At 42.3% G+C, this 576,716-nt stretch overlaps 4 protein-coding genes across 5 annotated transcripts; 2 read left to right on the forward strand and 2 right to left on the reverse strand.

Moving 5' to 3' along the window:
- Positions 1 to 39,009: 39,009 nt before the first annotated feature.
- Positions 39,010 to 379,714, forward strand: ITPR2 (inositol 1,4,5-trisphosphate receptor type 2). Of its 2 annotated transcripts, XM_077826251.1 has the most exons (57): positions 39,010 to 39,436; positions 98,180 to 98,250; positions 108,777 to 108,892; positions 110,425 to 110,511; positions 114,199 to 114,357; positions 118,307 to 118,405; positions 118,951 to 119,034; positions 121,357 to 121,503; positions 122,929 to 123,024; positions 148,895 to 148,939; positions 157,329 to 157,480; positions 158,840 to 158,939; positions 159,100 to 159,260; positions 161,981 to 162,122; positions 162,897 to 163,058; positions 164,048 to 164,220; positions 166,333 to 166,452; positions 166,556 to 166,741; positions 167,442 to 167,693; positions 168,838 to 168,982; positions 170,506 to 170,656; positions 183,805 to 183,995; positions 186,576 to 186,708; positions 187,595 to 187,652; positions 189,837 to 190,002; positions 191,882 to 192,055; positions 194,828 to 194,917; positions 195,030 to 195,155; positions 196,449 to 196,571; positions 198,369 to 198,569; positions 202,531 to 202,782; positions 209,978 to 210,103; positions 220,672 to 220,800; positions 221,431 to 221,551; positions 233,444 to 233,634; positions 234,826 to 234,968; positions 236,733 to 236,841; positions 289,473 to 289,581; positions 292,062 to 292,249; positions 293,292 to 293,475; positions 294,073 to 294,329; positions 295,475 to 295,675; positions 298,067 to 298,177; positions 301,420 to 301,515; positions 303,868 to 303,984; positions 328,614 to 328,721; positions 330,853 to 331,045; positions 334,074 to 334,199; positions 337,381 to 337,556; positions 339,782 to 339,946; positions 342,862 to 343,057; positions 344,966 to 345,058; positions 348,076 to 348,206; positions 349,371 to 349,536; positions 350,695 to 350,855; positions 373,365 to 373,526; positions 375,509 to 379,714. In XM_077826251.1, the coding sequence occupies exons 1-57, from the start codon at positions 39,345 to 39,347 to the stop codon at positions 375,593 to 375,595; spliced, it is 8,100 nt and encodes a 2,699-aa protein (XP_077682377.1). In that variant the 5' UTR covers positions 39,010 to 39,344; the 3' UTR covers positions 375,596 to 379,714. The 2 variants fall into 2 exon arrangements, with proteins under 2 accessions (XP_077682377.1, XP_077682385.1); XM_077826259.1 differs by lacking the exon at positions 301,420 to 301,515.
- A 40,144-nt stretch (positions 379,715 to 419,858) lies between these two features.
- SSPN (sarcospan) lies at positions 419,859 to 448,839 on the reverse strand. Its single transcript, XM_077807455.1, has 3 exons — positions 448,525 to 448,839; positions 424,012 to 424,098; positions 419,859 to 420,224 (listed from the first exon to the last, which is right to left on the reverse strand). Exons 1-3 carry the CDS (start codon positions 448,837 to 448,839, stop codon positions 419,859 to 419,861), a joined length of 768 nt encoding a protein of 255 aa, XP_077663581.1.
- A 31,886-nt stretch (positions 448,840 to 480,725) lies between these two features.
- On the forward strand, positions 480,726 to 485,197 carry BHLHE41 (basic helix-loop-helix family member e41). Its single transcript, XM_077807456.1, has 5 exons — positions 480,726 to 480,787; positions 481,067 to 481,130; positions 481,390 to 481,497; positions 481,813 to 481,924; positions 482,334 to 485,197. Exons 1-5 carry the CDS (start codon positions 480,726 to 480,728, stop codon positions 483,347 to 483,349), a joined length of 1,362 nt encoding a protein of 453 aa, XP_077663582.1. The 3' UTR covers positions 483,350 to 485,197.
- A 33,681-nt stretch (positions 485,198 to 518,878) lies between these two features.
- Positions 518,879 to 540,247, reverse strand: RASSF8 (Ras association domain family member 8). The gene is made up of 4 exons (XM_077807457.1): positions 540,130 to 540,247; positions 524,268 to 525,154; positions 520,502 to 520,646; positions 518,879 to 519,061 (listed from the first exon to the last, which is right to left on the reverse strand). The coding sequence occupies exons 1-4, from the start codon at positions 540,245 to 540,247 to the stop codon at positions 518,940 to 518,942; spliced, it is 1,272 nt and encodes a 423-aa protein (XP_077663583.1). The 3' UTR covers positions 518,879 to 518,939.
- Between the last annotated feature and the right edge of the window lie 36,469 nt (positions 540,248 to 576,716).

The following is a 576,716-nucleotide window of genomic DNA, read 5'->3' on the forward strand; positions in this document are numbered from 1 at the left end:
AATGGAGATGATATTCCCTTTTCTCCAGCCGTGCAAGTAGGGTGCTATGGTTTCGTACGCCGTACCAGCAAGATATTTATAGTTGGTACGGCGTACTGGAAAGAGGAGCAGGAGAACATGGAGCCGCTAAGCGGCCGCACACCTGCGGCTTCTCCAGCACAGTTGTACCGCCCCCAACCCTTCCACGCAGGGTCTCCTCCGTCTGTACAGCAGCCACACCGGAGGACAGGGCTGGGGGTAGTACAGCCACGCCGGAGGAGCTGCGGGCATGGGGCCGCCCGGTGGCCCCACGTTCTGCTCCTTTCCACGCTGTGGTTCCTGGGACAGCCCTATGGGGCTGGGGGTGGTACAGCCACCAGAGGAGCTACTGGCATTCTGCTTCTTTCCTCACTGCGGTTCCCAGGAGACCCCTGAACCACAGGGCTCTCCCGGGAACCACAGCAGGGAAAGGAGCAGAACATGGGGCCACAAGGTGGCCACACACAGGCAGCTCCTCTGGCTTGGCTGCTGTCCTGCCCCCAGCCCTGTCCTCTGGTGCGGCTGCTGTACAGGTGGAGGAGAACCTGCGTGGGAAGAGTCAGAGATTAGATCAGAGGGGCAAGAGATTTTAAATTCCATGATGGAGCATGAAGAAGTAGGAAGGAGACTTCTGAATTCTGGAAAGTGCAGGGAGGCAGAGGGATCTTGCAAGACTAGAAAAATACTTTCCAACTTCTGACTATGGCTGATATTAGAAGGGAGGAGCCACTCTGCATTTGGGAGAGACTGAAGTTTGTTATGCTTGTGCTTTTCAAAGTAATTGTGTATATTACCTGGAGTTATGTCCTGAGACACCTGTGACACGGAAAACAGAGGATGAACCCATGCAACTTTTGTAGATTGCAGTGATTCATATGTGGGGAATGGCAAGCTGCTTGTATCTTGGTAGACCAATGAAGATGACATCTGTACCAGCTCTGTGAAAATGAAATGATTAATATTTGTTACAGTATTAGAGGAGATATTCTGGCTTTAAAAAAAAACCACATTTGTTTTGATAAGTTCCAGTGTTAGTAACACAGAGAGAAGACTTTTTTAACCATGTGATTACAAAACAATAAAATCTAGTGGAAAAGGTGTGTGTTGAGGCAGAAGCCACAGGAGAATGGAATGTGAATTTCCTCATTTATGAGTTGGCAGCTACCTAATTCTGCCATTGATTCATTGTGTGGTCTTGGTCAAGTTACTTAACCTCTCCATCTTGATTTCCCATCCTTAAAATGGGAATGATGCCAGGTGGCAACAGTGGTACTAAGAATCAATTAATTCATTAATTAACATTGAACGTGTAAAGCCTATACATGTGAGGCATTAATTTATTTTATTAATTTATTTATTATGCAGCGAGTTGATATTAAAGGTCACTTTGGTCTCAAGTTGAAAATATGTATAGCCAAGTGTTCAGTGGGAAGAGGGTAATGGGAGAGTTGCTTGACTCTGGAGCACGTGCACTCCCTGCCCCCTCCTGTAGACACGGCTGACTGAACCGGCACCAGGATGGCTGCTATCACTGGATTAGAAAGATACTTTAGAAAAGCACCGAATGGCATGTCCTTTCAAACATATTGGTGGGAAAATCTCCCAAGGGTTGTGTTGCTCCCCTGTGGCCTTTGATAAGTGACTGAACACTGGCAGCCTCAATAGTTAGAGCTACAAATTTTCACTACTTGTGCATCAAAATAGAGACTGAACGTTATAAAAACCCTTTTGTGAAGGGCAGTTACTGGGTCATACGCTGAAAATGGCCAGACTGACATAGGCACTCAATTCATTCCAAAATCTAGAAATATGAACCAAAGATGGACCAAAAGACTTCACATCATTTTGCTAGTATTTAAGATCTGCCGCAATTACCACTTATCGTTTTTTTTTACAGGCAAATTATTATCCACAAAGGAAGCTGCATGAGCAGTGGCACTGCAAGCTTCTTCCAATGGCCTGAGAAATGTACTACCTCAAGATCTAGGGTATAGCAGAGTCTCTGAGTCCATTCAGTTGCTATCCCCTCTCCTCAGGTTGCTACGATTAGGTGTTTTGAGAGTGGATGTGGGCTCATGTGTGCTAGAATCAGGAGAGAATCCACCAACTCCCTTCACATTAGTCGGCATTTCCATAAATACCATGAATAACAAAAGACACAAACCTGAACCGTACCTTGTGCATTGTTGTAGAGATGAGAAGTGGCATTAAATATAGTTCTCGCAGATATTTCTGCAGTGTAGGATGGGATGTTTGACATTTCAGTCAACTCCAGGGTAAACATTGTGACGGTTGGCAAAGGCATTCTGGTTGCAAGAGATTTGTCTGAATTTAAATCCTTTGTGCCACTAGGTAAAACACTTGGAAAATGATTTTGTGTTCTGAGCTTGCTGCTGTCATAAGAAGTAAATATCTTTGTTGGTCTGGACAGCTCAGAGCTGTCAAAGCCAGCAAAATCTGTAGGCAGAGTAAGCAGTGGAGCATTACCAGGATAGGACTGAGCTGTCAGACCTGTTTCCTGAGAAGTTCCAGCATCACTGGGGAAAGTGCTACTTAAAATAGAAGAACCCAATATGGGGGTAACATGGCTTGAGTTGGCTTCTCTATCCCAAATCGATGTGTCCATGTGGATTATAGAAGGAACTGAGGTTTTTCCTTCAGAAAACGGAAATCTGTCCGTCTGTGGGATAGTCATAAAAGAATTAGACATGTATTCATAGCCATTAAATAGCTCCTGACTCAGATGGCTACTACCACCTGACAAAAGTAGAAACATGTCATCAGTAGGAGGTGTAAAGCCAAATAACGTAGTCAGTTGTACTGAAGTTGATATGAACGTTGAAGGCAGCTTTTCTGGAGAGATGGTTGCACTAGACGGTATTCCAAATTCAGGAAAATGGGCATAACCCGAGATGCTGTCCTCCTGACGGCTATAAACCGATGTCATTAATATTTCTTCTGGAAAATGTGTTTGAGGTGCTGTCTTAACAAGAGATACTTCTGGAGAGATTAGAGGCCATTCGTAATGTGTCTCTGTCACTAAAGTGTAAATGGGTCTTGAAAACTGGCCTTTACCAGTCGGCTCAGCGATGTCAAAAGAAAGGACTGATAGAAAATGGTGCCTTGATGGCTCTGATTTGCCAGACTGCAAAAATGCATCCAACTCTTGCATGTGAGATTGTGGTTGCTCTAATAAGAGTGGCATACTGGAAACTGTATTCTGCGGCCCCTTAAATTCTGTTGATAGAGAGGTTGCTGTAATGATCAAAGAAGGTGAAAGTTCAGGAAAAGCAAAAGCAGAGAGATCTTGAAAAATAGTACTAGACATTGGTCTTTTACTCTGAAAGTTCTGTGATGGGTCCATTTCTAAGGCCCCTAAACTCCCTTGGCTTGTTACCAAAAGTGGAATGAGATCCGTGTAACTGGTGACAGCTGTGCTTGCTTTGTGGAAAGAAAACCAAGTCTGAACAGGTGATACCGCAGTCTTTCTGTGTAAGTAAACAAGTGAATTTGGTGGCAAAGTAGTGAAGACATCTTCCCCAGTTGGCTTCGCCATGGTTTCAGTCATTTTCAGTGTAGGTGTTGGTGTAACCATTAACTGTCTGCGTTGTCTTCCTGAACGTTTTCTTTCAAATCCTTCTCTTTTAATTATTCTCCAGCCTGCAATTTCATATCCTAAGAGCTGTGAGAGATGGTGTGAATCAACATTGTGTCTTAGAACTTGAATTAATTCATGGAGCATTGCAAAAACTCCACATCCAATGGGCCAATAGAGTCCTATGTAATGGCTTTCCATGAAGCTGATGTGTCTAATATCTTCAGCCAGTATTGTTAGGTTCCTCCTGCTTGTGTGTATCGAACCCTGATATGGATTTAGGGCCAATGAGGTGGGATCCAGATGGAGATACTCTGCCATGGTGCATACCAGAAAGAGGCGTTGTTGAACGTCCAGCGATTCAGCTGCAGCATGGATGATGATCTCGGCAGAGGTGAGAGAGCTGTCCCTCCTACATCTTTCAGAACTGAAACTGAAAGTCCAAAAATGTAGACAGTAAAACTCCTTTCATCTGACCCCCTTTTATGTGAAAATTCCTGTTGTTTGAATTTAGGCATGTCCCCTGACATACATCAATTACATGGGAAAACTCTACCTCTTAGCCAAGCTCCCTCTTACCTGGATAAATTTCAGGTCCCCATTCCATTCAGGCAGTATTTGTATATAATTACAGTTGTTTATATTTAGCTTCATGATCTCCTATTCTGATCTCACAATAAACAGTTTATCAACCATACTTTTTCTGGGTCAGAACAGGTCCTGGCTCCTTTCTGGTCATAGAACATTGTAGTACTCATTCAATTACTGTTTCTTCCCTTGCCCCGCCCCACCCCATGCATTTGATAGTTATCTATCATCTGTAGGTTAGGAAATTAAAATTTCTTCCCACCTCTTAGCTCTCCATCCCAGTGTTGATTTTTGAGATGCTCCTCACCCCATACAGACCCCAGCTTCCTTGATGATTATAGTCCCCAATCTAGTGCCCACTAAAGTCAATGGAAAGACTCCTTTAACTTCAGTGGGTACTAAATCTGACCCTGTGTCTGCCTCCTTCCATTCAACCCACACTTCCTCACCCTTTTCTTCAGCTTCACTTTCCTTAATAAACAAATCCTGCATCGGGTAGATGCATCCACATTTTTTGGTGCTTTTGGCCAAATGCATTTGTAAATTGCTGACATTAAGGATACTCACATATTGCCCTTGGGCATGTGACTTAAGCCAGTCTCCTTTTCTGGGATCAGAATGCTATCCTGAACATGAAGGGTGAAATTTACATTGGCTCTTGGTGTTTTCTGAACACACCCATCTTCCTGGGCGGCTATATTCAGGTGGTATTCTCCATTCTCCTTGTTCATTGGCAGTCCTTGCAGTGTACTTGTGTTAGGATTGAACTCCAACCATTTTGGCAAATCTGCACCATTAGCCAACGTAATCTATTCCATAATAGGACAAAAGATGTACTGAGTTCTAGGAGCAGAACATGGACATCACTATGATAGCTGAAAAGTATACAACAAAAGCTCTGTGCAGAAAAGACTAAGCTAGTCAACAGAATCAGCTACAGATGTTCTTAAACACAGCTGTAAGCTATCAATAGGGTTTTATTTAATTACAATTGTTTTTTTGTCTTGTTTTGTTTTGCAACTTTTTATTAAGGCAAAGTTACAATAAAATGTTAATGTACTACATCATTTATTACTTATTCAGGATCAGCTTAATATTCAAAGAAACTGGCTAAAGATTCTGTTTTGCTGGCTGGGGACTCATCCTCCTGTAAGTACAGTAAAAAGGAAACCAGATTTCTAAAAACCTGTCCTCCTCTTGGCCTATTTCTTGCATAAGTTCTTGGTGTGAAAGCTTTTCCATTACAAGGACAGTCCATATTTTACTATGTATGCCACAGTTCCATTGGAGGAGAAGTCATGTTTTTGCAATAATGTGCAATACAAAGTCTTGTTGCTAACAATAAAAAATAAATGTGTCTTTCTGTCTAAAATGTAGATAATATATTGGAGTATTAAATGAGCAGGTCAGGGGATCTCTGGAAAAGCTGACATTATTAAAAAAAAATGTTTTTGAGACTGCAGTCAGCAGCCATGTTTGACATTAAAGACTATTTAGTGCCTAAAATATGTTTTGGGTGTTTCTTTAATATATAATTAATTGTTATGCTGAAATCGAAGTTAGGTTTTAAAATAGTCTTATTAAAAATCCCTCTCCGTGCAGGTATTCCTGAGCTGTATTGTAATTAACTAGAAATTATTGAAAAGATCTAGAGTAAATAATGTATTATACAGAAGAGTGTATTTAACTCAGTATTACCTTGTACTGGGTTATCTTTCCCTGAAAGGCAAATGGTGGTACTGGGTAGTAAAATACTTTCCCCATAAAGGCTATTGTGTCCGGGATGCCTCGAAGGATCTGGATCTCCTCACATGTGTTGTTTGATTCCCTGGCAACCACAGCAGGCATGATTCCTGAGAGAGATACCAGGGCAAGAAGCAGTAGTGTTGGTAAAACTCGCTTCTCCAGGGACAGATGGGACCCGGAGACAAGAAGCCTGTCATCAGCATCAGTGTATATCCTCAAGGCATCCATTCTCACATTGTATGTATGTGCCTCTGAGGTAACCAGAGGCTGCTGCTTCATTGCATTTCAGAGCTGAAGGAGGGGGGAAAAATACACATTTACAGTTAGTCGGCTGCTGCTTGTGGGGAAGCAGAGAGATTTAAAGCTTCCTAAGATTTAAACTGTGTTAATTAGAACCCACTTGTTTAATTCTAGGTGAGCAATATCCAAAATGATCAATTGGTTTACAGACTTTGAGCCACCTTTAAAAAGCTACAATACTCACTGTTACTGCTCAGCTCAAAAGTCTTTCCTGAAAAACAGTGTAGAGCCACAAACAGCCCCTTATGCTTTTTAGCATGGTTTCCTTTAGACACAGTGATGCTCCCATTTCTGCTTCTGTCATGAGCAAAGACCACCTGGTCTCCAGGAGATGAAATATTAGACTAGGGCCTCCTGAGGGGGGCCTTCAACATATGGCTTAGAGAAGTGCCTGGGAAACTGCAGTGCCGTAACCTGACCTGGCATGCTTTTTTTTTTTTTTTTTTTTAATGGTAGCAAGGGGAAAGGCGTATCAGTTCAAGGGTTAATATGTCTGTCCGGTTTCATCCTTGATGTCACCCCATTGAGGTCACTGGAGTAGCAGTGGAGATGAATTAGATCCATTATGTTTTGAGGTACCTTTTTTCACTGGGGATAAAACTATTACAAGTAACACAGCATAAAGTAGTTCCTGTGGATGGAGAGATTAACTGGCTAATGTGGACCTGTCAATGGGGGTAAAAGATGTGTTCTACTTGTCCAGAGAGAGTTACAGTATATTTGATCTGTACTGGTGGCCAGGCAAAGCATATTCAAAACATGGTTACAGGCACCATTCTTAAATGGTGTTTACAATGGCTTATTAATGCCATTTTCTCCCCACTGTAGATGAGATCTTTAGAACACCGCTGTGGATGGAAACATTGGTTAAGATCCTATCAGGGCTGACTCAGTCTTTCATCCTCCTGAGTTAAGTAGTTTATTGTGTGGAGTGGATGAAGCCTTACAAATCAAGATGCTGTCCTCTCTGCACAGGCATTCAAGCATCTCTGAAATGCGGCCACCGTGGCTGTGGCCACCATGGCGGTTTTCCTGCAGCTACTACAGAATCCTGGGCAGAGATGAGGGAGGGGGCAAAGCACCCAGGGGCTCCAGGGGAGGGCATCAGTCCTTCCCTCCCATCTTCAGTCGCGGGACTCAGAGCGGGCTCCAGTCCCCCTTGCCTGGTTCAGCCAGAGGCTCCAGTGGTGGGCTTCAGCCTCTCCCTTCTTTCCCCAGCTAAGTCACAGGGCTAAAGGGGTGGGCTTAATCCCCCTTCAGCCTTAGGCTCTGGTGGCAGGGTTTGTGCTTCAGCCTGCCCCCATGTTCTGGGCAGGGCTCCAGGCTTCTGCACCCCCAGCTCCAGCTACAGGACTCCAAGCTCAGGGCTCTGGGCTTCAGCCTCTTCCCCGGCTCCAGCTGTGGGGCTCCAGCTCTGGATTTCACCCCAGGGCAGCAGGGCTTCAGCAGGGCCGGCCTTACTTGGCAGCATGGTCAACAGACAAGGAGCAGGGTGAGCTTGGGGTGCGAGGCCATGGAAGGGAGCTTGGGGCAATGCGGGGTGGAGGAAGCAGCAGGGCCCAGGGGCGCAATGGGTAGCTCAGGGTGGGGTGGGGCATGAGGTTGGGGGAGGCAGTGGGGGCCAAGGGGGGGATCCATGGGGGGTCGGGGGAGGCAGCAGGAACCAGAGGCGATGGGTGGGGGGTCAGGGGAGGCAGTGGGGGCCAGGAGCACCTAAATACAATGGTACATTATTTTTATTATTGAGTTTCCAAGAAAACCCACCCTATATAAATAAATTACAATGATTTGGGGCATGGATATGCACATATCCATTTGTTTTTCCTAAAGTTAATTATATTTTAGGGAAATGTGTCTGAGCGGCCACCAGCAAGAGTTGTGAGAACCCCACCCAGTGGCACTTTTCATGAGAGCACTGATGTGCCCTGCTGGCTTTGGCCAATGGTTTTGGTTTTGCATTGGGCTTTGTATCAATTGCAGGCCTTCCTGCCACCCTCCCCTCTACAGGTGCCTGTGTTTTAGCAATGGTATTCTCTGAAATGCTTTGGGATCCTTTAAAAGATCCTATATAACTATCAATTAATATTAATTCGCAGATAAGACCACAGAATCCTGTGGCGTGGAAATGCACGTCCAGCTGCTGGAGCTCACAATGTGTTATGTTTGTTATAGGTGGCACTCCGCGCAGCAAAGCAATATTTAATTCCCCATTACTTAACTGTATACAGCTCAGTGAATATGCTTGAGGCTATGTAGAATTACAGGACTCTTTTGGAATTAAAAGGATCTATGATCAAACTAAATGTTGATTGCAAGGGTTTTTTTAGTTAAAGCCATGATTGGCTGTGACTAAATCTAAAGTTCTGTTCTTTATGATTATGATTAATTGTTTTGAAAAAGAAGTTGTGACACTGAACTCACTGTTTTTGCCAGTCTCAGCAGCATCCTTCAATAATCCCTTTAAACAATTTACTTTATTAGATGTGATTGGGGGAGGGTGGAAGTACTAGTTAGATGTGAGAATTTTTATTTAAACTATTTAGTGCTTGTGAAAGGTGCTGGCTTGACGAGTCTGGAAACTGAAACCCCGTTTATTTATAATTAGATATAGCATAAGCATGTGTCCCCTAGGGACCCTGGCCCAGCAAATCACTTAAGCACATGCTTACCTTTTAAGCATGTGAATAGTCCCATAGACTTCAATGGGGCTACTTGCAGTTTAAGCACGCACATAAATCTTGCAATTTTATAACGAGTCTCACGATATTGGGTTTGTTTTTTTCTTAAAGTCCCACCTCCTACAGATAAGAGATTGCATGAGAATCTCAGATTTCATTAAATAAATAAGCATCCTAGCCCTCCTGATTGGGCAGAACAGCCTGAAAATGTGGAGCAAACATTTCCTAAAGGCTCAGAAAACAGAAGGCAGCTAAAAAGAACGGAAAATGTATTTGGCTTAAAAATTAGATTGCTTTAAAGCAATCGCATGATTTGGGGCAGGGGGCTAACATGATTTTTGAATGCTTGGGATTGGCAGTACTGGTGATTCTTTGAAGGCTTTGCTATGAAAAAATATGTTGTTTCTTTGGTCTGTTGGAATGGCAATCAAAACTGATCTACAGCATTGCTAGATTTGTAATATTTTAAAACTTTTTATTTTGTTAAATGCCCAATTTTGTTTAGCATTGTAAGGATACAATAGCTATGACATTGTGTTAGTATGGGTGTGGCTAGGCAAATTAGATGATGTCATCATGTCCGTATAAAAGTGACTGTGCAGACATCTGTATTAATCCTGATCATGCCCAGTTATGAACTAGCTATTTCCAGATGGCTCAGCAGACTCCAAATGAGCTGTGTCTTGGCAGTTGTGTAAAAGTGCTGTGCCTCCTTTCTTAACCGATCTGGCTCCTGAGTGTTTAGTAACCGTTCTGTAATGACATACTGGTCATCTGTCCCCTCTCAAATGGTGGGAATCCTGTTGTCACAAGATTTCTGCCATTTTGGGCTGAATCCAAACCAAATCCAGAAAAGAGGCCCCTTAGAGCTTTGGACATAAAATCACAGAGTCGAATTCAGATCCAGGGATTCAAATCCAAACCCTGAAATTCAGGGATCAGGGAATTGAAACTGGTGTTTCCCCTATTTTGGTCCCTCTTTAATTTCCATCCAATTAGTGACCTGCTAGAGCTGACTGTAGCAAACAATGCTTATTCTCAATTTGCTTTGTCTGTGGTTTCAAATGCTACTGATCCATTTGTCAAGAAATGTGTAGATATATATTTACCCTCACAACATGCTGCCTTAATACTCCAAAGGCAAATGTGCCAGCACCTTTGTATGAAGGTGGTAAGGAAGCTGAAAAGACCATCAAATCTCCAGGAGGCTGACCAGCAGTTCCTGCTGCAGTACAATCACTGAGCTCAGTTAGCTCATGCTTCATTTTCCATTTAAAGTGTAACAGTGGCACGTAGGCCTGAATTAGGTCAATGCCATTTGGTAAAGCAGAAGACAACTTGTTCACAGTGCTCGCAAACACAAAAGAAAAAAACCCTGCGTTTGTTCCCACTGTCTCCTTCCAAGGCCAGAAGTGACAAAATGTCTCAGGTAAAACTGGCGTAACCAGAAGCAAGTTATTTCTGGCCAAACTGAATAATATCAGAAACCTCATGGAGAATTCCTATTCTCACAAGGCGTCCTGCCCAATTTTGCAGACTCAGCTGTTTCAGGTATTTTAGATAAGAATGGATAAATGTAATCCAAAGCTCTGGGTATTTATCTAAACGAAACTGAATCTTTAGAGTGTTCACCCATAAGTACTTGCAATGAAATAAAAAATAAAATTATTTAAAAAACCGGGCAAACTCATTGCTCCATTTCTAGATATGAGCATGCGCTGTTTTCCTAAGTGTCAGCTTTCCATTTTCATGTGTGTGATTCTGAGATAGAGAAGATTCATCCCTAGTGAAAAAACTATCAAATATACTCGAGCTACACCACAATTTTCTCAAGAGATTACAGAGGATCAGAAAAGAGAGACGGAAACAGATCCATAAACTAGAAATCATTATTAAATGGCTTGTTTCCTGGGCTCCCCCCAGCTGTCTGGCTGTATTCACCTGTTGTTCTCTTGTCTTACACTTTTAGATTATGAACTCTTTGGAGGTGCGGACTGTCTTTTTGTGATGCTTGTGCATTGCTTAGCACTATGGGGGCTGGAGCCTTTAGGTGCTATCACAATACAAATAATTCCAAATTGACCAAGTCTCACAATATTTGCTGTCTTTTTGAAAGCCCCAGTGGATGGAGCCGAAAGACTGCTTGAAAATCTTGCATTTCATTTCAAAGGAAGAGTCTTGACCTGGAGGCATATAGAGAAAAGCTTGAAACTATGAAACTAGGGTACCCCAAATACTCCAGAAACCAGAAGGTGAATAAAAAAAGAATTCAAAACATATTATTTTTAAAAAAATCTTCTTGTTTTGGGGGTAGGGAGTGCTGACTCACGATTTTGAAATGCTTCGGCTTGGCAAAATGGATAACCACAGATCCCACAGCTGGATAATTAGGCTGGCCATTTCAAATTGTTTTGCAGTGATGGGACATTTAGGAAGACCTGTGACAATACTTTATCGGATGAATTGCAGAGCATAGAAAAGCTGGAAAGGTTTGTTCACTCGGTTCCTTTGACTTTTTCAGCATGTTCCAGGAGAGGCCTCTGTGCTTGAGTTGGTTGGTAACATATACAAAGGTACCTGCAGGTTGGTTCTCTTGTTGCAAGAATTTTCTAAGCATGCTAATTCCTGGGAGAAATATCAGAGAGGGTTTTGTTTGAACTGTTGCAATAAACCTAATCCTGCAAAACAGAAACAAAGTAACGTTGACATAGATACACGAAGCACAGGAGCAGAATTTTATTTGCGTCTTATGTACTGAAGATTTTCTTTTGTTTCTGAATTGGATAGAGTTCTCTGTGCTATAGGCTAGCCAGAACTAGCCCTAGTCAACACACCCTATAATGCAAGTACAGGAACCTTCAGGGCACTAGATACATTAATCTTCCAGTTATTTTTGCTCTACCTCAGTCTCCTTGCAAGAGTTTATTTTAAGCAATTCCTGCTGTGCATATATGATTTAGGTCAGTGACTTTCAACCTTTCCAGACTACTGTACCCCTTTCAGGAGTCTGATTTCTGTTGGATACCCCAGGTTTCACCTTGCTTAACTACTTGCTTACAAAATCAGACATAAAAATACAAAAGTGTCCCAGCACACTATTACTGAAAAATTGCTGACTTTCTCATTTTTACCATATAATTTATAAAATAAATCAATTGAAATATAAATATAGTACTTACATTTCAGTGTATTGTATATAGAGCAGTATAAACAAATCATTGTCTTTATGAAATTTTAGCTTGTACTGACTTTACTTGTGCTTTTTATGTAGCCTGTTGTAAGACTAGGCAAATATCTAGATGAGGTGATGTGCCCCCTGGAAGACCCCTGTGTACCCCCAAGGGTTCATGTACCCCTAGTTGAGAACCACTGCTCTAAGGACTTGTCTACATGGGAAAGCTAAGCTAAAGTATGAATAATAATATAAGCTACGTATGAATTTAAACTAATACACTGGAATTAACCCCCCCGCATCATGTGGACACTTATTCTGATATAAGAATGCCTTTCTATGGTTTGCTTCTGTTGCTTCGGAAGCAGTTTAACGTAAGATGAAAAAACCCACTCTTATTCTGAATGAAGAGCATGCACAGGGGGATTAGGCCATTTATAACTATATCATTTTACCTACTCTGATATAATTATACTGATATAACTGGTAAAACTTTCTCATTTTTCCCTTTCTCCTCAAACTGTCCCTCTGCCCCTCCACTCTTTCCAGCATGGGGAATAGGGGGGAGGGCTTAAAAATGGAGAGAATTGTTCCAATATTTTGAAATGAGTTTTTTCAAAAATGTCAAACTTTGACAAATTTTTCCATTTCAATTTTTTTGAAAAACAAACAAAAATGGGCAAAAAATAAATTTTGCATGAAAAAAATGGTTTATTTTAGTTTAAACCCCATTTTTTGGTGGGGAAAAAAACTTTGATGATAAAAGTTCAACCGGCCTAGACATTTGAGAGCTAAGCCATCTGACATTTTCTTGGTTATGATCTTCATTGATTAAATGGTTACTAAAGTGTATCTGAGATGGGAGAAGTACACGGTATTGGGAAGTGTTTCATTATATTGCTGCAGCCTGCAAGCTCTTAATTTGGTCCTACGTGTAAGAGAGGGTGTATAAACTAGTGGTTAGAGGAGACTGTGACCCAGGTGTCTGGGTTCTATTCCTCACTCTCACTAATTCACTGGCTGACTTTGTAACTCACTTAGTCTCTCCCTGTCTCGATATATTATATAAATAACCTTAACAAAAGAATTCTCAGAAACACCTTTTTTTACAATTGTTCTGAGCAGTCCTTCATGGCCCACATGGCTGCGAACTGCCAGCTTTTAGCAACATACCACCCTCCTGGTTTTGCCACTTTGTAAAGTGCAGAGGGCTGAACTATACAGAGGTTTGTATAAACACGGCTACAGGATGGGAACCTATATGCCAAGTTTCAGCCTTATATGATTTTAAATGGGTGGGGTGTGTACAAAACAACTGAAACAGGGCTTATAATGGCCATGCTGACAGAACCTTATATATATATATATATATATATATATATATATTGCCTGGTGCGACTGGGCTCCGCTTTATATTAATTGGTATTTCTGGCTTCCCACTGCAGACTTTCAAATAGATTGTTATAATATCCTAGTAATGTTTCTGTGTCAGCTGGTGCGCCAATTTTAGCCCTAGTGTTAGAGGATGTGACTCCATTGGACGGCACTCCACCCACTGGCACCAGGTCTGAATTTAGCTGAAAACATTTGGTGTAATTTTAGGAGGCTTCCCCCCCCCCTTCCCAAAGCCAAAGCTGTAACTTTTTCTCCTGAAATATAGAGGCTACCGTTATTGGCTGTGCCATGGTTCCATTTTCATTTTGACAGTTCATATCTCCGCTGCTGGGAAGAAGTGAAATCACATTTCCCATGTTGTTTTCAGACCTTTCTGATGAATAGTGTTTCTTCTGGCTGCTGGCCAATTTCTGAAAACCATGGGAGAAATAAATATCAAACAACAATATTTCCCAAAAGGTGACAGGTTCATGTAGCAGAACAGAGTGCAATGCAGCTCAGAAGCTGATAAACTGCTATGGAGATGACCTGCAAATAGGGGTGAGGAAATTGGACTTGTGCCCCCTCCTCCTCTTTTGCAGTTGCTTCTTTAAGATGTATAATAAAGTCCTGAACATTTTTAAAAATATCCCCTGGTTGTCTTACCTTAGAACTTCAGGTCTTTCTGCATTGGAAGAGTTTAAACTGTAACATCCCAGAAGCCATGAGAGGTGCGGGGAAGGGATTTTCAGCTGGACTCTTTAAGTAACTTTTTTTTTGTATGGTTTGATTAATGCATTTATTCAATCACTAATTTAACATTTGGGATGAGGGAAGCCTTTGTTAAAGGTCCATTCCATTACGTTACAGACATTCCCAATAAAAATCCTTGATTCCCTCATGGATCCTTTAGCAAAGGGGCTGTCAACTTTTCCAGACTGCTGTATCCCTTTCAGGAGTCTGATTTGTCTTGCGTACCCCAAGTTTCACCTCATTTAACTACTTGCTTACAAAATCCATTATAAAAATACATAAGTGTCACAGCACATTATTCCTGAGAAATTGCTGACTTCCTCATTTTTGCCATATAATTATCAAATAAATCAACTGGAATTAAATATTGTACTTACATTTCAGTGTGTAGTAGATAGAGCAGTATAAACAAGTCATTGTCTGTATGAAATTGTAGTTTATACTGACTTTGCTCGTGTTTTTTAATGTAGCCTGTTGTACAACTAGGCACATACCTAGATGAGCTGATGGTACCTCCTGGAAGACCTCTGCGTACCCCCATGCGTACACATACTCCTGGTTGAGAACCACTTCTCTAGCAAAACCAGGAATGGATGAATTTGACATGCCTGACTGTGATGGGTTTCCCCCCTCCTTTGGGGTGCCTCCTGGGACTGGGGTACCACTGAGCCCGCCTAACCCACCAGCCTGAGTTCCGTTTACACTGTACTGCTGTGCAGCCTGTCAAACCCTTCCCCAGGCTTCAGACTGTACTTTTCCAGCACACATACAGGTAGGGAAACAACCAGCTGCAGCTATACACACAGATGCTGAGATCAGCTCTGTGTTGGAAGGCTCAGCTAAGGAATTGCCCAGTACTCAAGTGTGCACGCCCCTATAGAGGGTAAACCCAAAATTGTACTGTCTTGCGCTGCACAGAGAACTGAACAGTGTAATCTCATGCAATTCGCCCCTCCCTTAGTGTGGAGAGGGATATACATAGCTTTCTGCCCCAAGTTATGATTTCCACACACTGGCTTTAGACAAAACAAAACAAGTTTATTAACTACAAAAGATAAGTTTTAAGTGATTATAAGGGATAGCAAACAGATCAAAGCAGATTACCTCGCAAATAAGGCAAACACACAATCTAAGCTTAATATACTAAAGAAACTGGTTATAAGTAGCAAATTCTCATCCTAAATGTTGTTTTAGGCAGAGAGTTTTGAAGGCAAGCAGCACTTGCTTGTAGCTTAAAATGCCATATATTCCTTTCACAGGCTAGACAACCTTCTAGCCTGGGCTCAGTCCTTCTCCCCTAGTCCATCTTTTTGTTCTCAGGTGTTTCCAGCTGTCCTCTTTCTTGGGCAGGGAATCAATGAAGAACGAACCATGATGTCACTCCCCTGCCTTAAATAGTTTTTGCATATGGTGGCAATCCTTTGTCTACTAGTGTGATCCCCACCCCTGGCCAGTGGAAAAATACTAGTATTATCGTGGAGTCCAGTATCCGGTGACTTGGTCACATGTCCCTGCAGCCATAGCTCAGAGGCTTCTTGTAGCGTCCCCAGGAAGGCTTCCTGGAAATTAGCATCTTCAAAGACCTGTTGTTCTCCCTAATGGCCCTTCCCAGCAAGCCATCCAGACTGATTGCATTCTGTCTCGTGAGCATTCCCCAGGTGTAAACACATTTGTAATAGATGCATAGACAATATTCCTAATTTCAGATACAAAAATGATACATGCATACAGATAGGATAGTTATGTTCAGTAAATCATCACCTTTTCAATGATACCTCACGTGACCTATCTGGTATAAAATACATCATAGTTATAACATAATCATATCATAACAATATCTCTATGAAGAATATGGGGTATAATGCCACAGTAATATTAAAAACTTTATAACAAAACAAACATTTCAGACTGTCTTTATCATTAAAAAAAGTGCAAGCTGAGTTTTTTAAAAAAGTAATTTATAGGTTGTCTTGAAATCAAAAATATTGTAAGCTGTTTGTGGTAGGGGCAGACTTTTTGTAGACCATTTATATGAAGATGACTGACATTTATTTTCAACATGGCTTACCTAAGTGCGATGATGCTCTAATCAATGGTGGGATTTGGTTCCTGCCAGTAATCACTCTGCTCCCTTCCTCCTACCTAACTCAGCAACCTACTTGCTCCTTGATGATCTGCACTGTTTCCTCTTCCAAAAGGGTATCCCAGTCTCTTCTCAGCCACACAGATTGCCCAGGTAAGTCATAGTCAAAGAAGTGTTCCTCTTGGTGCACTCAGAATTATTGGGGTTTACCAGGAGATAGAACCATAGCAGGCTGCTTCCATATTTTCAAGAAAGTTGTGACTTACCTCCTGGCCTAATTTCATAGTTGGTTTCTGATGAAATAAGAGTATTGCATGAATAAAGAAGAAAATAATTGTCATATTTCAGAGTGGGCTTGGACTTCTGTTGTAAACAGCAGTGAACAGGTAGATGACTGACATGGGTTACTCAAGGATCTTTTATCAGGGCTTATCCGAACATGAGGGGAACCCTCAACAGTAGACACACCAGAAAAAGGGTACTGTCTGTGGCCTTTGTTTAACATTGTTTTGGGTGAATCTAGTGCTAATGAAAGTAAGTGACTAACAATGGCCAGAGCCATGTATAACACAAGCAAGTGCTGTGAAAGCTTTCCTGACAGAGTTCTATCAGTGCCTCTCAGTCTTGGCCACTTTCAGTAATAGATACTAGCTGTTCTACGATTGATTTATTCTTGAGCCAAGACTGTGAATTGTGCCTATTTGCGCGGTGTGGTTTTTGTCACGTTCACCAATAGAGACTAATACGTGGCCCACCAAACATATTGTGACCTAAGCTACCATTTGCACCCTTTTTTCCACAGGTGAAAGGCTAGTGCTATAGCCTTATAAAGCCTTATAAAGGCTAGTTATAACCTGTTGCACCTAGCCCTCAAATGGGAATGGTTGGGGGACAATCAGATGAGTTTTAACTTGCATAACTGCTTTTTGTTGCAGACCCATATGGGGTCTAGATTTTCAAAAGTTAAAGCCTTAACAGTAGGCTCTTAAATCCACAATGAGGCACCAAATAAGAGGTCTGACTTTTCAGGGAAGCTGAGCATGCAACAATGAGGTTGGATGGAGCTCTGGCTGCACAGAACTTCTGGAAAGCAAACCATTTATTTAAGGATTTTTATGGATCTAGGAGCCTAATGTTAAGCTCCTACTTTGGGAAATCTTGCTCTTGAGTCTGTGGGAATCCTTTTGCATGGTTGTGGGTGTGTGGTCACTTGAGAAATTTAGGTATGGTGCTCTTTGATACAGTGGCCACTATTAAAAAGCCATTTGCCCACAGTTATCACACCACAATAATACTGTTATTTCCTTCTTAGAATATAGACAAATATTATAGAGGAAGAAGCAATGTGGTCTAGTGGATGGGGCACTGGACTGGAAGTCAAGGGAGCTGGGTTCTATTCCTGGCTCTGCCGCTGAGATGCTGGGTGACTTTGGTCAAGTCACTTCACCCCTTTTTGCTTCAGTTTCCCTTCCCTGCCCTTTGTCTATGTTGTCTGTATAGACAGTCAGTGCCCTGAAGAGTTTATAGTGTGATTAGTACAATAATTGTCTCCAATACCACTGTGGGCAGCTATTGTTGACATTCTATTGGCAAGCACTCCCAATGGCTTTTGAGGAAAAGAGTTTAACTCTAATCTTCCTATCGTTCATCCTGGTGCCTACTTTGTGTTCACTTTTTCTATCCGCAAACCTTTACCCATGTATGAAGCAGTAAGCATGCTCTGAGCTGTCAAAATGATAACTATCCTCATACGTTTAATAAAATGAACGACATGTTTTTTGATAATAACACCACCATCCCTTTTATACAGTGAGTTCTCTTCACCTGTCGATCTCCAAGCACTGTCCAAAGGAACTCAGTATTATTCTCACTTTAAAAATGCGTAAACTGAGGCACAGGGAAGTGAAATGACTTGCCCCAGCAGGCCGGTGGCAGAGCCAAAAATAGAATCCAGGTCTCCTGAGCCCCTGTTCAGTGCCCTACCCAGTGAGTCACTCTGCCTCATGTATTGGTATGGTATTAATCCTTACAGGATCAGGCCATTGGAAGTGTCTGGAATAGAGCCTGTATATCTCCAAATTGTGCTTCTATTTGTCTGTTTGACAATCAGACCCAACCTCCTTAGCTCATGGTACCCTCTTGGGGCATGACTGACAGATTTATGATAGAACACAGTTTCCTCTGTTTGTCTGGCAGGGACTGATCAGGCTTTGCGATTATGCAGCTGACTTCTTGCTTGGCTAACACTTCCAGCTGGATTCAGAAGACAGGAAATGATTTAGCTAAAGGCTTTCAGTGACAATTAACAGAATTCCTGCTGATAATTTTTCCCTCCAGTGTATTTTTTTTTATATAATAGGCTTTCAGTAGCTACAAAGTGCCATTGTGTAGGTGGTTACAATATAAATATTTGAGTACTTTTATAAACACCCTTTCATTTATGTTTCTGTTTAAAGTACTTTTTCATCCTCCAGCTCCCCGCTATTCCAGTCAGTGGCCACAGCAACACTAACACTTACATTTGTTACCAGACAGTCTTCCTGAAGCGCAACCCAGCTAGTGCTGACTTCCATGTGTCAGCTTGATATACAGGCTTGCTCTTAATTTCTGCTGTGCAGGTCGGCCTCATGCAAAAGGGTAGCTATTGTGAGATTAACCTAAATAAGTGTGTTATCTGGGAATCACAACCTCTGGCTCATGATCCTGGATGAGGGCCGTTTCATGCCTACATCAGAAGTGTGCAGCCTTGTAGTGGGGTGGTTACCCCCCTCCAGCCCTGAAGGGGTTAAAGCAGCCCTGGAGAGGGCTGCAGCTGGGGAAAAGCTAGGCTGGTTGGGGGAAGCAGACACAGCTGGGGCCATGCCCCAATCAGGCCATAGCTGGCCCTATAAGAGGGCTGAGAGCCAGAAGCTTGAGGAGTCTCACTCTAGCCTTGGAGTGGGAAGGGCTAGCTGTCTGAGAGTGAGGTACCTTAAATGGAGCAGTGCTGGGGAGCTCCAGCCTGGTAAACCCCCAGGCTGCAGGCCTTGGAAAAGACCCCGGAAGGTACTGGGGCTTCAGAGGGGCAGCTTGGGAATAGGCAGAGGCAGCTGGTCCTAACCCCTTGCCTGTGATGAGTGGTCATTACACTGCAGTCTGTCCCAGTGAGTGGGGCTTAGCTGATGACTGGCAGTAGCCACCGAGGCAAGGTGGGTTTAGAGGGTTGGGGGTTCCCTTGGGAGGGAAGACCCAGAGCGAGGGGGTACTGCTAGGGCAGAACCCCGAGGTAAAGGGCACCAGGGTCCAGGAGGGACACGGGACCAGTGGCAGGTGAGACACTGGCCTGCAGAGGGTGCTCCATACACTGGAGAGTTAATTCCCTGGACAACCAACAGGAGGCACTGCATTGGTGAGTCGTCACCTCGCTACAAGCCTGAACTGTAAACTGCTGACTTTGGCAGCAGTGGATTTGGGATCCTGATATAGGACTTGTGGTGTATAAGGAAAGGGGCTTGAGCTAATGGTGTGGGGGTAGCAATAGCATTGTGAACAACTGAAATTGTGTTTTTAAAAAATGGATTTCCATGGAACTGTCTGGGGCGAGGTGCTTGCTCTTGTGAAGAGGGAAAATGAGACTTTCTATTATGGGCGAACAATTTATGGCTGTGGCGGAGAAAGCAGCATGTAGATCCTGGATATGCAGGTTAGAAAGTTACTGGAGTTGGGCCCAGGACACTATGACATTCTGGGGTGCAGGCCAGGCCAGGGAGGGACTGTGTCACCACTTGCCCTGCAACTTGGGGTTCCTCACAATGCTTTGCTGGAGCGCCCAACCTGGGCTGTTCAGAAACAGCATGCAGGTCACACCCTGAGTATGTGTGTTGGACCAGAGCTGTGGCTATACACACCTCATCCCTCATTTCCCCCCTAAAATGTTTGTTCTGCACTGACTAGCCCTCTCCTGGACAGTCCAGATTTATTCGGCCCGTTGCCCTTCTAAGGGGATCAATATACAACAGTTTGCTTCCATAAATGGAGTTACCCACACAGTTCAGTCTAAAGATAACACAGTATTAGTTTTAATTAAAAAATAAAACCAGTATACTTAAGTACAAGGAGAGAGGTTTTAAGTGAGTATAAGTTATTCAAGTCAGAAGTGGTTACAAGAGAAATAAAGATAAAACACATCCTAGTGCTAAACTGAACATGTTAGACTCAGTTCAAAGTAACATTCTTACCACATGCTTCTAGCAACAGGGCTGCCCAAACTTCAGGTCAGGATCTCTCCCCAGGTCAAACAGGCTGGTTTCTTTCCTCTTCTTAGATGAAAGAGCAAAAGATGGGAAGGGAGAGATAACTTGGGGTGTGTTTGCCCCTCATTTTTATAGTTGTTACCCTTTGAAATACTTTTTCCTGTGGATTACCCCTACATAAAGTGCATTCCCACTGCCAGGACAGAGACAAGGCATCTTGTGGTGAAAGAGGTTTCATGCTGTTTGCTAAGATGTGGATGTTTGTTCTTGCCCACCTTCCTTGCCAAAGCAAGGCCACGCAATAGGTGATTGCCCATCAGCTTTGATGCCTGGCTAGAGGTGTCAGCTTTGTCTTTGAGAAACGGGTTTACCCACTCCTCAGACTTGTCTAGTAAACACACTTCAGTCATGATTTCAGCTTCTGTTCATGACTTTACATTGGTCACAGAAGCACAGTTGGGATCCAGACCTTTTTAAAGCTTGGGACTCTTTATATCCAAAGTCTTATTTGGCTCTTTTAAAAAGAGACTGACCAGCCACAAAGCTTGGATCCCTTATTTAGGCTTCCTCTCCACCAAGAGGAACCCAAGAAATTATGCAACTGGGGAATAGAGTGCAACAGTCCAATTTTTAACAGAACCATTACAATTCTGGAAGTAAGGCATAAGTGAAATGGATATTCATGGTAGGGTAAATTCAGCCCTGTTTGGAGATCCCTATCTTGAGAGCTTAAGAGGTGAATAGGCTATGTGCTGAGGGTATATTTCACCCAATAATGTTTATTACAATATGGTTCTCTGAATAGGAAATCATTTAAAAAATTGAAAGCAATATAAAATATTTATTTTAGCCTTGTAATATGATTCAATTATTCATCATTTCTTTATTTTGTCATTGACACATTGAGGAAGTGCTGTATGTAAAAATGACAGGGGCTTTCCTTGTATGTATATGGTGCACAGGGAAACTGTTTTTGCTTAACTTCACACCAATTTGAATATTGAGGGTTCAGATGTTCAGCTTCTCTTAACCTGACCATCATGGGATTTGCATTTTGTGTAGAAGAAACTGAGAAATGAAGCAGAGATGGGAGGGGTAGAAGATGTATTGAGTTACTGCTGTAAAAAATTGCTTTTAGATAGTTGGAGTAGGTAGGCAGGGAGGGGAGAGAGAGACAGTGGTGTTTCAAATTAAACCATTTAAAAAAAAAAAAACCCCACAATAGCCTGTGAGATTTGCAAATGCTTGACTTCTACAAGGTTCCCCCATCCCTAATTATAAGTGATATCTGGTTCATATTTGTGTTGCTATGTATTACATTTGTGGTTTTGCGTGACGCTCTCTCTTTTGTGGTTAAATTCTAGCTACTTTTAAGTTTCTATTTATCTAGGGCTTTTATGGCATCCCTCCCCATGGTATCTGAACAGAAATAGGTAAGCACAACAGTTGTAGCCAGCACTTATGTGGCGGGTGAGTGGAAGGGCTAGGAATAAGAAGACCCTGTGGCCCCATCCCCTCTAACATGGCCTACATAAGGACTGCCCAGAATCATAGTCCCTTCACTCAGAGGAGAGGGTAGAAGGCAGAGCTGGCCAGCCACACAGAATGAGTTTGCTGATCCCCTTAAAGGGAGTGGAAAAATACTCCCCACCCTGTCCCTCACAGCACAACAGAGATGCAATAGGACAGCATAACCCTTTGTTATTAAAACAATAAAGCAGCCTGAAAATACTAGAATGTCCCTGCTTGATGATAACCTGTTTCTCTTTAGTCACTTGGGTGTAAATCCTGTGCTCTTTACTTAGGCCAACTCCTGTTGGCCCTGAATCAGGGATGTGTGCCACGTATGCACTACTGAAAAAACTAAATAAAGGTCCAATGATCACAGGATGTTAGAATAACCAGATTTATAACTGAGCTATGAGTCCAAATAACTACATGGAGTACAGTAACTCCTCACTTAACGTTGTAGTTATGTTCCTGAAAAATGTGACTTTAAGTGAAACGATATGAAGCGAATCCAATTTCCCCATAAGAATGAATGTAAATGGAGGTGGGGGAGGCGGTTAGGTTCCAGGGACATTTTGCCGTACAGTACTATAGTTGGGAGGTGCCCCTGCCTTACCCCACACAGGCCCAGCCCACTGGCACTGGGGACAATGAGGAACGCAAGGAGGCTGAAGGTGCTGTAGGCTAGGAGAAGCACATTGTGTCGCAGCAGCTTCCCCTACTCTTCAAGCACCAGGGTGGGGGGCTCAACCCTCAGCCCCCCCCCACCCGCCTCTTCTTCCCCCTTTCCTTCGCACGCTGCGTGCGCACTCCTCCCCTGTCTCCTGTCCATGGCAATCAGCTGGTTTGCGGCGTTTGGGAGGGAGGGGGAGCCTGCATGCCGTGTCCTCACTCCTTCCCCCATCCCTCCTGAACGCCACAAGCCAGCTGATTGCTGCAGGCAGGAGGCGGGGGGAAGGCACTGATCCACGGGGTCTGCTGGCTGGCGGGAGGTGCCGTGTGTGGGGGGGGTGTGTGGAGGGGCTGCCAGCTGTGGACAAAGCAGGCAGCCCAACGACATTATAGCAAAGCACTGCACAACTTTAAATGGAGCATGCTCTGTAATTGAGCAGGGACATGAGATTGAAACAATGGCAAGTGAGAGGACGTTAAGTGGGGAGTTACTGTATAGTGAACCCACAGGCTGCCGATATGAGAAGACAATGAGGACTAAATCTTTGAAGGTGACTATGGCAAAGGTCAAGTTTGAAGGAAAAACTGTAATGGCTGAGCTAATTACTCCCAATATTTTAGTCCTAAATCTCCACCTAATTCCAGAGGAACCATGACAATTTTTGTCTCCTCCAAGCAACCTTTGCATGCAGTCTGTGCTTGTTGGGGAGCTACCCAACTGCAGTGCTACATTTAATAATCCTTTTTAAAAGAAGGCTAATGGTGTATCCTACTCCCATTTGGCTGGATGCAGCTGGAAGGAGGAGACTAATTGGCAATGCATTCAGCTGTCTGTAGCTCTCCAGGCCTGCCTATACCCACCCTTGCTCTTAAATGCCAGGTGCCTTTGGAGTAGTGTCTGTCTAAAACCCGGTGGGTGGGGGAGGGGGTTACTTTTTAATCTCCTAATTGTACACCAGTGCTGCTTCTCTGTGTCTGTATAAATATAGCTGTAATAGAGATACACAATGGAGTGTGTGTGTGCGCACGTATAAGTGTTTACATGCTGAAGGGAGGATGTCATTGGAATTTGCACCAATATAAATAAGAGAGGAATCTGACACCCTCATTAGGTTAATCCTCATCTTCTGAAACTACCATCTCGTTCCTCTATAGCTGGTTCCTAAGGCACAGCAGCAGGCAGTGTGGGCTAGCTTGCTCTGCCAGGACATCTGCAATATTTCTTTTATGCAAATAACAAGAAACCAGATCCTGCAGTCCTCACTCAAGCAAAACTCCAATTGAAACAAAAGTGTGAGGTTTTTGCCTGATTCAGGTCTGCAGGGATTGAACCAAATCACAATATTTTCAATGCTCTTCCATTTCTGTGTGTTGGTCTCTCTTCTCTTGTTCTGATCTTTCAAGCCATGATTGGGGTTTCCAACTCAGTTTAGCTGCTGTCAATTTACAGACCTCTTTTCTGTCACTTGTGGCATTATGGATGACCTAGTAGCATTCTCCAACATCTCCAGAACACCTCTTCCTTGATTAGAATGGCTACTGTTTTAGACCCCAGAGGTGGCTGAGTGATCCCTGTGTATACCTAGTGAAAATCTATTTTCAGTTAGCCTAGGGCAACATGACTGACACCAACAGGATTGCACTGGTGTAATGGGGAGTAGAATTTGGCAGACGTTTTGTAAACCAGCTTGGAAACTTTCTGGATGAAAGGTGTTCAATAGAGGCTGGAGAATTCTATCACTTTTCCTAGTAAGGATGAAGTAATGGTAACTGACTACTGGGAAAAAAACCTGTAGCTTTTTGTAGCAACAAGTCTCTATTCAAGCAACAGTTACTAATTCCCCCCTCCCCGCCCCGATAGGTTGAAATAGAAGATGACGGCAACAGATAATTCTTACTTTTGCTTTGTAGCTGTATGTTAAGCTTTCTCCAGTTGACCGTGTTACACTTCACAAACTCAACCTTCCCTCACAAGTTGAGACACTTGAGACCTGATCCTGCCCTCATTTAAGTAAATAGGAGTTTTGCTATTAACTTTAATCAGAACAGGATTGGAACCAGGGTGTTGTAGATGGCTTTGTGCCAAATGAAATAAAAAGGGGAGGGGAAAAAGACATCCAGCTCCTAGAAGCATCAGCCTGCGATTTTTGTGTAGACAAGAGGCAAGCCAGTATGTTTGTATGCTTGAGTTAATGAACCAGTTGTTGGAGTTGTTTATACAAGAGGGTTCTCTAAGCACAAGCACTTACTTTTGCTTATATATGGACCCCATCTGCTAATCTGGTGGCAAGGAAACAAAGGCTGGAATGAGAACAAAATGTCTGTTAGAAATATTCACTGTGCATTCCTCAGTGCCTCCATGCAAAGATCTACCTGTGTGGACTCTAATAGAGGACTGAGGTTTACTTGTGGTGTGTATGGAGCTTTAAGAACCATGGTGACTCTGTGCAATGGTGGTACTCTCAGCCCCTTGCTCCCAGCCCCTTCAAACTCTCAGCCCCTTGCTCCCAGGCCATCAGGAGGTTGGAGGACTGCACTCTTTGCAGAAAAAGGAGGACCCTTTGCTGTATTCTATCCTCCTGACTCAGGAGTGGCAATGACCAGCGCCAGAGAGAACTGTGTCCAGGCATCTTTAGCCGGAAGGCTGGCTGTCCGGATGCAATGCTGAATTGAGAAGGTTGAGTCAAAAGGGCAGAAGAAATTATTTTATTTTGATTTTTCTGAAGGACGCTTTTAAAGGATGTGTGTCAGATATACAAGACCCCTTTGCTTTTGAATGATCTTGAATAAATAATGGCACAAAACAAAATATCTTCCTTTCCCGGTCAGACTTGCAGAAAAAGGGTGTGCATCTGTCCTTTGACACCCACTCAGCAGAACAGTGGAAGGGTTACTGTTATGCCCAATCGAGCTGTAATTTAAAAGCTATTGTAACCTTTAGCAGAGGGAGGTTCCCATGGTTCCTACACTGCTTGCCACCTAATTAAAACAGGATTTTGGAGTGCTGTCTGCTTCTGTCTGCCCCATCACCTTCCACCAGTCCCCTACCGCTGTTGGGTGGAAACCCAAAGTTGGCCACTTCTTAGACATCCTAGCAGGAAGTTGCACTGAACTGGTGGATAGTCTATTTTGCAAAGCTGAAGACCTCAAAGTTCAGACTCCAATAATTCATAACAGGAGGGGCTGTTACAATTGCCCATAAGAGAACTTGTTTTGAAGCAGTGTGGCTCAGTGTAAAGGGGATCAGACAAAGCCTCAGCAGTCCTGGTTCTAATCCTGATGCTGCCATTATCCTGCTGTGTAACCTTGGGCAGATTACTTTATCTCCATATGCCTCCATTTTCTCATCTGTAAACTAGGGATAATGATGCTTAAAGCACTTTGAGATCAATGGATGATGAATACTGTGTAAGAGCTAAATGTTGTGCAGAGCCAGAAAGTAGGACTTATTCCTGGTTTGAAAAATCTGGCTCCAAGGTTTCCAGCCTACCCAAAGGATGTCATTTTTTTCAAAAACAGAAAACACCCCAGTATTGTCATGTTGGATAGTTACTAACCCTGACTGGGTTAGGCTATGTAATTCCGGTTCTGGCCCCTCCATTTCAGAGGTGTAACAATGCATAATTATATAGCTTGAGCTGCAGCTACACCGATGTAAATCACCCAAGCATGTTATCTCTCTGTTTAATCAATTATTTGTTTGCCATTTGGGTACAAGAAGTGCTTGAGTCTGTTTTGTTAGAAATAACTTGGATACACCTCTGTTTAGGAGCATCAGCATGAAGTATCGAATAATTCAGCAGATATATTTGAGTATTTCTTTTTTAAGCAAATGTTCTTCATTTCCCCTTAATACTTCATGCACTGAACAACCAGTTAGCTTTGCACAACTGTAATGCAAAATGGTGCATGCTTCTGCACCTCTCCTGTTTATGGCTTCTCTGATTAATCTTTAACTTTTAGAAACAGATGTACTGTTTTCTTGCTCTTGCTGGAAGTTCACCATGATTTGAATCCTGCTTTTCATTTTCTGGGAAGTCTGTTTTCAATATTAACCCCCCATTGTATGTTCATCACAGCTCCTTTTCTGTGGATCAGAAACTGAATATTGAATAACTGGGGTAAGAACCTCCCACCAAGCTGTTACCTGGCCAAGGGAGTTTAAATAGGTCTTGTTATGACTTGTAACCTAGGTACTTTGTGTTCTGAAGGCATGGCTAGAGAAATCCATGTGTGGGGGCGAGGATATAACTGCGCTATGGAGCTGATTCAAAGCCTACTGAAGTTAATGGAGAAACTTCCGCTGACTCTGGATTTTGGATCAGGCCTTCAGTGAATACTTCAAATTTCCCACAATTATTTCATAGTATTGGCAAGAGATGCATGAGAGACTTAGATTGCAAGCTCTTTGGGGGCAGGGACCATCTTTTTGTTCTCGTTGTACAGTGCCTGAGGGCCTGCCCCAAGACTAACTCCTAGGCACCCTAGTTATACAAATAAAGAACAATGGTAACTCTTAGGCCTTTCAGTAGGTGATGGTTTTATTCTTCTTGCATGGTAGTTAAACGTTGGTTGTCTATTTTTTTATTCGTAAATGCAATGCAAACCCTGTATTTCTGAAATCCTTGACCTCTTGTATTCATTCCACAACTTGCTGTATGATGAATAGGTGACAGGAGTAGCTGAGAAGTTTTCCACAATGTAATGAGTGACATAGCAGCTATTTTGCTGTTTATCAAGGCAGACATGGTGGCAGACATTTGATTCTGGGTGTAGAGAACTGAACCCTTCTACATTCCCTCTCCCTGGCAGCAGGAATTTTAAAATGAACACTTAGAGCACTGGGATGTTCCAATATTACAACCAATTGGTTTCCTAACTGAGAGGAAGGATAGCCCAATGGGTAGGGGTAGGGCACCATGCCCTGCCATGGATTTCTTGTGAATTTGGGCAAGTCATTAAGGCCCAGATTTTTAAGTAATTAAGTGTTGCTCCAGTCAGCATTGTAGCCCCTAAGTAACTTAGATTACTAGATACCAAGCCCAGAAGGAACCACTGTGATCATCTAGCCCGACCTCTGGTATAAAACTGGCCGGAGTACCTCCCCAGCATTATTCCTAGAGCAGATCTTCTTGGAAAAACAATACATACCCTTAGTCTCATTTTCAAAAGTGAATTTGGCATTAATTGAGACAGGTTCCTAACTGCCTATGGGACTTAGGCACCAAACCTTCTTAGGCACTTTGAAAAGTGGGATTCTCTGAATCTTTAGATGCCTAAATACCTTTGAAAATCTGGCTCTAAGGTGTTGCTATGCCTAACTGACTTAGGAGCTTAAGTCCCATTGAAGTTAGGTACCTAACTTGCTTAGGCGTTGTGGGACTTTCAATTAGGCAACTATATGGATTTATTGGTACTTAAATACCTTTGGAAAATCTGGTCCTTGGATCTCTCTGCACCTCAGTTCCCCTATCTTTTTGTGTGTTAGCTAGCTACACACCTATGTGCGCACACACAGGTAACAGTACTTCCCTACCTCAGAGGGGTACTGAGGATAAATACATTGATTGTGAGGTGCTCAGATACTGGTATGGCCCACTTTACTGCAGTATCTTCTAGATAGTGCTCCCTTTTAGCTACCTAGGGATCACTAAGGGACAGGTATGTCTACACAGAAGCTGGAAAGTGTGATTCCCAGCTCGGGTAGATGTCTGTGCATTAGTTCTGCTTGAGCTAGTGTCTCAAAAAGCTGTCACTACAGTGGTTTGGGCTAGCTGCCTCAGTACAATCCCATCTGACCCCCAGGTACATACTTTGATGACTAGTCTGAGTCACTGCGGCCACACTGCTATTTTTAGGCGCTAGCTCAAGCAGAGGCGGGTGTGTGTAGTCTACCTGGGCTGGGACTCCTACCTCTCAGGCTGTGTAGATGTGACCTAAGGGTCTATGGCTCCTGGAGAGAAGGTTCCTTCTCTCCACCCAGTCTGGAAACCCTCTCTCTTTCTCTGTCCTAGGTGGAAGGTGCCTCTCCCTGATGCCATGAGCCACCTTCTGCTTCAAGCAGTGTTGTGGGAGGGGGAAATAGAAGCTTCCTGCCACAGAATTATGGAGTAGCCCTGTGGCTCCAAAGGGAGTTAGTTCTAGGAGGTGGAATGGGCATGGGTGTGGAGCACAACTCTGCAGCAAATTCCACAGCCAAGTAATTGCAGAATCTACAGGGCTCTGACCACTGCAATAGCTTATCCTTCCTTTGGATGCAATAAAAATAGGTTTGTTTTGCTTTTGTATTCCAATGCATATAAAGTTCCTCTAGTGCAATCAGACATTTATGAACCAGAGTGTCTGCCACTTCTACAACAACAGAGGTGCTTTAGCAATTGCTTTACTCCCTTCTGCGATGTTGTGTTCAGATAATTGCGTATCCCTTGCTTCATTATTAGAGAGTCACCAAATAGCCCCATGTGGGAAGGAGAATGTTTGGAGAGTTTACAGAAGTATACTGTTGCTATGGGAATCTGCCTCATGTATCTTCTTTGATATGTAGATACTCATGTATCTACTGTAAGTGTGTTTGTTTCTTTCTCTTGGATCTCAGAGAGGAAATTGTCATGTGGTGAGGATACAGATAGTTTTAAACAGGAAAATTCAACTTGTCTTTACATCCTTGTCTTTACATTCATATTTTCCCTTAGAAATTAGCATTCTCCCATCTAGCCTGTCTTCTGGCATAGACTAGCCCCTGCTCAACATATGAAATTTATTGAGATTGTATCTTGATGCAATATAGCTGCAGGCATTAGGAGTATGCAACACAGGTTAAATCACCCATAATTTTACACCTCTTAAGCGAAATTCTGATCCAGTCACTGAAAAATCCTACACTGGCCACAGTCAGACATGATACTGAAATAGATGCACAGACTATCTGGGCTGCTGTGGTGAGCCACTGAGACTCATTTCCCAAGCACTGTCATATGTAACCTTAAGATTAAATCACAGTGTCAGTGCTGTAATGTAGCACTGATCAGTGAAGTTCAAGTTCCAACACTAAAGCTATGCCTAAATAAATATATATAGGTCTCGTTTTCTTCCTAAAAGCTGATAGTCTCCCATACACAGATGATAGTAAAGACTTACAAGCATCATTGACTATTTAATGTGTTTCACTTTCTACCCGGGGTGAATGTCTCCTTCTGTATTGAGGAAAAAGGAGAAGGAATCATTGATCCTAACTCCTACCTGGATGCAGATATAGCACAAAAAGGATTATTTCTCCACCAGTGGAGTAATTTATCCCCTCTGCTGCTGATTCTTGCTTTTTCTGGATTAATAGATGGGTGCTGCTCCTTTTAAATGATGCTATTTTACTGTTACTACATGTGTTATATAATTATATAACACTTCCATGTCTCTAAGTGCAACAATGAATAAAACCCAAAGCATTTTTCAAGAAAAGTTAAGTTCTCTGGATGATTTATCTTGTACAAATATTGAAAGAGTGGATTGCTGCTTCAATTCATTGAGTGCGCACCTCATTTAACCATTTAAATATTATGTAGCTAAAGGAGGTGAGATTACACCTTTCAACCTGCTAGGGCTCAAATGTGTTTACACTAGTGAAGACACCAAAATGAGTTTTCAGTTTCTGGGTTTTCAGCTTTCTGACAAAAAAAAAAAAAAGTTGAGGAAAGCAGACACTTTCTGTAACAACTTTCGTTTAGTCAAAACCTCAGTTTTCAGTCCACCCCCCAATTTTTTTGACTGAAGATTTTCATCCAGGCTTAGAGCAAGAGGCTTTCACCAACAAGGTTGAAGAGGCCTGTATAGTGCTCAGTGTGGTGAAGGATAGAGCATAATTAGGGAGAATTCTCCACTTAATCTTATTCCAGGGTCTCTCAACCTTTCCAGACAACTGTACCCCTTTCAGGAGTCTGATTTGTCTTGCATTCCCCCATGTTTCACCTTACTTAAAAACTACTCGCTTACAAAATCAGACATAAAAATTACAAAAGTGTCACAGCACACTATTACTGAAAAATTTCTTACATTCTCATGTTTACCGTATAATTACAAAAATAAATCAACTGGAATATAAATATTGTCCTTACATTTCAGTGTATAGTATATAGAGCAGGATAAACAAGTCGTATGAAAATTTAGTTTGTACTGACTCTGCTAATGCTTTTTTTATGTAGCATTTTTTTTTAAAAAGTGGGCAAATATCTAGATGAGTTGATACCCCCCCAGAAGACTTCTGCACACCTCCAGGGGTCCATGTATCCCTAGTTGAGAACCACTATCTTATAAGACACTGACTTTAATTACATAGCAGTTGCGTTTAAATTACAGTGATTTTACACCATATTGATTGTTTTGTTCTTTTTTGAAAACTAATTACCACTGAGTCATATAACTGGAATGTTAATTGCATTGTGGAACTCATTATTGCTACAGCTGGTCCAAAAATGGGGATTTTTGTATGGAAAATTTGCCCCTTTTTTCCATTGAAATATTTAATTTCGGTGAAAGTCTCAGTCAAAAGTTTGAAAATTTCAACAGAATTATTACCTCTTTTGTTTTATATGCAATACACTATTTTATTTTTGGGGTACGTTAGTGTCAATGTAGTTAATCACTGTCATAGTTAGATTTTCTTCTACGAATTTAGTAATTACAGGCATCCCAAAGTAATTCCAGTGCTGCTTCATAATACCATGACTGTAAGTGATGGTTGGGGATGGATCAGGACTAAGGAGCAGACTGGTACCCCTATAATGAGAAGCTGAAAAATGAGGATATTCCTTTTCATTCCCTTCACTGAGGAGGATTCTATTTGTTGCCCTTGTTCTAAGGGTGAAACCTTGCACGTGGTAGCTCCCACTTCTTGAGGGTTTCTAAAATGCTTATAAAAAATTAAAACAATGTCTGTATATCTATATCTTATAAAGAAATAGTTCATTCTATACTGTCGAGAAAAAAGAACCTGAGAAAATCCCAAACCCCATTGATTGATAAGCCTCTTGTGACTGACCATGGATTCTGGGTGATTGAATATAAACTTAATGTTACTATTGGCCCTCATTCTACAAGGGAATAATAACTTCATTTTGGTTTGCTTCCTGATGCTAGCCCTGCGGTTGTGAGCTGCTAGAAGGCAATGCTGCTACTTCCTGAATCCTCTAAATAGTGTGCTTTCTGCACAGATGCTTTTAAAGAAAGGGAACATTGTATTTTCTGCTTTGATAGATATTTGTGATTCTCTGAATGAACAAGGTTAGTTTAAAAAGTAGAAAAATACTTGAACAGGTTTAAATATATTGCACTGAAGCATATCCTCACTTGAATTGTTTAGAACAGCTGGCAGAAGTTTATATCACACTTGCTTTTTTCTACTGTTTGAGAGGCTTCCATTTTATTTTGTCTAAACCCTTTGTATTTAGACACTAAGTTGGCAGTATTTTTCATTATTTCTGGGTTTGCTACTTTCAAGAAAATATTATAGTAAAACAACAAACTTCCAAATCCTAAAATAAAAATGCAAAAATCAGCATGTATCAATTCAATGTTGAGAGGAGCAAGTGTATCTGTCCTATATATTGCATAGATGTTATAATGTAGGCAACTACTGTGCAGAGGTAGTGGCAGACACACTCATCCGCACCTTCCTGAGCAGGAAAGATCACCTCTGAGTTGAGAGGGTTATTAATTTTCCATGGCCATTCATTACTTAGGCCTATTTCACTAGAATGACCGTGATATCGGACCACCCAGTTATGGTGGGGAACTAGAATGAGCCCTCCCAAGTCAATTCATACAGATAACTGAATTAGAGTACTGGACCAGGACTGAGGAGATCTGGGTTCCATTCCTGGCTCTGCCTGCTGGGTGACCATGGGCAAGCCGCTTCACCTCTGTGCCTTGGTTTCCCATCTGGAAAAGGAGGATAATGATACCAACTTCCTTGTAAAGAGCTTTGAGATCTACAGATCATAATTAGAGATTATTCATATTATATTATCAGGTAGCCGTAATTTTGTCACTCCAAAATGGCTTGGATATAAACTGACTGACTAGAGGTGAAAGATTCTATATTCCATTTGTATCTTTCTTGATCTGAATTATTTCCAAATAATAATCCTTCTAAAACTTATTAGAGCATTATTTTATGTTGCATTGGTTTCTTAATTGAATAGGTTTATAAAAATCACATTTACCATGTTAGATTAATTCACTGAAAAAATCAATATTTTTCTCTTTATTCATAATTTTCAGTACTAATCAATACCTAGGTGTTGATTTTAAAAAAGACAAGTTAATCCCAAAAGGAGAAAAAGGGACAAATTAACCCACATAGCTATTTTTAAAATTTATAAACCAAGAAGTCATATAGAGTTGTATTCCGGCATTAATTGCAAACAAAATTAAATAAAGCACTGCCAATGATAGATTATTCAGCACTACCTCCATATGAATAAATTTATCACATCTTTCTCTGACCCATTCTTAAAACAGGTCCTCTTGGTCATCCCTTTTATTTGTGCATCCAAAAATTCGGTAGCATCATAATCAAGGAGGACATAGCTCACTGTGGATTTTACCATAAAAATAATCTAGGCACCATGTGCCCATATAGGAAGACATAGTTGCTTACCCCTAAAAACTAAGACCACCTTGTCTTAAATCATCCTTAATTATACAGAGCTTGAGATAAATCTATTGAAATATTACAGCAACAGCTCAGCCCAAGCCACAAAATTCAGATCTGTTTTCAAATATCAAAAACTTCTGGACTGTTCAGAGTCTGGTTTTTATTCTGACTCATTATGAAGACAGGAAATAGCAGCAAGATTTAGGGTCCAGAATCTAAACTATGCTCCACCTCCCTTCCAAAGTTCAGAGGTGTTTGGATTCAGGATTTTGGTCCTGTCTCATCTCTAGCTGTTATACTATGCTTCAGCAACATTCCTTTCAAAATTTTCTCCTGCAGCTGGAAAGCAATATACTCTGCTTCCATTAAAACAAACATCAATGCTGCTTATTATATAAGCCTCTAATTTCCCTGGTCTGCTGTCACTTGAATGCTGTGTATCTATAGTTTTAAACAAGAGGTGTATTGTGTAGGTGCAGGATGAAAGCCTCTTGAATTAAGTATTTTGCACAGCAATTAGATACCATCCTTCTCTAAGGAACCTTTTCAGTTTATACAGGATGGAAAGGAAATACAAGCATCTTCCTAAGAGTGAGGAGAGTTAGAATGTGATATCAGCATATTTAAATTCTGTTTTATAACTTCAAAATATTTTAGACCTCATATTGCACATTTTTGCACCTAAGTTGAATGTCCAAATCTTGCATTTGGATGCTATTATTGACAGTTAGGTAATTACATGCCTATATTTTATGCCTTAAGGTTATTTGAGCATCGGGATCTGGGATTTGGAGATCATGGTCAAGCTTCTCTATGTCAAAATTGGATCCATGGTTTTGCCATTTCTTCCCCAGATTTCGTATTAGACGTCCCTCTAAATTTAACCTAAACTGTTCTTTGTATGAAAATAAATAGACTTGGAAAGAAATTTGAGCAGGAAAAGACTCTGACTTGTACTCTGTACAGGGTAGTTTGTTCACTGAAGCACAATTTATCAGCACTAACTGGTGACTTTTTTGCATCTAGGCACTATTTAACAGAGACGCATGTATCTTTGCAACAAAGGATTATCAAAGATGGAAAAAAACCAGAAAACTTGTTATGTCTATTGACTCAGCAGCCTCACCCTCACCCTGAGGCTGACTCCAAGGTTAAGAAACATAATAAAAACACACCCCCCCCCTTCATATTTTAGCAACAAGTTTTGTTCAACTTTCACTCTGGAGAACACTCTAGGCATAAGAACATACATAAGAATGGCCATATTGGGTCAGACCTATGGTCCATCTAGCCTGGTATCCTGTCTTCCAACAGTGGCCTATGGGAATGAACAGAACAGATAATCACCAAGTGATCCGATGGCACAATTCCATCATCATCTTGGACCATATCCTCCTTTTTCTTGATAGGCTTGTTATGAAGAAAATCTCAAATTCAGTGACACTTTTTTTAGCCACCATCTTCAAAAAAATTTACATTCAGAGATGAGCAATCATTTTTAGAAGAGGATTAATGTTTATTAATGGTGCCATATTAGCAACCCTTAAATCTCAAGTTTTCTTGCCGTAAGTGAGCATTGGCAATGCCAACTTCCATCAGATTATTTTCCCCAGTCAGCCCTTAGGGTCAAAACTGTTGGTCAATTTTGGAGAGAATCCACCTAGGAATATGAGTAATTTAGTCGTCATACTGATTTAGATCCCAATCCAGTAAAGCATTTCAGAGTGTAGTTAACTTTAAGTGTGAGTAGTCCAGTGACTTCAGTGGGGCTATTCATGTGTTACAAGTTAAGCATGTGCTTAAATATTTGCTGGATTGGGGCATTTGCCTTAACTTTTCTCTTTTTTTTTGTAAGCACCTTTTTAAGCAGAGTTAATTAATGCTAATTATCATTAACTGCGGGCACCCGTTTTTGAGGGAGTGGGGGAAGACTGCCAATTCTTTTCACATATGTCACTGAGCTGCCCTGAGAGGGTAACAAGTTTCAGTCACTACCACCTACTAGGCCCAGATTTGAACAGTTTGGCCTAGAAATGAAAGAAGATGGGATCCATGCATTGGCTTTCTTGTTGAAAAAGAGACAATCCAACGTGCCCACATACTCTGCAAATCAAAACACAGCAGGTGGCACCACTTCTGTCCGAAGGGGACGGGGGGGGGGGTAAAAAAAAACACCTTAGTTAGCCCTCTCACTTGGAATTCTTGAAACTCAAAATAACAGGATATTATGGATATAAATACTGTGAAAGGGCAATTTACTCCCAGGGCCATTGTATGACCAGTTTTGGCCCAGAATGAACAGTAGTTGAGGTCAGGCCAAATTCTAAAGTTTTATTCAGGAAAAACTCCCATTGACTCAAACTTCAGAGTTTCCTATGCTATTAATAAACACTGATGCAGGGCCATTTATATGCATGGCACTTCACAGAATATAGAAAAGACAATCCATGTCCTGGGGAGTTTACAATCAAATCAGCAATAATACTTAATTTGTACCTGAATTATAAATTGCTGACAAACCAGTTTCAGTAGTGTCTAACTCAACATTGTCCACACCAGGCTTCATATTTTCATTTTGCTCACTTAAAAGATCCTCCATATCTTCACACTTCCAGCTTACTAGTCAGTTCCACAGTGAAGTCTATCTACTTCAGAAGGAATTTCTGCATCTTGTTCCACCTATGTATCTCTCATTTGCCCCTCCTCCTCCTGTTCCCTATGCTCTTTTTAACCCCCAAATTTTGCTATTGTCTTTTTCCCATCTTCTATCACTCTTCTCACTACTCATAAAACACTATTCCCAATCATCATCTCACCTGCAATTGGATCTATGTGGGATGGACCCCTCTGCCTGCACAAAGTCCTATAGTCTTCAATGGGGCTCTCTGGATACAAACTATGCAGATCCCATTGCAGGCATGGGCTCCGGGTTTGCAAAGAGCTGTACAAATTTGACTGCACAAAATATTTTATAACAACTCTTTGAGCACCTGGCATGTATATAATTTAACCAGTCCCCCATTATGACAGTGTGCCTACTGACTACACTTCCAACATTTCTTGTCTTTTCCCTAAGGAATGTATGCATCAGGGCAGATCCTCAGGTGGTATACGTTCTGATGTCTTCAGATGAAATGAAGACAATTTATACTAGCTAAAGATTTGTCCCATTATCTTTGTGTGTTTTAAATCTTTGCTGTAAGGTAGGCCCCATGTAACAATCTAACATTTTAAAGTTTTCATTACATTAGACTTTGAGACTGTCATATCTTTCCCATACCTGTTCCTATTTGTTTTATATTCCAGACTAGTTCCAGGCCCTTAAATTGTAGATTTGATCCTTTACATTGCTTCTATCTATTCTTTCAAACTGCACATGCAGACAAAATATAAATGCCAACTTGTGATGATGGTTTTTAAGTATGTAAATACTAAAAAAGCACAAAATGAAAAAAAGTAATGAAAAGTTGCAGAGGGAGAAATTTGGAATGTTAGATTATCCATTTCTTAAAATGCTAAATGCATAAAGCTTTCTCTTGCCCCCATATTGAAGATTCAGCATTTTCCGATGTCAACATTTTCATAAAGAATGGGAACACTTAGTTTTGTGAGCGTGGGAAATTAAATGAGTGGAAAATAAAGTTGGTGCACTTAGTTTGTTACTCATTCCCAAAAGGTTGGAGCCTCTCTCACGCACATGTAAGTTCTTACCACTTTGAAGTAAGCAGCTGATCATGTTTTTCATTTGACCACTAGGGTGCATGTCACAGCTTGCATTGAACATGGTTCTGCTTTATATAGGCAATAGCAATGGGAAAATAACACAATTTTGGGGCCTTGTGCTCTACTACTCAAATTCCCATTGGGAATTTTTGTTTGAGTGGAGACTACTGTAATTTAAGATTTAATCTTGTAATCTTTTATTATGTTACAGGTCTTTCTGGAGCTCCTATTTCTTAATCTGAATTTTGGCTATCCTTATTAAATCAATGGCAACTTTCTAGAGTCAGGAATTGAATTATCTGTTCCAGTAATTCCTCCTAAAGTGATCAGAATGAAGGGTAGAGGTTATTTTCTTCTTAAAGAAAACTTTATTTTTATATAAAATATAAACACAATGAAACAGAACAAATAAATACATGCAGAACATAGAAATAACAAAATTCTTGTTCATTATTTGCAAAACCTGGAATCAAATAAACAACCCTCAGCCTGTACAGGTCATGCAGGGCATCAATTATTGAAGTGAGTACATAGATAAATAAAAGGAGTACTTGTGGCACCTTAGAGACTAACAAATTTATCTGAGCATAAGCTTTTGTGAACTACAGGTCACTTCATCGGATGCATTCAGTGGAAAATACAGGGGGGAGATTTATATACACAGATTTCAGAGTAGCAGCCGTGTTAGTCTCTATCTGCAAAAACGAAAAGGAGGACTTGTGGCACCTTAGAGATTAACCAATTTATTTGAGCATAATCTCTAAGGTGCCACAAGTCCTCCTTTTCTTTTTTGCAGATACAGACTAACATGGCTGATACACAGATTTCAGAGTATATAAATCTCCCCCGTGTATTTTCCCCTAAATGCATCTGATGAAGTGAGCTGTAGTTCATGAAAGCTTATGCTCGGATAAATTTGTTAGTACTCCTTTTCTTTTTGCAGATACAGACTAACACAGCTGCTACCCTGAAACCAGATCAATAAAGGAGACCCTAGCCTGTGAGAACTGCCCTAAGCTACCACTGTATGTAATCATTTCATATGTGACCAAGAATTTATTTTCAATAAAAATGATTTGGTGCCTGAGTTTTGCATCATCCTAAAGGGTGGGTCAAATGAAGAGCATTGGAAACACTGATGCCCCAAAGACAATGAGACACCCTGAAAAAGAACAGAGTAGGAGAAAATTATACATACTCTAGCACTCTAAATGTCCTGTTTTTCCTTTACTCCACTCTTCCCCCAGCCTCCCATGCTCCCCAAGTTAGAGTGTGGGGTCGAACAGTCGGAAGGGACCCGACCAAGGGATTCACTGGTAAAATTCTGCCCGCAGAAAGTGTTGGGGGTAGGGGAACACAAGGATAACTGGTGAAGCTAAGGTTTAAGATAGATAATGTGCCAATGATGTAAACCAGAGCCAGATCTATCTATATGTGGGGAAATCCGATGTCTGAGAGTGGGGGGGCAAATGCAAGCAAGAAACTACAGCCCTGCAGACAACTATGCACCGACCTGGTCCCCCCTCCCCAATCCCGAAGGGCTCCTGGCCCTGATGCCTGGCAGCCCTGGGTGAACCTCCTCACAGCGACTGGGGAACACACACACCTTGTTGCATTTCGGCTGTCTGTGTCTCCTTGCCCGCCCCCCGACGCTGCCGCGCTCGGATTGGCGGGGACGCCCGCGCGAGCCCCTCCTCCCGGGCGCTCAATGCGAAGCCGCCTTTGCAAAAAGTTCAGTGGGGGAGAGAAACTGTGAGCGCTTGAGGGCAGCGGCGGCTGCCGAGCCTAGGAGGGGGGAGGTGGAGGCAGGAAAGAGAACCGAAGAGGGGCTGAGGGAGGAAGCAGAGAAGGCGGGGGGAGCAGGGAGGACGAGGGGAGAAAGTGAAGGGAGGAGGGATCCAGGAGGACACTCCCCCCCATCCCGCAGAGAGGGAGAAGGAAATGAGCAGAGGACGGAGCAGTGCCGCAGCCCGGCGCAGATTTCCCGCAGCAGCGCGAGCTCCGCGGGCGGCGTGGTGAGAGGAGAAGGAAGCTGCTAGGGGAAGGCAGCGGCGGCTCAGGATCCAGGCTCGCCCAGCAGCTGCGGGCGGCTCATGCCAGGCTGCGGCCACCGCTTCTCCCTTGGCGGCGGCTGCTGCTGCTGCTGCTCCGGCTTGGCAGACAAGCGTCGGGCTTCGATCGCTGCCGGGCGGCCCCCCGGCCCCCGCGCCAGGCGGTTCGGCGAGCAGGGGAATGAACTGAAAATGAGCAAAAATGTCTGACAAAATGTCCAGTTTTCTGTACATCGGGGACATCGTGTCCCTCTACGCGGAAGGCTCAGTCAACGGCTTCATCAGCACCCTGGGGTAAGGAAAGGGCTGGGGTGTGCGTGTGCGTGGCTGCGGCTGCCCTCTCTGCGCAGCGCATGTAGTTGTTTTCTGGCAACACCCCCCCCCCCCACCACCCCCACGTACATGTCAGGCTGTGACATCTCGCTGCAGGACAGGGACCCGTGGAGAGAGCATTACACATTGCAGCACAGGAAACAGAGGGGAGAGGAATGTGCTGTCTAGCAGCAGCAACAACTTCACAGCCTTCTGTAACGAGAGAGATAAAAGTAGGAAGTGATGTAAAAAACAAACAAAAACAAAACCAAACTTCTCGAAAAGGCCTGGGGAAGTAGAGCACTTTAACAGCTTTGCTGGCAAGAGGCTGTTACACAGCGACACTTTCTTTTATTTATTCTCACACCAGCCCTTCCCTCCTCAGCTTGATTTACTAGCTAGAGCAGAAGCTGATTGTGTTAGGGAATAAGGTTAGCCCTCTCTGAAGTTCAAAATCAGTACATGGAAAGAAAAGAAAAAGTTTCCATGGATTTTAAAAAAAACAAAAACAAGTTAGGCTTTTTTTTTTTTTTTTAAAGGAGCATATCCTTCTTGGGGCTGTTGTTACTGAGCCAAACCTGCTAATCTCATGCATTTGGCCAGTCTTGGGAGCATTCAGACTTCTGGAAGAAGTATGCCCTAGCAGCTGTTTGTCATCCTTTTAATAATTAAACCACCAGCACCTGAAATCCAACAATCTGTTATATTTAAATACCTCAGGGCAGTGGAACTCTCCATCATAGAGCCTTCAGGATTCTAGAACCAAGAAGCATTTAGAACCTTCTAGGTTTTAGTCTGTATGAGTGAAATCCTGGACCCATTGAAATGGCAAAACTCCTGTGAACTTCAGTGGGGCCAGGATTTTATCGTCTGCCAGTGCAAAACTTCATAGACCCAGGATTCCTCTTGACCCACCTCTGAGAGCGCCCTGAAGAAGTTGGTTAGATAACATGGTAGTAGAAAAGAATTGAAATAAAGTTTAAAACCTATGACTTTTTCTAACAACTTGAGTGTTCAGGTTCTGTTGTGAAATGGAAAAGAGTAATTTCTTATTAAAACCTTATGCTTAAAATATTAATGTAGGCATCACAAAATATGGAACTTGTCTAGGTTTTCTGATTATCTCTTAATAAGTAATGCCATTAACATTTGTATCAAGTTGGTGTACAAGGGCCTGATCCTGAAAACACTTATTCACTGCTTAATATTAGGCACTTGACTAGACCCATTAACTTCAGTGGAGCTATTCAGTTGCCTAGAGTTAAGCATGTGTTAGGGTTTGCAGGATGAAGACCGGAGGGCCTCACTTGTAAGTGCTCAGCACCATCCAACTTCTGTTGAATCCAGTTGAAATATTGTCGAATGACTACAGACTCGCGTCCCAAAATTTCTCCCTCCTGTAAGGAGTGCAGCATGGGGGCTCTTTAAGACTGTATTTAAAAAAACAAACAAAAAACCCAAACAATACATTTTGCAAGAACTTAGTTCACAGAGAAATCTAATTCTTTAAAACAAACACATTAGGAAAAGGGAATATGTTCATTATTTTTAACTGCAGCTACTAAACTTGTTCTACGCTACTTCGTACGTCATACTTCACAATTGTTAATAAAGGCATGCAAGGGTGAAAACTTTGAATTTCTTGCTCCCCTTTGTAACCAACTTGTTAAATTTTTCAGCTGCACTTGTCTAATTACATGTTTGTGTATCCATTTGGTGGTGGATTTGATTTGCCTAAAGTCGTTTCTGTTTTCAACATTGATCAGACATTTAATTCCCTAGGAATGATTTTTCCTGAATCTCTCTCTTTAAAAAATGACTTACTGAAGAAAAGCTACTTCAGTGAGTTGTCATTAACCTGAGTGTTTTGGATCATCCTTTCAGTTTTATTTTGAAAAATATCCAATATAGAAAAAATCTACTGATGATGCATATAAAATGACATTGATAATACATTATTATGAAACCAGCATTGTTACAGTGACATGTCAAAAGGCTTTGGTAGTTCCCACTGATGTCAGTGGGAGAGTCAAAGCAGTGCCAGTGATTTTTTTTTTTTTTTTTTTGTAGCGAGTCCAAAGCAAATGTGTTCTTAATGATCTGTCATTAGAAATGTCTTATGGATTGTATGAACCACAATGATTCCAATGGCACATATTGGAAACAAAGCAGCTCCAAACCTAGGAGTTCCAGTGTGGGTTGTTTTTTAAACAGTGGCTATTAAACATCAAGCACTATATTCGGAACTAATAGTTAAGGCCTAATCTATACCAAGGGAAGATAACAAAATTCACTGTTAAGGCTGTGACTTCATCCTCTGCTAATTAACCCTGTTGTGCCTAAGTGTTGCAGAACATACGTAAGGTTGCTCATCTTCTGAGACTCCTACACCAGGAAACTTTGTGGTGAAGAAAGGATGGAGTGGAAGCTTTAATAATGAATTTTTGTGGTTTTTGTCTGTCACTTATTTGTTTAATGCTACTGGAAGGCAGTTGGTTTTCATTGTCTTTCATACCTTTCATCTTACTTCCTGTTAGCTCACTTCGTCTGCTTGCAAACATCTTTCCATGATGTATTCCTCCCTGTGTGCATTTCATGTCTTTCCTCTTCCACTTACAACTCTGGTATTCATTTCACATCTCTGTTTTGCTGACTCTTGGAATTTTAAATCCCATCTCAAAACTTCTCCTGTTTTCTGCACCTTCAAATAATTGGATAGCTCTTCCTGTTTTTGCAAGCTCTGTATTTCTTCTCAGAACCTCTTGTTGAATTGTTTGGGTCATAGTGCTAGGGCTGCAGGTTTGTCACAGTGGTAAAAATGTCACAGATAGGATGATTTTTCTGTTTGTGACTTTAATAAAGCAGTGTTTCCCAAATGGTGCCTTGCTAGGGGAGGTTTGCTGGAGGAGGGGGCCAGGTCAAATTTGACTGAGTGGCATTGGGATGTTGGGCAGACCTGGGAGTGTTGAAGTTATGATACCCTGTAATATGTTCTGTGGCAGTGGTTGCAATTATTCCCTTTAGGTTGGTAGCAGCTGTGTGGGGGTAGTTTCACCAGTAGCAGTTTCTGGGAAGAATTCTGCTAGGAAATCTGTCCCGCTGAAAGGGGAACAAGCTGTGGAGTGTGATTGTTCCTGAGTTCCTTTCCCTATTTATCCCCAGGTCTGTCTTCCATCATTCAGAGCAGCAGAGCCTCTTTCATATACAGGTGCTTCTTATGTGTCTGGAGACAGTGGGGAGCAGGCAGTGGAATTGCTGCTCTCTTCACCTGACTGATTTGGGCCCTCATTTCCACATTTTGCTACCGTCCAGACTGCATAGCAAATGGTAGCCATGTAGCCCAGTATTTTCAGAGCCAGCAGGAGAGGGAGATAAATTACCTTGTCACCCAGTGTCTGGGTTATTATATAGTCCACCAGGTAGCCTAACACGGTTGCAGCAACTTTAAATCCAGCTCAAGTATACTGATCGTGAAGAAAAGACTTAGTTCTGTTTTATTTTAAGCTGCCAGAGGCTAACTGTTCCTTAAACAAAGCATGAGTGAGGCAGATCCATAAATAAGACGTAAACGTGCACAGTATCTCTTTAAGCAGGGAGGTCTGTCACGTAAACGGACATCGCTCCTTACAGAGTTGAATGAGCCAAGTAAGTTAGTGTGAGGAATGGAAGTTTTTAAGTGGATGCTTAATTCCACAGGTTTTTCTAAGGGGGGTGGTTTTTTTTTTTTTGGCTGACCCCCCCTCTTTTTTTTTTTTTTTCACTTTCCACACTCAAAGTTTCCCAGAGGAAATAGAATTTAAAATATATATATATATAAACTCCAAGGATGAGCAATTAAGATCAAGTTTGCGATCAGTTTAGTGCCTGGTACATTCTAGAGCCAAGAAAAGTGTATCCTGCACTTGCGGTGCGGATGGAGCTGATAAGCTAATGATCATGTAGGAACTCGGGCACTTAGATGCAAATGATGGGTACAGTCTAAGAACCTAATTAGACAGCTAGCTGTTTCTCCCCTCATGATTTTATTGTTACTTTAAAAATAAAAAAGAAGCCCTCATGTTCATAAACAAGAAGATCACATTGCAATGTAGTGGAGCTGGCCATGATCCAGAATTTCCATTCCATGAGAACACCTAGCATTTTGATTGTATTTTTTCGTTCCAAACCAGAACAAAAGGCTGAAATTTCCCACAAAATGAAAATTCTGAGCCATTTCAATTTGGGACCATCAAAATGCTTTGTTTCAATAATATTTCAATTCATTTTGTTTCCATTTTTATTTTGTGTTATACATATAGGTATAAGTGTACTATTGCAATTAATATTTCAATATAATATAAAAGTGGAAATGAAATGAATTGAACCAAAAGTTTTGAGTTTGTCAAAGTGAAATGTTTTGACTTTTCCCTCTGAAATTTTTTGTTTAAATTGATACAGTCCTGTGACACACTTTGATTCTGATGAAACTGTGTTTTTCGACAGGAAACTGTTCCATCGACATTTTTGTCAACAGCTCTACAATTTAGATGAAAAAATCAGGGAATGTTTTCCTTTTTGTTGTTGTTTGTATTTCAGTGCTGCTTTGTAGCTTCTACAAAGATTGTGGCCCCCTTGTGCTAGGCACTGTATGGACACGTAATAAGAGACGGTCCCTGTCCTGAAGAGCTTATAATGCAAGTAGCTAAGACCCACAAAGGGTGGGAGAAAAGAAATATTGTTACTACTGTCTATAGTTTTGGAAAGAGAGAATGGAGGCACAGAGAGACTGAGGTCCGGATCCTCAAAGGGATTGATTTAAATGGGTATTAGATGCTGGTCACACAGGAAGTCTTTGATAGAGCTGGGAAATGAGCCCATGTCTCCTAGGTCCTAGTCCGGTGCCTTAACCATGAGACAAGTCTTCCATGTTTTAAGAATAAAATTTGAATAGTATATTATGAAAATTTTTATGAACGGAGAATTAAATTTCTGTAGTCTTCTGGTGCCAGGAGAAGAAAAAGTGTGTGTGTGCGTGCGTGCGAGGGTGGGGGCAGGCTGATGCTAATGTGGCTCGGGATTGGGGGGAGGGGGGAATTAGTGCCAGCTCCCAGCCTGCTGGTTGGGAGGTTTGGCTGATCGATCCATTAGTCAGAAATCCAATGGGTACATGCCTGTCTGGTCTCAGTAATGCTGCTCTGTGCAACTGTAGATGGAAACCTCATGGAACATCGCTATGGAGTGCACTGCCTAAAATGCAGCTCTTGGTGGGGAGGGACAGGTAGAAGAGCCCTAAAGAAGAGCAAAAATGGTGTAGCATTTCAGCATATGCATATTTTTTCCTTTAGTTTGCTGTTCTGTGTTGTCTTTACCTGCTTCTGTTAGCTCCTTGGGACAGGTACCATACCTTTCTACATCTTTCATGAAGTCCCTAGCACAATTTCAGCCTAGGCTTTGTAAGACCCACATTGAGCATGATGTGGCTTTATTGAACCCAAGCTTTGTGCATAGACTGTATTTGTTGGACTCTGGAGCAAAAAGGTCACGTAGAAAACTGAGTGTTAGTGGAACAGTGCTAGCTTGAGTACTACAAAGACCATGCAAATTAAAATTAGTAGTGCTGGTGGCCTGAGAGGAGTTACGGTATGAAAGTCACAGTGACCAAGGGTGCTTAACAGTCATTGATGTAGCATACATACTATTCCCATTCCCTCCCAATCCTACTGCCTGAAAATGTGAGTGAGTGGTGAGGCACGTGGTGCACTGGCTCCTGTATTAATGAAGTTTTATTCTGCTTTTATGAAGAAGAGAAATGTTAATACTTAGAATGAGTGACAAATTAGTATCAGGTGCAAGTCTGGTAGTTAGTGATTTCAAGCTGTCTAGAGTGGCTCACAAGCATGAGTGCCAACCTGACGGAAAAGTGGGTCAGGTAATATTTTTTGTTGGACCAGCTTCTGTTGGTGTGAGACAAACTTTCGCACTTACACAGAGCTCTTCTTCAGGTCTGGGAACCTAACTCAGACTGTCAAGAAACAGGATCCAGATTGGTTGTGTGTTCTGTACTTAGATTTCACCAACTAAGCGGCAAGTGAACTCCCTCAGGCACTATAATAGCCTTAACATGGAGTCAGTCAGTCCTCTTGGGCACGATTCTGTCTTGCCACCCAGGCAAGCCTGCCTTTGTGATAGATGGTCCCTTACACCAGAAAATCACAGCAATATTTAGATTACTCCCAGTTCCAAAGGACCAGTCACTTATCCCAAGTCAGTTGCACTTCAGATCTCAAACCAAAAACAATGTTTGTAGCCAATCATATAATACTAAACTAAGGATTTATTAACTAAGGTCAGGTCTACACTATAAACTTACATCGGTATTACTCTGTTGCTCAGGGGTGTGAAAAACCTACACTCCTGAGCGATGCATTTATGCCGACCAAACTCCCGGGGTAGACCGCACTATCTCCAGAGGAGAGCGTCTTCCATCGATATAGCTATCACCTCTTTTGGAGATTAACTACACCAACGGCAGAAGCTCTCCTGTTGGCATAGCAGCATCTTCACTGAACCGCTACACAGTAGACCTGCCCTAAGAAAAAGAAATAAGACTTATTTACAAGGTGAAAGCAGGTAAACATACGCACAAAAATGAGATAGTCTTAGGTTCCAAAAGATGACAATAGCTGCTGTAATATGCAAGGTCTGCGTGTCTTTTAGGGCTAAGCCAAGCAGCTTGTGGTTCCGTTGCTCATACTTAGAAATGTTGCCTTCTCCGAATTCCAAGCAGCAAAGTGATAACAATTTCTCCTTAACAGATATTTTAATTCTCTTTCCCCCAGCGTTCAAGCTGTGATGGGACGCGGGCCTTTGCAAATATCCTCTTCATGGATGTGGGGGAAGCAGTCAGCAAAGTCTTGTTCACTGATGTTCCACAGTGGTTTGACTGGTAGGCCTTTTGCTGGGAAGGAGACACCACTTGTGATAAACTAATATTTCACACTTGGTCAGGCTTCTTGGTTTACAGTCTTAGCAAACATTTTTGATAGTTACAGAGCAAACACTTACATGTTACGTTATAACATCGGATACAGATATTACAAGTAAGAGTAATACATGTAGCATCCTACAAGTATTTCTTAAAGTCTAAACACATTCTTATAACTCTAATACCTATTTTAACAATACCAAGACACAGGTGAGCCAGATTGGTCTCCAGCTATGATTTTTTCAGTGTTCAGTGGGGGCTTGGCATAAGCTGGCACCTTGTCTGCCAGTGTCACAAGTGGTACAAATACTCAGAATTGCACCCATAATTTATTTTGCAGGCACAGTTCTATCAAGGCAAACAGCAGCCCCCAAAAAGGAGAATGAGTCTCAACCCTGCTGAAAACATATGAGTCTGGGGTCAGAGGGTGTTTTATTCTCCAGGCCCTCTGAGTCACTGCCCTCCATGCTGATAATGCCAGTGGAGGTGCTGATTTCGAGGGTGCATTTTGTGATAAAGACACTTGTTTGCTAACAACTTTCTTCTCGCCAGGGCCAGCCTTACTGAAAACGGTGTCCTGGGTGAACTTCTATTTTTGGCACTCCCCCTCCCACCATCACCCTGGCTTCTAACACCAACACCCCCCCTCCCCCCGGGTCACCTCTGGGCCATTATCTATACTTCATATGAAATGTCCACAGGAAAGTCATTTCAGTGTAGATGGGCATCTCCCATGGTCCATTGTGAGTTAAGTGTCCCTTGATGAGCCACTTACTTTGACTAATTTCAGAGTAACAGCCGTGTTAGTCTGTATTCGCAAAAAGAAAAGGAGGACTTGTGGCACCTTAGAGACTAACCAATTTATTTGAGCGTGAGCTTTCATGAGCTACAGCTCACTTCATCGGATGCATACTGTGGAAAGTGTAGAAGATCTCCTTATACGCACAAAGCATGAAAAAATACCTCCCCCCCCACCCCACTCTCCTGCTGGTAATAGCTTATCTAAAGTGATCACTCTCCTTACAATGTGTATGATAATCAAGTTGGGCCATTTCCAGCACAAATCCAGGTTTTCTTCCCCCCCCCCCCCCCCCAAACCCACTCTCCTGCTGGTAATAGCTTATCTAAAGTGACCAGGCTCCTCACAATGTGCATGACAATCAAGGTGGGCCATTTCCAGCACAAATCCAGGGTTTAACAAGAACGTCTGGGGGGGGGGGTAGGAAAAAACAAGGGGAAATAGGTTACCTTGCATAATGACTTAGCCACTCCCAGTCTCTATTCAAGGTGTGTCTGTGCGGATTTGATCTTGTGCTTTTTCAGGGAGTTTCTTGAGCAAATGCTGTAGTTTCTTTTGGTAGCTCTCAGTGGGATCAGAGGGTAATGGCTTGTAGAAAGTGGTGTTGGAGAGCTGCAGCACAGCCTCTTGTTCATATTCCGACCTATTCATGATGACAACAACACAAGATCAAATCCGCACAGACACACTCCTGGAGCCCCGACCTGGGATATTCTATCTACTACCCAAGATCCATAAACCTGGAAATCCTGGGTGCCCCATCATCTCAGGCATTGGCACCCTGACAGCAGGATTGTCTGGCTATGTAGACTCCCTCCTCAGGCCCCACGCTACCAGCACTCCCAGCTACCTTCGAGACACCACTGACTTCCTGAGGAAACTACAATCCATCGGTGATCTTCCTGATAACACCATCCTGGCCACTATGGATGCAGAAGCCCTCTACACCAACATTCCACACAAAGATGGACTACAAGCCGTCAGGAACACTATCCCCGATAATGTCACGGCTAACCTGGTGGCTGAACTTTGTGACTTTGTCCTTACCCATAACTATTTTACATTTGGGGACAGTGTATACCTTCAGATCAGTGGCACTGCTATGGGTACCCGCATGGCCCCACAGTAAGCCAACATTTTTATGGCTGACTTAGAACAACGCTCCTCAGCTCTCGTCCCCTAACGCCCCTACTCTACTTGCGCTATATTGATGACATCTTCATCATCTGGACCCATGGAAAAGAAGCCCTTGAGGAATTCCACCATGATTTCAACAATTTCCATCCCACCATCAACCTCAGCCTGGTCCAGTCCACACAAGAGATCCACTTCCTGGACACTACAGTGCTAATAAATGATGGTCACATAAACACCACCCTATACCGGAAACCTACTGACCGCTATTCCTACGTACATGCCTCCAGCTTTCACCCTGACCACACCACACGATCCATCGTCTACAGCCAAGCTCTGCAATACAACCGCATTTGCTCCAACCCCTCAGACAGAGACAAACACCTATAAGATCTCTATCAAGCATTCTTACAACTAGAATACCCACTTGCGGAAGTGAAGAAACAGACTGACAGAGCCAGAAGAGTTCCCAGAAGTCACCTACTACAGGACAGGCCTAACAAAGAAAATAACAAAACGTCACTAGCCGTCACCTTCAGCCCCCAACTAAAACCCCTCCAATGCATTATTAAGGATCTACAACCTATCCTGAAAGATGATCCAACACTCTCACAAATCTTGGGAGACAGGCCAGTCCTTGCCTACAGACAGCCCCCCAACCTGAAGCAAATATTCACCAGCAACCACATACCACACAACAGAACCACCAACCCAGGAACCTATCCTTGCAACAAAGCCCATTGCCAACTGTGCCCACATATCTATTCAGGGGACACCGTCACAGGGCCTAATAACATCAGCCACACTGTCAGAGGCTCGTTCACCTGCGCATCCACCAATGTGATATATGCCATCATGTGCCAGCAATGCCCCTCTGCCGTGTACATTGGTCAAACTGGACAGTCTCTACGTAAAAGAATAAATGGACACAAATTAGATGTCAAGAATTATAGCATTCATAAACCAGTCGGAGAACGCTTCGATCTCTCTGGTCACGCGATTGCAGACATGAAAGTTGCGATATTACAACAAAAAGACTTTGAATCCAGACTCCAGCGAGAAACTGTTGAATTGGAATTCATTTGCAAATTGGATACAATTAACTTAGGTTACCTTGCATAATGACTTAGGCTTGAATAGAGACTGGGAGTGGCTATTTCCCCTTGTTTTTTCCTACCCCCGCCCCCACCTCAGATGTACTTGTTAAACCCTGGATTTGTGCTGGAAATGGCCCACCTTGATTGTCATGCACATTGTGAGGAGCCTGGTCACTTTAGATAAGCTATTACCACCTGGATTTGTGCTGGAAATGGCCCACCTTGATTGTCATGCACATTGTGAGGAGCCTGGTCACTTTAGATAAGCTATTACCAGCAGGAGAGTGGGGTGGGGGGAGGTATTTTTTCATGCTTTGTGTGTATAAGAAGATCTTCTGCACTTTCCACAGTATGCATCCGATGAACTGAGCTGTAGCTCACGAAAGCTTATGCTCAAATAAATTGGTTAGTCTCTAAGGTGCCACAGGTACTCCTTTTCTTTTTACTTTGACTAGTCCCTTTAAGATGTGCTGGTTAACTACCTTGCGGGCGTTACCCTAGGAGCAAACATTTGAAATACCCGTATAGAGCCAACACTCATAACTTCAAATACAAAAATGATACATGCAAATAGCATAAACATATTCAGCAAATCATAACCTTTTCATAGACACCTTACAGGCTGCATTTTGTACAACATTTGTTGCAAATATGTAACAGTGTTTGCAACAATGATGTACATGGTCAGGTTTTAATCAGATAACAACACAACGAGTAACTGCTACAATAGCAAATTCCTAGGCCACTGTCAGCAGAAGTAAGGGTGGCATGTTATATGGTGTATTGCCACACTGACTTCTGTGTTGCTGCTGTGGCTTGTGGTGCCTGGTGCTTGGCCTGCGGTTCAAGCCAGGCTTTGCGCTGTCACATGGGGGCTGAATATTGCCAGAGCCCATGGCCCTCCCACAGCCCTCTGGCCATTCCTGGCTCACCATGAGCATTTTGACAGAAAGTACTAAGCAGTAATAACAATAATATTACAAGTGTGTGTGTCAGAGCGAGCCTGTGTGTGTGTGTGAGAGAGAGACTGTGCATTGGGGGATTGTGTGACATTGTGTGTGTTGGGGAGTGTGAGACTCTCTCTCTCTCACACATGCACACAATCTGTGTTGGGGGACTGAGACCGAGTGTATGTGGGTGCGAGAGCCTGTGTGTGTTGGGGAAGTTTTTGAGACACAGGGAGTGCACTGTCGCTTAAAGTCCTCCATTCCCCCCCTGGCTTGGCCCGGCTCCCACACCCACCCCTTACTCATGTGGAAGTTTTGCTCCTCCTGGCCTGGATGGTCCCCGCTGGAGACCGAGCAGTGCAGGGCTGCAGGCAGGGAGGGACTTGGCTCTGCTCCGGGCAGCGAGCGGTGGGCCACACCGCCAGTGACCGGCTCCGGCTGCGCTGCTCTGGGATCCCTGGGGCTGGGGTGGAGCCGGAGCGAGTGAGGGAGGGGCCAGGGGGCAGGGGCAGGGACAAGTCTGACAGCCCAGTGTGGGGGAGGGGCTGGAGAAAAGAGGAGTCTGCATGCAGCCAGCCAGGGGAAGCCCGAGCCCCTTGTGGCGCCCTCTGGCTATGGCACCCTGGGCATGCACCCCATTTGCCCGGCCCTGCTTCTCGCTGATATATTAAAGGTTCTAGAAATGTGCTGCTCTTTGTCTTCCTACTGTAAAATGACTGGTCTGAATTCTTCTCTGATTGATGGAGTTACTCTAAATTTACAACATGTAGCAGAACAGAATTTGGCCCATTAAGTATTATTTTTCAGCTACCTGGTACATTGCATTTCTGATAAGTAACTATTCCCACTTAAACACAGCCCATAATATATATTGTACTAGATATTTGTATTGATTTTACAATAATCACAACACACACACAGATGTAAATGTATAAATAAAACTCAGTGGCTTCCATTCCCTGCAATACAATACATTAATCAAACCTTGGATCTATTTTAATGCTCCCACTTGAAGTAACAGCTATAGAACACCCTATTTTAATTTAGCCCTCCATAATGAATTTCTTTAAATGCCTATCTGAAATGTGAAATATTAGTGGTGCCATCTTTAGTTAAACTGTAACAAAAAGCTTCACATAAAACTCTCTCTTATGAGAGCTGCACAGGTGGTAAACTCCAGAGCTGGATTGTCTGTATCAGAGGTTTTTGCTTGTTGGAGGCAGAGCGTACACTTTTTTAATGTATGGGAGCAAAGTATAACACTGAATAATTTTTATCTGTGAGAGCACCCACTATGTGTGGATGCTTTCTAAATATTTAGGTAGTACTGTCCCTGCTCCGAGATGCTCACCACCTAAGGAAAGACAGACAAGTCTACAGACAGTAGGGGAAGGGGAGAAAAGGGCAATTGATTTATATACAAGTTGATTTTAATAATTATAAGCAGAATGGAAACAGTGTGACTTAAATGAGAATAAGAAAAGGGTCTTGCCAGCGCTGATAATTCTCAATAAGGTTATAGGAGATAGGTGGCCATAATCAACCTCTCCTTAGTCTTAGGACTAAGGCCCAGATATTTAAAGGTATTTAGGTGTTGCTGTGTTCCACGTTGCAATGCCTAACTGATTTAAGAGCGGTTTCAGAGTAGCAGCTGTGTTAGTCTGTATTCGCAAAAAGAAAAGGAGTACTTGTGGCACCTTAGAGACTAACCAATTTATTTGAGCATAAGCTTTCATGAGCTACAGCTCACTTCATCGGATGCATTCAGTGGAAAATACAGTGGGGAGATTTATGTACATAGAGAATATGAAACAATGGGTGTTAAAATACATACTGTAACAAGAGTGATCACTTAAGGTGAGTTATTACCAGCAGGAGAGGGGGGTGGGAAAAAACCTTTTGTAGTGATGATCAAGGTGGGCCATTTCCAGCAGTTGACAAGAATGTCTGAGGAACAGTGGGGAGGTTTGGGGGGGGGGGGGGGGATAAACCTGGGGAAATAGTTTTACTTTGTGTAATGACCCATCCACTCCCAGTCTCTATTCAAGCCCAAGTTAATTGTATCCAGTTTGCAAATTAATTCCAATTCAGCAGTCTCTCGTTGGAGTCTGTTTTTGAAGTTTTTTTTGTTGAAGTATTGCCACTTTTAGGTTTGTAATCGAGTGACCAGAGAGATTGAAGTGTTCTCCAACTGGTTTTTGAATGTTATAATTCTTGACGTCTGATTTGTGTCCATTTAGTCTTTTACCAAGAGACTGTCCAGTGTGACCAATGTACATGGCAGAGGAGCATTGCTGGCACATGATGGCATATATCACATTGGTGGATGTGCAGGTGAACGAGCCTCTGATGGTGTGGCTGATGTGATTAGGCCCTATGATGGTGTCCCCTGAATAGATATGTGGGCACAGTTGGCAATGGGCTTTGTTGCAAGGATAGGTTCCTGGGTTAGTGGTTCTGTTGTGTGGTGTGTGGTTGCTGGTGAGTGTTTGCTTCAGGTTGGGGGGCTGACTCCCAAGATCTGTGAGAGTGATGGGTCTTCCTTCAGGATAGGTTGTAGATCCTTGATGATGCGTTGGAGAGGTTTTAGTTGGGGGCTGAAGGTGATGGCTAGTGGCGTTCTGTTATTTTCTTTGTTCGGCCTGTCCTGTAGTAGGTGACTTCTGGGTACTCTTCTGGCTCTGTCAGTCTGTTTCTTCACTTCAGCAGGTGGGTGTTTTCTAAAGGGATTTAGGCACTTAAGCACCTATATCCCATTGACAGTTAATGGCTAACTACTTTTAAAAATCAGTACACGCAGGGGGAAGAGATTTGTATAAAACACTTCTTACTCTCATAGATACTGTCTCTCCAGCAGGGCTGTTTACAGGTGCCAGCCTCATTAGGAGTCAAAGGTGATATGTAGAAGATTGGATCCCAGGGAAGGATGGATTAATTACAAACCAAGTTCTGTTTCTCCGTGTGGGACTCATTACTAACTTTATCTAAGGATCCTTAAATGCATATAAAACCTTTTTTCAGTTTTCTTGTTGTCATATGGAAGTTTGTGTTTGTGTTATGAGAGAGCGGAGATTGACCCGCTGACCTGTAGTGTTAAAAGGATGAGTCTCGACATGTTGAGTTAGTCATTCTTATCACCAGAATCTGTTAGGCTTCTGTCCTCTGTTGATTTGTCGCAGATGGGGAGATATGTAAGACATTGAGCAGAAAGTTACATTTGCTTTGAAAAGGTAATTATTTCTTGCAGGAAAAAAAAACCAGATGCACTGGTCTATATAAACATTATTTTTATTATTTGAATTGCCATAGAACCTCGGACCTTAGTCAAGGACCAGGAACACAGTATGTTAGGTGACAGGTTTCAGAGTAACAGCCGTGTTAGTCTGTATTCGCAAAAAGAAAAGGAGTACTTGTGGCACCTTAGAGACTAACCAATTTATTTGAGCATGAGCTTTCGTGAGCTACAGCTCACTTCATCGGATGCATACCGTGGAAACTGCAGCAGACATTATATACACACAGAGATCATGAAACAATACCTCCTCCCACCCCACTGTCCTGCTGGTAATAGCTTATCTAAAGTGATCATCAAGTTGGGCCATTTCCAGCACAAATCCAGGTTTTCTCACCCTCCACCCCCCCCCCCCCACACAAACTCACTCTCCTGCTGGTAATAGCTCATCCAAAGTGACCACTCTCTTCACAATGTGCATGGTAATCAAGGTGGGCCATGTCCAGCACAAATCCAGGCTCTCTCACCCCCCCCCTTTTTTTCCCGGGGACACACACACACAAACTCACTCTCCTGCTGGCAATAGCTCATCCAAACTGACCACTCTCCAAGTTTAAATCCAAGTTTAACCAGAACGTTTGGGGGGGGGGGTAGGAAAAAACAAGGGGAAATAGGCTACCTTGCATAATGACTTAGCCACTCCCAGTCTCTATTTAAGCCTAAATTAATAGTATCCAATTTGCAAATGAATTCCAATTCAGCAGTTTCTCGCTGGAGTCTGGATTTGAAGTTTTTTTGTTTTAAGATAGCGACCTTCATGTCTGTGATTGCGTGACCAGAGAGATTGAAGTGTTCTCCGACTGGTTTATGAATGTTATAATTCTTGACATCTGATTTGTGTCCATTTATGTTAGGTGCTGTACAAAGACAAATAAAAAGACCATCCCTGCTCCCAAAGAGTGTACTGCCTGAGGGTATGTCTACACTACAAAATTAGGTCGAATTTATAGAAGTCGGTTTTTTAGAAATCGGTTTCATATATTCGAGTGTGTGTCCCCACAGAAAATGCTCTAAGTGCATTAAGTGAATTAACTCAGCTGAGCGCTTCCACAGTACCGAGGCTAGAGTCGACTTCCGGAGTGTTGCACTGTGGGTAGCTATCCCACAGTTCCCGCAGTCTCCGCTGCCCATTGGAATTCTGGGTTGAGATCCCAATGCCTGATGGGGCTAAAAGACTGCCGTGGGTGGTTCTGGGTACATATCGTCAGGCCCCCGTTCCCTCCCTCCCTCCGTGAAAGCAAGGGCAGACAATCGTTTCGTGTCTTTTTTTCCTGAGTTACTTTGTGCAGACGCCATACCACGGCAAGCATGGAGCCCGCTCAGCTAACCGTCACCGTATGTCTCCTGGGTGCTGGCAGACGTGGTACTGCATTGCTAGTAGCAACCCATTGCCTTGTGGCAGCAGACGGTGCAATAGGACTGGTAGCCGTCATCGTCGTGTCCGAGATGCTCCTGGCCACTTCGGCCAGGAGTGCCTGGGCAGACATGGGCGCAGGGGATAAATTTGGAGTGACTTGATCAAGTCATTCTCTTTAGTCCTGCAGTCAGTCCTATTGAACCATCTTATGGTGAGCAGGCAGGCAATATGGATTGCTAGCAGTCGTATTGTACCATCTTCTGCCAGGCAGGCAAGAGATAAGGATGGCTAGCAGTCGTATTGTACCATCTTCTGCCGAGCAGCCCTGAGATGTGGATGGCATGCAGTCCTTCTGCACCTTCTGCTGCCAGCCAAAGATGTAAAAGATAGATGGAGTGTATCAAAACAAGAAATAGACCAGATTTGTTTTGTACTCATTTGCTCCCCCCCCCCCCCATCTAGGAGACTAATTCCTCTAGGTCACACTGCAGTCACTCACAGGGAAGGTACAGCGAGGTAAATCTAGCCATGTATCAATCAGAGGCCAGACTAACCTGCTTGTTCCAATAAGAACAATAACTTAGGTGCACCATTTCTTATTGGAACCCTCCGTGAAGTCCTGCTTGAAATACTCCTTGATGTAAAGCCACCCCCTTTGTTGACTTTAGCTCCCTGAAGCCAACCCTGTAAGCCGTGTCGTCAGTTGCCCCTCCCTCCGTCAGAGCAACGGCAGACAATTTTTCCGCGCTTTTTTTCTAGCGGACACCATACCAAGGCAAGCATGGAGGCTGCTCAGCTCACTTTGGCAATTAGGAGCACATTAAACACTACACGCATTATCCAGCAGTATATGCAGCACAAGAACCTGGCAGAGCGATACCGGGCGAGGAGGCGACGTCAGCGCGGTCACATGAGTGATCAGGACATGGACACAGATTTCTCTGAAAGCATGGGCCCTGCCAATGCATTCATCATGGTGCTAATGGGGCAGGTTCATGCTGTGGAACGCCGATTCTGGGCTCGGGAAACAAGCACAGACTGGTGGGACCGCATAGTGTTGCAGGTCTGGAACGACTCCCAGTGGCTGCGAAACTTTCGCATGCGTAAGGGCACTTTCATGGAACTTTGTGACTTGCTTTCCCCTGCCCTGGAGCACATGAATACCAAGATGAGAGCAGCCCTCACAGTTGAGAAGCTACTGGCGATAGCACTGTGGAAGCTTGCAATGCCAGACAGCTACCGGTCAGTTGGGAATCAATTTGGAGTGGGCAAATCTACTGTTGGGGCTGCTGTGATGCGAGTAGCCCAAGCAATCAAAGATCTGCTGATATCAAGGGTAGTGACCCTGGGAAATGTGCAGGTCATAGTGGATGGCTTAGGGAATCCCATTGCAGCAAACTGTGGTGGGGCCATAGACGAAACCCATGTCCCTATCTTGGCACCGGAGCACGAAGCCGGCGAGTACATAAACCGCAAGGGGTACTTTTCAATAGTGCTGCAAGCACTGGTGGATCACAAGGGACGTTTCACCAACATCAACGTGGGATGGCCAGGAAAGGTACGTGAACTCTGGTCTGTTTCAAAAGCTGCAGGAAGGGACTTTATTCCCAGACCAGAAAATAACCGTTGGGGATGTTGAAATGCCTATAGTTATCCTTGGGGACCTAGCCTACCCCTTAATGCCATGGCTCATGAAGCCATACACAGGCAGCCTGGACAGTAGTTAGGAGCTGTTCAACTACAGGCTGAGCAAGTGCAGAATGGTGGTAGAATGTGCATTTGGACATTTAAAAGCGCACTGGCGCAGTTTACTGACTCGGTTAGACCTCAGCGAAACCAATATTCCCACTGTTATTACTGCTTGCTGTGTGCTCCACAATATCTGTGAGAGTAAGGGGGAGACGTTTATGGCGGGGTGGGAGGTTGAGGCAAATCACCTGGCTGCTGGTTACGCGCAGCCAGACACCAGGGCGGTTAGAAGAGCACAGGAGGGCGCGGTACACATCAGAGAAGCTTTGAAAACCAGTTTCATGACTGGCCAGGCTACGGTGTGAAAGTTCTGTTTTTCTCCAGGATGAAACCCTCCGCCCCTTGTTTCACTGTACTTCCCTGTAAGCTAACCACCCTCCCCTCCTCCCTTCGATCACCGCTTGCAGGGGCAATAAAGTCATTGTTGCTTCACATTCATGCATTCTTTATTCATTCATCACACAAATAGGGGGATGACTACCAAGGTAGCCCAGGAGGGGTGGTGGAGGAGGGAAGCACCGGGAGGGGTGGTGGAGGAGGGAAGGACAAGGCCACACAGCACTTTAAGCACAGCACTTTAAAAGTTTACAACTTTAAAATTTATTGAATGCTAGCCTTCTTTTTTTTTGGGCAATCCTCTGTGGTGGAGTGGCTGGTTGGCCGGTGGCTCCCCCACCGCGTTCTTGGGCGTCTGGGTGTGGAGGCTATGGAACTTGGGGAGGAGGGCGGTTGGTTACACAGGGGCTGTAGTGGCAGTCTGTGCTCCAGCTGCCTTTGCTGCAGCTCAGCCATACACTGGAGCAGACTGGTTTGGTCCTCCAGCAGCCTCAGGATTGAATCCTGCCTCCTCTCATCACGCTGCCGCCACATTTGAGCTTCAGCCCTGTCTTCAGCCTGCCACTTACTCTCTTCAGCCCGCCACCTCTCCTCCTGGTCATTTTGTGCTTTCCTGCACTCTGACATTATTTGCCTCCACGCATTCGTCTGTGCTCTGTCAGTGTGGGAGGACAGCATGAGCTCAGAGAACATTTCATCACGAGTGCATTTTTTTTCTTTCTAATCTTCACTAGCCTCTGGGAAGGAGAAGATCCTGTGATCATTGAAACACATGCAGCTGGTGGAGGGAGAAAAAAGGGACAGCGGTATTTAAAAAGACTCATTTATAAAACAGTGGCTACAGTCTTTCAGGGTAAACCTTGCTGTTAACATTACATACATAGCACGTGCTTTTGTTACAAGGTTGCATTTTGCCTCCCCCCACCGCGTGGCTATCCCCTCAACTCCCCCACCCCCCTGTGGCTAACAGCGGGGAACGTTTCTGTTTAGCCACAGGCAAACAGCCCAGCAGGAATGGGCTCCTCTGAGTGTCCCCTGAAGAAAAGCACTCTATTTCAACCAGGTGACCATGAATTATATCTCACTCTCCTGAGGATAACACAGAGAGATAAAGAACGGAAGTTGTTTGAACGCCAGCAAACATACACTGCAATGCTTTGTTGTACAATGATTCCCGAGTACGTGTTACTGGCCTGGAGTGGTAAAGTGTCCTACCATGAAGGACGCAATAAGGCTGCCCTCCCCAGAAACCTTTTGCAAAGGCTTTGGGAGTACATCCAGGAGAGCCGCGAATGCCAGGGCAAATTAATCCTTTCACATGCTTGCTTTTAAGCCATGTATAGTATTTTAAAAGGTACACTCACCGGAGGTCCCTTCTCCGCCTGGCGGGTCCAGGAGGCAGCCTTGGGTGGGTTCTGGTTCTAGGTCCAGGGTGAGAAACAGTTCCTGGCTGTCGGGAAAACTGGTTTCTCCTCTTGCTTGCTGTGAGCTATCTACAACCTCCTCCTCCTCCTCATCTTCTTCGTCCCCAAAACCTGCTTCCGTGTTGCCTCCATCTCCATTGAAGGAGTCGAACAACACGGCTGGGGTAGTGGTGGCTGAACCCCCTAAAATGGCATGCAGCTCATCATAGAAGCGGCATGTTTGGGGCTCTGACCCGGAGCGGCCGTTTGCCCCTCTGGTTTTCTGGTAGGCTTGCCTCAACTCCTTAAGTTTCACGTGGCACTGCTTCGGATCCCTGTTATGGCCTCTGTCCTTCATGCCCTGGGAGATTTTGACAAATGTTTTGGCATTTTGAAAACTGGAACGGAGTTCTGATGGCACGGATTCCTCTCCCCATACAGCGATCAGATCCCGTACCTCCCGTTCGGTCCATGCTGGAGCTCTTTTGCGATTCTGGGACTCTATCATGGTCACCTCTGCTGATGAGCTCTGCATGGTCACCTGCAGCTTGCCACGCTGGCCAAACAGGAAATGAGATTCAAAAGTTCGCGGGCTTTTTCCTGTCTACCTGTCCAGTACATCTGAGTTGAGAGTGCTGTCCAGAGCAGTCACAATGGAGCACTCTGGGATAGCTCCCGGAGGCCAATACCATTGAATTGTGTCCACAGTACCCCAAATTTGACCCGGCAAGGCCGATTTAAGCGCTAATCCACTTGTCAGGGGTGGAGTACGGAAATCGATTTTTAAGAGCCCTTTAAGTCGAAATAAAGAGCTTCATCGTGTGGACGAGTGCAGGTTTACATCGATTTAACGCTGCTAAATTCGACCTAAAGTCCTAGTGTAGACCAGGGCTCAGAGGGATATGTTGGGGCACAGGGGGAAGGAAAGTGGAATGGCAGTTCATGATTTTTGCAGGGAGGGTAGTACATTTTAGTTATACATTTGTTCAGTTTTTGTTGTTTTATGTATAGATGTCCATTAAAAATAGATTGAGAAAAGAAAGAGGAAAAAAATTATGTTCTTTTATAATCAGTGTGTATGAAGGTTTAATCAGATTCCATCTAATTATTGGAGCTGGTAGCATTACCTATACTTAAGATTGCCTAGCACTTCCCATTAGGAATCCTGTTTTCAGTTTCCTGTAACTTTGCAAAAGTTTGACCATTTGGGCTGAAATATTTCATACCAGGTATTTTTCCTCAGGCTGATTTATTATTATTATTATTTTTTGGGGTAAGTTTCAACTAAAATGCTTCAGCCGTTTCAGAGAATGACATTAGGGAAGAATACATTGTTTGTACAGTTTTTTGTTCCCTTTAACATAGGCAACCATTTTGTTGGGAAGCTCTTTTGCTACCAGGCTTTGGATCAGAGTCTTGAAATTTTGGCTGAGGTGTTGTCCTAGTGTCAGGGATGGGCCTTTTGGAATCCCCATGAAAATCTGGCCAAGTTATAAGCCTCTGTTAGAATTTGGCCACTAAATTCACCAAAGATTCCATCTGTGGTGAGTATGCGCCAGACACTCAAACTCCTATATGCTGACCAGACTGGACATTTTATCCCTGCAGAACAAATGAGCATACTCCATCCCAGGGCTACAGGGGTAGAGCCGGACTTTCCCTGCCATTGCTCCTCTCTGCAGCTGGGAGGGCCTGTGGCATCAGACATGGAACTGAGAAGAGAGATGGTCTTTCTTGTGCTCTGTGCTCCCCCAGATGGGGCCTAAGTAGGAAGAGAAGGTAGTCACACTGGAATGCTGTGTGGTGAGTGTGTGGGGGGGAAGGAGAAGGGGTTGCAAGAGTCAGAGGATGGGGGGGTGAGCAGAAAGGGAGGGTGACAGCTGGTATGTGAAGGTAGATAGTAGTGGGGTGGGGGGAGAGGAGGCAGAAGCCTCTGGTTGTGTGTGTGTGTGTGGGGGGGCAGGGGTGTAATGAATAGGAACAGAGCAGCAGGGAGCCAATGGTTGAATAGGAACAGAGGAGAGAAGGGAAGGAACTGGGAGCTCTCTATTGCTGCTGTCATAAATATAAAGGGAAGGGTAAACACCTTAAAATCTTTCCTGGCCAGAGGAAAAACCCTTTAACCTGTAAAGGGTTAAGAAGCTAGGATAACCTTGCTGGCACCTGACCAAAATGACCAATGAGGAGACAAGATACTTTCAAAAGCTGGGGCGAGGGAGAAACAAAGCCTTTCTCTCTGTCTGTGTGTTGTTTTTTGCCAGGAACAGAAAAAGAATGGAGTCTTAGAACTTAGTAAGTAATCTAGCTAGATATGCATTAGATTCTGTTTTGTTTAAATGGCTGATAAAATAAGCTGTGCTGAATGGAATGGATATTCCTGTTTTTGTGTCTTTTGTAACTTAAGGTTTTGCCTAGAGGGATTCTCTATGTTTTGAATGTAATTACCCTGTAAGGTATTTACCAGCCTGATTTTACAAAGGTGATTCTTTTACTTTTTCTTCTATTAAAATTCGTCTTTTAAGAACCTGATTGCTTTTTCATTGTTCTTAAGATCCAAGGGTTTGGGTCTGTGTTCACCTATGCAAATTGGTGAGGATTTTTATCAAGACTTTCCCAGGAAAGGGGGTGTAGGGTTTGGGAGGATTTTGTGGGGGAAAGACGTTTCCAAGCAGGCTCTTTCCCTGTCATATATTTGTTAGACGCTTGGTGGTGGCAGCAATAAAGTCCAAGGGCAAAAGGTAAAATAGTTTGTACCTTGGGGAAGTTTTAACCTAAGCTGGTAAAAATAAGCTTAGGGGGTTTTTCATGCAGGTCTCCACATCTGTACCCTAGAGTTCAGAGTGGGGAAGGAACCTTGACAGCTCTGCTGTCAACACATAGCTATGAACCCACTGGCACACTGTATATCTCATTGCCTCTTGTGATTAGTCCACGTAGAGGCTCTAAAGGTCCAGACCCTGGTGATGACCCAAACTGAGGGTTCAAGATGGTTCCATGTATTAGAATTTGTTTTTTTCAGGCTTTTTTGTATTCGGAAATTACACTAAAAACCCCCTACATTAAAAGAATGTTAAGGTTACAAAGTGAAGCTCTCAAAGGGTAGGAAATGCCACAGTTAAGGTAGCCCATGCAATCTTAATTTGCCCCCTTGTGCATATGCATTATGACACAATCTTTAATTCATGATCACATTATTTTTCCACAAAACCCCTACCGCATTGAATATGCAGGGTGGACAATGCGCTCGGAATGAATCAGGGTTGTGTAGTAAAGGAGGCTGTTGTAATCTCTATATAAGAGAGTTTTGGACAGACAGGTTTGCATAAACTTCCTTTAGTTTGGTGACCACCACATGCCAAATAGCACGCTGTTGAAACTGAGGTGAAAATATTTTGAAACACAGGGAGACTATAAAAACACATCCAAATGTGATTTCCAGAGTTTATCACATTGAACTGGATTTACTATAGCTCCACTCAGTACGAAGAAGAGGTTTCAAGATCAGAATTGACTTTTGGTCTTTGGCCTCCTGACAGATAAAATAATTATCACAAAAATAAAACTGAAACTAGACAACTAGATTGAATCACGGAATACAGAAACTTGCTAAGGATGTATGTTTGGAGTTCTTATCTTGATTTTCTTTTAATGGCTTGTTTGACTTTGAAACTGTAGATTTTTTTTTTTTTTTTTCTCCACTTGGTACACACATCTAACAAATGTACTAAGGGGAGCTAAGAGCGTACATGCATAGGAGAGTAAATATCTCTTAAATGTACTGTTAACCCCAAATTTTCAACCTCGGGCGCCTACAATTAAAACCTAGTACCTGATTTTCTTTGTGCCAAGCTCTGCTTATGCAGTTGTGTGGAGGTCAGGTAGGCAAAGGTGGTTATAAGTCACTCGGGGTATATCTCTACCACTGCTGGGAGTGAGTCTTGCAGCCCAGAGAGACAGACTTGTGTTAGTGGGACTGTTGCGAGCATGCTAATAAGAGCAATGTGGATGTTCTGGTTTGGGCTCTGAAGCCTGAGGGGGAGTTTGAGAGGCTGACTTCCAGCTTGAGCCCGAACATCAAAGTAACTTTTACACAGCTATCTTTAGCATGCTAGCCCAAGCTCCACTAAGGCGAGTCTGACCCAGGCTGAGAGACATACCCGTATCAGCGTTTCTGCCTCCCTTTATCCTAGGACTGAAGCAACCCCTGGTATAAGAGTACCTACAGAGCCTGTTCTGCAGGCCTAGGATCACTGGAGCACAGTACACTATGGCCCCACATCCTTTATCCCGAGTTGTATCACAGGAATCCCCAGCTACCCCTGCAGGGCAGCTTTGAGTCCACTTGGGTTTTGGGTTTGGGCTGAACATCTGGTCCCTAAATCCACCTGCAGCTCAGCATCTCTGAAAAATCAGATAAATTGTTTAGGTGTTTAAACTTGAGGCACTTAGGTTTGACATATTTGGCCAGTTGGTTTTAGAGGACTACCATTTACAGTGTTGCCAACAGGATTGTCTCACAAGTCCAGTCGATAGTTGGTGTTTTTCTTAAAGCCTCAGCTTCTGGGGTCCTGGGATTCTTGGGGTAGCCTCAACTTTCATGTAAGAAAAAGTAAGCTTCTAGCTGTTCTGGCTGTGGTGGAAAGCTTGAAAATGTGACTCCTAAAGGCTCAAAACCCAAGTAATTCTTATTATTTTAAAGAATCTCATGATTTTTAGCTACGCTCCTGGTTTTTTTGGGTTTTGATTTATAATATTGGAACCCTTGGGGTTGGAAATGCTGCTTTTTGCATGACCTTGCTGATAATATTTTTGAAGTTTGCTGTATTGAGATTGCCAGAGTGTTATCAAACTGCTTCAGACTAATTGACCAACAGTGCACTTTGGCCAAGTAATAGGTAATTCCATATGGCTTTTTTAGTACAACAGGATTTAGAAAATAATTAAACAGGAAAATAAAACTGATGTACTTGGAGGGACTGGAATGGAAATCTTTAAGGTAGTAAAAGCAATGTGATTTAAAAAAAAATCAGATAGCAAATTCATTATTCTAACAATAAAATAAAAATAACAAGACTATCCACAAAGTTTTTAAAAGGATTAAAAAATTCACGTATAGTGAAAAGGTTAACTACTTATTAAGGGTATTCACTTTGATGTCTTAGATAAATTCCAACTTGGGTAATTGTGTTTTGCCAGTTCAGAGTCTATCCTCCAGTTTCAACTGAATGCGTTCTTTTCACTTCCTATCCTGAACTGTGTAACTCCATAGACTTCAGTTGAATTACAGCTGTAATTTATAAGTGAGAGAAGAATCAGGCCCATTAATGCATGATATTCCTCACCTATACCTGTGTGTTTTAAATCAGGAGTAAATGAACAGAAGTTTGAATTACATTGTTCTAAGACCAGTATAAGTAAGAGCAGAAAAAATAAAGGAGGGAAGGTGTCTAGTGCTCTTAAGGTCAAATACAGCTCTCAACAGGCCAATATTAAAACTAAAGCAGGTTTCTCAAGTAATAAACTGAAGACGTAATAAGTGTTGCTAATTCGAATTTCACTGTATCACCCGTCAAGGTTACGGATGTAATGAAGAAAAGAAATTCACATCTCAAATTTGACTTAATCAGTCTTTCAGATAGTTTAATGGGTCAAGTTGTTTATAAAATCCCTTTGAATATAATTAAAGTTCTTAGCATGTCATTTAAAATTTATAAAACATGCATCCAACTTAATTTATTTTGGTTTTGTTGGCAGTGTTGAGGCAGGAATTTTATTATTATACCAGACTACAGACAGCAGTTTGTTATGTAGTGTGTATTCTGATTCACAGCCATAAAATAGTGCCAGAGTCACATAAATTAATTTTTTACAGGTGTGCTGCTTAAAAATAATAAATAAAATCTGTTTAAGGCCCTGTATCATTAGAATACATTGACTTACAAATGATAAGTAAATTTTAAAACAAAGTTTTGGAGAGTCATTTCCTCTTTTACTTACCTGTCAAAGACCTGAGTTAAAAGTTCTGTTTTTCCTGCTAGAGTTACAGGCATTACTAATGACAGGTTTCAGAGTAGCAGCTGTGTTAGTCTGTGTTCGCAAAAAGAAAAGGAGTACGAGTGGCACCTTAGAGCCTAACCAATTTATTTGAGCATAAGCTTTTGTGAGCTACAGCTCACTTCATCGGATGCATTCAGTGGAAAATACAGTGAGGAGATTTATATACACACAGAACATGAAAAAATGGGTGTTATCATACACATTGTAAGGAGAGTGCTCACTTAAGATGAGCTATTACCAGCGTGGGGGTGGGGGAGGAGAAAACCTTTTGTAGTGATGATCAAGGTGGGCCATTGCCAGCAGTTTACAGGAATGTCTGAGGAGCAGTGGGGGTGGGGTGGGAAATAAACATGGGGAAGTAGTTTTACTTTGTGTAATGACCCATCCACTCCCAGTCTCTATTCAAGCCTAAGGTAATTGTATCCAGTTTGCAAATTAATTCCAATTCAGCAGTCTCTCGTTGGAGTCTGTTTCTGAAGTCTTTTTGTTGTAATATTGCGACCTTTAGGTCTGTAATCGAGTGATCAGAGAGATGGAAGTGTTCTACAACTGGTTTATGAATGTTATAATTCTTGACATCTGATTTGTGTCCATTTATTCCTTTACATAGAGACTGTCCAATTTACTAATATATAACTTAGGCCTCGATCCTGCACATTGCATAGAACTTTTGTTGACTTCAAATGGGAGGTATCTGCATGGAGCTGCTACAGGATTGAGTTAGCTGCTTGCTCAGTTTATATATTAGTGGCCTCTCTTGCAACAAACAAACAAAAACGCTTCTGGGGTTTCGGTATTCAGGTCCTGGCAGGTAGAACATTTTTGTTCGCCTGTTACCTTCATAATTCTTAAATCTAAGCATGTTTCTCTGCTGATGCATTTTGATCTTAGTTACTTCGTATTTTGTGTGTAATAGCCATGAAATATTTAATCCATTATATGCAAAGTTCTGTGTTATACCTTTGTATTTGGATGAGGATTGTACATTTAATCTATAGGAAGTGTTTGTCCCAGGTTGGGGCTGCTTTTATAATTATCACTCATGAATATAACTCGATGTTGGACAGTCCTGATTCTAGCACTCTAAAACGCTGATTTAAAGAGGTGAGGAACTATCTCCTGTCATTTGGTTCCTACTGTGTTCAGGAAGACAGGACTTTGTACTGTCTTTGTATATAAATAGGATTGCATCTACAAAGTATCTGCTTCATCATCAAATTCTCTCTCTAATGGAAGCAATCTCTAGACCCCTCCAAATTGGCTAACTGGTGAAGTCAAAAAGAGGCAATATGACTATCTATGACGATACCCGAGAGAGAGAGTCACAGTGAAAATTGTTGAGCAATCTGTCATTTCTAGACATGAATGTTAAACACAGCCCCAACTCCCAGTCCAAAAGGTTACTTCACTGTTTTGGGGTATCCATCGATCCATCCATCCATCCATGGGTTTATACTGCTGCTCATCACTATACTGTTTGAGTGCCTTCCATTATAAAGCCAATAGCAAAGTCCCTAGTACACTTCATGGAGTCTTTGGAACTTTTCCCTTTATAGGGTAAGAACTTTGCTTGGAGTAGCGTTTTTTTGTGAGGGGCAGGGGCATAGGGGTTGGTAGGAGTTTTGAGATGAGAAAGGAGTGTTCATAATGAGAGCGTCATTTATAGTGGAAAGGCTTTCTCAAAGAGGAAGGTTTTGGAACATTTCCTAAAAATGATCGAACTCTGGATTTGCCTGATCCCTTCTGACAGGTTGTTCCATAGCCAGATACCCTTGACAGAGAACATTTTGTCCCTAGCTCTCGTGCTTGGTGTTGGGATCTGCATTGTCCCATAGGAGTGCAGCTGTTGCAGAGATTCATACTGTGCTTAATTTGTGATGAAAGAGGTGCCGGGCTCAAGCAATGGTTTACTTTCAAACCTGATGTGTTAAGCTCAGTGGTGCCGGGACTATGAATTGCCAAACCTAGAGATGCCAGCCAGGGCTCAGCTCTGGCAAGCCCTGGGACAAATTAAGCACTGGGTTCATAGCTCAAAGTTAGTGTTCTGACGTAGCTGGGGCATGGTATATTAATTGCTTTGGAAATTGGAGCCAGGGTCTTATACTGGCATTGGAAGCTGACTGGAAGCCAGTGGAGGGACCTGATGTGCTCATGGCACCCTGAGCCACAGAGCAGATAGGCAGGTGCATTCTATACCAGCTGGAGCATGGGCATCCCCTTCACATTCAGTTTGATACGGTGACTGTTTCCATGTTGTAGAGCATGTAGTTGTAGCCTCTCCTGTCTGGTAAAAGCTAGTGAACATGGCTCCATTTCATACTCAAATATTTTTCAGGGTTTTTTGAGCTTTGGCGTATGTGATGGGGCCAAACTCAGTCAGGGATGGCAGAGCAGATAATACAATCTGGTTAAGGTGGAATTTTGTTTCTGAGTTAGTTCCATATGCATTCAGTTGATCTAATCAGTGAAGTACGTAGACAGCTCTCCATAGTGGTTGATGGTTGGACTGGTGTTTGGATTGTGCAGCCTGGGTTGATTAGCTGGTTCACTATGTGAAATAACTCCTCTGGCTGTGATTCTGCCATGTTCCATGTGAAGGAGCAGAAGGCTTGTTTTTGTTTCCTTTACTGCAGTGGTGTAGTCCTGTAAGAGTTGTTTTGTGCTGCTGGAAGAGGGGTTCAAAGTGTCTTTTGTGCCATTGGTATTTTAGCTTTCTGGCTGTGCGCTTCATCTGCCATAGTTCATCTGTGAACTGTGGTAATCCTTCTTGCACAGTGTGGGGGGAGTGCATGGCTTGGGCCAAAATGTTGGTGGTACTGGACATGAGGTGAGTCTTGTATTTGGGTGACTTATTCTCCTAGGGCAAGTTGAAGACCTATGGGAGTTCAGGAGTCTTCAGGGGTGGACCATCTTTTGTTGATCACTACCCTAATGGGAAGGAGGGAAGGCTCTGACTTTTGCTTGCATGAGGTGGTGGTAAGGCCAAGGGAGTGGTATGTTGGTCCTAGGCTGAAGATAGGGTCCAACATATGTCCTGGCTGCATGTGTAGGTTCAGACTGCTTGGGAGAATCCCATGGAGGCCATGAGATCAAGTTCTACTGTATCATTAAGATTATCTATGTAAACGCTGAGGTCTGAGGGATTCCAGTACCATGATGGGTGGCAGCTCTGCAAGTTCATCCAGGAAGTTGACAGCATTGCTGTCTGCAGGCCTATACACCACTAGGAATTCTAGGTTCCTCTTGTCCTTTACCTCACAGATCATATGGATGTACTCCTGTGTTTTTGTTTCTGGGATGGAAAGTCTTCTGCATCTGAAGGGGAGCAGGACTACTACTCTATTCTCCCTCCTTTTGTCTGGTGCATTCTGAGGTCTGTTTTGTCTTCTGACATATGCTGGTGTTTCTCCCTGTCTCTGTGACATGATAGTACTGAGTTGGCTCTAGGCCTGGTTATAAAGGTTTATGTTCTCTTCTGTTTACATCTGATCAGGGAGGGTGGAGTGGCCTCTGGGAGTCATTTGTGGCTCTGTGATTTTTCTGGGCTGATCTGTGCCAGCCCCATGATGGGTTACATCAGCTTTGAGGTTGCTCTAAGATACGTCAGCTGTTAATAGTCCCCCAGTGATTCTGTCTGCTGGGGCTTGCTGGAGTGCACTATGGTCTAGTTCCACCTCTGCCCCCTCTTGTGCAGCCAGATGGGGGGTAATTTGTACCAACTGAGAGCTCCTTCACAACGGGAGAATTCTCAGCTGGATAGATCAAGCTGCTTTCTGGTCCCTTTGCATTTCTCTGGCACTGCAGAAGAGGATCTGTCCTGAAACCTTGGCAGAATCTTCTTAATGTGATTTCCAGTAATTTTTGCATAGAATTAGTGATCATAAATATTATGGTATCTCTTTCTTGTATTGGGATTGTAAGTACATAAAAATCTGTCTTCATGGCACTTTTATATAAAAATTATAATTATTTTGGTCCTTTTTTTTTTTTTGGTGCTTTAAAAGTCACCCACTACCTTTAAAAATTTAAATAAATCAGAATGCAAAATAAAATAAAATAAAACCTATTCAGACTCTGTGTGCGCACATGCATGTGTAAAAAAATGAAAATAAAAAAAGAACACAAAAAGTCCAACCTTATCCCCAACACCTACACTTGCTAACACAACAACAGATGCAAACCACATAAACTTAATGTTGCAGGGAAAACTAAAAAGTATTCGGTATTGGCTTGCAAGACCCCAAAATCAACCTCCATGGAGACAGAATACCAAACATGCTGCCCTCTTATGGAGTGATTCCTGCTTCCTGGCCTTTCAGAATTATTGGTAATTTTGAGTTTCACCAATTTCAGTTATATTAGGCCAGGAATCATCTCCCAGGGTCCTGTTTAGAGCATTGCACTCATGTGAAATTCATAGGTGAGTGGAATTGTGGCATTAGAGGTTATTCATCAGGAGATGGGGCCTGATAGTTTTCCAAACCACTAGATGACCTGAAAGGAGTGAATTGTTCTAAAGTACACTTTAATTATTTCATTTAATCAGGCCAACAATATCTCACAGGTAGTGTTATCAAATGTAGCTTGCAGATCAGATATCCATATGTAACTGTGTCTCAAACTCATCGCTGACAGCGAGTCATACAGCCCACAAAATGGTGTGTCAATGTCGTACTGAGGCCTGTTGCCAAATCAGAGATCCCACGTTGTCTGAAATATGTTGGCAGTCACCTTCTCAGAGAAGAACATTTGAATCTGGCTGATGATAGAATAATAAACATTTGAGGGGGGCTTTCTTAGCAGGGGGGCCAAACCTTGATTGACACAGCATGACTGACACAGTGCCCTCTGACAAGGGTTGTGGAGAGGTAGTAATAATTTAGCAATTGAACTGTTCCATGGCAATGTATGAGAGTATTCAAGACAATATATTGGAAGGTTGCTGGAACAATTTGTATAATGAGGGGGCTGAGAGCCTTTGAACCAAACTGTAAATCCTGTATATGACAGAAACCGCTTCAAGCCAGGGGGTGCAGCAGCACACCTAGTTCCAGCACACCTGATACGCTGCTTCCTTGGAGAGAAGAAAAGCTTGTGTAATCAGTACGCAAAGCTCACTGCAGAGAGGGCTGAATGGCTTTTGATTATGCAATGAAATCTAGAAGAGTGATTAAAACAATCAGAGCTAATATTGGGTGGGGTGACTTCAGCTGCACTGAAGAGATAGTACAGCATAGTTTACTTTTTGGGTATACATGAATGACTTGGGGAATTGTGACCAGGGTGATTAGAAGGCTTTTAATCTCCATGCCATAGGCAGTGGCATAACTACTGATAGTGGTGTAAAGCCGCCCAGAAAGGGGTGTGGAACCCTAAGGAAAGGACTTGAATAGTCTTACACTTCTGGACATCATCGCACAATATTAGATTGACTTCCACAAGGCTGTTTTTAAAGGGGTCTGTGTATATTAATTAGCTTAACTAGAAACTAGGTTTACGCTTTGGTATACTCTTTTGGCCTCTGGTTGTAGAGAAAGGATCCAGTAACACTGCAGCCTTTTTAGCACCATTAGGTGTGACTATGGAAACCAAAAGGACGTGGATTTCACCCTTTGAATCCTAAGGTTGAACACAATTGTCTTTAGGAGTACACATTGGAGTAGAGGAGCTGAGTTAACTAGAATAAGTTGAAAAGTGAAATGTTCCCCAAAAATGTGTCCCTTAATTTTTTCATTGAAAAATTCTGAATTTTGACATCTTTAGACCAGCTCTAAGAGATGCTGATGTTGTTTTTATTGTGTGTTTGTACAGTGCCTAGCACAGAGGGGTCCTGGTCTATGATTTGGGTCCCTAAGTGCTACCATAATATAAATAATAATGACCATTATTAACTCATTTCTTGCCTTCTGCTCCTCTTTCCTTCTTTGCTGTGGTCCTGTGGCTCTCTGCAACCCAGATCTGTCTTTCTCCCTCTGGTATGTTCTTTCCCACTGCCTATCTGTCCCATATTCTGATCACTGCTCTCCTTCCTTCTCCCAGCAGGTAATGAACCTTCCACACTCTTCCTGCCTCCTCTGCCACTGAGTGCTTTAGGGCTCTCTGCCAGTGTGTCCCCTTCCTTGGTCTACCCTTCCCAAGCAGAAAACGTCCCCCTGCTGGTTTCCAACTTGAGAGAGCATGTGGGCACCAGCTATTGCTCACAGGTTGTTCACAGTGGCAGGCCAAGCTAGGAAAGCAGGTGGCTCCTTGTAGGGACAGCTAGGACTCTGTATAAGGGATATAAATAAATTAACCCTTCCTCTCAGTGGCCAGAAAACTTCCTTTCTGCTGGCCCAAACTAAGCTGGCCAGTATTTTAATAGGTAGCAGAGTGACTGGAGAGTGGGAAATGTGCTTTTCTATGTATGCAATAAAAGGAAACCTAATATACTGAGTGAAATAAAAAGCTTTCCCACAACATTACCTTGTAACAACTTTTTTTTTTCATCCTGTTTCTCTGTTCCAAGTCCTTTTTGGAAGACCTGTGCTGATTACTAATTCCTTAGGAAACACTGAGAACGTTCACGTTAGAGTTTGGCCTGGTGACAGCTTGCTTGTTTTGCTGCCAGCTCTTTGAGGCTCAAGTTTCTCAGCTAGTGTGGTGGGGATCTGGTGCTCGGTATCAGATGAGGGGCCTCTGAGCATCCCGCTCGTCCAAGTGCTACAGGCTACCAGAGTGCTTAAAGTAGATCGATGGGAAGCTCTCCGTTCACCAGCTAACAAGGAGGGGGAGCTCTGTGTAAGCCCTGCTCAGCCAAGCTGGGGAGAGGAAGGGAAGCTTTTGCTTTGTTTTAAGTAGATGAAGAGGAGCTGTGCTCCTCTTGCTCCTGTTTGCCTTAGCCTCTAGCTGACAAGAGCCAATTGGAGCAGCACCCTGCTTGCTGTCGAGGGTGTGGGAACAAGAAAATGGCTGGGAGTAATGTTTTGCAGAGTAAGACATTCACCATGTTTCCAGTGCTGGTTGTGCAAAAGGCCTGAGTCAGAACCCCCAAAGTTATGAGATTAGTTTAAAAATCATGAGATTTAAAAATTCTGATTTTTTTTCCATTTGCTTTTTGAGCCTCTATAATGCACTTGCCTCACATTTTCATGCTTTTCTGAACAACCAGGAGGGCTTGAAACTTAAAAAAAATCTAAAGCTGAGATTCCTACATATTCACTTGACTCCAGGAACTAAAGCATTAAGAAAGACACCATATATCACAAGACTTGCAATAAAATCACAAGAGTTGGTAACACTGATACCATTTGTGATCTTTTCTAAATTCTCCTTGGGCTCATTCGCATTGACTTTGGGTCAGCCCCCATCAGATACTGTTGATTTTTCATTTGATTTATAAAATATTTTAACTGGCACAGATAAAGACAAACTGGACTGTAGGCAAATACTCATTAGAACGTGTTTGAAATAATAATGCGTTCAACTATATAAATCATGATTTACACAGGGAGAGGTCAGAGTCCTCTTGAAGGACCTCCCAGGTTTGGGGCAAGACTTGGCTTTTGAAACCTGTGCATTTTATGTGGACTGTGCCATCGGTGTTGAGAGAAAATGAATGCATAGCACTAATATACTGATCAGCAAGAATAAAGTGGACTCCATTCATTCATTTACCGTACCCCTAAAGTACAGGCTTTGCAAAAGATTCCATTTTACTTCCTTTTTGGTTAACCCTCCAATTAGCAGTGAGCTGTTTAAAGAACTCCAGGAGTTTCTCCAGGTAGGAAGTGATTATTTGCAATCATCCATGGTCTCTTAGGAGGCCAGTGTAAACAGTTGTGAAGAGGGCTGAAAGTTGTTTGGGGCTGAGTCAAAAGAATGCTGGAAAGTCACAGGAAACAGCTATTACCAGCAGGACAGTGGGGTGGGAGGAGGTATTGTTTCATATTCTCTGTGTGTATATAAAGTCTGCTACAGTTTCCACGGTATGCATCCGATGAAGTGAGCTGTAGCTCACGAAAGCTCATGCTCAAATAAATTGGTTAGTCTCTAAGGTGCCACAAGTACTCCTTTTCTTTTTGTGAATACAGACTAACACGGCTGTTACTCTGAAACAGGAAACATAAGAGCCTTAAAAACAAGGGGCCAAATTATCCCTGTATAACAAAGCTTATAGTGAAGCTACTCCTTAGTAGTTGTTTTTGCTTTTGGAGAATTGACAGCAAAGCCATAGCATCATTGTTCTTCACAGTTAACATTGAGCCACAGCATTGGAAGGCTACCTGGTGGTAATAAAACCTGCACCAAGTCAACACTAATGTTCTCATTATTGCTAGCACGAGTGGAACTGCTAAACCATTGGCGGGAGAATTGCCTCCAATTCTTAAAGGGACACCATTAACTTGGAATCTGGTCAGTTTTAAGAAATGAATTGCAATCAGTATTTATTATGAAACCTGCCAATATGTCATGAAAATGTATGGTATTATATTTTTACAAATGTTCTGTCTCACCAGTTGCTGTGTGAAAGACCTACACAAACAGCAGAGACTGATTAACTAAGGCCGTGTTGCCACTAAACTTTTTCTTTCCCCTTATATTTACCACTGTTGGTAACCAGTGGTGCCCTAGTGCAGTGGTTCTCAAACTTTCCAGACTACTGTACCCCTTTCAGGAATCTGATTTGTCTTGCACACCCCCAAGTTTCACCTCACTTAAAAACTATTTGCTTACAAAATCAGACATAAAAATATCGAAGTGTCCCAGAACACTGTTACTGAAAAATTGCTTATTTTCTCATTTTTACCACATAATTATAAAATAAATCAATTGGAATATAAATATTGTACTTACATTTCAATGTATAGTATATAGAGCAGTATAAACAAGTCATTGGCTGTGTGAAATTTGTTCTGACTTTGTGAGTGCTTTTTGTGTAGCCTTCTGTACATCATGGGAACATCCTACACCCCCTTGTTCATCCTTATAGTATGATTTTGTGGTATCTAATGCAAAGTTTGTCATGTTGGGTGTCTTCAGAAGGCTCATGATGTACTGAGCATTGTTGTTATGGTAATGTTATAGTAATCTTTTTTTATAGTAATGTTATAGGTTGTAATTTCATGTATATTAGTTATGAGGCTGAAAATGTGTCCTCATGGCTTAAAGCAAGTCCAGGCAAAAACTTCCCAAGAGCAGAGGGGCAGTTCACACCTCATCAGGTCATGTATGGGACAAACCCAGCCCAGCCTCATAGGAACAAAGGACACTGGCCTAGGCAACAACAAAGGATCTGTTGGACTCTTGAGTGAGTCACCCCCCTTCCTTTGATCAGTTTGGGACTGCGATGAGGTAATGGTCTCCTGACCCTGAAAGTGGGCGGGGGGGGGGGGGGCATGGCGGCAAAGCCAAGAGGGAAGAAAGAACGTGATAAAAGGGAGAGACGTTTGCCATGCTCTTCCTTGCTCTTCCACCTCTATCTACAGACACCACACCAAGTGACTGAAGCACTGATCAAAGGGGAGAGCCTGGCTGAAGAGCAGCCAGCCAGCCTTTGGTGAGAAGCATCTACATTTGTAAGGGCATTGGAAGTGTTAAGATCAGCTTAGAATGCATTTTGAGTTTATTTCATTTGATCAGATTTGATTTGTTGTGCTTTGACTTGTAATCACGTAAAATTTATCTTTGTAGTTAATAAATCTGTTCGTTTGTTCTACCTGAAGCAGTGTGTTCGGTTTGAAGTGTGTCAGAGACTCCCCTTGGGATAACAAGCCTGGTACATATCAATTTCTTTGTTAAATTGACAAACTCATATAACCTTTCAGCGTCCAGCGGGCATAACTGGACGCTGCAAGGCGGAGGTTCCTAGGTTGTGTCTGGAACTGGAGATACTGGCTAGTGTCATTCGTTTGCGAGTAGCTGGGAGCAGCTTACATGCCAGAGGCTGTGCATGAACAACCCAGGAGTGAGGGTTCTCACAGTAGAGCTGGGTAAGACTGGCTCCCAGAGTTGAGGATTGGAGTGATCTAGCAGACCACCAGCCCAGATAACACCAGGGGAATGTCACAGTATAGCCTGTTGTAAAACTAGGCAAATATCTTGAGGAGTAGATGTATCCCCAGGGGTATGCATATCCATGGTTGATAACCGCTGTCCTAGTGTAGGCAGCTGTCTGCTGAGAGCAGATCTGGAGGATGTAGTATTTAAAACATCAGCAGTTGCCAGAAGCCTTTCCACAAGAGCACCTCTGTTATTGTGGCCACCAACAGTTCTTCCTATTGTGGTGGGAAAATTTTAAGAAAGGATCTAATATATAATCGGTTAGGTCTTGTTTACAGGAGAAACAGTGGAACTGAGTATATACAAATTTACAAAACAAAGAAAGGGGGGCGGTCCCTCTAATTTTGTTGTTACAGCCATTTTAGGGGTTACTTGTAATAACAGGGAGATACATTGTTTTACCTGACAAAAATGTGATTTTTAAGATTATGGTGTCCCTCTAGTAGGGAGCTGCTCTAGAGGGGTCAGTATTACTGATCTCGTCACACTTTTTGAATGACTATGTGTTGCTGAAGACGAAGAAGGGCTTTTTCTTTAGTTCACTGGATCATTTTGTGGTGTGAATTCCTGCACATGCACATTTTACTCTTCCGCTCGGAGTAGGAGGAGAACAGAAAGCTCCATATGAAGGTTATTTCTGTGTTTCCAAAGGGGACTGTTTGTGTAGAGCAGGAGGAGTAGGAGTTCTGGCTTTTGGGAACTACTCCTGCAACTGCCTCTGACATACTGTGTGCGTGGCTGTCAGTATGTTAGCCTTACAGGGGTGTTCTGAGGCTAAACTAATGTTTGTTTCCTGTGATTATTTATTATGTATTTCAGCAGTGACTAGAGGCTCCATTGTGCGAAACCCGATAGATGTATTAAGAGACAGTCCCTGACCCAAAGAGCTTATGGTTTAAAAACAAAAGGCAGATCAAAGTTATGAAAAAGGAAGGATTTTTATCTCCATTTTTACAGATGGAGAACTAAGCCACGGAGATGTGAAGTGACTTGTCCTGGGTCACACAAGAAATCTGTTGCAGAAGCTGGATTTGAACCCAGATTTTCTAAGTCCCCAGTGCTTGAATAACAAGACCATCCTTCCTCTTTCATGCCTTAAGATCATTGTTCAGTGACCAGGCAGAGAGAGGCTGGTTGTGGGTGGAGCAGAAACCTCTGAGGACTAGTCCAAGTTAATGCGAGAACAACTCTGAAATGATCTGGAACAGCTCCCAAAATGATCTGCCAGTAGGAAGCAGGCTCACCTTACTTCAAGAATAAGTAAACAAAGTCTATGTAATTTCTCCACTGTTTTTCGCCTGGAAGGCAATTTTTTTTTTCGTGACGCAAAAGAAACAGGAAAGCAAAGAGAATCTGCAAGTTACTTGGCACGGCCATTAAATGTTTTAAACATTTGTCATTGCAAGGCAAAATTTTAAGTCTTGTTTAGGAAATTGAAACGTGTTCATGTGTGGGGGGCTTCTCCCTTTGAAAAGTGTGCATTAACTCCCATTCACATCCGTGACCGCTGGGCACATATATCAAAGGATAAATAGACCTCTTTCAGTGGATTCTTGCAAAGCAAGTCATTGCCCCTGGAGGCAGAAACAAATGCTGAAACCAGAAGTTGAATTACATGTCTGGTACTGCTTTTGTGATTGCTGTTCGGTTAAGTTGCAGGTTGTCTAATGCATCAGAATGCCAGGCTGGCTGAAACAGACTGCCAAACTCAAGAGCCTGTGTCTGCAGGGGACCCAGGGTTGGAAAGGTTCTTGTTCCAAGTGGTAAGGCCCAGATTTGCTCTCCCCATTCCTGTCAGAATGCACTGTTCTTGCCAAACAAAAGAGAAATGAATCTGTAATAGAACTAAAAAATCAAATCTTTACAAATTATTTAAAGGCATCCGACCGGCCCTATTTCTAACACTGAGAAGTAGCAGGTATTTTGTTCAGAGATACTGTTATCAGAAAGAAAAGTAGCACATTAGTCCCTTAACAGCAAGATTTTCAAAGGAACTCAAATGTGTTAGGCATCCAGCTGGGAGTTGGGTGAACACAAGAATGGCCAGACTGGGTCAGACCAATGGTCCATCTAGCCCAGTATCCTGTTTTCTGACCTTGGCCAATGCCAGGTGCTTCAAAGGGAATGAACAGAACAGGGCAATTATCAAGTGATCCATCCCCAGTTGCCCATTCCCAGCTTCTGGCAGTCAGAGGCTTAGGACCACCCAGAGCATGGGGCTGTACCGTGACCATCTTGGCTAATAACCATTGATGGAACTATCTTACATGAATTTTATCTAATTCTTTTTTGAATCCAGTTATAGTTTGGCCTTCACAACATCCCTTGGCAACAAGTTCCACAGGTTGACTGTGCATTGGGTGGAGAAGTACTTCCTTTTGTTTGTTTTAAACCTGCTACCTATTAATTTCATTGGGTGACCCTGATTCTTGTGTTATGTGAAGGGGTAAATAACACTGCCTTATTCATTTTCTCCACACCATTCATGATTTTATAGACCTCTATCATTTCCCCCCCTGAGCCTGTTTTCCAAGATGAACAGTCCCAATCTTTTTAATCACTTCTTGTAAGTAAGCTGTTCCACGCCCTTAATAATTTTTGTTGCCCTTCTCTATACCTTTCCCATTTCTAATATACATTCTTTGAGATGGTACTGCATGCAGTATTCAAAGTGTAGGTGTAGCATGGATTTATATAGTTATATTTTCTGTTTTATTATCTATTCCTTTTCTAACGGCTCCTAACATTCTGTTAACTTTTTTGACTGCTGCTGCACATTGAGCAGTGAGGTGGTCGTTTGCAGATAGTACAAAATTACTCAAGATATTTAAGTCCAAAGCAGACTGCAAAGAGTTACAGAGGAATCTCACAAAATTGGGTGACTGGATAACAAAATGGCAGATGAAATTCAATGTTGATAAATGCATATTGGAAAACATAATCCCAAGTATACATACAAAATAATGAGGTCTAAATTAGCTGTTACCACCCAAAAAACAGATCTTGGAGTCATTGTGGATAGTTCTCTGAAAACATCTGCTTAGTGCAAGGCAGTGAAGAGTCATGTTCCCTACATGTATTCAGAGCTATTTACTCTAGGGACAAAATTACATTTTTTTCTTTTTTTTAGACTTAAAATTTTTTTTTTTTTTTTTTTACACAGATGCCATACTCTGGTCTGCAGCACTTTTATTACTGGTGCTGATGCAAAATAAAGAAGGAACCCAGCTTGACTCTCAAGTCTGTCCTAGGTTCCAGATTGAGTTTTCAGAGATGACACTTCGGGGGGGGAAAAAAGTTTAAAATGTATTTTGCTTTGTCTGTGTTTGATTTCTGTTGTAGAAATCACTGAGCACAATAAACAGAGGACTCCAAAAGATGCTTATAACAGAGTTACTTGGTGAGATTAGGATTGCACTTTAAGCAACAGTGTACTTACACCCTGGCATCTCCGGCTTTGTGACGCATCTTTGTGTCAGTGAAAAGCTTTTCTATTGTTTCTGTCCTTTGGCATGTGCCTCCTTTTCATATTATGGGTTGACTTTTTGATGTTTAAGTGTGAATGCCTTAATTAACGTATGAGGTCATTTTTTGATCAGTAAACAGATTATGGTATTTCTCAACTGGACCTTTTGAGTACATTTATTTTCCAGACCTGTTCTATGCAGTTTATCATTGTGATACATTAAATAGGGTTTACAGCCTTTCAATTTCTTCCAGGTAACATGTAATACTTCAAAGAAATTGTTTGAACCTGGAGTAGATGTTTAGCAGTTACAGACATACTGCTTTAGGAAACACCTAACAAATAATTAATTCTCCTAGTGTGACTGTCTGGGCTGGTCTTGGAATATTTTTCAGTTATACTTCTGTTCTCTCTCTATACCCAAGTTCTCCTTGCAATCTCTTTTTGAATGGTTAGCCATGAAACAAGATTTAGGGTGTGATTTTTTTAAACGCTCCTATGTCATTTAAGAACATAAGTCCTGTTGATGGCCTGTGTTCCTAAGTCACTTAGGCATTCTTGAAAATTCAGCCTGTAATTCACAGTGGTCACAATCTGAAAGTAACTGTGTGTCTTCAGTAACTTCTTCATATTGAATGAACAGGGTTCTGTTTGTCACAACTTGCATGTTAGAGGTTCTGAGTTACAAAGTTATCATCGGTAACTATAAAGAGGTAGAGTAAAGGGTACGTAGTCAATCTTGATTTTCTCATTTCCAGATACTTGCAGATTAACTAAGCACCCTTAACATTGTGTCAACATACCGCCAAACCCTGCGGTTCTTAAACAGGTTTTGTAGTCCGTAGGAATCTTGCTTGTATAACAACTGAGTAAAGGGAGTGCAGCAGTGAGGTCAGAGATTTTTGCACGTGTGCCTTAGAAATGACTAAAATAGATAAATGATTTGTAGAGTACCACAGTACTCATGGTACTTTGCCAAACACACACAAAATACAAGGTACCTGCCTTGAAGAGCTTAAACCCTCCATCAAATACTGTAGGTGGGACAACAGTTCACATTGAAGAAATCATGTAGACACAGTCCATGAGCAGATAACATTTATTGAGTTATATATGGACGATTATATATTCATTGAGCTACAATATATTTCAATAGTGCAATACAGAAAGGCTTTAAGATCCTATTTTTAAAATAAAAAGAAAAGGAGTACTAGTGGCACCTTAGAGACTAACCAATTTATTTGAGCATAAGCTTTCGTGAGCTATAGCTCACTTCATGGAATGCATCCGATGAAGTGAGCTGTAGCTCACGAAAGCTTATGCTCAAATAAATTGGTTAGTTTCTAAGGTGCCACTAGTACTCCTTTTCTTTTTGCGAATACAGACTAACACGACTGCTACTCTGAAACCTATTTTTAAAATGTTGGCTTTGAATTACTCAGTTTCTGAGTTCAAATGTAAGTTAATGAGAATTAATATTTTTTGGCAATCTTTCCTGCAGATTTCCAAAGTTTTGCTTAGCTTTAACTATAATATTACTTCACAGCTCTGTCAGTGAGGAGTAGTTTAGCAGGCTTAACTTAAAGTTAACAGATGGTTTTTTTGCTCGGTATTAGTATCTTTTGAAACAAACCATTTCAACAAAGAAATATACCCATACATTATGGGACATATTTGTTATGTTTTCCAGGAAGACTTAGCAGCTTTGTTTAGAGGGACGTGTTCTCAGGGTGTAAGCACGGTAATGTGCGTGTTCTTTGATCACTGCAGATCTGGTGATGACACTGTGCTCTGAAACTGCACGGTCATCAATCTAATCCTACTCGGTGTTAAACAGATGTTCTGTTGGTGGAAGAAGGCCTGAGGAACTTCTCACCCATGCCCAGCATATGCAGATTACACAGCACAGGATAAGCTGTCAGCACTCTTATTAAAGCTGGGAGAGGGGCCTACTAACTGCTTCCTGGTGCTCCACAGACCCAAGAGGACAAGGTCAGACAACTTGAGGATGTGTGCAGGTGCCCAGCCCCATCTGCATGTAAACTGAATTTGGCAGCAGGTGTGTTTGTAGGAGTGTAGCGGCGTGGTTACCTGCTCTTGCCCTGTGGGGTTTAAAAGCCAGCCCTGGGAGAGAGCCAGGGCTGAGGGCAAGAAAGGCTAGGCTGATGGGGGAAATGGCTGCAGCTGGGCCACGCCCCAATCACGCTGCAGCTGAGCTTATAAAGGGGCTGCTAGGCTGAAACTTAGCTAGTCTCTCTCTGCGTTCAGAGAGGGAAGGGCCTGGCTGCAGGGACCTGAGGGAATACCTAGATTGGAGCAGGGCTGAGGGGAAAGGCCTTGGGAGCAGGGGAGCTCCGGCCTGGAAACCATCAGGTTGTGAGGCCAAGATTAGGGCCCGTTAGGTACTGGTGTTGCAAGGGGGCAGCCCATGGGTAGACAGAGGCAGCAGGTCCAAACCCCTTTGCCTGTGAGTGGCTGATACGCTGCAGTCGGCCCAGGGAGCAGGGCTAAATGAGGACTGGCAGTAGCCAAGACTGAGGTGAAGTGGGGATAGTGGGTGGGGGCTCCCTGAGGAGGGGAGACCCTCAGGGATTGTTGGGTTTTACTGCCAGGGGGTAGCACCCCAGTGGGAGGAGGCACCGGGTCCTGGGAGGGACTGGGGCAAGGGGTAAGGCGGATCACCGGACGGCAGAGGGCGCTCCAGAGGTTGATGAGCTAATTCCCAAGGACAACCAGCAGGAGGTGCCACCGGATGAGTCCGGCTCTATTACAAGGAGCTATGCCAACCATAACCATACTGCTGTGTGCCAACAGGGTGGCTCCCAGACTTGCTTCTCACTATTTCATTTCCGCTTTCCTCCACAGTGCACCTTTTAATCATGGGGGAGTTTTGTCATTGATTTCAGTGGGGGTAGGGTTGTACCTGTGCATTTGAGATTGTAATCTTCCGGCCAATGCAGAATTGTTCTCTGATCTACACTTAATAGAGTCTTGCCCCATCTAATTTAAATGTCCCAAGTGATGGGGCTTCTACAACTTCCTTTGGGAGACCAGTCCATGAGCTAATAGATCTCGCGGTTAGGAAGTTTTCCTGGTATTCATCTTAAACTTTTCATTTTGTAATTTCTAAATAACTTCTCATAATTTCATCCTAAATAATGTATTTTCCTTTGTGGTGTTTATACCCTTCAGATATTTATAAGCTATTATTATCCCCTGCTAGCAGGGCAAGATTTTGCCCTTTGTATTTTTTAAAATAAGAATTCTCCTTCTTTATGTTACAGGAACATTATTTGGCTTCAGAACAGAGTAAAATAGATCTGAAATATGGAAATTGATGTAATATAAATTTACTGTATATGGTCCTTTTGGTGCAAGGGTTTTTAAACCTTGTAGACAGGTATCATTATTCCCCTGTACACATGAGGAAGCAGTCACGAGAATTTGTTACTTACCCAAGGTGTCATAGCAAGTCAATGGCAGAATTAGGGCTAGAATCTAGAATTCTGGTTCCTGCCTCCTACTGTAAACATGGCATAATGCTACCTAATTATTAATTAATTTATATTATTCATTTACATAATGTTATAAACATGGTACTAAAAATAGATCAAGTCTAATAAACAAATCCCTGAACATTTTACAGTCTAAAGGCATGAGTGGGTACAGCACAACACAAGACAACAGAATGGCTTTAGGACATTATAGCTGGAATTGTTCATGGAACAACTGAAACATCCTACTTTTTCTCTGGTACACAAGTTTACAGGTGACTGGTAACAAGAAAGTTGAAATTTCTCTTGCATGGTCAAATAAGAGAACGTTCAACACTGGCTGCTCTTGCTCTATTCCATCTTCCTGTTTCTGACGCCTTGTTTCCTTGGTATTTGATACGCTTTTGCAAGTCACTTTGAATTGTAATATCTCAATATGGTAAATGCAGTTCTTAATCTGAGTGGCTCAGGTACACTACGCTTGCATTGCTCTTTTATATAGCAGAAGGTATCTGCTTAATGATCACCTATTTAAGACACTTTGACAGGTGCAGGATATTTTTAGATGTGTAGAACTTTCTGTGAAGAGCTGGCATTTATTGAATAGCATATTGCAATCTGGGCTTTAATAAATTTGTATTTGTAGCAGTTTAGAAAAAAAATCTTCTAAAATAAGTGGCATACAATTACTGAAGTTAGAGGCAGCAGAGACCTACAAAATCAGGTTCTCTAGCCTATTTCCTGTGAAGATTTACTCAGACATGTAGGCTATTTGTCACACTGTCTGGAGTGCTCACGACTGTGAGTGCCTACATCAGGGCAGACACCCCAAATTGGTGGTATGTTTTATAATTAGATTTCACCAACCCAGTACCGAATGTGAACTTCCAAAGTTCTACAATAGTCTTATGGAGTCACAGACAGTCCCTTTAGACACTCCAGTCTATCTTGCCACCTGGGCAAGCTGGACTATGTTATAAATGGTCACTTACACCAAACATCACAAAATATTTCAGATTACACCCAGTTCCAAGAGACCAGTCACTGACCCAGGTCAGTTTGCATCCTAGATCTCACCAAAGACAACACTGTTAGCCAATTCTGTAGTAAACTAACTAAAGATTTATTAGCTAAGAAAAAGGAATGAAAGTTGAGGGGTTAAAGCAGGTAAAAATATATGTACAGGTGAATCACCGTCTATATATCCAAATGGTAACACCGACATAGTACAGTAATCTGCCAGTTTCTCTAAAGTCTCTCAGGGCTACCCAGGATAACTATGGGGATCTGTGTCTTCTCGTTCAGTTATTCTGCCCTGTTAGAATTGAAACTAGTCCAGAGATGAAGAATTTTTCCTTGTGTCCACACTTACAGCTTCTTCTCACAGAAAAACAAGTTGGCAGTTCAGTTGCCCACGTGGGCTCTTTCTTTGATGACTAAGAGAGAAGAATGCATTTAGAATCTTTGATCTGCAGTCTTCATACACAAAGACCACTTGCTTTGAAATGCCCAAGAATTAGCACTTTGCTGTTAAAGTTCTTCATTTGCCTTGTACAAGAATGCTTTCTCATTTGAGGGGTTATTTAGTTACATGGGTATATATAATGTAATAGCAAACATTTACATTATAACAGGTTACAGGTAAGTGAAAACAAAGCATACGGCATCCCATTACTTGTCATGAAGTTTAAACACAAAATATATTCCTATATGTTTAACAGTCTCTGATTTATACTAATACACAAGTGAATTGGCTTGGCTTCCAGCCGTGAGTTTGTCAGTTCTCTGCTGACATCTAGGCTTTGCCTAGAGCAGGCACTTGGCTTAACAGCGTCACGCACACGTTTCTCAGATGAGTTTGTATGGAAGTCTTTGAATGGATTTTTGATAGTTAAATCTGTGACCAGGAATGCTAATCTGGAATATGTATGTTTGTGTGTGGTTAACTATGGACCTTGGTGGATGACTTATTGTAATGTGTTAAGGTATGGAAATATACAGTTAAGTCACCAATATAATCTAATTCTGTCCTAGAGTGACACTAGGGGAGAGGGAAGAAAATATTTTTAAAAATCAGTTTAATTGGGAATGGTTATTGCTTGGTGTGATGACAGGGCAAAATTAAGGTGGTTTGGCAGCCTTAAAACCTACAAAGATTTTTAGGCTTTACAAACTTTTACTGAAGGCTTGTTTTGAATTTTTCAAAACAACCAGAGGCTCTCACTGCCCTACTCTGATAAAAAGCCCAGTTTCATTGATTGCCCAAGGCCCAGCATGCATTTGAGGAGTTGAAGCTTGCCTTCACCACCACTCCAGTATGGCCCACCCAGACATGATGCAAGTTTTCATTGTGGAAGCTGACGCCTCTAATATGGCGATTGTGGCAGTCCTATCCCAAAGGCATGGACCCAAGCAAACACTTCACTCCAATGCCTACTACTCGAGGAAGCTTACCCCTGCTGAGCAAAAGTATGAGATCTTGGATGAGGCGCTTCTGATAGGAAAGACTACCTTCAAAGAATGGTGACACTACTTGAAAGGGGCCTGTCATCCAGTTCAAGTGTTTACCGGTCATGAAAACCTGGAGTACCTGCACAAGGCCAAGGCCCTAAACCAGTGACCACTCCAGTGGGGCCCTATTTTTCTCTTCGATCAGCCTTATCTTGACTGTCTGCCCTGGAACAAGAAATCGCAATGCAGACATTTCTAAAGATATGGCTCCAACCCAGGAGGCCCTGGTCTGGAGCCAGCCCACATTCTCAAGTCGCATAATTTCCTCAGTGTGACTTGCTGCCAGGACCTGCTCACGCTCATCCGTTCTGCTTCTGTCTCCAGAATTCCACCCAACGAATTGGCCGTTATCAACAGAGAACCACATGAAAACCGGGAAGGAGCACGTTCTTAAGGAACACTGCAACTGTGTTTTCTCCCCCAGACCTGCCAGAGTGGCAGTTCTTCAACTGTGTCATGCCTCCACCCTGGCAAGACACTTAGGGTGATACAAAACCTGATGCTTAATGTCCTGTTTCTTCTGGTGGCCCCGAATGTGCCCCACAATAGAGACCTTTATAGCTTCCTGCCAGGTACATGCCTCCCACTCCAGAAACCTTCAGTCTCCTCCAACTTTTGGACACTCTCTATTTCGGCCCTGGGGGGCAATTTCCTTGGACTTTTTCGGGGGAATTACCAGGATCCAGTGGTTTCATGACTATCCAGACAGTGATAAATTGCTTTTTCTAGGCTCACTTCATTCTGTGCATGGATTTACCCTGGTGGGGGAAACCGCCTGGCTCTGAATAAACAATATAGTCCGTCTTCCTGGCCTCCCAGATTACATCACCTGTGACTTGGGGCCCCCAGTTTACTGCCTACTTCTGGCACAAGGCCCTATGTTTATTAGTAGTCCTATCTCCTGCCTACCATCCTCAGTTGATTGGCCAAATGGAAAGAATCAACCAGATCCTCTAATAATACTTATGATGCTATATCAACCATCACCAGGATGACTGGTCTTCACTGTGACCCTATGCTGAATTTTAGTACCATAACACAGACCATGCATCCATCGGCCCAGCCCCTTCTTTATCAACTATGGGTACCACCCCCAATTTTACCCACAGTTAACCGCATCCTCCCCCAACCCATCTATCCTTTACCTAGTACAACACATCCATCACATCCAAGAGGAGGTGAAGGGACACCTTGAAAAGGTGAGGGAACACTACAGAAAGCACGCAGACAAGGGTAGACAAAAGGGTCTCACCTATTCCATAGGACAAAAGGTATGGCTTCGTACAGAACACATCTGCATGGACAGACCCTCTTAGCCCATACTGGTTTCAGTGACAAATCAACCTGGTCACCTTCAAGCTCCAGCTCCCTCAATTGCCTAGAGTCTATCCTGTATTCCACATCTCACTTCTAAAACCATACACCGAGAACACATTTCTCCGTAGAGCCCAGTCACCACTCCTACCGGTGTGAATACAGGGTCAAGAGGAATATATTGTTCATGAAGTCTGACTCTAAGATCAAGCAGGGCAAATTATGGTGCCTGATTTGATTGGGAAGGCTATGGCCTAGAGGAACTTGGGACCCAACTGAAAACATTCAGGGTGGCTCCTATTGAAGGCCCGAACCAGGGTGAAATCATGAATTTGGCTCCTGTCTCAGACCATCTGGTATCCTGACACAGCCTGACTCTGGTTCTTGATACCTGGTTTCTAATCTCCAGTTTCACTTGCTTCTGACCTCCCGGTATCCTGACCCAGTTGACTCTCTCATCTCATGACTGTGGACTCTGGCTCTGACTACTCGGCCTAGCTACTCATGACTTAACCATGACAGCCCTTTAAAAAAAAAATTAAAAAATAAAACTCAAGGCAACTTCAAAACAAAAAGTGGTTTCACATCAAAAAGTCAATGTTTTGAATTGAACATTTCAAAATGAAACGTTTTGATGACTTGGTTGTTTTTTTAAGTAAAACGGTTTTCCAGAATCAACATGACTTCACAAAATGTTTTGGTTGACCTGAATACCCATTTTTTGCCTCTAAAAGTTTTGATCAAAAACTTTCACCCAGCTCTAGGAACAGGTTCCCTGTGTGATGGCGTGGTGGTTGAGTTAGGTGTTGTGTGTTCGGGTGGACGGTGATGGGGGTAAGGGTGGAGCAAAAGAAGCTCTCTATGGCAGGGAAAGTTTGAGGGCAGGCTCTTCATGTGTGAGAAGGGGTTGAGGGCAGGTTGTCTTGGAGACGTGTCTTGAACTTGGCTTGTCCTTGGCTATGCTTGTAGTTAAACTGTCCAGCTGCACCTGTTGCTGACAGGTATAGTCAACAATGTCCCCTCTTCCTGTGCTGACCAGGCTTATGCTCATTGGAAAATGAGTGAAACCATAACCTTAAGGGCTAAGAGAGTGAAAGCTGAGCAACTGAGTGAGGAGGAGACTGTCTGTCTCAAGCTCTCTGTGTACCCAACTGTTTGAGGAGCAAGACTTACTACTCAGAGTAAGTAAAGGTATTAAGCCTGCCCTGTTGTATGGAGCTCTAAGTCCCTTCTGGGCTTCCAGAATACGTACGTACGTGTGTGTGTGTGTGTGTGTGTTTCAGTTTCAGTAGTAGTTTCAATTAACTACCCGGCTACAATAAAATTCTTTGGCCCTTTCATATCATCCATAAGTCCCTCAAAGTAAGTTAAGGATGTGCCTTCAGGTCGTAACTGGCCCTGTGCATTTTGGCAGTTCATGAAAGAACTGCCACTTCCCCAGCACATGTTCCTTACCCCCCAACCAACCTGCCCCTCTCATCATTAACCATTCCTGCTCTTATTCCCATTCCAGCTCCCCCCCACCACTCATTCTTGCCCCACTCACGTACACCATCTCACTCTTGCTGCCCCATATGCATATTCCCTCACCTTATTATTCCCATTCCCATACTCCTGCTTCAGACCCCACCTCTTGAAACAGAATTCCTCCCTTCACATTATCCCTGCTGAAACCCTCCCGCTGCCCCCTTGTGATGTATTCCCCAATAGAGAGATGGGATTTATGGGATTTCACTCCGGACTTGTGTCATAATTCCAGGGGAGAAGGAGGTCCTTGGGGGTGGAGGAGAAGATGGGGTCTGTTTGTTAGGAGAATAAGAAGGTTTGTAATAAAGGTGTTTGAAATAATGAATGATATTACAGTAGAGGGAGCACTTCTGTTCTTGTAGTACAAAAATGGCAGGACATTGAATGAACTTGAAAAGCAGCAAATGTAAAACTGATAAAAGGAAATACTTTTTCACACTGTGTGCAATTAACCTGTGGGATTAATTGCCACGAAACATCATTGAGGTTGAGAATTTAGTAGAATTCAAGATAGGATTTGACATGTGAGCCATATCTATACTGCACTTTTCTGCTGGCACAGCAGTATCAGTCCAGGCTGTGAAGGGGTGTGAGCTCTGACCAGTGTAGCTGTGCAGGCATAAGGTCCGAGTGGAGTTTTTCCAGTATAAGCTGTGTTCACACTAGAAGTGCTTTGCCAGTATGGTGTACCAATATTCCTGTACTAACAAAGTGCTCCTAGTGTAGACATGGCCAGAGATGGATAATGAGAACATCCAGAGTTACATTCGGTAGGATTTAAACAAATGTCTGGAAGGGATATTCTTCAGGGCATAAGCCAAAAACTCACTAATGAGGATTACAAAGGAACTTTTCCTGCTATTCCATAACTACCTACTGCAGGCTTCTTGAATCTTTATCTGAGGCATTGGGTCCTGGCCACTGTCAAGACAGAATGTTAGGTTAGATACATAAGGGCTCTGAGTCAATATGACAATTCCTATGTTCCTAAAAATTAACACCCCCCTCTAAAGCCAACGAATGGGGAACCATTGGAAACGGAAGAGGAAATCTCCTGCAGACTTTTGCTTTATGGACAATGAGGAGTACGTTGTATCTTCTAGGCATATAGATCATTATTTTCAAAGGTTTCCATCTTTGCGTAGCCTGGTATTGTACACGGTAGCATGGAGACAGCAATGCAATAGTGGCCAATTGTACTGAATTGACCAGATTCTCAAAACAGTTTCCCACTGAAGTAAATAGGAAAACTTCCACTGACTTCAGGGGGAGCAGGATTGGGACCCAGGATAAGAGATCCCCATTATATTGTTGCTTTCAGAATCTTTTTCCATAATGGCTGAATGTAGGGGGTGTAAGTAAAGGTCCAGTTGCAGAACTGTTGTCTTGTCTTCCGGAGCTCTGATGGTATATTTTAGGCTGCGCTGTATTACTACACAACTTAATGACTACAGTTAGAAAAAAATGGGTGTACAGCATCCACTCATAGGCATTGTACATAAAACAGGTATTTATTATGTTTAAAAAGAACATGCACAACTAAAAATCATGCCATAAACAAGCAGAAAATTCCGTTGTCTCCTATAAGTAGTCAACATGTGCAGAGCTGAAATGGAATCATGTTGTACCTGCTATGTTCTGTATTACAATATACAGTACAATGCAGTATTGTCTGTTTCCAGTGAGCAAAAGAATAAAGCTATTAAACTTTTTTAAGCTTGCCAAAACTTCCTTGATGATAGAATAGCTAAAATAGTTGCTTTACAACTTTATTTTAAAGAGTTAGCTCGGTATATTGTATAATGTAGCCAGCTCGTTCTCCCCATTCCAGGTTTTTAAATTCTTTATTTGCACTATAAAACAAAACTGCAAACAAATGAAATTAAAAAAAAAGTCAGCTCATGTCTTTGGAAGTAGTTAAAAAGCTCTGAACCTGAAAGATGCTTGTATTGCATTGGTTCAGTCAGGACTATTATTAACATCATGCATTTTAAAGTAATTATTTTGCAAGCACACAGAAAATGAATCATTTTGTTTGTTTGAAAACCAAATGCAGCGACCTAGTATGTTTCAGAGTCTTTTAGGCGTAACAAAGCAACAGATGCTTTTTATCTTTTTATTTATGAAATGTAGGCTAGGAATATTGATTCTGTACTTGCAGTAAGTGCTGTAAGTTTGGGAAGTATATATTTTGATTATGGAGGCATGACCAGTGCCTTCATAATCTGTGTGTGTGTATATGTGTGTGTGTGTATATATATATATATATATATATATATATATATATATATATATATATATATATAAAAAAATAATAAGCAAGTGATTACTGAACTTTTTTTAAAAGATACATGAACATTCTTTAGGACCGAGATGTAGAAAAATGTCCATATATTATATGGACAAATTGGAACTTAGTCCAGGTTTTGTGTGGTGTTGTAAGATGTTTTGCAAGAGAGAAAGTGGTCAATGGTTAAAGCTCTGGACTGCGATTCAGCGGATGTGGGTTCATTTCCCAGCTGTGCTATAGACTTTTGTGTCACCTTGAGCAGGTCACTTAATCTTTCCATGCCTCAATGTCCCATCTGTAAAATGGGAGTGATAACTTTTTCCTACCCTGTATCTCTCTGGTCTGTTTAGACCCTAAGCCCATCGTGACAAAGGGCTTTTTTTTTCTATGTGTCTGTATAGTGCTTGTGAGGCCCTGATCGGGGTGGGGCTTCTAGGCATTCCAAATAATCAATAATCAAAGTCACTGAGGTTTGGGATAGAAATCAGTTATGCAAATTTATTTCTTGCATTCTTAGAACACCAATTCAGGCTCATGGTGAAAGCCCACCACGCCACATGTAGGAAGCTCCGTTGTTGTGAGGGTGGAAATGTAGGGGTGGTTCCTGTGGAGTCCCTGTTCCTATTCACCCCCTTTACTCCACTCTTAACAAGAGTCCAATCACACTCCCATCTATTTTAAAGGAGTTAGGGTCTGAGTCCCCATTGCCTGCGCCCTGTGCACATTGACCAGTATAAAGTGGGTATAAACCACAACTATTCTCATTTGCTAACGTTTTACACGTACTTTGCATGGGTTTGAATGTCTGCATAAAGTGTGGGACAGTGGTGAGTCGGGCCCTTTGTTTTTCTCTGATAGAATGCCAGGGAAGGGCTCTTTTGTTAAGAATCAGAAGGTGTGGACCAGAATTAGAAAGGTGAACATGGCTCCTCCTCCACACCAGGTATTTTCCCCTTATTCTTCCAAGCATCCAGAGATTTACTCTGTAATCCCTCCATCTCCTTTCCTGGACGATGTACCATCCATTTTTAGGTACCCTTATGTGGCCCCCCGTTACCATACCATCTTTGTACCTCAGAATCTTCAATGTATTTATCCTCACAACACCTCTGCAAGGTAGGGAAATACTACTGTCTCCCATTGTACAAATGGGGCCCTGAGGCCCTGAAGAGTTTACAATGTAAGTATCCAAGACAGGCACAGAGTAGGAGAAAAGTATTAGTATAACTATATTCCCTTTATAGATGGGGAGAGATTAAATGGCTTGCTCAAGATCACACAGGAAGTCTGTAGTAGAGCAGAGCTAGAACCTAGGTCTCAGGCTAGCACCTTCATCAGTCCTTTCCCGATTTGGAGACGTTGGGGAACTTACAGCAATGTCTAGCATAGCTAGTGCCCAAGAATCTTCATTCCCAAGGAGTGGGCTTCGTAGACTGGAAGATCTAAAAAAGATTTCCATTTGAGAAATCATGATCTTAAAAATAGTTTGAATTATATTGGAATGGAAAGAGCAGCCAGTCAGCCTGTTGTATGCAGTACAGTGTCAAACTAAAACTGTATTAAACTGGGTATTGGGCTGCAGAACCAAGAGTATTGCATGCATAATTGAAAAATCTTGTATGTAGCTTGAGGGCTAATTAATCCTTGGTGCAACTCCATTTACATTAGGGGTGATTGTGGTCACTAATTACTGTAATACAACTTTATGGCATTTTATCTTTGTCTTCCCAGAACATACAAAAGAGAGTGACTAATGTTAATTAAAGTTTACTTTCTATTATGCTTCAGTGCCTTGATCATGAGAACTGCTAAGTGCCCTCCACTCCTATCAAAAATGGCTGTTGAGGGTGCTTGGCATCTGGTAGGAAGTAATCAGCACCCTGCAGGATCTAGCCCGTAGCTGCATGTGTTACTTTGCTGTAACGATGTGGCTCTATAATGGAGAAGGTAACAGTCTCTCTGTCTAGTTAAGGCTGCAGTTGAGGTCTTATTAGACGAGCATCCTTGAAAATCATACCCCAAATCCCCTACTTATGGTGCGAGTTCTGAAAACCATGGAGAAAATGTTGGGTTAGTTTTGAGACTAAAATATTTAGAAATAGCTTCTTTAAACATTTTTACAAAAACAGCAGAACCTCAGAGTTACGAACACCGTGGAAATGGAGGTTATTCATAACTCTGAACAAAACATGATGGTGGTTCTTTCAAAAGTTTGCAGCTGAACATTGACTTAATACAGCTTTGGCACTTTACTATGCACAAGAAAAATGTTGCTTTTAACCATCTTAATTTAAGTGAGAGAAGAACAGAAACAGTTTCCTTACGGTGTCAAATCTTTTCTTAAACACCCCCACCCCCCCTTTTTATTTTTAGTAGTTTACATTTAACACAGTACTGTACTGTATTTTTTTTTTTTTTTTGTGGTCTTGCTGCTACCTGATTGCATACTTCCAGTTCCAAATGAAGTGTGTGGTTGACCAGTCAGTTCGTAACTCTGATGTTTGTAACTCTGAGGTTCTGCTCTAATGTTTCAAATTTTGTGGGATTAAGTGAATTCAGAATAGAAGATCAGAATCATAGGTGGATTTGGACATTGGCTCCTACCAGTCCGTTCAAAGGGCAGAGATAGTAGAATGTTTATAGAATAAAACATTATAAAGATCCTGTCCCCTTTTATCTGTCAGTGAGCAGAGGAATCTAGTGTTGGTCCTGTGCTAGAGTAGAAGATATCCTGCAGCAGAGGAGGCCTTAAATTCTGCCCCTCAACTCCTGGGGGCTTCCTGCACTGTAGCTGGGAACGAGCCTCCCAGCCCGGGTTGACAGACTCGTGCTAGCAGGGCTTGAGCTAGCATGCTAAAAATAGCAGTGTGGGATGTTGCAGCACCGGTGGAGACTTGGGCTAGTCAGCCAAGCTCAGATCCAGGGGGAAGGGGAAAGGTGGGCTTGAGCTCTGCTGGCTAGCCTGAGCCGCCGCTAATGCTGAAACATCCATGCTAGCTCAAGCCCTGCTAACGTGAGTCTGACATACCCGTAGCTCTGTATTGGATGCTTCCGGGAACTGGGAGCCAGACTTCACTCCCTCCGGCATCTGCCCTTACTGGTTTGCAGTATGGTTTGTGTCCTTTTCCTCCCTCCCTCCCCACCCCCCATACTGCTAACCAACATAGCTCTTCTAGGAGAACTTTTAAGTGTAGTTCGGGCTCTACTGTCAAATTGCTTATTGAACATTAACTGCTGATTTCCATAGTTATTATTTGTAGTTGTTTTTTACTTTTGCTTTTGGGAGTGAAGGTAAATCTGAGCAGCCTGCTCTTGTTCCATATGCCAGTGAGCTGCTTGTTGTTGTATTGTTTGTATTACTATAGTACTTAGGACCCATCGTCCGTGACCAAGACCCCATTGTGCTAGAGGCTGTACAAACACAGAACAAGACAGTCCCTGCCCCAAAGAGCTTATAATTTAAGTATAAGAGAAGAGACAACAGGTGGAGATGGACAGGAGAGTACAAGGAAGCAATGAGACAATATCGGTCCATGTGAGAGGCTGTGATCTCAGCACACCAGCAACCTGGTGGTGGGAAATGCATGTGCATATTGAGAGATTGCTCCTGTTCCCATTGTGGCCAGTGGCACAGCTCCCATCGACTTGAGTGGGAACAGAGTCAGGCTCTTCATCTGAATGAACCAGATATTTAGGCTTGGCAGGATCAGGTTTTAATCGATAGGTGTTGGCAAATGTAATGTTCAGTTGGTACACTGAAATTGACGGGGGGAATATTCTCCCCCATCAGTTGGTGTGAGTGCAGCCTCTCCCCCTGCTACCGGCCTGTGCCAGCAAGAATCAGGTGTCACCAGCCCTGCAGCAGCACAGAGAGCCTGTCACAGCCATGCTTGCTTGCTAACTCCTGTGACAGCCCGGCTGCCTAGAGCTCCCTGCTGCAGGGCTGGGGACACCTGATCTCTGCAGGCCCAAGGAGTGGGGAAGGCTCACTCACTCACCAGCCAGGCATATGGGAGCCATCCGTGGGGCTGGAACCTCCAGGGCTGGGGGGTCCATTGTTGTCCGTGCTGGGGCTCTTTGATCTGTTGGGCTAGGATTGCAGCATCTCCCCACCTTGTGCCTTGGTGTCTTGGGCCCTTTGGCCTTGCAGGGAGCTCCCTGTGTCCCCACTGTCAATGCCGCTCTAACACTAAGCTCTACCCCTTTCCCACCTTAATTTCTGATAACTGTAAAAATAGTGCAAAATCTTAAAAATAAAACCCAATAAAAATAAAAAAACCCTTAAAGATAAAATAACGAGGAGTCCTTGTGGCACCTAAGAGACTAACACATTTATTTGGGCGTAAGCTTTCATGGGTTAGAACCCACTTCATCAGATGCATGGAGTGAAAATACAGGAGCAAGTATAAATACAAGAAAGGATGGGGGTTGCTTTACCAAGTGTGAGGTCAGTCTAACGAGATAAATCAATTAACAGCAGGATACCAAGGGAGGAAAAATAACTTCTGAAATGGTAAGAGACTGGCCCATTACAGACGGTTGATAAGAAGGTGAGAGTAATAGTAGGGAAAAATTAGTATTGGGGAAATTAAGTTTAGGTTTTGTAATGACCTAACCACTCCCAGTCTCTGTTCAGGCCTAATCTGATGGTATCCACTTTGCAAATTAATTCCAGTTATGCAGCTTCACGTTGGAGTCTGTTTTTGAAGTTTTTTTGTTGAAGAATTGCTACTTTTAGGTCTGCTATTGAGTGATGAGAGAGATTGAAGTGTTCTCCTACTGGTTTTTGAATGTTCTGATTCCTGATGTCAGATTTGTGTCCATTTATTCTTTTGCGTACAGACTGTCTGGTTTGGCCAGTGTACGTGGCAGAGGGGCATTGCTGGCACATGATGGCATATACCCCATTGCTAGATGTGCAGGTGAACGAGCCCTTGATGGTGTGGCTGATGTGGTTAGGTCCTATGATGGTGTCCCTTGAATAGATATGTGGACAGAGTTGGCAACAGGGTTTATTGCACGGGTTGGTTCCTGGGTTGGTGTTTTTGTTGTGTGGTGTGTAGTTGATGGTGAGTATTTGCTTCAGATTGGGAGGCTGTCTGTAAGCAAGGACTGGCCTGTCTCCCAAGGTCTGTGAGTGTGAGGGATCGTCCTTCAGGATAGGTTGTAGATCCTTGATGATGCGCTGGAGGAGTTTTAGTTGGGGGCTGTAGGTGATGGCTGGTGGCGTTCTGTTACTTTCTTTGGGCCTGTCTTGTAGTAGGTGACTTCTGGGTACTCTTCTGGCTCTGTCAATCTGTTTCTCAGATAAAAGTAAATATTGTTCATTGAAATTAGAAAGAAATAAAAAATGAATTCTGCTAAGCCTACGGATATTGCTTTGTCTGATGCCTTCTCCCAGAAAAGCTCCTAGAACTGCCATCAACTACTGATAGGGTAGCAGAGTTTACTTAAGTATGATTTTCCTGTGAAATTGTTTTAAATGGGGCAGATTGTTTACACTAGACTTCCTGAAGGCAAATTGAATTTGTTTATAAAGAACAGTACTAAGGTTAATGGTTTTTCTATTAAATGGGCGTAGTCATTTTTAAACTCTTATTTCACTTGCAAAATGTCATGACAACCACTTTGTTTTCCGAGTAAACATATGAACCCACATTAGCATATGAAAATGTGTTCTTGTTGTCTATGTGACCAAAGATTCAGACCTATATTTCACACCTCTCTATTTAGAGGGGAAAAATGGAAATTATAAAAAACTAAGGTATTAAGACGACAAAATCAGGAAATCTTAACAGTGTAATCAGCCTGATCCTGCAGTCCTTTAATTCAAATTGCCAAAGCACTATTAGATCAATAATAGGTTATATGCATTTAAGACTATGTTGTCTTGATGGCACCAATTTACGTATCACTATCAATCCGTCTAGGAGATGAGTCAAAATAATGTCTGTGCTTGCTATATGCAGAACAGGTGGCATATATAATGTATGTAATAGTTATAGTTAGTTTGTGCTTGTAGAAATTGGTTATTACGAGTACTACCTTCAGAGGGAATAGTGTCTAATGGTTAGAGAAGTCAACTGAGAGCAGGATCTCTGTGTTCTAATTCTGGTACTGCCACTAGCATGTTTGTGTAGCGCTGGGCAACTCACCTAAGATCTGGTTAATTGATAGAGGGAAGATAATAATTGGCTACCTCATGGGGTGCTGTGACTTACAGTTCACTAATTTTTATAAAGTGCTTTGAGATGCTCAGTTTATTATTAATTATTTGTATTACTGTAGAGCCTAGGAGCCCCAGTCCTGGACCAAAGCCCAGTTGTGGTAGGTGCTGTACAAACAGAACAAAAAACAGTCTTTGCCCAAAGGATCTTGCAATCTAAGTACAAGGCAAGAGACAACAGATGAATACAAAGGGGGGGATGCAAGAAAAGAATATACCAGAGAGAATATTGGTCAGCATGATAGGCCGTGATCTCAACACACCAGTGGCCTAACCAGTGTGAAGAGAGACTACAGAACAGCGCAGAATTATTATAGCATTTTAAAAGACAAAGTTTATTTTGAAAATTTGAAGTTTTAACTTTATATTTTAGAAGTCTTTCATATTTTTTTTAAAAAAGCCTCCTGGCTAATAAAGACAAATGCCATTTTGTGGCTTCTGTGACAGAATCATTCAATTTATCTTCACAGATCTGGGTTCTGTCCCCACCATAATGTACAAGGCAATATGTTTGGGTAGTTAATAGATACCATTCACATCTGCTTAATTTTGGACAAATCGTTACTCCTGAGAACATTCTGCGCCAAAAAATTAAAAATTCTATGCACAATATTTTAAAATTCTGCAAAATTCTTCAAGTTGTATTTGTCAAATAAACGTGGAGGCACCAGCATGGCATTGGGGAGCACAGGCCACTGGCTGCACAGAGGTGGGAGATCATTTTGAAGCTCCCACCCAGGACACAGATTCAGCAGTGAGGCTGCACTCAACCCTGACACAGCACAAGGACTAGGCCTGCCCCAGAAACACCTTAGGGCCCTGTCCTTCTGTGTCAGGTGTACCAGGTGTGGGCAGACAGGCTCAGCCCGGCACAGTCCAAGTGTGGAGGGGCTTAGTGTGGGGGGATCCAGGTGTGTGTTGAGAGGGTTCTGTGTGGGGCAATCTGGGTGTGGGTAGTTTAGAGCGGGGTCTGGGTGCAGGGGGGATCTGGATGCACAGAGGCTTTTGGGGCGTTCTCAGTGCAGCGGTAATAGGACTCTGCAGGGGGTCCTGGTGAAGGTGATTGGGGCTCAGTAGGGTGGTCTGGGTGTGGAGGATTTACTGGGGGGGGGTTCCAGATACTGGGGGAGTGGGGCTCAGTGAGATCAGGATCCAGGTGCAGCTGGTTGGGGCTCAGTAGGGTGAGGATCCAGGTGTGGGTGGCTCATTGCGGTGGTCCAGATTCAGGGAGGAGTGGGGCTCGATGGGGGGTTGTTCTGGGTTTGGGGGGCGTAAGGCTCGGTGGGAGGATCTGGTGGGTGGGGGGGAGCAGCTCCCTGTACAGTGATCTCTCCCCCTGCAGCTGAGGAGTGATGGGTGCAGGAAGCAGGGTGGGGGAGTTTGCGGAGCTTCCTGCAGCCTGAGGAGAAATCTGGGGGGGTCCGACCTGGCCCCGGATGCTGGGAAGGGGAAGTCCCATCCTCCGTAGCCCAGCCGAGACTAACAGCTGAGCCCAGCGAAGGGTAAGAGCCACCAGCCAGGTCTTCCCCAGTCCCGCCCCCTGTCCCACAGTGATTTACCTCTCTGCCAGCTGCCTTGGGCACCCAAAACATACTGCTGGGGAGGGTCGCATGACCTCTCTTGTGGCTTTCCTTTGCTTCCCCCTCAAAGTCATTTTTCTGTGGGGAGGCAAAGAAATCTGCAGAGGACATTAATTCTGCGCATGTGCAGTGGCACAGAATTCCCCCAGGAGTAAAATAGTGTAATATCTTTTGTATGGCACCTCCATTCAGATAGTCTATGATCACAGTGAGATTATATGTGTGCCCTCCTGTTGCCGCTAGTGGTTGGACTATCAGACCTGCTCAAGTGTATGTTGTCATTTGGCGTTCAAGTAGGTGCGGCCTGCAGATCATACAAAATTCTATATTTGTAAAGGGCTGTCCACAATCTGTCCAACATTTCACTATCCTGTGAGTTTATTGGAAGAAAGTTTCATCATCGCTTCCCCTGGGAGCGTTTGGAAGAAGTATTGGGCAGCAACAAGTCACCAAAGAACATATGTCCCAATCATGTAAACAGCCTCCTGGATGAACTGCATCAGCAAGGAGCCCTGTTGCAGTTGATGAATTTAAAGAGGCGCTGTGTGGATGTAGAGATTGGCTTGCATGGAGCTGCTTGCAGAACTGAGGCCAAAGTTAGCAAGTTGTACTTTAAATGTAGCGCTTTAAATCTTTTTCTTCATGCTGCAAACATAGGTGCCTCAGCCTTCCTCTTCAAGGCCTAATCTAGAGCCCATTAAAGTCAGTGGGAATCACTCTATTGACTTCACTGGACTTTGGATCAGGGCTCTGGAGCTTGGCTATGAGAATCTGAGAGCTGCCCAGAGGCAGACTGTTTATTATTCAGGGTTAATGTACCACTGAAAATGAAAGCTAAGAGTTTTGCACATAATATCAACATGCACATTGCAATGAAAGGGACTTTGGCCAGTTTTAAATGAAGCGGGATCTGAAATAGCTGCTTTGAATTAGTGCTATAAAAGAAATCCTCTTATGTAAGAGGAGAGCACAGATATTTGTTCTTTCCTTGTGCTGACATAATACAGGTTGTGATTTTTGTTTTCATGTTATTTACTCGAAATGGAAATGTGAGAACCCTGCTACCTTAAGTGTCATGGATATGTCTACACAAACATACATATGACAACAGTGAAAATAATGTTTAACATGTTTGTTTTTCTAGGTTAGTGGATGACAGATGTGTGGTTCAGCCAGAGGCAGGTGACCTTGCCAACCCTCCTAAGAAGTTCAGAGGTAAGTGAATGAGAGTTGCTTTTATTTCACACACGGGCTACAGCTGGATCTGTAGTTTACGAAACTGATCCACATTCTACTTTTGGGCAAAGATTTGCATTATAACACAATGGAAATCTCCAAATTTGCCAGTGCTGTAGGACTGGGCCACTGACTCTTGAAGTTGCAATATAAATGAAAAATTAATGTACAATATAAGAAGGTGAAGAACATGAAGAACAGTTGGAAAATATGGGGAGGGGGTTAATTTTCATTTAAACTGAGGCCCATTTACGCTACTCTGGCAATCTAACATTTACAGTCATTTTAAGACCCCTTTATGCTTCTGAAGTGCCATTAAGACTCCTATTGTAAATAGGAAGCAAGCACAAGATGTTCATAACTACCAGAAATGGCTGATTCTTCTTCTTCTTTTCTTTTTTTTTAAACAGACAATTTTTAGGTGAAGTTTTTTGAAAACATTTCTCTCTGGTTTTTTTGTCCAGCTCTACCTATAACCTTTCTTGCTTTTCTCCACTTCTCTGAACATATGCGTATGGATTAACCTAATATTTTGGGAGGTTTTTTTTCTTATGCTTAATTTTCATGCTAATATAATGTGTTGGGCGGGGGGGGGGAATGCAGTTTCTGTTCCTTTAAGAAAATTTTATTTAAAAATGAATACTTTAAATGTAGCTCTACGTACTGTTTGCATGTGGAGGGAGGGAAATAAAACCTTTTAATGCCTTGTCCACACTTGAAATTACCCTTGATTTCAGCCATCGATATAACTGCACCAAAGTAAACCCAATGTTTCCTGATACAGAATCCTTTGAAGTCAGTAGTAGGTGCTGTTAAAAGAGGGGAGTGCTACCTCGAGTTTATACACCTTTATGCTCCTGCACCCTCCATGCACAGCCTGTCTCTGGTCACCCTAGGACAGATAGCAAGTGTGAAAAATCGGGATGGGTATTAGCTTGCCTATATAAGACAAAACCCCTAATATCAGGATGGTTCCAATAATTGGGATGGTTCTGATAATATCAGGATATCTGGTCACCCAACTCTGCCCTGCTCTCCTCCTATCCCTGCAACCCAGGCTCCTGCCACCTTTCCCTGCCCCCTCCTCCTCTTCTCCTCTCCAATCTCTCCCACCAGCTTCTATCCCCATCCCCTTTTCCTGCCCCTCACTGCTACTTCCTCATACCCCTTCTGGCTATGTTCCTCTCTCCCTGTCTGTTTCCCTCCCCCCTCTGGCTCCTGCAAACCTCCCCCCCCATTAGTCACCCCCCTGCATTGTAAGTCAGGCTGCTGCTTCCTTTTCTCGGCTGCCTGGGCCCAGCAGGGGGAAGCATTGAAAGCACAGGAGAGAGTCTCCCGTTCTCAATTCCAGTACCTGTTCCAGTAACAGATGCAGAGTCAGCCCCTGCATCCCTAGGATGGAGCATGCTCAGTCGCTCTGGAGGGATGGTGCATGTGGAGCCTGGTCAGCACAAGGAGCTGAGAGAGGCTTGAGTATGCTCAGGGAAGACGGAATCTTTGCTCAGGGAAGACGGAATTTAGCCACCAAGCTCTTAAATATCTGCTGAGCATGTGCAACAATGTGTTTTTTCTCTAATCTCGTTCTCAGAAATGACTGAACTGTTTTAACTGAAACTTAAAATAAATAAATCAAGCTTAGGCAGACACGTGGCATGAAAAACTTAAGCCTGAATGTTTAAAATTTGGCAAAGTTATAAGCAACTGACAATAGGGTCTAATAACATGACGTGTTGGGCAACTTTAACTATCAGTATTGCTACCTGCACCGGCTACACTGTTATCACTGGTGGCTGAAATAGGGATGGATTCTTAGGAGCCAAGGAAGTGTGAGAGAGTTTCTAATATTGCTCTTACTCTCCGAGAACTGGCTCTGAAAAAGGTATCATGGGGGACTATGATTGTTGTTTTTTCAGTGATGCTTTCTCAATTTTGCTCAGTTTTCAAATAACCGTGGGGTTTTTTGTTTTTCTATCTGCCATACAGTACCTCTCCTATAGCGTTTGCACAGTTCAAAATTGAGTACTGAGCTGCAGGGCTGAGTTGAAAGTATGTCCCAAAATAGTATACAGTTTCATTTTTGTATGTGTGTTTACTTTCTCTTTTAGGGTGAGTGGTGCTGCATTATGTTTCTGTTTCAGATCACCTGGGATTGAGTATTGTTCAGTTAAACAAAGCTGTGGTTGCCTTTCCTTTTGGGGCTATTTAAAGATACCATGTGCCAAATTCTGCTCTCAGTCACAGTAGTGTAAATCTGGAGTAACTGCACTGATGTCAGTGGAGTTACTCTAGGCTTACACCAGCATGAATGAGAGCAGAATTTGGTCCCATGGGTGTTTCCTGTAGTCTGTTGTCTATTCACAAGAGCTCTTAGTATCTTGTGGTTGAATTATGCCCTACTGTGTAAGGTGCTGTGGGCTCTCGTTTCCTGTTGAAGTGAAAGGGTATTGAGGGGTCTCAAAACCTTAATGGAGGTGCTCAGCACCTTAAAGAATTAGCCTCCTAGTGGTTATGAAAGGTGCTGGACTGCCAGCCAAAAGTCCTCTGTCCACAGAACAGGTACAATGTGGGCAGCAGAAGTGCAAGCTTTCTTAAACTGCAACCTCAAACATACTTCAATTAGTTTAACATGTAGTTATCTCCATTGGGAAATACTTTTAGCCTCCAATAGACTACTATATACAATAGACCACAATTAAAAACATGTACAGCACAAATATGGCAGCACTGGGGAGCACAAGGCCCTTCACTGGTATCATGAAGCATAGAAATGTAGGGCCGGAAAGGGCCTCGAAGTCTTCAAGGCCAGCCCCTGTGCTGAGGCAGGACCAAACAAACCTAGATCATCCCTGACAGGTGTTTGTCCATCCTGTTCTTAAACCTCCAGTGATGGGGATTCCAAAACCTCCCTTGGAAGCCTATTGCAGACCTTAACTAACCTTGTAGTTAAAAAGCTTTTCCTAATATCTAGCTTAAATCTCCCTTGCTGCAGATTAAGCCTTCTTGTCCTACCTTCTGTGGACATGGAGAACAGTTGGTCACTGTCCTCTTTATAAACAGCCCTTAATGTACATAAAGGTCCTCCCTGAGTCTTTGTGTCTCAAGACTAAGCATGCCCAGTTTTTTTTACCCTTTCCTCATAGATCAGGTTTTCTAAACCTTGTCATTTTTGTTTGGCTGGATGAGCAGGGATCCTGTTACACTTGCTCGCTCAGGTAACATTGCCTGCCGTATTGAGCTTCTGGGCTGTTGGATTTGTGCCCCCTCTCAGGGTCACTTGGACTATCAAGTGATATCAGTTGCATCCTCTGAGGACTCTCTCCTGCACTTGCTGAGGAATGGACTCAGTATTATAAGTGGGTGTTTTCCAACTCTTGATGTCTATGGCTAATAAATGACTGTTTCTTTATTAAATAAAATAAATTGATGCTAGTATTTAAACATAAAAATACTGTGGCTACCTATCAATCCTAAAACTTTTGTACCCCTCCTCGCTTTCTGAGGCATTTACAGGTGATTAATTTCTCCCAGTCTCCGACCTCGCATCTGTTTTATAAAAGGCCTTCTAAAGTATCTTTTGACAATCCGAAGTTTAAACCAGTTTCAGGAGAATTGTAGAAGAGGTGGTTAGATTTATAGTAATCCTAGATTTAAAGATGACCTGCAAAGGAAAAGAAAAATTGGCTTGTGCCCTTTTTGGCTTTTATATGATTTCGGAAGTGAGTGTGTATGTGTGCATGAGAGTGTTTTTCTTTAGACATTCCGATTATGTCTAGGCTGGAGGATTTAATAATGGCTCGATATCTAGTAAAATGGTGACATCACAAGGGTGAAACAAGTGAAAGTTGAGTAGTTGAAGTGGCATGGGCTTTTTAATTGTACTGTTTAAACAATGTTTGTTTTTTTGTTAAGACCTATTTAACTTCAGTGACTCAATAGTCTGTTAAATAAAGGAAGCTTTCATTAGAGTCATCTCTCCCACTTCTTCAAATAACATGGTGAGAGTTTACAATAAACAATGCTGAAAGTGCCCAGAGGTCCTCCAACAAAACTGGGAGAGACAATGTTGTCTAGTGGGTAGGGCAGTGGACAGGCAGTCATCAGGAGAGCTAGGTTCTATTTCTGGTTCTGCCACTGGCCTGCTGTGTAATCTTGGGCAAATCAGTACATTTTTCTGTGCCTGTTTCCCCTCCCACCCTATGTCTGTCTTTACTGTTTAGATGGTAAGCTCTGTGTGGCAAGGACTGTCTTTTATCATGTGTGTTTGTGCAGTTTTTAGCACAGTGGGGGCCCAATCTTAGCTGGGATTTCTAGGCGCTGCCATAACACTAATATTATATATTATTGTTTATTACTCAGGGAAGACCTGACTTGACACATTCACTGTTTTTTATAATGTAAGAAATAAGCAGGGAGAAACCTAAACAACCAAAAACATTCAGGGTTTTTTGCCACATTATCAAAAAGCAAAGCAAGTGCACAAGCCTAGTTTTAATGAGGAGAAAAAAAATCCTTTTATAGGTCAGCTTTAAGGCACGGGCTTGGGACTAAGGAGGATTGCATTCATTTCACAGCTTCACCGCAGTCTTTCCTGTGTGGCCTTAAGCAACTCACCTAGTGCCTCCTTTCCTATACCAGGGAGAAAATAGAATTTCCCTATCACAGAGGGAAGAGAACAGTGTATTGGGCAGATAAATGCATTAATATTCAGGAAGTGTGCAGATGTTATGGAAAGGGGGGGGCGGGGCATATAAGTCTAGATGGGCTCCCCATCTTCTCTTCCCCGTTTAGTGTATCTGCACAGTGCATGGCAAGTTTTTTTGTCAAGTATTTCCTTCTGCAAGGGTTGACTTTTTTTTCTTCATCTTGATAGGTGAGTAATTAACACAGAGCATGTTTGTTCTGATTAAAATACACTTAACATCAAGTGTAGATATATAAGCTATATTTTTTAGTAAATTAAATTGAGACATTTAGTCTGACTGGGAGTGGTATTTAGGAGTATAACTATGAAACAGATTACAAATGTCTGTATTTAATAAGGAAATGGTGTGATACTGCAGCATTTTTGCGTTTGCTGGTACTGACAGCTCAGAACATTGTAAAGCTATTTCCCTCTTTTCACCTATTGGTTTGTGTCAAATATGGAGGAAGTATTTCAATTGCATTACTGTTGTAAGGTCACGATGTTTGCAAGATTTGTTCATGTGATTTTTTTTGTGGTGGGGGGGAGATCTGCAGAGTACGTCTTTGCATTATAAAGCAATGCTTACTGGACTTCAGAGTTCAAAATACCAGTGCTGCCAAATGCTGTTGGTGTCCCACCTTTTAGAGGAGTCGCAGGGTTGGGAGCAAAATTTCCCTGGGAGTCTTTGTGTTCCATGAGTTTAAAGAGCCAGGCTTTCTGATCACTTTCTGCTGCTACAGAGCTTTCCCCTGGTGAGTGGAATCTGCTGTGATTTTTGATTCCTGGCTTTTTTTTTTTTAAAACCACTCTGAAGTTTCCTCTTGGGAGGATAAATGCTGCCATAATGGTCAGTAAAAATTGATTTCACATTAGTGTGTCATGTTTCTGTGCTATATAATAGGAAAGACTGTACATTGTAGTGGAGACATTGCATGGAGTTGTGTGTTTACACAGCTAAGAGGATATGGATGGGGAGTAACTGGGGCCTGGAAGCAGATCATACAAGATGGTGGTAGTTCAGAAAATATCAGGCATCAGGGATATAAGTGTTGTATAAAGTGCTCTGAGAATGAGAATTTATAATTTATAGAATATAGGTTGTTATGCAAAATAATAGCTGACTTTGATCTAGAGGGCAAGCCCTGGATACTCAAACTTAGTTTTTCAACCTACAATATGGTTTATTGGTATGTAATGTTTTGTATTTGTTTTTCTTCTCCTCAGAGTTCAAAGTATTGTAAAAGTTCTACAAACAGCTATCATGCACCCTAGTTTATATATTGTGGTTTTCATTGTAAATATTCCCACTTCAAACTAAAGCAAACATTGCTGCAAGGTGGCATGGTTTGCTTTGCTAATGCCTGGTAACTCTTTCTTTTAAGGAGCAGCCGCACAGAATTGAGATTAGATAGCAAAACAGTGAGGATTTTGGGTAAGTGCCAAGGAAAGCACCACCACGTTGGTTTGAATATAAATCCAGTTTTGAGCCCTTGAATGCCCAAGCAGGGCCTATTGCTATGAGAAAAAGGGAAAGGAGAAGTTTCAATGAAAGACTGAATTTAATATAGTGTGATGGCTGCCATCTTGGTCAACATATCAGGGCTTGAACCAGGGATCTCCAGAGCTAACAGCATGTGCTGCTACAACTCAAACTAAAGAGCCAAGGCTCCTTAATCAGCAATGTAACGGACTCTTATCCGCTAGGGATCAGGCATAGAGGGGTGTGCATAATATACACTTACCAGTGGGCTACAGTAGTATCAGAAAATTAGTGTCAATGGAGATGGGCTATAGTTGATTGAGGTGGTGACAATCAGGGCCCCAAAACATCACAGAAGTAGCTGCATTTTAAAAAAATGAGAACTTATTTTGCTTCCCTCGGAAACATAGGGACTACCTGAGCCGTACTCGACTCCTTCCCCCTTGTGTTCATGCTGTCTTTGGACTTCTTGCTGTGTTTCGGTTTTGCTAACTATTCACTTGTTGAGCGTGAGAGGATGTGTACAGTGAGCCAGATTCTGTTCTTGTTTCCACTGTCGGAGAACTCCACTGAGTTCACAGCAGTGAAACTGAGAACAGGATTTGCATCTGTTATCTAGTATAGCCTAGAGATAAGTTCTGAATTTGACACTTGGATGTCACCTATAAGTCTCCAGTGATGAAACAGGATGTACTTCCTACTACAAATAATGCATATGGGACTTTCCATATCTGTTTTAACAGATTAATAGGCTGTGCTTGAGAACTAGATACAGGGTAACTGCAGATGTGAACCTCTTTATGGTGAAGTGTCGTCCACAGCTGATCTAAATAGGTGGTTAAAAGCAGCACATTGCCTATCTTTAGTTTCCTAACATCTCAGAGGCAGACTTTTTTTTTTTTTTTTCCCCTGATGATAACAAATGAACAGGTAATAATTACCTACATTTTAAAATATGCAAATTATTGAAAATATACAAAAATATGTAAGCTATATTTTTCCATAAATTAAATTGAGACATTTAGGCACTGATCCAGCGTAGTATGAAAGCATGTGCTTAGCTTGGGCATTGCATATGCTTGTTAATATTGAGGTGCTTAGAGCTTCAGTCCTAACTGGTGTTGTGTGGGAAGAAAGCATTTTTGGCAGGGTGGATAAAAATCAATGATTGAAAAAAAAAAAAAAAGATTTTTTTTTATTTGAATCGGATTTTGAGGAAAAAGCCCATCTAAAGATATCTTTGAGCTATAATGTATCTTAATTAAAACTATCTCATCGTGGAATAGGGATTATAAATTTTAATTCTATAGTATGAGACAATCTATTCATGTAATGTTGAAGAAAAATTTTGTAAATCAGTTCCAATAGTTTATGGATTAGGAACTCAATTTTATGGGGTTCCAGGGGCTTCTGTATAGAATATTTAGGTTAATCTTCCTATCTACCCAATGGGGCTCAGTCTAGAAGATACCATTTTGAGAAATCTTTTGGGACCTGGAAAAGCAGGAGAGCTTGTTTTTCTTTTCCAGATTATGAACAAACAGGAAAATGAAGGTGAAGATGACTGAGATGAAGCTGCAGAAGCCAATATTTTAAGTTTCTCATGTTGACCTGGCTAACAGTCGATATATATATTTTAAATATTTCATTTAACAAAAACAAACCTGATTTTAAAACACTTGAATGTTTAACTAAATTCAGAAATTCATATGCTTGTTTTGTTATATTATTATGTTTGCTGTTGAAGAATAAATCCAGAAAATCCTCCAAATATTAATGATAGTTCACCTCCCAATGACTTAATAAATATCTGCTTCAATTACCTTTTGGTAAATGAAATAACCAAACAATGATTCATTTTCTGATACAGCTATAAAACTAATCTGACAAGTTTTCAAAATAAATCACTGTTTAAAAATGTATAGTATGTACCTTCTAAAAATGAAACCTACATCCATCTCTGAGTTGTGAAGAACATGTATTAAGGTTATAACCAACAAGGATGCACTTTTGTGTAGAAATCCATGGTGAAATAGTTTTCTTGACTTAAAAAAAAGAAAAGGAGTACTTTTTGGCACCTTAGAGACTAACAAATTTATTTGAGCGTAAGCTTTCCTGAGCTAGTCTCTAAGGTGCCCCAAGTACTCCTTTTCTTTTTGCGGATACAGACTAACATGGCTGCTACTCTGAAACCTATCTTCTTGACTAGTGATTTAAATCAACTTAATTTAAATCAACTTCACCCTGATTTTTGGGGGTAGGGAGAGTCTTTGAGACAGTTTATTTTGAAGTGGTTTTTGATGAATATGCATTATGCCTGTGTGAGCACTTAGATATAAGTGCAGTAATGAATAAATAGGCAAACATACCCATGGACCAGGATTCTCCAGCCTGCTAGGAAATAAATTTGTACCACATAAGCTGTGCAAAGTGGCCTTGAAACTGCCAGTGGAGAATTCCCACTCTGCAGAAGAACTCTCTGCTGGTGTAAAGGAGAGGAAGTGGCTCTGATTACTCCAGCACCAGTTGCACCCTTATCCCTAACGTAACACCCCCTCCTTTCTCTTATGTGGGTGACTTGGGAGGCATGTGGGAGCAGAGCTCCCTTATTCTCAATCCTCCACTGAAATAAGATCCAACATCAATGCCATAAGTCAAAGCTGCTCTTGTACACCTCCTCTGAAAATCCCAGCGATAGGTTATTAACATTATGATTAGAAATAGTTATAAAATGTGATCATCATGTCTCACAATATTATTTTTTTAACCTTTTAGTTTAAATTACCCAGCTTTATGGAGTGTGGAGATCTGCGTTAGGCCCACTACCACACACAACATCACATTGGGTTTTATTAGCTCTCAAGCAGCGTGGTTTTTGTTTTTTAATTCCCTGGCTATAAAATTTTAATTGACAATTGATGCTTTTTTCTCATTGATTTCTAGATGCTGAGGGTGAAACAACAATTACCAGCATTTGCTGTTTAAAACAGAATTCTTCCGAGCCTAGCTTTGATAAGTTTCTGATAAAAGAGTACATAGGAATAAAAATAGTTTAAATATTTGTAGTTCTGAAGGAAGTCAAACTTGGGCAAGTCACTTAATCTTTCCATGCTTCTCCCCCATATATAAAATGGGGGAAAGTCCCTTTCTCCTGCCCCTTTTCTGCTTTGTCTATTTTGATTGTAAACCCTCTGGGGCAAGGGATCTCTTATTATGGATTTTTACAGCACCTAGCATAAAGGGGATCTTAACTGAGGCCTCTAAGCTCTACTGTAATTTACTAGTACTAGAGAACACACTGTGCTGTGTGATGCTGGCTGTGCTAGCCTGCTGAAAGGGTGGTCCTGTGGTTAGATGCTAACTTTGGATTGTAGAGTCGGAGTTTAATTTTCTGCCACACCACAGACTTCCTGCGTCACCTCAGACTATTCACTTAGTCTCTCTCTCTCCCTCAGTTTCCCATCTGTGAAATGGGGCTAATGCCAGATAGAAGTTCTGTCTCTCAGGGATCGTGTGGGGATAAATACAGCAAAGGTTCTGAGATGCTCATATCCTAATGTTAGAAGGGCAGTGTAAGATAGGTCATTACTGAGGTCACTAAAAAATGTTTGTTGTGTATGTGACTGCAGTATTGTTGTGTACAGTCTGTGTATATTTTCCATTTTGCCTCGAGCAGCAGAATGCCCTGTAACCAACCCTGCTACCTTGGAGTAATGAGCAGATACCATTTGCAACTTCTACATGTGACATTCTATCTCCACTAGGTGTTAAGAAACCTTAGGTTGGAGAGCAACTTTTGTCCCTTTGATACCGTTTTGTTTACGAACCTTGGGGAAAGCACACATGGAACTGAACAGTGTTAAAATTCCTAATGTTCTTTGCATCTGAATGGCGATAGTTTTTTATTTTAGCACTGCCAACAGTATAGGAGGAGCAGATCGCTGAAGTCAAAAAGTAGTGCACTTATCCTCAGGGTTTCAGAAGTCACACACCTTCAGTCGTCAATACATATATAAAGCCATACCAGAGCAAAGAAGAATAAAGGGGGGAAAAAGCATGGAATTTTGCATATTTCTTGCAGGCTTATGGCCTACAGCCCTTCAGAGAACCTGCACTGAGTGGGAGGGTGTAGGAGTTGTTGAAAGATTTATAGTTGACTCTTCCATTTCCCCCACGTTTATGGTTTCATTACTGTCAGACTGTTTTCTATCTAATCTAATCCCAGACATTGTGGTAGCTAGGCACTGCTGGAAAAACAAAACAAAGGAACCCCACCCAGACAAATAAGGGAAGCATCTTTCAACATCACTTTTTATAGGTATTTTTTTCAATTTTCTGCAGATTGCCTTTTCAAGGTGTGTCCTATGAACCGATATTCTGCACAGAAGCAATACTGGAAAGCTAAACAAGCCAAACAAGGAAACCATACAGAAGCAGCGTTGCTTAAGAAACTACAAGTAAGAGACGTTATCTGAATCTGTAGGCAGTAGAATCACAATAGAATGAAACAACAATAAAAAATATCTGGAGAATTGCCATGTTGAGTATTATGCCACCATAGCAACCCCACTTATGTACCCCTCGCTCCACCCTCCTACTGCCTTGACTGGAAGTGTTGCCCTCTACATCCTGTCTATCTTGCCTTAGACTGTCAGTCATTTGGAACAGGACTGTGTCTTTTACTCATTGTGTGAAGTACCGGGGACTCCTGTGACATAATATTCATTTATCAAATAACTGACTTAATAGGAGCAGCCCTTTCTTTTAATTTAGTGTGTCACTTTAGGTCTGAATTCTAGAAGTCAAGCGAAGGGACGTTTAGAGAACCTTTCCACACCTTCAGCCTGAAATATCTCCAGTAAGACTGTTTTTATTACCTTCAGTCTAGGTGGTGGCACTTTCTCACCTATTCATCATTGGACACCATACACCTCCTCCTTTGCATCAAACATTGGATATGAGGAAAGGGTTGCTCTGTCACTGAAAAAGGGTCTGCACAGACAGAAAAATCAGAGGGATGATGCTGGTTGGGTGAAACATGATGACCTATTGACATAATTTCACACAATGAAGGGACATCATTCAACACTACTTTCTAAAAGCAATGAAGAAAACATCCAGTGGAAGGAGGTGTAGATAGAACAGGGGACTAGGAGTCAGCATTCCTTGGTTCTATACCCATCTCTGTCACTGACTCTGTTTGACCTTGAGTAAATCACTTTAAACTCTGCGCCTGGAACGTGCAGTTTGTGAGCTGAATGCTGCACTTGAGCAGAGTCCCATTAAAGTCAGTGGGGGTCTGTGTGGGTACAGTAGCCTGCCCGCATGCCACACGTTGCAGGATGAGGGCCTCAAGAAGCTATAAAATTACTCAGTAAAACTTCCACAGTATTGCAAAGATTAATTCTATAAAGATTCGTAAAATATTTTTGAGAATCTTGGGTGAAACATACTATATAAGTGGCATTATTACTGTACGATTCTTTTTCCTGTAAGTTACTTCTGATATAACTAGTAGTGTTTTGGTTTATACTGTCCATATATTTCATGCCTTTAAAAAAAAAAAACCCAAAAAAACATTTCAAGTCTTAAAGGAAAAGATGTGAGGGTGGAACTGCTCCCCCCCCTTCTTCCTCCCCCCCCCCCCCCAAAAAAAAATTCAGGAGGAAATAAAACACCAGGAAATATATTTCTTCTTATTGAACTTCTAAAATAGCATGTAGCTAGGACATGATCTGTAAACGGTGAATCGTTCTATTTTGGGGAATATAAACCCTGCATGATTGTATGGCATCTGTGTGTTTATAGTGCACAAAATTATGATGCCGCAAGAGACTGGTTGTAAATGGTTTATATCAATAGTGCAATAACAGCTGTAAATCGAAGAAGGCATTTTTAATGTGATGCCATTTCCTTTACTTCCTCACTATCCCAAGAGCTGAATCCTAATATTGATTTGCTATTGAAATAAATAATGATTCTTTTGCAGCATGCGGCAGAAATGGAACAGAAGCAGAATGAATGCGAGAACAGAAAGTTGTTGGGCGAAATCGTGAAATATAGCAATGTCATACAGGTAAGCCACTGAGATGCATCTGCACTCTGAGCTGAAGGGGAAATGGATGTTTCATGTCAGGGGTGATTGGGAACATGAAACTAACGTTGCAATTCTTGTTGTGTCAGAGCAGGTAAATAAAACTTGGTAAAAGTTGTTATACTGTATTTTTTTTTTTTTAAAGATTACCAGAAGTACTGTATATTCATTTTCTAATGGTGTGCCACAATAGTATTTATCAATATGTAGTTATTGTTACTTCAGTCTAGGAAATGGATGTAAATATACATTTCCATGATGTATGTTGCTATCCTCATTGAAAAAATGCTATGCAACTTCATCTCAATCACAGGAATCATTCCTCCTTCTTGACATAAATGTGAAAGATGTTATATTCTCAAGCTCAGTAAAACCTTTCCTTAACAAACAGGGGCCTAGAGTTGAATAATCTCATTAAAGGGCTAGTGACATTAAGAGCAGTCCGAGGGAAGAGGGCAAGGGGCACGCAGATATCTAGTAGTGAGTTTCAACTGGCCTGACCATTGTATCCCAGCTCACTATTGTTATAATCTGTATCTAAGAGATGTGATGTAATATGTCATTGGAAAGCTCATAACTCACCTGTTAATATTCTTGTGTAATGTTAGGTGCAAACAACTGATGCAAAGTTAAGGACATAAACTGAAATCATAATTAATAAAATGTGTTTGCCAGTCAAACAGGAGTCACTCCACCCTAAGCAAAGGAATGTAGTTTCACCTCTGGGCAGTTACTTCTAAAGTACTTTGAAAGACCATGAAAATGTATTTACATATCAGATCAACACAGCTAACAAGTGGGGGGAAAAGAAACGTTATCCGCAAAAGCAGCGAGGAGTCCAGTCCGGTGGCATGTTAGAGACTAACAGATTTATTTGGGCATGCTCGGGGGTCGCATAACTAGTTAGCATGCCAGAGTCTCATTTGTTATCGGAATTAACCAGACAAATCACTCCACCAACTAAGAACGGCCATGTAAATCTCCTAGTCTTCAAGGTGCCCTCAGACTCATTGTTGGTTTTGTGGATACAGACTAACACAGCTACCCCTCTGAAACTTTATCTGAGCTATAAAGATCAGGGAGGGGGATCTAAACCTCAAATAGTAAGCAATTGAATCCATGGATTGAATACAATATTAGTGTATCATATAAGGAGGGCCCTACCAAACTCTTGGCCATGAAAAACCTGTCACGGATCGTGAAATCTGTATCATCTAGGGTAAAAGCACACTGGGGAGAAAGTTTCTCAAATTGGGGGTCCTGACCCAAAAGGGAGTTGCAGTGGGATCACAAGGTTATTTTAGGGGAGTAGCAGAATTGCCACCTTACTTCTGTGCTGCCTTCAGAGCTAGGTGGCTGCAGAGTGGCGGCTGTTGGCCAGGCACTCAGCTCTGAAGTCAGCACCCTGCCAGCAGCAGTGCAGAAGTAAGGGTGGCAATATCATACCAGGCCATCCTTACTTCTGCATTGCTGCCGTCAGAGCTGGGCGGCTGGAGAGTGGCAGCTGCTGACTGAGGGCCCAGATCTGCAGGCAGCAGCGCAGAAGTAAGGGTGGCAATACCATACCATGTCATCCTTACTTCTGTGCTGCTGCTGGAGACATCTCTGCTTTCAGAGCTGGGCTCCCAGCCATAGGCGCCAACTTCTCCTGGTGCTGGTGGGTGCTCATACCCCTATTCCAACCCCTTCTCCAAAGTCCCCGCCCCAACTCCCCGTCCCTGCCCCTATTGCACTCCTTCCCCAAATCCCCGGCCACGCCTCTTCCCTCCCTCCTCCCTATAGTGCATTGTGTTCCCCTCCTCGCCCCCTCCCTCCCACAACTTGTTACACCGCGAAACAGCTGTTTTGCAGCTACAAGCACTGGGAGGAGAAGTGGGGAAGGCATGCTCAGAGGAAGAGGCGGAGGCAGAGGTGAGATGAGGTGAGCTGGGGGGGGACGGGGCGGGCTGGGGAGCTGCTGGTGGGTGCAGAGCACCCACCAATTTTTCCCCGTGGGTGCTCCAGCCCTGGAGCACCCATGGAGTCGGGGCCTATGCTCCCAGCCAGTTGCCCAGCTCTGATGGCAGTAGCGCAGAAATAAAGGGTAGCAATACCATAACCCCTCCTACAATAACCTTGCAACCCCCTCACAACTCCTTCTTGGGTCAGGACTCTTAGAATTACAACTTTGTGAAATTGCAGATTTAAATATCTGAAATCATGAAATTTACGATTTAAAAAATCCTGACCATGAAATTGACCAAAATGGACCCTGACTTTGGTAGGTCCCTACGTATAAAGCCTTTTATGAATGTTTGTAACACAATGGTGATTAATATAATTGTAAAATGTAGGTATTAATACCATAGGAGGAAGTATGGGTATTTATTGATATTATGTTGTAAAGTATGTGGCTGAACAAAGGGAAGAATAGTTCCCGTCCGGACAGAAGTGGGGTTGGGGGAGGAGGTCTGGGAAAAGCTATTTACCTGTCTTCTTTGTAAATTAAATGGAAGCCCCATTTATATACTGGGGGCAGCCCACAGGAATGGAAGAACAGCATGAGGTCAGCTTTCTGATGGGCACAGCAGGCTGGGCACACAGGAGGGCTTCCTGCCTCCTGAAGCAAGGTCGTTGAATTTTGGGAGATACAAGCAAGGACAGGAAGCTGTTTTAGGCATCCGTCACTAGGCAGACACATGAAGGCAGAGCTCTTGAAAGCTGAGAAAGATGGGTCTTCAACCAAGTGTGGGTGGGGTGAAGTCTCTGGAACTGAATATAGGTGAGAAACCTGCTTAGGCAACGAACTTTCACCTAGGAGGACAAGGGAAACCAGCCCCTTGTGCTTCTGAGAAAGACCCTGACTGAGGGAAAGTCTGCCACAGCTGGGAAGAGAACTGACAGATGAAAGAAACAACTTGAGCAAAGCTTGTATCTTGCTAGATTAAGTTCTAGACTTTTTTATTTTCATTTTATTGGCTTGTAAGTCTTTCTGAATTTATTCCTTTTACTTGATCTCACTTCACTTATGTCCTATTGTAAAATAAAACAAGTTTATTAACTGCAAACCAACTCAGTGGTGTGTTTTGAAGGGAAGGGTGTATTCACACCAGTTAAGTTAAACTGTGATGTGTTTTTGTGTCTTTGGAGGAACAAATGAACCATATTTCTCTGACCTGTCCAGGGGAGAGCTGGACATTGCCGAGCACATTGGTTTTGTGAAAATATGGGACTGGCTGTAACCAAAACTGGTGGAAGCTGCTGGGGTATTGCCGAGATCACAGCTGCTGAAGCAGGGTTGTCTAGCGCACAGCCATTCAGGGTGTGACCTGCATGCTGGTAGGCTGCTGGTGAGCTGCTGAGGTTGGGAGCTACAGCAGCAAAGCATTGTGAGGCACCCAGGGTTACAGGAGGAGGGTGATGAACGCATCCCACACTGGTCCGGATTGGCACCCTGCACTGGCCAGACTGTGAGCCGGGTGTATATAGTACATGTATAACTGATCACTACACTGTTTTCTTTAGGATCTTATACAGTAACTGTTTCCTTGGTTTATTCCAATGTACTTTGATCTCTTTTCAAGTTTGATTTTTGTCTTCATTTATTTGTTATGAAAAATTGCCAGAAGCTTTTAAATAAACTCCTGACAGAAAGGTAAGAGGAACCCTAATTATTTCTGTTATTGACAGTTACTGCACATAAAAAGCAACAAATATCTCACCGTCAATAAGAGGTTACCAGCTCTCTTGGAGAAGAATGCTATGCGGGTGTCTCTGGATGCTGCGGGGAACGAAGGGTCCTGGTTTTACATCCAGCCATTTTGGAAGCTGAGGAGCGAAGGTGACAATGTAGGTGGAAAATCTCAACTAAGTTGTTTAGGGAGAAAGCAAAGGGATGTAAGAAGAAGAAGAATTTCTTAGTTAATGGCATAAATCAGGACTCAAAAAGCACACAGAGTTATTTCTAAACAATGTCTTTGCTGAATATATAGTACATAAATAAATACATAATGCTGCCTCAAATGCAAGAGGGAAGATAACGTCCAAGGTTTGGTTCTACACTGGTGATGCACAGTGGGTAAGAGTGTCAGCTGGTGTAAATTGGTGTAACAATGACATCAGTGGTGCTACACTGAATTACACCGGCTGAGAGTCCATCCCATTGTATATTGGGGGGCTTGGAGGGGGGAATATAGGAGAAGAGCCCGTAGATTCTGAAATAAACTCTCAAAAAGCAAGAACATTCAGCATAAAGGGCAAAATTCTGTTCTCAAGTCCATAGAGCAGCTTTCTAGCAAATATGCTGCACTTTTTCCATGCACTGAATTCCCTGTGCCCTCTCAGGAAAACTGTGCCCAACTCTGAGAGGGAATTGGATTTGATAATCGGGTGGGTCTTTTCCATCTCTAGTTAGTATGGTCCTACTATTGAGTCCAGGCGAGTTTTACATGCTAGCTAAAGATAGAATTTAAGTAGAGATCATGACTCCAGATCTAAGAGAATTGTGTGCTAAGCTTGAAACTCAGTCCTCAAATCGTGGTTTCACATCCACTATGCCAGTTCAGATCCACTTCTGACAGGGCCAACTTCTAGGTTTGGCAGCTTCATATTGCAGACCTGACTGGGGATTCCCAGGCAGGCTCTTCATTTGTGGAGTGCTAAGCAAATCTCTCATAAGCAGTAGCCACAAACAGTAGTGCTTTCTTAGACGACAATGGTTTCTTATGAAAATATACTGGAGGAAAATGTTTATCAAGTATGCTAGAGGGAGTTGTTAGAATGTATTTGATTTGTCTGATAGGTCACACTGTAACCTTTGATTCAGATTTCCCATTAATATGTTTAGATGCAAAATGTAAAAATAATATAAGCCCAAGGCTGGATCCTTGATTTGGTTATAGGTAATAAATTTAAGTTCAGTTTAAGAACTGTGAGTGATACAATGAGGATGAAATTCATATTTTATTATATGATAAAACTAAAGCAAGCATGCATCAAAGCATTGCAGTCTAACAACTGAACTCTACATTTATGCTCACATTCCTAAGATGAAAAGACACCAAGGGGTGATCTGACCCTTCATTTAAGCTCTGTATGATGGTGTCTGCAACTCTCCATAAACTGGAAGCTACCCTATTTATAGTAAATAATAATATATTAATTAATATTAAATCCACCTTTCTACCATATATGTTCTTCAGCTGCTGTATTTAATTATCTGTACCCCAGAACCCAAATATCTTCCACTTCTTTTTTGGCTATTATCAAACAACATTATAATGATCATTTGCATCAATGCAAATTTCTGCAGTTATCAATATTCCAAAAGATCCAAAAATTCCCCTACAACACTTGCTAAAACCAGTTAGAACAAAAACGTATTTACTACATGACCCAAGGTTATGCCTTGTGTCACTACTATTAATACTTTTTATTCACTCATACTAACAAACTTAACTTTAGCTAATATGAAGCCTAAACTTTAGGCCTAAAGGCCTATGCCCTACTTGCATTTCAACACATTTTCAGTTAGCATAAGTAAATATTACCCTCATGGCTTACAGTGCTTAGCATTGTGAGATTTTCTTTTAAAAAATAATAATAATAAAAAGATTTTAATTTGATGTTACACTGACTTCTTTGGAGCACTTCCATAGATATTTGTCACAGTGATTGAACCATATTACATAATACATTCTAGCAGTCTAGTTAGATGTTCTAGCAACTGCATCAGGGGGCTGGGCAGAAGAGGGTTGCATAGATCTGGTGGTTGGTCTTTGCAAGAGGAGTCTTCAGATGCCCTGTTAAATCACCTTTCCATAGCCTCTGCACCCTGAGATCTGGCCCAGAGATTTTGGGGCATATTTAGGCTCTCATTAAAGTCGAAGGATAGATTCTCATTGATTTAATGGTGAATTGCATCAGACCATAGAAGATACCTATTTGGGTTAGAAAGTGAAAGAGTTTAGACCAGGGGCTCATTAATTAATTACTGAGACAAAGTGAGAGTGAGAAATAAAACTAAACTGGTTCAGGTGTTTGTAGGAGTCAGTTCCTTTCCAAATCTGTGCCTAGGGTAGCACAGCTGTGTGCCACTCCTTACTTCTGGCCCTCCCACACCCATGTGAAGTCAGATATTGGTGCTCAGTGAATAATTCTTTTTTTTTAAAATGGGATACTTGGTTATGTGTTGTCTCAGTAATTTTGTTGTTGTTATAATCCAGCTGTACTTTCAATGGATTTTGAAGTCCTGATTCAATTCTGCAGGATACAAGCCTGATGGTTTATTTTGGTTTATGAATTGTCTGATCTTAACTTCTTACATGGCTGTAAGTAAAGTCTGTATGAAGCATGGCATGCAGGAATGTATTGCATAAGTAATGCACTTTAAAGGCACTTTTTTTAATCGTTGTTTTGGATTCCTTTAGTAAACTTCCTTGTTTTGGATCTGCTAGGATTTTGACATGTATTCTGAGCATGACAACATCTTGTTTTGTTACCAGTATTTATTTAACTATTGTTAAACAACTCGAAATCTGTTTTCACCCCCCCGCCACCAATGGGCCAGATTCATTGGCTTTGATTTCAGTGGAGTTCCACGAAGGATGAATTTGGCCCAATGTGGTGTTAATTGCATTAAGTTAGCAAATGCAGACATCAACTTTGTGTGTTTGTGTTCCAAAAAAGCATGGCTCTCTCAGCATTTCTCATGACACGGATCACAATTTTTAGTAGTCACTTCCTAGTTTTTGTCTATATGCGTGCTTAGACTTGCTGTGAACACCAAAACCAAATCCAAGCATCAACACCAAAGTTTGAGCTGGGCTAATAGTGTTATTCTACTTGGATTTAAAGTATTTCCTTTGTTAGGTGTGAGTAGAATTCTTGTCACACTAATCTGTTGTTTTTTAGGTTGGAGACTGTTTTCCATGTTGTTTTCCCCAGATCTGGCTGTTTTGCGTAGTTCTGGCAGTGCACAAGAGCTGGAATCTGGCTGTATCTGACTGGCTGGCAATTCCTCCAAGGGGGGGGGGGGGATCTATCAGTTGGCATAGCTGGCATCTGTGATCACCCCCCCCCCCCCTTGTGTAGATGCCTTTCAGGACAGGGGACAGACCATGATTTGATTTTCAGTTCATATATGATCCTTTAGGGCCCACAGCCAGCTGAGGTAAGTTAGAGCACTCCTTAGGCTGTTCTAACTCAGATCAGGCTGGGGGCTTCACTGATTGGACAACAACCATTCACTTAGGCTGATCTGATGTTGGCCAAAAAACCAAAACGACAACAAAAAAACCTGGCCCCAAGCCTCTAAAGCTGTTGTGAAATCAAAGACCTAATGATGGAGAATTTTGGCTGATAGCAAGGGTTGGAGAGGGATCTTTCTTTCGAACTCTGGACTATTTTCCCAAGTTTAACCTACCATCTGACTGGCAGTACATGGGAATGAAGAGCAGTTAAGGCAGTTTTTATCTGGATTGGTTTGTTTTTATAGACATGGAATTGATAGGTTCATAGGGCCATTTTTCCACCTACAAATCCCTACTGAATCAAGCAGCAAGCTTCCTGAAGGTGCTGAAACTTGTTGGGATGACATTTTGAACTTGAGCTGCTCACTGGGGATGAATTTGCTTACCTAGGTGAAAAAAATTCCATGGTCTCTGAATTGTCCTCAGAATAAGTTGGCCCGGCATAGGTTCAAGAGCATCATCCGCGATGAGCCCTAAAAAGTGTAGCATTGCTCCATTTTATTGGATAATTACATGTGACTAAATGGCTGTTTATTTCTGGCCTCCAGATAGTTGTGGGAGACAAAGTTGTACTGATGCCAGTCAACGCGGGGCAGCCTCTGCATGCCAGCAATATAGAGCTGCTAGATAATCCAGGCTGCAAAGAGGTGAGTTCAGCCTAAGAGGGGTAGTTGGCAATTCAGAATGTGTACACTTCCTCCTTTTTTTTTTTTTTTTGGTATGCTCAGCTCCAGCATGAGCTAAAAGCCAGTAGCATGCACCAACTCTAACACTGCTGATACTACCCCTGAGAGAATGGCCCAGCTACTTGATAACCTAAAGGTAAAACAGGCCTGATTCTGCAAGGCACTGACAGCTTCCTGGGAGTTACTGAGTACCTGACACTCTTACTGATGTGAATGGGTGAGGCGGGTGTTTAGCACCTCTCAGGATCAGGTCTTTAGGGTCTCCTGTTAGTAAGCACTATAACCAGTCGTAAACATTTGGCCCACTCTATATTCATCATCATCGTTGCCACCCATTGTTATTTATTAGTGTTACTGTATTATATGGGAACCCAATTCATGGACCAGGACCCCATTGCCCAGATCAAAAAGATCTTACTGTACCGTTTTATGTATTAAAAAGACTAAATCAGTGTTAAAAGAACAAACACCCTCAACCTATAGGTGTGTATATATATTTTTAACAGGTAAATGCTGTTAATTGCAACACAAGCTGGAAAATAACTTTATTCATGAAATACAGTTGCTACAGAGAAGACGTTCTTAAAGGAGTAAGTATGAGTCACACATTTTTGTAATCTTGTTTGTATTGAATTTCAAAATTTGTAACAGATATGCCATATTCAGGTTAATGGCACCTAGGAGAAATATTACAAAGAACTGGACCCGGAAAACTACCTTACAGAAACAACCATAGCTATCTTGCATTATCTAGGATCCTCCACCACTCTCCCACACCACTCCTATATAATAATGCAAAGGAAGAATACTGGCTTACTACTGATTAATCTAAAGTTTTTGTCTGTATTGTAGTATATCCCAAAGGCCCACATCAAACTTGAGGACTCCCAGGGCAAGATATGGTACAAACACACGACTAAGTCTCTACCTTGAACAGTTTCCCCCTCTTAGTTTCATCCAAGATACAGAAAGCAATTGTAACCGGTAGTAGGAGGGAGTGGGGCGTGGATGGTGAGAGCACCTGATATAGGATGATGATGCTATAAAAGTGAATGTTGTGCACAACTTGAGAGTTCTGAATCGCTTACAGTTTTATTTTAAATAAATTAATAGCAGTAGTCCCCACATGCTCCCTAACTAGCCATTATCAACAGGCAATTTCATGGTGGCAGTGGGTTTTGAGGAGGAATGTGAGGAAGAAGGATAGGTGCTTTACAGAACTGTTTTTGGGGAGGGTGTTTCATGCTTACAGGAGAGGTGGAGGACAGCAGGAAGATGCCTTTGGAAGAAGCGGGTCCTGGAGACCGACATTGTTAGCACAGCAGAGGGGGCAGGACGCAGGAGCAGTATAACAAACAACAATAAACATGGAGGGGTAGACTTGTGAAGTGCGAGCAAGAAGCTGGAGTCTGACGCAGTAGAAAAGGGGAAACCACTGGAGGGATTCAGAATGAAAGAGGGGTTACAACAGGCAAGGACATTGATCTGGAAAGGTGGAGGGCAATGCAGGTGCCAGGGAGTGCTGAGAGGAGGATGTTGTAGTAGTTAGGATGGGAGGTGATGAGGCTGGAATAAGAATTTTGAGCTGGGTGGGCGGAGAGAGAAGGTGGAAGCTTTAAAATGTTGTGGAGGAGGAAGAAATAGCATGACTTCAATGCAGCTTGGATGTGTGGGGCAAAGGAGAAGGAGGAGCCAAAGTTAACACTGAGTAGCAGGGAGGACAGAAAAAGTGCAGGGAGTGTGTAAAGTTTTGGGGGAGAGAGACCAAGGTCCTGATCCTCCCCCACCCTGGAACCTTATGCAGTAATTTACACTTGTTCCTAGGCCAGTTGACACGATGCCAGATCAGAATTTCTAGCAGTTTACATGCAGTTGGCAGAGGTGTAAATGACCACACAAAGTATAAGACAGTGGAGGATTGGATCCAGAGTTCAGCTTTAGTCAGATTTAGTTCCAGTTGACGCTAAGACATCCACGAGGAAATGTCGGGGAGAGAGATGCTGAGATGAGGGGAGGACAGGTCAGGAATGGAGCATAAAGACGGTAATTGAAGCCAGGTGAGCCCGTGAGATCCCCTAAAAATAGAATGGGGAGAGGAGAAGAGGATCAAGCCCCCTCTCCAGTACCAGAAAGTGATAGGGGAGACGAAGAAGGCCCCATTGAAACAGACATTGCTGGAACAATCAGATAGGCAAAAGGAAAACTGGGAGAGGACAGAGTTGCAAAAGCAAATGATAAGTTGTTAAGAAGAAGAATATGATCAATAGGGTCAAAAGCATCTAAGATTCCAAGGCCTTGCAATTTGGCAAGCTCTGCAGTGAACATGACTCTCCATCACAGCACCAACGCTCAATTCAACATAATTAGCAATCTGTGTTAGAAAAGGCCTAGAAGAGGAATAACTGGGTATTGCTGTCTGTGTTGAGGTGCATTGGCAGAACTGTGTGAAGGGGAAGCGTGTACAACCCCTGGCTACAATATGCCTTATTCACACTTCTAGAGTGTGCTGCCAGCTATTCATTTTCACCAAGTACTAACTATGTTTAACCAAAAATAGAAAACCAGTTAAAAAAATTCCTTAAACTTAAAAATCACCCCAAAGTTGACTTGTCATCTTTTCACTGTCATGCTTTGAAATAGATTTTATTTTCATTAACGTTTCACAGGGTTTCTGTAAGGATAGACTTTTGAGTCATAACCTGTCTACGTCCTGCAAAACCAGGATGTGTTCTCCCCTTTCCATGAGTCCCCAGCAACAGGAAAAAAAAAGTCAAAGGTCCCACTTACAGCAGTGAAAAGTCACGTGGATTCATGTGACTCAGATTCTGGATTCATATGGATCAAACTCTGGCCCGGCATTTCCAATCGCCTTGTCTTCCATTTGGTAATACTTCCCTTCCCTGTTCCTTTAGGGGGATGTTGTTAGACTGTTCCATGCAGAGCAAGAGAAGTTTCTGACCTGTGATGAATATGAGAAGAAACAACATATTTTCCTTCGTACAACATTGCGTCAGTCAGCCACTTCTGCAACAAGTTCTAAAGCACTGTGGGAAATAGAGGTATTTTTGCCCATTATAAATATTTTAGGATGCAAAGGGCAGTGCTCAGTAAAAATGCATCATTCCTGGCCATAGTATCGCCATATACCTCCCAGTAACTATTCTTGTTTTTATGAAGCAGTTTGTGTAGGATGAACATTTAAGAGATGCTTTATTGCTACAGTTGTGTGGGGGAGAAGATGTTTTCTTGGTATAGATAGCTGCACAGAAGCAAAGTAATGGAGGGTCAAATTCAGACCTGGCAAGGTAGGTATATATGGAATCTCATGGATGCACATATTTGCCATTAATGACACATGGCAATAGAGTAGGGCCCTAATTCAGCAAATTGATTCAGACCATTCCTCTTCAGCAGATCATGTGCTTACAGTTAAGCTTTGCTGAATAGGAATGATTTGCTGAATTAGGGCCTAGAAGATTAGCAGGAGTTTTTGTTCTTGATAGAAGAATATGGGGCAATTGATAAGTCTTAAAACCTTTACTTCCACCATGTGCAAGGATCCTAAACTGCTAGACAAACCTTACACTGTGAAAACAAAAGGCTTTTTGAGCAAACCCACATTTTTGCCTGGGTAGGGACTGCAGGAGTGGGCCCTGCATATCTAGAGATCACTTAACTCGTTAATGAGAAAAAAGGCAACACCAAACTGGAAAGTAGTTAGTAACACTATAAAACCGTGGAAGACATAAAGGAAAGAATACCCTGGCTAGCTCAACTGACAGTGAGGAAATTTGGCCAGACAGAATGTAATTATCCGGGGGTCCTATATCCAGAGCATCCTGATTTTTTGCAAAAAGTGCTATGCAATTTTTATTGTTTGTATTGGTGGTATAGCCATGTTGGCCCCAGGATATGAGAGAGGCAAGGTGGCTGAGGTAATATCTTTTATTGGACCAACTTCTCTTTCAGCAACAGAAATTTTTAATAAGAGAAGGAGACAATGTAATCTGATTTTAGCAATACCCATGTAAATGTGGAGTAGTTCCATTTACTCTGTTGGATTAAATGAAGTAACTCTAGATTCACACGTTATAGGAGGCACATTTCCTTGCAAGCAGTGAAATATAAATGTAAGTAGTTATGATCTGTGGCAGATTCAGTGTAAGCATATAATTTCACCCTGTAGTAAAATATTTTATCATCATGGAATATGCGTTGTAAAGAATATTGACAGCATTAGCTGTTAAGGTTGCCAGTTTTGGTTGGACGTATTCTTGGAGGTTTCATCACACGACATAATCTTTCATTAAAGATTATTCTTTAATTTCTGGAGACTCCAGGGCAATCCTGGAGGGTGGCACCCCAATTGCTATAGTAGAATTAGTATTTCAGCATAATGAAGACAGCAGTTTCTCTGAATGGGCTGTATTTGTGTGGTCCTCACGATGGCTGGTATGACTAATAATCTGTATTTCTGTCTGTAGGTTGTACATCATGATCCATGCCGTGGAGGGGCAGGACAGTGGAATAGCTTGTTCAGATTTAAACATCTAGCCACTGGGAACTACTTAGCTGCAGAGGTAAGAACAGCATCTAAATAATAAGTGGAAGCATGTAACAAAACTGGATGTGATCCCCACATTCCAGGCAACCTTGTGCTGTGTATTCTTCTAATTCAGAACTGCCAGAGTTTTCTCTATTACAGGACAAATGTAAGCTGGTTTAGGACAACTTCTGTCTTTAGTTTCAACTGTGCCATTCACTGTTGGGTCAGATTTTGTCACCAGTTACACCAGTGGAAACCCTACTGATGTTCATCGCTGTATTTTGATTTAAGATTGTTGAATTTTTTTTTTATTTCTGTGTCCTTGCTTCCCCTTGGTCTTGGGAATGTTGTTAGGATAAGTCCAATATTAATTTTTGCTGGCCCAGACAGCTGCATACAGATTAAAGCTTCCTGAGTTCAACTGAACACAGGATAATTACTGAGGCTGATCAAAGAAATGGGAGAAGGGACAGTAATGCAGTTTCTGTATGCGATGCTGACAAAAGAGAAACCTTAGGTTTTTTTTTCTTTTCTTTTCTTTTTTGGGTTGAAAAAGATTCCCATCATGCTAATGAAAACTAGGGGCCAGATGTTCAGGTGATGTAAAGTTAATGGAACTACATTTATTTACCCCAGCTGAGAATCTGGCCCTAGGTGTCTTAGAATTGTGCTCTGTAAGAGCTTGTCTTGAAGGACAAACTTGTTAGGTCATGATAGCCTGATATTTGTGTCACAACAATATGTTGTCATTAGACCTGGTTTGAAGTTTTTTAAAATTCAGTTGATTTTGAATTTTGACCAATAACTCCTGCCCTCACAAAACATCCCTCCCAAACACCTACCAGACTGTTCCACAAATATTTTTGGGGGGGAGGGTGGGAGCATTTTTTAAAATTAACTTTAGTTCTGATGTGGTGTTTTATCTGCCCCCCAAAAGCAACAAAATATCTTGCAACACACACACACCTGCCCCCCTCCCCCCCAAAACAAAAACTATCTGGAAAAATCTGGAGGAGAGCAGTCACTGAAGAGCTTCCTCAGTTGTGATCTGGAGTTTGTCTTATTGAAGTAGTTATGAGCTTTATTGATCCTGTTTATCTGCTGTTTTAGGCCTGGTTGTACATGTGACATTGTACTGATATAATAATTAAAGATATGATTTTCGTATTGATCTGGTTAAACCAGTGCAGTGCTATATGTGGACATTCACATCAATTTAAACCTGGCTTATATCAATTTGGCTTGTGCTTGCAAAATAGCTTGTGCTTGTAAAGTTCACATGCAAGCTGTACTCCATTTAATCAGTTTTAAACCTGTATGAGAGAGTCCACACACACAAGTTACACTGGTTTAGTTCAAGCAGTACAAGTTAAGCCACTTCTCTGTGTGTAGACAAGTCCTTATATCCACGCAGTACTGCCATAACTCCCGGAATCCTGTCCTGACATGCACTGAGTTCAGATTGAGACCAGTTTTGAATTATCAGGAGCATTCTCCTATCTAGTTATTGCCAAACCCAGGTCAAGAATACGAAGGGTGTTATCCCCAGGACATTACAGATACCAGTCCTATTTTTACTTTAACAGCAGTTGAAGTTAGTAGCCTTTTAAACAGCTCTGGTATAAACTGTGCATAGTATAACTGGGACCCTGGTAAACCTAAACTCCCTGTCTGGGTGAATGTGGAGCAAGGTACCTGAGACAGATATTGCAAGTGCCTGCAGTGTCTTTGGGAACCATACTGTTTTAAGTTTATGAATGGTTTATGTATCATTGTGGACCCGGGATTGTATGGAACTCTGGGGCGGGTTACTGCAGCTCCTCCAGGAACTAAAAACCGCAGGGGGTGATTAAGGCTAATCATTAACACTGTGAACACCTCCAGAGAGGTACCACCCCTTGGTTGGCTTGCAGATACTGGGTCTTCCAGCCACCAACAGACAAAGAAGGGGCTTTTGGTATAAAAAGGCTGAGTTTAAATTGGCACAGGGCTTTTTTTTTTTTTTTTGATTCAGTAAACAGGAGTCTCTGTTTGGGTGGGGGTCGGGAAACTTTGCAGAAGGGTTGGAAGGACTTTGGCTTAAAAGGGCCCATAAGATTGATGGGTGGCCTCTGGTAAGCTCTTAGCACAAGTATAGGAACATTTTTTCCCCTCTGTACTGCTTTTTACCCTCAGAATAAATGTATTTTGTTTTGTGAAGGCTGTTTGGTTACCGGTACACACTATTGTATCCTCTGGAGAGAGGTTAACCACAGGTGCTGGACCTTGGTCAGACCCTGCTGGGGAAATCACAGTGAAGTGCAGAGGAACTGAAAGTCTAAATCCCTGGTCTGGAGGAGAGAGACTTAGGTCTCTGCCCGAGATAAGTGGTGGCTGGGAGACTGAAACCTTAGCCCTCAAGGAAGACCGGGAGGGAGGTCAAAGGTTCAAGTTGATCCGGAAACTGTGGTCTGTATGGAGGTAGCGTGTGCTGTCTATGACCATGGGGAATTGCCAGTAAAGTGCCAACAGCAGCACTGAGTGCAAGCAGTGTAGAAAGGAAAAGCCCAGAGAAAATCCTCCTCTTTTCAGGAAAGGGATAGCAAAAAGAGAGATGGGAGGGTGGGGGGAAATAAGTTATGAACAGCTTAAAAAAAAAGTCAGCTGGTTGAGAAATGCAAAGAAAGGCAGCTCAATGCTGAGGAGTGGACAAAGGCACAGCTAGTCAATTGGATCTACTGATATACTTTGAGGACTGGAAAAGGAGTGATGCTGCAGGAACACAGGGAATGCCCAGTCCACTTGCAGAGAATCCAATGGGCGGGGAGAACTCTTGAAGACACCTACCTAAAAGGAAGCAGTGAGGAGGCTGTCAGAGGCTGCAACCATGCTGCCTCCAGACTGAACACACTGCTACAATAGGAATTGTGGACAGACTGACGGTCAGAGCAAAAGAAGCTACAGCTGGAGAGGGAAAGACTGCATCTGGAAGCCCAGCGCTTGCAGATTGGGAATCGGAGAGAGAGCGGATGAGGAGAAGCAGCATCAGCGTGAGAGAGAGAGAGAGAGGAGGACAACCAGGAAGGGAGGAGAGAGAGCAAGAAGGAGCATCAATATCTGCTCAGTGTGGAGAGACTGCACCTGCAAAACTCCGCTCCAGTAGGTGGAGGCAGACTCCATGTGCCTATCCCGGCTGGGTCACCTCCAGATTATTTCCCTGCTTTAGGGAGGGGGTAAGAAGGATGGATTTCAAAATGGAGTGTGAGTTGAGCAAGGTAGGGCAGGAGGACATGGTACGGTATCTGACTCCATTGCTGTTGTAGAAGGCTCTAGATATTTTCACCCATACGGACATAGGGCACTGTGACGGAATATACCAGGCCCTGCCACGCTTCGCCCCAAAAAAGGGCAGTGAAGATGGTCCTCCAAGCTACCCTAGAGTGACAATCAGGGCCCAGCAGCCTAGTATAAGAAGAGCTGCAGAGCCACTATACTGTGCTGGATAGACCAGGGGCTGGTAGTGACCTGCAGCGCTGGCAGGTCGCATTGGCCCCATCTACAACAGAACCAGATCCGGCCTTGATGGTTCAGCCAGTAAATCTGACTTGTTCAGCCTCCAAAGGGGACTCAACAAAACATTCTTTCCTGGTTGAGGTGGATGGGAAAAGGCCGAGGGATGGAGGGATACTGGACTGAAGCAACTCTGGTGCTCCCTAGGATGGTGGACCACTCGAGAACTATCCCTTATAGACTCTTAACCATTCAGGGAAAAATGGGAACCTTCTTTCCAAATTCTGGCAACTCAGATCTATCTGAAATTGGGTGACAGTCAGGGACCTAAGGATGTTGGCATGCACTCCCAGCTGCTGGTAGAGGTCTTGTTGGGGAAGCTTGGCCCCAAGCCACTTATGTAATTTCTCAGAGCCAAAAGCACAAAACAGCCAGGAGCACCAGAAGCTCCAGAGAAGTGGGAGCACAACCGATACCCAAATGGTGGCCCCACCCCCAGTCCCGCTTCTCTTCCCCCCACCTCCTCCCCAGCCCTGCCTGCCGGTCACTCCTCTCCGCCCCCTTCCACCGTCTTTCCTTTAAGGCAGGCAAAAAGTGCTGGGGTTGTGGCCCCCTGGACCCTCCGTTCCAGCACCCCTGACAACAGCTTTTGGCTCGGACTCTGATCTGAAAGCCGACAGGCGGAGAGGCAGCTCTGTGCTGGTGCCTGACACTGAGTGCATGCCCTGGGGCTGAGCTGGGTCCTGCTGATAAACTGACCTCAGAGGTGGGGAAGCAGGTCCCAGGAAGCAGGCTGAGCCTAGCCTCCCAGCTCCTGATATGCAAATCAAGCAGGAACAATTGACTGACCCTACCCTAGAAAAACCTAGGGTGGTTGCAGCTGACTCTCTTGTGGCCCCGGGACAGGAAGGCACTTAGAAAGGTTTCTGGGGGATATAGGGCTGTTCTGTAGAGTGTGGAAGTCCCCCGAGGAATGTTGAGCCTTGGAGAATATGGAGACTGTTGGTAGCACCACAAAAGTACTGACTTCGACTACTCGGCCTAGCCCATGATATATCCTTCTCAGGGCATAGGGGAATACACGCACTTCAGGATTTCCACTGGCCTGGGTTTTTGAGTACAGAAATACTGTGAATCTTGTGACCCATCCCAGAGAATGGGGAAGGGCCAGGACAAGGGTAAGGGTGCCCTAATTCCTCATTCCCGTCCTAGAGGAACCCTTTCAGAGGATCGCTGTGGACATTGTGGGCCCCTTAGCAAAGTTGCTTGGTTGCGGGAAAAAGTGTATTTTGGTGGTAGTAAATTACACCATCCGCTGACCAGAAGCACTAGCCCTGTCCTCTGTAGAGGCAGACAATGTGACTGATGCTTTGCTAGAAATATTCAGCCGGGTCAGGTTTCCCCCTGAGGTTTTGACCAGAGGGTGAAAGTTGTCTTCCCTACGTGGAGGTTTTTGGGAGAAATGTGGGGTTCAGCACTTTTGTTAATCTCCCTACCCCCCAGACATAGGGGTTGGTAGAGAGATTTAACAGAACCTTTAAAATGATGTTGACCATTTCTGTGGACAACACCCTGGTGGCTGGGATAAATGTTTATTGTACCTGCTATTTGCCTATCATGAGGTTCTTTAGCAATCCAAAGATTCTCCTCTTTTAATCCACTCCATGGGAGGAGGCTATTGTCGTTGTAGACTTAATGCGGGCTGAGTGGGAAGGTACATCCTCTCTGGTAAAATCATCTGATTCTGGTAAGCCCAGGCTTTGACAGCCTTTTATGATGTGCACAGTCACCTCTGTCACCGGGCTGTGTTGGTGCAAAATTATGAAAAGTGGGGAGATGCCCCTTTGAGTATTGGAGCAAGAAGTTGCTTCCCCAACAGAGAATACCATGCAACAATTGAAAAAGAATGTGTGCCTACAGTGTGGACCTCCGGGCAATTCCAGCTGTCTCTGTTTGATTGACATTTAACTGTGTACACTGACCACTCATCCCGTTGCATGCGATGAAAGGGACAGATGGCAAATGGCTATGGTAGAGCCTGATGCCCCAGGCTTATGATGTGGAAGTGATTCATGGGGAAGGAAATGCAAATTTGGTCACTGATGCTCAGTCCAGAAAATAAGCCAGTGGGAACCTCTAGGGCACCAAACAGACACCTTTATTAATAACTACTACTTTATGGGGGAGCTGTGACAGATACTGCAACTTTCTGCAGTGATTTAGAGCAACCACATTATGTGAAGTTTATGAAAGTTTTTGTGTGTCACTGTGGACCAGGGATGGTGTGCTACTCTGGGGGTAGGGGAGAGGAGGGTTTGCACAGCTCCTCCATGAGGAACTAAAAACTGTGGAGGAGTGAGGGTGATTAAGGCTAGTCGCTGAAACATAAAACACTTATAGTGAGGTACCCCTTGGTTGGCTAGCAGATACTTGTTCAAACTGGGTCTTCCTGCGACCACCAGACAAAGAAGAGGCTTTTGGTATAAAAAGGCTGAGTTTAAATCGACACAGGGCTTTCTTTTGATTCAGTAAACAGACAGGACCGTCTCTCCAAGGGGGGCCCCAACCTTTGCAGTAGGGTTGGAAGGACTTTGGTTTACAAGGCCGCATAAAACTGATGGGTGACCTCTGGTAAGCTTTTAGCACAAGGAACATTTATAGCATAGGGAATGTTTATTGTTTTTTCATATTTTTCTCTGTACTGCTTTTACCCAAAAGAATAAACGTATTTTGCTTGGTGAAGGCTGTTTGGTAACTGCTATGAACTGTTGTGGCCCCCAGGGAAAGGTTAACCAGAAGTGCCCAACCCGAGTCAGACCTGCTGGGGAAATCACAATGAAATGCAGGGGGACTGCAAGTCTAAACCTCCAGTCTGGAGGGAGGGAGATAGGTGATGGCTGGAAGCCTGAACCTTGAGCAGGTGCCCTTGAAGAAAGCCAAGGCGGATATCAAAGGTGCAGTTAACCCCGAAACTGTGACAATCCCTTTGTAGCTTGCTGGCCAGTCTCACTCCACTGCACAGAGTGCAGCTGTCTAGCTTGTCTGAAGCCAGCTGGCTCTATTCTATATTTATTATTTCTATTACAGTAGCGGCTAGTGCCCCTAGCCGAGGTCAGAGCCCTGTTGTACCAGATGCTATGCATACATGAAGAGCGTGCACACTAAATAGACAAGACTAGAGTAGAAGAGAGGCATTTTCTTCACTGCCCTTTTGAAGATGAGGACCTGAATGGAAATTTTCAAGTGCGCTTTCAAGAGTGCTGGCTGGCTCTGCTTTCATCTAAGATCTCATGTGTCCAAAGGTTTTAACAAGGGCATCCTAAATGTTCAGGTAAATGGGGTGTACCTCAGTGTGTGCTGATTTGGAGTTTAGAATCTTTAAACCTCTGTATTAGCTTTCCTGAGGAAATCACTGGCAATAAGGTTCTCAATATGGAGAGTAGCATAGACTCAGTGCAGTAACAGCTGGAAAGGAGTTCAGGTTGAACAAAGGTTATGCACTGTGCCTTGAAAGCAGCATTAACTACTACATCTGTGAAGTGTGAAAAATCTGCTAGAGAAGATATTAAAGGTAAAGCTATAATAACCTGTGAACCGCTTTTTGTACAGTTCACATGTCAGGCACGACATGCCAGCCAGGCATCCACATCAAAGATTTATAAACAAGCAGGCAGACACGTAATATGCGTGAGTTAACTTTTAAATCAGTTGGGAAAAGCTTACTGAGTGCTTATCTGTACTCTTGCAGCAGAGCGATTACTCATGCCATGAATTATCAACCCCGTCACACATTGGCATCACTTGTTTTTGTTTGAGCCTCTACAATAAAGATATCTAGCATGGAATAATAAACACAAACAAAACAAAAATTAATGACTAACTTTAAACTTTTTTTCCTTCCCAGTCTAATGGTACAAGTTCTGTCACAGTTGAGCTATTGTAAATCATGTTTCACAACTGGTGTTTACTTGTTGCATCCTTCTGTACGTCAGCTTGGTACGTCCCTCAGATGGCTCTGCAGTAAAATGTGGGTGGGTGGGAGTGGCTCCCAAGTGATCAGTGTTCAGAACTCTAATCCCTGAGGCCCAAACACTCCCCAGACTGTGAAATAAAGCAGCACTGAGCCAAATCCCCTGCTGGAAAAATCCACCGGTGAAATCCTGGCTCCACTGAAGTCAAGGGGAATTTTGCCATTGACTTCAGTGGGGCCAGGATTTCACCCCCAATGAACTGAGCCAAATCCTCATCTGAAGTCAGAGGATCTAGACCAATTTGAACCAGCTGAGATCCAGCTCACAGAATTTTATTCTGATCTTCATGGAGTCAGTAGTGTCTAAGGTTCTTTTCTAGTACTGGATACAGCAGGAATTCTGCAAGTCAGTTTTAAATTACTCCCCCACTCTCCTCTGGTGACCAGATAGTAAAAATCAGAATAGGAGAGAGGGTGGGGGGAATATTTTGCCTATATGACAAAGCCCCTAATATTGGAACAGTCCTGATAACATCGGGACGTCTGGTCACCCTACCTCCTCCCCAGATGGTTTGTAAGTTTAGGTGAAAAATTATGATGCTGCAATTTCCCAATTTTTGTAGTTTTCAGTACATGTATCCAGTATAGAATGTTCCCAAATCTGTGTCTGTCGGCTTGGAGCTGGCTGCATTCAACATGAACAGCATTTCAGATGCTCCAGATTAGGACCCATACAGCTGTGTCTTTCTCATGACCAAACCTAACCTTTTCGGTATTCTAATCACTAGGATAAAAGTCTCTTTCAACTGGTGGTGGCTTATTGATTGTGTTAAGCTAAAACACACACCTCTGATACTCTTGCATGTGGGCCACTGGTTTTGTGATTACAAAACTGAGAAATCTGTATTGGAAACTGTACCGACACTTGCTAATCGAGGACTTTAAAGGCTCCAAGCTCGAAAGCTCATGCTCAAATAAATTGGTTAGTCTCTAAGGTGCCACAAGTACTCCTTTTCTTTTTGCGAATACAGACTAACACGGCTGTTACTCTGAAACATTCCATATTTAATGTCTCCAGTGGGCCTCATGCATTACCACACTAAAATGAACATAAGTGCTTGTATGAATATCAGGTCAGACCATGTTCAGAGACCTCTGGGTAGACAACCATAATACAATGAGACATTGTAAATGCAGACAAAAATCACAAGACATCCTGGAATTTGTTAGGAAAGTTTCTGATAATTCTCTTTTACTTTGTTGAACAGAATGGGGCTTTTTGGGTACCATTGCCAGATCTGGCAGTTTACTCTGCCAGAGCTATATTCTGGTTGAGTTAAGATGAAGGGGTTAAATTAGTAACTTTGAATTTTATAGGAGCTTAGAAATTCGAGATAGAAACGACCTGCTAGATCATTAATGCATCTCCCTGCAAATGCACAATACAGTCTTCAAATCAAATCATTATTATTTTAGTTATATTCCAGTAGCACCTTGAGGCCTCAACTATGATCAGGTCTTCACTGTGCTAGGTGTACAAACTCGGAGTAAGAGACAGCCTGTGCCCTGAAAAGCTTATAGTGTAAAAACAGACAAAGGGCTAGCAGAGGAAACAGATGTGAAATGACCTGCACAAAGGCCCGTGGTAGCTAAGAACTGAACCCAGGGGTCTCCTGTCTCCAAGACCAGTGCCATGTCCACTGCTTCAGCAAAGCCCTTAAGCATGTGTTTATCTTTGAAGTCAGTGGGACTTAAACACATGCTTATGGGGCAGAGGACTCAACAGGTATTAAATGCATGTGGCTGGGGTCTTCATTCATGAAAAAATCCCATTACTTCAGTGGGAGTTTTGCATGAAGACTAGGATTGAAGCCTTGATGTTAGCCAAAAGATCATTTAAAATTTGCACCTATAAATAGTATATATGATATCTATATTCCTCTATGAGAGCTATGTGTATCCTGGTTGGTTTGATGGGTTATTGAGGCATATATTAATGTTCTATAGATCTCTTTGATTATTGGGCTGTGTTGCCTTTTTGATCTTCTTGGGCAGTTTTTTATTTGAGATACTTTATGGCATCCAAGTACATAAAGTATGAGTGTCCCATAAATACAATTTATTATCCCTTTATTGCTGTTGCTGTTTTACATTTAAGTCAGACTCTGTTATAACTTCCCATATTTTACTTTTGATTCCAGCATCCTTGTGGTAAGGTAATATAAGTACAAAGGGCCAAATCCTGCTCTCTGGCACACCAGAGTAATTCCTTCCAAGTCAGTGGAGTTTGAACCTCCGAGATGAACCTGGCCTGTTATTTCTCACTCAATACAGGCTTAGGCTTGAATCTTGCAGTCTGATCCGCCTGTACAGACACGTGCCCATGTGAAATTCCAGTGACTTTGCACAGGCATCTCGGTGTGCCTGCATCGATCAACTTTCAGAATGTGGGCCTTGAACTGGAACAGTCCAAGAGTTAGAGTTGTGTTCTGAACTATAGTCTAGCTCAGGGGTGGGCAAACTACAGCCTGGGGGCCGCATCCAGCTCTCCAGACATTTTAATCCGGCCCTCGAGCTCCTGCTGGGCAGTGGGATCAAGGGCTTGCCCCCCTCTGGTACTCCAGCCGGGAAGCAGGATCGGGGGCTTGCCCCACTCCATGTGGCTCCTGGAAGCAGCGGCATGTCCCCCCTCTGGGCCCTACATGTAGGGGCAGCCAGGGGGCTCCGCACACTGCCCCTGCCCCAAGCACTGCCCCTGCAGCTCCCATTGGCTGGCAACTGCGGCCAATGGGAGCTGCAAGGGTGGCGCCTGCAGACTGGGCAGTGTGCAGAGTTGCCTGCTGTGCCTCCACGTAGGAGCCGGAGGGGGGGACATGCCGCTGCTTCTGGGAGCTGCTTGAAGTAAGCGCCGCCTGGAGCCTGTACCCCTGACCCCCTCCTGCAACCCAACCCCCTTCCTACCCTCCAAATCCCTCTGATCCAGCCCAGAGTAACCTCCTGTACCCACAACCCCCCAGCCCCACCCCAGAGCCCGCACCCCATCCGGAGGCTTCTTGAGCCCCCTCCCACATCCTGAACTCCTCATTTCTGGCCCCACCCCAGAGTCCGCACCCACAGCCAGAGCCCTTACCCCCTCCCACGCCCCAACCCCCAATTTCATGAGCTTTCATGGCCCGCCATACAATTTCCGTACCCAGATGTGGCCCTTTGGCCAAAACGTTTGCCCACCCCTGGTCTAGCTGGAGGAATCGTTCATTACAAATACCAAACCCCACAGCGCATGCTCAGTTTTGGGGTTCATTGTACACATGCAAATTGAGCCAGTTTCTTCAAAAGGTTAGCTGTGTTTCAGGTTCAGCTATTGTCTGAAGTATGGGTTTGTGTGCAAACTAGGTGAAGTTTGGCAGCTCCTGGGGTTTGACTTTTTGGGCTCGTTTGGAGTTTCTCTTTGAGTTTCAGATTTAATCAAAACTATTGACTTTCACAAAACTCTGTTCTAAACTACTTGCCAGCAACCCTTGCATCAGAAGTCATTAAAAGTTATTCACGTTCCTCTTTTTTTCCCCCAGGTAATTTCCCTCTCTCCGTCCCATGCATTCATGCTAAGTGTCTGTAGAGAAGCTTGTGTCCAAGAAGTTGGAGAGAAGTTGATAGAAGTTCATTTTCTCTTGAAAATGAATTTGAGAACTGCTGTTTTACATCTATTAAAACTTATTCTTGTTCATATTATGTCTGTTAGTTTTAAAAAAAAGCTTTCGTAAACCATCCTGTATAATAAATTACAAAGTGTAGGACCTTTATGTGGATGGTCAGGGTCAAATGAATCCTGATGTATCAGTATTAAAGTAACTAAAGTTGTACCGAGGTGAGTTTAGGCCAATACAGTTTAAAATTAAAATGGATAGAACACATCACATAATTCAACAACACATAATTAACCCATGAAACTCACTGCTACAAGGTATAGAGGATTAGAAAAAGTTAGTTATTTGTATGAGTAAGATCCACCATGCTATACTAGGATAAAAAAATAAAAGGGAGATCAGTCCTCATGCTTTAGGACATAAGCAAAGATGAACTTCTTGGAGTAATGAAGAAATTTCCCCTGTATTCAGGGTATTCTGTAATGGGTTTTCTTTCTCCTTTTTCTGAAGCAGCTAGTGCTGGTCACTTTTGAGACAGGATACCAGACTGTCTAGTCAGTAAAGCTGGACATGCAAAGTCCATTAGCTTTGACTTCTTCTCTTCCAATTTTTGGAAAGGGGAGTTTGAATTTGTATCGGGGATCTTCATGCTGAAGATGCCAAAAAAGAGGCCAGTCTTTGCCGGCAATCTTCTTGCCCCTTTTTCAAGGCACCGTGCATCAGCCTTTAGGTACTGTGGTAATAGTAGAAATGCTTATACATCTGTTACAACGGATAAGGTAAATAATAGAGATTTAGTCATGTGGGGACATTGTGACATTGAAGCTTGCCATAAAGCTTGGATATATAGAACCAACTATATTTTATGGACGTGAAACATGGATGCTGAGGAAGGCTGAAGAACGCTGGGTTGACGTTTTTGATTCTTATTGTCTTTGTCGGCTGCTCCATATTAAATGACAGGACAAGATCAAAAACAAGGATATTTGAAGCTGAACCCAGCAACCGCCTCCATCAGCACTAATTTGGTTTCGGCCGCTTTCTTAGTATTGACATATTATTAGAATGGAAGACCAACAAATTCCAAAGGAACCAAGGAATGCCACTACAAGCCCGGTGATCATGTGGGTGACAAAAGTTTCAGGGACACAATAAGATTGCCCATGATAGACGTCAGGTAAATATCCAGCCAGGTCACCTTAAAGACCTAACTGGAGATTGATCCGGGTGGTGCTCAGTTGACAAGGAGGCCATGTCAATCTTGGGATTTCCCATGATTATGATGATTAGTAGTGAATTCTTCAAAGTCCCTTATCTCAGTGAAGCAAATAACTTGAAATGAATAGCTTTATTTGAGCATGACTGTAGATTATCTTTTCCTTAGGGTGTCTGTCAGTTATTTGCAAATAGAAGAAACCACCACCAGATGGCAGTCCACACTCAATCCTTAACTCATCAGATAGCCACCACATTGGAATAATTTTTTTTTTTAAATTTAGTTTCATGATACAACACAGTAGAATTCAATTATTTGAAGGGTGCTTCAAAATCCGCTCTTTATTAAGACAGTGGCTTTTTTATGTCCTTGTTAAAAGTCAATATAATGTTCTGATAAATTGTATCAGTTGGGCCTTATGATCAAAGGGAGTGCCAGAATTACAGTGTGAATCCAGCATTCTGCAGGGTGTATCTTTTTAACTGTCTCATGGGTACAGGTTTTTTTTATAAAAAAAAAAACCACAATATACAAGGAATGAAGAATAATTTAGTTATGCACGAAAACCTGGAGCGGAAGGATCCCCACCGCCTGAATTGCTTCCAGGCCCCTGAATCCTCCGGGTGGCCTTGCATGTTACTTAGGGTATGTCTACACTACGAAATTAGGTCGAATTTATAGAAGTCAGTTTTGTAGGAAGCGTTTTTATACAGTCGATTGTGTGTCCCCACACAAATGCTCTAAGTGCATATAGTCGGCGGAGTGTGTCCACAGTACCGAGGCAACAGTCAACTTCCGGAGCGTTGCACTATGGGTAGCTATCCCACAGTTCCTGCAGTCTCCACCGCCCATTTGAATTCTGGGTAGAAATCCAGTGCCTGATGGGGCTAAAACATTGTCGCGGGCGGTTCTGGGTACATATTGTCAGGCCCCACTTCCCTCCCTCCCTCTGTGAAAGCAAGGGCAGATAATCGTTTGGCGCCTTTTTTCTTGAGTTACCTGTGCAGACGCCATACCATGGCAAGCATGGAGCCCACTCAGCTAACCGTCACCGTATGTCTCCTGGGTGCTGGCAGACGCGTTACTGCATTACTACACAGCAACAGTTTATTGCCTTTTGGCAGCAGTGCAGTATGACTGGTAGCCGTTGTCGACGTAGTCCAGGGTGTTCTTTTAACCGACCTCGATGAGGTCAGGGGCGCCTGGGCAAATATTGGAGTGATTCAGCCAAGTCATTTCCCTTTTAAGCTTCATTTCATGGCAGTTCAGTCCTACTGGCAGTGCACTGTCTTTTAATCTGCAGCCAGCAGAAGACGATGGCCAGCAGTCATACTGCACCGTCTTCTGCCGAGCACCCAGGAGATAACGATGGCTAGCGGTCGTACTGCACAGTTTGCTGACAGCAAGATGTATAAAGATAGATGAAGTGGCTCAAAACAAGAAATAGACCAGATTTGTTTTGTATTCATTTTCTCCTTCCTCCCTCCGTAAAATCAACGGCCTGCCCAGTTTTGAGTTCTATCCTTAAGGGGGCCATTCTGTTTCTCGCAAAGCCACCCCCTTTGTTGATTTTTAATTCCCTGTAAGCCAACCCTGTAAGCCATGTCGTTAGCCGCCCTCCCTCTGTCAGAGCAATGGCAGACAATCCTTCCGCGCCTTTTTTCTGTGCAGATGCCATACCATGGCAAGCGTGGAGCCTGCTCAGATCACTTTGGCAATTAGGAGCACATTAAAAACCACGCGGGTTATCCAGCAGTATATGCAGCACCAGAACCTGGCAAAACGAAACCGGGCGAGTAGGCGATGTCAGCATGGTGACGAGAGTGATGAGGACATGGACACAGACTTCTCTCAAAGCACGGGCCCTGGCAATGTGGGCATCACGGTGCTAATGGGGCAGGTTCATGTGGTGGAACGCAGATTCTGGGCTCGGGAAACAAGCACAGACTGGTGGGACCACGTAGTGTTGCAGGTCTGGGACGATTCCCAATGGCTGCGAAACTTTCGCATGTGTAGGGCACTTTCATGGAACTTTGTGACTTGCTTTCCCCTGCCCTGAAGCACAAGAATACCAAGATGAGAGCAGCCCTCACAGTTGAGAAGCGAGTGGCGATAGCCCTGTGGAAGCTTGCAACGCCAGATGGCTACCAGTCAGTCGGGAATCAATTTAGAGTGGGCAAATCTACTTTGGGGGCTGTGTGATGCAAGTAGCCAATGCAGTCAAAGATCTGCTGATATCAGGGATAGTGACCCTGGGAAACATGCAGGTCATAGTGGATGGCTTTGCTGCAATGGGATTCCCTAACTGTGGTGGGGCCATAGATGGAACCCATATCCCTATCTTGGCACCGGAGCAGCAAGCCAGCGAGTACATAAACCGCAAGGGGTACTTTTCAATAGTGCTGCAAGCACTGGTGGATCACAAGGGATGTTTCACCAACATCAATGTGGGATGGCCGGGAAAGGCACATGGCACTCGCATCTTCAGGAACTCTAGTCTGTTTCAAAAGCTGCAAGAAGGGACTTCGTTCACAGACCAGAAAATAACCATTGGGGATGTTGAAATGCCTATAGTTATCCTTGGGGACCCAGCCTACCCCTTAATACCATGGCTCATGAAGCCATACACAGGCAGCCTGGACAATAGTCAGGAGCTGTTCATCTACAGGCTGAGCAAGGGCAGAATGGTGGTAGAATGTGCATTTGGACATTTAAAAGCGCGCTGGCGCAGTTTACTGACTCAGTTAGACCTCAGCGAAACCAATATTTTCACTGTTACTACTGCTTGCTGTGCGCTCCACAATATCTGTGAGAGTAAGGGGAAGATGTTTATGGTGGGGTGGGAGGTTGAGGCAAATTGCCTGGCCGCTGGTTACACATAGCCAGACACCAGGATGGTTAGAAGAGCACAGGAGGGCGTGGTGCGCATCAGAGAAGCTTTGAAAACCAGTTTCATGACTGGCCAGGCTACGGTGTGAAAGTTCTTTTTGTTTCTCCTTGATGAAGCCCCCCACCCCCTTGGTTCACTCTACTTTCCTGTAAGCTAACCACCCTCCCCTCCTGCCTTCGATCACAGCTTGCAGAGGCAATAAAGTCATTGTTGCTTCACATTCATGCATTCTTTATTAATTCATCACACAAATAGGGGGATAACTACCAAAGTAGGCCAGGAGGGGTGGTGGAGGAGAGAAGCACTGGGAGGGGTGGTGGAGGAGGGAAGGACAAGGTCACACAGCACTTTAAAACTTCTTGAATGCCAGCCTTCTGTTACTTGGGCAATCCTCTGGGGTGGGGTGGAGTGGCTGGGTGGCTGGAGGCCCCCCCACCGTGTTCTTGGGCGTCTGGGTGAGGAGGCTATGGAACGTGGGGAGGAGGGCGTTTGGATACACAGGGGCTGTAGTGGCGGTCTGTGCTCCAGCTGCCTTTCCTGCAGCTCAACCATATGCTGGAGCATATTAATTTGATCCTCCTGTAGCCTCAGCATTGAATCCTCCCTCCTCTCATCACGCTGCCACCACTTTTCAGCTTCAGCCCTCTCTTCAGCCCGCCACCTTTCCTCCCGGTCATTTTGTGCTTTCCTGCAGTCTGACATTGTCTGCCTCCACGCATTTGTGTGTGCTCTGTTAGTGTGGGAGGACAGCGTGAGCTCAGAGAACATTTAATCACGAGGTTTTTTTTCACCTTCTAATCTTCACTAGTGTCTGGGAAGGAGAAGATCCTGTGATCCTTGAAACACATGCAGCTGGTGGAGAGAAAAAAAGACAGTGGTATTTAAAAAGACACATTTTATAGAACAATGGGTACACTCTTTCTTTCACGGTAAACCTTGCTGTTTACATACATAGCACATGTGCTTTCGTTCCAAGGTCCCCCCACCGCGTGGCTAGCCCCAATCCCTCCCTCCTCCCCATGGCTAACAGCGGGGAACATTTCTGTTCAGCTACAGGCAAACAGCCCAGCAGGAATGGGCACCTCTGAATGTCCCCTTAAGAAAAGCACCCTATTTCAACCAGGTGACCATGAATGAGATCACTCTCCTTGGGATAACACAGAGAGATAAAGAACGGATGATGTTTGAACGCCAGCAAACATACACTGCAATGCTTTGTTCTACAGTGATTCCTGAGTAAATGCTACTGGCCTGGAGTGGTAAAGTGTCCTACCATGGTGGACGGAATAAGGCTGCCCTCCCCAGAAACCTTTTGCAAAGGCTTTGGGAGTACATCCAGGAGAGCCACTAATGCCAGGGCAAATTAATCATTAAACATGCTTGATTTTAAAAAACATGTATAGTATTTTAAAAGGTACACTCGCCAGAGGTCCCTTCTCCGCCTGGCGGGTCCGGGAGGCAGCCTTGGGTGGGTTCGAGGGGTATTGGCTCTGGGTCCAGGGTGAGAAACAGTTCCTGGCTGTTGGGAAAACCGGTTTCTCCATTTGCTTGCTGTAAGCTATCTACAATCTCATCATCATCATCATCTTCCTCATCCCCAAAACCTGCTTCCGTGTTGCCTCCATCTCCATTGAAGGAGTCAAACAACACGGCTGGGGTAGTGGTGGCTGAACCCCCTAAAATGGCATGCAGCTCATCATCGAAGCGGCATGTTTGGGGCTCTGACCCGGAGTGGCCGTTCGCCTCTCTGGTTTTCTGGTAGGCTTGCCTCAGTTTCTTAAGTTTCACGTGACATTGCTTCGGGTCCCTGTTATGGCCTCTGTCCTTCATGCCCTGGGAGATTTTGACAAATGTTTTGGCATTTCGAAAACTGGAACGGAGTTCTGATAGCACGGATTCCTCTCCCCATACAGCGATCAGATCCCGTACCTCCAGTTCAGTCCGTGCTGGAGCTCTTTTGCGATTCTGGGACTCCATCATGGTCACCTCTGCTGATGAGCTCTGCATGGTCACCTGCAGCTTGCCATGCTGGCGAAACAGGAAATTGAAATTCAAAAGTTAGCGGGCCTTTTCCTGTCTACCTGTCCAGTGCATCTGAGTTGAGAGTGCTGTCCAGAGCAGTCACAATGGAGCACTCTGGTATAGCTCCCAGAGGCCAATACCGTTGAGTTGTGTCCACAGTACCCCAAATTTGACCTGGCAAGGCTGATTTCAGCGCTAATCGGGGGTGGATTAAGGAAATCAATTTTAAGAGCCCTTTAAGTCAAAAATAAAGGGCTTTGTCATGTGGACGGGTGCAGGGTTAAATCGATTTAATGCTGCTAAATTTGACCTCAACTCCTAGTGTAGACCAAGGCTAAAGATCAGATTTTCAAAGGGATTTAAGCACCTAAAAATGCCAACAGGTGCCGAGTGGGATTTTCAAGAGCACCTAAACAGTTTAGGCATCTAACACCCATTTAAATCAATGTGAATTAGGCACCTAGCCTATTTTTGGTCACTTCTGAAAATCCCACTAGGCACCTCTCTGCATCTTTGGATGTCCAAGTATCTTTGAAAATCTGGCCCTAAGAGCAAGGGCTTTGTCCAAGTGTTCTTAGCCATGTTGTATTGTGTAGTGAGCTGTGTACCAGTTTCCTACCAGGTTATTTCCATCCAGCCCAGTGTTGGATGTATGTCAGCGGTGCTTGTATATATGTGTGTGCTTTAGCATGCAAGGCATTGTGGAAGAATTAAATATTATGTTGATTGTTATTTAATGGTTATAACAACTTATTTTCATGAAAATAAGTTATTTGTTGGTTTTCTTCTTTCCTGTCTGGCACTCATTTCATTTTGCTTCATTTTCTGGGTAGCAAAAACTTAGAGGGTTTATCCACAAATCTATTTCTTTTTAAAAGATGACATGAGGATTTTTTTTTTTAAATTGGACTTTTCCTTTCCTTCCGAAGAAGGTCCGGAAGGATTTGAGGCTTTTTTTTTTTTAGGGGTTTTATTTGTTTGTTTTTCACTGTAGAAATATCAATAATGTCAAACCTGGTCTTCCCTAGTTGTGTTGAACAATAACTGGAAGGTATAAAGCATACTTAGGGTGAGATCTTAATCCCACGAAGAGGTGAATGTGTTTTTTCCATATGATCGATATTGAGGCTAAGGACGATGATGCTGTTCTAGCTTATGCTGGGGGACTACCCTCACATGCAGGAAAGTGAAAGGGGAGCTTAAAGCCACCTTTTTCTCCCCCTCACAGCTCAGCAGAGTTTGGGTGGAGCTGAGAATCAGAATCCGTGGGGCAGGTTCTCCACCATGCCTGAGTTCCAGGAGGACAATAGGGTGAGGGGCGGCAGGGACCTTATGGTGCCAGTTGTAGATCCCTGATCCTCAGCCATGCTGCCCCTGAACAAATTGGAGCTTCATAGGAACAGCTGTAATTGGTGCCACTGGAGCAAGGCCCTCATCTTAAATCAATGTAAATTTGGGCATAACAGAGTTGTGCTCTGCTGCTGCTTCTTCCCCTTTCTTCCTGAAATACCCCTGATATGCTGCCGCCTTTCTTCTTACACCAGGGATTGGGGAAGAGCTGGCACAGGATGGGTTAAAGCTAATTCTGTTCCAGCTTTCCACTGGCCTATTGTTTATCTGCAGGGGGGAATTTCTCCACTGATCTGTCCAATTCATACCACTTACGCGTCACAAAGTAGCTTTAACAGGGTGTTTTCTCCCTGAATGCTGCTCTGGTCTGTTTAATACGTTTTCTAAGCGGTGCCTCCAATCCAGCTCTTCTTCAGCCAAGAAGAGTAAACAAGGCTTATTTGAAAAAAAAAAAAAAATCCCGCAGTAAAAGGCTTTGAGAATTTAAACCTACTTCCAAGGAAGATTGTCTAGAGTATCGTATCTAATGATCAATCAGGAACTCTGTGCCAAATGCTTCAAGGATGTTGTACAGAATCTATCTAAGCATAGACATAACCAAGATTTCTCCAGCAAGTTAATATAATAACAAAAGTCCTGTTGAATCTGTGCAAAAGTCCTTTGGATGTATTGAAAGCTAATCAGTGTACTGTTAGTAGAGAACAAAGCAAGCTTAATGAAGATGATAGATATGGGAAGTGTTTTTTCTTTTAGTATGTTCCTCCTGTTGATTGGGTACAGTGTTAATGAGTTGGATATCAAATGAAATGGAAATTGCTTTGTGTTTTGAATTATCTCGTTTCATTTTTTGTCTGTCAGTGTTTCCATTAGAAATCCCGTTTTTAACCCAGCCATTAAAATGCTCCTGGAGTTGAAATTTAGCAACTTTGTTTTTTTTCCTGGATAGACATTTTAAATGTTATTTTCCTTTTAAACAAAATTTGGTTAAAATCAGTATGGCTTTTTATCTTCCCCTTAATTAGGGAGCATCTAAAAATAGCCTTTTCAGGCATTTTAACTGAATTTCCCTGTTTTTAAAAGCAACTTATTTTCTAAATGTGACAGTTTCAAGCCATTCATCCCCAATATACGCTGAAATATGTAACTTAAATTGCTAAATGTAAAATATATCTTATGACAGAGAGATGCAGGAAAATGGCAACAAAATATTGAGACATTAATATAGCCAATAATATGACCTTAGTAGAGGATTCAAGATGATTCACACGCTTAAGAAACTTTAAAACTTTATTTTCACTGCAGTAAGTGTGATGATCCTCCAGTGGTCAATGGGGATAGAGCTTGGGACCTTCAGGACTAGGTCTTTTGCCATTTGATCTAACAGAGTAGCTCCCTTAACTGGTGGTAATAGCAGGCTCTTATCCTTTCTATGGACAAGCTCCTATAGGTAACATACAACATGTCTGGGCACAGTATTACATGCTCCTCTAAGCAAACAAAGTGTGCAGGAAGATGCTCATGTGGGTAAGGCACTGGGCTGGAATTCAGGAGTTCAGTTCCTGGCTCTGCAACTGACTTCCTGTGTGGTCTTGGGCAAGTCACTTAAAAAGCACTATTTCTGACTCAGTTCCCCATTTGTAAAATGGGGCTGCTGCTAATGTCTTCTGTCTTTCACTCTTTGTCTCTTACCTATTTAGATTGTAAGCTTTTTGGGGTAGGGCGGCCTTTTACTAAGTGTTTGTAACAGTACCTAGTACAGCAGCCCTGCTCTTATCTGGGGCCCCAGGGTGCTCCCAGAATATGCATGATAGGTCATCTCATGCGCCACCATTTTGTGAAAGTCTCTACCAGTGCACACTATCAATAGGGGTTGAGCATGGGAACTTCAACACCAACATCTGATCTTTTCAACTGGAGTGAAGCTCTTATCCTTTAGATGGACTAGCCACTAGAGTGAGACTTCTCACACTTAGCCAGCATGTTACATAAGACAGACATGGCTCACAGTCTGAGTACATAACACTCTGCAGATGACAGGATTTATTAGTACTGTCTAGATTTAAAAGAAGGTATTACATTCTGTACACTGTGAATCCCTTTTATTGTAGATGCTGATCTAGTAAATTCTGTTTCAGTGAAACTCCTTTTTAATTGTTCGATCCTGTGAGGTGCTGAGAGCCTTCATGTGGTGCTGAGCACCCTCTCTCCTTCGATTTCCATTCAGTAACCACCCTCAAAGCCCTCATCTCTCTGCAGTTTCAGCTCCCTAGTGAACTAGAATCAGTCACAAACTGTTCCAATGAATTACACTGTGCAAATTGCAGTTACAATTACCAGTGTGCACATGCTCGTAGGACCATAGACTGGAGGAAAACTCTCACAATGCCTATTGACGTCAGTGTGAGCCCCATGTGTGCACACGTGCATCAAGTCAGAATATAGCTCATTGTGCTGTTTTGTGAAATAAATGATACAGCTGTACTTTATCCACTCCATGAGAATCTGGAGGTTAGAGGTGGCTGGATGTTGTGCAGATCTGGGTCTGATGAATCTGTGACTGCTTGACTACGTGCAAAATCTCCCCCATCTGTGTGCATCGCATCCACACCGATTCCGCTAGCTCTGGGTCTGCAGGAGTAGCAGCAGAGTGCGGCTTTCCTTATGACTGCTTAGTTGACCCTCTTTATTTGGGTATGGCACAGGAACCAGGATATGCCCTTGTAAGATGATTGCTCTATAGTTACTTGTGCGTTTCCTGGATCAGTGTTTAGGTGTGGAACTGAAGTCGCACAAAGCTTGCCACGTAATGAAACACATTTTCTACTCTTTCTCTTAATCAATTTTCAGTAATTAGAGGTCTGAAGCCCAGACTATTATTTTGTGGTACTTTTTTTTTTTCCTTCCCCCCTAGCATAAGCTAAAAATGCCCAAGTCTGAAATTGTTGAAATACAAGCTGTGGAGGCCTAGTATGGTTGAGTTATTGGTTCTTCATTACAGGAGCTGTTGGAAACATACTGTACTACTTTTAAAAAGTAGCACACAATGAAGCTGTTTAAATGATGATTTATGCAGTCCCTCTGATCCGAGCTATGTAATTCATAATGCATGGCAGTCATACTATATATTAGCTGCATACTTCTCCTTATGCTGGCTGTTTGTTGAAATACAGTTCTGTATGTTAAAGTAACACTGGAACGGATCCATTGACCTGAAAATGCCTGAAGGATCATTTAGCTCAAGTAGGGCCTATTTTAGTTCTGTTTTCATATTTATAGTCTAAATATCTGCAGAGAAATTGTGGATTTCTACAATAATGGAGGGAACTTTTTACTAGCATTCTATTTGCGACTCTCCTATTCTTTGCTAGGCTGTTTGAGGGACCCTGAAAGTGTATTCTATAAATCAGGAAAAGGAATGGATTTGAAGCATTAAGACTTTATCCGAACTTAACTTTGTGGAGTTTATTATAGCTTTTGTGGTAGTGGGAGGAATACTGTAATTAAAGATGCACCTCAGATCTGCCCAGGCAGACTACTAGCCCCACGGGGAGCCCCATAGACATCAACAAGGCTATGCAGATTAATGGTAGCTGAAGATTTTGCTCTGTATTTAGAGTTTTTTCTCTCTGATTCCTCCAGTACCAAAACTAAAAGTTGAGCCAGTTTGCTTTTCTTTTGTGTGTTATCAACAGAACTGTTAACTAAGTTCTGATTGTAGGATCAGATTCTGCCCCCAGTTACACCTGTGCACTTCTGTTGAAGAGAGTGGAGTTTGCATACTGTAACAGAGCAGAGTTTGGCCTGAGAACATTTATTGCTCCTGATGGTGGACCAAGCAGGAAGAACCCGTCTTGACCTGGAGAATCAGGTTGTTTTCAGAACTGGCATTTAAAATAATCTTATTTAAGTAGTTTATTTCAAGCTCCTTGAGGCAGGGGCTGTCTTTTTGTTTTGTGCTTGTACAGCCCCCAGCACAGTGGTGTCCTGGTTCATGACCCGGGTTCCTAGGTGCTACCACACCACAAATAGTAATAACATTTGATTTTGGAGTAAATGCGAGAAAACTTAAAAAAAAAAAAAATCGATTGTCATGCTGTCTGGTGCAGCTCACCACTGAGAGTACCATCCTCAGGACAGACTATCAAAAAACAATGCAAGAACTCCAAATTGGTTGTGTGTTCTATGCTTAGATTTCACCAACCACGTAGCAAATGTGAACTCGCAAAGCGCTGTCACAGCCTTAACATGGAGTCACAGACAATCCCCTTGGGCATCCTCGTCTATCTTGCTGCCTCGGCAAGCTTGCCTTTTGTGACAGATGGTCCCTTACACCAAATATCACATCAATATTCAGGTTACTCCCAGTCCCAAAGGACCAGTCACTTACCTCAGGTCAGTGGTACTTCAGATCTCAAACCAAAGGCAATGCTTGTGGCCAATCCTGTAAACTCAAGGTTTATTTACTAGGAAAAAGAAATCAATTATTTACAAGATTAAAGCAGGTAAACATACACACACACGAGTTACAGTCAGGTTTCAAAAGGTAATAGAAACTGTTATAATATGCCAGCTCTCTATGTCATTTAGGCTATCTCGAGCTAAACAGCTGAGGACCCCTTGCTTATGCCTAGAAATCTTTGCTCCTCAGAGTTCAAGCAGCAGAGGAATAGTTTCTTCTGGTCAGGCATTTTTATTACCTTTCGTCTACCATTCGAGCTGTGATGGGATGAGGGCTTGTGCATATACCCTCTTCAGAGGTGTGGGAAAGCAATCAACAAAGTTTTTTGTCCCCTGACGTTCCACAATGCCTTGTCTGTTGTCTATAGGCATTCTTTTGTTGGGGAGGAGATAACACCTCTTGTGGCAAACTAATATTTCACACTTGGTCATGCATCTCCCCTGACTGTAGCAGGCATTTTTATAGTTACAGAGCAAACACTTCCCTGAGTGCTCCTTTAATGCCTTGGTTGACTAGTGGCCTAATGTATGTTGGGCAGGCTTCCTATTTCTGATGTAAATAAAAAAAAATCCTATTGTTAGTTTTTGCAACTTTAGCAAGTTGCTTCTCAAACTCTTTCTTGGCCTACCTTGCTGTACTTTTACACTTAACCTGCCACAGTTTGTGCTCCTTCCAATTATCCTCATTATGTTTGACTTCCAAATTTTAGAGGATGCCCTTTTTGCCCATAACTGCCTCCATTACTCTGCTGCTTAGCCAGGGCAACATTCTTTTGGTCCTCTGATTGTCTGTCTTTTCTAATTTGGGTTATACATTTAGTCTGAGCCTCTATTATGGTTCATTTGAGTAGTCCCCATGCTGCTTGCAACCTTTTAATCCTTGTGGTAGCTCCTCTTAATTTCTGTTTAACAAGCATCCTCATTGAGTTCCTCTTTTTAAAGTTAAATGTTACCATGGTGGGTTTTTTATCACCTCTACGAGGATGTAATGGTTGCTACTATCGAGCAGTTCAGCTATAGTCACCTCTTGGACCAGTTCCTGTGCTCCACTTAGGACTAGAAAAAGAATTGCCTCTCTGGTTGTGGGTTCCAAGGCTATCTGCTCCAACAAGCAGACACTCATGGTGTCTAGAAATTTTACCTCTGCATCCTTTCTTGAAGTGACACATAACCAGGCAATACGGAGATCATTTAAATCCTCCATTATTATTGAGCTTTCTGCTTTTGTAACCTCGCTAACGTCCTGTAGCATTTCAGTCTCCATCCCCATCCTGATCAAGTGGTCAGTAGTTTGTTCCTTCTGCTATACTCTTATTGTTCAAGCATAGAATTTCTGTCCATAGAGGTTCTATGTTACAATTTGTTTCATTTAAGATTTTACTTTATTTGACTCTTTTACATATAGTGCTACTCCCCCACCAGTGTGACCAACTGTGTCATTCCTATATATTTTGAACCTGGTATTTTCATGTCCCATTCATTATCCTCATTCTCCCATTCCTGTTTCTGTGTAATAGAGCTATTTTGGAGTTCTAGTTGAGAAGTTATGGGGACCAAGAGCTTGAGACAGGATTTAGAGTGGGCATCATAGAGGGAAGAAAACAAGCTGTTAAAGCAGACTTTCAAGCCTGTCATGCTGGCTAAAGGAAATACCGAAATCAGTCAGAGCAGCAGAGCAGTCTCAGTAGCGGACCTACAGACTTGTGCTATGGCACTAAAAATAGCAGTGTAGATGTTCTCACTTGGAGTGGAGTTCAGACTCTGAGACCCACCTCCCTTGCTGAGTTTGAGCCCAAACTCCAGCCTGAGCGGGAATGTCTGTGCTGCTATTTTTAGTGCTGTTGCCTGAGCTGAAGTCTGTACACCCGGATTCTGAGATTTGCTGCCTCAGGTGTGGTTGTTTTTTGAAGTGTAGATGTACCCTTGCCTACCTCAAACTTATGCCAGTAAAACCACTATACATACTTATAACCTTTATACATGCACACCACACTGCTCGTGCTTAAAACTGACTTGTTTAGATACCTATGCAATATTGCAAATACTGTGATGACATTATATAGTTATTTCTAATACTGGGGAATGCTGCAAATACTGAGGCAGAACTGTTTCATTATCTTTTTGAAAGTTTTTTTTATGTACAACCATCGTGTGTCGGTGTTTGTCTGGATTTATGTCTACATACATAAATGATCATCTCCTTGCCTATGTCTTCCAATGTCAAAAGTTAAATTGTAGTAATGCCGTTAAACAATAATACTTTGTGTTTATTATTGTGTAGCATCTTTCACGCAAGCTTCTTTCACTACTTCACAATAGTTTAATTCATTAAGCTTCACAATCCCACTACAACGTAAGTAAGCATTATCATCTCCAATAATAATGGCTAAACTGAGTCACCCAGCAGTTAAACACTGTCCACTTGACTACGTCTTCAGTGCAAAAGAGGTGTGTGTTTATATATGTCTGTGTGTGTGTGTAAGTAAAATCCTAATGGAGACAATGCATTCTAGTTTTACCTCAGTGTAGTTAGTCAAGGGCAAACCCAGGTGGGAGCTGAAGCGTTGACTTTGACTGGCTACCTTGAGATAAAAATTACCTGTGCCTTGTCTCCACTAGGGTTTTACATAGAGCTAACTATCTCAATGGAAAAATACCCCCTTCCCCCCCCCCCCCCTTTTTTTTTTTTGTACTAAAGATGTAGCCAGTGGAATTGAACCCTGGAATTTTGATTTTCAGATGCTGGCTTTAACTGCTGAGCCAATGTGCATAATAGGTGACTGAGCAAAAATAGGATACTTGCTGAGTATAAAATCAGTGTAAAAACGATGAGACAAAGTTATAACGAATGCTTTTCTTTTTCAGCTTAATCCACACTATCCAGATGGGAATACTGAAGGAAAGGTCGTGGTAAGTGGAATGCTTTCTTTAAATGTACTGCAGGATATTTTGTTGTATTCTCAATCTAATATAAAGTATCAGCCCCGGGTGGAAGGGTTATTTTTGTTTTACGTACATATGAAACACAAATTATTCAGCCTCTTGGTGTATCATTGTAGCCCATCAGGGTACTGGGAGGTGTAATTCATTAAGGTTCGTAAAGTACTTTGAAATCTTTGGATGGAAAGTCCTATAGAACTGCAAAGTGGTGGTGGTTGTATTTGTCTATTCACCTTTTCCTATAAGGCCAAAACACTGTTTCAGTTCTCCAGAAACCAGGAGAAGGAAAGGGAAAAAGAAGAGGGTCACAGAGTATTGAAAAGATCACAGCAGCACTTTTGATTACTATAGCTTCTATTAGAGTAGATTTCCTTCTGCTTTGAATTCTGCTACCGCCGACCTTGGGCTCTCTGTATAAACAAAAGCACAACTAAGAACTATTGTTAGGAAAAGTTTTTCTCTTGCTTAATAAAAATGTGTTTGGTTTCCAATTGCAAATGGAACACTATGATACCTCTATACTATATTGGGGACTGAGTTGTTCAGAGGTTGATAATGGGCTAGGGAGTCTTTCATGTCTAAGTTACTTGGTTGAATCCAGTGTCATATCGGCATGTACCAGCTGGTAATTGGTATTAACCAGTCAATACTGTCTGGTGGTTGCATATGTGTCATTAATTGGTCGTCTTAATTCTTCTCAAAGTTGACAGATTTCCACATTGCTCTTTAGCACTGGGCTCTTTAGCAAAGAGACCAAGGACAAAATAAACTTGGTTATTTGTTGAGTTCTGAATCAGTGCTCAGAGCTGTACAGATCACAGAGAAGACAAAGTCTCTGTCCAAAAGGAGCCGATAGCCTAAGGTCTGACTCTCCAAACGTTTAACCAGTGCATGACACATACTGTCAAAGTCAGTGGGGCTGTTCATAGCAGTTAAGTGTTACTCCCAAATGTATTTGCAGGGTTGGATCCTTAGAAAGGAGTCTTTAAGCTCATACATGGAGCAGTGAGACTGAGCTACCCTAGCATCCCTAGAGATTTTCTTCAGATCATCGTAAATGCACATGAGAGAGTATAAACGCTTTGGCTTACAGATCCTACCCCATCTAAAGCAGAGCATACGGAAACTGCGAGTAGGTCTACGCTGCAATCAAAACCCTGTGGCTGGCCATGCCAGCCCATTCGGTCTCACAGGGCTCAAGCTAAGGGGCTTTTTAATGCAGTGTGGACGCTTGGGCTGGTTTCTGGGCTCAAGGACCTGGCAAGGCAGGAGGGTCCCAGGGCTTGGGCAGCAGCCCAAGCCTGAACATCTAAACCACAATTAAACAGCCCCTTAGCCCAAGCTCTTTGAGCCCAAGTCAGTTGACACTGGCCAGCTGTGGGTTTTTAACTGCAGTGTAGACGTACCCCTCTGTGGCCTAGTCTTGCCTAGGATTTAAAGATGTGATTGATGATGATGGCTAGCTCGATCTAAACCACAACTTCTAAAATGCTAGTCACGGCAAGGCAAGTTGAATGTTAGCACATGCTAAGGTGGTGGAGTTAAAGCCTGCTGGGAATCTGTTACCAACCAATCCAAGTGTTCAAAATAGCGAGTCAATCCTGTCCCGCTCACCAGCCAAAAATCATGAGATTGACTTAAAAACTACAAGGTTTTTAAAAATAAATGTGGGGACGTTTTTATTTGTCTCCTGTTTTTTAAGCCTTTAGGGAACTCATTTTCAAGCTTTTCTCTGTGCTAGAATCTTTTTAAAATGATTGCTGAGGTTCTGACAATCACATGACTCCAGGAGCTGGAGCTTTAATAAAATGCCAAATGCTTTGAGGATTGACAGCACACTTCCTGATGTATGGCTTTATTGGTAACTCAGCAATACTAACCAAACATAAACCTCAACCTACAGTCACTCCTAGTTTTTCCTTCCAGGACCTCCTCTGTCCTAGTTCCCTCTGCACCCTCCTTCCCTTTATATCCAGGTTGGAGCTAGTTGGCCCCATCTGCTAGCATGATTCAGCAGTAACTACTTTGAATCTTCGTGCAAACAACTGAACCTAGTGTTTCTGAACAGAAGAACCATGCATTCTTACCCAAGGTTTTCCATTCTGCTATCCTGTTAGTGTGGCAATATTGGCAACTCTCATGATTTTTATCCTGAGGCTTGCGATAATTAATGTTTTTTTCAAAGCCACAACTCCTGTAGCTGAGAATCTTGCTTTTGTTTATAAAATATATTTATATTTCTAGCCCTCATGGTTGTGGAGAAAAGTCTGAACATGTGAACCAAGTGCACCGTATAAGGCACAGAAACCTAGAAGTCTAAAAAAAAGAACTCCAGTCTTTTAAAAAAGCTTATGATTTTTAAGCCAAACTTTTTGGGTTTGGCTCATGATTTCTGAGTGCTTGCCACTGACAAAGCTGGCGTGGGGAAGCCTGTTCTGTTGCTTCCCATACTGTAGCTCCTAAGGTAGAATAAAGTTAGAGGTCTGTGGTCTGTAGGGTTGTCAGTTTGGATGCTTTTTCCAAAGTGTATAAAAAACAAACAAGAAGTAACTCACTAACCCCTCCATGCAATATTGGGGTTCATTTTCCAGTGCTCCAGTAACTAGAGCTCTGTGCTTGTGACAAACAAGCACCCCATTTGCAAGTTAGGCACCCCAATCCCATTGGATTTCAATGGAAACAGGGCTCTTAATTCTCTTAGGATAAAATTTTCAAAGTGCCTAAGGGCTTGTCTACATTACCTGCTGGATCGATGATCGCATCTAGTCCTGACACGATAAATCGACCGCTGAGCGCTCTCCCGTCTGCTCCAGTACTCCACCGGAGTGAGAAGCACAAGCGGAGTCGACGGGAGAGCGTCAGCCGTTGATTTACCACAGTGAAGACACCGTGGTAAGTAGATCTAAGTTATTCATGTAGCTGAAGTTGCATAACTTAGATCGATTGCCCCCCGCAGCGTAGACCAGGCCTCAGTGACTTATGAGTCTTAAGTCCCATTTTTCAAAAGTGAATCTGACACTTAGGAATCTCAATATTACAAATATATTACAAATCAATAGGGTTTAGGCTCTAATTCACTTTTAAAATGGGAGTTGTCACTTTGTCCCTTTTAAAAATGTTACCTTTAGGCTCTTTTGAAAATACTGCCAAATTGCCTAGTGAGGAAGAGCTTTAAAAATCCTGTTTCGGTTTCTGGTAATATTTGGCCTTACAATGAAGGTCAATACACTTGTTACATATTTTTCCCCTCCAAAGCCTAAGAGACTATGTAACATGAAGGTCTTCCTGTAATTTAGAACCTTTATTAAATGCTGCCTTCTCCAGCTTTTGAAGATTGGAAGGTTATAATCTATAGTGCATCAAAAAGTCAGCGCTGTATGTTACAGCTCCCATTTAAATTCAGAATTGGTGTATTACGCTGCAAAGAAGTCTGTTATTTCCAGTCACACAAATGTATAGCATCCACAGGGACACCATAAACATTGGGAAAATGTCAAGAACAGCTGGGAGCCTGGGTTTCATTAATTCCTTTCCCTAAGAAGGCTGTCGCCTTTGGAAGGGTAAACTAACTCCCTCACAAATGAATCTTTGTGAGATAGCACTAATCCTAAGTATTTCCAAACTGGCATTTACTGTTGTGATTTCTTGGCGGTGATTTTTATATATATATAATATATATATTTTTTGCTTGAATAAATAGGGCATTTCTGCCATGGAACCAAAAGGCCAGATCCTCAGCTTGTGTAGTTTTGACGTAGCTCCATTGAGTTCAATGGAGTTTTGCTTTACATCAGCTGAGGATCTGACCCAGAGAGTGTTTTCTTTCATATATAATTCCCAGGTGGAATTTTTTAAAAAATACTGTGTCTCTAAAGGCTTTTTCCTTTTGTCTTCGAGCAACTGAGCTTGTTTGTTTAAAAAAACAAAACAAAACTTTAATTAAAATTTTATTATGTGTAATGCAAGTCATCTGGTTTAAACAAGTGGAGCAGTATTTTAAAAGGCTCGGCTAGGAATTAATTTGGTAATAAATAATCCAAAAAGCACAGTTTAAAAATAAGTGTCTTTAGCTTTAAAATGGTAGTGTGTCTGTGCTTATCTAAAGCCAGCAGTCAGACCACTTGAGAGGCTCTGCACTTGCAGTGAGAGAGAGAGAGAGAAACACACATGGATGCTGACACTTTATTATTCTGCTGTTGCACACAGGTCTGAATCAGCTCTGAAAACGCATACATTGTTTCTTACAGAATGTCTCTGGCTCCTAACAACAGAATTGCAACGTGATGTCTCTGCTAAAAATGGGATGACTCACAAATGAGTCAATAGGGAAGGTGTTATAGGCGGCTAACTGCTGTGCTGTCTGCCAGGGTTCAGTAAAATGCAGGAGCAAGGGTAGCCATTAATTTACTCGTTTTTCATATAGAATTTTTTAACTCGTCTAACCTAAACAGTTCTGTTCACATTGCTGCTATATGAAAATGCTGGTTTTCCAAGAGCATACTAAACTGGGTTAACATATTGAGATATTACATTGTACTGGATTTAACAGGCATTTTAAGAAGTCTGGCTGTTGTTAAATTTCATTTCTACTGAAGTCTGTAGAGTATTCATACAGGAACAGGGCATTATCCCTGTCTGTCTCTATGCCACAGGAGGTGGTTTTACCAATTGGAATTGTAGATTGGGTTTGCATTCTAAAAGAAATGATCTTCCAGGTCTGTCGCATTTTTGCACTGTTCTGTGCAGTTAAAATGAATGCTCCTCCATAAGTGAAGCCACATGCAGGTCTCCTGAATTTTAGGTATAAAAGACTGGGGATAGGATGTAGTTGAACAGTGGTGTCTCTTGAGATCTGTGGTGGCGAATATCTACTAGCAAACCATGCTAGTCGCTGTGAAGTAGAGTAGTCTAGTGGGCACTTGGAAATATCCAGGTATTGGGAAGGAGAAGTCTGATTTTGCCTGATTTATGTTACCTCTGGTTGGACTATAGTATTTGGCTCCAATTACATTAAACTTCTGTTTCACAACATAAAGAAACATTATATGTTTTAGAAATTCCTTCCTATATAATATGATGTGTCAAACCAATGGCGGTAATCCAGTATCTGTGAAATTTTCTGTATTTTATATATAATCTACTGTAATTGGTTTAAAAAATATGCATAATGGGCTGAAATTTACAAGTCTTCTCAATTTTGTGCCGATGCTTTTTTCCAGATTGCATACATGACAGTGTTATCCGTTGTTTAGGAGTACCAACTCCATAAAGCTCATTGCCATCCATGACCACCTCATCTGTCACTCCTCCAATCTCGCTGTACTCAATGAAACCTGGATCCCACTCAAATGCTGCCTCTGCAGCCACTCTCTCTTCTCACACATCTCACACCATGACTTTAAAAACAAACAAATAAACAAAGATACCCTAGCAAGGGTGTTGGGCTTTTCTTCTTCCACATTTGCTGATTCCATTCCCTCCCTTGCCCCAGTCACTGTCTTCCACTGGATGGTACACCAACTGGATCTCCTTTCCCCTACCCATCTATGTAGCTAACTCTGACCACGCCCGCTAGTGCCTCTTGGAGTATTCTCTATAGTCCCACACATCCAGGCTGCCATTTTTTCTTTTCTAAGGGCAGGTCTACACTACAGCCGGGATCGATGCTCTGAGATCGATCCACCAGTGGTTGATTTAGCGGGTCTAGTAAAGACCTGCCAAATCGACTGCAGATCACTCTCCGGTCGACCCTTGTACTCTACCCCTGTACTCTGCGAGAAGAGTAAGGTAAGTCAACAGGAGATTTATGCGTTATTCATGTCGCTGGAGTTACGTAGTGTAGCGTAGGTCGACTTACCGCGGTAGTGTAGACATAGCCTAAGATCCATCCTTTTCCTTCAGAGACCTAAAACTCTGGTCCAGGTTCTTGTCATTTTATGTCTTCATTACTGTAATCTCTTCCTCCCTACCCTCCTTACCACCCACATCACCTCTCTCCAATCCATTCAAAACAGAGATGCTGACATCATCTTCGTTACCTCTGACCGTATCACTACCCTCTCTGCATCCCATCTTTGTCTCCCTCTTCTCACTGCATCTAGATCAAGCTTCATGTCCTCACCTTGAAGGCCCTTCACAATTCTGCTCCTCCTACCTGTCCACTCGTCTTTCATTCCAATGATGGACACTTCATTCACTTATTTGCCAGTTTCTCACACATACAAACAAATAAAATACCTTCTTCCATGCTGTCCCTTCTGAATGAAATACCTTTCTGCACTGATCAATAAAACTGACAACACAATAGGCACTGGATGCCCCTGAGGAAAGTGCAGTTACAGGAGGATTTCTGCTTCTCTCCCTTGTTTAGAGCAATGGGATGGAGTGTTAATATTTTCAGGGTTGATAGAAGAAGTGAATATTTAGCAAGGATTTGAAAAGTTTCTTCTCCACTGGGCTATGAAGGGGAACTAGTTTCATCTGAACTGGTGAAATTCATTGCAATTGTGATGGCTAATCAACAGGCAGTATCCGTAATCAAAGCACCCCCCTGATTATCTCTCACTATATAGGTCTTATCAAACGACTAATGCAAAGCAAGTGTATCCTTTTTATATTGCTTAGCACGTTCCTTGGTTCATGACACACTATAAATCATGTTAATCACATTTCAGATCTCTATTGTCTGATTTTCTTTTTTGGCATCCTTGGCTCCCCTCTTTCTCTCTCTCTTCCACACCATATATTTTGTGTGCCTGATGTGCCAGGAATTGTTAATCTGAAACTGATTGCAAATCTTTGATAATATATATAATTTAAAGGCCTGATCCTGCAGTCCTAACAGAAGGAGTAACTGTTACACAGACCAGAAGTCCTGTTGACTTCAGTGGGGCTATAGATGTGAATATGGATTACTCCTTTCAGAAAGGGTTTGCAGCGTCAAGCCCTGGGAATTTAGTATTTTGGGCCACATTTACAAAGATGCAGATAGGCATGCAGTGGGTTTTAGGTGTCTAGCTCTCATAGGTTAAAAAAAACTGGGCATGTGTAGTCTTGAGAAACCACTGAGGGGGAGCCTGATAACAGTCTTCAAATACATTAAGAGCTATTATAAAGAGGACTGGGACCCCCATGTCCACTGACGGTAGGACAGGGAGAAGAAGTAATGGGCCTCATCTGCTGCAAGGGCGATTCAGGTTAGATATTAGGAAAAACTTTCTAACTATAAGGGTAGTTAAGCTCTGGAATAGGTTACTAGGGGAGGTTGTCCAAATCCCAGTATTGGAGGTTTTAAGACAGTGGTCCCCAAAGTTTTACCTCGTGTCCCTTCCCCCCAGGGCCAAGAATGGGGCTGTGGCTCTGGGATGAGGGGACGCATACAGGGGTTAGGGGGCTGAGGCTGGGGCTGGCAGCCAGGGCCCCGGGGCAGGCATGGGGCTGGCAGCTGGGGCCCTGCTCATTGATTCTAGGACCTGTTTCTGTTAGTTGATGAGCTCCCTCAATTCCACGGACATCAGTGGGATTTGGGACCACTCAGCACCAGGCAGGATCCAGCCCCTAATGTGCTGTCTGTTTACACTGAGAATTTTAGTCGAGTCCAGCTGGCTGGCTATGCCACTGCCAATCCATACAGTGTCAGGTTGATTGTGAATGGAGCAGCTGCCTTGGCCGCTCTCATTTGTCAGGTGCTATGATTATGACCACAAATGGGAAAAGAAAACAGACTCTTAGAACAGCAATTGAACTAATCTTTCTTTCTCTTTACATTTCGATTTTCATCCATTCTTTGCTTTGATCTTTGGCCCCTCCAAACTAGTGCAGTGTAATTACATCTGATGGGTGGCCAGGGTCTGCAACTACAGCAGGTTTTTGAAGTGCTGGTGTCAAGTAATAATCAGAGCCGGCTCTAGGCACCAGTTTTCCAAGCAGGTGCTTGGGGCGGTATTTAGAATGGGGCAGCAGTCTGTGTCCTGCGGCGGCAATTGGGCGGCAGCTCCGGTGCTCTTCCCACCGCAGCAGCTTTCGGCGGCAGCTTTCGGCAGCAGCTCTGCCACTGTTGTGGCAACGGCAATTCAGCGGCGACTGCTTGGGGCGGCAAAATTGGTAGAGCCACCCCTGGTGGTAATGTATGTGGTACTATAGTCTCTCTGCCGTGTGTGACCTGCTCCTGTTGTTATGACTTTCTGAGACCCTGTGTCCACGGGGCAGATTGTATCCTCTGTGTTACGCGCTCCAAAGCTGGCCCTAACGCTCACTGGAATGTAAAAGTAAAATTCAGATGTATTACTTGTCCACAAGGTAATTGGAGAATTTATAATAGGGCCCAGTGCAAGCAAAAACCCTTGTGCCTAATCAACAGAGAGACGGCGACCTTGCTGCTTCAAAGAAGAAACGGCAAGCAGGGGAGAAGATTATGTATACTTTGGTCTCTGTACCACATGGAAATGACATCGCATCTCTCTTTGAACTGGATGCCACCACTCTTCAGAGAGCTGATTGCCTGGTTCCAAGGTAAAAATAAAAATGCTGCATTGACAAGGTTTCTCTCTAGCATTATACTGGTGAGTAAAGCTGAAAAATCAAACATATGCATCTGATGAAGTGAGCTGTAGCTCACAAAAGCTTATGCTCAAATAAATTTGTTAGTCTCTAAAGTGCCACAAGTCCTCCTGTTCTTTTGCGAATACAGACTAACACAGCTGCTAGTCTGAGACATATGCTAGTGTTATTCTTCAGGTGAAATTGAGGAGCATTCCCAGATAAACAAGAGATGTATAAAACATGATCCTGCTGCTGTGACTAGATAAAATAATTATTAGGATAAAACAAGTAAGACTTAAAGGGACACTGCCAAGATATAAAAATGTGGGGCAAACGTTGCACAGGTGTGATTGAGAGCAGAACTGGGCCTAGTATGCTGTTTGAAAAAAAATGTACTATTAATAAATCTGAGAGAATCATTCCCAGTAAATAATTTATGCAATGAATTTTGCCTGTTTTCTGTGCATGCACTGCCCGTGACAGAGCATGGTTTCTTGGAATATATTTGTTGTTCAAATTCATTGAACAAGTAGTTTTTGAGGTTTTTTAGTCCAGAAATTAATTGTGAATATTTGAAATTTTGAACAGTATTGCTTAATTGTGATTGGTCAGATAAGTCATAAGGGTTTTTTTTCTGTTCCATGATTGAACATTCAGTCACTTGGGGGCAAATTCTCCTGAGTCAATTTAAAATTTGGTTTCTGATCGTATTTGTGTATGTAACTTTGAAATTTGTTTTCTGTGCTCCTTTTTCCTAGCACAATTCACTTGCATGAATATTCAGAGTGTGAACATGAAAAGGGAGACTGAAAACTTGGCCAAAGTGAATTAATCTAAAAAAGCAGAATGAATAGTCACTGAAAAATGTTTGCATTAATTGCCCATCTCTAACACCACCACAAACTGAAAGAATTTAAAAAATCTAATTCATGCTGTTTGTGCACTTGATTCTCAGCTTATGACTGATACTATAAGTGCTTGTTCACATGAGCGTTTTTAATGAAGTCAAGCTTACTCATGTGAGCAAGGGTTTTCAGGATCGAGCTATTAGACTGTGCCTACTAATGTGTTGCTGTTCTTTGAGGGTCACAACTCTGCAGAAGACTGTTCAAATAAAAGAAACAACATGTTTTCATACTTGGCTGAAATTCACAGAAGTATTTCTGTTCACGTTAGATTTTAGAACCTTCCCCTCATCATCTTTTACTTAAATAACTTTACTCGTGGTCTCTCTGTCATATTGTCTCAAAACATTCTGCAGAACAATGAAGTGTGTAGCTTTCATCATTTTTTCTCCAGACCTGTTGTTTTACTGTGTTTTGTCTTTAGGAACTCTTATGTTCGGTTGAGACACCTATGTACTAATACTTGGGTGACCAGTACTAGTATTCCTATAGATACAGAAGAAGAGAGGCCAGTGATGTTGAAGGTAAATATTGATACAAGTGTACTAACTTTCCAAACTCATTCCTATAATTATCTGTGAATGATTTAACTTCCCTACATATAAAGTTATATAATAATTCAGAGGAAGATAGAGGATTGCTCACCAAAATTAAACTCTGTTTAAAAAAAACACACTATTTCAGATTGGGACTTGCCAAACAAAAGAAGACAAGGAAGCTTTTGCCATTGTATCGGTTCCTCTGTCTGAGGTCAGAGACTTGGATTTTGCCAATGATGCCAACAAAGTTTTAGCATCCACTGTTAAAAAGCTGGAGAATGGAACAATAACACAAAATGAAAGGAGGTCAGTAATGTGTTGTTTTTTTTTTTTCTTCAGGTCATTTTCATATAAAATGAATATGTATGTTGTCCAAACACCACAGTAATGGGGACACCAGTAAAATCTAGATAGATCGGTAGGAAGGCAGGTGAGGAAGGTGGTTAGGGTGCTAGCCTGGGACTTGAGACTGGCTGTGCCACAGGCTCCCTCGATGACCTTGAACAAGTCACTTAATCTCTCCTGGCACCTTAAAGACTAACAGATTTATTTGGGCATAAATTTTCGGGTAAAAAACCCATTTCTTCAGATGCATCTAGGTAAATCTTAGATGCATCTGAAGAAGTTGTTTTTTTTACCCATGAAAGCTTATGCCCAAATAAATCGGTTAGTCTTTAAGGTGCCACCGGACTCCTCATTGTTTTTGTGGATACGGACTAACATGGGTTACCCCCGATACTTAATCTCTCCTGTGGCTCAGTTCTCCGTGGGTGTAATGGGGACAGCGGCACTGCCCTATCTCACAGGAGTGTTGTGAAGATGAAGTCATTAAAGATTGTGAAGTGCTCAGATACTATGGTAATGGGGGGGGCGGGGGGGCTTAAAATTATCTAAAATAAGGAGAAATGTGAGTTTCAAGATTTACCTAGATTATAGAGCAAACTTTAAACTGTTTGCATTCTGTAACATTTGGGTCCAATGAGCCTGATTCTCATTTATATTAAGGACCTTTACCCCACTCTGGCAGTGTAATTTATACCCCCTTTACACTGCCAGAAAGGTGAATGAGTGTAAATGAGAATCTGGCTCAACATCAACTCTTCTCCCTTCTATCTATAACCCCCTGTCCTGTTCGTCCCTCCTACTTTCCATAGTCTCTTCTAAAGGCTGTTCGGAGTGGGTCTGCCCTTTGCATTCATCCGTGCTTCAACTTCAGTGCTATTGGAGTGTCTGCTCTTTACACCCTCCCAGGAATTAAGGGACTTTGTTGCACATTGTAGCCAAATATATCATACTGCGCTGGGTGTAGTATGCTAGTTATTTTCAACGCTCTCTGGAAAAATTAAATGTTAGATAGCATCTTTGGGTGCTGTTTAATTTGTAACTCTCATTCTGCCATGGAATATACACACCTTTTTATTGAAAATGTTAATTTTTTGGTGATAAAATTAAGCTTCTGTCGACAATTGAATCAAGAGGTTTTTGTTAATAAGAAATAGATTTATCCTAACGTGGCATGCTATAATGGCCTAGGCATTGGTACTTAACCCTAAAGAGCTGACAGGCCACTTCATCACTGAATAGAGGCAGAGAAGCACAAACTAATTAATTGGAGTGTGACGTAACAACAGTGCATCTCGCTATTAGGCTTGTGACCGTGAAACATTGAGATTCAGCATCATCGGGTAGTGGGGCTATTGCTGTAATATAGTGCTGAAAATATTTCATAGTGCTTTCTGGATGCTGGCATTATTTTTGTCTCTGTGATTTCCTGTGAAGGTGTAGCAGTCCTCATTCTTCCCTTCCCTGTCCCTTTCTGGCTTATAAAGGTAGGGTTCCTGCCAGCACCAGACTAGTTGGTCAGCCCTACAGCCGCATCCTTTACCTTTTGCTGCTTGGGCAGCACTCGTGTACTATAAGCCTTGTTCTACTCGGATCAGGTTCCAAACAGATTGATGTACTCCATGAGATCCACAAATGGGCTGAGATTTTTCAAAGCGGGCTAGGAGATTTAGCACATGGTTCCTCTTGAGAGTAATAGAAGTTGTGTGTTTAAATCCCCTAGTCTGTTCTGTTTTGTTTTTTTTTAAATCTCAGCTGAAGATCCACATGCCTCTAGACCCTATAGTTTAGAAACCTGGGTCTAGAATATATGTACTAGGCCAAATTCATCTGACACTTGGGGGTCTGTGGGTTTAGCTGCAGGCAGAATTTGGCCCACTCCTTGTTGAAAGCTTTTATTTTTCTTTCCTCCACTTTCCCTATGAGCTGGTCACGAACACCCAAGGTTTAGTTACTGAGCCCACATGGGATCATCTTGGCTTTTTACAGAGCTGCTGCTGGAAAGCCTGTAGCCCTTCTCAGGGATGTTTGTTAAAGTGGGTCTGTTGTCCATTTGAAATTCAAAGTTGCATCTATATATGTTCTGCCATATGCATGTACAACTTTCCGTTTTTCATCTGCCTCCTCCAGGATGGAGTAACCATTTTCTAGTATTAGAAGTACCCCGTCCCCTTTTGGTGCTCTTTACCATCACCCTTTCCCTTTAGCAAGAAGTACAAGACGTGGTCTTTTGCAAATCCACCTTCAATACCTCCTTGGCGAGTAGGGGTACAGAATAGGAGGGGGATGCTTGCATGCTCTTCCACTGCATACAGTGCAACCTATCTAAAGTGGCCAGCATTAATGGTTACCTGAAAAGCTCTAGCTAAGCTGCATATGAAAACATCTTGCTGCTGTTGCTGGCATATTTGTGTAGATTACTTGTTTTGGGATACTGTCCATCAGTTCAACTTGCTTCCTGTTTCGTTGTGGTTCTTTAATGCTTTGGTAAACATCCTTGTGATGGATTTAAGCCTCTGCTGATTTAAGGTCTTGAATCCTTAAGCACGTGTCAGGCTTGGCTTTGCAGTGGTTGAAGTTCTGCTGTGCCACAGAAAGCCTGTTCTAAAATGTATGGATTTTTTTTTTAAATGAATCCTAGCAAGTGTTGAACTTGCTAGTAAGGATTTCTCTACTTGTTCTAGGTTTGTAACCAAGCTGTTAGAAGATCTCATTTTCTTTGTTGCTGATGTTCCTAATAATGGGCAGGAAGTTTTGGATGTGTTGATTAGCAAGCCAAACCGGGAAAGACAAAAATTAATGCGGGAACAAAATATATTGGCCCAGGTATGTTTTGGATATTAGCAGTTTGTTTATATATGTACCTATTGGGGAGCTCCAGAAGGAAGATGGTCGTTTAATTAACGAGGCTACATAGTCCTTTGTTAACATCCACTTGGGATTTCTAGGTGTGAAATTAGCCACATGGGGCTCACTTACTGTTGCCTAAATGAAAATAGGAAACATTTGATGAGGGGAGAATTGAATATAAATGGCTATATTCTTTTCTGAGCTACACCTGTGCAACCCCACTGCATCATGTGGCTATAAGAGAGAGTAAAGTCTTGCCGAAGGATGATAAAGTGGAAACACGTTTTCTACTCTAGTCCCCAGTACTGTAAATGACTCCACAGCTGGTGAACCTCTGCATTCTCATAGAGCTGGAAGGACCCAGTTTATGCTAAGATCTGTGCACTTGTGAATCAGACTTAATATTCTTTTTAAGTAGCTTCTTTAATAAACAATGGTGAATAGGCTGGAAAAGAGGAATAACAGAATTGTCCTTCCCTTTGACTGTAAATGTATCCAAATTTTTTCTACACGATGTCAGTGAGTAGATCAATGGGACAATGTCACTGTTTTAACGTCTGAGATTGTCAGGATCCCCCCACTCCCACATCACATTCAGTCTTATGTAGATGGCAAGAGTGGTGCCCTATTTCTTACCTGGCTTAAGGTACTCCTGCGACAGTTAATGCAAATATGAATAGAAATGGCCAATGACAGTCATACAGAAATGTTAGTTTTGTTCTCATACTCAGTGATTTTGATTCTGAACAGATATTTGGGATCCTCAAAGCTCCTTTTAAGGATAAAGGAGGAGAGGGATCAATGCTGAGACTTGAAGATCTAGGAGATCAGAGATACGCTCCATACAAATACATGTTAAGGCTATGTTACAGAGTCATCAGACATTCCCAGCAGGACTATAGGAAAAACCAGGTCAGTTGTAGCCAAGATTTTTTTTGCCAAAATTGTTACATAATCGTATACTCTGGGTCTGACCCTGTGCTCTGTACTTGTATTCCAATGAAACAACTCTTGTAAGAAGGGGCTGGTGGACTGGGCTCTGTGTGCATTAGTATGTAGCAAATCAATCATTAAAGTATTGACTTCTCTTGCTGAACAATGGTATTTTTGTTTAGGAATTTTTACAAGAGACCAGTGAGATGTTAGGGTTTCATTTCCCCGGCATATGCTCCATACCATTTCTTCCTCTTTATAAGCTCCAGAGGTTCAAGCATGAGAATGGGACTCCCAGTTTGTGGGTCTCTGCTGTATCACTAAAATTATGCTCTTGGATGTCAGACTAGAAAGTGGGAGAGTTGCAGGGATTTCTGAATTCTTCTCACTGACAAATTTGTGAAGCAAAGAGTAATAGGGGTCTCAAAAGCAGGACTGATTCAGTCAAGCTGCCCAACCTACCGCCACAGAGTACCCTTTATGAATGGGAGAAAGTTCAAACCCATTCGGTCCAATATTTTTATGAACTAGAGTTGAGAATGAGTCATCAACCCAAGGACTTGGCAGGCATGGAGGGACTAAAGATAAGGTGTTGAAATGATGTGTATGACTTCTATGATTTCCTTTCTAGAGCCTTTCAAAATATTTCTTGCCTCTAAAAACAAGAAGAATACTTCTTCAAAATAATGTAAATCCCAAATTTTCCGTTTATTTTCTGTGTGTTTGGAGCTGGGGGAGGGGACTGTAGAAGACTCAGAAGTGTTGGCCACCCCTAAGACAGCTAATTTTTTCTTGGAGTACATTATTCAGTGATCCCAGATTTACTTCACTTCATGCCACTAGTGAGATATGTGTTTTGAGTATTAGTTTGAGGGATCAATTGAGCTGAATGTTGCTGATCCTAAAAGAAAGATGCTGCTTCTTACAGGCTGTTGAAGAGATCATCCTGAGGCTTTTTTATTTTTCAGGAATATATTGCTAAGAACTTCTGCATCATGCAGTCCCAGATTGGTTATGATATTCTGGCAGAAGACACCATCACAGCTTTGTTGCACAACAACAGAAAACTACTTGAGAAACACATCACGTCTAAAGAAATAGAGACATTTGTTAACTTACTGAGGAGGAATCGAGAGCCAAGGTTTGAAGTAGCCCACATACCTTTCTTCTGTATTGATACTCTTTTATTCTTGTAACAGCTGTGAATCTGCCTTCTATTTCCTAGTTTGTTATCTCTCTTTCATGGCTTAAATATTTTAATCCTGGCAGAGGAAAAAAAACCACACTACCCATATTGTGTATAAATTGTTGGACTAGAGAGAGCAGAAATTCCTGAAACTCTCTTGGTTTCACCACTGCTTCCTGTCTGAATGTAAAATAAATGGAGTGTCTAATGAAAAAAGGATCTTATTTTTTTCATTAGACTTCCAAATGTAAACATACAGTAATAATGTAAATGTATTAAATCAATGTACTGAGGGCCAAATTACTTTTATGGGAGCAATTTATAGTACTGCTGGGGGATGTTGCATTGCATCACTATAGTTACTCTGCATATATCTGCAGCCATATCACCTGGAGCTGTGATCTCATCACGTGTCCCAAGCTAAGCAATGTTGGGCTTGGTCAGTATTAGAAGAGGAGGCCATATTGGTACTGAGCCAGTTCCCTGGTTCATTATTAGAAGGGGACAGGACCCTTAACAAGGCACAATTGACCTTGTTTATTTAAGATCTCACATCACTTTTTGCAAGTGGAAGGATCTTAATTTGATTGATTGAATTTATTATTTGAATGCAAAAACTTCACTTGTGCTTAAACCCTAGGTGCAAAAACAATTCATGCTTTAAAAGCACACCTTACAAAACAGTTCAGAATGACCCACTGTTAGCAGTTAGGACCTGCCCCACAGCACTGACTCATGTGAAAAATCCCACAGACTTCCATGGACTGGTTTGCATGAGATGAGGTATGCAGAACTGAGCTCCAGAACACATACACACACTGTAAAAATTAAAACCTTCCTCAGCGTACAATCAGGGTACGTGATTCCCACCTGCCAAGCCTGAGTAATTACATTCTGCCTACTCAAATTTCCACCACATTTTCAATCAGATTTAGTGGGGTTTTTTTTAGTTTTTTGCTCTAAACTGTTATGTAATGTTGCTAGGTTACTTCCATTTTAGCAAGTAGCAGGTAATTAACTTCATTTTAATGGTGGAGGAACTGGTTCCTGAATATGATATACTGTTGCATTTAGACCTTTCATTCAAAAATACTTTATGAACACAAACATTCTAGAGTTCAGCTGTTGGTATTGTAAGTGTAACCTGGGGTAGTCAATTATTTTTTGTCAAGATCCACTTCTTTTGGTCAAGGTATAGTCAAAGTCCAGACTCCAGAGAAAATAATAAAATAATAATGATGATGATAAAAAGATTTCGGGGTCCGTTCAAAAGCATCTAGCAGTCTGGATTTGGTCCATAGTCCACTTATTGACTACCCTGGTGTAACCTATGCTAATACAATGTGGCGATCTGTCCCCCTTGAGTGGCTAGGCTACATAGAAAGGTTTGTGAACCTGCTACTGGCTTCAGGCTAATGGTCCTTGTGGCAGAGGCTCATGTTTTCAGATAGAGGTCTTGGGTTTGATCGCTGGTCCTCACTAAGTGCCTGTGAGGCAGAAGGCATTTAAAGTTGCCTTAAATGGATAGTTGTGGATTACTGTAGCATAGGGGATTCCTTGGATGGCATAAACTCAGCTACACCTGGTTTATGTCAGTCACTCCCCCATCCTTGGTATTTAGATTAGGGGACAGTAAGTGGCAGGTGCACTAGAGTGGGATAGGTGGTCCATAGCACAGAGTACTCCTCTGGATCCTGGGCCAGTGATGAAGTCCTTAGTGGAGTAATCCCACAGGCACATCTTAGAGCATCCTTCAGTCTGGTATAAATTATAAGAGGGACTGTTTGGGTCACCCTTGCCACACTCAGCCTGAGCTGCAGGGATTGAGAGCTCAGCATTGATCTCAAGATCTTACTCCTCTTTAGTGGTTAGAGGTTGCAATAATATGAATAAACAATGATCAAAGTTTGAATACAGCATGTATTTAGAGAACTCTAGCACTAGGGGCTCCCTTGAGGTGAATGTTTCAGAGATGAGCACTCTAGAAAAAATGAAGATCGACAGGTAAACAGATTTCCTTTGTGATGCTTCTGTGTATAATATTTTGTTTGCTTTTTTCCTGTCCAGATTCTTGGATTATCTATCAGACCTGTGTGTTTCTAACACAACTGCCATACCGGTAACTCAGGAACTCATCTGTAAATTTATGCTGAGTCCAGGGAATGCTGACATCCTCATCCAAACCAAGTAAGCAGCTGTAACTGAAACATACATGTCATTGTTACCTTGCCTTTCTTGCCACATCGGTAACAGGGTTTGTGTAGCTACAGTATGCGTTATTTATTTGAAGGCTGGTTTCAATGCAAATAGACAATCCCTTGGAATGCGCCATCATCCCAGAGGATATTGATGAGGAGGAGGTCTGGCTCTACTGGATTGACAGCAATAAGGAACCACATGGCAAAGCTATCAGGCATCTGGCCCAGGAGGCTAAGGAAGGCACAAAGGCTGATTTAGAAGTCCTTACCTATTACAGGTAAAACGATATTTTTACTATTCAGGGAACCAGATGCTACTCCTGTTGAAATCCATTGTCATTGTGTTAAACTGGAGCAAGGTCAGATCTATGCTCCGTTTAGAAACTGGATCTAAGTTTGTGATCCTTCCTACATTTAAAAAAAACCCAACAACAATCTCTCCAATATTTTCCAAAGAGTGTTGAGGCTTCGATGCTTTTGATGCATCCCTGTGCTCTCAAAATGCTGTGGTTTCAGCTCCTCCCTTCTCTAGCAAGTGGGATTACACAACAGCTACTTTAGTATACTCTTGCAGACCAGGTGTGCTCTGAGCTGTTGTCCAGAAGCACTGAGAAATTAGCACCATCAGCACTTCCAGGTCCCAGGCACTGGAAGGCAGGTGCATGAAACAGTCTTAAATGTATTGAAAGTGAATAGTTCAAGGGTTTTATCCCACAACTGCTGTTCTGTGTGGGGGACTTTCTTTGAACTCCAGTGTGAGCTGGGTATAAAAATCAATGGGGATAGGAGCCTAATACTAGTGTTTGCAATGGCAAGTCAGCTACTTTGCTAACAAAGGGGCTGTATTATTTTCATTATGTTACATTGGAATGGCATAGATCAGGCTCCTGAGAGTATATTCTCAGGTATGTTGTTCTGTGCCATTCAAAGAAATCCAAGATACTACTGAAAGTGTAACATTATTTTTATTACCTTAAGGTACCAATTAAACCTCTTCGCAAGGATGTGCCTGGATCGTCAGTATCTAGCCATTAACCAGGTTTCAACACAGCTCTCAGTAGACTTGATCCTACGATGTATGTCTGATGAAAGCCTCCCTTATGACCTCCGGGCTTCTTTTTGCCGTCTTATGCTGCACATGCACGTTGACAGAGATCCTCAGGAGTCTGTAGTACCCGTTAGATATGCCAGACTGTGGACTGAAATTCCTACCAAGATCACAATCCATGAGTAAGTTTAAAAAAACAAACACCCCAAAGCATTTTAAATGGATCAGACCTACTCAGAATAAAATTGTAAGTGGCTGTAATTTTAATGCAACACACATGTGAACAGATATTTTGCTGGAGAACACAAACCATTAGGCACTATTAATCCTGGAAATTTAAAAGGGTCACTTTATTCGTGAGTGTGTTCTTTAAAATGCATTGTGATAGGGGAGATGAAATGGCCTTTTCCTGGGAACGACAAAGGGTGAAGCCATTACATTCAATTAAATATTACACCCTCACTAGGCTGAACCTTAGTTTTACAATTAGAGCTTTATTGTGGCTTTAAAGCCACAACCTATAGTCAGTTGAAGCAGTTCAGAGACAATGGCCTCAATCCAGGAAAGCACTTAAGCACGTGCTTCGTTTTAAGTATCTGAGGAGCTCCACTGACTTCAGTGGGAACTCTCACTTGCTTGATTGCTTTGATGCACTGGGGCCTTTATGTATGAGGCAGGCACAGTAGTTCTGGGCAGTGGCGTAGCCAGGTGGAGGAAACAGGGGCAGTGGAGATGATTAAAAAAAAAAAAAAAAAAAAAAAAGACGCCACCCTCTAGTACTCACCCGGCGGCGCTCCGGGTCTTTGGCGGCGGGTCAGGTGGCACTCTGGCCTCGTGTCCTTCACTCACTCCGGTCTTCGGCGGCACTGAAGGACCGCCCCTCCCCCCACAACGCTGCCAAAGACTGGAGCGAGTGAAGGACCCGAGGCCGGAGTGCTGCTGAAGACCTCCGCCGCCAAAGACCTGGAGCGCCGCCAGGTGAGTAAAAATTTAAAAGGCACCAAAGAATTAAAAAGGTACCACTTCTGCTCAGTGGGGAAGTTGATCATGGACTTAACTTCTTACCATCTTTTCTACTATCACCACTGGTGTTGAGTCCCCCCCAGACCTGTGCCACAAGTGGAGGGAAGGTTTGTTTGCATCCTTTGCCTGCCACCCTGGTGCACACAAGCAGGACTAACTGCGATCTAGCCCTTTTCTGCACCAGAGAACTTAAAATAAGGTTAAAGCATCATGAGTGGTTGGAGGATTTGGTAATTTTTTACATTACAGCTCATCATATCAATGGAAGAGGTTAATTTTGCTTCTCTCTGTTTTGCTTGGTAGGTATGATTCTTTCACAGACTCCTCGAGAAATGACATGAAGAGGAAATTTGCTTTGACCATGGAATTTGTAGAAGAGTACTTGAAAGAAGTTGTAAATCAGCCATTTCCTTTTGGGGACAAAGAGAAAAACAAACTTACATTTGAGGTACTTTTCAGTTATCTTTGTCACAACTTATTGTACCCCTTGAATCAAACAATGAAGTGGTAGGGCATAACTGTTAGCTGTATTAACCAGGTTTTCTTTTGAAAAGAAAAGTTTAAGAACATATTTGATTATACAGTAGAACAAGGGTTCGGACCCCTCGGGGGGTTGCGAGATTATTATATGGGGGGTCGTGAGCTGTCAGCCTCCACCCCAAACGCTGCTTTGCCTCCAGCGTTTATAATGGTGTTAAATTAAACACACATTTTTATATATTTATAAGGGGTGGAAGTCACACTCAGAGGCTTGCTAGGTGAAAAGGGGTCAGTACAAAAGTTTGAGAACCATTGCAGTAGAACCGCCTGAGTTATGAACACCTTAGGGATGGAGGTTGTTTGTGGTTCTTTCAAAGGTTTACAACTGAAAATTGATTTAATGCAGCTTTGAAACTACTATGCAGAAGAAAAAATGCTGTTTTTAACCATCTTAATTTAAATGAAACAAGCACAGAAACAGTTTCCTTACCTTGTCAAATCTTTTTTTAAAACTTTCCATTTATTTCTTTTAGTAGTTTGTTTAACACAGTACTGGACAGTATTTGCTTTTTTTGGTCTTTCCTGCTGCCTGATTGCATGCTTCCAGTTCCAAATGAGGTGTGTGGTTGATTCGTAACTCTGAGGTTCTACCGTAGAATGTTCTTTAAGAAATATCTTAATACCCACTTCCTTAATTCCACTCTTTTTGCTTCCCGCTTTTGTTTTGTATACTGTACTGTGTGCTGTTAAACAGTTGCAGTTCCTCACTACACCAGAAGTGGCTGCATTTCAGTGGCAAATGAAGTGATTTGTATGTGGGAGGGGTGTATACACACATGCTCTGTGTACTTAAGAGGTTTGAGATCTTTAGGGTGAAAAGTGTTGTATTCTGTGTCGGATGTGGTAATAAGGGAATTGTATTGCACCACATAATCCTGTCCTTTATTACAGTCCAGAACACCTAACAGAAGAAAGGGTTACGTAGGATTGAGTCTTCTAGAATCAAATTAAAGAACACTTACAGCTGCCCTAGCTTAAACTACCTATGGCCATGCAGCATTGCCTCCACTATCTATTTACCTTTCCACAGTCTGGCGGCTGCTGTTTCAAGATGCTTCTCCACTGCAGCTGTTGCCATCTGGAACAGCCTTCTGGCTTCTCTCTGCCTCATAGACTTTCCTTCTCATTTCTTTTCTCCAATGGAACTAGATCTCCCCCCAGCTCTGCCTAAACCTCATGCTGTTTTCTCTCCTGCTTTCATTTAACCCAGTAATTGCATTATCTAACTCTGAGAAGCATTTGACAATTAGGGGCCTGGGCTCACATCGATGGAAAGGCTCCCATTGAATTCATTGGGTCTTGGATCAGCCCCATAGTCTGTATGAAAAACAAAAGGACAGGACAAGATATAACTGTATTGTACAGTTCAACACCACTAATGTTGCAGAGGTTGTCTTCATTGTGATTGTTTGTTTTTTTTCCCTCCCGCAGGTAGTGCATCTGGCTCGAAATCTCATATACTTTGGCTTTTATAGTTTTAGTGAGCTGCTCAGACTGACCAGGACACTGCTGGCTATTCTAGATATTGTTCAGGGTCCTATGTCATCATACTTCGAAAGACTAAGCAAATTTCAGGATGGAGGTGAGAAAAAGCAGTGAAAAGTTTTTATTAAAATGCATAATTCACTATTTGGGAAGGAAGCAGTTTATGCTATATGTCTTTGATCTGACTGTACACACATCCATCCAAATATGTGGACAGCGGATGATTTCAGAATGCATAAAAATGATCAATTTAAAAGAACTTTTAGACTGATTGACTGATACAGTATCACATGGTGCCACATGGGATACCGAGGCCTGGAACCTGGTTTGGAACGGTCAGCTCCGAACAAGTGGAGGGAGTAGCAGCTTTCTGGGTGTGGTGCAAGCAGTTGTGCATGTATAGTACAGGCATTTACCAGGCATTGAGGAAGATGCTTGTCCACTTTGAAGTGAGGTGCTGTGCTGGCAGCTGTTAGTCATAGAATCCTAGAAGGAGCAGATGGAAAAGACCTATTAGCCATCCTGTCCGTCTTCCTGCAGATGCAGGATTGTTCCCTAGTGAACACTTTCTTGTATTTTGGCTAGGTCAGAATTTAAATGCCCTAAACAATGGGGCTTTCACACCTCCCTGGGGAAGAGTATTTCACAGCCTCACTGTCAGAGAGTTAAATTTTCCTGTTCTTAATTTTATTAGATGATATGCTCCATCTGTGTCGCACCCTAAACAATTCCTCTTCCTCCTTGATGTTTATACTCTTCAAATATTTATAGACGGTTACCATGTTTTTCCCTTTTGTCATCTCTGAGCCAAGCAACACATATTTAGTTCTTTTAATCTTTCCTCAGTCTCTGGTGTTACTCTTCTCTGATTTGCCTCCTGTTTGTCAAAGTCTTTCACAGAATGCCGTGCTCTGTACAGAACGCTGTATTCCAGGTGGTGTCTAATCAGAACTTTACAGAAAGGGACGATTATCTGTTACTTGTGGCCGCAATTTGAATTGGCTGTTTTTGCTGACATGTCGCATTGCAAACTCATGTCTAGAAATGGCCCCAAGGAACAAAGTTTGTTTCTAGAGCCAAACTTTCACAGAGTCTGCGGGAGCTGGGCACTCAGATCTGTGATTTTGGGTCAGTCTGATCTCTGTGCACATCTGTAAACCTGGGATCTCCCTCCACTCATTGTCTTTACTCACCGCTATCACCCATAGCTCTGTTTCACCAATTCTGTGTTCTCCCTCCCTTTGACTGTATGTGTTTCAGGCTATTCTGGAGGAAGGAAAGTTACTTATTGAGCACAGAGGGTCAGGTTCTGCTCAGTTATGCTGGTATAAATCCAGAGCAAATCCATGAAAATCCAGAGCTACCCCAATATAACTAAGATCAGAAAGTCAGGAGTTAGAGCACCGAAAAATACAAATAAGATCTGTGAGAATAACAGGTCCCGATGATACATATAGTACACTTAAGTATAGTGCTATTTAGAGAACAGTGAAAGTCTGTGGAGAAGATCAAACGTAGGTGTGGGGGGAAAAACCACCTATTTCACTGAATTAAATCTATGCACAACACCTAGACAGGTTCACTGGATACAGCACTGTTCTTTAGTAATGTGTCACGTGCCATTTCCTCCATCTTTATCTCCACTTTCTTCAGCAAGAGGGTGCTGTCAAAGTGTTTTGGTCCCTGTGGCTAGCCTCCGCCTTTGTCTGTGCTGACCCTTTTTAGTTTCCTTCTTGGATGTAGTTGTCTCCACGGATGTAAGTCTGATGAGCGCTGCAGATGGACTGTAGATGTGTGTAGCTCTGGGTACAACAGAGAACCTGTGTGTGTGGGACTAGCACCGCCTTGAGAAGGACTGACTTCTTAATGGTGTTTGTTTGGACATGGCCCTTACTCTGCCTTCCCCTGCTAGTCAAGTGGCAAGGAATCCTGACTCTTCTGAGAGAGTTCCTTGCCATTTTGAACTGGTGTCAGTCTGTTCTGCATCCTTAGGTGTGCATCCTGCAGAGTCATTAGGGTGTGCTGGCATGGCCTGGATATTTGCAATAAAATCTTGCTGTATATAGTCTTTCTTAGGTTGAAATAGCTTGTGAGACTTGCTGGACATCCCACACAGCCATTTCTAGAAGATGAGGATGTGCGTTTTCTCTAGTTGACCATGCCTTATCTCTAGTGTGTCTTCCCCTTTTCTAACTTATGCATCCAAAAGAATATGCGCTGCCCATTAGTGTCGCTACTGATGTGCAGAGTGGTACTGAATGTGGAAAGACCTTTACCCTTGTGTAACCTGGCCTGCTCCCAGGCAGCTCTGCATTTCTCCCTTGCTCCTGTGGATGTACATGCTTTTGGCATGGACAAAATTAGGTTCTCAGGGTGCATCTATTACAAGGATGCATTCTGAGAGTGATTTATCACGGGCCATTGAGCATTCTCAAGGGCTATGTTGCAATAGCTGCATCTCTGAAGATCTTAGTGCAGCGAAAAAGGAAAGTGCTTTTTAAAAAACAAAAACAAAAAACCCAATCATTGTTAACTTTAGAAAAGATTAAAATAAAGGGAAAACTAGAAAGCAGTTCCAGGTATTGTAGTTGTTGACGTTCAAAAGACAGCTGGTGTGGCTGAAATGTCAACTATTTATAACTTCTCCATAAGTTGGTTTCTTGCTAGCTTTCTGATGAATGAATGAATTGGACCTACATGCTAGGTCCTCAGCTGGTGTAAATTGTTGAGTTCATATCCTAAAACTCAGGATCAAAGAGTCACTAACTAGGTTGTGACATGATAGACTCTCTTCCCTATGAATTATATCAGTAATATATCTTGAACATTAAGGAGTCCTTAAGTATGCATTGCAAAAACAGGAAGTAATGGCCCAGAAGCAGTGGAATAGCTGCCCTTTCTTTTTATTTTTTCCACATGATTCTGTGTCTTAGTCAGAGACATGAACATCCCCACTTTTTCCATCCCAACCCTCTTTCCCCACCCTTAGAGATCCATATAAGGAACAACCTCCGTCCTTGCAACCATGGAGGAACTGACAAAATTTCATCAAGTCCTTCGGTACATCTTCCTGGTTTGCTAGAAGGTTTGCTGTTGAGCACTAGTCCTCCTTTCTACGCCTAGTCTTAAGGCTTGTCTTCACTACTGGGGTAAGTCAACCTAAGTTACGCCACTCCAGCTATGTAGCTTTGGTTGACTTACCCTGGTGTCTTCACTCCGCTGTGTTGACGGGAGACACTCTCCAGTTGACTTACCTTACTCTTCTTGGAGAGGTGGAGTACCGGGGTTGACTGGAGAGTGCTCTGCCATTGATTTTAGCGGGTCTTCACTAGACCCACTAAATTGATACCTGCTGCGTCGATTGCAGCAGCCAAGAAGACAAGCCCTTATAGCTGTAGGATTGGTTTAATGCCATTGGGAGTCCTGCTTATGGAAGGGCTACTGGAAAAGGCCTATATGGGCTGAGCATGCTATCACCATGAAACTCTCTCATTCCTTATCACCCCAAATGCATCAGCATGAAACAATGTAGAGAGCCCCTCTGACTAATATGGTGCTGGCTGCTCAGAAACCAAAACAAATGAGAGCAGTATTAGAATAGAATAGAGGGGATTTGGACCCCACATATGGACTCCAGCAATCCTGTCTTCTGCCCCTTCTGCTGCACTTGGGGGTCCTCTGCCACTAAAGAAAAAGGGGCTGGATTTCATCCAGGGCCTATTGAATTGATGAGATGGTTTCTAAGTCTTGCATATATATCCATTTGCTGCTCCTTTTTATTGTTAACAAGTCTAAACATCATTTTGAGACGGGCTTTGATTAGCAGCACTAAGGCAGTTCCTACCTGTCAGACTGGAGAGATGATTTATCCCAACAGTTTAAAAAAAAATTATTCAGCAGACTATTTGAGGATTAACTCTTGGGAAATTTAGGCAGGCTGATCACAGATTTCTATAATGCAGTAATTGCTACATCTTGTTGACTATTATTTGGACAAAAGAAAGCCAGTACAAGTGGGAGTTACCTCCCCTCCAGATATGTTTGATTTTCTGGAGTGGAATATTTCTCTTTCATAATTATTTTTTCTGCCACTAGACCTGTGCCCCTATGTGATTCTGAAGCACCCTCCTTTTCCAGGGACCCCATACAACATACATTTACCCATCTCGCCAACTAGAATTCCCATTGAGATTCCCATGATCTTTTATGGCTTCGGGGCAGCATGCTATTGCAGAGATTAAATTCCCTGCCTTCCCTCCTCCCCTGTTGAAAAGTTGAACTTTGACAACACTTTCTGGTTTTCTGGTCCACGTAGTGGAAAAGGAAGTAGTACCACAAATGGCAGACCCTCACAAAAAGGGGAGAGTTGGTGGAGTTTCTTGGTAGCTGGAGTAGGTTGCTGGCAAACTGGAGGTGTCTGAGTTGTGAATACATGGAGGAGATCCAGTTTTATTGGGGAGTTGGGAGCTGGATGTGGCCTCACATGTATTTTCAGATAGGGCCCCGTGGAATGTAGAGCTGGCCCCACTCTCTCTCCTTTAATGTTATGTATTATATTTCTAATAGGCTAACCTGAGGTCAGCTAGTTATTGAGGGGTGAATCATGGTTTAATGAAGAAATAAAGTGTGATGTTCGTTTGTTTATGGTATGTTCTACAGCCTTTATGAGCAAATTCTGTGGAAAACCTGTAAAAATTAATACCTCTTTTACAAATGGAGCTATAAGGCTTTATGTTCCTGGCAAATAATATATAGCTCAAAGGATTTGAAATAAAATGTGCTCCTTTAAGTATTGAAGTGATGTTGTTATATGTTTCATAAATGGCTATAACTTTTCATGCACAAAAATTAAATTACATGAAGAAATGCGGCCAGATCAACAAAGGCAAAGACATTTAGAGTTAAATTAAAAGCCCCATAGCAGCTTTATCGTATGGTAACTGGTCATTAGAGCACATGTGGCGCTCTGCCAGAGGACCCCATAGTTCTGGCCAGTGTTACATGCCCTTGGCTGGTTCTACATGAATAAAACTTAAAAAGCTTACACTGAATCAGTATTAAGAGTCTCTCAGGAATCCACAAAAGCAAGGGCATTTGGAGTTGATTCCTGTTCCAGCTGTAATTCACCTAATTGCAGAGGCCCTTACTGGCTAAGGGCCCATTCTTGATGCTGGTTTGGGCCTCCTGTGAAGCACAGTCAGCCTTGAACTGCAGCTGACTTCTGTGGAAGTTGTGGGCTCTTAGCAGTTCTTGGGATCAGGACCAATGTAGGGAGGAGCGGCCTCTGCTGTGATCTTGGTTAGAGCGGGGAAACAGGCAATCCTTTGGAGTCAGGGGTTCTAATATTCAAGTGATATCAGATATCCAGACCTCAGAATCTAATCTGATTATCCACCACAGCTCAATTGCCTCCAGAGCCCCCTTTTTCCTAGGCCCCAGGGGCTCCCTCTCTCTACCAGGCTTCATCTGTTGCAGGAGTGAGAGGGGAATTAGCTGAGACATTTAGAGATGCTGAGTGGCTGCTCCCCCACATCTTCAAGGGGCAGTGTTTTAGATCCTTCGGTCCTGAAAGAGGCTCTGGCAAGTGTGTGTGTGTGGGGGGGGCTCAAGCCTTGATAGAAGAGGGACAGTAAAACCTCTAAGTGTTTATTATCCCTCCCATGGTTCTGACAGATGCAGCTGAGCAGCAGCCAGAGACTTTCTTCCGTTCTGCCCCATCTCTGAAGGAAAAAGGATCTTTGGGGGTGGGGTGTTCTGAGTCTTTTGGGGTCTTTTGTGACTGGAGTTCGGATGTCCGACAGCTGTAGTTTTCAACCTTTTTTCATTTGTGGACCCCTACAAAATTTCGACTGGAGCTGCAGATCTCTTCAGAAATCTTAGATGTAATCTGAAGACCCCCAGGGGTCCATGGACCACAGGTTCAAAACCACTATCCTACAGAGAGAGAGAGTTCGGGTAGGAGTGCAGAATATAAGTAATTTCATGATGATGATCAGAAATATTTGGCTCCACAAACAGGGACGATATTTGGGCTCATTGGGAAGTTTATTATTACCCATCCTTTCCTCCCAGTCTCTGTCAGTATGGGTGAGAGATGAGGTGCCGAAGCATGAAATTTCTACGTAGCACACGCTGCCAGATTCTTATTAGACTGCAATGGGAGTGCAGCTATCCAGAGGACATAAGCACCGTGGCAATACAGAATATATTTGCAAGACCTCAATAAGTTTGGCTGTACAGTACTCAGTAACAAAAATGCTGAGGTAAAAACGTTTCATAGAGAGTTTGGCGTTGTGTGACACTGCTCACATAAAAATAAATAAATTTTTTGTCTGCAAAACCACTCATTTGTCCCCCCTTCCCTCACTCTTTTTTTTATAAATAAGATTGACCGACGTGTTGCCCTTTTACTGGACAAGTTAATGAGCAGTTGTCAAAGTGCATTTGTTCTCTATCTGATCATTAAGCACCAGATTTTAAAAAAGACTCCATCACCCAGTGACGCCCATTTAGGCACCTAAATAAAGATTTCCAAAATTGTTCAGCACCCAGCAGCTCTGGTGTTCTTAATGGGAATTCCTGGCTGCTGAAATCTGCCTGAAAACTTGGCTGCTTTTTAAAATGCCTTACTGAGAGCTGAGCACTCTTGAATATCTCGCTCCAGCAGTGAGTGCTGGAGCACTTTTGAACCCTAGGAATCCAATCTTACTTGTTAATGGCCAAACTTCCATTGATTTTAATAGCGGTGGGAACAGGCTCAGTCCCTTTGTGACTGATACGAACAGGAATAGAAATATATAACTGGTAGTACTAGGTATTACATTTAACCAAGTTTGATACTTTTGGATTGAGTCTTGTGTTCGGTCAATGATATTTCCGCAGAAAATATTTTCAGGCTATTTTTTTGATAAAGTAGTCTCAACTCTCTTTCTATGTACTACCTTCTAAGGCTTCAAATAAACTAAGGGCCAAATAATGATACCTTCCTCATGTGGAATAGTACCTTTTGCCATGAGTGGTTCCACTGATGTCCAGAAGGCTACTTGTGCAGAAAGAGTACTACTCGCTCTGAGTAAGGGCATCATAATCTGGCCCTAAGAAACATTAGGGTAAGTAAAATGTGTCAGCTAGCGAACTGTGGAGACTGAAGTCCATTGTTTATCTACAGCCCGGGTATGGCATGGGGCCCCGCTCTCTCTGAGCTTCCTCACACTAACTCATGTATCTCATCTCCACGTATACTTCATCTTCCATATCAGTCCTAGCCTCACCACTGAGACTGTCAACAAGGGTTCCTAATTGTGTCAGTTGTGATGCTGCTTGTAGTGTGCTTGATTCTTGTCCACTGGGAGCAGGACAGAAACCACCACATAGCCACTGGCTGGGAGCAATATTAAGACAAGGCATAGTTTGCCAATTCCTTTCCTAGTGGCTTTTCTCCCTGAATATAGCTTTGTCATTTAACATCCATGCTATATTGCATAGCACTTTTTTCTGTTTGTGTTTATTTTGCTCTTAAATAATTTACTGGTCTGAACAATTCTATCAGGACATATGTTTTATGCAGGAAGTGAGGTGTCCCATTATCCAACATGTCGATTGCATGTTCTTTATAACTTAACTCCTCTGAAATCTCTCTCGTCTCAGAGAGGCCATTGTGTTGTCAATCATGCCAAATTGTATGAGCTTATGTGCCACAGGTTTGTGACAGAAAGTGATATTCATTAGGAAGTTGTGATCACTATAATACAATGCAATGAAAAGGAGGTGCACAGTTGTCTTTCCAAAAGATGACAAACATTCTTTTTTTCCAGCCCCTCGTTTTAGTACCTGTCAGTCTGTAACTCCTTTAAATGAGCGTCAGAACCTACCTTGATTTCACTCTTTCATTGTACTATATATTGGTGAATAAATCACTTATCTCTAACTCCCTGGACACATTCTACACTAGAATTGTGAAACCATAATAGGATGCACTTGTGGTTCTTGACAGTGCAACTCTGGGTAAGAGTCTCACAAAATACATTTTGTGCTCTCTTCTGAGAGGCATCTGCTCAGAAACACTCAGGATTTAGCCCAATTAGTAACAATGGAGGTGGTAGGTTAATTTATTATTTATTTATTAATGTATTGTGGTAGCACCTAGCGCCCCAATGTGTTAGGCACTGTACAAACACTTAATAAGACACGGGCCCTGCCCCCAAGAGCTTACAATCTAAATAGATGAATGAGACAAAAGGTGGGAGGGCAAACAAATGCAGAGAAATGCAGTGACTTGCTAGGAATAGTACAAAGGGCTCTATCCATTGGACCATGCTGATTGGATGTAACAGATCTGAAGTACATACCTACTCTTGGTTAAACTTTTCTATAGATCTGATTTACCCCTTCCTCCTTCTAAGGCAGATATTTACATTGAGTGGCATGTAGATTACTTTGTTTAGGTCTCTTGGAGGAGACCTCTTAAAATCAAGTTTCTGTCTAATCTTCATGGATATTCCTAAAGCACAGGTTCCTTTGAGTGTCTTGTGCACTCTCTGGCGCCCCATGCTTGTGGCACTGTGTACTGGTTGACGGTCACCCACCACCTGCGAGACAGTTGTGTTTCAGTGGTGGTCTGCATATACAGGCATATAGCTTGTGAAATATTTTGGGTTCTTTCACTTTGAAAAGTATACTGGTAACTAATTGTCCTAAGTGCTATTTCATTTTAATTCCAGAAATTTTCTTCCCCAAACCTGCTGGGTGTTAATTTAAAATATAATTGCTGATATCTTGCTATTTGCTAAGATGCTGTATGAGATTGATTTGCCTGTTACTCCCAGCCTTGCCGGTATTGTTGACAAAAAGAAAAGTATATTGGTTTAAAGAGGGTCTTAATCATTGCAGCTATAACTACTAAAATTGATTTAAACTGGCTTTTTCCCTACTAAAACCACTTTCAGCTGTATTAATGAAATACAACCGAAAATGACAACCTTCTTTAGTGGATCTTCCTCTAGCTTTTAGTCACACACACAGGTTGATGTTCAAGGAATGTTTGGGAGGAAGGAGTGTAGTGAATCCAGTGTAACTTTTCCTTTGTTATAGGTTCAATTGTGAAGCTGCCTTGCATCGCCCTTGCACTTCCGACCTCTGTTGCTAGTCTGTGCATAGGCTCTGACTCTGTGGGTGCTCTGGGGCTGGAGCACCCACAGGGGAAAAAATAGTGGGTGCTCAGCAGCCACCTGCCAATCAGCTCCTCCCTGCCTCCTATCAGCTGTTAGTCAGCGGGTCGGAGTGGGAAAAGGCAGAGTGAGGGCAGGACATGCTCCGGGGAGGGGGTAGGGTTGGGTCTTGGGGGAAGGAGGGGCCTCAGGGCCAAGTGAGGGTGGAGCACCCCTGGGGAAAGCTGAAAGTCAGCACCTGTGAGTAGGGGCAAGGGAAGGAGGCTGCCTCTTTTGTTTTCTTTGGTACTCGTATAATTCCCCTCTCTGTAGTATCTGAGTTCCTCCACAATCTTTAGTATATTTATTCTCACAAGAGCACTCTGAGGTAGGGAAGTGCTATTAGTCTCCTCACTTTTCAGATCGGAGAATGGAGAGAAAGAGATGCTAAGTGAGTTGCCCCAGGCCACACAGGAAATCTGGCAGAGTAGGAATTGGACCTGGGTCTCTCATGTCCTAGACTATCCTCCTAACCACTGCACCAACCTTCCTCGGACGTTTGTGGGGTATCTTCTCCCCTTGCACATGTGTGGGTGACAAGTGAGGGAGCAGAAGTGGGGATTGGGCATAACCTTGACCTTATTCCCCCCCTCCCCCACCGAACGTACAGAGCAGCACCGCTGATTTGTTGCAGATGGGGAAGTGATTACTCTTCACTCTGGAGCAAGAGAGGGACCAGCCCATACTGTGACTGAGTCACAGTTTGATTTCTGATTTGCTCCTGACACAGTGCAACTATGTATTGCCCTTGATCGGAGCTCATGGTGGGGGGAAGTCTAATCCTATATTGCATAGTACCTGGGCCTTTGCTATTTCAGCAGGATTTATCTTAGAGGTTGGAATGATTGAAATATACAGGGAATTTCCAATCCGAAATTGCACACTTGTATACTGAATACCTACTTTCAGTGGACCAATTCCTGAGAGGACTGCTAGGCACTTGCAGATCCCATTGACATCAATTAAAAGTACCTCTCAAGATCTTTTTTTTTTAGAAAGAAATTGGGATTGACATAAAAATCTAGAAGACTATCTTCTTGTCACTTTTTTTCAATTTATTCTGACTGATTCTTCACTCTGCAATACCAGTTGTATTGTGCTGTAACTCCATTGACTCTTTTTATGCAGAATTCATTAACTTCTGAAATCTCCATTACTAATTGGGAAAATTTTTACCTCCATATACATTTTTCAAGTAATGGGATGACAAGTCACCAAGGAGTGATGCAGTCCCATTATCTTGTACTGTGGTCTTTCCTTTTGTTGTTGTTGCTCTGTTTCTTAAACCAAGGGGATACCTAAAAGTCCTACAGCCGCACTTCACTGTTAGCAGATTGTGCAGCTGAAAGGACAGGGTGTTATGAATGAGATCATCTGTTTCACAAATTGGTGGTAAATAGTATTTAAAAAAAACAACTTAAATGGAGCCACTTTAAAGGTCAAGGGGCCTGATTCTTCTCTTCGTAAGCCTGTTTTACACTGATGTAACTCCATTGTAATCAATGCAGATAAACATTGTTTAGCATTTTGGGGGGAGGTGATCCTAGTCTCACGTTTCATGCAGTTTAAAGATCAGTTCTGCCAGATATGTGATTTCCAGCACCATGCAGTAGCCAGGAGGATATTTGGAAACATTTTTATTACCTTACTTATGTGCAGGCAGTTAGGAGGATCTGCCTGTGTATGACCCTGATGTTTGGATTTAGTCTTCAGTCTGATACCCAGTGCTTTTCTTTCTTGCATGATGCAAAAACGGCCAGAAATTATTCTCCCCCTTCCCCCCCTTAACTTGTATGGACGTGAAGGAGTATTTTCAAAAGCCCAATTCAAACAGATTGCACACCAGACTGAATGCTGAACAGGACCTGAAACGTGACACTAATGTGTCTCATTCACTTTGAAAAAGCACATTCTTTCTTCTTTTTAAGTTAGGGTTAAAGGCCCCCTCTTTCCTCACATACAATACGTGAACTCCATGAATGGGGGCAAAAAGGCATAAGGGGAAGATATTGCTAGCAAAATATAATAGGATGTTGACCTTTTGCTGCAGATTATATAGAAAGAGGGTTATTGTGATGTTGCTGTTGCCTGCTGATTAAAGTATACAGAAGACATTCAAGGAACTACTTAATCCTTCTACCAAATTATATCTTCTCTTCCAGCCCTTGGTTTGCTTTTGCATACTCTAGGTATTCCCGCTTAGAGGGAGGATCTCTTTCCACCGTTGTCTCATTGTCTTATCCATTAGCTCATATCTGTGAGTTACGAGTTATGAAAAGACTAATTCACACTGGTAGGAATCGTTATGTCCTGTCCAGAGCAAGACCCAAATTCCTCCTCCTCCTCCTCCTCTTCTTCCCCCATCCTAGAATGAAGATGGTCATTCATTCATAGAACTTCTGTTCACGTCAAAAGTCAGAGTAGAAGAAGAACAGCACAGTTTGTCTGAACAAACAGCATCCTCATGTGTTGTTTGATCCAACTCTTAGCAGAGTCAATAGAATGGATGGTTGAACTGGGCTCTTAGGGCTAGATTAAACTGGAAAGCTTAGCTCTGAGGTGAGTAAGTTACTTCCTAGGAGGAGCCCAGGCAAGGAACTGTAACTGTAGAGCAGCGGTTCTCAACCAGGGGCCTGGGGCCCCCTCCATGGCCATGAGCAGATTTCAGGGTGGGACGCCAAACAGGGCCAATGTTAGATTTGCTGGGACCCAGAGCAGAAAGCTGAAGCCCCACTGTGTGGCGCTGAAGCCCAGGGCTCCTAGCCTGGCAACCTGGAGCTGAATTCAAAGCCTGAGCAACTTAGCTTTGTGAGGACCCCTGTGGTGTGAGGCCCTGGGCAGTTACCCTGCTTGATACATCCTATAAAAGCCAGGACCAGCATTAGGCAGAAAAACAGTTGTGGCACTGGCCAGTCATGGAGTTTTTATAGCATGTTCGGGGGGCCTCGGAAAGAAAAAGATTGAGAAACCCTGCTCTAGAGAATATTTTGACATTCAGGTCAGGCTATAAGGTCTGTCCCTTTCCCAGGATTTTTCTGAAGTGGGAAGGTTGAGCAAATGGGGCTGAGAGGTGGGAGAATCTTAGCTTGTGAGAATGTGGAGGCTTTTGCAATTTGAACATTGGTTCAGCTTGTAGGCTGTATACGTTTTATGAAGTGTGTGTGTGTATGTGCTCAGAGCTGTGGATGGGAGTATGTTGAGTACGTCCAAATAAACGTTTCAAGATTGGTAACATAATCAAATGGCCAAGGGGTTTGGTAATAGGGGGCAGCATACAAAGCTTTTTCTACCTCTAGGTCACTGGTTAAAATCAGATTAGGTCTGTAGAGACCAAAAGTCTGTAGAGACCAAAAGTCCTTACCAACTGATGGCATCTTTGTGTCCCATTTTAAAATCATTTGTTGGTCTCAGTCTAGTTCCTAAGGTGCAGGTGTCTATATCCCCATCGTTGGAAATTTGAAAGAACAGGCTGGACAAATACCTGTCAGGGATGGCCTAGGTATACTTAATCCTGCCTCAGAACAGGAGGCTGGACTAGATGATAACTTCTCAAGGTCTCGTCTAGCACTACATCTCTGAGATTCTACAATTCTATCGCCAAATCCACCACCCCAATTGGCAAATCTTCATGGAGAAGCCAACAAAGAGAGTGGGCATGGAAACTGAACTAGGCACTCTTCTCCTGAGGTGTTCCCTGCAGAACAAGGTTATGAGCACATTGATGGGGTGAACGAGTGTTTGGGGACCCTTGTCTCTTGGCCTTTCCGTTGGCCTGCAAGTGTGTCCTTTGCGGAACGGTGATGTGGCAGATTTATTTGGCTCCAAAACCATAGATATTTTGACTTAACTCTTTCCCTCCTGTGCAGCTGTAGCTGGAAAGAGATGATTTAGTCCTTAGTAGATTTATTAAGATTGTTGGGGTATTTTTGCCACATGAAGAACGTGTGTGTGTGTGTGTGTGTGTGTGTGTGTGGGGAGGCAGGGAGGGAGGGTTTGAAAGAAAGGTTCACCAATTGTATGATTTCTTTTTAATACCTAGGAAACAATGTTATGAGGACCATCCATGGTGTGGGAGAGATGATGACACAAATGGTACTGAGCAGAGGATCTATCTTTCCCATCAGCATACCTGATGTACAGCCAAGCCTCCACTCGAGCAAGCAGGCCAGCCCAGACAGTGAAGATGTGACTGTGATGGACACCAAATTAAAAATCATTGAGATCTTGCAGGTAAAAACCATGATGGAAAATTACAAAGCAGCTAGTTAATTTTAACCTACTTCTTTATTTACTTAGGGACCAATTCTGCAACCCAGTCTTTCTCATTGAGGAGTACCTTTCTCTAATGGTCGTGCCTTGGCATGGAGAAGAATACCGCTCAGTGTCTGTAAGGGTGACAGAATCTGGCCCTTAAAACTATCCCAGAAATATTCTCTAGACCAGTGGTCCTCAAACTTTTGAATTGGTGACCCCTTTCACACAGAAAGCCTGTGAGAGTGACCCCCCCCTTGTAAAGTAAAAACAATTTTTTTTTATTTAGCACTAGTATAAATGCTGGAAGCAAAGCGGGGTTTGAGGGTGGAGGCTGACAGGTCACGACCCCCCCATCATAACCTTGTGACCCCCTGAGGGGTCACGACCCCCGTTCGATGAGAACCCCTGCTCTAGAGACAAAGGATATATTTCCAGATTAATTATACTTGTCTTACATCAGTATAATTTCATTGACTTCAATAGTTACTCCTCATTTCCACCGGTGTAACTTAGAACAGAACTGAGTCCAGACACACTGGAGACATGCAGGGCCAGACATTCTGGAAGCTCTCTCCAGATGTTCACTGGTGGAACTGAACAGAATTTGGGTCAGTGTCGTTTTATCCTAGCCATTCCATGAGGTACATCCACTAGCATATATCTTTAGGGTTCTCACCTTGGGCTGCTGTAAGTTATGTGCCACACAGTGTCTATTATTCTGCATACCAACTCCCACTTCCAGGTACACACATTCTGTAGAAGTTTTTTAGTATTTTTTGTAAATTCTGCTATCTGTTGATACAATTTGTCACTTTTGAAGCTTTCCATTTATACTGAATGTTTATGAAGTACGTCTTTTATATTTCCTTAATTACAAGTTGCTGAAAGACTAGCAATTGTTGGGTTATGCTTACTATAGCATACAATTGTTCAAAATGTGATAAACTGCATATTTCAGAGCTCAGAAATGAGCATAGGGTGGTGCTAAACTGCACTACTTTAGGGAGAGCCCTGGGAAAATATTAGTATCTGGAGTGTCACTCCCACTTCCTTGCTCTCTCCTTGTTCTGAGAGGAGCAGTAAGCTATGACACCGCTTTTGGGATGCAGCTTACTTTCCCTTCATACCTGGCTGGCTCTGCTGGTTGGCACTTGGGAGGGCAGAGCCACGGTTCCAATTTCTTCCTGCCCACTCCCTACCTGTATGCTCACAGGAGAAAGATTCAGGTGAGGCAGCTCCTCCTGTCCCTTCTTCTCTCTAGCCTCCATCCGAGCAGGTCTAACGCAGTTCCACAGGGAGTTGGAGAGGCCTTACCCTCCACTGTTACTCTCTGACATGGCTACATAACACTAGGGCACAATCCCGTCATATACAGGACAACCTCAGCATTACAGACCCCTCGGAAACGGAGGCTGTCCGTAACTCTGAAATGTTTGTAACTCTGAACAAAGCACAGTTCGGGTTCCAGATCCAGTAGCTGATGCTCCAGGCCAGGATTCAGCAGCAGCTGAGCTCCCTACTCAGCCCTAGCATGAGTTTTCAAACTTGGCCCCCTCCAGGCAGAGGGGGGTGTGTGTGTGTGTGTGTGTGTGTGTGTGAGAGAGAAAACAGAATGTTCCTCTCCCGGGGAGGGGGGTTAAAAACTGCATGTCCCCCTCATGGGGAGTGGGTGAAAGATCCCCAGTGCTGCACCTGCTCTGCTGGCTTCAGCTGCCTTGGGCTGGCAGCCCCAGCGTCTTGCTGCAAGTGGTTGCCCCGTGAGTGGGGGTGGGGTGGGGGGGACAGGCAGCCCAGATGTGGCTACCTTTAAGATGCAATACAGGCACAATATAGTACTGGCTTCTTTTTTTTTTTTTTTTGGTCTCTGCTGCTGCCTGATTTGTTTCTCTGGTTTCACATGGTGTCCGGTTCACTGGTCAGTCCTTAACTCTGATATTCGTACCTTTTGAGGAGCTACTGTATACTTATGTGTTAACCCCCCTTCACACCAGGTTTATGCCACAATACAGGCACAATGAGAGTTAAGCACACCTAAAACAGGGAAAAAATGTATACCCTTCCAAACCCTGCTGCCCTTATGTGAATATTTTCACAGAGCCAGATTCTGATTGCAGTTACCCTGTTGTAAATCCAATGAGCAAGTTACGTTTGTTTAAAAAAGTAAACCTCAGAAATAATCCTTTGTCCTTAGGTTTATATTCACCACAAAGTATCCTCAAAAAGCAAACACTGGCCAGGATATCACCACTAGTATTTTGCACTGAAAAATAAATGATTTGGCTTTAGTGTTTTCATGCAGCTTTGGGCAGATGGGCAGATCTCAGAGCCGCTGGACGAGTCTGAACTGACTAAAATATTCATGGTGAAGGAGGTGCAGCCTAAATGCCGCAGCATAGTGTGGGAGGTCAATCCCAGGAAAGAAATCACAAAAATTATCATTTGAAAAACATAGCTGTTTTATTTCCAGTAATAGACTTAAAATTAGCTCCCTCCCCCCTCACAAAACAGGTTAGAGAGAGAGAAAACTGTATCTTATTTTAAACTCTTGTCTTGTAGTTTATCCTTAGTGTTAGACTGGACTATAGAATATCCTACATGCTGTCTATCTATAAGAAAGAATTTGGAGAAGACAGCGAGAATGTTGATAGCTCCACCACCTCTCCACCAGACACACCAGGGTTTGTCTCAGGTAACTGTTGCTATTGTATTGCAGTTTATTGTTGCGGTAATTTTAGTAAGCAATGAACTTAACTACTTCAGAAAGCTACACATCGCTCCAGATTGAAAGCTAGAGGGGTGCCCACAATAATGGATATTTGCTGAGTTGCTGCTCTCTAATTAAAATATGATTCAGTTTTCCTATGACGGTTATTTATTATTCATTTGTATGCTTCCCAAAGGTTTGCTACATGACAAAACAAATGAGTGAGAACGGACCATGGAGGATGGAGTGGGGATGGATAGAGTTACGCGTTGCTCTGTTTTTCTTTCTTGTGTTTTGCGTGCCTTGTGGCAGAACTGAGGTTTTCAGAGGGCTTTAAATGGGGGTGGGGCTGATGAACTGGTTTACAGAGAATGTTTATGGATAGAGCAGTGGTACGGAAAAAAGCCTGGAACTGTCTGAAGAGATGAGAAGAGGGTATTCTGGTTTTGCTGACAGAGCAGAGCGGGTGGGTGCAAAAGGAATGGCAATTAACACTAATTCTTCAACAAGTTTGTGTCATTGTCTGCTGTTTTGGGGGGTTGGTTACATCAAAGAAAATATGAAAGATGCAGCTTGCAAAGCCTTTGGGGGCATGGGTCGTCTTTGTTCTATTTGTACAGTGCCTAGCACAATGGGGTCCTGGTACAAGACTGTGGCTCCTAAATGCTACTGCAATACAAATAAGAATAATTAAGGCCCGATCCTTCCCTCCTTATTATGGGAAAATTTCCATTAACTGCTTCAAATGGTGTTTTGCCTGGCCAAGGAGTCCATAGTTGGGCCTTCAGTTTGTTGCACATACTTAAACACAGACCATAGTTTCTTTAGCTGTGAAAACTAAATTGTGGTCCTGTGTTTTGTTTTTTGGCAGCAATTGTTCCTGACATAGATGAAATTGCAGCTCAGGCCGAGACGATGTTTGCTGGCAGGTATGCTCTCTGAAGGTTATACTTGTGTCTGTATGTGCTCAATAACACACAACATCTTTCCATCCGATTTTTGTTTCTAATTGACAATTTCTGTTTATTTTTTGTGTATCTTCCTCTCTCTTCCTCTCCTTTTACTGGTTCCTGTTGCCACGTAGCATAACCTCCTACAGAGGAGGTGGTGGGAGTAGTAGCTCCACTGTAGCATAGATGTTCGACCAGGGCCATGAAGTTCAGCTCTGGGTTCCAAACACCCTGAAATTCAAGTGTGTATGGATCTGGTTTGGCCAGTTGTGGGGTCTGGATTGGACACTCTACCCCCGAAGTTCAGGAGGGTTTGGATTCAGGTTTTTGGCTGGTTCCCATCTCTGCTGGGGCTTATCTGCATGGGAAAATTAAACTGGTATAAAAGAAGGTGTGAATTTGAAGTACTATAGTTATACTGGTATAACTCTCTGTGTGGATACTCTTATTCCAGTATAAAAGTTCCTTTTTCTGGTTTAGTTTTGTCACTTTGGAAATGGCTTAAGATAAACCAAAAAACCCCACTCTTATTCTGGAATAAGAACGTCCACATAGGGGAGTTGTGCTGGTATAACTGTATCAGTTTAACTCTGTTGGTACACTTGTATGAGTATAACTGGAAACATTTCCTGTGTCGACAAACCTTTAGATGCTAGTGATTTTCCCAGAACTGAGGAGAAGGGGGAAAGATGTCTGAGATGGGTGTTCTGAACTTTCCTCACCAAGTATGTCCCCTATGTATTCTTAGGCTTTGCCAAAAAGGGGAGTGTCCTCAGTCCTGTCCCTGAACTCCTATAATGAAAAACAACACACCGCTCTGGTGTGGCTGTTGGCACCTGCATCTTTCAATTGAACACTGACTGTGAATGGCTTCTTGGAAACATTATTTCTGCTTTGATATGCTAAATGTAATTCTGCTTTCTGTCTTCCAGATAATAAATATGATCCAGAAATATGGTGCCTTTGGCAATTTTTACTGGTTTTGTAGTTCATTTTTCCTACATTTAATTTTAGCAGCAGCGGATAGGGGACGAATAAAAAGGACAGGGCCAAATTCATCTTGGGTGCAACTCCATTGACTTTGGTGGGCTTGTACCAGCGATGAATTGGTCACCCAGACGTAAAGTGATGTGTTTGCAAAATGGAGCTTAATCACAGTGTTTGATGCATTTCATACGTATTTATAAATTCATAGATATTTAGGTCAGAAGGGACCATTATGATCATCTAGTCTGACCTCCTGCACAATGCAGGCCACAGAATTTCACCCACCACTCCTACAAAAAAAAACCCTCACACCTATATCTGTGCTATTGAGGTCCTCAAATCGTAGTTTAAAGACTTCAAGGAGCAGAGAATCCTCCAGCAAGTGACCCGTGCCCCATGCTACAGAGGAAGGCGAAAAAACTCCAGGGCCTCTTCCAATCTGCCCTGGAGGAAAATTCCTTCCCGACTCCAAATATGGCAATCAGCTAAACCCTGAGCACATGGGCAAGATTCATCAGCCAGATACTACAGAAAATTCTTTCCTGGGTAACTCGGATCTCACCCCATCTAACAGCCCATCACAGGCCATTGTGCCTATTTATGAATATTTAATTACCAAAACCATGTTATCCCATCATACCATCTCCTCCATAAACTTATTGAATTTAATCTTAAAGCCAGTTAGATCTTTTGCCCCCACTGCTTCCCTTGGAAGGCTATTCCAAAACTTCACTCCTCTGATGGTTAAAAATCTTCGTCTAATTTCTAGTCTAAATTTCCTAGTGGCCAGTTTATATCCATTTGTTCTTGTGTCCACATTGGTACTGAGCTTAAATAATTCCTCTCCCTCTCTGGTGTTTATCCCTCTGATATATTTATAGAGAGCAATCATATCTCCCCTCAACCTTCTTTTAGTTAGGCTAAAGAAGCCAAGCTCCCATTTACTTTCAGACAGTACTGGCAATTCTGCGACAAGCATCAGATTGCCACAAAGAAAATAACCCTGGCATTGAAGCTTCTGTAAAATGAACTAAAGTGGGGAGTGGTTTTTAATTTACATCTCTCAGTTTGTCCTGTTCGGTTTTAAGAGCGCTATCAAAGTGTGTGTGTGTGATTTGATTTGATTTGATTTATTGATTTACACCACAGGTTTTTAACTTGTTTGGGCTTTTGCAGAAAAGAGAAAAATCCAGTGCAACTTGATGATGAGGGGGGCAGAACATTTCTACGAGTCCTCATTCACCTTATCATGCATGACTACCCTCCTTTGCTGTCAGGGGCCCTACAGCTGCTATTTAAGCATTTCAGCCAAAGAGCAGAAGTTTTGCAAGCATTTAAACAGGTACAGGTGCAATGGTGTTTCATGAAATCTACTGTGTGAGGAAAAAGGAAGTCGTCTCAAAGTCTAGTAGTCTCACTTAAACTGCCAGTTACAGTATTAGAATGTCGCTTCCTTATAAATTGAAGGTCCAAATTCAGCCCTCTTGCTCCATGGGAGCTGCACATACACAGTTGCACATAAGTGAGCCAAGCTCGAGGTGTCTCAAGGCAGAGACCCAGAAACGGAGACACCTGGAATTGGAGCTGCTGTTGACTATGTAGGCCTGAGTGACTTGCCAACGGTCACATAGAACAGCAAGTGAATAACAGAGCCAGGCATAGTACTCAGCTGTTGTTCTGTCGACTAGATAACACCCCCATTTCTGTATAAATTTTTAACATGTTAACCCTAATCTATTAAGAAACCTGATGTAATGGGTTTAGATAATAGAGGACTTTCTTGGTTATGGTGACTGATAATTTACCTTTTTTGAGATAATTTGATGCTTATTTCAGGAGTTCACTAGCATGTTGCCACCTCATTATGTAAAAGGTGGTGGTTTTTCTTGTTGTAAAACCAGGCAAATGATAAATAGCTGGAAAGCCTTTGTTGTAATACTTTTGCGGAGTTGCATACTGGCCTCCCACCAGGATATTAAAGCGGGACCATGCTGATTAGGTGCATAAATAGCTGCTATTCCTAGTTAAGTGAGAGTTGCATACCTAATATGTTTGTTTGTAAAAGAAAGGAAAAGTCTAACTGGCAAATAAACTAAAAAGGCTGTGGAGGAAGTGGAATGTGAATATGTATGTGGACGAGCAGCACTCATCAATTCAGTAGGATAACAAGTCTGTATACTGTTAAGCAAGCAGCCTATGAGAACTTCAAGATTATATTCTAAAATAGTGAATATTTGTCTGTGAACAGCAATTTTAAAAAATATATATTATCAATGTTCTTATCTGCCATGTGACAATATTCACTTGATGTGGCATTTTCTTTTACAACAGTTTGATTTCTTAGTGGTGGTTATTGGGTTATACAGGGATCATTGTTAGGTCAAATTTTGTTGAATCTCTTCATTAATAGTTTAGGAGAAGGAGCAAATAGCCTAATAGGGAACTTTTAAAGATGATACTAAATTTGGAGGAGTTATGAACACCAGTGAGCAGAAAGAAAGATTAAATATATGGGCAGGAAATGAAAAAATAGATTCATCTGGAAAAATGCAAGCGGTCATAACTGGGGGTAAATGATATGAGATCTGACAAGCATCAATGCTGAAAGAGATTTAGGTGTGTTTCCCTATAGCTGGTAATGAAAATTAGGTCACATATGTTTGTTTTGTTTTGTTCCATTTTTAGTCAAAATGTTAATGATCTTTATAACTGAAATTTCAATATTTGGAAAATGTTGACTATCTCTACAGTTCACGTTTGGATCTCTTGATTTCTTGTAATGTCAATCTTGTCTTTCCATGAAATATTATTTACATGGGATAAACTGCTGCTTACTATATTCTTTTAATACCAGAAGGAGCATAATCCTGGTGTCCCCATTAGCTCTGCCATATATCTCAGGGGTTTATAGACAGTTGTTTACATTGCAAACATTTTGCAGTGTGATGATAAAGGGAGCAGAATGTTTTAAACATTGTAACAGTTTTGCTTTGGGCAAAACAGTCTTCAGTGGCAATAACTTCAGTATGACTTAAGTATGTGATTAAAGGCTTTGCTCAACTGGGGCCAAAGAGACTAAGAATGGAAAATTTCAGTTCAAAAGATGATAATTTCATAAGGTCATGAGGGAGTGAAACCAGGGCATTAAAATGAAAACCATTAAACAAACTTCACTGCAGCTGGCTCTGCTGTAATATAACTGTGGATTACTGTATTTTCAGGTCCAGTTACTGGTGTCTAATCAGGATGTGGACAACTACAAGCAAATCAAAGCTGATCTTGACCAGCTCCGACTGACTGTAGAAAAATCTGAACTGTGGGTTGAAAAGAGCAGCAGCTACGAGAGTGGGGAGCTAGGTGACAGTCAGGCGAAAGGGGGTGAAGAACCGATAGAGGTGTGTCTCTAAAGTCCTAGGCCACCTGTGTTCTTATATAGTTAACATATAGTTTAATAAACCCTCTCTCTCTCTCACACACACACACACATATATATTATTAAACTCGAAATTCAAAATGGTGCTGCTGGCAAGCAGGTGATACCCAGAATGCTGGGTAAACGTTAGTATTAAAGAAGGAAGAAGACAAAACCAAAGGTGCTTTTCTAGGAGTTCTCAGTATTCTCCTCTGCTAAGTTTAATAAGAGCTATATTATCTCAGAGAGAGTCTCCTTCAGTTTGGTCCAGCAGGAGTGCTACAGATCTGTTTGTGACATCACTCTGTTGCCGTGCAGGTGATCCAGAGGTCATACTTCCACTATTACAATGACTATTGCAAAATTGAATAGGAGGGGAAGGATAGACTTTCCCCAAAACTTTGGCCAACCACAAAGTGAGCATTCATGTGAGAAAAGGGAAGGAGATAAAGGACCCTTATTCAGTTATGCTGGGTGGTGCTACACCTCTATCCAGATCTCAATTCTCATGTAGTTTCCTTAGATACAGGGGATTATAGAAAGTGTTTATAGAACAAGATGATGGAACCAACACCCAGGCAATGCAGGGTGGGGCCCAACAATGATGCCATAATCACAAATCACACGGAGAATTATAAGAGCTGTGAGGGGGAAATAATCATCTCTATGAAATAGAGTCTGTGCTGGCATAACTCCCTACTGCAGATTCTGTGTATGCCGACAGGAGTTCTTCTGCTGACTTAGTAAGATCAGCTCCCCAAACTACTTTAGCTAACTCTACAGAAACACTTTTTTCTTTCAGATCAGATGTGGCTACACTAGGCATTCTGCTGTCACGGCCGTGTCTCCTTGGGGTGTGAGTTTTTTGTCACACTGCTCTCAAACATGCTTATGTCAGTGGAACTTTATAGAATATGCAAGGCCTGAAATTCAGTGCAGGACACTTGGCCACCCTTGTCACTTGAATGGAAGAGACAACATTTAAGTCTTGTCTACACTTGTAAGTTAATTTGGATTAAGGTAGCATGTGAATTTAAAAGTTCAATAGCTATTTCTTAACTCCATATGTGGATGCTCTTATTCTGGAATCAGTGTCCCCATACATGGAGTTATTCAGGAGCAGTTATGCAGAAATAACTATAACTTCATGTATAGAGAAATCTTTAGTTCCCCCACTCTGCCCCTGCTCTGGCTTCTGATAGGTTTGATTGTTGCCCTGAGTGTGTTTTGGGGAACATTAATTTCAAGCATTATGTATATTTTAGGGTTATGGGCCCAATCCTACAATCTTTACTCATGTAGTGAGTAAGCACTGAGCACCTAACTCTGCCATCCTTACTTGCGTGGAGCAGTACCGTGCCGTCCGTAGTCCCATGGAAATTAATGATCCTATTTCAGTAGACAAGTATAACTCAGTGTGAGAGTGGCAGAATCTGGCCCTGGCTTAGGGCTGTAGGATAGGATCCTATAACTGATGAAACAGTAGTAATTGCCTGTGAATTTTACAAATAGAGCAAGGAGCCATTTTTAGAAATTCCCACTCTCTAACAACACAGATATTCAGAATAGAACATAGATTAGTACAGGCTCTGTGACTTCTTTGCCCCCTGTGGAAAAGCATGACAGAGAACGTCTATCACAGGGCATAACAAGGCAAGATATGCAACCAAGTGCCTCTGATGTCCCAGAGGTGTGATTATCTCTTGATAACTACATCCCTGGAATACTCTTACAGGTTCAATAAACAGTTTTTTATTTTGTTAAGAGAGAGGATGGATTTAGTTTAATGCTGATCAGCACTTCCAGATAAGATGTATAGTTCTCACGGATTATAAAACTACTTTGACTGAGGAAAAATGCTGATAAACGTAACAGGTAAATTAATCTTGGTTAACCAACAGTCCCAGGGCAAAGGAGAGTGGTTAAATTATAGCAAAGAACCTGAAATATCTTCCACAACATCAATCCAAACATCTACTAAGAGGCAACATGCATATTAACAAACCCTAAACAAATAATAGTCGTCTTGTTGTTGCATAGATGAACACAAACATGCCAAATAACAGTGCTGACATTGTTATGAACTGTCATGAATGGCCAAGCAGCCTAGCTTTTAAATTTTCTGCTTTTAAATTCATTTCCACATCACCCAGAGATGAGCATTGAAGCATCATCTCTACTGGAGGAACATCTTCAGTCCTCATAGTGGCCGGCTGGTGCCAGATTATCAACATCCATACACCTTATGTTCTTCATGCTTTTGAAAAAAAAATCTATTTATCTTAACTGCAAAGATTGTCTTCGTCTTATTCTCCAGATCTGCTGTGTTACTCACTTAATTTCAGTCTGTAATCTTTCCAGGTCCATTAGAGAGAGGCTTGGACCAAATACTATCTATCTAAGGTACTCATGACTTCCATTGCTATCTCATTTAAACATTTTACAACCTTTATTACGTTTAACCTCATAACACCCCTATGAAGTAGGGAAGTGCTATTATTATGAGGAAATGAGACAAAGTAAATTGTCCAAACATAACACACGAAGTTTGTGGCAGAGGAAGGAATTAAATGCAGATCTCCCGAGTCCCAGGCTTGCACCATAGCCTTTGGACCATCATTTCTCTTCTCTATACTTCCATTTTGCTCTTACCTGTTGTTGTTGCTCCTCTTCTTTATTTGTTGTTGTTAAAAACAGTTCGCTGATATTCAGTCAGTTGCACTAAAAACCATTTGTGGTTGTGTTTAAATTATAGGAACCGAATATTTTAAGCCCAGTGCAAGATGGGACCAAAAACCCTCAGATTGACAGCAATAAGAGTAACAATTACAACATTGTTAAGGAGGTTTGTATACCTACAAATGAGGTATAGTAGATTCATATTTGTTATTATGACACATTATATCCTTTACATTTGAATTTTGTGGGGGGCTTCGGGTTTTTTTTTCCTCTTCCAGATTTTGATTAGACTCAGCAAACTCTGTGTCCAGAATAAAAAATGTCGGAATCAGCAGCAGCGATTGCTGAAAAATATGGGAGCTCACTCGGTGGTGCTGGACCTTCTGCAGATACCCTATGAAAAGGTTAGACTAGTTATTACTTATAGTAAAGTATATGAAGTTACTGACTGGACAGTCCTAAAAAGACCTGATAGAAAGCCTTTTGAAATCACTGGAAAGATTTCCATTGACTTCAGTGGGCTTTGGAGCAGACCCAAAATCATGATATCCTAATTCTCTACTTTGACAATAAGGAAGCTGAGCTGAATTTTTAAGCATGGGTGCTGAAATACTGAGGACATAATTGAAAACATGAATATTCATTACCTCAGGTACTCAAAATAAAGGTGGTGTCTTCTCATACTTTGAATAAGAGACCCTGTACTACTGCAATCACTCTGGGGGAGAAGGGACAGGCATTGACTAAATGGAACCCTACAGCGGGATGCACAGATTTGGGTGCTGAGATTGGTACTCTACGTACATAACATGGGCATTTATATGTCTCAGGACCAAACCATGTAATCCTTATGAAGTCTCTATTCTTGCTAAACTCCGGAGTTTTGCCTGAGAAAGGTTAGCATGATTTGGCCCCGTTTTACTGATCTGACCACCAAAATGAAGGATCTAGATGTCCTTTTCAGGAGCCCTTGTTTGAAAATTAGGTGCATCCATCTGTAGTAAGCACTGAAAAAAGACATGAATCCATTTGTGATATCCATTTACATTATCCTGAATTTGATAGTCTGCTGTTCCGACTTTGACACTGGGTTCAGTTCTCTTCAGTAGAATAGTTAGCTGTAACACTTCGTCATAGAGTGGCTCACTACATGCTTGTTAACGTGTTATTCTAAGAGTGTAGAAACTAGGTGCCTAAATCTAGTCACCTAAATGTATATTTAAGCACCTAATTGGTCTGATTTTCAAAAGTCAGTGGGAGCTATGGGATGCACAGTACCTTTGAAAATCAGACCACTTGATAGGAGCCTAAATATGGAAGTAAGAGCCTAAATTTAGGCACTAATAAGAAAATCTTGTCCTTAGCTGTATTATCTTTGATGTACCCTGTTTATTATATTATTTAGTGGTAGAGCCAAAATAAAACCGAGTCAACAGCCTGGGCAAAAAAGGGCAGACAGGAGCACTGGGAATGCAGCACTTCATGTCACACTGTGGTGATTCACTGAAGAAGGAGCCATTGATGAGCTCTGGAGAAAAGTGGGTTCAGCCATTCTTGCTAGAGGGCAAGTTGCCATCTTTGGAAGGCACAGGAAATTGGAGGAGAATTGGCACATTACTGATCAGATTGTGTTGTGGAGTTTTAGCAAATGTTTTCTTTTTTCCCCCTTTTGTTGTGTTTGATGTTTTTATCTGTAGACCGATGAAAAGATGAATGAAGTCATGAATCTAGCCCACACTTTCCTTCAGAATTTCTGTCGAGGAAATCCTCAGAATCAAGTTCTCCTCCACAAAAACCTCAATTTGTTCTTAACTCCTGGTGTAAGTATTTCATGCGATTTATTGTTTAAAATAGATTAAGCTGATTTTGATTCACAGACATGTATTGCCAAATAAGTACATAATTGGTTTCTTTTGTTTCTTCTCCATTAATTTTCTCTCTCCCTTTCCTCCTTCCTTCCTTCTTTCCTTTTTCCTGTTACGATTCTTTGTCATTGCTTCTAAAGAGATCCATTTCTGAAAGTGGAAAGCAAAATTGCATTTATAATTTACCCGCCATTATCTGCAAGCATGATGTCTCATTGTCAAGACAGAGTATCACACATGGCTTGATTCTGATCTCACTTACACCTCTGTAAATTAGGAGTAACTCCAGTGAAATCAGTGGAGCTACTGTGATGTAAAACAGTGTGAATGAGATTAAATCAAGCCCACAGTATTTTACTCCTACATTCAGAATGCTGCCGCCACCAAGATCATTTTCCTAGCCTGTCACTTTGACCATGTCCCCCCCTGTTTTTATATCCCTCCACTGTATCTCCCTTCTCTTTGGTATCCTAAACTACTTGTCTTCACTTTCAAGTCGCTTCATAATCAATCCCCACCCTGCCTATCGTTTCTCATTTGCTATCGCGCTGTTGACGCTCACCTCCACTCAGCCCAGGATGTCAGCCTCCACTGCCCAGCCTGGTACATTTTCAAACAAGCACCGTTGTGCTTTCTCCCATGGGAGGCACTTCCCATAAACATCCACAAAGCTACCTCGTTCTTCGCCTGCCAACCCCTCCTCAAATCTTCCCTTTGCCAAGATGCCGACAAAAGACGACGTGGGTTAGACTGTTAGTGTACTGGGACTACAGCCTATCATGGTGACCGGTATTGTTTCGTTGTACTCCTCGGTCTATCTGTATCAATCTCTTTGTTTTATACTTCAGTGATAAGCTTCTTGGGGCAGGGACTGTCTTTTTTTAATTTATTTTTTTTATTTTGGGTTTGTACTGTGCCTAGCACAATGTGTCCTGATCTATGATTGGGGCCCCTGGGCATTATGGTAATACAAATTATTGTTGTTGTTGTTGTTGTTCATTTTATTTATTTATTAACTAATCAATATTACCTGTGTGTCGTCCTCCTTCAACTAACCCAAAACTTGACCTCTTGTTTAGATAGGCTAAGATGTGAAAAGTGTGGTATTAATTCACTTCCCTTCCCTTTTAGTCAGTCTCCTCTTCCCATCTATCCCCCAGATTTTTGATTTGTTTCATTTATTGTTAGTGAGCCATGCATTGTCATTGAGAGCCAGGATCTTTTCAGCTTACTGGTTGAGCGGCCTGCTAAGCAAAACCCACTTTCGTTAGAAATAATATAATCATGTTAGAAGTCCAGAATCTTGACAGACCATAATGGCCTACGTACATCCCTCTAGAATTAATATGGTCCATTATTTTTTTTATTTTTGGTGTGGATTTAGTGCTGGTGAAGGGTGCTGGGCTGAGAGTCCTGGAGACTAAGAGCTCAGTTATCCCAAAGTCCTTTTACAGTGCTCTAGCAGCATGTAGGTCCTTAAAGTGGGTATGAATTTAGTTTGTGACAATTTTAGGCCTTTTTGCACTTTGCAAAAGTAGCCTAAAGGAACACCAGTATAAATGAGAATCAGTCCTTAAAGCTTCTATTTACCCCTTGAACAGGCACATGTTGGGGATTGGCCATGATGCCCTTTCAGTGTGCCCTTACTCTGACCTGGAGACTTCTGATCCCCTCTTCCAGTATCCATTCTCAGGACATTATATAAACTAGCTCTGCCATTCTGATGAGGCTGTCTGATTTAAATCTGTTTAGCTGCTTGAAGCTGAAACCATGCGGCACACCTTTATGAACAATTACCATCTGTGCAATGAAATTAGCGAGAGAGTAGTGCAGCACTTCGTACACTGCGTAGAGACACATGGCCGACATGTGGAGTACCTGCGTTTTCTGCAGACAATTGTAAAAGCAGATGGCAAATATGTGAAGAAATGCCAGGATATGGTAATGACAGAGGTAGGTTTACTGTTCATGTTATATCTGTTTAACACACATACTAATATTCTGAGGTTGCTTTTCTCTGCTGTTAACGCCAATGAAACATGCTGGCATTATAGGTTTAGAATTTTAAATGTTACCATGAATAATGAATATTTTAGCGTACATATTTTTGAGTTAAATCTAATTTAGAAAGGCCATCTGTATCACTACTAGCCGTAAAATGCAAGAGCTACTGTGATGGTATGCAGAGTTCTAGTTCTGGGACTTGCAACAGAGAAATATTTGAACTCCATACTCAGACCTTCATTCTCCTGCACTGTATCCCATCTACCCAGGAAAATTTACCATTTTGTGGCACTGCATTCTAACAAAACGTGCTCCTGCTTACATAAATTCATCCAAACTTTGTTATGATCATTTTATGGAACCCCATTACAATCCCAAAGGCCAGATTCTGATCTCCGTTCCATTGGTGTCATTCTGGAGCAACTTTGCTGAAGTCAGTGGAGTTACTGTGGATTTACCCAGAGTAATGAAGTTCAGAATTTGGCCTGGTAAATGTCACTGCATAGACCAGCTCTCTGAGGGCCAAAGCTTTATGCCATTGAAGTTAGTAGGAAAACACCAATTTGACTTCTCATGGGAGCACGATTTGGTACACATGGGGGTGGATTAGGGTTTTGTGGGGTCCTGAGCCAGAGCAAGTGGGGGCCCTCCCTACCCCTTCTGCCTGCAGTCCCTCCCACCCCTCCATGCTCCCGCTGGGGAGCAGGGTCAGGGCGTGGAGGCTTGCCCCGCTCTGCCTGCCCGGCTCTCCTGCCGGGGAGCAGGGTCAGGGCGTAGGGGTTTGCCCGACTCCATCTGCCCAGCTCTTCACACACTTATTCATGCATCTAACTGTAATTATGTGAACTTCATTAACTTCAGTGAGACTACTCCATGTGAGTAAAATTACATATGAGCGTAAGTGTTGATAAGATCAGGGCCCAAGTATTATTTTCATTCCTTTGCAATTTTTTTTTCCTTTTGGGAAAAGAAACTCTAGGAAGAAAACAGAGAGGAGCAATAGTCCTGATTTAAGCAGAGTTGAGATGTACAGAAAATTCTCTTTACAGCAATAAAGAAGAAAAATTTCTAATTAAGAAAATAAAACTTCATCCTACATGGATAACCTTTAATTAATTCCATTTCAACTTTTTCAGTTTGTCTGAAGAGTTTTAACATGTAATATCAATTGCAAGCGTTTGCTTTACGTAATTCAAACAATTCTTATGCATTAGCGCTTTTAGAGTTCCTTCCCTCCTACACTCCGTATCATATAGGTTTTGAGCTTCTTATCATACAGTTTTTTTTCTTTTTTTTTTTTCCAATTTAAATACATTTTGTCAGTGAAGAGAGGTATTGCCATATTACCTCTTCAGACTGATTGCATGATGAAAAGAACTTAGCTCTGACATTTGGATCACAATTCCTTCAGGAATTAGCAAAGAAAGGAACCATTTTGATGAGGGGGAAGAAAGAGGACCATTGTGATTTTAGGCAAATGACTATTTTCCTATGCTTGTCTCCCCATCTGTAAAATGGATGTAACGATATTCACCTAGCTCAAAGACTCCTGAGAGGCTACTGTTAGGGAAGTGCTTTGAGGTTCTTGGATGAAAGATTGCCATATCAGCACAAACATTATTACAAAAGAGAAAACAGGACTTATTTAGGGCCCTTTGACCCAATCAGTGGAACAACAGAGCTTTCTAGTATGTCTTGTGTTCCAGAATGAAGTGCATTGCAGAATGTCGACAGCTAATCCAAAACTGATCATCCTTGTTGATGTTTACCTAGACTTCTTAACTGCTTAGTTGTGACTTACTCATATGGGACAAAATGCTGCAGCATTTTCTCAGTCACAACTGTGAGTGGGAATTTTATCTGACCTTATGTTGGAGGCTTCTTAGAGTTTCTTTAGTGAGGACATTCAAATTATAATTTTATGCTTGGATCAATGTTTGGTTCCCTTTGCAGGTCACCTTTAAACTGGAGGGGAAATAGTTGGGTGGGTAATTTGGAAAATAAGATACTTTTCTGCTTCCATTACCTTTATGATGATCATTTTGTTCCACTTGCACTATAGTTGCTGATGCAGCACCCTCTCTTTTATGTGTGTTCATGTCTTCACATTGAAAGTTCCCTCATGGTCACAAAACAAGTAGCTCTGTGTTCCATTGCCTTATCCAACATCTTGTTTCGTGCATTCAATAAATTAATCTAATTTTTCAGCAGCTGATCATTCTGTATACAGTGTAGGGGATATACTGCATTCAAGGCACATTTTAGGAAGTGACTCTGGGCCAGGTGATGTGTGGCTCTTAAATGGGGCAGCATGCAAGGAATCTGTGACAGGGCCAGATACTAGACTTGGTTGAAATATGGAAAAATATTCTCACGAAAAATTTCAAAGTTGTTTCCCTCTTGCAGGATTTGATATGGAACAATTTCTTAATTATTTTGTGAATTATTTTTTGAAAAAAAGTCAAAATTTCACGTTTTTGAATTTTGATTTCCCCCCATTTCTCCATCCTTTTTCATTTTTGTCACTTAGAACAATAAAATAAATGATGTTTAGGTTATTACTTCCCCCCCAACTTTATCATTTTTCCTTTTCTCATTCTAACTTTTCCAAAACTGAAGAAGTTTTCTAAACTTTTTCAGTTTTGGAAAACTTAAGATGTGGCAAAAGGGGGTGGGGAGAAAAAAAAAATTGGGTGGGGGAAAAACCCGAGACAACATTAATTCTGTTGCATTCAATGACTAAAAGAGAAAAAACAAAATTCAGAAGATTCTGAACTTCAAATTTTGAAATTTTCAAGTTTTGATGAAAAACTGGAAAATAAAAAAACCAAACAAACAAACTACAACTTTTCATTAAAGTTTTCTCTTTCCAAAGAGCCTATTTTTCATCCCTGCCATGTGCAAAAAATGGTCAAATGAAAAATTTCAGGCAGCTCTACCAGGTACAATTGCCACCCTTGCACTTGGGGATGCATAAGAACTGCCTCTCCCCTAAGAGTGCACTATACCCCAGAGAGGATGGGGAAAATGCAGGGCTATGGCCATGTATGCACTCTGTGCCAGCTTGCTAAGTAGCAGTGGCACAGTAGAGGGAGTAAGCAGCAAGCCCTCAAGGGATGTAGCAGCAGATATATTGAATGCCCTGGGAGAGCTCAGAGAAGAACTCTGTCTACTTGGGACAAAACTTTTCCCTGAGATCCACCAGGATGTTGTTGTACCACGTGTACCTGGGCTCTGGGATGTGTCTAACTGGCATGTCTGAGCCCTCCAGGATGAGTGAGTTACTCCTATTACTCACATCTCAGATGCCTATAGCTGCAGCCTTTTTTTTTTTTTTTTTTTTTTTTAAAGGAATCACTGGCCTTACATTAACAATACTAGGATACAGATGGTCTCTAGTACATAGAGAAGGGAAGGATAGTTATGTGTTTAAGGCACTGGCCTGGGACACAGAAGACCCAGATTCAGTTCTTGTATTTGCCACCGACTTGCTATGTGAGCTTGGGTATGCCATTTAATCTGTGCCTTATTTCCCCATCTAAGAAATGAGGATAATAATACTTCCCAACTTCACATCAGTGTTGAGGTTACATTAATTAATGTTTAAGTGGCGCTTGGGTACTCTGATGGGAGTGGTATACCTACTAAGATAAATGTAGTCATAGACAGAAATCTGGAGTAACTCTGTTGAATTTCACTCTGCATCAACTGACTTCAATGGAGTTATTCCAGATTTGCAGGTATGCAACTGAGATAACGTATGCTCAGTTAGCCGTATTCTATTTTTCCTAGTGCTCTGTATATAATCAGAGAGCAATTTTGCACATTGCGAGACAGAACGAATCATTAGAAAGAGAACACGATGTGGGATACTTGAACAGTTGGGCAGACTTTTGTACTATCATTTCAGCTGATAAATGGAGGTGAAGATGTGTTGATATTTTATAATGATCGAGCATCATTTCCAGTCCTCCTACAAATGATGTGCTCAGAGCGAGACCGAGCGGATGAGAGTGGACCCTTAGCCTACCACGTCACGCTTGTAGAACTGCTAGCAGCATGTACAGAAGGAAAGAACGTATATACGGAGATCAAGTGTAATTCACTCCTGCCATTGGATGACATAGTGAGAGTGGTAACCCATGATGACTGCATACCAGAGGTAAGCTTGACTAGACAGTGCGGCAACGGAAGAATTATTATAAAGAGGAAAAACATTTGCAGAGCTTCTAAAAGCAAATAGGTTGAATGTTTGTCCAGAAAGCAGTCTTACCAGTTCACTTGTGCTGTTTGTTAAGCTGCACAAATGAGAGAGTAAATCAGAACATTTTCCAGAAGTAAACTGTTAAATGAAACAATACGATGATGATTGAGTTTGCCATGCTGAAATATCCCCACTGCACGAGTTGGAAGGTATGAGGTGAAATCCTGTCCCTATTGAAGTCAATGGGAGTTTTGCCTCAGTGGGGCCAGGATTTCACCAAGGGTTTCAAGTGCCTTTATTCACAGTAAGTACAGGCTCAGTCCTATAAACACTACCAAGCATAGTTCAGCAGTGCTGTGAACTAAACTGTAAACCCTGTATATAATAGAAACCACTTCAAGCCAGGGGGTGCAATAGCACCCCTATTTCCAGCACCTGTGTTTCATAATTCAGCAGGAGCTGGCTCAGACTCTACACTTTGGTCGATGAAGTCAGTGGGACTTTGTGCAGCAGTTGGCCCATGAGTTATCAGTTGGGGACTGGGAATCTCTGATCTTTTTACAGGATCAGGTAATTTGCCAATAAAGAAGCACATCGTACTTTGTGGTCATCCTTATCACAATAAAATTATTTTCTTGGTTGAAAATATGTATATTTATTTAAATTACTGCCATTAGTTTAGGAAAACCCCCCAGCTTTTCTGTTTACTGCATTTAAATTTGTCTATTATCTCTACTTTGTACTATCGAAAATTTAAAAATATGTTATATGTATGTTACGTGCAAAGTGTGTTAAAAGAACATTAAGAATGAAAAGCCAAACATTCAAAAATTAGAAAATGCCAGAATTAAGGCTGCCTGTGCAACCTTAATTTGGCCCTCTTGTGTGTTATGGATTATGATACAATTTTCACACGATCACACAATTTTTTCCACAAGACCCACTGTCTTATTCAGGGAACAGGATAGACAGTGCTCATTTAATGAGCAGCTCTTCCATATTTTGTTCTATCCTCATTGTTTATTTAATATGTGGCCCTAGCCCTTATTTACTGTATTAACATTCTTTTAATCTAGGGGTTTTTGTATATAATACATATATGCATATTCACCTCCTGAATATATGAAAGGGCCATTTCTCTACCCTTATTTTCCTTAACATGGCTATTACCTTCAACGTGGTCACACTCTCCTTTTTTGTCTGGACTTGGCTTCCATGCCTCTGCTTCTCCCTCTTCTCTCTTTGCCGGTGGTTTCTTCATCATTTCCTTTAATGGCTCCTCATCCTTCCCTCTTCCTCTTCTGATGATCCCTCATGGTTCTTCACTCCGTCCCCTACTCTTCCCTCTTGGCAATCACCCTGTTGATTGTACCCTGACTTAACCCTGTCTGTCCAGTCTTACATCTCGAGTAGCCTTTCTGTCAGGCACTGTAGACTTCAAACTCAAGCCCACAGAGCTGCTGTGCGGGAGCTTTACCTTCTGCACCACCACACTGCATGGGCTGAGGAGGGAACTGCTGCTAATACCCCACCATCAGAAGCTGACTCAGTAGGGTCAGATGACTAACAGCAAAATGTTGATTGGACCCCGCTGGGTGTAAAGCTTCCTGTTCCTGTCCAATCCCTTGTCTGAGCAACTAGACACTAAGCTTGTTGCTGCCCAGACCTCTGAGACCAAGTTCCAAGCCTTGTTCCTGGTTTCTGCTTTCTCTCTCTGGCTTTGATCCTTGGCATTATCCTAACCTGGACATTACTCCTGGCTCAGACCACTAGGTCAGATCACCCGTGTTAGGGGCCCTGACAACTTGCTCAGACCAACCTCAGTCTCCTCTGAGACTTATCATTGAATCCCTGGACTGAGTATGGACATTGCGGGGGTTCTCACCTTGCCATCGCTCCAGGGCCCTGTGAGTCCACAGGAGTAGATTGTTGCCTTCCAAGCAGAAAACCAGAAATTGAGGGACAAAATACAACAGCTGCAGATGAGAAATGGTTCCTTGCAGGAGCAAGCTACAGCACTTATGTTGAATTTTTGGGGTTCAGCCTGTCAGCAGATGGACCCTCAGAGAGTATCTGCAGTTCAGGATTGGGCCAAATCCTGGAGCATCCGAAAGATCCAAAGGTTCATAGGGTTTGCCAACTTTTACTGGAGTTTTATTCCAAACTTCTCAAAGGTCACAGCCCCTATAACTGTCATTCTCTGTAAAACTCCAAGCTTTCACTGGGCCCAGAGACCTGCAGGCCTTCAAATGCCTGAAGATAACTTTCACGTGTGCTGGATGTCCAGTTGCCATCTCAAATTCCTTCTCTCCAAACTGGGCTTATCTTTCCTCCTAACACATTTATTTTCCCTCTCTTGCAATTCTACTATTCATTCTGTCTCTTAGGCCTGCAGCCTTTGTCTAATCTTTACTCTCCTCTGAATCCTCTTGCTCCTGCTCCCAATCCTGTCATTTCTTCCTTTTTAACATCACCCAAATCTACCCCTTTTCTCTTTGTCCCCGCATCATTCTCAGGTCCTCTCTTTTCTTTATCACTGCAACCTCCTCTTTGGCTATTCGGCACATCAACTGGCACATTTCAGTCAGTCCACAATGCTACTGCTGACATCGTTTGCCCTTTACTCTTCTTCAAATTCTGCATTGGCTTCCCAGCTTTCTGCATCTCGTTTGTGCTTTTGTTCCTCACCTGCAAGGCTGTATGTAATTTTGCCTCCAAAGACATTTCTGCTGTCCTTTCCACCTACTTCCTTTCTTGCTTCTATTACTCTTCCCAGTCTTCTCACCTTATTGCTCTTCATCTCTTCCTCTGCCAATCACCCTTTCTTCTTCAGCTTTCCCCCTTGAGACCTAAGCAGTCCCTCCCATCTTCTCTTTATTAGTAATCCCCACATCCTCCCTTGTCTAAACTGGTGTCTGTTACCTTGTCCTATTTGTCCTGACTTAGACTATAGGCTTTTGGGAGATGGTTGTAATCTCTCTGCAGAATGCCTTGTAAATAATGGCATTATATAAATAACTTAATATATTGAGTTAGTTGTACGGAAGGGAGAGCATCTATCCTGTGTTATCGTGAGCAGTCAACCACTTTGCTAAATTCCCAACACTGTAGACTTGTTACTACGTTGCATGCAGACTGGGAGCATTAGAGGAGAATACAGAACCAGAAAGAGTTGAAAAGAGAAAGCAGGGAAGGTGGCATGGCTGTCTGCAAATAGCAGACTGAACTTTCTGTGAAATGGCCCTACAAAGTTTCCTTCTCTGCAAATTCCAAAGACACTAAAGCTCTAGGGTCTCTTGTATTTAATCTGCCTAGATTTTGAGTCTCCATTTAGTGTTACAGGGATGATCTGGTAGAGACCCCTGTTATTAAGGCTGCCCAACACTTTTGCAATTAATAGTTCCCATTTTAAGTTCCTTGTATCTTTGCCAAACTTGCCATAAGAATAGAAATTTTCCATCTTTGTGCTCTACCTCAGGCTGCAGTTGTTTTGGTAGTTTCAGCAAAAGTGGCTTAACTGCCTAAGGGAAAATTAGATGGTTTTGCCACTGTTAAATTTTTCCAACTGTTTCTTTGAAGTGCTCTGCTGCCTTCAGGATTTGGAGCAGGAGCTTGAATTTAACCAGCAACGATCCTGTCATCAGAAATATGCCTTTTGTTGTCCCCATGAAAATACACCCAGATTTGGCAGTCGGAAGCCTCTGAAAATCGCCATTTGATAATGCTCAGTAGAGATTTTAGTGGCAAACCTCTAACATTTCATCTGCACTGAGAATGCTCCAGCTCTACAAATCTCCCTAACATGCCAGGTGCATGAGCACGTTCCAGGCACGGAGCTAGAGTTCCAGTTGGCAGGATTATGCAGCAATAACAGCTGCAGCTGCCACCCTCTCCTTTGGCCTAGGTGAGATGTGCTGTGGACCAGGAGGAGCCTGAGTTAGTCTTATTTCTTCTCCTGACTGGTGGCAATAATTATATGTATTTTACACTCCTGTTTTTTTTATTGAGCCAGGCTTCATAACTCTTTGGGAGCAGGCAAGTATCATTCCACCATTTTACAGCTGAGGTAACTGGGAGGTTGCACAAGGACACTTCTAGCAAAGCTGGCTATAGAATCTGGGACCATATTCAGTACCGCCTCCCCTAAGCGATATAGCATGGAGTGTGCAGCAGGGCTTTAAGTTACTTTTGTGCATCCCAGATTCTGGGCTGTTTAAGGGGCCAGCCAAGACACCGGTATAAGCTAGAGCTGTTAGCAGCTCTAACTTAGAGCAGTGTTACCTAGTTGCTTATGGGCTTCTTCATAGCCCAGAATTGCTGAAATACTCTGTGCTCTGGCCACTCCATTAAGAAAAGGAGTACTTGTGGCACCTTAGAGACTAACAAATTTATTTGAGCATAAGCTTTCATGAGCTACAGCTCACTTCATTGGATGCATTCCGTGGAAAATACAGTGGAGAGATTTATATACACAGAGAACATGAAACAATGGGTGTTATCATACACACTGTAAGGAGAGTGATCACTTAAGATGAGCTAATAACAGCAGGAGAGCGGCGGGGGTGAGGGGAAGAAAACCTTTTGTAGTGATAATCAAGGTGGGCCATTTCCAGCAGTTGACAAGAACGTCTGAGGAACAGTGGGGGGGAGGGGAAGGGGAATAAACATGGGGAAATAGTTTTACTTTGTGTAATGACCCATCCACTCTCAGTCTCTATTCAAGCCTAAGTTAATTGTATCCAGTTTGCAAATTAATTCCAATTCAGCAGTCTCTCGTTGGAGTCTGTTTTTGAAGTCTTTTTGTTGTAATATTGCGACTTTTAGGTCTGTAATCGAGTGACCAGAGAGATTGAAGTGTCAAACTGGACAGTCTCTACGTAAAAGAATAAATGGACACAAATCAGATGTCAAGAATTATAACATTCAAAAACCAGTCGGAGAACACTTCAGTCCCCACTGTTCCTCAGACGTTCTTGTCAACTGCTGGAAATGGCCCACCTTGATTATCACTACAAAAGGTTTTCGTCCCTCCCCCTCCCCCACACACACACTGTTTTTTCCACTGAATGCATCCGATGAAGTGAGCTGTAGTTCACGAAGCTTATGCTCAAATAAATTTGTTAGTCTCTAGGGTGCCACAAGTACTCCTTTTCTTTTTGCGAATACAGACTAACACGGCTGCTACTCTTAAACCTGGCCACTCCATTGCTGCCTCCAACATTGAGTGCTATGAGGTAGATGAAATTCTATGTTGATAAATGCAAAGTAATGCACATTGGAAAACATAATCCCAACTATACATACAAAACCATGGGGTCTAAATTAGCTGTTGCCGCTCAAGAAAGAGATCTTGAAGTCATTATGGATTGTGCTCTGAAAACATCCGCTCAATGTACAGCAGCAATTAAAAAAGCGAACAGAATGTTAGAAACCACTAGGAAAGGATAGATAAGAAGACAGTAAATATCATAATGCCACCATATAAATCCGTAGTGCACCCACACCTTGAATAGTGTATGCAGTTCTGGTTGCCCCATTTTAAAAAAAAAGTATTAGAAATGGAAAAGGTACAGAGACGGGCAACAAAAATGATAAATAGAACAGCTTCCTTATGAGGAGAGATTAAAAAGACTGACTATTCAGCTTGGAAAAGAGACAACTAAGGGGGGATATGGTACAGGTCTATAAAATCATGATGGTGTGGAGAAGGTGAATATGGAAGCGTTATTTACCCTTTCACATAACACAAGAACCAGCGGTCATTCAGTGAAATTAATAGGCAGCAGGTTTAAAACAAACAAAAGGAAGTACTACTTCACACAGCGCAGCCAATCTTTGGAATTCGTTGCCGGGGAAGTTGTGAAGGCCAAAAGTATAACTGGTTCAAAAAGGAATTAAATAAGTTTATGGAGGATAGGTCCATCAATGACTATTAGCCAAGATGGTCAGGGATGTAACCCCATGCTCTACATGACTGCCAGATGCTGGGACTGGATTACAGGTAGGGTGACCAGATGTCCCAATTTTATAGGGACAGTCCTGATATTTTGGGCTTTGTCTTATATAGGTGCCTATTATCCGCCCACCCTCTTTCCCGATTTTTCACACTTGCTGTCTGGTCACCCTAAAGACGGGATGGATCACTTGATGATTGCTTTGTTCTGTTCATTCCCTTTGAAGCATCTGGCCCTGGCCACTGTCAGAAGACAGGCTAAGGGGCTAGATGGACCCATTGGTCTGACCCAGTATGACTGTTCTTATGTAAGTGGGGTCAATGTAGAGCCTCAGATGCCAGCTTCATGCTTCCATTTTGCTGATGAAACTTGTAAAAGGGTTCACTCACCACTGTGGCACCTTCTGCTGCCTGTTTGGGAATTAGCTCTGCATTTTAACGCTTCCTCTTCAGGTGTTGCCTCGCCGCCATCATTCCTGTTCTAGAACCCATGTCTCTCCAAGGACTGTGGCATCCTCTTCAGCAACACAGCCCCCTGGCCATGCCACACACTGTGCTCCCCACTTCAGGGGGACCTGCAGTCCACTGTTCAGCCAGTTCCCTTAGTGGCAACTGCAGCAAATTGTCTGGCCACTTCCTCATGGCCCCAGCATCATCTTTTCTCTTGCCTCAGGGCCTCAGCTTGCAAACTCCAGCAGCCAGAAGGAGCTGTCTCTTTCTCTCCTGGTCCCTGCTAGCATCACTGCTCTGTCCAGGGTGATGGCAGTTCTCTCAGCCCTTCACAGGCATAGTCCTTCCTCCCTGGGCTCCCAGCAGAGAACTACCTTCCTCTGCCCTGCAGCTCCCTTTTTATATGGGCCTGCTTGGCTGCTCCCTTCAGCCCTTCTTCGATTTGCTGCTTCTGGCACAGCCTCCCTAGGGCTGCTTTTAACCCCTTTTCTGCCAGTGGGGGGCAGCTGCCCCATCACAGAACTCTCCTAGGGAACAACTCTGCCTTTCATTTTAAAGCACTAGATTAGGATGCAGGAAATTCTGAGTTCTATTCCTAGCTCTGCTACAGACTTCGTACGTTATATTGGGCAAGTGTGTCATAATACATATGCACAAAGAAGTCAAATTACAGTTGCATTAAAACATTTAACACGCTGATGGCTTTCATGGTCATTTTCATGAGGTTTTTTATATTTGATGCTCTTACAGGTGAAGATTGCATATGTGAACTTTGTTAATCACTGTTATGTGGACACTGAGGTGGAAATGAAGGAAATCTATGCTAGTAACCACATTTGGAAATTATTTGAGAACTTCCTTGTTGATATGGCAAGGGTAAGCTTTATGATGCATTACATATTACAGTATGCACATTCAAGATAGCTGAATGGGCAATAACTTTTCTGCTTTAACTTCATATGTTCTATTAACCATATTTTCAAATGCACGAGAGTGAAATGAATGAAATCTAATGGTGCATAATTTCGATTACAATTTTCTTATCATTATTTAACCTGTTTTATCCCAAACATCACCACCCTGGAGAGTCTTTTTATTTTTTAAGATAAAGGTATAAACTGGATTTGGCTGGGTTGTGGGTGTGAGAGACTCAGTGTATATCAGTAAGATCCATTTCAAAATTACTGTGGGTGTAGGAGCATTTATTGCACATTGTTATGCAGGTTATTAAAAATGCAATTGTCCTTGGCCCTTCTGTGCTCTTTTAGGGTGGTAGGGCTCACAGGGCAAGAGACTATATCCTTGGCTGGTCACCCCAGCTAGTTGACTTTCCTCCTGCCATCACAGTCTGCCCTTTTTCATGTGCAGCTTCTTGACAAAAGTGACAAGTATAGTTCCACACTTTTTCAAGCTCCTAGCTCTTACTGCCTAAAAGAGTCTATGGGATCAGGCTATATGTGACACTGTCAGTTAGTACTCTAAGCATTATGAAAGCCTAGGTTTGGAGCCTAAAGGAGTTTCCTGGGCCATGTCTATACTACGGAACGCACAGCTGCGCCACTGTAAGGTCTCCTGTGTAGCCGCTCTGTGCTGGCGGGAGAGAGCTCTTCTGCCAGTATAATTAAACCACCACCACTCATGGGGGGTGGATCTTTGTTGTCAGGAAAGCGTGTACCGCCAACAAAGTGCTGTCCACACTGACACTTTTGTCGGTGAAATGTATGTCAGATGGGAGTGGTGTTTTCACACCCTGACTGACAAAATTTTACTGACAAAAGTCCTTGTGTAGACGTAGCCTTGGTGTCCTCATAGTTGCCATTTTATGTACATTAGGAACAGTCATAACTGATGGTCTCTGCTTACGAGAGGCCTAGGAGGTAGAATAACAGGTGTTTTTGCAAGTTTAGGAAGATTAAGATGCACTGGCAGAGACATGGGGAAGCTTGTGTAACCCAGTGGTTTAGTGTGTGGTTACGTGTCCCCTTTCTAGAGATTAATCTGCATAAGTATAAGAGCCTACTACTAATGCTAATGGAGTTACTTCTTTAGTTTAAGTGGTAGAGGTCCATGCTTTTAATGCTGAAAGCCATGGATTCAATCCCTGATGCTGAACAAGTGTTTGGAGGTGAGAGCTGTTCTGCTTTTACAGCACACCTCTAAACTGGATGCCTGGCTTTGTCCCCTACATTTTATGGCACTAAATTCTCACTCCTTGTGTTTTCTTTAGTTTAAATTAAAGAAGAGGTGAAAGAACCGCAGTTCAGTTCTGTGGTGGGCTTTCACACCAAAGTAATAGCGCCTCATGAAATATAGTTTCTTTGAAACCTTTCACAGAAAATAGCACACTCCTGTAGTTAGCACGATTTATAGCCTAGAGAAGAATAAGTTCAGATATTTGTGCAGTACAATAGGTGCGGAAGCCTCTTCACCTCTGTGAAGCAGAAAAAAATGGAGTTTTGTTTATTTATTTTTCTGCTAAGAGTTTCAGGGAACAGGATAATGCGAGTGTGTGCGTGCGTGCGTGCGCTTCTCTTTTAGAGAGGCCATCAGTAATGAGACCTCTGCAAACCCTACACAGCTGCTACCTGTCTTGTTTCTGTAGCTGTTCCTACAGTGAGGCCTCTTCTGGGCAGTCCAGGCTCAGTTGAGAATGAAGATCAGAATTCGTGTTGGAGGGGATTCTGTGCTTTAACCTCTCCGACTTACAGCCAGCAGCATTTTCTTCTGTTTAATCCCCTTCCCCCAGAGGGGTTGCTCTTATCTGACATGGCGCAGTTCTGACCCTCCAGCAGGAGCATTCACAAACCTCTCTTCGCTTTATCTCTGTAATAGGACCATTTTTATAGAAGCAGACATGTATAGGGAGGCACTTCCCTACACATTCTGCTACTCCAACCCAGAGACTTTCCTTGGCAGAGACCACCGATCGCGTTAAATTGTGCCAAATGGTTTAGCAGTATGGACATCAGATAGAGGTATGATGCTTGGCACTACCAAGCTCATTTGCACTTAGTCCTCTAATAAGAGAAATTAAACTCCAGATTTTCAGAGGGGAATAGTGAGTGTGGTGCTAATGCATTGTGCTGCCCAGCCCACCAACCATCTCTTTTTTCTTTTTTGTCTGTGCACGCACACATGCTCCTTTTTCTTCTGAAAAAGAATCGCAAAAGTGCACTTTTGTGTTGCTCTCCTGCAGAGCCCTCTGGGTAGCTGCCTAATTAGTTCCTTTTCATTTCCTGGTTAGTAGATCCTTTTCTTTTCCCCCCTCAGCTAAAAGAGCATGTCAGAAATGCTCTCTTCTGCTCCATGCTTCAGCCAAGCCCTCTGGGTAACCAAATCTTCTAGAATGTTGGGTGTATTTGCTCAGATCTGCTTTTCGGGGCTGAGGCAGTGTCCACATGTTGCAAATACGTCAGCTTTATGTAGCCATCAGGACTGTCAGAAGGCTCTTAGCTTCATGAAAAGATACTATGACAGCTCTCAAAAGAGTTAGAAAGAAGAACCCTTTGATCCTCTATGTTCCAGTGAGCTAAAAGAGCTGCTACGGGTGGGAGGGAAGGGGGCTAGAGGGAGGGAGGGAAATGCTTTTCTTTTAGCTGCTACAACTGCCTGTCAGTGGTGAGTCTGGGAACTGAGTCTGTGTTGTTAGAGAGCGCTAAGGTGGAAGATGGCTAGAGGTATCCTCCAGCTGGATGTCTTTCTTTTTCCATTTGAGAAGTTGACCTGGTTTTTGTTATCAGATTCAAGATCCAGTAAAGGGTGGGAGATAATAAGGGGTGTGGGAGGATCATAGGATTGCCATTCTGTTATGGGACCTGTGGTGGAGGAAGATGGACCCCTTCAGTGGCTTTCTAGCAATGTTTTTTTAGACAAGCGAGGGGGAAATCTTAAAAGCATTTTGCAGTTTTTAGTTTTGACAGTTGGTAAAATCGCCATGCCAGCACCATGCAGCTCCCTGTATTCCTGTTGGGATCCTGAACATTGAGCCTCAAAGCTACTGGTTCCAGCAGAAATCGGCATGCCGCTTAATTAAAGGCAGAAGAACATCCAAATGGATTTAGGTCTGTGTCTTTTCAAGAAGTTTTGATTAGTAACTGAACCTTTGTTTACCTCCCCTAGAGCTGTGGGAAAAAATGTCACACCTCTACTGACCCTAGAGGGTTTTTAATCTCAGTTTTATGCAATAGCTACTGTTGCTTTTCTGTCTACGTAACCATTCCCTTTCTTGCTGTTGGGAAAAACACTACGCGCACTCCATGCCTTGATGATCTTATACATTAAAATCGAACACGCCTTTTCCAGGGTCCTTCATGCACCTGGGTCTTACCTTGCTCTCTGAAGACTCCCCTAACTGCCTCATGGCAATAATGTGCCTTGTATTGTCCACTCATACAGTGTTCTACTCAAAATTATTTGTATTACAATAAACTGCTTTTTTAAGTAGTGTCCCTCTGGGTGCTCCACTGTAGCTGTGCTTGCATCCCTGTGCTGCTGATCAGAGAACTTTGGTAGCAGTGTCCGTTCGGCCCGCACATGTGTTGTCCCCCTTGCTGTGCTCTGCCATGAGGCTAATCAGCATTGGGAGAGCAAATCCTCCACAGTTCCTTCTCAACCGCCCCTGGCTTGAGACAGCGCTTTTAGCTGTCCATTTATTGGATCATTAACCCACTAAATACTTGCTAATCATTCTTTTAATTTCTTTTGTTGCTATTACTTAGTTTCCTTTGGATTTCTTTTTCTTTTTGTTCTTAAAATGTGTTTATTTTAATTTTTATTCACCCTGCTCCCTTGTCCAGGGACCACCTTGGGGTGGGATATGCCTGGTTCACCAGGCTTTAAGAGGTGTCTCAACTTGAAAGAGGCCATCCTGGTGATGGACAGATATCCTCATTGTGTTCATTGCCTCGGGGAAAACCACATTCCCCAGAAGTGGTGGTTTCTGCCAGCAGCTGAAACCGTGGTCCCAAAAGGACTGAGAGCTGAGACTTAAACTCCTAATGAAAGCAGCTCTCCAACCATCTTCAGACCCAGGCAGCAAGGTTCTTCGTCACTACCCTATACATTCAAGGGTGGTGAGCATACAAAGACAACTATGAGCCACTCATACAAGGCTTCTAAAAAGAGGGCTGTGAATCCCCCAGAGTGAGCCCTGAACCAGCTGAAAAAGATCACCAGCTCATTTGGTATCATCGGCACTGACAGCACTGAAGCCATCCAAACATGGATGGAGCAAAGTTGGGCTGCCTAAAGACCCGATGGGCATTGGCCAAGACAAGGACAGAGACCTTGCCTTGGGGAAGACTCCATCGGCGTGGACAACAGCATTGGTACCGTCAATGGTACGTCAAACACCACTGGATCATTTAACCCAGACTACGTCACCAATTCACCAATTCCATCAGTAGTCATCCTAGCACCGACAACCACTCCTGGTACTGGTACCTGTGGCACCACAAGACTTCAGTTACTCAAGAGACATTACAATATCTGACATACCTGAGTCTCCTCTACTCGGTACCAGGGCTCCGGAACCGAGTCTGCCTTGCACTCTAGATTCCCCTTAGGCATTGTGCCATGCACCCCTATTCTTCAGAGGGGAGTCAGACAGTGAGCAGGAGGAGGTGGACTCCTGTCGTTCCTTCCACACAACTTATAGTGCTCGTTACCAATCCGGACCTCCTCAGCCGTACCATCCGTCTGATTCTCAGCCTCCCTGGTAGGGACAACAATGGTTCCCACCATCCTAGTGGCCTTACTGGGATCCATGGCAGGCATATAGACATCATGCCTCCCGAAGTTCTAGCATGGCCCACTAGGAACCTATGAAGTGCCCTCAAGAGGTGATGGAGGAACAGGAGGCTGATATTGAGGAAGAGGTTCCACCTTAGACCAACATCTCCTCTTCCTCACCAGGTGAGGCAGTGGTGCCCCCTCCATTGTCCTTTGTAGAAGGTTTTTTAAACTTTTTCAAAACCTAGCTAAGAGGGTGGCTGACACACTGCAGTTACCACTACAGGAGGTGAGAGAATCACATCATAAATTGCCGGACACTTAGCACTCCTCTTTCTCATCCAAAGTAGCTCTCCCCATCAACAAGGCTATCTTTGAGCCAACCAAACTTGTATGGCAGACCACTGCATGGGTCCCACCAACCTTTAAACAGGCTGATAAATATTATGTGCCAGTTAAGGACACAGAATTTCTTTTCTCCCATCCACCCCTAATTAAATCATTGTGGATGTGGTAAATTCCAGAGGTCTGCAACATCAGGTGGAATCAGTCCCCTATGGTTGGGATTGGAAATGCCTCTACCTATCTGGGAGAAAGGCTTATTCATCTGCCACACTACAATTCCTCATGGCAAATTTACCAGGCCCTAACAGCAAAATATGACCATATCAATGAACAAAACTCCATTCCTTGATTGAGCAGGTTCCAGAATCTCTCAGAGATCAGTTAAGGGCCATTCTCAGTGAAGAGCAACTGCTGCCCAAGATGGCACTTCAGTCAGCGCTCGATGCAGCTGATATGGTGGTGTGATCCATCTCCACTCCCATTGTGATGTGTTGAGCCTCTTGACTTCCCCGAGAAAGTGCAAACAATGTTGGAGACCTTCCCTTTGAAAGCACAGAATTGTTTGCAGAAAAGACAGATGCATCTCTCCACACTCTTAAAGATTCCAGGGCTATTCTTCAGTCGTCAGGGATTTACCCACCTGGGCAGAAGAGGAAATACAGTCCTCTGCCCTCATTCAAATCTTGCACGGCACACTACCCAACCCAATGCTTTTATGAACAACAGAAGAAGTAGTCTAGGTTCTCAAAATACCAACCATCAGGCCCACAGCCTGCTTCTTCCCAATCATCTACCTCAAAACAAAATCAATTTTGACTGGTTGGTTGGGGTGCTGACAGACTACTCCCTTCAACACCATCTAACACTGGTCAACCCTTTGCATCGGCTCGCTCTGTTCTGCAGCACTTGGGAAAGGATAACATCTGACAAATGGGTTCTGGGGATCATTCGCGATGTCTATCCATTTCACCTCCCTCCTCAACACCCTTCCCCATTTTTCTTCAGGGACCCCTCTCACGAGAGCCTGTTATATGAGAGAGAGAGAGAGAGAGACACACCACCTCCTCAGTTTAGAAGCCATAGAACCAGTACCTCAACATCTATGAGGCAAAGGTTTTTATTCCTCATTACTTCCTGATACCCAAGAAAGAGAGGTTGGAGATGCATACTAGATCTCAGTGCACTCAACAAATTCGTCAAGACTTAGAAATTCAAGATGGTCACTTTAGTAGCAATTATTCCAGCGTTACAACAGGGAGATTGGTTCTTGGCCCTCGACCTCCAGGATGCTTATTTCCATATTTCAATCATACCATCCCACAGATGATATCTCAGATTTACGCTGTGGCAGGACCAGTACCAGTCCAGAGTGCTCCCCTTTGGCCTCTCATCAGCTCCCAGAATATTCTCCAAGGTCCTCTCTGTAGTGGCAGCCCACCTACACTCCCAGGGGATCATGATCTATCCTTACCTGGACAATTGTCTCCTCACTATGTGCTCCTTCGACAAAGCCCTGTGGGTTACCCATACGACTGTGAACTTGTTCAGAAGCTTGGACCTACAAATCACGTACAAAAATCAACAGAGATTAGAATTCATAGGAGCCAATCTCAACTCTGTACAAGTGAGAGTGCTCCTTCCACAACACAGATTCCTCAGTGTTTCCGCACTCCTAGAGACAGTGCAAGCCCACCATTGAATATCAGCAAGACATTGCCTTCAGCTTCTGGGGCACATAGCTGCAGGCACATTTGTGATAACTCATGCCAGACTTTGCCTAAGTCATGGGTCAGCTCAGTTTACAGGCTGAACAAAGACAGCCTAGACAAACCGCTGTTGCTACGCACCAAGGTCATACAACCCTTGAAATGGTGGAAGGACCCAGAAGGTCTGCACGGTGATTGCGTTCGCACAGCCTCCTTCGTCACTACTCCTCACCACCGACGTATCTCTCATAGGGTGGGGTGCACATCTCAACAACCTCACAGTACAGGGCAAATGGTCTCCCTATGAAGTGTGTCTTCACAACAACCTCCTCGAACTAAGAGTGGTCAGCAATGTGTGCACTCACTTCCTTCTGCTGATCAGAGGCGCGCACACACACAAAGGTCGTGACAAACAACATAGCGTGCATGCACTACATAAATCGTCAAGGGAGCTCCAGATCACCATCCCTTTGCGTGGAAGCACTAGAGCTGTGGAACTGGTGCATTTCCCACCAGTGTTACAATATTAGCAGCCTACCTACCGGGAGTGCACAACACGACAGCAGACAGTCTCAGTCACAATTTCCCACATGACCACAATGGGAGATGGACTCCGTGATACTCCATGACAAGCTGATGGGGAACACTGATAATAGACTTGTTCGCCACTTACCTGAACAAGAAATGCCCATGATACTGCTTGAGAGCAGGCCTCAGATAACACTTCTTAGGGGACATTTTCCTTCTCTCATGGGACAAGGGCCTTCTTTACACCTTTCCCCCATTTCCTGTCTTACTGAAAGTTGTATGGAAAATAAAAAGAGAGAGAGAGCAAATATCAAACTGATTGCTCCTACCTGGCCAAGACAGAGGTGGTACCATTACCTGTCACAATTGGCGACGTGTCTTCCAATCCCTCTTCAACTCGCTTCTTAACTCCTCTCGCAGAACAAAGGATGCACTCTTCATTTCAACCCACAGATACTGCAGCTCAAAGCCTGGCTCCATTGTGGTTCCAACATGTAGAGAGATCCTGCTCTGAGGAGGTACAGGAAGTGTTACTACACAGCAGGAAATGGACTATCTGTCGTACTTACTTACGAAAGTGGACCAGGTTTCAGGCCATTCCAGACATATTACCCTGGCATCTGCTACTTTACCACTAGCCTTAGACTATCTACTGACTCTTAAGAAATCTGGACTATCTGTTAACTCGCTCAAGGTACATTTTAGCAGCAACAGCGACTTTTCACCAGCAAATAGAAGGGTACTCGGTCCTCTCGCACCCAACTACATAGAGGTAGGTTCCTTAAAGACATAGCAAACTTCTTTCCCCAACCCAGACATCCTACCTCACCATGGGACCTGAATTTAGTATTAAAAAGACTGACCATACCATACTTCAAACCCATGGCCACTTGTTCACTCATGCAACTTTCAATGAAGATGGCGTTTCTGGTCGCCATCACCTCAGCGAGAAGGATTGGAGAGATAGCGGCTCTTATGGTGCACCCCTCATTTACTGTGTTCTTTCCTGACAAGGTTATGCTAAGACCGCACCCGAAATTCATCCCCAAGGTGACTTTGGCCTTTCACATGAATCAACTCATTCACCTCCTGACCTTTTGTCCCAAACCTCACCAGGATAATAGGGAAGCCATTCTACACATGCTAGATGTAAGGAGAGCCCTGGCCTCCTTCTTGGACAGGACAAAGGCTTTTAGGAAATCTCCTAGGCTTTTCCTCTCCATTGCGGATAGGTCTGAAGGTGCAGTGACATCAGCCCAGAGACTCTCTAAATGTGTCCCGAGCTGCATCAAGCACTGTTGACAGGCTCGTAATTTAGTACCTCAATGTGTTATCCGTACCCACTCCACAAGATTGTTTTCCTCCTTGGTCACCTTCTTCAAGGATGTCCCCATCCCGGAAATCTTCAGAGCAGCTACTTGGGCATGTGCACATACCTTTACAGAACACTATGCCATCACAGTGCTGATGCTAGCTTTAACTCCGCAGTATTATTGTCCATGCTAGACTCGATTCCAGTGCTCCAGCCTTCCATGGGGGATGCTGCTTGGGAGTCACCTACAGTGGAGCACCCATAGGAATGCTACTTGAAGAAGTAGTTACTCAAATTGTGTAGTAACGATGGTTCTTCGAGATGTGTCCCCGTATGGGTGCTCCTCGATCCACCCTCGTCCCCTCCACTTCAGTGTTCTTATCATGGACTCTGCAATAGAGAGGGAACTGAGGAGCGTTTGCCTGCGCAATGCTGATTAACCTTGTGGCAGAGCACAAGGGAGGAACAGCGCATGTGCAGACCGAACGGATGCTGCTACCAAAGTTCTCTGATCAGTAGCACAAGGATGCAAGCACATCTACAGTGGAGCACCCATAGGGACACACATCTTGAAGAACCATTGTTACTGCACAAGGTGAGTAACTTGTTCATCTCCCAGCAATGACTGGTGCTGTTTGAAGTCTCCATAAATGTCCTTTAAACACTTCTGGCTATTTTGCCAAAGTTTCTGGCTTACAAGGTTCATGTACCGCTACAGTACTGCGTAATCAGAAAGCTGGATGGCCTGACCTGGGATATAGGTCTTTATGCTCTTTCTAGCCCTGCCACTGAGTTTTTCTCTGTGAGATTGAACAAATCACTTACCCTCTCTGTTCTTCAATTCCCTAGCTATCAAATCTCCTCCCCCACAAAAAAAATCCTCAATTTTTTTTTACCATAAATGTATGCAGCATAAAATGATTAATGTTGTAGAAGAATGTTGTCTTCTAGGACGCTGTACAGAAGTTGAATCATTCCACATTCTTTCACAGCCCATTAATTGGCCTTAAGAAGTACTTCAGTTCAGCTCCAATCCTCTCTCAATGTCCTCCTATCCCCTCTTCTCCTTCTTCCTTCGTTTTGCAAATCTCTCATGTCTTACACTTAACACTGTGACATGATGAATCTACCATGTAGCTCACCTGGCAGAGTGGGTGGGTCTTTGACCGTTTTTGCAGTTTGTTCCTATGGAGGCCTGCTGACTGAATGCATGGGATTTTGCTTTTGTTATATCTGTGCTTGCTTCCTACTTGTCCTTTTTTGTTTGCTTGGTTGGTTTTGGTTTTTAAAACTCTTACTTTGAAGGAGCTCCATCTTTCCCATCTGGCTGTAATAATTGAAACCAGCTCCAAATTCAGCACTGTTTGAGATCTTTCTCACTCTTCTAATAAAGTAGGTTTATCTTTCCATCTGTCTAAAGTCTCCTCCAACCCACCTGGAGGAATGCTCCTTTTTCCTCCTGAGTCTGTCTAGATGCGTAAGGTGGCATGTGATGTGTGGGCCTACAGGACTGACCAGTGTTATCCAACAAACTCATTTGTTTCATGGTGAGGGAAAGAGTAGCCAACTCAACTAGAGGATCTAGTTCAGGAAAGGTAGGGATCGGGAGGGAGTGGAGCTCCCAGGAACAAAGATAATTAAACAGAATACAACTTGACTACAAGGTAGGTATCTTGATTTTATATGTTTAATACAAAAATTAACATTTTTGAAAAAGGATTAAATATCAGTTCTCTCTCTCCTGTGTGTGTGTGTGTGTTTCTCTTTTAAAATGTTCAAAGATCACAAGTAAAAAAAAGCTAATATTTTCCTTTTCATTGTAGGTTTGCAACACAACTACAGACCGGAAACATGCAGACACATCTCTGGAGAAGTATGTCACTGAACCAGTAATGAACATTGTGAGTGGCTTCTTCAGTTCTCCATTTTCAGATAACAGCACCAGCCTCCAGGTAAGAAGAAGGGAGACTGCAACAAATGTGTAATTCGGATAATTAATGTGTCATCTTCCACTCGCTGGAGGGGAGTGCTTCAACTTTTTTTCCTTCTTTATTTCCTCTCCCACTCCTCATGATTCACACTAACAGTGTAACACCTCCTGTAAATATGCCCTTGACAAATTGTACTCCTGATTACCCTAATCCAGAAAAGGACTCTTTCTCCACAGAGCTTTACATCTGACTTCTGTGACTTCATTGGGACTTTGCATGACTGATCTCTTTGCAAAATCAGGGAACTTTTCTTTGTGTTTCTAAAAGAGGAAATCTTTGTGGCCCAAGTCGGAAAGTTTGCCACGTGTTTGGGACCCAAGAAATCTCCCCATTATTTTTTTGCAGTATGCCATTTTGTTTGATATCAATGGGAATTTTGACTGAGTAAGGACTGCATGATTTGGCACTCTATAAGAATGCCAAACTGGTTTATTTTTCATCCTGTATTGAAGAGTGATAACGGTTGAACTGAGTTGTACTTTGATTATAGAGGCTAAAAGTTATGCATGTAATTTATGTGGTGCATAACCTAGGGTAATTGTAAGGAGGATTTTAAAGTCTAAAATTAGTTGCTTACCTTTTTGTTTTCAGACACATCAGCCAGTTTTTATTCAACTGCTTCAGTCTGCTTTTAGAATTTACAACTGTAACTGGCCAAACCCAGCACAGAAAGCCTCAGTGGAGTCATGTATCAAAACTTTGGCTGAAGTGGGTAGGTGCCAAGTTTTTACTTAATAATTCTTCACTGTGTTTTAAATAAGCCTGAGTTGGGATCCATCCATTATTTTTCGGGTTGTAGCATCCTGGAAATCAAGGCACTGATAATACTAGAAAACTGTGTTATAATTTCATAAGAATGGCCATATTGGGTCAAACCGAAGGTCCGTCTAGCCCAATCTTCTATCAGTGGCCAATGCCAGAGGGAGTGAACAGAGCAGGTAATCATCAAGTGATCCATCCTCTGTTGTCCATTTCCAGCTTCTGGCAAACAGGCTAGGGACACACCATCCCTGCCCATTCTAGCTAATAGCCACTGATGGACCTATCCTCCATGAATTTCACAATGTAAGTCTCGGAAGCTCTGACTTTCAGGTCTCATTTCTTCCCTTACTTATACGCCATTTGAATCTGTCTGTTCAATGGGGTGGTTCAGGTGAATGGTGGTCAGTGGTGTAAGTGAAAGTAGAATTGGACTCCAAGCAGATGGCATTCTTCTACACTATTACATTATGACCTCATTTTCTTATATAGAAATGATCTTAAACTGGGTCAGACCATAGGCATTCATAATCATTAAGGCCCTACCAATTCGCGGCCATGAAAAATGCGTCATGGACCATGAAATCTAGTCTCCCCATGGCGAAATCTGGTCATGTGTGTGCTTTTATCCTATACCATACAGATTTCACAGCAGAGACCAGTGTTTCTCAAACTGGGGCTCCTGACCCAAAAGGGAGTTGCAGGGGGGTCACAAGGTTATTTTAGGGGGATAGCAGTATTGCCACCCTTACTTCTGTGCTGCCTTCAGAGCTGGGCTGCCGGAGAGTGGCGGCTGTTAGCTGGGTGTCCAGCTCTGAAGGTAGCGCCCCACCAGCCATCCTTACTTTTGCACTGCTGCTGGCAGCAACTCTGCCTTCAGAGCTGGGCTCCCAGCCAGCAGCTGCCGCTCTCCACCTGCCCAGCTCTGAAGGCAGCGCCACCGACAGCAGCAGCCCCGAAGTAAGGGTAGCAGTACTGCAACCCCCCACTCCCTACAATAATCTTGACACCCCACCCAACTCCTTTATGGGTCAGGACCCCTACAATTACAACACCATGAAATTTCAGATTTAAATAGCTGCAATTGTGAAATTACCAATTTTTAAAATCCTATGACCGTGAAATTGACCAAAATGGACTGCGAATTTGGTAGGGCCCTAATAATCATTATGGACTCCATTCTGTGGTAAGGCACAGCCCATAGTAATAGGTGGTATATAGCTGTGTCATCCTTGGAAACATCCCAGGGAAGGAATTATGGACCAAGCAACCAACATTCCCTCCCTTGTTCCCCTTTGCTCCTGGGGGATGTTGAGTTATTGCTCGCCTGACTCTTATGCTAGCTCAGTTGTTCTGGCCAGTGAGTTGAAACCCAACCCTGATCTTCCCTGATCACTCTTTATTCTCCTGCTCAGGGAAAGGAATAAGTAGGTGCCCTTACATACCCTTTCATAACGTTGGTCCAGGTAGCCTGCCTCAAGGTGTACAGTGGATTCTTACTGCTCTGCCTGTGCACATACTCCCAATCCGAATTTGGCCCTTAAGTCAACTACATAATTTAGTAGTATTTGCTAGAATTCATTAAGGGCTAGAGTATTCAGTCCTTACTCACTTTGAAACCAATGATACTACTTGTGAATAAATGCTCATCCACAAAAGTAGCCCCAATCTAGCCCCAAACTAGTAAATGCTCCAGAAAAAGACCTATTAAACAATTAATCCATAAAAATTTGAAGTTTTAAAAGGAATTAAAATATCATGTTGTCTGTGTCAAAGGAGAAGACTTTAAATTTTCTTCTGTGGGAATTTAATCCTAAAGAAGAATGGTTACAGATATCTAGGTAACATTGGCAAAGGTTCAGTTTTAGGATTGAATTCCACAAAAACATTATTTTAAAGTCTTTTACTTTGTCATGGAAAAGATGATTTGATATAGATATTTCTCTAAAAATGAGCCATGTTGATTGACATTTTCCAAACTCTCCCTATTTTGAAATCTGCTCAGCCAAAGCAAGCCCAATCAGTGCTATTATTCTAACCCCATTTTGTGGCACTACTCACTTTCAGTATTTTGAAAGCAGCTAGACAACCTGTGGACAACATGAATAAGAAGGGGAGGGAGGGACAGGATCATGATGACGATAGAAAAGCTTGATAGATATAGTTGCTTTAATTTTTTTAAAAAGTTACAGTAAATAATAGCACCACTCTGGGATGGTCTCTTGGACGTTTGCTGCGTCTGTAACATTGCAACAACTGACTCTAAATTTAGATTTCAGATTTATGTTACAGTAGTTTCATTTAATGCTTTTGCCAAAGCATCTCATTAACATTTTGTGTGAATTAGTCTAGCAATTTAGCAGCGTACAATTTGTATTTGTTGTGCAAACTGGTTTAATTATGGATCCATCTGGCAGGAGAACTTAAAAAGTTGAAGATGTTCTTTGTTCCTTATTCCACTGATTTTTACAGCTTCAGATAAAGGACCCAGTCCTACAAACCCTTATTCATATGACTAATGCTCACTCATGGCAATAGCCCTTCTCTGCTCCTCTGCTGCACTCCTGGTATAAGCGATCAGAAAATTACTGCCTTTGGGAACTAGGAGCAAACAGAGAAGGAATTGAGGGGCTGAAGGATTTTTGTGTCATAATGTGCCCTCGTGGATTAGTGTGTTACCACTTGTTCAGATCTGTACCTAAAGTGAAAATCAAGCCCACTTAAGTCAGTGGGCCACTTCATATCTACATGGGTACATAAAAGGTTTAGTGTTCTCTTGTCTGTGGCGCTCTTGTTTTTTCTGGGAAGGCTTATGTGATGCAAGTAGCAGATGTGAGGTTGACCTTGACTTTTCTTCAAATTGGTGGATTTATTCCATATCTTCTGGAGTTCCTATATTCCTCTATTGTACTGTAATCTATTGTATTCTGTTTTCTCACATACCTTGTATTGCATGGAGATATTTAAAATAACACTGCTAGATTGTGCTGTTGTAAACGATAAGTCCAATAAAACAGAGGGCCAGATGTGAGTTAACCCTTGCATTGGTACATGAGGGAGAGGAGAATGGCTCGAAGAGCCTCCCCCATACTTTGGCCTCTCTCATGTGCTGATTGCATCTAAAGCCCTTGCAACCCTTCAAGGGCAATGGATGTTCAAGGCTAGCTTCACCTAAAGGGGTGGGGAAGAGATGAGGCCATGTGGAGTGGAGCTGGGCTGCCACTGAGGAGCCTCACACTGTATCCTTCTTAGCGGCTTCCTTAAGCACAATCCCTCCTGCAGCGCCTAGTGGGGCAGGGAATCTTTGTACTACCTCTACTTAGGGCAGGGGTCGGCACCCTGCGGCTCTGGAGCTGCATGCAACTCCGTGGCTGCCCCCTTGTAGGCAGCCGTTTTGTGTGGGGGTGCGAGGTACAAGCTCTGGCCAAGAGGTGCTTCCCACAGGTGGCTCCCGGCTGGTGGCACAGCAGGGCTCTGGCCCCATGCCGCTCCCGGAAGCGGCTCGCTGCTGGCACGTCTCTGTGCGCCCCTGTGGGGGAGTGAGGCAGCGTGTCTCCGTGAGCTGCCCGTGCCCTCAAGCACCACCCCTGCAGCTCCCATAGGCTGGGAACTGGCCAATGGGAGCTGTGACGATGGTGCTGGGGGCGGGGGCAGTGTGCAGAGCCGCCTCCCCCCTGCCAGGGGCACGTAGAGACATGCCCAGCAGCCAACTGCTTCTGGGACGGAGTGGGGCCAAGGCAGGCAGGCAGTCTGCCTGAGTCTTGCTGTGCTGGCTGGGAGCCGCCTGTGGTAAGCGCCTCCCAGCCAGAGCCAGCACTTAGCACCCCTTCCCACACCCCAACCCCCTGACCCAGGTCAGAACCCCCTCCTGTACCCAGACTCCGCACCCCCTCCTGCACCCCTGCCTCAGCTCGGAGCCCCTTCCTGTTTATATTCAAATTCAAATGGCAAAAGTTGCATTAAAAGTATTGGTGAGTAATTTTAATACGTTCAATTATTATTAGATGATAAATTCTAGCTCTACAAGTAGCTTTGCATGTGATGCGGCTCTTGAAATATTTTGGTTAAAGACAAAAGCAAAAAAATGGTCCCTCTTCTTTGAAAGGTTGCTGACCCCTGACTTAGGGCTATGTGTCAGGGACACAGTCTGGCGATGATGTGCTGATTTCCCGATCTGCAGGGACGTAGTATTTGGGGATTTAAAATGTGCACTAAAGTGGTGGTGGTGGTGGTGTTGTTTTGCTGTATTTGCAAACCAAAAAGATTGTGATGGATGAGGAGGAGTTTGGATGAGGCATGAACAAGTGAAAGCAAAGGTAAGGAAAAATTAGAGCTTTTTGCTAATAGCTCTGTATATACATTTAGCTAAGATTTAAACCTAGTGTTGTGTGCAGAGTTTGTAGACATGGTGCTAAATCCTGCTGGCCTTTCCTATGTGAGTCTGATTCTGTGCTAACTGAAGCCCACACAGCCGAATTGAAATCTGTAGGTTTGCATGAGGGTAGCTGAAGACAGAACTTGGCCTATTGGAGAAGGACTAGCTGTGTAAGTAGGGGAAGCTAAGTGAGCCAAATTCTGCCTTTATATATTTACTATACAATTCCATTGAAGACAGTGGAGCAAATCCTACATACTTTACTCATGTGGTTAGTTCCATTGACTTCAAGTACCCATGTAAGTCAAGGATTTGGCCCACCGGGGTTGCACAGGGTCACCGCAGAATTTAGCTAAGCATAGCCAGATTTTTCAGCTGCTCAGCACCCACAATTGAAGCCAAATATTCAGAAGAACTCAGCATCCACTTAGGCACCTACATAATGCTTGGTACTCAGAAGCGTCCATTGTGGTGCTTATTTTGTTGCCTGGATAGGAGCTTGAACTCTTTGGAGAATCTGCCCCCAGATGCAGTTGCTGAGCATGTTTGAAAATCTGATCCCTAGTGATAATGTATATTGTACTCCTTTTTCTGTATGCTGCTCCATCAAGCACAAAATTCTGCTGCATGTCCACATGAAGAGATAAGATAAAAATTTCTTCGTTAATACAGACAGCCATACCAGGCTTGACTTTAGGCTAGATATGTGAGCACACTCTTATCTGTTCCTTTTTAAATTGAGTGTTTGACAGTTTCAGTGTTAGGACCTTCATGTTTCACAGCATGGTTTTTCTGAAAACTCTGAAAAGATTTTGCCTGTGTCAAGCCAAAGGTGTACTGGGCGGATTTATAGCAGGGACCAAAAGTTTTTGCTGGAAAATAAATTTAGTGTAGCGTTGAATGAACAAACATAATTTTTATTCCTTTCGTTTTGTGGTAGCCCTGGGTTCAGAAATGAATCGTAGCAGGTACAAAGATCATACACAGATTTCCCAGGATATAAAAGATCCATATGATAATAAACTTTTAAAAGCCCTGTTTCAGAGTAAGTTTAAGAAATGTACATTCTACTCAGTGCTGGCAGGTGGATGTAAGTATTGCCTTAAAAGTTTAAGATCATTACATCTGTTGTCTTATGAGCACGGCAGGAATGTATGTGATCTTCCAGGTCAACAAAAGGCAAGGTGCAAAAGCTAATTTCTTATCTCCCTGAGTCTTCAACTCCTCTTGACTATCAGGGAAAAACTTCATAAGTATTTCAGGCTTCCCTTACTACTTTTGTCTCCAGGCAGATTTACCTGCCTTCAGTTCAGAAAGGAGCTATAGGGACTTGTCTCCTTTTGCAGACTTTTCTCAGGCTCTATCCTTCTCATCACTGATACTTTGTGTGTGCTTCTTAACGCTACCTGTCTTTAGCCATCTGTCCATATTTCACTGTTACCTACAGTTATAGTGCAACATATATAACCGAAACCCGCCCCCCTAAGTTCTGAGCTCAGTTAGACTGGACAGTTGCTGGGCAACTAAACCCACTCTGCACAGTGACTGGAGGTGAGGGCTCTGTGTATCTGTGTTCTCACTGGCACATCTTGAAGTAAATTAACTACCGTATTTTATATAACACATTGCCACAAAGTTTTAAATCTTTGTCTGAGTAGACTATTATGGGTACGCTTACCATAGTTTGGGAACACCTGCCATAAAAATTTGGAGGGCTTGAGGCCAGTCCTGACTTTTTTTTTTGCATTTTAAACAATCTTGTGAAGTATCCGTTTTTCCACATGGTAATGTTGCAAGATGTCACCCATCCTCACCCCAAAGGGACTAGGCAGTAAGCATCCACTTTCTGGTTACTATTTTCTCATATTCCACAACCCAGTCGTATGCCGATTAACTCAGGTGAAGAAAAGCATGTCTGGGTAATAGAGCCCAATCCTGCTCCCACTGAACTCAGTGGCAAAACCCACATTGATTTAATGGTGTGGGATCAGACTGTTAGTTTCCAAGCTAACCAATGTTCCAGGGTCCCTTTCAAATAGCTGGCATTGCTGCTTAGTTAAGCAATGACTGTTAGTGCATCAGACTCCAACACATGCTTTTTCTTCTGCTACGAGATCAAACAACTGCAATATATGGAATTACATGCTGGCTAAACCCGAATATATTATCCCCATTTTCTATAAAATATCTATTAGCATTGTTCTGTATTTCTCCACCCTCAAGGAATCAAAGCTGTTCGCCCTAGAGGCTTTTTATACAGCAATTTTGCATTGCACACAGGATGTCTGCTAATCTATTTATAAAGGTCTTCGTTATAGCTTTTTATCATAGAGGTCTTACTTATACCTTATTCCTTGTATGCATCTTGTCTACATCTCAGATAGAGAACGCTGTATAAAGGACCTTTTAGTAGCAGGAGCATGACTTTACTATTACCATCATGACTGAAATAAATGGGATTACTCCACAAGTAAGCAGTGGCAGGATCAATCCCTACATTTTATTACTTCAAAGTAGGGAAGGTCAAAAAAATCTTCTGGCCTATTTCTTTAGCTCTTCCAACGCAAGTGATGTCAGTCATTACCAACTCAGATTCTAGGACAATAGGTGGTAGGATGCTGTATGAGAGAAACAAAAAGAGAATTCCAATTACCATCCTACTGGAGCAGTGGATGCTAATTATAAGAATGCTGTTTCAGCTCAGTGCTATTCCACTATAATGGTATATAGAATCTGGGGAAAATCTGGTATTTTCCTTCTACCATAAAAAGTAATGAATAGGAAACATTAAACTTGGAAGCTAGGCTCAATATTATTGTCCTTTTGAAATGATTATTTGTGTGTTAATACCCATATAGATGGACTGTCCTTAAATAATTCCTTCACTTCAGCAGACTTCATTTGACTCCCACTTTAGTTTTTCACAAAATGGAGAAGGAAGAAAACTCCTCTTCCATTTTCAATTTTTTTTAGTTCAAATCAAATGATTATAATATTGTTACATTTCTGACAGCAGGGAGAATACATTTCAGACAAAGCACATATTTTATTCTATTCTAACTGTTTGTGTTTCCCTAATTGCAAGAAAAAAATCAATGATGATCTTTTTGTGGAATGATAAATATTTTAACTTAAGTTTTCAGCTGGAAGAAAAATATGTGCTGCCAATGAAAGGTACCAGATTGGCAGCCTCGTGCCTTGTCTACACAAAGCTTTTATTTCCTGTAGAATTTCCTGCTGTTGCTACCATCAATGTCTTTCCAACCAAATTTATTTATTAAGCAGTAAGTAAATGAGTAAGGAGCTAGAGAGACTGATTTATGAACTGAGATTAATTGAAATAAATGTGTTGCTCAGTTAAGTGCCAACGGGGCTGGCTGGGAGAACACAATAGCTGTCTGTTTACACCCTGTAGGTACTGGTAATGAGGGAGTGGCATTGTTTAGGTTGGTACAAAGGGATATAAATTAATGTAAAAGATAATGGGATAAAAACCTCCTAACAGTGAGACTTGTTAGTCTAGGGAATAATCTTCCTAGGGAAGTCAATGGTGACAGCGCCATCCATGGAAATTCTGAAAATTTAAACTGAATGTAGCCGTAGACAAGGCAATGTAGTGGAAGAACAATCCTTCACCAGCAGGGGAATGGAATAGATGTCCTCCTTGGGTAGGGCCTGGTCTAATTCCAATTTCTATGGTTCTGTGAGAGAACCTACATGTACATATTATTTTTCAAATATAGACACCCAGCTTCTAGGCCAGTATAGTCCTGTTGCTAGTGGGTATACAGTGCTCTTTTGACTTCAGTAAGTTAAGCCCACCTGCACATAGGACTTGAATTTAGCTATTTCTTATAGTGAATGTAATGCTCACTCTTTATTTTGGGTCCCATTCTGCCTATATACCCAAGCAGTTTGCACAGTGAAGGGAGCAGAGAAACTGGTGCGTTGAGTTCATAAGAAACCATTCCAGAATTTTTACATGATGGCCTAGCTAAGTGCATTGTCAGTGTCACTTTTTACTTTGGTCTTGGTGCTGGGCTGTGTGTGTTGCTCGTGGGAATATGTGTGCACTAGTGCAGGGGTTCTCAACCTTTTTCTTTCTGAGCCCTACACGCCTCCCCGCCCCAACATGCTATAAAAACTCCATGGCCTACCAGTGCCATAGTAATTGGTTTTCTGCATATAAAGCCAGGGCTGGAGTTAGGGCAGGGCAATTGCCTGGGGTCCCATGCCACAAGAGCCCTCACAAAGCTACATTGGTCAGGCTTTGGCTTCTGCCCTGGGTGGCAGGGTTCAGGGCCCCGGACTTCAGCCCCGTGCGGTGGGGCTTTGGCTTTCTGCCCTGGGCCCCAGCTAGTCTAACACTGGCCATGCTTGGAGGCCCACTTGAAACCTGCTTGTGGCCCCCCAGGGGACCCTGAGACCCTGGTAGAGAACCACTCTGCTAGTGGGAGTATATGTGTGTGCACCAACCTGGGAGCTACTCACATCTCTTTTTCCCAGCAAACCCTGCTTCCTCAGACAGTGAGGCACAACCCAAGTTATTAGAGGTGAAATTCAGCCTCGTGCAGAAGTGGGACTGAGATGGTATACAGGCCTGTGCTGACCCTCTACACAAGAGTGAATTACACTCTAGATGCGCATATGTTCTAGTCCATGGTGGGATTGTGGCTGGGTACACAGGTGACATACGAAGCTGCTTGTGCAGTCACACAATAGATTGCATCCTTTCCCCGCACTGCACATCAGTCACCCCAAGGACAGGATTTAATCAGTTTCTGGCCTCTTCTTCTTTTGATGACCCTAGTTTGCAAGTTGTTTGTCTGTTTTCGAAAAGTATTCCAAAGTGGAGCAAAAACAAACATGCTTTTAAATATTTCATTTTCATACTTTAAGGGAGATTGACACGTTTTGAAGAGGAAAGCAGCCTACAACACCTAAATTAAAAATAAATATTTATGTTCACATTTGTTCGTCAGCTTTCCAAAATGTAAAAATATGTTTCATGTTGTTTTAAATAATGAAATGTGAAACAAATGAAAGATAAACTTTCTACAAGCTTCAAGGAAATAAGAAGATAAATAAAGCCTTTGTTTATAGCTTAGATTTCAACAATGCCCTTTGACAATCAATGCAACTCTTAATTACAAATGGAATTATACATATAAGAACTGTTCAAAACAAAGGAGCATTTTTTTTTCTGGTTTTCTTTGTGATAGTTTTAATTAGCTGCAACTCTTTGAACAATCCTAGTCCTTGACTGCTATTCAGACACTGATGGAAGTTGTTAACTTCAAATAATGCAGGGATGTAGAAGTACAGGTGTTCCCGCACAACATGCTCTGCTGTTAATAAATTCTCAGGTATATTGGAATTCTGCATACCTAATTTAAGTGCAAATTAGCATTATCCCATAACTTTCCAGTGATTGACATGATAGGGAAAAATAATCCCGGGAGAATAACGCGCAGAAACAATAACTACAAATAATGGCCAATCATACATTGTGCTTTTCTCTTTATGACCACTTACCCCTTCTCCAAAACAAATAGAAGTTGAGAGAGAGAGGGGGGCAACTGGGCTGCCCCGTGAAAGCAGCTTCTCTTGATACTGGTGATGAGTGGGTTGTGCAGCTGCTGGGAAATGCATCTTTGGCACAACACAACTTCTTAATTCCCCAAGGCAAACTCTCCTTTAAGGAAAGTGTCTACCAGAGATGGAAACCTATTCAAGGGGAGCTGTACCTCCTGCACCAGTTACGCTCAGCAGCCTGTGCTCCAGACGCAAGCACAGTTAGGCATTGGGATATGCTAGTGTGGACCCTTGCAGAGTCCTATTGAAATCAATGGGTCTCCGCACTAATAAGTCCCATTGCAGCATTGGGGATGTGGAAGGTAGAGCAATCTTGCTCTAGTCCAGAAGATTATTGGTTCAAGTTCCATACCAGGATTTGGGTTTATTCCAAGTGCTGGCATTGCAGTATAGTACTTGGGGAGAGGGGGAGGTCTCTGCTGGTCTTCAGAGACGCATTGTCCTTGCCAACATATGCCCTAATCCAATAAAGCATTTAAACGCCTGCATAATTTTAAGCATGTACGTAGTACTTTTGAGGCTGATGCATACACACTGAAGTCAACAGAAACACCCCCACTGACTTCAGTAGGGTTTGGATCAGGCCCAGTGGTACTTCTTGCATGATCAAAGTTGTACATGTGTTTAAATGCTTTGCTGGATCAGGACCATGTTCTGTCTCTCAGTAATGTGTACTAACTGTGCTAGAAAACATTAATCTTATTACAAAATGCTTTGGGGAATACCTTACTCAGGTTTTAAGAACTTACTTCAAAGGCAATGTTGGTGTAATAAGAAAAACAGGCAGCTTTTAGATATTGGTTTATTTACCTGAAGAACACTAGCAATCTAGACTATTTATTGTTACTCAGACATTTATTAAGGATAACACTGTGCTATGGAAATTTAAGTAAAGTCATAAATAAAATTAATAGGTAGAAAGGCAGTGATTCCTATCTTTTCAAGTACATGTCGGAAAATCTGCCCCCTATTGTTGCTGTGTCTACCTGACGTTACTTGTTGAATCTCAAACATTCCACATAGACGCTTGAAAGAATGCCTCTCTGGTCCATTGCAGCATGGAGGGATCTGTGTAACACAGACAGTACATCAGAATTATTTATGGCATTCCCCTTTTTTGAAAAGGCCATTCAACGTGCACAATTAACATGGCATTAGCTGAACTATCGGTGCCTTGTAGGAACTAGTGCAAGATTTCTCTACCTCTTACCCTCAAGTCTAAAAATCAAATTATTCTCCTGGATTTGCTAACTGTACAGTTCTTCGTCTATTTATTAATTATTACTTTTTTGCATCATGATAGAACATAGGAACCTCAGGCATTGTACAATACAATCAGGTGAAGGGTAGAAGTGTGCAGGGAAACAAACCCAAGCTGAAGTCCTTTTATATATCTAAGTAGTTTAAGTGCATAAAACATGCAGGCAACAGTGGGATATATTGGGTAAATGCATATCTATGTCTAAGAAGACTAAAAAGATGATTTTTCAAATTTACTCTTAAATGGATTATAAGTAGCTACTGAAATAAGTTACTAATTTTGCTGCTTTTGCTAATGTCTTTGTAATTGATTTCATTTGAATCATTGCAATTGATTCATTCTTTAAAGCAGAGATATACCTTTTACCTATGAGAAATAAGAAATCATGGACCAGATCCTCAGCTGGTATAAATTGGTGTAGCTTTATTAACTTAAATAGTACTACACTGATTAACACCAGCTGAGAATCTGGCCCTTATTTTTAAAGGGTGAAATCCCGGCCCCACTGAAGTAAAGGGCATAAGGCTCCCTGCATGGGATCTGAATTTCACCCAAAATGAATTGCAAAGGATCCGAAAGCGTTCTTTATTGTAAATGTCTTCTTCTGTTTAAAGCAAAGAACCGTGGGATTGCAATACCAGTGGATTTAGACAGCCAGGTAAATACCCTGTTCATGAAGAGTCATTCCAATATGGTGCAGAGAGCGGCCATGGGATGGAGAATGTCTGCCCGCAGTGGACCTCGTTTTAAAGAAGCTTTTGGAGGGCCTGCCTGGGATTACAGGAATATCATTGAAAAACTGCAGGTATGGTAGCAAATGCCTGATGCTGTGTGCATGACCATGCATTTTGCCTAGATATGTTTGAGACAGTAAGAACAACTTGAGGGCAAGGAGCACTCTGATATCTAACAGTGAGTGTCAGCTGGCCTGAGCAGCTCAGTATATCCTAGCTCGCTGTTGTTGTAATCTGTATCTAAAAGGTGTCCTGTAATATGCACACTGTTTTGGGGAAATTTGGGACTGGGAGTGTGTTGGGGTCATCTTGCTGGTTGTGACCAAGCTGGTGGAAGCCCGAGTGGTGATGGGGAGTGTAGACAAGCTGTTGGGGTCAGAGCTGCTGAGCCAGGGCTGTCTAAGCACCCAGATACGCAGGGTGTGCACACACCCCTACTACAGGTGCAAAAAGTTTAGAGTGGTGTAGGAGTCGCTACATTGCTTTGGTGTCACTGTGCTGGGAGATCATCCCGCGGTGTGAAATGTACTGGCTTTAGAGACACTGTATATTCCGAAGAGCTTAGAATCTTGTCTGCGTGGTGCAGTAATGCACACTAGAGGGGTGTGATTTCTAAAGCGTGGCAGCGTGTTGTGCTAACTGGCCTGACAGACCTGCTGGCACAGACCAGGAGCTCCCTGGTGCACGTCAACATAGTGCTCTTTGAAAGGGGGCTATGTTAACGTGCACTAGGGCACCTTTAATGCACCCCAGCAGGATCTACGTGGGCCTGTTGGCATGCTTTAGAAATCACACCCTTCCAGTGCACGTTGCTGTGCCTTGGAGACAAGAGGTAAGCATAAGACTAAGAAGTAGATACAACAGGTGGATACAGGCAGGTAGGGGGAATACAAGGAAAAAATGATGCAAGGCAGTGGTTTCAGCACAGAGGTTTCCTAATCGTTGTCAAGTTTTTTTGTCAGCCCCCTGGTCAAGGAGAGTTTTGAAGGAGGGCAGGTAGGTAGTTCTGTGGAAGTTTGTGGAAAGCTGCTCCCAAGTATGGTGGGTAGCAAAGGACAAAGCCTGGAGGTGCTTGTTTGGCAGTGTAACAGGTGGGTGGTAAGACGGGCATCATGGGTTGATGGGAGGTGGGACAACAAATGACAACAAATATTTGTCCAATAGTTCATTCACATAATATGAAATTCATCAACTAAACGGTTCAAGTGTGATTGGACCAGCTCTTGCCATAATTGACATCCTTCTGCTGCTTCTTTATTTAGGATGTAGTATCCTCCTTGGAACAGCAGTTCACCCCCATGATGCAGGCTGAATTCTCAGTGTTGGTTGATGTATTGCATAGCCCTGAACTTCTCTTTCCTGAGGGGAGTGATGCAAGAATAAGATGTGGTGCTTTCTTGTCCAAGTAAGTGGCACAAAAAGAATCCTGGTTTCTTCTGTTTGTTTGTTTTTTTTCTTGAAAATACAAGGATAAAATTTTGAGAAGCGCCTAAGTCCTGTTTACAGAATGCCCTTAGGAGCCCAAGTCTCACTGATACCCTTTGTTTAAATTTTTTTGTTACGTAGGTTGTGTCCCATTTGTAAGGGAGTTGTATGTGTGACATAGTTAAAACGAAAACCCTTGCGGCTTGCTAAAATTAAGACAGTCTCAACAAATTTCTGTTTTCCTTATCACCATTTATGTTAAATTGCCCCCAAATACATTGCAAGGTCTCAGGCATTCCATGTTAGAAGTGTGTGTTTTTAATTCATATTCTTTGGGGGCATGCTGAGCTACCTTTTTGAGACAAAGTCAATAAATCCTTTGGTTTTATTTTAAATTGCAAACTCTGAAATAGCTCTTGTAAATGTACATTTCACTGGTACCTTTGCATGGTTTTGAATTACAGGAGGTTTTATTTGCAGTTTGGGCATTGGAAGAGAGCCTTTCAGTTTTGCTTTATTGGTCCTTTAGTGAGATGCCCTATTTGCCCTTGAGGAACTATATAATTTAGAGGTAACTTGAGGGCACTGAAAATTTGGCAGGTTTCCTGATTCCTCCGCTTTTTGCATATTCTGCATAGGTAGCATCAGATACTTCATATTTTTTAAAAAAATAAGACTAAATGCTGCATTTTTTCCCCTTTGTGTCAAAACTTTCACTGAAAGTTAATGGGATTTTTGACTTGAGTAAAGACTGCAGGATTTGACCTGTGGTGTACAAGGAATACAGTTGTTTTTTTAAATATCTACTGTTGCCCAGTGATACTTTGCAATACTATGTAAATAGCACTATTAATATGCAGTCCATTTTAAAATTATGGTTACCAATATGATTTACATTTAGACCATGGTGAGCTCATCTCATGAGCCTGGTCATCGCTTGAATGGGAGACTTCCAAAGAAATCCCAGCATGCTGCAGGAAGTGATATTAGTACTGAACCCAGCATGATGATAGGGGGCATGGTGCTGTGGCTGATGCTCTCCTTTGGATTAGATGTAAATGATGCTTTATGCAAGATGTGTATATTAGCTCCGGTGTTTTTGCCTAATTCTGATTTGAGCAATGCCTTTCTAAAATCCTATTGCAGTTTTATTTGGAGGCAGAATTGTACTTTGCTTCCTGCCCTAAACTGTCCTGCAGAGTTCCTGTGTGCATTTAAACAGCTGCTGCATTCCATACCATACAGAGGTGACTGCATTTCTGTGCAGAGCAAAGTGATTCTATTACAAAATTTTCTTAAAATACTTTGGATCATTTGGGTGGAAGCCACTGGATAATTGTAGAATAAGTATTATTACTACCATAAAACTTAAAGTTCCTTTTGAAGTTTGTAGGATAAATGGTGCAGGTAACATAATAATTTTTAGAAAAAGATAGGCCCAAATGGCAGAATTTGGATCCTGGTCTGGATTTCAAACCCTCTAACATGTAGTTGTATTTGGATGTGGGATTCTCTTTCTGCTCATTACTTAGGCACCTGCAGCAAAATTGGGTGCAGACTCCAAACACCCTCAAAGACCAAGAGAGTTTGGGCTGGGGCCCATTTCTTTTTCATGATACCTACCTGGTCTGTTTCCTTCAGGAAAAATATAGTAACAAACAAACCATTTCTACATAAAGTGCATGTTGTCTGGCTTGGAGGTAAGGTGCAATACTCTACATAAGGTTTAATGTTTTACTTTAAGGTTGATAAATCACACAAAGAAACTAATGGAGAAAGAAGAAAAACTTTGCATTAAAATTCTTCAGACATTACGGGAAATGCTCGACAAGAAAGACAGCTTTGCGGAAGAGGTACTGCTGCCTTTTAATATTAAAAATAAAACTTTTCATCCTGGCATAGAATATTGGCCCTAGAATTCCAGCAGAATGTTATGACTCTTAACTCCTCACATGTTAGAGGTAATACATTGTCTCTGAAACAGAAGTTACATAATAGAAATTTAGTCCACTTTTTCTAACACTCCTCCTGGCCCATGGCAGTCTACGTGTTGACTAGAGTCAGTTTCAAGTATCCAGTTCATCCTTTTTTCCTCCCGCCTGGGATCCCAGCCCTTTATAGTCAGTAAGCATTTTTGCTGCTGAAGGTATGGTAGGGAGTAGGTAATGTTTAATGAGATGTACCACTGGGGGGTGGGGGGGAGGAGGAGAGGGAGAGTGGAATCGACTCTGAGCTCTCTACAATGCCTGCTGTTTTCTGTATCTGCTAACATCCCCCTTGTTTAGCTCCAGAACTGTTTCTTCTCTCAACATCTAGGTTTCCAAATGCCCTTTTGATCTTACATGCACCTTAGGGTCATGGTGACTGGACCCTGGTTTTCATGTCAATTGGTCCATGGCTAGAGGTTTTAAACTCATTCAAAATCCATCTGTCTTGACAAATTTTTCATGTATCGTTTCCTCACTGGTATTTCTTATAATTCATTCTTGATATTAATACTACTTTATATTAAAATGAATCATAGTGATTAATTAATGTGTCACAGAAATCATTTACGTTTGTCAGAATCAATGCCTATAGTCAAGTATATACACTGGAATCGCTTTAAGAAAAATTGTTGACCTCAGACAGCACATTTCCCCTCTCCTTGTCCCCATGCTCCAGTATATACAGATTTTAATGTTCTGCTGGTCATCCATTTTACAGTACCTACTAGAATTATCAACAATCAGGGTATACCAGGTAGTTTTAATGTTGAATATAAAGCTCCCAATGATGAAGGGAAGGTTTTGTGTGTAGTGAGATGGGTACATATTTCTGGGTGATTTGGATTTTAGTCCTTAAGTTCCATGTCTCAGTGCTGTCACAAGATAGCAGTACTTCAATTTCTTCTCTTATGGTAGATAACCCATATATGAGAAATATGGTGTATTCACAGTGCATGTGTTTTGATTATATACTGTTTTGATTTCAGCATATATCACACAAAAAGAACGTTTAGCCCAGGCTCTAGGCAGCCTACAAGATCGTTTAAAAAAAACAAAAACAAAAAAACAAAACCCAGTCAAACCAAGACAAAGACAGCAGTAGTAAAGCAGTGCCCTTTCTTTTCACAAAAACAACCCATCCACAGAGTGAATTTACCTCCTCCTCACCTTCTGCAAAGAATTTTGCTCCAAGAGCAATGGACTCAGTCCATGGCAGATAGTGATTTTGTCTTGGTGTCATAGCAAAATTTTCATGGCTGAATCAGATATTATTATTATTCATTTGTATCCAAACAGCCTTAATTCTTACATACCCAGGAGTAACATGTAAGAACGAAGTTTCCTTTTGAAACTGTTCACATTGGGGAACTATGCTAAGCCTTTCCAAAATAGCCACATACCCACCAGAAAATAAGACCTCAGAAAAAAAGGAAAGAGAAGACAATACCTTGCTTTATAGATATTCAGCAAAGGCTTGTCTGGTCAGATACACCTTTTACCCTGCTCTGGAGGCTGATCCACTGAGATTAAGGCAAACCACCAGAGGGAGTAAGTTCCACAGTTAGGGATCCTTTAACAAGACAGCCTGGTTTCCAGTCCTCAAAAGTGCACATCTGGGGACTTCAACAAAAGCAGCTCAGTTGTGCATTGTTATCTTGATAGTGCATAGGGAGATGGTACATGTTAATGATTTTAGGGAAAAAATAAAAGAATAATACACCCCACCCCACCATCCTGTTCTTTCTGAGACCCATGCATTTTATAGTGGAGAGGGATAATAAACCAAAACATGTGACTTACTGTATGGTTTTGCAAGTCCTTTCCTCACTTACCACTCTTGGGAGTCACAGCTTACGTTATGGACTTCAGAAAGCTCACTGTGCTATTTTTAGCCTGTCTTTTGTGTACTTTTCCAGCTTTCCATGAAACAGTACATCACTGCATGCAATTGTACTTTACTGTGTAATCTAAATACTGAAAAACACAGAATTAGGGTACATGGGGCTAAATGAACTTTTGACAGCAGAAGGCCTGAATGTACATTAATCATGAGTCTGTATTTTGTGCTGTACTGTATTTGGAGCATTACATTGGGCACAAACTATAAGCTTTCAGGTAAAGATTATTGCAGAACTTCTCATGATGAGAAACAGGGAGAGAATCATAATGCAATCTATTGATCAGTTGTGCTTATCTGACCCGTATCACTTTAATGTCATATACTTATCCTCACCTTACCCTCGGGAGGTAAGACATTATCATCCCCCCTGTTTTATAGAGGGGGAACTGATGCACAGAGAAACTAAGTGATTGTTTTCTAAACTTTCTTTAGAAAATTTAAGAGCTTGATTTCTTTTCATTCCCTCCATCCCCCCAAAATAGCTTAACACAAATTATATTGAGACTATAGATGTTCATATACGTTCACTTCTAGAACACTAATAAAACATAGCAAGTGAATGAGTTGGTGGTATGTAGTAGGCTGGTGCTTCTAAAAAGACAAAGAATGCTGGAAGGGTTTATGGCAAAGTTTCGCAAGGTGTGGGACAAAACCCATGGGATGTCATGGAAGATGTATACATTTAAGCTGGGTATGTCTTTACTAACACATGGTGAAGTTGTGGAGGGGTTGGATGGGGAGCCCTGTCAGTTTCATTTTCCTGAAAGGAAGCTCTGCTTTCAAAAGTTTGGTTTGGGGAATTACAGTAATAATGGGATATAAAACTTCTTGGTCATTGATTTGACTTCGATAGGTAATGACGGAAAGCTGTTAACACCGTAAGTCTCAGTTCAACACTTGGTGAATCACTAGCAAAATTAGTGCCTTTCTGCCTGGGCATGAAGACTGAAGTCTCCTTTCACTTCTTTAAGCAGCCTTTCCATGGGAACATTGCAAACTTTGGTAAGGCATTATGGGAGGAAGCTTGTGCTACCATTACCCAGGCTCCAATTGTGTTGTGAATAAAGGTGGACTTTGATTTCCACAAGTTTGGTTTGTTTGTTTGTTTGGTTTTAGAGAGAGAAACAGATTAAAGAGAATAGGATTTTGTATTAGCTCTGTCCTGTCAAAGTTTCGATTTGAGTTCGGTTCAAGCTTTATGTGAAATCTGAGGTCAATTCTTACTCCAGCCGCAGTTCCATCCCTTCTGTTGAATGGGTAAAATTTTCAAAAGTGCCTGTTACCAAAAACTCCTAAGAGCTTGGAGCTTCTGAAAAATTTACCCTCTGATTATGTGAGTGTGTATATGTAATGACAGGTTTCGGAGTAGCAGCCATGTCAGTCTGTATCCGCAAAAAGAAAAGGAGTATTTGTGGCACCTTAGAGACTAACCAATTTATTTGAGCATAAGCTTTCGTGAGCTACAGCTCACTTCATCGGATGCATTCAGTGGAAAATACAGGGGGGAGATTTATGTACACAGAAAACATGAAACAATGGGTTTTACCATACACACTGTAACCTTGATGGTCTCTCTCAAGCGTTCTTACAACTGCAATACCCACCTGCTGAAGTGAAGAAACAGATTGGCAGAGCCAGAAGAGTACCCAGAAGTTACTTACCCCAACTAAAATCTCTCCAATGAATCATCAAGGATCTACAACCTATCCTGAAGGACGACTCATCATACTCACAGATCTTGGGAGACAGGCCAGTCCTTGCTTACAGACAGCCCCCCAGCCTGAAGCAAATACTCACCAGCAACCACACACCACACAACAAAAACATTAACCCAGGAACCTATCCTTGCAGCACAGCCCATTGCCAGCTGTGTCCACATATCTATTCAGGGGACACCATCATAGGGCCTAATCACATTAGCCACGCTATCAGAGGCTCGTTCACCTGCACATCTACCAATGTGATGTATGCCATCATGTGCCAGCAATGCCCCTCTGCCATGTACATTGGCCAAACTGGACAGTCTCTATGTAAAAGAATAAATGGACACAAATCAGATGTCAAGAATTATAACATTCAAAAACCAGTTGGAGAACAGTTCAGTCTCTTTGGTCATTCGATTACAGACCTAAAGGTGGCAATTCTTCAACAAAAAAACTTCAAAAACAGATGCCAACGAGAGACTGCTAAATTGGAATTAATTTGCAAACTGGATACCATTAACTTAGGCTTGAAGAAAGACTGGGAGTGGATGTGTCATTACACAAAGTAAAACTGTTTCCCCATGTTTATCTTTCCCCCCTACTGTTCCTCAGACGTTCTTGTCAACTGCTGGAAATGGCCCACCTTGATTATCACTACAAAAGGTGTGTTTTTTTTTCTCTCCTGCTGGTAATAGCTTACCTTACCTGATCACTCTCATTACAGTGTGTATGGTAACACCCACTGTTTCATCTTCTCCATGCATATAAAATCTCCCCACAGTATTTTCCACTGAATGCATCCGATGAAGTGAGCTGTAGCTCACGAAAGCTTAGGCTCAAATAAATTTGTTAGGGTATGTCTGCACTACAAAATTAGGTCGAATTTATAGAAGTCGGTTTTGTAGAAAGTGGTTTTATACAGTTGATTGTGTGTGTCCCCACACAAGTGCTCTAAGTGCATGTAGTCGGCGGAGTGCGTCCACAGTACCGAGGCAACCGTCGACTTCCGGAGCATTGCACTGTGGGTGGCTACCCCACAGTTCCCGCAGTCTCTGCCGCCCATTTGAATTCTGGGTAGAAATCAGAAGATGGGAGCGTCATATACCTTTCCCGGCCATCCCACATTGATGTTGGTGAAACGTCCCTTGTGATCCACCAGTGTTTGCAGCACTATTGAAAAGTACCCCTTGCGGTTTATGCCTGATGGGGCTAAAACATTATCGCGGGTGGTTCTGGGTACATATCGTCAGGCCCCCGTTCCCTCCCTCCCTCCGTGAAAGCAAGGGCAGACAATCGTTTTGCGCCTTTTTTCTTGAGTTACCTGTGCAGACGCCATACCACGGCAAGCATGGAGCCCGCTCAGCAAACCGTCACCGTATGTTTCCTGGGTGCTGTCAGATGTGGTACTGCATTGCACAGCAGCAGTTAATTGCCTTTTGGCAGCATACAGTGCAGTATAACTGGTAGCCGTCATCAACGTAGTCCTGGGTGCTCTTTTAATTGGGCGCCTGGGCAAACATGGGAGTGACTCAGCCAGGTCATTTCCCTTTTAAGTTTTGTCTCGTGGCGATTCAGTCCTACCGGCAGTGCACTGTCTTTTAACCTCCAGCCAGCAGAAGATGATGGGTAGTCATCATACTGCACCGTCTTCTGCCGAGCACCCAGGAGATGATGACGGCTAGCGGTCATACTGCACATTCTGCTGCCAGCAAGATGTGTAAAGATAGATGAAGTGGCTCAAAACAAGAAATAGACCAGATTTGTTTTGTATTCATTTTCTCCTCCCTCCCTCCCTCCTTTCCTCTGTGAAATCAATGGCCTGCTAAACCCAGTTTTGAGTTCTAGTCTTGAGGTTTTGAGTTCTAGCCTTGAGGGGGCCATTCAGTTTCTCGCAAAGCGACCCCCTTTGTTGATTTTAATTCCCTGTAAGCCAACCCTGTAAGCCATGTCATCAGTCGCCCCTCCCTCTGTCAGGGCAACGGCAGACAATCGTTCCGCGCCTTTTTTCTGTGCAGACGCCATATCACAGCAAGCATGGGGCCTGCTCAGCTCACTTTGGCAATTAGGAGCACATTAAACACCACACGCATTATCCAGCAGTATATGCAGCACCAGAACCTGGCAAAGCGATACCGGGCGAGTAGGCGACGTCAGCGCGGTGACGTGAGTGATGAGGACATGGATACAGACTTCTCTCAAAGCATGGGCCCTGGCAATGTGGGCATCATGGTGCTAATGGGGCAGGTTCATGCGGTGGAACACCGATTCTGGGCTTGGGAAACAAGCACAGACTGGTGGGACCGCATAGTATTGCAGGTCTGGGACGATTCCCAGTGGCTGTGAAACTTTCGCATGCGTAAGGGCACTTTCATGGAACTTAGTCACTTGCTTTCCCCTGCACTGAGGCGCAAGAATACCAAGATGAGAGCAGCTCTCACAGTTGAGAAGCGAGTGGTGATAGCCCTGTGGAAGCTTGCAGCGCCAGACAGCTACCGGTCAGTCGGGAATCAATGGGCAAATCGGGCAAATCTACTGTGCGGGCTGCTGTGATGCAAGTAGCCAATGCAATCAAAGATCTGCTGATATCAAGGGTAGCGACCCTGGGAAATGTGCAGGTCATAGTGGATGGCTTTGCTGCAATGGGATTCCCTAACTGTGGTGGGGCCATAGACGGAACCCATATCCTATCTTGGCACCGGAGCACCAAGCCGGCGAGTACATAAACCACAAGGGGTACTTTTCAACAGTGCTGCAAGCACTGGTGGATCACAAGGGACGTTTCACCAACATCAATGTGGGATGGCCGGGAAAGGTATATGACGCTCGCATCTTCAGGAACTCTGGTCTGTTTCAAAAGCTGCAAGAAGGGACTTTATTCCCAGACCAGAAAATAACCGTTGGGGATGTTGAAATGCCTATAGTTATCCTTGGGGACCCAGCCTACCCCTTAATGCCATGGCTCATGAAGCCGTACACAGGCAGCCTGGACAGTAGTCAGGAGCTGTTCAACTACAGGCTGAGCAAGTGCAGAATGGTGGTAGAATGTGCATTTGGACGTTTAAAAGCGTGCTGGCGCAGTTTACTGACTCGGTTAGACCTCAGCGAAACCAATATTCCCAATGTTATTACTGTTTGCTGTGCACTCCACAATATCTGTGAGAGTAAGGGGGAGACGTTTATGGTGGGATGGGAGGTTGAGGCAAATCGCCTGGCTGCTGGTTTCGCACAGCCAGACGCCAGGGCAGTTAGAAGAGCACAGGAGGGCGCGGTGCGCATCAGAGAAGCTTTGAAAACCAGTTTCATGACTGGCCAGGCTACGGTGTGAAAGTTCTGTGTGTTTCTCCAGGATGAAACCCACCGCCCCTTGGTTCACTCTACTTTCCTGTAAGCTAACCACCCTCCCCTCCTCCCTTCGATCACCGCTTGCAGAGGCAATAAAGTCATTGTTGCTTGACATTCATGCATTCTTTATTCATTCATCACACAAATAGGGGGATAACTACCAAGGTAGCCCAGGAGGGGTGGTGGAGGAGAGAAGCACTGGGAGGGGTGGTGGAGGAGGGAAGGACAAGGCCACACAGCACTTTAAAAGTTGAAAACTTTAAAACTTCTTGAATGCCAGGCTTCTGCTGCTTGGGCAATCCTCTGGGGTGGAGTGGCTGGGTGGCCGGAGGCCCCCCCCACCGTGTTCTTGGGCGTCTGGATGAGGAGGCTATGGTACTTGGGGAGGAGGGCGGTTGGTTATACAGGGGCTGTTTGGGCAGTCTGTGCTCCAGCTGCCTTTCCTGCAGCTCAACCATACACTGAAGCATATTGGTTTGATCCTCCAGCAGCCTCAGCATTGAATCCTGCCTCCTCTCATCACGCTGCCGCCACCTTTCAGCTTCAGCCCTCTCTTCAGCCTGCCACTTACTCTCTTCAGCCCGCCACCTCTCCTCCCGGTCATATTGTGCTTTCCTGCACTCTGACATTGTCTGCCTCCACGCATTTGTCTGTGCTATGTTGGTGTGGGAGGACAGCATGAGCTCAGAGAACATTTCATCACGAGTGCGTTTTTTTCACCTTCTAATCTTCACTAGCCTCTGGGAAGGAGAAGGTCCTGTGATCATTGAAACAGATGCAGCTGGTGGAGAAAAAACATGCTTGCTTTTAAAAAACATGTATAGTATTTTAAAAGGTACACTCACCAGAGGTCCCTTCTCCGCCTGGCGGGTCCGGGAGGCAGCCTTGGGTGGATTTGCGGGGGACTGGCTCCAGGTCCAGGGTGAGAAACAGTTCCTGGCTGTCGGGAAAACCGGTTTCTCCACTTGCTTGCTGTGAGCTATCTACAACTTCATCATCATCATCTTCCTCGTCCCCAAAACTTGCTTCCGTGTTGCCTCCATCTCCATTGAAGGAGTCAAACAACACGGCTGGGGTAGTGGTGTCTGAATCCCCTAAAATGGCATGCAGCTCATCATAGAAGCAGCATGTTTGGGGCTCTGACCCGGAGCGGCCGTTTGCCTCTCTGGTTTTCTGGTAGGCTTGCCTCAGCTCCTTAAGTTTCACACGGCATTGCTTTGCGTTCCTGTTATGGCCTCTGTCCTTCATGCCCTGGGAGATTTTGACAAATGTTTTGGCATTTCGAAAACTGGAACAGAGTTCTGATAGCACAGATTCCTCTCCCCAGACAGCAATCAGATCCCGTACCTCCCGTTTGGTCCATGCTGGAGCTCTTTTGTGATTCTGGGACTCCATCATGGTCACCTCTGCTGATGAGCTCTGGCCAGCGTGGCAAGCTGCAGGTGACCATGCAAACAGGAAATTGAAATTCAAATGTTTGCGGGCCTTTTCCTGTCTACCTGGCCAGTGCATCTGAGTTGAGAATGCTGTCCAGAGCGGTCACAATAGAGCACTCTGGGATAGCTCCCAGAGGCCAATACCATCTAATTGCGTCCACAGTACCCCAAATTCAACGCGGCAAGGCCGATTTAAGCACTAATCCACTTGTCAGAGGTGGATTAAGGAAATCGATTTTAAGAGCCCTTTAAGTTGAAAAAAAGGGCTTCATCGTGTGGACGGGTGCAGGTTTACATCGATTTAATACTGCTAAATTCGACCTAAACTCCTAGTGTAGACCAGGGCTAAGTCTCTAAGGTGCCACAAGTACTCCTTTTCTTTTTGTATATGTAATGTATTCATATCATGATGATATATGTGCTTACTGTGATATTAGTTAACTGATGGATATGTTTAACAAATGGTAGTACATTTTAAAATGCATGGTAGAATGGTAGGAACCAAACCTGCAACTCTCATGGACACTAATAGTTCCCACTGAAGTTAATAGTATTACTTGCACGAATAAAGACTATATGCACAAGTAAGGGCTTCTTATGCTATAGAACACAGTTTATACTGTTTTTGCAGTTTTAGATGTTGAACCACAGTATGAACGAAAAATTAGAGTACTGTTTAAGTATCAGTGGGGAGGAAAAAAACCTACAAGCTATTCAGTTGTCTATCAAAAATATGAGTACCCCTAGTTTTTTTCCTTTTTTTGGAATACTCCTGAAAATCATTTCCCCACTTCTAAAACGTTTTTACTGTTTCTTTTTCTACCACACAACTAGATTTCTGGTGAAATATTAAGATTTCTTTATTCATCTTTTAGCTACACAATGGGCAGGTCTATACTACAGCCTGGATCAATGCTCTGAGATCGATCCACTGGCAGTCGATTTAGCGGGTCTAGTGAAGATCTGCCAAATCGACAACAGATTGACCCCCGTACTCTATCCCCAACAAGAAGAGTAAAGTAAATCAACAGGAGAGTTTCTCCCATCGACCCTCTGTTATGTAGACCCCACGGTAACTCGACCTAAGGTACGTTGACTCCAGCTACATTATTCACATAGGTGGAGTTGCGTAGCGCAGGTCAGCTTACCGCGGTAGTGTAAACATAGCCAAAGTTAACACCCCTTTTGTTTCTTGTTTTAGCAGTGACAATAACAACAAAGAAACAGGTTAGAAATCTTTTACAAATGTACGTTATTCCCTTAAGAACCTGTAGGTCACCTGTTGTTGCCAGTAAGGTGGTAATATATTCTGCCTTTCTAAGGGCCTGATTCTTTTCAGTTGAAGTCACTGGCAAAAGCCCAGTGATTTAATCAAGGGGCACATTCCAGATTCTGCCCTCATGTACATGAAACCAAAGGGAGTTGGATCCCTTTATCTGTTGGGAAAATGTGTCTCTTAGTAATCAGTTGGTGTTCCTGTGAGCTACAGCAGTATGCCATTGCTGCTGCTGCTGTTTAAATCAAAGAAGCTCTTAACTTAGTGTGCTCCATGATCTAGTCTAGTCCATTCTAGATCACTTTACTTATTTGCATGTATTGAGTTAAACAGTATTTAGATAAATCACAATAAATGTTGGCAAAAATAAATGGAAACAGGAATCATTCTGAAAATGCCAGTCTGTTGTGGAGTGCAGTGTAATTTAAAGTGACTTTATTATTTCAAGTGGCAGGGTGAGAAGAAAGGGAGAGGAATTCCATTACCTGTGTTACTAATAGCAGTTTGGATTAGCAGCACTGCAAGCATTTAAAAAAATCTAATTTAATTTTCACCACTTATGCTGTTTTGTTTTGTGCTCTGCTTTATGAAAGACGGTGCACTAGCCTATTTCAGTTTTATTTCTGGTCAGTGGACCAAAAATTGCTCACTTTACTCTCTGGTTTAGTTCAATGTGTTTTTCAGATTGTTTGCTTCAGTGCTGCGGTTGCAAACGCTACAGGGAATATTTAAATCCAATCTAAAAACTTCTAATTGAAAATTTAAAAAACTGGTGATATTTATTAATATTGGGTTTTGTGAAACATATTAAAACATGCTGTAAATCACCCTAAGATGACAATATCCCTTTAAGGTCTTTCTAACATAAAATCTTTTTGCTGTAGAAATTAGATTTGGAAATGAAAGTATTTAAATATGTAAGAAATCACAAGTAGTCAGCAATACTATACATTTATAAGCAACTAGAGCACACCTTCAGTGGGCTTTTATAGCATAAGGTAGAAGGTCAAATGACTTTTAACCACCTAAGAAGTACAATGATATTGTAGAAATTCACCACCTGGATTGACTTTTCTGTTACCTAATGGAGTTTATAAATGAAAGTAAGGGAAAGCATCAGACCTGTGCATTTATTGGATATCATTGGTAGAGGGATGATGTCATTGACAGCCAATTGGAGAGGACCATTAGTGATCAATGTTCAATAGAGATTTCATAATATGCTGACATCAGTGCAACCTTCTACTTTAGTGGTTTCATAGGTCACCTGTTTGCCTATTGTTTCCTGCCTGTCATCATCATATTGCCTCATTCTAATCTGGAAAGTACTTAGAGATGTTGACTGATTTTGTGGAGTTTAATGAAAAACTGAAAAGATTTGGTTTTTAAATGCATGGTCCTGTGTGCTTGTTCTAGTGCTTGTAGGTGAGATTTATAAATTAAAAGTCAAATTATAAATGGTAGGGGCCAATGAGGACAGATACAGACATCTGGATTTTTTTGGATCCATAACCATGCCTTTACCTGTCTGTTATAAACATTAAAATATGATACAAGGCAGGGCATGTTCACAGAAAAGGCTGAATTTCTTCTATATGCCTGTTTCTCAACACCACATGAGCCTATGGCGGGGCCCAGGGCTACCCAATGAGAGCCCTTCTCTTAGATGACTGTTGCAATAGGACAACCCCAGGAGTGTGTGGAGTTCCCTGTGGGCCCCACTTTGCAATCCCATGCTAGCTAGGAAGGCTAGTTAGTGTATGTCTTTACTTAGACATTCAAGAAGCCAAGGTAGTGCATGTGATATGTCGATTTAAGCAACAAGATGCGACAGTTTGATTGCGACAGTTCTTTGACATCCAGGATAATTTCTTGTACCACAATGACGGCTTATGTAAAGTTGTGTGGTGTTCAGTGCCTGAGGCTGAGCCAGTGTGTTACAACGGAGATTTCAGTCTCTTCTGTTGCAATGACTGAACGAAGCCACTAATTTTTAGCAGCCGTCATGTGAGTGTATTGGGATACGTATGACCAAACACAAAATACTTTTCAAATCCCCTACATATGGTAATTTCTCACCAAACCCACATGGTGGCACTTTAAAAGGAAAAGAAATAAAAAGTACGGAGAAACAAATGAACAAAATTTGACTTCTTCCCCCTCTAAATTCCAAGTGTAATAATTAAACAAACAGATACTACAGAGCATGTGATGTTTGTGTATTAACTAAGTGTTGGCCATGATGTCTTAGGCCTTGTGACATCATCCACTGGAGCATGCTGTATTGCATATTTCTGGCACATTTTTACACACACACACACACTCCCCCCAAGTGGTCTGCAGTAATCTCGCCAAACCTTGTAGCATTGTTATGTAACACATAGTGTTTTGGACTTTACAATAAAATGCGGCACTACTATATTTATAAGGTAAAGTCCTTGAGTGTCCTACTGGACTTTGTGCATTTATTAATATTTATAGAAATGTTTATTATTTGCAATAATCTCTAAGTGCATCTTTATAATCTTCGGTGGAAAAAACTCATAATGACAATGTTGTTCTTAGCGGCAGTAATAATAGACAAGCCTCCCTGCTCCCCTTAATATATGTCCCTTAAAACCACCTCACTGAACTCAAGATTAAGCAGATGTTTGAACAAATTGGTGAGGTTGGCACTGACCTCCTGAAGGTCAAGAAATAAAGCAGGCTCTGGTGGAGCATAGAGGAGGCAAGCGCCACAGCAAAAAACTTTGCATCAAGAACTACAGAGTTTAACTACAGAGTTAAAAGCTAGGAATGGTCCATAGAAGCATCTCTGCTAATCTAATAATGAAGAATGGTACACAGGGAGAGAAGTATTCTCATTCTGTAGGTTTCAGAGTAGCAGCCGTGTTAGTCTGTATTCGCAAAAAAGAAAAGGAGTACTAGTGGCACCTTAGAGACTAACCAATTTATTTGAGCATAAGCTTTCGTGAGCTACAGCTCACTTCATACTGTAGGTAGCCAGCTCAGGGAATATGTAGGACTTTATAGATTAAAACTAACACTTTGGATTATCCTCAGAAATGCATAAAAAGCCATTCTTCTTCCTGGAATCAGGTATAAGGTGCTCATTGTGGCCTGCTTCAAAGATCGCCTCAAGCAGAGCACATTGTGCTAATCCACCCGGAGCTGACAAAGGAAAGAATGTTTGCCCAGTCCATAACTGAAATGAGAAGTCAGAACCACAATCCTGCCAACCACGTACAGCAAAAGGCTCTTCTGGCCCCTATTGTAATGGGGGGCCCTGATCCAGCAGAGCACTAATGCACATGCTTAACTTCAAGTACATTATATCCATTGACTTCCGACATATATCCATTGACTTCTGCTTGTGTGCTTGCACTTAAACAGATGCTTAATTGCTATTTTGGATCATCATCTGTGATGATTTTGCCTCTTTTAATATAACTGGTAGTTGCCAGTATTATCCAAAATAGATTGCTCATTTCCAAAGAGTGAACACGGCTTGCACCCTTTCATCAGCAGATAATACAGTAAGAAATAATGCTTCCTGGTCTTCACTTTTCCTCTCTCTGTCCTAAAAAACTTGATGTTTTGGGTTTGAGTTTTTTTTAGCGTTCTCTAAAGTTGTAACCAAACCCAGTTGTAGGATACCATGTGCAATATCTCTCTCAAGACTGAGAAAAAATATGGATGTAAATGGGCTGCTTCCTATAGACAATAATCTCTCAACAAGACACAGTCTATTCCTTTCTCGTAATATATGTGAAGCTGTTAGCCAGGGCTGTTTCATAATTACAAATTCTGACCGTTAAATTCCAAATTCTTTTGGATCTTATATCTTCTTTCTTCCCCACATAAAGTACATTTCGCCCCCCATGGGACTGTAAAATAAATGAGTTGTTTTTTTCTGTAGACTCTTAATTTTGAAAACACCATCTGTCAAGGTTCCTCCCCCACTCTGAACTCTAGGGTACGGATGTGGGGACCTGCATGAAAACCTCCTAAGCTTACTTTTACCAGCTTAGGTTAAAACTTCCCCAGGGTACAAACTATTTTACCCTTTGCCCTTGGACTTGCACTGCCACCACCAAACCTTTATCTGGGTTTATTTTTATTAGGAAAGCGTTGTTTGGAAACGTCTTTCCCCTCAAAATCCTCCCAACCCTTGCACCCCACTTCCTGGGGAAGGTTTGGTAAAAATCCTCACCAATTTGCATAGATGACCACAGACCCAAACCCTTGAATCTTAAGAACAATGAAAAAAAACATTCATTTCTTGAAAAGAAGAATTTTAATAGAAGTAAAAAGAATCACCTCTGTAAAATCAGGATGGTAAATACCTTACAGGGTAATTAGATTCAAAACATAGAGAATCCGTCTAGGCAAAACCTTAAGTTACAAAAAGACAAAGACAGGAATATCCATTCCTTTCAGCACAACTTAATTTCTCAGCCATTTAAAGAAATCTTAATCTAACGCATATCTAGCTAGTTTACTTACGAAGTTCTAAGACTCCATTCCTGTTCTGTCCCCGGCAAAAGCATCACACAGACAGACACAGACCCTTTGTTTTTCTCCCTCCTCCCAGCTTTTGAAAGTATCTTGTCTCCTCGTTGGTCAGGTGCCAGCGAGGTTATCCTAGCCTCTTAAGCCTTTACAGGTGAAAGGGTTTTTCCTCTGGCCAGGAAGGATTTTAAAGGGGTTTACCCTTCCCTTTTTATATTTATGACACCTGTGTACCAAATACTGCCTTAGGTTGCATACACACAGATTCCATTGACTTCAAGATACATTACCTATGGAAAAACTAGGATTGGGGTATTTGTATGTGCATTCCTCTCTGTGGAGAATCCAAAACCCAGTAATGTAGATGGAAAGATTCCAACAGACTTCAATGGGTTTTGAACCAGGCCCTGTTACTCCTGCTATTGATCAAAAGTAATTGGAATAGGGGAAAGCTGTTAACTGCTGAAACCTTCATCGAGATTTGGGTAAAAATTCAATTCACTTTATTTATGTATATAAACTCATGGCCATCAACAGGACTACTGTGTGAGAAATACCAATGGGATGTTTGCCCCTTTTTTCTTCGAATGATAGTCATAATGATTTCACTAGATACTTCCAGGTGTCTGGAATTCAAATTACAGGCCAACCATGGCTCTTTGGATCAAGCACTGCATCATCAAAGCATATGCAGCTACAGATAAATCAGTTCCAGAAAGGATCAGACTTCTCTGGCAGAGGTTGTTTTTGTTTTTGTTTTGTTTAATGGCAGATGTATGAAGCATCTAAGTGTTTTTAGGAAGTTAGAATAAATTTCTAGCAGATGGATTAGGGGGTATAGGGAGGTGAGGTGGTCAAAGGAGCATACTAAATTAATGTATAACAAGGCTCTGTAGTTTAACACATGGACCATCCTCTCTGTATGTGTGAAAATAAATAGTATATATTTCAATACCTTACTTCCTTTCAATTTCTCTTCCTCATGAGAACTTCATTACCTCAAATGTGGAGTTACGTTAATTGGTCGGGATTTTTAATGCTCTCTGAGTCACTTAAAACAATGGAAATGTAATTTCCGTGGCCACCCATTTTTAAGTGATTGTGGCACTTGTTTAAAGCGTCAGCCCTGGAGACCTGAGTCATCTGGTGATCTACAGAACTGGAGCAACGCAGGCAGCTACAGCACAAGCTTTCCCACCCTGTCTTGCTAATGTGCCTCCTGGGCAGGGACCACCTCCAGGGAAGAGAAGGCTAGTTCAAAGGGACAGGTGAATTATGGATATAGGGACAGAAATAAATTGCAGACAACCTGGAGTTTGAGACTCTGAAACCTGAGGTTTTATCTGTACGTATAAAATTAAAAGAGAATAAAAGCCCCATGGGGCACATTCAAAGATAGGGCTGGCATTGTACCCTGAACATCTCCTGCATGCTTACCTCCTTGCCACCACACGAGTTAACCTCTTCTTCTAGATTGTGAGCCAACAGAATGCTGAGGAGGGCTTTCGTGCAATGGTTGCCATTAAAAAAGTCCACATTTACTAGCAGCTACCATACTGTGGTATTTGAGCGACTGTAAATATTTTCCTTAGTAAGGCTAGAGAAATGTTGCAGTATTTCAGACACCAGTGTGTGGCAACTGGGAACTTTTACAGTATGACCCCGGGGTCTCTAGGAGAGGCTCAGCTATGTCTCTGCACAAATGGACTCCCTCTACAGTCAAATGTCTGCAGCACACAGAGGGTGTGAGAGGAAATGTCTGCTCTAATTTTCAGCTCCCTTGGGAGGGGAGGGTGGATGGGTCTTGTTGACTGTCTCAAATTTAATGTTGCTGTATTTAATAGGTTAGTGCAACAGCCCTGTTTGTACTTCGCAGTTGCACCAGATATAGCAGTGAGCAGAATTTGATGCACTGTATTAAGGATAGGCAATGAATATTTATGATAGTCTTAGGGAGCCAGTAATAAAAATGAAATCAGCATGATGCCACTAGCTCCAAATCTTTGACCTGTTTTAAGAGGAAGTAGAATAAAAAACAGGATAATGGACTTACGATGATGGAATGGTTAGTTAGGGTTGGTTAGAGCAGTGAGAATAATTAAGCTTTTGTTGCTTTTACAGAAGTCTGTAGTCTGAGATGTATGACTCAGCAGTATGCTTTCAGGAATCTAGATTACATGGAAAATATCAGTTTATAGTATTTTTTTTATTAAATAAAAAAATGTACCTCTCTTTTAGATGTCGGGGTAGCTTGTGCCCTTGTCTTATTCAGCCAAACAGAGGAATATGGACGAGCAAGGCCCCCCTCCATCCTACCCACTCCTTTGCTTGTGCTCGGATTATGAAACACTACCCTGGCTCTCCAGATACTCCCCCTGCAAGCAAATGGGTGGGATAGGGGCGAAGAGGCAGTGGAGCCTTGGCTCCGCTCGCTCAAGGGGATGTCTACACTGCAGTTAGACACCCGGGGCTGGCCCATGCCAGCTGGCTCAGGCTAAGGGACTGTTTCATTGCAGTGTAGACATTTGGGCTGGAGCTCAGGCTCTAAGACTCTGTGAGGTGGAAGGGTGCTCTACACAGCAATGAAACAGCCCCTTAGCTCGAGCCCAAGTCAACTGGCACTGGCCAGCCGTGGGTGTCCAATTGCAGTGTAGACATACCCTCGCTGCCAGAATTACGCAGACAGACACAAGGCACAAGTGATCACCTTTTACATAGCTGCAGGAGCTCACTCAATACCCCTAAGCAAGAAGGGACAGAGGCTGCTCCTGGGGCACAGGCCCAAGCTGATCCTGAAGTCTGATGAGCCATAAATGATTGAAAAAATGAAAAATTGCTATTTTCTGATCTGTTTCCTGCATGTGTAATTTCAAAGGGGTGTGATTTCACTGATTGCATTTGGCCAGTGATAAGTCCATAATGTAGTTTAAAAAGAAAGTATATACTGTATTCAACTTTGAAAAGCAGCTATTGTGCAAACACAGTAAGTGCTTCTGATGAGGATTTTACCCTGTCTCTTTGGCCTGGGAGGAATGCCCGGATGATATTGCCAGCTGGATGTGTCACAGCTGCTTTGTCTTCAGTCCCAGAAAAACAGAAGCCTTGAGGGTGGTGGTTCTCTCTTGTTTTCATGTCTGCACTTACTCAGTATTGCCAGTCCCACCTGCTCAAAAATCACGAGTCAGGCTCCCAAAATTATGAGATTTTTTAACAAAAAATTCGTTTCAGAGTAGCAGCTGTGTTAGTCTGTATCTGCAAAAAGAAAAGGAGGACTTGTGGCACCTTAGAGACTAACAAATTTATTTGAGCATAAGCTTTCATGAGCTACAGCTCACTTCATCGGATGCATTCAGTGGAAAACAAAAAATTAATATCTTTGGGGTTCTTTTTATTTGCTTTCTGGTTTTTGAGCCTTTTGAGTTCATGTTTTCAAGCTTTCCTCTGCAAGCACAAAGGATAGAAACTTCATGTTTACTTAAAATGAAAGTCGAGAATCTCTTGTAATCATCTGACTTCAGGAGGTGGAACTTTAAGAAAAATGGCCAGTTTCATAAAACTCATGATAAAATCCTGTGGGGTGGCCACACTGCTTATTGAGGGCTAAAAGTCTTGGTGCCATTTTATTCTTTGTCCTTTCAATAAAAAAAGCCAAGGTTTGAAGGTATTCTTTCACTTTCTTGAATTGTGCAATTTGCACAGGTTCTGCCTCGTTTATCTTGTTGGCAGTCTTTCACAAGCAATACATGTCCTCATGACAGGTCCTGATTATTGCAGGTACTTCCCGTTAGGGCTTCACCATTGTTCATGGCTTCTTGCGAATGCAGCAGCGCAGTTGCTCATGGCCTTGAGCATGTTATGCTGACTTGCGTGCTTTGCACTGGACGCCTGGGAGATGATAACTTGACTTAAAATTGGCATGATTGTCAGGAAAGAAAACGTATGCTACTTCCTGTGATTGAGGCAGCAGCTGAGCTGGCATTTGGGGTAGGGGAGAGGACTATGTTGCCCTGAGAATTGCCTCGACAGAACTCAGCAGAATTCTGGTCTCCAAAGGGCTACAGATGGCAATAGCAGCTCTCCTTCAGACTTCCTTTTTTCCCATCTTTTATCCCTTCTTTTTTAGTCCTTTGCCCCCCCTCATCTGCAAGTTTTTTCTTGATTTTTGGACACTTTTTAATTGGCTTGAGTGGCTTTTTTTGTTTCCCCACTTTTCCTTCTATCCGCTCCTCTCCCAGCCATTGCTGGGGTGGGGCCTGTGAGACCTTGCAGCAGGTTTGGACTTTCATTATCCTGAGTGTGTCAGGGGAGTGATGTTATTCCCTTGCTCTCAACTGACCCCAGTGGAGAGGGAATGGAGTTCTCAGAGGATGGGTAGGCAGCAGCTGCAGGGCTCTCACTCGTTATCTCAGATGTTCTCAGCAAGGACTATAAAGGGGAAGAAGCATGCTAGGAATGCCCTTTCTGAATTCCCTTTCTGAATCAGACTGTCTTCCGTCCCCACCCCAGCCGTCAGGAACATGCCAAATCTCAAACCCTTCTTTGCCATCTCTCCCAGCAGGTCCCCAGGTGTCTCACTGGAAGTGGTATGCGCTGGATGTTCCTGGCCATAGGGAACCTCCCAGATCCTGGGGGTGCAGTTCAGCACCTTTGAAAATCTGGCCTCATGTCTGAACGTGGATTTAAATCCCTGCCTTTTGGTCACCTAAGTGTGAACCACTTAGCATTAAAACAGGGCTCAGAGGGGATCATAGAGCCTTGTGTGAGCCCTGTGCACTGGCGTGAGTTTTACCCTCTTTGATTGGCCCCAAATATTTCAGTGCAGCACTAGGTCCTACACAGGGTGTTTTTTTTTTTTTTTTTTTTGAATGGACTGGAAAACATCACTGAAGAATGGAGTATGAAGTTTCAGCGCAGTGGATTATTTGAAGAATACTATGGTAGCGAAGTTTTTTTTGCTAGCCAAAGTAGTAATAGCATTGATTCATTGTTGGCAGTGCAAGCACGTTAGCTGTGATGGTGTAGTGAAATCTAACATAGGGTTTATACAGTGGGCTGTTCTCAGTTGTTTCACACTCTTTATGAAATGTTTTCATTGTGGTTGGAAACATTTTATTCTCAACCTTCCTATATTAATCTGAAAAAATAATAATGAAATAAATGTTATTTTCAGAAAGCACGGTAAAAAGTGTGAATTGAGCAACTGTTACTGTCCATTTTTCCCCTCCCTCCCCCCCAAATACTTCAATGTTCTTGCAGTAAATAAAGTTATATGCGGGAACAGCTGTCTCATATCTCCAGTTTTCTTACGTGGGTTTGGCTCTTTGTCCTGGTGCCATGTGAGCTAATGTCTGCATGAAAAAACAGCAAGAGAAAGAGTCTGAGAGATTTCCTTGGATTCTGATGTGTTTTATTCAGAAACAAATAATGTGCAGTACAGAAATCTGGTCAAAGCATTGCCTACTTCTGTCTGTGTGTGTGCAAATAACCTGCTACTCCACACACCTAGAGAGAGTGGAGTCCAGAAGAAAATGATACCTTCAGAACACACGTGTTCATAGCATGTTCCATATACAGACCTTTACAGATTAGCAATAGGTGGATTTACTGGCTAAGGTTGCAGTCTCACCTGATGCATTGAGAAGTTATGTACAGGTGCTAACTATCTAGGATCCTGACCTCGCGGTTATACACATGTGTATCTTTACTCACATGACTTAAATGGGGCTATTTACATGAATAAAGTTGGTATGTGTATGTGTTTTTTTTTTTGTTTTTTTTTTGCAGGAGCTTGGCCTTATTCAATATCAAGTACTAGCACATTGGATAGTACGCTAAAATATAGATAGTGACTTACTGTTTTTAAAAGTAGACTATGTGATCTAATTTAATATATATAAAAACAGTATTTTTGAAGACAACTATACCGTGTATTCCACTGCCTTTATAATTGCCTTTGTCTTTACTATTTTCCCACACTTCCCCTTCTTTCCCTTTTCTCTTCGTTTTGATCTGATTTTGTGCGTGAAGAAAGACTGTTTGAATATAAGAAAGCAAGTGTTCAAGGGATAATGTTGTCTTTTGAGCCAGCCCACAGGTTATGGCTTCTGTTTAGGTAAGTTTGGTACTTTGATCAATAATCCGTCAGTTTTCCACCCGACCACTATGTAGTGGGGTTTTGCTACTGGGGCAGCTGGAGCACTGTCCTCCTCAAAACTGTAAGATGATAAAATCGGAGTAAATTAAATTTGCTTTCTCAAAACCCTATGTGTCATTCAAAGATGTTAATTTAACATCCCACTTCATCTGAAGAAGCTGGAAACTGCTTTATTGCCCTAGACTAGTGGTTCTCAGCCAGGGGTCTGGGGCCCCCTGAGGGCTGCGAGCAGGGCTGGCATTACACTTTTTGGGGCCAAAGGCAGAAAGCCAAAGCCCCACCGCCTGGGACTGAAGCCCAGTGACCCAAGCCCTGCTACCCGGGGCTGAAGCCAAAGCCTGAGCAACTTGTGGCGTGGGGCCCTTGGTAACTGCCCTGCTTGCTACCCCCTAACATTGATTCTGGCTCTTATATGCAGAAAAACAGTTGTTGTGGGCTGTGGAGTTTTTATAGCATATTGCGGGAGTGGGACCTCAGGAAAAGGTTGAGAACCCCTGCCCTAGACTGCATATTGCACACATTCATTTCCAGCAGGGGGCTCTAGAGTAGCAGCAGGAAGAAAATGAATAGTTTGTCAGCCACAGCAGTTTCCAAAAGTTTCTTTCAGAAGCCTCTTTAATAGGCGAACACATGTGCGACTAAGACAAATTGTGGTGTCCCACATAAGATTTTGACCGAGAGCTTTCCCCTGTGAATCAAAACTTGCTGTTGGTGAGTATAGATTCATAGATTCTAAGGTCAGAAGGGATTACTGATATCATTCAGTCTGACCTCCTGCATAAGACAGGCCAAAGAACTTCCCTGAAATAATTCCTTTTTAAACCAGAGCACACCTTTTATAGAAACAGCCAATCTTCACTTAAAAATGGCTAGTGATGGAGAATTGTAAATTGCTCCAATCTCTCCACTGCCTGTTTATGGCTTGATTAAAAAATACAAGCTTAAACCCACCCAGCATTTAGTTATACTTTTTCCACAATGAAGTAGATAGTTGATGATCTGCTTGGGGAAGGACTGGTGGAAACCTCCAACTCTTTTCTAATCTGTGCTTTAACTAGCTACATACAAGCCACTTACTTTGAGGTGAGGTTTCCTTTGGAACTTGTCAGTGCAGCACATTAAACAGACAGAGGAGGCACTGTTGAGGAACAAGAGAAATTTCCTGCCTTGGTTTCCCTTCCACAGGGCGAAATGAACTTCCTCCATGCTACAGTCTGGAAATGGAACCTGAGCCTCCCACATGGCATTGCAGAACAATAGGACAGCTGGTGTGAACTCCTCTTTTTCCCCCCCCTCTTTAAATCAAGCATACAGTATGCTCCTACACTTTGTGAATCAAAGATTCATTGAAAAAATGGTAGAAAGCCTAAATAAGTACTGATTTTTGAATGAATTTGGCTTTGTATTATCTACATAAATTCTTCCAAACTTGGCTCCTATTGGAAAAAGCTGTGAGGTTTTTTCCTGCCTGAAATGCTAGCATTTATGAAAAGACTCACTTCTTCTCTAGTGGCATGGACTTCAAAGATCCTGCCTGCTAAATTGGCCTAACTTGAGCTGAAGTGTCCATTCTCCTGGAAGAAAAATTTAGTGTGATACTGGTTCCAAAGACCTGCAGCAGGTAGTTAAAATGGCTCGATAGGAAAAACACAGGGATGCGTATACAATCCCGTCTTCCCCTTCCCTTTCATAGAAGCATTGTTATCAGGGAGGGATGATGGCTACAAGGTTCTGATTTGTTAGATGGCACACAATGTGAAATGTATGCAGGTTGGGGTGATCATTAAGTACTCACATTGCTCAATCTCTGTCAGATGCCAGTTTATATTTGGGGACAGTTCTGCAGCTAGTGTAAATCAGGCTAATTCCATTGATTTTAGGTGGATCTAGCTCTTATTTTCCACGTGAGAAGGAGATTGCAGCATCATGAATATTTTTTTTAAAAAAATAAAGCGGCAAATATTAGCATCAGGTCTGGTGGTTGAAAATCGCTCCGGGTAGATATTCCTTGTGTTTTGTGTGGGCACGTGAAGAGGAAGAAGGCGCTCACCCTCATCCCAGGGCACTTGTCTGATAGTTGGGATTACAGCCTGGCCTTCCTTTGAGTAGTAAGCTGGGAGAGCAGCTATCCTGCCTGCTGGTGCTCCACAGCTCCAATGGCGGGGGGCCGGGGGGGTTGTCTGCTGGGTCAGGGGCTTGCCAGACTACTGCACAGATACGGTGGCAGGCACTAAATGCATGAGGTGCGTTCCTAGTGCTTCTTTCGGTAGCAGCAGGAAACTGTGCTGCACAATGCATTCCCTGTCGATCTCTCCATCAGCAGGATGGCTCAGAGACCCGACATGAGGCCAGCTTGGTGCTGCTGTCCCCTGTGGTGGTCTGGCGAGTACAGGGTAGGGTTTTGCCCTTCATATTGTATATCTCTTAGCTGGTTGTAATCTTCTTTGCCTTGTGAGTGATTTAATGAACTGTTTTGCCTTGTAGAGGAAAAAAAAGTCCCATTCTCATTTGCTGCTGCAGAGGTCCTAAAACATGTGACTGTACATGTGAACGCTGTGTGCGGATTGAAGCTGCAGGGCATGATTGGAGGAGACGCTGACTGCCAAGTCGATGAGGCGACTGAGAGTGCAGTCCTTCTCAGCCAACAACAGCGTGTGATTATGTAACGCCTGCAGCGTCTGGCACTGTTCTCCACTGGAGACACATCACGTGTTGTGCAATGCTCTTGGCTCTGAAATTCAATTAGATTGGTTTGAATGATCGTGAGTCTGCATGAGATAAGCTTTTAGTGTTATACACTAGAAAGCAAATGGGTTGATTAGCTGCACATGAATTGATAAATTGCGGTTAGAATTCCAGCAAGGATATTTGCATTGCATATACATCATCATGCCACCCAGAGCTGAAATTAAGCGTTATGTAATCTGGCTGAACAACAACAGCAACAACAAAAGGAAATAAACAATCTCCTCCCATCCCATAGATTGCAGAAGAAAACATCTTGTTACATATGCTTACCCAACGGACTTGGATCCTCATACCTTATGCCATTGCAATGAAGAAGCAGTTCGACAGGCTGGGAAACTGATTCTGTACTGTGCTTGGTGGCTGATTGACGGTTTGGTAGTTGTTATGTCGACAGTTTTGGCTAGGGATGTTGTTTTGCAGATACTAAAGTTTGTGAATGCAGGTGGCCTGTTAGCACTCTTCATAAATTATTGTATATGTGCGGCTCCCTTGTGGCTTTACGGAGTGCTATCTCCATGAAATTACAAACATTTCTGTCAATAAACTTCTTACCTTCTAGCAAGGGTCATTGAAGAGAAAATGTACTGTGACTATGGAGAAATGAAAGTAACCAGGGCAAGGGAGAAACACTTTTTATTTTATTAACAAGCAGTTGAACAAATTGACACGAAAAAGCTGATGACACAGGAGGTGATCCCCCCCGCTTGTGTTTCAAATAAACTTTGAAAAGTTCAGCATGCAGCCCCCCAAGAGAAGCTGAAAGCGGTGTGAAATCTTTTTTGCCTTTTAAGGGCCACATTGTACATTGATGAGCCACCAGTTTGCAGGGCAGCCAAAGCACGCTTTTTGAGTATAAGAAGAAAATTGGTCATGTCCACTTTGTAAAAATCTGTTTGATGGGATAGGATTTTGTGTGCAGATTTTGTATTTGGGGAATTTTCAGTAAGATGATTCCTTACTGTATATCTTTATTTGAACCCCACCCTCGAGTATTGTATTTACAAGTAGCAGCCATGGGAGTCATTTTCTTTTCACTGGCAATCACAAATCATAATATTTTTGATGTTTCATGAGGATTTCTGCTCTACATAAGCCGTTAACATGCTGATGTTTTCATATGAATAGCAATGTAACTGTATACTTACTTATACCTGGCTTGCAAAAGCTGAGAGGAGATCTCTGGCTTTCTCGGGTTTCTTAAAACTAAGTATAAAAGATATTTTTATGGGTGACTTACCACTGTTTAAAAACAAACAAACAAAACCCAGAAAGAAGCATACGTAAGAATAATTTTATATAAATCAGAATAAAATGTCAATTATGGTTCAACAAATTTCATATGCTACACCTGTTAGCCATTAGTCTTAAATTTAACACCAGACTGTATAACTGTGTTTGTTACTGAGTTGATTTAATGAGTTGGTGATGCATTCAGTGACTGCTCATTATCATCAGAGAATTTAACCTACTGCATCAATTCAGAAAATAAATGACTGTAGTTCGGATTGGACTATACCATAATTGAGTTGAGATCTTTCTCTCTCTGCGTCTTTGGGTGACATGCAGTTACCATCATTGTAAATTAGGCTGGATTCTTATGCTCCTTGGGCACTATTTGGAATCTTTTTCCAAGCACTGCTAATTGAGGAGGAACATTTGGGTGAGCTGGCTTGATGGCCCAAAATCCCTTGCTCTTTGCAGGCTATCAGTGGCTTAGAAACAGAGGCAGCATCCAAATGGATAGTCAGTCTCAGATTTTGACAGTTGGAGATTAAAAAGGTGCATCTTCTCAGAACAAATCACCACTGCTTTAACAGAGTGTTATTAGTAAGACTCCACTTACTATACAGTAGAGATTTACATATACAGTACAATGTTGTATGCTGAAATTTGACCAGTTGCATTGCACAATATATAGTGTTCAGGAACGTTAAAGGTACTGCATACACCAAATGTAACTGTAGCAATTGAGAAAGCAATGTAACAGGGTGGTTAGACAAGGAGACTGGGAGTCAAGATTCTTGGATTCTATTTCCAGCTCTGCCACTGACTCATTAGGTGACTTTGGGCAAGTCACATGGTAACTTTCAAACATTTCAGGTTACCATATGTAAAGTGCGCATAAAAATACCAATTTATCTCATGGCTATCGTAAGGCTTAATTTGTATGTGAAGGACCCTCAAAATTCTTGGATTAAAAGATTCTCCAAAAGTGCATTGTATTAATAATAATGATTGTGAAGTTTATTATTTTATTTTTAATATTAAATAGTCTCTTGCGGAAGCCAAAAATCACATTCAGGAAAAAAAATACAAAAATTGCAAGATATTTGTATAAGGTTCTTAGAACTCAAGATCTTTATGCTGTATCATTAAAACATAAATAGAATTGAGTTGTCTTGGAAGAGATCACGTTTCTGCCCCCCTCATCCTCTAACACATTCAGAGCCAGATTCTGCTTCCAAGTGCTTTGGTCCCATTGCAGGATTTTAACACAGCGCAGGGCCTCTTGGATGTAAGTAATGAACCTTTAAAAATGCACACTGAGTTTTGGGAATGTGCACCCTGTTTAAAAAAACCTGCCAACCTACAGAGACTTTAAAAATAGCCCAAGTCCACCAGGAATTCAATTAGAGATGCCTGCCAGCTGCTTCCTCTGCCTGGGACTAGCATATTTCTAGCTACTCTGTTCCTCTGGATGTTCCATGCAGACAAGCAGTCGCTGTGACATGACTGAGGAACAGGCACACAGATTGGAGAGAGTGGTGCTCAGATGTGGCCCCCTCCCCCACCTGCTGCTTGGGCTGCCATTTCACAGTCACGATTTGGACTGTGTGATTGTGGTGCAGTGTGGATGCTGGCTGAGCAGCTATTGCTGGGACTAGCACTTTATTCTCATGCTATGTACAGTGACTTTTTGAAAAGCTCTTTATTTAGGCCCTCTAGCACTGCATCTTACAAAAACCACAATAGGAATCTCAGCCCCTTGGATTTCTATTCTGGCTGAGTCCACAGGCAATATCCAACTACCCCCCTTTTGCTAAAACACGTAAGTGCAGACCCCGTGCAAAACAACAGGCTTCTTTCCCCATAAAGAGTCGTGCAGATTTTAGTGTATCTGGCTATAAATACATAGGTTGGGCTTTCCTTAATAGAGTCTGTACTACTAAGGCAGTGTTTCACACCTAGTGATGCAGCTTCAGAAAAATCTGTGGCTACTTACTAAGTTACGTGGACTGCCTTTTTGTTGTCAGTAGCCTCCTTTTCTATGTTCTGTAGAGCTGGCTGCAGACGTGAAATTGCTCATTAGATAATTCAGCTGTCCACTTCTAGGGAAAAGGTATCCAGTAATGGCATTTGGATGTAATCCTTTTATATCCTTCTGTCTTACCCCAGACAATGTGTGTGGGGCAATGGGTCCAGTCTGTCTGCAGGATTTCACTGATTCTGCACTGTGTTGCCTTCTTGGGTGTCATTTTACTTTGTGATTGAGAAGCATATGGTTTGACTGTCTGTGGTAGAAATTCTTGTGGGGGGGAGGGGGAGGAATAATTCCATGTATTATGGACCAGGATGTAGGTGGTCTAGCCTAGTAGTCAGAGCAGGAGTCAGGCCTAGTGGGCGAAGCAGGTTTCCAGGTTGGAGAACGAAGCTAAGGGTCAGCACCAGAGTCAACTACCAATTACCTGAGCCAGGAGTCAAGCCAGAGTCAGGAATCAAAGCTGCGGGTCAGAGCTGTGGTCAGATGCCAAATGCCAGGACCAAGGATCAGGCTAGAATCAGGGTTAGAAGTCGGAGGCTGGGGTTAGAGCAAGGAGTGGTAACTGATGATTGGAGTTGAGGAGTAAGGGCAGGAAGTGGAGGAGAGTCAAGGCTCAAGCACAGAGCAGGAGCATGGTGGGAACAGGAGGGAAGGCAGGAGTGGAGCAGGAATCAGGAACAGGGCTGGGTGCAGGAGGCAGGTACAAGCAGGGTCCGATGCTGCCACCACAGGAAATTGCCTTGTTGCTCAAACTTCCTGTGCTGCCTCCTGGCTTTAATAGCATGGTTGGAGCCAGGCGATCCTCCAATCAGGGCTTCTGGGAGTGGTGTCTTGGCCTAGGTGACTAGCTCCTTGGCCCACCAGGTTTCAGCAGATGCTGCATGGAAGCCAGGATGCAGCAGTTGTCTGGGGACTCTTAGGTCTGGGTTAAAGACCTGAGACATCACACCATGGTACAGAGCGACAGTCCTCCAAGATGACATAGTCACAGCGCTTGGTGTGTTTGTTTTTTGAATCACATAGTCACCAAATCTTTGTATTTTCCAAGTCTATTGTGTTAATAGGTGTGGTTATGAATCCAGGGACAGATACTGCCATCCTTATACTGTGTAGTACCCTACTTCAGGAGCGGTCCCATAGATTTCAGTGCGATATTACTCATAACCTGATAGCAGAAGTGGGCCACCAGAGAGCAGAAAGTACAACATTATGTTTGCCTGTCAGTTTTGGTGTATTTTTAATTTTCATGTAGGAATCCAGAGTTAACTTAGTTCACTAACGATCTGATTGAAAGCTTGTTGAAGTCAACTCCCATTGACCTCATTGGAATTTGGAGCAGGCCTTTAGTCTCTATTGATGTAAACACATTTGTTGTTAAGAAACAGGATTATTTTATTTTCCTGAAAGATTTAAATTAGGATAAACATGCAGCCTCCAACGTTGTCCTAAAAAAAAATTCTCTGTAGTTAGCTAATAAGTAAATGAAGCCAATGTTTTGAGAAGTGTAACTGCAGAGAGCAAGTCACTGGCACTGACAGGTTTCAAAGAGTTGTAGCTGGTTATATAAGACACTAGAGATTGTTTGATGTGATGCTATTTCCAGATGGAGCTGGGATTGCATGTGCCAGTGCTGTATGCTGCCAGACAAAAATCACAGCAATTTACCCTCAAAATAATTATCACCTACAGCAAGTCTAGAAGCTTATGAATAAAAAGGAGTGGGATTCTTTAACTAAGAAAACACCACCTAGTGATCTGTTCTCTCAGCTAATTCTGTTAGCACATCTACACCTCTCAGGAAACCAGTGCAGCTGCAAGGAGTTGTGGGGCAAAATATGGAAGGATTCCATGATTTCTTATTACATTTGACTGTTGGAAAGCTCTCCAAAAAATGAAATGAATGCCTGTTGTTTGAATATGAAATACTCTAGATACACACATCTGCAGTTAATTGAGTTGATTATGTTGAACTGACATGCATGTATCTGAATGAGATAATATTAAATTCAGGGCTTGTCTCCACTTACCGGGGGATTGATCCACAGTGATCAATCCATCGGGGGTTGATTTAGCTGGTCTAGACCTACTAAATCGACCACTGATCACTCTTCCGTCGACTCCAGTACTCACCTTATGCTTCTCGTTCTGGTGAAGTCTACGGGAGAATTTCTTCCATCAACCTAGCGCGGTGTAGACACTGTAATAAGTCAACCTAAGGTACGTTGACTCCAGCTACATTATTCACGTAGCTGGAGTTGCATAAGTTAGGTCAACTTAGCCCCGTAGTATAGACCTGTCCATGTTTCCTTCTTAGTTTATAAGCAGCAACTCCGCAAGCATCTTCTTGGTTGTGTGCTACATATTGCCAGAGACAATTGACCAGCATAGTTTTGTGCATGTAGATTTTGTAATCCTTTTGGAAAACAATATTCATTAGTAGTGTAAATACAAACTTATGTTAGCCACATGGGTTGACCAGGAGCTGTGGGCACCTTGTACCACCACAGTCTTTTTTGGTAACAGATGCCTTACGCCACATTAAACAAGGGCTGAATCTGTCTGTATATGTGTAATTGAATACCAAATACAATAGGTGTCATTTTTTTTTCCCCAAGTGATTTCCGGTGAATATTAATGGTCGGCAAAAGAGGAGACAAATTACTTCTCTGGCTGAAAAATTATTGCATGTTTGAACCAGGATCAATTCTTGGTTCCATTATGTATCCCATTAACTGAGGTAAAAGACGTGGCTTTTCAGAGCACCCACCTGCAAGCTTCCAAGATGTTTCCAAGGTGCCTGAGGCTGTTGGACCATATGTCCGCTAGCATGCAGGTGGTCCAGTTTTCAAGGCTGTGCCTTCACCCCTGCCAAATATGGCTCAGAATGGTTTACTGTCAGACTCTTCATTCCCTGGACAGATTCCTCAACTGGTCCTGGACTCCTTGCAGTGGTGGATACATCCTGAGGGAAAAAAAGTTTGGCAAGGGCCGGACAAAGGGAATGCCCTAGCAACCAGCAGAGAGTCCTGTGGCACTTTCTAGAGTAATAGACTCATTGGAGCATGAGCTTTCGTGGGTGAATACCCACTTCGTCGGATGCATGTAGTGGAAATTTCCAGAGGCAGGTTTAAATATGCAAGCAAGTATCAGGCTAGGGGTAACAAGGTTAGTTCAGTCAGGGAGGATGAAGCCCTCTTCTAGCAGCTGAGGTGTGAATGCCAAGGGAGGAGAAACTGCTTTTGTAGTTGGCTAGCCTTTCACAGTCTTTGTTTAATCCTGAGCTGATAGTGTCAAATTTGCAAATGAACTGAAGCTCAGCAATTTCTCTTTGAAGTCTGGTCCTGAAGTTTTTTTGCTGCAGGATGGCTACCTGTAAATCTGCTATTGTGTGTCCAGTGAGATTGAAGTGTTCTCCTACCGGTTTTTGTACATTGCCATTCCTAATATCTGATTTGTGTCCATTTATCCTTATACGTAGTGTGACAAAGTTCCTCCTCTACCTTGGTGGGTCTTGCACTTATTGGCGGATTTGCTCGCCTTAGAGCTTCACGGTAGCCCTCAGTTTGGCTGTTTTCGTGAACCCACAGTCCAGGACAACTCCTCCTGTTGCTGACCAGGAGTTGGGAGGTTTGGGGGGAACCCGGGCTCGCCCTCTACTCCAGGTTCCAGCCCAGGGCCCTGTGGAATGCAGCTGTCTAGAGTGCCTTCTGGAACAGCTGTGCGACAGCTACAACTCCCTGGGCTACTTCCCCATGGCCTCCTCCCAACACCTTCTTTACGCTCACCATAGGACCTTCCTCCTGGTGTCTGATAATGCTTGTACTCCTCAGTCCTCCAACAGTATGCATTCTCACTCTCAGCTCCTAGTGCGTCTTGCTCTCAGCTCCTTACACGCGCACCACAAACTGAAGTGAGCTCCTTTTTAAAACTAGGTGCCCTGATTAGCCTGCCTTAATTTATTCTAGCAGCTTCTTGATTAGCTGCAGGTGTTCTAATCAGCCTGTCTGTCTTAATTGTCTCCAGAAGGTTCCTGATTGTTCTGGAACCTTCCCTGTTACCTTACCCAGGAAAAAGGGACCTACTTAACCTGGGGCTAATATATCTGCCTTCTATTACTCTCCTGTAGCCATTCGGCCTGACCCTGTCACAGTAGGCACTGTCCAGTTTGGCCGATGTGCATAGCAGAGGGGCATTGCTGGCACATGATGACATATATTACATTGGTGGACGTGCAAGTGAATGAACTGGTGATGGTGTGGCTGATCTGGTTAGGTCCTGTGATGGTGTCACTGGTGTAGATATGTGGGCAGAGTTGGCATCGAGGTTTGTTGCATGGATTGGTTCCTGAGTTAGAGTTACTATGGTGCAGTGTGTAGTTGCTGGTGAGAATATGCTTCAGGTTGGCAGGTTGTCTGTGGGCGAGGACTGGCCTGCCTCCCAAGGCCTGTGAAAGTGAGGGATTGTTGTCCAGGATGGGTTGTAGATCAGTGATGATGCATTAGAGTGGTTTTAGCTGAGGACTGTATGTGATGGCCAGTGGAGTTCTGTTGGTTTCTTTCTTGGGCTTGTCTTGCAGTAGGAGGCTTCTGGGTACACGTCTGGCTCTGTTGATCTGTTTCCTTATTTCCTCATGTGGGTATCGTAGTTTTGAGAATGTTTGGTGAAGTTCTTGTAGGTGTTGGTCTCTGTCTGAGGGGTTGAAGCAAATGTGGTTGTACCTCAGCGCTTGGTACAACCACGGCTTACCCCTCTGAAGCTAGCAACCAGGTCTGTTGTCACAGATGCCGCCCTGATGGGTTGGGACCACACCTGAGGTCTCTGAAAGTCCAAAGTCTGTGGTCCAAGCAGGAGTCCTCACTGCATATCAAGGTGCTGGAACTCTGGACATCTACAATACATATCATGCTTTTCTAGACCATATCAGGGGCTCATTGGTTCACATTCTTACCAACAATACCACCGTGATGTATGATGTGAAAGAGCAAGAGGAAGCACGCTTCTGGATGCTCTGCCAAGAGGAAATAGGTTATGACAGTTCTGCATCGAGGAGAGCATTATTCCGATAGCCGACCTCTTGCCAGGGCTCCAGAATCATCTTGCAGACCGTCTCAGCAGGAATTTCCCCTGGAGTCACAAGTGTTCTTGAAGACAAGCATCCTCCGAGTTATCTTTGCAGCTTGGGGCATCCTGATGATTGATCTGTTTGCTGTGAGGGACACAGAAATGCCATCGGTTCTGCTCTCGAGGGGGCCTCATTCTAGGCTCCCTGTCTAACACTTTCCATCTCAGCTGGCAGTCAGCTCTCTTACAAGCTTTTCCCCCCAGTCATCCCACAGGTCATGCTCAAGATGAAGGCAGGTTGCGTCAAGCTCATTCTCATTGCCTCAGCATGACAGAGGCAATGCTAGTTCTCCAACCTTCTCATGCTGACAATTCAGCCTCCCATACCATTTCCTTTCCATCCTGACTCAGAATTATGGCCGCACCTTACATCCCATGCTCAGCTCCCTGCATCTCACCGTGCAGCTACTTCATAGCTAAATGAGGAGGAAGAGCGGTGTTTGGCAGCTGTTCAATGCATCTGACTCAACAGCAGAAAGCCCTCTACCAGAATGGCCTGTTCTGCAAAATGGAAGCTGTTTTTGATGTGGTCGTTGGCCCACGGAATTCAACTGATGCTGGCTTCTAACCAGGGCATTTTGGAGTACCTGCTGCTCCTTCTGTCACTGAGGCTTGCGCTTAATTCATTGAAAGTGCATCTGGCAGCAATATCAGCATTCATCTCCTCATTCAGGAAAGATCCAATGCCATGGGACAGTGCTTCTTCATCTCCATCCTCTGGTCCAAGAGCCGGTTCCTCTGTGAGACCTGAACCCTGTCCTACTGGCTTTAATGGAACCTCCATTCGAGCCCCTGGCATCTTGTCCCTTTCCACTTTTGTGTCAGAAAACTGCATTCCTGGTAGCAATAACATCCTCAAGAAGAGCGTGAGAGTTGCAGGCTTTGATGATGGAGTCTCCTTATATACAGTTCTCCAAAGATAAAGTGACTTTACGACCACAGTCCAAATTTTTGTCTAAAGTGGTTTTTCGGTTTCATTTGAACCAGATGGTGTATTTACCTGTGTTCTTTCCTAAGCTGCATTCATCTCCGGAGGAGCTACATCTCTATGCATTGGATGTCAGGTGATGTTTAGCCTTCTATAGGGACAGAACTAAACCATTTTATGTTTTGCCTCACCTGTTTGTGTCATATGCAGATGGTATGAAGGGTCAAGGTGGTCTCCGCACAGATGATCTCTAAAGGAATAACATCCTGTATCAAGACTGCATATGAAATAGCTTTGGCTTCATCTCCTCAGCAAGTCATTTTATGGGAGCACAAGCAATGTCAATAGCATTCCTCAGTGACATCCCAATACTGGACATTTGCAGAGCTCCTAGATGGTCATCTATCCGTACATTTATGAACCACTGTGCCTTTGCCACATCTTCCAAGGCGGATGCAAGTTTCAGTAGGGTGGTCCTGCAGCCCTTGTTTAGGTAGATTCTGAGTTCTTCCTTCTGGGGGGTACTGCTTGCGAGTCACCTTTGTGGAATACATGGCAGCATGTACTTGAAGAAACGGTTACTTGCTGTTTAACGGAGGTTCTTTTGAGATGTGATGCAGATGTTTATTCCACAACCCACCATCTGTCCCCTCCGCATTGGAGTCTTGTCTCTGGGCATTCAGTGTGAAGGGACTGAGGGGACTCAGGGTAGTGTCACCTCATATAGCCAAGACATGAGGCACGAATGTCCCCCCTCTATGGGTAGTGGTAGGCAAAATTCTCCAGCTCTGCTGTGCTGGGCATGCACCCACCTAAGTGCATGGCTGTATCATATCTTGGAGGACCACAGTTACAGTAAGTAACTGTTTCTTGTCTGAAAAATTTTGACCAGCTCCACAGTAGATATGTCCTCTCATGAATTTGGGGCAGAGTTTGCCAAAAGCATTGGTGGCCTGGCCGACACAGCAGGAAATTTTGGTGTCCTTTCCTGTATGTAATAAAAAGGGAACCTAGATGCTTGGTGGTATCTGGGGATATTGTCTGTTTTAATGTAGGTGTATGATTTAATGTAAAATGATTGGCTTCTAATATAGCAAAATGACACATTGTGCTGTTTTTATAGGAAGAAAGGGCGTGGTGGAAGGTGTGATCACTTTTTGTTCTACTGTAATGGAAATTAGTTTGAGAAGAACTCTAAACTGAAGTTTCCACATCAGCCAGGATATTTCAGTACAGTACTGTCTGGATACTAAAAAGTCTATTCTTTTGTGTGACTACTTGGTAAAGTGACAGGTTTCAGAGTAGCAGCCGTGTTAGTCTGTATCCGCAAAAAGAAAAGGAGGACTTGTGGCACCTTAGAGACTAATACGAGATGCTCAAATAAATTTGTTAGTCTCTAAGGTGCCACGAGTACTCCTTTTCTTTTTACTTGGTAAAGGAGGCTTATGTGAGAACATAGGAATTACGAGACTGGCTCAGACCCAAGGTCCAGCAAGTCCAGTATCTTGTCTCCGATAGTGGCCAGTGTCAATTACTTCAGAGAAAAGTGCAAGCACAGAGGAAAACATGCCCCCAAGGAAAGTGGTTGGGTTTTTTGTCCTTCCCCCTACTCCTTGATGGAAGCATTATTTAAACTTTGGCTGCATCTCTCGCTGCCTATGCTGGATTGGCCAAAATCCTGTTGTCCTCACTTAGGCAAAACTATCAGTTAAGTAGGACACGAGGGCTGTATCTTGAGAGAAGCTGCACACCTGCAACTCCCTTGTCTTCAGTCGGAGCTAAGAGTACTTGCACCTCTCAGGAATATGCCTAAAATAAGGCCTGCAGGAACGGACAATTTTCTCATCAATCTGTTTTTGTATTTTGCCTACAGTATGAAATTCTTATTCATGTGTCAGAAAACAAATCACAGGAGTTCTTTCCAAATTCATCGTTCCTTTTGCAACATTTTTGAGGAGGCTAGTATTCTAATGCCACCAAATTGTTTGTAATATTTAGCTTACACACCTCAACTAGCGAGGTATCCATGGTAACTGTCTAGCCTATACGTGGTACTCTAGTCTGCCTCCCCACTCAGGTCAAGGCGCACACGTTCCCGGATACTGACTCAATTTATTGTGCCTTAAACATCAGGCAGTTTTAACAAGGAACTGGTTCCAAATTAATGCATACAATTTCATATTTAATTAACAGCGTGAGCCTCTGCATTTTGATAGCAAATGTGACGTGCAAAGCCTCTGCCATTGTAAATACATCTGTTGCCCAGACCTGTTCAAATTAAACAAAAACCCTGTGCTGCAAATATTGTTAGGAGTTTTGCAGCAAGGAAATTCAACTGTAAAGCTGCTGGTGTGCCATTAAAGAACCTCATCGCCATTCTGAAGTGAACTTTAATACAACAGCACCCCTTTCAGGGCCAGATCCTCTGAGGTGTTGAGTCCCCATTTCTCATTGACTTCACTGGAAGTTGAAGGAGCTCAGCTCCTTCAGTACGAGATCCTAGAGTATTACCTACATGCATGTTTTGTATTTCCTTCGCAATCATTCTTGATTAGCAAGATATCTGTGTGTCAGTGAAACTCTGTTCCCATTCTGATCAGTGTGAGCCTTTTGCCTGGTGTCAGTAGTGCTCATCTGTGGTATCCAGGGCTGCATAAAATTGGAATCCCACATTTGGGACTTTTCTACACTGCCAGTCTTCACTAATCTCCAGCCGGTCTGCTACCCTCCACCCATCTTTTCCGTCTACTCTGGGCTGCTCTGTCAGTCCATTCCTCTCACTCATGTGTTTCTGAACTATGCACTCAGGATATGGAGCTGAGAGTGTAGAGGGGAATGTTCCATGCTCAGTTTAAAATACAAACACTCCTCTTACTGGAGCTCAGCTCCCCTCCAGCTGTGTCAGACAGGATAGGGAGTGAGGATGACTGGATTTACTGAGAGAGTGTAGTTGGTCATCAGGTTGCATGTGTGTGGTACACCTACGTAAGTACAAGTAGAGGGCGGTGAGGAACAGCAGAAGGGGCAAGGGAAAAAATTGGGAAGAAAACAAAACAGGAGAAATACAATCCAAATCCACAGCCAGTCTTGTACAACATCCCTCCTGCACCTCCTTATAAATCTCTGTCTGTCATCTGGCTAGAACTTTTGGCAGCTCTGGATATAGTGGCAAGAATGTTAATACTTTCATGTGTAGCACCTTATGGTGAGAGAAGGACATTAAATACGTAGGCAAAAGTGTCTGGATAGGTGACATTCAACCTTTAGCAGTCGAAAAGCCACTTCATCATCAAATGAACTCATGGAGAGACAGAAAGGAGTTTAACATGCATAGGAAACAAATATGCATAACAAAGTCATTACACAGTTGTAATTAATCAAAAGAACTAAATAAAGGTGACAGTCTGTACAGAGTTATTTAGGCCTGAATAAGAGGCCAGGCATTCATTATCTGTCACCAGTATTGAGAAGTGAGATGCTGTGTCTCTCTGCCATTCAAAGACATTTTTTCAATGTGTTTCAGTGTCTGAGGGGACTATGTATTTTGGACTTACTTGTACCAGCAGAGAGAAATCAGCTGTAGTAGGTGGAGAAAACTAGGGAAATGTAATGTCTGACAAGCTTGGAGACTTACCCACACTCAACTTCTCACACAGGTTTCTGGATACTTTTGTTTCCAATTGCCATGTATCCTTGCAGGGACGTCATAAAATGTCTCACTCAAACCCTCAGGTTGTGAAAAGCTGCATGTGTCTCCCAGACAGGATCAGACCCAACATCCAGTATCCTGTGTAAGACAATGGACAGAACCTGCTGGTTCAGTGGAAGATAGAGGAAACCACACAGTAGGCAGAAGTAGGGTTATCTGTCCTCCATTACAGTCTTATGATAATCCCATGAGTAAGAGATTGGTTTAAACCCTGAAACATGAGTGTTGGAAAGAAGTGAAAACCTCCTTTTTGTTAATATATTAACTAATATAACTCTTTGCATGGTGTCAAGTATCAGGGGGCAGCCGTGTTAGTCTGTATCCATATAAACAACAAGGAATCTGCACCTTAAAGACTAACAGATTTATTTGGACATAAGATTTCATGGGTAAAAAAAACACCTCTTCAGATTGCCACCGGTCTCCTTGTTGTTAATATAACTCTAGATATTGTCCAATCCCTCTTTGAATCTTCCTAAATTCTTGGCCTCAGCAACTTTCTGTGGCAATGAATTACCCAGTCTAATTCTGTCTTGTGTGGAAGAGTATTTCTCTTTTTTTTCCTTTGAATCTATCTTTCAGTTTCATTGAACGTGACCCCTTCCTCTTGTATTATCAGAGAGAGAGAATGGAAGTTCTGATCTAGCTTCTCTACACCATTATTTTATATACTTCTACCATGTCGCCTCTCACTGGTCTCCTTTCTAAGGTAAATAACCCAGTTTTTTCCATTTCTCTTTGTGTGAGAAATGTTCCATATCATTAATCACTTTGATTACCTCTTGGAATCCCCTCAGATTCTGCAATATCATTTTTAAGATGGGGTGACTAGTACGCCACACCCTGTTCCCGGTCACACCACGCTACTGATTCAGAGCATAGAATTAGAATTTTTTTGGTGGTATTCTCCATCCTCATGAAAGATCTGATCAGGTCTTCCACAGCGGTGTTCTCACTATGTATTGATGAGAGGCTATGTTAAGACTAACAGGTTTTGTTAGTATATTGTAATAAGAATAGGTATATACTGTAGGTTATGGAGCCTAACAGACTTTAGTTGGATGTTGGTTAGTATTCTCCCAAAGCATTGACTGAATGAACTGTAAGCAATATATGTCTCCACAGTTAGCTGAACTGGAAGGTTCATCTTGGGTTGTCAGTTGCTGTTATGACATCTCTGTGATAAATGCCACAAGTGGTGATGTCAGTACCCTTGCAACATTGTAGGCAATGTCACATTATAGGGTCTCCAGGTCTGGATTCTCCCAACACTTGGGTTGATGTGTACAGTATAAAATGACTCCATAGAAGGCTATAGTGGTGTGCAGTTTCTTGGCTACACGCTGAAACAATCATAATGTACAATGCCTCTTTGGAATCAGCAAGAATTTGTGTATTGAATAGTAACAGCTCCATAACAAATGTGTATTAAAATGTGTTCTGGTAGATCAGCTACCGTACATGTGCAGCAGTTTGATTTCTGTCATAAATAACTCAACAGTTTTAACAAATATTAAATGCTAAAAGAGAGCGCTTACTATTATGGGCTAACAGCTTGCATATTAAATTTTATATAAACATGAATCTGTCTTTTAGCTGTGGGAATGCAAAAAGCTAATACAGCCAGATGAAAATGTCTCTTTCTTTCCTCCCCCCTCCCCCCCTACCTCTAACTTAAAACTGCTGGTTTAATTTCAACCAAATTTTCTTAGTATTTTAAAACAAATTCTTGGGGTAATGAAATTGAAATTTTCTAGCTTGAACTAAAGAAATCAGTGACTGAATTTCCTCAGCCTATGAAAACTGGCATTTAGGAATGGCTGTCGTTCCTGAAATACCACAACATCTAAGAGACTCTTGAGTCTTAGCATGACAGCCAATATACCTCTGAATAGTATTAAAAACAAAATGTCTCTGTTTCATTCTGCAGCTCCAGTTAATAAAAAGGTTTATGAAACCTCTGCTGTGGATTTATGCCACAGAGTGTCAGAATTATTTCCATGACACACTTCAAAAGACTTTATTAGGTTTATTTGTTTAAAATGATGAAATGCTAGAATCCAAGAGTAGGAAGCTAATATCAGAGTCTAACTTAGAAACAGAGAATGAAAACTGCTTCACAAAGAGCTCACAATGAAGAACTTTTGCTAGTAACAACGCCTTCAATCTAAATATTACATCATTTGAATGTGAAGCACCGTTACTGTGCGCCCTGTGTGCCCTTGAATCAAATGCAAAAGTCAGGTCACATTCTAAGGCATTCAGATGAGCACTAGCAAGAAACAAACTACCATTGATTTTAGTGGAAGTTGAGGTACCTCAGCATCTCACAGGATCTGTCCCTAAAAGAGCAACCAGCCCCCCACTCCTGGAGTGCAGCCATGGCAATTTGTGTTTCCCGTATGATAAGGAATAGAGGCCTAAGATATCCCCTAACCTTAGTCTCCCAAATGGCAGCCCATCAAGCTGCCATGAAACTAAAGGGGGCCAGACCTCAAAAAGGAAGTTAATTGTGAATTTGTTTAAATTCCTCCCTTTTCCTGATGTCTCATACTCACTTTCTAAAAGGGACCCTACCTTCTAGGGTTTGATGGGATGGTCTTACCCCATAATTCTAGGATGCCATTAAATCTCAGTTGTTTGGGCCCCATCATTGGCTCTGTGGTGATTTACTGAACTGCTTCTTGAGCAGGAGAAGTGGTGCTTTGCTGCCTTTGAAACTGTAACCACGTGTCACTGCATCCATATACAGTACCAGGATTTGAATAAGAGCCAGATTGCTGACCAGGTCATGCACCAGTGAGGATCCAAGCCTCTTGCAGTGCACAGGATCAACATATCTCATCCAGGACGTTCCTGAATTCATACTAAGTATTGCCTACCTCCAGCATTCAAAATCATGTGTCAGGCTCCAAAAGTCACGAGATTCACTTAAAAATAGTGAGATTTTTAAAAAATAAACTTTGAGTTCTCTTTATTTGCCTTCTTGTTTTTGAGCACATAGGGTTAATATTTTCAAGCTTTTCTCTGCAACCATAAGTGCTAGAAACTTTTTTGATATTTTTTTTCCATGTAGTAAGAGCTAAGATTTTCATGTAATCCATAACTCCAGAAGCTGGGGCTTTAAGCAAAACACCAAACATTGCAAGACTCGCAATAGAATTGAGAGTTGGCAATAATGCATATCCAAGCGCAATACAGGAGGAAAGTTCAAACTACCATTGCTTCATCAAGGACACTAATTCTAAATGTCTTTAACTCATAGTTGACGCCCATGACAGTTATTAAAGACCATGGGCCAGATTTGTTGCTGTGTCCAGCTTATGCAGGGTACAGTGTGGGGTATCCATCTGGAGGCTCGGTACAGCTCCCTGATCCTCTGCCTGCCTCCTCCCCCAGCTGCAGGTTAGAGCAGTGAGCACATTGCAGTCTGGCTACTCCTACTTCCCCATCCCTCTCTGACCCGGATATGCTTCCTGTGCTCAGGGCTGCAGTGGAGTCAGTATAGGTGCTGGCTGTACTCCAGGGGGGAATTGCCTATCCCTTGGTAGGAAGTTAGTGAGTCTCTGGTTCCTTTGTGCTGCCTGCGCAGTGCAGAGGGAGTGAGTGGCAGTGAGAATGTGTCCCCGTATCTGCAGCATACTGCAGCATAACATCCATTTTCTACAGCGTACTGCATTGCTCTTAGGTTCTGTCCACACAATTTTTAACCCACCATGGTTAGCTCCGAGCATGGTATGTGCCCACATTCCATGTGGTTGGAATTCTGTTAGTAACCCTGTCAATTTATGGTGTTTCACCCCAGTCAGAAGCCTAGACTGGCATGAGTTTGCTTCCTTTAACCATTTCAGCACAGTTATTTTTATAGTGTGAATCGACAGGAGCTTCTAAATATGTTTATGTAACTGGTTCTGGCCAGTTATCCTCCCTTTTAGTAATCTGATAACATCCCAGAGTGCATTTCTGTATTTTCTGTTGGCATTGCTCTGCGTGCATGTCCTTCAGGAACTCAAATAAATAGGAGCATAAGTCCCCAAGTCACTTAGGACCAGACTTTTAAAAGCATTTACATGCCTAAAGATGCAGATAGGCATCTAGGCTTTTTGGAAGTGGCTTGATTTCAGTGGGATTTAGAGAGAGAGAGACATTTCTGAAAATCCCAGTAAGCATCTGTCTGCAACTTTGGACACTTAAATACATTTGAAAATCTGGCCCTTTTGAAAAATTTACCCAGGATCTCAAACCTGTTTTAAAAAAATAAAAGATTAAAAACTGTAGTATGGACAGTATCTACGTACATATTTTTTAAATGGTATGTGATTGTAGGAAGGAGACTCGCTAGCAGAGAAACAGTTGTCTTTAAGGTCTCTGTGCTGACTTAAGAACAAACATATCCAATAGATTCTTTTGCAGTGTAGTGAACTTTTGATGGTTAGTCCTCCTGTAATCTCATTGTAAATGGCATAGAGCTGCTCTAGCTGAAATAACAGGCATTAACCAGATACCTCTGTAAATATTGGGGAAACTATTGACCATTAGAACTGAATGAACCTCCCACAATGAAACCCCAAACCAGGAAAAAAATTAGTATTTAGTTACTGAAAAACCCAGTGCTTGTGCCAGGTTCACTGAAACGTTTGCGGGAGTTAATTAACCTGTGCTGTGCGTTACCAAAACTTGCAGTTTTCTCGGAATGAATGAAATTTGGGGAATTGGAACCCATGAAAACCAATTGTGATGAAAGTTTGTACCGACTCCTGCAAATTGGAACTGAGGTGTTATATAACTCAGTGGAGCTAGTGGGTGGGTGAAATTGACACACAAAGATGCCCTCTGAATCAATTAGTATCAGCAGGTGGAGATCATAATGTATCTGATTCAAAGTAGGGTAGGCAATAAGTACTGTCTGCCTTGTGAAGCTCCCACTGCTAAGCATCCATTATCTAGTAGATCCAATATCTATAGTACTTTAGCATTGAAGTTCAACATAATAGCAACATACTGAAACAGAATAATGTGATGAAAACACTTTTTAGCTACTCCTGTTATTTTTTCCAAGCTACCTATCTAATTTTATCCTTAAATGTCAAAGCGCAGTAGTGCTCCTAAGTATGTAGCTGGAAATTAAGTGTGTGTTTTGCCAGGGCACTTAGGCGTAAATTTTCCTAGCAGGGCATGGAGAGTTCCTCACACAAATCCTGTTAACAAATAATAGGATCTGTGTGGAAAACTCCCTCTGCATCACTTTGAAAATTTACCCCCTGCAGTACAAGTTAGATGATTTTAGCCTTCAGAAATTATGTATTTCAGATCCAGTCTGTTTCCTTAGCATTATTGATGCTAAAGACATAAATGTGTCTATGAATAAATCTTGATCAGATCTCAGATGGCTTTCTGTCAGTGATTTAAAAACTTGGGAGAACATCAAATATGAACTTATTACAGTGCATCCTGGTATTTTATTGTCTAAACGGCAAATATTTTAAAATTGTGTAGGTGTAAAAATTGGCCTATTTTATATATACAAGTATTATGATTTCACAGAGAAATAAATGTAATCATGCAAGCAAATGGACGTGCATAACATTTGATGGACTAATAGTAAAAATATTCTAGACTCTACAAAGTCAATCTATTATTTTGAATGATCCATTTGCAGCAATTGGCACAAATAAATCTGAATGCCCCAGTGTTGAGGTGTACCTATCCCTAATTTATATTCTATGCTGCTATATTTATATTGGACATATTAGTCTTTTTATAATTTAGTTTATTTTTAATATTAATATTTTTTATGTCACCCAGTTTAGTTTGTATAAGTACCCCAAGAGTTCAGGCACTTTTCTGAACTCCTTGGGTCTGCAAAATTGGGCTTAATACCAGGCAAGAACCAGTTTTCATGCGACATATCTAGTTCTCCCTAGTCTATCTAGACTAGAAGTACCCAGGCAGCAGCATTTGTTTTTGCAATATTTTGGCACTTATGCTTCCCTTCTTAACTGATACCCAGAATTGCCGAGGCAAATAAAATCCAAGAACAAATACATCAATAATAAAATCTAAATGTTAACTATTATTTTTTTAAACCACAGCAATTTGGTTTGAATTCAGGTTGAGTTTTGAGAGAAGGGGTAGGGCATGTTTCTGGATTCTTATTTTATCTGAACTGATTCACTCATCCCTACAATAGCTGTAACCTCGCTTTAATCATTTAGCATTTCTGATGGAGGCAACTTGGATTAACACAAAGTGGGATTTAATACCAGATTTGTGTAGCATTGAAACAATAGTGTGTTTAGAATGTGGAACATCCCTGCTTAATGAAAGAGAGTTGAGAGGTGTGGGTCTCCAGTTCTTCTATGCTAGGAGAAACTGTATAATAAATTCTGGTACATATTTTTGATGTTCTTTTTACAGTTCTGTAAAAACTTTTGCCAAAGCAAAGTACAGCCCTGCTCCTTCTACTGAAGTCATTGCCAAAACTTCCTTGCTTTAATGGAGGCAGGACTGGATCTGAGATGTACATGATCTGATTTTTAAAAGCACTCTCTCCTCATAGAGAATGAATGCCCAGGTGCACAAAGATTAGCTTTCAGGTATCCTACATTAATTATCAGTGGAAACGTACCTGTGTCACCCAGTCTATTACTGGTGGAAACATCTTGTTTATAAAACAGAATCTGTATTTGCTGGAAACACACAGTAAGGATAGAATTTTTCCACTGGTTTTTATGGATGGAGTTCAGGGGACCAGGGTCAGGACTTACAGATTCTATTAATGGCTGTGCCATTTACTTGCTGCATGTTATTGGACACCTTTGTGTCTCTGTTTACCCATATCTGAAATGGGAAGGAAATTATGCTTAGCTACCTCACAGGAGGGTTGAATCTTAATGAAAAATTATAAAACTTTGAGAAAGTTGGGAAATGGGAAAGATTTATATAAAACTATTATTGTTATTACATACATAAAAACTATGGTTAAAAACATTTAGGCTGCAAAATCAATCACTCAAAAGTTAGGAGATGCCAGATTTAAGGCTGCCTGTGCAAACTTAATTTGGCCCCCTTGTGTGAATACATTATGATAGTCCTTACATGATGAAGTATATTTTCCCACAGGACCCCTGCCTCATTCAGTGCACAGGATGGTTGGTGCTCACTTAATGAGCAGTTGTTCAGTACTTTGCTTTCTCCTCATTGTTCAGTGTGTGGCCCTAGGTCTTATTTACTGCACATTATTCAAACCTCGCTCTGAAGACAGAATTGTTAATTTCCTCATGGGCTTTTCTGTGGTGTTTGTCACTATGGTATCTGAGTGCTTTATAAATATTAATTAATTTATTTTCTCATCACCCCAGTGAGATGAAAATGTGGTATTCTCCTCATTTTACAGATGGAGAACTGAGGCACAGAGATTAAGGTCAGATGTATCCCAATTTGGATGCCCAATTTGAGACACCTAGGACCTGATTTTTCAGTGTTCTTAGTGATATACAGCACCTCATATGTTTAAAGAACAGAGCGCTCAGCATTTCTGCAGATGAGACTCAGGGTCTGAAGTCAGGAATCCAGAAAATGAGTAACATGCAATTAGTGATCACATGTGAAAAGTGTGGTTTAAGTGACTTGCCCAGTATCACAGGGGAGCCCTGTGGCAGAGACGGGTAGAATCCAGATATTCATGACCTTATTTAACTACCTTAGCCATGAGACCATTCTTTCTCTACCAGCAATACCTCTGCTTCATTCACTGCACAACTTTCAATTTCTGGAAGAAGTGTAGCAGGGGTCCAACAGACAACAGCCTCCTTTACTGTCCCTTATTCATCCCCAGAGCAGGACCATCCTCTGCCACTGAATGAGTAGTTGTAGGTTGCCATCCTATATGTGGATGGACATAAGAAGGGGATGGGACAGTTTACCAGGGGTTCACAGATATTTCCTAACAGCAGAGGAATGATGGTACTCAGGAATCTTGGGGAGCGTGCTCTAGTCTTTCTGCCCATTGCCCACAGGCTTGACCCCTTCCAACATGTCCCAGCTCTGCTCCATCTCTGCCCCATCTCTTCCAACCTCTTCCCCATCCTTGACTCCTTGTCCCAGTCCGTTTCTTCACTAGCCAGTCCTGGTTTCCACTCCTCAAGCTTCTCATTCCAAGCCCAGCCTTGCCAGTCCCAATCCCCCCTCCAGCTCCTTGTTTGATTTGTTCCCCCCTGCTCCCCTGGTCAACATTTCCCATCCCCACTGACTCCCAGTCTTACTTCCAGGGCTTCTCATCCAATCTGTGTCTCCTCCCCACTCCTGGCTCCTTGTCCCAATCCCTTTGCCCAACCAGTATGTTTTCCCCTTGCACCTCGACTCCTCATCAGATCTGTTTCCCCTCCCCACACAGCATTGGTTTCCAGTACCAGTCTCCCCCAGCTCCTCATACAGTCGACCCAGTGATGCCCAGTCCCCCACACCATTGTCCTCTCCAGCTTCCAGCCCAGCAAGTCCTAGTCTTACCCCAGCTCCCAGTACCAGTCTCCTTTATAGCCAGTCCCAATCCCGCTGCAGAACAGCTAGTCCCAGTTTCCCTCTCCCCCCTGTCAGCCTCCAGCTCAAACATGCCTCCCAGGCTCCTGCTCTAATGTACTCCCTCTGCCTCTCCACCCCCCCCCCCCAGTCAGGCTCTTGGCCACTCTGCATTCAAACCAAGTGTTTTCCTCCTCAACACAGCCCTGGCCCAGCAGGGGGGGAGCAGTTTCATTGAGAGCACAGGAGAGAAGTTTTCCTGCTCCCAGTTCAGGTGCCCAAACCCAAACTCAGCACAGCCTGCAAAAGCCCAGTTCCATAGTTGCAGTGAAAGTCCTGCTCAGCCTCGGGCTGGAATATGCCCAATGTGGATGGAATCTTTAGGGAATTTAACTGCTAAAATCTAAGACGTCTTTACTGAGCATGTGGAAACTGATGTTTTCCCCCAGAGGTTTGTAACTTGACCAAATGTGAGCAGATTTTCATGGGGAAGGCAAAAGGCACCTCTTTGACACAAAGCACCCTCTCTGCACCTCCCCCCTATTCTAGAGCTTCTCAAAGAAAAGGCAACCAGAACTTTTTAACATAAATAAAAAAACTAACTGTGTTCTCAGACACAACTGGAGTGTTTTGACTGAAGTCTTCTAAAGAACATTCCTCCTGCAGCAGACACCCAGTATAGAAAATTGAATGGTTGGGGAAAGCTATCAGCAACTGAAAACTGTTTCTTATAATAGGAGGTGTTGGGCAACCTTAATAATAGGCCATGCCACTTGTCTTGCCGACAATTACTAAAGTGAAGGAATGGCAGAATATGTATAGATTCACTGAACCATTTTGTTTTAGCCAGACTTTAGTAGAAAAGCAATTAAAAAATTGCTTACAAGGTTAACTATTCCCTTTTACAACAGTAATAAGTATAATGAAATATGGACTGAGAGCAATAAAATTTGTACCTATTTGCTTCTATTGAATCCATATTTCCCTTTTGGAAATATTTTTCTGTCAGTCAGTGGCTATTTAGAGCTCCAATAAAGAAATATTTATAAATTGTTGTTGTTGTCTTGTGTCCTCATGTCTTTTCCCTTCAGTAGCTTTTGTTAGAGACAATGCAGGGGCATTCACTGATAACAATAAGACTGTTATGTTTTATTGTGTTCCTTCAAAGCCGTGATCAGCCTATTTTAGCTATTCATTACATAAGTAGTGAGGAGTCAGCTGAGTTCTGTTTATATACCACTTCCATGTATTAATAAAAGCTACAGAAGAAATTCCATTGTAGCCAGCAGGAGGGAGAATCAGTTAGGCAGGATCTGGGTCCAAAATGTGAAGAAATACAATAAGGTGACAATATCGCTGCACTATCTGTTATTTTGGACTCTGTGCCTATATTAGGAGTTTTGGTAATGTTTGTTGCAGACTGCTAATTCAAATTGCATTGGTGATTGTGCCCTTGCTTTGGTACTGAGCAAGGAAACTGTTACAGGGACATGGATTGCATAAAATGGTTGATTGTCTCATTTGCTTCCTTAACTTTCTGCATCCACATGACATCTTTGTTTTTGACTGACCTATTTTAGTCAGCCTACAAAAGCCCACTATACAACCAGGGCTGTCCCAGTGCATCCTGGGATTGTCCAGTTACCTATTCCATAGTGTGCAGCACTTTTGCTGGGAGTGGGGGCTTTTCAGCAAAATGGTGTCCCATGGAGTGAAGCTGTGGGAGCTTAGGGGCATTCTTGGAATTTTGCATATCTCCGAGTTCCCCAGACTCAGTCAATATTGCTATACTGCAGAGAAACAGTGCTTGCTCTTTACACTGGCAGCTAATTTCATGACAGAATGGATGGCTTGGCAGAGTCACATGGCTGTTAAAGGTCAGAAATGAGGTAGGTGAAACTCATGAGGAGGCTGAAGATCTCAAGATTGCAATCATGTGGGACAAGCTTGAGGCTGCATTTTTGTCACAGCTGTCACGGAAGCGAGGGATTCCATGGTCATCTTTCTTTTCAAACAAAAACATCCTTGACTTTTCACATTTTGAGAACTTTGAGAGCTGCCAACTCAAAGCCTGAGCTTTGTGGGAGTCTGAGAGAGAGAGGGAGCAAGAGAGAGACAGAAAGCAGGGACTCTAATAGTTAAAGCTAGTAGTATGTCATAAGATGGGGCATCAAGCATTCTGTGATTTATGCGGGAGGGAAGTCTTGGAGTTACTGTGACACTAAGTACCCCTGAATAATCTTGTAATAATCTTAGTACAAGATATGCTTTGTGTGGTATCATCTGAAGACTAATAACTCACTGATCATTAATATTCTTGCAGGATGTATGTATGTATGCAATGGGTATTAAGAGTTATGAATGTATGCTGAAATGATAACTAAAGTGTGTGTGAACCAGGTATGTCAGGGGTGTTGTTAAACAGATCTGTCGTTTTATCTCAATTTGTGTATAAGTAGTAAAAAGGTTCCTTGAGACAGCATGGGCAGGAGATGGCAGGAAGCAGGGTATTTGGATTTCAGCAAACACAAGTGGGGGAAGAAAGAGCATGGAGCCTCCTTCACCAACAGACTCTGTCACCTCCTCTATTACTTGAATAAACAATACTTTGAAGGGTAACTCTCAGAACAATCCATGTCAAAGGTTCACTGGAGTGTAGAAGAAGAGGTAGAGAAGTTCTCTCTCTCTCAGCTAAGATGAGAAAGGCACCAGCACCTTTGGAACTCTGGGAGAGATCCTGACCAAGCAAAAGTCAGTCACCATCTTCCTGGAAGACTGTGGGTGAGAAAGTCCATCTTGAACAAAACCTTGAATTGAAACTTGCTAGATTAAGTTTCAAACTTCTAGGTGTCTTTTCACTTTTATTTGCTTTATCTCTTATACTTGGATTCACTTAAAATCCTATCTTCTTTTGTTAATAAACTTGTTTTACTCTTAATTCTAAACTAATTCAGTGCTATTTAACTGGAGTTATCAAACAGTTCAGTTTAAAGTAGCAAATTGTTGAATATTGACTCCTTACAGTGGCAATGGATCTTAGTATATGAACCCTCAACAAGAGGACTGGACACACATTTTGGAAAAATTTGGGACTGGGGGTGTGTTGGGGTCACCCTTCAAGTAGTAACTAAGGCTGGTGGAAGCCAGTGTGTGAATGGAGTGTTGCTGACTGGCTGCTGGGAATCAGAGCTGCTGGACCAGGGCTCTAACTATACACAGCTACACAAGGTGTGACCTGCATGTGAGTGGCCCAGGTTGGGAGCTATAACAGCAAAGCATTGTGAGGCACCCAAGTTTACAAGGCAGGAGCTGACAACCCCTCCTCACTGGTCTGGATTGCTCCCCGGAACGTGACCGTTGCATAGCTGCTTTCAGAAGTGTCTCCATAGCATTGCTCTACTGCTGTCTTTGTAGAGGACAAGACAGGTAAGAAAGGATGAAGAAGAGGCAGCAGTTGCTGTCTCCTGAGCAACAGGACTACAGTTGTAACTCATTCTGAATTATTAGACAAATGTTATTATATGGACTTAAACAGTGTTTGTTTTAGAATGACAATGTTTTGATTGAATAATGAAATAATAATGAATAATGAAACACGTGACATTTGACGTTGTTTTTTAAAACTATATATCAATGCCTTTTGGCCTTCTTTCCCATGACGGCACTGTAACTTTTGGTATCGCTTACCATGGCACTTTATTAGTTGTAAGTGCATTTCATGGGTTGCGGTCTAGGATGTTGCCCCAAGACAAGTATTTAGTCACGTGGCCTGACAAACACTGTCCTTTTCCACTGTATGGCCATTAAACATTCTCAAATGTATTGCCCATTCTGGAACAAGTCCCAGTCTGTGGAGATGGGAACCTGGTGTCTGTGTCTGTGAGTAGCTGAAGATAATCTACCTTTGTGTAAAGCTTTGCTTATAAAATGAGAAATTCAGACCCTGTGGTCTAGGAAATAACTATTGTTTTGTGCAGGCTGGCTACATGTATAGAATATTGCATGCCACTACTTGCTTGGTTCTAACAAGTCCATTGTGTCTGAGATGTATATAGCAATGAAGTCCTACAGAGTCCTGTGATTACTGTTAGAAATATTGCTGAGATAACAGAAATATTGAGTGGGGCTTCCCAGCCGTTCTGGAGGTATTGGTGAGATTCACCTGCCTCCTTTCTGCCTACCAGAGTAATCACAGGAGTATGTCAACTGGAAAGTCTACTGACCCATTGCTTTGCAGGTCCTGGAGACCATTTCCTGTTTCATAGGTTTTCAAAAACTGGTTTGCACAAGAAGGCATGGAGAAGAATTTGTAAATTTTAATAGTGTGCAGTGAGAATAGACTCTCTGTTTGTATGGCAATTCTTGGAGACCCTGCCTGGCTTCCTTGGTTAACTAAACCGAACCTGGATTACATCAGCACCTGTCATGATAACTACCACCTCATTAAGAGATTAGTTTTGTCTGAAAGTGTTTTTTGGGAGGGTGAAGGCAAGATGAAAATGCCTGCTGAAATGCAGTGAGAAAGGCAATGCCTGCATCCCCATTTTTAATTCCTCATGTCATGTTTTGCAGAACATGTGTGATACAAAATGGGAGGTTTTCTGCATGGAAAGGAATAGAGCAATAAATATTATTGCTTTATATTTAGAAGTGGAGGGACAAGGAGGTACAGGAATAATTTTGTGACAGCTTAAATATATCGTTCTTTGTCATACCTCTCTTTTTGTAATACTTCAGTTACGATGCAGCTTACTCTAATTGGTTAATACAAATGTACCGTGTTAGCCAACTGCTTTTAACAATTCTGACGACATGTTATCTACCCTTGTACACAGGATTGATGGCTCTGGCTCTTTTCTCTTTTTGTCATCCTTTATTACGAGCGGCACGGTAATCTTTCCACCTGAGTTTAAGATCTTCCTCCTCCATGAGGACTTAGCCATCATGATCTTTTATTATGTTTGATTGAGGGAAAAACCTTGTGGTAAAAAATCTGACCATGGTGAACATAGCTCTTGTATTATTACTCTCTTTATAATTCTCAAGTTCCATACATTTTGCTCTTGTATATTCACTCGTCTCATCTAGTCTGCCTTTGAATTAGTCTGTTCAGTTCCTTATGTTCTTTCCTACATTCCCGTCTCCAAGCCATCTTCTTTCACTCTTTATCATTTAATTGCCAGCTCAAACACCTTCTCAGTTAATCTTGGATCATATGAAACAAAGGATAGAAGCAGAACTACCACCACAACATGCTAGTTTCAGAGGCCAAGGCACATGTGACCAAATCATGAATATCTGTTACATCACTGAAGAATGTAGGGAGTACATTCACCCATTGATCTTGTGCTTCACTGACTTTTCAAAAGCTGCTGATATCATCCAGCTCAGCCATCATCTTTGGAAGATATTGGCAGATGTGGAGATTCCAAAGGTTCTCACTGAACTCATCACAAGTATCTACAAACAGGCAGTTGCATGAACAGGAGTCTGTGACAGTGAGTGCTTTTCCATTGTTCAGCATGTGAGACAGATTTATTTTGTCTCCATGCCTTTTTAACCTATATGCAGGATTTATTATGAGGCAAGCCTGTGAGGTTTTGACAAATTGGAAGGACCTGGGATCTCCATTGGTGGACACCTCTGAACTATCCTCAGATATGCTGATGACCTGATGCTCTTTTCTACAACCACCAAAGCAATGCAACAAATGTTGGAGTTTGTAAAAACAGTTAGTGGGGAATATGGACTATTCCTGAATGCGATGAAAAGAAAATGTCTGTGCATTGACATGACTACCGAAACATGATGAAAGCAGGTATCCCAATTAAGGGACAAGCTGTGGAGGAAGTAGATTAATTTAATTATCTGAGGTCATACATATCCAGCCAAGGAGGCTGTTCCAGAAATCAGAGGAAGATGAGGGATGGCTCACTCAGATATGCCCTCTCTTAAGAAACTGTGGAAAAACCATGGCATCTCAAAATGTCTGACTGTGTGACTGGTGAAAAGCCTATTTTTTTTTATGGGATGTGAATCCTGGGAAGGTAATGCTGCTGACACGAAAACAATTGAAGCATTTGACATGTGGTGCTGGCGAAGAACCATGCGTATCTCCTGGATTGAAAAAAGACAAATGCCTATGTTGGAAATATTATGGGAAAGAAGCAAGACCCTGATGTCAGAAGTCAACAGATGTATACTTGGTTGCATTAGCCGTAGAGATGGAAATAGCTTTGAGAATGTTATTATGGAAGGAATGGTGAAGGGTCATTTATAGTAGGGTACAACCAGTGCGGAGATGGATGGATGGTGTGTGGAAGATTAGTGATGGATCATGAAGGCTTCAGAAAATTCTGTTATATCATCACCAATATTTAGACATGAATAAATTGTTTTACTTATTTTAATGTTTCCCAAACAATGTGTCCCAATCAGGCACCAGATCACAATGACACTCGTTCAAATTTAGCCCAGTCATCCCTCTGTCATGATGGAGGGGTGGCCGGACCAGAGTGGCACTGTGCCTCCATGTGCCAGGCAGTGCCCAGAGCGGGGAGTCGGAGCCGCTACTGCGAGGTGTGTGTGTGGGATGGGCTCATTCTCTTACTCTCTTCCCCCAACCCACTCCAGTGCCTCCCCTCTGCATCGGACCGGGATTAGGGTTGTGGTGCTGGGGTGGAGGGTGCATATATGTAATGGTGGGTTGCAAAACAATATCAAATGTAGTTGGTGGGTTGCCTTATTAAAAAGTTTGGTAACTGCTGCTCCAGGTCAGGGGTGGGCAAACTTTTTGGCCCGAGGGCCACATCTGGGTGCGAAACTGTGTGGAGGGCTGGGTAGGAAAGGCTGTGCCCCCAAACAGCCTGGCCCCAGCCCCCTATCCATCCCTCCCACTTCCCGCCCCCAACTGCCCCCCTCAAAACCCCTGACCCATCCAACACCCCCTGCTTCTTGTCCCCTGACCGCCTCCTCCTGGGACCCCCGCCCCTATCTAACCCCCCCACTCCCTGTCCCCTGACTGCCCCAATGCCTATCCACACCCTCGTCCCCAGACTGGCCCCCCGGGACCCCACCTCCTATCCAATCCCCTCTGTTCCCTGTTCCCTCCCCCCCCGAACCTCTGCCCTATCCAACTGCTCCCTGACTGCCCGCAGGGACCTCCTGCCCTATATTCAACCCCTGTCCCCGACCTCCTTACCATGCCGCTCAGAGCAGTATGTCTGGAGCTGCGCCACCTGGCCGGAGCAAGACACACTGCCCTGCATGAGCACGCAACCCCGCTGCCCAAAGCGCCGCCCATGTGGCGGCGTGCCTGTGGGGGAAAGGGGAACAGCGGGAGAGGGGCCGGGGGCTAGCCTCCCCAGCCAGGAGCTTAGGGGCCAGGTAGGACGGTCCTGCAGGCCGGATGTGGCCCACAGGCTGTAGTTTGCCCACCTCTGCTCTAGGTAATAGTCTATGAGTTCATACAGCTGGGATATACAGTGTCAGTCAGTCTGAGTAATATAAGATGACTCAAGCACGGAGGGGTAGGAGACAGCACAGTCAAGGATAGGTAGGACAAAGGGAAAGGAAGAACACGTATCTGTCTTTATGGATCCAATTGAAAAATATAGGCCTTAAAGACCACAATTAAAATATTTTTTAAAACACTTGATTTATTTTGAGTTTTAAAAATAAATATATTGAAAAGCAACTTAGAAAATTTGCCATGAGATTTGTTAGGTAAAACCATACTTCTCTCAGCTACCATCCCCATTTATATATTTGCTGTTTATCTAAAACTGAGTTAGCAGAATATTACTGTGGCAAACGGCTTGTTTTCCAGAAAGCAGAAATTGGCAGCTCCTGTAATGTCTCATTGCTATTTTTCATCCTTCTCCTAAAGGGCAACACTTTAAGGAAAATACTTCTAAATCGTTACTTTAAAGGAGACTATGGAAGTGGTATGAATGGGCCTCTGTCCGGCAGCTACAGCAAAACTGCACAAGTGGGAGGTAAATCAACAACGATCATTTAAGAAAAATAAAATGTCACCCTATTTTCTACTCAGGTGCATGGTAAATGCTAAGGGGATTTAGTCAGTAAATAGTTCAAACAACTGTTGACCTGTTGGGAGAGGAGCAGCGCCAAACTGTGTTAAATTGCATGCACCTGTGTCAAACAGTTGGCTTGTGTTTGGCAATCCCAAAGAATAAAAAATAAATATACAGCTCAATCCAAATTCAGACTGGCTGTGTGTAAGCATGTGCCAGAAAATCTGCAGCCAGTAGGCAGAGCAAAGCACAGAAGTTCTCCACACGTGTCCTGGTGCCCCTCAAAACTCATGGAAAGGATTCTTAGCTTCACAGACCCTTCACTACCAAAGCAATTGAGGGGTCTTCAAGGAGTATGATTTGAAGGTCTGTATGTTGACAGTAGTAATTTAAGTAGGGCATGGGGAGAGGACTGTGCATAGAGCCAGATTGTGATGCACCTTAATACTACTTTTGCAGCATATACTGTATGTATGCCTGCTTTTGTGGGCCACATTTCCAGATGCTGATCCAGATGTTCCTACATAAATTTCCAGATGTTGGCCCTATGGAAATATTTACAGTCGCTACTCTGTGGACCAAATTCTGCTCTCAGTCAGACCCTTGTAACCTGCTGAAGTCAATTGGTTGCATGTGTACAAGAGTAGAATCTGGCACTGTACACTTACACTGTGCATCTGTATGTTTGTACAGTTCATTTGTTAGTGAATATGGTGGTGATTGAGTGTGTATTCTGTTTAGCTATAACAGACGTAAGTTCTGAAGTTTATATAATCCAGTGGAGAACATAAAATGTAGCTAGTATTGATGAGACATCATACGGATAGCTACAGTCATACTAATGCTATTATGTCACTTAGATAGTAATATGGGTGGTTGCGGAGGGGCAGAGTTTTTTGTTTTCTGCTTGCTTTTTAAATTATAAACGCAGGTACTATCAGGACTGGAAGACTTGTGGATGACTGGAGTACTACAGAAATGGTGACATAATGAACTAAGCAATGGAGAGGGAAAGGGATTTTCAGACAGACTGCTTGAAACCTTTCCATAGATTCATAGAATATCAGAGTTGGAAGGGACCTCAGGAGGTCATCTAGTCCAACCCCCTGCTCAAAGCAGGACCAATCCCCAATTTTGCCCCAGAACTCTAAATGGTCCCCTCAAGAATTGAACTCACAACCCTGGGTTTAGCAGGCCAATGCTCAAACCACTGAGCTTGATTTTATTAAGGCCTGTTTAATTTAAGTGATTCATTAACACTTTGAACAAAGGTAGTCTTTTGTTCAAGATCAAATACTGTTAATGTCAGCCCTCACAATAAAGATCCTTAAGACCTCCCAAAGGTTCTCCAGCAGAATCAGGGAAGACAGAATTTGACGTTCCTGAGGGCTTATCTATGCTTAAAACACTGTAGTGAGCTGTGTGTTGTAGCACTTCAGTAGACACTACCTACATTGACAGGAGGGGCTTCTGCTGTCAGTGTAGGTACTCCCCCTCCATGACCGTCGGTAGCTGGGTTGACAAGAGAATAGAAGTAGTGCTGTCTATACCAAGGGTTAGGTCAGTTTAACTGCATCACTCAGGGGTGTGGATTTTTCACACCCCCGAGCGATGTATTTATACTGACCTAATTTCATAGCGTAGACCAGGCCTCATATTTTTAATGCCTTGTTTACACACACAAAAGCTGTAACATTTTACTGTAGCAGTATAGTTCAAATGGTACAATTGCCCTAGTGTAGATTCAGTTATATCCATACAGGTGTTTATACCAGTATAATAATAATAATTAATAATACGTAGCGCTTATGTAGCTTCCCCGTAAGGGAAGGTGAATAAGCTGTACTTGTGTAAGACACCTTTATGCCAGTATAACTGCATCCAAACTGGGGGGGCGGGGTTGTATTTTTAAAACTATTTCTACCCCTAACCAAAACAGTATTATCACTACAAAATCTGGGTGTAGACTGTACCTTAGGTTAAAAAAAACAAACCCATCAAGATAACCTTTCAGCCCATGTTGATAATTTATTAAGAAGCAAAAGAGGACATGGGTCCCCTGTCTTCAGAAGCCCTTGCAGCTCTGCTTACCTTTCAAATATGCAATAATTCAAATAAAAATGCATTTCTGTGAACAAATCACTGAGGCTCCATCATCTTTGTTGTTGGAATTAGTCTGTGTTACTACGGTTTTGATCATATGTTATTTCATGTTTTTTTATTCTTGGGTCCCAGCCCTAAAGTTATTATTTATGCGAAATTATCATTTAAATCAATGGGAGATTTCCCTGAGGAAAAAAATATCAGGATTGGATTTGTTATATCGCTACTGTAAGCTGAACACTTTAGAAATTAATATCCAGTTATGAGGCAGTTTATTTTAACATGTATACACAAATAGCAGTATAAATGTACAGGATCTATATTTGTCATATTTGCAGGTGGCTTTTCAGGACAAGATTCAGATAAGTCTGGGATATTGATGTCTGATATTCAGTGCCTTCTGGATAAAGAAGGTGCATCGGAACTAGTCATAGATGTTATAGTAAGCACCAAAAATGACAGAATTTTCTCAGAAGCCATCTTACTTGGTATTGCATTGCTTGAAGGTGGAAATACACAAACACAGGTATTTACTTATCATTCATTGCTTTTGAAATGCACGTAGTGTGGAGACAAATGAAAAGAATTTTTTCAGTGACTTCTGTGAAAAGTTTCTCTCATGAACCAATGTATCATTATAATACAAATGCAAATGTGCTTTTGCTAATAATGCAATATCTTATGCTGTAGACTCGTCAATAGTGGAAAACACTTTTTAACTATCTTTATGTATGGAGTGCAGTACAGTACTTTTTTAACTTGTCCTTTGCCTTATGGCCATATGAATATTATCTCCAGTTGCTTTATGTTTGTGTTTCTGAATTTAAGAATTTTGAAGAGTGCTTTTAAATAAACCATACCATCAAGTCAAAAATAGCAACAAAATTAAGTTACTTTCTGAAAAAGTTTGATACTTCTCAAAAGCCTCAAAAACCGAATTAATGTAAAAGTGACCAATATTCCATTTTGTAAGTAATGCATAAGTAATATTTTTAGCTTAAGGATTCTAATTTTTGTCCTGCAAGAATGATGCGTCTTAGGGAGATCATTAATTCCATTCCCTTTGAAAAAGAGTGTCCCTCTGAAAAAGTCTGTAGATTAAGTTTTCTTTGTCAGATGCTATTTCTCAAACTTAAAAGAACGTGTATAGTTTAAGCTATAGTACTATATATACATAATTATTATTGTTATTAAACGGGAATAATAAATCACTAGAACTGTTAGAAAAATGGAAATTTCACAAAATAATTTCACTCTTTCATTCTCTTTTCAAAATTTAATATTTTGAAATGTGAAAAATTGCAGCTTACTCAACAGGCAGTCAAAATAGCATTGAAATTTTCCTCAGTTTTTCCAAAATTTCAAAATGTCATTGAAGTTTCAAAATTTGAAACATTTTGACCTGCTCTGTATATTAATTTATAAAAGAATTAGGTTGTCGATACCCAATATTTGTTTTTTGTTAGTGTACATAATTTAATGATAATCTAGAAATTACTAGTTTTGTGGAAACAATGTGTTTCTCCTTGTTTAAAATACTGACATCTAAAGGATACCTTTCCTTGCAGTATTCTACTTACCAGCAATTGAACGAGCAAAAAAAGTCAGAAAAATTCTTTAAAGTTCTGCATGACCGCATGAAAACTGCTCAGCAGGAAATACGATCAACAGTGACAGTGAACACTATTGATTTGGGTAGCAAGAAGAAGGATGATGATAGTGACATAACCATATCTGCTCCAAGAAAGAGAGGTAAAGGGGATTTTCTCTAAAATAGAGGCAAAAGAAATGCTTTGTATACGAACCGCATGTATAGCATCACTGATACCATAGCTGCTTTTCAGAGCAACAACAGCAGACTCTGAAATAAAAGTAGCTGTTTGAAAATTGTCTCTAAATTATGGGCTAGATCCTCAGTTGGCTATATCAGAATAGCTCTATTGACATCAGTGGTGCTACGCCGATGTACACAGGCGAAGGATTTGGCCCTGTATTTTTATACAAACAGAAATAAAGCTGAAACTAATAGGGCTGTTTGTGAAAGACTTATTCCAGCATAAGAACTGAATTCCCAGTCGGTGGTTCATCCATTGTTCTCATCGTTTATTGTATGTGGCAGAAAGACAGTGTTTTTTTGTTTCAATTTTCTGTTTCAGCGTTCGTGGTTTATTTGGAAAACATTATTCTTTTGTGAACATGGCTCTGATATTTTTTTATGTGTTGCCTAGAGGTCTTTAGGGGTTGAGTGTAAAAAAAAACAAACAAACAAAAACCCCAAACACTGTTGTTGTTCATTATTTATTAATGAATCGAGCCGGGGAAAATGGGAATTATCGTCTTCATTTACAGTAAGGGATTCAACACTGCACCTGAAACAGGGCATGAAGGGGCAGTTAACAGAAGCGTCTTCTGCAACATCCAAAGCTTACTCTGTGTATAGAAGAGAAATGGACCCAGAAATAGATCTTATGGGCTCAGCAACAGATACTACAAACACAGAAGAAAAGTCCACGGAGGAAGCAACAATGAGCCCTGCTATCACAATCATGCAGCCAATACTGAGATTTCTTCAGTTGCTATGTGAGAACCACAACCGAGAGCTCCAGGTATGGTTCTGTAGAATAGGTGGAAAGATTGTGCATTTGACTTAATTTTTTGTATTTCCTGAATTCTGAGTACTTAAATTTACAGGTTTTTTTGTTTTGTTTTGTTTTGTGCGGTGAAATTTTCACCTGTTCACAAGGTGTCAAGGCTAATTCCCCACTTTGGCACTTAGAGTGCAGAAGGTGGGGGCCTTCAAGGATTCTTAAAAAATTAATATTGGCCACTCCAGACTTGTATTAAACTCCCAAGGTTACAGCTTTCTCTGACCTTGGATGGGTAGATGCTGCCACCACCCAAGTGCAAAAACCCCTTTGAGAACCCAGGAAGGCACACTTGGGAATTCCTTCCTATGGGGTACACTCAAGCCCCTTCTTTCTCTCTCTCTCTCTCACGCACACATACACACACCACACACCCTCTGGGGAAGAACTGAGAAAGAAAACAAAGGAAATCAGCTGTTTCCACCAGCTAATTAAACAACATATGCACAGACCTCTTAGGACACAAATCCAATCCTGTTCTTAAAAAAGGTAAATTTTATTAAAACCAAAAAGAAAGAAAATACATCTGGAAACTTAGGCTATTGCTAGATTTTAAAAAAACCCACTTACAAAAACTAAGCATCAAGAATAACCTTCTTGAGGTCCTGCTTAAAGGTTACAAGCAAAACAAAAGCATTTGGGATTAGCACAGAGGAGTCCACAAGCCATAAAGAAATAAACCTAATTGCATCTTCTGGGGGTTTCAAGTGAGTAGTTTCTAGTTATGATTTGATGATTTTTCATGCCTGGTTCAAGCTCTTACAACATAACTGCAGTCCTGTCTTTCTGCTTCTCCCCAAGAACCACAACAGACAGACAAAGGGGAAGTTTTTTCCCAAAAGTTCTAGCCTTCCCATTGGCTCTTTTGGTCAGATGCCCACTCTCTTCCTTTTACCTATGCAGGGAGACTTTTTAACCCTCTACAGGTAAAGCAAGTAGAGAACAGCTACTAAGAGGGATTTTATAGCTAGCTGGCTGGCTGGGTCCATAAAAGGGAGCTTCCCCCACACCCTCCGCCTTCATTTATCACGCCCGGTAAGTGGAGAATTGCCATTAAAATGTAAAGCTATTCCGGTGTGGTGCCTAATCTCTTATTTTCTTTTCAGACCTTCTTAAGAAATCAGAACAACAAAACAAATTACAACCTAGTGTGTGAGACTCTCCAGTTCTTGGACTGCATTTGTGGAAGCACGACAGGCGGTCTGGGCCTGTTGGGGCTATACATCAACGAGAAGAATGTAGTTCTGGTAAACCAAACCCTTGAGAGCTTGACCGAATACTGCCAAGGCCCATGTCATGAAAATCAGGTAGCTGGAATAATCGTTTTTGGCAAGGAAGAATTTACCTGTGTGTCCATGGGCATTACATAACCTTTTCATATTCTTAATAATTCAGGACCCGATTCAAATTATATGGCTGGCTGTACCATACTTGAAGCCTTCATAAGGTTTAAGATGCCTTTGAAAATGCACTTTTATAAGAGCTTGGACTCGTTTTGTCTAATCAGGTCTTCTCTGTAGTACAATCTCTCAGATATAGGTGGGGTGAAATCCTGGCCAAATTGAAATCAATGGGAGTTTTGCTATTGGCCATAATAGGGCCAGGATTTAAACCAAACCTCCCCCACACAGTTTGAGAGTCCTTTCAGGTTTTGAACTGTAATTGTGGCAGCACATGGCAAAGTCATTAGTAACCAAATAAGCAATAAAACCTAAATCTCACTCATTTCTTAGCTTTTATCTGTGGTGGTCTTTCTGCAGGTTTCTAGAATATGATGACTGTAATTCATATAGTTCCCAAGTGTTTAATGCAGTATTCTGCTGTACTTTTAAGACCAGCATCTTCAAGACTGGGTAGTGGTGATGCAATTCTTCAGTCAGATGTCAGGGATTTTCCTAAAAAATACACTCAGAAAGAGGCAGGTGTGAGGTGTAAGCTGCCATGCTTTTCTGTCCTCAGCAGTTACTTTAAGGTGTGTTCAGTGTTTGCTGGCACAGATTTAGGGACCTAAGCTTGTTTGACTTTAAACACATGAATGGTCCCATTGAGGACTTATAGTTAAATGTGTGCTTAAGTGCATTGCTGGATGGAGTCTATAAAGTCATATACCTGAGTATTTTACATCACTGTACTTGGCCTGGGTAAACGAAAGAAAAGATGTAACAGCATATGTAATTTCACAACTTTTGTTATGGATTAGGAATGGAGAAATTTGCAGTGGACAGAATTACAAAATAAAAGCATGTTTCTTAATACTAAAATAGTTAGCTGTTGGATCATACAGTTAAATATTAATGTTACTTCCTAGCATATATCTTGCTTAACTACAAAGTGTGTTTGTCTGCAATACTGACAATCAAGCAGCCTTAATTCATACTTCAAAAAAGCTAAAGTGCACTGAAAGATAATCATATTTGCTTAAAAACTCATGGGTCAAACTATTTGAAAATACAGAGATAATTAGAGTGCTGTAAAAGGAAAGAAAAATGTGTTTTCAAGTTAACTTTCTATCTAGCTTCACAGAGAACACTGGTAATGAAAAAATATGATTGATTGTTTAGACTTCATTACCTAGACCGCTGTGAAGTAACTAAGGAATGAAGTTATGCTCTTTTACATCAACTGAAGACGTGATCTTGTGTATTTCAGAGGCAGATACTCAGTTCTGTCATTTCTATCTCATTTTCTCTGCTTTTTATTTTTAAGCTTTTTCTTCTCTAATGTTATATAATGTTTTTAAAAGAAAAAAAATCCACAAGCTTTTTTAGCCTGGTGTTTGTTATAGCTGAAAAGGGCCAGAACTCTAGTTGTGAAAATATTCAGAATTACCGTTCGCCACAGTTGCAAATTTCAGATGCTGTATTTTTTAAAAAAACAAAAACAAGCACCCTCCCGTGTGTGTGTGTGTGTGTGTGTATATAAAATATATAAAACCTGCATTTGTGCACACAAATCATATAGTCATGTAGGCTATGTCTACGCTACTGGTGGTAGCATGTAGTATTATGTGTAGCTACCCGCTACAGAGAAAAATAGGCTGTGTCCATACCTCAGTGTGTACGTGTAGCTACACAGGTCAGACAGAGGCTCTGGCAGAGGGGCGGCAAGGGGGAAAGGCTTCAGTAGCTCCCCCACCATTCAGAGTCTTTCCCCGATGCTGGAACGTTTCGCTGTGGAGGGGGAAGGGCTCTAGCAGCAGGGAGCTGGCGGACCTTTCCCCAAGGCCAGAGTTTTTTCCTGAGGCAAGGAAGGGTTCTGGAAGCGGGGAAGCAGCAGGGAAAGGTCCATCAGCCTTTCCCCACAGAGCGGAAGTACTCCAGCAGCAGGGAGCTGGTAGAGCCTTTCCCCCTTGCTTTCCTCCTGCCAGAGACTTTTCCAACTGGGGGACGTTGTTCGCCGCAGAGGAGAGAGGCTCCAATAGTGGGGAATCAGTGAGACACCACAGTGCTAAAAATAGCAGCGGGAGGTAGCAGGGACTTGTAGCAGGGATGGGTGGTGACATGTTGGCTCTACACAACAGAAAGCTCCTGCTCCACGGGGGTGATCCTCCCTCCTATGGCCAGCTACCGTTGCTTTAGGGCCACTTTGCACTGGCCATTGGGTATAATGCTGCCACAGAGCAGCCTAGGATCTGGGTCCTTGTTTTGAAAATATGCTCATATGTGTGCATCTCTCTCTTTTCTTTTCATTTTAAAAAGACCTGCATTGCTACCCATGAGTCTAATGGAATTGATATTATAATTGCACTGATCCTGAATGACATAAACCCTCTTGGCAAATATTGCATGGACCTGGTGCTTCAGCTAAAGGTATGGAAAATATTTTTATTTATCTATTCAGATTCAAGTAATGATGATGATGATGAAAATGCCTATGCAAGAGTGCTAGGCATCCTGACGCTTACTTAGTGTCATGACGGCATAATATACCTGGTGGCCTTAGTAAGCAAATTAACTCGATTTGGCTCAGCTCAACCAGTGAATCAGACACAGAGACATTCCTTTCTACCCACCATCATATCCAGGAACTTGCCTTCAACTTCCTCTAAAAACCTTATCAAATAGATACTGTATATCTGGTATGAAGAGTCTGTGTTCTGGATATAAAATCTGGTGGTGTGCTTCTCAAGTAATGTGACACTTCAGGTATTGCTACATATGAACAGAACTGGTCTAAATTTTTTCATCAAACATTACAAAATGCCAGGTATAAGGTTGCCCGTGCAACCTTAATTGGGTCCCCTTGGACATCTGCATTATGATACCATCTTTTAATTGTATGATTACATACTATTTTTTTCATAGGACCCTTCATTGCACAGGATGGATGATGCTTACTTAATGAGCAGCTATTCAGCCTTCTAATTTCTCCTCATTATTCAATGCCCCACTCATTTGGGGTGCCCAATTTAAGACACCTGAGACCTGATTTTTTCCGTGTTCATAGCATTGTAAAGCACTTTATATGTTCTGTAAATCAGTGCTCAGGGGCTCAAGTTGGCCACCCAGAAAATGGGCGCACAGTGACTACCTGTGAAAAATTTGTTTATAAGTGACTTGTCCAACATCCTGCAGGAGCACTGCGGTAAAGGGCTAGAATCCAGTTCACCAGTGCAGTATTCAACTGCCTTAATCATGGGACCATCCTTTTTCTTCCTGCAGTCTCCCACCTCATTCACTGCACAAGTTCCAACTTCTGGAACAAGTGCAGCAGGGGTCCTACAGACAGCAATCTCCTTCCCTACACCACCCTGATTCGTCCCCAGTGCAAGTCCACCCTGTGCACTGAATGAGGCAGAAGTCTTTTGGAAAAAATAGTATGTCATTATGTAAATAAAGATGATCTCCTTATGCTTGATTCCTCCTGCCCCGTCCACTCCAACCTGTGCCTGTCTTCTTGTCCCAGGCCCATTCTTCTCATATACCCAGTTCCAGTTTCCACTCCTCCGGCTTCCTATCTCAGTCCCAGTCTCCTTGCCCAGCCAGTTCTTATCTTACTCTCTAGACACCCCATCCCAGCACCTACCTTCTTTCCACCATATCTTGTGCCCAGTCTCCTTGCCTAGCCAATCTCTGTTTCTCCCCCTCCGCCCCAATGACTCTGTCCTTTGTCTCTCCCACACACACGCTTTCCCTGTCCCCACTGGTTCTCAGTCACTCTCTTCCTCCCCAGGCTCCTCCTCCAATCTCAACCTGCCCCCACATCCTCTTTGGTTCCTTGTTCCTGGCTCTTTGCCCCACTGTCTTTGCCCAACTAGTGCCAGTTCTCCCCCCTGTGCCCTGGCTCCTCATCAGATCTGTCTCCCTTCCTCCCCATCTCCTTCCTTCCACCCCACTGGTTCCCAGTTTCAGCATCCTTGCTTAGCCAGGTGCAGTCTCCTTCACCAGCATCTCATCCAATGGGACTCCCTCCAGTCTGCGGCTCCATGCCCAACCCATCCTACTCTGCCCCCCTTCCTCCTGTCCCAGTTTCCCCCTAGGGTTCCTTGTCCAACTGGGCCCACTGCACCCCACCCAGGTCCAGTATTTTCCCGTGTCTATGGTGGGGGGCTCGAGAGACAGGAGTTCCAGTGACTGACTTCAGCACAGCCTTCAGCATCTCAGTACGTCAACTGCAGAGAGAGTCCTGCACAGCTTTGAGTGGGAACATGCTTCACCGTGGACAGAATGCTTTGAAGATTTTAAAGTTGCCAAGCAAGTCTCTACCAAGCATGTGCAAACTGTGATTTTTTCCAGAGGCTTATAACTTGGTGAAATGTAGGTGGATTTTCATGTGGAAAACAAAAGGCCTGATCCTCCCACAAAGGTCACCCCCTTCCAAATTTCAAGTCCCCACTCCAAAGCATGGGAGTTATAGAACTGCTCAAAGAAGAAGTCACAAGAATGTTTTAACATGGGCAAAACAAGGTTTTTTGCCTCATTCTTGAAAAGGGCTGAACTTTTTTGACGGAAATTTTCCAAAATAGTTCTGCCTGGGGCAGGAACCCAGCGTGTCAAATTTCAGCTCTAACAGTTAGTTTGGCAAATTGATAAGCGACTGAGAACAGGATTGGGAAATATTGGGCAGCCTTAATAATAGGTGCATTTCCAGCTGTGCTTCTAGCAAGGGACCCCATTATGCCTTCACATTTTCATACAGGGGACCTCTTGGGGTTAGCGTAGTATCTCAGCAATTCACAAACACAAATACATTTAGCCTCACAACATGCTTGCGAGGTGTAGAAGTATTATTATCCCCATTTTATAGATGGGGATCTGAGGCGCAGAGAGGTTTTGACTTGCCTAGGATCACACAGGAAGTTTGCGGCAGAGCTGGGAATTGAACCAAGGTCTGCCCAGTATAGTGCTTGAACCATGAGACCAACCTTCCTCTCCAGTGGACTCCAATTGATTTTAATTGGAGCAAGATCAGGTCCCAGACTCTTGGAAGTTATGGAGCTACTACTGTTTAAGGACATGGTATTTTATCCCTGGGAGAGATCTGAGTGAAAATCCGATAGTTAACACTCCTGCCAGGAGTTCAGGAATATGCTCAGTACTTGGTATTCAGATTAAATTTGAAGATTATGAAATGCATGAAATCTGTTGATTTTATAGCCTATCGGGTCATTAATTATGCTTTAAAAAACAAAAAGGGAAGGAAACATGCGTCATAGGCAAAACCTTTTGTATGGTACACTTTGTAATTACCTCTGCTCTCAATTGTTTAACAAAATGACAAAAACTGTGAGCTGGGCAATAAGAACAGGAAATGGGATCTCATTTGTTGTGCTCAATGCAGAATAAAGCTTTGTATTTAAAAGTCAGACATTTTTCAATATTTAAAATACCCCTTCCAATATACTATACGTAGTTAGTTATTTTTACAGCACATTGACATTAAAGTCAGAGGGCAGCTATTTACCATGTCAATAACATAAAAGATGCAAGCAGTTTAAAATCGTATCCACTAAAAAAAAGTGGTCCTAGTAATTTCAATTAAAATGAATGCAAGGATCGTTAATCCATGAAATAGATTTTACATTTGCATTAACTTGGTTTTGTATCTCTAGAACAATGCCTCTAAGCTTTTGCTGGCTATTATGGAAAGCAGGCATGACAGTGAGAATGCAGAAAGAATCCTTTTTAATATGAGACCAAGGGAACTGGTAAGAAAACTTCTGAATATTCATAAATCTTTTGGCTATACCCCACCCCCAATAAACTCTATCATCAAAATATTTTGTAAAGGATCTGTGTCTAAACTGAACAGCAATGGCTGCATATAGGGATATAGCATATCAAGCTAGTACTAATTCTCCAAAGGTATTTTTGAAGGATCAAGCATGCATGATTTCATTCTTTATGACTTCATTATTTTTATCCGTTCCAAGCACTTTTCTGTAATTGTTTCCTAACTAAATTATCGTACTCCAGTACATTTTGTCAGTAGCTGGGAAATTAAGCTTGTACTATTTGTGATACCACACTAAGAAAAAAAAATGCACCTCACAGGCAAAACAAAAAAGTCAAAAACATATTTTTGCTTTTATCTTTGAATAGGGATAATATTTGTAATTGTCCCCCGTGAATTTCTGTTATGGTGGAAAAGCTGGGGGAGTGGCCAGTTCCATCCAATATGGACAATTTGGTGACTGGAAAAAACATGATCCCATCCTGCAGTAAGATCTGTGTGGATCTCCCCTGGTGCCTGTGCAGAGCACTTTGAGTGAGTCAGGCTCCACCCTGCCCCCATTTCCTCTCCCCTGGATCTCATTGCAGGATCAGGGCCTGTGTGAGGTACAAAGAAATTATATTTTCTGTAAACTCTCTGAGAGACCTTAAGATCCCTGACCCACCCAACATCCTGTCCCTGATTCCTACCTTCCCTTCCTCTTTGACTGCTCTTTTATACACAGCTTGCTTCTGTGTATACACATGTTGCTGCATGCTTCCAGCCAGGAATAGGTTGCAAGTGTCCTGCATTATAAGTCCCATCAACAAGGCACTGCCTGCAGTGTCAGCAATCTTCCTTTAAACATACATTTCAAAAAGCACCCTTTCTCGAGGCCCAGGATTTGTGTTGATTTCTCACAGAAGTTTTGTTAGTGAAAAATGTTGCCATTTTGAGCTTCACAAAATTTAGTAGAAATTAGTGGGGGGGTTTCAAAGAATTTGCTAAAACAGAATAGATCAGTGGTTCATCTAGTCTGGTATCATGCCTCTGGCCTTGAGGCTTTGAGGATAAGACCAAATAAACCAAGTAATTGTGCAGTGTTGTATGTGGAGAGAAAAATTCCTTCCTGACCCTTGCAAAGCCATTAGTTTATCCCTTGAAGCACATGACATGATTAACTTGGGTTTTAAAAATGGAAAAGGTGAATTTCACAAGCTCTTCCACACAGTTCATTGTTAGATTTTAATCTTAATTGTAGATAACTTAATTTTTCTTGCACTCTCTCCCAGAAACCCATTTTTATACTGTTTTACTGGTGACTATTAGGAAAAAAAATCAATGCTTGAATTCCTGGCACTACTGAAGTCAGTGAAAGTTTTGTCATTGACTTCAGTGGGGCCAGGATTTCACCCTGTCAGTATGTAAGACATTCAGAAGGTTAAAATGCGGCCCCCCCGTGTACAAAGTTTAAGAAACCAGGGGTGGAGTGGTACAAACTTCCCTCCCAACATACAGCTAGGCCGTGAGACTGTAACACAACCCCTCCAGGGCTGCTATTCCAGCCTACGGGAATAATCATTACCCCTCTGTGTAAGCATGGATTCAGTCACCCTACTCTGCCCCGTTCCCTGTGCCCCCTCCATATCAGCTTGTTAGTCATTAATGCAAAAATCCCATATGGCGCATACAGCGGGGGGTCGAGAATAATCTGCACAACCCCCTCTTTTCCTCGCCCAAAGCCCCACAGCAGGGCTTCACTATCTGTCTAGCTAAAGTACCTATTGGGTCCCCATTACTGCAGTAGATGGAGAACCAAGGCATAGAGAATATAAAGCCGAAATCCTAAAAGGTGTTTAGGCACCGAACTCCTATTAAAATCAATGGGAGATAGGCACCTAAACACCTTTGAGGTTTTGGACCTTGTCCAAGGTTACACAGGAAGCTGTGGCAGAGCAGGCAACTGAACCTAAGTCTCCTGGACCCAGGCTTGTGCTCTAGCTATGAACCATCCTTCTACACTGGTATCCAAAATCCTCCACGTCTGGATTAATTTCTCCTGAAATACACAGACTCAATTTTTGCTGTGAACTTGGCAGTTTGTCTTACAATGGCAAAGAGGAAAAACAGCAAAGCAGAGTGCAATTGGTTGAGACAAGAATAAACCGAACACCTTCTCAGACTGCTGTTCATTCAGAATGTGCTTTTCGGCGTACATCATCTTCTTGTAGGACTTCACGGGACCTGTCCAAATTTGAGCCAAGCACAGTGAGCAAATCTGAATGCAGTTCACATTTTTCATGGAATTAAAATATTTGACAGCCCTTTGATTTTATTTGTTTTAAAGGTGGACGTAATGAAGAACGCATATAATCAGGCTCTGGAATGTGATGATGATGAGGAGAATGGAGATAATATTTCACCAAAAGACGTTGGCCACAATATATACATACTGGCACATCAGGTATGTCTTTTGTTAATGTGTGTCTGAGTCCATAAAAGAGAAGTGTTAAAGGCTGCAAGATGTCATTCAATTCTACCCTAGATCTGTGTGCATTAACAGTTGAAGTTTTGCCTAAGTAACGTCTGTAGGATCGAGCTTATATAGGATATCATTTTCTCTAGTGTGTCTTTGGGGCCAGGATCAAAGTGTGTATGGTTTTGCTGTGTGTGTGGGCTGTGCCCATGATGTGTGAGTACTGTTGAGATGTAAATTATAACCTAGAATGGAGCAAGTAATGTACACTCAGTTTATTATCTTTTGTCGTTTCCTAGTCTGGGAGTCTTTGGCTCAGATCAGCATGTAAAAATAATTTATCTTAATTAAAGCATAAATTGAATCAGATTATCATCAATTAGATTTTAATTCATGTTTTATATTCTTATATGAAATGAATATTAATAAAATACTAATATTATTTTACAGCTGTTAATTTTACATTAATAGTATGGCCATATGGGAATTTTGTTCCTTTTGGGATATGCAGTTGTTGCGCAGGGCTCTCTTATCACACATCTTTTGTGCACTGTAAAGGTGATCATACAGATTTTTATTGGTACGCCAATAAAGAGAGCGAGATTTCTCTCCCCCTCCCCCTCCCCCTCCCACCCGGTGGAAAAAGGAAAGACTGCAACTTTAGTAATGAAGCCCTGTAATAAAGATGGTACAGGCCAATAGTACTTGCTGTTCCCTGGTAGGAACCTTCTCTTTTGTTTTTAATTATTTTTATTAGAGCAGGTGCATGTTAAAAATGTAGAGATATGGGAGTTTCTAAATAAATTGGCAGAAAATACAAAGTTAAGCATATTCCTTAAAATGTGAGTAATATTGACTAGAAGAAGAAAAGAGGACAGGTTATAATTACACTAATAAGGTGAAAAATGTGAATTATGTTCATTTTTGTGTCTTCAACATGTTCAATGAAGGGCTCTCATTGCTATTATGTTATGGAGAGCCATGTTCTACCCTTACGCTGCCTGCAATGCCCCTAATAAAGACAATGGGAATTTTGTGGACCTTGCACCTAGTATAAGCAGTTGCACCACCGGGAACATTTTACACCCACTTCGTGCTTAGTGTGCCTGGTATCAATGACTACACAAGGTTCAGGACAAAGGGGAATTAGGGCTAAAGCTATGTAAGAAAAGATTGTTGGGATACTGTTGCCCTGCCAGGAGCTATACAATCATACTAAGAAAGCAACACCAATTCCGTATGTCTGATCCTTGGTGGGGCATTTTGGTCACATCCTGGATGTTGGCAACAATTTACAATTTATCTCCTTCATGCCCTGCAGAAGACAATGGGGATATTGGTTTGGCAGGAAAACCTATGCTTGATGTACAGATTTTACAAAACTGACTGATTTCCCTTCCTGCAGTTGGCTATCCCAATGAACACATCTATTTATTATTATATGTACAGCCATGCTGAACACCATACAGCCACATAACAGAGCATTAGACGATTAAACCATGTTGTTTAGGCCCTTCCCCCGACCCCTGTTAATGAAAAGCTGATTTTTGGCACATGAAAACAAATCTTTGACTACCAAACTCTTTCTACTGCGTCCTTTCAATTACTCTGGGCTGGGTAGGATATGAACTTTTGTCCCTCATGAGTAAGATCATTGTTGCCTAGTTCCTATCCTGTTCTCTAAACACTCTCTAATGCTGTCTTATGTATAAACAGCGTACTGGTGACTGTACTCTCCGCTCTGTGTAGCTGACCTAATTTACATCATATTTCTTTGCTTTGCTCCTTGCAGTTTCATTGTTAGTTTTTTACCATTTTCACAATTGGTATAGCTTTTCAGCTGCTTCCGTGTGGCCACCTACTTTGGCTACAGCATCTGTACCATTCTAGCAGCAGAGTCCAGATTAGAGTTCCTCTTTTTATGGTCATAAACTCATGCACAGACAGTTTATTTTGGAGCACTCAGACTTTCCGTTTTTGTCGTTGCTCTTTTAAAGGCTGGAGTGGGTTCTGCATTTTGCCACCACTACATCCTTCCCTGCCCTTCCTGTGGTTGGTTTTACCAGAAGCAAAAGACTTTCTTGTAAATGTCTGACCTGCTATGCACAGAAAGATATAAATACATCACAAGAAAGGTTGAGGACTGTGTTATGGCCCCACACTGCAGAGCAAGACACAGAAGACCCCTTACTGTTAACTGTGCATCATCAAGTTGGTCAACATTTCTTCTTCTCCCCACCCTACCCTCACATCACTTGTCTATCATCCCTGTCCTCCTCTGCAGACCATGTGGGACCATTGTTCATGCTGGTTCCTCTCCACTGACTTCATCCCTTTCCTGGCACTACTGCTTCCCACTCTTCCTGTCCTGTGCATTGTAAGCAGAGTGGGGAACTCAAACTAGAGGAAACAGAACTGAGCCATCCCCAAGGGACCAGCATAATCTTCACTCCCATCGTACAGTAGAGTGGGGGCAGATTCCAAATGAAGCCTTTCTGTTGCCCACAGCAGTACAGAGTAATGACGCAAATGGGTGCTCGCTACTACGGGCTGGAAACCCCCCCGTTATTACCAGATGGACAGCGTGCATGATTTGTTTCACAAGAATCTACTGTGGCCAAACATTCCATTTGTCTGTGTCATGTTCAAGCTCCTTGCTCAGAGCCAAACCTTGAGTTTTTCTCAGTTACTTCTTTTTCAAGTTCCTCCAACACTCTTGGATGAATACCGTCCAGTCCTGGTGAGATCTTGATGATCAGTGTTCGTTCCAGTACCTCCTCTTTTCACACCTCAATCAAAGGAAACCTGCATGGTGTTTATAATAATAATTTAAAATATAGATTATGCTAAATCAAGCTGACTTCTCGTTTGTGATATTAGAAAGGCTCTCAGCAAGGAGAACTCAGATAACATGCTGTGTCTGTGATGTGATGAAAATTTAGACTTTACAAAGGCTTCTGAAACAAGTAGCACATAAAAGTTTGATCTGTAACTGGCCCTTCGAAGTCTGGAATGTCAAACCAGATAGTCAATTGGTTAAATTGTGCAACAAAAATGTGACCGTGTATAGCACAAAGAAACCATCCTGATTTTCACATTATGAGAGTGATGGGTCGTCCTTCAGGATAGGTTGTAGATCCTTGATGATGCGTTGGAGAGGTTTTAGTTGGGGGCTAAAGGTGATGGCTAGTGGCGTTCCGTTATTTTCTTTGTTGGGCCTGTCCTGTAGTAGGTAACTTCTGGGTACTCTTCTGGCTCTGTCAATCTGTTTCTTCACTTCAGCAGGTGGGTATTGTAGTTGTAAGAACTCTTGATAGAGACCTTGTAGGTGTTTGTCTCTGTCTGAGCGGTTGGAGCAAATGCGGTTGTATCGTAGAGCTTGGCTGTAGACAATGGATCGTGTGGTGTGGTCACTCTCACAGATCTTGGGAGACAGGCCAGTCCTTGCTTACAGACAGCCCCCCAGCCTGAAGCAAATACTCACCAGCAACCACACACCACACAACAGAATCACTAACCAGGAACCTATCCTTGCAGCACAGCCCATTGCCAGCTGTGTCCACATATCTATTCAGGGGACACCATCATAGGGCCTAATCACATCAGCCATGCTATCAGAGGCTCGTTCACCTGCACATCTACCAATGTGATATTTGCCATCATGTGCCAGCAATGCCCCTCTGCCATGTACATTGGCCAAACTGGACGGTCTCTATGTAAAAGAATAAATGGACACAAATCAGATGTCAAGAATTATAACATTCAAAAGCCAGTTGGAGAACAGTTCAGTCTCTTTGGTCATTCGATTACAGACCTAAAGGTGGCAATTCTTCAACAAAAAAACTTCAAAAACAGACTCCAACGAGAGACTGCTAAATTGGAATTAATTTGCAAACTGGATACAATTAACTTAGGCTTGAAGAAAGACTGGGAGTGGATGGGTCATTACACAAAGTAAAACTATTCTCCCCCCGCCCCCAGCTGTTCCTCAGATGTTCTTGTCAACTGCTGGAAATGGCCCACCTTGATTATCACTACAAAAGGTCCCCCCTCCCCCCCCCACTCTCCTGCAGGTAATAGCTCACCTTACCTGATCACTCTCATCACAGTGTGTATGGTAACATCCATTGTTTCGTATTCTCTGTGTATATAAAATCTCCCCACTGTTTTTTCCACTGAATGCATCCGACTAAGTGAGCTGTAGCTCACGAAAGCTTATGCTCAAGTTAATTTGTTAGTCTCTAAGGCACCACAAGTCCTCCTTTTCTTTTTGCGGATACAGACAAACACGGCTGCTACTCTGAATTCAATTAAAAGTGGGCTATTATCAACAGGAGGAAAAATCACTTTTGTACTGGTAATCAAGGTTGCCCATTTCAAACAGTTAACATGAAGGTGTGAGTAACAGTAGGGGGAAATTAGCATGGGGAAATTAGTTTTTAGTTTTTGTAGTGCCCACTCTGAAACCTGTAATTTATTTGTTAGTGTATTTCAAGAGGTTGACAAAGATCACTTGACCTTCAGGGGTAAGGGTGTGCAGGGAGTGGGGAGAACCAGATTTTCTTTGTTTTAGATTATAATAAAATTTTCAATGCCTCATGACCCCCCACATTCCCTGTTGCATTTCATGACACCCTTTTGGGTCACACTCAATGGTTAAGAAACACTGATGTAGGGTATCATCCCTCTCAAGATCATGCCTTGAGACTTCTGATCCAGCAAAGTATTTAAGCAAATGCTTAATATTAAGCCCATGCTTGAGTGCTGAATTGGGGCCAGAGAGAGAATAATTATGAAACGCCACAATGCCCTTTTTGAGCAGATTATAGCTTCCTAGAAAACAGAAGATTTTTTATAAGCTTAAATTAAAAGTTTAGTTAAATACCAAGGGAGTGCCAAAAATATTTATGTAAATACTACAATCTCCTGATGGTACCGAGATCTGATGAAAGGATGGTTTCCTCCCACCCCGTGTGGTTAGAAGAAATTAACGCTGCTTGATATCAGTGCAGGTATGCTGCATAAACGAACATCGGCTTGAACCAAACAATCTCCTGATAGCCTGGCACAGTTGGAAGTTCCCTTTCATTGATAAATTCTTAAAATAAACAAAGGTAAAACTAAACATACAGTAGCAATTTGAGTTAATGGGTAACTCATACACATTCCCATCTGGTGCTAATTATCAATGGAGTGAGGGAAACAAGTAATTCAGCCTTGTACATTTGAATTGCTAAAATATATTAGCAGTAGAATAAAGATTCGTTGATCAAACGTAGCATGAAATATCTAATCTCCTTATTGCCATGTTTGCTATGTGTAATGGTAGATTAATAGGTATATGCATTTTGAATATTTGTTAAATAGACAATTGATGGCCTGCATTTATACTTTGGGAATAATAGTACCCTACAGTCTATTTAATAAAAATAATAATTTTGTCAGTTCAAATAAGATTGGTTTGATAATGAGACCTTTATTAAGGAAAAGTTTCAAGTAGTTGTTGAAATTCTGGTTACCCACATAGTTAAAAATATAAGCAGTGCACGGCCATATAAGGGCTTATTCTATGACTATCTACTTAAACATATTAAACTGTGAAATTTCCTCCAATATCTCTGAGCATAGCAGGGGCAGAGACCATCCTTTGTTCTGTGTTTGTACAGTGCCTGACACAACAGAGTTCTGGTCCACGACTGGGGCTCCTAACTACAGCAGTACAAATAATAATAATTCTGGAAATATTTAGGAATCACATTTGTCTTTTATAGCATATTCTTTTTGAGGGCTTCAAAGCACTTTAAAACATTAACTGCCTACATTTTCCCAACAACCCTGTGAAGTAGGATGCAAAAGAGATGAAGGCAACAAGTCATTGGCCGTTATGGGAAAAGAAGCCAGGTTGTCTGATTTCTAATCCTTTGCACTAGCTGGTCCGCTTCTCATGCTAACTCAGTACCACCTACTATACTAATGAGGAGGAATTGGCATTGAATACATCAGAAAGGCATCATTGCTGGTATCTTACCATTCCTTAAAGGAGACTGTTAAGCCTATTTTTAAATATGTACTTTCCTGTGCTGCTAATAATATAGATTGTTAAAGCTGGGAGAACTTTAGTCATATGACTGGCTGTTTGTGCGCGGGGGAAGGTGGTACTGATTTTTACTGGGGGGAGTTATTTTTGGTTTGAGGGTGTAGAGCAGCTGTTGGCTTTCTTTCAGTTGGTAACACTTTTGAATTTTGGCAAAGGTACGTATAGCTCTGGATAGGCTCTTTCTTGTATATGTTATATACATGTAAATAAATAAAAAGAAACGTATTGAATAGAGACAAATATAATTTTGTGTCAGGGCAAAGGAGAGTTACAAGTAGGAGATTGAAGTGATGGAGCTAAACAGGCTTTCCATGATTCAATGGCTGTGGAAGCTAAGGGGCATTTCTGTAGTTGTGTACAACCAGATCCAAGGTAAGATCACTCAGTGCATCTTGGCCTTTGGCATAGGAATCCAGGGTTTCTGAATTGACTATGCAGGCAGCAGTAGACAACAGAGCAGTGTTCCTCAGGAAGGAAGTGTGACCGGAATCAGGAGTACATTTGTGGTGAAATTGACTGACTGGGCTGAAAAGAAATGCTACTGAAGAAGAAGTGGGTTACTTAATGAAGCATTTAAAAGAACCCACAAGAAGACAAAACAAGGAAATAGAGTGTGAGAAGGGCTGTAATTCTCGCAGTAAGGGTCTCCATTAATTGTGTGACACATGAACACCAGGTGATTCCAAGGAAAAGGTGTGGGTGGGAGCCATGGGAGAGAGCAATGTCTTTTCCCCTCTCCTCACTAGTGTGTCAACGTTTCCTCCGTACCATCTGCCGCATAAGTAAAGCACTATTGAGGTTCACTACGCTCCAGAGGTTTCCAGCTGTGAGGAACAGCCTTAAATTCCAGCAAGAACCCCTTGGTTCACGGTACATCTACGCAGCCCGTGGCAGTGAGCCTCCCAGCCCAGGTCGACGGACTTAGGCTCACAGACCTCGTACTACTGCGCTAAAAACAATTGTGTAGATGTTGCAGCTTGGGCTGGAGCTTGGGTTCTGACACCTAGAGAAGGGGAATGGGCTTCAGAGCCTGAGCCCCAGGCTGAGCTCAGCTTCTGAGTGCTGTCTACACATCTGTTTTTAGTGTGGTAGCATAAGCCCAAGTCTTGGGAGGCTCGATTGTGTGGGCTGTGTAGACAGACCCATGGAGTCTGGCAGTGAAGAGTGCTCATAGAATATCACGGTTGGAAGGGACCTCAGGGGGTCATCTAGTCCAACCCCCTGCTCAAAGCAGGACCAACCCCAACTAAATCATCCCAGCCAGAGCTTTGTCATGTCACATGAGACATACTGTGTTAAAAGTGACCCATGAACTAAAAATTGTTTTGATCATTTGATTTTTTTTTAAATAAATCTGTGGCTAATTTACTCTAAAATGTATCTGATATATATGGGAGTAGGAACTCCAGAAATAAGGCACAAGTACAAAGTGACTGATCTGCAGGTGGTGTAAATGAAGCTACCCTGATTTACAATAGGTGAGGATCTGACCCTTTCAATCTATAGGTAGCTCCAATTTTTGTACAGCCAACTATTTCCACATTTTGCAGCACGGTGTGAGGGTTCTCAAGACATTTAATGGGAGTGTCTCCTCCCAAACAGCTGTTTGTGCATAAAGAAAAGCATTGTACATACTTACAGGAGCATCGCTAAGTTTTTAGTTCAGAGTATGATCCAGTGGAGATGGCACTGGACTGGGAATGAGAAGATGTGGGTTTAGGTCCTGGCTCCAGCCCTGACTTTCTTGTGATTTTGGCCAAGTCACTGCACCTGTTTCCCCTCCCACCCTTGATCTGCCTTATCTATTTAGCATGTAAGCTCTTTGGAACAAGGATAGTCTTTCATTGAACGTTTTTGCAGCGCCTAGGAGAGCAGGGCCCTGATCTTGGTTGAGACAAATAATGAGGAATCTTAGAAGCCCACCAGTCCTGCGGGATGAATTCCACAGAGTAACCCTGAGTTCCTTTGAAAAAGTCACTCTCTTCCTGCAAGGCAAGTGGAATTTAAGGCTTCAGCACTATACTTTTAGTGGGCGTTTTCTGCTAGGAAGGAAATCTGCAAGCCTCAGCAAAGCATTAGCTGATCACATTGCCAAGGCAAGGAGCTAATGGGGACCTGCCCCAGGAACTGTGACTGTCAGGGGACTTGTATCCTGGCCTGCCAGACCTGAAACTACTTGTGAAACTTTTATATTCCGCATGTTGTTTTGTAGTTCTCGTCCTGATGAGACAGTCTATGGCATCAAAATGACACTGGCTAATTAAATGTCAGCAGAATCAGAAGCTGTTGCAAGGCTTTTACACTCAGATTGCCAAGATTGAAACAGAAATCCAGGAGGCACATCACCCTCCCTGCAGCTCATTAGGAGGGTATTTATCTCTACCTTCAACCAGCTCCACTGTATAGATCCAGTATGGAGACTGCCACAGGGCCTTGACACTAATGAGCCCCTGAAAGTTAAACAAACGTCTGAGGCTGCCAATCCTTGGCAACTTGTTCTGCAACTTTTTCTTTTCCTATTTTTTTGACATTGGCTTCCAGCTATTACCCCATCATTTAAGATCCAACTCCAAAATGGAATTGAATAACATGGGTCTTAGTGCCTCTGAGGAGTCCCACTGACTTCAGTGAAGCTCCTTGGGGTTGGAAGTGGCCATGCTTAGAGGATCCCACTAATAGGCTTTGGTCCAATGGGTGTTGCTTACTTTCATTTTCCTCAAAATTTTTAATAAGGTCAAATGTTATCAGCTGATATCACTCCTCTGTTTTGGGGACTGTATATTGCATTAACATGGAGGTAGACATGATTAACTGGACAGGAGTTTCCTACCTCTAACTTCAGTTATCCTGTGTCCATATTATTTATGGTTTTTAAGATCTCTGTATCTGGGAAATACAATTTATTGTAGAATAGGGGCCCATAAGGCATACTAGAGGGAATACCACGAGTATTAATGTGTGGTTCTGCTCTGAAAAGTGGCTGTGTAAGATGCTACTCTCTTCTTCGAGAGACTTGCTGCTCACTGTATGTATCCACCGTCCTATCCGCTCACCTCAGTGACAAAAGTATAGTTACTACTTTTTTAGGAGAAGGAGCTGGATTTTCTTCTGACTCCCATTTCACTAGCAGAATTTTTAGCTGAGTTTCTACTGCAGGGCCAGTTCCTTTTTCGGCCAGATTCTCAGCTGGCGTAAATTGGAATAGCTCCATTGCAGTCAAAAGAGCTACACTGATTTGTACCAGCTGAAAATTTGTCCCATTGCCTTCATGTTCTGCTCTCGGTTACACTGGTGTTTTCCATTGACGCCATACGGTCAGTAACAGTGTAATGAAGGGCAGCACTTACCTTGCAGAATCCTCATTACTGATGGCGATATATGAAGCAGAAAGAACACGACTCAGTTTTCAGGCTGAGTTTGCAGAGGTGAGAATTATAGGGAGAAAAATCATTCTACCTGTAAACTGAACAAATCTGATCTAGAAGTCTTTGAGAGAGATTAAATGTGGAATCCCACAGTGCCATTTTTACACTCACTTTTCAAAGTGGACTGCACTTTGTCACCATAAACCACAGTGCCTAATATTGTCTGCACAGAAATATATGTAATATACCACTGACATTGTTTATATTGCAGCAGAGGCACCCTGATTAATAGATATATACATGGTATTGAATTGTAACCATACTACCATAGACAAAGTCTTACATCCGAGGCTGAGCTGGGACTGATGCGTTACAGGTGATCTGCAAAGGACTTGCATAAAATGGGGTTATTCCCCTTTCGTGAGGAGTGTGATCATGTTGAAATTTCCAGCTAGCAAATTCTGGTATAACAGCTGGCTACGTTTTCTTTACATCAAGAATAAGATGGAAGATTACTTAGGACACCAGTAGTATCTCAGGGTGGAAACAGACACTTAATTATGGTGGCTCTTGCTTTCATGCATAGGGTTGTACAAACTGGGGTCCAGTTTTCCCACCTGGTGTATGGCTAGTGACATTAGGATGATTTTTCCTCTGGATCACCTGCTGGATCACATCCCACGTCATTCATAGAATCATAGAATATCAGGGTTGGAAGGGACCTCAGGAGGTCATCTAGTCCAACCCCCTGCTCAAAGCTTTGCCCCTAGACCAAACCCCAACTAAATCATCCCAGCCAGGGCTTTGTCAAGCCTGACCTTAAAAACCTCTAAGGAAGGAGATTTCACCACCCTCCTAGTGAAAAAGCTTTTCCTAATAGCCAACCTAAACCTCCCCCACTGCAACTGGAGACCATTACTCCTTGTTCTGTCATCTGCTACCACTAGAACAGTCTAGAGCCATCCTCTTTGGAACCCCCTTTCAGGTAGTTGAAAGCAGCTATCAAATCCCCCCTCATTCTTCTCTTCTGTAAACTAAATAATCCCCGTTCCCTCAGCCTTTCCTCATAAGTCAGTTCTCCAGCCCCCTAATCATTTTTGTTGCCCTCCGCTGGACTCTAATTTTTCCACATCCTTCTTGTAGTGTGAGGCCCAAAACTGGACACAGTACTCCAGATGAGGCCTGGATAGAGGGGAATGATCACGTCCCTCAGTCTGCTGGCAATGCTCCTACTTATACAGCCCAAAATGCCGTTAGCCTTCTTGGTAACAAGGGCACACAGTTGACTCATATCCAGCTTCTTGTCCACTGTAACCCCTAGGTCCTTTTCTGCAGAACTGCTGCCTAGCCACTCGGTTCCTAGTCAGTAGCAGTGCAATCATTGATTTGTTGTGATTGCCAAGGATGAGCATCAGTTACTCACCAGTCTCTTCTTTCTATGTTTCTATGTGTTGATCATCATTTAATTGCTGGCTAACACCAATAGCTCATATCTGATGAGTAGGACTAAGAAGTGTCTGTCTAGGATGAAGGTTGCACCCCCACTACTCACTTTCCTTTGCTTTCTTAGCATATGCTGCTAATTCATAGGTGGCTGGTGCAAATATTGTCCAGACGACTGCAGTAAAGATGTGGGATTTGGAAAGGAAATATCATCACATTTTGTTTTGCCTACTCCTCTCCCCATTGCCAAGCCCTGAAGACAGCTATTCTGTTTTTTGTTCTGTTAAGTGGATGGATGAGGCAAAAGTCCAGCAGCACTATTTAAAATGGTGGGAAGGCTGTGCCATACTGGCTGCTGGAAGAAGCATCTCGTCTGATCTCCTGCTCCTTTCTTTCATGTGGTCAGCCCTCCACTCCTGCCTCACCTCCCAGTATGTGCATAACAATCCCCACTGGTGAACAGAAAAAGGTGATTGAGTTTGGACAGTTGTGAATTCTCTTTGCAGGGCTCAGCTGCCTGTTCTCCACTTTAATCCAATTTATCTTTGGGCAAGAGAACTTTTTGTCACAAAATAATTTTCTGTGCTTTGAGAAATACCTGTTAAAGAGGTTGGGATACTAGCAGGATTGGCCGTATAATTTGGAGGACCCGAACAAGAGCATGGTCCCAAGCAGGAGATATCATGTCACAAGTTGCACTTGTCTTTCTGGCAGAGCAGGGGAGGTTGTCTGGCAGTATCCTTTTTCCTCTGCTTCCAGTCCCACGGCTGGAGAATAAGGCTGGGCCATCCCAAGACTTCAAGGGGATGTGGGGCCCCCAAAAGAGCAAGGTAGTAAGCAGCTGCCTACTTTGCTTGTGTGGATATTTAACTTGCTTTTTTTAGACTCTATTTGTTAGACAGCTGTAGATAGAAAGATTGCAGAGAAGTGTTATTTCCCATTCTACTTCTGCTCAGAATAAGAAACCAAAAAGAGGAACATGCTTTCAAGCAATAGAATTGAGAGCTCCTGGAAGGGAGATGCTTTCTTTTCTCCAGTTTTTATATTGTCCTGGTGGCCTTCATGAGGAGGAGAGAAGCTCTTCCACTCTGCAGACTGGGGATCCTGTGGGTGGGAACCTACCTGCTGCAGCTCTGCTTGGAGTGGGCACTGCTTTCTGCTGGCTGGATGCTGTGCAGTGTGCTGGCCTTTCAGATGAGCCCATAGTGTTCACTTATTCTGGGCACTTTGGTTTCTTGGCCTCTCATAGAAGTTGCAAGTGATTGAAATCTTTCCCCTTGCAGTGGCTGTGAAATAGACCCCCACTGGTAAGGAGGGGATCTTCCCAGTTCTGTCTCCACTCCTCTTTGTCCTCCACCTCCCCATATTCATTCTTTGCTCCTCCTTCATCTCCTAGGTCTTTCCCTCTTGCATCCCATCCACCTCCTTCACTCACATAGTTCACAGAGGTTAGTCTAAGAAGGCTGCTATGCTACGGCCTGATACTTGCACTTCCTCCCCAAGTGAATTTTGTTTTGTCATGAAACAAATTTTAGCTACGGGCCTGAAAATAGTTTCACACAAATGTTGCTAGCTAAAGGGGCAATGAATAAGACAATTTGCAGTTGGGTTTCTAATTCACTGAAGTATGTGGAAATAATTTTTCCTGCTCTTCATGCTGCTCTCATCAGGCATAAAAGAAGCAGAGGAAACATTACTTCAAAATGCTCAGAGAGTTACAAACATTATAACAAGAATAATTTGTACTTAACTACAGTAGTCTCTTGCATGTGAGAATGTTAGTGTTTCACAGGCTTTAATTCTTCCTACCTTGTAAGCTAGATAATTTATTCCCATGTTACAAATGTAGAAACGGAGGCCCAAAGTGGTTAGGTGATTTGTCAGAGGTTACACAAGAAGTCTGGGAAAGTCAGTCGTTGATAATCCAAGGAGCCTGGACTTCCAGTGCCTGGCTGATACCACAAGCTGCCAGGGAAAGATTGGCTCTGAACTCTTTCAGTTACTATATATTGTATAATCATCTGAATGAAAATCTCTTAATACTTGATTCTAGGGTCTCCCTTTGCTCAATCCCGGCTGTTCCCAGTGTTTGTTAAGACTATTTGCTTTGGGTAAAGTGCAAATGTGCTGCTCTCTGAAATTGTAAAGACTCTTGGAAAGGAGGCTGTTCTGTGCATTGGCAAAAGCTCTGTTCAATTCTGATTGGAACATGGGGAGTTGAGAAGTTGTCATTACTGTTATCAGAGCCAGCTGGAATAAAAAATTCTGCTTACTTATGTTTAAGGTGATATTTCAGTTTTTCTTTCTTTCTTCACTAATGGCTCTGTCTTTTCTGTCCCATGTACAATGAATTGGCCTATGAGCACCCCTGTGCTCCCATGTCCCATCACCTTGTGCCTCATTTTCTCTCTCCTGTCTCTTTCTGTTTCCTTCTCACCTTGTTTTCCACTCTTTTTTTGTTTTGTAGTCCTTTTTGTCTCTCTGGTTACTTTCCCACTGGCTCTTCTTCCTCATTCTGTCTCTCAGCAGAAAGCTACATCTTCCTTGGGTTGGCAGGAGGAACCATCAATGTTGATGCTGTGGTACCAAATCTTATGCAGCTTGGTGGCTCTATTGAGTTCCCAAGAGGGCAGGGGAAAAAAGGAATAGCTTGCAGACTGTTCCCTAGAGCCACCGCCTTTAAGAGGCAGTGCACAAGCAGTAGCAGCTTTCAAGGATCTATCTGCTTCTACTCACAGCTACAGGAGCATTTTTGCAGTAGCAAGGTGGGACAGAACTGAGATTATGCAGTTTACTCTGCTGCTCTCACTTGATCCCTTTCACCCTGGAGAAATTCTAGTGTTATGTAGGTTGGCAACACAGTCTGATTACCTGTGGAATAAATATGAACATGTTATACAAATAATTTAAAGAGAGGGAGAATTTTTTCCAGTTTATATTTCTTAATAGTAAGTGACGTTAAACATTATACATCCTAAATTGTAAACACTTCTAGATACGGAAGCTGTTTTGTTTATATTGGTTTAAGAACTTAAGAATGGCCAGCCTGCATCAGACCAATGGTCCAATAGACCAATGGTCTATTTCACAGCCACTGCATCAGCCCAAAATCCTGTCTTCCTACGATGTCTGGTGCCAGATGCTTCAGAAGGAATGAACAGAACAAGGCAATTTATTGAGTGATCCATCCCCTGTCATCCAGTCCCAGCTTCTGGCAGTCAGAGGTTTAGGGACATCCAGAGCATGGGGTAGCATCCCTGACCATCGTGGCCAATAGCTTGTCTAATTCCTTTTTGAACCCAATTAAACTTTTGGTCCTTACAGCTTCCCCTGGCAGTGAGTTCCACAGGTTCACTGTGCCTTGTGTGAAGGTGTACTTCCTTATGTTTGTGTTAAATCTGACGCCTGTTGATTTCATTGGCTGACCTCTGGTTCTTGAGTTATCTGAAGAGGTAAATAACACTTCCTTATTCACTCTCCAGTCCATTCATGATTTTATAGACCTCTATCATATTCCCCCCTTAGTTGCCTCTTTTCTAAGATGAACAGTCCCAATATTTTTAATCTCTCCTCATATGGAAGCTGTTCCATTCTCCTAATTATTTTTGTTGCCTTTCTCTGCACCTTTTGCAATTCTAATATACGTTTTTGAGATGGGGCAACCAGAACTGCACACAGTATGCAAGGTGTTGGCATACCACAGATTTATATAGTGGCATTATGATATTTTCTGTCTTATTACTTATCCCTTTTCTAATGGTTCCTCACATTGTTCGCTTTTTTGACTGCTGCTGCATATTGAGTAGATCTCTTCCTTGAGTGATAACAGCTAATTTAGACCCCATCATTTTGTATGTATAGTTGGGAGTATGTTTTCCAGTGTTCATTACTTTGCATTTATCAACATTGAATTACATCTGCCATCTTGTTACCCACTTTAGTGAGATCCCTTTATAACTCTTCACAGTCAGCTTTTGACTTGACTATTTTGAGCAATTTTGTATTGTCTGCAAACTTTGCCAGTTTGTTTCCAGCCACTTCTTTGTTTCCAGATCATTTATGGATATGTTAAATACCACTGGTCGCCATACATATCCTTGGGGAATCCTATTATCTTATCCTTTCTCTGCTGTGAAAACTGACCATTTATTCCTACTCTTTCTTTCCTGTCTTTTAACCAGTTACTGATCCATGAGAGGACCTTCCATTACTATTCTAGTTATTCCATGACTGCTTACTTTGCTTAAGGGGTTTTAATGAGGGAACCTTGTCAAAGGCTTTCTGAAAGTTCAGGTACACTATGTCTACTGGATTACCCTTGTCCATGTTTGTTGACCCTCTCAAAGAATTCTAATAGATTGATGAGGCATGATTTCTGTTTATGAAAGCTGTGTTGACTCTTTCCCAACAAGTCATATTCATCTGTATGTCTGATGATTCTGTTCTTTACTATAGTTTCAACCAATTTTGTCTGGTACTGAAGTTAGGCTTACTGGCCTATAATTACCAGGATTGCCTCTGGAGTCTTTTTTTTTTAAAAATTGGCATTACATTAACTATCCTCCAGTCACTTGGTACAGAGGCTGATTTAAGTGATAGCTTACATACCACAGTTAGTAGTTCTGTAATTTCATATTTGAGTTCCTTCAGAACTCAAGCCAGAGTTTAAAGCACTCTTCCCCAGGAACTAAAACATATAAGATAAAATCTACAAAACTTTTATTCAGCACATTTCCAGGGAACTGCCTCTCTCAGAAGAACTAAAGACATTTTACCCAGTTATTTTGTAAGATACCAGGCCTGACTCTCATTAACACCAAAGCCCCTTTACACCCTTCTGGCAGTGGAAAGGGGCCTTAAAGTTGGCATAAATTATATTTACATTCACGTTTGCGCCTTTAAACTGCTACTGCTAAAGGAACTGTAATATAAATTGAGACTCATGTCCACCATCTATATCAACTTGTTGTTTCTAACACCTATTTATATGACCACTCCCACCTCACCAAACCTCCTTTAGAACCTGATCCAAACCCAGTGAAATCAATTGGCATTTTTCAGTTGATTTCACTCGGTGCTGTATTAGGCCCCACATGCCTGTGAGAAAGGATGTGCTCTCAAGCAAACCCAGTAGGTTAATGAATTAGGACAAGGAGATGACATAAAATGCTTGACAGTGTGTGGAATTTGTTTGTTTTTCGAAGATAATGGAAGGTGAAAAACTACTTCTGAAATACCATTTTCCTAACAATTTTTCAATGTACATTTTCTGTTTTCAAGACTATTCGGTATCCCAACTCAATAAACCATATGAATTTCTCCAGATTTTAAATCACTTTTTATTTAGAAAAACTGCTTATTTTTTCAAAGATATCTTGATACAAAACAAAACATATTTTGTTTTGACACTTTAATGCCCTGTTTTCCAAAGTTCTGAAAGCTAATAATCTTTCAGGAAATTGACCAGCGTGTCCTTCCATGCAACTTGCTAAGGTCTAACTATTATAATTCATACATCTTTTGCAACTGCTATGCACCCCCCCATCCCTGCCCTCATACCCCCTGCAAAAAATCAAGAGGTCTGCCCATGCACCACCACTGGCTAACCTTGGAGGGCCTGCCCCACTCTTTGGAAACTCTGGTTTGCTGTATAATAGAATCACAGAAGTTAGAGATTGAAAAGACCATTCTCTCTACGTTCCAATGCAGCACTGTCCCCTAAAATATATTTCCAGTGCTTTGTATCAGCACTCCATACCACGCAAACGCTCTTTGTTTAAGTTATCAGTTTGTGACTATATTACCACTGTTATTACTATGGCCTTGATCCTATGGAAAGCTCTGGACAGATGTGAGGGGCTGCTGGCATAGAATGCTTTACACATCTGGCCCTATAAGTTCTTTACATAACAAATGTACAGGCATGAAGGTAGAGCTATAGACAATGTTATGGTTTGCTAAAGTAAGAGACTTGTGCTATCTTTCCTTTATTCGCTCTCTCTCCTGTTGGGTCTCTGTCTTTTAAATGTGGACCTTGGCAGGTTGTTGCCAGTACCATGTGTTCATTCATTTTATAATTATATTATATATATTCTAATGCCCAGGCTCCCCAGTCATGGGCCAGGACCGCATTGTGCTAGGCACTGTACAAAGACAAAACAAAAATACAGCTGCTGCCCCAAAAGAGCTTACAATCTAGACAAAGCAACAGAAGGCTATATAGTCGTAAATCCTATGGCTACTGAGATTGAGTGTGACTAAGAACATGTTACATTGAACCATGGTGCACAATTTTAAAATGACTTTCCTTCTGCTCTCAGTCAGGCTCCTTAAATTGTCTCAACACTTCCTCATCTTTCAAGAATGTTGTTTATTAGCAGCACTAAGACCATCTCTGAAATCCCAAACCTATTCTTCAGATAAGTTTGCTTCTCTCCAGTTTTAACTTTGGCCTTGTCAGCACCCCATTGAGCAGTCAGTCAGTCGCAGCTGTGTAGCTGCACTGGTGTAAACCCCACGAGTAAACCGGAAAAGCCACCATTTGTACTAGTTGAGTTTACCCTCATTTTAATCAGGGGTAAATCCTACTGAGATTTGCACTCCTGCAGCTGTAAGGTTCCTGCCTGCTGAATCCCAAGTGGTGGTGTTATAAAGCCTAGAAGCTCTAGTCAGGGCTCAGGACTCCATTGTGCTCAGCGCTATACAAACACTGAAGAAAAAGATGGTCCCTGACCCAAAATGCTTACACTCTAGACCAAGTGTAGTCCAAGCCTTTCAGAGAACCTGGGTGTTCTTCACATGCACAATGATCTGATAATGAATTATGCAATGCTTTTCAATTGGTTCTGAGAGTGCGCCTCTCAAAATCATTAATGATCAGCTAATATCATAGAATAACAGAGTTGGAAGGGACCTCTGGAGGCCATCTAGTCCAACCCCCTGCCCAGAGCAGGACCAATCCCAACTAAATCATCCCAGCCAGGGCTTTGTCAAGCCTGACCTTAAAAACTTCTAAGGAAGGGGATTCCACCACCTCCCTAGGTAACACATTCCAGTGTTTCACCACCCTCCTAGTGAAAAAGTTTTTCCTAATATCCAACCTAAACCTCCCCACTGCAACTTGAGACCATTACTCCTTGTTCTGTCATCTGCTATCACTGAGAATAGTCTAGATCCATCCTCTTTGGATCCACCTTTCAGTTAGTTAAAAGCAGCTATCAAATCCCTCCTCATTCTTCTCTTCCGTAGACTAAACAATCCCAGTTCCCTCAGCCTCTCCTCATAAGTCATGTGTTCCAGTCCCCTAAACATTTTTGTTGCCCTTCGCTGGACTCTCTCCAATTTTTCCACATCCTTCTTGTAGTGTTGGGCCCAAAACTGGACACAGTACTCCAGATGAGGCCTCACCAATGTCGAATAGCGGGGAATGATCACATCCCTCAATCTGCTGGCAATGCCCCTACTTATACACCCCAAAATGCCATTGGCCTTCTTGGCAACAAGGGCACACGGTTGACTCATATCCAGCTTCTCATCCACTGTCACCCCGAGGTCCTTCTCTGCAGAACTGCTGCCTAGCCATTCGGTCCCTAGTCTGGTAGCGGTGCATTGGATTCTTCCGTCCTCAGTGCAGGACTCTGCACTTGTCCTTGTTGAACCTCATCAGATTTCTTTTGGCCCAATCCTCCAGTTTGTCTAGGTCCCTCTGTATCCTATCCTTACCCTCCAGCGTATCTACCACTCCTCCCAGTTTAGTGTCATCCGAAACTTGCTGAGGGTGCAATCCACACCATCCTCCAGAACATTAATGAAGATATTGAACAAAACCAGCCCCAGGATCGACCCTTGGGGCACTCCTCTAGATACCGGCTGCCAACTAGACATGGATCCATTGATCACTACCCGTTGAGCCCGACAATCTAGCCAATTTTCTACCCACCTTGTAGTGCATCCATCTAGCCCATACTTCTTTAACTTGCTGACAAGAATACTGTGGGAGACCGTGTCAAAAGCTTTGCTAAAGTCGAGGAATAACACGTCCACTGCTTTCCCTCATCCACAGAACCAGTTATCTCATCATAGAAGGCAATTAGATTAGTCAGGCACGACTTTCCCTTGGTGAATCCATGCTGACTGTTCCTGATCACTTTCCTCTCGTCCAAGTGCTTCAGAATTGATTCCTTGAGGACATGCTCCATGATTTAGATTTCAGAGTAACAGCCGTGTTAGTCTGTATTCGCAAAAAGAAAAGGAGTACTAGTGGCACCTTAGAGACTAACCAATTTATTTGAGCATAAGCTTTCGGATGAAGTGAGCTGTAGCTCACGAAAGCTTATGCTCAGATAAATTGGTTAGTCTCTAAGGTGCCACTAGTACTCCTTTTCTTTTTGCTAATATATTTATTGTACCCAATATTTCTGCTCACTTGACACACTGACTCATTGCCATCACCAGGCTATCCTTTATATTAATCTATAAATGGATGATTGTTTTATACCCAATCAATCCTATCACAGTGCAGAAGAAATGGGATAGAGCAAATGATTCTATGATTAATCTGAGCTTCAGTTATTGATACATATCATGGGATATGTTTACAGTAAAATGTGAAAAGTTAAAAGCACAACTATAATAAAAGGAAAGTGCTATATTCTGAAAGTTCACATGGTTGGTATGAGACATTTCCTATCCGGTGGGCAGTGCAAGTTCGAATACATTTAGAAATGAAGCTTTTCATTATGTTGGTGGACATTTGTGAATTTATAGATGGTTAGTAGTAACATCTTGCTGCAAGGCAACATCATTTTCAAGATTTGGACTTCCAGTCATTAGAAATGGTAAACCAATTTCCAACTTTTTTTCTATTATCGAGAAGAAATTCTTAATGGGTAACAGTAGAGGAAAATGGTCAATATAGTAGCAAAGTTTTTCTGTATTATAGCAAGATGAAAATTGGTTTACGTTTGCTTCTATTGGTAATAATTCATCACCCAAAGCAGTTCTCTCTTCAGTTGTGTTCATTCTGTCTCAAAGAAAAGATACAGCCAAAATAGAGGGCAGTCGGAGATGGGAAATAAAAAATTATGTAATCACAGAGACACTTCTTTATGAGGAGAGTGATTTTTTTTTATTTGAAAAGGAGACGAGAGGACAAGATACTGATATATACAGCATGATAAATGGTGTAGAGAAGGTGAATGGGGATCTCCTACTTGCCCTCTCATAATAAAGGAACCAGGGAACATGAAACTGAAAGGCAAAGGATTAAAGGAGTTTTTTTTAAAAAAAAACAATGCTTAAATAGACTGGGGAACTCATTTCCACAATATATCATTGAGGCCAGATCTTATTATGTATAGGAAGGTTTGAAACTTATTTCGGAGTATGGTGGATTCTCCTTTACTTGAAGTCTTTAAATCAAGACTGGATAGCTTTCTAAAAGATATGCTATAGCTCAAACAGTAAATATGGGCTTGCTCTAGAAATTACTAGTTGAGGTTTTATGGCCCGTTATGCAGGTCAGTCTACATTATTACAATGGTCCCTTCTGGCCTTAAAATCTATGAAAAAACTGAGTAGTAAGAATATCCCCAGTTGAATTAGGATAAAAAATATGTAAGGGATCTAAACCCTCCTGCTTCGTGTCATAAAACAACCACTGATTGACGGATGAGGAAGAAATTTTCCCTATTGGCAGGTTACTCCATAATTGTCTACTGTGTGGTTCTTCCTCTGAAATATCTGCTTCTGACTGTTTTCAGAGATAGGGTGCTGGACTAGATGGACCAGTGAGCTGATCCAGTGTAGAAATTCCAAAGCTCCAGCTTAGGGCAGAACAGCATTTTATGCAGCTACAAAGTGATAGGAAATATTTTTTTTCTGGTTGGGTTTTCGTTGGGGGTTTTTTTTTGTTTGTTTGTTTTTTGTTTTTTTTTTGCATTCTCTTATTTTCTGATGCAACATTTAATATTTGTCATTTTTACTTTGTAAGGACATTCACAGATTAAGAATAAATTCAATTTGTCCACTGGTTCTTGGCAATCTCAATGTACTGGAAAAATTGCATACACAGGAGTTTTTATTAGATTAAAAAATGGAGGGATGAGGTTTGCAAATATCCAAATAGCCTAGCAATGAGTTTCATGACTGGCCAGGCTACGGTGTGACAGTTGTGTGTGTTTCTCCTTGATGCAAACCTGCCCCCTTTGTTGATTTTAATTCCCTGTAAGCCAACCACCCTCCCCCCTACGATCAGAGCTGACAAAGGAAATAAAGTCACTATTGTTTTGAATCCATGCATTCTTTCTTTATTAATTAAAAAAAAAAGGGGGAGATAACTGATAAGGTAGCCCAGGTGGGGTAGGGGAGGAGGGAAGGACAAGGGCACATTGCTTATTGTAGCCACACTACAAATCAAAACTGTTTGAATGACAGCCTTCTGTTGCTTGGGCCATCCTCTGGAGTGGAGTGGCTGGGTGCCCAGAGCCTCTTCTTCTCCCCACCGCCCCACATTCTTTGGCGTCTGGGTGAGGAGGATATTGAATTTGGGGAGGAGGGCAGGCGGTTGTACAGTGGATGCAGCGGCGGTCTGTGCTCTTGTTGGCTTTCCTGCCACTCCACCAGATGCCTGAGCCTGTCCGTTTGCTCCCCAATTAGCCTCAGCATTGCATCCTGCCTCTTCTTATCGCGCTCACTGAATGCCTCCATGCATTCAGCTGTGCCCTATCAGTGCGGGAAGGCAGCATGACCTCGGAAAACATGTCATCGCGAGTGTGTTTTTTTCGCCTTCTAATCTGCGATAACCTCAGGGACGGAGATGATAGGGGCAGCATAGAAACATTTTTACCTGCAGGGGATAAAAAGGGAGAGTAAAATTTAAGGTGATACATTTCTGAGAACAAAAGGGAGACTCTTTCACAGTGAATCAAGCAATTCACAGCAGACAGCACACATGCTTTAGGTACAAGGTCGCATTTTGCGTTTTATATTGAGCGCCTGCCGCTATGGTGACACAGCACACATGGCTGGGCAACAGAATTCGGTTTCCAGGCAGCCATGGTAAGCTAAAGGATACGTGGGTTTGGCGTCTAACACCTTCATAACATGTGGGAATGTTTTCAAACTGCAACATGCTCCTTTCCCATAGCAAGCTATGCTGGTTGGGTTTGCCATTTAAAAGGAGAGGCGGCGTTTTTTGGGTGTATGTGCAGCACACACCTCCCCTCACCCCTCCGCGTGGCTATTTGGGATGATCCCTTCACCGCTCCCCCCACCGTGTGGCTATGGGATGATCCCTTTTAGCCAAGCGCAAACAGCCCACGAACGGGGTCCTTTTACTGTACCCTTACAAAAATTCCCCTATTTCAACCAGGTGACCATGAATGATATCACTCTCCTGAGGCTAACACAGAGATAAAAACCGAATGTTGCTTGAATGCGTCCAAAACCCAGGACCATTCGCTGCCATGCTTTGTGCTGCAATGATTCCAGACTACTTGCTACTGGCTTGGCGTGGTCAAGTGTCCTACTGTGGAGGACGAAATAAGGCAGTCCTCCCCAGAAACCTTCTGCAAAGGCTTTCAGAGTACCTCCAGGAGCGCTTCATGGAGACGTCCCTGGAGGATTCCCACTCCATCCCCAGACACATTAACAGACTTTTCCAGTAGCTGTACTGGCCGTGAATGCATTCCAAGTCTTTAGGGCAAATCAAATGTTAAACACTATTGCTTTTAAACCCTGTACTGTAGTTACAAATGTGCACTCACCAGAGGTGCCTTCTCTTGCCTTCAGGGTCGGGGATCCCGCCTTGGGAGGGTATTGGCTCAGGGTGATGAAAAGATCCTGGCTGCCGGGGAGAACAGCTTCACTGCTTGCCTGCTGCACATTCTCCTCTTCCTCCTCCTCTTCCTCATCCACAAAATCCTCCTCCATGTTGCGTGAGACTCCCCCCTTGCAGGTGTCCATGAACAGTGATGGGGTAGTGGTAGGGTGCCCCCCCCCCCCAGAATGCCATGTAGCTGATCATAGAAGCGGCATGTATGGGGCTCTGACCCAGAGTGACCGTTTGCCTCCTTTATCTTTTGGTAGGCTTGCCTGAGCTCCTTGACTTTCACGCAGCACTGCTGTGTGTCCCTGGTGTAGCCTCTGTCCACCATGCCCTGTGTGATTTTGGCATATATATATTAGCATTTCTTCTTTTTGACTGGAGTTCTGCCGGCACAGATTCTTCTCCCCATACAGCAATCAGATCCAGTGTTTCCCGTTCACTCCATGCTGGAGCTCGTTTGCGATTCTGGGGGGACTGCATGGTCACCTGTTCTGCTGAGCTTACCACGCTGACCAAACAGGAAATGAAATTCAAAAGTTCCCAGGACTTTTCCTGTGTACCTGGCTAGTGCATCGGAGTTGAAAGTGCTGTCCGGAGCAGTCACATTGGAGCACTCCGGGATAGCTCCCAGTGGCTAATAACGTCGATTTGCATCCGCACTACCTGAAATTTGACCCAGCAAGGTTGATTTTAGTGCTACTCCCTGCAGAAGTCGATTTTAAGAGCCCTTTAGGTCAACGGAACAGGGTTGCTTGTGTAGACGTATTGCTTTATAAAATCGACCTAATGCGGCTAAATGCAACTTAATCCTGTAGTGTAGACCAGGGCACAGACTCATGAAGTGATAGTACGTTTACTGTTCTCTCTCAATAATAACAGACTGTTTACATTTAAGAAGACCTTTAAACAGGGGTGGCCAACCTGTGGCTCCGGAGCCACGTGCGGCTCTTCAGAAGTTAATACGCGGCTCCTTGTATTGGCACCGACTCCGGGGCTGGAGCTACGGGCGCCAACTTTCCCATGTGCCGGGGGGGGCTCGCTGCTCAACCCCTGGCTCTGCTCCGGGCCCTGCCCCCACTCCACCCCTTCCCGCCGCCTCTCCTGAGGCCTGCAGTACCCTTGTTTCTCCCCTTCTCCCCACCCCCAGAGCCTCCTGCACCACACGAAACAGCTGATTGGGAGGTGTGGGGAGAGGAGGGGGAGGCGCTGATTGGCGGGGCTGCCAGTGGGCAGGAGGCGCTGGGAGCGGGGTCGGGGGGAGCTGATGGGGGGGCTGCTGACGTATTACTGTGACTCTTTGGCAATGTACATTGGTAAATTCTGGCTCCTTCTCAAGCTCAGGTTGGCCACCCCTGCCTTTAAACATCTGACAAGACCTAAAGTACTTTTTTGAATATATACAATATATGAGTCGTTTTGCCCAACACGGAGGTGCAGCTGCCTCTGGGGTAGGAAAACATCAGTTATTTAACAGGACCAGCAACATCGTACAACAGCATATTGAAGAATAACTTGTCCATTTGAAATCATGGGGGAAGTTTCGAATGTAATTACCTAATTTGGAAAAGCAGCACTGTCAAAGGTATGCAGATTTTATATCTGAACTTAACTGGGCAGTGCTGCTGTTCTAACCTTTTGGTGTCTCTGAAAAACCCTCCAAAAAGACATGGACTGCTGGCAGAGTCAGCATTCATAAAATTTAGCTGAAGACTTGCTTATTTAAACTGGCTTTTTAACATCAAATTATTTATATGGTTATCAGCAAATGGCGTTTTGGGTTATTATTTACAGAAAGAGGCCATTGGGGCATGTTTGGACGGGACGTGTAAGTGGAGATGGTAAACCAGAGAACAGGAAATAAATCAAATGGTCTTCTTTTTTCTAGTTGGCTCGCCACAATAAAACATTGCAGCAGATGCTGAAGCCAGGGTCTGATCCAGAAGAAGGAGATGAAGCCTTGAAGTACTATGCCAATCACACAGCACAGATTGAGGTAAAAAATTCCTCACCAGAAGGGAAGCTATTGTGGTCTGAGGCCAGTTTACTTCCTTCAGAGCTTCTCCTTTAGATTTCTCCTGAAAAACAAAACATATTTAAATAGTGTAGCTTACTTTGAAAGGGAAAAAGCTGAATAATATCATACTGGGGAAGGGGAAAAAGGCCTGGATGTTCTTTAAAATTGGCTTGGTATATTTCAAACAATTGTCCTACCGTTGCTCCCCTGTGGGATACGGGACATTTCTTGTTATGGAAATAATGACTGGGGATAGCAGTAGTGTCTTGTAGACAAGAATAGTTCTTTGTAGCACATCAGTCACATAAACGCTGCTTTTCAAGTCAAGGAGGTTTATGGATCAAATGAGAACTTTGGCTGTAGTACAAAGTTTTTGAAGTGGCTTGAAGATTCAGTGCAGTTTTTGCCTAACAGGATGAGGTGGGTCTGGTTCATCAGCTCCTTTCCATATTGTAAATAGCATTCACCTGTTGGACGGAAAAACATTTCTTGACTTTGGCGGTAGTAAAAGGTGTAGAGTTCAAGGGTGGCAGCTTTAAGGGGATGTGCCTGCGAGGTGTGCAGGGCTGTCATTTGGAAACTGTGACTATCTGATGCAAATCCAGTTGATTAAGGGTGAGTAATTGCACGTAGACTCTCGTGTCAAACCACATCCTTCTTGGGGTCTGGTTTATTAAAAGAAAATCACAGTTCAGTGTCATTTTAAGTGAAAGCCAGTCATTCCCCAGCTCTTCAAAGTTCTGTCAGCTCCTGCTGGGCTCACTAGCTCCTTCCCAAATCCAGTTCCTGCTCCTGGCATTTCCTAAAGCCTCTTCCTCTTCAGGCCTCTGCCCCTTGTGGCAGGAGGCATCAGCCAAGCCTGTGGAGAGCCCCTTCACAGATCCTCTCTCACCCTGGGTCTCCTGCAGGTGTCTTGCTGTGGAGCAGCTCTCTCAACCCTCCTGCTCCTCTGGGTCTCTTTCCTAACTGTACTTAAGCTGCCCTTATATCCCCCCAGCTGGCCTAGTTGTTAGTCATAGGCCCCCATCGCATGACCCTGGGACTGAGAGGTACAGGTGAGGTGTCACCCAGGACTCCCCTAAAAGGTCAGCTCACCATAGACAGTACTACATTCATTGTGCACCAATACCCAGACACACTCACACACTAGTTTTGCTATCCTTGAGGTGAAGATACATAAATATATTGTTCTTAAATATCAAGCCATTTCAGAAGGGAGAGAGAAGGCAACTTTTTGCAAAACAGCCACAGCTTTGGGGACTTCCTGAAAATGAGGACGTAAATGACTCTGAGCCCAACACTGCTTCTGTTGAAATAAGAGAGGGGTTTGCCAGATCTGGGCCAATTGTGGAGTTCCAGATATATAGTCTGTCAGCTCAGCATACACAATTTGTTCAATTTGTGACTCAAATGATGGTTCCGTGATAATGAGCTCTCCAAAAAACCTGGGATCTGAGATCCAAGGTGTGTTTTCTGCCTAGTGCTGCTTCACCAGTAATACGAACTCCACAGTCAGATTCAGCAAACATTTCTAATAGAATGGAATCCAGCTCACTCTCAAGTAGTTCTGTTGGTTGTGAAGGACTAATGGTAGCAATATCTTGGGTTTTGTTAAGTAAGCAGATAAAACCCTAAGGCACATAGAAACTGGCACTATCTGAGTAACAAGGTGCTCCTTTCACATAGCCCCTTTCATGATTTACAACCTCATAGAGATGGGCTCAAGCTACAAAATGAAGTTCTTCATCCAAATGCTAAGCCCTTTAAAGTCTGAGAATGTTTGGATATGAAGTTTTGCTTTAGCTTATTATAAATATGGGGGCAGTTTGCAGGGCTCAGATTTGGAATGTCCTCAAAGATTGGGGATACTTGGATCTAGATTTTTTATTTAAGGCACACCTCATTTTAAGGCAGATTTTTGAAGGCAAAGAAAATTTTAGTATAAATTACTTAGGTAAGTATTTTTTAATGTAGTCTCTTGGTGTAATTGAAATTTTTAAAATTAGTTCAACACCAGTTTGTAAATAAAAGCAAGCTCTGAGTCAGAAGGGAATCACAGCATGACTGAGAAGTTTCTGACCCTGAAAGACACATACATTTGTATTTACAGATTGTCCGTCATGATAGAACCATGGAACAGATAGTCTTCCCTGTCCCCAATATTTGTGAATTCCTCACTCGAGAATCCAAAAGTCGTGTATTTAATACAACTGAGAGAGATGAACAAGGGAGCAAAGTGAATGACTTTTTCCATCAGACAGAAGATCTGTACAATGAAATGAAGTGGCAGAAGAAAATTAGGAGTAAGTACTATCTGTAGTTTCAAGGATTTAGTTTCAGGTTGTCTAATTGTATTTAAAACCTGTAAGTCACCAACCAAGTATTTTCCGTTTTCATTTTTACTTGTTTCCAATCCCTTTGATATTACAAGAAAACATTTTCCAAACCCAAGATTGTAAGTCACTGGAGATGTGCCACCTGGGGGGGGGGGAGAGAGAGAGAGATACATACACAAAGAAGAAATAATATGGAAAAGTGACTAATGAAATCATCTTCTGGGCTCTCAAGACCAGAATTGAGTGGTGGACTAAATGGGTGTAACTTCACTGAAAATTAGTTGCACCCAATTATGCCAGATGGAATTTTGGCCCCTAATGTTTAACAAGAACATGTGTAGTTGTGTACTTATACTTTTAAATATAATTCACTGAAAACGTCTTTCACCTTGGGCCAGATCCTCAGCTAGTGTAAAACAGTGTGGCTCCCATGAAGTTAATGGAGCCCTGCCAATTTATACCAGACCTCTTTGCACTGAGTCATTATTTACTATTCCTGGAGAATGATCTGTTTTCTTAGTAATAGTACTTTGCATCCCAGGATCTTTTAAAGCACTTTACAAAAATCCAGCTGGCTTAATTCCCAGCAGAACCCAGTCTGTGAATCCTTGGTGGCCAAGGGGACATACCTACTCAAACTGTTTACAACACCCATTCCGCTGGAGGGCGCAGCTCCAGCTGGCACAGGCAAGAAAGTGGATGGTGCTAGTTTCAGAAGGGACATTGCTAGAACACAAAGGGTCAGCTGGCTGGTTCCCTGGGGGTCTCTCCCAGGAACCCCACACAGAACTTATAGCTGCTCCCCCAGGATGGAGTTCTCAGGGGAGGCAGAAGATTTGCTGCCATGTGACCTCCCGTAAGAGTGAAGTTGTTTCTAGCATTTCAGGAGGTGGTAGATGGCAGCCCTGTGCACCTTCCAGGGTAAATCCAGCCTTTTCACAATTAAGCTTCACAGCACTCCTGATAAGGAAGTGGGATATAGATCTAAGGATCTCTTCATCCACCATTAAAATGCAGCTGCCTGAGAGGTAGAATACAGCAGCTCTTGAACAGTTCACAGCAGCATTGCACAACCAGTTAGGAAGGAAGTGAAGAATACCAGATACGGACAGAACTGCAGGAGGATTTGGCTAGCTAGAGTGGAATGAATTAACTTGAAGCTTTTACCACCACTAAAAACATGATGTTGGGTTGTAGTTTTTGTGAATTTAATTCCCAGGGTGTAGTTTCTATTTCAAAATAATTCTGCTCACACAGTAGGACTGGGATCCCAGTTAAAAGAAACACCAACAAACAAACAAAAATCCCCAACTGCTGTCTGAGAGAGCGCAGACTTGGATCTGATCTCTGTAATGCTAAACAAGCATAGATTAGGGGTTTTTTTAATCCAAAACAGAAATGCCCACATTTCCTTCCATAGATGAAACACTTAACAAGCTTCCCTATTATTTTGTTTGAAAATGCAATATACATTCAAGTGCTGTTTAATCTTTACCCCAGTGTCTGAGTTGCTATGTTATCATACAATGCTGCATTGCTTGAAATGAGAGGATGCCTCATGCAAAGGCTCCAGATCCTTAAAACCCAGAAGTTAACAGCCTAATTTTACCACAAGTGAATCTTAATGTTTAGTCTGAGCTGACTCTAAATGTGGGTAATTAAAGCTGACCTTACTCTGAGACAAAAAGATTCAGTTTGGGGAGTTGTCTGTTTCTAGGAGTGAACTATGTTCTTAGTCATTTCCAACAGTATGATAACAAGTGAAGCCCTACAGCCAGCAGAAAGGTCCAAGAAGGTCAAGGGTGCATCTTTTATGCATACAGGAAATTCAGAGCATTCTAGGAGTCTTTATAATTTCCTGAGAAAAATGTAATCTTCAAATAGTTAAATGTCACAGGTTTTAGAGATTTTGAAACACCATATATTAAGATATAATTGGAATTAACATTTTCGAACACTCACCTCGTGGGGTCCTAGAACTTAGACTCAAGCCCAAGCCCAAATGTCTACATCACAATTAAACAGTCCGTTAGCCCAAGCTCCATAAGCCTGAGTCTGCTGGTATGGGCCAGCAGCAGGTGTTTAACTGCAGCGTAGACATACTTTAACTGTGTTTGTACAGCCTCGAGCACAATGGAGCCCTGGTTTCAGAAAGGGCCTCTAGGTGCTATTACAAAAATAGAACAGATCTATTTAGTTATGAGGGAGGACTTAGAAGCGTGAGCACTGCATGTAAAATACTAAGACTCCTCAGTGATTCTCAGACTTTTTTACTGGTGACCCTTTCCACATAACAAGCCTCTGAGTGCGACCCCCCCATCAATTAAAATGTTTTTTTATATATTTAACACCATTCTAAATGCTGAAGGCAAAGTAGGGTTTGGGGTGGAGGCTGACAGCTCACGACCCCTCATGTAAGAACCTTGCGACCCCCAGTTTGAGAACCCCTACCCTAGATCCTTATTGGCAGGGTTGAGCCTTCCTCTCTCCCTTAGGTAAATTGTGATTTATGTGGTTTCAGTGGGTCTTTTGGAAAAGATCGTAAGCCTGAGACTTTGACTGTTCTGTGAGGTCATAAAAAACCCATTGCATTTTTTGTAACAGAGGGTCTGTGTTCCAGGATCTTTGACCAAAACATCCTCTTCCCTCCACTCTTGTGAAGCATACAGGGAGCCATTTGTCCACAGATTTCCCCTCTCCTTTCGCTGTCAAGTGAAATGATTCCTTCACAAAAGGTCCAGTCCTCCAAACTTAAAATAGGTAAAACTCTTGTTACTAAGCCCCAGAGGGTCGTAATTTATAATAGATTACTGGGATCCTTCTGGGTGGAAAAGCGCCATGTAAATACAATATACTAGGACTATTCAACCTGAATATTTATTTTGGACTTTACTGTTCTCCATTAAGCTGCATTTCTTGTTTGCATGAACCTGTTGCTCATAAGCTCATGCATCTCCTTTTCATTTCTCCAATGCTGCTTTTCTCTCCTGCCTAGATAACCCAGCCCTGTTCTGGTTCTCCAGACACATCTCTCTCTGGGGGAGCATTTCCTTCAACCTGGCTGTATTCATCAATTTAGCAGTTGCTCTCTTCTATCCATTTGGAGATGATGGAGATGAAGGTAAGTGATCTTTTTTTTTTCCTTATATTAGTGAACATTTTCAGTTATAAAGCAACACAAGCCATTCCATCACCAAATAGCAATTCCTATGACTCTCCTTCTGCCTTGCAAAGCTCTTGAATAACTTAAACAGATCAGGTTTCAGAGTAACAGCCGTGTTAGTCTGTATTCGCAAAAAGAAAAGGAGTACTTGTGGCACCTTAGAGACTAACCAATTTATCCGAGCATGAGCTTTCGTGAGCTACAGCTCACTTCATCCGATGAAGTGAGCTGTAGCTCACGAAAGCTTATGCTCAGATAAATTGGTTAGTCTCTAAGGTGCCACAAGTACTCCTTTTCTTTTTAAACAGAACAGCTAAGATTTTCAGAATTCACTAGTCATTTTGGATGCCCAGTTTGAGCCACCTTAACGGGGCCTGAATTTCAGAGGCCGGACGCTCAGCACTTTCTGCAGATCAGGCTCTGATAAGATGTCTCAAATCAGGCACCCAAAATCACAGGCACAGCTGAAAATCCAATTCAATAGACTTAGTTGCTCTTGAACATTGTTGTATGATATAATATGAGTTGATTCTATGGTGTGTTTTTATATACTGTAGGAATCTCATGGGAAAAAATGTGCTGGAATTGTTAGGCATAGTATTAATTGCTGCCATCGGTTTGGGCAGCTGCCAGTGTGGTATTTGGTATCAGTCCTATGACAAGGACAGTATTGGTGACCAGAATTACAGCAAAAAATCTCTAGCAGACATTTGGGTGCTATATAAATCACTAAATGAATATTAAGAATGAAAAGAAATTTGCAATACTGGCAAAGGAATCACGCAGTCTTAAGTTTGTGAAAAACATTAAACTTTTTTTTGTTCTCGCCTCAAATTTTTTGCAGAAATGAAACGTCTTATTTAATCCTCTCTTGTGTCTTTGTATGTGTAATCTGGACTCTTTGGGAAACAAAAAAGCAACACTACCATACATCAGAGAATGTTTTAATATATAAGCCTTGAATATAAGCCATACATCAGAGAATGGAAAGTTTTTTTTTCATTGATTTCAGAGGGTTTTGGATGTGGTCAATGATCTGCATTTCTTTGAAAACGTACGGAAATATTCAGTGGCCATTTAGGAAGGCATGATATGGAATGAAATTATTTTAAATATGTTTCATTTGTCAGTTTTTGACTGCTGTGCTATGCTGCTATAAGGATAAAATAACACATCATTTGCAAATGGTAGATTTATTAGATTAAAAAGCAATGATGTATTTAAAAGCAAAGTGATTTTTGGCTCTGGTTCATAAGAAATATATTGAATAATATATTCCATCAAATGACTACTGTAGACTTGTTTTTGTAGCCTAAACATGCTTAAATGGGGACAAAGGGGACTGCATGACTCAAGAGATTGGGAACCGAAATAGAGAGCCATTCATCTCTAGGTCATTGGTTCACATCCAGTCCAATTAGTAATGTGACTGAAAGTCACTTCCATCTGATGGCTCATGTGAATGGAGTGGGTGGAATCAGTCCAGGGTCTAGTGGATACATGTGCTCTTCCCAAACGCCACTGTCATAATTGGCACAAACCGATGGGTCTGGTTGGCAGACTCAACAGAGAGGCAAAGGATTAAAGTGGATTGGCAGGGAGACTGAACTGCCCTTTGACCCCCTGAGGTGGTCTCTGCAGGTTACAGCACAGGCACATCAGCAGGGTTAAGTCGGGAAGCTTTCAGGGCCGAGATTCCTCCTGTATATAACTGCTCTGTAAAGAGAAGATTCTAGTCTCCACTGCTCTCAATTTTCTAAAGTCTAAACTTGTTTCAAGTGTATGTGTTCCAGACCATAAAGAATAACAGAGAAGAAACAGAGAGTTCAAATTATACCACTTAAACTAAGACATATTTACCTAATCTGAGAGTTTTACAATGTGTAAAATCCTCTGGGCTGCAATCAGTAGGTATTAACACTTAATTTGAACTGCAGGCATGTCTAGTATTAGTTTAAGCAGTCCCAATAATCCAGTGGTTTCAGTGATAGTTCAGTTCACTTTTCTAAATCCCATAATTCCAGGCAATTGTAGATGTAATTAGAGATTTATTGACAATAAACATGGATGTGGTGAAGCAGGAATAGTCACCAGACAGACTCCTTTCTCCCTCCTCCCCTTCCAAAAAAAACTAACTCTAGAGCCAGGGTTTATTTCACGTTTTTTCCCCCTTCTCCTTGAGTAAATCAGCCCACAGCCATGTGTCTGAAGTGCTCGGGTTGATCTAATCAGCCTAAGAATGTTCTTTTAATTTACTTCTGCTATTCCAGCATCATATGATATAAGTGAAACTGCTCTTCAGACATCGGCTCCTTGCCTCAACTGTGCAAGTCCTGTTAAATTAAATTGATTGACCTGAACCAAGGAGGGGGGAAAATGACATTTTAAAGGAATATTGAGGGCTTTGGACCTACCTTTTAAGGAAGAACTCACGTCCAGTTTAAAGGTATATTCCAGATTTGGTAGAAGTTTCCCATTCTAGTTGGTAGCAAAATTATTTTACAGAGCTGGACTTGAACCAATTGCCAGGATATAAACACCCTCAAGTCTGGAGAAAGTTTGGATGCACTCTGAATTTGGAGACCAGAGGCTGTCTCTGTTTTTTCCTAATCCCAGTGATATTACTTAGTCCTGGAGCTGTTGCCATTGTTTCTGTGCTGAGCCTATCTTAACTGCCTCTTCACATTTCCCAGCCACCACCATTTTGCCTCACCCATACTGGATGTGCACTTCATAATGTGAAAAATAAGTGTACTACATTGACGCAGTCCAAATATTTGAATATACTGTTTCATGGTACAATGATTACACTAGAGCTAAGGTGCCCTAATGAGCTTTGCAAAAGGGAACTGATTGGCAAATCACTACAACAGACTGTCAAGTTGTCTCTTCCGAGCAATCCACAGATTTAATGAAGACTTTATTACCTACCCTTATTGTTAGCTGTGTGAAATTAACCCTAATACATTAATAGTATTTCCCACTATGATCATGCGAAGTTATGGTCAGAAGGTATGTTGCATGATTCATTCACTTTGGTAGGTAAACTGGCCAAGGAACCAAGCTTTGCTCAGGTTTGTTTCTTGACACATAACTGATTTTCCAAAAGGGTTAACATTTCCTTTTCTTCCCTTTCCAGGCACGCTTTCTCCATTGTTTTCAGTCCTCCTTTGGATAGCACTGGCAGTCTGTACAGCTATGCTGTTTTTCTTCTCCAAGCCTGTTGGTATCCGACCCTTTTTAGTGTCTGTAATTCTCAGGTCTATATACACAATAGGGCTTGGGCCTACGTTGATACTTCTTGGTGCTGCTAATGTAAGTACTTTAAAACTAGCATAATTTCCATTTCCATAGAAGCAGCAGTGTTAAGGGCCATACTTTAAAAAAGCAAGGTCTGAGATCTGTGTACTGTTTCACATCTGCTTTTGCACACACATTTAGCACGACTGGGTTCATGATCGTTCTAACAAGTATCTGTATAAGTTTCTGTTGAATCACAGCAGCTTTATGTTATATCAGAGCTGGGATGGGATTGGGTAGCTGCAAGCTGGCCCTGTAGCTCTAACGTGCTGGTTCAGAAGTTTGATTGAATCATTTTTTTTAAAGGGTATTCTAACTAAAAATAGAGTTGCAAAAAAAAAAAAAAGAGAGACAGTCCGCAGCCACTGAACGTGGATTACAGTCCTATTGTTCATTTCATGGTGGCATTTCTACATACTGTAGCGCTGGTTCAGTTCCAAATTCTTTGCAAAGATTTCATTCTCTAATTGTGTTTTAATGTTTTATGGCATGAAAGAAGCCCTAGCAACCTACTAATGACATAGAAATAGATCACGTAGTAACGATGTACATTTTTCCATGACCCCAGGGAACTGATCATTGTATAGCTATACTTCATATATATACTGTTCAATCAGACAGGTATTGAAAGTACAAAGCCCAAAAAGGGCAAGTTGTTAGAAGCATAATCAGCTTCTTAAGATGAGCCAGGGAACTAAAAGAAAAGGGCAGGAATGCTATTAAAAATTCAGTATTTCATTGGAATCAAAACATTTCCCAAGTCCTGATTCTGTTTAACTTTCAAGGGACAATGCCAAGATGCATACAGTGGTTGTCTTTAAAAACTTTTCAATTTGGCCTTTTCTAGTAGATAGTGTTATTGTGGTATTTGCATTAAACCCTAACTTCCCTGTAATTAGTAAAAGGAATACCTAAAAAATTGAGCAAATACTGACATAACATTTAGCTACAAAGATAACTGAGAAGTTTTAAAAGGAATATTGCTGTATACAGAGGCACCGACTTTCTGATTCCCTAGGGGGTGCTCCACCCCCACACTGTGCCCCAGGCCCTGCCCCCACTCAACCCCTACCCCCTAGGTCCCACCCCTGCCCCACCTCTTCCAGCCCCAGAGTGCACCCCGCCCTCACTCCACTTCTTCCTGCCTCCGCTCCTTCCCTTTCCCCCTAGAGCATCCTGTCCGCCGCTGAACAGCTGATCCTCAGCAGGCGGTGGAGGGAGGAACTGATTGGCAGGACCCACTGTTGGTTGCTGAGCACCCACGGAGTTGGCATCTATGGCTGTATATGCAAAACAAATTTTGGAGAGGAAAGAGCAGAACCAAGAATTCCATAGTAAACAGCAGATCACATTCTGATCTCAGCTCTGCTTTCTTAAATCTGGAACAACTCCATTGACTTTAATGGAGTTATTCCTGATATACACTTTATAACTGAGATCCAGTTCTGGCCCACGCTGTCTAAAACCAATGGCATTGTATGCAGTGCTAAGATGCAGTATTTTTAATTTGAATGTACACTATAGGGACCTAATCTTGCACCCATTGAAATCAATAGGAGATTTGCTATTTACTTTAATGGGACAGGACCAGGCTTGAGGCTACCAAAATAAAGTCACTTAATCTATATCGGAAGTAATCTCCATTGCAAGGCTTTGTTTTCTTACCTAATGTGTAAACATGTGTACGCTACACATGTCTGACACAGAGATATAGATATAGATATAGATATATATAAAATAAAATGTGAATGACAGTTCACTGGTTTTTGCACCTAAAGAGTATTAACTCTGATTTTGCAGCACCCCTTAAGTATTCTATATATTAAATATAGAGAACAGCTTTAGTAACACTATCGAGGTGCCCAGTCAATGTGAAAAAACTGCTAATGGTGGCTGCTGCAGAGTAATATTGTTTAATGCATTGTGCGTGCCTTATATGACATTACGTAGTATCCATGTGCATATTTAGAATAAAGTGGAAGGGCAAGGCAAGGGTTTTGAAAGGGCTTTTGTGCAAAACAGCTCTGCAAACAGCTAGTTAAGTCTGGCCATCTGCACCTGTTGTCTCTTGTCTTATGCTTTGACTGTGAGCTCTTTGGGAGCAGAGAACGTCCTTTTAATCTCTTTGTACACTTGGCGTCCTGGTCCATGACTGGGGCTCTGAGACGCTATCACCATATGAACAGATGATGCTAATATTGTTCTAATGTAGTAAACCTAGCCTTGTAATCTCCCCCCAGCTTTGTAACAAAATAGTATTTCTGGTGAGCTTTGTTGGAAACCGTGGCACATTCACTCGAGGCTACAGAGCCGTCGTTATGGACATGGCCTTTCTCTACCATGTAGCGTACGTGCTGGTCTGCATGCTGGGCCTCTGTGTCCATGAATTCTTCTATAGTTTCCTGGTGAGTATGTGCCGCCGGGGAGCGGGAGACCTTGCAAAAATAGAAAATACCATTACCCTTGCAGCTGTCTTTGATTTCTTCCTGACAATCATGCCAAATCATGGGTATTTTTAGCATACCGTTATGTGGCTGCCCATTAGAAGCTACTGTTTTTGTTAGGATTTATTGCCTGTGTTACAGAGGTCTGTCTACACATTTCATTCCAGAAAATCATTAAACAGCCTTCTCTTTGCCCCCATCCCTCCGCAATTCTACGTTTGTATGCTATATCCTTTCCACTACCCTCTGTTTGTCTTGTCTAGTTAGACTGTAAGTTTTTCAGGACAGGAACTGTCTACTATTCTTTATTTGTACAGTGCCTAGCACAATGGGCTCTCATTCTCAGTTTGTCCTTAGTCAGTAGGTAATAAATGTAATGAATTATTTTAATAAATTGATGGGACTGTTTTGCAGTTGGTATGGGATGCTTCTGACATGTAGCCTGAAGACATTTTAAATATATTTTCTTCAATTCTACTGACACAGGTAGAATTCCTTTCATGATACAATACAGGTGTACTGAAAGTAACTCCATACAAAATATGATCTTGAAACTCAACTCTTCAAATCGAAGAGCATTTAAAAAAGCCCTTTTTGATGCTCTTAAGTAGTTTTTAATCACTTTCATTTTATTCTGTGGTGTGTAAACCTTTTGGACAGATTTCATAAACCCCTGTACAGTTCAATGGCTTTCACCTTTCATTATATTCAGTTTTCTGAACAATCGAGTCTGTCCAGTAGTTGCAGAGTTTCACATAGATCCTGCTTTCAACACTAAAGGGCTTCAGTTCTTGCTCTAGTAAAACCCCTACTGAAATCAAACTTTGAAAACCTATTTCTGTGCTTACACATATCCGTCCTGTTGTCACTAAAGTTAACAGGAGTTGTGCTAATATGTGAGGACATAAGTAGGCTCAGTGGTGTAAATTTTCAAGATGTGGTACAGATTCTCTGGATGAAATCTTGGCCCCAGTAAGTCAATTGCAAAACATCTATGGACTTCATTAGGGCCAGGATTATACCTAGTGTTTTAGCTGCTGGTCCCCTTTAAAATTAATGTGACTTGTTCCTGAAACAATATACAAGGCCTGGCTTTAAAAATGTATTCCTGAAGACTCTATTATTTGTTATATATGGTGGGGTTTTTAAAAGTACCCAAGTGACTAAAGAATATATGTCCCATTGAAAGTCCTCACCCATCCCACCTGTAACTCATTCATGCTGGTGAGTACTCACATTCTCAGTGTAAGAGACCACTAAACACTGTGTAACTAAGAGACAGATTCACCAAACTAGCAGTTAGTTTTAATATTGGAGATTTTTTTTTTAAACCAAAAGAATTGTGAAACATAAGCTTTGCATTTAGGGGGCATAAAACAGGCAGTAAAGTCTATTTGTGAAAATCTGTCTTACAGGGTCTTTATTTGGTATAAATTCAACTATGATCAAACTTTCAGGTAACGCCGAAATTATAAGCATAGCAAACACACCAGATGATACAATCAATGTTCAAAGTGACCTGTATTGATTTAGAGCAGAGGGAGCTTACAAGACATGAAAGAGCGTTTTGTTTTAATTCTCCCTGGATGTAGGATTTTACACTAACAGCCAGGAGACAAAATAGAGACTGTAACTGACCACCTATACACAAGGCGTTAAAAGAATTTTATATTGTCCTAAGGTCACTATGTTATAATAATGTTATAATATGGATTACAGTAGCTGCCACCGAGGTGGCGTGGAATCAAGAACGGTCTATCGGGAGGGGAGGTTGTCCATGGAAGGATCTCAGTCCTAAGATAGAGACTTCACTGTGAAAAAGTTTAAGAAATACTGATATGACTACGTTTTTGCTGTTTTTGAATGGCAAATGTCCATGATTCATTCATGGTATAATTGTAAACATTCCCTAGTTACTTACACATATTCACTTGGTAGTGGAAATACTCAAAACTTATTTTTGTTCCTAATTTTTTTCTCTGTTGTTAATCCTCTCACAAGGGTGTGGATTTCCGATCTCATGAATTATGACTAATACCTTCTACTATGGACGATTCTGATAAATCATTCTGTGTCATCTCATAGCTGTAATCTGTGTATTTTGGAGCTGAAATACATATATTGAAGATAAGACCCAAAGAATTTTAGAACACTAATACAAACCAGAATTATAAAAGAAAAAAGCTATAGTTTCTTGAAAGGGATTCATCGTTATTGTTATGTTTAGGAACTTGACATTAAAAAAGTTATCTTTATGTATGCTCCCCTTAAAGTTAAATCCTAGCAACACAGGTGATGCTACACAAATAGTATGAATTTTACAAGGGTTATACGAAACAGTAAAATTAATTTTACTTTTTCATAACAAAGTACAGCCTGCTGACACATGTGTAACTTTAAATACCAAAACAGCCCATCAGCTGAATGGACTGTAGGTTATTCACGTGCATGTTTGCAGAATCGAGGACTTAACTATGTGTGTGTATATAGTAGATGGGCCCAAAATGCAAAATTTTAAATCTAGATCTGGACTCTTCTGCATACTGTGGGAACATTGGGATTTTGGTCTAGCCCATTATACTTCTGGGGGAAAACTACTAAGTTTGGATCCCAATTCTGAATGTTACCGAAGTATGGATCAGCTCATATCTGATGTATATTATTCCTCTTAAGTTGGTTGTACAGTAATGTGTGTTAATAAAGTTTATCATGCCAAATTCTGCCCTCTGCCCACAGATATCAGTGGGAATTGTATGTGCATGTTTCTGAGGTCAGGATTTGGCATAGGTGTATTTCCTGAGTTGAGGAGGTGTTCCCAACTAGCATCTGTATATTGTCACCTTTATTTGGATTTTCCTGTATTATATTTTTTCTAGTTGTTCGATTTGGTGTACAGAGAGGAGACTTTGCTCAATGTCATCAAAAGTGTTACCCGAAATGGCCGCTCCATTATCCTTACTGCAGTGCTAGCTCTCATCCTGGTCTACCTCTTCTCCATCGTTGGGTTCCTGTTCTTGAAAGATGACTTCATCATGGAGGTGGACCGGTTGAAAAACAGAACACCTATTGCAGGTATTGCTTTTACCTCAAATTATCATCATCCTGCTGAAATTTAGCATTTCTATGAGGATAATTCTGCTCCCTTTAAAGTCAATCTGAGGGTTTTTCCATTGACTTGTTAATAGATTAACTCTAGTAGGTAAAATTATTCTGCATAGGTTTGTTTCAGACATAGGCTCATCTATTGAAATATTACTAAAATATCTCACAAGTTAATTCATTCACTTTTTTACCATTCCAATTCATGTTGGAATTTAAGAAACATTACACTCTTCACTATTGTTTGAGAAAAGTCATAGCAAGTTAAATATAGCTTTTTAATACATCTTGTACACAGAATGTATTGTTTTATGCATGTTGCACTATACTGACGTATACCATTTTAACAGATTTAGTGGACGTATGACTGATTTTTTTTGTTTGTTTGTTTTAAATCACCAGGTGGAGATTTTTTGTTTTAAATCACCAGGTGGAGATTTATTGTTAAATATACACCTCTCATGTATGGAACGTTCATAGAACTTCTGTTAAATACACTGCAAGTTCTATACACAGACTTCTGGGGTAAAATCCTGACCCTAATAAAATCATGGAGTCAGAATTTTACCCTTAGACCAAAAAATATGGGCTTATGACTAATTCCCTCAGGGGCTGATCCTTGAATGCTTGAGCACCTGCTACCTAACAGAAGGTACTTGGCACCTAGCAGTATCTAGTCAATACTGCACATGCTCTGTACACTATCCAAATGTTCATAACTTTATTTCAAAACTAAATGTGTTCAAATAAGGCAAAGTTCATTCAGGATACTGAGCATACGAAAGGAGAAGTATTAATAAAGCCATTTTGCAGCTGTCTGACATTGACTACACCTTGTTTTCCATATTTGGATCACTTTAAAAGGTTGGGTTGGTTTACACGTAACTTCCAAGCTGAAATCAAGAACTTGAAATTTAATTTCAGAAGGTTTCTGTGACCACTATTGGAGACAGGATACCTAACTATATGAACCACTGGTCTAGGGTGGCAACCCCTATGTTTTTGTGTTCCCCTTGTGGCTCTGTGGAGATTGTGTGTGGCTTGTTGTGTTCTTGCTGGCATTCATACAGGAGAATCTAGTCAAGAAAATATACAGATATTAGAAGATGTCAGGTTAGCAGAATATTGTACAGCAAAAATTCATTTAAAATGTTAGCTTAAGACTCCTTAGGTGGGAAGAAGTCAGACTGAATCTATTTTCACTGCTTAAACAGCCTACTATACTTTGGACTATTTGGACTGAATGATTTTTGTCATCATTTTTGCTCCTTAAACTTTTTGCAACACTGATTTGAAATGCAGTAAATTGTCTGCAATGCACAGGGTGAAATTGGTGTTCAATAAAATCAAGCTGATGTACACGTGTACCAACTTTGGGAATGTTAAATTAGTGTTTTACTCAAACCCATACATATTAACAAATGAGTACCAAACTGTGTTTTTATCCTTGAAAACTCTTAAATATTCTAGATTCAGGAAGACTGAATATCAGCTCGGTGTCCTGCTTGTCAGCCTTTGTGAATAATTTATCTAATGGTTTTAAAACTGACATTATTTTCAGATCTGACAGTTGTCTGTTGCTTTGAATACATTTTGTTCCAACTAGAAGTAGCGGCATTTGATGTAATGGTGGAATAGCTGTGATGTACTGCAACTGTAAAATAGTGTGTAAGTCTTCCTTGAGATCGTTTTGAGCTGTTCAGGCTGAATGCTTTCTTTCTGCTGTGATCTAATTTGTTCTTGATTTTTTTTAAATAAATCAAGAATTCATTTCAAGAGATTTGTGATTTTAAACTTTTTGTCAATGTGCTTGGTTATGTCTAATAGATGTACTTTACAGCATGTGCCTCTTGATCAATATCCTGCTTTTCATTTTGTCAGGTATTGGTGAAGTTCCTACCACAACTCTAACGTCCATGATGGAAACATGTGCAAAAGAAAATTGCTCTAATGCCTTACCTATTGCCAACCCAGGTTAGTATAAAAGTCCGCCAAACTGTGATAAATTTAAAGTAGAAGTGTTTGTAAGTTACTATTACACAGGAGAGGCTTTTCTTGTCAGGAAAATTGACTATCATTATTCGAAGTCAGAAGTGGCCACATTTTTCTACACTGAGAGCTGTGCTGGCAACTTGCCTAGAGTGCAAGTGCTTCCCATACCGAATTTCCAAATACACGGACATTTATTTGTTATCAAAATCAAATGCTGAATCTTAATACTGACGTGTGCAAATATCTTCCTTCTAGCTGAGTTCATGGATCACAAAAGCCAGCAGCTGACCAGCTTTATCCTTCCCTTGAGTGAGAAACCAGCTGTGAGCTCCATCTGAGGATCTCATAAGTTGGTCTTAATAATGCAGCATACACCACTGAATGCCTGGATACACTTTTTCTGCAGTCCTCATCTCAGATGCATTTTAGCTTGAAGAGCTAAGTTAAAGGGACATTGTCAGCATGTTTCAGAGTAACAGCCGTGTTAGTCTGTATTCGCAAAAAAGAAAAGGAGTACTTGTGGCACCTTAGAGACTAACCAATTTATTTGAGCATGAGCTTTCGTGAGCTACAGCTCACTTCATCGGATGCATACCGTGGAAACTGCAGCAGACTTTATATACACACAGAGATCATGAAACAATACCTCCTCCCACCCCACTGTCCTGCTGGTAATAGCTTATCTAAAGTGATCATCAAGTTGGGCCATTTCCAGCATAAATCCAGGTTTTCTCACCCTCCACCCCCCCACACACACAAACTCACTCTCCTGCTGGTAATCTAGTCAAAAAATTTTTTAAAACCTTAAAAGTGGTTTCACGTACTATAGCCCTCCACTACTTATGTGCACTAAATGTCTTTTAATCTCTCCTGTTGCTGAGAGAGAAAAACTGAGGAAACTGACTATATAGGGGAAATAGTGAACTAGTTTGCTTATGAGACTGTTACGTAAGGTTGTGCCAAAAGCCTTACTAAAAATCAAGATATATTAAGTCTACTGCTTCCCCCCCATTCATGAGGCCAGTAACCCTGTCAAAGGAGGACGTTAGGTTGGCTATAACTAAGTGCTTACAAATTATTTAATAACTTGTTCCAATATCTTTGCAAGTATCAAAGTTAGGCTGGGGGGGTCTGTAATTCCCTAGGTCCTCCTTGTTCCTCCTTTTTAAAGATAGGTACAATGTTTGCCCTTCTCCAGTTCTTGGAGACCTCACCCTGTGCCCCATGTGTTCTTGAAGATGATTGCTAATGGTTCCAAGATTGCTTCAGCTAGTTCCTTAAATACCCAGAATGAATTTCACCAGGCCCTGCTCACTTGAGTATATCTAACTTGAACCTGTCCTTCCCTATTCTGGCTTGCGTTCCTTCCCCCTTGCTGTTAATATTCATTGCAGTCACCATTAACCTTTTTAGTGACGACTGAAGCAAAATAGGCATTAAACACCTCAGCCTTCTTGATGTCTGTTATTAGTTCTCCTTCCCCACTAAGAAGTGGACCTGAACTTTCCTTTGTATCTCTTGCTTCTCGAAGTCAGAAGTGGCCACATTTTGCTTCTACTGTATTATAGATCCTCTTTCTATTGCCTTATGTTCCTGGCTACATGTGACCCATTTTGTGCCTTAGCCTTTGATTTTCTCCTTACCCTACTTGTGCTGTTCTTTTCTACTCATCCTTAGCAACCTGTACATGTTTCCATTTTCTGTAGAATTCCTTTTTAATCTTCAGGTCATTAAAGAGCTTCTGATGGAGCCATATTGGCCTGTTACTGTTCTTCCTATCTTTCCTTCATAGTGGGATAGCTTGTTGCTTTGCCTTTAATATTGTCCCTTTGAGAGTGCCAGCTCTCCTGAACTCCTTTTTCCCTTAGTTTTTCTTCCCATAGGACCTTACCTACCAGTTCTCTGATATTATACTATTATTATTACAATCTAGGAGGGAAGATTGACAAATATCTATACCGATAGTGTATTAGTGCTATAGGTCATTTGGGTTCAGGGACTTACCATCCATTACTTTGCCTTTCTTTCTGCTAACCTGTATTTAAATCAATATTGATATAAGGCATTATCCGTAATGTGAATTTTGGTTTACTGAACAAAGGGTTTTCAGTCAATCAAAGATATCTCAGAGCCCAAAGTGTGGCACCTTCACAGTAATTTCTTACATTTACCATTTCAATTAACCAGGGAAGTTGAAAATTGACATTTATTAAATTGTATTATTTCTGAAAGCTCCACACTAAAAACCAGCACATGGAAGAAATGGGAGAAATGCTGACCTTGTGCATCCCAAAGAGAGAGTAGGGCCCTGTGCACTTTCATGCTTATGGCCCAACCTACATCTTTGTAGCCTGGCCGCAGTGACTCAGCAATTCTGTGGCATACATAGGAATAGAACCCAGGTTTCCAGGCCTCTGTTGCCCAATCCAATACCTTGAGGTCAGTGGGTGTCTTTCGTTTACTTCAGCGGGCATGCTCTTAGTCCTCTGCCCTAACCCTGATCACTGCTAGAATGAGTCACACATAAGCCAGCCGCTGTTTAATAGCTGGAAATGATGGCATTACTTGGTTTATATGTGGGTATAGGAGAATGATTTCACGAGAGACAAACTTCTGAATGTACCTCTAATTCCCATACATCATGTCTCTCTCTGTCAGCTATGCACTCAGGGATCCATTGAAGCCAGTGGGAGTACTCGCATGAGTAAAGAGTATTCTCATGAATAAAGCTTGCAGACTTCGGATATTAGCGGGGTTACCTGTGGGAGAACAAATAAGGATTCTCACCACCTCTCTGTCAGCTTAAGTGTATTGCTGTCAAAAAGCTATAATGTTGTGGCTTCAAAATTGATAGGGATGATAAATAATTACAGCTGTAGAATGATGAAAGGCAAATTACATTAGCAGCCACTTTTTCGAATAAACAGAGTGTCTATTGCTGTGTTGGGAGTGATCAGTTGATGCTTTGGTTTACAAGCCTTTCTTTGTTGTGGCTGTAGGTGAGGAAGAAAAGGAGAATGGAATTGAGAGGACCTGTGACACTCTGCTAATGTGCATTGTTACAGTATTAAACCAAGGCCTGAGAAATGGCGGTGGTGTGGGGGACGTGCTAAGAAAGCCTTCCAAAGATGTAAGCATTTGTCTAACAGAATGCAAGTATATTTTCTCATGTGCCTCGTGAGCTCTGAAATCAACTTTTACAGGATATAGGAAATATTTTTATCTAGTCAACTCGAATGTCACGCAGATGATTTATCAAATGTAATTTTAACATACCGGATGGAATGCTCAATGAGAAGAGCAAAAGCTCAAGGCAATGATTTTACATGAAGAAGAGAACTCCAGGTGCTAGTTACCTTTCTGGCAAGCTGGAGCATATTATAACCTTCCGAGCAGTGCTAAGAATTGTTGCCAGATTGGATCAGTTTCCCATTACAATAGGAATCAAATGCAAACCTTTGAATGGGGTTGATTGATGATATATGTCAAGACTCTCGGTTGTGGTATATCAGGTTTATGGTTAGCTGAGATTTAGTCTAGCATTTGTGTTGGAATAGATCCTATTATTTACTCATATCAAGCAACATACTCTAACAAAGGCAAAAGAGAATTTCAAATACACCAATAAACTTCCAAAAGTTAAAAAAGCAAAGGGGATTTGCTTTTGTTTTAATGCAATACATTTAAAATAAAATTAACAACTTCAACAAAATGACTTTTTAGTTCAGTATGCACAAGGACACCATAACAGCCTCGTGGTTGGTGCTCTGTACTGTAAAGCTCAGGGCTAAATTCACAAATATGATCTCTTGCTAACCAAACACCGAGGGATGACAAGCGCTGCAGCTATAGAGCACTCAGTTTTGGGGGGAAAGAGCTCCTTGTGTTAATAATAGTAACCTAGGTCCTGATCTGTAGTCCAGTGGAGTCACTGCCCCCTATCTGCCTTGATGGGCAGAGGGCCTTATGGTTCTCTTAAGAGTCCAATCCAGCCTTGCTCAGAAGGAACATTAGTGCAACATGGGGAATGTTGGCAGCAATAGAGAACTACAGAAAATCCAAAGAGGAGGGGATAAAAGCATATAAAGCCAAATCCTGCTTACTCTGCTCATGTGAGTAACCCTTTTTGGCTTCAGTTAGACTGCTGATGTGAGTAAGGCGTGTAGGGTCTGGCCGAAGACATGCATCTGTGCCTTGCTTTACTGTAGCTAATATTCTGAAAAAGTACCTGGTGGTTTAATATTTTAGTTGTGTGCTATTTTTATATCCTACTGAACCTTTCTTATTGTTTCAGGAGCCCTTGTTTGCTGCCCGAGTTGTTTATGATCTTCTATTTTATTTCATCGTCATAATTATTGTTCTGAACCTCATCTTTGGAGTCATCATTGATACATTTGCTGACCTTAGGAGTGAAAAACAGAAAAAAGAGGAAATCTTAAAGACAACATGTTTTATTTGTGGTAGGTGCTATTGAGCTACAGTGGTATTTGGTGGGGAAAGCAATAAAACAGAATACTGCTCCATAAATGAGAGAGAGTCTGAAGGGCGGTCATCCCTTGGAAACTAACTCTGTAAAAATGATGGAGTGGGATTCTACATTTATTCCTTCCTGACAGCAGTTTACAAGTCAAAAGATGACTTTTCTGAGTTCCACTTGGGATCTGAGAGTCAAGCTGTATTGATCCCACTGTTTGCATCGTCACCAATAATGAAGGCTCTGCAGTGGAGCGCAGCTATTGATTTTGTTGAATAGCGCCGCAGATAAAAATACAACACACTCTTCTGTAGCAGTACAGGCTCCACAACGTTAATTGTAGCACAGCCTGTCCACTTGATAAGGAGAAGTGACTCTGAAGACACACAGGAGCAGATAAATTGAATAAGAGGTGTCATTACATACAACTTTTCTGACTATGATTCGCCCTTGCTGGTGCAGAGAGATGCAAATCACACCTCCACGTGAGGGAGGGAAGCTTTAATCTCTGCTCGGGTCTCCATAGGAGAGCAGATCGGGGAAATTGTAACAGATTAAATAATTCCATGCATCCCTGTCCTCCCTGGCCATGACACTCGGCCACAGTTTCTAATCTATTGCACGAGTGGTTACAACAAACAGTTTTTCTCATGATTTGAGCCTCAATCCTGCAAAGACTTACACGCATTTAACTTTAAGCACACTGCAGTCCCTCTGAAGCTTCAGTAGGGCTATTCACATGCTTAAAACTAAGCATGTTAATAAATCTCTGCAAGATAAGGGCCTATGTGGCAATATGACAGGTTTCAGAGTAACAGCTGTATTCGCAAAAAGAAAAGGAGTACTTGTGGCACCTTAGAGACTAACCAATTTATTTGAGCATAAGCTTTCGTGAGCTACAATAATATTTAATTATATTGATGTTGTTAAGAGGGAATATGATGAAAGAATAAATATGGGGCTGATAACATTTTGCCAGAAATGCTTTAGTGTCTCGTGGTCTTGCATAGCAGTCACTGTCTGTAATTATAGCTTTTAAATTAACATCCTTTCTCTGACATTTTCCAGAGCTTATTTTTACACAGGCAGTGAAGATAAATGTTGATCAGGTGGAATATCACATTATGTTTTGTGTCTTTTGCAGGACTTGAGAGAGACAAGTTTGATAATAAGACCGTTTCATTTGAGGAGCACATAAAGTCAGAACACAACATGTGGCATTATTTGTACTTTATCGTTCTGGTCAAAGTGAAAGACCCAACCGAATACACTGGTCCTGAAAGTTATGTGGCTCAAATGATTGTGGTGAGTCGTGTGTGTGAGCTGTGCTTTATGCAGCTGAAAGATGTTCCTTGCAGATATAGCAGGGATGTTTTTTTCTCAACAATGAGAAGCTTTGATCTCTATTTTTAAAGACATTTTTATACGTCTGCAATGGACTGTAGCAAAGCCCAATCTCCATCATAATGAACAAGAAAAAGGCTACAGTCTTTACATTGGCTCTCCTGCTCTGTGGGTTCCCCTCATTAGCCAAACCAGCCCAAAGAGCATGGATCAGAACATCTGCTACTGCTCCTTTGTCCAGGATCACTGGGCTACTATCCAGCAAAATGACCCCTGCTGAGTAACAGAATACAGGGTCAGCACTGAAAACTAGCTCTCTCCTACTCCTCCACTGAACTATTAAAAAGACCAAGAAGAGCTGCTGTGGTGATCAGAAAAGCTGGAGGATGTCCTTTGCGTGGCTGCACCAGTTTAGATTCCCTGGGGAATTACATTCCTGCAGCTGCCTGGCAACTTAGAGGGAGCCATTTGAGGGAGAGATGGTAACGTTGCCATGGCCACCCTCCCTTCAGAGGTTTCCACTGGGGAAAGTAGATTTCAGTTGTAGTCAGGAATCCAGAGCAGTCCCACTAGAGGCGGTTGTTCAGGAGATATGCCAAATTGGCACAGCCCCTAGCTCTCCCTTCCAGATTTCCACGGCTGGGGTCTTCCACTAGGATCTGTGGTAGCAGAAGCTGACCTATGAATATGACCAAGGATTCGTATATTTATATCCCAGGAAAGGATATAGGCAAGCGTGTACCAGGCCCTGTGTGCATTTTTCATTCTCTAGAGCACCATTTCTTCTGATGACTGGCTGATCTTGTGTTGTTGTTGTTCAAGCTTTTAATTATATATACTGCTCATTTTCACTAGCTGACTTCACTTGCTATATTTTAGTCCATAACTCACTTAAGAACCCGCTTAACTTTAAATGTGTGAGTAGTGTCACTGACTCAAGTGCTTAAAGTTAAGCAGGTGCTTTGCTGGAATGGAGTCTTGTTGCATATGAACCACGTAATGGTATCCTGAGATGATACGGGAATGCATTGGGCAGTGACAGAAGAGCAGGCATGTACATAGGAATTTCAAATTGTCAGCAACATCCCCAACTGTGAATGGTGCAAGGAAATATTGAATCTGTACTTTCCAATAGGGTGGAAAGAACAGAAAATTGGAGTAAAACTGTCCACTGTTCTATGTGGATAAATCATTTGAACATAGTGGCAGAAGCCTTTAAAAGTTACCCTTTGATCTGTTTCTACTTTATCCCAGTGGAAGTCGGTATTTAAAATCATGGACTGACAAAATTATAGGTTAGAGTTCTCTCCTCTGCAGTTTCCTCTCTCCCCTTCCAACAATTTTTAATTTTTAAACTTTGGAAGTATTAATATTTATTCATAGTAAATATGTTTATCCTCTGATGCCAGCAGCTGGATTTTTCCAATGCAATGCACTAATGTCGGGTGGCTCCAGACTCACATCTCTAAAACATTAACAAAGGCATCAAACTGCCTTTAACCTCAAGTGCTGAACTGATCAGTTTGAAAACCCCACTCCTGTGCTGAGAAGCAGATGGCTTAGCTTGTGGAGGAGTCAGTTTGTTACTGGGGGGATTTTTTTTTTTGAATGGGGACGTATTGTTTGTTTTTCATGGGGGTATTTAAAAGCAATCATGACATCAGTGTAAGGAGGCTGCTTCATACAAGTGTCTGCATACTGCTGACAATGGGAGAGAGAGAGAACTGTAGACTACGATCTAGGAGAACATTCATAGTGCAGAGGAGAGAAAGGAAGTTGGAGGTAAAGAAAAGAGATGCAGGTGTTCAAACGAGACGTGGTTGGAAGATGTTGGGAGAGAGGGCAATTTATTTCTCTCTCTGTGAAATTCAATTTCATTGGAAACTTTTTGGCCCGTTCTAGTTAAAAATGTCAAGATCTGTACAGCCACTCCAGTGGCTCTCGCTGTGGAGGGAAATACAAGGGCTGTTAAAATGGATATGCAGCATGGGAGGGAGAAGTTCTACACCTCAGCACTATCAAGTTGCCAAGCACCCAGTCCAGCTAATTAAGTTGGTGTTGAGGAGCTGATCCATTGCCCTCCATCACATTTTTCCATTTACAGACAGTCAGCTACTGAAGCTGTCCAAAAAAATCACCAGCTGTGCAAAACCCAGAGAGGGATATGAACACAGTTATTAGCTGTGTAATGGGGTGAACCGAAAGCCTGAGTCCTCACACTGCTGAACTTTGAGGCTCAGGCTGATCTTGAATTGTATGAAACTTTGGGGTATCATTCAGTGAATGCTGAGGGTTAACTGAGCTTAGTTTCAAGTATCCTTCCTCCCCCCACCTCCCAGCAGGTATGGAATAGCTAGGTATTCTTTATTTATTTAAATAGCAATGGAAAGAGGATACTGGAAACATTATCAGTATTGCACAATTGTGGGGTTGGGGGGAAAGAGACACAACATTTCTGGCTGTGCTTGGACCAGAAAATGAGATTGGTTGGTGGGATCGATGTATCTTAATCTGTGTGGTGACTCTCTTCCTTCTGTGTCAGTTGTCCAGTGCACTAGCTGTTGTGGGATCTGTTTAAGGTATTGATGATATACTTAAAGGAAAGACCAGATGTGTGTGGTTTTTGTTTTTTTTTTTTTTTGTACTAGGCTAAAGTTTGGCAAACATGATGTCAAGAAAGAAGGGAAGTATTTTCATTTGCCCAATTCCTTAATTAAAACTATAGCTTGTCTGGTGGTGTTTTATACTCCTGTTAACTCAAAGCACAGGTTTGTAAGACTGTCTTTTGCAGGTAGTTACTGCACAAGTGATGAACATGCAGATTAAAGCTTAAATTTTCAGTCCTTTCTTTTATGGGCATAAACTGCACCCCTGAAACTTAAACCCACATTTTGGGACCTGCAAATAAAGTGGATGCAAAAGTTTGCCACAGTAGCCATTGCATTCATTCCTCGCAAATCAGGTAGATATGAATTAAGATACTTCATTGTTGTGGGATTAAACAAATGCAGACAAATTGTGCCCACAAAGTGGGAGACTAGATTTTCTCAAGCTAGCCCTGAAAGTTCTGTGGTGCAGGTGCACTGGCCACCATTCATAGCAAGTTTCATAACAGTTTTTACGAACATCTCACTACATGTCATAATATAATTATGTAGTTATTGCTTATTTACACAAAATTATGTAATTAGTATAATTACATAATCAGCTGAATTCTGCTCTAAAAACCAAAGTGATTGAGACAGTCAAAAGCACAGGCAAAGAATGTTGTGTTAGGCCAACTACCTAAAGTAAGGGAATCCCCGGTGAAAGATTATAGGCCCTATCCTGCTCCCCTTGAAGCCAGGGGGAGTTTAGGCTCTTCATAGCTAGCTGTAAGGGGATACTGCTATAAAATATCCCATTTCAGCTTGCTGTTCGTGGACTTAAAGCATGAGCCTGAGGTGAAAATTATAATGGTATTGACACTTTTATTGCCAGAAGTGCAAAGCTATATGTAATATAAAAACCCATGAAAAATAAGAAAGCAAATTTTGGGGAGTTCTCAGAACAAGTCACATCAAATATCTCACATATCCTTCTATAAAATCCCTCCCTCCCCTGTTTTTGAGTTACAGTACTGCTACCTCCTCTAAGTATGTGTTAGCTGAGCAATGGCAATGTACTCCTGTTAGGCATGCAGCAATTCTCCCAAAAGGGCTGTAGTTTTAATGCACAGACACCCACTCTGTATCATCTGAAAACTTATTTTACATATGGTTAGATGAGGTATGATACAGAGCTACCAAGCAGTGCTGTAAACCTGTAGGCAGGTAAACAAGGTACCCAAAATGTGTGCGTCATTTTTGCACAATTCAAGAAACACAATTACAGTTAAGGTATTGAAATTAACATAACAGTAAAGTGTTGTTTATTGGTCAAAGCTACCCAACATGATATTAAGATTTGTATTGATTTTGGATGGGCAAGTTTATTTCCCCCAAGAAATGATGAGGCAAAAATGGCAAATACCAACATTTTACAATTTATGAACATAAAATGTTTTCACATTGGCTATTCTTAATTGTCAAAAAGCATCTCACAAGTCAGTCATTTCCCTCACATTGCAGGTTGTGCACCAGTTGCAGTAGATTGCACAGCATAGGGGATAGATAATATGAATTCCTACTGCTTCTCCACTTGTAAGCTTTTTGTACATACAATGTAGCACCTGGGCTGCCTGCTAGGAAGTTTGAGTTTGTTGTTGCCTATGCATGCACTACTAGCCTTTGAAATGGTCTAGAAACCAACCTTTTATTTCACTGACACTTATGCACTGGTCCGTGTTAGCAACAACAGTACTCACCTTCATATTATGAATACGCAAAAGCTATGAGAGGAGGAATGGCCTGACATGAAGTAGTGAAGGCAAAGTCACACCTCGGCCCTGAAGAGGATGTTACAGCTCTTACCACCTATATCATATCAACAATGTGAAACTCATTTAACCCTGTATCACATCCAGGTGCGCTTAACAACATATCTAGTAGCTTGCATGTAGCAGCAGCAGATGTTGGTGAAAAACAAGTGGACAGATTGAGAGGTGTACTTGATTGTGATGGGACATGGCGCTGCTTCAGTCCAGTCAAGAAATCTGGCATCAAAAAATATTTGCTGATATGGCCAAGAAGACCAAATTGAAGTTTGGCAAGAAATGGACAATCACAGGAGCTATCATTCCAGAAATTGTTTTCTGCAGAGCCCTTTCCTTAGCAAGAATCAGAGGTGCTATTTCAATGGCAGTTGTTCTTAGTCACCCAACAGGACTTGTGTCTATACCCCTCCTCCATGCTTATGGAACAATGAGATGGACAAAGTTGAACGAATCCGTGAGCTAAGAGCAGTGTACAGCAAAGATGCCATGGCTGGAGACAAGTTTCACACATTCAGTGAATTGGCTGCTGAGTACTTGAGGCACATCCTGTAAGGATTTGACAAAGCTAATTTTGTAATCAACATTTTTGACAGATGTGAAAACTGCAGAAAGACAGTGCTGGATCTAAGGTTGGATGCAAGAAATACCAGGTGATTGGTAGATGCCCAGTGCCTCCATGGAAAAAGCTTCTAAATGTGGCATCCAACAAGTAATCACTTATAAAATTCTTCTGTGAATATTTCATTCAAAATTCACCTGAGTGAAGGAGCACACCCAAAACAGACACTCCTGCTTGCTGGAGGTTTTGCCAATGGTGAAGTAGCAAAATCCATCACCAGTAGAGGTACTGAAGAAGCTCAAGACTTCTACAGTACTCAAGAGCAAGCAGACAAAAAGATGTTTCTACATGCTGTATGTGCCAATATGGCTTTTGGTCAAAAGGAACCATAGCAATTAGATCATCTGATACAGATATTTTGATCCTTGCTGTTTACTACTTCCCAAAAATGGAACACCCAACACATGGATTAAAAATAGGCATCATTACCAGCACAATGAACAAGTCCCACTCCATACCTGTGCATGCAATTTGTGATACACTCACTCCTGACTTCTGCTGCATGTGCATTAACAGGATGTGGCTGTGTCATCCCTATTTGGTATTGAGGAAAAAAACATCTGTTTGATGTTGTCAAAAGAGAGGAAGCTTACCACTTTAGAGATCTTGCTAAGTTGGGAGAGAGTGACATCAAGCCACAATCTGTGCAGCAAGGAATGTGGTAGCAGTGCTGTGTGACCAGAGCAAGCCCCAAACTACTTGAGCCTGAGTCTAGCCATCAAAAAAGTACAAGTCACTGGCCCAATTCCCACCAGTGAGGTCAGTTTGGAAGAACATGTCAAAAGAGCATTTTGGCAAACAGAGAATTGGAAGTCTTTACACATAGGTAAGCTAGATATGGGATCACCATTGCTGCATGGATGGAAAAATGTTGATGAACCACTTCCTGTATTTTTCAAGGGCCCCATGGCATCTGAGCTTCTACAAGACCTTATTTGTGCCTATACCACTAAGGGTCACTGCACAATCAACCGTGTCTTTGTCAGAACAATTTTCCCTGCACAGAACTGTGTACATGCCAAGGCAATGAAGACTGGTAACTCATGCACTGAGACCGAAATGATGAACAATGCTGTTGACTAGAAATGTCAGCAGCACTATTGCATTTCACTGCTATCTATACACATTTGTTATTAGATTTTCATTTTATCTTTTAGATTGTGACCTCAAAGCAATCTAGTTTTATGTCTTGAAATAAGTCATTTAAAAAAAAACACACTTTCAAATATCTGCATTCCTTTAACATGTTGGTATCATTGTTTATCCCCATTTCTATGGTAACAGCACCATGTGACAACTCTCCATCATACCTCATCTTAAAAGTAGACAAAATAAGCTTTCAAATGATATGTGAGGGTGTGGTGAGTGGGTAAAGAGGGTAAAATTAAGTTGAACAAATTGGTGGTGTCTGCTGCTCACCTGTGTCTTCAGGCCTCAAAAGTGCCCTCAGATACTGCCACCATCAAAGAGAATTGTGCCCCAAAGGCAGTTGTCAGGTGCTGCAGGGTGAACAAATTTCCCTTTAGAGGAAGTAGTTAAAGAGGAGGTTACCGAAATAGAAGTAGGTGGAGAAAGAGAAAAAAAGATGTTCCAAAAGAAAGAAGAATGGGGTTCTCAAGGCAAGCCACCATGGAAGAGAAGAAGTTGTGGAGAAAGGGAAGAGCTGCTCTTTCCTTCCCAATTATATTTAAGGTTGTAATAAGAGTGTGTGTGTGTGTGTGTATAATATAAATAAACAAAAGGGGATGCTTAGTTCATAGCCAGCCATAGTGGCCCCTCCGGGTTTAAAGTGTAATATCTATTGGGCAGTAATACTCAAAGCTTTGACTTCCAGGATTTCTGTACCCTGCTGTCAGTCACTTTTTCAACTAATGGGGCAGTAGTTGTCCTGCTAATTCTGTACAACGCTCACTAGATTTTATTATGCTCTTCGATTGCTAAACACAATCCAGTAGCTGAGGCAGAGTCCTACACCTGAAACAGAAACTTCAGCATATGGTGATACTGCACAACAAACTTAGGCCTGAAAGATACTTTGATAGGCTCACTATAAAAAAGCTGTGTTGTTCAATTCTCATAAATACTAGTGCACCTCTAGGTTCCTGATCCAGCAGTGCATTGACTTCAATGGGATTATTCATGTGCTTAAGTACTCTGCTGGATCACGCCTACGTTGGCTTTATGGGATACTAATAATGCATTTTACCTTGAAATCCGGCCGCCTTCCATAACATTTGTGTTTTTTTTTTTAATTTTATCAAAGCATCTGTGGTAAGAGTGAGACTTATGTATATATCATAAAGCCATGCAACTTTTTGCTTAATTAGTTTTTAATAACTGATAAGATACATGCCACACTGAGTAATTAGTTACCACAGTAGTGAAACCAAATAGCACAAAATCCTGGTGTTAAATAAGATCTGAGGTCTCACTAACAGAGTAATTTCCAAGGAACTACAATAGATTTTTCTGCAGTGGGTTTTCATAAAATAAGCCATTAAAGAAATCTGCCTAATTTTCTAACTTGGACACTTGTTTTGTTCCTTACAGAACAGGAAAAGAGTTAGCATACACAAACCCATAGAATATCAGGGTTGGAAGGGACCCAATGTCATAGAACCTAATAGAATCAGACCTGTGAGTAAAGTTATAGGATTTGTTTCAGGTGATCTGAGAGCAGGAGATTCTCTATTTATTTGTATATTTCTGCAAGGAGTGAATGCAACTCACATGATCTCAGAGAGAGGGGAAAAACCCACCACCTCATCAGGCACCAGATTGAAGCAGTTGCAATATGTGGTCCCTCAAATGCAAAAAAGGTATACTAGCTCCCCAGTTTAGCAGGATGTTATCCAGTTCAAGCATGTGTCAAGAATGAGAGGCCACTGATCTAGGCTACTCTTTAGGGGTGTTCCCCCACCTTGTACTAGACATTTTCCCCAGAAAATAACTACTCCATAAGATCCCATTACTGTGCAGGGATCCTATTCTCCAAGCATCTTCCACTCCCATCCAGGGGGCTCAGTCACCCCTTGCAGAATTGTTCTCCAGTCAACCCACAAATAGTTTGCTGACCTGGGGTGTGAGACAGAACAGCTCTGCTTGACTAGATGATGAGTTGATTAGACATGGGCCCTTCAGAATAGGATACAGGAGGGTAAATTAAGAAGGATTCCATAGGGTAAATCTACCTCCAAACAAACCTGGTGGCTAAAACTTATGCAAATTATTTCCAGAAATCCAAAATTAGTAATCCCCATGCTGTTGGAATTTAAGATAAAGGGCCTGTTCCCTTTGAAGTTAATATAAAAGTTTATATTAACATCAATTGGACCAGTATGCAATCAGGCTCAACTACAGCTGTCATACTAATTTTTCAGCAAATAGCTTTTGCCTTACACACCTCTCTTGCAGCATGGCACAGGCAGAAGTCAAACCAAGAGTTTGAGGGGGGTTAAAAAACAAAACCACTTCCTAGTAGAAGAGAGTTAGCCCATTGCCTGCAGCTATAATGAAGTCTTTAAAAATAACAGCCCTGAGATGATTTTTTCAGGGAACAGAAACAGTGCTTTGAGATGGTCCAAAAAGACTAGTTGTTCCTGGCTAACTAGTGGTAGAGTGGCACAATTCCAGGCTGTCTGTTATTTTCTCTGCATTTGAAAGACTAATAATGCCTGTCTAGTGACCTACACTAACAGGCTGTAAGAGGCTTACTTCACCGTTTGGCCTTCAAGACTATTTCTGCTATGAGAAATCCAGGAGACTGTGCCTTGATTTGGGAACTCAGATCCCCTTCTCCCCACTCCCACTTCCTCCTGCCAATCTGCTAGAGCCCAGGCAGACCTTCCACACATGTGGCAAAGCTCCTCTTCTTTAAGGCTCTTGAGGAGGACGTAGGCTGAGGTGGGCATAGTTATGGTCAGACTTGTTTATATTGTGATTCTAACTTATGGGATAGACATCTTGAGAGCTGGTTTGTCTCTGAGCTATCCTGAAGACCAGAGAGAGTAATACTTGGTGGTTTGGATCACTGCCCAGTGCTAGTGATATATTTTCAGAAGTTGACACTAAACAAAATTACATCCTTTATTTTCCACTCTGTTGTGGGCAGAAAAAAAAATTTACAGAGTCATATCTCTCTGTTTAAGCTTACTGAATTTGAATAACTTGTGTCTCATTGCACCATTTATCTTTCAGAATCTGCATTAGGTGTTGTGTGTCAGATTTTTCTATTTGGTTGCAAGGCTAGTTCATGAAATCTCTCTCTACTTTGGTGGATGTTTGTATGATAAAAAGCTAAGATTATATCTTCTCCTTTATTAAAGATGATGTATAGCATGTAGAAATCAGATTACTTGTAGAGAAAGAAATCAATCAGGTTGGCAAATGGTATTTGTGGGACAAAGTGTAAAATGTTTGTTGTGTACAATAGTTATTGCAAAAACTTGTTAAGATGGTTAAAAATGCTGTATCAAAAACAGGAACCTGTGTGTTCAATTGAAATGACAGTGATGTATTTTTCACATCATGAAGCCTTGCAATATTACCAGCACAATTGGCTCAGAGGGCATTTTGAGATAAAAGTATATATCAGATTGCAATTCGGATGCAGCCAATTTATATATACTAGAACCCTACAAAATTCAGTTGATCAGGCATTGTATTACAGTTTTGAAAACTTGGTATTGTAGCTTTAAAGAGGCTCCAGAACAAACAGGAAACTTTAAATGATATTTAGTGAACATCCTTTTTGTGTGCAGTATTTTATTTACACAGGATTATGATTTTCCTGTTTTGAATTTCCTTGTCATGATTTGACTTGCAGTACCCAATAGATAACTCTGGGTACGTGAAACTAAACAGGTGGCTGTTCTCAACATGGAAATGTGACTAGATTGTACAGTATAGAACTATTTCAATATTGATAATTTTTAAAACAGAACTGGGCAGCAGACAGTTCAAATATCCTATGTTTGCAGAAAAAGAGCTAAACAACAGTATCAGCTGCTAAAGATTCACAAGGTAACTTGTTTTTCTTTTGCTGATCTATGTTTACAACATCTGGAATAGAACATCATTCAAGATTTAAGTGAGTAGATATTTTAAACTGAAGACAAACTTTTTCTAGTTTCTGAGCACCTCCCGAAGTTAGTGCGGTAGATGATGCTTGGTATGTCACAGGAAAACACCCAGTGCCTTGCAGGATCTGCCTCCAATGCAGGCATATTAGGCAAAACCATCAAAGGTACCTCTGTTTGGCCTTCATTTGTGTGCAGGGACCTGTGGATACAGCAAATGAATGCACAAAATCTACATGGACCAGTGGCCTGCACATTTGAAAATTTGACCCAGCATGACTTAAAGTTTGTCATGTTGCTTGGTGTCACTTTCAAACCATCAGGTTTGAAGTAAACACAGGATTTTCTTCTCTGCTTTGAGTGGTTAGGCTAGAATATCTATGTATGATGGGTATTTTAAAAAATATTATAGTTCTGTAATCAATAGAGTTAAAAAAAGTGTTGTATTTTAAATTTGATATTGCACTAAGTATCTATGTCAAAATGGGCCCAAAGCCCAAAATTCAGATCCAGATTTTAAACAGTGTTTAGGAGTATCTCAATTTGGAATAATGCCATTGCAGTTAAGGGAATTATACTGCAATGGCATTATTCCAAATTGAGATGTAACCTGTGCAACTGAGAACAGAGTCAGGCCGGAAGTATCCAACAGAAAAGTCTTCAGCTGTGTTTTTAAATTACCTAGAGACTCTGCTACACCAAACTGAGGTTACAAGTACTCTGTTTTCATCTTTAAAGTGCAAACTGACTGGGCAAGAGAATTAAGGTTAAGCGTAAAGAATATATATATATATATATGCATGCAACAAGTATGAAACCAAAAGATTTACTCAAAACTTTTTGTACGATAGTGGATAGCAGCAAGATTTTACACCTGATCTTTGTTCAACTATATCAAACCAGTACTTCCACTGACACTAGCTGGCAAATGTTTTTGGCACTTCCTGCAGAGAGGCCAAGGACTGAATGAATGTATACAGAGACTACCTTGGTGATCTTTCCAGGGCACAGGAGAAACCTATTAGAAGGGTAGCATACAGAATGCTTGCATGGCAGTTACCCCCACAAAAGCTGAGAAAGTTTGAATCATGTCTACAGTCTTCTCATTTTGGCACCTTGCATCAATACCAAGTCAATGATTTTTTTTTTTAAAGTAGGATATTGAGTACACTAGTACAGATAATTTGGTAATGTGTGAATAGCAAGAAATGGCCCAAGCAGAAATATACGAGAGGAGTCAATCCAACCAACCAATGTATTCACTAAAACGTTCTGCTGGAAGTGGGTGGAGGGGAATGAAGTTAACAAATTAAACCTACATGATTTAACAACAGGACCAAGTTGAGTTGTAAAGGACAATTAGAGAGCCCTATGTACTTTTCCACAGTGATTCACATCACATTACCTGTTCTTCCTCTTTCTGGTGGGGAAGTTGAAATTAAGGTGAATCATACGCATGGTACATTAAAAAGCTCTGAATTTAAGGATACATGCATTTAATGCCAGAATATTGAAGGCACATCCATGTAAGTAAAGTGAGAGCTAAAGATGCATTTCAGTTTCAGATGTAATAGACTGTTACTACTAAGCAGAAATTTACTATATCTACATACAGGCTATGATTTACCATTGTGTTTTGTACCAACATCTGTTTTAAAAACCCAAGAACATTTGTCATCTAATGTCTAGACCAGATGATGTTGCTTAGTATATAAAAGCCAGGGATTATTTTAGAATAATTTAGTTAACTCTAATCTAAAGTGTTTCTCTCAAAACATAGCCACTGCCCATGCCTGACAAAGCTGTAGATAGGTGCAAAGTAAATGTATGTGTCACATCTACAAGTAACTTTGGGAATTTAAAAGAAGCAGCCATTATTAAGTGCCAAATTCTATGTTGAGAGGATGTCACTGGGAGCTATGAAAATACGTACACGTGATCAATCCTCAGGTTTAAGGTAGAGATAAGACAGAGAAATAGAAACAGCAGAGGAGTGAGAAATGAACTCTGTGGAGATGCACCAGAGGAAGGAGAAGGATGTAAGAAGATGGAAAGGGAAGGGAGTCGGGAAAGAACTTGGGCCTTCTCTGTACATAAATTCTGCTGCCAAAACTACACCAATATAGTTAAAGCTGTACTTCCCCCAACCCCACTGGATGCAGTATGAGCATATTTATACCAGTACAGCTATTCCCGTACAGGATGGGGAATAAGCAATACCACTATAACTGCATCCACACTAAGGGTTAGAATTATACAAATGTAGGGCTGGAAGGGAGCTTGAGAAATCATCAAGGACCAAATACCCTAGGCCTCCTAAAGAACAGGTTGGACAACCACTTGCCAAAAGCTTCCAGTGATTAGGGATTCCACAGCCTCCCTTGGAAGCCTGTTCCAGAACTTAACTATCCTTAGAGTTGGAAAGTTTTTCCTAATATTTGACCTAAATCTCCTTTGCTGCAGATTAAGCCCATTACTCATCCTACCTTCAGTGGACATGGAGAACAATTGCTCCCAGTCCTCTCTGTAAATAGCCCCTAACATTTCAAGGCTGTTTATCAGATCCCCCCTTCAGTTGTCTTTTCTGAAGACTAAACATTTCCACTTTCTTTTATTACCTTATAGGTCAGGTTTTCTAAACCCTTCATCGCTTTTGGCTGCTTTCTAGAAGTGTGGTGCACAGAACTGGACACAGTGCTCCAGCTGAGGCCTCACCAGTGCCAAATAGAGGGGGACAGTTACCTCCTGCGACTTACATAGGATACTCCTCTTAATACAGCCCAGAAGGATATTAGTCTTTTTCACAACTGCATCACGGTGTTTGCTTATGTTTTAAATTCATGATCAACGGTAACCCCCAGATTCTTTCCAGCAGTACTTACCACCACCAGCCAGTTGATGCCCATTTTGTGCATTTGATTTTTCCTTCCTATTTTCATCGTGTTGATTTCAGACCAATTTGTCAAGATCGTTTGGAATTCTAACCCTATCCTCCAAAGTGCTAGCAACCCCTCCCAGCTTTGTGTCACCTGCAAATGGTATAAACAAACACATTCTTCACTCCACTATCCAAGCCATTAAGGAATTGTTGTAGTGGTATAACTACTTTAGCAAGAAGTTACACCTTTAACTGACTTAATTATACCAGTAAAAAAATTGTCTGTAGAGCTCGCCTCAGATGCAAGGAGTAGAGGCGTGTGCACGGAGGAGGAGGACAGGGTATTTCAAAGTGGTGCATAATTAATGACAAAATGTTTGCACACAGGGGGAGTGGATAGATTCAGCAAAGCCACTGCCTCATGTGATTGTGATTAGTAGCAGTACAGTAGCCTAGTCAAGGTTCATGGCCCCACTGTGCTAGGTGCTGTATAAACAGGTCATTAAGGTAGGCCCTGGATCAGAGAGTTTAGGATCATGACAAGAGGCAAGAATAGACAGAGGGTGGGAGAGGAGGGTAAAGCAGATTTTATTCATAATGCATAAGCATCAGTCACAGCTCTCTTGAGGCAGTGGATGAAGATGATAAAAATACTGTAACACAGAACCACAGTATCCCCAATGAAGTTAAACCAAATGCAGAGGGACTAGAAAACCCAGAAGTTTGCACTAAAATTTCCTTTCTGGGGGGGAAGGGAATACCCATTTTCACAGAGGCTTTGTGCCTCTGCACTTCCTCCCAGCCTCCATTGCAGCAGAGCTCAGACAAAGCCACAGTGCCATGGATTCTAGCACCACTTCTGTCCTGGACCACCACCCCCATCACGAGGATAGTAGCGGGACGTATGGTGTAAGAGCATTGGCAGGAAACCTCCTTAAGTACGTCCACCCTGCACGCCACTGGCCGCGGCACAGAGTATGCATAGCTACATGCTGTAGTAAAAAGCAGACTGTGTCCACACTACGCTGCGCAGCTACACGTGTCAGTGAAAGGCTGCTGGAGCCTTTCCCCACTGCCTCTCCCTGCTGCCAGGAAAGGCTCCAGCAGCCGGGACTTAGCAGGACATTATACTGCTAAGGATAGCAGGTTAGACATGGAGAGAGCCACACAGGGTTCATACCACATCTTTACTTGCCTGTCTACGTTGCTATTCATACCTGTGCTGGGGGGCATGCGGTGTATGTACTCTACGCACCACCGTAAGGAGTATGCAGTGTAGACATACCCTAACTCGGGCAGGGAATTAAAGGGGGAACAATGCTGTTGGGAGTGGCTAGTCTCTTGGCACATCCCCCAGCTCATTCTCTCCCAACCTGCAGATCCTCAGCTTTGTGTAGCACCTAGACAGGGGCTTCCACGGGGTCAAGAAGTAGTGTGAACAGTGAATAGGGGGGTGCCCTCTTCTTCCACAGCCCCATGCAGAGCTCCTGACTTCTTACCCTCCACTCACAGTGGCAGCAAGGATGATTTGGCCCATAGCTGGAGATGAGGGCAGCTAGAAATTAGACAAGTAGCAAGAATGCAGGGTTGGTTAGAGCAAACAACAAAGCACAGTAGCTGCAGCAGTCCACATGCAGAGGAAAGTAAACAGAAAAGTTCTAGCTTAATACAGCTGTGGGAGGGAAATACTGTATTCAATTGTACTAAATATGATTCATTCTGCACACGATGGCCAAGATTGTCAAAAGTGATTTTGAGTGCCCCCCGTTTTTGGGTGCCCCAACCTTAAAGGGGCCTAATTTTCAGGAATTTCTGGGCACCTTCTCTTGGAAAATCTAGGCCTGTTAAGATGTCAAGTTGGGCCCAAAACAGAGGCATCCAAAAATCTTTTTTGAAAATCTAGGCTATTGTATGCTTAAAAAAAAAACAAAAAACAAAACCACACCTCTTTTTCTGCCACACACATAAGCACAAAGTCACCCAACACCACATTGAAATGCCTGGATAATAGTCATGCAGTGCATCTGGTATTTTGGAATCAAGGCTATACTCTACTATAGTCCACAAACAAATATTTAATCAAGTGAAGTTAGTAAAGCAGGCTGCAATTCTAGGTGTCGATTGCAACCTCTCTCTCGTGGCAAAAATATTTCTATTGTTTTCTCTCCCCCATGCCCATGCTGTGAAGATATGGAATGGATCAGCACAGTGGTAGCTCCAGCCATTAGTGTTCTTACTGTATAAAGATTTATCTGTAATTGCTGAGTTATCATTCTCAGAGCATATAGATGCTTAACAGTTTGGAATTCTCTTCTCTATATTACAAAGGGCAGATTGCTTATCAAATACAGTCTTAACATTAAAGTGTCAAACAGGATTTGCAGAAAGCTATACCTAAGTAGTTTAGGGTGAATGTTTATCAAATGATGGATTAGCTGAATCATGCACTGAGCCAAATTATTATTGACTTTAATTAAATCACAAAATGGTTATAGCACTATGTCATATGCACAAGACAGTTTGAAGATTTAAACTCCTTTTTTTCTACATTGGCTGTGGGAGCTCTATAACTAGAGATTTTAGGACCATATCTTGCCCTTAAACCTGCCTGGGAATTTGAGCAAAGCCGTGTGCTATAAGAATCTAGGTGTGAAAGGGACTTGCAGATCTATGCTTTGGATATAGATCATAGTCTAACTGAAACCAGCACTGCCTGAAGTTTGTGTTCATGCTGAGACACACCTGATGGATCCAGATGGATTATTCCCCAGCAGTATATCCTAATAATGGTTCTGATCATATAGACAGACCCAGGGTGAAATCCTGGCCCCACTTACTTCAATGAAGCCAGGATTTCACCACGAGAGTACAGAACTAGAGAGTTGTTTATGACTGTGTAATGTTAGAGGCAGGAAAGCATTGTGTACCTAAAGCTGTAAGAGGCTTTGCCCATACAGCATCATAATGCCCCTTCAACATCCACTAATTAGTATGCCCCAAAACAGTGGAATATTTAGAGCACAGCAATGCAGCATTCCTGACTAATATGTAGCAAACATTACAAAGACTACTGTAATAGACCTCACAGACTTTAAAGCCAGAAGGGACCACCATGATCATCTAGTCTGACGTGCACGTTGCAGGCCACAGAATGTCACCTACTCACTCCTGTGAGACCCATAAGCTCTGGCTGAGTTACTGAAGTCCTCAAATCATGATTTAAAGACATCAAGGTACAGAGAATCCACCATTTACACTAGTTTAAATCTGTAAGTGATCCATGCCCCATGCTGCAAAGGAAGGCAAAAAAAACCCCAGAGTCTCTTCCAATGTGACCCTGGGAATAAATTCCTTCCTGACGATAACTATGGTGATCAGTTAGACTGGAGCATGTGCGCAAGGTCCACCAGCCAGACACCTGGGAAAGAATTCTCTGTAGTAACTCAGAGCCTCCCCATCTTTGTGTCCCATCACTGGCCATTGGAGATATTTGCTGCTAGCAGTCACAGATGCAATTGTAGGCAGTCTCCTCATACCATTCCCTCAATACAACTTATCAAGCTCAGTCTTGAAAACAGTTAGGCACCCCCTTCCCCCTACTGCTCCCCTTGGAAGGCTGTTCCAGAACTTTACTCCTCTGATGGTTGGAAACCTTCCCCTAATTTCAAGACTAAACTTGTTGATGGCCAGTTTATATCCATTTGTTCTTGTGTCCACATTGGCACTTAACTTAAATAACTCCTCTCCCTCCCTGGTATTTATCGACAGCAATCATATCTCCCTTCAGGCTTTTTTTTTTTTTTTTTTTTTGGTTAGGCTAAACAAGCCAAGCTCTTTGAGTCTCCTCTCATAAGGTAGGTTTTCCATTTCTCGGATCATCCTAGTAGCCCTTCTCTGTACCTGTTCCAGTTTGAATTCATCCTTCTTAAACATGGGAGACTAGAATTACACACAGTATTTCCAATGAGGTCTCACCAGTGCCTTGCATAATGGTAACAACACTTCTCAGTCTCTACTGGAAATAAGTTGTTGCTAGATAAGTTCAGAGGTCAGTCAAGTCTTTGTCTGAGGCTCTCGAAACACTTTAGCTCTAGGAAGTAAATAAATAACCCTTTGTAAGATGGGTTGATACACGATGATACATGACTTGTCCAGGATGCTGAAACAAGTAGCATTAGAACCTTAGAGCCAATTTCCCAGTGTAACGCTCTAACCACTAGACTGTGGGCATAACCCAACGGTGTAGGTTATGCCCATAAATCAGCCATAACCACTTTCCCTCTCTAGCTAGATGGGTGGGGAGTGTCTCAGCTTTTTATTTTAACTTGGGATCACGGTCTGGGAAAAGCTAAGAACCATGCCACCTGCTTTCCATACACATCAGTGCAATAAAAGGCATATCACAATGTGACTGACATGGCACTCCAAGCTTGTGTTTAAGGCAGTCAGAAAACACCCATTAAACTGGCTTCATTTTTCTAGTTTCCCCCTGTCCTATGCATTGGCCTATTTTCTCTCACTGTTCTCTAGTTTTTAAAAAGCTCAGCCCAGTCTTTCCTGCTGGTTGCTGGTGATCTCTCTCTCTCTCCTCTATCTCACTACACCAGAGATCTCTCCCTCCAGTTACTCAGGAGGCATGGACTTAGCTCAGCGGGAGAGCTCAGCTGAAGCCAGTTGGCTGCACCGAGGGATGGTTTAGCAAAGACTTTGCCCAGAGTTTCTATGCTTTGTTAAATCCTTGCAGTCTTTTCTCCTATTGAAGTGAAAAAAAAAAAAAGCCAAAGTTTTCCCCACGTGAGGACCAAGGCCCCAACTCTATTTCCACCGAATAAGCCACAGGAGGGAGAAAAATGTATAGAAAGCTTCATGAGGGCAGATGTGCAGAGCTTCTTCTGAATACACTTCCTCGAAGGGAAAGGGCTGGAGGTGTCTCAAGCAAGGCAAGTAGCAATGCTTCCAAACACTACAGAGCCTCATGGGTCTGTGTCAAAATCTGTAGTCCCAGCAAGCAGCATGCCTCCATCCCGCTGAAGGATTCAGCAAGACAGGGCAGCAGTAATGTCTGTCGAAGCACTACTGGGAGAGGTGGGGAGAAGAGCTACTGACTCACCGTATCAAGTATCTGTCCTGCTTGTGCACAGCCTCTGGATAGCACCACCTGCTTTCTTCAGCTGAGCTGAACAACTGATGGAATGAGGCTGCAGATACTTTCTGCCCCAGCAGCCTTCCCGCCTGGCTGACATTCCACCCCAGGATCCCAGCACCTGGGCGTGCACACTCTTACATGGGCCCTGCTCCACTAGGGCACATAAGCTTTTCATTGTTTGTACAGGTCCATGATTGGATCTCCTAGGCCCGAGCACAATGCAAGTGGTAAAACACTGGCAGAAACCTGGCTTGAATTCAGCCCTGTTTAAGAAACTGTGTTTAAATTCTTAAGTTGTTCCTCTGCTGCCCAGCCAGATACAGATGGTTCAGACTTTCCAGCCATATAGTTTACTCTCTCGGAGTTTGCCTACACTGTACTTTATCTCAAGTTAATTTGTTGCCGGTCATAAGCTGAGCCCTAAGCTAAAGCACAAACATTTGTAGCCTGGAACAAATGTTTGCAGTGTTTCCCCACTAGCTGTTTCAGACATGTTAACTGGCAATCTGTTAAATTGAAGTAAAAGTCTATGTAGATATGGCCTATAGAGCTTGTCCATACAAAGGAGAGAGGTATTTTTTAAACTAAGTGATAGCTAAAGCATGATAGATACTAGTTTTAAAGTCCTAGGATGAAATCTTGCCCCCATTCAAGTCTATTAGATTTCACTCCTTGTGTAGACAGGGCAAAGTTGTAGTTTTAGCATGTGTTAGGTGGTCAAGGTGAACCCTAGGCTGAGCTCCAGAAACACTGATGTCCCAGAGCAAATGTCAGGGAGTAGCATTCAACCTAGCCTTTACAAAAGAAAATTTAACTCAAGTTAGCTGGCAAGCAATCAACTGAAGGTAAAAATAACTCCAATGCAGATAAGCAGTCAGTGTGCCAGTCTTCCAGCAATTGCGTAGAAATTTCACTATAAACCCTGTCTGCAAAGAAACCGCTGCAATTTGCATTTTGAAATCTTCTAGAGTTGTGTGATGCATTATTTAGTCTCCATTAGCAAGTGCTGTCAGTAAGGAGCACTATAGCATCACCCATGCCCTGGACCATCTTTCCACAATATCTTGTGATAGAACTTTGCAATTCACAATGCATCGAGAAAGTGAGTTAATATTGACCAACAGAAGTAAACAATTCAGCAAGGGAATTTAATAACTGTATGTGTTATGAGATTCAGCCTATTCAAAGCATATATTTATAAATGACTGGTGGAACAGAATGTATTTCCTACTGTTCTGATGAATTCCAAATCCACTTAAAGTTTTGTGATACAAAAATGCACAGTTTGACTGTACTGTGAATGGGGTAACGTTAGCCTCTGTGTGTGGTCAGCAGCCAAAGAGCAATATTCTGCCTGCTCTGTAGATAGAGCTCTGAACTGCCAAATGAGAGACCTGTGTTCAGTTGTTTGACTCATCACTTCTTGGGCTGCCAGGAAGTGCTATGCAAAAGTCAACACTTTCACTTCACAGGGTCACTTTTCCATGCAAATGCATCAGCTGGCTCAGGTCCTCTCAAAACAGTCCAAGCTCTTGGTCTTCAACCAATCTTTTGTCCAAGTCTCCTGGTTTGTAATTAAAGCCACAGCCCAGATGAAATGGGTTTTGTTAAGAGTTTTTCACAGCTTTACTAGCCAGTGCTGGCACTCTGTAGAAGCAAAGCTGAGAAGAGGAGGGGCTTGTAGTTCACTTTCACTGATCCTGGAGCTGAAGTGATTTAGAGCTGCTCTAAATGATGCCAGCAGTAAAGGACCCATAGGGACCACTGTCCAATCTTCAGCTAATGCAGAGTGCCATGTACTCCAGCCCCACCTCCCTCCCCACCCCCACACACAAGTCCTTTATTCAGAGGGTGGGGGAGTAAGTTGGCATGGGGGCATAGAACAGGCAGACTGAAATTATACCGTAACATTTCCAGCACCAAAAATTATTTCAAATATATATCACGTTCCTGTGACTATTTCAGTGCTGTATAGGTTAAAAAACATGGGGGAAAGAAAAACTGCCCTAAAACAAACCCAACAGCCATTTAAAAAAAAAAAAGACCAAACAAAGCATTGTATTCTGGAGAAGCAGAGAATAAGAAGAACAATGGGCATTTCACAACACTGACATCAATGCTCAGCAGTACAAGAGCAACAAGTCTGAAATGACTCCCATCCTGCCAGTCTTGGTAAAGAAAGTTTACCTTGATGCTCAGCCTTAGCAAAAGGGAGTAGGTACCACAGCTATTTGCTGCCTTCTACGATAATGCAGTATTGTGTTTCGTAATCTCAGATTCTTCAAGCGAGAGACACTAACAGGTAAAAATATGACAGTTTTCCAGGAATATTCCAATCCAAAAGGAAGTAGCTTCAATGGTATTTGCTGCACCACTTTTGAATTTGTATTCTGCAAATATTCTGTCAGGTGAGTTTATGGACAGATATGTTGGCAAAGATAGGCACCAGTCCAGCAGTGCACTTTCACATAAGCTTGACTTTAAGTACCAGGCTGTCCTTTCAGTTAAAGCATATGCTGAAGTTCTTTGAATACTAGAATATTCATAGAAAATTAATGTTAATCTTGTATATGCCGGAATCATGGAACAGAAAATACCATGCAATCTGTGTTCAATGAAAACTCACCAACAAAGCTAGTGAAATAAGATTTTGATTTGAATGATCACCCACAGAAAAGTGAATTGTGCATGCATAATAAATCATCCTGAGATCCCTATGTTTTCAAAGCACGGGACTAGGGAAGGCTGCATTTCACAAGCATATGTGACTGACAGCTATGTACTGCAAAATGTAATGAAGCTGCACAGTCTAACTCCCTTTGCATTGTGTCGTTTTAGTGTGACAGGACCAGGAACAGCTGGACAGAAATTTATTTGAAACCTCAGATTAAGTAGAGAAAACCCCCTGAAGGTTTCAAGTTTACTTCTAGATTTTCATGGTGCAACCAAAATAAAAGTAGACTAGCAGTCTATGGCTACATTCCCCTTTGCCCGCATGTTCTTCAAAGAGCAAAACCTAACAATACTAGGTAAGCTCTTGGCTCCAGAGCACCTTGGGTTGGGTTAGGCTCCAGAGTATGCAACTCTCATCTGTCTGGGGAAATAGATCTAGGTGGGTGGAGGGTTCCTAGGGTATAATGGGAGCCTAGAAGGTACATGCTCTAGAGCACATCTTGTCCTTTGAAAAGGTGCCACATGCATGCCACTACACTTACGTGCTGCCAAAAGGTACGGCTTTGATCTAACCTACTTCTGTGTGGAAGACAGAGCCCCTGTGATGTAACTTACCACCAGACATGGGAACCATTTTCCCATTTAAGGAATACTAGATTGTAATCCTGCTCTGAAACTACAGGACTTCTTGGGCTCCTCTTCCCATTCCCCACACAGGGCAGTATTCTCTCCTCCCCGCACCCCATATATCCATTATATCCTGCATGCATACTCAAGAACAGTGCAGCCATCCCAAATGAATGCTCAAAAATACCCTTTATGCTACTCCACCCCATCTTCCATATCCCACTCATTACATTTTTTACTGTGTCTAGATCGGTGGTACTCCAACTTTTTCCAGTCACACCCCCCTTATCAGTAACAGAATCTGTCTGCATGCTTCCCCCTCCATTACTGCACAGTCAAGGCTTCCCTCAGCAGAGGAGCTTGGTCTGGGGGCAGAATTGGGTTTGGGGGAGGGGCTGCAGCTGGGGGCAGAGAAGGAATGACGGCAAAGCCTGGCTGGAGGCGGAGTGGAGCTGCCACTGGCTTTGGAACTGGTCTGGCAGCAGAGTGGGAGTGGGGCAGATCTGGGCCTGGAGCTGGAGCAGGACTTGGGGCTAAACGGGACTAGGGGAGGAGAAGGCTGGGGGTGGAGCAGGGCTAGAAGCATGGTGCGCCCTCCCCACCCCCTATGGGGGCTAGCCCTGGCCCCACCACATGGCACTCCCGCCACTCCCAGCATTCTTCTGTGCCACCCTAAGGGTGAGCACTGGTCTATATTTATACACTGTGAGTGTACATAAAGGTTGGATTCCAAGGATAAGGTGGCAATATCTGTTTGTCTTGGGATGAAAAATCTGGCCTCACTGAAGTCAATGGGAATTTTGTCAGTGACCTCAGTGCAGCCAGGATTTTGCCCTAGCTGGTTTCTTTTTAGCCAGAAAACATTTAATAGTGTAAAATATTAAAATATTATGATTTCCTGTTTTAATGTTTCTTAATCTCTCTTGCTGTGCATCAAACACAGTAGAACCCCAAATGATTCTCTTTCTAGAACTTCAGGCTAATAGCATTAGATAAACCCAGATTAACATTTTTTTAAAATATATTCACATGTAGGAGAAGAATTTGGACTGGTTCCCTCGAATGCGAGCCATGTCCCTGGTTAGCAGTGAAGGTGACAATGAGCAAAATGAAATTAGAAACCTGCAAGAAAAGTTGGAGACAACCATGAGTCTTGTAAAACAACTGTCCAGTCAGCTTGCTGAGCTTAAGGAACAGGTAAGTGTTTCTGAGCTGGGTAGAAAACGGACCTATGAACACATGCTTAGGGTATGTCTACATTATGAAATTAGGTCGAATTTATAGAAGTCGGTTTTTTAGAAATCGGTTTTATATATTCGAGTGTGTGTGTTCCCACAGAAAATGCTCTAAGTGCATTAACTCGGCGGAGTGCTTCCACAGTACCGAGGCAAGTGTCAACTTCCGGAGTGTTGCACTGTGGGTAGCTATCCCACAGTTCCCACAGTCTCCGCTGCCCATTGGAATTCTGGGTTGAGATCCCAATGCCTGATGGGGCTAAAACATTGCCGTGGGTGGTTCTGGGTACGTCATCAGGCCCCCCTTCCCACCTTCCCTCCGTGAAAGAAAGGGCAGACAATCGTTTTGCGCCTTTTTTCCTGAGTTACCCGTGCAGACGCCATACCACGGCAAGCATGGAGCCCGCTCAGCTCACTGTCACCATATGTCTCCTGGGTGCTGGCAGACATGGTACTGCATTGCTACACAGCAGCAGCAACCCCTTGCCTTGTGGCAGCAGACGGTACAGTAGGACTGGTAGCCGTCATCGTCATGTCCGAGGTGCTCCTGGTCGCCTCTGTGAGGTCAATCAGGAGCGCCTGGGCAGACATGGGCGCAGGGACTAAATTTGGAGTGACTTGATCAGGTCATTCTCTTTAGTCCTGCAGTCAGTCCTATTGAAGCATCTTACGGTGAGCAGGCAGGCGATACGGATTGCTAGCAGTCCTCTTGTACCATCTTCTGCCGAGCAGCCATGAGATGTGGATGGCATGCAGTCCTTCTGCACTGTCTGCTGCCAGCCAAAGATGTAAAAGATAGATGGAGTGTATCAAAACAAGAAATGGACTCATTTGCAACCCCCCCTCCACCCTCCGTCTAGGGGACTCATTCCTCTAGGTCACACTGCAGTCACTCACAGAGAAGATGCAGCGAGGTAAATCTAGCCATGTATCAATCAGAGGCCAGACCAACCTGCTTGTTCCAATAAGAACAACAACTTAGGTGCACCATTTCTTATTGGAACCCTCCATGAAGTCCTGCCTGAAATACTCCTTGATGTAAAGCCACTCCCTTTGTTGATTTTAACTCTCTGTAAGCCAACCCTGTAAGCCGTGTCATCAGGCGCCCCTCCCTGCATCAGAGCAACGGCAGACAATCATGCATCTGAGTTGAGAGTGCTGTCCAGAGCAGTCACAATGGAGCACTCTGGGATAGCTCCTGGAGGCCAATACCGTCGAGTTGTGTCCACAATATCCCAAATTCGACCCGGCAAGGCCGATTTAAGCGCTAATCCATTTGTCAGGGGTGGAGTAAGGAAATTGATTTTAAGAGCCCTTTAAGTCGAAATAAAGGGCTTCATCGTGTGGCCGAGTGCAGGTTTACATCGATTTAACGCTGCTAAATTCGACTTACAGTCCTAGTGTAGACCAGGGCTTAGAGAACTAGATGTTGTCTTGGGTCATGGTCAGGACTTCTGTCTCAGAAAGGTTTTATTCCTGACTCAATAAAGCTTAGAGTAGGTGCACAGATACGGTTCCAGAAAGAGTGTTTATTCCATTAACACAACTAAAGAACAGGTAAGCAAGAAATTGAATTTTGAAAACCTAACAGCCAGGTAGGGGGAATCCTGTTACTAGAGAATGTGACTGCAAAATATAGTCAAGCTTTGTATCGGAAATAGCTACAAACTAGTTGAAATTGTTTTAGTTTGACTCTCTGAAGTTACAGCCTATACCTGTTCCCCCACCCCCATCATGCACATATAAGTCCATTATTTGCATGACACAATCTCATACTTCAGTGAAATCCTGTACTCAGTTTTTAAGGCTGAAAAAAAATTGCAGTTATTTTGCTTATATGCACTTGGCAAAAACGTCCTTCTCATGCTGTTGCATTGTGAGTGCATGTGCTGCTGCTAAATAATCGTCAAAACCCTCTCATCTTTCTCTCCCTTTCCACCGTAGATGACAGAACAAAGGAAAAATAAGCAGAGGTTGGGCTTTCTTGGATCAAACACACCCCATGTGAATCATCACATGCCACCACACTGATACCATGGGGAGAAGCCGTGACTAGCCTTTCATCAGTATTCCTGCTTGATTACAGAATAAAAAGCTGAGATCGAGAGGAGTGAACAGTGCCTATTGTTGTAAAGTTAAAAACAACCAAGTGCCAAGACGTTAAGTGGTTTAGCTCTGGGAACAATTTGTAACGGTTTTTCATGGCTGAAAGGGACCAAAACCTAGAATGCAAGAAATACAAGGGAGTTCTTCTGTATTCATTCTACAGGCTAAACTCTGCTGGGTTTACACTCTCTGCAACTCAATTGGCTTCAATGGGAACTGTATACAATGCAAGTTAGGGCCGTATTTGGCTCTTCTTGAAGTCAATTTAAGATTTCTTCTCAAAGTAATGGAAGAACCAAGATATGGGGAAGGAGCAATAATTTAACACCACAAATGCAACAGCCTCCTTCACAATCAATAGAAGTTATTTCTTGTTTTATTTACCAGATAGCAACATCTGTTATATTTGCTTGCATTTACTTTTTTATTATTATAATTACCATAAATACAGCAGCAGGAGCAGTTATAACATCACTGCAAGTTAACTTCTGTTAGAGAGGCAAATCAACTCTACACTCAGACTAAAAAAAAAGTGGCAAAGAGAAACAGGAGTTCTTTTGAATTTTAACTGTCATCATGCCATTTCTTATTTATGACATGGAGCACAATGGATTTATAGCTGTGGGAACTTGGAATTAATGCACAGACCACTGACAACATAAAGTGATTTTTCTCCTGGCGTCAGATGTTCTCTATTCATGTAGCTGCAAGTGGAGATTTCACATATTATGATGTTAAATCATGTTTTAAATTCAAGCTCAAAAAAGGATTTAGAACAAAAGGTATTTTAAAATTTGTATTGAGATGACTTTTTTGGTAAAAAGATTAAAAATACTACCTAGAAGGAATTGTAATGGAGTCATTACCTTCCATAAACACACCGTAGGCGCTATTTGACATAAGTGAATCAGGGCCATATCCTGCTGTCTGTTACTCAGTCCTAGTTTCAGTGGGAACATTGCCTTGATTATAAATCAGTTCCTGCTTGGCCTTCGGGCATGGAACTCCTATTGACGTCAGTAGAAGATGATCTTGTTGGACTGGGCCCTCAAGACAGGACTGTAGTGTCCAGCTGCAAGAGTGCACTTTTCAGCTATTTTATTCTAACTGTTTGAAGAGAAAATTATAGCGTTTGTTAAACTCCAAGAGACTTTCAGACTTAGGGGGAGGTTTTCAAGGTACAAATGGGAGTTGGGGACTTAAATCCCTTTGAAAAAATCAATAGGAGTTAAGATTAACTGCCCTTTGTGCCTTTGAAAAGTCTCCCCTTTAATTTTTAAGAGCAGGGTATTTAGCAGGTATCAGTAAGGGTTTTAAAGAGGCATTCATTAGAGCTGCTTGGGAAATTATTTCTCTGTTCCCCCGCCCATGAAAAACTTCAGGGGGCAAAAAAAGGGGAAATTCAGCAAAAATGAATGTCAAAAGACTTAAGGTTTTCAATCACTGAAAAGCCAAAAAATTTCATTTTTAAAGCATAAATGGATTTTTCCAGAAGGTTTCATTAAAAAGCCTTTTATTTTCTTTTTTGGTCAAAAATTTTGATCAGTTTTTAACTAGCTCCAGTATTCATTTTTTTAAAAAAGGGTAAATGTTACTGTTATAAAAGCAAGTCAGGTGAGAACTGCAGGACTGGAAGAAAAGATGGGACATTTCTCTCCTCTAACTAAACACACGTGCACCCCACACCCTTATATGGCTTCCAGTAACAGCCATATCTTTCACATGGGATAAAGGGAGATTTTAGGGCCTCACTTACAAAAAGGGAGCTCTGTATAGGTCTTCAGCACTTTGACACTCTATGGGTCCTGACATGGGCTTAATTCTGAGAGGCACTAAACACTTCCAGGATCAAGTTGTGTATTTCCCTATCAGAAATGCACATCCCAAATTGAGCCTAGCCTGTGTGCAGTGGCATCCACGTGTGTGTTACACACAAATGTGTACCATTGTGTGCCACTCTACATGAGTGAGCAGGATCTACAGGGGTGAAGTTTACCACCTTCAGAAATCCTCAGACTATACAGCTAGGACTTTGAACCTTATGATCTGTCCATAAGGCCACAAACACCTCACCCTAAGGAGAGTGCAATAGAAGCGCCATGAGGGGAGCCTCTTTTCCCTTCTGAGGGGCTTTCAACATGGAATAGTATGATTTGGGCTTCACTAATTAAAACTAATGAACTTCTATCCTTATCTTGTACAAGTAACATGCTGGAGACCTACACTGGGGTTTGTAGTCTCCAATATGGCTGTCATGGTGCAAACAACTAGTGTAGATGCAGTGGACCTGTGTACACCATGACTTGCTTGAAACCAAGATAAGCTGCACCAGGGTCAGTTGTGGTTTACACCACTGGATTGCATTCATACTGAGGCCTGGTCTACACTAGAAAATAAGGTCAGTTTAACGACCACAGTCAGGGATGTGAAAGATCCACACCCCTGGGCAGCATTCTCAAGCCAACCTATGGTAAGTCCCCATCTAGACAGCGCTAGGTCGACGGAAGAATTCTTCCATTGACCTAGCTACCACCTCTCAGGGAGGTAGATTGCCTACACCGACAGGAGAACCTCTCCCGTCGGCAGAGGTAATGCCTACATTGAAGCGCTGCAGCAGATCTCTTAGGCTATGTCTACACTAGCACTTTTGTTAGTGAAATGTATGTCGCTCAGGGGTGTGGGAAAAAACCAAAACACCCTCCCAACCAACAGAAGTGCTGGTGGACAGCGCTGTGCCAGCAGGAGACGCTTTCCTGCTAACATAGCTACTGCTGCTCATTGGGGGTGGTTTCATTATGTCGACAGGAGAGCTCTCTCCCATCGGCACAGAGCAGCTGCACGGAAGGTCGTACAGCTGTGCTGCTGTAAGTTCTGTAGTGTAGACCTGGCCTCAGGGTATCACTTCAGCTACACTGATGCAGCTACATCAGTGGCTGAAACCAAAATTTAGATAAGGCCAGATTTTTCTCTTCTCACTTTCCCTGATGTAAATAATGAAGTCAGTGGAGTTATAGTTGTAAGACTGGTACAAGTTAGAGAATCCAGCCATTCATTTTTAATTCACTTTAGATTTGATAAACTGTGTAAAGTAGTCAACTCTATTTCAATATCAATTCCCTCTTACACTCCTCGGCAGTATATAGTAACATTTATTGGAACTAAAACACGTTTATGATTGTTATTAGTGGGGGGGGGAGTGGGATAATACTGGAAGTAGCTGGCACTTGTTTACAGTTAGAAAACCAACCAAATGATTGCACAAGAAGGGAGGTTTTTGCTGTATGAGCTGGAAAACTTGAGAACAGACTTATTTGTGCACTAAATTCCTTATTGCAGTTCCAAGCTGCAAGAACTCTCTCTTCCCTCAATCCCCACTAACATTTCCCTTCCTCACAAGAACTCCTCTATTACAGTACTGCTGTTTAGATGAGATCTAAAACTGCAAAGGAAAAGAAAAAAGAAGTTGTAATAGACACCAGCTAATGTTTGCCACAGTGCCTTTCTGATGTTTATTGCTTCTGAGACAGACCTCTTTAATCAATAAGAGTAGAAAATGCTACTTGCACAGATTGTAAATATCTTTCACTTGTGTTTGACATGCTTGCTACTTCTGCTGGAAGATCACTGCAGGCCTTACTCACATGAGTAATCCTTATACAGGCAAGTAGTCCCGTTAACTTCAACAGGGGACACTTACACGATTAACAACTGCAGGACCAATTTCCAGGCCTTTAAGCGTTCAAAATACAACCACCCCCCATTGATGAATTCATGAAAGATAATGGGGTGGGGGGAAAAAATCACTTTTATACACATTTGTATGTATATCTTTAATGAAGCCAAGATGTCCTATTCCTAGGCAAGTATCAAAAACATATTTATACAAATTGATTGAAACTATAAACATCTATGAACTATCAATGCCTTAGAGGGAAAAACTAAACTATTTGACAAAATCTATGTATGTCCATTGCTGCTGACTAACTTTTTTATTAAAAGTTGTCATTTTATACATGTTCGTTTCTGTATATTCCATTGCAGAGCCATGTGCAAATGTGTGTTGCTGAATTAAAATCTTCTTAGAAGAGTTGGGGTGTCTGTACTGTAATGGTGTAGTCCCGGGGTCAGCAACCTTTGGCATGTGGTCCATCAGGGTAATCCCTAGTGGATTTTTAATCCACCGCTTCCAGCAGCTCCCATTGGGCTGGAGCAGCAAACCGCAGTCACTGGGAGCCATGATCAGCCGAACCCGCGGACGCAGCAGGTAAACAAACCCGCCCGGCCCGCCAGGGGCTTTCCTTGCGCAAGGAGCAGAAAAAAATTGGGAACCACTGCTCTAGAGCATGAAGGCACATTAGCTCAGCAGAAGGGAAAAGCTTTCACTGCCCTGTCTGCTATACTTGTCCTGTGGATACAGGGCTTAACTATTCAAGAACTTGAACACCATCAAAACACTTACTGAGGTCAATAAGAATTGAAAATGCTTAGCACCTCACAGGATCAGACATATAGAGGACATCACAGTCGGACACCTTTCATAAGCATTGAAAAACAGTTGACATTTTTAGAAGATATATTGCATTTCCAAACTGAACTTCCTAGTTATGCATAGGAAGATTCATTGCAGACATCTCTTCTTCTCGCCCGAGACGTCTATTGTGGAGATTCACCCATCAAATAATCAGTGCACATGGAGGTGGTTTAAAGGTCCCTTCAGAGTAATGATTGGTGGAAGTAATCTAATGTGATCTACCAAAAAGACTCACACCCCATAGAGATTCTTCAGTTGGAGAGGTTTTAGGTTTGAAGAAACATATTGAAAAATAGCAGGTTGTTCCTCCCATCAAAGAAAGGCCAAAAAAAAAACAAAAACAAACAGCCAAAGAAGTCACCTCTTTGAGCTGGAGGAACTGGTATGAATGGAAGCTGTGGTCAAGGGTTAGGAGATGATGTATTGGAGCATGTTGAGAAAAAACACCAATTTTGCTTCAGACTTAGTTTTAGAAAGTCACTCTCAGAAAAGCGAGACAACGTGGATGAATCCAGTTTAAATTTAACAAACTGGATGGCTTCTGTGTAATTTTGAAAATATCCTGTAGAATGCTTAAGCACGTGTAGAACTCTCTTAGTCTAAAGGATGATTTAAAAATTCTGTAGAAAGGATACACTGCTTTATGGGGCTTTTTCATAAATGATGTCGTAAGAGTAACTGTTGGCCTAGAAGATTAGTCTTAAATTGGCATAAGATTTTTTTTAAAAAAAGATTAATTTTAGGCTAAGCCCACACAGGCGCCAATAGGTACTCAAGGTTTCGGGGGGGGCGGGGGGGGAATAATTAGGCAGATGATATATGTTTAGGAGATTAATTTTAGGTTTCTATTTCTGATAAATGTTGATCATAAAAAGATCTCCATTTTGTTCACTATCCACAACTGTGGGCAGATTAGTTCCTCAACTTCAGCCACACTGACTTATTCAGTGCATTTGCCCAGGTGTGGTTTAAGGAAGAGTTAGGCTCCTTGTCTTCTACAGTTATTGTTGCTGTGTTGCTGGAATATCATCTTTGGAACAGCCTGTCTGTCCTCTACAGACTGCAACCAATTTTATTTTTAAGTAAAGAAAACAGATTTTTAGGTCTACTGACCTTTTCTTCCTCCCAGAACGCCTATAAGAACCACTGACCATATGATTCCGATTTCATATAATCGGACTGAGCATTCTGTATACTTCCTTCATGAAATTTATTGAAATAGGTATGAGCAGCTAAATAAATTCAAGCTCAAGGAATTTTAAATTGGAAGCATGCTGTTATCACTTCATACTCGCCTATTCTATCTGTACACTGTACTTTTCTGTCTTCAAGGAGAAAGTTGAAATTTGTCTTGTGCCTTGTCTTTATAAACTTGCAATTTCAAAGTTGCTACAAACAGCCAATTACCTTTCTCTTTACACAGAAGAATATTCTATCATCTCCCTCTTTTAAGACTGGGAAAGCAACCACTCAGAACATATAGAATACAACACAGATTATTTGTCCAGGATTTCTCAGTCAAGAATATTAGCGTTAAGATAGAACACTCACCATCATGTGCTTATAAGAACAGCCATACTGGGTCAGACTAATGGTCCATCTCGCCCAGTATCCTGTCTTCCAACAGTGGCCAGTGTCAGGTGCCTCAGAGGTAAACAGCAGAACAGGACAATTTTTGAGTGATCTGTCCTGTCAACCAGTCCCAGCTTCAGTTGAGGGACACCCAGAGCATGGAGTTTCATTCCTGACCACTTGGCTATTGGCCACTGGTGGACCTGATTCTTTTCTGAACCCAGTTATACTTTTGGCCTTCACAAATCCCTTGGCACAGGGTGACTGCGCATTGTGTAAAGAAGTACTTCATTATGTTCTAAACCTGCTGCCTGTTCATTTCAGTCGGGTCACCCCTGCTTCTTGTTACGTGAAGGGGCAAAGGACACTTCCTTATTCAACATTCATGATTTTATAGACCCCTATCGTATGCCCCAAAGACATCTTTTCTAAGCTGACCAATCCCAGTCTTTTTAATTCCTCCTCATATGGAAGCTGGTTCATACCCCTAGTAATTTTTATTACCCTTTTCAGTGCTTTTGCCAATTCTAATATCTTTTTGGAGATGGGGGACCAGAACCGAATGCAGTATTCAAGGTGTGGGCATAACATGGGTTTATATAGTGGCATTATGATATTTTCGGTCTTATCTATCCCTCTCCTAATGGTTCCTAACATTTTTTTAGCTTTTTTGACTGCTGCTGCACATCGAACGATCCATGATAACATCAAGATCTCTTTGAGTAGCAGTAGCTAATTAGGTTTTCCAATGTGCATTACTTTGGGCAACAAAACGGCAGATGAAATTCAATCACCCAGTTTTGCAAGATTCCTTTGTAAGTCTTCAGAGTCAGCTTTGGACTTAACTATCTTGAATAATTTTGTTCATCTGCAAACTTTGCCACCTCACTGTTTACCCCTTTTCCAGATCATTTAAGAATATGTTGAACAGCAGTGGTTCTAGTACAAATCCTTGGGTGACCCTACTATTTACCCCTCCGCACTCTGAAAACTGAGCACTTATTCCTACCCTTTGTTTCCTTTTCACCAGTTACTGACCATGAGAGGACCTTCCCTCTTATCCCATGACTGTTTACTTTGCTTAAGAGCCTTTGGGGGTAGGGCCTTGTCAAAGGCTTTGTTAAAATCCATGTACACTATATTAACTGGATCACCCTTATACACGTGCTTGTTAACACTGTCAAAGAATTCTAGCAACAGGTTTGTGGAAGGCAAGATGCTAATATCAGGTATAGTATTTCTTTCCCCTTCCTTTACCTCAGCTTATCTTTCTGCTGTTATACAGACCAGAGTAGTGTCTTTTGAGGACATATATAATACAGATTTAAAGTCTGATAGGAGAGCAAACAGTCTCTAAAGGAAAATGTTTACTGAATCTATACATGAATACATAATTGTACTTAAAACCCTTGAAACAACTGTCTGTTAGAATTATTGTCAATTTTCACAGCACTTTTGGGGATACTTCCTCCTGAGAGGTTTTGTACTTGTTGTTATCATCACTAGTTCAAATGCAAAAATATAATTATGTGCATGTACATAGATTCCTCCTGGAGAAGAGCCCCAAAGGAGTGATTTACCCTTTTCAGGCTCTGTAGAAGTATCCAAGCTTTCTGTGAGGCATGCAGGCTCCTTAAAGTCTGGGAAACAAGGGATAGTCCCCCAGCTTCCTTCAAACATCCCCCAAGTCCTTGCAATGATAGTCTGCAATTTGCAAAGCCCGCAGCAAGTTCTAGTCTGCTGCTGCAGTTAAAAGAGGAATCCTGCACTCTAAATTCAAGAAAGGAGTACAGTCTAGGACCACAGTCCTTACAACAAAGCCTTCTAGTCCTTGTGCTGTGCCATACCTGATTCTTTTAAGTCTGATTCCTCCTCTTTATCAACTCCTCCCTCTCCCCTTGGTTCCATTCTCAAAAGAGAAACTCCAAGTGTGTCCTGCTAGGCATATGGAAGTCACTTAAGTGGCTTCGAACAGCTAGAGCACACCTAGTGCCTTCCACATCCAATTTCTGTATTATTCTGGCCCATCCTGCAACCACCCTACCCAACTCCAACAAGCCCCCAAAAACAAAAGGCAAAAATTATGTACCCTCCCCCACTCTTTTTCCACTTATTGACACCACTAAATGCTGCAATGCCAGCACGTGGGTTGCACTTGCACCATAAAAATCCCTCTATTTACAATTATAAATCATTTGCCAGTTAATACAATATATAACACAAACAGGAATTTCTTAAGCGCTACGTGCAGCATGTTATAGCACATTACAAGCAATTTTCAGACTTGGCTTGATTTTTAAATCTCAGTAAGATCTGATAAGCAAGTTTTGAAGAAACTCAAACTGGGAAGAGAAGCAGACCGACAAACCTAGGCCTTGATCCTACAATTGGATCTGGGAGGGTAGACTGCTTGCTTACATGAAGCACCACTGGAATCGGATTGATTTTGTTTGCAGATTGGGGGAGGGGGTGAGTTTCATCTAGGTGGATCCAGTTGTAGGATTGGGGCCCAAGTCACCAGCCAGTATTTTTTTTCCTTCTGGCCCCCAAACTGTGTGTTATGCATTAGCTCCCAACAACACTTGATACGAAGGCTCAAAAATCCCTTTGTGAAGCCAGCCCTGTCACTTTAGGCACCTAAATCCCAGAATCAGGTCGCATTGGAATTAGTGAATCCCACTCAGCGGCCACCAAACCCTGTAGGCACCTAAACTCACTCGAAGCTTGAGTTCCAAAAGGTCTCTATGTTTCTGACTCTGAGCACGCACACTGCCACCTCCCTCTAGATAGCTGAGCACCTAAGCCCCACAGCCATAGACAAGCTGGGAGAAGAGAGGCATCCCTCTGCCTAACGTGCTTGCAGGCCCAATCCAGTCAGCATTTTCAGAGGCCACTTACCAGACCAGGCCATGCACGAGGGCTCACACAAGACAGCTTAGGGGTGCGAGGAGGACAACCTCCCTCCTTACTTCTAGCCCAGTGGTTTGGGTACTCACCTGGGATGTGGGAGACACCCCCACCTCCCACTTCAAGTCCACCCTCCAGAGTCATTGGGCCAGAAAGAGAGCCTGAGAATGACTCTGTAGGCTGGTGGTTAGAGCGCTCAGCCAGGAGGTGGGTGACCCAGGGTTGAGTTCACCTGTTCCAGCAATACTTTAAATAGCCACAGCAGAACAGCTTCAACAGAAGAGACTGAGAGAGCCCCACATGAGACTATCAGTGATGAGGGTACTCATCTGAGAGGTGCATATCCCTGTTCAAATCCCCCACCACCCCACTGAGGAAAGAAGGGACCTGAATTGGGAGTCTCTCACATCTCAGGTGAGTCTCCAGTACACTGAGCTGGGGGGGCTGAGGGAGGTTGTCCTCCCTGCCCCTGCAAAACAAAACAAATGCAGCCTAACTCCAAGGGAGGGTTTGCAGCTGAGAATCCCAAGCAGAGGGAGGTGTCCCCCTGCAGCTCAGATTTAGGCACCTATTTCCATGAAAGAACCAGGGCTTAGGACTCAGCCCTCTCCTTGGCATCCCTCATTGGCTAGCTTACTCAGGGAGCCACCTGGCTGGCTTTTGTGACCCCCTAAGTCACCTATCTCCCTCCATTCCTTCCTGGACCAAGGTGCCAAACTCAGGCTTTGTGAATCCCAGTGGTTTTCTAGGCACCTGAGAGTTAAGTGTGGCAATGCTTAGCATCCTCACACCTACCTTACACTTGGAGCTAGATTCGCAGAGGAAAACTGCGGTCTCAGGCAGGCTGTCATAACTTTGTGTAATTTATTTAAATAGCTGCACATTGAATGCTCTTAAGAAGGAGATTATGAAATTCCAGTCAATAACAAAAGGTATAAAGATATTACTAAGTGCTATGGCATCAGGTTAGGGCGACCAGATAGCAAGTGTAAAAAATTGAAACAGGGGTGGGGGTGTAATAGGTGCCTACATAAGAAAAAGCTCCCAAAATCAGGACTGTCCCTACATCTGGTCACCCTAAATTTTGTTCATTTGGGCAAAGTTACACTGAGGGGTTCAGGACACCAAACCCAGACCAACTCTGAAATGAAGTATTTTCAGTCCTGATCTGGGCTCAAGCCACAACATTTGGCTTCTGGTTTGTATTTTCATATTTGAGGATATTGGGATTTGGTTCAGGCCCTGATATAATTATTTGTTTAGTCAGTCAACATACCCTAAAAGGACTAGTTTTAAAAGTGGCCTCAACTTGACTTCTAAACTTTTTACTTACAATTTGCTAGAGGGGTCCAATTTCTTAGTGTGTCTTAAAAAAAAGAATTAAGAGAATCAGATTTTGGTGTACTTGATCAGCACAAATGATTGCACAAATCCAGTGCCTGTATGCACATTCTAAAACATTCACATACAGAACTGAAAGCACGGATTTAGAGGTGGTGATTTAGGGCAGCCTTCAGTAATCCAAATTCTGACACCCTCACAGGCCATACACTTTCTGCCTGGAGGAGGTCAGGCCTAAGCAGATGGAGAGGAAGCATGAGATTCAGGTTCTATTCCTGAAAAGTGTGACTTTAGGCAAGTCATCTCTCCCTACCTCAGGTTGCTCAGCTGTGAAATGGGAATAGGAGAAGGGGCACCACTGCCTCCCAAGCAGCCCCTTGTGGTGGAATGTGTCTCTGCAGTGGCCTGCCTCACTTACCCCTCAATGAGGCCATTTTAACAGCCCAGTCAAGGAGAAGCCAAACACTCTATAGCAGTATCTCTCCCTTTAGTAAAGCCTCCCAAAAGGAGCACTTGTACAATCGTTTAAAGACTCTTACCTTGGAGCCCAGATAAAATGGAAATGTCCCAACACAAGAGTCTCTGGATTCCAGCAACTCCTTCCGCTGTAACGTCTCAGGCTTCTCTGCTGCCTGGAGAGCCCTACAGTCTTTCCCATGTGTGCTCAGGGCCTCTTCAAGACCTCTTTACCTAGGAAGTTCTGTAATCCTTTCTCTCTCTGACTTACAGATACCGCATCTGCCTAGTTCAGGCTTGCTAGAATTTCCCTTTCCTCCAGAGCTTCCTTTCTCCTCAGCAGCCTGCTGAGCTTAAGGCTCTATTTGGATCATCGTTAGCCTCCATTCCCTGGCCCTTCTCTCTACCTGGAGCCAGGCCAGTTCCTGCTGCAGCCCGATCAACTGATCAATATTTTTCTTCTATAAGGTGCTGACCTCCGGCAATTCTTGTTGGCACTTTTCAAGCTGCTCCCACTGGCCTTGGGGCTGGTTAAGAACTTCCTCTCCTCGCCCCTCCACTCTCCTTACTCAAGCTTCCAGCCCTTAATTCCTTTCCCACTTGATCTCCCTGTCCTGGGCTGTTCTATTTTCTGTGGCATGAGGAGTGAAAACCACCCAGTCTCACCCCAGAATTATTGGCCAGGGCAGATAGTTGGCCACCTTGGTGCACATCTGACCTCCCCAGCCCTGGAATCCCAGCTCAACTTCTTCCATGAGGTAGATGTGGCTCTTGCCACATACCAGAAGATTTTGGTATACCTTGTTCACCCTTGCCCCAGCTTCCCAGACATAGGTACACCCATAACCTGACTTCACCAGTCCCTTGACCATCGCTTCTCCCAACCTAACTGGTTCCACATACAGCTCAGCCCCCCTAACTTTCTGAGTGGACTCACAGCCCCTTTTGCAGCTGTGGTAATAGGCTAGATAATCATGCTCCATGACTGGACGTCCTGATCTAATATGCTCAGGCTGGCCACTCCTGAAGCACACCTGTGGGCTCCCCAGCCACTCCCATGAGTGTTGCCACTAGATTAGGGGACTATCTCGACCCCCAATAGCTCTTGTGTATGCCCCAGTTTCTGGTCTTTCCCCCTTGAGAGCTTCCCTGGGCCACCCCCCGTTGGGCCTCTGTAAATTTACGGTGTCGTGTAAGCTGCTTGTCTCCCTCCAGCATCCAAGGTGGCCTCTTCCCATTCAACAGCTTCCTCTACTGAGACTGGCTGAAAGTGCCTTACCCAGCTTTGGGTTCCCATGAGCAGAATCTTTAGGAACTACTCCAGGACAGTTTGGTCCTGGATACTACTCAGAAAGCTTGCCTCGGGGCAGAGCCACCAATCCGCAAATACTGTAATGTCCGAGAGTCCCTCACAGAAACCATTTCACATAAAGTCAGTGTCTATATGCTGCTAGAGTCAGTCCCAATCAGTCCAGCATGACCATCTTCACCACTGGCGAGGAACTTGCCTGTTCATTGCTTACTGCTTGGTAAGTGTCTTGCCACTTGGTAAGCATCTCGCCTGTCAGGAACGGTGCTACGCAGGCTACCCAGGTCAGTTCTTCCCATCCCACAGTACTTGCCACTCTCTGATGTCCAGAGAAAGGTTTGGAGTTGTCCTCCCAATTTCACCAGGCCTGGGATCAGCAGGCCCAAATCTCATTATAAAGAAAGTTGCCGGACATCCCTTGGCCCGACTGCTTTTGTAACCACTCTTGTTGGAAGTTGGCCTCTTGCCACCTCTGCTGAGCAGCAATTTGTGCCTCCTACTGTTTCTGCAGGGTCTTCATCAACTGCAAGATCAGAGCCTCGGTCTGCCGCTCCTGTCCTTTGTTGTCACTGGATTGTCTATTGCTGCCCTATTATTAACAGGCAGATCACCTCCTCCATTTTCCCCTTAGTCACCCAAATGTGGTGTGGGTCAGGCACTATTACGAGTTCAACTTTCTTTTCACTGGGCGGCAAACTATACTTTCTCTAGTATCAGGGGCTGATTGAGTTGCTCACATTCTCCACCATGTGACATAACAGGGCTTCTTCCCAGCTTCCAATCATACACTGCCATGCCCAGTCTCCTTTAAGTTGTTTTGTTGTCCATACATAAGCAAACAGACAGACAGTCCCTCAGCTCACCCTTAGTCCTAGGGTTTCACGGTCTCCCCTCCCAAGGGTCTCTGGTGATCCTGCTTCTTGCAGCCTCTCAATCCCAGCCAATCCTTATTCAGTGAGCTCTGTTACTCTTCTGGAACAGCTGCTCCAGGGCAATCTTCCTAAGCATCTGGTCCCTTGCTTCAGGGACCTGCCACATGTATTAGTTTCTCTCTTCTATGGTCCCAGGTAGAGCCTGTCTCAATAACTCCCTTTCTTCCTGTCCTCTGACAGGCCTTTGCAGTCCCATCCCCTTTGATCAGCTTCACTGGCCACAACTACTCTGACACAGCAGAACTGGACCACCTCTGCTTGCAGGGGTTAGCTACCCTGTGATAGGGATAATAGTGCTTCTTACCAAGTATGTGCAAGGACTTAATTGATGAATATTTGTAAAGAGCTTTGAGATCCTTAGATGCAAGGTGCTATAGAAGTGCAAAATATTAATAAGAGTGAGGAAATACTGCAAGGAGGGAAGAAGAAATGGACAGTGGAATTCTTATCTTTAGGGCAAGGCCCATCTTCCCCCCTCCTCTCCACCCCCCAAAATTGGAAGATGGTGAGATGAGCAACTCAGATAGTGGTTGCACTGGTGGAATTTAATACACTTTTAAGTAGTGTTATCAGTAGCCGATGGACTGTTTATAGACGTCTTTCTAGAAAAGAGGATCTACACATCAGCCAGAAGCTATGGGCTTGGTACAGATTCTATGGCTTGCATTATGCAGGAGGTCAGACTAGATGGTTATAATGGTCTGAAAATCTATTAACTGTATTTTTAAGAGTTTGTCCAGGGTGCCCCATTTGGGATGAGCGCTCTTAGGTACTGACAGCCAATCTAAATAAGGAAAACTACAAACTGATCTGGAAATTTACAGAGTACAAGCAGTCTTGCAAAATTGTCTGTGGTTCCTGGCTCTGGATGGGTTGGAAATATGACAAGACTAGCCTCTCATGTTAATATGATACTTCTGCTTCCGGGCTTAGCTGAAAGCAGGAGGTGGAGGAATTAATGAGAATGGAAAAAGAGAAACTAAAGCAAAACCGAATCAAGCTTGTTTTAGACTTGAAACAAATAAATAGATTCAATAGGGACCATTATGATTATTTAGTCTGACCTCCTGTATATCAGAGGCCAAAGAACCTCACCTCATCCTTCTGCATCAAGCCCATAACTTCTGTTTGAGCTATAGCCTAGGTTTCCAAAAAGACATCCAGGTAGGATTTAAAGACTGAGTGACAAAGAATCCACCACATCCCTAGGTAAATTCAGGTTTGGTTCAAACAAAGTTCCAGTCCAGATGCTGTACCTACTTAAGCATTACGGTGTGCCAGACCACCACGTATCATAAGGAGGTCCCTGGCACTCTGCACATTTTTAGCTGACTGAGAACTCCCTTTCAACTAAAGGTTCAGAAACAGAGCCTCTCAATTCAACAGATCATCTGGCAGAGCTCCTGTGTCCTTTCCAATGAGTTTGATTTTGGAGACTTATCTCCAAGTTACATAAATTATGATGGGGAGGAATAAAATGTCTTCCATATTTACAATACATGGCCTACACAATCAGATATTGCAGTAATTCGGCTCATAAGGATCTAGATACATAGACATTTCCTAGTGGTTAGAGCAGTCCTATTCCCTACTCAACTACTGGCTGCGTGACCTTCAGACAGTCACTTCACCTCGCCCATCTATGAAACAGGGAAAATTATATTGCCCCACCTTTGTCACTGCATGGAGATTCTCACCCCCATCCATGAAATGTTCAAAACCCATATGCGGTCTCTGGAGGGAGGCAAACAAAAGGCCTGCTCTAAAGCCTATTGAAGTCTTTCCATGGACTCTGCTGAGCTCTGGAATAGCACCATAACGAGCTGAGCATTTAGCTCAGAAGTATTGTTATTGCATGAAGAGGCAAACAGGACTGGATCATAAATGATGGTGCCACAATACAAAAACAAGGACTAGTCTGCTTATTCAGAACTTGAAGCAGCTGGCTAATACAGTTTACAGCTCTTACCTGGAGAGTCTATTCCTTGAATGAAGATATTATGGTCTTTAAGGAGGCAGAGATTTATTGCTCTCTCTAATGGGATGTGCTAAACCAGAGTATCCCAGCTATAAAGGCAGCAGCAGCTGAGTTGCAGCTCGTAACAAAGCTATAGATCAAGGTCCAGAGTCTCCTCTCAGAAACACAGGCCCAGCTCCCACTGAAGCCAGCGATAGCTGCCTGCGCACACACCTGAAGGGAGAAATTATCCCAAAAATCAGGGGAGCAGGTTTTCAGGCTATAGCTTCATACTGCAAGCGTGGTTGTGAGGGACATAAGAATCCTTGATGATAATTGGATTCTCTGGATCAAAAGTATGCCAGCCAGCATGTGTTTGATACAAGAGCTAAGTCTGAGCCCCACTGAGGAAGTTGCAGCCCCTGCAGTCCTGAGGGGGGGTAGGGGAAAGTGGGCAAGCATCCTAGATTTTACCTAGCTGAGGTAAAATCTATTCAGTGCTGTCTGACCACCACCCCCTCGTCCGTCTTTACACTCTTGCTTCTAAAAGGTTTATCCCCAAGAACGAGAAAGTCAGTCAGACTGAAAAAGAGAGTCCAAGTGAATATACAGTTACAATTACCTGAGGTCTGGCCTTCTTCAAAGTATGTTTAGCAAAAAGCAGCACTCTGTACCCATACCCTTCCTCCACACATAGCAGTGCTGAGACTCCAGAAACTTGTGTTTCATATCCTGCCACCCATCCTTATACAATGAAGACCCCAGGCTTTGCCCATGTCTCAGCCTTGACCTACAGGGACCATCTCAAGGGAACACAGCTACGCTCTCACCCCCAAGCTTAAGCAGGACGTGGGTCTCTCTGCTGAAACGGCCAAAGTTATTAGTTGTGATGGGTTTAAGTGATGCCTTCTGAGAACTGGACTGAGACCACCAAAATCAGTTCAGGGGGATCATCAGATAGTCATTAGATGCCAAGAGCTTTCAGATACTATTAACATGGGCTGGTGACCTGGATGCAACAGGTTTGTTATATTTTTCAACATCCCCCTGAGTCTTCCAGTCCCTTGTTATTTGTATGTATTAGTGAGTTCCTCCCACCCCCATCCACGAAGTGTTCAAAACCCATATGCATTCTCCGGAGGGAGGCAAACAAAAGGCCTGCTCTAAAGCCTATTGAAGTCTTTCCATTGACTCTGCTGAGCTCTGGAATAGCACCATAACGAGCTGAGCATTTAGCAATGAGAGTTCTGCCACGGAACTCCTATGATGTGACACTCACACCGGTAATGGCTTCAGGCCTCTTTTGTGGATGGCATCTGCAGACCTAAGAGTTCTGATGCCATTTACTTTTGACCTAAGGAAGCTCGGTGCAGAATGCAGCCTTTGATTTTTCACTGAAGTCCCTGCTACATTTTTGTCCTGTTTTACAGTGGACTGAATGAGGCAAAAGGAGGTCAAGTGATTTGCTTAGGGTCACCTGGTGAGAGAGAGAAAGACTCATCCTGCCTCCCAAGCCTTTTTTCAACACCCAAGGCTACCTATTGAATAAGTAGAGCCCTGCAGGAAACATGCTGTATTGGTTAAGACTAGATCAAGTACTTGGCACGTTGCATTTGTGAATATCAAATAACGAACTGGCACACAGGAATCATTCACAGGGTGGTGAAACTGGCTTCAGGAACAGCTCCTTCCCTGCCCACATCTCCCCCCTCCACATCCCTTCCCTCTGGGACTGCCTGATAAGCAGCTCATTGCTAAGTGGCGGGCTGGGCTATTAAGGGTAAGTCAACTCTTATTACAATAAGAGCTTGCACTTCAAAAGCTCTTCCCTTCTAAGGATCCCAAGTCTTTCACAAAAGTATTATCACCATTTTACAGATGGGAAACTGAGAAAGGCACAGATCAATAAGGCTGACTAGCCCAAGCTCATGAAGGTCCTGATTCTGCCCCCTTATCCATGTGGAGGAGTACTTTATAATGTACGCAGTCCCAATAGACACTGCATAAATTCAAGGATAGAAATGAGGGCCTCAGCAACCTCCGCCGTGGTCTAACCATTAGACAACATTGCCTCCCAGCTCAAGATTGAGTGGTGATATCACAGCAGGCAGATGAATGCTAACATCATGCTAAGTGGAGGGAAGGGCCATAAACACTCTGCTACAAAACTATGTTTGGAAGCTGTATTTCAGTGTCCACATGGGTACTGAGGCAATGTGTCTTCTATTTTAAGCTCCTACAAGTCAGTAAAACTGTACATTTGATTCTACCTATAAAGTAAACCTATGGTAGATGCGAGCTACCTTGAAAAGCACACCGCTTTTGTTCAGACTGCCCCTTATGCAGCATGCATTGGTGAAGCCATAATCTTTGGCGAGATGCAGCAGGACTGTCCCCAAAAAATTGTCAAAGAGCTAGAATTGCTCATTTCTCTTGCACTCTTTCACACGGATACCATTTGGAAAGTAGCAATATTGTGATTGTTACCATGTGATGGCTGTTGGGGGCAGAATTGAGTTGAGTGCAATGGTCTAGATTCATTTCCTAGGCCAGGGCGAGATCACGATGCCCTTACACTGACTTGTACCTTATTCCACAAGGTAGTCCCATCGACATTTGTGGGACTACTTGCAGAATAAGGCCCTACCTTTCCATTGCAAGTAAGGATATAAGACTCCGCCCCATGTGATTTCTACATTAACCACCACCAGCACAGCTAGCGCTAATTGTTGCCATTTTCAGCAGTATTGGCAGGAAGAGAGGATTCAACAGGCCATGGAAACTTAATTACCTTCTCATGCCTGGAGAAGATCCCTTCTATTAGGGCTGAAGCACCGACCATGCAATGGGGAGAAGCTACTGCAGCCACCGCGAATGCTGCATTAATTGCTTTTTAAAATAGAACGCTACTAGTATAAGCTCTAGGGTCTGCATTTTAGTAAAAACTCCACACACAATACAGTAATTAGTTGTAACCCTTGACCTGGCTCTGATCTGTGAACTGTATATTTTAAAGAATTTGAGTAAGTTACCTTTAGCCTCTTACAGTTGGTATGGCAACTTCCACCTTCTCTGTATGTAAATATCTATCTTCTTACTGTATGTTTCATTCTATGCACCCGATGAAGTGAGCCGTAGCCCACGAAAGCTTATGCTCCAATAAATTGGTTAGTCTCTAAGGTGCCATAAGTACTCCTGTTCTTTTTACCTTTTCCCGTTATCCTTAGATTAGGAATTTCAGTATTGGCAGGATCATGCCATTATGCCTGTTCTTTTATGATCTCCACCGTACAGACTATATTCATGATTCTGCTCTCATTTACTACAGGTTTGATCCTGCACTACTGTCAATGGCCCATTGACTTCACAGCAAAAGTCAGTGGAATTATAGCCACGTAGAGCCTGTATGAGTGTTTGCAGAATCGGGCCCAACATCTGCAGTTACAAGCATAAACTGCCATCCATGCCCATTCATTTGAGCTGTCAGGGAGCCCTCAAACTTTGTGGAAGCTGCTAGCACCAGTCCCCATAGGATAGTCTGTTTATAAAACTTAAGAAGCAAAGTCAAGAATTGTTGTTTATTGGATCCAAGTTCTGCTATAACTGTTTGTTTTATCACAGCATCCACTAGCTGTGCTTCAGAGAGTGATACAAGCTGTATGTAACTTGAAACAATGACAACGAAGAAAAGGGCAAGGATTCGGTTCTTAAACTGAAGTGAATTTGACTAAGGTGGATAAATATGAAGTACCCATCCTTGTAGAAAAGGAATGTGTACTTAATGGATTGCATTTGCAAGGAAAGGGAAATCAGCTTAACAATGATAAATTCTTCCCCAATAGCATAAACACTATTTTATTTGGTAAAATATATATTTTAAAATCTCGGACAACCCTGTGAGCAATTTAAAGGCAAATTTCCTCTTTGAGCACAAACTCAGAAGGAATAAGACCCCCCCCAGTCTGGTGGGCAAAGCATCATGGACCACAGATACCATTTGCCTGTGATCAGTGCGTAGACACCACTTAGCAGTTTCACTTTGCACTACAGCCAAACAGTATTGCCAACCCCACACATTCACAATCATGATGCAGGCCACCCAAGACTCAAGATATATTTTTAGAGTTGCAGCAACATAAGCCAACAAAATGTGGGGATCTTTTTATTTGCCTCCTGGGGTGTTGGAGTCAGGGTTCATGTTTTCAGTCTTTACTCTGCAAGCAGGAGGGCTAGAAGTTGCCTTAAAAGGAAAAGGAAGCCGAGGATCTCAGGTAATAAGAGTTTCAGCAGCAGGTGGAATCAGCTAAGAAAACTCATCAAAAGCTGCAGCCATTGGCAAAACTGGCAAATGCAGGTAAACTAGATGTAAGCTCTTCGCGAGAGGGAGTGTCTCTTTCAGTGTGTTCATATAGTACCTAGTGCAGTGGGTCCTGATCTCAGTTGAAGCCTCTAGGTGCTACTGTAAAAATTATATTTTTTCCCTTGTGGTAGTGTTCGAAGGCCCCAGTCAAGACCACTGGCCATGCACAGGAAGACTGCAAGCTCTTTTGGGCAGGACTATCTAAATAAGACAGAGGGAAATGTATTTTTCTCCACTGCCACCAATTTGCGTGGGAAGTAAGCACACACGTGTCCACTCCCATCAAGACTCTCCCCAGATCCTTTGGGGGTATAGGTGCTCCCCCTCATCATAGTGCTTGTCAGGCAACAGTCCTTTGAGACAGCATCAATCTTTTCTGTCTAGTCAGCCACTGCTGTTGGCCCTGCCCCAGTGAATGAACCTACTTGAACAGGGGGGTGAGACTTAACACTATGAAGGTAAGAATGGCCATACTGGATCAGATCAGTGGTCTATCTAGCCCAGTATCCAGTGCTAGATGCTTCACAGAGAATTAACAGAACAGGGCAATTATCCCATTGATCCATCCCATTGTCCACTCCCAGCTTCTGGCAGTTGGAGGCTAGGGACACTCAAAGCACGGGGTTGCATCCTTGACCATCTTGGCTAATAGCCATTGATGCACCTATCCTCCATGGACTTCTCTAATTCTTTTTGGAACCCATTTGTACTTTTGCCATTGACTAATGGCAATGAGTTAAACAGGTTGACTGTATGTTTTAAACCTGATGCCTATTAATTTTATTGAGTGGTCCCTAGTTCTTGTGTTATGTGAAGGGGTATATGATGACACTTCCTTATTCTCTTTCTCCACGCCAGTCATGATTTTATAAGCTTCAATCATAACCTCCTTTGTCATCTCTTTTCTAAGTTGACCAGTCACAGTCTTCTTACTCTCCCCTCATATGGAAGCTGTTCCATACCCCTAATCATTTGTGTTTTCCTTCTCTGTACCTTTTCCAATTCTGATACCTCTTTCTTAAGAGGTGGCAACCAGAACTGCATGCACTATTCAAGGTGTGGGTATACCATGGATTTATGAAGTGGCAAAAAAAAAAAGTTTTTATTATTTATCCCTTTCCTAATGGTTCCTAAAACATTGTTAGCTTTTTTGACTGCTGCTGCACATTCCCCACCCCCCCTAAAAAAAACCAAACAACTATCCATGATGATTCCAAGATTCTTGAGTGGGCAGCTAATTTAGACCCCATCATTTTATATGTATAGTTGGGATTATTTCTTCCAAAGTGCATTGTTTTGCACTTAACACTGAATTTTATCTGCCATTTTCTTGCCCAGTCACCCACTTTAGTGACTCTTTGTAAGTCTTCACTGTCAGTTTTGGATTTACCTATCTTAATTAAAAGGAAGTGGGTCAATTAGAGACTCTTTAATGGTCCAAAATTAATGTTAAAAATAAATGCAAGCAAGAGACCAAGATTGGTTATTTACTCACCTTGGCCCTAACTTCTTAAAATCTTTCACTTGAGTGAGACTTGGGAGTGGCCTACAGCTATCTAGGTGTTTAAAACACCATTCATCCCCATTTGTGGCACTAATTTCACATAGGCCACTGAGCATCTGGGAAGGCAGTCACTACTGGAGCTGTGCACATTTAAAACAAACAAAACAAAAACTAAACAAAACACAAACCTATAGAAATTCATGTGAAAATTGTTGCCCTTTGCTTTGCACAGTCTCAGCTTTCGCTTTGAAGACATCTATATAATGAGCTGAACAAACCACCCCCGATCCAAACACCCCCACAGTTCGGAAGAGTTTGAACCTGGATATGAAGGTGGTGGTTCAGGCCCACCCTTATTCTCTCCTAGCTTGCTCTGGTTGCTTCCAGTTTCCCATAATCGGATGCTTGCCTGAGGTTTCAGGTCAGCAACATCAGAACTGACTTAAAAAAAAAATCTGCATCTAACCATTTTTGGTATCCACTTCATTATAGGTAGATATGAAGATGGAAATATATTTTTCTAATATGTGGGTCTGGAATTGGGGTTCAGCTCTTTTATATTTCAGTGGATCCATAAATTAATGCAAGAGTTTCCTATGTGGATCATTAAAGTCTGATACAATAGCTGCTTCCAGATTGCATTCATGTAAAGTCAAATTTCTGTTTTCTCTTGCCCTTCCCTTTTTGTGTATTAAGCTGACTTTAATCAAAGTCACGCACTGATGTCTAAATGTGAAGTCTTTTTCCAGATTGCTAAAAATGTAGTCTTTTTTGAGAGTAATTGTAAGAGAACATCCACTAATTTCCTTCCTATGTTCAAATATTTTAAGCACTATACATGCAAAGCTTTCTTGACAAATAAATAGAGAGAAAGAAACAAGCCTGATGCACAAAAGCAGGGATGGAGGCTGTCCCATTAAGGGGATTTATAAGAACTCTTAATATAGCTTTAGCAACTGTGTGTTTATTTAGGTGATGGATGTCTGTTGAACAGTAATCTTTTCCTATGGTATATTTTAGGTTTATGAAAACTTAAGTTATTCACGAGTATTTGCATGCAGAGGAGATATCCCCTGTAAAGTTGCAGGGGATTTTTGAGTCTTAATATCAAAGTTAGCACAATGCGAGGTTTAGCTTCCCAATACATAATTGGCCATTTCTTGCTAAGGGAAATAATTAAGCTGCTCATTATAATATACATCATTGTAAAACAATTTTTATCCTTTGTTTTTATATACAATAGAGCTTAAACCCTTGTGAAATGCCATTAAGCCTGCACTTTACAGTTTGTCATATTGTTCTTGCTTACAAGTGTTACAGTAGTACCTGGACCCCAGGCTAGGCCAGGGCCCCGTTGTGCTAAGCACTGTTTACACCCCTAACGAGACAAAGCAAACAGAGGGTGGGAGAATGAAATATTTCTATCTCCATGTTACAGATGGGGAGCTGAGGTCCAGAGAGATTATGGCAGAGAGCCTTAAAGACAGGGGTGGCCAACCTGTGGCTCCGGAGCCACGTGCGGCTCTTCAGAAGTTAATACGCGGCTCCTTGTATTGGCACCGACTCCGGGGCTGGAGCTACAGCCGCCAACTTTCCAATGTGCCGGGGGGGTGCTCACTGCTCAACCCCTGGCTCTGCCACAGGCCCTGCCCCCACTCCACCCCTTCCCGCCGCCTCCCTGAGTCTGCTGTGCCCTTCCCCCCCAGCCTCCTGCATGCCACAGAACAGCTGATCGGGAGGTGCGGGGAGGGAGGGGGAGGCGCTGATCGGCGGGGCTGCCGGTGGGCAGGAGGCGCTGGGAGCAGGGCAGGGGTGCTGACGTATTACTGTGGCTCTTTGGCAATGTACGTTGGTAAATTCTGGCTCCTTCTCAGACTCGGGTTGGCCACCCCTGCTTAAAGATAAATCAATAGGAGTTAGGCACCTGAATAGTGTTGAGGATCTGGATTTAAGTGACTTGCTCAAGGTCACGTAGGAAGTCTATGGCAGAGCCAAGCATTAATCCCATAGTTCTATGAGTCACAGTCCCTTGCCATAAAACACAAGACCATCCTTTCTACCATCTATTTTAGGCCAAAACCTGTGTCCTGGTCAGGGCCAGATCTTGCAAGATGCTGAGCAACTTGCTCTCCCATTAAAATCACTGGCAGTTGAGGAGATCAGCATCTCACAGGAGGCACTCAGCACCATGCAGACCCGGTCTTTGTTCATACTTATGCAAAACTCCCATACATTTCAATCAGTGCTTCACCAGAGTGAAGATTTAGGGCTTGATCCTGCTTCCACTGAAGTCAATGAGAGTTTAGTCTTTGTCATCAATGGGGGTGGGACTGGGCTGCGTGCTCGGTTTCACCTAGGATAGTCATTTCTAATGATGTTTTTAGTTTAATGCAGATTAACTCCCTTCTTCTACTTCAGCACTTCACACAGGTTGGCAGAGGAAGTGTCGTACTGAACGGCAACATACGTCTATCTAATCTGGGACCTTGCCTTTGCCAGTGGCCAGCATATGCTGCTTCAGAAAAAGGTGTAGGAAGCCTGTAGTACCCACAGGGTAAACTTCCTATCCTCCATTAGCTAGAGCTGGTTCTCTTAATTCTATCATGGGAAGATCACTTCTATGTTTATGCAGCATCTGCTGGATTTAAATGTGTTTGAAAGAGTTTAACAAGCAGGGCTTCACCCAAGTGAAGGAATAATTGATTTCTTTGGACTTTCAGTTTTTCCTAGCTAATCTGAAGGATGATTTTACCAAAAAGCCCAATCCATATCATTTTAGAGCCTAGCCACTTCAGTTAATGAAACCTTTCCATGAGGTTTTAGGAGTGATGTTATGGATAGTATGTTCTGAAGTATTCAAGTGGAGCTAGCTCATGCATAGAGACAGTCAAGTTATATTTTGAGATCGATTTGATTGTTATATTTCAAGCATAAGTTATAAGCAAAGATAAGCATTTTCTGATTATTTGCCCAGTTTATAAGGCTGGGTGGTTATTTCAAGTATACGAGCCCATTAACTGTTGAAGTCAATGGAAATCTTTTCCCTGACTCAGGTAAGCTTTGGATCCTGCCCCATGTACACATTTGTCATAGGATTCAAATAAACTGCTGGCAAATGATTCCATTTCATTATTTGCCCTCCATTCTATTCATTAACTACATTTAAAACAAGTCTGTGACTAGACAAGCATGAGAGAGAGAGAGAGCCTCAAACAGCAAGCATTGCTCAAAGCTATTTCTGCTGGGGAGAGGATGAGAGAGGGCGAACAAACCACATGTGACAGGTGTTAGTCAATCACTTCGTGCACTACTAGAAGGCACTCGGATACTATGCGATGAGTGCGGTAGAAGAACCCCTATTGAGTAGAACGGAAGGGTGGCATTAGACTCTAGGTGGAAGGGGGTGGGAATAGGGAAATAGGTGAGCACCTGTCATATTATTTTAAAGGATGTAGCAGAAATTGCTGTGACCCATGCTTCCCAGATACTCTCAGAAACACTGCACCAAGATTTCCCCACTGAGTGGGAAAGACTTTCCTCCTCACCCACAGTGCCAAGCGGTGGCCAGAGAGCCACAGCTTAGCCCATGAAATTATCCTGAATATTTCACTCACTCATTTAAACAAATACAGGTCAGAGCCTCAGCTGCTGTAAGTCAGCAGAGCTCCTTTGAAGCCAATGGAGTTATGCCAGTTGGCACCAGCTGAGAATCTGGCTCTTCTTGTTCTCCCTGAATTGCATCTGGATGTGTTTGGAAATTTGTCTCTGATGCAGTTGCACAGAGAGGATAGAAACAGAATAGGTGGAGGCTTGCAAACTGTCCTCTGCTGAAGAAGCTAAAGCACCACAGAAAAGTGATGGTTTAGGTCTCATTTAGGCATTTAAAGGTGTCAGCTTCACTGCGATTTCTGATCACAGGGTTCTTTGTTGGGCGCATGTGTGCAGTGGTTTGTTTCTAAATCTGGTCCAGCTGGACACTGCCAGATGGTACAAAAGCTTACCGGAATTTCATTTTCAAATAAACCACAAACTTGGATGAGCTAATGTTGTTCCACATAAAAGCCACAAAAACATGACAAAGTGATGGTGTTTCAAGTAGAGAACATGGAGAGGGAGAGAGAGAGAGAAAAACCAACCAGTCTTGTCTGAAAGAGCTCTCATACAGAAGATATACATGCCTGCCCATTGTTTTGGAAAATGCTTGCCTACAAGCCCAGGGAAAACTGCACTGTAGCAAGGCTATAGTTTAAAAAAATTCCTCCCGAGCTGTTGTCTGCACAGCAGAACACTGGCAGAATGACACACAAACCACATCTGGTCATAAACTTTGTTTTATGTTTAATGCTCATGAAAAACAGATCCCCAGAGGCAGTCAGAGTGCTCTTTAGCCCCAGGACAGCTACAGCATAGGCAGGGGGAAGAGCATGCATCCCACCATTACTTTGCCACCACATGCAGGGGGTGGGGTGGGAGATGAGAGGATCTCTGTTGCCCTCCAGTCCTTGGCATCTTTAAGACTTGCTACTAGGAGTTAATGATAGTAGTTTCTTTGCCAATATGGACATCTACCCACTGGGAACAGAACTGAGACTCCTGACTCATTTCACATACCAACAGCTATAACAAGTTTCAGATTTGATTGCCTTAATTGGATTTAAACTAGCAGGTTAAAGGCAAAAGGGCTTTATACCCATTGCCCAATTCCCTAAGCCACCCACTAAAATATCTTAGTGCATAATTTCTATCCCCCAGAAGCACCAAAGCCACTCACATGCATGTGAGATGGGGGCTTTTCTCATGGCTGTGTTCCTGCTTGCGTGGGACAAATGAGGCGGCCAAGGAGAAAGGCAGGGGCCTCCAGGATCTTTACCAAGGTCCTCAAAATGGATGGCTTTGTTCCTTTGGCAATTCCCTGTGGAGGCTGGAGCCTGAAAGCCTCTGTTCCTTCCCTGGGAAAGGGTAAGTTGTGCCTGAATTCCTTGTCTCCTGGGATGAACTGCTGGTTTGGCAGTTTCCTGTGGGACCACCTACGGCACAGCCACCACAAGAAATTCCACTAGCCACATGTAAAATAATAAGAACTTTGTTTCTATTTTAAAGAATGTCTTACTAGTGAGTGGCTACTGTGACCTGGCCCTGAAGAGTCTGCCATCTGTCCACTTTTCATCCCACATTCAGTTCTCCTCCAACGCCACACTTTATTTCAGCCTGGGCCAGCCCCAAAGGGACATTCTTTTAAAACAAAAACCAGGAATCTCTGCCCATGAATTGGTTAAAAAATCAGGTCCACCCTTAAAAAGGATAATTTCCGTGACTCTTTTCTACTAAACTCTGTTAATTTTACCATTATTTCAGTCCCCCAAGCCAGCCCCACCCAGTTTGTCTGTTTTGTCCACCTGTTGCATCCTGTTGTGATACAGATTATAGAGTTATGTCTCTACAGCGCACCGCACAGTGGGGCCCAGATAAAGAACAAGCAGTGGAGATTGTTATTAACTGAGGAAGGAGACTAGAAGGAGAACTCGGATGAGAGATTAGCATGGCATTCAACAGATTCCACCAGGAACATTTAGAAAATAATAGTGGAAGTTAAATAAATAAATACCCCTTTTAAAAGAAGATCACAACATTAAAACAGCTACCTTTATATTGGAGATATAATACAAGTTATGGCACCAGTTCTGCAAACACTTCCATGCTTAACTTTACCCACACAAGTAACTCCAAGAAAGCCAATGGGACTACTCACGTCACACTTTGAGATGGGGGCAGCCAGGCACAGTGGTCAGAGCAGGAGCCAGGAAGCCAGTAACCAGAGCCAAGGGGTTGGAGCTGGAGCCGGAGCCAGAGCCAGAGCCAGGAACTGAAGCCAGGGGTCAGAGTCAGGGAGCCAATAACCAGAACTAAGGGATCAGGGCCAGAGTCAGGAACCCAATCCAGTAGGGAAGCAGGACTGGAGCTGGAACCATTACAACTTCACACATAAACCTTGAGCGGGCAGCCCTCAGTTGTTGCTGTTGAGCTTCAGAGCAGGCTTGCTGACTTCCTCAGTGAATCAGGCAGAGTAGTCAATCAGGTAGCCCTGCTGTGCCTCAGGTGTGCTCATAGGCTGCCTGGAGACTGGGCAGGCACAGCTGCAAGCCCTCAATCCTGACAACTCACGTGACGTACTAGCCTGACACATGGTCTGGCCAACTGCACAGAGAATGAGATCTATCCTGGAGTATACACACTAAATGTTTTCCCTCTAATGCAGTTTCTAAAATATGGGCAGCCAGGAGCTTAACCAGAGAGGGTACTGTAAGGGATGAATCCACAGTAGAGACTGTAAGAGCCACTGATTCTTGGACCATTTCAGTCTCTGGAATATGAGACCTTTAAAAATCTGTCTTTCCAGCCCTTAAGGCAGCTGCCTGTTATCAGCAAAGACATGATGCTGTTGCTATTTTTCTTTATACTTTCAAGATTTGGGGATAGATTTCAATTTCATCTTTATAAATAACTCTCTATTTCACACTTACCTGTTTGTTCTCTGCCCTAGTTAGAATCAATATTGCAGATAATTATCTGTCAGAGCACTTATACATCCCTTGGAAGTGATTAACAAGAAAGAGTCTTTTGCTTTATTTTAAAAAAAATGTTTTCAATGAATTAAATGACAATGAGAGATAGTAGATCGATGGTAGCCAGAAACCAAAGAGCTATGTATCCACAGCCTGACTCCTCCACACCGCCCCACAAGCCATGGGCTTGAGTGACCACCTCCCATGGTGATTATTTTCTTTTCCTGCTGCTCTGGTCCTGTCGTCCGCGCACAAGGGTCTTCACTGGCTCACTTTAATGTCAGCATCAAGTGCAGTCTCCTCGTCAGAGCTGCCACACCTCGGTCTTTGTTTCTACCTGCATCCCAGACTTTGCCAACTCTTCTCACTTTGATGCTTCCTTTCTCTCCTAACATTTGCTCTGTTGTTTCTTCTCTTCTTGCTGCCTGGAGCCCCCTCCGTCCCACAAAACACTCTCCCTCTCCACCTTCACATTGCTCCTTAAAATCCATTTCTTCCTGCTGGTTTGCCACACCTGACCTCTCCACTGTGTTTCCAGCCCTACAGAGATCTCTCTGTTTCTCACCCCGCATTAACATCTCTGGTTTTTCTCCTATGCAACACTAGATGAATACTTCATATACCAAATGTGCTCATTTTACTGGTAACCTGTCCTATCTCCCTTCCATTTGTTCCATCCACCTGTTGCATTCTGCCATAATTCTATACTGTGAGCTCTGCTTTGGTCAGGGACCGCCATCTTCTCACTCCTTTGTATAGCATCCAGAGCAATGGGGTCACGATCCTGGACTGGGATCCCTCACCTCTAATGTCACACAAGCAGTTAATAATAAATTAGCTGAGAGGATAGTTCAGTCCCCAGGGTCAATCAGGCCAAGGTCTTTCCACTGAGGCCCCCTACAAAAGAGTCAGTTTTAACAGCAATTTTAGTAATGTAGCCTCCTGAACACTAGGAATAGGGCTGAGAGCAGCAATTCATTTCAAGGGGGTCACTAAATAGCAATAGTTAATGGTTGGGAATCCCACCCTAGTTCAGTGAGTTTGCGGCAGACCCTCCTGAACACCAGATAAGCCCCACTGAAGCTCTTAATGCAACGTGGAAGTGATGTGGAGGGTATTGCACTGAGAAACGGACCTTGCTAGGGAGCATTCACTTCATTGGCATGGGATTTGACAGGTGTAGGGGTAATCAATTTGTGTGAAAATAACCCTCTGGAACATAGGAGAGATTTTTTCTTTCTTTTAAGGGGAAATTCACATCTGTGTAAGGCCCTGCATATAATTTCAACCTTAAATACAGGTTAAGTCCCTCAATGGGACTTAACTGGTGCAAAGGGCCTTGTGCAGGCCTTCTGCACAGCGATGAATTCCATTCTTAATGTTTCCTTTAAGCTTCCTGTTTGTCTGCAGTTACAGTGTAAGCCATCATAACTGTTTTTTCTTGTCTCCCCGTCCAACCCAGTGTAACCACTATGTTTCTATGGTCCCAATCCTCCAACTGGGTTTGTATCGGTGAAACCCTCCACCCAGAGGAGCCTCACTGGGGTCTGTCCAAATGGCTCCACCTTCAGTATTGGGGTCTTTCTTTGCAGTACGTCTGATATTTCATGTGTCTGAAAGGGATAGGGCAACAAAAATGATTAGGGGCCTGGAGCACATGACTTATGAGTAGAGGCTGAGGGAACTGGGATTATTTAGTCTGCAGAAGAGAAAAATGAGGGGGGATTTGATAGCTGCTTTCAACTACCTGAAAGGGGGTTCCGAAGAGGATGGATCTAGACTGTTCTCAGTGGTGGCAGATGACAGAACAAGGAGTAATGGTCTCAAGTTGCAGTGGGGGAGGTTTAGGTTGGATATTAGGAAAAACTTTTTCATGAGGAGGGTGGTGAAACACTGAAATGGGTTACCTAGGGAGGTGGTAGAATCTCCTTCCTTAGAGGTTTTTAAGGTTAGGCTTGACAAAGCCCTGGCTGGGATGATTTAGTTGGGGGTTGGTCCTGCTTTGAGCAGGGGGTCGGACTAGATGACCTCCTGAGGTCTCTTCTAACCCTGATATTCTATGATAGGCAGTTACACCAAATGAACCACAAATCATGCTCCTTTTCTTCTTGTATGTTAAACTTAAATCTTGGATAAGATGGGTAGAGCAGTTGCTCAATAGCTCTCTCCTGTGTTTTGCATGTTAGCTAACAGCTAATCTATCACAGCAACTGTACGAATAAAGTATGCGTCCTGCTTTCCTCTTTCCCAAGGTGCTATATGACATAACATTGTTTTTTCAAACCCAGGTCAAATCCTCAGCTGGCGTAAATCAGCAAAGCTCTTTTGAGTGGAGCTATGCTGATTTACACCAGTTGAGTTTCTGGCCCATGAAATAGATTAAAAAGATACCCTCTTATTGTTGAAACAGACCAGAATATTTAGTTATTACTATTATTTATTATTTGCAGTAAAATAGTGCTCTAAAGGCCCCAGTCAGGGCTGGGGACCCATTGCACTGTACAAACACATAAGAGTCCCTGCTTCAAAGAGTTTACTGTCTAACTAGACAACTGATGGGAGGAGAAACAGAAGCACTCGAAGGTGAAGAACCTTGGCCAAGGCCAGCAGGTCAGAGCTGGGAATAGAACCCTATACACCTACACTGCAACAACAACAAAACCCAGCAGTAAGTCTCAGAGCTCAGATCAACTGATTTGAGCTTGCGTGGCTCATGCTACAGGGATAAAAATAGAAGCACAGATATTCCCACCACAGGTGGGTTTCAGAGCCTGGTCTCCTGCCCTACCAGGAATGTCTACTCTGCTCTTTTTAGCCCTGTAGTGTGAGCCCCACAAGCTTAAATCAATTGACTGAGGCTTGGAAACTCACTGCTGTGGGTCTTTTTTTGCAGTGTAGATGTACCCCAGGTCTACTGACTCTCAGATCACTGGCGCCTGAGATCCACCCAGCCACCCTTACATGACATCGATTTTGAAAAGGCTTCACAAGAGTGATGAACCTGAGCCATGACATTCAGATCAAGAGCTGGATCCAAATCTGGGGCATTGCTTGGAGCTGAGTATTTGATTTAGGCGTATCTCTCCTTCAGGTGTGTGCAGGTAGTTATGATTCTGTTTCCTGGGCACTGAACTTTTAAATGTAAAAAGGCTGTGTGCCTGTGAAGGTGTAGGGCTATTGGGCATTTTAAGGTGGAGTGAGAAGTACATTACTTTCTATCACTCATGGAGAGTTTTGTATTTGTTCTTTCTTTGAGGTTTTTTTCTTCCTCTAAACTAAAAGTCATCTAGGTTGACTATGCATTACATGCTCCTTGTATACAGAAACAAAAACATTAGCAGCTGAATCTATCCATCTATCCCTAATTCCTACCTACCTAGTTAGGCAGCTCCCATTGTTGGTCAGAATCATGGAGACTGTACATAGATTCATATACTTTAAGGCCAGAAGAGACCATATTAGACCATCAAGTCTACGGAACTTCATAAGGAAGAATGGAATGTTTGCAATTGTTCCCGGGTTGTTTGGTTTCTTATATGGAACACAGTTCAGAGAAAGGCTCAGTAGTACCCGCTGTAATGCCAACCAGGGACAGCTAGAGGGAAGAGGTGTCCATTTCAATTTGGTATGTTTAGGAAAAAGGTAAAGGCTGGTACCGCACCTTTCATTGCATGCATATAGCACAGCTCTAACAAACACCCCTTTTTTCAGAAATGGGCCTGCAGTGCAAATTTGAATCTGGATTTCAGATGCCCCAAAGGTCAGGAGTGATAGTTTCCATGGGTTTCATTCAGGCCATTGTAGAAATGGAAGCTATGAAATTCAGGTCCAAGTCAGGGTCTGGATTTCAAACAATAAGGTGTTTAAATCTGGGCTTTTGTTTCTCAGGCCCTGTCTAAATTAGTGACATTTGCACTGGTGCAAAGTAGGGCTTACACAGTTTAACTGACTCTTGCAATATTTGATGTTTTCTTAAAGCCCAAGCTGCTGGAGTCATGGGATTGCAGGAGTATCTCAGCTTTCATTGAAAATAATAATAATAAAAAGGAGCTAGCTTTCATGGTTATACAGAAAAGCTTGAAAACATGAACCCTAGCAATTAAAAAAAAACAAAAAACCAGAAGGCAAATAAATCCCCCAAATAATTATTTCTAAAATCTCATGATTTTGAAGCCTATTTCATGGTTTTTTGGGGAGGGCTGAGTCATGATTTTTTGAATGCTTAGGGTGGACAATACTTCTTACCTTGGTGCAAATTTTTTTAAAAATTTTCTTACACAGGGCCTATTTGGGTATGTCTACACAGCCTTTTGGAGCAAGCAGGAGAGACCCTCCCAGCCCCGCTCGCTAGACTTGGGCTAGCAGGGCTCACGCTACAGCTCAAAAAGAAATCGCTGCAACGACAGTGCTTTGAAGCTGTGGCTCGGGCTCTGAAGCCCACCCAGCTCCCTAGGCTTCAGAGCCCGAGCTCTAGCCCAACCCTGAATATTTACACGGTTATTTTTAGAGGGCTAGCCGAAGCCTGCCAACCCCAGGTGGGAGGCTTGCTCCCAAATGCTGTGCAGACAGACCCTTTATTTCTGCTTTCATGCCCGGGGCTTCTCCAGTGAGAATCTTTGCAGGGATGAACTTGCTATTTCAATTGGCCAAGTCTGGCAATGACTAAGTACTCAGCTCACCATCTGAAGGACACCACACCCTGGCGTGGGCTGCAAACCTCGGCGTTACATAAGGAGGAGTTCTGCAGCTGCTGCTTCAAAACGAGACTGAAAACTTCCCAAGTGGAATCCCCTTCCAGGAATGAAGTTACTCCTCCCCCAGCCCCAGCCCCAGCCACAAGCCTATCACTGGGGAACAGGCACATTAGGAACTTACTAAGAGGGGTGCGGTCTCTGGGGAAATCACTGCCCAGCTGGTGCTACTGAACAGCTCATTCTTCACCTCGTTGCCAGGCACTGCTAGTAATAATAAACTCCCACATGCCTGTGATGTTATCTCTTGCTCAGCTGTGCTAGGTGGGAGCTGCTAGCTATATGTGCCAACTCAAGTGGAGGGGCATCCTCCCAGCGCCAAGCTGCCTGCCCAAGTAAAACCACATAACAGTTCCAGTTGGGGGGATCACAAAGAGAATGGGCCAGTCAGGGGCAGTTTTCTCATGCTGTTAGATAATAGCTGTGACAAAAACAGAGTAGCAGAATGTTAATGTCTCAGACACCTTGTTTTCTATGTTACGCTAGGCGCTTGACTGCCTGTGCTTTGATTTGAACTGGCTGATCATTTATGTTAATTTCATTTCATTTCTTCTGTAAAATGGTTGCTCTCACAAGAACTCGTCTGCAGCCAAACCAGGGCTTTGAGCCTGCAAACACTTACACATGTACACAACTTTTCTCATGTGAGTAATCCTGTTGACTTCAATGGGGCTACTCATATGAGTAAAGGAGTAAGTGATGCTGCAAGCATGCAGCTGTAGGAGACAGAGTTTTATTAACTGTGCTGAGAGGCCAGTGTTACACACTGAGGTTCCATTGTTTGTCTAGGAGCAGCCAGTTCCACACTTGAATTTCAAGTCTTTGGTCCCTGGCCACTCTAGGTCCCTCTTGAAACCTAATTTTCCTTCACCAGTTCCATCCATCAGCCTGTAGGGTTGAGGTGCAGAGCTAGGATCTTTTGGTTTTCAGTCTGAACTGGAACTAAAACGATAAGGGTAGATGTATTTTTGAAAACAAAGGGCCTAATCCAGCAAATCCCCCTCATTCGAGTAGTCAAATCCCACTCAAATGTAACTATGTATGATTCATCGGGGTATTGCTTGCAGCAGCTGGCCAAAATTCCTTACCCCACTAATAACACCTAAGTCTATGACTTAGGGTGTGATTCCCAGCTGGTATAGACATACTCACACTAGCTCTTTTTAAGGTAGCACACTAAAAATAGCAGCATAGCCGGGGTAGCAGCAGCAAGTGGTGGTATGGGCTGGTCATGTCAAGTACAAACCCCCCTGAGCCCCACAGGTATATATATGGAGCGGCTAGCCCCTGCCACTGCTCCTCTGGCTACACTCTTATTTTTAGCACACTAGCTCAGTGAGAGTTGGGAATCTTAGCTCCAAGTGTAGACACACCCTTAAATTGTTATTGATAAATAATTAAAACAAAGAATTAACACTCTGTAGTGTTATCACTTTTGACACCCTGAAGTGAGAGGCCATAAACAAAGAGCCATGCCTTAAGCAGTATCTAGAGAACGCCTTGAGCAAGAAATCCCTCTTTTTATTAAACTCTTTTTAGTGGTCCTGTCCAGTAACTGTGGAGGATCAGGAACTCTATAACTACTCCACAATCTCTAACTTGCTTTTCCCCCATCAGTGATGTTTCTTACTTCTCAGGCATTGGAAATAAGATGGCTGCTTGAACGCTCTGGGGAAAATCTCCTCTGGTGTGGAAAGGTATGGTTCTGTTCTTGTCAAAGGAGCTCTGCCAGTTTGCACCAGCTGAGCAGCTGGCCCCCTGGTTCTAGTCACGATGGGATTCCTACGCACTAGGGAAATATTTAAATTTCACTTTCCTCCTCCCTCGCCTCCAGGAAAAAAAAATCCGATTTCATTTATTTGCTTTTTGGATTATGAAAACTTTTCTATACATATACTGGTTGCTGTAATGTAAGCTGTGGCCCAGACCAGTGCCCAGAGAACTCAAGCATGGGGAGAGGAGAAGGCAGCAAAAACATGGCTTAAAACCAACCTTCCCCATTACACCGCACCCCCCACCTGCTGACTTGCACTAAGTGCTTCTCGCCTGGATGTCAAACCACACAGCATTTTCTCTCATGGTTTTTTTATTAATATGTTTGAGGCCTGTTAAAAATTAGTTCTTGATGTCATCCCCTTCATTCCTCTTGAAATCATTCTCTAAAGTGTATTCTCTAAAACCAACAGAGGTTAAGCAAGTTCATTTGGAACCTGCACAGCTTCCTCCTGACCAGTAGATTTTCCTTGAGCCAATTTATTTTTATTTTAAATCTTACTTATTAGCTGCAACCAAGGTATTTTATACTCAGCCCAACGTGTGTTTGCCGCTGCTAATGTCATTCCTCAGAACAGTTCATTTTCTCAGAACAAATACCAGCCAGAACAGTGTATTTAGCTGAAACTTAGCTCTTTTAACTCATGCCATTTCCAGTGGGGCCTTATCCAAACACCATTGAAATCACTGCAAGTCTTTCCAGTGATTTCAATTGACTTTTGATCAGCCCCATGCTTCTCACTCAGTTAACATATATTGATGCCAACAAGTTAGTCTGTGTTATTTAAGACTGTCCAAAAGAAATACAACAGCCCAGATCAATGTTCAATCCACCACATCCAGAACTCGGAGCTAGCAATTGGTTTTGTTTTCCCTTTCACCCAGCATCAAATGTTACGTTTCTGTTTATTTTTTATCTTCAAGACCGTCCCTTAATCAAACACAAGCTTTCTGTAATCTCCAGTGTTGTGGCTAATGTGATGTAGCAGAGATGAATGCTTTAGATTAGGAAAAGGAAATGTTAGTTAGGTCCATAACTAGATGGGATTTAAAATAAACTTCTTATATGGTGTGGTCCAAGACAAATGAACTCAATAGGAGTATTTCCATTGATTTCAAGAGGCACTGAATCAAGGCCTTTCTGCCCTATGGAAAAAAATATCAGGGATAAAGTTCATTTCAGTAGGAATGAGGTGCTCCATGCTCTAATGGAAGAGTTGAGCCTCAGTAGTTGATCCACACTCGCACAGAAGAGAACCAATATAACTCTTGTCCCTTCCAAATTTGATTGTAGGGTCTGACTGTTTTTTTCCTACTCAAAACATAATAAATGTAAGATTTGATAGTTTAGGACTTTCCAGAGTTAGGCGCAGATAGTAAAACTGCCTTTTCCATAATATAATGCACTAATTTCAAGCTATGATGGGTTAAGAGATGTCAGAACTTAAACCTATTACTGGTGAAAAACTGAATATTACCCATTCTGGGCTTCAGGCCAGTGTAATTTTGTGAAGGGAAATTCACTATCTGCGAGGAAACAAGGAAACATTTCTCTGGAAAGTTGTTTAAAAAATAGGAACTGTTTGAATACACACTTGGGGAGGTGCATGATAAATGAAGCTTACCACAAGGCTTTGTATATTACCATGTGGCCATCTCTACCGCAGACTCAGAATATCTACTTGTATAGATTAGTCACTTAGAGCCAGATGCTGCAACCTTTGCTCACATAAGAAGTCCTTCCCTGGGTCCCTCCGTTTACTTCATTGAAATCTGATTCTGCAAACTCTATCAGATGCAGTGCTTCTTACAATGAGAGGTCCCACCGACTTTTGGGGGAGTATTCACAGGAACAAGCACTGTGTTTATCAGTCTCTTTGGCAGGATTGGGTCATTACATTATACATTTCTGAGGGTCTGGATTGGACTTAAAATTTGACTAACACACATATATTCATGTATAGAAAGAGATGTGCATACTCATTCAACTCCTGGGTTCTATGGCGAGAACGGACAACTGTGATCATCTCTAGGATGGTCTGACCTCCTGCATAACACAGGCCGTAGAACTTCCCCCAAATAATTCCTGCTCGAATTAGTGCAGTAGCAACACACACACAGAGCAAATCTCCTTCCAGCAGTGACAATGGAGCAGTTGATATGACACTCCATCACACAAGATGATGTTGGCTGAATGGTCTTAAAGATTGCATTATAAAATGCCAGCTATTTCCAGGACAGGGGGTTGTATGGTATTGTGATTAGAGACGAAGACTGTGCACTAGGAAGCTGCTAGTTTCTAATCCCCAAATAGAGCCAAACTTCAGTGTGTGATCCTGCGCATGACACTTGCCACTGCATACAAAAATTTTTGGACTGGAGGGGGGTGGAACAGCAGGAGCTCAGTGAAAACTACCAATGCTGAGGTACGCCGGGTAAATCTTTAAAAAAAAATAAAATAAAGGAAATGCTCGTTATCACCTCACTATGTCAACATTTGGACGATTTTAATGTAAATAGTTTGGTTTTTTTCCATTCTTATTTGCTAACACATCTTCACCATATTGACTAACATGACTAGAGAGCAAAGCAAGTATCGGCGGTTACTTTGTGTGTAATGAATGCAGAAGCCATGAGGTCTTGCAGAACTTAGTCAGCCTTGAAGCCGTAGTGATTGGTCACCAGTAACGCTCATGGGATCTGGCAGTGGTGGGACTGTGCGTTCTGCATGAATTCTTCCTTCCTGAACTCATTGTAACATACCTACCTAACATGGTGCCTCATTACCTTTGTCAAAGGAGTTCAATAACACTATCACTTCTGTGACAACACCCCCTAAATATTCCAGGCTCAGGTCCACATTCTTTCTTACCCCAGGTAAGACTTCCACTCAGTTTAGTGGGAGGGTTGCCTGAGTCAGGATTGCAGTTCAGTTCCTTCTTCTTCTTAGAGGTATATATACACATAGCTTCACATTCTGCTTCAATAAATGAAATGCACTCATACTGTATAATTAGCCTACAGGCCGGTGTTATCTTCAAGCGCTGGTTTCCTCTTCTGTTTGACAATTCACTATAAACAATAATGTAATCATAAATATAAGCAGATTTTTAGGACAGTGGATTCTTTTGGGAGATTTTACCATCCTGTAACTCATCTCTTCCAGCTATAACTCTAGCTGCCCATACAAAGGCAATAGTCTCCTAATTTTCTTAAAACTGATTGCAGAATTTGGTGAAATAGACCATGGGGTAATATGCAGAAGAAAAGTCCAGTTGCCTTGGGAAACAGATAAAGAAACAAAAATGCAGAAGCCAAATTGGAGCAAATGAAAAGATTTTATTAGAAATGCAGTAAAGATAAAAGTCTTTTTAAATCAGAGGCATAGCTTTTACTATCAGAAGTCATAATTTTTTATTTATTTTTTGCACACAAGAACCTCAGTCTGGAAACAGCTATCTTAACAAATAGGATACATATGAATGTATATGAATGTGACACAAACAACCAAAATTAGATTATAAAGCTTAATTTCAGTTAAAATATCAAAGGACATTGCTAAATAAAATGGATTGGCCAGCTCCTCAGCTGGTGTAGCTTAACCAGCACTGCACAGACGTACAGCAGCTGAGAATCTGGCCCAGTGTAAACTGGTTAAAATTCCTGACCCCCTGCTATTAGTAACACTTTAGGTAATTGAAACGGAATGAGTTACTTTAAAAACAAATTCTTCTTTTTTTTTTAAACCATGTATGTTTTTTCTTTTCTTTTTTTTTTTAAACAACTAGACTTGGATAGTGAAAGTAGACTGGACAGTTTCACTCTCCAGTCTGTTTCAGTTGCTGGTTCTTTTATGTTAGCCCAGCGCTCTTGCGTTTGGATTCACAGCACTGGGGTGCAGGGGGCAGAATGTTTAAATTATTTTTAAAATATTTCCATTGCAGCATTTTTAGAAACATTTCATTAGGACCAGATCTTCAGCTGGAGTAAACTGGTATTGCTCTGTTGAAGTCAATGGAGCTAGACTGAGTCAAATCAGTTGAGGATCTGGCCCTTACACTATCATTGGGCCATATACCCAAGAGGTGTCAAACATCTGCAACTCTCATTGAAAGCTCATCAAGTTTTGTAACTCTTCCCCCTGCTAAACTCCCCCCGCCCCCTGCAATTGTTTAACATGGTCTAAATCTGAGGCAAAAAGTACTTGGCACTGTCCTTTGAATATTGCCTTCTGTTGATTTTAACGTAACGTGCCACAAACACCTGGAGAGCCTTTCTATACATATGTGTAACTCCAATTTGAGTCCACACGAGTTGCATACACATCTTTATGGGCTGACTTTAGCCCAGTGTCAGAATCATGACTATTTTTCAATGAGGATTTGCAGCACACTGCAGGGCATCATCACTTCCATGACCAGGAAGGAAGAGATGGAAACATCAAGTCTCTCTTCCCCTCAAAGCTCCCAGTGAAATCTATGGGAGCCATGTGTATGTATGCTAGGCAACACTGGATCCCAAACTGACAGGCTTCTTTAAGGGAGAGCTCACTACTGATCCCATTCTAGCTGTATCCACCAGGAGCAGCTGGCTATGGGGAAAATATCCAGTATAGATTTCTTTTAGGTACAATTCTGGCAAAAGAGAAATCCTTTGTTATATCCCTATTCTATTAACTTTGGAACATTTCAGAGAAGATTCTCTTTGCCCAACTGAGTGAAGCTCAGCTGAAAACTGGCTTGCTAAAATATTCCATTGCTAATATAACCAGGGCCCTCAATGCTGCTGAGCTCTGGCTTAATCTGTGTCATTCTCCATACATCCAGCAACTTGAGGTCAGCACAGTGCTTGTCATTCATAATATATCTGACTGAAGGATGTGTGTGTATTCAAGTCATCTTCTGCAGATTATTCCCCCAGCTCACTCTCTGTTCCCATTTGTCTGCACATTAGCAACCCAACCTTTTAACATTTATGCAACGTGCTAACCTGGAGACAGTGGCAGGAATATCGGAGAGCAAATGAGCATTAACTCCTTTCAGCTGAGAATCCAGTTTTTGAAGTAGACACTAATTTGTGAGTTTTGATGTATCTCAGCTCATACTCTCTCTCTGCAGTCAGTCAATTTAAGCATACTTTAATAGCTGTGCTCAAATGTAGACAGCTTCATGGAATATAGAAGCATTATGTTAACAAATGAAATATGCATTATACATATCCCCTTAAAAAAAACAACCCCAACCCGAAATACATTTAAATGAATCTTTTAACTGTTTCTTCAGACAAAGGCATAACATTACACATACACACCCCCATCAATACAAACCTTTGTTTTTGTTTATATTTGTATAGACCCAGCTTTCAGACTACAGATTTGAATTGTACACATGGATAAACATTAGTGATCACTGGGAATTGTAGGGAAAAAATAAAAATTGCTATGGTAATAACTACAGACTTGACACAAGAAAGCTTCACAATTAATAATTCCAGACAGCTTGCCACAGGTGCTATAATTAAGGTAAGCATGTATTAGTAACAGATACAGCTTTGTAAAAATCTCAGCAAAAGTTAGCTAAATATACAGTTCCAACCTGTTATAACTGGTCAGAGATCTTTGATTAGCAGAGTAAAAATGTGGAGTTCTCTCATGATTTATGACAGAGGAAGATGCAAGGCCAGATTCTAGAGTTCACCAGAGTTATGGTGATTTACCCTAACTGATGATCTGGTCCACACACAATATTTCTCTCTCTATATATAGTGTAAGTATTATAGAAAGCCACAATGTACATACTGGTAATAGTGTTCCATCTCCTTAAGGAGGTTTTTAAACTTCATGCTTAAATAGTGCTTTACTGTTGTTCCTCAGTGTCTCCCTTGAATACCCCCCTACCCACACACTTTACTAATATCTAAAAACATTTTCCAGACATAAGCACATGTGGGTGTGTGGAGGGAGTGTATGAAAATTTCAAGGGGACCTGACATCCCAGACTTAAATATAGAATATATGCATAACGGCTTCTAACACACAAACATAATGGTTTCTGATTTTAGAAGCCCCACGGAAACATTATACAATTTAGCAGACACAGTAGGTGAAAAAGTTAGTCCTAGTACTTAACTACGTTTCCAGAGCTCTTCTGTAGCTCTCTGTTTTAGGCAAAGCTCCAAGTAGCTGCCCACACAGAGCTAGATGGAGCTGGCAAGGCTCAGATGGTGATCACGTGAAGGCACAGTCAAAGAGTGAGCTTGCTTACAATGTCTATACATTTCAGCTGCTGTGTTCCTCATCTGTCATGTAAAGCCAAATCGCAGCAGTTCCCCTTCCTTCAAAGTCTAGTTTCATTTTAGTACTAGTGGAGGAGGAGGAGGAGGAGGAGGATTGTGCAAATCTCAAAGATTTATAGCTTATACGAAACAGCCACTGCCTTGGTTCATGGTCAGTTTTAGAATGAGACATTTTGCTAAGTAGTATGCTGTGTATCTCAGTTCCTTTTTTGTTGTTCTTATTATAACTTCAGTATTTGCATAACACAACATCAAAATACCTCAAACCCAGAGCAAAGCTGATGCTTTGTGTGTTATGCATGCAACATCCCTGCTTACATATGTTCCGAGGACCGCTTGCATGACTAAGGGATTAAATAACCAGGCCCCAGCCTTCTGGAAAAGTCCAACCGAATTTAGTAGAGAATGAAGATCTTAAGCTTGGCAATAGAATGCAATGGAGAATTATACCCCACTACTGTAGTTCTATAAAACGGTCTGAAACAGTCTATAGAAAGATCTTTCTCCATGAAATTTTCATTTACAGTAAGGGCCTGTTAGCAATATAAAGGGGCCATAAAGTGAGCACAAATGTAATTTATGTTCTCTTTAAGGCCCATTTCTGCTGCCAGAACAACGGAAAGTGGCAATAGTGTAAATGAGAATCAGGTCTGTTTTGAGTGTAGACTATATAAACCTTTCTCAATTCCTATGCAACCAGATTGGTTTAATCACTATCCAGTTTTAGTGGGCTTTTCCAGAGGATTCATTTCCAGGACTGATTTTTTTTCCCCTTTCACACCTCTTTAATAGCTTGCAAGAGCTTTAGGTCCCAATCCTCCTCCCATTGAAGTCAAGGTAAATTTTTGCTTTCTATTCACTTTCTCTGGAGCAGGATCTGGCACTTTCTGAAGACTCTAGATCAAGAACTTTTTAGTTTTGCTCTGTCAAAGTTCTCAGGATTTCATGTTTGGAACAAAATGCATATTGTAAAGCCATGGCCAGGAGACCGCTTGTTCAAAATAGCTCCTGTGGCTGTTTCCTGGTATGACCTCTATGTTCTGGATGTATGACCCTGATAGATAGATACATCTAGAGAGATAGATAGAGAGAGACATAGAAGTTTATCGTTTGCTAGTTCAAAATACCTATTAAGCAGGAAATATTTTAATATACATGATCAATATTGGGGTTTTTCCCCTTTCAGAGCAAAGAGGCAAGCTGCAATGCACTGTTTAATATACTGAATTCTACTATGCAGTTTAAAAATTCAGGTGGGTTGCTATTAGAATACACAGAGTTCTAGGGAACAGGCATGTTTCCCCAATACATTCACTGTATTTTCTGTAGCCACCCTCAGATCTTTCACCGCAAATGTGTGTTATCCCTCACCATTATGATGCATTCAGTGGTGCCGAAGGGTGCCAACCTATTTAAATCATTGGATTGTGGCTGGAGCCCTCTATGCAGCAGCTTCCCCCCACCCCCACCTTCACATGCGGGAGGAGGCACAGGACCTAACAGATTGCAGTGAACAAAAATGAAAAACACAGGATTGAGATGAAGGTCAAAGGATTAAAACTGACAGGTCCGGAGAGTGAACATTTAGCTATAGTGGAAATATGGCACAGGCAGCAGCAGATCAAACTTCCCATCCTGCCCTGCCACTCAGCCTCCTGTGTGGAGTGAGAAGGTTGATCAGTCTCCATGTCTATTCAGTCCTTGGCCTTGCCACTGATAGTGCGAGAGATACCAAAGGGTGCCGGCTTTAGTGGTGGCAGCCCTCACTCTTTGAGCTATCCCCTTTGAAACAGTTTAACAAAACCCTTTTCACAAAACTAAAATAATTCAGTTATTCTCACCCCCACTACTTCTTCCCTGGCCAATAAAATCCCCTGGACGTTGGGTAAGACACCAGTCTGATAAAGGCATTCTTCAAACAAAGGGAGTAAAATGCTTGTATTTCCCACCAGAAATTGTAGGTAACATTTTCAAAAGTGCCCAAATGAACAAGACTGAGATTATTGAGTACCTAAGCCCCTTTTGAAAATGGCACTTCTTAGACACTTTGAAAAATGTTATCCCACAGCTGGAACAGAGCAGCCCTGAGAGCGAGCTGTCAAGACTGCTGTGGGGCTGCATCCTCTGGATCTCCAGGGGTCCCCCATTTTGAGGGGTGAATCTTACACTCTTTTCCATCTCTGGACTGTGCTCGAAAGATGGAAAGGTTACTTCCACATAAACGTCTCCTTTGGAAAGCTAAATATTCCATGGATCCACATGCAATGGCTATTCAGATATAAGGATCAAGCAACTTCCGCTGACGTCAATAAGATACTTTCCACTGACATCAAGGAGAGATGGATCAGTCCCCAATGTGGTGGTGGACCCCAAATCAATCTTTTAAATTGAATTCCACTATACCTGGCTTCTTCCCAAGGTTGTCATTACCTCAGTTTTATTTGAAGACCATTTGGAGTCAGATTTGCTGCTTAGATTGCACCAATTTACCTGCACAGTTAATGCTGATACAAAATTGTACAGTACCCACAAGTACTTGTTTCTGCAGGTTTGTGGGCACAAAAAGGGAGGCCCGGTTGAGGCTGGTCTCAAAAATTACACTTTTGGGGTTCACTGCATAAATAAAATTGCCAGTGTCCTAACAATCGGATGAGGGATCTCTAGATATACAGGGCAAGATTCTCCACTGCCTTGGCCCTTGCCCTTTGTGCATCTGTGCAAATGAATGTGTGCAAAGTACGACCAAATCAGAAGTCTTTGTTCACTCACACAAGTTTTATATCCACTTTACAGAGGCGCAAAGGACTATACAAGGAGCAAATCTGTAGAGAATCAGGCCCATAAACTGTAAAGCACTTTTGGATCCTAACCTTTGGGATACAAACCGATTTTAAATGCAGTTTGCAATGAATGATTATCTTCACCACCACTCATTAGGAAATGATTATGCTCTTGTACTCAGATTATGTTCTTAGGACACTGGCAATACCTTCTCGGAGGTCCCCTTTTTATTTATGCAGTGATATATCTTTCAGGGTTGTTGGGCCAAATCCATCCCTGGTGCAGCTCTGTTGTCTTCACAGGAAGTACACCAAGAAGGCATTTGGCCTGCTGCACTTGGAGGAAAGTAAAACTGGAGTAATTGGGTGAAAATCCTTTTTATATGCAGTGCTATTACAATCATGTTGATACAAGCTTTCCAAAAGCCGCTAGCTATTTGGGAGCTTCAGTTTTAGGTGTCCAACTTGAGAGACCTTACATTGGTCTAATTTTCAGAAAGTGCTAAGCACCGCTCCTGGAAAATCTGGCCTCTTTAAGGGATCTCATTAGGCCTTTTGAAAACCTTGACTAGAGTTTATACTGTTACCAGCAATAGATTCTTATTTGTTGCTGGTCTTAGTTTCATTTGGAAGGGTCTCAACCTTCCCTCATTGCTCACACATATACAGTACATCCCAGTAATGATAATGTGGGATATCCAAGAGCACAACTCCCTAAGCATGACTGGAATAATTTCACTTAAACAGTCTGGACCAGATCCTCAGCTGGTGTAAATCAGCATAGCCCCACTGAAGTCAATGGAACAGACAAAAATCTGGCCCATTGTTTGTTACCATATATAGCTCAGCAGAGGAATGCCAATAATTATCAAAACTGCCTTTGTCTATGCCTATTAAAGATGCTCTTTGGAGAATATTTGTACAGCCACATCTTTAGAATTTTTGAGATACATCTAGCTCTTCCCACAAGGGCCCTTGGCAATAGCAGCCATAAAAATTGCTCTTCAAATGACTGAAAAATATAAATATATTCATTAAAAATGTGTGAATGGTCGTCTTTGTCAAAAATCTTTAAACGCTCATCTATTTGCGGTTTCTACGGTGGTAATAGCCTGACATTTGTTATTCACTCTCTACAAAACAAACCAGAACCACCCCCTATACTTTCTGCTGCTGGATTTCAGTACCAGTTAATGAGTGTAACCGAACGCCCACATAAAAGACCTGATATCTGTGTTTCCACATCACAAAGCATGCCAACAAACACACAATGGCTGTGATCAGATTAAGAACCATCTGCAGTAGCAGATACAGATTGAAAGTGCCAGTGACACTGGTACAGTCAGATACATCATGGTAAACGAAGGTCCTACTGAGGGGATCTGAAGTGTCCAGTTTGCACTGGCAAGAGTTGAGGACGGCATCACAGGTAAACTGTGTAATCTGTGAATAATGATGTGCAACAAAAGCCACTGCCAGAACACAGGTAATCAGACTCAGGGCGCTCAGTAGAAAGTACATCAGCTGAAATAAAGCAAAAAAGAAAAAACATTCTTTTCCAACTACACGGAGAACGGGGCATATAACCAACACACGCACATAGATTTTTCTATAGAAAGCGTGCATTTGAGGAACAGTTTATACATTTCATGCTCATGATTTGCAATAAATACGTAATTCTGGCTTGATGCAGAGCTGTGGGTGCTAAAAGCAGTTGCAAGTACATCAGCCCTCCCAAGGCATATTTTACTTACTTCATATGAGGGTTGGAATATAATTTTCAGGACAGACCTACTAAAAATAATATCAAGGAGTCTAACTTTTTACAAAGCTGCATGCTTAATGGAGCAGGGTGCGCTTTTGTGGTATTGTTCATGCTGCTTTGACTAGAGTTGCAACAGCCACATATTCAGGTAAGGTAAATTGGTGTGGCTCTATTGAAGTCAATGGAACCCCAGCGATTTACACGAATTGAGGCACTAGCCTCAAATATTTAATGGCAAGCGGTGGTGCTTACAAAAGTGCCGTCATTATCCCACTGACAAAGGAATTACAGGAACAACATTGTGCATGCATCTACTCTTGGCTATGTTTTGCACACACACAAAAATCAGACTTGTGCAGGCATATTGGACAGCTAGGTGTCTAAATGAGCGGGGACTGCAAGGGCACTTTGCTTGAACTCATCTGAGTTTCCATGTGGAAAATAATGATAATTACAAAACAGGCACACGAACTTATAGGAGTGAATTTGTGCCTCACAAAGGCCCCTTTGGAAATCTGGCCCAGGAAGGTGAAAGAGAAGATTTCAAAGGCACAGAAGGAAGTTAAGTTCCCCTTAGTCTCTAAGGCTACCACTTGCACGGAATAAAGAGGATAGAGTCCTTTTTCAGTCCCAGAGGGAAATGTAATTATTTGGGGCCTGGTCCTGTGGATGGAATTCTCAATCACTGTGAGATCATTCAGAGCCCCAATCACTTCAGGTTGCAGGAGTGGAGCTTTGATTATTATATGGTATGGAATTTCCTGACATTTGAGTTCTAGATGTGGCAATTTTTGTATTACACTCACACTACTTTTTGTGAATATATACATTCAAATATAACTCTGTGCATAGTGCCAATATCATTTCTGGTTCTGCTGAGCAGGATGGAGACATTTATTTCTCTTGGCTTCTTACCTATCTGTCAGCAATATGGCATGGTTGGGAATTTGTTATTTTAAATAACGAGGCTTTTTTTTTTTTTTTAACCTCTGCACCATAAGCAAACTATCAATACATAAGCATTTTTTAGGACCTTCAAGCTCTAGGTATGCATGTTTGGATCAAATTCACTCTCTGGGTATATTTGTCTTTGATTCACACTGTAGATCTATCTTCCCAAACATGTGTCAGTTTGGGGGGAAATAGTAGGCTTATAGGAGATATCAAAGCAATATATCCCTTCTGTCCCCAAAATAACTGAATTCAAGATATCTAGATCTTCATTTAGAAGCCATGGCTTCTATTAAGTTTAATGACTCTCCCTGCAGTCTTAAACTTAGGGCAATTTCTAAAGGAAGGTGGCTTTTATTAAATTTAATTACATTCCCCCTGCAGCTTTCATGGTAAAGGCCCACAGTAAAAGTGAAGTTACAAAATGAGGGCAGCTCCTATTAAAAACTGTATGGTAAAGGGGCAGCTACTAATTGAGGGCAGCCTCTAAACAAAGATATATGGTAATTTATGAGCATGTGATAATATTTCAAAAGATGACGCAAACATTTTTAAAGGGAAAAACATGCTGGCAACAGATAATTGCATTAATGTTGATATTCATGAGGGAACCAATTTTACTCGATTATCCTGGTGTAAATCTGTGGCAACCCCACTGAATGGAATGGAGAGTAGAATACGACCTCATTACATGAACTTTTAAGCCTGTATGTACCATGGGTCTGCTTCTGCACTGATCTGCACTGCATGCAGATATCAACACCTACAGAAAGGTAGAGTAAAATGGCATCAAATCAATAAATAATCTAGACAGTACTTCTTGTATGGTCACATGTATTTGCATGTTATGCACCAAAATAAATACATTAAGTAAAATGATGCCATACATGAAGGAAACCTCAGTTTTCCTTCCAAATGCAAAAATATCCAGGCAGCCCCTGCAGCAATCAGCTGAGACACACAGAGTCATATGGGGGCATTAGGCAATTGACAAATAGCTATTATCCTCACGTGGTGTTTGCAGAAGAATTTCCTTTGCAATTAGATGAAAGCAAACACATTTCTAAATATCAAAGGTGAGTCCAAAGAAAATACTGCCTGGGAAGGAGCACAAGGCAGTGAGTGCACGGACCCCATCAGAAGGCTAATCACATGACAGACCCGGAGGCGACTCCAAAACGGCAAATACAACTGCTCAGGGAGTTCTGCCAAGGAGCCGGAATTTCTCCCCAGAAAAATGTTTTTCACCGCTTGAGAGCTATATAGGTCCTGTGATTGCTATCTAAATAGTGTGATGGGGCAAGGCCAGATGGCTATAGAAAAGTAGTGGGAGATAGATATATTAGCTCCAGGCTAAACAAATCCCTGATACCAGGATAAGTTAAACAGCAACTGCTCCAGGTCAGTTAAGACACCTGGGGCCAATTAAGAACTTTCCAGAAGGCAGGGAGAGTGCTAAGTTGATCAGGACACCTGAAGCCAATCAGGGGCTTAGAAACTAGTTCTAAGAGTTAGAGCAGCTTGGACTATAAGACCATGAAGAGGGGCTAGAGGATGTCAGAGCCACCCTTTATACCAGTGTCAGTGCTACCTGCTGAGGGGTGGGTGGATGTAGCTCTGTCACCTGTGTCTTTGCAAATCTTCCCCTTGAATTTTATTCATTATCCTTTTCCATTTAATTCTTTCACTTATTATTCCACACCAGCACAACAACAAGAGCCTTTGAAATAAAAGTAATCTGGAGAAAAGCTGCTAAAATACTCCCACTGGGGAAAAAATTTGGTGCGCCTCAGAGTGAAATTCATCCTCCTGCAGAGGGTCGATGCAAGGCCAACGAACTCCATAACTACCATGCTGTTGCTGTTTTGAGAACTTAAATGGAACATCCGTGGTGCATAGTCCTTGTGTTGCTCACTGACTAAATGTCTGTGATACCTGACACAATATGAAGCAAGACTACATAGTTTAGATGGGTTTACTATATATCCTTGGTAGGTGGGCGGGTAGGTGGGCGGGCGGACAAGTAGGGGGTCTTCCCCCAAGCCTTTTAATTTGCACATGCATATGTAGTCAGCATCTAATTTTATGGGAAGGGGGAAACTGCATACTAGGTGGGACTTAAAATCAATCCTAAAATGTCAGAAATATATACAGTAAAGCCCTATTTATCTGAATCCCTTTAATATGAAATTCTCTATCCTGATAACTGATGTCTCCCCTTACCCAATAACCCCCTCAGTTTTGGAACCCTTGAGCCCATTTATCCAAATGTCTTTGATATTCCCCAAAATGTTGGGGATAAAATGGGCTCTTACCTGAAAATAAAGTATTTATCAGCACATCTTGACCTAGAATTCCTCTTTTATACAGACTTCAGATATGCAGGGTATAGTATAAATCCTCCTAAGCATTTGTTTGATTGTTGGCATTTGCTAGACTGCCAATCTAAGGGTTAAATTTTTGCAATTTCAAGCACAATCTGGCTTTCTTTTATATGGGGAAAATATCCAGTAAAGCAGCTTGTGATTTTATACACACACACACGTGTGTGTGTGTGGGGGGGGGGGGTGAGATTTTAAAAAAATTACACTGTACCTTTACAGCAAACTGGAAACATGTCTTCTCCTCAGGCTGATATGAAACACAAAGCATCACCATTCCCACTAAGGCAACCACACAGACCTGCAAAGGAGGAGATTTAAAGGGACAATGTCAAGATAAAGATCTTATTTTTCCAAACAAAAATGTTCTATCTGTATTACCAGCACCTTAAAATAAAATAAGTTTTAAAATGTAATAACCTCGCTGTGGTATTTATATGGCCGAATAGCATCTGAGTGCCCCACAATCCTACAACATGGCTCTGAAAAATGTTTATCCTCACTACACCCTTGTGATGTAGGGCAGTTCTATTATATCCATTTGACAAATGGGAATGGAGGCACAGAGTGGCTAAGTGACTTAAGGTCACATAGGAAGTCTGTGAATGAGCTGGTCTCACAGCTCCAAGGCTAGAATTCTAACTACTGGGAAATGCTGCTGCTTTAAATTTAGCCCAAGGTTTTCAAATTTGAAAGCTTAAAGTTAGTCTCCCTCAATCTATATTAAGGCATCTAAATTAATGGCCTGGTTGTCAGAGGTGTTGGGCACTCACCACTCCAACTGGAATCAATGGGAGCTGCCTGGCTCGCCATATTTGAAAATCAGGATACTTATGTAGCTGGCTAAACATTTAAGGCCTAACTTTAGGTGCTCAGCTTTGCAAACCTTGGCCTTAATTTATATGGCTCCATTTATGCTTGTTTACATTCTGGACTTCATTCGGCTAATACACTAAAACTAGACAGTTTATTTATTTGTAAAATTTAACTCAACGCAACAGTTATAACTCAAAGGGAGAAATCCAGAGATTCCATCAAGCCTACCATGGGATTGGCTACTGATTTTACATGGAAAGTGCTCAGATACTGGATGGATGGATAGTAACTTTTGGGATGGAATTCTGGATAGCCCTGTGTAGGTAGAGAAGAGAACACACAGGATCCAGGCAAAATTTTGCCCCTACTATTCCCAAAATGCCATCTAGGTCAGCTAGTGCGTCCAATGACATCCCACAGACATATCTGGGGTAGACAGGAGAGTTGGGGCATGGCCAACTCACCGTGCTCCTTGCACATCTGCTACTAACAGACGAGCACAAGCTGTTTGTTTTCGAAGCATCAGTTGCTTAGTGCGCTCCCTTATGTCCAATGAGCCATTATGCCTTATTTGCCCTTCACAGGCAGAAAGGTTCAGAAAAACCTTCAGCTAGTTGCTATGCTCCACTCCCCTTTTCAGAGCTCTTCCCAGGAGACATACCATAATGTAATCTTTTGTTTAGGGGCTTGTCTATGCACATAAGTTTCACCAGTTTCCATTTTTTAAACCAATTGATTAAACCAAAGCAAAACCTTGTTTGAACTCACTTATTTTGGCTTAGCTTAAAACCTGCCCTAATCAACATAAACTTAATTTTATATAAGCCTAGTGTAGATGGATTTAAGATCATACACACAACTTTTTGCAAAAGTTAAACTCCTCTTCTTCTTCACCTTGTGCCATCAATTGGGGGGTCACCTTGTCCCATCAAGGCTTCGTCTCCAAGTGCATTTTCCAAACTGGAACCAGCCTTCTTCATGCCCTCCTTCAGTGTCTCAAACCATCTTTCCTTGTGATCTTTGTCCTGGGACTACATCTCATGTACTCTCTGGCCAACATATCCCGCATCTTGTAGTCTCAGGATGACCCAGCCATCTCAGTTGATGCTCTCTCAGCTTTTCAGCGAGAGGGGCTACGTGCATCATGGCTAGTACTGTTTAATTGTGTATCCTATCAGTTCTCGTCTTATCCAGAGTCCACCTGAGCGCTCATTTTGGCAGTGTGAAGTAATTGTTCTTCTCTCTTCCTCATGGGCCAACATTCAGACTGTATATTATGGCTGGCTTAATCATCTTATACATTTTGTTCTTTAGTTTACTTGGCATATTCTTATCACAGAGAATTCCCTCCATTTATACCAAAATGCACTTCATATGACTTTTAACATCCACAACCACATTCTCATCATGGCACAACACTGAACTGAGGTATTTAAATTGTTGCACAGACTTAAAGCTGATAGAGTTAACTGGCTTCTTGTCGTCCCTCTTAATGAAATGTATGTATTCAGTCTTTTGTCACCTGATTCAGAAGCCATTGTCTTCTAATGCAGCCCTCTATAGTTTGAGGCCCCTTTCCCGTTTGTATTTATCTTCATGGAATAAAATATTATTGGCAAAAAGCATGGTGCATGGAATCTCTCCCCAAGTCTTCTGCATCAAGGGGTCCATTACAATCACAAACAGGAATGGACTTAAGACTGTTCCTTGATGTAAACCTATCTTTACAGTGAAAGGCTTACTCTAGACATAGCTGCTTCTCACAACTGTTGTCCTACCCTCGTACGTGTCCATTTGAGAGAGAGACATATTCAGACTGGCAGATTGTGTGACAGCAGGTACCATAACAATTGTCTAGGAACTCTGTCATAAACCTTCAAATCCACAACACTAAGGGTAATTCCTCGAATTTCTCCTGCCATATTCAGGCTGCGAACCTTGCAAACATTGTTGACGTTCCTGGCATAAACCTGAGTTGATTACTTGGTGCTCCAGATCCTCCTGATGTCTTTTCTCAGTGATTCTCTCCAGCCATTTAATCATGTGACTCATTAACTTGATGGGTCAGTAATTACTACATTCTGGCACGTCTCCTTTATGCTTGAAGATAGGGACCAATGTGCTCTTCCTCCATTCATCAGGCATTTTTCCAAGATGGAGAATTAAGCAGAAAAAGTTCACCATCAGCATCTCTCCCTCATGGCCTAATGCTTTAAATGCTTCAACTGGTCTGCTGTCTGATCCCACTGTCTTCCCCACTTTCAGCATCATTAGCGCTGCCTGAGTCACCACCATGGGGATAGATCTTATGAGGTTGTTGCTTGAGTATACCTCCCTCAAGGGTTTCTACATGTTGTGGTACTGATCTTCCACCAGCACTTTCATTTTCATCTCTGACAGATTTCACAGCTCCCAAGTCCTTTATTTTTCTTTGCCTAATCTTGGCTAATCTATATATTCCTTCCCCCCCGCCCCCCACCACTTCCTTCATTAGTAGTTCTGCGTATATTGCTTTAAATATCTGACCTTTAGCTTCTCCAACTGCTGTTTTTGGTATTTTCTTTACTAGCTTGTATTTCTCAGAACCTTCCACGATTCTTATTTTCTGCCATCACTTAAATATTTCCTTCCTCTTCTTTACTGTCTCCTACACATTGTTTTACCACCACCACAGCTCCTTGCCAAGAAGTTTCCCTTTTTTCATCTGGCCATGGGCAGCTTGTGAACTTTCCGTGATATGTTTGGACATTTCCCCCCAAACTCATCAGTTTGGTCATGTCCAATCTCTGTAGAACCTCATCCTTACATCTCTAACTTCCCTATCTGTGAGCCTCCACCACTTTGTTCTTTCTTCCACAACTCATCTTTTGTCCCCCATGAGCCTTTTCACTCAGATGTCCATTAGAAGCAAATCTATGTTGCTCCCCAATCTGCTGTCCTGGGATCACGTTACAGCCTCTCATGTGTTTCAGATCTCTTCCTCTTGTCAGGAAGAAATTGATTTGGGACTTATTGGAACAGCTCTTGTACATAATTAAGTGCTTCTCCTTTTTTTACAAAGCATGTACTGGCAACAATCAAGCCATGGGCTCTGGCTAACTAACATTTTCTACCAACTTCATTTCTGGTTCCAAAGCCTTATCCTCTGTGACAATTGTCATAGCCCTCACTGTGTTCTCCCACATGTCTGAGTTCTGCTCTGATAATCAAGTACTCAGCTTGTGGTACTTCATTTATCACTTGGTCCAGCACTATCTGGAATTCTTCCTTTTCCTCAATTGTATGAAACATTAAATATTTTTTTCTGTTCAGTGCCATTCTCTTTCTTTGCACTGCCTTATCCTGTAATATTTCTGCTTTGATTATTTCTACGCTATTCTTCCTTGCTACTGAGCCACAATACATTATGTTGTAACCCTCCTGATCACGGATTTCAACCCCTTCCATTTGGTCTCTTGTATACAGAGAATATGCACTCTTTCTTTTCAAGATCTCAGCAATTTATCTAATTTGCCAGTCATTGTTCCTACATTCAGGAGAACCAAACATAGTTCTTTAGCTCACTTCTTTAGCCACATGCACCCAGAACGTGGTAACCTTTTCTCATTTTTCCACAGCTGTCGGGCAAAGCAGTCTCATCACTTCTGAGGGATGCTCTAGCATTGTACTGATATACTCCCTGAAGATGAAGGCCATAGAGCATGTGTGCATGGCACAACTTTTACAAACTGGCTGGCCAGGCCCAATGTTCTGGCTTTGAAATTGGACTCCCTTCTCATAAGTGGAATCCCTACTACAGCTAATGAGCTCCATCTGTTTGGAGCAACCTAGTTATAAGGCACCACACACCAGCCTTTCAACCCATGTCTTCAGTTAAGAACATCTCCACCATGAGAAGGCAAGTATACTACACTGGCCACATGAGGCATTTCCTAGGGAGTGAGAGCTCATCCTCAAAACCACCTTGAACATAACAATTCTTTAGTTTGCACCACTTTAACTAACTTTTGGTAAGTCAGTGCTGCTTTGCATGTAAATAACCTCAAAGCCTCCCTTCCGATCTGTGATGGCATTTTATTTTCTGTTTCTACTGCATGAGCCATTGCTGTTGTGTTTGGGTTTCTAACAATGCAGGAGAAACTTAAAGAGTAAAATTAGTTATCTTGGACAATATTTGCAGGCCAGATCCTGAGATGTGTTTGACCACGTGCAATTCCAACTGATTTTAGTGGGCTTTTGATCAGCCCCATGTGAGGGTAGAATTTGATCAGTGATCTCCAGGGTGAGTTTCTATTTATATCATAAGTAACCACTGTCATCTCTCAAAGGATGGTTCAGGCTTATAGGGATAGGATCATGAATCTAAATACCACCTATCCTCTTTGTTACAATACCCACCTGCTGAAGTGAAGAAACAGATTGACAGAGCCAGAAGAGTACCCAGAAGTCACCTACTACAGGACAGGCCCAACAAAGAAAACAACAGAACGCCACTAGCCATCACCTTCAGCCCCCAACTAAAACCTCTCCAACAAATCAAGGATCTACAACCTATCTTGACGGACGACCCATCACTCTCACAGATCTTGGGAGACAGGCCAGTCCTTGCTTCCAGCAGCCCCGTAACCTGAAGCAAATACTCACCAGCAACCACATACCACACAACAGAAGCACTAACCCAGGAACCTATCCTTGCAACAAAGCCCGTTGCCAACTGTGCCCACATATCGATTCAGGGGACACCATCGTTGGGCCTAATCACATCAGCCACACTACCAGAGGCTCGTTCACCTGCACATCTACCAATGTGATATATGCCATCATGTGCCAGCAATGCCCCTCTGCCATGTACATTGGCCAAACTGGACTACGTAAAAGACTAAATGGACACAAATTAGACATCAAGAAATAGAACGTTCAAAAACCAGTCGGAGAATACTTCAATCTCTTTGGTTACTCAATTACAGACCTAAAAGTAGCAATTCTTCAACCAAAAAAAAAACTTCAAAAACAGACTCCAACGAGAGACTGCTGAATTGGAATTAATTTGCAAACTGGATACAATTAACTTAGGCTTGAAGAAAGACGGGGAGTGGATGGATCATTACACAAAGTAAAACTATTTCCCCATGTTTATTCCCCCCCCACTGTTCCTCAGACATTCTTGTCAACTTCTGGAAATGTCCCACCTTGATTATCACTACAAAAGGTTTCTCCCCCCTGCTTTCCCCCGCTCTCCGGCTGGTAATAGCTCATCTGACCTGATCACTCTTGTTACAGTGCGTATGGTAACACCCATTGTTTCATGTTCTCGGTGTATATAAATCTCCCCACTGTATTTTCCACTGAATGCATCCGATGAAGTGAGCAGTAGCTCATGAAAGCTTATGCTCAAATAAATTTGTTAGTTGCTAAGGTGCCACAAGTACTCCTTTTCTTTTTGCAGATACAGACTAACACGACTGCTACTTTGAAACCGGTATTTATGTACTGTCACAGTCTTTATTAGCAGTATTCTATATTTGCAGTAGCACTTACTACATGCTAGGCACTTTTCAGTCACTTACAAAGGACAGTCCCTACTCCGAACTCGGAATCTAGGGCAACAAGTATTCTTTATTTTTTTTAAAAGGAATTAATTACACTGTCTTCTTTTGCTCTTCAGGGTGGGCTCAGCCCTAAGAATTATTCAGCATTCCTGTGAGGTGATTAAAATCCTCAACTTCAGTGTGACTTCAATGAGAGCACTTAGCATCTCACCAGAAAATTCACCTAACCCTAATCCTGCAGGAGCCAAAACTAGAACCATGTGACCAGCTCTCCATGGACTTCCAGCTTGTGCTCTATAGAACCTATAGCAGTGTCTCTCAGACTTTACAGACTACTGTGCCCCTTTCAAGAGTCTGATTTGTCTTGCATATCCCCAATTTTCACTTAACCTCAAAACCACTTGCTTATAAAATTAGACAGTGTCTAATGTGAAAGTGTCCCAGCTGATTTTACTGAAATTACTGAAAAATTGCTGACTTCCTCATTTTTGCCATATAATTGTAAAATAAACCAATTGGAATAGAAATATTATACTTCCATTTCAGCGTATAGTATATAGAGCAGGGTAAACAAATCATTGTCTGTATGAAATTTTAGTTTGTATGGACTTCGCTTGTGCTTTTTGTCGCCTATTGTAGAACCAACTAGGAAAATATATAAATGAGCTGATGTACCACCTGGAAGACCTCTGAGAGCCGCCAGGGGTACACATACCTGAGGTTGAGAAACACTGCTTTACAGAACAAATACGTATGGGGGGGGGGGAAATTACACAATACTCACACCTTTATCATATCAGTAAGTGAAAGCAGGGGAAAAGACAAGACAAGACATTTTTAAAAGCTTTACTGCTGCCTAACTGGCTAAACACACCATGAAAAATGTACTCCCTGCTGCCCTGTGTTCTTGGTACTCCTTATTTGAGTTTTGATGTCCCAAAGTTAACCCTTCTACCTCTAATGTTCATTTTAACCTCTGTGCTCAGGAAGAATACAATGGCATTCTTTGGCATGCCAACATTCAAATCCCACAATCTTGTGCCTCAGCACAGAAGACTGAGTGGTCACGAGTAACCATGGGATTAACATTGTTGATTGTTAAATTAAAAACAAAAAAGTCCTCCAGAAGTAATATCTGCAGCATCTCACACACTCAGTATGGTCTCAATTGTAGTAATTCATCTTTTTAGTTCTAGAGAACCTAAATCTTCTGTAATTATATTTTTAAGAGCCTGACCCAAGGTCTATTGAACTAAATGGGATTCTTTCCATTGACTTCCATGGGCTTTGGATCAGGTCCCAACAGATTGGAATGATTTCAACTGATCAAGTTTTTCTCGTAACTTCTAAATAAATGTTAAATCTGATTCTGAAACCTTTGACTAGAAGTGTTCTATGTTTATGAAATTCCCACGTCTTAGATTAGCACTTGTCAGATGTGAATCTGTGATCCCATCTTGTCACTTCCTTTAATCTTCTCATTCAAAGTCTCATTTGGTTTGGTGGGGCCTACTGCAAGTTCTTTGTTTTTGTTTGGTTTTGATCACAAATGATGGGGGGAGGGGCAAGCTCACTGGTGAGCAAGAAGTGGGACAGCCAGAGCCCCTTGGATGATTATTACATTAGGTCTGTATGACTGCAGCATGGATGGTATACAAGCCCAGGACCTTAAAAGGGATCAAGTCTGAGAGTGGACAGAAGGAATTGTTATAGACCCTGTCTAGATTATGGGGAGAAAGGTACGTGTGTTTTTTGGGGGGATTTAAAACACGATAGCCAACATGAGTTAATGTGCACATTTTTAAGCACCACTGGGCACCATGGTGTTTAATGCCTTTGAGAACATGTTGGCTGGATGTGGTTAACTCTGGTGAGTTATAGGAGACCAGTTAAAGTGTGTGTGTGTGTGTGTGTGTGTGTGTGTGTGCGCGTTTTTAAAAGGTGTTAAATCCTGCCTCACCTAGGTACTGAGCAGTATTTTGTACATGCCTTACTAGTAGCACCCTGGATTATGAAAAATGGATGAATGTTAAAAATCTGAGGGCCCATTCCTCCTCCCCACACTAAAATCAATGGGGAAACCTGCATTGACTATAATGGGAACCCAGTTGGGTTCTAAGGTTCTTGTTTCTCTTTCATCCTATGTGTGTTTTGGAAGGAATTCTCTCTGCTTTCTCAGTGAAACTAGGCTGGTAGGTTTTGTTTCCTCTGGACCAGATCCTCAGCTCATGTAAATTGGCATCGCTCCAGGGAAGTCAATGGAACTCCCTTGGCCTGCACCAGCTGTGGAGCCGGACTTCTGTTAGTAGTTTCACAACCTGGTTTTCCCACACACTATCACAATGCTATTGTATTTGGGTTCCCAACATTGCAGGGGGCCATCTGAACTGAGGAAAAAAATACAAATCCAAGAATTTGTAAAATGATATTGAATAAAAACATTCCTGTTTATGCTTTAATGGGAAAACAAATACTACCAACTGTTCTTCCATCAGTTTCCCTTTAGGAGGACAGTATCTCTGAATACACAGCAGTGTCCCTCCAAAACCTGTGTGAAATAACAGATTTACCCATAAAGTTGTCTTTCATGTCATTTCTGTAAGATATGGTTAAGTAGTATTGCCTGAGAACATTTCTAAAGAAAGCATCAGTGTTATTTACTCCTTTCCATGTCATGTGTATTTATGTTCTGGTCCTATGATTTGCACACTGTCTCCAATTTATTTGTTTTCTTTTTATTGCTGACAGCAATCATTGACAGGGTTGTCAGGGGGAACCCCCTCCCCCCCATACACACACTTTCTTGGCACAATGGTCCTGATTTGCGCTCACTTATGAGAGAGTGTAAATTTGGCACAGCTCAGTACAAGCCAATAGGATCACATCAGTTTGAAACTAGTGCAACTGAGAGCAGAACCAGGCTCTGGTTCTATTTAACATGATATCTAATGATAAGTTAGGATTCTTTTACAGTAAAAAAAGTCCTAAAGAAATAGAAGCTCATCCAAATCCCATTAGGTCAGTGGCAAAACACCTACTGACTTGAACAGCAGCAGGATCTGGCCCATCTTCAGAAATCTTTCAATATGAAGAAGTATCATTCAAAAGAATTTCCATCCTGCATACACTTTGTAGGATTCCTCTGGGATTTAAATAATATACTAAAAGATAATTGGAGAGCACAGTTAATGGGCATTTATAAAGGATTACATCAAGTCAGGATTCAGGCAAGGTTTGAACAGGATATTTTAGAAGGCTTAATTGTGTTTTTTGTTTTTGTTAACCAAAGATCTGAAGAAGAGGGAGCTGGCAAGCAGCTGATGTTGACTGGTAAATAGAATAACTCCTGCCCAAATCTTAGATTTTTGGGGATTACAACAAATATCTAGTTTACATTTAAGTTTTTTGAAAAGGTAGACTCTCTCTTTGAAGCAAACTTGAGTACAGAACAGTCAGAGAGAACAGTTTACATGTTTCTCTGTGTGTTATTAAAAGATCAGTTTTGAATTATGCCCATGAAGTGCAATAGAACAAACATCTTTTGGTAAATATTCTTAAAGACTCCCTCAGTGACTATGTTCTAGCATGTGTGTGTTATGGATGCTGCCAATGTTGATTATAAAATAGCATAAAGGAAATGTGACATTCTGAGGTTCAATAGCCATTGCAATATCCTAGCATGAAACAGACTTACCAGGCCTTATTGACTAAATATATAATGTAAGATGCACTAGCCTTAACACTGGGTTATCAATCAATATGCATTTGTCACACAAACAAAACAGATTCCATAAGAGTTATAGAATAGTATTTAGGAGTTTATAAGAGCTGATCTTACTAGCTGACTAACTAGGAATAAGCATTTCAACCCTGTGCAAATTTCAATCTGAGTTTATTTCAAGTTCCTGTTTCATAATTTTCCATATAAGCTAATACACCCCTCTTTGAACAGATAGTTGCATGAAAAGAATCCACAGGAGCTTAAATTTCAAAAAGTCCTGCCTAGAAAAATACCTGGATGTGATACAGATGTACTTACAAAACTTACAGGTTTAATTTTGGCTACTACATCCTCTACCACTGAAAACACAATTCACTAGAGCTGGTTGAAAAATTAAAAAAAAAGTTTGTGGAAAATGTCAACGTTCTTTCCATCTAGCAGGTTTCTAAATGGATCCATTTTAGTTGTTTTTAATCAGTTTTTAAACAAAACCACTATCAAAATGGTTGAAATTGTCTGTTTTCTGAAAACAGGGATAGATCCTGTTGCCGTTGAAGTTATTAACTTGTTGATTTCAGTGGGAACAGAACGAGGCCCTATACTGGTACCTAAATACAATTACTTATGACTAGACTTGCAATGATTCCTTTCCAGGATAGCCCATAGCTTGTAAGACCTTTGGGACAGAAACTGTCTTTTCATTGTGCCTAGCACTGGAGAACTTGTCCCTGATTGGGAACTCAAGACAATACCACAAAAGAAATATTTAGTGATGATAATACTATGGTGACTGACAAACTACAAATACCCATTTTACATATGCAGAGTAGATTCTAGCAACGTATGCAAGATGCCACTCTTTACATAGCTTAGTCATCTAAAAAGTGGAACGAAAGCAGTGAAAAAAGTCTTTCCTCCAATCTGCTGCAGCAAAAAAGCCAGCAACACCAACTTCATTTCTCACTGCCAAAATAAGGTCACATGCTGAACATCCACACCTGTCTTCAAAGGACAAAGGTTGATTGTTTTCCAAAAAGCATAGCCAGACTGGCAGCAGCAGAAGCACAAAAACATCCTCCTGCTCTACATGACTAATTGTCCTCCCTCAAACCTATTACACTCCTTGAACTAACTATGGCAACGAAGGGTGAGAAAAATATGGTCTCCAAAAGCATAATAATAAATACACACAATCCACTCATTCAGTAGGGGCCAAATCCAGAGGATTTTATTTTGATCAAATTCCCATGGAACTCACTAGTGTTTTTCTTAAGTAAGGCCCACCGGATATGCCCTCCCTATCCAATCACCCTTTATTTTAAGTTGCTTGTAACTTTCTCATACTTTAATCACACAAGGTCTCAACACAAAGATGGAGGATAGATAGCAGAATACAGTCTGGTAATGATTAAGATGTTGATGTAATGTATATATTATATATATAATTGGGTGAAGTATTAGTTATTGTCACACTCTGATATATGAACATGGTTTGCCTTATTCCTACAGCTGTCCAAACCATGGATTGTTCTAATCTGCTCTTTTTTCTGCCTAATGCATTATGAGGATTTGTTGTTGCTGCAATTTCAGCCAAAGTGTGGCCCTAAAAATAGGTAGGCCTCTCAGTCAAATGATGTATATTTGCCTTCCAAGAATTTCCTACAGATTTTGGAAAACATATGGTGCTGAGTTGGGAGAGGCAGGAGAGCTGAAAATGTCTGAAAAGAGATGAAAATCTGGTGTAAATGAGCATCTTGGGCCCTAACTCAAGACCTATCTGGAAACACTTATGCAGGTGACTAATTTTACTCATCTGCTCTATTATATGGTCTAGTTAGCAGGAATTTTAGAAAATAATCCTTGTAATCAAAAGAGTAAACAGTGAAAAGCAACACATTTGTAACCTGTGGAACCCAATGACACATGATAACACTGAGGCCAAGAGGATTACACATTTTTATGGATAATGAGAATACTCAGAGTTATATTAAATAGAATGCACCTTTTTAAAGAGAAATATAAACCCTCATGCTACAGGAATAAGCCAACCACTAATAGATGAAGTTAGGAAGAAACTTTCCTTATGAGCAAGTTATTCCATAATCACCCTCTACACGTCACCTCTCACTATCTTAGATAGAAAAGGAGTACTTGTGGCACCTTAGAGACTAACAAATTTATTTGAGCATAAGCTTTCGTTAGTCTCTAAGGTGCCACAAATACTCCTTTTCTTTTGTGAATACAGACTAACACGGCTGCTACTCTGAAACCTCTCTTAGATAGGGCATCTTTCTTTGAAGCATCTGTTACTTGCCACCATCAGAGAGGGGATACTTACCTTCATGTCATGGCAGTCTTGGATGTTGTTTGATTTAAGAACACTTTCACTGCAGATTTGACAAAATGCAAAGAAGGTACCAATATGAGATTTCTAAAGATGGCTACAGCACTTAACCCAAGGTTTAAGAACCTGAAGTGCCTTCCAAAATCTCAGAGGGACGAGATGTGGAACATGTTTCATTTCCAGGTTCCAGCTGGACCAGGAGTGCCAAAACACAGTGGTCACCACTAAGTCACTGTTTACTCAGTTACCCCACACAAGTACTGAGCAGAGAGATACTCAAAACCAATTCAAATTTTATGACAAAAATTTTGTTACATTTTAATTTTTAAAACAGGATAGTGTTTTCACAAAAAATTCCCACTGTTTCTTTCCCTCCCGGCTCTAGTATTGACACATGGCAGCAATTTCCAATTTACCATACAAGCAGATGCTGTGGTTACTCAGATACCAGTGCATGGTAAGTGCTGGTAAGTACTGTCAGGCCATCACTGTGCTATGAGAAATACAGCACTTAAGAATGGCCATACTGGGTCAAACCAGAGGTCCATCAAGCCCAGTATCCTGTCCTCTGACAGTGGCCAAGGGCAGGTGCCCCAAAGGGAATGAACAGACAGGTTATCATCAAGTGATCCATGCCCTGTCATCCAATCCCAGCTTCTGGCAAACAGAGGCTAGGGACACCAATCCTGCCCATCCTGGCTAATAGCCATTGATGGACCAATCTAGCTCCCTTTTGAACTCCGTTATAGTATTGGCCTTCACAACACCCTCTGGCAAGCAGTTCCAGAGGTTGACAGTGTGTTGTGTGAAAAAATACTTTCTTGTGTTTGTTTTAAACCTGCTACCTATTAATTTCATTTGGTGGCCCCTTATTCTTGTATTATGAAAAGGAGTAAAACACACTTCCTTATTTACTTTCTCTATACCACTCATGATTTTATAGACCTCTATCATATCCCCCCTTTAGTTGCCTCTTTTCCAAGCTGAAAAGTCCCAGTCTTACTAATCTCTCCTCATACGGAAGCCATTCTATACCCCTAATAATTTTTGTTGCCCTTTTCTGAACCTTTTCCAATTCCAATATATCTTTTTTGAGATGGGGCACCCACATCTGCACACAGTATTCAAGGTGTGGGTGTACCATGGATTTAGAGGGGCAATATGATATTTTCTGTCTTATCTATCCCTTTCTTGATGATTCCCAACATTCTGTTCGCTTTTTTGACTGCCGCTGCACACTGAGTGGATGATTTCAGAGAACTATCCACGATGACTCCAAGATCTTTTTCTTGAGTGGTAACAGCTAATTTAGACCCCATCATTGGAAAACATAATCCTAACCATACATATACAATGTGCATTACTTTGCATTTATCAACATTAAATTTCATCTGCCATTTTGTTGCCCAGTCACCCAGTTTTGTAAGATCTTTTTGTAGCTCTTTGCAGTCTGCCTGGGACTTACAAAACTACAAGATAGTTATCATCTGCAAATTTTGCCACCTCACTATTTACCCCTTTTTCCAGATCATTTATGAATATGTTAAATAGGACTGGGTCCAGTACAGATCCCTGGGGGACACCACTATTTACCTCTCCATTCTGAGAACTGACCATTTATTCCTACCCTTTGTTTCCTATCTTTTAACCAGTTACCAATCCATAAGAGGACCTTCCCTCTTATCCCATGACTGCTTATTTTGCTTAAGAGCCTTTGGTGAGGGACCTTGTCAAAGGCTTTCTGAAAATCTACACTATATCCACTGGATCTACCTTGTCCACATGCTTGTTGACCCCCTCAAAGAATTCTAGTAGATTGGTGAGGCATGATTTCCCTTTACAAAAACCATGTTGACTATTTCCCAACAAATTATGTTCATCTGTGTGTCTGACAATTTTGTTCTTCACGATAGTTTCAACCAATTTTCCTGATTCTGAAGTGAGGCTTACTGGCCTGTAGTTGCCAAGGTCACCTCTGGACCCCTTTTTAAAAATTGGTGTCACATTAGCTATCCTCCAGCCATTTGGTACAGAAGCTGATTTAAATGATAGGTTACAGATGACAGTTACTAGTCCTACAATTTCACATTTGAGTTCCTTCGAACTCTTGGGTGAATACCATCAGGTCCTGTAGACTTATTACTGTTTCGTTTATCAATTTTGTTCCAAAACCTCCTCTAAAGACACTTCAGTTTGGGACAGTTCCTCAGATCTCTCACCCAAAAAGAATGGCTCAGGTTTGGGAATCTCCCTCAGATTCTCAACAGTGAAGACCACTGCAAAGAATTCATTTAGTTTCTCCACAATGGCCTAAACGTCTTTGAGTGCTCCTTTAGCATCTTGATCGTCCAGTGGCCCTGCTGGTTGTCTAGACGGCTTCCTGCTTCTGATATATTTAAAAAAAAATTTGCTATTACTTTTGGAGTCTTTGGCTAGATGTTCTTCAAATTCTTTTTTGGTCTTTCTAATTATATTTTTACACTTCATTTCCAGAGTTTATGCTCTTTTCCTCATTAGGATTTATCTTCCACTTTTTAAAGGATGCCTTTTTGCCTCTCACTGCTTCTTTTACTTTGTTTAACCACAGTGGCTCTTTTTTGGTTCTTTTACTAGGTTTTTTTAAATTGGGGTATACGTTTAAGTTGAGCTTCTATTATGGTGTCTTTAAAAAGTTTCCATACAGCTTGCAGGGATTTTACTTTTGGCACTGTACCTTTTAATTTCTGTTTCACTGACCTCCTCATTTCTGTGTAGTTTCCCTTTCTGAAATTAAATGCCACAGTGTTGGGCCGCTGTGGAGTTTTTCCCACCACAGGGATGTTAAATGTAATTATATTGTCACTATTACCAAGCAGTCCAGCTATATTCACCTCTTGGACCTGATCCTGTGCTCCACTTAGGACAAAATCAAGAATTGCCTCCCCTCTTGTGGGTTCCAGGACTAGCTGCTCCAAGAAGCAGTCATTTAAAGAAATGTCAAGAAACTATCTCAGCATCCCTTCCTGAGGTGATTTGTACCCAATCAATATGGGGATAGTTTAAATCCCCCATTATTGAGTTTTTTATTTTAATAGCCTCTCTAATCTCCCTGAGCATTTCAGAGTCACTAGCACCATCCTGGTCAGGTGGTCTGTAATATAGCCTACTGCTATATTCTTATTTTTCTAGTATGGAATTACTATCCATAGAGATTCTACAGTACAATTTAGTTCATTTAAGATTTTTACTTCATTTGATTCTATGCTTTCTTTCACATATAGTGCCACTGCCCCACCAGCATGACCTGTTCTGTCCTTCCGATATATTTTGTACTCTGGTATTACTGTGTCCCATTGATTATCCTCATTCCACCAGGTTTCTGTGATGCCTATTATATCAACATCCTCATTTAATACTAGGCACTCTAGTTTACTCATCTTATTATTTAGACTTCTAGCATTGGTATATAAGCATTTTAAAAACTTGCCATTTTTTGGCTGTCCCCTATTGCCTGATGTAATTGAATGGGACTTTTTTCATTTTCTCATCAGATCCTCCCTGTATTTTATCATTTTCCATCCTCTCCTCCTTATTAGGACATAGGGAATCTCCATTTATAGATCCTCCCCTGAGGCAGTGGTTCTCAAAGCCAGTCCGCCGCTTGTTCAGGGAAAGCCCCTGGAGGGCCAGACCGGTTTGTTTACCTGCCACGTCCACAGGTTCGGCCGATCGCAGCTCCCACTGGCCGCGGTTCGCTGCTCCAGCGGCGCGGGCCAAGGGACATGCTGGCCACCCTTCCCGCAGCCCCCATTGGCCTGGGGCACCGAACTGCGACCAGTGGGAGCTGCGATTGACCAAACCTGTGGACGGGACAGGTAAACAAATCTGTCCGGCCCACCACGGGCTTTCCTTGAACAAGCGGCGGACTGGCTTTGAGAACCACGGCCCTAAAGGCCGTCCGAACCACATGCTCCTCCACACCTGTTGGCTTTCCCCCAGCCCTTAGTTTATTTAGTGGTGGTTCCAGACCAGACTATAAGCAAGTACTAGAAAACCCAAAAGCTCCTCTTTCACAAAATGTACCCCATTTTGCACAGCCCAGAGGTTCAGGTGGTTTGAAGAAGGTTAAATTAAACAGCCAAATTTCTGGGTATTTATCTGAAGCAACCCCGCCCCCCAACTCCAATTTTTGATGTTCATCATGACCAATTAAAGATGGCCTGTATTAAAAAAAAATAGATGCCTATATGGCTATGATTTCCATTAGCTACCTTGACTGTGCCAGTTTTAACTGTCACCTTTTACGAAAGATTGAAAGTAGTTTCTCTAATAACTCGTGAAAGTTAAAAACCCAGCCAGGTTGTATAGTAGGTAAAGCCTGACTGAAAGCCACATCCATAACTGCTGCTAGGTGTCCATAGCAACAACCAACCCATCCCCCAAAACCAGCATGGGTCCAGAGCTGACTAGAAAGTATCTCTCTTCTCTCACACTTTGAGAAGTGAAGAAGTTTCCGTGGATTTAAATGGCCAAACCCATCATCCCCCAGATCAGTATAGAAGAAGATCAAATATTTCCTGCTCAAGCTGCTCATACTTCTCATAGAAAAGATAATAATTGAGGACAAAGTTGAGGCCTGAAATTTGGAAGGCCCATCACTGAGAAGCCAATGCATATGACTCATGCATAGCAATGAGGAGGATCCTGTGTTTTGGCCTGGAAAAATCAAGGCAGGAGGGGAGGACTATAGTTTGTTCATATGAATTTGTATTGTCTTTTTATACTGGTGAGACTGTGTACAGATAACGATCCTTCTGTAGGAGCTGTTAAGGATGTAATATGATTTAGATATAAATAGCTTAAATAAAGGGAGTGGTGAACATTATTCACTTTATCTGATCAGTTTAAGTTACAGTACGCCCTGTCCAGTCTATACTAGTACAATTAACACCACCTGTCTAGCTAGCCTCAGCCAATCAATATGACAATTTTAAGGCCATTTTGTAATTTACATTGCTTTATAGCATAGTAAAGTCCTTTTCACTGGCACACTCCAGTACAATAATATTTTATACTTTTATGACCCCTTTTGCCCAAAGATCTTAAAGCACTTTACCAACAATTAAGCAACAAAACACCCCTGTGCATTCAATATGTATCATTATACCAATTTTGAAGCTCGAGGGTCTGTTCCTCATCTCCTTTGTAAAGAAATTTTGCACTACACCAAAAGCACAAGTTGACCATAGAGCTGCACGGCATTCACTGGGAACTATGGGTGCTGGAGTGGTGTAGTGACCTTACAAAGGGTCAAGGAACAGGTGCTGCTTTATGTCCACCTCTACGTCCTCCAGCTCAAAGGTGAGTCATGTTCCTCTCAGGAATACCTGAGGATTGAGCTTTGAGAATCTGAAGACACAGAAAAATTAAGGGTTTGTGGCCTGATTTCCAGAGGTGCAAAGCACCTAAATTCCTATTGAAACCAGCAGGTGCTCAGCCCCTTTGCAAATCAGGACACCCATTTAGATGCTTAAATATTGATTTAGGCAGCTAAGTTTGGCAATGAATGGCCAATGAAAGCATCAGCACAGAGCCAGGAATAAAACCCCAAGTTCAAAGTCAGAGTCACCTGCTTTAACCACTGGAAATATGTCAATTAAACATCTCAATTATGAGAGTCTTATTGGGATATGCAGTGCTGAGAGATATTTTTTAAAAGCCTTTTCATAAATGGGACTAGGGGCCAGCTCCTCAGCCAACCCAATAATTGGCTGGAATGACTTGCATGGCCTTCTGATTCTTCTCCCTAAGGTGCCTTCTCTCTCTCTCTCTTTACTGAAAATCCTACCTCAAAAGCAGTTACCTTCAGGAACTATTCTTCACTTGTTCCCCCTCGCGCCCCCCCCCCAAAAAAAATCTTTCTACACCCTCCTTTACTGAACTGTTTGCCACATGCTTTATTGTGTCTTTATTGGTTTGGTCTCTCCTGTGAACTGCCTGAGGCAAAAAGCATGTCTCATTCTACTGAAGGTTTTACAAAGTGCCATATACATTTCTGGCACTACATAAATGAGGATTGATAACATTCATAGAACGTTGCATTTAAAACTCTGTCTAGCTTTTGCACCATAAAAACCTGTATCAGTCTTGCTCCACTAGCTCTCAACCTAAAGCCAATAGCACTCAGAGGATGGAAGCCAGACCCTCCACAGGCTGCTGTGAACAGGAATCAGTAAGCCAATGGCCACCATATTGCTAAACATGAGGGAGATTCTGGGAAAGAGGTAGAGTTCTGTGATGATGTGGGGGTGGGAGGAAATGTCCTGGTGTGGAACAAGACCATGGAAAAGGTTGAGAACGACTGGTCTAGGTAGTTTAAGGTCAAAGGTCCACCATCTTGAAGGAGAAAAAAAAAGAATGTGGGAGAAAGGGCAGTACCTTAAGAGTGTTGTCAATGGTAAGTATTTTCAACCAACAAGAGTGCATTTGTCAGCGGAGCAAAGAAAGAAGTTAAAGATAAGGGAGGGGAGGAGATGAAAGAGAATAAAGAGGCAAGGGCAGGAGGCTATGGGTTTGAGAGGCTGAAAATGAATAGGCCTCACTTTCACAGAATAGGGTGGAGGAGAGGGTGGACTTGGAGGTCCGAGATGGGAAGGAAAGGAAGGAATTTATGCCTAAGAGCCAGTCTTTAAGAAGTGCTCAGCTCTCACGCAGGGGCCAAAATAAGTCGCCAGGTTTTCAGTAGAGATCAACTCATTGTGTTCTGAGCTCTTAAAATATTTCCTATTAAGTATCACAATGGGAGCTGTAGGACACTGGGGGCTTTTTAAAAATCTGATCCTTATGCGGGGGGGGAATCTCTCGCCAACTGAAAGTGCTGAGCACTTTAAAAATGGTTGTGAGTAAGAGGAGCAGGTTTTATGCTTTAAATGCAGATCCCACGTACTGTTTCTTGTGTGTCCTGAAGAGGGGTTTTATTTTTTTGTGAATTCCACAGTTTTCTCTCTCTTCTAGAGCCTCTGGAGATGGGCACGGCCAGCTGATACGAGGGTTTGAGAACTAATGAGACTACAGTTCCTTTGAGATCTGCTGCACATGAGAAAGTGTGCCTGGGAATCTCAACAGCCCTGACCCTTCTCCAGTTTTCCCCTGGCATAACTCCATTTACTCCAGTGGATTCAGTCCTGATTCACACCAGCGTGAATGAGAGGAGACTTGATTCCAAGAGCCTGAACAAGCTAGAAACAAAAAACAATGGTAATGACTATTCTCCTGTGTCCAAACAGATTAACCGGAACTATAAACAAAAGCCAGATCAGGTTTTTCAGACCAGAAGCTGAAAAGAGCAGTTCTATTTTCTTTTATGGACCACGGTAAAGTAGATCTTAATATTTAACCATAACACAATAAAATGTAAAAACAGATTCATCTAGACCTATAGTCTGGGAGGAACTTAGGTATCTGGGATTTTCAAGACTCCTAAGAAACCCAAATAATTAAAAAAAAATAGAGAATTAAAATGGGGGCACCTCAAAACCTGTTGGGCAGCTCTGATAAGCACCCTTGACTTAAGATAGTCCCCATGAAGTTTAGAGAAATAGCTGAACGTCTCAGGGGAACAGGCTTGCTTGTGAGATTTCTGACAGTCCTACTTCCAGTTATGGTGGAAATACTGTGAGAATAGACTTTCATGGAGAAATTCACTATTTGTGCTTCTAGTACGGACTGGGATCTGGGTGTGGAAAGGCCACAAGGAAATGAAAATGAACAAGAAGAATACATAATGCTTCTGTAGGGCTTTTTCATCAAAGCAAAAAGATGGATGGATAATCATTATTATTCCCATTTTACAGAGGAGAAAATAGAGAAGTTAAGGCCCAGGACTCACAGGTATTTAGATGCCTAATTCCCATTGATTTCAATAGGAGTTAGGGGCCTACATACATTTGAGGATCTGGTCCTAAAGTGACTTGCCTAAAGTAACATAGCACATCAGGACAGAACCTAGCAAATGATTCAGCATTCCTAGCTCAGCGCCACATCTCTTCGAAAGCCCTGCTTCCAATGGCAGGGCATTTATCTGAATATTTTCAAAATTGCATAAAAAGGGGTTCAGCTTGAGTTAAAGCCAAGCTCTGGACAGAGGTTTCAGTCATCTCCTGTTTTAGCTTAATTGATTTACCTGGCTCTAGTGATACAACAGGTACATTCTGCTTTTAAAGGGAATAGGTCATTGAGACTGAAGCAGGAGACTGGTAACTCCGCTTTTGCTCTCTGGGCACAGAGCCCAATAGTGCCTAGAACTACATTAAGCTCAGTGGTTTCTGCCCATGAACCTTTCCTTTGGTTTCTAAATAGCAACCCTTGTATTTCAAATGAAACTCAGCTGAAATTGCTAAGTTTCACCTGGTTTCATGTTGAAATAGTTTTAGTGTGATGTGGCTAAGTGTATCAATTCCCTCTCTAGCAGCTAGTCCACACAGAAGATAAGAGCCTACTACTGCTACTAATCCATGGTGTTACTGGTTTTGCTCAGGGGTAGAAGCCTGTGCTTTCAGAGCTATGGATCCCAGATTCTGTCCACACTGATTGCCTATAGTGTGGTGGTGGTGAGGTGACACAGTAGCCACAGAACCAAAAAGCAGCCCAAGTTTATTCAACAGATTTGTGGAGTCTTATCACAACAAACTGAGGCTAAGTTTTGAATTTGTAATGAAACCTGAATCCACACTAGTTTTGCCTGGTTTGGTTTTCACTGGGAACATTGTGTTCTAGTTGCTTCACTAGACAAGTTCCCTTTCATTCATGCTAATAGACTAAAGCACTTTGTCACACTGTTCCTAACTGAAAATACCTTTACCACTAATAAAGCAAAAAATCAGTCAGGATCTATTTAACACATTAGCAGTTTTCCTTCATTTTTCTATCATATTTCAACAACAGCTAGGGGGTCAAATTCATTCCTGCTGTAATTCTGATGGAGTTACACTCGGGGTGAATTTAGCCCACTGTCTTTAACTTCATTAAAAAGGTCTTGATAATATATTTTACAGTTCTTAAACAGCTGGTGAATCTGAACAATAATCAAATACTTTGAAAAGAGCACTTGAGTGGGATGATACTAAAACAAGCATATATTGATATTTTACACCACCTCTTTCCGTTCTGCTGTGCTGCCAAGAAAGGCAATGTTGCTCATTTCTGCGTTAATAAATGAGTTCCAGAAAGATGCACTTTCTGCTACAGAATAGGAGCATATTTGTTTTATGAGCAAGACACACTCCATCCCATGCCCATATGCGTGATCTCCAATCTCTACACTGGCCTAATACCAGCCCAAAAGACTGTGAGCAGTATATCTGCACGCAGGGTGTTCTAACACAATAGATCTCCTCCATGGAGCACCTCATCTCCAAATTCTCTAATGCATAGTTTCCAGAATATTCTGTCCTACAGATCACCGGCAAAGGCCCTGGGAGCTACACTGACAAACTTTGCTCTGGCTCACAGGTGCTCAACCTTTCCCAGCCAGCGTCCCAACAAATAGCTGGCATATCCATCATAGTGCAACCATATATAAACAAATAATGGCACAAGATCTCATGAACCAATATCTCGTAATCCTTTGCATCAGCTCCTCCAGCACTCCTGACATCACTTGAGCTCCACTTAAACATCGTCTCTCCTGGCTGCTGGGAGTTACAGATCCAACTTCTCAATCTCACCTCTCTCTTCCAGTGCCATTCCCCACCTCCTCCACCTGAGCCTGGCTGCTGAGAATGGAAAACAACATGCTTCTCTTTCCTCCCCTACATTTGGTGTGTGTGTTTTCTCAGTAGCTCTCAGACACTTGTCTCTCCACTTCTCACTCTCCCTGAAACACATATATCAGGAAGAACATTCTCATGGTCACCACACCATTCAACTCCAAGACCAGGCAGCGTGAGCAGAAACCCAATCAGTGGCATGTGTAATTGTGCTGGTAAGGAATGTCCCTACACCAAAACCTGCTGGTAACCCAACATGGTGGAGCAACCCACAGACTGAGAGCTGCAAGTCTAGCCAACACATTATTATTTAATACTCTAGCTAGATTCTTAAATTGGCACCCATTACTTTTGTATCTTTAGGTCTTCTATATAGGTGTAAAGGTGAAATGATTGTAAAGCTCAAAGCAAAAAGATCCTAAGAATTATGTAGCCAGAATCTTGTGTTCCCAGTGTCTGTGGGAGCTCTGCCATCACAGAGGTCATGCAGGTTGATGTGTGCAAAACCCAGGAGTTTTAGTTCAGACTTGAGTTTTGCTTTGAAATTTTAGGCTAACTCAAAGTGTAAATGTACCAATTTTTGCCTGGCTTCAGGTGGAAGCCATGCAAAACAACTGAGTTTTGCATTACTTATACCCAGCCCACACCCATCCAAATGTCAGTCCAAATTCCTGCAAACAGTTCATAAATCATGGCAAATATTACCTGAGTTATGGGTTGGTCACAAAACCTCAATGACCATTGGCCTGGCTGGGGACTCCCTCTGGAAGGGTAGCACAGCTTTATGTGCCAATTCTCAGGTCTACCCCCCTTTTTTTTTATGTTGGCTGCATACAGGCAAATCAAGGAGCATGCTCAGCAGCTGTAAACTTGCATGCCCTCACTGACTTCAATGGAGCAATGCCAATTTACTCCCACTGGAGACCTAGTCCTGAATCTTTGGGCTGTTTATCTGTCCTTCTAATGAAGAGGTTATTCAAAATTTGGGAGATCCATAGTGTGGATCTGAGAAGAGAATCTGACCATCAGTGTTTGCAGAAACTTTAGGACACGTTAACTTAAAAAAACGAAGTGGAAATGTTGCATGCCCTAGTTTATTGTTCCCCTTCCACCCTCACCTTGTAATGGAGCAAGTCCTATTGGAAATTTCTCTTCTGTAAGTGAGGGCAGAATTTCACCATGCAAGACATAACTGAACTTTTAGATCTATATTTTGGAAGAAGAGAGAGAAAGGGGAAAGGGCTAATTAAAACGAGCCATTGTCTGTTTAGAAACTCAGGTCCTGATCATTCCAACTTTTTCAGAATTGGGCCTTTGACTTTTAAGTCTCAGAGATAATTTGATAAGGATTGCTAACACAAAGATGTAATTGTTATGTGCAGCAGCTGGATTAATACAATTAACCATAACAATTCAGGTCAAATAATCCTCAAACTAATAAGGATTTATGTTTATGTGGTACACTATACACTGGTCTACTGCATCAAGAATCTTTTCTTTGTTAAAGTGCCTAAACATGTATTTACTTGGTGGGAGATTGTATGTTCTATTGGTTGAATAATGCTCAGAATTAGTACAAACACGTAAGAATACATCTACTTGAAATATGGTCCTTTGGGGAAAAATAACAGGCATAGAAAACATGTATAATACACTCCCCAACACAGGAATGTTACCATAGCCACATGTACTGTCTCTCTAAAAATGATTAAATAAAACAAGGCCAAATCCTGAGTGCCCCAAACTCCTAGTGACTTCTACAGGAGTGGCCTGTGCTCAGGATTTGGGCTATATTTCTTAGCTGATTGCATGTATGTGCATGATCATAATAGACTTACCAGGGACCCCACCCTTTACTCCTGCCACTGTGTTTTTTATGCCATTACTGCATTAGACAAGGCTAGCCTGTCACTCACAACTTCAAATTTCCTCGTTTTAGCTGGCTTGTGTCACACCCTTCAGACTTTACAGACTTACTTGTTTTGCATTTCATAGTAACCCTTTAGTCCCAAGAGCCACAGGTTGTGTGTTCTATGGCAAAGGATTTGGGATATGGCAGGGGGGAACGAAAGGGTTTAAGTTACAGTCTTTTTTTAACTCATCACAGTGTGGAAGCTAAAAGAACAGCCAGTTCTTTTCTGACACTATTATAAACACATTGAATTAGAGGTTTATAATTATACTTTCACCCTCTTAAACCTGACTGCTTTTTGGGGGGGATAACAACATAAGTAGTAAACATTTTTTTCAGTATTACTAACCATCATTTAATAGCAAACAGGTAAATAGGTAACATAATATACCTCTGGTGCACAGCAACCCTGTATTTTATTCAAGGTATTGGGTGTTTTGGGGAAGAATATGAAGGATTATATTATACTGCAAGTTTCCTCGGGAAAGTAAATTAGACACATAATTGCAGGAATATTTATAGTTAGTTTAGCTCATATATGGTGTAGGACATGCAGTTGGTTAGTCTTAAGTGTAGCATCATGCAGATTGCATTAATGTTGGCAAATGCACTTTATGTAGAAACAGACTTTATGCTTACAATTATCCCAGCCCAATATGGAGTGTCTCTGACTAGTAAAGAAGAGCTGATGCCTGCCATAATGAAGCCCAGCACTGTTATAGAGATGCCTAACACCAGCTGCAACAAAGCAACGAGCAGCGGGAAACGGCAGCAACAACAAGTGTGGGATTCCTCCTCCTGGCCCGTTTTGGGATCCCCCTTGGCTTTCTTCTTCATTGCTGGCTCCTGCTGCTTGGCTGGATCGGTGCTCTTCTCCCCTTCAGGTGCCTTCCCTGCCTGGTTCTGGTTATTAAGGGATGCGTTGTTCTGAGGTTTCTTCTCCTCTTTTCTCATGTTGATGAACTTTTTTTTTCTGGCTGATGGGCGTGTTGAGGGGTTGTTTTTGTGTGTGTGTGTGCCCCCGAAGCTTCGCTTTGTGCTGGCTGAGTTGTTCCTGGTATTTGAATCAAGGAGGGTGAACAAATATGGAAAACATTTGGAGCAGATTGTCAGAGCTTCTAAATGCCACATATAGCCCGGAGAAGAGGGGGAATCAAGGGGGGTAGTGAACTCCCAACATGCAGAAGCAGATTGCCTGTGCTGGGGCTGGCTGTGCACACGAGAACTGTGCATATGTAATCAGAATCACCGCTTGTGTGAACTTAATTAATATGCAGGAAACCATTGTCTAGGTAGGGGCTGCCTGAGCACATGGGGGATTGATTTGATTTGTGCGTATGAAATTAACAGGCACCAGTTGATCACCACACTGCACTGTGTTATTAGCACGCAGAAGCTAATAGAATAAATTAGTGGGGTGCTGTGCACACCGTGTGCAAGTGCGTGATTTTTGCATGCAAAAGTCTACTGCCTGTGCGTCTGAGTGTGTGTGCAGAGGTGGGGAGACTGTATCTAAAAAGAGTGTGTCAGTGACATGAAGAAAATTCAAAGCCAGTTTCCTGGATTTCAAGCAATCCAGAATTTGCCATAACTTTAAAAGGCAAGGGGAGGTACCGAATATTTAACAAATAGGAACACTAGGGACTCATCTTAAAAAACGTGTACTCCTTTGGCATGCATTATGGAAAGTAACAAGCACTGGTGACTATGTGCAGGTACCGATGAAGCATAAAGTATTTGTTGGTACCTTAACATTTACTAGGGCCACGCTTCATCATTAATCAATCAAGGAAGAAGCATTGTATCACCCCATCACACTTTCTTATTTATGCTTATGGGTAGGATATACACAGAAGTGTACAGGTGAATGGTATTTTACACACACACACACACACACACACGGTCCTGCAATGGAATCTGTGCAGGTGGGCCCCTTGCAGAGCCTCACTGGGGGCTCCATTTGGACATGGGAGTCCGCTCATCCACAGAGATTTCATAGCAGGATCGGGGCATGTAACATTAAAGGGATGCTTGAGGATCTTGTATGTAAACACAGGAGTAAAGAGAGCTAGGTAATGAGCATTCTATTAAAAAACACAATCTATGTTTTTACCACTGAGAACAGAGTGCAATATTTCTCATATGGAAAGAAATCATACATCCATTTAAATGATGCATAAATGCTCAAAAAAAAAAAGATACCAAACTGATATTAGAAGTATCAAACTATAAGGTCCTGATCCATAAAGCAAGCCTTTAAATAGGAATTCAACTAACTTTGGGGGAATTACTCAAGTGCTTAACATTAAGCATGTGCTTAAATACCTCACTAGACTGAGGCCTAAGTATGTAAAGAATGACATATTGGCCAGAATTCAGCCATCACTTGCATCCTGTGAAACCTGGCCCCGTGCCCGCAAAGCACTTAAGTGTGAAGCCGAGCAGTACTTGTGAAACCAGCAAACACAAGGGACCACATTCTGCTTCCAGTACACTGGTGAAAAGCCATTTAAATCACTGGCATAACTGATCAGAATTTGGGCCCAGCATTTAGAGAAGAGAATGTTTTCTTAGAATGAATGATAAGAACAAATGGAGAATTTAGAGGAAGGGAGTCATCAGAAAGTGTGTGTGCGTGGGGGTGGGGGTAGGGGGGAACTCACACAACCATCTTGGAAGGATACAAAGTCATGCTGGAGAGAATAACCAAAATGTTGAAGTACCCAAAGAGGATCTTACACATGCTGAGGGTGCATCAAGGAAGTCTTTCCCTTGAAATATTAGCAATATTTTCTGGGAAACTACACTATTTCCATCTCTTTATGGCATTTAACAACAATGAACTATGTCTGCTGTATTAATAAATTATGATGTCACCTTGTTTTATGGGTTAAGCAATATCCTCTTCAGATATTTATACTATAGGTGTACAAAAGAAAACTAGTCATGAAGTGATTTCAGACACTGTACATGCACATAACTCACAAGTGACATCAGTTCTTGTTACCTAAATGAAGGACTAGGAAATACTCTTAAAACAATAATAGTGAAAGACAAAATGAAAGAAAAAATTGGGAAAGATATCCTCAAATATTTGTCATCTATCAAACTGAGCTTTTATATCTTCTTAGTGACAATATTTTATAATAAGCATGGCCTATTCCTTTTTAAAAAAATCATGAAAATACTTTTCACTTATATCATGTTTTTCACCTGACACCTCAAAGTACTTTACAAAAGAGCGTAACTATATTTATGCCATTTTATTGATGGGAAAACTAAGGCACAGAGGGTTTAAGTAGCTTTCACAGGGTCAGACCTAGAGTCAGGGCAGAGCTGGGAATAGACTTTGGTTTCTTGATTCCCAGTTTCCGTCCAAGCTAGCGGGGGGGGGGGGGGGGGGGAAGGCGGTGAGAGAATCAGTATACAGTTAAATAATTTATTAAATTGAATTTAACAGACCACTAATCTATAAACACAAGGAAATATTCTTTTGGAGTTTTCTGAGTTGCAGTTCCTCAACTGTGAGCAATCTGTGCTTGGAGAAGGATTCGAGGTGGTGGGCAAAAGTGAAATAAAGCCACCTTTGCATGGTGAACTTGAGGGAGTAAGTTAGAACAGCTCAGAACTGCTCATATTTATGTTGGTTGGTAATGCACGTAAGGGTTTTTTCCAGAGTTAAGCATGGTCAGAGATGACAGAGTTGGCTAAACCAGGAATCCCCAGTTGTTAGGGCAACATTAAGTTCTCTTTGAATTGTTGTGTGTTGCAAAAGGAGTGTGTTGGAGGTGGAGTATGTGGATATATTTATAATTTATTTACATATATTTTCCCCTTCCCCTCCAACTCAGATCTGAAGTGAGGTTTCTTTTTCAAAGAAAATGTCAGTAAGATTTTTAGCACCTGGATTCTGGTCAAATAGCTGATTAAAGAGAATATTCCACTAAAGGGGCCAAACTCCACCCTGCTTTATTCATGCAGACAGTGCTATTGATTTCAATGGGTAATTCATCTGAGGATTTGCATGACTGACTGTAATGGCTGCTTGCTTGTCTACTGAATGAAGAATCTCTCTCTCTCCCTCTCTCATTTTTAAATAGGTGCCTAAATATATATATTTACCCAATAAGTATCTTAAAAATCTGGCTGTGCTCTCCCGGCTTCAGACGGTACTTCAACAATGCAGATCGTGCAAAGAGAATTTTGGTGTGGATTTTCAAAGGGGCTTATGGGAGCTAGGACCGTTCCCTTCTCCCACGGAAAGTCAGTTGGGCACCTAACACCATTTGTCCCCTTTGAAAATTCCAGTCTTAGGGCCTATTTCTGTACCCCATATGAAGGGAGAACTCAGTGGGACATTTTGTTTGTGTGAGGACTGTAAGGTCAGGACACGTGATTGTGACACATGAACGAAATAGGCTATAAAGCTCACCTTGTCACAAGCAGTTTGTTTTGCAGTAAGTACTAATGTAACACTATTTTTCTTAGGAAACGAAACAAAATAGTTCCCTTCTCAGCCAATCACTTCAGACTGTAAGGGTATGTCTACATGGCACCGACTCTCAGAACCCAGGTCAGCTGACTCGGACTCACAGGGCTTGGGCTGCAGGGACATAAAATTGCAATGTAGACGTTTGGGCGTGGGCTGGAGCCCGGGCTCTGAGACCCTCCCGCTTCATGGGGTCTCAGGGCCCAGGCTCCAGCCCAAGCCCAAAGATCTATACTGCAATTTTATAGCCCCACAGCCTGAGCTTTATGAGCCCGTCAGCTGACCCAGGCCTGTCACAGCTGCGTAGCGGGTCTTTTATTGCTGTGTAGACACACCCTTAGATTAGGGTATGTCTAAACTGCACACTAAGCCTAGGCTCTGACTTGGGTTTGAGCCCTAGCCCCACTTCTGTCCACACAGAAGTCGGTTTGACTCAGATCAGCGAGCACTCAGGTCCTGGGTCCTCGGATGCTGTTAGGAGGGTGGCTCAGAGCCCAAGTTCCACTGAGACTCGGGTCCAAGCCCTGAAATTTAGCAGTGTTGACGTAGGTCAAGCCACAGACCTGAGTCAGAAGGACTGCGCAGTGCAGTATGGACACATTAGCAAGGCCTGAGTCCAGAAGCTGTAAACCCAGGTTTACAATGCAGCGTGGATGCTCAAGTGTGGGCTTGGAAACACCAAGTCCAATAAACCCAGGTCACACAGATCCGGGTTTACAATCCAGCATAGATATACCCTAATTTACCTCTCGGTCAGACACTACATTCTGTCCTGATACAGACACTTCTCTCATCTCTATGAGCCTGATTCTAATCCCCCTATTCATGCTGGATAGCACTTCACCCAGAAGTAGTCCTGTGAGCTTCTGTGGGTCTATCTGTGGAGTAACATACTCTTGTTGAATAGTGAGGGAAGCAGAATCTGGCCTAATGTGGGAATTATTTAGACACATTCCACTTTGCAGTCCCTAGGTTATATGACAAATGTAACAGTCAGAAAACAGCTGACCTGCTTTCATTGGAAGAGTTTTGGAACTCCTATGGCTATTAATCAGCTGTTAAATAAAGCTAGTAGATTATCTTGTAATTTAAAAATATACTATATATGGCATATTTAGATAGTCACTAGAACTGTAGCAGTACACCAAGATGTATTTTGTAAACTTTACTTTGTAATAAAACCCTTGAGTGGGAAAGTATATCTAGTAGGGGATTTTTTAAAAAAGAGAGTTAGACAACGGCTACAAGATGAGGAAACAACAAGGCCCTTTTTACTGTTGCAGACTCACCACTTCTGACCCAGTCCTGCATTTCTTGCACACTTGAAAATATTGAGTTCAACTGGGGCATTGGGCCCAAGCTTGGCCCTTCATTATTATAAACACTACCATATTTGTTAATTGTACTTGATATTGTGCATCTAGTGGAAAATCAATTGTAGAAAAAATCAGAGCGTTGCATGAGCATGTTAGAAATTAATATTGTTATTTTTAGAAATTAGAAGATTTAATAACATGAAACTTTCTAGATTAATTGTAATATATCTTCTGTATGTCACTTGGATTTTCTCAACAACAGAAGAACAACAGTTCCTGATTATGCCCAAAGATCCTGATTCAGGAAAGCACTTGAGCAGAGACTTAACTTTAAGTGTACACTAAGCACATTGTTTCATTAAGCATGTGCTTAAGTGCCCTTCCAAATAAGATGTTTTTGTGAATCGAGGCCACAGATGCATGTTACCATTTATCTCAGGGCATGGAACTCTAATTTTGGTGTACTTTACTGTGGTGTCCCACAGCTTTTTCATATCCAGACATTGTCTAATGTAAAACATTGTGCATCTTTTATTCTTTACTATGCCAAAAGAAAGCATGAAGCCAACAACCATGACAAAGTCAAAATGACCCCCATTTTGCAACGTATGACTTATTTTTCTCTTGTCCAGAACATAAGTGTCAAAAGGTTACAGCTAGGCTTGCATTGCTATGACACAGTCATTCCTATTTCTCCTCCGAATTACAAGGACAAAGATATATATATATATATATAATTCCAGAAATCACTGACTTTTTCTCCACTACACTATATTTTGCTGGAAAGAAATTCACTCACTGATCTCATATGTTAATAAAGAAAGATATTTACACAGATATTTTTAAAAACAATTCTCCAGTAGAGCCAAATTGGTCTCAGAGTTGCAGTCTGGAAATTCCACATAACAACTAAGGGCTGGATTGAGACACTTGACTTGCAGCCCTGAGGATGGCATGGTGTGTGTAGCTGTGCCGCCCCAGGAGTAATTCCAGAAAGGAATTGTGACTCAGAGGCCACCCCTCTGAGTCACAGTTCTCCCATAGCTCCTTTGTACTGTGCAAATTGTGGGTGGGGGAGAGAACTATGCGGCATCTGGCAATGGGCTAGCCCAGCATACTCTTCCCTTCATACCCGGCAAGCTCTACTCTGGCTCACCCACAAGCCATGGCTCCGCCTATTCCCCACTCCCACCCTTTCCTTCTGTTTGCACATGCAGTGGGAGAAGCAGTCCTGCTGAGCCTGAGCCAGGCAAGCCACGTGCAGCTGCCCAAGGAAATGGTGGAATTTATACCCTCATACTTCCCTACATGGTAGGTCAGGGCAATCTCTTCTATATGGGGACTTGATTGTTTTACAAATACTGTAAGCTTCCAGTAATGTTACTTGGTATGAATCAATTATAACTATTTCCACTCTGTGCATGAAAGGGTAGAGATAGAAGAGACCTATTAGATAAATTAGTCCAGTTCTCTGAGACACCAGGAGCATTCCTCACATGAAAAATGGAGAGAGAGAGAGAGAGAGAGAGAAAGAAAGATCAGTACACGTATTTGCCCAAAAAACCAAAGATTTAACTCAGACTTCTGAAGACTGTTGTCCATTGATGAATGATAATCAATAGTAATTGATAATAACTACCTCTCAAAAGTGTCTGAGGAACAGTTAACTATAAAACAATAATATTAAAGATGGGTCAGAACTACAAAGTTTGAATTTAGTTAGGGATGTTTCAAAAGTTTCGGGTTGTCTGGAAATGAGATTTTGGTTCAGATATACCATCCCCTTCACTCCACTGGGACAATTCTACTTTTTTTTTTTTGGTTGGTTGTTTTTGAATGCATCATATTCCCTTTTGGGATAACTCAGAATATGGCTCAGCTGTGCAGTGTTGTATATGGGACAGGATACTGGATGTGAAAAGTTGTGGAAAATGTTTTATATACAGGACACCACAATCAGAGTTGTATGCCCAGATGATATTTGCCTAAAGAGTGTCTCATTTCAGCTAATATTTTCATACAATATTTATTCCATTGAGCCAAGTTCAGAGGGAGGTCTACAAATGTAAAGAAAGTCAGAGGTGATGTAGTGTAGACAGCTGCAGTGTAGACAGCACCTCTTCACATCACTATTGTGACAGGGTCGGGCCACATGGCTATAGGAGAGTAATAGAAGGCAGATATATTAGCCCCAGGTTAAGTAGGTCCCTTTTCCCTGCGTAAGGTAACAGGGAAGGTTCCAGAACAATCAGGAACTTTCTGGAAACAATTAAGGCAGACAGGCTGATTAGAACACCTGCAGCCAATCAAGAAGCTGCTAGAATCAATTAAGGTAGGCTAATCAGGGCACCTGGATTTAAAAAGGAGCTCGCTTCAGTTTGTGGTGCATGTGCAAGGAGCGAGGAGCAAGAGGCACAAGAAGCTGAGAGTGAGAAGGCATACTACTGGAAGACTGAGAAGTACAAGCATTATCAAGACATCAGGAGGAAGGTCCTGTGGGGAGAATAAATAAAGTGTTGGGAGGAGGCCATGGGGAAATAGCCCAGGGAGTTGTAGCTGTCACGCAGCTGTTACAGGAGCCACTGAAGACAGCTGCAATCCACAGGGCCCTGGGCTGGAACCCGGAGTAGAGGGTGGGCCCGGGTTCCCCCCATCTCTCCATCCCCCCAACTCCCTACTTGATACTGAAGGAGTTGAACTGGACTGTGGGTTCCACCAGAGGGGAAGGTCTCTGGCCTGTTCCCCGATCCACTAGGTGGATCAGCACAGACTGCGGGGATCGTTCTTCTTCCTTTCCCCATGCTGGCCAGTGATGAGGCTAATTGAGTGAACAGCAGATCTGAGCCACGAAAGTGGCCAAACAAGGCTTCCATGAACCTCTGAGATGAGAAAATCCGCCAATAAGCACAGGACCCACCAAGGCAGAGGAGGAACTTTGTCACACTATCTAGATTTAGGGGAGTCTAATGTACATTACCATTTGTATCATCTCTGAATTTGCACCTCATTCTTCGAAGTATATTTACAGAGGATAATGTGTCAAAGTACATTAACAAGATACCATGGCCATTAGACCTTCTCACCAGGTGCTAACTATTATTTAGTCAAACAGGAAAATCCTCTTATGCATGTTCTCCTGAGGATAATGGATCTACCGTACTGTATGTGTTTACAGAGACTGAGTACAAATACATTGTCAGATACAAGCTCCCTCAGCATTTTGAAGGGACAGATAACACCCATGAACGGAAGGGAAACTGGAGTGTGACCTTAGGCTGACATAGCAGAAATGGGTATCAAGAGAAGGAATAATAATCACACCCTCACTTTTCATTAATGACAGGGATAAAATGAAGGAAATCGACCCTGCAGGAGAAAGAAAAAAATTTCTGAAAACACAAAGCTGATTGGCACAGCTGTCACTGACACACCAATGTGAATCAGTCTCACTAATACACATATTTGAGTCACCCCATGACATAAATGTATACCCTTGCTTTGCCATTTAAAGGCAAATGTCATTCCTTTTTTTAAAGGAAATGTAATTTTCATGCTGATATGCTGGAGGACACTCCAGGAGACACAAGTCTTTTGTTTATATGCCAAACAGGGAGCAGATATGCAAGTTTACTCACATCCATGAGTGGACTCAGGCAATCCAAGGACCTGGGCAAAACCACACAGGGGGCCCCCTGCTTGCGGCCCCAGACTGTTATCAGGGTGGCTGTTTACTGGAGGAAACAGTCTTCTTCTGTTAGGTTAGGGCCACCCTTCTCCCCAGGCCCACAGTTAATTATCTTCAAGGGGCTAGAGTCCATCCATGAGGTGGAGGCCTCAGCTCCCCACTTCAGCGACGGAGGGAGGGCTACCTCATCACTCTGGCACACTCCCCTGGTTTTTTGGGGGGGTGGGGTAGAGGGGAGGTACCATTTCCCCAGAAGTCAGCTCGGGTACAGTGATGTTAAAGGAACCTACTCCCATCCCATAGAGCCCTCTGCTAGGATGGAGGCTTCCCTGGTCAACCAGTGGATGGAAGGACAAACACAGTGTCAAAGCAGCTAGGGAGGTATTTAGAGTTGTTGAAGCAGTTGTGAGAGGACTTACACTGGAGGGGATATAAGGAGCTGATGGAGAGCAAGGCTGGATTAAAACAATCCTGGGACACACACACACACACACACACACACACACACAACCCCCTGTGGCTCTGTCCCTGGAGCCTTCTTCTACAGCATGGGGACTTAAGAGTGGTGGTGGCAGGGACACACTCCTCCTCTCCCACAGAGGCAGGGCCAGCAGCATTGACTGCAGCATCTCCCCCGCAAAAGGCACCAGAGATCTCGCTGGCTTGGAAGTGCAAGGATTCTCTTCCCCGCAGCACCCAGAGAAGCAGCAGAGGGTTCCCTTGCCAGTACTTGCATCCCAGCTTCAGAGGTGCCTGCTTGGATGAGTGGTTTGGCTGCATCTTTTTTGGCCATAAATTTAACATTCCAATGAGATTATTTTAAGGCATTTTACCCAACTCAGAGCTCTTGTTTTAGGGTCTCTGCAGACATCACTGCATTGGTTACACTCAGGTCTTATTTTCAGGACTTTCTTTGAAACCATGAGGGGTGGAGAATGACATGACTCCAGTAGCTGAAGCCCTAGGCACAGGCCTAATGTGCCTATGCATTAATGTGGCCCTGAGGGGAGGCTGAGAAGGGCACTGGTCCAAGGAAAGGTCTGAGGCATGGCTAACTAGGGCACATTCAGAGCTGGTTCAAGAACTTTTTATGAAGTACGTGGATAGGATAGAGAAGTACATGGAAAGGATGGAGAAATCAGAAGACGAAGGAGCTGCAGAGGACTCATTCATAGCAGCAGACAGCAAGCACATTCAGCATGTCCCCATCAGCCTGTGTTTTGTAACAAAACCATAAAGGCATACTTAGGAGCAGATGAGAAAGTGTCACTGGGTTGGAATAGCACAGTGTATAAAAATTTTAAAAGGTGCTATCCCTGTAGAACACAGCATCCATGCCAATCTTTGTTATAGTACTAAATGCAAAGGTAATACATTTTCAGGACATATTGACATTTGCAGACACTCGCCACTTCATGTCTTGCACAGGGTCTCACATTGGGATTTTGCTAATATCACTGAGTTATTCACAACCTGAAATCCATCTGGAGAGAAGATTGCAGTTCAAGGTCCTATTTACTCACACATGCAGAGCGGTACACTGTTTGTGATTTAGATTTTTGCTTGATTACACTGCCTACTTACACCACTTGCATGGTCCAGCTAACAAATATCTCAGACTTATGGCTAGAATTTGCAGAAGGGTTCAGCACTTAAAATTAGAGACAAATTTTTAAAAAAAGGAAACAAAAAGAAGAAGCTCAGTTTCTAAATTCCTCAAAATTAGGCTCAACAAGTGGCCAGATGTACAGAAGAACTCAGTGTTAGATCTGTTATGTCTGGATCCAGGAACTTGCCAAGCCAGATACTAACAGAGAGCTAAGTAAGCTGCTAGTTTATTCAGCTGTTGAGTTGCTTCTTGCTCCACCACACTCAACTGCTCCACAACTAAGGATCTTGATACATACAGATGTCCGCTAGAGGTTAGGCATGGAATGTGCACAATTACATCAGAATTCTGTGGATGGCATGGCCAAGGACTAGTGAGTGTTTCACCCAGACCCAAGTAGATTTATTTGCCCACATCGAACCCCCTACCAAGGGAACTGTGGAACTCTGCCCCACCCCTGTGAAGTACCGTGACTATGCTGATGTCTTCAAAAAGAAGAAGAATGCAGAAATCCTCCCACCACATCAGGACTCTGATTGCCCCATAAAACTCCAGCCAGGGGTGAAGATGCCATGTGGGCAGATCTATGTAATGTCAGAGCCTGACCTGGTGGCATTGTGAGAATACCTCCTGGGGACCCGGGCCTAGGGGTTCATCTGCAAATCAACCTCACCAGCCGGTGCCCCAGTCCCTTTTGTACAAAAGGAAGGAGGGCAGCCTCTGTCTCTGTGTCGATTACCGATCCCTAAACCAGGTGACAATCTGGAACAGTTACCCACCAACCTAATCCCTGTGTTGTTGGACTGCATGGGGGCCACCTGCACAGTCACTGAACTGGATCTTCAGGGAGCTTACAATCTCATCCATATCTGAGAGGCGGACGAATGGCAGACTGCTTTTCAAACCCACTGTGGCCACTTTGAATATTTAGTCATGCCATTTGGCTTCACTAATGCCCTAGCACCAATTCTAGCACTTTATTAACAATGTGCTACAAAACCTACCAGACCAGTTTGCATTGGTATACTTAGACAATATATTGATCTTCTCAAACTATTTGGACCAACGCACCACTCACGTCTACACAGTCTTGAAGAGACTATGACAACATGGTCTCTATGCTTAACTCAAAGAGTGCACGTTCAATCAGACCTCGACTGAGTTCCTGGTTTCATCCAGAAGGAATCAAGATGGACCCAGGCAAGGTCCAGGCTGTCCATGACTGGGCAGCCCCCTGCAATGTGTGCAACATACCATGTTTTCTAGGGTTTGCAAATTTTTACCAGCAGTTTATCTCCAATTTTTCAAACAAACTGAGCCCCTTACTGCCCTACTCCGAGAGATGCCCAGTTCTGCTCATCGCCAGAGGCCCAGCATGCATTCCAAATAGCTAAAGCTTGCCTTTGCCACTGCTCCAGTATTGGCCCACACAGACGTGTTGCAAGTTTTCATCGTGCTGGCCGATGCCTCTAGCTCAGTTATCAGGCAGTCCTCTCCCAGAGGCACGGACTCAAGGAAGTACTGCACCACCTTGCCTACTGCTTGAGGAAGCTTACCACTGAAACAATGAATTCATGGAGAAAGAGCTCTATTCAATTAACACTGCCTTTTAACAATGGTGACACTACTTGGATGGGGCCCATCATCTGGTCCAAGTATTTACTGATCAGAAGAATCTGGAGTACCTGCATAGGACCAAGGCCCTAAACCAGCGGCAGCTCTGGTGGGCCGTATTCTTCTTCCAGTTCAATTTCACCTTCATCTACTGCCCTAGAACTAGAAATGCTAAGGCTGATAACTTGTCCCAAAGGCATAGCTCTGATCCACAAGGCCCCAGTCTGGAACCAGCCCACATTCTCAAGTTCCGTAACTTCCTCAGTGTGACCCACCACCAGGAGCTGCCCACACACATCCACTCTGTCCTGGAATTCCACCAGACAAGATGGCCATTATTGACCAAGAATCACATGACATCCAGGAGAGGTTCACATTCATAAACGACCGCATCTATGTTCCCTCCAGACCTGCAAGGTTCTTCAACAGTGCCACAACTCCATCCCAGCAGGACACTTGGGGCAATGTAATACCCAACGATTAACGTCTTGGTACTTCTAGTGGCCCTGTATGCACCTCATAATAAAGCCTTTTGTTGCTTCACGCACCAAGATCCCATGTCAGAAACCCTGCAACCTCCTCCAACCCCTGGACACCCAATCTGGCCCTGGGAGGCCGTTTCCTTCAACTCTGTGGAGGAACTACCAGAATCCAGTGGTTTCATTATCATCCTGACAGTGGTAGATCACTTCACTTCCCGGATCACGTCATTTCCAACTGGGGCCGCCGGTTCACTGCTTGCTTCTGGCATGAGGTCCTATGTCTATTAGGAGTCTCCATGCACCTGTCCTCTGCCTACCATCCTCAGCTGAATGGCCAAATGGAAAGAATCAACCAGATCCTAGAGCAATACCAACAATGCCACACCAACCATCACCAGGATGACTGGTCTGCACTATTGCCATATGCTGCATGCTCATGTAATAATGTAGACTATGCATCCACAGGCCACAGCCCCTTTTTGGTTAACTATGGGTACCACACCCGATTTCACCCATAACTACCAACATCCTCCCACAACCCATTGGCCTTGGACCTAATGCAGCACATCCATCACACCCAAGAAGAGATGAAGGGACACCTTGAGAAGGCAAAGGAGAACTACAAAAAGCATATAGACAAGACCCTTTTGGAAACTAGAGCACTGGTTCCTTGACCTGTATCGGTTTTGGTGACAAATCAACCCAGTTACCTTCAAGCTCCAGCTCCCTTAGTCCCTTAGAGTCCATCTGTATTCCATTTCTCACTCTTTAAACCCTACACTGAGAACATATTTCCCCATAAAGCCCAATCATTGCCCCCCCCCCAGGGCAAGTAGGAGGTCAGGAGGAATACATTGTCCACAAAGTCCTCAATTCCAAGTTCAAGCAGGGTAAATTGTGGTACCTGATTGACTAAGATGGTTAGAGCCCAGAGGAACGTACATGGGAACCAGCAGAACTGTTCATGCTCCCACCTTGGTTCAGGCCTTCCATAGGAGCCAGGCTAAGAAACCTGGACCCAGGTCACCCACACGGGGCTCTTTGGGGAGTGGGTGATGTCATGACTCAGGGTCCTCAAATCTGGGCTCACAGGAGAAGCCACGCTTCCACCCTCCACTTGGCAGCCTGCTGACCACTGCTGACCCAGGACCCATGAAGCCCAGCCCCAGTTTGAGGCTCCACCTCTGACATCCTATTGGCAGAGTCCCAGAACAGCCAGTTGGCCCACTGGGCCTACTTAAGCCACCAACAGGAACCTGTCCAAACAGCTGGGATTAATCCTGCTCTGGACTGAGTACCTTATGCCTCCCGCTGCTTGACTTCTCAGTATCCCAGCCTGGCTTGGCTCCTGACCTCTGACTCATGGTTCTGATCTCCTGGTATCCTGGCCCAGCTGTCCCTTGACTCCTGACTGTGGACTCTGGCTCTGACCACTAGGTCTGGCTGCTAATGACCCAGCCTTGACACATACTCACTTAAAGGCTTCTGGTGCTAGAGGACAGTTTAAAAAAAAAAAAAAAAAAGCAGCCACAGCATGAGCCAAACCTCTGCATCACCATTGTTAGATCTGTTATGTCTGGACCCAGGAACTTGCCAATTAAGATATGGACAGAGTAACCTGCTGCACTGTTTCTTGCTCCGCCACTCTACTGCTCCACTAATAGGGATTGTGATACATACAAATGCGCTGTAGCAGTTAGGCATGGAATAGGTGCAATTACATCAGACGATACACTCAGCATGTTGGGTGCTGAGCTCTTTGAAAAATCTGGCCCTAATGATGGGTGCTGAATACTTGAAAAGTTAGAGTGAAATCTTGGCCCCACTGAAGTCAATGAGAGTTTTGTCACTGACTTCAAAAAGGCCAGGATTTCACCCTGCACCCTTGAGCTCTTTTGAAAACTTAGCTGCATGCCACCCAAGGCCTTCCTGGAAGGCAGCAGACTCAAGTATAAGAGATCTCTGTTCCCAACTCCCCCTGGGTGGGTCTTAGCAATTGTGCTCTTGCCCACATGTGGTGCAATAATTTTCAGTCCCACGAAGACCTTATTACTCTTGATAAATCAGTTTGAATTTGATTAAACTCTTCCTGCATTAGCTTACATCATCTATAAATTACTCTCTGAATGAAAAAAAATGGTTTTGTCCCTCATTATAGGTAAAACAGAGGCCTTGGGTGATTTACAGTACATTATGCTTGCACAGCAAGCTTCATCTTCTCCCCTTAGACATATACCAACCCTTTTCCTCCACACTCCACCTCTCCAAGGATCATTTCTGCCAGACAGAGCACATCAGCAGCCAGGGCATCTCTTTTCCCTTCCTTTCGTCCAGTGTTTCTCAACCTTTTCATGCTGGCAACCAAATATTTTCATACTCCCTTTATATTTACTATAAAAGTAAAACATTATCAGTGATAATGATGAGTAAGGCCCTACTTGAATTGCATGATGATTGTAAAAAAATGGCAGCTGACTTGCAGACAAGCCATGGAAAATTGCAGAACAGTAATAATGGACCTTATTATTTGCAGTAATGAAGTCCATTATCACCTTACTGAGATTTTCCACTGTTGGCCGCCCAGGGCTCAGAGTGGCCACCCAGGGCTGAGAGTGGGGACTCCTACTGTCAAAATTGCGGTGGAAGCCAAATATTACAGAATCCGCAATATTGCGAGTTAAGTAGGGCCTTAATGATAAGCCCATATAATGTATTTGTGTGTATCTCAAGAAATTGATAGAGAATACTTGACCTTGAAGGGTAAGCATTTACTCCTGCTCCTATAACAATCTCACAAATTTTGAAGGTTTAGCAAGCCCAAAGATAGTCTGAAAATGTTATTTCCTTTGCTCTATAAAAATGTATTGCTTTGGGATCCCCTTGATTGTCTTTTGTGACCCTTCCCGGGGGGTAATGACCCATCAATTGAGAAACACTGTTCTAGCCTGACAAACCCTACAGCGCTGAGTCATCCCGGATTTTAGAAGGATCAAACCTATTGCTGCCTCTTCTAGCCTACCCAAGATCACCACTGCCATGGGGCAAATTCCTCTGCCTGTGTTTGAAACGGTCATCTCGGAATCCCTTCTTCATAGTACTGCAGCTGCCCAATGTGATGCTTGCTCCCTCATAAGGGAGGGGACTTTTGAAATTCCTCCAGTTAAAAAAATAGAAATTAACAGATGTAGAACATTTACTGAATTAGTTAGTGTGTGTTTCTAAAGCACGGCCCTTTACTCCAGCCTAGGTAAACTTCCCACAGGGAGAACCATGGGGACAAAACTCATTTCAGACACCCCTTTGACCCAACATGTCCAGCCTGCTCCATTGGTTGGCACAGAAGGAGGTGGAGCCATGGCTCGCCTAAGCTCCACACACTTGCTCCCAGGAGGGAGTGTCTTGGGCATGGTTCCCACGTTTCCTCCAGTACGGGGAGTAAGATCTAGGAAGCCTGAAGTCAGCTGTGAAAGGAGGGAGGATCCCCCCCTCCCCTGTGCAGCTGTTTTAGGGCTTGGTACAATCTACACCTTAATTTGTTAGTAGTAATTATTTAGACTTTGTGCATTTCTTACAGAATAAACTAGTAAGTTACAGCAGTAACCCTTTTTTAAGTTAATACTTTGTACTTACATAGCACCTTTCATCTTTCAAAGCGCTTTACATACATTAATTATTTACTCCTCCCCACACCCCTTTGATCTAGGCAAGTTTTACGATGCTCATTTTACAAACAGGGAAACAAACATAGAAGAGCAAATTCTCGCCCGCTGCTAAACTCGTGAAATCCCATTGGCGTCAAGGTGGCTTCGCAGGCACAACGGCGGCAGGATGTGGGGTGTAAGGGCTATGACATTTGCACACAGTCACAGAGTAAGTCAGTGGCACAGCTGGGAACAGAATCCAGAATACTTATTTTTAGCCTTGAGGAGGAGGGGCACAGATTTTGGGCACGTATGGTCTCTGGACTATGCTGTCAATTAGGGCTGTGCATGGGGAGAGTGTGTGATGCTGTTTGTGTAACTGGTGAAATTGTGACACAGTGAGAGGTGCCTAGAAAATAATGAGTCCAGTGCTCCAGGTGAAAAGAGAGAAGCAGATCAAGAATCTGGTTTAGTGAAATGTTAAATAGTTATATGATTAGGATCCAAATATTGTGGATGAATCCAATCAGGTGAAGGGGTAACGATTAAGGGATGCTATTGATTTGTGTGAACATTTGTCTGCAGAGGAAAGACTTATGCCCTCCTTTTTTGGTTACAAAAAATAACTAGTATATACTGATCATGCTTATAGTGAATGTTGGTGTAATTTTTCAGAATGACTGACAGAGTCTGATTTGAAGATGAGTTTACTACGGCAGTTGTTATTGCTGACTAGCAGAGTAATTTCTCTTGCAAACTCACATACTGATGTTAGTTGTGTGTTTGGATTACAGTGATTATGTGTGGATGCTGGAAATGCACTCGGAAAGTTTTTTTTTCAAACAAATATTTTTTTCCCTCCCCCCCCCTTTTTTTTTTAAATCCATTTAAAATGGCTTAGAAGTGCAAGGAATATTGTCTGTTAGACAGAGCAGGAGGCTGGGAATCAACATGCTTAGGCTCTGTTTCTACCACCAATCTGGCATATGCCCCTGGACAAGTGCAGCAGTGCTTTAGTATGTGGCACAGAGAGCATGGAGTTAAGAGATTGGGTTTCTGTTCTTGACTGCCATTGGCTCATTCTGTGACTAAGGGCAAGGCATTTAGGGCCAGACCATGGTCCAGCCTTACATGGCCATGGAGGAGTCATAAGAGGGAATAAGATGCCACACAAACTCCTACATGGCCAGCTATACACTCTCACTAGGACTACTTGAACTGAAGTACCCTGAGAGGGAGGTTGTGAGGACTCTTAGGCTAGCTCAAAACCAACTAGAATATAGGAGCAAAATATCCCTGCTTGGTTGATATTACTGTATATTGGAGGACAAAAGGGAAGAGGGCCTGAATGTGATGCAATGAGTGGAAGATATTTTTCCTGTTACTGAAAGAATTAATTCTCAGAGATGTAAAGTGACTAAGATTTTCCAATTTTATGGTCATTTTGTTACATTCAATGCTGCCAAAGGAATTGGTAGGAAACTAACTGTGTTCAAAGCCCTGCAGAACACAGGAATCCCAGTTAAAATAGCACTGTTAAATATTAATGATTAGTAAAGCTGATTTTAAAATGCATCATTTTAATCAGCTCCAAACTATTCTCACATCAACTCAGAATTACCTGTCACATGGCTATACTTGGAAGATTTCTATACAGATTCCTTACCCATATAAATCCTAGGCATCAATGGGTAACAACCCTAAAACATCTAGGATTGTATATTAAATAAAAGAAAATCATCTTAACAACACTGAATTTTTAACCCACTAATAAATCCAGTAAATTTAGAGATGTAATTGCCTCAATCTCTGTCCCCACCAGCTAGGTTCTCTGCCTCTCTCACCCTGACTTCCCATGCACTTATTATTACTGAGATTATTCTTTTTTTATGTTATAGAAAGGCCCCCATTCTATTCTATATAGGCTCATATAATGTGCTCATCACCATAGTATTTGAGTGCCTTCCAGTAGGGCATTAAGTAATATGACTAACATCTCTCGTGTGTTTTCTTTCTCTCATCCTCTCCCCAGGGAGAGAAGTGCGTGCAATGGAGTGTTTTGTTTTGGAATTGTTTTTATATGTGGGTCTATATTTATGTTAGAGAAGACAAGGTTAAAGAAGTACACCTTGCACTTGGAGTATAAGATAGCAAGGTTTGTGATGGTTCCTAGGGATCTTTGTCCCACCACCTCAGACTGACCACCAACAAAGCTTTGTCTCTCCTGCATAAGCTTTGCCCTTATGATGATAGAAAGCTCCTTTGTGCCAGAGGAATGAAGCTGTTGACCATGGTCATCGTCCCAGAGGGATATAATAGGCACTGACTGTACAGATACATAGTAAGAGACAGTCCCTGCCCTGAAGAGCTTGCAGTCTAAATAGAGCAGAAAGAAGTATTAATATCTCTTTTAAAATGAGGAACCAAGGCAGAAAGTAACTGTCTTCAATAGGACTACTTATCTGGACAGGTCCTGAGCATCAAGCCCTAAGTAGCTAGCCAAGGTCACCAAGGAAGTCTGTAGCAGAGCTGGGACTTAAACCTAGAGTTTTTAAGCCCCAGGCCAAATCTTAAACCAGAAGACCATCCATCCTCTGATGCAAGCCTTCTTTCTGCCCACAGTACATGTAAGTTGTTATTCTGTAGGCTCTGTACTTACATGATCATGACACTGGCCAATGTGACATACTATTTGGACACACATACTTTTACAAACATCAGTTAGCTAAAGTGAAGATCTCGGGAGGTTATCAGACAATACAGATACATTGGTATATAAGAGGAATACCAGTAGATTATTCAGTCACAGAACCTGACCCTACAAAGTACTAAGTACATTCAAATCTGATTCAGTAGTGGACCCTTTATACACAAGCTTCTCTGTACACAAAATCTTTAATTAGTGAAGAATAATGGTTAAAAAAAAAAGACCCGTAAACCTAAACGTTTCCTTTTCAAAAACAAGCTATTATCAGTTCTTCACAAGATTTGCCTCCCTTCCCATGTTCATGTAAAAAAAATGATACAGTAAGATTCATGTCAACAATAATGTGTGAAACCTTGACGAATTTCAGCCAGAGACCAACCTCAAACACTTCCTATTAAAACAGAGTCAAAGAAACCAAACAAGCACTACGCAGAATATTCAGAGCATAAAAACTACCACTCTGTGAAACTTCAGATGGTAAGGCCACCTCCCTATAGAGAAAAAATAGAAGCGTATGCTCCATTTTAAACCCATTGCAAACAGGAAACTTGATTATGCACAGGCAACCTTACTTCTGACACTTCCTAACTTTTTAGTGCTTGACTTTCCAACCCTAACAATGTTCTTTTAATAATGTGTGTGTGTGTGTGTGTGTGTGTGTGTGTGTGTGTGTGTGTGTGTGTGTGTGTGTGTGTGTATTTCCTAGGTTTTTTTAAACAGCAAACTGAAAAAAAAATACAGGAATTCCATTATGGTGCATCATATTGACACCTACATGGCCATCAGCAAGGTTGGAACCTTTAAATCCAGTACCCCAGGGTTGGGCAAACTACCGCCCACGGGCTGAATCTGGCCCGCCAGCCATTTTAAGCCGGCCCTTGCACCCCTGCTGGGGAATGGACTCTGGGGCTTGCTCCATTCCAGCCAGGGAGCAGGGTCGGGAGCCGTTCCACGCAGCTCCTGGAAGCAGCAGCATGGCCCCCCTCTGGCTCCTATGCGCTCCAGTGGCCCCTCTCCAATGGCCCCCTCTGGCGCCCCAGCCCCAATTTCGTGAGCATTCATGGCCTGCCATACAATTTCTATTCCCAGATGTGGCCCATGTGCCTGTTTTCTAGAGCTGGTTAGGAAATTTTTGACTAACATTTTTTCTTTGAAAAATGTAGATTCATCAAAAATTAAGATTCTTCCCCATGAAAGTTTTGTCAAATTTCATCATTTCCCATGAAGGGTTTCTCAGGCCCAGGATGGAGTCTGGTCAAAATCAAGAGAGAGAAACCATACCCCAGAATAGCCAGGGCACTCCCATGGTATGTGAAATGCCCAGATTCAAGTCCCTACTCCAACTGAGGCAGAGTAGGGACTTGAACCCAGGTCTCCCACGTCCTATGGAATTCCCCAGCCATCAGGTCTGCCACATCCTATGTGAGTGCTCAGACCCCCAGCTATTGACTGTTCTGGGGAGGTTCTCTCTCTGCGTTCTTTTTATTAAAATCTTTTAAAGGCCTTGGTTTTGTCCTTATACAAAACTGGAAACTCCAAGATCTTAACAATTTTTGTAGGATGGGAAAACCATTTCCTGCCCAGCTCTACTGTTTTCGAAGAGTTTGGTTCTGATCACACTAGCAAGATCAAACCATAGTATGACGTGGCTGGGGCACCCCGGGTTTTCAGAACAGTGATTAAATACAGTGAAATCTATAGTGCAGATAGTGCCAGAGAAAGTGTTTTGTTCCAAGTAAATTCAAACCAGCTTTCCAGCCTCTTTGTGCCACCAGAACAGTGTCAAAGGGATGGAGTAGGTGAGGATCTAGCGCAATGAGGGCTGAACAGGTGGAGCAATATACCACAGGAAGGCTGTTCCAGATGACAGGGGAGTATGAGAATCTGCTGCAAAGAATTGCAAGACTGTGGGAAGGGACTCTAAGGAAGCTAGTGTTAGCTGACTGGATGCTATAGGGAGGAGAGGACAAAGTCTAAGTCAGCGAGGTTGGCTGAAGAGAAGAGAATATATATAGAGAGAAGGGAGTTTTTATTAGATTCCAGAAATGAACTGTAAGTCACTGGATGTGTTTGGAGTGATGTGGATGCACTCTGCAACATATAGTTCAGGGAGCACACCCAGCACATCCCTCGGCCCGCGCTGCTTTCCACAGCCCCCAGTGGCCTGGAATGGTGAACCACGGTCAGTGGGACCTGTGATCTGCCGAACCTGTGGATGCTGCAGGTAATTAAACTGTCCCAGCCTGCCAGCAGATTTCTCTGACGGGCCGTGTGCCAAAGGTTGCCGATCCCTGATATAGTTACTTACTATAGGAACTTACGGCTACAAGATATTATTGAGACCAAGAGCTTAGCAGGATTAGAAAAATGAATAGACATTTATATGGTTATGAGAACATTTACATCAGATAGTATAATAAAGCAGATATAAACTCTTATCCTTCAAGTGCTAACTGCCTGGGGTAGGAAGAATCTTTCCTATCGGTAGGTTACAATTGTCCATTATGGAGCTGCTTGTAGCTTCCGCTGCAGCATTTGCTGCTGGCCCCTGTCAGAGAGAGGATACAGGAGTAAACAGCCCACTGGTTCAATCCAGTGTGGCAACTCCTATGTCCGTGGCACGTGAGAAGGCATGTGAGGAATTATAATTCCCTGTAACCATGTGAGCCAAACTGTAGGGGGAATTTTCATTCCTGTTTCTAACTAACTTTCACTTCACATCTCTTCCCAATATATAGAAAAGCCAACAAGTGGACTCATTTACACTTGCGGAGAGCACAAGTTAAACAGTATTTTCAGCAAAATTAAGAACAGCATCTACAAAGTAGTAAAAATAAAAAGAGCCTGTAATGTAATGTAAGTGCTTTTCCACAGAAAACAAACTTGCTAAGGGAAAAATCAACTGTCACTTTAAAATCTGACATTAAGTTTCTCAAATCACATCCCTTAATCAGGGAGTAATACTTCAAGAGGAACAAAGAGAATTTATGATGAAAAATCAGGACACTTGAGGGCTATACTCAGCGGGACTAACTGCATGACAATATGGATGAGAATGATAATTGCATTAGCTTAGCCTGAAATGAATGGCCAGAACTAGCTTTTTTGGTCAGCTGGATTTTTATAAGGTGTCATTTACTTTTAAGAAAACTCAGAAGGAGAATTACAAATAGATTGGGCCACATCATCTATTCTCTTAATGCTACAGGGTATTTCAGAAATATAGTGCAATATAGGAGTTGTGCTTTTTGAAATGCACAAGCAGGAATTTCACATGCAAGTTCAATTAAGGGTCCTTTTGTCTTATTTTAACAAGACTACAATGAAAGGGTAGTGCCTACAAAAGAAATTTGTGAGCAAAAACACTGATTACTGATACGCTACATTCAGACTCCCTACCTGCTGGCAGTCTAATGCTAAGCACCCCCTCAGTCATTCCAATTTTAATATTTTATTTGCTTTTTTATTTATAAGACTATTTATTTATAAAATGCACTCATCTTACGCTGTTTAAAAACAGCCTAAAAAGATATCTGAATAAACACTATATTCTGCATGGGACCCAGTGTATTTACATGGAAGTACCACATGTAAACTCTGCCCTGTCAGTGAAACCTATTGACCCTATTTCTTGGCTCTTCTACAACGCTTGTATATCAGAGAAAGCCCATAGCATATGGAGGAACTTTGTTGTTGTAAGGCCAGTATAACACCTTTATGTCAGTGCCCTTTACGACTCCTAGGATAGGAACGTAGCCAGAGAAGGGAGGAAACATTTCAGAAGAAGGAAGGGGTGCAGTTGGAGTGCACTATGCTCCAGCTATTTGGGGCAGCAGCTACAAGGTAAGAGCAGCCCTGGGGCTGCTCTGTCTTCTGCCAGGGAACTGAACAGCCTCCATCAGAATGGACCCTGTGACAGGTTGGATCACAGAAGCCCCCTTGGGGTTGCCAACTGATGTGCCAAGACTACTTCTGCCCCTGCCTTCCCTGCCGGCTTGGGACTCCAGAACCCTGCCTGGTTGTGCCAGACGCGCTTGCCAGCCACAAACACAGACCCAGGTCTGAACCACGTCCCACAAACTGTAAGCTTAACTGAAAGCAGCTTAAGAAATGTTCCTGTCTCTAACACTCAGATGCCCAGATCCCAATGGGGTCCAAACCCCAAATAAATCCATTTTACCCTGTATAAAGCTTAGACAGGGTAAACTCATAAATTGTTTGCCCTCTATAACACTGATAGAGAGATATGCCCAGCTGTTTGCCCCCCAGGTATTAGTACATACTCTGGGTTAATTAAGAAGTAAAAAGTGATTTTATTAAATACAGAATGTCGGATTTAAGTGGTTCCAAGTTGTAACAGACAGAACAAAATGAATTACCAAGCAAAATAAAATAGAACACACAAGTCTATGACTAATTCAGTAAGAAAACTGAATACAGATAAAACCTCACCTTCAGTGGTGTTCCAGTAAGCTTCCTTTTACAGACTAGTCTCCTTCTAGTCTGGGTCCAGCAATCACTCACATCCCCATGGTTACTGTCCTTTGTTCCAATTTCTTTCAGGTATCCTTTGGGGGTGGAGAGGCTACCTCTTGAGCCAGCTGAAGACAAAATGGAGGGGTCTCCCATTTTAAATAGACTTTCTCTTGTAGGCAGATACCTCTCCCTCCCCCTGTGTAGAATTCCAGCTACAAGATGGAATTTTGGAGTCACATGGGCAAGTCACATGTCCATGCATGACTCAGAACTTACAGGTAGCAGCCATGGTTCACATGCTACCTCGAAAGTCCTCAAGTAGACTTTCTTATGTAGATTGGAGCCTTCCAAGATCCATTGTCCGTTAAGTGTTTCTTGATTGGGCACTTAATTTGCACATTCCTTTTTCAGGAAGCTGACCAAATGCTTTACTACGGTTACTTAAAATCAAGCAAGTACACGGCCAATATTCATAACTTCGAGTACAAAAATGATACATGCATATAAATAGGATGAATACATTCAGTAGATCATAACCTTTACAGAGATATGTTACATAGCATATGTAGCATAAAACATATTCCAGTTACATCATATATATATATATATATATATATATATATATGCATAAGCATAAGCATATTCCCATAAAGCATTATGGGGTGCAACATCATACCCCCAGTTACCCTCCTGAGCTGTACTGAGCATAGCTGACTCACAGCCTAGAACTGGGGCCACCTTTTGCTTCGGGGGTAAGTCAGGACAGAATTTAGCCCAAAGTGAAGCTCCAATGGTGAAAGTAGCTGTGGGAAATTTTAAGAGACAAAGGCTAGTGTGGACAAATCCAGAGAGACACAAATTAGAAGATTCTGCCTAACATGCTGGACACAGCAAAGCGTCAGCTGAAGTTCTGCAAATGGTTCTGATGTGTCCGCATCCTTGTTCAAGGTGAACAGGATTTATCTAAATATTCTTAATAAAACAGAAAAGGAGGAAACAGCCTAGCGTCTGCCTCACTATTTTCTCTCTCAACAAGGAACTGGGCAAGTTCAAGTTCCAAATTCTAGCCATTGCTTGGCAGAAGGGACAACAATAAATAATCCAATTGAAGCTGCAGGGTGAAATTAGGTGGGAAGATTGTAGTTACCTAGATTAGAATTTGGTCAGGACACCAAGGTTATAATGTGCCTACTCTTGTCCCAAACAGCTTAGGACCTTTACTTATCACAAAGGATCAAGAGCAAAGTTTTATATCTAAACCAAGAGACATCTTCAAGAGCACAGCATCCTATGAAAGAGGGGAGAGTTCACACCCTTTAACAGAGCAGCACACATGGTGTAAATTGCTACACAACTCACCCCTTTGCAGTGGTTCCTTTTACTCATCTTCATCAGACTTAACACAAACAACAAAAATCTGAAGCAGGTTCAAAACAAAACCTTGGCTCCAGTTCCTTCTTTAGTAGGCTGTTCCCTGATAACTACCTATCTCTCTCTCTAGCTTCCTCCTTGAGAGAGGACTCTCAGCCCTTCAACGTTGCTGAGTAGTAAGTAATAAAACTCACCTGGTTCTGATGCCTGCATTAGTCAGTAGAGTAGCTCTCTCCACACAGTCCTCAGTGCTTAACAGGGACAGGTTACTGCAGGCTTAAGAAGTTCTCCTCCACAGGGTCTTAGAACAAGGACACTATGTCGTAATTCCCTAATACTATGATTGGATGCTGGCTCCATACTAAGTCTGAAATTTACCTGTGCCAAGAGCCTACTTAAGTGCTATTCACCATCTGAAACCCCACAGCAAGAGGGGAATATCATCCTAAGGAAAAAGAGTGCCACCTGTTGAATCACTAATACAATCTCCTCTAGCACCCCGAGTTTTCCTTTGGAGGCGTCTTCCTTGCAGGAATTTACTAGGCTTCTCCCTGCTTAGTTTACAGCAGCCACAACTCAAATATCTGAGTCCAAGGCTGCCTTCAAGCTTATTTCCTCTGGTGACCTAATCAGAAATTGAATGTAAATCTCTAGAGATGAAAAGCTGGAGCCCTAAAACACTGGCTGTTCTGGCTTGCTTTCAATGTTGCCTTTGTAAAGAACTACAAACCCATACTTATTTGGCTACGTGGTTCCCATAAAAAATTATAAATATAAAAATAGTCCTTTAAAGTCCAAAAGACCTAAACTATTTTGCATTTGGAAACTTCAGTATGTGTCACATTCAAATGGAGCTCATCTGGCCATTTTCAGACTGTGTTTCAAGAAGTGCACAAGTTCATTCTACTAAGAATTCTTTATACACTCAAGGATTTCAAAGCACTTGGCAAACATGACACCTTGGTGAAGTATGCATTATTCCCAACGTTTGACACACAAAGAAACAGATACAGAGGCTGAGTCACTCAGTGAGATGATGCCACAAAGAAGATGCCCATTCATCCTTACCCTTAAGCCCATACCATATTCAACAGACCTCTCCTTAGAAGAGCACCTGAGGTTTGGTTTCCTATGTCTACAATCCTACTGGTCAGCAGAGGTTGGTGTTACCTGAAATTGGACAGATAAAATTGACACATAAAGGCAGCTTCATAGCCAGTTTAAACAATGCCCCCTCCACAGTCCTGCAGAGATTAATTGTAAAAGACAACACAGCTTGGATCTGTATTACTTTTTCTGTGTCTATGCTGTCTTTTTTGCACACTCCCCCTGCATAGGGGATTCCATTTAATTGAGTATCCTGCGGCAGCTGTAGCCAGGAAAGGCCTTTGTAGATTTCTGTTCTGCGACATCCTGACCTAGTGGAAGAGGATGGGGGAGCCAGGAGTCCTACAGCCTGTGTGGTGGCACAGGGTCCTGCATGGGGAAGACTTGCCTCATGTGGCTCCCCAGGGATCTATGGGGCTCAGGGCAGAACTGCAGTCCATTCCCTGGAGTGCAACCTTCCCCTCCCAAGGGATCCTCACAGAGCCTGCCTCTCCTTATCTCCCTCCCATGGGCTTTTCCAAGGGCTATGGAGTTCAGCTGGGCTGCAGATATGTGAGAGAGGATTCTAAGTGCCATCCTGATAGTTTTAGGAACTATTCAAAGGTGGGAGTACATTATGTTGGCAGAATATTCTTCCCTAGCATTTTAAAATACTATAGATAAGTTATGTGATTTGGTTTCCATTTAAACTAAAATGGATCAGTTAAACTCATAAAACCCAAAGTAAGTCGATAGCTGTACTCTGATTTTATTTTGTTCAATTTACTCTTTATGGCCAATTTCCCCCTTATAATCACAGTGTTGATTATAGGTCCTTAAGGCACCATGTTGTGATGGGTGGCACTTGCAGGAAGCAATAGGCTGGGAACTTCCATTGGCTTTTACTTGCCTATTGCCTAGCCAGTATGTTTGCTGTTGATCAATGGCGTGAGCAGTAGGATGCCAAAGACAACATCACATCTAGTTGTCCTCTCTCCACTCAGGAAATCTACACTCATCAGCAAGAATGAACACCACAGCCATAGAGATACAGATTGGAATCCGGATGGGATCATGTCATTGGTGCAAGACTCTCAGGAGATCTTGAACTGACAGCACAGAAGTTGTTGCATTCAGGGTATATGTACACTTCAAGCTGGAGGTGTAGAGACATACTTGAGCTAGCTCTGTTTGAGCTAGTGCACCAAAAATAGAAGTGTAGCCACTCGGCATGTGTGGCAGGAGAGGTTAGCCATACGAGTACGATCCTATTGAGTGGCTAGCCCCACCTGCTGCTAGCCCAGCCATGGCTACACATCTATTTTTAGCACACGGCTCTGATCAAGCTAGCATGGGTTCCTCTCCTTGAGCTGGAATTTACACTTCCAGCTTGAAATGTAGACATATGCTAAGACATTGCTATATTTAACTCCTAATAATGGTCTGGATCACCCCCTCTGGTGGAAAAGCCCAGGAGATGGGGCTAAAGGAAGGAAGGCTCTAGGATGATCCCTTGGGGGAGGTTTCACCCCATGGAATAGGCTTCAGTTCTGCCCCCAAACCCCACAGATCCCTTGGGATCCAGAAGAGGCAAGTTCCCCCAGGCAGAGAAACTGTGCCACACCACAGAGGCTCTAGATGCCTGGCTCTTTCACCCTTTTCTACTTGGTCAGGATGTTGAAGAAGAGCCAAACAACCAAGGCTTCTCCTGGCTATGTCTGCCCTTTAAAACACCTTTAAATTGTTTCCCCCATGCAGGAAGAGAGTGCAAAAAAGATGATATAGAGCCAGAAAAAGTAAGAGAGACCAAGCTATATTGTCTTTTACAATTCATCTCTATGGGGCTGGTGAATTGGGGTAGTGTATCCCTCTCTGCACCACTCACTGCCTGCCCCACCTAGTTTCCACTAGCACTGGAGAGATCCTAACTCCACAGGGAGCCCAGCTGAGAGTCCAAGGAAGAATCTTTACTTTACTGTGATTCTATTTCAATCAAGTCTTATATTAGAGAAGAGTCCATTGTTTTTGTCAAGCCCTTCCTGCCATGTTCAATAACTCATACCTTGTCTGTTTTAGGGAGAGCACATGTCATAACATACAGCCCTTGATCTAGGGTGGCCACCCATCCAGGATTGTCCTGGACTCTCCAGGACGTCAGGAGGGGCCAGAGGGCATTCTGGATGTAGGAGGGAGTGTGGCCAGGTCTGAGTTCCCACAAGGTCCACAGGGGCCATGGATTAACCGTGCAAATTAGGGCAGCTCTCAGGGCTGCCTTAATTTTCGCTTGGGGCCCTAGTGACTCCTAACTACCCCAGGATGCACCTTTATTTTTTCATCAGCTCCTGTGCTGGGCTACTCACTGCCACAAATATGCGTTGGGGCCTGTGGGTACAAGGTCCTGGTTCAGTGGATATCACCCTGGGGAGAAGTTAAATCTACCTCTCTAGTAGCATCCATTTCTTGATAGGCTGCAAGAGTTTCTAACATCACACCAAAGCTCTTTCGCCTTCACGCACATGTATATGTAGATGGTAATAGATGACAGAGGCAGACACATCTCTCTTTATCTTATCTCTTATCTGTTGAATTTCTAATGGGCCCATCTCCCTATTATCAGTGATGATTAGTGTATTAGTTCTTTAAAACTGTAGTAGGAAGCCAGGCAGAAGGGTCCGGGACTGATTCTAGGCAGAAGCTCTAAAATGAAGCAGAGAGATCACAGGAGAGTTTGACGGAATATATTGTTTCCTTATTCTAATGAAGTTCCTTGTTCAGTACTAGAAGGAAACAACTATGTAAGCATGTACCATTGTCACATGCCAATAGCCAGGCAATTTTCACTTGCAATGTGTAATTTACACTGAACTCACTCTGGGAAGAAGGTGTACAATCTAGCCTACCCAATAATTTTCTTTTCTCCCTAGCAGCAAGTGCTGTCAACATGCAGTGGTTCTCAACCTATCTACCATTGTGGGCCACATATGCAACTCTCTATGTGTTATGTGGGCTGCATCCACACAGTATATATACTACCTGTATGGCCCTGAGGATGTCACATGGGCTGCAGCTATATGCTGATTGGGTTGCAAGCGGCCCACAAGCCACAGGTTGAGAACCACTGCATTAGAGCTTCATAACTCCTTTTGCTACACCAAAGCACAGTTCAATGTATACACACATGGTTAGGGCCCTACCAAATTCATGGTCCATTTTGATCAATTTCATGGTCATAGGATTTTAAAAATAGTAAATTTCATGATTTCAGCTATTTAAATCTGAAATTTCACGGTGTTGTAATTGTAGGGGTCCTGACCCAAAAAGGAGCTGTGGGGGGGCCATAAGGTTATGGGGGGGGCGGGGATGTGGTACTGCTTCCCTTACTTCTGCGTTGCTGCTGGTGGTGGCTCTGCTTCAGCACTGGGCAGCTGGAGAGCGGTGGCCGCGCTGAAGGCAGAGTCGCTGCCAGTGGCAGCGCAGCAGTAAGCATGGCCTGGTCTGGTATTGCCACCCTTACTTCTGCGCTGCTGCCTGCAGAGCTGGGCCCTCAGTCAGCAGCCGCCACTCTCTGGCTGCCCAGCTCTGAAGGCAGCAGAGCAGAAGTAAGGTGGCATGGTATGGTATTGACACCCTTACTTCTGTGCTGCTGCTGGTCGGGTACTGCCTTCAGAGCTGGACACTCGGCCAACAGCCCCCTCTCTCTGGCCACCCGGCTCTGAAGGCAGCGCAGAAGTAAGGGTGGCAATACCGTGACACCCCCCACCCCGGGGGCCCTAAAATAACCTTGTGACCCCTGCAACTCCCTTTTGGGTCAGGACCTCCCCTGTGAAATCTGTATAGTATAGGGTAAAAACACACAAAAGTCCAGATTTCATGGGGGGGACGTCAGATTTTACCGTCTGTGATGCGTTTTTCATGGCCATGTATTTGGTAGGGCCTTACGCGTGGTGTATCTCCTGATTGACTTTCACTGACGATACGTAATTTCCATCAGGATCACTGGGAAGAAATTAAACAATCCTGCCCCTGCAGCAGTGTTTACTTTTCTCACTAGTAGCAGGAGTTCCCAGAGCCAGTGCTAGGCATAAGCAGACTAAGCAATTGCTTAAGGCCCTAAGCATACCAATAATGGGTCATGTGTGTGTTGTGCGTGGGGGAGGTCCCCCAAAATATTCCTGCTTAGGGCCCCCAATGGGCTAGCACCACCTCTGGGAGCTCCTAACACCCCACTACAGCCCTTTCCACTCCTAAAGCCTCATTCACACTTCATGTACTGTATATGTAACAGTGCCAAACATACCAAAATCGTGAATCAGTTTCCCAAAATCACAAGAATGCCTTTAAAAATCATGAGATTTTAAAAAATATAATGACTATAGAGTTTTTTAATTTGCTGTCTCGTTCTTGAGCTGTTAGTGTTTACATTTTCCAGCGTTTCCTTGCAATTATGAGAGCTAGACGTTTAGTCATTTTTAAAATAAAGGTGAGATTCTCATTGTAATCACATGCCTCTGGGAGCCGGGGCTTTAAGAAAAACCCCAACTATCCAGAGACTCCCCAGAAAATTGTGAGGGCTGGCAACACTGACATCCATATGTAGATCTCCTCATTTACTGCCATTTACAGTGTGTGATGTCCATTGGGCTCCACTGGGAGAAAATAAATAAACCTGCCCCTGCGTTTGCTAACCTCCAGTAGGAGCTCTTAACACCCCACCAGAGCCCAGATCTTTCTTATTCTCCATCCCCATGTATGTCTATTTAATACAACCCCTGCCGTACGGTCATTTTCATTTGCAATCTAATTTCCGCAGGGAATCAGTGGGGAGACAGTATATAATGCTGTTTTAGCAGCCGTGGTTGGTTGCTGTTCCCACAAGCAGCAGGAGTCCCTCGCATCGCAGATTCCTCCCACCTATACTTTGACTCGCACTGAGTCATTTCCATTGGGCTCGCTCTGGGGAGCAGGTAAATACTCCTGCTTCCGCAGCTGCGTGTGCATTTCTCCCTAGGCAGCGGCTGCAGCAGCAGCTCCAGAGCGAGGGCTCTCACCGCCGTGATGTGGCAGCGGCAGGTCGGATCACGTTGCTAGCCCTGTGCGCGTACCCGTTTGAGGCAGGATTACGGAGGAGGGTTTTTAGGTGCCAGTGGTAGCAAACGTGGGCTGTGCGCACACATCCAGGGTTCATTATCAGACTAAGAGAAAGTGTGTGTGCGTTGGGAGAGGGGAGGGGAGGAGGACAGGAGAGGCACGTACCACCAGACGCACAGAGCAATGGACGTTCACAGGGGAGCGATTAATATTACATTTCTCTTCAGCGTAACTCCTCTCCCAATGTCACCCTCTCTCCTGACAACTCCTTTACGACAGCGATGCAGTGCGTGACAGTCATAACAACACTAGAGCACGCTCCTGATTTGCACCTACAGACATCAATTCGCTGTAATCGGCAGCCTCAAATATTTGGGTTCTTTCTAAAGGGCAATATTAAGAGTTACAGGCCGTTTAGGATCACCTGCACTAGACAGATTAAACAAAAACCCTCCGGATTATAAATGACTCATTGAAATAAACAGGCAACATAATCTCTCTGCACCAGAGAAACTTTAAATTCCCTAAATGGGACTTGGCAGATCTCAGTGTAGCTCAGGAATAAAACGACATTTTTCAACGCACCATTTTAATCACTTTCCAGACAGCTGATTTGCAAATTGCATGTTGTCAGACTAAGGTCTCCCCCACTACGATTTTTCCTCCCAACGCGTTTTGCTTTTTGCACAGGACTACCACGTTGCCTCCAGTTTTAAATCCAGCATCCTTTATGCTATATGTGAAATCTCTCCCACCCCTCCGTCCATAAACTGGCTCGACTGAAGAGCAACCAACCCCCAGACACTAAATGCACCATGATCAGGAGTGCTGCGTTTACTTCCTTACAGGAGGAAACCTCAGCGGACTGCATTGCCATTTGGAAGATGAATAGCTGGACAAAGTTGTTTTTCTTTTCCGGTCGCCTGGATCAACTGTCCCCGCCTCCTTTCCCTCCCACCCAAACCCCTAGTCTGGAGCTTGTGTGGTACGTTCCGCACGTGAGCTGGGTGCTGGTCTGGCTGGCGACGCGCGTGCCCTGTGGCCAAACACTGATCAGTGAGTGCAAACTACCAGCACAGTGTGTGACTGTGAGTGTATGAGTGGGAGAGAAAGAGAGAGAGAGAGAGGGGAGGGAGACAAACTGCTTCACACTTTCCCTAGTGCACAAGAGAGACAGAGGCTGCATGTGCACAGTTTTGCTCAAAGATCTCCAAAGACTCTCAGCATCCCACAGATTCAATCAAAAGCAACAACAAAAAATCAGCTGTTGTCAAACATGGATGAAGGAATCCCTCGTTTGCAAGACAGGCAGTTGCTAGAACATGTGGATTTTATAGGGTAAGGAGCCAGTGCAATATATCTCTCTGTCTCTTATCACTAGTGTTTTGTTTCTTCTTAAGAAACTGATAGAAAGCATTGAAAAGATAGGTCATTCTTAAATGGTGTCTGATTCTTGCTTCCTTTTTTGCAGTCGGAAACTATCTTTGGAGCTGTACAATATTATATACATATCTTATTTTATGTTTTTTCTCTTTCTGTATGTATATATTCCCACTTATGAAAGTGATAGGTAGCTCACTGACATACTACCATTAGATCTCTCTTTCATTTTTGCAGACTGGACTATCCATCTTTGTATTTGTGCAAACCCAAAAGAGGCATGAAAAGAGATGAGAGTAAGGTAAGAATAAGTTTCTGAAGCTCTTCATGACCTGCCTAAATACTTAATTGGGGTTCATTGATTTTTATAGCATAGCTTTACCCATAACCGCATCCGAGTTTCTTCCCTTTTAACTTCCCCTGATAACTACCGGATAACAAGCATATAAGGGAAGGCTATACATGCCTTGCAATTTGCACTACATGTGGACAATTGTTTTTGTTTTGATTGTCATATTAAGTGAATGTAATATTTGGCTTTTCCTGATTTTACTAATTAGGAAACATACAAACTGCCACATAGATTGATAGAAAAGAAGAGGCGAGACAGGATTAATGAATGCATTGCTCAGCTAAAAGATTTATTGCCTGAGCATCTGAAATTGACGGTAAGGTATATATATATTTCATTGTCTGAAGCATTATACAATATGTTCTTTGTGATTATCTTAAAAATTTAAGGACAGGAACTGTAGAGCTGAAAAAGTATGACTTGTGTTGGATGGTAAAGGTTTTCTACTGAGGTGTATGTATATGTGGTTCAGTTTAAAGCAGCAATCATTTCTAACATGCTCATGTAAAACCAGAAGCTTTCAATATAAAACTCCTTTCAAAGGGAGGTTCCTGAAGTTATGGACACAGAATATAATGGGCAATTGTATTGTGTTAGTAACCAAGTATCCCCTTTCCCCCCTACTTTTCAGACATTGGGGCATCTGGAGAAAGCTGTAGTTTTGGAATTAACTTTGAAACACTTGAAAGCTTTAACAGCCTTAACGGAGCAACAGCATCAGAATATAATTGCTTTACAGAATGGTAAGTCAGTTTCAGAAGATGCCAGCACATAAATATACTCAGGAGATATGGTTGTTAAATTAGAGTTCTCCTAATGTACTATAATTCATAGGGGCAGGCCTTTGATTTTTTTTTCATGTGCTTTGAAAGGAATATAATAAAATGCTTAGTGTATTATCTGGCCAAAATGCTGACGTCCACTGAGATGTCACCAGCCAAATTGCCATGTTAACTCCCAGCAAATATAGGCATTTGTGCCCCATGAGGAAAAGTAGCCTGGATTGAAAGGCTTCCCTAAGAAATCACTGAAGTTACCTTTGGTTTGACTAAAAAGGACAAGCCCAATAGCAGGGACTCCCCATGCCTGTGAGAGCAGCTGGTTTTATGCTGACTTTTCTTTGCATTCCCCCTCCCATATTCTCCATCACAGGGGAGCGGTCTATGAAGTCCCCCATTCAGTGCGATCTGGATGCTTTCCATTCGGGATTTCAAACGTGCGCCAAAGAAGTCTTGCAATACCTCTCCAGGTTTGAGAGCTGGACTCCCAGAGAGCAGAGATGTGCCCAGCTCGTAAACCATCTGCACGCGGTTTCCACTCAGTTCTTACCCAGCCCCCAGCTGTTGACTCCACAGGTCCCCGTGAGCAAAGGATCCTCCTCCTCCTCCTCCTCCTGTGCACAAGATCGCACCGGGCAAAAGCTGGAGGCTCAGACTAACTGCGTCCCGGTCATCCAGCGGACTCACCCGCCCGTGGAGCTCGGCGGGGAGAACGACACCGACACGGATAGCGGCTATGGGGGGGAGAGCGAGGGCCGGCCGGATCGAGAGAAAGGCCAGGCGGCGGGGCTGCCCGGCCTGACGATCAAACAGGAGCCGGCCGCGGACGAGGCCCCAGCGCCCAAAAGGCTGAGGCTGGATTGCAGCAGCAGCGCCACCCTCCCTGCCGTCGCCGCCGCCTCCGGGCTGAGCCCGGATCACCAGGCAGCGGCCGCCCTGCTGAGACCCGACGCCGCCCTGCTCAGCTCCCTCATGGCCTTTGGCGGGGGCGCGGCTGCTTTTGGCCAGCCAGCCGCCGCCGCCGCCCCCCTTTGTCTGCCCTTCTACTTCATCTCCCCCTCCGCGGCCGCGGCCTACATGCAGCCCCTGCTGGACAAGAGCAACCTGGAGAAATATCTGTACCAGGCCGCCGCCCCCATCCCTTTGCTCTACTCCGGAATACCGGCCCAGGCCGCCGCCGCCTTCCCCTGCCTGTCCTCGGGGCTGGCGCCGGCTGATAAAGCGAACGCAGCCGCCGCCGCCGCCTCGGCCCTTCTGCCCCTTGACCTGGTCTCCCCTGGGCAGCACCTGCCCCATCTCTTCGCTGCCGCCTGCGAGACCGGGCCCAGCCTGGACAGTGACCTTCCCTCCCCGGAAGATCTTCTGCAGCCCGGAAAGGAAAGCCCCTGAATTGGGCTACAGGACATAGGAGTCAGCCCACCCATGCTCCCGAGTAGGGAGGAAGAAGGATCCCACCCTAATGAATAAGAACAGCAACAATCAGAAACAGCCCACCCACCCACGTTGTGGTTTTTAAGGGGAAAGTGTAATAGGTCTGCACGATGTTTCTGTTGTGGTTGTTTCATTTCTTTGGTGTTCTCTCCTGCTGCGTTTCTTCTCTCACCCCCACCCAACTCTGCTGCTGTAAAAAAAGATCCTTTGCATTTCTGTGTTTCACAGAGAATCACAAATTGTCTCCACATTTACCGAAAGGGAGCAAATAGAAATAGGCTTCAAATCAACGTTTTGTAAGCCAGAGGGTCAGATTCAGTTTCTGACCCAAAGTGTCAGTGACGTCTGAAAGTGGGTAGGCAAAAAAAGTTGCCCTGGGAGCCACAGACTATGGTTATGGCCTCTCTAGAGATGTGTATTAATAATAATATATAGAAGCAAATGAAGATCATACAGTATCTGACTCCAAGTGGAGATGCTTGAGAATCTTTAAGGATTAAATTTGCTACTCAGTATTTTTTTAATGTTTGGCTTTATAAATGCATAAATATGTTTAAAAACAAGAAAAAAAATAGTAAGGATAGGCTTTTCTCTAAAGTAAACGTCGCACCTTATTTTGAAATGTTTTTCTGTAATATATGTTCCACTTAGTAATTTGCACTTGTTTAAAGAGACTTGGATTGGTTCATTGTCAGAATGGGGGAGAGGGGACAGAAAGAGAAGGTGAGTTTTTAGGTACATACATTTGCACTTTATTGAGAAATGGACCATGAATGAATTGACTGTTGAGCCCAGTCCTTCAGTGCTTTGAGTACCCAGAGTTGCTAATGGCTTCAGTCAGAGTTTTGGATGTGCAAGGAATAGAGGATCAGGCCCATGCTATGATTTCTTCTTAGCTAAGGTATAGAGGTATGGCAAGTGCATTTGTTTCCACCCTGTCCTTATTTAATTTCAGTATTTTCCTGAGTTTTTATAACCTTGCTTTATAAAACAAACATTTCTGCACTGAACTAAAAAAACAAAATAAATAACTGACAACCCTGAACTAATTTTATCCCAAATTAAAAACTGGAGGAAATTATTAAACATCTCAGTTTTTAATTGGAAATGCTTAGAAGATATGGGATAAGGTCCCATGCAGTCCTTCTGTCTCCAAATATCGTGATTTCCCTTTCTGGAGACTGTACAGATGCCAGATAATCACACAGATAAAGCTTTATTAATAAGGCTTAAAACAAGACCTTGCCTAGATATTTTTAGTTTGTTGCCAAGGTAGCACTGTGAGAAATCTCACTTGAATGTTATGTAAGAGGTGAGACACAACTGTCTGATGGAGTGAATAAGTATCCTGGGTCTGTTAGTCAGTTTGATTGCATTTGCTGCTGCTGTTGCTACTGTTTGCCTCAAACGCTGTGTTTAAACAACGTTACAAAAAAATCTTACTAGCCTGCAGAATGGCTGTATGTAAATAGTTGTTAATACATCCAATTAATGATGTCTGACATGCTATTTTTGTAGGGAGAAAATGTGTTTATGATATTTTGAGTTAAATATCTTTTGGGGAGGATTTGCTGAAAAAAGTTGCACTTTTGTTACAATGCTTATGCTTGGTTCAAGCTTATGCTGTCTTAAATTATTTAAAAAATAAATACTGTCTGCAAGAAAACAGCTGTTTTAGAACAGTTTAGTATGTGATATATTAGAAATCAATCTTTATAATTCAGTATTTTCCAGCACTCCACAAATTCTATTATCTAAATATTTACACACTATTTTGTGATTTTAAAAAAGTCTTACTAAGGAATAAAAGCTTTAATACACAACATGGGTTTGTCTAGTAATTAAAAATTTCTAGATTAATACGGCATAATGGATGCATAGCAAACCTTAAAAATGTCTAGTTGTGTGAATGTAGATAGCAATTTATTTTGTTTATGAATATTTTAAAGATGGTTTTGCATTTGCTTACTTTCCTTTGAGTTTAATTAATTGTATTTTATAGTGTGTACATTACACAAAGCACTGCATAAAGCATGCATGTGCACACATTTCTAATTATATTTTAAATTGTTCTATACTTTTTTGCAGTATATTCATTCTACATTTTAAAATGATAAAATGTAACATAATTCACACTATAGATACTGTACATCTTTAGTAATTGTCCACAATTATCAGACTTTAATTATCAGATTTTTTATGACAGGTTGATGACATTAGTTTCATAAATGTTGGGGAAATAATGTATATCTGAAACTGGAAATACTGTAAAAAGCTCAATTTTATAGGGACACAATCAAGTATGGGAAAATATTCCTCTAAAGACTTTGACAGTTTTAATATTGATGAGATTTGGAGCATTTTCCTTTTAAAATTTCATTATCCTGTTCATGAGAAAATAATTTTTTAAAAAGTAGGGAGAGTTTATGTAAGATATAAATATAAAAACAATGTTTTGTGCTCCCTCTACTGGTTCTTCAGTACCAATTAACAATCAAGGTGTTTTCATAGCTGCACTGACATTGGATCAAGCTGGAGTACAAATAAAGTAGCAAATTTTCCAAAAAAAAAAAAAGGGTGGGGTGGGGTGGGGTGGGCATGTTAATTTCAATCTCCCTTAGAAATAAGGGAATAAAATAAAGAATTCAGGTAACATGTTTTTTTAAACAACTCAGATGGTATTACAAGCAAGTAAGTCTACATAGTTTTATAGTAAACCTAAGCTAGACTAATTCACTATAGACAGCTAGATGAACCAATTAATGATATAAAACTATATATACATTTTCATTACTTGTAATGTCTTCTGAGAGTTTATCTTAAAGTATTAATAATGGACCAGATCCTGCAACCAGGTGTAAGTAATCCTGTTGAAAACAGTTATTCATGGGTTTGATCCAGATCCCACCAAAGTCTGTGGAAAGACTGCCATTGACTTCAGTGGTCTTTGGATCAGGTTCTTTGCCTGGGATTTCAATCCAGTCAGAGGAGCGAAATTCAATTAGGCTTTCATTACACACAAAAATACTCAACCTGTCTCAGTGGGTGGGCGAAATTTAATGGGGCTTGTGGTGAAAGGGAACAGTCCTAGCAGCAAGAGAGGGAGACTCCTACCCATAGGAGTCTCTGGTACTCTGGCCAGCTGGGAGAGAGGATGCTAATTGGCCAGCATACCTCAGATTCTGGGATTTAACCTAGAACGTGGCCCATAGGGAGCCCCTTTCAGCTCCATTCCAGCAGCCCCATGCTACCCACCCTGAACTAGGAATGGGAATCTGGCCTGACAGATGCTATGGATCAAGCCAATTGCCGGTTTGGGGGTCAGGAAGGATCTTTTTCTCCCATGGATCAATTGGCAATGGACGAGAGAACTTTTCACCTTCAAGCCACGGTGGATTAAGTAGGAATGTGCTTAGTACCTAAACAAGGTACTGGGGGTTGAGTTCTTAATTCATTGCAACTTGTGGTCAGTTTCCAGTGCTCTTAAGAGGATAAAATGAACAGTTCCCAGAGCTCCAAGACCTGGGATTTTGGAGATGGGCCTTGGGCTCATGGGATAGAGTGAAACCTTGTGGCCTTCGCAGGCTGAGGTCCCCGCCCTTCTGCATCTAGCTGTCTATAGTGAATTAATTTAGCTTAGCTTTACTCTGTACCCCTCACTGGGCAGAAGGTGTTAGGGCTCAGAAAGCTGTGTCCTGGAAGTTAGACTGAGGAGAGCCTGCCCCAACCTATGGGTTATCTGGTAGGAGCCTTGTAAAGCCTTAGCTTTATTTGAATAAATTCTGTTTTCATGTTTTCTTGCAGTTAAAAAAAATAAACATGAAATGAAACTGATATTTAAAAACAAAATTATATTTGTTCTTGTGCAAATGCAAGTTTGTGTTTCCCACCTGGTTTTTTATATTGGTATAATTTGTGGGCCCACTTCTGTATTTCCTGACTTTTAGAATGCAGGACTGGGCTTGATATTTTTTATACATACCTTGCTACATAATGTATTTTTCATAGATTGTAATATATTGGCAAATGTATTTTCCTTACATAACAAACTCTAAAAACAGGTATTATTTATCCAGTATATCATAGTGGCATGAAAGGTTCCCTAAGCAAGGGGAAAAGACTCATAGGGGAGGGTTGCGGACCAAACAGGATGAACAAGTATCTTAGACAGGTTAAGAGAAATAGAAAGCCTACAAGGAATGAAAGAAGGGAAGGATCAGCAAGGAAAGCTACCTCTTGAAAGTAAGGAAGTATAGGCGAAAAGTGAGAATTGCCAAAAGCCAAGCAGAGCTGGACTTCGCAAAGGAAATGAAAACCAATAGTAAAAGGCTCTTTAACTACGTAAATAAAAAGAAAACAAGGAAAGAAGATGTGTGACTCCTGAGCACTGAGGACAGGTGAAGATGAAAGATAATTAAGTATGGCTTAGGGGCAATGGCATGGTGGCTTAGGGGAACAAGAATATGGAAGTAGAAATTACCATGTCCAAGGTGGAAGCCAAACTCAAACAGCATAATGGGACCAATTCAGGGGGCCCAAATAATGTCCATCCAAGAATATTAAAGGAACTGGCATATGAAATTGCAAGCCTAGTAGCAAGGATTTTTAATGAATCCCATAAACTCTGGGGTGATACCCTATGACTGAAGAATTACAAAATATAGTATCTATATTCAAGAAAGGAAAAGTGGTCAGGAAAACTACAGACCTATTAGTTTGACCTCAACTGTATGCAAAATCTTAGAACAAATCTTGAAAGACAGAGTAATTAAAGACAGAGGAAAATGGTAATTGACATAAAACACAATGGTTTTACAAAAGGTAGATTTTGCCATACCAACCTGATCTCTTCCTTTGAGAAGATCACCAATGTTCTAAAAAAGGAAATGCAGTAGATCTAATCTACCTAGTTTTCAGTAAAGCATTTGGTACAGTTCCATGTGGGAAATATTTTTATTAAATTAGAAAAGATGGGATTAATACAAGAATTGAAAGGTAGGTAAGGATCTGATTAAAAGGAAGGTTACAATAGGTCATACTGAAAGATAAACTGTCAGGCTGGAGGAGGTTATCAGTGAAGTTCCTCAAGGACAAATATGGAGGAGGATCTGAATATCATACAAGAAGATATGGATGACCTTAAAAACTGAAATAATAGAAATGGGATGAAATGTAATAGTGCAAAGTCACACACTTAGAGACTAACAACAAGAGTTTTTGCTATAAACGGGCACTTACCAGTTGGAAGCGAAAGAGGAAGAGAAAAACCTGGGTGTATTGGTCGAACTCAGAATGAGTATGATCCGCCAACGTGATGTGGCTGTGAAAAAGCCTAAAGCAAATATCTCCAATGGCTTCACATGGGACACTAAATGGGAAGGCTCTGAGTTACTACAGAGAATTCTTTCCCAAGTGTCTGGCAGGTGGGTTTTGCTGATATGCTCATGGCCTACCCGATCACTATATTTGGGGTCAGGAAGGAATTTTCCCCAAGATCAGAGTGGCAGAGACCCTGCGGTTTTTTCACTTTCCTCTGCAGCATGGAGCATGGGTCACTTGCTGGTTTGAACTAGAGTAAATGGTGGCTTCTCTGTAACTTGAAATCTTTAAATCCAAGATTTGCAGATTTTGAAAACTCAGCCAGAGAGGAATTAATGGGTGAGGTTCTTGTAGCTTGTGATATGTAGACTAAATAATCACGATAGGCCCTTCTGGCCTTAAAGTCTGAATCTATTATTTATAGAGTAAATGCAGTGTAGATTAAACCTATGAAATGTAATACAGTGTAACTCCCACTGAAGGCAATGAGAGCAGTGTATGAAAGGACAACAGCTGTAGGCCTATACTATCTGTTACCCACGTTCACTAATGGTCTGACCTAAACTCCCTTTGTCAATGAGTCTTTCCATTGACTTTAATGGACTTTGGATCAGGCACTAAATTTGTATGTCGTCCCCCCCCGGGTTTGTTTCATTTTCACTTCTAAGTCGGTGTTACTTGAAAGTCTTTGCCATCCATGACTAGTCCATTTCACAGTTGGCCATCTTAGAGTTGCCAGCTCGGGTAACTGTATTACGAATCTCACAATACTCGATGTTTTTCTTAAAACCCAAGCTGCTGGGATCATGTGGTCTCAGTTTCTATTTGAAAAATAAAGTAAGCTTCCTGATCTCATACTTGCAGAAACAAGCTTGAAAATGTGACCCCTAAAACCTCAAATCCTAGAAGGCAAATAATAAGCATGCAAAACTTATTTTTTAAACCTGGTGATTTATTAAGTCAATCATGACTTTGGGGGGAGGGAGCTAATGATTTTTGATCACTTGGGATTGGCAACACTGCAGTCTCAGTAAAAAGCCAACAAGAAGTTGAGAAAGGATTGCTTTTTCTTGCTCCTAGAGCTGGCCATTCAGGTCAGGATAGATACACATTGGCTGGGCAGCATGGGGGAGTTTGCACTGCCACATCACCCACTGTACCTGTTTTGAGGATACACGATTTCAGTTTCCAGAGTGTCACAGGGTTTTCTCACTGCTACGTCGTCTCCCCCTGGCTGCTCTAGGTCCAAAACCCCTTTCTGTCACTCACTCACTGTCACCACTGCCCCTCTTGCTCTCTCTCTCTCTGGGACTCAACAGTCCTATTTTGTGACTTGCTCTTCATGGTTTGGCCCTCTGGCTAGGTCACTATAGTCCTCTCCTTCCAGAGTAGTTAAGTCACATTGGACAACTGTCCCCAGCAGTCTTCTGCTCCACTGCCCAGTCTCTGCCATTTGCCCAGTGGCTGGTAGGGGAGCCTGGGCCTACCAAGTACTCTGGGTTCCAGTCCAGGTGACCTATGTCTAGCACCTATGGTCTGCTTGCTCCCAGACGCTGTCTGCTATTTCCCTGGATTCCTTCTGGCTTCCCCCTCTCTGGGGGGAAATACTAGCTCATACTCCCTCCTCCTAGAGAGTAACTGCAGGCTACTTAACTTTGTAGTCCAAAGACACCTCCCTTCTCCCAGGGATTGACTGTAGACTACTTCCCCTGGAGACTTTTCCTACATCCCCTCTCAAGCTTCTGCTCCACCTCCTTTTGGGTAAAGTCTTCAGGGCCTGGATCCCCAGGGTTTCTACTTTACCACTGTGCATCTATATTCTCTAACATTCAGAGGGTGGCTGCAGGCTCCCTTGCTGCAGCCCCCTTCTGCTGCCTACTTCCTGGCTTTATACTAGCCCTGCTTGTTCCTTGTCATCTGGGCTCCATCATCAACCAGGGGCTACTCAGGCCACCTAACTCCTCTATCTGGTTAACTGGTCCCTTCTCAGCCTTGTTAACTTCCTCTAGGCTAGTGTGAGGTGACCACCCCATCACACAGAGTTATCAATCTGTCATAAGCAGTAAGTTCACTGTGGCCCCAGTTGTGACTGCACTCTGGGCAACACAGAGCTGCCATGCCCTGCCCATTTGGAGCAATAGAAGCCATTCTGCCACCATGAGCTCACAGGATGCCCAGTGGGAGCATGCCTGCTACCATCACGCTTTACTGGGGTATAGCCTGCTTCTCCTTGTGTGCTGGTCCCACTTTGCTGGCCTGTGCTCAAATGTGGGTGGTGTCAAAGAGTAGGGGAGGAGCTATGCCTCCTTGAGAGCAGGGATTGCTTGGTTTTATGCAGGCCAGCAAAGGATGATGAAGAGCCTTGTCCCCATCCCCCACTCCTATACATCTGTGTAAGGGGCTGGCACTATGCGCAGCACGTATAAGAGGCCAGGGAGGCTAAGCTACCCCCCAAAACAGAGGTGCTGGAACTAGGAGTGCTGAAGGTGCTTCTGCACCCCCGGCTTGAAGTGGTTTCCATCATATACAGGGTTTACAGTCTGATTCAATAGCTCTCAGCGCCCCCACTACATAAATTGTTCCAGCGCCCCTGCCCAAAAAAGGCTGGTCATGTGAACGGAAATGCTGTGGATGCAGCACAGGTCACCCCTCCAGAGGCGCGCTGGCCCACCGCCACAGTTGGAGCACCAGAAGTGAAGCTCCATAAACGTCGGGGAACCCACCAGTGCCTGCACCGTGTCCCTGCCTGTGCTCCACCCCCCCCGCCCCCGGTTCAGGCTCTTCCTCTTTGGCCCCCACACCTGCCCCTCGCTGCTCTTCACCTCTCCCATCCCCTGGCACTTGCCTAAGGCAGGAAAAAAGTGATGGTGTCATGGCCTCATGGTCCCCTGACCCCCTCGTTCCAGGGAGGGGATGGAGAGGAGCGAGCGGCCGCTGGGCCTCAGGGGAAGGGGCGGAGACGAGTGAGCGGCCGGGGAGAGGGGGGGCTCTCAGGGGGAAGCGCCTTGGGAACAGGGCCACGGTCCATGCATCTGTGGCCCCACCGATTCTAGGAGCTTCCGGCACTTGATTGTGAGCCTCCCCAAACGGAAGACTCATGCACCACTTATGCCTGGCTCTATCCGGCTTTGTATTTTTTTAAAATCTAAAAGTTTCCCAAGAAACAAATTCTAAGACTAGAAGGGACCATTGTAATCATCTAGTCTGACCTCCCGTATAACAGAGGTCACAGAACTCCCCCCACATAATTCCTAGAGCAGATCTTATAGAAAATGATGGAGAATACACCATGACCCTTGATAAATTGTTTCAATGGTTAATTACTCTCATTGTTAAACTCTGTCCTATTTCCAGTCTGAATTTGTCTAGCTTCAGCTTCCAGCCATTGGATGGTGCTAGACTGAGCAGCCCATTATTAAATAGTAGTTCCCCATGTAGGTATGTGATGGGATGCTGTACTCACCACTAGGATGGCACCTCCTCCTGGCCAGTCTAGGGATTAGCTTTGCGAGGTCGATGCCCCTTCCTGCAGTTTCACTCCGTCTCTCCTTCTCTCTCGGTGTGCAGCCCCTTTCTTGCTCCACGCACTGCTGCTGTCTCTTTGTGACTCAGCCATCTGATCAGGTCGCTATACACATTTTCTCCTTCTGGGTTATCAGTCTTCCTTCAGCCATCCTAGGTAATCTCCCCATTCACTGCCTCACAGTGCCACTTCCTCAGTGGCTGGTCGGGAAACCCAGACCCACTATCTACTCTAGGTTCCAGCTCAGGGAACCCAGAGTAGAGTTGGTAGCTAAGGTCTGTTCCCTCCTGGAACTTACTGCCTTTCCCTGAGCCCTTTCCTTACCATCTGCCGCTTCCCCCCATCAGTTTGCCAATCTACTAATTCCTTCCTTTCAGGGAGTAACTGTAGGCACCTGTCTCTGCAGCCTCCAAACACTCCTCCTTTCTCCCAGAGAGTGACTGCTATCTTTCCCAACAGTCCCCCAGCTTCCCATTTCCTGTCTTTCTAAACCGAGCCCAGCTCATTCCTCCTCAGCTGGACTCCCTCACTTGGTCAGGGGACTACTTAGCCACCTGCTTCCTCTCAGCTGTGGCTTGTTGGGTTAATTACCTCCCTTCTCAGCCTACATTAACGCTTTCCAGGCAAGTGTGGGGTGAACACTCCCAACACAAGGTACTTAGCATAGGCAGCGGCTTCCTCATTTCCCGAGGGGTGCTTGACCCCCACTCTGCCCCAGGCCCTGCCCCCACTCCACCCTTTCCCTTAAGGCCCCTCCCCCACCCCACCTCCTTCCACCCCCGCCCCACCTCTTTCTGCCTCATTCCACCCCCTCCCCAAGCGCACCCTGCCCTCGCACCATCCCTTCCCACCCAGTGCCTCCTGCAAGCCACTGAACAGCTGATCTGTGGCAGGAGGGAGGGCGAGGAACTGATCCATGCTGAGCACCCACTATTTTTTTCCATGGGTGCTTGAGCCCTGGAGCACCCACAGAGTCAGCGCCTATGGTACTTATTGATTGTAATTAAGTCACCCCTTAACCTCCTCTTTGCTAAACTAAATAGATGGAGCTCCTTGAGTCTGTCACTGTGAGGCAGATTTTCTAATCCTTTAATCATTCTCATGGCTCTTCTCTGAACCCCCTCCAACTTATCAACCTCCTTCTTGAATTGTGGGCATGTGACAGTGTCCAAGTGATCAGAGTGCACCCCATTTCCCCTCCCCCAGAGAAAGCTAATTGGGGTATTAACAGTAATTAGACAACCAGGCTAGTGGGCTGGGTGAGCTAACCAGTTCAAGATTGATAAAGAGGCATAGGAAGGAAGTGCCAGAGGGAGGGAGGATCAGGGTGAGCTGAGCCGAGCCCAGTTTTACAGAGGTCTTAGGGAAGGGAGACCCCCTGCTCCTCTTGGGTCCTGAGAAGAAGGCTGAAAGCACAGAGGATATCCTAAATAGATGTGGGACTGTGAATGTGTTGGTGGAGGGAACTTAAATAAATGGCACAGCGCATACACAACCAGAAGAGTCTGAGCCAGTTTCTGTGGTGTGGAAAGGCAGTAGTGGAGTGAATGCCCTGCTACTGGGCACTAGAGCTGTATTTCAGCAGCAATAATGCTACTGCTAAGGGTAAACGAAGCTCCCTACTCTAACTTGAGGATCCCTTGTTTATGCAGCCCAGGATCACATTAGTTCTTTTGGCCACAGCATCACATGGGGTGCTCATGGTGAGCTATCTACCACAACCCCCATCTGGACACACTGATCCTTTCTAGGCTGATAGAGTTTAAAAGAACCCACGCTGATTTTCACAAAACAGCTTCTACAAACCATTTGCACCCGAGATGAAATCTTCTTTGTTAAATTTAACACTGGGCACTTCGGTTTTTAATAGAAATGCAGTTGTACTCCCCCCCGTCCCCCACAATAGACCATAGTGGGGTGACTGGCCTATATAAGCCAAGGCCCTGATCCTCCAATGAGCTATGATGGATGGATCCCTGTGCCTGTGTGGATTCCCAATAAGATCAGTGGGGCTCTGTGGGAGTGCAGAGCTCTGCCCCAGGTAGGACCACTTGCATAATTATAATTACCCACCACTGTAGATTCAAAAGAAAAAGTTCTCAATTTCATGTCTGGTTTTTTCACTTCACTAAGTTTTATGAGTCTAGTTTTCATTAAAAAATGCTTTCAAACACACCTGAGCCTGTAGAACCGGTTATTCAAAAGAAACTAGAGAGAGTACAGAAACGGTTCACTACTGAGAACTCTCTAAGGAGCAGTTCTACTTGGGAAAACAGCTATGTAAAAATGGCATTTCTTTACTCAGCAGAAAATCAGGTTCCCAAGGGTATTCAAAGTCCTATCTGCATTACTGAGCCATGATTCTACTCCTGTTGCACTTCATCTGAATGATTATCTGCCCCCAATCCTGCAACTGACAGCATGCAGATTGCAATACTTGAACACAGTCCAATTCACTTCAATGGGGCTCTTCTACACAACACAAGTGCAATGTTCTGCCCATGTGCTGTTAGCTGTGGGATTGGGGCCTTGGGGTCTAGTTACAAAGCTCATTGAATTGACTTGAATGGATTTTGGATCAGGCCATACAGGCCCAGCCCTCCAAACCCTTTTGTGAGTAGCCTCCCTTATTCAAGTACTCATGAGTAGAGGTTACAGATGTGAGTAAAGGTTATAGGACTGGGCTCTAAAGTCCAATTGCAGGGCCAAATTCTGTCCTTGGGTTCTGTCCTAGGGATGCTTATCTGCAACTGAGGGCAGAAGGTGACCTGGGGAATCATTGCAGTTGAGGACAACACACAGGCATCTTGACTCTCAGATCACAAAGTGAGTTTGCAGGCCAGGCAGTCAGAAAGAAAACCCATCTTTTTACTTGTGAATTGAGCACATTTGCTCTGGAAGCCATCAGGATGCTTAGAAGAACTGTACTTTCAAGTATCAAATATTTTTATTATGTTTCAGTGTGAGACTTTAGCTAGATAATGTTTCTACAAAGCTTTGAAGATATAAAACATTATATAAATGCTATATGTGTGTGTGGGGGGGGGGGACACATAAAATACCTATCTGTACACACACAAGCAATATTCTGGAGTGGGGTGTCCATGCAGGCTATTGTATCAGTTAATTACATATATTGCTTTTCAATTTTTGCGCATGTACCCAGAGAGCATGTGAAGGTTTATTTTATCCAACACATCAGATTAGATTTATTTTAAAGAGGGTATATGCTACTAAAGACCGCAGCGATTGGATTCAGTGCAGTGTGCAACAGGGCTTCACAAAAGTCCATGGTGGCGGCAGGGGAATAATTCCCTCAACCCTTGGATCTTGAAGAAGCTCCAGGATTCCAAAGAGCGAAGCATTATTTGTTGCCTAGCAATAAATCTGCCTTGACATCACTCCCTCTTCTTCCTCCTTCCTCCCTCAAAGTACAGTACTTGTGTGCGAGGTGAGGGAGCCACTGGTGCTGCAGGACTGGGCGGTCACGTGCGCTCACACATGCAAAGGCACACGCTGCAAGGCATGTGACCGGGAGGCTGTTCCGCAGCAGCAGCCTCTGGTGTGGGGCCGCTGCAGGGAGGAGGAGTGGAGGAGCTTGGCTGCTACTGAAGAGAGAGAGGGGGGAGAGGAAGGGAGCAGGAGAAGAGAGAACTCCTTTGACAGCAGCTGCACTCTCCCTTTGGCGTGGCTTGCAGCTCTGTAATCATGTCACTGCAAAGATGGATCTGGAGTTTGCGTCCCAAGAAGCATAAGCCTGATTAGCTCTTCACTGTCCTCCAGATAAATCATTAATAATATTAAATGAGCTCTTCTGTAGCAATTTTGCACCTGTGCAGCTCAAAGCGCTTGACAAAGTAAGTACTGTCCTCCTTCCCGTTTACAGCTGGGGAAACTGAAGCACAGAGTTATAAAGTGACTTTCCCAAGGTCACCTGGCAGGTCAGTGGCAGAGCCAGGAATAGAGCCCATGTCTCCTGGCTTGGAGTCCAGTGCCGTGGCCAAGTAGTTACCTCAAATCTTATCAGCTATTGATGTGCCAATGGAGAGTGAGTACAGATGCTACTGAAGAAGCAAGCAACTCTTCTGATGGCAGACTGTATAACAATAATTTACATTTATAGCTACAATAGTGACTCATCCCAAAAGTGGGTCCAATCCTGCCAACACTTACACAAATAATTTTACTTCCCACTGAATTCAGCAGCTCACTCGTGTAATCACTGTAGGACTGGCCTCTGTATAGCATCATTGTAACACACACAACTTTGGGGTAGGAAGGTTAGCAACCAACTGGTTTCACAGCATGCAGGCCACAGTAGTGGTGGTTGTGCTGGATGCAATTCTGGGACAGGTCAGTGGGGCAACATGCCCTTAGGGAAGATGCCAAGGTCCATTTAGGGGAGACAGGACATCAGTTCTGAAATCCCATTAGACAGACAAACCAATGATACAAGTCAGTTTTGGGTAGTCAAATGTACGCTTTATTCTTTGATGATTCATTAAGGAGACCTGAATTTGCCTTGATCCCTTAAAGCACTACTGGACATCCTATTTACATGCAGTGAAGTGGCACTCATGGCCTTTGGATGTGTCTGTATGACCAACAACTCCAGCAATGTCATCACAGATTATGGGAGATGATACATTGCCTGGAGGTAGCTCTCAGGGTTTAAAGTGAGTTGGATCCAGGGCCATGGCATTCAAGAGACTCACAAAATGTATTTCAAACAAGGTTATAGTGTAATATTATGTAAGTATGGACTGGCTGCTTTCAGGAACAGAAAATATTGACTCAGAGGTACATAGCTCTTGAGACTATCAGGTGAAGAACTAATATACCACAATGAAGGGAACTGTTTTTATTGGCAGATATTTTTTCTCTGATATTATTCTCAAAGCCTGTTTTATTAATTTGGTGAGGATTCTTATTATCCCTGGTTACTTATGGTGGTGGGGGAGCGGAGAAGGCTTCAGGTTCTTCTCTCTCAAGTCTCACTGACAGGAGAGTACCTAAAGGAAGAGGAGTATGATACTTTTCCCCCTTTACCTAAAGCAAGAGCATTCTGAGGGGGAAAAGGCAGGGACAATCTTCAGAGCCCACCTCTTTCACTCAGGAGTAATATTGGAGGGAAGCTTTGGGGTTCTTCCACCTCCCCTGTTGGAATGGTCACTGGAAATGAGCCCTGGGTGTTGAGGCCAGCTCCTGTCCTTAGTAAGAGTTATCAAGGCCTTCTCCCCACTATGGATATTTGGAGTTGGCTGGTGTTTCTTCCTATGGGGGAAATTCACGGTGGGGAGGATAGAGGGACATGTGGAACCTCCTCTCTGTCAGCCTGTCTCATGAAAGGCAGCTTTGGGCAAGGGCACATCTCACTGCCCATGGCAGATTGTTCCCGGCAAGCATGAGTAGACGGGAAGCTGTAAGGCCAACGTAAGAGTGCCACTGTTGTGGCAGGGCTTCTCTGGCAATCACAGGGATTATATGAATCAATTATATGAATCACTGTTGCCCTCCCAGCCTGTAACGGTGTCCGCTTGGGAGGCCAAAAACGTAAGTCCACATTTAGTCACATGACCAAATGTTCGCTAATAAGATTTAAGAAAAAATCCCAGAAAAGTGTATGCTTGTGTATTCTTGTGGAAGCAGTAGAGGATTCTTACAATGAAGCTTTGATTCTGGCTTCTAATATGACCCTTTATTTTCAGCCACTTACAACTTTCTGAAACGTTCACCTTTTGGCCTAAATTTTTCCATGACATGTTTCTGCCCAATGGTGAAATTTTGAGGGGAAGTTGAAACAAAAGGAGTTCTGCCATTTCTGAACACGAGAACCCTGGAAGAATGAAATGCACATTTCTCTATTCTTGTGACCTGGATTAGCATCAGTGTGGCTGGAGGCTGAAAAATGAAATATGGCGGAGCAATAATCCACAGGAAGGAGTGGATATTTTTCTAGGAATTATTTTGAGAAGGTTTTGTATGGTCTGTGTTAGTCAGATTAGATTATCACAAAGATCTAGTCTGGTTTTGGAATCTATGGTACCTTCTAGTGTTGCAGAGGAACGTTGTTTTGATTCGATGAAGAATCAAGTACTAAGCATGCACAGACATTTTTTTCAATAAGGCAAAAACTTACACATATTCATAACTTTATGAATTGAACTGGGACTCAGAGTCAGCAACGGAACCGATTTTTTTCTATCAAAAACTTCCTGTTCCATTTTAGGTAAGTCACTTAATCTCTCTGTAAAAAGGGGGGATAATAGAATCTTCTCTCTCCCAAACTTTGCCTGGCTTGTCAGTTTATGTCGCAAGCTCTTGGGGAAGGGACTGACTCTTGCTATGTCTGTGTACAGTGCCTAGCACAGTGGGGCCCTGATCTTGGTTAGAGTGCCTAGATGCTACCATAATATTATATATGAAATAATGCCAGGCTGCTTCAGTTCTAATGACCGATAGACCAAAATAAAATGTCTTTAACTGACCAAAGCCTGAGGAAACAAGAGTGTGTTTGTTTTTGTGAGGTGGTAGGAGAGATGCTTGTACTTTAGAAAGAAACTGTGTTTGGGAAATGTATTTTGCTAGCATAGAGTAAATTCTCTAACAGCCATGTCATACCTTGTTTGTTATAATTCCCTAACAGGGAACAATAGGTTAATATTCTTTTCCACTTTCTACAAATTTGAGGATGCAGTCAAATGGGTAACTGTAGTGATGCTGGCCCAAAGAGCTTGTAATTGATAGGCTTGACCCTTTGGGGAGCTGAACTCCCCCCAGGCTCACAGAAGTCAAAGTACTTAAGTCATCAGGCGTGAAGGACACTCATCATCTTGCAGGCTAGAGCCTTATACAAGAAATAATGGACCAATTGCATCTCATATAGCAAACTACTGGCTTCACCAGACATATCTAGTCCAATGAATGCAAAGGGAGGGATATCATATTAAGAGTCAAAATTTTTGGACTGAATATGTTTAGTCTGGAAAAGATACAGACCCGACTGCTAAAGGGCATGATTCAACCTCTAACTGAGGGGTTAGGAAGAAACTTCCCCTGGGGATCGGCTGCTCCACAGCTGCCTATTGCAGGGTACCTTACACCTCCCTCTGAAGCATCTGGTGCTGGCCACTGTTTCTTGGAAATTATTTTCCTAGTAAGTGTATTAAAGTTTATCACTACTCAGTTTCTACACGAGCATTCCTTTAACAGTTCAAAGGCCATGGTGTTAATTACACCCCAAGTACAAACATAAGCATATACACAGGCCTGTATTCTATACCCTAGCAACAATAGAGTTATAAGCATTGGCCAACATACTCATGACCAGATCAGGCCAGGGAGATCTCTTCCCATCATGATGTGATTCCAGAGGGGTAAGGAAAAGCTCTGAGAAAGAACGTACTAGGAAAACCTGGGTTTGTATGCACTATAACAAACAAGTGATGATATTGCTGGGCATTGTACTTTAGCTAAAGCCTGCGGAGAGAGTTTTAGAGCTGAACCTTTCCCCCTGGCTTGTTTAAGAGACGATTCATGGTTGGTCCTCTTTCTTCTCAAGGTTTCCGTCTTATCTCTGTTGGCCATATTTCTCCCCAGCTACTGGACTGAGCATTTCTAACCAATTATTTACTAAACTTTGTGCCCAGTTAATCATGTTTTCTTTATTTCTGTTACTTCAACCCAAACCTTAAAGGAGATAACACTGGTACTTTAAATGTCACTACAAATTTAACACAAATAACTTTGTTTCTCACGATCTCATCCTTTTACATGCTTTGGGCCTACCACTCACATCAAGATCCAAACTCAATCTAAAAACCATAGCTATGCAGGTCTAATGTGAGCCTATATTCCTACACTGTTGGACCTAGGATACTGTACTAGATGGGCCACCGGTCTGATCAGGTGGGGTATATTTTTAAAGCTTTGTCAGTCTGTAAAACATTAGTTGTTAGGAGGAGCTAGACACCTTGGTGTCCTGGAGGAGGAAGACAGTTCCAGATATAGGCAGAGAGAGAGAAAATAGGCATGGCGATGGATGGTCAAAGAAGATGATGGGTACAGGAAGGCCCTGCACAGCTCTGTGCCTCAGTTTCCACAGCTTCCAAATGGGGATAATAATACTTTCACAGGCTTGTGAGAATGATTCAGTGAACGTATTTAAAGTGTTGTGGGAGCACTGGCTCAATCAGCTATAGAAGCCTTATTCAATGTGAATAAAAAGGGGATTGTGAAAGAAGAAACTTGCCTCAACTCAGGACTTTCTAGGCAGCTGTTAAAACAAGTAACAAAAACACTTACTGAAACAATCCCATTGGCTCCTCCCACTTCTCAGGCAGCTGGAGGCCCTTGTATTTTGTGGTCTTGTGCCCTTACAATACGCCTAAGGCATGCGGTGAGTATAATCACACATGTGGGGCCACACCTTGAGAGATGCAGCGTCCACATTTGACTGAAAGGGGAGCCAAATGTGCTCAGCAGCAGGTAGCTCATTATGTGCACTCGCTTATGTAACACAGAGGAAGAAACTAGAATAAAAGGAACACTACGAAATAGGACATGAAAAAAACGCACTGGGCCCGATTCCGTGATTCTCCACTGCCTGGCTCCTTGTGTAGTCATCCACATGTGTGCCAAGTGAGTGTAAAATGCTGTGACTAATTGTGAATGGTGGTACAACTTCATTTGGATTGCTATTGTGAAGTTGTATTATGAAAAAAGTTTTGTATCATGAGTGCCTCTGTGTAAGTGGTTCCACCATTGCTGGCAGTCCTGTAGCTAGTACACATCAACAGATACAAAGGGACGTAACTGAGGTGAGCAATGGTACGTTGCCCTTGCAAAGGTTATGCAAAAAGCAACTGCATCCTTAGGGAGAAAAACAAACGGTGTAGCTGATTCCTCTGGGGAGAGAGAGGGGAAGGTGGGAGCAGTGAAAACTTACCAGGAGCAGAACAAAAGAGGCCAGGTGACCAGAAGGAGTTTAAATAAAGAAACACACAGGAACAAGGGGTGGCAGGCAGGAAAAGGAAGCATGGGGCATGAGAGAGCAAGGTCATAGAAGCTGGGTGAAGGGCTTCAGGAGGGAGAGGTCAGCCAGCATGTAGAAGCCTCATTGCGTAGGGTGACCCTGCCTGCTTTCTTGAACCCTGATGGACTTTGGACAGCCTAAGGCATTTGGGCTCCAGCCCAAAGAATGCCCTGGAGTGGTGAGGAAACTAGGCAGGGACATGTGTTTAGTGTTTGTTTTGTATGATCTGTTCTCTCCTGTGCTTTACATGATTAAGTGTAAAAGGCATTAGACTGTGCAAAGTGTGTGTGTCTGTTAACTGCTTCATAACTGCCCTGTGCTCCTGAGCCAAATAAACTGTAAACCAGAAACTTCACGCCTTGTGAATAGAGTTCTGGGGGAGGGGTCTGTTTAAGTTACTGGGGTATCTTGGGGGGTAGCCCTCTCTAAGGGTCTTAGGGCACGTGGGCTAAGCCCCATTTTTGAGAAGGGGTACGAGACTGACAGTGCCCAGGAAATGTGCCAAAGTGGCCAAGGAATGAACCGGTGCTGCAGTGGCTCCAGAAGCATGAAATGCCAGAGCAGCAGAGGCCTGGATTCCCTTCACAGCAGTTCTAGTGGGTGGCTGGCAGGATACGTGACAAATGCTCTACCCTGTAATTTGGGCCAAATGTGGCACTGGCCAGCCCAAGAAAGTGGGGGAGTGCAAAGGTGGCTTATGGCTGCCTTTGTCCCCAGACTTGAGAATCAGACTTGAGTCTTTACATGTGGTTGATATGAGCAGTACTCGTTCTCACTGCAGTGGAAATAACTCTCACTGGGGTGGTTGTAAGGTAACAAAGATTACTGGGAACAAATGAGTCCATATCTTTCCTTACTCAGAATCAAAGAACCCCTTCTCCCCCCCCCAATAATTTCAGCTCTGCACATAGCCTCTCTCTTCACACCATAATACTGAAATGCAATTAGGTTTCTATGGAGTACCATAAAATGCTGGCCTGTCGTGGCATGTCACTGGTTCCTTGCACTTTGTCACAATATTGTCAGCCTCCTGGAAACACTGGAACATTTCGGACCAGGAAGTAAACTTCAGAATGTTCAGGCAATCAAGTCCGTTGATTAGTTGCACGCTGCAAGTTGTGGGAAGTTGCCTGGCATAACAAAATCGCTTTGTAAGAAGAGCAGGCTGTTCTTATGTTTTTGTTCCTTTAATTATTTTTACACATTTAGATATCTTATTTTTTTGAAAAGTAAAAAAAAAAAGCCACTGATACTCTGAGACCCCTCTTTTTCCATATCATGCTAGCGTCTTCTTCCCATTGTCAGAGAAGACCAGATCAGAGTGACATCCTGTAAAACCCTTGGGTAGAACGAAATAATCTATTATTATTTGTATAATAGGAGCAGCTAAATCAGGGCCCCATTATGCTAAACACTGTACAAACAAATAGTAAGAGAGAATGCATTTCCCAAAGATCATGTAGTCTAAACAGACAAGTCAAAGGGTGGGGAAAAGGAAGTATTATTATTTCCACTTTACAGATGTGGAACTCAGGCACAAAGGGCTTACGTAATTTGTCCAAGGTCACGCAGGAAGTCTGTGTGACAGAGCTAGGAATTAGTGGTCATCGAAGATAATCGCCTCAACCTGAGCTGTGAGTGCAATGTTGTGGCAAAAGCAAAGGCTGAAGCTGAATACAGGTTAAGCTGAACAAGTGGAACTTTATTAAACCCTGTGCATTGCTTTGTCCATGTGACTCTCTGGCTTCCTGACAACGCCTCCACTTCCCATTTTTTCTGGTGTCCTCTCAATAACAGTCCCTCCAGGGAACATGAGCCCTCTGATGCCAGTTCCATTGATCATCCGTATTTTACAAATATTTTAATATAAACATTCAAAACAAATAATTAAAGGTCAGACCCCCCCCACCTCAAGTCCCTTTTGCTAGTAGTTGCTAGCACATAGCCAAATTGGAGTTTTGTCTTTACCACATACTCAGCTGGTTACATAATCTTTGAGACAATTTGATCTCCTCAGTGGGTGACCACACCAGGATTGACCCTTCTCTGTCAGCTGTCTCTGAGTCCAGCAAACTATGTTTTTGTGGAGTATCTCCCCTCACTCTGGGTTTGACCTGAAGATAGTTCTCTGTCTCTTCATTCTGTGATGATCTTTGTAGACTTTGTCTGGGTGTTTGTGTTTGCTGGCTCATAAGAGCCTCCTGTTCCTTTGGATCCCTTGACCCTCTTGCATAGTCACCCTGCTGCAGCACTCACGACACCTGTGGTCCATTCTTTCTGGTGTTTCTCTAATAGCTGGATTCTTGAAAGAGAGTCTATCTCCAGGGCTAGATGCATGGGCGGTGCTTGAACCACTGGCTTTGGGAGCCTATCCCCCAGCCCCGACCCTTCCACCTGAGGCTCTGCCCCTTCTGTGCCCCCCGCCGGAGCCCAGAGCACCCCCCCACCACAGCCACTGCCCCCCGCCCCAGGCTAGTCCCCCCAGCCCTGGAGCTCCAGGAGGGCCAGAGGCTCATGGCCACAGCCCTCCCCTCCACCACAGCCCCAGAGCACCAGGAGGGTGGGCAGCACATGGCTGCAGCCCCCCCTAGTCCCGGAGCGCCGGAAGGGCAGGCAGAAGGCGGCTGCAGCCCCCCCGCCCCCCATGGAGCGGTGGGACTGGAGCTGCTGCACACAGAGCGGGAAGCAGGAGCGGGGAACTGGGGTGGAGCATGAGCAGGGCCATGTCTGGCTGTCTGGGGAGGCACAGTGTCCCCCAGCCTATGGTACCTGCTGCCCATAGCTGGACGATCCATGGGTGAGCTTTTGTACTCTAGTGCCTCCTTTCTCTGAATGCTGGCCATCTCCTTTCAGTGGTATCTCCATCCGTCTGGCTACAACAGGGCTCCCCTCATTGGTAGCAGGGTTTTGGTCCTTTATACCATCAGAGCTTGTGCTGGACTGTTACGGCATACCTGTGATAGGGTATTTCTGTGCGCCAAAAATGCTAACAATGGCTCTGAACCACAAGACACAGCCTTGTCTGATTCCACCTTACCATTACTCTGTGGGTACGCTGGGGAGGAGGTGTGGGGGTCAAACTCCAATGGGCATGAAAAAGTCTTGCATTCTTCCAGGGCAAATTGGGGTCCGTCATTGGTGAACACAGAGTTCAGAATGTCATATCTCACAAAGTGGGCCATCTCCTTGCCAATTGCTGACTTGCTTCTTGTATCAGGCAGAACAACTACCTCTCAAAAGTTTGAATAGTAGTCTACTGTAATCAAGTATTGCTTTTCATTGAAGGTAAATAAGTCCGTGAAGGTAAATTTCCCATGGTCGAGTGGGCAGTTCATGTGGTAACAGTCTCTCTCTGATGGTGGTTATCTCTTGTTTGACAGATGTCACATCCTTTTATCTAGGAGCAGAGTTGCATATTCAGTCCTGGCCAGTAAACACATTAGTGAGCCCAGTTAAGACAGTGGTCAATGCACAGGTGTGAGGCATGTGTTTTTTGCATGAAATCCTTACATAATGAAGCAGCTGTCTGTCCTCTGTCTTACTCGGTTGTTTAGCCATGGTATCATTTTTTTTAGTTCTCTTCCTTTTTTTTTTTATTTTGGGTATACATTTCATTTGAGCCTCTATTGTGTTTTTAAAAAGTTATCGTGCAGCTTGCAGGCATTTCATTTTTGTGACTGTACCTTTTAATTTCCATGTAACTGACTTCCTCATTTTTGTGCAGTTCTCTTTTTGAAGTTAAATGCTTCTGTGGTGGGTTCTTTTGGTATTATCCCCCCTACAAGGATGTTAAATTTAATGAAATTATAGTTGCTATCGCTGAGCTGTTCAGCTATATTCACCTCTTGGACCAGATCCTATGCACCATTTAGGACTAAATCAAGAATTCCGTCTCCCTTGGTGGGTTCCAGGACTAGTGGCTCCAAGAAACAGTTATTAATGGCATCTAGAAATTTCATCTCTGCATCCTGTCTTGAGGGAAGATGTACCCAGTCAATATGCAGAGTGTTGAAATCCCCCATTGTTACTGAATTTTTTATTTTTATAGCCTCCCTAATCTCCCTGAACAATTCACAATCACCATCCTGGTCAGGTGACTGGTAGCATATTCCTACTGCTGTACTCTTATTATTCAAGCATGGCATTTCTACCCATAGAGATTCTGTGGTACAGTTTGATTCACTTAAGATTTTTACAGTATTTGACTCTGTGCTTTCTTTCACTTACAGAGCCTCTATCCCACCAGTGCGATCTACTTCCTATTTATTTTGTACCCTGGTATTACTGTGTCCCATTGATTATCACAGTTCTACCAAGTTTCTGTGATGCCTATTATATCAATATCCTCAGATAATTCCAGGCACTCAAATTCACTCATCTTAGTATTCAGACTTCTAGCATTTTTTTATACAAGCACTTATAAAATTTATCAATATTTAGTTGTCTGCCTTCATGATGTAATTGAACGGGACTTTTTCATTTGACTGTTTCTCATCAGTTCCTACCTGTACTTCATCAACTTCTACCCTCTCCTCTTTACTAGGATATAGAGAATTCCCATTAATAGATCATCCGCTAAGAGATGTCTCTGTCCAAACGATGTGCTCCTCCACACCTGTCCGCTTTCCCCCAGCCCTGAGTTTAAAAACTCCTCTGTGACCTTTTTAATTTTACATGCCAACAATCTGGTTCCATTTTAATTTAGGTGGAGCCCAGCCTGCCTGTATAGGCTCGTCCTTTCCTAATAAACCTAAACCCCTCCTTCTTACGCCATCTTCTCATCCCCGCAGTGAGACCCTGCAGCTCTGCCTGTCTATCTGGCCCAGTGCATGGAACTGTAAGAATTTCAGAGAATGCTGCCATGGAGGTTCTAGGCTTTAATCTCTTATCTAGCAACCTAAGTTTGGCTTCCAGGGCCTCTTGAGTATCCTTCCCTATGTCATTGGTACCTACATGTACCACAACCACCCAGCTCCTCCCCAGCACTGCACATAAATCTGTCTAGATGTCTCGAAAGCTCTGCAACCTTTGCACCCAGCTGGCAGTTCACCATGCATGTCTCCAGGTCATTACAAACCCAACTATCTACATTTGTAATTATCGAATCCCCCATTATTATTGCCTGGCTCTTCCTTGTAACTGGGGTTCCCTCCCCAGGAGGGCTATCCACAGTGCGAGAGGGGTATGTCTGACCCTGACATAATCTGGAAGGAAGTTGCCAACCAGGCCTGCTGACGGTGAGGGGTTGGGGGGGGACAAAGGGGGCAATTGCCCAGGGGCCAGGCAATTTAAAAGGGCCTGGGTGCCCCTGGCCACCGCAGGGCTCCTAGGCATGCATGGCTGGGGCCGAGTTTCTAATCTGCCGGGGGTGCTCCCCCCAGCTCTGCCCAGGCCCCGCCCCCACTCCACCCCACACTCCCCCTCTTCCCACCCTGCCCAGTTCCGCCCCCCTCCCCCGAGCATGCTATGCCCTTGCTCCTTCCCCTCTCCCCCCCAGCGCCTCCAGATGGAAGATGGAAACAGCTGATCCACGGCAGGTGGTAGGCACTGGGAGGGAGGGGGAGGCGCTGATCTGTGGGGCTCGCCAGTGGGCAAGAGGCGCTGGGGGGGAGGGGAAGGTTCAGCACCCACAATTTTTTCCGTGGAGTCGGTGCCTATGCTCAGTGGTGGTGAAAGCAGCCAGGCGGGCATGTGGAAGCCCTGGCCGTGCTGGAAGAGTGTACCCAGCACCTCACTGGGCACCAGCCAGAGCAGACGCAGCACCGCCCAAATGTCAGGCGGCCCGCGGGCGCAGCTTGTGCGTATGTGCACCAGCCGCCGCGCGTGGTCCAGCTCCGCACCCATGTGGCAACGCCACGCCGGGCCAGGAGCAGTGTGGGGCTCCGCACCAGCCTGCCCTGCATGAATCAAACCTCAGCCACCTCTTTCTAGGGGCCCATTGACTGTTCTGCCCTGGGGCCCAGAATTGCTGTTGGCGAGCCTGCATTTCCCTTCGCTTCAGCTTGATGCTCTCCTCTGAGATTCCATCCTCCTCAACAGCACGGAGGCTGTCAGACTGGGGGTGGGACCACCCTACTGTGTCCCAGAAAGCCTCATCTATGTACCTCTCTGTCACCCTTAGCTTCTCCAGTTCAGCCACTCTGGTCTCATGAGCCTGTACTGTATCTCTGAGGCCATTGGCTCCTTGCACCGAATGCACACACATGCTGCCTGCCCACAAGGCAGGTAATCATACATGCTGCAATAAACTGGATAGCCCCCCACTCTGCTGCTGGCCTTCTGCCTGCATTGTTTTCACTCCTGCAGCGTTTTTTGTTTGGGGGGCGGCTGGGTGTTGATTGGCCTAAGTTTACAGAATGGTAAGTGTATCTGGCTGTCACACCCCTCACAAAACTTCTGTTTGCTGCTCCTATTCACTAGCCCCTCTAGTCACTTAGGCTTTGGCTTTTGCTGTTCTCTCTGAATAGGCCTGCCACCTGGTTAAGGGATCAGGATCCCTTTCCTTCATGGGACGAGGGGAGAATGGGATCACCTGCATTGCCCTCAACATGCTCATAACCATGGGCGGCAGGTCATATAGGCTGGGGGAGGCTCTGCCTCCGCAAACAGCCAGAGGTGACCCCACGCCCTGCTGTGATCGCTCCCTGCGTGCGGCTCCAGTCCCCTGGCTCCAGCCCCCCCACCCCCCACCCCCAGCGCACCGCTGGGGCTAGGGCCACGTGCTGCCCGCCTTCCTGCACTCCGTGGCTGGGGAGGCTGGGGGCCTGCACCACCCACCCTCCCAACACTCCTTTGGGGCTGGGGGGCTAGCCGTGGGACTGGGCCGGTGGCTGCAGTGTGGGGGGGTTGGCTCCAGGCTCGGGTGGGGGTGGGGCAGAAGAGGGGGCTCAACTCTGGCAGGGGTGGGACCTCGAGTGGAAGGGGTGTGGCTGGGGACTAGCCTCCCCCAGCCAGCGGTTCATGCACTGCCCATGCTCATAACATCTGTGGTGCTGCATTAAGATATCTAGCATCAAATCTCATGCTTCAGGTCTTCAGTTAGTTGCCTGCTGGGGGCAGGAAGGAATTTTTTCTCCAGTGGACAGATATATTGTCATGGTTTTTTCCCCTCCCACCTTCCTTTAAAACACTACAGAGTGGCGGTAGTTAGAGATGGGACACTGGATGGGATGGGCTAGTGCTGTGAGGTGAGATGGGGAATCCTTTCTAGCTATGTGACTGCTGTGCCTTACTCCCTGATTTTAGGGTCAGGATGGAATTAGCCCTGAAGTCAGGCTGGCAGGAACCATGAGATTTTTTTCACCTTCTTCTGCAACATGGGATGCGTGTCACTTGCCAGGATCACCTGGGCATATCTCACTTAACCAGTGCCACTGCAGGGACCTCAGACATCAGCAGAACATTAGTCTCTCTTTTTGGCACACAGTTTGGTTTTCTCAGGGATGAACTGGTTTGGTCTAACTAAAGACTTTGGGCTTTAGGGTACGTAGATGAAAGGTAATAGCCCGTGGTATGGAAAAGAGCAGGCGAGATGATCTGATAGTCCCTTCTGGCCTTAAACTCTGTTAAACTCAGTGTTTGCATTGGTGATGCTTCTGCTGTATGTTTTCTGTGGCTAAAACAAAGGACTTCAGTCTCCAGCACTGTTAGTTTGCCACCATCTGTAAGTATTAGAATATGTAATAGCTGTAGCTTTCTATCTTTTGTGTCACAGGCTCCCTGACGAGAAAAACTGTCTGTTGTTCTACTGCAGTGGCATGGACGTGCTGCTGTAGGAATGCCGGAAGGTAGGACTGCCCTCTTGTGTAAGTCTTGGTGCAATTGCAATAATTCAACTTTCCAGAGGCGGAGGGCCGGATTCCCTATTGCCCTGTATCTTATGCAGTAATTTACACCAGTGCAAAGTGAATAAGCCGTTACCCTTTTAATTTAGGCAGCACCTTGCTCTCACTGTGCACTACTGTGAATGGATCCATAAGCTCCATGGCAATGTCTAAAGTGATGACAGAGGTTAGTTAGAGTAAGATGACAGCAACACAGTGTAGTTATGGGTGTATCACTGTTCCCATATTTTCCTTTGGGGTTTTCAGAAGAGGTAGTTTTATCTCACCCACTGAAATCCACCTTAAGTTGAATCTTATCAGACAAGTTCCTGGCAGTTGAAGCATCCACGTTTTCCACCTTTTAAACAAAAATTAAAATCAATTTGGTAACCACTTAGTTAGGTCAGCTTAACGACCTTGCTCAGGGCTGTGAAAAATTTCACGCCATGTGGGATGTAATTAAGACACCCAAAGCCTAAGAGTTCTTCTGTTGACCTAGCTACTGCCTCTCAGAGAAGTGGATTTACTTCATCAATAGAAGACTACCTTCCAGTGCTATAATATGTGACCACATTACAGTGGCACAGCTTCAGTGGTGGCGTTTCTAGCATAGACATACCCCTATTTATCCAAGGCAGAAGCAATTGGTAAAATGTTTAAGGTGAAAGGAAGTTTTGCGTTAAAGTTTAGGAAAGCTTTAGAACTAGAGGTTCATTGAAAATGTGATGATTTGTATGTGGAAAACTTGAATCATTTTCTCAAAGTATCAACCAGCACTTTTCACAACTATTAAAATAGTGCTAAGCTGCTAAGGAGGATTGTGAAATAGCCCTCACAGCATTCAATAGGCTGAAACATGTAGAAACAAACAATCCTCCCACCTGGAGCATGGACACCACGAGAGTTGTTAGAAGCCACTTCCAACACATTGATCTTCTTAGTGGTAAAGAGCATGACCTTTGATGTTGCTACTTCGAATACGGAGCAATGTAATCAGGGCAAAGTATAAACAAACAAAATCAATGAAAACTCTGGAACTTAAGGCCAAGTTTGGCTTTGGCTTTTAAGCACAGTTAAAAATCCTTCCCTTAATTACTAATCCCAGGGAGCATGGAAGATATAATTGATGGAGATGACCCCTATACCTTCTTGAGCTTTCCAAGAAGGGGTCCAACCAGTAACTTCTTTTCCAGCAGGGGATGAAGGAGAGTCCAGTTTGCAAGGACAGACACCTCACTTTGCAAGCCAGTCATACACTGCAGAAGAGAAATGCGGGTGGTTCAGTTTCCCTCTGTCTCCTATCAGGGCTTCACCCTTACTGGCAGACAGAAGGGGAATAACTGTCCATCAGCTGCTTCCTCCATCCAGATCTGAAAGTTGCATGGTGGCTTTGCGGGGGGAACGGGGACGGGACTGGATCAGGTCCTTACAGTGGCCCATCAATCTCCTTGGAGATTGATCTTTTGCAATTACATTGCACCGTTCATCTACAAGGCCGTCTCCCGTGTCAGACAGGGAAACAGAGGTACAGAGAAGGTAAGTGACTTGTGCACTCCGCAGTTAGTCACACAGCAGTTCAGTGGCTGGGCATACAACCTTCCATTTTTCAGGGCCCTTGCTGTAACCAAAAGATGAATGGCCTGACCCCATCTAGATATGGCCCAAAGCACTTTGCATTCACAGCCTGCACACTCATGTAATCATCTTTGTACAAAGTATGCCTTGAGCGGTATCATTTGAAAACTAACAACTTGTGGGTCAGTCACATCATGGTAAAATGTATATAGCAACATTATATGTAAAGGTCTGAATTCCCCTGTAGAAAGTCACTAGCATATGTTCAAGACCAGATGGCCTTGCCTAGGTAAAGTTGGTAAATGGATCTGTCCTAAACAAAGGAGTGGGTGTTTACCTCAATTTACGTATATGCAGTAAACAGGACCAACAAGACAGGGGAAGGAGGAGGAGGAGATTGCAGGGAACAGAACAACTTGCATTTTAGCAAACACCAGTAGGAGGAAGAACATGTGGGTGAGAAAAGCCATCTTGAACAAAGCCTGGATCTTGCTAGATTAAGTTTTAGACTTTTAGATGCAGGTTTTCACTTTTATTTGCTTGTGACCCTAACTTTCTCTTATACTTGAATTAATTTAAAAGCCTGTCTTCTTTTGTTAATAAACTTGTTTTACTATTAAGCTCAATGACCAGTGCTGTGTTTGAATTAACGTGAATGTTAACTCCAGTTACTATGGCAAACTGGTGGGTTTTCTCTCTTCAAGGAGCAAATGAATCTTCTTATCCCTCTGAATGTTGCAGGAGAGGGCTTTAAAGTGGTTTGTGTGTGTATTGGTGTTACCTGCTCCCATTAACTAAGTCTGGTAAGACCAGAATGGGTCTGTGATAACTGCTGGCAGGCTGTTGGATTCCAAGTGTTGAATCAGTGTTGTACAGCAGACAGAACACAGAGTGCATGCTGACTGCGGGCTGTATGTATGTCCTGGGCAAGAAGCCATAAGTAGAAACAGCATGTAGGGGCACTTAGGGTTATAATATAAGCAGTGACAACCTCTCACTGGTCTGAATTGCAGCCCAGAATGTGACAATAGATGTTAGAAGTAATATGCTGAAGGACAAGGAAAGCAAAAAGTTTACCAATTGTATACTACTGTAAAACAGTTAAATCAGTACCACCATACTCGCTATAATATTTAGGATCCCTAAGCAGAAATAGGAACATGTCTTTTCAAAGGTCTCTTTCCCATAGGAGAGCTAATGAAATGATAAAGCATGTCACTGGTCTAATGACATGCAGTAGCACTCACTAGCTCAGCAAAGCCACACACACACACACGTTAAACCACTTTATTTTTTGATGCAGAATTAAAGAATGGAAACAGCCACATTGGGTATTCTCTTCATGTCATGAGATGGGATCTTCCCATGCTGATAGCATGCTGGTTTACATATAAGCTAAACAAAGGATGGTGCCTCCTTCAGTACAGGCCCCTGAAAATTCATGCTGTGGTTTGCGTATAGCTGCAGATTGTCGGGTGGCAGTGAGGTTCTGGAACTGCTGAGGTTTGATTGTCCTCTCAACTAGAGAAGTGCAGCTCATTTACTGCTATACCAGATGGGATGCTCAGACTCCCCTGGCTCAGGGAACGGAGAGAAATATTGTAAAAAAATCAAACAGATACCAAACTCAATTGTTTCTCCAAAGCTTGACTTGTTACTAGCTCCGCTGATAACTGAGGGCCTCACTCTTGTAAAAGATGCACAGCATACTTGTGAAACAAATGTATAATTTTACCCACCAAAAGAACTACATGTGCTTAAAAAGTTTTATATAATAATCAAAGTATATTATTAGTATCATTCCTTCTACCTCACTGATGCGGCTACTACTGTGTAATAACCAATTGCTCAGTAAACACCAGTGTCCTAAGGGGTCACATTACTCTCATTTCTCAGATGCTGCACAATCCCAGTTGTGCTGCCCAGTGCTGCTATTCTGCAGTCATTGCATTTGGGGCCCACATTCTTTCCTGCCTTTGGAGGAGTGAAACAGCTCTGCAGGGCAGCAGGCTGGGTGGGGTTCAGAAATCCTCTGCTGCTCTGAGGCTGGGGGTGAGAACAGTGGTCTTAAAAAAAACAAAACTACTAGAAAGGAGACTAGCATGTAAAATCAGATTGTTTTCCACATTAAAAAGGGCAACTTGGATACTACAATAATTAGGGCCCTATCAAATTCACAGCCATGAAAAACACGTCACAGACTGAAATCTGGTCTTTTATGTGTTTACTGTACACTATACAGATTTCACAGGGGAGACCAGCATTTCTCAAACTAGGGGTTCTGATCCAAAAGAGTTGCAGGGAGGTCACAAGGTTATTTTAGGTCAGGTTGCAGGATTGCCACCCTTACTTCTGCGCTGCCTTCAGAGCTAGGCGGCTGGAGAGTGGCGGCTGTTGGCCGAGTGTCCAGCTCTGAAGGCAGCACCTGACCAGCAGCAGCACAGAAGTAAGGGCGGCATTACCATACCATACTTCTGCATTGCTGCCTTCAGAGCTGGGCAGCCAGAGTGGCAGCTGCTGACTGAGGGCCCAGCTCTGCAGGCAGCAGCGCAGAAGTAAGGGTGGCAATACCATACCAGGCCATCCTTACTTCTGTGCTGCTGCTAGCAGCAGCTCTGCCTTCAGAGCTGGGCTCCCGGCCAGCAGCCACCGCTCTCCAGCTACCCAGCTCTGAAGGCAGCGCTGCTGCCAACACAGAAGTAAGGATAGCACTTTCACAACCGTCCCTACAATAACCTTGCAACCCTCCACAACTCGTTTGGGTCAGGACCCCTACAATTACAATACCGTGAAATTTCATATTTAAATAGCTGAAATCATGAAATTTACAATTTTTACAATCCTGTGACCGTGAAATTGACCAAAATGGGCCGTGAATTTAGTAGGCCCCTAACAATAATGGTATCAGTGTGGAAAACCTGATGGCAAAACACGGGAAAGCCATCTGGTTTAATTGTAGTGACTCCTAGCTGCCCTGTAGGCTTAAATTTGAATGCATCACCAGCTTTCTACAAGCTCCACCCCTCCTGTTACAGGTCTAGTCTACCCGCTTGGAGTTCTGATAGGCATACACCTTCTGGTACAAGCCTCCTCACCGTACTCAGACCAGTGGTCCGCTCCTTTTCTCTCTCCCCCCTTGGGGTAAATTCCTTCTTTAGGCGAATAAATAGAGAGCCCAGATGCTCAGCTTATGTCCAACACAACTTCAGTTATGTTGACATAGTTAATGAATTTAGAATAAACATTTCTGAAAGCCTTTTAGATATATGTGCGGTATGCTATCCTGTCTTCCTTTCATACCAGATATTCTTCAATGCACAAAAACTGTGACAACTGCAGTGTGTTAGTGAGAGATGTACAATGCATGCCAACAAACCACGGATTGTAGAGACCCAATGATTCAGGGAAGATTTATTGTACTGGAGAATATCCAATATTTTTCTTCATAGCACTGAATAACAATTCATGAAAATAATCAGAAAATATAAGCTTTTTAAATGACAGTCAAAAGAGAAACTAATATAATTACATATAATACAGATTTCCATCTTGCAGTTAAAGCAAAGCAGTACTAAAAATGGTCATTTTTGTCTTCACAGTTAATGAGCATTGCCTCTCCTGTTTAAAGCTTCAGCAACTCAAATCTCTTAATCACTGTGTGATTATGTTCAGACCGAAGCTGCATCTGGGTTGTAAACATATTCTTCAAATCTTCCTCTTCTGTATTCTATAGAGTGGGCACACTTAAATTCATTCTATTTGTGGGAATAATAAAGGTTTCAGAGATACCAACTATACATAAAATGAGGAATCATCACTAGAACTGTTATCTCTCGAACCAGAATGAACTTTTTAAGGCTATAATTCAGCAAAGCGTGTGTGTGCTTAAGCACGTGCTTAAGTCGCATTGATTTCAATGAATTTTGAATCATGCCCTTTATGACTGTCAGTTTAATGACTAGCCCTAATCAGCATCTGCTTCAGCGATGTGCTGAACAGGGATGGATTTAAGCATATGCTTAAGTGCATTACTAAACTGGGCTTAAGTGCATGTACTGTGTGTGTTTACGTAAATACTACACACATGCACACACAGTTATTGCCATTAGCTTTCTTGTGTTTGAACATTCTATACACAAGGGCAGAACCTGCACTTATTTTGGTTTCTACAAACATAACGAAGCGCCTGAAGAGAGCTATTGCAGCTTTCAATCAGGCACTGTATTGGCACTGAAAGCTTTATTTTGAAAACGATAAGCAGCAATACTGAATAAATAGATAGAATGATTGTTTTGTCATCTCCATACAGCTGATGGCCTTCATCCAAAACATTAAAATACTGTAGCAAATAAAACAAACATGCATGTTTCAACGTTCCAAAAAAAAAAAAAGAGGCATAATATAAAAGTAACACTTCGACGCTTATTTTAATACCGTACAGGCCGTTAAAGATTATTTTCTGGAAAAAAATGAATAAAGTTTTGCTATTTACATAGATAATTAAGGCCCAATTCATTCTAAGTAACGCACACTGGGAAACTGTATACTTCAGTTCACTAAAAATCATAGGATCAATTTTTTCCCCACACTCATAAATCCCAATTCACCATAATGCAATACATAGTGTGCTTTTTTTTTTTTTTTTTTTTAAAGGCAGTTATAGCCCCAATTAGAGGTTTTCCTTTCTCTAAAAGGTCTTCTCTTAATCACAAAGAAAAGTAATATTTGCAGATTCTGTAAGCTAGGGTAGTGATGGAATGTTCGCTTTCAAGTTTCAGAAGATGGGTATCATTTTCAAAAATGCTTGAGTGACATATGAGCCATTATGATCTTTCAATGAGATTTACTTTTTTTGAAAATTGTATCCTAAATCTTACTCTATTTTTCCATTTATCTCCCTTCCTACACTTGTGAGTGACAACGTGAGGGATTCACACAGTTAATTTCCATTAGCAATAATAGGAGTCTTTCATATAAATGTCCTGTGCACTTCGAGGAAAACAGATAGTTGCATATTGAACTAGTTAATGAAAACAAAAATCTATATTTATTACGCTGGCCAGTATAGAATCTGGCACCTGTTAAAGTACATGCTGTTTTTGTTCTACTCATGCCCCTTAGACCAGGTTTGAAAACGCTTTTGAAAATGGAAAGCATGATAAAAAAAAAATCTACATTTCAAAAGGGTCACATGTTGATATGGAGTGAAACTCTTAATTCTTTATGATGCTGAGATTGAATCGAATAATATAATAAAAACACACAACTCTAGGGCATGCCATTTTTTTAGTTAATCTACAGACACGGCACAAACATAGGACCGTGTAAAGTTCAACACGTCAAGAAGATGGAAAATAAAGGGATTTTCTCAAATTTTTAAAAACATTTCAGTGAATGTACTGTTTTACTAACAGCAGCTCTGGAGCACCAACTGTTCTGTTTACCCTCCTGGTGAACAGAAGCAGTGAAAGCTCCTCAGGTGCCCTGATGATATTCTTCAGCTTTAACCTGGGGAGAGCAGAAGATGGAATGCTAGTCTCCAAACCCACTTACTGCTTGACCTCTCTGCCAAACAGCAGTCACCACCCATCTATGCTAAATTTAAACCAGTAAATTAAGGGGAAAGGCTCCAAATTTTATTACTGGAAAAATATCTTGAGCCATTCAAAACCCTGAGTTTTCTCACCCACCCACTTAAAGCACAATAAGACACACCATTCTTATGATCTTAGCACTCATGGAAATCAATGGGAGCTGGCTCAGACCCTTACTGCATAACAGGATAAGTACATTTATCTGCTTTAACAATCCTCTATATCAGTATGCGGAAAAGATTTGATTAAACTTTTCTTTGTGATTAAGTGACATAGGTTCTTTGCTATGCAACGCAATTTGGGCCCGATACTGCAAAGTGCCGACTGCCTGAACTCCAGTTGACTTCAAAGGGAGTTGAGGATACTAAGTATCCTACAAGATTGGGCCATTTGTTTGGCAAAACTGGACCTGGAAAGTAAGGCATATATGCCCCTTGGACACAGTATAATCTCCAAATTATTTGTGTTTTATATTAACAAATACATTTTTATATAAGAAAAAGTTATGAGCACAAACATACATGAGCAAAGAATCATCAATAACTGATATGAAAAACTGAGCGTGGCAAAGATTTTTTTAGGCCAGAGCAGCACATTTACCAGTTTGTTCACAAGTAAAGAGACATGGATGCTGACTATTTTTGAACTGAGTCTGTTCTTCACAGCCTCATTTGAAGTTGCTGTTAGTCTAAATACAGCAGCATTTTTAGTATTTCTGATGCTATTAATAAAAGAGAAATGCAAAAAATTCCATTTAATGGTGATTCCTTCATCTCATGCTGTATCCTTCAAACTTTGATTTACCGTTTTGATGTGGAAATTCCTGGTCTTTTTTTAAATAGGAAAATTAATTTAGTATTTATCTGGGCACAAGTAAATCCAAGCAGGAGCATGTATATTTTAAAAATAAAAAGATTTCTAAAGTATTATTCTTTAATTATTAAAGCTTGGGTTTTTACTCACCAGGTATGAAATCCTTATCCTACTAAAGTCAAAAGAAGTTCTGCCATTGACTTCAATGGAATCAGGATTCTCCCTCTAGATTTTGATTTCTGGGGACCCGAAGGGCTAAATTCTGCTCTGGATGCACAGGCATGGCTCCCACTGAAGTCAAAGGGATCTGCAGGCATGCAATGGCAATATCTGGTGCTGTTATAATGGGCAGTCCAAATGCAATACATAAGGCCCAGATTCTGTAATCCGATCCATGCGGGTGGACCCCCCAGGTCGGCAAGAAGGAGTTCCACTGATGCCCATGGTGTTCTGCACAGACTCAGGACTGTGTCCACTGCATTGATCCGAGTGCAGGACCAGGGCCTAGCATCATAACCGCACTTTATTTGGAAGTGTTTACTTTTACATTCTGCTGGGGAGCCACTTTATCTAAACCTTGTTTTATTTTTGGTTGTATTAGGTGACCTCAAAATATTGTAAAAATAAATGGAAGTCTACAAGTGAATCTGTGAAAGTCTATCTTCTACCTCTCTCTTGTAAAATACATGCTCTATAAAACCCTGAACAGAAATAGTCTTGCATATCTAAAGAAAAACATGTTCCATAAAATTTTGGGGAGCAGGAATGAAATCCTGGCCCCAATGATGTCAATGGGAATTTTGCTATTGATTTCAATGGGACCAGGATATCACCCCAGCTCTTTTAAATATCATTTTGCTAAATGGTGTGTGTGGATCTTTTTTTTTTTTTTTTTTTAAGAATAGCAACATTTACAGGAAAATAAGAACACTGTCATTGCTGGTGAAAAAAAAGTCAAAAAACCACACACTGAGAAGCCTCACACCCCCTTTTAGTAAGACATATGATGAAGACCCCTTATATTGTTTCTCAAAAGGCATACACAGCGTGGCACAATATCTCAAATATACATTCTATATAATAAAATACTGTCTAACTAGTGCATCCTCAATCATATGCTGGAAATATCCTTACCAAGCCAGCTTTAAATTCCATAATATCTTTTAATGATTCATTCAAGGCAGAATCAATAGGAAGCTAATCCCACAAACTCATCTTTCAAGCCTAAAAAGGTAGCAATGAATGTGATGATGCATCATAATCCACAACGAAACAAACAAAATCAGTGGTTCGAGACTATTTTAAAGATACAGCACCCCCACAACACTCCTGTGTTTGTGAACTGTTAATGTGATGAAACACTGGACATTTATACACACAAAAAAGTCATCTGGTCAGACTGAGAAATACGATATTATATAATTAGTCACAAGTTTAAAATAATAAAATAAACACCGTAAAGGTCAACATTCACACCACCATGGATTGCATGGAATAAATTAAACCTTAAACCAGTTGCAAACAGGTTCCTTCACTCTGCTCAGTCAGTGTTTTATTTATGCCTATACATCGAGTAATACTTTTCTAAATGCTTCTGAAGTAGCAATAATACAAATGAAGGCTTTTGCATCAATAGTTATTGGACAGTAACTTCAACATTGCCAGCTGGGTAGCTACACAGTTCCTTTGTTCTTTTGCATCAGTGCAGGGGGTATGGCTCCACGTGGTGTGTAGAATGAAGAAACGCAACATGTGGTGGCTTAAAGAGGAAAAGCTTCTTTCATTCATCGTTGGTAGAATCAGAAAGGAAGGAACTTCTACTGTCCATGGTACCTTCATAGGTCCTCTCCAGAAGAGGTATATATTGTTATACATAAATGCCCTCAGGGTTAAAACCAGACGACAGTGGATTCTGTAGAATTCGAAGATTACTGGGGAGCTGCCTTGATGAACCTGGGCGTTTCAGGGACCCAGACTGAAATGTTGTCTCTACACAAAAAAGATGATAATTAGTCTGATTTCCTTAATAATTACTAAATATTATTCGTAACATTTAGAGAACACGCTTATTCCCTGGTGTACCAGTGTACTTGGGTGCAGCACAACCATAGCCATTTACATAGAACCAGCCACGCCATCAGGGGGCTCGTTCACCTGCACATCTATCAGTGTGATATATGCCATCATGTGCCAGCAATGCCCCTCTGCCATGTACATTGGACAAACCAGACAGTCTCTGCGTAAAAGAATAAATGGACACAAATCAGACGTCAAGAATTATAACATTCAAAATCCAGTCGGAGAACACTTCAATCTCTCTGGTCACTCAATTACAGACCTAAAAGTGGCAATTCAACAAAAAAACTTCAAAAACAGATTAATTTGCAGACTGGACACCATTAAATTAGGCTTGAATAAGGACTGGGAGTGGATGTGTCATTACACAAAGTAAAACTATTTCCCCATGTTTATCCCCCCACCGCCACTGTTCCTCAGACGTTCTTGTCAACTGCTAGAAATGGCCCACCTTGATTATCACTACAAAAGGTTTTCCCCCTGCCCCCTCCTCTCCTGCTGGTAATAGCTCACCTTAAGTGATCACTCTCGTTACAGTGTGTATGGTAACACCCATTGTTTCATGTTCTCTGTGTATATAAAATCTCCCCACTGTATTTTCTACTGCATGCATCCGATGAAGTGAGCTGTAGCTCATGAAAGCTTGTGCTCAAATAAACTGGTTAGTCTCTAAGGTGCCACAAGTCCTCCTTTTCTTTTTGCGGATACAGACTAACATGGCTGCTACTCTGAAACCTTACATAGAATAGATACACAGGTGACTGTAGAACGGTTGACATTTAGACACACAACTGCCACTCATTTTAATGTGAGTTGTTTGTTAGTTGGCTTTGAAAATATACCCCCCCCCCGCACACACACCCCCAGACAGTGCACACATACAGTAGGATGCATGTAGATACGCACCCAAACTACCAACTCCCCGCCCTCCTAAAAGAAACACCATGGCATCATTAGCAGAAGGGCTCTACATGAGGGTTGACAATAAAGGCCTTGGAAAAAGGAGTGTTTGCAGAAGATTTTTGAAAAGTGGAAGGTATGGGCTGAGATGAAGGTCCAGGGAGGACTTGCAGGGCTGTCACAGCACAAGCTCAGTTACCTGCTAGGTACAACAGTGGTTGCATCACTGGCACAACCATAAGTTGCATGAGTATATTTCAGAGGGCGGTGGGTGTGTGTGTGTGATTTTTTAATGTATGAAAAGAGAACCTGCATAGCATACTCTTGCTACTTAGTTATCATTATCTGCTAGTCCCTCAATATAAAAAGAGTTCATTTGATGTTTAGTGTATTAGTGTTAAAGGAAGAGAGAAGAGTATTTTTTTTTCCCTTACAAAACTTTCAATTTTGTACCTCTTTCGAGCTGTGTGAGAGAAGCCTCCACTTCAACAGGGTCTGCTGGAAGCACTGTGACCTTTGTTCCTGTTTGCTGGATAAATTGTTGGAGATTTACTTGTCTTAGCTCCTTCGTTAGCTGCTCCAGTTCTTGTTCTCTGTCCTAAACAGAAAGGGGGAAAACAAGTCTGTTTAGAGGTGGGTAAGTCTGGAACAGCCGTTCAAAATTCTATCCATCCATTTGTCTCTGGGGCAAGTAATTTTTTTTCTTTGATGGGTAAATAGAAAGTTACTAGTTTTTTAGATATTGTTTTTTTGAAAGATGGTTTGCTGCATAACTTATAAAAGTAAAATGATACTGAGTCATGTGCACTTATCTACTTGTTAGCAGTTATCAGATCTTTATACTTGCTTCCTTGTCCTCTCTCAGACACTACTCAAGTCACCTGAACAGAAATGTAGCACAACAGCAGCAAGAGGCCCTGATAATCCATATCCTGAATGCTACAGATGCTAACCTTTTGTTTAAGGCACTGGCCAGAACCCTGAAAATCTGGCTCCAATTTGTGGTTCTGCCACAGATTTCTTGTATAATTTGGGCAAGTCACTTAATACCTCCGTGCCTGAGTTTCCCATCCGTAAAATGGCGAGGATACTTCCTTTCTCTGTACCCTTTGTCTTGCATATTTCAACTGTAAGCATTTCTGGGCAAGGACTGCTTTTTGCTATGGGTGTGTACAGTGTCTAGCAAGTACATTTCAGAGATTGCTCTGGTTATAAGAAAATAAGTCCTCACAGATTTTTGCCAAAATTCTTCAGAATCTATTTTATCTCAGCTTGCATTAATATCTTACATTCTGAAAACATGCACTCAAGTGTCAGGAAATTCCAAAAATGGATATTCCCCCCCCAATGTTAACTCTGTATTTGTTTACTCTATCCTATAAAAGACACAAAAACAGTAATGCACTGAGGCATTCATTAAACAAAAGGAAGAGGATCAGAAGACATTAAAAACATGCAAGTGGCAATACCAACAGTGTGAATAACCTCAGCCTTTGGAATTTCCTGACTTCTGAGTGCTGGAGGGTAAAATTTTCAAAAGTATCTAAGTCCCATCGAATTAAGCTCCTAAATCACTTAAGAGCTTTTGAAATTTTTCCCTTGAGGTCTCACACCTAATGTTGCATCAATGCTCTTTTTTTTTGCATTTTAAATCTCCTTTTCTAAAAATGCCAATGGCAAGGAAAGAAAGGAAAATTACTAAATCACAGCACATGCTTGACTGAAGGTGTCCTTAAAAATACAGAAGGAGAAGAGTGATTAGGAAATTCTCACATGCATACATGAAAATGCTGACTTTACATGTTCATACCCTTAGAACTACTGAACCAATTTTCTTCCCTTCCTTATTATTCAGCGAAGACCATAAAAAACAAGCCACATTTAAAATTTCTAATTTCAAATCAGTTAGTTATGTGAGCACTAACACTTCAATCTGAGATTATAGAGAAACATATATCCTCTTCTCCCTTGCATAACTCAAACACAGCTGAACTGATTTTGCTCAAACTTTCTGGAAAAAAAAATCTTTAGTTTGAGAACAAGCGCTGAAAATTTAGCCTAATAGGAATTTGCTTGCGACAGCCAGAGCATGTGAGAATGGGAGTCTGAACTGAGTGAGCCTCAGTGGATGTTATCAGCATTGTTATTTAACTAAAATAAATAAATGAAAAGGGGGTTCTCCGGGTATCACAGTAACTAAAAGGATAATTTGTAATGTCACTAGAGGCTGGGGATGGGTGGCTAAACATATATGCTTAGAGTTTTCATGTGTTTTTTTCAGATGCCCATATTAACCATATTTTTATTTAGTAAAAACAGCTTAAATTGATACGGTACTGGAACCTGTGATTCTAAGGATCCCCAAGTCCTTTACATAGTGACAGCAGAATCACTTCACACTACTCAGCTACCGTGGAATGCAGCAGCAGTTTAGTACAGGATATTAAAATAAATAACAGTGCTATAACTAACTGAAACTGAGTGCCTTAATTCTAGGGTGCCTGGGATATTAGACATACCAGGAATAGGGAAATTTGCTTCCCAGTGTCATTGTATCCCCCCTTGCCACTATTTGCTACAAACTGGATCTCCATTTATATTCATTATTTCATGCTCTACTTAGGTCCAAGTGACACTATTAACTTTTGCAGGAAATAAAAAACAGTGACTTGATTCTCCAGTGACATGGGCTCTATAATTGCTTGAGGTAGACAGAAAACAGAATCTTGAACTCAAACAAGTCAGGTAGGAAAAAGGAAGAGCTAGTCTCCAAACAATTGTTTTATAACCTATTAGTTACTTTAACACACCCATTCTGATACTACTTTTGGATCTGCATCTTTTTTCTAAATACTATGCTCATGGAAGATTCTGGAGAGCAGCACTAGACAGACAGAAGTTCAGCCTCAAAAAGGCAAAGGACAGACAGGTAGCGCAAGCTTCAACCTTCATTATCCCAATGTAACTCAAAATGCTGACTTTTAAAAAGGGCCTATTCCTAGTGTAAGAGGAGGGTCCAGGCCTCTGCCAATACAGCCAAATCAGAATACCAAATATGGTGGTAAAAGCGGCTATGTTGGATGTGGACATTCATCCACTAGGAACTCAGACCACTCCGTGATTTCACACAGGTCCTGAACAGCCAAAAGATGGTAATGACTTTGGGTCACTACCAATTATGGTTGCCAAATTTCTAATTGCACAAAACCGAACGCCCTTGCCCCACCTCTTGCCCCCATCTCTTCTGCGGCCCCGTCCAGGCCCTGCCCTTTCTCCAAGGCTGGGGGTGTGGGCTCTGGGGTGGGGCTAGGGATGAGGGGTTTGGGTTCCAGGAGGAGGCTCTGAGCTGGAGCTGAGGGGTTCTTGGGAGTGTGGGAGGGGGCTCTTGGCTGAGGTAGGGGGTTGAAGTGTGGGAGGAGGTACAGGCTCTGGGGAGGGGCAGGGGGTACAGGAGGGGGCTCAGGGCTGGGGCACGGGTTCTGGGTGGCTGCTACCTCAGGCAACTCCCAGGAAGCTGCTGGCAGGTCCCTTGGCACCTAGGCAGATGGCTCTGGGTGCTGCCTCTGCCCGCAGGCGCCACCCCCGTAGCTCCCATTGGCCACGGTTCCCGGCCAATGGGAGCTGCGGAGCCAGCGCTCAGGGCAGGGGCAGCGTGTGGAGCCCCCCTGGCAGCGCCTCTGCCTAGGGGCTGCAGGGACATGTCGCCACTTCTGGAGAGCTGCATGAAGCCAGGTAGGGAGCCTGCCAGCCCTGTGCCAATCAGACTTTTAATGTCCCGACCGGTCAGCACTGCTGACCGGAGCAGACAGGGTCCTTTTCGACCGGGTGTTCTGGTTGAAAATTGGACACCTGGCAACCCTACTGCCTGCCACTGAACCTGCAACTAGAGGTGAAATGTTCCGTGTTGCATTCAGCACTAATTCCTCAAGTAATTGAGTCCCTCTGAATATTTAAAGAGCAAGCACACAAAAATCTTTATCATCTAACCTGAGGGACTAAGGGGCAGGGGAATGAGACAATCACTTATGTCATGGGATTAGGACTGGCTGGTCCAAAAATTGCAAATTCTGAAAATTTCTCATGGAGAAAAGACAGACAAATTTTTCACAAACATCATCATGGAAGATTTCCCCTGTTTTTCTAACCAGCTCTGTCAGATCTTTGACTAATTAAAACTTAAACCTGCTATCTTTCCCCAGGCAGAAAAAAATGTTCTTACCTGTAATCTTTTGGTGGCTTGGCCCAATGACCTTTCTACAGCTTTAATGCCATTTTCTAGCCTCAGACTCTGTTGGCCCTGAATATCAATTTCACTTTTCATCTTCTCAATCTTCTCTTTGACTTCTTCTTCATTCACCTGCGACTCCTGAACTTCCCGGTGCAACTTCTCTGCTTCAAGGCCACTCTCCATTCTGTGGATTTGAACCATATAGTCTTTTAACTTGCTCTCACACTCCAGGATTCTTTGCCTGATCTCCAGGAGTTGTTCCTTCAACTGCTTCTCATTCTCTTGCTCAATCTGCAGTTCATTTTCCCAGAACTCTTCCTCTTCAATCTCTACTTCATTTCTTTTGATTTTCTGTTCGAGTTTGATAATTTCCTCTTCCAGGCTGGAATTATACTTCTGTTCCCAGTACCTGATTTCAGCCTCGTTTGAGTCCAGCTGCTTCTCAATGGACTGAAGCTTCTCAGTCTGGAGGTGGATCAGTTTTTTCAACTCTTCAGCTGTTGTTTTATAGTTGAGCACCTTTTGCTTGAACTCAGATTCTTTACCTTTCCCAAAAATGTCCATTAATCCTTTTGCACCCCCAGTGAAGGTCAAAGATTTCCTTTTTGGCTCTCTCCTTTTTATTAATTTGTCATTCTGAGGCCTTAGCTTGGCTAATGGAGGTAAGCTTTGTCGGTACAAAGTTCTTTCAGGTATTCGAGCAACACTGTCTGAAGTCGGCCTCTCGCTGAGAGATGGCCCTGTGCGGCGTAATATTAACTGCACATCACTTGCATACTGTCCCCATTTGTTCAATGAAATTATAGGATTTTCATGAGGTGCCAAATGCCTCTCTGTATCTCTCCATTTTTCTATCAATGTGTATCTTCCAGTACGACCTAGGGGAGAAAGAATAATGAGAAAGGTGAAAATTGCATGTGTAATACCGAAAACAGTCCAACAGAGGGAACTATTGGCTAAGGATATATACTGACAAGTTATAAGAGTGCTGCATAGTCTAAATAATCCAATCATACATTTTAAGGCTAGGAGGAACCATTACAATAATCTAGTCTGATTTCCTGAACATCACACACGATAGAATCTCATCCAGTAGTTCCTGGATCAAACTCAATATCCCAAGTTCAGTGTCAGAGCATTAGTCTCCCACTGATTTTAGAGAGTACGTTTAAGAAGTGGTATATGGGAGGTAGATGTACAACTCTAAATTACAACAGGATTAGCATAGATCTTTTTTTGTATGTACCTCCAATACAATGCTTTAAAAATTATTCGTCTACACAGCATTAATCTATTATTATTTAGATTGCAATTGCACCCATAACAAGCAAAGTGCTTTCCAACACAGAAGACGACAGTAATCTACTATACTAGAACAGGTTTTAAGTGAAGGCAATAACATCTATTTTGAAAAATTTTGTGCAAAGTAATACAGTGGGTGCCCCGACTCTTTTTTGTCATGAATTGTGCTAAGACAAGTTCTGTTAGCATACAAGAGTAAATGAACAAATTAGTACTGGATTTCCTTTGAATTTGTGATTTGAAACATAATACCTCATGGAAGCTGTAGGACAAGAAATCATATTTTCACTTTGCATTTCAATATAGCAAGCCACTTAGTCTACATTATAACAGTGACCCAATTAACTATGAATTCTAGCAATGGGAAAAGATGAGAGTTTATTATTAGAAAATGACAAATCAGAGACTAGAAAACTTTCTAAGGATATTTTCTCTCTCCACCTACATAATTTGCAAAATTAAATTCTGTGTTCTCACCTGGACAAAAAGTCATCAGATAGGGGCCACTGTTATAAAGACCATAACCCACAATTAAATCCTTAGTTAACCAAGACGATGCTGACACAGCATTATTCTAGTCTAAGCCATGATCAGTATTGTGTTAATTAATGTGATTGCTGACAACCATGTCCAGACTTCAATACAGTAGACGAGGCTAAAGAGACACCACTAGAGGATGCCAAACTTGGTGATTGCGGATACCTGGCTCAGAAAATTTACATAGCAGCGACCAATCAGATCTTTTTTTGGGCTTCAGAGGATTCAGAAAAATGCTCCGATATGTTGAATCCTTTTACGATTGCTGTGATGATCTCTGACCTCTATCCAAGCAGCTGGCTTTACAATGTAATGTGGTTATATTTTCAATAGAGAAAATAAATTATGTTTTTGCTGCCACCAAATTATCCCTTACATATTTATTCATGACCCAGGGTCATCTCCTCCTTGCATTCCTCTATAATTAGATTCAACAGAATTAGATTTTTATTTTTTATAAATTCAATGGATATTCATATTTATTTGTAATCATTTCCCCATTTTTATTGATTAAAATGTTCACAGTTGCATGAAATTATGGAAGGGGCTAGAAAATAGGTAGGAGATCAGCCAATTATTTAGATATTGAGATTCAAAAAGTTAAAGCTTTATAATCAAACAAACTGTCAACATCACATGTCAAAACATATAAAGTAAATATCCTTAAATCAGACTCAAATATTTTCTCAGGCAAAGTAGGAAAAATACTGCTTATCCTTAAATTTCAATTAGCTCTACAGAAATTTTTTTCCCCCATCAGTTGGTGTGCGTGTGTGGTGAAACTGATATTCACCAACATTTACCAATACAAATTTAATCCTTCCAAGCCGATCTATAATACTGCATATGAAGCCAACATGTTAGTCTTCTTCTCCCCACTCCCGCGCCGCATTATTTTTTAAACACTATTGTTATTTTAAAATAAATCAGTCTTCACAGGTAGGGAAAAATAAAACTGAACTCCCCCTACCTTGTGAAGACTAATTTATTGAAAAGTAAAGGAGTACTATGGAAAGGGATCTGGGGGTCAGAGTGGATCACAAGCTAAATTTGAGTGAACAGTGTAACATGGCTAAAAAATATTATATTAAAAAAGTAGCATTATATTTAAGAAAAAGAACTGGGAGAGAGTCTAACTGCTTTCCAAGCATGCTGTGCAATAGTTTGTGACAAGCTCCATAACTATTAGTTATCAGAAAAATGTAATCACATGCTCTCTTAATACAACCTCTCAAACACATTCTTCAGGGGAAATCAGAATGAGCTAGGCAGTGCTGGATTTCATCACTTAATAAGTGCCTGAAATGCAAGTCTTTTTAAAATTTCTCCTTTTTCGAAGCAATTGTAATTGTTCCTTATCCCAGGTAAATGTGAACAATGGATGTCTATGGGATAGAATTTCTTCCCTTTTTCAGCTTTGTACACACTAAGAGTATGTCTACACAGCCTGTGGGGGTAAGCCTCCCAGCCCAGGAGGCTTCAGAACCTGAGTTCCAACCCAAGCTACAACTTCAAAGCACTGTCTACACAGATTTTTTGGAGAGCTAGTCTGAGCCCGTCTACCTTGATTCAGAGGCTTGTTGCCATGGGGCTGTATAGACATACCCTTATTTAAGAGACTGATGGGGAGTTAAGGTTATATCAGACGAAGTCCATGAGAGAGCCATTTGGGGAGATCCAAAGCAAAGATAACCATCCCCCAAACCACTACTACTTTCCAAACATCAAAAGGTATTTTAATCTTGTGTAGATTTGCCTCTGGCTTGCAATTACATTTTCTCAAGACAGCACCCTCAGATAGAATTTTTAGGATGCACACACACAGAGTGCTGTTGTAGGTCAACTAGTTGATATCATCTGATATCGTTAGATCATCCTTGGAAATCATGCTTTACAGCATATAGATAAAGCGTCTGAAATTATTACTTCTGTATCACTTTGGGAGCTCCCACTTCACTATGCCCAGGAACTAAACATTAGCTTGAGAGGGATTGACTAGAAGAGAGAAAACTAGAGCTGACTAGTCATATTAACAAGACAAGGTGGATGTAAGATCAGTTATTGGATCACCACCATCTGTTGGTGAGAGAGACAAGCTTTTGATCCTACACAGAGCTCTTCTTAAGGTAGCCCACACCAAAGAAGAGCTCTGTGTAACCTCAGAAGCTGGTCTCTCTCACCAACAGAAGTTGGTCCAATAAAAGATATTCCCTCATTCAATTTGTCTCCTTAATACCCTGGGTCTGACATGGCTACAACAACATTGCATATAGTCATATTAATAATATTTAGCCAGTTAGCAAGAGGGAAGGGAAGAATAGGTCTCAATACATTTCCTCAGAGAGGAGAGGGTATGTAAGTAAAGAGTACCCACTGTTCCCACCCCCATGAAAGAGATGACAAAATGAGGCAAGTAAAAATGGAAACCGCAGGTCAAATTCAAAACTAAAAACCTCTTTATAGTGACTCAAGATAGGCACTGGAAGAAATTCTATCAGTGTACCAATCTATTTGGCTGAAATTCTTGGAATCAGTTTTAATGTTTATTGGAATAAGGTAGTTGAAAAAGAGCCAATGTGCCAAGAGACACAGTTGTAGATTTGCCAACCCAAAATATTCTACATTTAACATGCAGTATCTTAAGAGTTTGTACTAAGCATCCATGTCACTATTGGTAAATCAAGCCTAATGCAGTTCACCACGGCAAATTAAACACTACAAATCCAGGAGAGGAAAAACATGTTCCAGGATCTCAGAGCAAAGGTTGTAGCTTTGCACTCTACATTGTTAATCCTAAACGCTCATAGCTCTTTTATCTTACAGTCACAGTAATGCTACGAATGTTATTTTGTGTCAAAGAGCCAGGTTCAAATAAACCTTGTAAATCTAAACAGCAGCCCACTGGGTGAGTGCTTAGCATGCAGTTTCCATTCAGTTTGCTACTAAATGCACTACTGTAAAGCAACATGAGAACAAGATAAAATAAGGGGATAAACATGGCACTCTCAAAAGAAAATGCAAGAAGGATATTTACTGAGGTGCTGGACAAAAACATAGCTGTTCGTATCTTGGGTTATGGTTCAAGGTCAACATACAATCTTAAAACAACAAACTTAATGGTCCCAACTCAACACAAAAAACTGTGGCCCAGATTGCAGAGTTAGTGATTTTATATAGTGCAACAACCATGCTTTGAATCCAGTGCCGCCCTAAAACAAAATAACCTTTTATCCCAGGTAAATATTTTTTGGTTTGTTCTCCAGGCCACTTATGGTATAGATTAATCCTCTTTGCTGTAAACAAACCTCAAACTCTAGTTATGAGAATGCTAATTCACAAGTAAAAATGCAACCAAAGTTCATTCAAAACAAACCTCAGAACGTTTCAGAATCAGAAACCTTTAAAGCTAAATTGTTGTTTGTAATCTGCCAGCATTAGCAAAGAAAGACAAGCTGCTTTCATTCCTAATAAAGACCAGCGGTTCTCAGGTTAAAGAAAAATTCACTGTGTTCTGTTTCTTGCAGCATATGTTCCATGCCAGCAACTCGTGACTCAGTAAGACATAGTGTTTCTTTCTGAATTGTGCAGTTTAGATATCTAATCACACAAATCCGTACAAAAAATGATGTTGAGAGAACATTAAAGTTGTACAGTTAAGCATCAAAAGGCATAAAATGTCAAAAGCTAAGGTTGCATGCACAATTTTAACACTGACCCCTTGTGCATATCTATCATGATACAATCTTTATTTACAATGCCTGCTTACTACATCCCAAACAATACAATTACACATTTTTCTCTACTCACTAAGGTACATGTGTAGCATCTTAGAATAGTCTTATTTTTGTACGTGTCTGCTGGGTCAATGTGCCAATGAAAATGATTTGTCTATCGAGGAACAAATGATATAGTAAGTTCATTATTGATAGAAAAGGAGTCAGAAGTCCTGTACTACACAATTTCCCTTCAGACAAGCAGCAATTCAGGAGAAGCTAGTGATAAATGCAGGTCCCCTACATAAGCCAACAATTTTTCCACTAGTAGCCTAATATTGTTACTTCCATCAGAAGTACACAGTGTAATAAGGACTGTACTTCGCAGTTTTAATATAAAATTACTTCCATTGACTGAAAGTATGAGCTTGTATTTTTTTTTTTAAAAATTGGCAAGATCATGTATAGAGGTTTGGCCCCAGCTCCTTCTATAGCTCATAGACATCCCTTTTTCAGACAGCCAGAGTTAGCTTTAACAAGTGAGCTGTGCCAGCCACTGCTACACTGGAGGGTCAGGACCTAAACACCAGCACCTTGCATGGCAGGCCACTCTACTGCTGGTCTGGCATTGACCTAAGTTTTAGGGTATAAGAGAGAGACAGTTACATGGAACTATGATTAAACTAATGAAATACAGTTACTGTGGAATTAAGGTTTTTTTTAAACTAACCTGAAAAATGTGGATTTGTAGATTATACTTCATGACTATAGTTTATAATTAAAAATGAGCAGGCTTCTGGTCCTATTTAACAGTGATCATTTTAAACCCTCTGTTTAAGTTTAGCACTTCGGTTACAATCATCCCACACAGGATTATTTCTGTTAGTTAAAAACCAGTGGAAGTTCAAAGTAAAAGTGGTACCATTTCCACTCCCATGAAATACCTTTGCTGGGTCTGTAATACAACTGACCACCAATACTGCATTTAAAATCAAACAACACATTTTCACAATTGCACTGCCCAATGTGTGATACACACATCCTGAGCTCTTTTGGGCAGAGACCATCTGCATTTGTTATATCTCTGCTCAGTGCAATTGGGCTAGGGCCTCTAGTTATTACCACAATACAAATAATAAACAGTATCAGTAGCAATGATAATGAAAGCACAGAATATGATTTCAATGGGATGGTCCAAATTTGAACTAAATACAAGGACATTTAGTCAACTGTGCTCCTGCCTTCTTCGTAAGCCCTCAGAAATCATCTTTTTGCTCTGTTTATACACAGCGGGGTCCTGCTCCGTAACTAGAGCTCCTAGACACTATAGTAATACAAATAATAATGTCCCTTTAATAGCCTTGCTGTGCTTGTGTACCAGATCAAGCCAGGCTTCTCTCCCTCCCACTGCACCTCCCATTGCAGAAGCAACATCTACTCTTGTACTATGAGATGTGAGGTGTGAAGAAGAGCACTGTGCTTGTGCCTCAGTCTGGATTCCTAACATGCCAAGATATTGGCTCTTCTCTTGACCCTGACACAACAGTTTTCATTGGTAGATCTTGGGATTAGTAGGGGCCCTTACTGCAGCGGAGGACAAAAAGACAGAAAGGTAAGTGAAGGAATCGAGAGAAAGAATGTGAGACTTTCAGAAAAGAAAATCAGTGACTTCACCATCCCCAGTCTTCATAAGCCAACCAGTGCAAGACAAGAAGGATCAAGAAGAGATGGTAATATGAACAAGGAATGAGAGAAGGGAAAGAAGGAGAAAAAACCCTGAGAAGCAGGACAAATTATATAGAAAGAGGGAGAGGTGCAATCAATAAGGTGGGTTTTTGGTGGTAGGGTAAAGCAAGGAGAGAAGAAAACAAACAAACAAACAAACAACAACAGAGCAGGACCTAAAGGATCCAGGGTAAGAATGACACGCTAATGGGTTGGGCAAAGAGACAGTGACATGGGGCAGAAGAACAAATAAAAATCCCAGAGCGTCCCAGTTAGAAATGAAGAGATTCATTCTGTGAGGCCCAAACCATGAATAGTATAGAGAAGGTAGAGCAGGTTCTTCTGTTCACCTTCTCTCATCATACAAAAGGACAAGGGGACATTCCCTGGAATAAAAAACAGCAAATTTTCAACTCACAAAAGTAGTACTTCTCCCTTGCAATATACACTCAGCTTTTGGAACTCACTGGCATAATATAACACTTATTAGGATTCAAAAAGGGATAACAACAATATCCAGAGTTATAACAGTCAGGATTAATAGCCTCCAAGAGTTTGGAAGGAATATGAACTCTCATTCTTCAGGACTTAAACCAAATTCTAACTGCTGGGGATTAGAGGAAGTTTTCCTGGTTGTCAGGTTATTCCATAGGTGTAAGGTGTCTACCACCACGGTTCTTCCACTTCATTCTGACACGTGGCACTGGCCATAGTCAAAGACAAAACAGTGGACTCGATGGACCTTGGCTCTGGTCCAATCTGGCAATTGCTAGTCAAGATGTGACCGCTATAAAAACAGCTAGAAAAGAGAGCCATTACATATCTAATGTAAGACACAAATAGGACTCATCTGGTCCCTTTACTATCTATTTGGATCTCTCACATGTGGCATTCTAACCCCAAGAAAGAGACAGAAGAGAGAAATTTAACTCTGTCTTAGATATCATGACAATTTAAAAGGCTGTTTTCTAACATGGCTGTTTTTAGAGAGAGATTACACTGGCTGAACTGTACTTTTAATCAACTTTTTTTTTTAAAAGGTGTGAAACATTTTAGGTTAGATTTTGTTTGATTTAGCAAAAGTAGTAACGCTAAAGCTCTAATGGCATTGATGGAAAAATAATTGCGAGTAATTTTAATAAAAATTTAAGGTTTGAACTCAATACCTTTGAACTATGAAGCTGACATTTGATCCACTAAGTGACAGAGGCTTAAGCAATTTAAATCCATAGCAATTTAAAGGCATGATTCTGGTTACCTGAGAACTCGTTTTCCATTAAATGCCAAGAATGATTAAAAGAATCAAAAAAAGTAAAAGTAAAGACTAGAGAGTTTAAATTACTATGTGCTCCCATGATCTCAGAAAGTAATGGAAATCAGATTTAGATCCTAGTCTTATAAAAACCAAACACAGACTCTCAACTATACTGATGTAAACAGTCCTATTAAATTCAATGGGTAAAAGTGAGTAAAGTTATTCACAGGGCAAAAGTATTTACGTGACTAGGGCTTATCTATATGACAAGTTACAGTGCGGCAAGCCAAGGTGCGAATGTACAGTGCACCACTTTGCTGCACAGTAATGTCCCATGTGGACACTGCTACAGCACAGCAGAAGTCCTAGAACGCTACTGTACACCAAGATGCACTCTGGGACTTTCAGTGGACTGTAGCAGTGTCCGTACAGGATAATCCTGTACAGCAAGCTGATGTGCTGTAGATTCACACCCCACCTTGCTACATGGTAACTTGCCATATAGACAAGCCCTGAACTTATGATGACCTCCTTCAATAGGAAAGTGTGAGCACAAGGTAATACCCCTATATTCAGGCAAGCTATTATTTTACTATAAAATACTTTGCACTCCTCTATTACCTTCCATCTGAGCATCTCAAAATGCCACACAAACATTAAGCCTTACACATGATATAACAATTTTACAGATGGGTAAAGCCAGACAGAAGATGTCTGAATAAGCAGCTTGCCCAAGATCAGAGAGCAAGTCATGGCAGATTTGATGATAAAACAAGTTTGGCTCACAGTTGCATTCTCTACTACTAGACAAGACACTCCACCTTATTAAAAGGAGCAGCAAAAAACAATTTATTTTATATGATGACAGTGTTATTAGGTCTGTGGAAAAAAGAGTCAGAAAACTTATTTGAGCAAGTCAATATCCCAGATTCTAAAACACAAAGTTGTGGGGTCATCCCATCTCACTGCTATCTTATACGTCCATTCTATTATTAACTCTGTCTTTAGAAACTGCAAAGAATTTCATAAGTTACATATTTAATTTGCAGTGTTTTTGTAGCCGTGTTGGTCCCAGGGTATTACTGACACAAGGTGGGTGAGGTGATATCTTTTATTGGACCAACTTCTGTTAGTGCAAGACACAAGCTTTTGAGCTATAAAAGACCTGAAGAGCTCTATGTAACTTGAAAGTTTGTCTTCCACCAACAGAAGTTACTCCAATAAAAAGATATCACTTCACCCACCTGTTCTCTCTAGAAGTAACATATGCAAGTTTTAAGCTGTACTACTTTATACTACATGATTACTTCAGTGTTTCTGTAATAACAAACCTGAGTTTGCACTTTGATTTTTTTTAAACCCAAACTCAAGCAATAATGTGCTCCTTTTTTCTAATCCACTGTCGATTTGGTGCAACTCAGTTTCATCTTGGAGCTTTTACAACAGGTGTGTTCCACAGCCAACTCTGGTGTTTTCTTCAATGGAAATTATTTGCCAAAAAGGTAGCATTTATGTGATTTCCCAGATCTAATCCTAGCTAAGCCATAAAATGCTGTAATGCAGGTTTGGAACAACTTTAACAAATCTTCGCTCTTTCTTCATGAGTCCATCTCTCTTTCACAAAGAAACAAATACACTCCAGGAAGCCAATAAAATATTGCTTTGATGGACTGCATTTTTTTTTTTTTTTTTGAAGAGACAGCTGTGTTTCTTGTTCAATGGGCCCATGTTTTGCTGATATTCCGCTACGGCTAAAAACATCCCTATTTAAAGCAATTCTGTCATTTTAATTATTTTCCACAGGAAACTGTGGCTAGGATAGAAGAAAAAACATAAAAGGGCTTTGGTTAGAAATTCAAACTTAACCTTCTGGAGACTGAAATATTCTGTTTCCATGAAACAAACATACATTATTGTTTTGACTATTAAGGACCCATTTATTCCCTGGAGGGGATGGAAATCATAGCTAATGCAATGGGTGGTTATAGGGGGTAGGAGTCAGAGGAAATCACTACTGAAAAACAGGACAAGTGTACTGATGACAGTAATATTCATTGTTCTTCCTCTGGAGGATAGGTCATATTTTAGCAGGGTAGGGAGAGGAGTTTTGAATGGAAAAACACTAAAGAAAGATTACTAGTATCCACCTAAGGCTTCCCATTCTAATCAGCTAGGAAGGTCACACTATGTTCTTTCAGATAGGGATCATTTTTATTCTACAGCCCCAAACTTGCAATGCGATCTGGACAGGTGGACAACTGTGCTCACTTGTACCACAATGAAGGACTGGGGCCTGTGACTGGATAGTACTTAGTACAGTGGGGTCCTGATCTGTCTGGGGATTCGAAACACTGCTGTAATACAAATATTACAGACATGTTTTCACCTCTAAGTTCCTTTTTAAAAAACTTAGCTTGTACTTTTCAACATTAAAAAAAGGTGAATTAAAAGAAGATTCTCTTTATCAGAAGCTGCACTGGTGAAATGTTCATAAGACCCCTCGCAGAACAATATTGGAAGTACTAGTCCTGGTAAGAAGCAGAAAACTAGCAGGACATTTTTTATTAATTATTATTATTATTAATAATAAAACTAGACAATGATGAGTACAATGGAAAAAGCAGCTCACATCTCCTGGCAAAAAGTTCCATTTCATAGTGAGACTTCCTACTTTTCCATTTAAACTGTAAGCTGCTTGTTTTTAATTTTACCTTTTGGAGAAAAAAAACCCAACCTCTCTCTCTTTATGGAAATTGTGTTTCTCTGACTCATCCAGCATGGTTAAGTTTTCCTCACCTTGTAACAATCATATAGTACTAGATGAAACCTGCACGGTGTAACATAATTGTTCCTCAATATTCCAGTGGGAAGTTTTTTTTCAGTAGAGGGACACACACACAACTTGGTAGTTCTACTTCTTTACTGAAGAGTGTAGATCATCTCCTCCAGCTAAATCATTTCCAGCTCCTTTCAAGACACAGCTATAGGAAAATGTATTATCTGAAAAAGTGGTATTCCTTCAGCCATAATGATCTCCCTGATGGTTTTTTTTAAATCAGCGTTGCTATTTAGTTCAAAATTTGTGCACTTTTCATGTTTTTTTAAAGGCCAAGGAGAACTCCAGATGTAAAAAAACAAAAAAAACCTGACTTCCACGTGAGATGGAAACTGAAATCTAATTTGAGTAAAAACTTTGAGCAGTATCGTATTCTATTTACACCTACATACAGAGGGGGAACAAATGGGATTCTACATGAAAAGTCTGCTGTTTTCCACAACATATCTGAGCAGTTACATCCATCAGAAATGCAATCTCGATGGACACAAGATAGAAATGCGCTTTCCATGGAAGGGCCAACAGAAAGGGCCACAAACTTGTAAGGCGCAGGTTAAAAGCCTTATCCTGCATCAAAGTATGTTAGTGGCAGAACTCTTACTAATTGCCACAGGATCAGGCCCCAAGTAGCCAGGGAGCAGGTCCTCACCTGATATAAACTATCATCGGTCAATTGTTTTGAATGGTGTCCACCTCAGTCTCTATCTGGCACTTTCCCATCCAAAACCTTTACCGAGGGGTAAGCAACTTCTGGTGATTTTTCCATTCCTTCCTGAGATGAGGAGGTTTTCACCAATCTTTACTGGTCGAGTGAAGTGACGCCTAACACTCAGATTGATGGCATTTCTTTGCCTGTAATGTGATAACTTTTAAAGACCTACAGCACCAACTTGCCACTGTCAAGGGAAGAGGTGATGAAGGCAAGCATCAAGGTTAGGGTTTAAGGTTAGGGTCCCTAGAGTGAGTGATGACTGCCTGAGTTAGTTCTGGTGTCAAAATATTACTGCTCAGGCTTCTCTGTCTGCAGCAACAAATGAGCACCATCACGGGGAAGATGTTGATATGAAACTGATTAAAACAATGAAGAGAAGCAGTTTAGACACCAGTGAAATTTAGGTAAAATAAAGAATCTTGTAAAACTTCTATGGGTTCAGGGAGAGATGGTGTTTCTGCCTGTCATTGTTGGTTGTTTGGCCAATAAGAGATTGGTAGAAGTCCACTCAGCACAGCAAGAAATGGAGAAATCAACAAGTGGTGTTTAACACACAATAAGAGTTTGGGACAGAAAGTCAGTCCAGGAATCGGAGAACCACTTATTGGGTGAGCCAAAACAGCAGGAGTCATTCGTGTACAAAGGAAGTGCAGCCATTCGACTGGAGCGGAAAGAGATACATGTGGAAAAGTGCCAGACAGAGACTGAGCTGGAGGGATGCTGCTTGTGTGAGAAGAAGAAAGCATGTCAGATCCTGCTACACAGAGGTGAGACTGGCAGTTTCAGAGCAAGAGACAAAGAGGGGAAAAAGTTGAGTAAGTACAAAAGCACAAGCCAAGAAAAAGGAGGGAGGAGAAAGGGAAGAATGAGTGATGTAGCGAAGAACAGAAACAAAGTGCAGAATCAAAAGCAGAGTGGCCCCTTTGTAACCTCCCCAAGTGCCCTTTTAAAAACCTGTTGTAAAATTATTTCTTCAGTACTGTGAGGAAAAAGAGGCAGCTGTATTGTATTTGAGACCATTCGTGAGCTATGAATGACTTTAAGGGGGTAATGGCAGTTACCACTGGCCAGTGCTTTCATCAGACGATCCTACTGAAAATCAGTCTGATGGTTGCAAGGGCTCCTGGTGTTGTTTTGGCATGAATGATGTACCTGCTACATTCCAGGTTGGTCAATAAACAGGTTAATGGGTCTGTGCAGCTTTGGAATGGTTTTTAATTTAAGACAATCACATACTCATGTACAATTAGAAATGGAAAAACAAAGAGCATCTGCAAAGCTTTGGAAACATGCCAATAGCAGCCTCTGAGACAGATGGTTATTAGCTTGGCATGGCCAGTGTGACTTACGTAGGACACAGACTCTGCACCATTAAAAATTTAAGATCAGAACCAGCCAAGGTGGAGGCCAATAGCGACTGGCTCATATCTACCGCAAAATGCCAGATGAGGGCTTTCCTAAGGCACTGATGGCTTATAAGTGGCTATAATTTTTTTAAGCCCCTCTGACAGATGCTACTGATGACTAAGCCACCTGACAAGCTGCATGGATGGACAAATCAATTTGTATGAATGCACATAAGGGAGTGCTTAACTTGCTGCTGGCAGAGATGATTATTCCCCTTGTTGTGCAAGTTTAAAAAAAATAAAGATGTCATTTTATCCAGTAGAATGCACAATCTATCTTAAAATTCATGGCAGGCTTTACAGAAGGCCTAGGGGAGGCAGACAGTGATACACTGTTCTCCTAAAGGGTTAGTAGCCCTTTCCATTTTGGTACCTGATAGCCTCGTCTAAAATGCCTGGCTTGATGGCTCGAATGCCTAAGTCATACAAGTTTAGTACATAAATGACTTCACTTCAAAGATGTACATGCAGAATGCAAATTGTGCTGCGTGTGGGTGACACACCAAACCATTATCATCAAACAGGCTTGATGTCCTTCAGTAGGCTCTAGAAGCATAGGGAAGATGTTGGATCATGAGAGAAAGGGTTGGTTGGTGGGGGAAATATAGTGAGAGCTGAAAAAAGCTCTAGAGGTGGGTCTCTGGCTAAGAGGGCCAGATTAGGGGATAGGTGTTACAGGAATGTGCCTGTGCCCCAGCTCCTAGAGTCAAAGTAATCTAAAATTCTAATAAAGTATATTTCTAGCTCTCACTGTTACAAAGAAAACACGACCCAAGTGTAATTGATGCACCAATGTTTGCTGGACTTTGCAGAGAAGCCATAGCTTTGAGAGGTGTGAACTGCTCTATTCATCCCAAAGGGTTGTGAATTCAAAGCTGCTGGTTTTGGGGGGGTCTCTTGCCAAAACCCTCAATAGTGGACTCTGTGTGGGGGGCAGAGGACCTTTGCTGCTCTCAGCCCATCATTGTTCTGCTGAGGTGGGGTCAGCAGAGGTTCTCCATGGCATGGGTTTTCTTGCTTGAGTGCGCTCCAAGACTTTGTAACTATTTTTTTAAAACCCTACAAAATTTGAGAACAGAGTCTGGCAACACCGATAGTTGGCCACTGTGGGTATGTCTGCACTGCAAATTAAGCCTGGGTCTGTGGGACTCAGGCTTGTGAACTCGGTGTTTCTAAGTCCGTGCTTGAGTGTCAACAGAGCACCGTAAACCTGGGCTTACAATAGCTGGACTCTGGTCTCACAGCCCAGCTAACTCATCCATGCTGCACTATGCAAACATTCTGACTTGGGTCTGTGGTCAGATCTGTGGCCACGCTGCAAAATGACAGCGCTTGGACCTGAGTCACAATAGGACTCAGGCTCTGACCCAGCCCCTAGGACCTGGATCTTGAGTGCTTGCTGACCTGGGTCAGACTGATGTGTGTGTAGATGGAAGGAGGGGATAAAACCTAAGTCCGAGCCTGGGCTTAGTGTCCAGGATAGACATACCCTGCAAGTACTCGAGTGAATGATGTCTACACAAGCTGTTTTAGCAAATAGCAACCAGAACGCTAAACACACTTCTTAAGCAGATATTCAAGACACACCTACCACCACACAATGCTAATGAAAGGGTAACATTAAGAAGAGAAGAACTGAAGAGACTACACTCTGTTGATGGGCAGCTAGGAATACTTGCAATGTATATAATTTCAATGAATATCACCAGCTTGTAAAAGAGACATCTAGTTATTTTATGCTAGCTCAGTTTTTCCTTGGTACTTAGCAACCAGCACTTACAGTTTAGTCCTTAAAATCTGTTAAAGAAAATACGTGGGCTGTATTTACAAACTAAAACAAAGAGCAGCATCAGAGGGGTAGCCGTGTTAGTCTGGATCTGTAAAAACGGCAAAGAGTCCTGTGGCACCTTATAGACTAACAGGCGTATTGGAGCATAAGCCACGAAAGCTTATGCTTCAATATGTCTGTTAGTCTATAACGTGTCATAGGACTCTTTGCCGTTTTTAAAGAGCAGCATGTTATTAGCTGGAGAGTAACTTTATGCAGAACTAAAAAGTTTGCAGATATGTGCATACATTTCCTTTTTGCAAATTTCCAATGACTCACCATAGCTATATATTTTAGTCAAACCCAAAGGGGCTTAGAAGAGGGATACTTAAAGTTTAAGTCTAGAAAGGGACCAGCAGATCATCAAGTCTGATCTTCTGTATATCACAGGCCACCAACACCACCCCCACACTAAACCCAACAACCAAAATTAAACTACAGTATTACAACCCTCAGGAGACTAGGCTATCTTCCATCTGGTTTAATAAAATACATCACACCAATTCATTCCCACCAATCCAAATAATCCTTTTGCATACCTATAGCCTGAGCCAGGGCTATCACCACCTCCTGGCAAGTTGTGACTTCAGTGACCCCACAAACGATTCTCTGGACTCCATCTACCCATACTTTGAGCTCCATGGTGCACCAGATCATCCAAGAGCCATGAATGTAGTCATCAGGATGTCAAGTCATGTTTACAGCTACACCAAAGACGACGAGGCTGACTTCTAGTAATCAGCTGGAAAAGAAAATAATGCTGCCTTTTAGTGTAAGGCATTGACAAGTTATATTACAAACAATTTACTTAACGTGTATGGGGTTGGGGGAGGCCTTCTTCAAAGTCAAACATTTTAAACCGAGTTAGGTTTTGTAACATGGAATGAGATGTAATTTTTATTTTTAAATAACTCATTTTGAGGGCATTTCTGCATTCTCTTTTAGGGCTGGAAACCCTAGCACAGCAGCACTGTGGTAGGTCTCAAGAACAAGAAAATGAAACCGCTAATTCCTGTTCAAGATGAGAAAATTTCATACACATACAAAATAAAAATTAAAAAACCTAGCAGAAATAAGGGAGAGTAAACCCCATTTTAAAAATTCATATGGTTTTAATAACCTGCAGCTTTACTAACAGTTTTTAAAAAAATATGATTTTAATTTTTACCAGTGTCTCTTTACTCGCTCTCCTCTTTTCCCTCAGCAACATCAATTTACTCTAAAGTAATAAAGTTTAAGGTTTCATGCAAGTTTTTTGCCTGCCATATAGTACTTGGCAAGTATTTACAAACAGAACACTCAACATTTTGAGAAATGGGCAGAAAGTAATTCCTAAAATAAAAATGAGAAATAAAATAAAAAGGCCCTAATACATTGATTGGATCTCTCAAAGGATTGGTAACTCATTGCAGAATCTTTTGGCACTAGTTCAGTAGCTTAAATAGGTAGTGGTTTCCAACTGATTGCTCCTAGAGTGGGCTTCAGACCCCACCTCTTCCCTTTTGAAATTGAATGCAGTGGAATGTGGGTGCTTAACTCTTAGGATACTTTGAAAATTCTAGCCCTACTCACTTCATGAAGCAATTTGGTGATCACTGTTCAGTTCCTACTGCAGAAGCATCCACATCATAAAACCCACTGTTACCTTGCATCATTGATGGCAGACTCAGCAAAGAGACCAAACAGACATAGAAACAGACACAGCTTAATGGGACTAAATCAGGTGGCCCAGATAACCTCCATCCAAGAATACTGAAGGAACTGGCACATGAAATTGCAAGTCCAATAGCAAGGATTTTGAATGAATCTGTAAACTCAGGGGTCGTACCCATGACTGGAGAATTGCTCATACAGTTCCTACTTTTAAGAAACTACAGGCCTGTTAGTTTGACCTCAATTGTATGCAAAGTCCTGGAACAAATTTTGAAAGAGAAAGTAGTTAAGAACATACAGGTGAATGGTAATTAGGATAAAATACAACATGGTTCTACAAAAGGTAAATCGTGCCAGACCAACTTGATCTCCTTAATTGAGAAGATAACTGATTTTTTTAGACAAAGGAAATGCAGTACATCTAATCTACCTGGATTTCAGATACAGTTCCACATGGGAAATTAATAGTTACATTGGAGAAGATGGGGATTAATAGGAGAATTGAAAGATGGATAAGGAGCTGGTTAAAGAGGTGACTACAACGGGTCATAATGAAAGGAGAACTGTCAGGCTGGAGGGAGGTTACTAGAGGAGTTCCTCAGGGATTGGTCTTGGGATCAATCTTATTTAACATTTTTATTACTGATCTTGGCACACACAAAGATGAGCCTGTGCTAATAAAATGTGCGGATGACACAAAGTTGGGAAGTATTGCCAATACGGAGGAGGACCGGAATATCATACAAGAAGATCTGGATGACCTTGTAAACTGGAGTAATAGAAATGGGATGAAATTTAATAGTGCAAAGTGAAAGGTCATACATTTAGAGACTAACAACAAGATTTTTTGCTATAAACTGAGGGCTTATTATTTGAAAGTGACAGAGGAGGAGAAAGACCTGGACATATTGGTTGATCATAGGATGACTAAGCTGTCAATGTGATGTGGCCATGAAAAAGGCTCATGCAGTCCTAAGATACTTCAGGAGAGGTATTTCCAGTAGAGACAGGGAAATATTAGTACCATAATACTAGGCACTGGTAAGACCTCATCTGGAATTCTGATCTTCCATGTTTAAGAAAGATGAATTCAAACTGGAACAGGAGCAGAAAAGGGCTACAAGGAATGGAAAACCAACCTTATGAGAGGAGACTCAAAGAGCTTGGCTTGTTTAGCCTAACCAAAGAAGGCTGAGGGGAGATAGGACTGCTCTCTATAAATACATCAGAGGGATAAATATGAAGGAGGGGGAAGAGTTTAAGTTAAGCACCAATGTGGACATAAGAACAAGTGGACATAAACTGGTCTAAAATAGTTTAGGCTTGAAAAATAATTGAAGGTTTCTAACCACCAGAGGAATGAAGTTCTGGACAGTCTTCCAAGTGGGGGGCAAAAAACCTAACTGGCTTAGAGACTGAGCTTGATAAGTTTATGGAGGGGATGGTATGATGACCCTGCCTACAATGGCATGTGGCCCATCAATTTTCTACTCGCACAAAACCGAACACCCCTGCCTGGCCCCTCCTCCGGCGTCTCTGGGCTGAGGCAGGGTGTTGGAGAGTGGGAGGCAGTATGGGCTCTGGGCAGGGCTGCAGGTTCTGGGGTGGGCCAGAAATGACAGATTGAGGGTGTGGGAGGGGGCTCTGGACTGGGACATGGAGGACGTGAGGGCTCTGGCTGTGGGTGCAGAAGTGTGCTCTGGGCTGGAACCGAGGGGTTTGGAGGGGGATCAGGGCGCACTAAGCTGGGATCAAGGAGTTTAGAGGGCGGTAGGAGGATTAGGGTAGGGACAGGGGGTTGGGGGCGTGGGAAAGAAAGAGAGAGCGAGAGCGAGCTTACCTCAGGCAGCTCCCAGAAACAGCACCATGTCCCCACTCCAGTTCCTATACAGAGCCGCAGCCAGGTGGCTCTGTGTGCTGCCCCGTCTGCAGGCACCACCCCCGCTGCTCCCATTGGACATGGTTCCTGGCCAATGGGAGCTGCAGAGCCGGCGCTTGGAGCGGGGGCAGCCTGTGGAGCCCTCTGGCTGCCCGTACGCGTAGGAGCCAGAGGGAGGACATGCCGCTGCTTCCGGGCCACAGCAGGCAGGCAGCCTACCTTAGCCCCACTGCACCGCCAACCAGACATTTAACGGCCTGGTCAGTGGTGCTGACTGGAGCTGCCAGGGTCCCTTTTCGACTGGGTGCTCCGGTCGAAAATCAGACACCTTGCAACCCTACCCATCGGTGCCGGCCAGTAGTAAAAATCTCTGTAACTGGAAGTCTTTAAATCATGTTCTGAAGACTCCAGTAACTCAGCCAGAGATTATGGGTCTATTACAGGAGTGGGTGGGTGAGGTTCTGTGGACTGCAATGTGCAGGAGGTCACACTAGATGATCACGATGCTTCAAATCTTTGAGTCTATGGACATTGAACTACCTTCGCATCTCACTTGCTCCCGATCTGGAAGAAAGGACATTGGGAAGACACTTTCACATATACTGAACCTTTCACATATACTGCATTGAATATATTACCAAAACAGAGACAAATTGCATCGATCTGCAGCTGGCATAATTCAGTGTATTTCCATTGCCTTCAGTAAAAATATGCCAGGTTACTCCAGCTGAAGAACTGGCCCATTGCATTCTATCACCACCACATCCAACATTAAAAACAAACTTCCCAAGAGAAAAAAAGATACTCCTCTTCAATTTTAAAATTTAATTCTGAGTAAACAGAAATGCAATATAAAATGTATTCCCAAATTCATCACTATGCTGGCATTTGAAAGAATTGAACTGAAGTACAGGAACAGCAAACAAAAAAGTTGGGAGAACTAATTTGTGAGCACCTCATAAGAACAGTTTGTTCCTTGCCTATTTCTTGTGATAAGCTGCCAGTATAGACCTACCCCCTCATTAGTAACAGTCAAACTATGCAAGGGTTGTCAGCTTTAGTTTCAAACTAACTATAGCTCTGAATAAATGTGGTTTTGCAACAGTTCAGCTTTCCAAGGTTGTGAGTGTGTGTGTGAGAGAGAGCAAGCGCGAGCTGAAACAAATCTGTCTGGATCATGTCCCACAAAAAGTTAATTTCTTGCCAGGACAGTGAAGATGTTGAATTTCAAAGACTTCAAAGTAAACTCCAGGGAAGCATTACCTAGATGGCTTAAGATATGATACTAGCGATGTTGGTTTGCCTTTTAAATCGTAAATGACAGCTGAATTATATAAACAGATGGAGAAAAATAAACCAAGTTAATTCAGCAAAGGAAACTGAAATATTTGTGTAATCCCACATGGATAAAAGGTGATCAAACAAGAGAAGACTTTTTAAAGTATCAAGAAAGTGGACAACACAGGGACAAAGAAAAAAGATCTGAAAGTTACTTAGAGGAGATTAGCAAAAGATAAAAAAAGGGCCTGGTTGCACAAACAGCTGGAATTTGATGATGCTGATGGATTTAGTACAATTGTGCTTGCAGGCAGAATTGGGGCAGAAAAAACTCAAAGTAAATACTAAATAGTTCACAGTTTACAGTTTGTAAAATGAATTGCATTCTTCTTAGGATGCAAACATTCATCAGCTTCTATATGTAACAAAATAGGAGTCCATCCCAATAGTTATAATATAGAAGAGATTATTCAGTTTTAAACCCAGCATCTTGTTGCTACAACTGGGAGGTATCTGAAGTGCTGTTCAGGAGGCATACTGATCCTCATTAGGGAGGGTGTGACTCAGAGCCAACAAAGGACTCCCTTTGCCCCCCCAACATGCAAATAGGGCCTGAACCAGTTCCCACTCAAGTCTGTGATTCAGGCCCTTTTGAAGCAGCATCGAGGGACTCGGCTGTGAAGTCTGTCCAGCGTACACAAACAACTGTGTGAAATACATATTTCAAAAAACAAAAACAAGGACGAGTGAATATTTGATTCCAAATGTATGAATAAAAGCAGATCTCAAATATGTTCAACTCTTTAAACTCAAAGTAATATATGTCAAGACTCTTAAGAATTCTACTTCACACACACTAACATTCTTTTCAGTAAGCATCGTGTAAAATTAATCCACAGGGGGATTTAACAGTTTAAACAAATATACTTCCCACACATAAGATTGTATTTCAAACACAACCTGCATATGCAAGTATTACGAATACAAATACTGCAATTGCTCATCTGGTTAAGACTACTGCCATGTACCAACCAACTAAGTAGGTCTTTTATTGGCCCATAATATAACACTATGACTGAAAAGCCTCATAAAAGGTTCCATCAGTCACCTTTAATTGTTTATTCTTCGAAAGGCTGTCTTTGCAAATAAACAGACTTCACATTCCAAGTGAAAATGTAAAGAACTTTGCTAATTAATTTAATATACTGCTGAGAGTTGGACAGTTCAGATTTACTGGCACAAAACAAGCCATCTCTCTATGTGACAACACACACATCAAAGCATCCAACAGCCCTAATTGTTTTTCTGTCTGTCAACATCCAAAGTATTATTTTAATTTAGCAAGACAGTGCTTCCCCCCGCCACCATGCAGTCAGCATACATAACGAACAGTCCTGCATTCAGTGTAACACACGGTTTTGCACTTCCATTTTCTGAATGCCTTTATCTGAAAAAAATTAAATTATTTAGTAGAATATTGCAATCACTTCCTGCTTCAAAAAAGCAAAATATTCTGAACAATAAAATCTCTTTTGCAGTAGTTTAAGTTAAAGAAAAATACTGACATTTGAAATTTAAAAGGGCAAAATAACCTTATTGGAACAAACAGGAAAAGGAAAGCAAAACAACAAAAGCAGTTTACTGTATGTGCTTCAATCAGCATGGCATTAGTGCCCAGACACAGGATCGAAGGCAAGAACTGAATGATTACCAAAGACATTAATATGTCAGGCTTCCTAATATCTGCCAAATGGAACACACATGGACTTCAGACATTACGATCTGATGTAGTGATTTCAGAATATATATTACATGCTTCCAAATAAAGCTAAAAACTGTTATCAATTTAATGTAATGTGGAATGAATCTGGATTATAAGACTATACTATAAAAAGTTTACAGGAATGTTTGAGAAAGGAAAAAAATCTTTTGGCCTTTATAACCATCTCTCTTCCCAGAAGATCCACTCACTAATGAGGCTAGATTACCTTTTCTATTACAATTTGTTCCCGCTCCCACCTCACATTTATTCAAGTCATTTTTGTTGCCAGAAAACTCTTAATATTGTCCAGTTATTGGTTTTTCTGCCTTCTCAGAGAGGTATGTGCTGGTAACAAAATAAAAAATATATATATATATTTTACACTGGAGTTAGTCCTCAAAACGTGTTAGATACTTTCCAAACACAGATCATAACTCTTGCCTTGCATAGCATATAAATTAGTCACCTTAACTATTACTGGATAAGAATAAGAACTAGCTTGGACCTCTTACACTAAATGGAAACTTAACTTCAACTACCTTGTAAGTCTGAATATAATTCAACTAATAAAATAAAAATCTGTAACATGTTGCCCTAGTTCCTGGTTTTAGCAAGGATTGGAAGAGCTGTAAGGATGACTCATTGTTCTATAATATTTCTAAACCAAAGGAGCTTTGAAGCTTATTTGGTGGGCATGAGACATAGTATGGCTCTCATCAGAAATGCCCTAAAGTTCTTGTATGTTTTAGGTCCAGGATTTTGGTTCAGCTTCATCTTAACCTGAGACAAACCTTTTCAAGTTTGACAATCACAAAGCTACACCTTCTTCATTTCTTTTCTGTGCCTTCTTCCAACTGGGCTCATGTATCTAGATCTCCTCAATTATTTTGATTCATCATGCTCAAACCCTTTCCTTTAAGTCCCCCCTGTGTCCCATTCTTTCTTAGATCTTCATATTCTCTTATTTTCTAAAGGAAACAAATGAAGTGCCACTATATGTGGGTACACTAACTATATTATTGTTACCCTCTACCCCACAGCTTCCCTTCACTGCTGGTCTGTCACCTGCACAGCTACGCTGAAGACTGCAAGCTCATTGGAATAGGTATCCTAATTTTGTGCCTTCTCTGTTCCACTCTTTCAGGTGCTGTGGAAAGTAATTCATAATAAATACCTATAAAATCCCCAGAAGAGTTAATCATTTCTGATAATTTAAAATTAACATGGCAGTTTCATACCATCCCTCATCTCTACATCGTCCATTTAGATTGAAGGCATTTCTGGACTGGGATTGGGGTGAAGTCCTGGTTCTATTGAAATCAATGGCAGAATTCCTGCCGACTTCAGTAGCACACCCCTGGTCTTTTTCTTAACTGTAAAGCAACTAGCACACCACTCAGGCTATATAAATAACTTCATTACTAGGTCAGAGCAGATTAGCACTATATTGGTCAAGAGTTTACCAAATCTTTCCTCTCCATTTCTCATGTCTCCAAAAAAAAACTTTATTTCTTGCCTCACTCAAAGCTGCACCTTCTTGTACCCATGTGCGACTTGACCTAAATGATTTGACCAGAACCAGAACACAACTCCTCCTCCCCCAACTCCCAGGTTCCACACCACCAGTCAGCTGTGGGCAGTGCCTTCTGCTACTCAGTGACATTCTACTGCATCAGAATCTAGATCCCAAATACCTTGCCTTAATCCTCTCCTACATCTAGGCTAGGTTACGGGCAAGAGAGTCTGTCCAGCTCCTTTAGAAATAATATATAAGCATCTACAAGGGTATGGCATTACCACTGATGGACAGGGAAGGAAGAGACTGTTCCCCCAGCAAGGAATTTCTGGTATCCAGGAAGAAAGTAAAATTTTCCAAACAACTAGGAATGGAGAACGTGCCATTAGGAACAAGGCAGCTAATATTTAACTAAGCCTCCTGCACAATATGGTGAATGGGAAAGATCCTGTAAGGTTCTCTCTCTCCCACCAGTAAAATCCTTTTTGATTACACATTTGACTCAGGAGACCAACTATGAGGTCTCTTTTCTGCGATGTTTTACTTGGTTCTTTTACATAATTTTATGTAGCGCCTCATCTGCCTGTGCTAGCTTTGGACATGAAAATGAAAATACTTGCCTACGGAAGGTACATCAAGCCTCCACATTTTTGGTGGGTCACAAGAGAGCTCAGCTTATCATCCCTTTCAACAACTTAAGAAGGTCTCAGACTATCAGCATTGCCTAAGGAATCCCTGAAGACAAGGGTGGGGTAGGGTGGGGTAGGGTAGATGGGGAGAAATGATGGACCTTGCCTTGCAGGCAGTGCTTAATTTCTGCCAGGTCTTAGCCCCAACACCTCTAGGCTTGGCAGTTCATATCCCTGGCACCTCTGGGCTTGCCGTGTCAGTTATGAAAGTAAAAAAAAAAATTGGTTGAGCCCTGGCACCTCTTTCATTACATATTAAGCACTGCTCAGAGGCCTAACTCATGTCCATGCCAAGATAAAATCAGTTCCATTCAGAAGTCATGCAGGATCAGGACAAAGGAAATGTTGGCTGTAGCAGTGCCAGAAAGCCCTGATATAAAGATGTATCTGAACTCTCCCTTAACTGAAAGAGGTGTTCCCTAGCAATAAACACCTTCAGGGAGTCTCAACTCCAGACAAGGAAAGAGGCCAACCCAAAACTTGTTGTTTCTGATACAAGATATTTAGCTGATCTGCATCCAGGGAACATCAGAAGTAGCAATCTAGCAACAGTTGGCTGCATCATTGTGGTCTTAACTTGTTCGGCATCCTTAACGGTGCTGCACGGAATTGAGGAAATGAAGCGTTGCCTTAGAACAGAATCCACATCAAACCTGCACTAATAAAATTCTTCCTGATATCATAGAAGATTTCCTCTCTCTCATTAGGTTTCAATTTTATTTTTCTGTTGTAGAGATAGGGAGAAGGCAGAATCTCCCCTTTACAACTGTGTAGGGAGAATTTTTCTTTTTTGGATGAGGGGTCATGGATTGCCATAGTCAGCTGGATTGGTAACTGAAACACTCAAACCCTCCTCCCACCCTAAATTTTACACAATTTCTTTCAATATTTTAATTTTTGTCTCTTCAGTTCCCACCCTAACCCACAACCTCAGGATTTGTCTTTTTCTTTATTCACATATCCGCTCCCCCACTCCATCTTATTACCTCCAGCTCCTTCTATCCCGCCTCTGGTCCCTATGTTTCATTCTTGGCCCTCTCCTAGTACATGATTTTTCCTTCCCTCTCCCTTGAGAAAGAAAGCTTTGCAGATACAGCCAACCCCCAGCTGGCCATGTTAACTGAAGCCTGCTGATCAGATGCTTTAACTCAGTGTTGTCTCTTCCCCTTCTTTACTGCATTCCTGATGTTAGTGGGAAAGATGGAGCCTGTAGTAATTTCCCTGCTGTGTCCTCATGATCTCTTATGAATAAGCTGAAGACCCCACCAGCATGTCTAGCTCTTCCAACCCTATGAAGATGCTGCTGGAACAGATGCAGCAGTGCTAGGATGTAGGGCACATTTGTTGACCCCTCCCTCTCACTCCTGCTGGCAGGTGATTGGCTACAGTGTTACCTAGTGCTGAGCTGCAACTCCACTCAGGACTGAATCAAGCTGACCATGAAGTGAGATTCTCTGCAGGATGGCTTTAAAGCCTCACGATTGCAGAGCAAATTTTAAGTCCATCTGCCTATTCAGAACCAAGCCCTACCCGTTGCCATTGTATTTGGTCAATACTTTGTACTGTTAATAGTTTCAAAAGCAGCTCATTCAAACCTTGCTTCAGTGCTTCAAAAGTAGGAGTCAAGGTGCAATGAGGCTTGGCACACTTTGACGCATCTCAGAGTACCCTGGAAGCATCACAAAATTGATTGCAAGGAAACAAAACGGAAGGTATACTAATGGAACAAATGGCCTATAATTCCCTCGTTTTATTTTGCCACTATTAGGAATGGAATTTTAGCATTTGTAACATTCCTTAAAATAAAAACAAAACAACCCCCCCATATATACACTTAATCCAACAAGAACAAAAACAATCTGGAGCTAAGGTCCTCCCTCTGTCAAGCCTAAATATGAAAAATGCTCTATTCTAAGATCACTCCTGACCTCAGGCACAAAGGTGAAAGGTTTTCAGGCTATAGGCTTAACTCGGACATACCACTGAGCCCCAGTGATTGTCTACTCTGTGCTGCACTGAGATCTGGTGCAGTAGATGGAAATTACAATCTAAAGCACAAAGATAGGTACCAGAACATTAAAAAAAGTATTCCATACATTTATTGCATCTCTCCAAAATGATCCCATTAAACTTATTTTTATACGTGTTTGGCTCAGACTCAGGTGAGGACTCCTACTAAACAGGATCTGAAAACTTTCACGTCCTGAGTCACCACTTTGAATCTGGCTCAGTTTGGTAGTAACTATCTGATGAGGGATTCTTGTTCTGTATGAAACAAACTGGCAGCATCAGTCCACATTCCAGGTGCCCATATTACAAAATCATTGGTACAACTGGTTTTAATTGGCAGTCTAAGTAGAGATCAAGGATTGAATGGGCATGGGAAGTAAACATCTCATCTTTGTACATCAGCCCTGCAGATCTGGGATGGGATGTGTTGCTTGTGTAACATAGGGAAGCTTATACTGATGCTATCTGGGTTTCACCTGTTTAGTGGACAGAAGATGTCACTCTCCAGAGGTATCAGTCCAAACCTTTCTTCCAGTGCTAACTACACAACTACCCAACCAATCACACACACACTTAATATCAATTCCAGTATGAGTCATTCCACGTCAAGTCAACAGATAAATTCATTACATTGTGGTGACCGCCTGGGCCCCTAAAATCTCACTTCCTTTGTACCTTACTTACGGAGAATTTACTGAACCTATGTAGCAAATGCAACGCTACTGAAAAATGGCAACTTTCAATGGAGGTAACTTCTGGAAGTGCTTATGCACATGGTCCATATTTGTACAATTTAATGTGATCCAGAATAGAATGGCTTGGTATTAAAAAAAAAAAAAAGCCGAGTCTAGGGAACAAATTCTATCGTAGCACAAAGATTTATAAAAGACAACTGAACTACAATCTATGCAAACTGCTTCAAAATTCCCATGATGCCACAAGTACATCCTGAGTTTATCCCTCCAAATATCCTCAATTCATAATGGTGTTTCTTCCCATTGCCGTATGAGAGCAGGTTATTTTCTTAATGGGCTTCACAAAACATTAGTTAAGGCAGAAAATTCCTGTTTGTTCACAGTTCACAATATCCCCTGTACATGTTGCCTGCAATTGCTTAAGACCTTGTCAGGAATTTGAGTGAAGACATTTGTCCACAATAATTGCCTGCATTTCGACCAAAGCACTAATGAAATAACCAACTCAATTTCAACAATAAGTAGTTTAACCCTTCTTTCTGTGAAGTTAAGTCAATTCTTTACTGTTCATTCAGGAACACATGCAGTACCTGCCAAGTTCTTCATTTCTAGCAGTTTTCAGTCAAGAGGAAAAGAGCATCTGAAAAAAATTAACAGGTGGGAAAAAAAAGTTTTCATCCTCTAACATAAAAGATTAATGCAAACTGATTAAGCTTAAAAAAGCCACAGAACCCCTAACCACACCTCCCCTACTTCTTAGGCTGAGACCCAAACAAAGAAAATGACAGGTTTCAGAGTAACAGCCGTGTTAGTCTGTATTCGCAAAAAGAAAAGGAGTACTTGTGGCACCTTAGAGACTAACCAATTTATTTGAGCATAAGCTTTCGTGAGCTACAGCTCACTTCATTGGATGCTCCTTTTCTTTTTGCAAACAAAGAAAATGTCACCCTGAACCACTATATTTTTAAAAAAAACAAGGAGTCCGGTGGCACCTTAAAGACTAAGATTTATTAGGGCATAAGCTTTCATGGGTAAAAAACCCACTTCTTCAGATGTATGTGAAGATGTGGGTATCTGAAGAAGTGGGTTTTTTACCCACAAAAGCTTATGCCCTAATAAATCTGTTAGTCTTTAAAGGTGCCACCGGACTCCTTGTTGTTTTTGTTGGTACGGACTAACACGGCTACTCCCTGATACTGACACCATGCAAGGCACTATAATTTTGTGGAAAGTTACAGGTGTGGAATGAACTGACATCTCATCCTTAATGCTTTTTCTGAAGATATCTAAAAAAAGAAAAAAAAAATTAGGCCTTACAAATGAAGTATTTATTTGTTTTAAAGGAATTGGCTTAGAAGTTTTAAAGTCAATTAAGTGTATGGTTTACTGCACACGTGACTATTAAAAAAGGAGAAATTATCTCAATGCAAATAAATGAAGTTTATGAAACAGAAACAAAGCAAGGCATTTAAAGCTCAACCAGCATACCACGGATTTTAAAATGGTGACAGACTCTTGACAATTTTCTTCAGCGTTAGAAGGTCACATCATTCCTTAAATAGGCAATCCTCTAAGAAGCCCCAAGTTACCAACTCAGAAGCCCTTAAGAGAAAAGGCCTCAGGGTATGCCTGTATAACAGGGCAAACCGGGATATAATTTATTTCCACAAGGGAGTTTTGAAAACAATCTGACCTGAAACAACATCAGTGAAATGAAGTGAATAGGCAGGGAGGAGAAAGGGGAAAAAGTCCTCTTTCTAAAGTTTGTTTTGTTGACTGTACTTACTTTCACAATTCCCCCAGGACAAAAAGAACAAACTTCTCTGTGCTTTTCCATCCCCTATTTATAAGGGTCACCTGCATCAATTAAGTATTTTGCATCTCTAGGCAATTGTTAAGATTTTTTAAATTGAGTTTTTACATCATGGCAAATTTACATGCAGTAAAGTCATAATATAGGGCAATAGGTTAGGTACTCCTAGGTACTTCAACTCCAGGCTGGGAGATATGGAGTTAGGCTTTTAACCCAAATGCAATACAAAGAGATGGGAACTCAAATACTCTTTTGCGAAATTGCCAAGAACCTTCTAGCATCTGCTGGAGAGGCAAGGAGCCTGGCTGCTCCACTCTCTACCTCCCAGAGTGAGGGGATAAGGCTGATGGTCACTCCACCATTCTGCTTCTCTGGACTCAGAACTTTGACAAGATCCTCCCTAGTGGGCAGCTGGAGAAGTTGTCATTTCAATTTTCCCTGCTGGAAAAAAATCAACATTTTATAGCAAAATTGAAGTTTTCCTACAGAAAATTTCAGTTTTGCCAAAGGACATTTTTCATTAGAAAAACATTTGGATGAAAACATTCTGACTCACTCAGGTCTTCATTTCAACTGTGTCACTTTCACTGAATCTCTCCAGCAGCTCCCTCCTTTCTCCACTGCATCAGCCACAAGCCACTCATCTTCATTTTAAGGCCCTTCACTCCATATGCCCCAGCCTACTTATCTGGCCTACACTCTCCAGACATTGACCCCCTATCTCTGCTCTGCCACCAATGCCAGCTTTCATCACCCATGTGTTAATTTCCCATGTGTTAATTTCAACTGGCACCATTGCATTTCTCATGCTGCCTCCTACACATGGGAGGAACTGCACATAAACGTCAGCTAAGCCACCTTATTGTCCTCCTTTAAATCCCTCATCTGATGCAATGCATACAAAAACCTCAACACTGTTTGGGCAGCTCGTGGGCTAGGACCACTACTTTTCATGCTGACCAGTTTTGCCTCAATGTCTCCTTGTGCAACCCCTCTATGTCTGTTGGCTCCATCTGTTGTCTTTAACATTATACTTGGATTGTAAACTTAGGGCAGGGAAAATCATTTTATTATGTGTTTGTACAGAACCTAGCATAGTGGGGCGCTAGCCCATGACTGAGACCCCATGGGCTACCAAGATACAAATAATGGTAATGATAATATGGAGCAAATATAACGATAATGAGCAAAAATAATGATAATATGGAGCAAAACAATTTTGCATAAAAAGTAAATTGTGCACATATGGTATCCCATGTGTAAGTTCTTTGAGAAAGTTACTACCATTTAGAAATGGCCATTTTCTGAATAGATGCAATTGCATGGGTTTAGTGATTTGATCAATCTGAATCTAGGGAACTGAAAAAAGTTAGGATTCCAAGGCAGCCTATCATTGGTCATGGGAAGAGCATGTAAGCCTTTCCCAAAAACCAAACAAGGCTCTCTCAATGCTCTCTGCTCCCTACAATGTATGTCCTGATTTAGTAGGGAGCAGCCCTTCTAGCTGTTTTGTTAAAGGAGTTAAAAAATTAAGCTAGTTCACCTACATTTTGGAAGGAAAGATTAAGTCCTAGCTCTCAAAGGAGAGCTCTTCTCCGGCCCTGAAGCCCACAGCGATGATTCAAATAATCATTAATGTGTTTTCATCATTACTGGAATTGAAGTACAACTCTCTTTTAGGCATGCTGGACTGCTTGAACTTCAACCTGAAACACTGATATCATTGCCAAGGGAATTGTTCAGCATTTTAAAAACCTCAACATGGGCAATGCAACACAGCTGACAGTACTTTTTTTGTTTTTATTATTTTTGTTTTTTTTTTTTTAGGAAAAATGAAAACAAGAATTCACTGCTGCACACAAATTGCAGGGAGGTATATGCAAGGCAAACTTAAAGCTCTTGTTTTCCCTCCCAGAGAATCTCTGCTGGAGGATACAGAAGTTCTGTGGCAAGGGAAATTGTTTTTGGTGTGGGATTTACATACTATGTAGGTGGTCAAGCTTTTTCCCCAATGGAAGGATGAGAGAAATTCCATGCATGGAAACAGATGAGTTCCACTCCTCTATATGGGAGTAACCCACAGAAGAAAAAGACCCTTAATTAAAAAAAAACAGTTGAGGTTGAAGTCTGATTTGTCCATTTATTTACAGTTGTTTCACTTAGTGAAATTGATTGGTGACATCCTAGTTGCTACACGAACCAACAGGTAGGGCCAGTGGGTTTAATTTAGAAACATTTCAGAAGAATTTAAGTTGATAGTGCATTTTATTTGTTGTATTGTTTTTAAACTGCATATCCATAAAGACCTAAAAATGATATTGTGAAGTCATAACTGAAGTTTATGAGTTCACAAAGTTAAAATTCTCAAACTGCAGCATAAGGCCACATTCAAAAGCTTCAATACATAGTCCTAGTGTTTAGGTCTCCTCACAGAAATATAAAAGCTAGAGAGAACAGTATCACTTTAACTGAATTCCAGTGCTGGCTGGGCCTACGGTCATATTGTTTCCATGTGCAAACACCATGTGGTATATCCTGCTCTTTGCTGACAACCAGCAATTTAATACCAGTCTTCTGAATCCTAAACAAACAATACCATAATCCACTGTCAGCCACACAATAACCGCTGCACTCTGTCAAAACATACATTAAAAAGATAAACGCTCAAAGGAAACCTGTAGGAAAAAAGCCCAGATTCTAGTCTAGCCTCTTTTCTAATGTGTCTCTCCATATACGGTCACCCTTTGAATTTTGATGTTATGGATGCAAACCCATACAGGAGTATGAGGTTCTAAACTTTGTACCGAAAGCTAAGAATTCCAACACACACACCTCTATCTTTTTTCTAGCCAAAAATAATTTAGATTAATGCAGTCTTTTAGTGAACAGTAAGTATCTAGGCACCTGAATTGCTCAAACAAATTTCAGCACAGATACAGTAATATTTGTAACTTCCTATATTTACACTAAAGTATTATAAAAATAATTAGTATTTGTCGTGGCACCTGATAATATAAAAACTGACAAATCATTCTACAGAATTGTAGTTGGTAAAGAACTAAGTTTCTAAGTCAGGAACTTTCCTCTTACATCTTTCAGGAATAGATGGTAATTATTCATTTGAAACAGGACTAAGCCACGGAAAGACTTGGGAAACCTGGGTTCATGTCCTTGCTCCACTACTGCGCCTTCCTGAGTGACCTAGGGCAAGTCACTAAGTCTCTCTGTGCCTTAGTTTCCCATCTCTAAAATGGGGATAATAGCATTCTCCTATCTCCCAAGGGTATTGCTAGGATACAAATATTAAACATTGTGAGGCACTCTGATTACAGTGTAATAGGGACCATACCAGTAGGTAGATAAATGAAAGCAGTTAAAATGGATAGGAGCAGCATTAATTTTTACATATTTTTAAAACCATCCCAAAGAGAAAAGGGATTCAGAATTTAAATAGCATACAAGTATCACAAGCAACTTTCAGGAATGCTAAAAAGGAAACAGATATATACCAGGTGTTGAAGTTTAAAATCAAACACTGAGCCTCACTTATTTTGAGAATCAGTTTAGATTTTCAATATTTTTGCATATACCAAAAAGAATAAACAGGGATTAGCAAATTTTGAAAAGCCCACACAAAATAACATGCTCAGAAATTTCACTTTAATCAGTTTAGAACACATTCTTGGGAAATTTAGTGTCACCTCTACATTCCTATCAACATAAAAAGTAACAAAACACATTTTAACTAGGCAACTTGATGAACAGACAGTATATCTTACCTACAGCAATTTTAATCCCTGGTTCAAAAAACATACTGAATTCTTCATTAAGAGTGCATTCCCTCTTGTCATAATACTCAACCAGAGGGATCTAATGAAAAGTGACCAAAAGTGACCATCTACTTTATAAAACTTTGACTTTAATAACCAGGGGGCAGCTAGAACAATTAAGCCTTCAGTTCTGTGATGCTAATAGACCTCTGGTATTGTTAAGATTTATTGCTTTCGCTGCCAATTTTCCTTGTGATGTTGCAATACTAGAGGAAATGTAGCTCTTGGCACAGAGATTTAGTACAATACAATTGGTAGTTTCTGTCCAGACACTACAATATGTTGACTTTTTAAAAAATGGCCTGCCAGAGGTCAAGCTGCCCTTCATGTGCTTTACTAAGCAATGGGACTCAGCCTTGAAATCCAACCTTAAAATCTGATCTAAGGTTAGTTTTAACTTCGAAGCTGTCATTATCAAAGTCAAACACAAGGGATGTGTCTTGCTGCAAGAGCAGTGGTAGAAAGTGCTTGTCTTTCCACCAGGCAAGTACTAAAGTGCTCTGTAAGCCTTTAGACAAATGAAGAAACCTGCCACTCAGTGAAGTGCTTTACACACTTCATAGAAGAAAAACAGATTCACCTTAAAACTTCTACTCAAGTAGCACAGCATGAACAGATCAACATTAACACAGAGCTTATGAAGACTACAATGGAGCTTTCTTAACCTAGTTATGTCCTATGGCATTAGTGTTAGATCACTGCAAAAACATATGGAGTAAAGCTAAAATTGTCCTATTAGCTGAGTTTAACAGAGTATTTAAGTGAAATACTTAAAATTGGCCCAGTGCAATACCTGAATACAGATTACAGGAATTTTTCTTGAACCAGAGAGATTGTACAGTCTCTCCACTGTACAACTTACAGACTCGGTATTCAGTTATCATAAAAAATTAAACTGAAACTTCATGACTCCAGACAGAACACAGCTTTCCCTGAAAAATGCCACTGAAGGCAACAGGTTGTAACTGCTACACTGTGCAGAGGTGTCAGCTGGCCACCACAAAATGAAAACTAAAATGGACATAGGAGAAAAGATGGGAAAGTAATTAGTGGGGAAAACCTAATTCAGTTCTAAACAAAAGCTATCAATTTAGCATAAATCACTGCCAATATATATTTTTATCTCTTATACCCTATGAAATAAGCACCGAATTCCCCTCATTTAACAGGCAAATTAATCAGCTTAGGCCAAATGTCATGATTCAACCCACACACGTGTGGGATGAAGTATCTACAGACTTACAAATCCTTAATGAAATGATGAAATGAACATAATGAAAAACAAACAGAGGAACTGAAAGTAAAGCACCACAGATTTCCCAAGCTCATCTCAGATCTTAACCAGTAAATTAAGCACCAGAACAATATATACAAGTTTACAAAGAAATAAACCCATGGCTAAATTTTTAGTTTAAGTTGGTGATGTCTTATATGATACATGGCAATTTTAGAAAATGATCTTTAAGGGAGATGACTACCTACTACATCATATACAGTTTGTTTCAAAGATTCCAGAGCACTTTACAAAAATTAATCCACAGGTAATCATGTAGATGGGTATTTTATACCCACTTAGACAGGAAATCTGAGACAAAGTGTTTAAGTGATTTGCCTAAGTGAGTTAGGGCTTGTTTACAGAGGACAGTTATACTAATATAAGGTAAAACATGAATTTGAAGTATTATTGCTATACTGGTATAACCCCATTGTGGATACTCAGATTCCATTATGTTAGTGCCTTTCTGCAGTTCAGCTTGTTGCTTTGGAAGCAGTTTAAACTAACCGGGAAAAAGCTAATCTTATTGAGGAAGGAGAGTGCCCATACATGGACTTATGCTGGTATAACTACAATGGCTTAATTATACCTGTATAACTTGTGAAACTTTCCCATGTAGACAAGGCTTTAGTGGCACATCCATCAATAAGACAAATGTTACTCTCTGTCATAATTTCTTTGCCACTGCTGTCAGGGTTACTGTAATACAATATTTGTTTTAAAGTATCACTTTGAGGCCCCAACTAAGATCAGACTCTGATTGTGCTGTATGAACATGTACAATAAGTAACAGTCCCCGCCCCAGAGTTCAGAATTTAAATACACTAGATAGAAAATGGGTGGGAGGGGAAAACGGAGGCACAAAAGAGGTGAAGTGACTTACCTAAGGTCACAGAGCAGAAAAATGGTACAGCCAAGAATAGAACCCAGGTCCTACTAGCTCCCAGTCTAATCCACTATCTGCTAGTCTCTCAAGCAATCTGCACTGAAAAATTGAAAACAAAAAAGAAAAACTTTTTAGGAAGGGTCTGGGTGTTTTATACAATTTATAGCTCATTTTATTTATGTGCCTATTGTCTAAGATTTCTAAATTTTCCAACTGTTCACAATACAGATTCTGCCCCCCCCCCTTTAGCTAAGCCTCCTAGTGCTATGCTTAAGCAGTCTATATGTCACCCATCATTAGACTCAAAACTTTACAAGTTAAAATGTTGGTAAAAAGAAAACCGGATAAAAATTGGACGACTATGGAAAAATACATTACAGTGGAATCTGCAGCAACACCTAGGGAATCTATACAAAATATAAGGAGACATTCCCTTATGTCTAGTTCTCCAGTCAGAACCACAGAATTCAAACCTGTTTGGCTCATTGACAAAGCTTTCAGATTTCCCTAATCTTCTATTCCTCTTACACGTACAGTCTCTTTGAAAACCATATTTCTTACAATTCAGGGATTGGAGACAAAAATCTGCTGTGTTTAATTTAGAGATTCAATAACAAAGTTAGAGTGAAAAACAAAAGAAGAATTGATTTAAACTTTTTTTAAAAGAGAAAAAATGAACTGGAACCTGAACCATTTATTGATGCATTAATCGGAGATGCTTCCTTTATATACTCTTCAGAAATATTTAGTTTGCTGTATAATAAAACATTCCACATTAGAATACTGACATTTTCTGAAGTATCCAGAGGAGGAGAAAGTTCTTGATTTAAACAATTCTATCGCTGCTTTTGACCTCTCTCTGGATAATAAAGGTATTCAGGATATCAAAATAAGTGTCATTGTCATCTAAATCTGCAAGATCAAGTTTTCCCTCGAGTGTAATCATAGCTTTTACATCAATTGCAGACAGGGAAATATTTATGCAACAAGTATGGAAGAGAGAGTTTTATATAAGGATAACAGCCATATCTTTCTAAGGCCACAAGGTGAAAATTATTGCTACTTAGAATGCATTGATCAAGAATTGTTTGGTGTTGTGGGTTGTTTTTTTGCAAAGAAGTTTTGTGCACTGCAAAGCTCTACTTTTTAAAAAGACAACAGAATATACTTTGTGATTATGACGACTGTAAAGAGCCTCTGATTGCTCCAGTGTCGTTAAAGAAGAACACTTAAAAGTCTTGAAAGTGACTGAATTAGAGATTTTCAACTGATGCAGTTTTGAGGCCCTGTGGCTAACATTTTTTTTTTTAAAAAAAACCCTTTGTGCTGTTGATTACAGTGTTGTTAGATCTTTATGGGCTAAAGATAGAGCAATAATTAACAAACTTGGTTTTCTTTGCTCCCCCTTCTGAGAGATATTTCTACTTTAAGATGTTAAGTGGCTTTAAACATCATTGAGAAATGATGATGTATAATTATTGTGAGATTATGTAGTTGTGCTGTTTGAGGCATTTTGTTTTGGATACTGTTTATTGGAACAGCTTCTGAATTTAGAAATAAAGAGTGAGCTAAATGATGGGCCACAAGCTGCTGCTGAAAATGGAGCCAGAACACTGGGGAGAGCAGAAGAGTTCACATTGTCAAAGGAACTTCATAGAAGAGGGAGAGCATGCATGTAGGCAAGAAGAGGCCAGGGGAAAAACATCAGAAAATACATATTGAGATTAGGCAAAAGGATGAGAGTTTTTTCCCCTATCTACTACTCTCTTAGCTTCCTACTTTGAATTTTTTTTCAGAGCAAGCAGACAATGCAAAACCCTTCCAAAGATCATTTACAAACATAAAAAAATTAAAAAGAGCCATGTTTTGATAGCAACAGGCTATACCAAGATGTCCTGTTTATCAATAAGTTATTGGCAGATTTCTCAGGTGGTTGGTGACTACCAACATGTGCCAAAGGTATGCACAAAAAACCTGCTAGTGACAAAGCACTAGGACAAATTGCTTTATTGGATTTGAAATGCACACATGCAGGACCTGACTCACCTCATTTACACCTATGTAAATCACTGAAGCCAGTGGAATCATATCGGTTTAAAGCCAGCGTGAAAAGAATCAGGCCCATAGGGTACATGTAAATCAAGAAGTGATAGTATAGTTTTCTGACTGGTTCTGGCATTCATAAGTATATGATGTCCTTTTGCCTTTTTTAAAAAGTGATGTGTTTTCAACTGACAACTGTGTTCTATACATTAGATTTCTGCAAAAACAAATTCTTGAATTCTCAGAGTATAAACCCCTTTTCTAACAAACCGTATATCTCATTTCTAGAAACATTACATGCCCTTCTGACAATCAGTCTTGCTAACCCCATGCATTCAAATATCAACTCAGGTCCCCAAAATATCATGAGTTTCACTTAAAAATAATGAGAATAAAAACAACTATGAATCTATAACTATGAAATCTGGGGTTTTTATTTTCCTAGTGGGTTTTGGGCCATTAGGTCATCACATTTTCAAACTTTTCTCTGCAACCACGATGGATACAAAAGTTTTTTTTTTTTTTTGGTTCAATGAAAGCTGAAATACTCCTGTAGCCACACATCTCCAGGAGCTGGGACTTTAAGAAATATCACAAGACTTGCAATAAAATCATGAAAGTTGGCAAGACTTCAGGCATTGTTTTGAATGCTCCTGCTCTGAGGTAGGATTTAAGTAAAAGCTACTTACTGGCTGTTTTGTTCAAACAAAACTGGGACAACAGATAATAAGAACAAGGGCACAAAAAGCAGGACTTGATCCATGTGAAAGTGACCAGAAACATAAAAGGGGACGTATTCCTTAAACTTTTTTTTTGCTGCGCGCTTGGGGCGGCAAAACACCTAGAGCCAGCCCTGGTTGTAATCAAACAGTGCCAGGAAAGACCTCTTTGCATTTTCCCTTTGCCTCCCCTGACTGACAGAACTGCAACACCTTACACATCACTATTACTGAAATTCACTTATTTTCTCTTTTGACATGCACTTGGATATAGCCCATTCTTGCTTGCTGCCACAGCCAGCAGTCACTGTCAGCTTGGGGCAGATTTAGTTTGCTATTACAATTTTATCAGAAATCCCTATTTTCTCCATTGGACTGATCTGGAGTATAAACCACTGTAATAAAAACATGGCCCAGTCCTCATACTCAAATTTGTCGAACATAATCATTTCAGTGATCTAAAAAAAAAGTTAAGGGAATTTACACCACCAGTATGTGAACAAACAGTGGGCTTCTTTATGTAGTAGGGTCTATTTCTCCTCTCCCACCCACATACATAAAGCACCAAGGCAGAAATACAGGGTTCCTTGTCAAGCTATTTTTATTTCCATACTGTTTCCCAACCTTTCCTGCATAGCCTGTGAAGATATCATCATAGGGTGCCTAATCATATTTCCAACTCATTAGCACAAAGGTAACTCCAAAATGTATGCATGTGCGTAACTTTTTAACAGATGAACTCATGTCTGCAAAATTCTTTGCGGGGATAAGGGACAAGGTTTATAAATTATACTTCTGTAGTAACAATGAGGAGTCCTTGTGGCACCTTAGAGACTAAGAAATTTATTTGGGCATAAGCTTTCGTGGGCTAGAACCCACTTCATCAGATGCATGGAGTGGAAAATACAGTAGGCAAGTATATATACATAGTACATGAAAAGACAGGAGTAGCCTTACCAAGTGGGGGGTCAGTCTAATGAGACAATTCAATTAACAGTAGAATACCAAGGGAGGAAAAAAAATCACTTTTGGAGTGGTAATGAGGGTGGCCCATTTCAAACAGTTGACGAAAAGGTGAGAGTAACAGTAGGGGGGAAATTAGTAAGGGGAAATTAGGTTTTGTAATGACCCATCCACTCCCAGTCTTTATTCAGGCCTAATTTGATGGTGTCCAGTTTGCAAATTAATTCCAGTTCTGCAGTTTCACATTGGAGTGTTTTTGAAGTTTTTGTTCTTGAAGAATTGCCACTTTTAAGTATGTTATTGAGTGACCAGAGAGATTGAAGTGTTCTCCTACCGGTTTTTTGAATGTTCTGATTCCTGATGTCAGATTTGTGTCCATTTATTCTTTTGCATAATATAATCTTTTTCTCATCTTGTGAAGAATAAAAAAAAGCCTCCCTTATTATGTTCTGACTCATCCCTTTTTTACAACATACTAAAAATGCAACTATGTTACATTATTCTTTTGTACATTTGCTCACTCTCACTCACCTCACCCACCCACTCTCACCCCTCTTCAAAGGCAATGCTAAAAAGAATTGGTACATAGTGACATGCTCTGTATTTTGTTTTTAATGGAGAAACAAAACACCATTTTAGAAACCAAAACGGATATTTGTTCCTGAACAGGATAGTCTTCCTACAGATTGCTATCAGACCTTCTAACATGTGAATATGATAAGTTCTTGTGACAAGGCTTCCCTCTGTGAAGTTGTACAAAAACAACCCCCAAAAGGTGGACACAACCATGTGCTGTTGAAAAATAAGCAAACTTTTTGCCATGTATAGGAGCAATTTTACACTTTTAAAAGTAGAAAGACAGGATTGCTTAGAGTGAAGTGAAAAAAAAATATGTAGGAATCCATGTGTTTTCCTTTCTGACTTGAGTTTTGAGTGTATTGGTTGTAAAATTATTTGTAATCTACAAAAGTCTTTCTAGACCTGAAATCTGCAAGGTATTAGACTTTAAGCTTGCCTCATTCTGATTCCCATCTGACCTTTTTCTTCCCACTTTTACTCGTGTTATTTTGGTGCTATCCTGAAAACAGCTAGAGCTTGGAATCAGTGCTTTATGCCCCCAAAGCCTGGAATCCCAGTTTTCAAACAACATAAAGCCTTTCTTTTTAGTGATTGAGAAATATGGAACAGTTAAATTGAAGAGGACAAAAAACAAGATTGTACTCAGATTTCAGAGTAACAGCCGTGTTAGTCTGTATTCGCAAAAAGAAAAGGAGTACTTGTGGCACCTTAGAGACTAACCAATTTATTTGAGCATAAGCTTTCGTGAGCTACAGCTCACTTCATCGTATGCATCCGATGAAGTGAGCTGTAGCTCACGAAAGCTTATGCTCAAATAAATTGGTTAGTCTCTAAGGTGCCACAAGTACTCCCCTTCTTTGTACTCGGATTGACACTCATCTAAATGTCCAGTCTTCCCTCAAGCTAGGCTAAGAGTGACTAAGGTGCATTTCAATGAGTTTAAAATCAATACAACATGCAAGCGCAGGTTGTGAGAAAGACTATAGCTAAGTTTTCATACGGGTTTATACAAAACATTAAGAGGTCGAGCTTTGACCCCTTGCCATAGATGGTGTGTGTAATACACATATAGCTTTTGCTCTAAGCATTTTTAATAGCTGCATACAATGAAGCTGGCATCACATTTTACTGTATCTGGCTACTGCAATAATTAAGCATAATTTCCCAGCAGTCGATAGATCAGTGGAATAACTGAAGCTAAGCTAAACTATAAACTATAAAAGATCAGCTAAATAAACTATAAATAAAAGTATGATTTCATAGGAAGGATACTAGTTTCATTCTTTTCACTGCTCCGTGACAAAAATGTCTAATGTTAAAAGGTTCTATTTGAAAATATAAAAAAAATTGTTCAGATGTTTTTGCAGTACAACAGTCTGTATACATTCTGATCTTGCCTTCCTTTGTATGTAGTACATTTTCTTAGAGTGATCTCTTCTTCCTGTGGTCTATTTCTGTGTCCACTCCCCCTCCACATGCTTCCAGATGCATTCTGTCTCAGTCTTCCCACCTTTAAATTTTCACTTTGGCACTTAGCAGGAAAATGAGAATGACTGCAAACTCCAAACCACCATCTAGAGATACATTAATGATCACATTTTTAGTATCCCCCCTTTCCCATTACGCAGCAACACATCCAAAACCTGTTTTATCTTCAAGGGCAACACCCAATCACACACCTGCCCCCCCCATACCTGTTTCAAGAACAGTAAGTGACACTTTGCATTACAACTTTACAGCAACTGCAGAAGTCAATCAAAAGCCATTCATTGGTGCTTATGCTTTTTTTCCTGATAAAAATCTACCTCTGCCTTGTAAATCTAGTTTAACATTTGACCAACTGCAGGAAGTTTATCATTTTAAGCCTTTTGCAGTACACTTGTTCAACATAATGAAACTACAAACCAGGAACAACTTGCAGGGATTGGAGGGGGGTGGGGGCATCTGATCCAGGCTTGATCTACAGCTGACAGCAGTAGGTTCATGCTGTTTCCTGCCCTTAAACTGCCTACTCGGGGAACAGGAAACCTGCAATTTCTCCCCCCCGCCCCGCAAAAAAACCCAAAACAACCCACAACAAAAACCACCACAACAGACCTGTGGTGGTTATCTAAAGACAGGGAAAAAACACCCTAGAGCAACCTAGGGAAAGAATCAGTTGTCCCTCTGAAGATAAGTTTCGGGCTTGGAGGAGAACAAGCCTGGTGGTTAAACACAGGAATTACAGTCAGGAGATTCCAGTTCTATTCCCAGCTCTGCCAGATTTCATGAGACACATTTCTGCAAGACACCTTGGCCAAAATTCTTATTAGGAGGTGACTCACTACTTTGGGTGTTGGGTGGCCAGCCGGAGACACTTTAAAACAGTCTAATTTTCAGAGGGTGGGTTTTCAGCACCTGCTGAAAACAAGGCCTCTTTTAGGGGGGTCTCAAGTTGGGCACCCAAAATTGAGGCACTCCAAAAATCACCAGTCGCTTTTGAAAATTTCAACCTTCTCTGTACCATCATCTGCACGCTGGAAGATATACTTGCCTATTTCAGTATGGTGTTCAGGATAAATTCATTAATATTTGTAAGTTGCTTTGAGAGCCTTGAATGGAAGGCGCTATACAATTGCAAATAATTTATTATATTTGCATGTGCAGCTCTGCACTTCAGCAGTTTTGCATTAAAAAGATGAGAGGGGAAAGCAAGCACTCAGTCATTGTGACAAGGGCTACAAGCAAGGAAATGGAGAAAAGAGATGCTTTTATCATGATATTCTACAGCTATGCTCTCTCACCAGTTTGAACAAGTGCAAGGTCATTAAAAAGCTACAACACAGACCGTGCAGGAATAAAAGGCACATTGTGTTTTGTTCTACTCTGAAGAGGGGGGGGGGGGAAGGGAGAAAAAGATGACAAGCGATCTTGTACAGTATTCAGAAAAATGAAGTAAAATCCAAGAGTTGGGTTCCAGAGATAACATTGTCATAAAAGGAATCCTGATTTTCTTTTCCATGCAGCTGTAGCCCAAAAGAAGAGAAGTGAGGCAGGTATGCATAGCAATGCTGAAATATTTGTTAGAAACACTTAAAAAGGTAGAGGTAACACTTAAGTTTCCTTTCTGATTATTCCCTACACCAGCCCTAACTTCCAGGGCAGCAGAAAGGGGGCGGTGGTGGGAGGGGGCAGAATACTCCACTCTCCAGACACCTTTTTAGGTTAGCTTGGAACTCACCCACCTCTTCATTCTTCTCTGTGGATGCCAGCAGCAAAGTGAAGATGAGAATCAGAGGAACTTATCATAAGTCCCACAAACAGAAGTGTGATGAGACACCCCTACATTCAGAGAGATGAAGTTCTGCTGCATTAAATGATCCAAGTGACGATTTTCAAATAGAGAATAAATACAAGCCTGTTTACCAAAAAGGGCCTCATGTATAGTGAGCAAATATGCCAGCAGGGTTGAATGTTAACAAGGCTGTACAGAGCACTTTGAGTCAGTGGGCACTGGGCTCAGTTGGATTCTCAGAAGAATAAGGCCATCCTTTGTAAAATGGGATGGCTCTTGGTAATTTGCCCACTTTAAAGGGTGCTGCTGGAGCTAAACAAGAGATCCAACAAACTATGAGAACTATGAGCTGAATTATAATGGAAAGGAAGAGCTGAAGAGGCAAGGGAGTGGAGAGTTCACCAGTCAAAAACGTCTGCAGCCTGTGCAAAACAGCTTTCCAAAACGCTGATGGAGAGGGATCCTGGAAAAATCAAGAGCACTGCCTGAGTTTATAGCGATAGTGTTTGCTGCATCAGCAAATAGGAATGAAATGTGCTGAAAACAACAACTAAAAGAAGCTCCCTATCTCCACTTGTTGATGCAGAAGGGTGGAATCTTAACGTTCATGCCAATTTTGAGCACATGGAATGTGTCACTGATCCCATAAATCTAATTCTTCGTTCCTTCTCTAGCCTCTAAGCAAATGTAATATCCTATTTCCGGTGCTGTAATCTTGTCAGTTTTTAGGAGCTAAGTAGAGAACTGGTTAGTAGCTCTACCATCTAAGTAGATGGAAAAATCAGACTATTGCAGGAAGTGGTATCGGTGATTCAACAGTTCTCTTCCTCCTGAGTCAATAATGAATCAGCGTTCTAGAATGTTAGTGGGCAGAGTACTGCCGAAGAGTCATGCTTTGAAATAAAATTTAAACTGAGGTCATGACCACTTTTATTCGTTAAAGGTCCCTAGGCACTTTTTTCAATTTAGAGAAAGATGTTAGATTAATAGATTCCAAGGCCATTGTGATTATCTAGTCTGACCTCCTGCATAGGGCCTTAGAACTTCCCCAAAATAATTCCTAGAGCTGAGGCAGAGCAGGAAACGGATGAAAGCCTCAAGGGAGCTTGGATAGCAGCACGGAATGACCCACCACCTCTCAGCTCTTCTAATAGGTCCAGGTTTGGTGTAGAAGGAGGGTCTTATACAAGGAAACCCTTTCTGGTGGGTACAAGGAGGACTGGCATCCTCAGAGACAGTTGGTAGTTCCAACTTAGTATTGGGGAAAGCTCTTGAGGTCCATGATAACCCTATTGGCCATGCTGGGGTGAATAGGACCAAAGACCGTTTGGGAAAGTCATTCCACTGGGAGGGAATGGGCAAGGATGTTTCTACCTATGTCCGCTCTTGTGAGATGTGCCAAAGGGTGGGAAAGCCCCAAGACCAGGTCAAGTTCTCTCTCCAGCCATTCTCCATAATTGAGGTTCCCTTTCAGCGTGTAGCTGTGGATATTCTGGGTCCTTTCCCTAAGACGACACCCAGAGGAAAGCTGTACATACTGACCTTCATGGATTTTACCACCTGATGGCCGGAAGCAGTAGCTCTAAGCAACACCAGGGCTAAAGGCATGAGCCAGGCATTGGCAGACATTTTTGCCAGAGTAGGTTGGCCCTCCGATATCCTTATTGATTCGGGAACTAACTTCCTGGCAGGGACCATGAAACATCTTTGGGAAGCTCATGGGGTGAACCACTTGATTGCCACCCTTACCACCACCAAACGAATGGCCCAGTGGAGAAGTTTAATGGAACTTTGGGGGCCATGATATGTAAATTCAGAAATAAGCACTCCAATGATTGGAACCTAGTGTTGCAGCAGTTGCTCTTTACCTACAGGGTTGTACCACATCCCAGTTTGGGGTTTTCACCCTTTGGACTTGTTTATGGCCACGAAGTTAAGGGGCCATTACAGCTGGTGAAGCACCAATGGGAGGGGGTTACATCTTCTCCAAGAACTAACATTTTGGACTTTGTAACCAAACTGCAAAACACCCTCAAAGACTCTCTAGGCCTTGCTTGAGAAAACCTACAGAGTACTCAACAAGAGCAAAAGGCCTGGTATGATAAACATGCCACAGGGCATTCTTTCAGAGTAGGTGACCAAATCATGGTCCTGAAAGTACTCGAGGCCAATAAGATGGAAGCGTCATGGGAGGGGCTGTTTATGGTCCAAGAGTGCCTGGGAGCTGTTAATTACCTCATAGCATTCCCAGACCATACCCTAAAACCTAAAGTAGACCATGTTAATTCTCTAAAGCCCTTTTATTCCTGAGAAATCAAGGTTCTCCAGTTTCCAGCCCAAGAGAGAGACAACGATGCTGAGTGGCCTGAAGGAGTCTACTATGGAAGGGAAAAGCAACGGTGGCGAAGAAGAGGTGAGCCTTTCCACAACCCTTGGGCGTAAACAACAGCAAATACAGGAGTTGTGCACCAGCTTCGCGCCAATGTTTTCAGCCACCCCAGAACAGGCAGAACGTGCATACCACTCCATTGACACAGGTGATGCTAGCCCAATGAGAGCCCAACTCTACCGAATGGCTCCTCAAGCCAAAACCACAATAGAAAGGGAGATTAAGGACATGTTACAGATGGCTGTAATCCACCCCTCTGAGTGCATGGGCCTCTCCAGTGGTTCTGGTTCCCAAACCAGATGGGGAAATCCGCTTTTGCATGGACTACTGTAAGATAAATGATGTAACTCGCCCAGAAAGCTATCCAATGCCATGCGCAGATGAGCTGTTAGAGAAACTGGGATGTGCTCAATTCATCTTTACCATAGACTTAACTAAGGGGTACTGGCAAGTGCCGCAAGATGACACAGCCAAGGAAATGTCACCCTTCATCACCCACATAGGGCTGTATGTCAAAGAAGCAGGTCCAATCCTTCTTGGGCTTGGCTAAGTATTAGACTATTTGTACCACACTACAGCAAAATTGCCACCCCACTGACTGACCTAACCAGGAAAAAACAGCCAAATGTAGTTTAGTGGACTGAGAGGTGTCAAAAAGAAAAGGAGTACTTGTGGCACCTTAGAGACTAACCAATTTATTTGAGCATAAGCTTTCGTGAGCTACAGCTCACTTCATCACTTATTCTTTTTGTGAATACAAACTAACACGGCTGCTACTCTGAAACCTGAGAAGTGTCAGAAAGCCTTTAACCAGCTGAAGGCGGCCCTTATGTTTGACCCTGTACTAAGGGCCCCGGACTGCGACCAAGACAGGCTTTGCATCAAGCCCTGATAGTAAAACAACAAATTCCAGAATCCATCCTCCACCAGAAAAAACTCAGCCACCACCCTCTTATCTCAAGTGCAGTTAGAAGTACCTTGTGAATCACCACTTTTTGGAAGATCAATATAGTAGAGAAAAAGGTAGCCATGACCCAGAACTACCTCAACAGAATTCCAACTCCAAGAGCAACTGCTGTTCCTTAGGAAGAGAAGTGATCACTACAAGGCTTAAAAAGGATAGTTTAAAATAACTCTTTGCACATCTATACAATTGCACTTTCAGGTGGGGGGAAAAAAAGAGTGTAATAGAAATTTGAGAATTCATTGCCATAACTTCATATTCCATACCTCTAAGTGGAGACACACACAGATTAATTCTGTTGTGAAGATGTTTACGTGGGTTCTGTAGACTTAATGCTACCCTTCTGCTTTGAATAAATGTAAACAATTACATGTTTAGGAAAGCCAATTGCTAGAATAGAAACAATTTTGATTTTCTAATTTAAACAATTTTTCAAACACAAAGTTTGTTCAGTGTAAAATTGTCTTTTTTTTTAAAAACCAGAAAAATATCATCATCTCTGGGATAAAATGAAATCTAATACAAGTGCGTTTTAATTTGTTAAAAGAATCCCATTGTGTCACATTTTACTGCTATAAATAAGTAAAAGTGGTACATAGTAATTCAACAGCTTTCTAGAACAGCATGAAAATTAAACAGACACCATATAGGTAGTCACGAGAATCTACTAATGCTAAATTCTAACTAGGGGGTGAAATTATTTTCTTAAAAAAAAGCTTGTGAAATAATCCAAAATCTGGAGAAGTTCCAGATGTAAAATTTCCAAGGGCACTAGGACTATATACCCATAATTCCCCTGAGATATTGGCAGATTGGTTCATCCAGGCCAATGACATAATGCAAATAAGGAACAAAAAACAGACACAGTGCAACACAGATCTCAACTGTTGGTTAAAAACTAAGACAAATAAATATCCCTTTCACACGGATATTAATTATAACATCAGTGTTTACTATATTTCTACAATAACATTACGTTTACAAACACTGTTTTATAGCAAGTCACAGCCATCAAGTAGCGCATATTTATAGATGGTTATTTTTAAATCCTTTCCAGAGACCCTCTTAAAATTATTTTAACAACATCTATTACCCTTAATGCTAAACGGGAGTTTTTAATATATTGACGGGGATCTAAAGGAAAAAAATCTTTCCTTGCCTTTGAGCCCCTCCCCATTTTCCGTAGGAAGTTACTTTATTGTGACAAGACACACTGCCTTCCCCCAAGTTACCTGTCAATCAGAGCTAGACATACAGATTAAATAAGTGGATGACCCATGCGAGTATGGCAAAGAAATTGGAATGTGGCATGTCCTGTTAAAATACAAAGCTAAACAAGAAGAATGCATCAATCATATACCAAGTTATAGATCACAAGGACTACACATTAAACCCTTATGAGGATAGTTATTTCGTTCTAAAAAGGTACAAATTAAGATGTCCAATAAATGCTGAAGTTCTAGGCCACCTCATTCTCAGCCAATGTCTCAGGCTGTATACTTTATTTTCGTTCACAAGGCAACATTCATTAATGCTCTACGTTTTCATGCTGGTTTTTCCTTACCAGTTACATTGATTGCTGTTCCTATTTGGGCACAAGAGGTAAGACACCTTTCACAGCCGGTAAAGACATTTATAGACATCAAAGCAAATGTATCTCTTACAAATTATTTAGATCCAAACAGCAGATAACAAACCATGTACCAGTAGGAGAAGTTAAACAGCCTGTCAGTTTGCCTGAGTGATAGGAGATGAGATGCTGATTGGCTCTGGGAGGGTCAGATTTCTCCAGGAGAGCCAAACTATATGACAGTTCAATTTTTTTTTTAAATTAGGGATGTGGTTGGAGTGTGGGAGAGAGAGAGTGTGGAAGCAGATGCTTGGCATAAGCAGACTGGAGAAAAAACAGGCAGGATTGTTATGCATAAAAGAGAAGATTCATTACAAAGTGTGTTTTTTTTTCTTTTTAAATATGCATTGACTGATGTTAGGGCTTTAATAATGCAGTTAGGAAGACTCCCAAGGCCTGAAACGTTGGTACAGAGTATCAGTAAATGTGGAGTAGGAGATAGACAAAAAAAGTGCAACTAAAGGAAAACTTAATGTCAGTCCAAAGAGATAGCTGGTGGGAAAGTTTCCCTAAGGAAGGGAGATGGTAGCTGATTCTAAAGAACAAGACTGGCTAGGAAAAGCACTGGAATCCCATTCAAAGGGCCATGAAGGGTTTTTGCCAAGATTTTACAAAAAGGAAGAAAGGTCAAAGGAGATCCATCAAAATGGCTGATTAGTGAAAGGGATATTTGTTTAGGTTACCCTAGATTATGCGAAAGGGCAGGGGTTCAGGAGAGGCTCTCACAGCAGGGAATGGGAGAGCTGTATCATGAAAGTTTGGAGGAGCTACCACTATACAGGAAGTTGAGCAAATCTCTGCTGCAGAAGTTCCAAAAAGGGGAGTTGCTACAGATTTTGTGGGGCAGAGGGAGATACAGAGTGTAATAGGCTAGGAAAACCAGAGAGCCATGAGAGGCAATAGAGTGAGCCTCAGATGGAAGTATTAGACATCTAATAGACCTAGTAGCTTTGTTTAAGCATATATTAAGTAATGAACCTTAAAACATGGGAGTATTATATGTTGTATTATATACCAGTTATGATACTGCTCTTAATGTACAACTTCTACCAACAAATGACCCACTGAAAAGTAGAAAACTACCTCCAAGAGTGAGCTCTCTTCATGAGCCAGTATGCACATATTTCAGAATGGTTGCCTTCATCCCCATTTCTAATTATACATTTGAGTAACTGCTTACTCACATATACATGCAAATGAAACAAACACAGAATTCAACATATATATTTTATACTAACACACACTATATATTGTTTAATGGAAAAACACCTGTGTACTAATTAAGGGTTATGTGTTAACCTGAAACCATGGGTGGAGACATTACGTAAGCTTTTGACCATTGGCAACTGTGCTTATCTTCTCTTGCTGCTAGATCTATCCAGGGGTTTGGGACTGCCTACCCAGTCATTTCCCTCTGCCCATAGAAAATCCATATAAATCATTGTAATCAATTGTTTGGCAGTGTCTCTGAGCCTAATAAGCGAGGTGACACTCCGTCAGTGCTGTATGTAATAAACCCACGTGCTTGATTCTACACTGTGTCCATATTTGTTCCTTCACTTATATTTCACCTTTATATCCTAAATATACCTGACATCAGGACTCCTGTAGCCAAGGATAAAAGATGTCAGGTATATTTAGGATATGAAGATGAAAATATAAGTATTAATAAATATAACATAGGGCCTATTGGCCTCAGGCCTATAAAATATTCACTTTAATCAAAGTAGACCTTAGGACTTCAGGTAAGTTAACAAAGTAAATAATAAACCTGCTGAGCTTGTGTCTATGTTTGTGATATACTGATGTTCTGAAAATAACTACTGAGTTTGGATAATAGTGTCTATGAGAGATCAGTATAACATCACAAGATGACTATTGGTAGCCAAGGCGACGTTACTGACTTCCTTAAAGTCATCGCCTGTTCCTATGGTGACAAGGTGACAAATGTTAATGAGTACAAGGGGAACTAATGAGTTAGCTTATGAAAAATGGGGCACCCCAAACGAAGTGGGGTGTGAAAGTTTAAATAAGGAAAAAGAGTTAAAACCTTCATAAATATGTATGAACCCCAGTGGGTGTCAGCATAACACAGTATAAAAATCTGTATCCTGGCCTGCATGCCTTGGTGGGGGTTGGGAGATGCCAGGATGACAACCACTGGTGGTGAGGACGATGGCGAGGATGAACACTAGCACGGTGTGAGTAATGCAAATGTTACATATTCTGTGTTGATGTGTCTCTCTCGCCTTTACCAGATTGCAGTGTGTGGTTAATAAATAATAAATAGATGGTTAATAAAAGTAATAATTATACAAAAAGAGCACTATGCAGTCTCTGTTGTGCACTATGTGGTCCCCCTTCTATTTATCACCTCTCTACAGTAGTAGTAATTTTGGGAGCTGAACTCTCACAGATTAAAGTAGGTGTGAATCCTCACCTTGGAGTGGGTAATTGGTTAAAATAACCCACAACTATAGATAAGACTACACTCCACATCACTTATTTCTCATCCACTGGTAAGCCAGCCTGCCAGGTCTCAAATATCGGCTACGGCTTGGCAGAGGGGCAACATTGGTGTCAAAATGGGACACTGGTACCAGAAGGAGTAGAAACAAAATCATTAAATAGAAAAGACTGATAATGTTGCAACAAATTGGTTTATTCTAGGCATTTGCTGGGAAGAAATGAATTAGTTGGTGAAATATATACTGGTTTTGTATTTTCCCCAACAGCTCATGCATACCTGCAGGTTTGTTTTTTTCCCTTCTTCTAACAATCAGTTCAGTTACTGTTTAAATATCAGTTTGTTCTTCTGTTAATATTTGGTCGAGTGTAAATATCACTATACAGCCTCCCATGGCCAAAATTCCATGTTCTCCCATCTCCTGAAAAGGCTAAGTGCAGGAGGTAACTGATTTTCATTCTACATCTGAAATGTATTTATGGTACAATAAATCTGCATCCTGAGTTGCACACCAATTTTTAATGCTTTCATACACAATTCAAGCACAAAACTTCATTTTATTTATGCAAATTTATACAAAGAATGAAAAGTGGCTTCCTCTCCAAAGCTCCAGATGCCCCTGACATAAATTACAAACTGCCTACAGAACACAAACTCCCCTCCTACTTACTAACAAATATAGTCTATCACAATAATAGAAAGCTGACTTTATAGACTCATGCGGGATTTTCAGAATAAATTCTTGTGAAGTGATGCCTTGAATTTTGTACCTTATGGGGACCCATCACAATAATAATAATAAAAAAAAATTATGTCCAGCTTCTATTTTGTATGTCAAATTACAGCTACTGAGTCAAGCACCAACCCTAACTATCAGTGTGAATCATCAACACTAGGGCACCAATACCTCTTATCAAAACCTATGTGCACTGATGCTAAGGCTTATTAATAGGGATATAAATAAAACTGCAATGTACCACAGTGTCTCAGTTTATCTGAAAATGTACATCTGCTCTGGAAAAAGCTGTCAGAAATCAGCTTCAAGACAATCCATCAATTTACTGTAAATGAAGACAATGGTAGAGACTGTCAAGGAAGGTCAAAGCAAGTATTAATTGAAATTCTTCCTGTTAACTGCGCCATCAGTCTAGTTTAACACTCAAAAGGAAAAAACGGCCAATTTTTACCTAAAAATGTAGTGGCTGTGATGCTGATCCATCACTTCGGACTGATGGCTAACCTGCGGCCACAGCCAGAATGATATTTATTTTAGCTCCACTTGAGCACTAACCCCTGAAAAGGGCTTATTCAAAACCTCACAAAAAAGGTTTTGAGTGGGGAGAGGTATGGGGAAAGTCCAATCCATCAACACCACATTCTGTCCTTAGAGACCACTTCTTTTGTAAATCCAGTTTTGCAGCAACCACCACCAACAGCTTTGTGTCCTCAAATCAAATCACTTCCTGACAGGATCTTTATAACAATAAATCCACCAATCAAGCTATAGCTGGGAAAGAAAGATCACTTGCTATACCAATTTCCAGAGAGCTAGACATCTTGCGACAAAAAGGATTCTGGTAAGAAAAAAGCAGTCCAAGCAAAAATGCTGAAATTGTATCTGCTCTCACACACTAACCTTCTGGGCTCCTAACTCCCAGTGCTTCCTGGTATGGGGCCAGGCACAGACGGGAATTACTACACAACCCACATAGTATGCATATACTACCAACAAAGTAGGAAGGCCAGAGGGAAAAACAGATATCAAGATCAACTTACTTCTCTGTAATACTATGCAACCTCTGAGAAAACATACATAAGTGAGGATCTTATGATGGAATCCAGCAATCAATCGACACAAGCGTAGTTTTACAAAGGATGCACCTAAGCTTTAGACTACAAAAAGGACAGAAGCAGTGGACTGATTCAGTAGGCTGGGATATCTAATTTGACTTAGATCTCTAGGCTAATAAAAGCAAGAATGGGAAGAGTAATCATTCTATCCATGAAGAAGAAATAAAAACCCATTTTTTTGTATATTTTATATATACTGTATATAATATACATACACCCCACCTCCACACCCAACAGAAAGAGCCACAGAGGATGCAGCTGCCTACTAGGTATCCTATAGCCTGAGAGGAAAAACAAAATAATCCACTAAAAGTATGGCTGCCCCTTGGCCGTGAGGTTCAGCATGTAAACCCATCAGTCTAGTTTGGAAGATATGCAGTCAGAAGTGCCACTTTTCTTCAAAGTAGCATCAGTTGTGGTATGTGTTAGGTGCTCCACTATAAGAAATGCAATAAAGAACACAGATATCACTTCTAAGAGGCAAAATACTTTTGGTGCTGTGCAGCTATTTCAAAAACAAAGCATTTCCCAATCCTCCCTGCTAGTTGCTCAAAGGATCTTAGCAGAGCAATACACGTTCAGTAGAACTTAGCCCTCATTATGACTAAACTTCTGAAGTGTAATCACTTTACACGGCATAGAAATAGTTAAGCTACAATATAACCTTAACAGATTACATAAACAGGAACTGAAAAAAGCTCTCATCAGTGGAGACCAGGAAGTTTCTTTTGGTAAGCCAATAATTTAAACTTTTAAAGAATTAAAAAGACTAAGATCTTATTTCAAACAATTCAGTTTCTAGCTCTCATAGCTGTCACTTTCTTAACATAAGGAGAAGGAAACTAGTCCAGTGCCTATGATACTGCCCTTTGCTTTGCCAAGCTAGAGTAGGGTGAAATTAACAGGACTCTGATCAGTTTCAACTTTGCTATTCAGAACCCAGTAGCAAAACCTTCAAGA

This window comes from Eretmochelys imbricata, chromosome 1, assembly GCF_965152235.1.
Source record: "Eretmochelys imbricata isolate rEreImb1 chromosome 1, rEreImb1.hap1, whole genome shotgun sequence".
NCBI lineage: Eukaryota > Metazoa > Chordata > Testudines > Cheloniidae > Eretmochelys > Eretmochelys imbricata.

Excerpts from the sequence above, each read along its gene's own strand:
- RASSF8 (XM_077807457.1), bottom strand. The coding sequence starts at position 540,247 with ATGATCTGGTGCACCATGGAGCTCAAAGTATGGGTAGATGGAGTCCAG. Across the intron at positions 525,155-540,129 it reads AGCCCTGGCTCAGGCTATAG|GTCGTACTGGAAGATACACA; the intron begins GTATGCAAAAGG and ends TTTCTCCCCTAG. Across the intron at positions 519,062-520,501 it reads TCTCACACAGCTCGAAAGAG|AGACAACATTTCAGTCTGGG; the intron begins GTACAAAATTGA and ends TTTTTTGTGTAG.
- BHLHE41 (XM_077807456.1), top strand. The coding sequence starts at position 480,726 with ATGGATGAAGGAATCCCTCGTTTGCAAGACAGGCAGTTGCTAGAACAT. Across the intron at positions 481,131-481,389 it reads TGAAAAGAGATGAGAGTAAG|GAAACATACAAACTGCCACA; the intron begins GTAAGAATAAGT and ends TTTACTAATTAG. Across the intron at positions 481,498-481,812 it reads CTGAGCATCTGAAATTGACG|ACATTGGGGCATCTGGAGAA; the intron begins GTAAGGTATATA and ends CCTACTTTTCAG.
- ITPR2 (XM_077826251.1), top strand. The coding sequence starts at position 39,345 with ATGTCTGACAAAATGTCCAGTTTTCTGTACATCGGGGACATCGTGTCC. Across the intron at positions 167,694-168,837 it reads ACCAAGATCACAATCCATGA|GTATGATTCTTTCACAGACT; the intron begins GTAAGTTTAAAA and ends TTTGCTTGGTAG. Across the intron at positions 194,918-195,029 it reads ATTACAACATTGTTAAGGAG|ATTTTGATTAGACTCAGCAA; the intron begins GTTTGTATACCT and ends TTCCTCTTCCAG.
- SSPN (XM_077807455.1), bottom strand. The coding sequence starts at position 448,839 with ATGAGAAAAGAGGAGAAGAAACCTCAGAACAACGCATCCCTTAATAAC. Across the intron at positions 424,099-448,524 it reads CATATTGGGCTGGGATAATT|GTCTGTGTGGTTGCCTTAGT; the intron begins GTAAGCATAAAG and ends CCTCCTTTGCAG. Across the intron at positions 420,225-424,011 it reads GTTTCCAGTTTGCTGTAAAG|CTGATGTACTTTCTACTGAG; the intron begins GTACAGTGTAAT and ends GCTTTATTTCAG.